Here is a 443,316-nt window from a genome sequence, read left to right on the forward strand (position 1 = left end):
GCAAATTAAGAAAAAATATTACATACGAGATAGCGGCATTTATCAGCTGCCTCCCTCCTCACCGGATGCCATATATAATTAGTGATAGTCTTGAGTTAGCTATCTCTGATTTGCGACCGGCAGAGATTAAACCGGCCCCTCAGTTCTGCAAAAGTTAGATAAGGGTAAATCGGTCTCGCCTACTTCCTATAGGGAAATAAAAGACGTTAGTGGATTTTTTTTAAATTAAATACTGGATGCAAGAATTGAACCTATAAAAGTCTTTCTTCTGTTGTTCAGAGCTGTGAAAGCAAGCACTGTTACATAAGTATTCTTGTACTGTGAGTCGAGTTATGTGTACGCGCTCAGCGAGAAGGAAAGAATTTCGCGAGGTTTGAACGAAGCAGTTAAGAGTGATTACGGTGGATCACAGTGACCCACCATTTATCCATTTATGGATACTTCTAATGTATTTCGTTATTCCATCAATTTTTTGTTAAGATATTAGTAGATAAGAATACGTCAGGGCAAGTGAAATTTTAAACGTAGAATTATCAATTGTTAACTGATACACTAGCAATACGAGGATGGTTTCAAAAGTTATGTACATTCATGTCCGTAGGATAATGCTGTTGTACGACATTCTGAATAAAACACCTTGAAACGTTACGTGGAAAAAGGTGAACTGAGATTCCTACTACTTTACATAAAGTTGTGACCCTTCCGTGAATGGCGAACGAGCATTAAACATGATCCACGACGTATCCCGTTTTACGGGAAACGCGACGTATTTTACGGGAAACATTAAACACGACGTATCCCGGTTTACGGGATACGTCGATTGTCATTCTTAATAGCCTGCTGCAAGAAGATTGGCTCAAAAAAACATAAGACGAAATCTCCTGTGTAGCAAACATCTCAACCATATCCGTTTTTCAGAATTCTGACTGAAATTTTGAAAAAGAGAAAAGTTGCTGCATGTGGGCACGTTAACAACAGAAAGCAGCTCTCAAAAGGATTGCAGAACAGTAGTCTCTTATGAGAATGCAGGACAGCAGTTTCTGATCAAAATTGTTTCCAATAAGGAAGAAATATCAACTACAGACTTTTGAACCAGAACTAAAGTTATTCCTCGCAATGGAGACGTCCAACTTTTCCTCTTCCAAAAAGATTGGCGTCACGCGATGTTCAAGATTAAATTAATAATGATAATAGCTTGCATCAAGAATGAAGTGATAGTAACAGTGTACTTTTAAAGGTTGACTCTCACATATCAGGAGGAAGTTTATACACGATGCTCTGTGCTAAAACAATTCCCAGCAGAAGATCTGATAAGTTCGAGACTGGAGTCCTCATTCTGTATGACAACGCAAAAGTAGATATTTCATGTGACATATCTGATCTTGTGGATGAGTATGGATGGCATGTGTTCTCCCCACCCTCCTATACAGTCCTGACATGAACCCAGACTTCGATCATTTTCCTAAGTTGACTGCGTACGAAACACTTCAACGAAAAAAAGATGTTTGCTGGAATACATGACTCACTTAAAATATGGATATCAAGTGATAAGGCAGAATGGGGATGATTTATATTAATGGGTTATAAATTTAGTTTGTTAAAATAAATGTTTGGTTTAACCAGGAATACCGTGTGAACTTTCGAAATTATCCTCTTAAATAAAATAAAGCTCTCACAAGTTGTGTTCCAATAAATATCATTATACCAAACTGATCGTTATCGTAAGAATCCATTTTTATGACTTACAAATTCACGAAAAAGGGACTTGTCCATAAAACATCTAAAACTATTGAAGAATGGATAATGGTGTAAGAGTAAAAAGAAATTTCAGAATATATTTTTTACCATAAAAATTTCTCTAGATTCTGAAAATATTTCCCCTTTGTTTTGACTGATATAATCTATGAACACATAAATCTGTCCCGGAGTACTAATCAGTCTAGTGTACGAATGGGTCCTCAGTTTTTCTCGTTTTTAAAAGCAAATATGCTTTCTTATATAATTGTTACTTTTCAGTCCATTGCAGTAATAATAATAATAGCATTGCAGTCCATCACAATAATAGCAGCTTAGGTTGTCGAGATTGAACTGCCCACTCAGTCTCCAAAAGTTAGACAGATCTAAAACGGTCTCGCTTACTCTCTGTAAGGGAATAAATGGCGTTTGCTGATTATTTATTAGCAAATCGATATTCTTTGTATAACATAGTTACCCATCACCGAACATATCGAATGTAAGTATGATAATGAAACAAGATTTGTATTTGCATTAAACCAGTGGCGTATTCAGGTATTTCCCACCCCTAGGCCATGTAGAAAGTGCCGCCCCTCATGACCTCCCCATAGGCAGTTGATGATCTCAACCTCCAGTGACTGAAGTTGCCATAGAATCCCACTTGCTTCGCATCGCGTAACTTTCATCTGGGTGGTGTCATTTTCAATTTCGGACAAAGTGGAAATTATTTCCGTCCATCCCTCACGAAGACTCTGACAGGCATCTTCACAAGCTGACCAACGAGTAGGCGAAGGACATTTGATTACTTTTGCAGAAGTTTCCAGGGCTTTCTTAGAACACTCCACCGATGTGCTGAAGATGTGAAAAATACGCACAATTTCTGAAGGACATCAAAAAATGCAGAAGAGTACGGATAGGATTCGGCAACGCAAGTACCAATTTGAGACAGAGAATGTCCAGCACGCTGTGAATTCTGCCAATGGATTTATTTCAAGAATTCTTGCTTGCAGTCCTGTGTACTTGCCTGACATGTTACTAGTACTATCATATGCCTGTCCTCTGCAATTTGCTACATCAATTCGGAGCTCGTTTAGTGAAGTCAAAACCGTCTCTTGTAACTCGTCAGATTATGTGACTTACGTTAGGAATGAAACGTAAGAAACGCTCCGCAGGAGTTCCATGTTCTTTCACATATCGTACAACGAAGGATATCTGATCAACATGAGTGAAGTCTAGTGTTGAGTCAACACTTATGGAATAGTACTCAGCTAATTTAAGTTCCTCCACAATAAATCTGATTACTTTCTCGCCCGTTATTTTAATAAATTCCTCATGCGTGGCAAAGGAAAGATAGGAAACAAAACCTTTTCCTTTTTTTCCCGCTTTTGGCAATGTGCTCAGCAAGAAAGGGATCAAAGTCATTAATCTCTATTGCCTTTGTGTCTAGTTACCGACAACAATACAGTAACTTTCCGTGCAATTGTCTCGGTCTGTATAGTTATGCAGAATCTGATTACATGCCAATATGCTTGCAGACTAAACTTACAATGAGAAAAAGAAAAAACATTTCTCTACTTGTGAGTAGATGCGGCATATAAGGAACATGTTATAATTAAAAAATGAGAGTCTGGAAATTTCCGCCGCCTCTCAAAATTTGTCGCTCTAGGCCCGGGCCTATACCTAAATACGCCACTGCATTAAACGCAAAACAGAAATGAGTATTTGCATACAAGTATCACTTTTTTTCACATGAAATTCGGTAAACGATAGAAACTCCTAGAACATTTTCTTCTTCGTCTATACCTTAAAGTTCCCAGTATATTTATTTACAAAATCAATCCCAAAAATTAAGGGTAAATGAAACTGTAGAATGCCATCAAAAAGATGCATTTGCAATCTAATTGAACTGTATCCATGACCATTCATTTAATGAATTTAAACGATTCCATGAACAGATCAATTTGGTATAATAATGTACTAAAGATATGAAATTAAACAATCACCATACGGTTCAGTAATAATTCTAATAATTTATTCTATTTCTTAATTTATTTTATTTAAATAATTAAATGAAATAAATGACTGATATAGTAGTAGTAATGTTATTATAATATATAATATTAATACGCTACTAATTTAATAATTGTTATGCATAATTTTATTATTAGGTATAGTAATATTTTCAATTTTATTATGAAACCAATATATTTTAATAGCAATATTCAGTTTTTAAGAAACTTGAGTTTCCAGGGGGAGATGCATATTTATTACGTAATTTCTGAGGGAGGATTTATTTTGTTTATTCGTGACAAAGAAGAGAGGGAATTTTAAATTCGGAAAATAGTGTTATGTAATTCATGGGTGAGTCCAACAATATTTTAAATGACATATACATTGTTTCTGAATGTGCTGAAAATCAGAATTAGTATTTCTTGTTAGAATTCGCTTCTTATATTTAATACATATTTCAGTGCGATATAATAATTAAACACTTTATGATAATATTTAAAATAATCGTTTACTATCGATTATTAGTAAACTCGTATGGCATTTTTTTAAATTTAATTTCTTATTCATAATCGAAGAGTGTTTTCCTTAACGATGCTTTTAACCCAGTACTAAATTTCAGAGTTATATGAAATTAATCAACTTACTGACAGAAACCATACCTGCACCTTTCTATTGAAAGTAAAACGTATTGTATACAAGGATGAAGTTTACTTTCGTCTGCAACCGAACTAACACTTTCCATGTGTTTTATCTCGTAAATGTCACTACCTGGACATTCTCTACTTGCTATCGATCTCAGAAAACTTTGTGGTAGCTGTGGATCAATGTATGCCATCAAATATTCACATCAATGCATTGCGTTTGTCGGATATCATGAATAACGAAATATACTCTCAGTTTGAAGAGTGCATCGCTTTCCAATTAAGAATACTTCTCAATTATAAACAAGCAGTGCTGTTAAATACATAGCGACTAATTGATTAATTATATACTGCTGTGCAACAAAATAATAGATAAAGAGATTCCAGTGCACGAAGTTCTTTTACGTAATTAGCGGCTCATTTTTTTTCTTTCAGTCAAGTGAAACTCATCTGTCATCATTACCAGTTCACTGATGCTTGATATTCGTTCAGCCACTAGCATTTCTTCTTCAGCCCATGTGTGAAGATTGGTCTGTCGTATGCCAGCTCCTTTTTTTTTTTTTTTATTGCTATTATCCCAGTAACAGACTACTAGCGTCACCGTCTGTTTTGCTCTGTTGGGTACTCTTGTCAAAAGAAAGGCAATAGATTGTCATATGTATGGAATTTTCTTTAAATGGCCTCACAGAGAAATGTCATGAAACGTTTCATCCCTCCATTATGTCACTAAAGTGCTGCAATTATTTTTTTTTTTTTTCATATAAAGAAAATTTTAATGAAATAGACCTTTAAGGTCAGTGTACTAATACAAAATTATGCCTTCAAAGGGCGTTGCAAAATTGACCGGCCGCTGAATTAGAAACCTTTATTCACATGTGCGTCAACATCACTCACGTAGCATATATGCACTTTCTTCTCTGTAGAACGTGGTAATTAAATATGATGGTTTTGAAGTGTAGCTGCTAGATTAACTAGCAGAGACGCGTTTAAAGTCATTAAATTGCGGATTATACTGAATCTAAGAACATCAGCAAATGTAAGTGGACGTAATTGCAACGAGGGCGATTCGTTAGGCCTAACAGCCGATAGAATCGCCATTGTTAGCATATCTATTCCAGATACATTTACTTGCGTTTATACGCAAACTGTCAATAATGAATGTGTCAGATTTGGACGCCCTCACAGATTCGCTGGATGAAGAGCCAGCGCTCATACTTGTAAATAAACTTTAAAGGAAATTTAAGTTCAAATGGCCATCGAACTTGATAGATCCTGATACAATTATAGACTCTCTAGATAAAGGATTGGCTTTCAGCTTCATAAAGAAACTCCTTAAGAATTTCGAGCGTGAATGGCCCGGCTTCCTGAATCTTTACTCTTCACCTGAGACTGACGATGATCAAAATGAAGACACTCCTCAAATGGAGGAAAATTTAAATCCAGTCACCTCTGACTCTACTCATTCAGATCAAGGAGAGAGGCACGTGCGTAAAAAACGCAAAACTTTCACCTCGGAGTCAGCAAACGAAAATGGCATGGATGAAGATGCCCCCAACATAGATTCCTCTGCCTCCACCAATGAAAAGGTGCCTCCAGTCATTCTTAGGGAAAAACAGAGATGGACAGCCCTAAGAACCACCATGGCCAACCTGCAAATAAATTACTCCACTGCCAAGAATACAGAGGAGGGCATCAAAATTCAGCCCACTACAGTGTCTGACTATAGAAATCTAACCAAGGAGTTGGACACAAGAGGTATACAGTACCATACCTTCACACTTACCTCGGAGAAAAATCTTAAAGTGGTACTCCGAGGAGTATCTGAAGACATTGAAATAGCTGCTGACCTCAACATGCAAGATCTGCCTCCCATCAAAGTCAGTAGAATGTACAGATCTAACAAGACCCCTATGCCTCTAGTATTGGTAGAAATACACAACATCTATAAAGATATTTACAATTTGAAGACAATCTGCGGGCTCAAGATCTCACCAGAGCCACTTAGGAAGAGGGCCTCTTCTGGGCAATGCCATAGATGCCAAAAATTTGGTCATGCCCAGAAGTTGTGCAAAGCCCAATACAGATGTCTGAAATGTGGTGACACCCACCCCACATATACCTGCTCCAAGCCAAAAACCACCCCGGCTAAGTGTGCTAATTGTGGTGGCCCCCACCCTGCAAATTACAGAGGATGCATATGCCACCCAAAAAACAGACAAACTGAGTTAATCAGTCAGTCTACCTCACTGTCAGAAACGAAAGCCCCAGAAGCTCAAGTTCATCAGGCTTCTATTAGCTTGAACAAGATGACAGGTGTTCACCCACCATCAACTGAGCCCCCTGAGAAAATAAATCTTCAACACCAAACAAGAACATATGCTGATGTGGCCCGACCCAAAAAAGCAATCCATGACCAGAATATGGCAAATCCACATTCAAATATAACAGCCATCATCACCTCTTCTCTTGTAAATATGTTACAGGATTTCAGTAACGCAAATCCATCACTGAGCACTACAAAAAGTTTCTTGCAGCAAACACAGCTCATTTTATCTGCACTCTCCAATGCATAGGAAAAAATTTACCCCAGATTCTCTAATGATTATCTCATGGAATGCCAACGGCCTTAAAAATAAAATACTAGAAGTGCAGGAATTCAATGACAGATATAATCCGGATATATTATTAATTAATGAGACTCATCTAAGACCTGCTGACAGTCCTGAATTCAAAGGATATCAACTCTACAGGAATGACAGACTGGATTACAGAGGTGGTGGAACATCCATCCTCATCAAAAATCACATCAATCATCATGCTGTAGCCATTCCTACAACCACCAATCTCGAACTTACAGGTATCAATGTCATCACAAACTCTATCGGAAACATACAAATATATTCTGCTTATAACCCACCATCAAAAACATTGCTGACCACAGATCTGGATGCTATCCTCGGCATTAAACTGCCGGTTATTATTGCCGGAGATTTTAACGCAAAACATCACGCCTGGAGCAGTAGGTCTATAAATAGGAATGGCCGCATCCTCTATAACTACACAAGCTCAAATTGCGCAACTGTGGCTGGTCCCTCAGTGCCAACTCACCACAGTCCTACTGGCTCATCCGACGTCTTGGATATAGCTGTCCTTCAGAATGTTAACCTACAGTACTCCCTGGAATCATTGAATGAGTTATCATCAGACCACAATCCTATTCTGCTCCAACTGGGTTATCAGAGGGATCTTCCCCATTCTCCTCACACCTTCATTCCCTGGGAAAAACTATCCAAAATGCTTCCACACTACATTGATCCCATCCCTCATATTAATTCCAAGGAAGAAATTGATTCTGCAGTCAATAAACTTACTGATCAAATCAACACAGCCATAGCATCTATCACCTCAAATTCAGTTGCCTTCAAGCCTAAACGACTACCAGATGACATAATGAACTTAATCAGGGAGAAAAATAAAGCAAGAAAAAGATACCACAACACCAGAGCACCCCAAGACAAGAAATATCTCAACAAAATGAACAGTGCAGTGAGAGATGAACTTAAAGTCCATAGAAACAAACTATGGGAAGATAAATTAGCCTCCATATCACCTGGTGATCAATCCGTTTGGAAGTTCCTGAGAAACATCAAAAACAAAAACAAATCTCTTCCTCCTCTCAAATCAGACCTGAACATTGTTTACACAGATGCAGAAAAAGCCGAAACTATAGATAAAAATTTAGAAAAACAGTGTAGCCCTTCATACAATAATCTAAATTTCAATCATATTTACAAAGTCCACCGCCACGTCAGACACGTGTTAAAACGGCCTGATACCTGTACCAGCCAACTCACACCTACTTCCCCAGCCGAAATTTATGACATTATAAAGAATTTAAAGAATAAAAAAGCTCCAGGGCCTGACGGCATCTCCAACAAAGTTATTAAACTGCTACCCCGAAAGGCCATCGTATATCTCACAACAATAATAAATGCTATGTTCAGGTTTAAGTACTTCCCCTCTGCATGGAAGTTGGCAGACGTAGTTCCTATATACAAACCAGGCAAGGATCCTCAGCAGCCTCAAAGTTATCGTCCCATAAGTCTGATATCTAATTTGGGCAAAATGGCAGAAAAAGCTATCCTTTCCAGAATTCAACTTTCAGTAAAAAAATTAAACATCCTTCCTTCAGAACAGTTTGGTTTTCGCCAATTTCACAGTACCACCCAACAAATTCATAGACTAATAGAATTCATTATCACAAGTTATAATTGGCATCAATACACCGGAGCAGTTTTTCTTGATTTAGAGAAGGCGTTTGACAAGTTATGGCACTTTGGACTACTATACAAGTTGATTTTAGCTGGCATTCCATTAGATCTAGTTCAAATTATAAAGTCATTTCTTAGTGACAGACGAATGCAAGTCAAACTAAATGATATATTATCTACCCAACGACGCATCTTGGCAGGAGTTCCTCAAGGGTCCCTTCTGGCACCGATACTTTTCACGATTTACATGGCGGACATTCTGCACAATCCAATGTCATCCATCATTGCCCTATACGCAGACGACACAGCTATACTAGCCAGATCTATTAAACCGCACCTTGTCACCAAGAAACTGCAAGAAAACCTGCAGAGATTAGAGCACTGGTTCTCGGAATGGAGACTGCAAATAAACCCTCAGAAGAGTATTACCATGCTCTTCACTAAAATCTCAATATTCCCCAAAGATGATATCTTCTTATTTAATACCAAGATTCCCTGGAAAGCAGAAGCCAAATATCTGAGTGTACTGCTGGACAGAAAACTAACTTTCAGTTCAGATATAAAAGCCTCATGTTCAAAAGCATCAAGAGTCATTGCACAGCTTTACCCTCTTATCAATAGGAATAGCAAGCTGGATACCAAAATAAAACTGCTCCTTTATCAACAGTTGATTCGACCCATTATTACTTACGCGTCCCCAGCCTGGAGTCACACCTCAAGTACAAATATCCTCAAACTACAGAAAGTGCAAAACAAATGTCTCCGCATGATATTAAACGCATCATGGTACGTCAGAAATGTCCAACTTCACCGGGATACAAATATCCCCTACATCTACTCTTTCCTGCAGTCTTCAGCAGTGAAGTTCTTCTCAGTGTCCTCTTCACATCCAAATGAATTAGTGCAACAAGCAGCCAATTATGATGAAACAGACTTCTCAAAATATAGGAGACCGAAGGCCATCCTACTTCCAAATGAGGATCTCTGAATCGCACCCACTCAGGCAGAGCTCTTAGCTCATAAACGTTTCCTCACACAGTAATCCTTATCAGATAGCAGGGAATAAAAAAGCATTTTGCTTCGCCCTTATAGTCAGCAACGTCTTGCGTCTTGCGTAATGGTCAATAGTGCTGATGACAATGGGAAAAAAACAAAGGATCTTTCATAGTTCGATAAAGGGCTTATTGAGGGTGTCTGTCTGGCTGGAGCTAGGATTTTAAAAACAGCATAGCTGACTGGTTTCTCAAAATGTGAGATATCCCGGGTGTTTAATCAGTGGAAAAATAACCCACTTTGCTTGTCTAAGAGACATAACTGTGGTTCCTAAGACAGTTCGTTAGGAACAAAATGGCCGTCGTCTGAGAAAGCTTGTACGGACAAGTATAACTTTTTATGTGCACAATTGATTGAAACATATAAAGAAGGCTGTTCCCAACCCATATATTACCGAACTATGCGCAGGGAAAACTGACGAGGATTGGTATTGACAGTCACATTGGTTGACAGAATGGATATCATATCTGCTCTCCAAGCAGCGAGTTTGAACCCCACTGCTAGAATGGATGTTCGAATGTGTTCAGGTGAGCGATGAATTTTATCTTTCGATCTGGGACTACCACAGTCCTCTTTATTGGAAGTGAAGTGGCTTAAAAATTTCGTGTCCGCTTACAGGGTTTTCTTTTTATTATGTAACCGTTAGTCCACAGATATTATACTAATTAGCATTGGTACACAGCTTTTCCTGAGGGTGATCCACATATAATAGTTACTCATTAAGGCAGAGCACATGAAATTTAATTAAAATTAGCATTTGCAAGATTATAAATACAGTACGAATAAATGAATTCTAAAAAGGAGAGTTTCTCATTTTCATTTCTCAAAAGGAGTAGGCGGAACTCATGTTGCCCTAACGTTTGGAAAATGGAAGGTAGCCGGTCGACTCCATCAACGCAGCAGTTGGATTCATTTCGACCATGTTTTATCATCATCATGAAGGTGATAAAGTGTGGTGACAATTGTTGTCATTTCCATGTCCTAATTTCCATTAGTACATTTCCAGCCAGGGTCCTACTACGGTCAATCACCTTTCTATAGTTTGTTGCATACACACACACACACACACACACACACACACACACACACACACACACACACACACACACACACACACACACACACACACACACACACACACACACACACACACACACACACAATCAGAAATCGAGTCTATCAATGCAGTGTTGTAAACTTGGAAACCAATGTTATTGCACCAAAGTTCTATTAATTCGATAACCTGCTGGGGGTAAAAATAAAGGTAGAAAAATATTCTAGTCTGCGACTAAAATCGAGATTTTAACGATCTTTCTTCTGCTACCAATCACCTGCCTTCCCCTAGATTCTGCTCCTCCATGTACAACTTTTCGGTACCTATCCATTAGCCGCACTTTTATCCATATCACCAGGTTCATGTCCATTCCCATTTGTTGCAGTTTGCGTAATAGAGTTCTGTGTGGTATCCTGTGAGACGCCTTTGCAAAATCCAGAAGTATCACAGTGTAGCTATTCCCTTTATCCAACTCAGCTGTCATGTATTATAAAAAAGTTAGTAAATTACTAAGGCATGACCTACCTTCACAAAGCCATGCTGTTCCTTATGGAATATCATATTCTTATCCACTCATTCTGAATTCTCTTTTTGGCTAACTTTTCCACTGCTTTTACCACCATTCCTGAAATACTGATTGGTATATAATTTGCTACCACAGACGTAGATTCTCCTTTATGCAAAGGAATTATTTTTCCCTCCTTCCACTCGGTTGGGACGTTGCCAGAGCTGAGATTTAAATAAAACAGCCTAGAAAAAAACATCGTCATTTATCCTGAACATTCTCTTAAAATGCGAGCCAATATCCCATCCAATCTCCCAGATTATTTTCATATTCTGCAATATCATAAGTACCTCCAGTTCATCAACCTCTTTTCTCATATCAGTCTCATATCACGTCTGTCATAATAAATCTTCACTTGGATGATATATCCTTGCAAAATGATCACTCAGTAGCTCAATAATTTCGTCTGCCTTTGTTACCTCTCTACAAACCGCACTCAAAGTTATTCTTCTATAGTCATTCTTCCTCCTCTTGCCACATTACGAAAAAAAAAAAATCTTTAGGATTTCCTTTTGCCTACTCGGCTAATTTCTTCTGATTTTGCCATCCTTACCAGGCCGGTCACCTTTCTTGTCTGATACTTGTACTGTTCGTGAGTTAGCTCCACAGCAGTTTCTCTTTTTGCAGCTCATTCTTAATCGTACTACTCATCCTCATTATTTCCTGACCTTAGGTATATAGTGTGGTACTGCTTCCTCCAGATTCCTCTTGTGTATCCCACCATGTACCGTGAACATCATTACATTGCAGATCTTTATGACATGTTGCGGACTTCAAGCTGCCTACTTAGTGATTCATAATCACCTGCCTTGTAGTTCCAAATACATATCCCTTATTAACTGGAATTTCCATATGTTTTGCTACCTCACAAGTCAAGACCACGTGATGACTTTCCCCAATCAGAGAAAATGTAGCCACCTTAGTTATGGAGAGGTCTTCTGATCCTACGGCTGGATCCAGCACTCTAGTACCATCTCGTACTCTCTATCTCATTCTGCTTCAAGTAATTATCTCTTAGTAAGTATATAAATTCTATTTCCTTTCTTGCCATGTGATCTTTCCTGCTTCCAATTTGTCTCCGAAGTTAAATTCCCCCATAATAATTACTCAACTTGCATACATTGTACTAATCCACTGATGCATGTGTTCCATATCACCATATCATACCTAGTGCCTCCTGGCCTATAGCAGCATCCAATTTTACACTTTATCATATTGGCCTCGATCTCACACCGGATAGATTCAAACGTGCTACCATCTACACAACTAACCTCTAAGCTTCTTGATTGCAATTCTGCTATAATCAGTTGTACCCCCGCCTGTACTATCTACTCTGTTCTCCCTGAAAATATTAAATCAATCACATTCTATCCTTGTAATTATATCATCTGCAGTTGCTGTTAACGAAGTCGCACTATTCCCTATAATTTTTTGCAAGGTGGCACTAACCGTGCCAAAAACTCTTTTCTCTTATTTCCGATGCTTCTAATATTAGTATATGGAAACTGTAGCATCCTCTTAGGTCCCCAACCACCTCCCTGAATTTGCTACTCCATTCGATATTGTTGCCTAAGGGATTAGATTCCGCATTTAGTTTTCTTGACTTTGCGCTTCCATTCTCTCGATGAACGAAGTTCTATTCAGACCTAACTCTGAATCCACCAGCATTATAGAAATCTTTCTGTCTATCAAACTGAGGTTATAGGTTCCCAAACTCTACATCATTCCTTCTGCACAACCTGCAACTAGCTATCATCGTCTTCTCAGGTCTCCGCTATCATAACGTGGCAGCAGACTTCATCCTCTTCCCCGTCTTTTTCACTTCTTCCAAGAACTCTTTCACATCTTCCTTCATACAATACTTCTCACATCTCAGGTCATTTGTTCCAGCCATAAACAGTCAATACTTTCACTTTCCCTTTCCGCATTCTGACAACATTACTCATATTATTAATTTTCGCGCCAGAGAAACAAGATTTTGTACGTTAACCTCCCTTATCATAGAATCGCAAAGAACCGTAAATAATCATTTTCTTAGGCTCATTCTCTCGATTATTTTTAGTTTTCTTTTTTATCTTCGGACCTCTTGTTTTTTTCTGTTTTCACTATATATATATATATATCTATATATATATATATATATAGATATATATATACGTTCTGTGGAAAAAAGAATTAAAGAACATCAATATCATATTGATTACAACAAACCTCAGAAGTCTGATCTAGCACAACACAGTATTACCACTACCCATAATATCCAGTGGGATAAAGCTATTCTCCTTCATAGATGCAGGTTCAAATATGAACACCTGTTTAAAGAAAGTTGTGAAGCTTTGTTACACCGACCGAATTTAAATCGAAATGATTGCCTCTCTTCTCTCTCTCTCTCGAAGATCTGGGAGACTTTTATTTTATGTAATCATTAAAAACTAATTATCTTAAATATTAATTATTTATTAATTTATTTCATTTCCTAGCTCGCGACAACATTGTATTTTAATAGGTGATCTACCGAAGGTTCGTTACTTGTATTCTATTCCTATCTGTTTGTAACACTGAAGATGTACTATTAGTTTTAGTACGAAATATCTACCTTATTTATTAATTAAAGTTATTACTGTGGACTTACGTGTTGTTTTTAATAACTGATATATATATATATATATATATATATACATTTTCCGGTTTTGCATCACTGCTTTCTACTCTAATTTGTTCTCTCCGCATTCAGTTTCAAAGCATTTATATCACTCTCTCTCACCAGTTTCGCTCTTCTTCCACAAATTTAATCTTTCAACTTTCGCGACGCATACATCCCACACATTTTGCAAATTTATTTGCAATTGTTCTGCCATTGTTCTGCTACGCATAGGTGCTGCACTAACAATATATCTAATTTAAGGAAAGATAATGTTTACTTAAGTCTGAATAACTCATTCTGTCTCGCACACTTATAAAATAATAAATTCAATAAATTACTCAGTATTATTAGCAAAAATTAATACAAAAAAAGTTGCTTATCTTTCTGGAGCGTTACGAATTGAAGACGTTCACCAAATATGTTACTCAAACTTAGCAGAGAGGCATTTTTTCCATGGTTCCGCAATCTTAAACAATTAAAAAGTTCTAAACATCATCACCATAGTAGCTACAATAAGGTAACAAAATGCGAGTAGCATTTTTATTAACTTAGAAAAAATTATTAATACATAATTAAAAGTTAGGAATGATTAGGAGATTGAAAACGCACTATCCCTTCATAAAGAAGATGAATGTAGACCATTGGATCTATTCAAGTTAAGATAAGCCACAGGAGCAAAGAATCTGGCCAACGTCTAGAAAAGCAAGAGGAGGAAGCTTCTCCTTAGCTGATGACAGAAAAGTGAAGATTTTTCTAACAAGATGAAAAACTAGAAAGCATTCAAGTTTTAAAATATTCAGTACCTCACTTGGTTTTCATTTCTTAGAAATGGTGTGTCATTTTTCCCCTTAGTCACCATGTTACACATTGCATCATAAGAAATGATTTCTCTAATCTTTACTAGTTTAAATCTCACATCTTAGAATGATCGACAGTAGAACTCCCACTGTTTTAAACAAAAGTAGTCTTACGGTTTAGGTTCACGAAAGGTGGGGGGGGGGAGCGAGAGTTTGCGGTACTCACTTCCCGAGGCCTCTAAAATCATCGATAGTCATTCGCTCTAAGCGATGAAAGCTGTGGATGGAAACCGGCTGGCCCTTATGTCCAAAATTAATGGATAAAAGATCTCAGTCTGCTCCCTTAGGGGAATGACTGCTTTATTTTAATTTTTATTTGTAAAAAAAATTAATTAATAAATCAAATAATGCACACACAGAGGAGCCCATAGTGGCAATGTATAGTACCTAAAATTGTAGCTACACTACCAGATAAGATTAAGTAGAAATTATTTCATGCATCATGCTACTTACATTGTGGATATGGAAAATCTTTTTAAGGAGAGAGAGAATGGTTACACTGACATATAGAATCAGCTTTTATGAAAAATTGTAATATTGTGTTATGTTGTATATGCACGGCCGATTTTTTGTCTTATAAGCTGTCGATCAATGTCTAAAGAGGGAAATATGTTAACTTTTAAAAAATTAGTTGCATCGCCATATAAATACGAGTAATGAATATACAAGTTGATCAAAATTAAAGTATCACTGTTTAGGGCATCGCGTAGCACCATCCAGTGATCCAAAAGCTGCAAAACTTTGCAGGAATACATTGTGCCTCATGAGAAAGCGATATCTGAAAGGGAAAAAAAAGGGAAAAAAAGTGGTGAATATTAGAGAATAACGGTTCCAATATTCACCACCAAGTTTGTAAACAACAAATGCATGGAATCTGCATATCATGCAACTCGGCAGGTGCCAAGAGGATTTATAAAGATATACACAGAATTTTCCCCTTCATTCTAGTTGTTAATACCGTTCGCAATGATGGCACTAACCTTGACCCAACATGTTTAGCTCGAGAATCTGTGCTAACTAAACAACTGTAACGCTGTTACTACACTCCTCGAATTTCGTCGCCTGAAGAAATGTCGACGAGGTCCACTATCTCATGTGCTCTGCAAAGAATGGCTAGTTGTTTTGAAGAAACGGAATCATTGGGAATTATACCTAGCAGAGGTTGCAAATCCGTCAGTTCATAAGTAAATAAAGTTGCTATTGCTGTTGTGTTGGTGTTTCTTCTTAAACACCAACTCAAGGACACAAAAGCTTTCTCCATCTCCCTTTGAAAAAGCTTAAAGCGTGCACATGCAGTGCATGGCCATGGGTGCGTGTAATGGTTTCTACACACTAACAGAAATGCACTTATCTATGCGCCTACATATAAACAGCTAAATGACACCTGGCTCTCCATGGGCTACTTAAAAAAAATCCCTGTATAGGGAATAGACAAGGCCGTTTTAGCTCTATCTTTTGGAGACCGAGTGAGCAGTTCAATCACCACTGGTAGCCAAAAAGAGTTATCCGCCCTAAGACTATCCCTAATTTAATCGGCACGCAGTGAATAGAGAGCTATCAATTGGCTCCATCTTGTGGTCTCTACCTAACACAATATTTTAATGTCTGGAAATAGTGTGGGATCGATGGTCTATTTTCTCGAGTTTACGAGCTTATAAACCCGAGTTTAAGGAAGAAAAAAATCTGCTTGCTGGTGCCAGAGATCGACTAACTCGCGAACCGGAAAAAAAGACTTAGAAAATGCACGTCTAGTCATTTCTAAGCCTTTTTTTTTTTCCGACCAGTTTCCGAGTTAGTCGATCTCCGGCACATTCTGGTGCTGAAACAGAATCACGAAATCACCGCCATCGAATATCATTCTCAGATAAACTCAACTCAACCTGCAGGAAAAACCGCAGAATAGCCACCTGAGCACAAACACACAAAAACGTCGGTGTAGCAATAATAAAAACAAATAAGGATATTTATCAAAAACAGATGTTCTCAGTATTTAGTCTACTTCATTCTATAGTTCAGAAAGGACCATAGAGTAGATATTAGGAAATATTCCTACAGTAATCTTCCTCTCAGTCTTCATTGACAATTTGTTTTCAGCTCTGTAAAAGAAGCGTTAGTCGGCCAGCAGTGGCCGACCCACCAACTTCACCGAACATGACCGTACGGCGCTGTGAAGGTTAATAAGCAAAATTCGCCATTTGTTAGCTGACACATTGAACGCAGAGTCCAAGCATTTACTTGAACAAGAATCTGCAGAAAAACATTCAGAACGGAGGTTCAAAACATGGATTTTCATGGAAGGCCCGCAATATGCAAGCCGCATGTTACCTGAACCATCATGCAGCGTGGACTTCACTAGTACAAAGAGCGTGTTCACTGGGATGTGGAAGCTTAGAAAACTGTGTTATGGAGCGAAGAATCTTGCTACACCGTCTACCAAGCGGATTGAGGGTGGCGATGTGGTGGATACAATGCACTGTACCATAAGGCTGCTGCTGTAATTGTAACATGACCAAGCCGCATAAGGTTTTTTCCTTCGAATCTTATCTCTTGGGTTGGGCCAGCTGAAAAACTGATTTTCTGTCTCACTTCACAGTTTGTGACGTGATCAGTGTATAGTATCTTTGGTAGTGGTTGATAGCACCTCACTTCAAATGCCAGCTGCCTTTTTTATCTTCTTTTAGGGGATCGAAGTTTCACTTTCGTATAGAAGTACTTAACTGGTGTATCATTAAGTCATAATCTATTCGTAATTGCATGCATGTTATCTATCCATGGTAGTTTTAGTTTTTGGGGTTGTTTTTTGCGTTTGTAATATTTGTTCATATATCCTGTTTCGATCTGCCATCTTTATTAAAGATATTACCTATGTATATAAACTGATCAACTCCTTCTATAATGGGTATATCCTGAAGTAGGATTTTTTTCAGTTTCTGCTAAAGCACTTGGTCAGAAGTACAGATATTTGTCATTGTTTATGATTGTTGGAAGGCATGGCTGGCTCAGTGGCAGTGGCGTTTGCATCCTCTGTGCTAGGCCGCCTGAAGAGAGACTTGACTTCAAGTCCATTCGCCGACTGGATGAACTTTTTCTGAACCCCTTCTTCAACAGGTTTCCGAGTTAGTCGGTCTTGGGCATTCAAGAGATTTTGTCCTGGAAACTCAGGTTTTTTCTTCCCCTACGTTCAAGAAAGTAGAAATCACACTATTACAAACAATAACATATCCTGTTAGGGTTAGGTACTAAGAGACGGCAACACTTGCTTGCCTGTGTCTTCATTGGTTGCCGCTTATGATTAGTGACGGTCTTGGGCCAGCTATCTCTGATTGGCTGCCCATGAAGATTGAATTGCCCACTCATTGTCCAAAAGTTAGATAGGGAGAAAAGGCTCATCTTACTCCCTATAAAGCACTAAAAGATTATATTAACCTGTAGGCTGTCTTTACCCACACTACCTTCATTATCTAGCTCTGCACTATCGAACTCTCACTGAAAAATACTTTCTCAAAACTCCATGCCCCAAATCAATTCAAAAGCAAGTCATCCAACTTATATAAATCCTTCGTTCCATCACACTAATTCCACATATCTACACAAACTCTCCACTATTCCTCCTATATCATCTCGAGATCTGAATTGCATTTGGAGTTTTTTCCTCTTTCCTTTTTACATAACAGAAAGTACTTTCAGTTGTTTTTATTTCAGTAATTAAGGTAACTGACCATCACAGAACCATGCTGATTACTGGAAAATAAAATAAAACGAGTATTTTCTGTTACTCGGATGGGAGATATTAAATATTATAGTTATGCTGTTCTCCGAAATTTTAATGCAATCTCACTTAGTTCCCTAATTTAATATACATTTCGTAATTGTTTTTTTTTTAAATCTTTTTAACTGTGTTATGCATGCTGTTAAAAATTCATGTTAAAAATCAAAATATTCTTTAAAACAGTATTTTGCTTTTTTATTTTTTGAATAAAATTCCTACCTTCCCGAGTAAAAGATTGAATAACTCAGGACCAGTCAAAGCAGGCCTATAAAAATTCCTTGCCAACTAGATAATTTTTCTAAGCTTTTATTCGAACGACCTTTTCACGAACGACTTAGTCGATCTCTGGTATGAACAAGAAGTTTTATTTCTCAGCATACTGGGGTTTTTAATCCCGTAGCACCAAGAATCAACGTATAACTGACATTGTTAAAAGCAATAATTTGAGTGATAGGGTTTAAAGACAAGATAGCGGCAGATGTCTGCCATACTCTCTCTCTCTCTCTCTCTCTATCGAAAAGTTTCAGTCATTGATATCCTCGAGATACACCATCAGTGAAGGCTTAAACGATGGAGAAGAGTTGTGCTGCTGACTCTAGAAAAGTTAGTGAAGGCTAAACAAGCTTTGACTATCCGTTTGTGAAATAAAATATATTAGAGAATTTATTATTTATTTGCTTATTCTATTTTATTGTAAAGCACAAACGGCTTTTCATTCTGCAAAACGAGTTGTCTAAAACTATTGGTCCAAATTATCGGAAGCTTTCAAATAGTCTATTACGCCCTTCAATAAGAAAGTTGATATTAGTGTTCATGTATTTTCAATGAATCTTAAAATAGTCAAAGTTGTTAATTTTCGAGACGTTTCAAGTATTTGCAGTATAAAAGGTACCCGTTGTTCAGCCATACAGCAAATTTGGGATGATGACAAGCCAACGTGATTGGCCGAGTGGTTAGCATATCCGCTCTGCTGCCAAAAGGCTGCGAGTTCGAATCCCGCCGTGGGCATGGATGTGTTGTGAAGATACTAGTGGTGGTGGTCAGCGGTAGATGGCGTTGGTGCAGATGATGAAGGTAGTTGGGGTTGGTAGAGTGGTGGAAACGGAGAGTTGTAGAGTAGATGTCTTCTCTCGATGAGTCTTTGGACTCCCTGGAGGTGTTACATAATAATTATAATAAAAGAAGAGTTTGGTTGTAACACGAATGTTCTGGTCACGAAACACTCATTTTCTCATAAGAGTTCAGGAAACATACTGAGATGCTACTTTCTTCCTACCTTTTCATTATCTTAACCCACATCAAATATTTCCAATTATGTAAATATGAACTTTATCGATTTACCCTATCACCTTTTTTCCATTAATCTAGTTCCCATTCATAATATTGAATAACATACAGATACTGGCCTGAAATCTGTTTATTAGCTTCTCATATATCCACCCTAATGGCTGTCATTGTGTTGTATGCTACGAAATTCACAATGTCCAACTTCAGATTCACCCAAATGCATTCCCTCCTACTAAATTCCATCATCCAATCAAAAGTGTTCATATATGTGCATGTTATAGACCATTCCTTCTACACAGCCTCTAATTTCCTCTGCCACACTTGAAACTGGTCGACAGAGAATGATGTACACATACTGGCCACTGAATTAGAAACTTCGCAGAAATCAGTTGTTTCCGTATAGGCATGCGACTGCCAGTACCAATCATCTTCAATTCCCTACGCATAGTTCGATGAGATGTGGATCAGGAATGGTCTTCATTAAAACACACATGAAGTTCTGTTTGTTCATACAAGCCTTCTTAGTTCCTGACAGATAGACTTAGAACTACGGTTATGCCTCTTAGATAAACAAAGGTGGGTTATTTTTGCACTGGTTAAACACCCGGGATATGTCACCTTTTAAGAAACCAGTAAGCTCTGCTGTTTTCAAAATCGTGGCTCCAGTAAGATGGACACCCACCCACCCACTATTGAACTTCAAAAGATACTTTGTTTTTCCCATTGTGATTAACCCTATTGATAATTACTGACTAGCAGTACTCTTATTAGTTGACTAGAACACGGGCTGACGCACTCGACAAAATATTTTACTTACACGCTGCATAAGTGATGTTTCTGTACATCTGCATAATCTGCATAAAGGTTGCTAATTCAGTAGCCGTTATGTGTAGTTACAGAGAACTGTAACGGATATTTTGTTTTCATAGAAGATGCTGTGAAATAAAATAATATACGGAGTATTACTAATGAGACTAAAGAATTTCAACAAACAAAAATAAAAGTTGAACATTTCATATCTGAGAGAGATGGATCATTTGAGGCTATCTCGTATGTGACCGAAGTCAATTGGACAGAAGATATTGTTGTTTAGCTATAGAATAGCATGTATACCAGAGGAAAAATTAATTTGTTATGCAAATAAATCGTCTTAGATATCGTAAGACTTATCAGTACAAACAGCGAACAACAGTAAGGAATTGAATTGCCGGCAAAGGTTGGTCGATTGGTAGAGTCTCTGCTACTAATGGCTCAGTTAAGTAAGTTTGAGCGCGGTTAGTAGTTGGAAGGGGTGACAATCGTTCGATTCTGTTTTCACCCTCTCCCTCGATGAGTCTTTGGACTCCCTGGAGGTGTCAAATAATAATAATAATAATAATAAAACATTAGAGAACACTACAGTGCATGCGATAAATTGGAATCCCTCTATGCATACAGAGGCATGTTCATGGATTCAAATGTTAGGCTGAATAATTCAAATATAAGAGATTTACACATTTATTTAATATAATTTAGTGTAACAATGTTCCGCACTTTTGGAATCGGGAGACACTTGTTACGATTGAGGTTAGATCGATGAAGCAGCACTTCAGCACATTTATACAGAGAGAATGCTGAAGCCGATAATACTTTATCGACCTAATCTCAATCGTAGCAAATTACAGATGAATCAGTGTATCAGGAATGGTGGTTAAATATTGTTGGTCATGTGTCCGTAGTGTTCTGCAAACACATGACAGGAAAAACATGATACAAACTTTTAAGTTTCTAAAGGGATTCTATAACACAGACACAAAAGAAATTTTTTCAATACACCCGGAGTAGCAGAAGAACACTGGGTCAGTCCTGGAAGTTATGTAAGAATGTGGCTAGTTAGGGTTTGCAGACTAGCTTCTTTGCATGGAGAGTGATGAATGAATGTATTGGACTGCCCAAAGTAGTTGTGAGTGCACCAGTGAATAAGTTTAAGGAGATATGATTGGTATTGTCTGAATAATGGTCAGTATGGGTGTCCTGTGATGTGTCTTTATACGCCATGGAGATACCGTTATAATATCTATTCTATTCTATTCCCTCAGTCATACTGCTGGTGGGGGAGCTATATGCTACCCATACTAGGGAGGTGATTATGAGCAAGGTGGTTTCACCTTGCCTTAGTATACCTTAGTATATGCTATGATTGTAGCTATGTGTGTTCATGGGACCGGTTTGCCGGTTTTGGGGGATGAAAAACCCGAGTGACCGAGAGAACAACCGTTCACCTCCATATGAGACCGGTTAACTCACCGTTAGTGCAAAGAGACATAAATTTAAATGGTGGTATAACTGTTTACATAAGTTGTAAAGTCCCAACGACAAAAGATCCTTTATTAGAGCCTTTTTTTTTTTTTTAGTTTATGTTTTGGTTCACAGAATAATATTCAATGGGCCTGTGTAGCTCAGTGGATGTGGCGTTTGCACACCACGGTGCTTGGCCGCACGAAGGAAGACTTAGTTTCGAGTCTAGTCGGCAACTAGAGGAAATTTTTCTAAGCCTTTTTTCGACCGGTTCCCGAGTTAGTCGATCTCTGGCACGGGCAAGCGGGTTTTTCCTCCCGGAAACTCGGGTTTTTCGTCCCGTAAACTCAAGAAAATCGACCGTAGAACCCACATTATTTCAGACATTAAATATTTGTGTTAGGGTTAGGGACCACGAGATGGCGGCACATTTGAGCCTTCTCTCTTCACTGTGTACCGCTTAATTAGTGATAGCCTTGGGCCATCTATCTCTGATTGGTACCAGTGGAGATTGAACTGCCCACTCAGTCTCCAAAAGTTAGATAGGGCTGAATGGCCTCGCCTACTCCAGTATACGGGAATAAAAAGGCGTTAGCTTAGCTGAATAATATTGAACTAGGCCCATGTCTGATATACATCTAATTGACTGGCCCTTTACTGCGTTTGAGTTTGAGACCCCTGGTTTATACTGATTGAGCTACGGAGGCTCACCGTTATAATACTAATAAAATATAAATAAATCCACTTATGCCTTGAATTCCCCATAGGGAGGAGGTGAGACTATTTTAGTCCTGTGTAACTTTTAAAACTGAATAGCAGTCAATCTCCAAGTTAGCCAATCAGAGATAGCTTACTCAGGACTACCACTAATTTAAACAGTACTCGATGAAGAAAGGTTGAGAAGTGCCGCCATCTTGTGCTACCTAACCGTAACGCATTACATTATTGGCTGAAATATATTTTTTTTTTTAATTTTGGTCGAATTTCTTGAGTTTACGGATGAAAAACCAGTTTCCGGGAGAGAGAGAGAGAGAGAGAGAGAGAGAGAAAATAAACCGTTTCCCGGTTTCAGGAGTTGACTAATTCATATGCCATTTTCACAGACCTGTAAATAATAATAATAATAATAATAATAATAATAATAATAATAATAATAATAATAATAATAATAATAACCACAACTCAACAACCTCATCAAGTTGTAGAGTCAGTAGTCAGTAGTAGCGCAGTACTGCATTCAGGATTTAATCTTGGGGAGGGGGGTGCCGAGTTGAGTAGACGATTTGAGAATACACACTACGCATCATCGCATATGACTTATGACTGAGCATCTGCAATGATCGCTAATTCATAAGTAGTATAGAAATAGAAGACACGACACAACATAAATTAAAAAAAAATGAATTTTATTAATTAGGAAAAGATTTTTGGAAAATTTTCTAGTGTTTTTTCCTTCTTCTTTGGGGGTGCCCAGGCACCTTGGTCCCTCTCTGGGTGCGCCACTGACAATGGTAATTGTTCAGCCTTAAGCCCTTAGCTTTCTAATTTTTTATTAGTATTAGACAGAGAAGATTCGGTTTGGTTTCCAGCTTGTCTTTTATATCTATTTGCATGTCATCTTTATCTTTGAACTTGTTCATGACTGTTAATCTATCTGCAAAATTAAAAAAAAAAAAAAAAAAAAAAAAGTGCGATATTTTTTCAATACTTATACCGATGATCATTTAGCTGCGTTCACCTTTACATCATTATTTTAAAACATGTTGTTCTTTGATAAATAATATACTGTATTTATATTATATTCCATTATATGTATGCAATTTGAGTAGTAAACAGTGATTATATACTTTAGTAAATCTGTAATTTAGTTTTAGTCGGGGAGATATAGATGTCCTTCTTGTAAAGGCTGTGACCACGTGTTCTAAATACCACACATTTGGTGAATGTATTTATTTGAATTATACCACACATTTGGTGAATGTATTTATTTGAATTATACCACACATTTGGTGAATGTATTTATTTGAATTAGGCTTATATAGTTTTATGTTATAATACGTTTCTGTTATGGAACGAGTTGTATCGAAGGTTGTAATACGGAACGCGAAAAAGAAAAGGAGAAATAGAGGAGTGAAGCAAAAGAAAGCAAAAGGTACAGAGATTTAAATTTTATGAAATGAGGTTAGTTTCAATGTTCAAGTTGACTTAAGTAGTATTTCGCTACAAGTATTATCTTAAAAAAGTCGGATCTTCCTTAAATTTTGACCTATTTACTATTTTTCATAATTATAGTTTTATCTTTGATAATTAGGATTCCATGGTAATGATTGTGTAGTGGGACGGTGGATTGTAGAATGGCCTTTCACGTTGAGTCCTCGAACTCTATGCAGGCGCAATGCAATAACGAAACCCCCCCCCCATTGCAAGAATAAATAAAAAATAAACAGAAGTCTAATATATAGTACGCTATGGAAAATAAATTTTATTTTTATTTTTTTTTATTATTTTTTAAATAACCTAAAATCATTTGTTAATTTATTCAGGGAAAGCAAAAAACATAACATAACATGAAGTCCAGGAACCAGTACCTCAACCTAATTCCTTGAAGGTGAATGAGGTAGAATTCTGTGATTTTTTAAGTCCTCTTGATGTGAATAAGGCTATTGGACTAGATGGAATTGCACCATGTGTTATGAAAAAATGTGCTAAGGAACTGACACTTCCTTTGACTCGGTTGTTTAATGAGAGTCTACAGTCCACAACAAGCCCTATTGAGTGGAAAGAGGGCAAGATTGTTCCATTGCATAAATATGGAAGCAAAACAGATGTTGCAAATTAGGGACCAGTTTGCATTTTTGGAGTGGTTAAGATCTTGGAGAGATATTTGTTAAGAAGATAATAGATTACAGGATTCGATGGAAATGGAAAAGATTCTATATAGAGGTCAACATGGGTTTGTTAAAGGGAAGTCTTGTTTTACAAATTTACTTACATTTTATAAAGTGACTACTGTTCTGGATAGGTGGGATTCATATACAGTTATACTTCTGGATTTTTGCAAAGGCATTTTAGACAGGTTACCATATAATAAACGGGTGTGTAAATTACGGCAAATGGGATTGAAAAGTCATTTGGTTGATTGGATAGCAAACTGGTTTTCTAATCGATATCAAACGATAGTGTGTAGAGGTGCCATGTCTCTCAAGAGGAGAGTTACCAGTGGAATCCCACAGGGTTCTGTTCTAGGGCCACTGCTGTTCAATTTGTTTGTTAATGATATTGCGAGTGGTCTGCAATCTGATATTCAGCTGTTTGCAGATGGTGCTAAGCTGAGTAAAGTTATTAGGAATGGTACAGATGTATAGGTGCTTCAGAGCAATTTGAATAAAGTGGCTATCTTGGGATATTGGTGGATAAAGAATTGAAGTTCAACAGACATATTGCAAAAATAATAAAAACAGTACATAGAAATGCCAGTATACTAAGAAGAACACTGACAAGTAGAGATAAGAATGTGGTTATGCCACTGTACAAGGCTTTGATTAGACCACATCTGGACCCACTGCACATCGATTTGTTCATCTCTTTTCCTAGGTGAGAATCAAGCTCTGGAAAAAGTTCAGAGGCGAATCACAAAAACAATATCAAGATTGTGGAATACTGACTATGAAGACAGGTTGAGAGAATGTAAATTACAGACACTAGTCAGTAGGCGGAAGAGGGGCGACATGATTGAGACATAAATTGTTAAGGCATGCTTATCAAATAGATAACCTGAATATTTTTTTGAAAGGGTTGGGGAAGGGGATAGAAAGAAGAGGTCATTCTTGGAAGCTCTATGAAGGTGTGGTGCTTAGAGAGTGCGGCATGACTTTTTTTGTATGGAGAGTAGTTGGGGAGTGGAATTTATTGCCAAATGAGATGGTGAGTGCACAAACATTGAACCAATTTAAGATAGGGATGAGGAACATTATTTCCGTTAGAATGCATCTATTGCCTCCCTTGATGAGGCTTGACTCCAGGAGATGTTTGTATAATAATATCTATAAATATAACAAAATGGTTTGAATGAAATTGTTGATTATTTTTGTAATGCCCAAAATAGAAATTTAAAAATATATATCTGTATAAGAAGACATGACATATCTTCATTCCATATTTTATAATTTTTTATCATAGTGAAAAAACTAAGAATTAGCGATCACCAATATGATTTGCGTATCATTCTATTGAGTTGAGTTTTTCAACAAGAGAATGGCAACAGGAACATTAACAAAAATCGAAGGAGGAGAATAATATTACCAAAACCTAAGGAAGAATTCAAGTTAGCGATTTCACACTGTAGGCCAATAAATATATATATATATATATATATATCAGTTATGTTGAAAGTAGCTGGTTAGAATATGAATTTGTATTGAGAATAGAAGTCTTTCCTCTGGAAAGACTTCTATTCTCAATACAAATTAATATTTTATAGAATATGCATAACAGTATATTGTTGAAAATGAGGAATATGGGGATAGATAATAAATTGGTAGCCTGGTTACAACCATATATTATAATACAGTATGGCACACAAAAAAAAAACAAAAAACAGTGCTGAACTTCGACATCCCTTGCAGTATGTGTGGTATGAGATATGCCGTTTGACTGCATGCACATTAATAGAAGAGCATGTGTAGAGTCTATGCCATTACATTTAGCTGTAGCAATGGTATTGACATTGCAAGAAAAGACGTTTATTGTTAGGAATTTTTGTCCATACAGAGTTAGTAGAGCAAATGGTCCTGGCATACGACATATTTGTGAGCAGTTTGTTTATTGTTTCTGTAAGTGTGCTCCTAACAGTGGTGTAATCATTGCCTTAATCAAGAGGGGTCCGACGTACAGGGATTGTTCAGCTGCAATGCAAAGGGCATTTGGGGAGACCATGAACTGTTAACACAAATGAGAATCATGGATGTGTGCTCTACTGAGACAGTCACTACAAAGAATCCTTATGGGGCTGGGTGCTTTTTCATACATCATTCTGGTGGGTCGTTGTTTAACAGTAACAGATTACGCTGCATGGCAGGAAGGCTGTGCATGCATGCTGGCCAATGTTGGTGAAGATCTGTCCTTCCTCAATAATATCTGGTTCTTGGACAAAGTGCATTTCCATCTAAGTGGATGTGTAAATAGACAAACCTACTACATACTACCATCAATGCCATCTACTGCCCATCATCACCAATCCTGTTACATGTCCCTACTCTGTGAAATTTTGCAATGCTCTATTAGAGCATTGCAAAATTTGCAATGCTCTAATAACTGCTCACATTGGTATCATGGTATCAGAAATTACCATGTGACTGGGATTAAAAAAAAAACTCCCACAAAAACCTAAAAAAATGTTTCTTAAATATCAAAAATGCAATGAAATATTGCAAAAAATGATAAAAATACCCCCCCCCAACATGATAAAGTTGTATGTAAAAAAAAAATCCACTAGAAATGTCCAGGAATTAATATCAACATCACTGACATTCACCACCATTTATAGGCATTCAAACCTGATCTTTTAATCACTGAACCTCAACTGACATCTTTCTCAACTGTAGCACACCTAAATTTTACCTTATTTCTGTAAGAAGTGAAATATGCTCTTTGGTTTAAATTCTGACAGTGGCACACCCAGGGGGGGGGGGCCCTGGGCCCCCAAAGAAAAAGGGAAAAAAAAAAAACTAGAAAATTTTCCAAAAATCTTTTCCTAATTAAAATTCTTTTTTTTTTTTAATTTATGTTGTGTCTTGTCTTCTATTTCTATACTGCCTAGGAATTAGTGATTATTACACATGCTCAGTCATAGGTCATATGCGATGCATACGTCAAATCATCTACTTAATCCCCCCCTCCCCCTCCCAGATTAAATCTTGAGTGTGCTCCTGAATTCTGATATCCCATGCTAAAGATTATCAGACTTGGCATCTCCTTTATATGATTTATTATAGATCATGATTACTTTTCTTCATTTCTGCCTTTACCACTTTGCTAATTCTAATGAAAATACTGACCTTTTTTTTTTATTATCTGTGTCTGATAGTTGATCACATACAGTTTTATTACCCAAACATCAAGATGATAATCTTTGGATATTCACTGTCCATTCTTGTTGTCAGTAATGAACTAATGTAAATTATTCGCTACTTACCTACCAGAATTTCACATAATCCTCGTCGTTCTCCCAACACCCTGGACCATTTCTTAACCAAATACACTATTCATGTTAGCTGTCTTCTATGCAGTGCTGACCATAACCTTGTCTCTTATTTCTTATTTTATAACAAATCTTTCTCCCTGTCACTTCCAGCCTCATATTCTATAGCAACTATAGGGATGCCAGTTGAGATAAACTTTGGGGTTTCTATGCCTCCTTTACGTGGTCTGATGGTTACATCTGCTCTCTTGATCCAAGAACTTGTCTAAGCAGTTTTGATTCAGTTATTGGACTGATTAGTCTAATAGCTGAAATTATTCTTGCTGAGATCAGTGCTTTATTCCTCACTCCACTCATCATCCCTGACCACGATCATTCAAGGCTTTGGTTTTCCATCAAATGTGCCAACTTAGTTCCATTCTAAACATGTAGCTAAAAACTGCTTTTCACTCAGCTTACACTAGAGTCCATAATGGCTGCAAAAAATTCAGCAACTCTAAAACAGACATTTGTAAGGGCCAAATGTACTGAGATATCACCTGCTGCTGAAATTGCATTCGAGCCTTTTGATCCTTTGCCAAGGTTGTTGAGTTCTGCCCTACCGTGCTTCCAGATTCCTTCTTTCTTTCTCATCATGATGGAACACTGGCAACATCTAAAGATAAGGCAGATATCTTGGCATCAGTTTTCTCTTCCAAATCTGAAATGACTAATGCACATCTAAACTCTGCTCTTTGACAGGACATGAGAAATAGACTCAGTGGCCTTGATATTAATAAAACCTCTGGCCTAGGTGGTATCCCTGCAGTTGTACTAAGAGTTTGTGCCCCGTTTAATTTTTTTATTTTAAAAATTTAAGATTAATATCCATCCTGTATTTCCTTTATAAATTGGCATACTCATCTAAAATCTGTCCAACAGTGCAGAAGGAAACTTTTATCCAACCTATTCCTAGACAGAAGTCAGCCATCTTAATGTTGTCCCATTGCCATCACTTGAAATACAATTGAAAGTGATAGGGAAAGTTATCAGCAACCAGCTGCCACTGCCTTGTTTCGACCTTTATTGAGGTCTCTTCAGTGGGAGCCAGGCCCAGAAGTGGAGATACCAGGCAGAAGCAATAGCGAGGTCATCTTTACTTACAGGAGTTGCCAAAAGGTGTGCCATCTTTTTATTAAATTACTCTGCATTTAGAGAAAGATGTTGAAATTAGTTGAAGTAGTAAAACACCAGGCAACTCGTAGCAAAGGTGGACCAAGCTAACATCACTCCTATCTCAGTATCTCCCATAATGCAAAACACATCTCCATGTGGATATGTATAATGTTATACATTAAGGGAAGGGCCACTACCCAGACTTGTTTTGACCTTTATTGAGGTCTCTTCAGTAGGAGCCAGGCCCAGAAGTGGAGATACCAGGCAGAAGCAATAGCGAGGTCATCTTTGCCAAAAGGTGTGCCACCCTTTTATTAAATTACTCTGCATTTAAAGAAAGATGTTGAAAGTTTATTTTACACTTGGTTAGACTATAATAAATTTAGCTTAATCCTTTATCCATGTGTGAGCAAACAAAGTTTGCGCCTGAAAATATCTTCAGGACTGGGGTAAGGTAGCACACCAGGCAACTCGTAGCAAAGGTGGACCAAGCTAACATCACTCCTATCTCGGTATCTCCCATAATGCAAAACAGATCTCCTTGTGGATATGTATAATGTTATGCATTAAGGGAAGGGCCACTACCCAGACTAGTTATGACCTTTATTGAGGTCTCTTCTGAGATACCAGGCAGAAGCAATAGCGAGGTCATCTTTACCTATAGGAGTTGCCAAAAGGTGTGCCACCTTTTTATTAAATTACTCTGGATTTAGAGAAAGATGTTGAAAAACTTTGTTTGCTCACACTTGGATAAAGGATTAAACTAAATTTATTATAGTCTAACCAAGTGAAAAATAAACTTTCAACCTAGAGACTTATTGATAAATTAGTCACCAATATGGATTTAGTCATTGTCATTCCACTGTAGATCTGTTTGTTAACCTTAGCTACCTTTGAACACAGGCCATGGAAATATTTGGGAATCTTATTTGGTCACTCTTGATTATTAATAGGCCAAGTCTGGCATTGTAGCCTTCTTACCAAGCTGCCACTTTATGGTCTCCCTCCATTTGTGAGTGGATTGGTGGCTTCATCTTTTATCATTCATTGCATGTCATGGGAATGGTTCCCCTCTCATCTGATTTTTCCATCATTGCTGGAATACCCCAAGGCTTCAAAGACTCATTCACTGACAAAGCATAGACTGCCTCTGGCAATTCATTCCCTTCATTCACCACTTCTTGGATTAGTCTCTTCTTTGTCTTGTGCATTGAAAAATTTTTACTTTATTTATACTTAAAATTCTTTTAGTAATGTATGTTTCTATTATCCTGTCATTTCTGCCTGTGAACCAATTTTTGTTAACTCACAAATCTTTGATCTATTCTTTTAGAGAGCATCCCATGGACAATTCATTATCTTGCTCACTTTCCTCTGGATTTTTAGCACCACATCCTCAAGATATTTAAGTTGATCAGTGACCTATCTCACTAATTTACTTTAATTCAGGGTTCTGCTTACATTTCATACACATTTCTGTGGTCATTATTCATCAGAAGTGGCATTGATAATTCTCCATCTTTTCTAATTCTGTTAATTCATAAGCAGTGCCTCCTTATTTCATTTTCAGGTTATCTCCAAATTCTTAGAACAAATATTTCTTCCCTTTTTTTACTGCTGTCCTTTGGAAAACAGCCCCTTCTGTTATGTGATATATTATGATCTGTAAGTCTTCAAATCAATGTTTAAAATTTTCTTAACTTTCTGCAAATTCACAGTACAGATGAAGTCATGGTATTATCATAAAAAAAAATAATTATATAATATAGTAAGATGTTAAAAGCACTAAATGGAGTCATTATAACATACAGGTAACCCTCGTTTAACAGTTTCAATATAACGCGGCCTACAAATTGTAATAACCCTTTATCTTTTCATATATTTTTCACCATGTGACTTAAATATCAAATTTGCGCCTGCTCATATTGCACATGTAGTTATGTAGCGAATTTATATTAGAGGAAATACCCTTTAGCATGCATGTATGTCATTTGTTTACTGTATTTTAACGTTTATTGTTGAAATTGTCTTCGTTTTCTGCCAGGAAAACGCATTAAAAATCATAAGTGTGTTAATCTCAAGCTGAGCCTTTATTTTCTGGTGAGTTATATACATAATTAATATGTATTGCTTTTTTTTTATGTAAGAAATTGATTTTTATAGTAATGGCCACAAACTGCAACGAAAGAGGAAAAACCAACATTGAAAAGAAAGTTCATTTCTCTCGAAGAAATGAATCACAGATCGGTTGAAAAATGGTGAAAAACCAGGAGTTGTAAGGACTCTGAATTTAAATGAATCAACAATTCGAACAATCAAACAAAATAATCCAAGAGTGTCTTATTGCTGGGTGAACAGTAAGTGCAAAGCGCGTTGCTCATGTACGCGATATTCTAATGGGAAAAATGGAGAAATCTCTAATGATTTGGATAGAAGATTGCACTTAAAGAAAAAAAAAAAAACCTTTGGATGGAAATTTTATTAAACAAAAACCTCTCTAAGTATATAAACATTTATAATGTAGACCAGATGTTCAGTGCGGATCAATTCAGGTTATATTGGAAAAAAAATATAGATGGACCTTCTAAAACGCACCTATATTTTGAAAAGTGAAATATCGGCTTCTGGATTCAAAGTTTCCAAAGATAGAATTACTCTACTGTTTTGTAGTAATGCATCAGGTGATTACATGACAAAACCAATGTTTATTAACTGATCCTCAAATCCTCGTGCTATAAAAGATTAAAATATGCACTTTATTTTATTTTGCCTAAAACGTTTATGCATTATGTGCAATAAAGTTTACATACAATTTGTAATTTTTATAATTTTATACTATGTATTTGTTTTATAGTTTGTGTTTTCTTAACTTACATGAATTACCAGAATTAAATAAAAATATTTTTTTGTTGGATATGTCCTTGTTGTTTATATAATTTAAAAAAAAAAAACTATTTTGGAACATAATCCTACTTTTTCTGTGTGTTCTGAGTCTCGCATAATGCGGCATTTCTATGGAACCTAACATCCGCGTTATACGAGGATTACCTGTATTTTATTAGATAGATGAAAATAACAAATACATCAGAAGAATAATGAGCTGCCATTTATTTATTTATTTATTTATTTTTTTTTATGAAAGTCGCTAATTATACAGTATCTAGATGAGCGACTGGACTGTGGGCCTTCCCTGAACCTCAACTTCTCAATGAGATAGTCGTTAAGTGTTTTGCCTTATCTTGTTATGAAACAGTCTCGCTGTAACAGACTTTTCATTTCAAAAACCCCTCACTTTGCTTTGGAGCTCTGCTTATAGACAGGAGCATTATCTATGAATCCATAATTTTTATGATCATGGTGATGCTGTTACTGAGAGATTCTGTAATCTCTCAGCAACATAGATATAATAGATAAATAACAAATAAATGCCATATGATATCTATGGCATTTCTAATGGATACTATCTATGACATTTGATCTTTCCAAAATTGCCAGTGATTTATTTATCTTTACCACATGTTTAATCTGAGTTTCTTGAATATGCAGTGGATATTCAAGAAATAAAACTGATATTACTCCCTAGTTATTGGTTGTATTAATGAAGTTAGACTAAGTGAATGTTATTGATGATGGCTGTTCTCAGGAAATATCAAGCGCAGGTGCTATAACGAAACAGTGTTAAGTGGGGTATTACTGTATTTTAATAGACTTTGTCAATATTGTTATTATTATTAACAGACTAATTACACTCAATAAGTAATATCATATTGAACTGACTCATTTACACTTCTAGCATTCACAGTAAATTCCAGTAATGCATTCTACTCAGTCCTTTTTAGTGTAAAAATATCGTCCCATTTTGTAAGTAAGATTACTTGTATCATAGCATAGATCATATAATGTAGTTTTTTATTTTTATTTATTTTTATATATATATATTTTTTTTTTTTAGGTTATGCAATAAATAAAGGTGATATCTATACTGAGAAGGTTCCAGATTCAAAACTTTTTGATAAGTTACTTGATAAAGTAAGTCATTTTGATATTTATAATTTTGGCCTCTGCATTTTCTCCTTTTGGTTATTCTCAGATGAAGGTAGAAGAGGATTACTATTATTAGCAAAAACCATCTTAAAAACTACTCCATTCTGCTGGTGTGGGATTTCTGACTTTTTTTTAAATACATATTTAAATCAAATGCTCATTATTTGAAGAAATAATAATAAAGCATATCCAGATATACTAAGAAAATAATATTTTTGGTATTCAAAACAAAAAACAAAAAAAAATCTGTATCTAAAGAGTACAGTGAATAGCTATTAGAACATTGTAGTTTGTTCTTATTTGATGGTTACTGTAGTTATTGTAGTGAAATGATATTGATAAGTTAGCACAGTGATTTGTCAATTATTTGATCGCACTGGGAAGTCGGTTTGCCTGTCTGATAATTGAGGACACCAGAAGCTTGTTGACAATGTTTGATTATTTGAAGATCAGGTAATTGAGAGATTACTGTATTTCAGTTTTCACAGAAAAAATATATACTCTACGTATATCTTTAACTTTTTTTTTTTTTAAGGCAGAATCATTTGTTAATTCATTTGATTATGAGTTGGCACAGAAGTTTTGTGAGAAGGCATTAGCACTAGAGCCATCTAATCTAAAAGCATTGGAGTTGTTTGCCGGAGTATTGTTAGAATTAGGAACTATCGACAGAGCCAGAGCTGTATCCTTTTTGTATAATCATTATTAATTCATAGGTGGAATATTCTCAGGTGCCTGAACTGCTAAATATTTCATTCACGTACCTAAGATATTTCAACAATTTATTTGTTGATTGCATTTTGCTTGACTTTCTGCCAAAGAAAGCCATAATTAAAACTCAATATCATATACATATTGAAAGCTTTCTCACTTGATTATACTATAAATTAAAGATGCTAAGAAATTATATTCTTTGTTTCATCCTTTATCCAAGAGTGATTAAACAATGTTTTCATGTGAAGTCTATATACAAGTAGTCCAGTCATGAAGTGACTTCACATACAAACTTTGCTTACACTTGGATAAAGAATGAAACCAAGAATATAATATCTTAGCATCTTTAATTTGTCATATACATACCATTTTATTCTATTACTTTTAACTATTAAAACTATTTATACCTTTGTCATCTTGGAATTTGTTTTTAGTACTGTTTTTCCCATTTCCAAAGATTTTTCAATAGTCTCTAGAACATTCTGTTGATATTTATCTTCTATAAAGTCTTCCCTTGATTTTGATTTGCTTGTTTACATTTTGCTCTATATTCTCTCAGAATATGCTGACTTGGCAGAAACTTTGGTCATGTTTTTTTCTTTTCCTTGACTGCTCTTTAAGAACTTCATGAGTCCACCATGGAGTTCTGATTTTTCTTTTCTTGCAAACAACTTCATATTACATTCTGGCTAAATCAGTTTAGAGTCTTCTTCAGTCTGCCACTAGTCTGCAAGATTTTCTTGTTTTCAAATTCTTTAATTTTTTCATGAATATTTGTGTATTTGAGTCTACAATTTGCATCTGAAAGCTGCTCAACTTTGATTCTTTTTAAAACTCTCCTGCATTGTTTTCAATGATATTCAGTTTTATTCTGCTCACAACTAAATAATGGTTCCATGTCCTCAACACAAGTCCAGTAGGTATTTATCATTATTATTATTGTTGTTTGTTCTTTTCTCCAAATTTTCCAAAAACATTTTCTATATGTCTAGTATTTATTTCCTTCTCTGATATTTACATCTCCAACAAATACCAACTTTTCTTTGTGTCAACTGCCATTTTCTTGGACTTGAAATTTCACCACTTCTTCCTTAGTGGGACCCCAGGCACGAATAAGTCATTTTTCAATTTCCTATTTTGATGTTTGTTCACATCACTTTACCTGATATTGCCTGCCATTCAAGAAGATTATCTTTGTTTTTAACATTGAATACTGTACTACTACTCCTTCCTTTCCCTGAATATAACATTTTATATTTGTTATAAATAACAAAGAATCTTGCCTCTCTTCATGCTCTGTTTTGGTAACACCAATTATATTGACCTAACACTTCTCTAGTTCTTTTGCTGGTTCCATTTCTTTTCCATTGATGCCTGTAATGTTATGTCATGAATTCTGCTGAAGATGATTTGGAGTTTGTAGGGTTTGTTCTAGTAGATCACTTTTTACTGTTCACCCTACTTTCCCTGATGAAAACCACAGATGCGTTGTTTAAATGGATAATGCCCCAGCTTACATATTGCCTATCATTATTTGCTCAGTATCTAGGTAGATATATCTACTAATGGAGTGCACTACAAGGATTAGACATTACATTACAAGCCCTCATTTTTGAAATGGGCTGAATATAGGTTTGCTTCCATGCTATAGGATAGATACTGTACAAATAGGAATTGATAGTTCAGCCATTATGACCAGATAGTTATCTCCACAATTTATTATAAAGAATGCTGATCACTATGTAACTGTGAAAGGAATGGATGCATCAGGACCAGAAAATGTTAGTATTCAAGATTTTAATTATTCTTCTGGTTGCTACCATATTTGCTCAAATATAACGTGCACCCCCCCCCCAATTAAAGTTAAAAAATCATGGTGCAAGATTTATGCAGGGATTTTCGGAAACTAAAGTTTTTCAGGAAAAAATGAAATTGACATTTATAATTAAATTTTCAGTATTCATGTAATTTATAATTGCTCACATTATTTATAAAATGAATGCATCTAAATTTTAATTAACAATTATTTATGTGATTAGCTACTCACTTTCATCATGCAATATATTTGAATTTTTTATTGACAATGCTTCTGCAATTAAATTAATTCTTTCTGGTGAAATCATGTTCCAAACTCTCAAAATTCAATTGCACAACAGTTCTATTGATGGTCTCTTAATCTTAATCCATCCACACAATCCAAGATCGAGTAGAAGTCAATGTTCTCACTCCCACATTTCATCTACTGGTTCCTTCCATCTCTATGCATATGATTGGTGTGGTATTTACAAAAGATTCCGCAACTTAGTGAAAAAGGTAAAAACCGATGATCGTTGAGTTGAAATGCTGATTCACTTCAGTCCAATTCGAAAATATCTGAAATTGCCCATAACAACATTCACTATCTATTTCTTAAAGTTTTAAAACTTTTTTCATGTGTGAGCTATATGCTACACTTTTTAATTTTTTTTTTTTTTTTCCCAACTCAACAATCATCGGTTTTGCCTTTTTCATTGAGTCACGCGATCTTTTGTAAATATCACACTGATCATATGGTATTTCTTTCTCTCTGCAGAAGATCAGAGGAGGCATGCAGTGATCTGTTCTTGGTATAGTGGGGGATGATTTGACTTGGTCATCTGTACTAGAGTTGGAACAGAATGATTCCAGTGGTTCAGCCTTATCTTTCGTTGATGTTATGATGTCCTCATTGTGATGAGAGAGAAAGAGACAGACAGAAGCATAAATATGAAGAAGTTGGGCCTTTTAGAACAAGCTTTCTTCAGTGCTCTTTTAGAATCTTTTTGCAGCTGTTGCAAACTTAGGCTGAATGTGAAGTTTGAGTTTTATTTTAAGCCGCTTATGATATGGTTAATTTTTTTTTTCTTGGAATGCTGTGACACATTTGATGGAGAACTAAAGCCTGGACACGTGGAATGAAACCCATCATTCCAATTAGGATTATATCTTTCATTGATTGGAGCAGATATTAGAAATCTAGAAAGAGCAATCAGACCATGGAGAGGAGGAAAGAAGTCTTGAAGATTTTCTGTGGCACTGTTGTAATGCAGAAAGACACATGACTGGTTGGATGAATGATCTTCAATAGTAGAAGAAACAGTTAAGTAGGTGAGGAGGGGTCATCACTCCATCAGTAGCAGGAATATAATGAATACTCAGAAAACACTCCGTAGATTATTATATCCTTGGCTAAATATCAGTTAAGATGCATTGCTTGATTCATGTTGTTGTTGTTGTGATACCTGATTTCTGTTGTTAGCTTGGAATACCTGAAACTGGAATTGATTAGACCAGGCAATCATTTTTCCACCTTTTCAAGTGTTGGTGTTCTTATGCACACTATACCTGTAGCTGCTTATTTTAAGCTGAAAGGAGAAAAACTTGGTGAGGTTGTTACTATGCTCATTTGCAAGGTAGTGGTACGTGTGTGTGTGCACACACACGCACGCATGTATTGTTGCCATTTGTCTGACTGTGGCATGTCTGTTAAACTGCATTCTTGTAATATTAGTATTGGGGGGTGCTGATGATTAGATCAACTAAAAGCCCTGCTCTGAATACTAAACATGGAACTTTTCAATCTGCTTCAAGTCTCCAGTAAGCAGTATAGTGGTCTTACACCTTTTTTTTTTTTTTTTTCTTGGGCCATTCTTGCTAAGCTTTACACACTATTCTGTACGAACTCTGCACCATACTGTAGGATGCAGTTTCCTTCATACTATCACCCCCATATCTGGAAGTAACCATCATACCTCTGTAGCCTGGAATGGATGAGCTACACTATCTAATGAAGTAGTGGATTCCATGGATATTGGAAGTACACTCTAATATGTTGGCCACTCACTTATGCTTCAGATGTACTGTAGGTTTCAGCTTTTAGTACAGTTGCTGCAATCAGCTTATTAGCTAACTTATTCGGACTAAAGAAATTACTAATGTAAGGTTTGCTATAGTCTATTTCCTTTTGCGTAGTTTTGATGCTGTGGATTGGACTTTTCATGCTTCATTATAGTGAAAACTTTTCTGAAAACTTGTGTTGTGTTTTATCATTAAAGTCCAGATGGTTTATATACCACCTGGTAGTTACTTTGATATCTCTAACATTATTAGTATGTCAGTCTTTTGGACTGGATCCTGATTTCATACTGCTTCTTGAAAGTCACTATTTTTTATTACTAATATATGAAGAGCCAAGGGATGTAAGTTCTGTTTGCTACAAACTTGGTGTTAACTAGGTCTAGCTACTCACTGATGAGACCTCAAAAAAAGGTTGAAACCGGTCTGGGGAGTGATCTTCTCACATAATGTTGAACAGTAATATAGCTCCTAGGAGCTAAGTTCACATTATGGGTAAATATCAAGAATAGTGATCGGAGCTTGCTCCACCCTTGCTATGAGTTTCTTCAGCTTGCACTACCTAAAGGGTAGCTGCACTATCCAGGTATTTTGCTTATGCTTGGAATCGCCGAACTTTATATAGTTTCTATATATTCGGCATGAAACTCTTTGAGTTTCTCATTCGGCTAAGAAACAATATAGGATGTAATATCCCTTAACTTAAATAAGTCACTATTTTTGTTTATTGTTTACATTTCCCTTTTCCAACATTTTCTGACCATTCTGGTTCTTTCTTACTCTACCATAAACATGCATACATAAGAGTGAGAACTAGATGAAGGTGAGATGTATTTAGCAAAGTAGAGTGCCCTCCCATGATGAGTCCTTGGACTCCCTGAAGGTGTCACATAATAATAATACTGTTAAGTAAATGGCTGGTAGATTGACAGGTCGAAATTGCTTGTCCACTTCTCACAGTGTTAGGAAGCTAAAATTTTGCATGGTAACTTTGGATGTGCAGTTGAAGAGAAAAAAAACCAAAAAATAGTTTTTTTTTAAAAAAAACCAAAGTACTCTTTGGTTAGAAATAATGGAAAAGTTCCATATCCAAATGGAACTTTTTCATTATTATTCTGTGGGAAATTATTATCATTATTCTATAATCATGTATAATTATGTGTAATCAATTCTATATATATATGGAATGGGAGATAGGAAGAGGGCTCCTGATGGTAGTACTGCATTTGAAGAGCTCTGAAAGATAAGTTATTTAGTTTTTTTAAAAGATAGCGTTATTAGTTTAAAAATTGTGCTAGAATTAGAATATATTGCGGACTTAATTAGTTTAGCTTAAAAAGTTTGTTTTAAATAGAGTAATTTAGTATTTTGATAAGATACATATTAGTGTAGCACATGGCACCAAAACGAAGAAAGGCAATGTTGTCCAAATCACCTTATTTGTTTGAAGAATTTAACCAAAGAGAATTCATCCAGTGTAAGGTCTGTGGAATGTATGCTTTGCCGAGAGTGGCTGAAGTTTGGATTGAGAACATTAATAGTGGGAAAGTGTGTCTAAAGTGTTATGAAAGCGAGGATCTGAAGTGTGTCTCAGGTCGCGAGATTGACATAGTGGATGAAAGTCAGAATGCGATAGAAAATTGTGATGTAACACCACATAGCATAGAGAGTGAGTTTAAAAGTGATACAGTTGATGGTGAAAGTAAAAATACAAAGCAAGAGCATGGTTTGACTGATTAAAAAAAAAAAAAATGAAGAGTTAGCTGCAATGAGGGAGATAGCTCGGTTGCACAGAGTGATACATAGGGCAAAGCGACACCTGGAGCGATTACAAAAATGTCTACCAAGTGGATCAGCTAACAAAAGGAAGCAATTGCATGATAAAATAAATGAGAACATGATCGGGAGTGAAAGAAAAATTAAGGGTGAGTGTTATATGGTGTTAGGATTAGGGTTCAGTAGTAAAAGGTGTAATACATGAGAGTTTGACAAAATTGTGCTTTCCGAGTGCAAAAATTAATAATATGAGGCTATTAGAGCATAAGGTGAAAGAAATGATAGTAGTGACTGGAACGAATGATTTAAAAGGTGAAAATTTTGCTTTGAGAGAGGACTTGAAAGAATTACTAGCATTAACAAAAGGAAAGAGCGAGAGAGTTAAGATTGTTAGTCTAGTACCGCGGTATGACAGAGTAGAGTTGAGAAGGAGGGCCATAATTGCGAATGACTATGCGTAGGTTATGCAGTAGGAGTGGTGTGGAGTGAGTTTGACAGGCGAAAGGACTTATACAAGAAGGATGGTTTGCATCTGAATGGATTTGGTGATTTTTTCAACATTCATTCAGTTTTTCCACTTCATTCAGCAACAATTTTTCCATTCGGAGAATAGAAAAATTGTTGCTGAATGAAGTGAAAGTGGATGTGCAGAATCAGGGAAACTAGAGCTTTTAGGGAGGGTGGGGATGCCGTTAAGTGGACATGCAGACATCAGTGAAGCAGAAGAATGTAAGAATGTGTATAATATGCCTGAGTTAGGACAAAGGATAACAAACCAAAATGGGATAGTTATTATAAGGCGACAAAATAGGGGTGGGACTAGAGGATTTCTGCACTTTATGTACACTAATGCCAGGAGTATTCGGAATAAGGAGGAGGAATGTTTGGCCTTGGTTAGTTCTTCCTGGCCACAGGTTATTGGCATTAGTGAGACATTGCTAACAGAAGATGATATAGTTAGTGGGAGAATGTGAGGGCTATAATGCGTTCAGGAAAGACAGAGAGAAAAGAATGAGGGGAAGAGTGTTATTGATGATAGCTGGTGAACTGCAGCAAAGAGAAGAGAAGTTCAACTTCAGGATAGTGAAAATAGCACATTCGAGGCTATCTGGTGTGAGATTGAGGTCAGCAGAACAAAATTTACAGTTGGGTGCTGCTATAGACCAGGTGATGGAATAGATGATGGGGAGAGTATGCACAGGCAAATAGACTCAATGAGTGGAAGACAGGTAATTATTATGGGGGATTTCAACTAGGTAACATTCATCGGAGGGAAGAAATGGGACAAATGGGAACCCCTGGTATATTCCATTACATGAGACAGCATATAATGGAATATACTAGGGGTTCGAGAGTGCTTGACCTAGTAATTGCATCTGAAAAATTGACTATTATGAATATGACCATATTGCCACCAATTGGTGAGATTGATCATCTGGGAAGTGGCTTAATTGTGGAATTTTCAATTAAGACAGGGTACATGTGGAATTATTGGGCTGGTAAGTATGACAATCTTAGGAGATTGCTTGGATCAGTACCATGGCATATTAAACTGCAAGGGGTGATGTTGATAGTGCATGGGAAGCGGTAAAGGAATGTTTGAGGGAGGTAATGGCTGACTGCATACCTAGAGTCCGGAAAGTAAATTATATGGGAGTTAAATGGATGAATAACACCATTAAGCTTGAGCTGCAAAAAAGGAAAATTGTGGATGAAATTTGAGGAGAAAGGTGACCTGCAGCCACATGAACAGCACAAAGCACAGGCCAGAAGGGTAACTAGCGTGGTAAGAAAAGCAAAAGCAGATTATGAAAGGAAATTCACAATGCAAGCTAAAGTGAATCCCAAACAGTTCTTTTGATATGCTGCAAGTAAAAGAAAAAATGTATACGGCAAAATGATTTTAAGGAATGCCGATGGCAGGGAGGTAACTGAATCAGCTGAAATAGTAGAATTACTAAGTGAACACTTTGCAAGAGTATATCATCGAGGCTGTGATATTGCAGGAATGAGAGAACAAATGACTGATGCAAGAATTGAAGTGAATGAAATGGAGGTGAATAGTATATTACAGAACCTTAATGTAAATACATCTGTGGGATTGAATAGTGTACCAGCTCGAGTCTTACGTGAAGCGGCAAAGGAATTGTCAGTTCCCTTGACCATACTGTTTAATTTAAGTCTAGGTTAGTCCCAAGGGTGTGGAAAGAGAGGAAGATAGTTCCGTTGCATAAAGGAGGTTCCAAGACTGCTGTTGTAAATTACCAACCGATCAGCATATCAGGAATCATTGTCAAGTTTTTGCAGATATTAGTCAAGAGAAATGTACAAGAATGGATAGATGAAAATGGGATAATGTATGGAGGACAGCATGGTTTTGTGAAGGGTTGATCATGCCACAGTAACTTGCTCACGTTTCTTAATACAGTGACGGCTGAACTGGAGAAGGATAATGCATTTACAGTGATACTGCTGGACTTTGCTAAGGCCTTTGACAGGATACCACATGGAATTGTAATCAGTAAACTGCAGCACATGGGGATAGATATAGGGTTGGTGAGATGGATAGGTGGGTTGTTGATGGAGAGATATCAGAGAATAGTTCATTCAGGAGTGGAGTCCAAAAGAAGGCCTGTTACTAGGGGTGTGTAGCAGGGTTCTGTTCTTGGACCACTGCTATTTAATTTGTTCATTAATGATATAGGAAAGGATCTGAGAGGAACTGTTAATTTATTTGCTGATGATGCAAAGTTGGGTAGAGCAATAGTGAATGCACATGATGTCAAAATTTTGCAGGATGATTTGGATAGATTGGCAGTCAGGGCTAATGAGAAGGGATGAGTTTAATGTAGCAAAGTGTAAAGTTATGCATTTTGGGGTGAGAAAAATTAGCAGCAGTATATCGCGTCGGTGGAACTGTACTCCAGGAGGTTGACGAAGCCAGAGATTTGCGTGTGTTGGTGGATAGGGAGTTGAAGTTTAGGAGGCACATAGCAAAAGGCTAAATCAGCTCATCAGATCACTTGGTTATTTAAGAATACTTTGACAAGCAGAGCTAAGCAAGTTATCGTTCTCTTTATCGAGCCTTAATAAGACCCCATCTTGACTACTGTGCCCAGATCTGGGCCTCTGGGTTTCTTCTCGATGGGGAGGAGGTAGAGAGGATCCAGAGGTAGGTGACTAAGATGATAGCTGTTCTGTGGAATTAACCTTACGAGAACAGGTTGAAGATCTGTCGTTTATAGAAATTGGTTGATAGGCAGAAAATGGGGTGATATGATTGAGACATTCAAATTACTGAATGGTTTTTAACAAGATTTATTCAGAGCAAATCTTTGAACATTTTGTTGATGGAAGAACTAGGGGGCCATCCGTGGAAACTGAGCAAGAGTATAGTTAGTAAAGGTGTTAGAACTGGGCTTTTTTTACTTGGAGAGTGGTGAATGAGTGGAATAAGCTTCCAGAATTTGTTTTGGATCCCATAACTGTACATGAATTCAAAGCCAAGTATGATAGATACTGTGCGAATACCGAATAGTTGTTCTTGATATGATGTTTAGGGTCACCCTCGATGAGTCTAAGGACTCCTTAGAGTGCCCGTAATAAACATTATTATTGTCAGAATTTTTTTTTTTTTTTTTTTTTTGTAAAAAATTACAAAGATTACTGTGGGAAGTTTATTTTGGAATTACAAAGATTAGTTTGAACTGGAGAAATTTGAGGTGCTACTATAGTTTTTTGCATCTGCTATCAAACTGTTTACTTTGGATACACATAGAAAGGCTTAGTATTGGCTATTCGTGACAGTGCAGCACGATATTAACAACACAGCACCAGAAGAAGAAACAGTAATTCATTAATTTATTGAACTTATATTTTGTTGGTTTTGAAACTATTATCATAAGAGCACAGATAACAACTCTGCTGACACACTGCATCCAGTTAGATTGTTAGGGAAACATATCATATTGTAACTTGTAACTATTTGGAGTAAATGCCAACTAGTCCTAGGTGGTAGATGACTACTTTTATCACCTGGTGAAATACCATCGCCTTGCTTATTGGGGACCTGAAGTATTAACCCATGTTTGGTTCCCGGAGCAATAGTCCCAGTTTCTCTCCATACCCCCAACCTTCAACATGGAGCTTGCATGATACCCTTTGAGATCATGCCAAACATACAGCAGGGATCTTGTACCTCCTCCACCTTTGAGGGTATAGCAGTTCTGCAAGTGGGACACTTTAGGTGGGAGATGAATTTCATTGCCCAGCGTGAGACAACTGTTCCCGCTTATTGGAGGCATGAAGTGGCTTGAACAAATTCCATGTTTGGTCTCTACAGCAGGGTTTCCAGACTGTTTGCAAACAATATATATAAAACTGATATAAATAGGAAAAAAACAATCCAAAGACTGCCTATGGTACAAAATGTATTATAGGTTTGCAAATAACCGTTCGTTAGTGGGAGTAACGTAAAAAAAAAAAAAAAAAAAGCTGGCTGCTAGAAGCTTCTCAATCAAATGATGCATAATCTTGCTGCCAATTACACTGCCAGATATTGTGCCTGGAGGGAGTCCGTGTAATGATATGCAGGGGGGGGGCACTTTCAAGGCCTCATTGTGGTTTGGAAACTGGGTACTCTATATTGGCAATATGTTCAAGAGTATTTTCTCCTGCTGCATGTTTTCTTTCTCTTTTTCCTCTTCGATTTTCGTAACATCAAACATGAAACTAAGTCTTAATAGGTATAATGTCTCTTCCAGCTCCTACATAGATGACCATGGCAGATTATTTCCTTCCTTCCTTGCCTAGAGCATTGTATCTCTTGAGAACTTCTGCCAGAAAGACATCAGAAGAATCTTGGATACTACATAGGCAGCTGGTCCTGATGGAATACCACCCATTGTGCTCAAGAGATGTGCTCCTGAACTAACACCTGTTCTCTGTATTTTTTCACTTAACTGTACTCAGTTGGCATCCACTTTTCAGCATAGATGAGAGCTCATATGCAACCAGTTCCCCAAAATAAAGGAGATAAATGTTTACCATTAAGCTATTGACTTGTTGCTCTTAAATCAGTGTTATCTAAAGAAATGCAGAAAGTTATCCACACACAACATTTTCAACACCTTGAAAATTTCTATATAATTAGTGACCATCAGTATAAATTTCACCACTCCAGATCTACAGGAAATCTCCTGGCCTACATCACTCACATTTGGTCCCATTCCATGGAAAGATTTAAAGAAACCTGTGCCATTGCTCTTAACATCTCCAAGGCTTTGGATTGGGTCTAGCATTGAGGGCTTCTCAACAAGCTATCATTTGGACTGCCTTCGTCCTTGTGTAAATGGATCACCAATTTTTTCTCAAATTGATTCCTCAGATTTTCCTGTCAATTCTGGTGTCCCCTCAGGGCTCTTTAATGTCACCCACCCTCTTCCTGATTTATATTAACAACCTGCTCTCATTGACTGCACACCTTATTCATAGTTTTGCTGATGATAGCATACTTCACTTGTCCTACTCTCATATGACAGGCCTGCTCATACATCTCATGCTTCAAGATCATTTGTAATAATTGTCCTGAGCACTGATCTCCACAGTATCCTTGATTGGGGTGAAAGCAACCTAGTCAACTTCGGTGCTTCTAAAATGCAGTTTTGCTTGTTTTCTTATAACAAAGGCCTCAACTCTTCTTCACTTACTTTTGATAATGCTGAGCTCAACAGGCAAGACAAAATCTCTCTTTGCAAACTAACTTACTCCAAACCTTTCCTGGCACAATCATAACACTTCTATAGCATCAACAGCTTCCAAAAAACTTGGTCAAGATGGTACTTCTCTGTCAAACAGTTACTTACTCTGTATAAATCCTTAATCTGATCAACATTGGAATACTGTTCTCATGTATGGGGTGGTACACCTAATACTTCCCTAAAAATTCTTGATATTGTTCTGAAATGGGCAGTTTGGTTGATAAATGACACTTCTCTTACGGAGAAGTGTCATATCTTCAGCCACTTTCCCATAGAAGATCAGTTTCTGCATTGTATAATCTTCTACAGATATTTCCATGGCCATTGTTCAGCAGAACTAGCATCCATTATGCCCCATGTTTCTACCAGATCTACAAGAGTTCGTGCTATAGCTACTCAACATCCGTGTACAGTCCAACTGCATACGTGCCAGTCATCTTTCATTCCTTCTACCTCAATTCTGTGGAACAGTCTTCCTCGTGACTGGTTCAAGAAGAATATTCTTGACCCTGCCCTTACATGTGATTTGTTTACTATAGGTTCTTCTGCCTCTCATGTGATTTAAAAAACAGGAATATCCTAACAGACCACTCTGTGGGGACCAGATAACAGCAAAGTTAATTTGGAGGAGTTTGTGCTAAGATGGTCTTAGAATGATTGTGTCCCAAATCTTTGGCCAATTAATACTACCATACTTGATGAGGTTAGGGGGAGTGTATCATAGCTGATAGTGATCTAAAAATAGTCTCTACAACCTGTAACAACTTCTGTGTAGCACAGTTGTCTTCTTCCATTTAATCTGCTGTGAAGGAATATGCAGAGCATGATCTGCCAGTTCTGACTTTCCATATAATCTCAGATGTAGTTCTTGTGTGTTCTTCAGGGTTATGTTAACAGCTCTACTAGTATGTCTAAAGTAGGCCAAGCTGCAAGCAATGGGGACTTTATACACATTCCAGGATGTGTAAGAGGATGAAGTTGATCTTTTACAAGAACAGATGAAAGTAGCTAACTGAATGTATGGTTTGAAGGTGATATTGAGATTATATTTTGAGAAAAGTTAGTTATCTTTTCAGATAGACTTTGAACATAAGGGATGGGAATATTTTTGTTATAAAATACACTAAACATACCTGTACATGAACTGTTAATTTTTTTCCTTAATGATTAGATCTTACTTCATTGTGTAGAGTTAGCACCAGAAGAAGGGCACACTAAGTACTTCTCACTTGGACAACTCAGTAATGGACTGGAAGCTATAGAATATTATCAGAAGGGTATTAATATTATAAAAAAAATCCTGGAAACTATGACTTTGTCTGAAGAAGACAAGCAGGTAACTTTTTATAATTCATATTTATTTTATTCCTCTTATTTTGTTGGGGAAAAAGAAAATGTTCTATTATTATTCATCATACATTTCAGGGAAATTCCGAGATAGCAGTTCTCAAAAATGAGTTATCCTCTTCATATTGTTCTTTGGCAGAAATCTATATGACAGACTGTTGGTAAGTGTTGTAGTTTGATGTTTAAGCATTATTAATGACAGATATTACATATAATTTTATCTTACACATCAATTTATAGCCATGGCCTTTTTCAAAGGGCCAGCAATAAGATTTCAAAATAAAAAAGTGAGAGGTGGTAGAATTAAAGTGTTATAAATACTGAACATTATAATTTTCATGGCACGAAATTTTCCATTTTATAAACACATATAATCACTAAGAAAAACAGTAGCTATAGAAATTGTACATCTTTCTAAGTGCAATCCTGTGAACTAGATGCCTTTGAGAATTAAATCACCAATTGCCAAATAGTGGTCTGCATATTAAATTCTTCATTCTCTGAATTTTAATTGCTTAATATAATCAACAGTGTAAGAAATTGAAACTACATACTAATAAAATAACTTTCAATAATTGCAATGATTGAACTTCCATCCAAAGTGGACATCATCAGTGCACTAATTGTGGGCAGAAAGATGTTATAGTATTGTTTGAGAGCAAAAAATTGCATATATCAGTAAATTAAAATAATATCCATTTAGTCATTGGAAGACAAGCATCTCTGATGTGTGTACTTGTCCTGGAGCAGACTATGGTACAGACTATCAACTAGTAAGAGTCAAAGTAAGACGACTCCAAAACCTTCCAAGTCAGGCCCATCCCATTAGACTAGATGTCAGAGTAATCCCTAATGGGAATCACAGAAGAAGCACAAACTCGGTTGGATGATCTTTTGGACTAACAAGAAGAATTCACCTGAAATGCTCTGGGAAGGAGTCAAGGTTATAATACAGGATACAACCAAGAAGTATCTCTTGGTCTTCCAATTGGGCCTAGATACTTCTTGGCCCAATTGGAAGACCAAGAGATCCATAGATATCAGCTTCAACATGAGGTCTAATCAAAAGATGAGGTGGCTGGAGAAAAAAAGACACAAAGGAACTGAAGAATATAAGAGATTACATAGAGAAGTCAGAAAAGTGATCAGTAATAACTCTTCTGACTATAAATATGAAGAGATAAGCATTCCAGATGAGGAGGCACAATTATAAAATAATGTTTTATTTATTTCATGACCTCAAGCACAAGTTTAGGTCCAAATTGAATGTCATCCAAAACAGGAATGGAGCAGTACCAACAGAAAAACTAGAAATCAAAAAACAAATGGAAAGAATACTGTAAGAAACTCTATAACAGAGAGGATAATAAATTTGGAGGAGCCCTCTCACCAGGAAAATTTTGATTTGGAACATCCTCCACTTTGGCATGAGGTTGAAAGAGTAGTTAAACAGCATAGCACCAATAAGGTCTTGGGTGCAGATGGAATCCCAGCAGAGTTGAGCCACAGGGGATGGAGGGACAAGAGTGCTTAATAAATTGATTACAAGGATATGGAAAAGAGACTGGAAGAAGTCTGATTTCATAAGTAGAAGGAAGATATGAAGGATTGCAAGAACTTATAGTTCTTGCAATCCTTCATATTTTGGATATCTTTCATGTCATATCATTGAACTATTAGTTTAATCTCTCATGAAAGCAAGATTTTACCAAGGATCATTCTAAATAGGATTGAGGCAATGATCCTGAGGAACAAGCAGTTTTTTGGAAAGGTAAGGGAACCAGAGCTCAGATCCTTTGCCTTATTTAGATCATTGAAAAGTATAAAAAATGTAGACATTCATAGACTACTCTAAAGCTTTTGACTGTGTTCAGCATGTGAAACTGTGGGAAGTAATGAAAAGAATGGATTTTCCTCAACACTATCGGGTTGATGGCTAACTTCACAGTGACCAATAAACCACAGTAAGAACAGGTGTTGGATTAACTGATTGGCTTCAGGTTGGAAAGGGAGTTAGGCATGGATGTCTACTTTCTCCTCACCTACTTAGTATCTATGCTGAGGACATCGTGCATGTAGCATTGGATGAGCTTAAGACAGGAATTAGGATAAATGGTAGATTGATTAGTAATCTGAGGTATGCTGATGATACAGTACTCCTTTGTAATGACAAAGAAGAACTAGGACAAATTCTTGACAAAATTAACAAGATCAGTAAGAACAGAGTACTTATCTCACTCCTAGCAAGACAGAAATTATGGTTCTCAAAGGAAATACAGACAGGGAAGCTCCTCAGAAACAATTGTACATTAATGGAGAAAGAATTAAGTTAGCAAGTTCAAGTACCTGGGATCCATTTTCAAAAACAATTGCTGTTTAGAAGATGTCAAAAGAATATTAGGAATGGCTAAAACAACCATCAGAAACTTGTCTAAAATCTTGAAGGATGGATCTATCTACACAAGAACAAAGTTGAGGATTTTGAATGCAATTGTTGTTCCAATAGCAACTTATGGATATGAGACTTGGAACCTAAAGAAGTCTGATAGGAAAATGATAGCTGCTATTGAGATGTTACAGAAGGCTGTTGAAGATATATATGCTGAAAAGCAGACAATTGTATTGGTTCTGGAAAGGATCAGTAAAACTTGAAAGCTCCTTAAGGATATTGGTAGAAGGAAGTTGAAATATTTTGGCAAAATTGAGAGGATGGAAGGAGGATTTCTCAAAACAGTAATAGAAGATAATGTTCCTGGAAAAAAAGAGGAATGGATAGACTGTCAATGAGATGGATGAATGGTGTTTCTGGAGTGACTGATCTAGAGAGTTGAAGCCTCCAGAAAAGCATACAACAGGACTACATGGTGAGGACTGGTGTGGCACATCGCCGAGCATCTGTTGATGTCCATATTGATTTAAAAAAAAAAAAAAGTCCGTCTGGACCTACTAAAATTTTTACATAAATCTGGTAACTGGTCTGTCGATTGTAACTATAGTCATAAGAAACAACACTCATTCAGTGAGTTATATATATTAAATAATACGATTCAGAATTAATGAACATTAAAGTTTTTTTTTTCTCAGGTGTTATTTAGGAAAATAATTTTATTCAGATTGGTATTAATGAAGAGAGCCTAACATAATAGGATGCCTAATTCTATGTCATCTTTTATGTAATAGTAAAATCCTCAGAGTGTTCTCCCAACAGTCTGTCAAAACAAAGTAATTTTTGTCCAAAAGTTTCTTCTTCTGTGATGGATTATTAATAGCATGGTCATCAAGTTAACAATATGATCAGCCAAACCTGATTTACTTGCTGCAACAGTAGCTTATGCACTCTTGGAAGTGAATTTCAGAAAACAAGTGGAATAGAAAATAGTTTGTTTTTCTGCTATCTTGAATGCAAGTTGTTGGTGTTTCGTTATGTGTTCAAAAGCATGTTTTGTTTTATGGAATGATGACTTTTTGTTGTGAATAGAAAGCCTAAGAAATGTATAACTTGACTAAAAAGTAGGCTATAATAGATGGTTCTTCTTCTGCAGTTTTAAATTCTTGTTGAAGGTGGATGTTGTAATACCAGATAAAAATTACAATGGGTGGTGTTTGCTATTTCTGGATTTTGTGAAAAGTGATGATGAAATAAATCTTTGTGAATGTGTCGATCAGCTTTTAATGAAAGCCAAGCTTCTGTCAAGTTCATGCACAATTAATAACTACAAAAATCGAATCATGTTTTCTTTTTATTTACATTATTGCACAGTAAGTTCCCATGCTTGATCAATTTAAAGTAGAGCAGATGGCAAAAATTTGGATTCAAATTTCTGCAAAAAAAAGTTAGCCAAAGTTGTGAGAGAATGAGAAAACCCACAGGTATTTTCTGTTTTGTTTTTATAAAACTTATTTTACCAGCTGTAATAACACTTAATTTACCATCCATACTTCATCATCTACTGCCCAGTAATAGTATGTTGATCAGCTTTAAATGAAAGCCAAGCTTCTGTCAAGTTCATGCACAATTAATTACTACAAAAATGGAATCATGTTTTCTTTTTATAATGAATCTGATTCAAATGTTGATTAATGCAAGAGTCAAGACTATTATGAATCAGATGGAAAGTACATTATTGCACAACAATAAGTTTCCATGCTTGATCAATTTAAAGTAGAGCAGATGGCAAAAATTTGGATTCAAACTTCTAGAAAAAAAAGTTAGCCAAAGTTGGTGAGAGAATTGAGAAAACCCACAGGTATTTTCTGTTTTGTTTTTATAAAACTTATTTTACCAGCTGTAATAATACTTAATTTACCATCCATACTTCACCATCTACTGCCCAGTAATAGTATTCTTATCCGTTAATGCAGGTGTGTTCCTAGCCAATTTTCCTGTATATACAGTAGCAAACAAATTAATCTGAACAAGCTGAATTTGTCACGTTTAGTTCACTGTTTTGGTTGAGTGCTGCATGTTTCAATTATCTCTATGATGTTTCTTAATAGTGTTGTGCATTTTTAATAGCTTAAACAAGTTGACATTCATATTGTTTTATATTCATTTTGTGTAGCTACAAAATGGATATATCTCTAAGAAAGCATTCAAAAATATGTACTACTTCTCGGCACACATTCATGATACTAAGACAAATTACCAATGAGTGTGGTGTTGGTTTGGGTACTGTTATTGCAAATTTAAAGAGATTTATTGAGACAGGTACCTTTTTCTCCTGACAGGAAAGGAAAACTCAAGATCATTTACTAATTAGGAAAAGAAAAATGAATCCAAGATTGTCTGCTGTAGACTGAAATACAGACTTGGCAGCTATTATGATTAATGTTTCTTACATAATAGTCTGTTGAAGATTGTTGAAAGCAGGGAGGACTGCCACAGACCAAAAAAAAAGAAACAATTGTTGACAAAAGCCATGCAGAAAAAGAGTATCCAGTGGGCAAAAGTGTACAAAGATTGGACTTTGAGAAGTGGAATTAGGTCATATTCTTGATAAGAGAGTTATTTCTTTGTCCAAAGAGAGCGAGTACCCTATGTTCTCAAATCAGAAGCTGAGAAGACTTCTCCTGTCCACCTATAAAAGTTCTTAAACACCTAGCTAAAAAGATGTTCTGGGATTGTTTTACACATGACGGTCCAGGATCACTTGTGCCTGTTGATGTATGATGAAAAGTGACCAATACGTAAAAATATTGGAGAAAAGAGTAGTCCTACAGATTGAGAAATACAAAAAAAATTATCTTTCAACTTAATCAGCTGGATCTCACTCCATGCCACACTTCAAAGAAAGTGAAAGAGTTCCTCAAAAATCACAACATTCAATTACTTCAGTGGCCAGGTAACTCTCCTGACATCAACCCCATATAAAATTTGTGTATTAAGATACAAAGGGTAACAGTACAATCTGTTATAAAAGTATAGCTTTGAAATGCAGAAATAAAAAAAAAATGTGTTCTGTGTTGGTAGTCCATGCCTAAGAATTAATGAACTTATTAGGAACAAAGAAGCACATATAGATTATTAGGTAAAGTTGGAGATTACGTGGTCCTTAAGGGTCAATGCTGTATAACTGAGAGGAGACCTCCACATAGCCTTTAAAGGAATGCAGAGAACCAACCAGGGCTTCTGACCTAATGTCCAATCCCACCTTCTCATGGTGCACCCTGTTGTGTATCTACCTGGATACTGAACAAACAAGGATGTGTTGACAATTTGGGATTTAGCCAACCAAACTGTATTCTTATTGGCTTAAACCAAAACATAAAATGATGGTACAAAATGACAGAATTTCATGCTGGCTGGGGGTCGACCGGTTAAACAAGGGCACCCATTGTTTTCGCGAGGAACCAGTGCAAACAGCAAAAAGTCAGCTACTGGAACGAATCCTAAAGCCCACCCCAACTCAACCTCACCAGAGTTCAAGATCAGTACTATCAACATAAGAAGCCTGAATGACAAAGAAATGGAGCTAGCTGAGGAATTGGATAAGTATAAGATCGACATAATAGGGATGACTGAAACAAAAAAGACTAAAACTGGTGAGATCTTTCTGAGCAATAAATACAAAATATTATATTCAGGCAATGACAATCAAGGAAAAGAAGGAGTAGCCATAGTAATGAACACTAAATACTAGGCTAATCTTCTTGAATGGCAGGCAGTCTCAAGTAGAGTGATGTGGGCAAATATCAGAACTGGGAACTGGAAAATGAGACTTATTTGTGCCTATGATCCCACAGAAGGCTCTACCAGGAATTGGAGGAATTTTTTGAGGATTTATAGAAAGCAACTGACAATGAAAAAGGAAAAGTTGGTCCTTGTTGGGGATCTAAATAGCAGAGTAGGAAATGGTTGCTGTTTTCTCCAATATTTTGGGAAAATTTGGAGAAAACAGCAAAGCTAATAAAAATGGCAATACCTGTTGGATTTATGCTCAGGACATGGACTGATTATTACTAACACAATGTTCCAACATAAAAATGTGCATAAATTCACATGGAGAGAAGAGGCAAGGAATAAGAAAAGTCTCATTGGCTAAGGTATTGTTGATAGTGATGTTTTCCCCCTGGTGCAGGACACCAGAGTGTACAGAGGATTTGAAATTGGAAGTGGTCACTATTTAGTCTTGAGCAAGATAAAATTGAATTTCATATTGAAAAGAAGAACATGTAAGAAAGCTTTAAAGCGAATAAAAGTTGAGCAGCTCTCAGATGTGAACTGTAGACTAAAATACACAAGCATCATTCAAGTGAAAATGAGAGTTTGAGAACAGGAACCAAATCTTGGAGATTCAGTAGCAAGTCCTGAAGAAAATACGGATTGATTCAGCCAGAGAGGCATGTGGTGAGGTGGACTGCAAGGATAGAAAAATCAGAACTCCTTGGTGGACATAGGAAGTTAAAGAGGCAGTGAAAGAATAGAAGAAAATATATCAAACGTTCCTGACAAATAAGTTGGATTGTCTCACAGAATACAGAGACAAATGTAACAAAGCTAAACACTGTGTAAAACTAGCTAAATAAAAGTATTGGGAAGACTTTGGTAAGAACATAGAAAATAAATATGAAGAAGGTGGCAAGATATTCTTGAAGTTGTTGAAGAAGCTCAGAAATGGAAGAAAGAGTGCTGTAAAAGGAATTAGAGATGATAAAGGTGAAATGAAAACAGGAGAAAAAGATATCCTTGAAGTATGGAGTAATTACTTTGAAAAATTGCTAAATGAAAGGAAGCAGTGATGACAGCGCAGTGGTAAAAAAACATTCAACGTGCATGAAGTCAGGAATACATATCTATACTTGAAGTTGAAAAAGCCATCAAAAGTCAGAAATGTGGAAAGGCAGCAGCAGAATTAGATGATATTTGACCAGAAATGCCCATGTATGGAGGTATAAAAGTCTTACAGTGGCTGCACTGCCTGCATAGTTCAAAAAAGCCAGACAGAGGGACGAATTTCAGATGATTAGAGCAGCACTCTTATAGTACCCATACTTAAAAATGGAAATAAAACTGAATGTGAGAATTACAGAGGTATTTCTCTACTGAGTGTTCCTGGTAAGATGTATGCAAGTATACTTGAGAAGGATTGTGGAAGAGAAACTTGGTGAAGAATAAGCTGGATTCATGCCAAATAGAGGCTGTCAGGATCAGATTTTCACTTTATGACAAATAGTTGAGAAATCATGGGAATATAACAAAGATCTGTATTTAAGTTTTGTAGATCTGGAAAAGGCATATGATAAGGTGCCAAGAGAGAGAGAGAGAGAAGCTATTCAAAACACTACAGGTGTCAATAGGACATTATATCATGCAATACTTAGTCATTATTTGAATTGTAAGTCAGCAGATAATTAAACCATCTTCCTATACTGAAGGAAGTATAGGAAGATGGTTTAATGTTAAATCTAGTGTCAGACTAGAATGTACATTGTCTCCTCTGTTATTCATTATTTATATGGATCACATTATGAAGCAAAGTAGTATTAAACCTGATATCAAAATTAATTAGAGATGTTAATCTCAGCTTTTTGATTTATGCAGATGATGTTATACTTCTAAATAAATCCGTTACAAGTCTGCAAGATTCACTGACTAAATTGAATAACTTTTGTAATAGATATGGTATGAAGGTCAGCAATAGAAAGACAAAGACAATGAAAATAGGCAGAATCATTGAAAATGTCAATTGTGTTGTGAATGGAGAACCTGTGGAACAAGTAAAACATTTCAGCTACTTAGGCACGATTTTTAATGAAGATGGTAAATTAAATATGGAAATAGACAACAGAATCAACAAAGCTTGCATGGTAGGAAGTCAAATGAATAAATTTAAATGGAATAAGAGAGAAATTAGCCAAAACACTAAATTAGCTGTATACAAGGCAGTGTTCAAACCAATTTTAACTTATTGATCTGAGAAGTAGGTCAGAAGTAAAACACTTGACCCAAGACTAGAGACTGCAGATATGAGAGTTATGAGAAAGATAAGGGGCACGAACAGATGGCATCAATGGCAATATCATATTAAAAATGAGGATATAGGAAAGAACTTGACATTGTCAGCATCCAGGAATTCATTAGCAGAGCTAATCTCAAGTGGTATGGTCACTTAACTAGAATGGGAGAAGAAATAATAGCAAAACAAGTGTTATCTGCCAGGTTGGCAGGAAAAAGACCCAGAGGAAGACCAAGATATAGGTGGATTGATACAGTAAAAAGTGCCTTAGAAGATAGAAATATAAGATCTGATAATGTTGGAGTTTTAACAGGTAACAGACTTATTTGGAGGAAAATTGTAGATAGGAAGTTAATAATGATGTAAATTTTTCATGTGGTATTATCATATCCTGTACACCCTTTGAGGGTATATGTCAGGAATTTGATGATGATGATGAGTTGGAGTTAAATTTTTGTACTTATTTTCTTGCAAAATTAAGATTTTTTAAAATGTGAGAGTTTAGATTAATTTGTTCGCTACTGTATAATCATTGTTATGTATTCCTAGATTTAATCAATTTATAAGGTTTTGTTAATGCTATGATTGATCATAAGTCAAGGACAGCCTGTATATACACTGGTGCCCAAAACCTAAGGATGAACACTATTTCTGAAGATTACAACTGCAAATTCAGATGAATTGTCTTGTAGAAAGCAAGTACACATTCGAATTTCTGAATTGCCACAAAGGGGTCAAGTGTTAGCTCTCAACAGGATAAAAGGCTGCATTAAGTGAATTGTGTTTGAAGGAAGGCTCTTTTCGTGATGAAATAAAGTTGTAAACTTGGATGTCTTGTAATGTCTTCCCCGTGTGAAATCATCTAGATGATTTCACACGGGGAAGAATTATTAGAAAGCTTGAAGAAGGCCACAGAATTATCAATATTACCAGAGTGCTTGGAATCTCACATAACATTGTATCCAGGCTTTCTGGGCAGCATTTCAAACCAAAGGAATGCATTTACCACTCTGAAGACCAAAATCTGTCTTCAAGAGGTCTCACGAAGACAGATTTTTAGTTATAACAGCAAAATGTAATCAACATGCACCACGGCAGGTCATCTTGCAAGTTGGCTCCATTCAAGCACAGATACATAGATGTCTCAACAAACTATAGGAGGGTGTCTGCGATAAGCATGCTTATATGCCCGAAGGCCTGTCCACAGCTCATTGTAGAGCATGTTTTCAGTGGTGTGTTGCATCCATAAAAATTGGACAACACTCCAATGAGTTAAGGTGCTCTTTACAGATGAGAGTAGTCTTTTTTTTTCCTTTGATTCTAGATGTCACTTCATCTGGTGTGAAAGTGGTACTGCTCCATCGCAAGAATGTTCTTGAAATGGGATAGATATAATGGTGCTGGGTCATGGTGTGGAGAAGCATGCTTAATGGATGAACTGAGCTAAAAGCTGGAAAAAAAAAAGGGACTATGACTGGTGAACAGTATTACAATGAAGCTCTTCAACATCATGTTCCATGGTGCTGTAGATGAAGAATTCATTTTTATGGATGACACCACATCATACACGAGCATTGGAGATACTTCTGGATGCCGAGAATATTTATCAAATTGAGTGACCAGCACACTCCCCAGATCTCAGCCCATAGAACATGTTTGAAATGCAATAGGGAGATGTATTTGCTGCTCAAAATTCTCCTCCTGAAAACAAACAAGGCTTTATCCTTTCTCTGAAAGAGGAGTGGGCCAATTTGCCTCAAGAACTCCTGTATCACTTGGTGCAAAATATGGTACAACGTAGTAAGAGCTGCATAGCAATTTGGTGTCAACATATTTCATACTGAAATGTCTCTCTGCCTAGTTTTCTGTGAGCACTGTAAATTAATTCTTTAATTACATCCTTAGGAAATTTGTAACTTTTGCCAAAAATGCATTGCAATTTAATTTGTATGAAATTTATAACACATTTTTTGTGTAATATAATTTATTAGTATGACTAATAAAAAAAATGAAATGCAAGGTTTCTCTGATACTTGGAAATCAACAAACTTCTTTCCAACACACAATATGGCTTTCATAGACACTTGTCAACCTTGGACCACTTGGATCATTTAGAAACATGTATGAGAGATGCTTTCCTGAAACAAGAACCTGCATTTTTAGTATTCTTTGAATGGAAGCATATGAGCCTGGAGAAATGGCATATTAAATGACCTGTTTAATCTTGGTCTGAGGGGACACCCCTATTTTTATTAAAAACTTTCTATCCAGCTAAGTCTTTCAAGTCTGATTGGGAAGCATGCTATCTCAACCATATCAAGAAAAGGAAGTTCTTCAAAGCTCTGTCTTAAGTGTGAGCCCCTTCACTGTGAAAGGTAACTTAATTACTGAACAGCTTTCTCCCACAGTAGATAATTGCCTTTATATCGATAACTTCACAATTTACTGTCATGCCTACAATGTGAGGCTCATTGGAAGACAACTTCATCATGTCTCTTCATGGACTCTTTGTAATGGGTTCAGGTTTTCTGCAGAAAAAACTGTGTACACTTCTGCTAGAAGTGCACTCTTCACTCTGATCCTGATTTAAGAATGGGACAAACTATTATCCCAATAATATCCGAGGCCAAGTTCTTGGGACTCATCTTTGGCAGAAAGCTAACATTCTTTACACACATTCATTGTTTTCAGGAAAAATGAAAAGCCATTGAATATCTATCATTGTATCCTTTATGGAATGGAGCTGATCAATTTTCTTTGTTCTGCATTTATTATGTACTTGTATGTTCAAAGCTTGATTACAGATCCCAAGTTTACGGTTCTGCAAGTGTGATCACTCTTTGGTGGTTGGACCCTATCAATCATCAGAGTATCCAAATAGTCACTGATGATTTTTACACATCACCCATTCAGTCTTTATGTAGAATCAAATGACCCCCCCCCCACCCCATCACTTATACATGAAAACATTTGTCTCTTAATTATACTCTAAAAATAAAGTCCCTTCCAGATAATGCTGCACAGACCAGTCTCTTTTCTCTGTTGGGAGGCCTAGTATCACACACATCTGACTGCCATACATCCTTTTGGTGTGTGCACTAAAGTGGCTGGGAAAGCTATTAGCATGAATACTGACAACATTACTTGCAGTAATGTTGTCAGTATTCACGAAACAGCATTCTTCCATGGCAGGCTTGAATCCCATCTTGCAACCTCTCACTTTGTCAACTACAGAAGTCTCATACACCATCTGTCTACCTTCAGTTATTTAATGCATATAAAGCAGCCCACTGATTTTTTCCCTATCTATATACCCAGGGCCGGCGGAAGCGGGCATGCGGGCGGCACTACGATGGGAGAACCGCCGCCAGGGAATGGTTCATAAGTTAATTTTTAAGAAACAAAAATTTTATCATAAAAACAAAAAATTCTTAGAATGATCAATATTAAAATAAATAAGGCCAGATACACTGAATAAAAATTTTAAAAAAAAGTATGTTGCCGCCTCTTTGATCACCCAGCTGTTTACAATTTTGCAGCTAGAGCAGGCTAAATGCTTGCCTGCAGAATGTTGTGTCTACTGCAATCTATCTAAAGTGAAACGGTGAACGGTTTTCATGTGCAGAAACAAATTTTTGTACAAAACATTTGTTGCTAGTTAACCAGTCATATGGTACACATCTCAGTAGGCTACTGACAGTAGCGCAGTGCCGACTATTATTTCGTCTCTGTGTCATGTTGTGTAATAATTTCTTGTGGGTATAAAATAGAAATGAATCAAAAATTTAAAAAAAAAGTTATTCGGTGCACAAAATCGTAAGCGTCATGCTGCGAAAGAAGCAGATATTAAGAAACAAACTGGGGCTCTTAATAAATATGCTAAAATATTAAAATATTCTGATGCAGATTGTAACCAACTCGATACATCAGAAATCAGAGTTGAAGAACCGTGCACATCATCCAGTTTGCATGAAAGTACTATTGCAACTATTGATCAAGATAATTGAACATGATTTAAGTGAAAAATAGTTAGGATTTAGTCGACTACAACAAGATTTAGTTGTAGTTGACCACAAAACTAACACATTGTTAGTGTCTGTAAATTTAGAAGATCCAGGTGAATGGGGAAATATTGATGAAAAGTTACGAGTTGTTTTAATTGAAATGGGGCCTGTTCAAAATAAAAATATAATAAATCTCAGAGATACGTATGGTTGTAAATTTGACGACACGTATTATAATAGAAAAATGGAAAACGGGAGCTCTTGTCAAGAACATAGCTCATTTATTCTGAAACTTTAAATTCTGTTTTTTGCTTTTGTTGCAAACTTGTCGCACCTACTGAATCACCTACTGAGTCTTGTCGAAGGTTATAACAATTGGAGAAATGTAAGTACAACTTTACATAGACATAAGACTAGTTTAACTCACATGAAAAATTTCTTAAAATGGAAGGAACTTGATAAAAATTTAAAAAAAAAAAAAAAAAAAAAAAAATACTATTGATTTCCAGACTCAAAGCATGTATGAAATGGAAAAGAAATAACGGTCAAGTGTTTTAGAATGCTCGACCGTAAATTTAGCTTTTCGCGGATCATCTGATAAATTATATGAAAGGAATAACGGCAATTTTTTAAAATTAGTCGAACTGTTTGCTATGTTTGATCCCATTATGGAAAATCATGTTGAAAGTGTCCTACAACGAAACAATAGGGTATACTATTTGAGTAAAGACAGTCGAAATGAAATATTGGAAACTTTAAGTAATGCAATCAGGGATACAATTTTATTATCAAAATTCGCAAATCTGAATATTATTCCATAATTTTAGACTGCACACCTGATGCAAGTAAAACAGAACAAATGACCATTATTATTCTCTTTGTTTCCTGTGACAATGGAATTATAAAGATCAGAGAAAACTTTTTAGGTTTTGCAGATATATCAGATTGCACAGGACATTGTTTATGTGCAACAATAATGGAACATTCCCATTGAAGACATGCGAGGTCAAGAGTATGACAATGGGGCAAATATGAAAAAGAAAAAAAATGGGCTCCAAAATTGCTTTCAAACAAAAATCCTCAAGCTTTTTACGTGCCATGTGCTGCTCATACTCTAAATTTAATCATTAATGATGCAGCCAAAGTGAACGCAGATACAATTAGTTTCTTTGCAATTATTCAAGAAATGTGAAATTTCTTTTCATTCTCTTACAAACGTTGGGCAATCCTTTTAAAGTTCATAAAAAATTTAACATTGAAACAGCCATCAGAAACACGATGGGAAAGTAAAATTAATGCAATCCATCCTCTACGATATCAGTTAGGAGAAATTTATGATGCATTTTTTGAAATTTTAAATAATGAAAATTTTAATAAAGAAACAGCATGAAGCACAAACATTATGTGCTAAAATAAAGGACTACAAATTTATTTGCTCTCTTATAACTTGGCATGATTTACTTAACAGAATAAACCCTGTGAGTAAAATGCTTCAAGACAAAAATATGAACATTACACTTGCTTTAGAATCTATTGAAAAATTAAAAATATTCTTACAAGAGTATCGATCAGATACAAATTTTAAAGAAGTTCTAAAAACGCAAAATAACTGAGTGAAGAGGTGGATGGAGAACAAGAATTTAAAACTGGTACGGAAGTTCGACGACGAAAGAAGACGTGACAATTGGACTACGAGCATCATGACGAAACGCCACAATCACCAGAAGATAAATGTAGAGTGAATGTGTTTTATACACTTATAGACGTTGCAATGTGTTCGTTAATAGAACATTTTGAACAACTAAAAACATATTATGATAATTTCAATTTCTTGTATAAATTACTACAAATCGATAACGAAGATTTACGAAGAAATTGTGATGGTTTAGAGATTCTCTTGAAGGACTGTACAATAAAGATGTAAATGCAATAGAACCATATGACGAGTTATGTGCTTTCTGGGATATTTTTCAGAAGGATAATTTAAATATTCAAAACCCTTTCGATATTCTTAATTTTATTGTGTCCAATAACTTATCTTTCCGTAACTTTTCAATTGCTTTAAGAATACTATTAACCTTAACTGTTAGTGTAGCGAGCAGTGAACATTCCTTTTCCAAGTTGAAAATTGATTAAACCCTACTTAAGAACGAGTATGACACAAAAAAGGCTTGTTAGTTTAGTGCTAATAGCTATTGAAAATGATATATGTGCGGAATTAGACGTTAAGACCATTATTTCTAATTTTGTGAATATGAAATCAAAAACCTTAAAATTTTAATTTAAAAAATTTCAAGTATATTTATGTAATTTAATTTATTTTCTGTTATTCTGTAAAGATGTTATTTTTTGAATACTTATATTAAATGTTCTAATTATTTCTGAATTCTTTTCTTATTTTCTCATCTATCTTGAGTTTCTTTTATTTTCCTAAAAGATGGTTCCACTTATAAAAATTATTAAAAATTTTTTACAAGTTACTAAGAATTTACTAACTTGTAAAATGCAAGCATTTTTTAAACTTTAGTTCAAATAAATTTTAACTTTAATTAAAATTCATTTTAATTTTGTTAGCGATTGGGTTGGTGAGAAGGCTATAATCCCTGTATCATTATATTAAACGATTAAAGTGAAGTGGCTTTATCAAAATTTGCTTTAACTTTTGAGAATTTTTTGAATATTCGGGATTTTAATGATTATTCTGCCTAGTCAACACCCCCAGTTCGTTACATTTGGCGAACCAACGTTTGGCTGTTCTGTCAATATTTATTTAAGAAATTTCAAATAATTTAAATTTTTATTATTGTAAAAGAACCACACACTCCCAGATCGTTACAGGGACGCTTAGACAGAAATTGCATGCGGGTGGCAAAGACCCTAGCGCCGGCTCTGTATATACCGATGGTTCGAGATTGGAGATTTGTTGGCTTTGCTGCTGTGTTTCCTAAAATTACTGTCTCCAACCATATCCTATTCGATTACAGTAATACCACAGAGTTGCATGCCATTCAGTTTGCACTTGTACATATAAAAGAAAACTCTTACCAAAAGTATGTAATTTATACAGACTCTTTGAGTTCTTTACAGGCTATCTCCTCTCCAGTGTATAATCCACATCCAGTGCTTGGTGAGGTGTTACAACTTTTGTACAGAATGAAGACCTTTAATTTTGATGTTTGGTTGAATTAGACTCCCAGCCACATTGAAATTAAGGGAAATGACATTGCAGATGCAGCTGCTATATCAGCTCATACTGTTTGATGGTACTATATTATTATTATGTGACACCTCTAGGGAGTCTAAAGACTCATCAAAGGAAGGCACCTACTCTACAACTCTGTCTCCACCACTCAATCCACCAACTTCAGTGAACTGCATTTATCATCATCATCTACACCAACACCATCTGCCGCCCACCACCACTAGTATTTTCAGACAATCGCAAACATCCATCCCCATGACAGGATTCGAACCTGCAGCCTTTTGGCTGGTGAGCAGATACGCTAACCACTTGGCCAACCAGTCCGGCTAAGTATATGCTAACTACAAACAGTTTATAAAATCAAAGTTATTTGTCCAATGTCAATATTCCTGGCAGGAAGCACTGAAAAAAAAAATTGCATGAGATTAAAATATAATAAATTTAGTTTAATCCTTTATCCAAGTGTGAGCAAACAAAGTTTGCGCCTGAAAATATCTTCAGGACTGGGGTAAGGTAGAACAACACCGGGCAACTCGTAGCAAAGGTGGACCAAGCTAACATCACTCCTATCTCAGTATCTCCCATAATGCAAAAAACATCTCCTTGCCGATATGTATAATGTTATGCATTAAGGGAAGGGCCACTAGTTTCGACCTTTATTGAGGTCTCTTCAGTAGGAGCCAGGCCCAGAAGTGGAGATACCAGGCAAAAGCAATGGCGAGGTAATCTTTACCTACAGGAGTTGCCAAAAGGTGTGCCACCTTTTTATTAAATTACTCTGGATTTAGAGAAAGATGTTGAAAGTTTATTTTACACTTGATTAGACTATAATAAATTTAGTTTAATCCTTTATCCAAGTGTGAGCAAACAAAGTTTGCACTTTGAAAATATCTTCAGGACTGGGGGTAAGGTAGTACAACACCGGGCAACTCAACCCAGTCCTGAAGATATTTTCAAAGCGCAAATTATTATAGTCTAACCAAGTGTAAAATAAACTTTCAACATCTTTCTCTAAATCCAGAGTAATTTAATAAAAAGGTGGCACACCTTTTGGCAACTCCTGTAGATAAAGTTGACCTCACCATTGCTTCTGCCTGGTATCTCAACTTCTGGGCCTGGCTCCCACTGAAGAGACCTCAATAAAGGTCGAAACTAGTCTGGGTAGTGGCTCTTCCCCTAATGCATAACGTTGTACATATCCACAAGGAGATGTTTTGCATTATGGGAGATACTGAGATAGGAGTGATGTTAGCTTGGTCCACCTTTGCTACGAGTTGCCCGGTGTTGTTACTACCTTATCCCCAGTCCTGAAGATATTTTCAAAGTACAAACTTTGTTTGCTCTCACTTGGATAAAGGATTAAACTAAATTTATTATAGTCTAACCAAGTGTAAAATAAACTTTCTGCATGAGATTAATCATTTGCAATTTAGTCAATGTAGGAACAGAAGAGAGAAAGTTGTTGTTCTTAGGCTCTGCACAGATCAGTCATCTTACATATTCATATTTACTGAGGGATAATAACCTCCCTCTCTTTACTTGTCAATGTGTTCATCAGCATCCAAATAATCCTTTGAGCTATTCTGCTAGCTTTTGCAATATGTCCCTATAACTTCAAACCTCTGTCTACCATGACTTCTTTCCCCAGATCTCTGGCCTCATCAATTTCCTGTAATCCGGCACCATCAATATGATACAAAATATGTAATCTTTTCATCCCAAAGTGCATTACCTTAAATTTCGAAACATTAAATTGACAACCATTGTCGTTTGTTCACACTGCCAGTTTATATAAATCTTCATCACCTTTATCAAACATTTCCCTCTCCAGTTTTGTATGATCAGCAAACAGAGTTGAATATCTCCTCTTAAATCTTTCCCTATATCACTAATGTACAAATTAAACAGTAGTGGTCCTTAAGGAGTTAAGGAGCCAATCTTGGGCCAATTTTCTTCCAATCTTGTACATACTTTAGTCAAACATATTAAAATTAATTAGATTAAAATGTAACCTAGTTTAAAATATGCTAACAGAATAAGAAACCATATTTTAGGCAAAATGAGTGCCTCTTTTATAATGTTCTCTCCTGAATAATTCAGACCAAAATACCTGTGATCACTCTATGCTCTGTTTTTTTTGCTGTGTACCATGTATTAATTATTAATTTCAGATACTGTTCTTCCATTGTTTTTTACTATTATTTTTATTTTTCAGCTTCGAAAATAATTCAGAGGAACTATGTAAAAACTATATTCATAAAGGAATAGAAGCTGAGTCTACAAATCCTGAAGTCTATCAGTGTTTGGCCAACTTTTTTTTAATTAAAGAAGATTTACAGGTGAGTATTTAATTCTTAGAATAAATAAACTTTAGCATTAGGAAAGAAATGTAATATTCAGTATGTCAAATTATTTCACATTAACAGTGAAAACTTATAAATGGGGTACTTAAGGATCAAAGCTATATAACTGAGAGGTTATTACCTCCACATAGCCTTTAAAGGAATGCAGAGAACCGACCAGGGTTTCTGACCTAATGTCCAATCCTCACCTTCTCGTGGTGCACCCTGTTAGGTATCTACCTGAATACTGAATGAGCGAGGATGTGCTGGCAATTTGGGATTTAGCCGACCAAATTGTGTTCTTATTGGCTTAAACCAAAACATAAAATGGTGGTACAACATGCCAGAATTTCATGCTGGCTGGGACGTCGGCCAGGTTAAACAAGTCCCCCATTGTTTTCATCAGGAACCAGGGCAAACAGCGAAAAGTCAGCTACTGGAACAAATCCTAAAACCTCCCCAACTCATCATCACCAGAATTCAAGATCGGTACTATCAACATAGGAAGCCTGAATGGCAAAGAAATGGAGCTAGCTGAGCAATTGGATTAGTACCAGATCGACATAGAGGGGACTGAAACAAAAAAGGCAAAAACTGGTGAGATCTTTCTGAGCAATAAATACAAAATGTTATATTCAGGCAATGACAATCAAGGAAAAGAAGGAGTAGCCATAGTATTCAACACAAAATAGAGGCTAATCTTCTTGAATAGGAGGCAGTCTTAAGTAGAGGGATGTGGGCAGATAATAGAATGGGAAACTGGACAATGAGACTTATTTGTGCCTATGGTCTCACAGAAGGTTCTACTAAAGTAGAAGTGGAGGAATTTTTTGAGGCTTTAGAGAACGCAACTGACACAGTGAAAAAGGAAAAGTTGGTCCATGTTGGGAATCTAAACAGCAGAGTAGGAAATGATTGTCAGACATACTAAATATTTTGGGAAAATTTGGAGAAAACAGCAAAGCTAATAAAAATGGCAAATACCTATCTCGATGACGACTACAGACATCGTTTATTCGAGGAAGCCACAATAGTGTCAATAACGACGGAAACTTACAGAAATCAGGGTGTAATTCTAAATAGTTTGTGGAAAAACCTTATCCTCTCTCTTAATCAAGCTGAACTACAGCTAGCCAGTAATCACATTACACGTTTACAACAAACACGCATGCGTGATAATGAATAAGAACAATAAGTGCTCTCTGTCACGCGAACATGTAACCTTAGCTACTAGTTGGTTTTCAACGTTTTTTATGTTCCTTTCAATTTGCATTTACTAGTTTTTATGTCTTTTCATAAATGCCTTGAAAAAGCCAGATACTCTGCTGCCGAAACTGGTTGGCTGCAATATAAGTTTGTTTTTATGGTCAGCATTAAATAAAATTGTATTTTAATGGCAAATACCTGTTGGATTTTTGCTCAGGACACGGACTGGTTACTAATACCATGTTCCAACATAAAAAGCTAGACAAATTCACATGGAGAGAAATTTAGACTTGAGCAGGATAAAATTGAATTGCATATTGAAAAGAAGAACATGAGAAAGTTTTTGAGGCTTTAGAGAATGCAACTGACACAGTGAAAAAGGAAAAGTTAGTCCATGTTTGGGATCTAAATAGCAGAGTAGGAAATGATTGTCAGACATACAGAATATTTTGGGAACATTTGGAGAAAGCAGCAGAGCTAATAAAAATGGCAAATACCTGTTGGATTTTTGCTCAGGACATGGACTGGTTACTAATACCATGTTCCAACATAAAAAGCTAGACAAATTCACATGGAGAGAAGAGGCAAGGAATAAGAAAAGTCTCATTGGCTGTGTTGATAGTGATGTTTTCTCCGTGGTGCAGGATACCAGAGTGTACAGAGGATTTGAAATTGGAAGTGATCACCAATTTAGACTTGAGCAGGATAAAATTGAATTGCACATTGAAAAGAAGAACATGTAAGGAAGTTTTTGAGGCTTTAGAGAACGCAACTGACACAGTGAAAAAGGAAAAGTTGGTCCATGTTGGGAATCTAAATTGCAGAGTAGGAAATGGTTGTCATACATACAGAATATTTTGGGAACATTTGAAGAAAACAGCAAAGCTAATAAAAATGGCAAATACCTGCTGGATTTTTGCTCAGGACATGGACTAGTTACTAATACCATGTTCCAACATAAAAAGCTAGACAAATTCACATGAAGAGAAGAGGCAAGGAATAAGAAAAGTTTCATTGGCTATATTGATAGTGATGTTTTCACCCTGGTGCAGGACACAAGAGTGTACAGAGGGTTTGAAAATGGAAGTGATCACTATTTAGTCTTGAGCAGGATAAAATTGAATTTCATATTGAGAAGAATAACATGTAAGAAAGTTTTAAAGCAAATAAAAGTTGAGCAGCTCTCAGATGTGAACTGTAGACTAAAATACACAAACATTATTTAAGAAAAAATGAAAGAGTTTGAGAACAGGAACCAAACTTTGGAGATTCAGTGGCAAGCCGTGAAGAAAATACTGAGTGATTCAGCCAGAGAGTCATGTGGTGAGGTTGTCTGTAAGGATACAAAAATCAGGAACACAGGAAGTTAAAGAGGTAGTGAAAGAAAAGAAGAATGCATATCAAATAAATGTTCCTGGCAAATAAGTCAGCTTGTGTTCTTTATAGAATACAGAGACAAATGTAAGAAAGCTAAACACTGTGTAAAACTAGCTAAAGAAAAGTCATGGGAAGACTTTGGTAAGAACATAAAAAATAAATATGAAGAAGGTGGCAAGATATTTTGGAAGTTGTTGAGGAAGCTTAGAAATGGAAGAAAGAGTGCTGTAAAAGATTTTAGGGGTAATAAAGGTGATTATGAAAACTGGAGAAAAGAGATATCCATGAAATATGAAGTAATTACTTCAAAAAATTGCTAAATGAAAGAAGGAGCGATGACAGCACAGTGGTAAAAAACACTGACCAGGTATGCAGTAAGGAATACATATCCATACTTGAAGCAGAAAAAGCTATCAAAAGCCTGAAATATGGAAAGGCAGCAGGAGTAGATGATATTTGACCAGAAATGCTGAAGTATGGAAATATAAGACTTACAGGGGCTGCATTGCAATAGTTCAGAAGGCCTGGACAGAGGGACGAATTTCAGATGATGGAGTAGAGCTCTCATAGTACCCATATATAAAAATGGAAATAAAACTGAATGTCAGAATTACAGAGGTATTTCTCTACTGAGTGTTCCTGGTAAGATCTATGCAAGTATACTTGAGAAACTGTTGAGAAGGTTTGTGGAAGAGAAGCTAGGTGAAGAACAAACTGGATTTAGGCCAAATAGAGTCTGTTAGGATCAGATTTTCACTTTATGACAAATAGTTGAGAAAACATGCTAATATAACAAAGATCTGTATTTAAGTTTGTAGAACTGGAAAAGGCATATAACAAGGTGCCAAGAGGGAGAAGTTACTCAAAACGCTACAGCTATATGGTGTGAATGGGGCATTATATCAAGAAATACTTTGTTTTTATTTGAGTTGTAAGGTGGCAATTAGAATTGAAAGAAGTACAGGAAGATGATTTAATGTTAAATCTGGTGTCAGACAAATCATTATCCTCTCTGTTATTCATTATCTATATGGATCACATTATGAAGGAAAGTGGTGTTAACCCGGATATCAAAATTGGAGATGTTAATCTCAGCTCTTTACTCTATGCAGATGATGTTGTACTTCTAAATAAATCTGCTACAAGTCTGCAAGATTCCCTGACTAAATTCAATAACTCTTGTAATAGATTTGGTATGAAGGTCAGCAATAAAAAGACAAAGGCAATGAAAATAGGCAGAATTGTTGAAAATATCAACTGCATTGTGAATGGAGAACCCATAGAACAAGTAAAATATTTCGACTGCTTAGGTCCGATTTTTAGTGAAGATGGTAAATTAAATATGGAAATAGACAACAGAATCAACTTTTGTTGATTCTGTTATGGTAGGAAGTCAAATGAATAAATTTAAATGGAATTGTAGAGAAATTTGCCAATCACTAAATTTGCTGTGTACAAGGCAGTGTTCAAACTAATTTTAACTTATTGATCTGAGAGGTATATCAGAAGTAAAACACTTGATCAAAGACTAGAGACCACAGTTATGAGAGTCCTGAAAAGATAAGGGACAGGAACAGATGGCATTAATGGCAATATCATATTAAAAACAAGGATATTAGGAAAGAACTTGACGTTGTCAGCATCCAGGAATGCATTAGCAGAGCTTATCTCAGGTGGTATGGTCACTTAACTAGAATGGAAGAAGAAGAAAGATTAGTAAAACAAGTGTTCTCTGCCAGGTAGGCAGGAAAAAGACCAAGATATAGGGGGATTGATACAGTAAAAAGTGCCTTAGAAGATAGAAATGTAAGATCTGATAATGTTGGAGTCTTGAAAGGTAACAGATTGATTTGGAGGAAAATTGTAGATAGGAAAGTTTTTTTTTTTTTTTTATGTTGGGCCCATATACAGGAGGTTGGTTGGTCAACCTATAGTATGTTAGTACTGTGTATGGGTAGTGGGTTGGGAAAGGAGGAATTTGTTTACATTTCATTTGAATGACTATAAATTGTATTCCTTGGGAACCACAGCAAGTAGGAGACTGTTCCACAGTGTAGCAGTTGCAGGGATGAAGGAAGAGGAAAAGAAATTTGTTGTGTTTGTTTCTATGTGTACTGTGATGAGATGTTGTGCAGCAGCTGCACGTGTTCCAATGAGTTTAGTACTGAGCGGAGGAATTATTGATGTTATTTCAGATGAGCTTTTCCCATAGAAATATTTGTAGAATAAACATACTGCAGAGACCATACATCTGTGTGAAAGTGGGGGGGGGGGGGGAGTTGGTAAAGGATGGATCATTGAGTCGAGCATTTTGATAGAGTTTTTGGGGGTCCCACCCCATATGTGGGAGCAGTATTCAATAGTTGGGCGGATTTGTGACTTGTATAATGTTAATAGCTGTTCAGGGATGAAGTAACGTATTGAGCAAAAGAGAAATCCTATTTTTTTTTTTGAGGCTGAGAATGCAATGTTTGAGATATGTTTGTGCCAGGAGAGGTTTGATGTGATGGTGATTCCAAGGAGCGAGATCTCAAATTGTCTGGAAAATTTGGGTATCATCAAAAAGGATAGGAAAAATGGTTCTTTTTTATGGGAAATAGTACAGAACTGGGTTTTATTGGCTTTGAAATTTATGAAGTTATCCGAATCCCATTGTAGGATGGCTTGGAGATCGGAGTTGAGGGTGGTGGTTGATGTTCTGTAGGTTAAGGTGAGTTGTGTATGGTAAGGCTTATCAAATGCAAGCGAAGAGTGTAGTGTGCTGTTGTCTGCAAAACTGTGTATTGGGTTGGAGGTCAATTGCAGTAGGTCATTGATATATAGCAGGAAGAGAGTTGGTGAGAGGACAGAACTTTGTGGGAACCCAGCATTAATTGGGTGGTGAGAGGACAGGGAACTGTCCACCATCACACACAGAGTGCATCCAGACAGAAAACTGGCAATCCACCTACAGAAGTCCTGGGTGAGGCCGAATGATGGTAGTTTGCCTAGTAGGCCTTTGTGTCAGATCCGGTCATAGGCTTTGGAGATATCTAGTGCAACCACTTGAGATTTGCCAAACCTCTCCATTGCATTTGTCCAGAGATGGTGACGTATGTGAGTAGATCTCCTGTTGATCGGCAGTGGCAGAATCCATACTGGCAGTCATTTATTTGGTGAGTGTCTTCAAGATAGTGTAGGAGTTGGGAATTGATGATTTTTTCAATTACCTTTGACAGGACTGAAGTAAGCGAGATAGGGCGGTAATTGGATGGCAGTGACTTGTCACCCTTCTTGGTAATGGGCTGAATATAGGCCGATCTCCAGTTTGTGGGATAGATTCCAGTGGAGTAGGAGAGTATATATAGGTGACATAGGATACGAGTCAGTTCTGGAGCACACTTTCAGAACAATTGGGAGAATGCCATCAGGGTCAGGAGACTTTTTTGTGTCTAATTTGAACAGGCATTTTTCTCATCTCATCCTGGCAAAAGGATATAGGGGGCATTGTATGTCGGGTGTCTGGAATGGTTTGGTGACATTTACCGTCATCAGTTATGCATGCATTTGGAGCAAAGTATGAGGCCAGAAGGTTGGCTTTTTCTGTGAGTGATGATGCAGTAGAGCCATCAGGGTGTGATAGGGTGGGAATAGTGTTGGACAGAAGTTACAGCCAATTGCTTTGGTGAGAGACCAAAAGGCTCGGCTGCCATTTGGAAACTAGCAGGCTGTTAGTTTCCTGCTTTTTGCTCTTTCGAACTCTGTTTTGGAAGTGTTGATTTTTTTTTTTTTTTTTCATCAGGACTTTAGGAAAAACAGAAGTTTTCTCTCTTCGACCTCATTTACTGTTTTAGTGCCTGCGTGCACGTGTCTTAGTCTTATGTTCCCGTGAAGATGGCAACGTGATGTTGTGAAATATAGGAAGTATATATTAAAGTTTATTTTAAGTTATATTCCGGTATACATTGTGAATTCCTTAAGTTATCAAGTTATAAAATTTTCAAGAGTTTTTAATTAAGTGAAACTAGTGAGTGAAAAAAATACTTAAATTATCAATTTTTATTATATCAATCTTAAAAAACATAGAAATATGTCAAGTACGAGGTATGAAAGAAGCATGAAAATGAAACTCAATGAAAAATTATTATCATGTAAAAACAAAGTAATATAGTTTATGCATCACAATGTGTGTCTCCCTACTTTTTTGGTAAGCATCGATAAAATTTTAGAATATTTTCTAATGAAAATGCTTTCTTTAATGTGTGTCAAGCCAAAATCTCGACTGTCGTCGGGATTTTGGCTTGACACAACTTGGCACAACTCACAAGGTTGACTTGTGCCAAGTTGCACGGTGATATCACAAAGTATAGGTATAAAATGTATTATTTAAATAATTCAACATATTGGCCACATTTCATGTATGCATGGTCAACCTTTTATGGGCTGCCAAAAATGCATGTTTGGACTGCATGCAGGCCACCGGTTGCTGACCCCTGATCTAGTATATTACACCTCTTGAGAATACACATCACATCAGAAATTTGATGATGAACAAACTGTAGAGACCTGAGAAAATTTCTCAAGCAAGTCATCAACTCCTGAAGTACACCGAAAACTAAAATATATATATAAAACTATTACTAAAATTAAGGGGATATTAAATCCCACATAGTTTTAAAACCGAATAAGAAACTCAAAGATTGGAATCAGAGAGTTTCTTGCCGAATATAGTAAACTATAAAGTATCGGCGACACTAGCATTAGCCAATGCAAGTGATCCTAGTACGTAGTACAATCTCGGACAACTCGTTGCAAAGGTGAGTAAAGTTCAGATCGCTATTCTTAGGTATTTTCCATAATGTAAAAACACATTTCCTAGGAAATGTATGCTGTTATTACATTATGGAGGGAGGTCACTACCCAGACCGGTTTCAGCCTTTTTTGAGGCTTCATCAGTGAGTAGCTAGACCTAAAGACCTGAAGCTTATTAGCTTCAGGTCTTTAGGTCTAGTAATATAAAAACTAAAAAATACTTAAGTAATATAAAACTAAGTTATGATAGCTAAATAGAATAAAGCTGTTGAATTAATGTTAAAAGCAATGTAAAAATTGAAGGTGATAACAATATTCAGTCATCTTCAGTAATTACTTTGAATGATCATTAATATATGAATATGAATAATAAATGAAATAAGTAGAGAAACAGTGGTATAAAATGTTCAAGAGAGGTATAGTCTGGAGTAAGTTTTTTCTATTTCAAGTATTGATACTATCAGAAATGCTGAAATATGATGTGAAAAATTTTGTAGTGTTTACACCTTATAATTTATAGTCTAATTTGTTTATAGAATTCTCAAAAAATATCCATCTATAAAAAGAACCTCAATCTGTAATGTGAATGCTCTCTGATTGACAAAATATAGATTCAAATCTTATTTAGGAGATTGAATCATTATTAAGGGATTGTCTTCCCAGAAACTCGAGTTTTTTTTCCTGTGAAACAGACAAACCTGCTAGAGAATGCATACAATTGGCAGACTATGTGGATAGGATTAACCATCCTATCTCAGCATTAGTTGGTTTTCTTAGGTAACCATTATACCTGCCTTGTGAGTGAAGATAAGAAAAATGAAGCAAACATGGGAATTACAGAAGAATTTTTTTATTGAATGTGCTAGAGAAACTTGCAAATGATGAAATGCTTGATTTCCTTCCAAATAAAGATTGTCAGTCTCTAAAATTTACATTCAGCATTTCAGGTTAAAATGTTGAAAATGTTCAGTGCTTGTTTCCATTTAGCAGTCTTTCAAAGTAATTACTCCAGACATCTATCTTCATTTTCAGTTTTCATGTCATCTTTATCATCTGTAATTCTTTTTACAATGTTCTTCCTCTGTTTCTGAACTATTTCAGTAGCCTCTATAACATATTACGTAATGCATTCCTGATATTTAACTTCTATCGTTCACATTGCTTCACCTTTTTACATTTTTCTCTGTCTCTGAGTGCATGCCGAATGACTTGTTAGAAATTTTGATATGCTTTTTTCTTTTCTATGGCTGTATGTTTAACTTCCTGAGTTCACCATGGAGGATTGACTTTTCTATCCTTGCAGATAACTTACACATACTTTCCTGACTGAAATCAACATTTTTCTTCAATCTGCTGATGAGTCTCCAGGGTTTGGTTCTTATCTTTAAGCTTTTATTTTTTTCTTGAATAATATTTGTATATTTGAGTCCAACCCTTCCCCCCCCTCCCCTCACTGCTGCCAGACTGATTTTAAGAAGGAAAAAAAAAAAAAAATCTTACACACTTCTTTTCTATATGATATTCAATTTCATCATACTCAAAACTAAATGATAATTTTTCTGTTTCAGTTCCTCTGTATACTTTTGTGTCTTGGACCAGTGTGAAAATACAGCAATCCCTCGATTAGTGCGCCTAATGCATTCTTTAAAACAGGCACATTAATTGAAAACGCACTAATTGAATATAATAACATATGGGAAAAAGTATAATTCTTTCCTCAAATTTCTTTTTTTAACCTTAATTTTTTTATAAAAGAATTGTGATATGTCTGTGATATGATATGGGGTGCTTAAGGGTCAAAGCTGTATAACTGAGAGGAGACCTCCACATAGCCTTTAAAGGAATGCGGAGAACCGACCAGGGCTTCTGACCTAATGTCCAATCCTCACCTTCTCGTGGTGCACCCTGTTGGGTATCTACTTTGATACTGAACGAACGAGGATGGGCTGGCAATTTGGGATTTAGCCGACCAAATTGTATTCTTATTGGTTAAACCAAAATAAAAAATGATGGTACAACATGACAAAATTTCATGCCGGCTGGGGCGTCGCCCGGTTAAACAAGGCCCCCGTTGTTTTCGCCAGGGAACCAGGGCGAACAGCGAAAAGTCAGCTACTGGAACAAATCTGAAAACAAACCCCAACTCAACATCACCAGAGTTAAAGATCGGTACTATCAACGTAAGAAGCCTGAATGGCAAAGAAATGGAGCTAGCTGAGGAATTAGATAAGTACCAGATCGACATAATAGGGGTGACTGAAACAAAAAAGACCAAAACTGGTGAGATCTTTCTGAGCAATAAATACAAAATGTTATATTCAGGCAATAACAATCAAGGAAAAGAAGGAGTAGCCATAGTATTCAACTCAAAATACGAGGCTAATCTTCTTGAATGGCAGTCAGTCTCAAGTAGAGTAATGTGGGCAAATATGAGAATGGGGAACTGGACAATGAGACTTATTTGTGCCTATGGTCCCACAGAAGGTTCTACTAAGGTAGAAGTGGAGGAATTTTTTGAGGCTTTAGAAAAAGCAACTGACACAATGAAAAAGGAAAAGTTGGTCCTTGTTGGGGATCTAAATAGTAGAGTAGGAAATGATTGTGAGACATACAAAAATATTTTGGGAAAATTTGGAGAAAAGAGCAAAGCTAATAATAATGGCAAATATCTGTTGGATTTCTGCTCAGGACATGGACTGGTTATTACTAACACCATGTTCCAACATAAAAATGTGCACAAATTCACATGGAGAGAAGAGGCTAGGAATAAGAAAAGTCTCATTGACTATGTTATTGTTGATAGTGATGTTTTCTCCCTGGTGCAGGACACCAGAGTGTACAGAGGATTTGAAATTGGAAGTGATCACTATTTAGTCTTGAGCAGGATAAAATTTAATTTCATATTGAAAAGAATAACATGTAAGAAAGTTTTAAAGCGAATAAAAGTTGAGCAGCTCTCAGATGTAAACTGTAGACTAAAATACAGAAATATTATTGAAAAGAAAATGAAAGAGTTTGAGAACAGGAATCAAACCTTGGAGATTCAGTGGCAAACTCTGAAGGAAACATTGATTGATTCTGCCAGAGAGGCATGTGGTGAGGTTGTGTGCAAAGATAAAAAAATCAGAACTCCCTGGTGGACACAGGAAGTTAAAGAGGCAGTGAAGGAAAAGAAGAAAGCATATCAAAAGTTCCTGGCAAATAAGTCAGCTTTTACTCTTACAGAATACAGAGACAAATGTAAGAAAGCTAAACAGTGTGTAAAACTAGCTAAACAAAAGTCATGGGAGGACTTTGGCAAGAATATAGAAAATAAATATCAAGAAGGTGGCAAAATATTCTGGAGGTTGTTGAAGAAGCTTAGGAATGGAGGAAAGAGTGCTGTAAAAGGAATTAGAGATGATAAAGGTGAAATGAAAACAGGAGAAAAAGATATCCTTGAAGTATGGAGTAATTACTTTGAAAAACTGCTAAATGAAACAAGCAGTGATGACAGCACAGTGATAAAAAACACTGACCAGGCATGCAGTCAGGAATACATATCCATACTTGAAGTAGAAAAAGCCATCAAAGGCTTGAAGTGTGGAAAGGCAGCAGGAGTAGATGATATTCGACCAGAAATGCTGAAGTATGGTGGTATAAGAGTCTTACAGTGGCTGCACTGCATAGTTCAGAAAGCCTGGACAGAGGGACGAATTCCCGATGATTGGAGTAGAGCTCTGATAGTACCCATATATAAAAAGGGAAATAAAACTGAATGTGAGAATTACAGAGGTATTTCCCTACTGAGTGTTCCTGACAAGATCTATGCAAGTATACTTGAGAAACGGTTGAGAAGAATTGTGGAAGAAAAGCTTGGTGAAGAACAAGCTGGATTCAGGCCAAATAGAGGCTGTCAGGATCAGATCTTCACTTTACGACAAATAGTCGAGAAAGCATGGGAATATAACAAAGATCTGTATTTAAGTTTTGTCGATTTGGAAAAGGCATATGACAAGGTGCCAAGAGAGAAGCTATTCAATACGCTGCAGTTATATGGTGTCAATGGGGCATTATATCAAGCAATACTTAGTCTTTATTTGAGTTGTGAGTCTGCAGTTAGAATTGAAGGAAGTACAGGAAGATGGTTTAATGTTAAATCTGGTGTGAGACAAGGATGTACGTTATCCCCTCTGTTATTCATTATCTATATGGATCACATTATGAAGGAATGTGGTATTAAACCTGATATCAAAATTGGAGATGTTAATGTCAGCTCTTTGCTTTATGCGGATGATGTTATACTTCTAAATAAATCCGCTACAAGTCTGCAAGATTCTCTGACTAAATTGAATAGCTGTTGTAATAGATATGGTATGAAGGTCAGCAATAAAAAGACAAAGACAATGAAAATAGGCAGAATCATTGAAAATGTCAACTGTGTTGTGAATGGAAAACCTGTGGAACAAGTAAAACATTTCAGCTACTTAGGCACAATTTTTACTGAAGATGGTAAACTAAATATAGAAATAGACAACAGAATCAGCAAAGCTGGTATCGTGGGAAGTCAATTGAATAAATTCATATGGAATAAGAAAGAAATTAGTCGGAACACTAAATTAGCTGTATACAAGACTGTGTTCAAACCAATTTTAACTTATGGATCTGAGAGCTGGGTCAGAAGTAAAACACTTGACCAAAGACTAGAGACCGCAGATATGAGAGTCCTGAGAAAGATTAGAGGCGTGAACAGATGGCATCAATGGCAATATCATATTAAAAATGAGGATATTAGGAAAGAACTTGACATTGTCAGCATCCAGGAATGCGTTAGCAGAGCTAATCTCAGATGGTATGGTCACTTAAATAGAATGGGAGAGGAAAGATTAGCAAAACAAGTGTTCTCTGCCAGGTTGGCAGGAAAACGACCCAGAGGAAGACCAAGATATAGGTGGATTGATACTGTACAAAGTGCCTTAGACGATAGAAATATAAGATCTGATAATGTTGGAGTCTTGACAAGTAACAGACTGATTTGGAGGAAAATTGTAGATAGGAAGTTAGTAATGATGTAATTTTTTTCATGTAGTACTGTCATATCCTGTATACCCCTTGAGGGTACATGGCAGGAATTTGATGATGATGATGATGATTGTGATATCAAGACCTAGTTAAAGGAAAACCATGAAGCTGAAAGACAATAAAACATATTCAGAATATAAATTTTATTATTCTCCTTAACAAAGAATTGAGCTAACATAGTTTGGCGGGCATTTTGTGTCGTCAGTTGTATGGCAATAGGGCCATACAACCGACGGTATGGCCCTATTGCCTCATCTACTCTGCAAATTTTATTGCTTCTCTTCATCAGGGTCAGCCTCTAAGTATTGCTGCTTAAAAACTTTGATTGTACGAAAAATATTTTCAAATTGTTTCTGTGAAATCTCTTTTGGCTGACTATCAGTGATTAAATTTTCTTCATATTCTTTGGGATCTTCCTGCTGTGCATCTAAATTTAGTAGGTCGGATTCACTCAGTTCTTCAGAATGAGATTTAATTAACTCTTGGACGTTATCATTGAAATGGAGAAAGAAATGACGGACGTACGAATTGGTCGCCAAAATGCGAAATTACATGCTTTATAGATAAAATTTCCCAACTATTATACAAGCAAAATAGTTACCACTTTAAAAACTACATTGATCATAAAAGAGAAGTTAATTTTCCGACGTGTAATAATAAACAAGGCATCCCAGAAGACAGAAATTAAGAATATGTAATTTTTAAATTATTTGTTGCCAATTCATGCTTAGAAACTCGTAACTGATTAACAAATAATTTAAAAAATTACGGAACTAGAAGCAGAATTATCAAATACGTTAAATCAAGATCTACTACAATTGATTATAAGTGTCTCAAAAAATTCGGGGATAAAAGCGTTTGATAAAAGCAATATTAATCTACATAATAGATAACTTAACTTCCTAAATCGATCTAAGAAGATCACTAATAAATTACCGACGGAAAAATGGGTAGTCAACTTATTTAACCAACCACTAACAACAGACGAATTAAATGTTCTAGCAAGAGGTCATAATTTGCGATTTCACCTAAATGTTTCCCATATTTAGATTTCATACATAACAGAGAGAAACATCGGCCATCTTTCCGGTATTGAAGCTAACAGACTTCGTTTCGAGGAAGCAGAAATAATCTATGATGCCAAACCTTCGGACTTAAATATCCCACCATCAGAATTGAAAGCTCTTACCTCCTTAAAACGTAATAAAAACATAATCATTGCCAGAGACAAAGGAAATACCACTGTGGTTCTTCATACCAATTCATATGACCGAAAAATGAATTTACTACTCAGAGATTGTAATACTTATGCCAAACTGGATTATGATCCTACAAAACATCAACTCAGGAAATTAAATAAGTTACTTGATGAAACCTCATCCTTAGATGAAGAAACAATTAAAAAACTCAAGACATACCATGCTAGACCGCCTAGAATTTATGGCTTACCTAAGCTTTACAAGGTTAATGTGCCACTCAGACCCGTCATAGATTCTATTAGCAGCCTGACTTACAAGTTATCAAGATTCTTATCTAACCTTCTCCGTCCTCAAATAGGCCACTCAGCCTCTTCGATCAAAAATTCCACAGTTTCATGCAAAAATGAAAGACATTCAACTGTTAAAAACTGACTTGTTAATTAGCTTCGACATTGTCTCCCTCTTCACTAACATTCTCCATAAAGAAACAGTAGAATTATTAACTCAGAAATTTCCGTCTGATATAGTTGAATTATTCAAATTTGTTATTACATCCGGTTACTTCACTTGGAAAGGTAAAATTTACAGGAAAGAAGAAAGAATAGCAATGGGGTCTCCTTTATCACCAAACTTAGCAAACCTGTTTCTAGAACACCTGGAAGAAAAAAGTTTCACTTTTGAACCCAAACGAAAAATTTGGCTACGATATGTCGATGACGTCTTTGCAGTCTGGGATCATCCAGAACATAAATTACACCTGTTTCTAGATAAAATAATCATTCTTTACCCTCGCATCAACTTTACGCTAGAAAAAGAATCTCCACAGGGTATATCCTTTCTGGATTTACACATTCAAAGAAAAGAAGACTATTCCATCACCACGTCTCCCTATCGCAAGCCTTCATTTTCAGGTCTCTAAATTCATAATTCTTCTGATCGTCTGAAGAATCTCTAAACCAGGAACTAGAAATAATCAAAAATACAGCCATACTAAATGGATATAATCTTAAAACAACCCAAATTATCATCAGTCACTTCCCCACACACATCAACCTAGACAAGAAGAAGCCCATAGGATTCCCATACCTTATGTCAAAGGCATCTCCGAATGTCTTTCAAAAATTATGAAGAAATACAATTTTGCCACTACTTACAAACCCATCAACCAAATCTATAACTTGTTACCTTCTCCTAAGGACAAACTCTCACCTCTGTTACCTGGCATTTATGAGATCCCATGCTCCTGCAATTTGTCTTACTTTGGACAGACAGGTAGATCTGTTCAGAATCGCATCTCGGAACATCAAGACCACATTCGTCTTTTCAAACCATAGGATCCATTGGGAAAAGTCGAAATATGTAAAATTACTCTATATAAACATGAACATTTATATAAAGAATATGCTGAAGCCCTACTACACAGACCAAATTTAAACTCCAACGATATTCTTACTATTCCTAAAGTATGAGAAATTGTCATACAAAATTGTGTAAAATAGTCTCTGTATATATGGTGTTTTTTTTTTTTTTTTTTTTAATTTACTTCTATAACATGTTACCACACACACACACACACATTGAGATTCCATTGTAATCATGCGTCCTAACTGTGTGTTATTTCTAGTATTGTTTGAATTACTGTACTGAAGATGTCCCAAGATACTTGGGGTGAAATATTTACGTATTAAAACTTATCACTGTGGTTAGTATGTATGTTTTTTAGTACTGATATTTGTACTTGAATATATTTCTGTGTATCTACTTCCCAAATATGTTTCAGGTTGTTTTTTTTAGGTAAAACTCGTAGCACTGAGAATTAAACTACCCCACTGCAAGAACTAGCTAAATATTTGTGGGGTGGGGGGTAAAAGGGCAGATGAATAGCATAATGAATATTCATCATTCCCTTATAGATGGACATATATTTTCACATTCATTTATTTTTTTAGCATATATATTTATATACTGGCATGGAAACATATTCTCTACATCATCCTAAATTGGTATCTGCCTATCTACTTGGTTCTCCAAATGGTGTGTCAAGTCTCTGCAAGCATAAAGTTGAGCACCCTACACTGGCTTTCATCAAGAACTCCATCTTCCTTTAATGCTTATACAGCTGCAAGAAAACAATTACTGCTTCCAAAACAAGACTCATTAAAAAGCAGAAAACCTCCATCTTTTCCAAGGAACAGCTAAGTCTTTTGGTCCCTTGCCAAAACAGTTGGCTGCCACATTTGCCCAACACCTGTCACCCCCTGTGCACCTAGATGACTATTGAGTCATCACCAACAGAAAAAACTAACTTAGCTTCATACTTTCCCTCCAATTCGTATATAATAATCCTGGTAAATTTCCCTCAACCATTCTAAATGTCCATTACTCAATGCCTCCTCTGTAAAAGAGATCAGAAAAATATTTTCAAATTAGACACTACAGTCTTCTGGTCCTGAAGGTTTTTGCACCAGAACTGATGCCTGTCCTATGTTAGCTGTTTATGCTCTCTTACTCCACTGGCATCTACCCTACAGCCTGGAAATTGGTCTATGTTTAATCCATTCCTAAGAAGGGTGAGAAATCACTACCAACAAAGTTATTGTCTAGTCTCTCTCACCTCAGTCCCTGTAAAGTAATGTAGAGAACCATCAACACTCAACTCCAATGCTACCTTGAAGGCATCCAACTAATAAATGACCTCTAGTATGGATTCTGCTATTGAGCAACATAAGATCTGCTCATATATATTACCCATCTCTGAACAAATAAATACCATAGAAAGGGTTGATGCATCTCATGTTGTTGCACTTGATATCTCCAAAGTGTTTGATCAGGTGTGGCACAATGTGCTATTAAGCAAGCTCTCATCATTTAGTCTATACTGCAACATCTGCAATTGAGTTACCGGCTTTCTGACTGTGTAACTAATGGTTGGGTCTACAAGAGTCTGTTCTCTTGCCAACCCTCTTCCTTCTGTATATCAATGACTTACTCCAGTGAACTGCCAACTCATTACTTAGTTTGGTTGACAACAGTACATTGCACTCCTCCCTTCCACTTGTAAGCTGAGGTAATTTATGCATTACATAAATTACCTCAGCTTACTTCTGTATTTCATTATAATAAATAAAAAAAGTTACTGAATTAGATCCAGGAATGTGTTAGCAGGACTAATCTGAGCTGGTCACTTAAACAGAGCATCAACCTCCACTGCACTCAAGTCTGGCTCCAAGCCATTCCCCAGTGGATTTCAAATATACTCATCAATTTCAGTGTTAGCAAAACGAAATTCTGCCTTATTTCCTGCAAAAAAAGAATCATTTTCTTCAAATAGTAACTTGATCTTTGAATAAGATTTGATTTGTTTCTCTCCTTGAATTACCCTTACATCAACCTCTCCTTGCATAAACACATCGAACTATAATTTATGTTTCACTCTAGGCATTACTTCACCTCTGAACAATTCTTAATTTTATACAAATCACAAATCTGTTCAGCAATCAAATATTGCTCTCACATTTTGGTTGGCCCCATAAGAGCTCTTTAAAATACTTTGCACTCTTCTGTATTGGATAATCTCTTATCAGCTCACTCTGCCGACTTATTCACAGACATTTCATCTGTGCATTATATATCTTCTACAGGGTGGGCCATAAGTCACGAAGAGATTTAAAATAAGTGGTTTTTTTGACTAATAAAAAAAAATATCTCTAGGCTCTGTATTTCATTATAATAAAAAAAAGAATAAAAATAATAAATAAAAAAGTTACTAGATTATTATTATTATTATTATTACAGGCAACTTCAAAGAGTCCTTAGACTCATCGAGAGAGGCCTTAAATATCATATCAAGAACAACTATTCGGCATTCGCAACTATCATACTTTGCTTTGAACTCATTTACAGTCATTGCAACCCAACAAACTCTGGCAGCTTATTCCACTCATTTACCACTCTCCAAGTTAAAAAAAAAAAAAAAAAAACCTAGTTCTAACACCCTTGCTCAGTTTCCATGGATGGCTCCTAGTTTTCCCATCACTAGACCTATTCTGAAAAATTTCCTCTGAATTAATCTTGTAAAAATCCTTAGTAATTTGAATGTCTCAATCATATCACCCCTTTTCCGCCTATCAACCAGTTTCTGTAACCGACAGATCTAGGTTCATTTCATAGACCAGCTATCATCTTAGTCACTTGCCTCTGGATCCTCTCTACCTCCTCCCTATCAAGAAGAAACTCAGGGACCAGATCTGGGCACATCAGTCAAGATGAGGTCTTATTAAGGCTCGATAAAGAAGGACAATAACTTGCTTATCTCTGCTCGTCGTATTCTTCAGTAACCAAGTGATCTAATGAGCTGATTTAGCCACTTTTGCTATGTGCCCCCTAAACTTCAACTTCCTATCCACCAACACACGCAAATCTCTGGCTTCATCAACCTCCTGGAGTACAGTTCCACCATATACTGCTGCTAATTTTTTCGCTCCAAAATGCATAACGTCACATTTTGCTATGTTAAACTGACATCCTTTCTCATTAGCCCAGACTGCCATCTATCCAAATCATCTTGCAAAATTTTGACATCATATGCCTTCACTATTGCTCTACCCAACCTTGCTTGCATCATCAGCAAATAAATTAACAGTTCCTCTCAGATCCTTTCCCATATCATTAATGAACAAATTAAATAGCAGTGGTCCAAGAACAGAACCCTGCTACACACCACTAGTGACAGGCCTTCTTTTGGACTCCACTCCTGAATGAATTACTCTCTGATATTTCTCCATCAGCCACCCTCCTGTCCATCTCACCAACCCTATATCCATTCCCATGTGCTGCAGTTTACTGATTACAATTCCATGTGGTATCCCGTCAAAGGCCTTAGCAATGTCCAGCAGTATCACTGTAAATCCATTACCCTTATTCAGTTCAGCTGTCACTGTATTATGAAATGTAAGCAAGTTGCTGAGGCATGATCTACCCTTCACAAAACCATGCTGTCCTCCATACAGTATTCCATTTTCATCTATCCATTCCTGTATTTTGCTCTTGACTAATATCTGCAAAACCTTGAAAATGATTCCTGATATGCTGATCGGTCGGTAATTTACAACAGCAGTCTTGGAACCTGCTTTATGCAATGGAACTAACTTTCTCTCTTTCCACACTCTCGGGACTAACCCAGAGCTGAGACTTAAATTAAACAATATGGTCAAGGGAACTGACAATTCCTTTGCCACTTCACGTAAGACTTGAGCTGGTATACTATTCAATCCCACAGATGTATTTACATTAAGGTTCTGTAATATACTATTCACCTCCATTTCATTCACTTCAATTCTTGTATCAGTCATTTGTTCTCTCATTCCTGCAATATCACAGCCTCGATGATATACTCTTGCAAAGTGTTCACTTAGTAATTCTACTATTTCAGCTGATTCAGTTACCTCCCTGCCATTGGCATTCCTTAAAATCATTTTGCCGTATACATTTTTTCTTTTACTTGCATCATATCGAAAGAACTGTTTGGGATTCACTTTAGCTTGCATTGCTAATTTCCTTTCATAATCTGCTTTTGCTTTTTTTACCACACTAGTTACTCTTCTAGCCTGTGCTTTGTACTGTTCGTGTGTCTGCCGGTCACGTTTCTCCTTAATTTCATCCACAATTGTTTATTTTTTTGCAGCTCAAACTTAATGGTGTTATTCATCCATTTAACTCCTACATGATTTACTCTCCAGACTCTATGTATGCAGTCAGCCATTACCTCCCTCAAATGCTCCTTTACCACTTGCCATGCACTATCAACATCCAGCCCTTGCAGTTTAATATGCCATGGCACTGATCCAAGCAATCTCCTAAGCTTGTCATACTTACCAGCCTGGTAATTCCACATGTACCCTGTCTTAATTGAAAATTCCACAATTTAGCCACTTCCCAGATGATCACTCTCACCAATTGGTGGCAATATGGTCATATTCATAATAGTCAATTTCTCAGATGCAATTACTAGGTCAAGCACTCTCAAACCCCTAGTATATTCCATTACATGCTGTCTTATGTAATGGAATATACCAGGGGTTCCCATTTGTCCTATTTGCCCTCTCTTCCCTCTGATCAATGTTACCATAGTTGAAATCCCCCCCCCCCTAATAATTATCTGTCCTCCACTCATTGAGTCCATTTGCCTGTGCATACTCTCTCTCTCTCCATCATCTATTCCATCACCTGGTCTATAGCAGCACCCAACTGTAAATTTTGTTCTGCTGACCTCAATCTCACACACTAGATAGCCTCGAATGTGCTATTTTTGAATTTCCTGAAGTTGAATTTCTATTCTCTTTGCTGCAGTTCATCAGCTATCATCAATAACCCTCCTCCCCTCATTCTTTTCTCTGTCTTTCCTGAATACACTATACCCCTCACATTTTATCCCACGAACTATATCATCTTCTGTTAGCCATGTCTCACTAATGTCAAGATCCAGGAATGTGTTAGAAGGGCTAATCTCAGGCAGTATGGTCATTTAAACAGAATGTGAGAAGAAAGATTAGCAAAACAAGTGTTTTCTGCCAGGTTGGCAGGAAAAAGACCCAAAGGTAAAAAGTGGTAAAAAGTGCCTTAGAAGATAGAAATATAAAATCTGACAATGTTTCAGTCTTAATAGGTAACAGATTGATTTGGAGGAAAATTGTCGATGGGAAGTTAGTAATGATATAAATTTTTCATGTAGTACTATCATATCCTGTACAATCCTTGAGAGTACATATCAGGAATTTGATGATGTTGATGACTGAATTGGATATTATTTTTCTAAAAAATTTTTAGAAAATAGGCAAAATAATCTTAAGTTATTAAATGTTTTTGACTCTACTAAATTCTACTAAACCCATTCTACTAAATCCATTGATACAAGTACAGCTGTCACCCAACATTCCCTCACAATTCAACTCCAATTTTTCTTTTTCTTTCAAACCCCCCCCCCCAACCCCAGTGCATTTCTCGAGGGAAAATACAGTAGCGAACAAATTAATATGAATACTCACACTTTAAAGAAAAATTTTAATTTTGCATTAAAACAAATACAAAAATTAAACTCCAGCTTTACCTAATAATTTATTTGTACTTCTCTGTTCCTAATAAGTTCATTAATTCACTTAGGCATGGACACTACCAATGTAGAACACATTTTTCTTATTTCTTTTATCTTGAAACCATAGTTTTATTAAGTTATCTATCCTTTGTATCACAATTTAATTTTCCAAGTCTCTTTTTCACTATGGCCCACAAATTTTCTATTGGTTTAATGTCAGGAAAGTTACCTGGCTACTGAAGCAATTGGATGTTGTAATTTTTGAGGAACACTTTCACTTTTTTTTTGAAGTGTGGCATGGAGAAAGATCCTGTTGGAATATTCTTTGTCTTTCTAAATCTGTGGGACCACTTTTTCTCAAATATTTTTATATATTGGGTACTTTTCATCATACTGTCAACAGGCACAATTGATCTTGGACCATCATGTGTAAAACAACCCGAAGAACATCTTTTTATCTAGGTGTTCAGGAGCTTAGTGTTGGGTAGGAGAAATCTTCTCAGCTACTGATTTGAAAACCTAGGGTACTCGTTCTCCTTGGACAAAGAAATGGCACTCATTCTGAGAATATGACCTTCCACTTCTCAAAAGTCCAATCTCTGTATACTTTTGCCTGCTGGAGCATTTTTCCTGCATACCCTTCATCAGTAGTTGTTTCTTTTTTGGTCTGTGACCAGTCCTCCCTGCTTCCAGCAATCTTTGACGGACTGTCATGTCAGAAACATTAATCCCACTAGCTTGCCAAGGTTCTATATAAACAACAGCAGACAATCTTGGATTCATTTTGCTTTCGACTTGTTCTCTGCTGTACAAACAAGTAAACAAGTTTCTCTTTTCCCAACTTGCTGCCCATAGATTATACTAATGTGCTATTTCTTGTGTTTGGGCTCAACATAAAAAAATTATTTTATTTATAAACACTGAATGATACTGATAAGTTTTCAATTAGCATAATCCTCTAACTTTCTAATTCATTCTTAGTTACATAAATTTACCTCTTGTATAGCTCATTTCTGAGGGTGAAGTTGAACCAAACTAGGTTCAACTAAGTGTGACTCTTGCCACTTACCTTATATGTGATCTGTACCAAGTAATAAATGTTGTTTTATTTAGACATGTCGGCAAGCATGCACAGTTCATTTACCGATGTGACAGAATGTATAATTGGTTGAATGAAAACAGAAATCTGTTTGTGATTCAACTTGAATACCATCTTCTTGTAAACTTTTTTTTCCATCCTACACAAGTGGACAGGCCAGAGAACATACAAATTAAATAGTTTTGTTGGCCGAGTTGTTTTTACTGTAATTCTCACCAACCCTAGTCATCAATACCAGTAATTTACCATCATTGCACTGCAAGTTATCTGAATAAATGTAACTGAACAAAATAATGGCCTAACTTTAATTATTTACTGTTTTGTAACTTTGTGAAGTTTATTTTACCTTTTATTTTGCTTATTACATCATTGTTATACTTTGTTATATTTTATCTTTAAAGGAAGCTAAATCATCTCTTCAAAAAAGTCTTTCCCTTTGGCTGCCTGAGTATCAGACAATCAGGGATGGAGGAGCAGCTGCAAATCCTGTACAGGTAATTAAGTTTTCTTATTTGATGAATCCACACATTGACTGCAAGGTGAAAGGGGAAAAAAATAATTTTGATAATAATTATTAGGGATTTTATTGTAAATTAGAGTACCTTGAGCTGAAGGTAATCGTGATTTAATTCTTAGAGTTTACTTTGAAGTTTTTGGAGTTTGAAATATTTTTTCTGATATATTTTGTTCTCTAAGTTGTATAATTTCTTGGAGAATGAATTCCTATCCTACCCTGTCCTTCTCATCCATCCCTTAGGATGGGTTGAGTCTCCCCTAATGAGAGGCTTACAATGAATTAATGCAGTCAGCTCATCACTCCTCCGCTGCATCCCTAAAGGCAATATTCATGACTGTAATCCGTGTGTGTTCACGGGGATGGTTTGCCTGTTCTGGGGGATGAAAAACCTGTGTTTCCAGGTGACCCACCCACACACACACACACCTCCATATTATGAGACCAGCTAACTCACCTTTTAACGAAAGAGACCAGATAAAGGTCCCTGACTTCACTGATGAGAATCAAATCCAAGTCTTTCCGACCAAAGTGCTTTGTCTATACCCACTGAGCTACGCAGGCTCAGAGAATGAATTACATGCAGAAATTTCAGAAAGAAGTGAATTTGTGTTATCAGGTTAGTGATTCTAATAATCTTAGAAATCAGCTTTTTGCAGTTCCATGGATTGAAAAATGGGAAGGGGTGGGGTTGAGATCAGCAATGTATGAGAGTTACTCAAGAAATATTTATCAGCAACAATGGCATATTGCATATCAAGTGAAAAAGGAGTACACAATTTGATATAAAGCAGATGACTAATGAAATTAACAGGTACTTCAGATGAAAAAGGTTATGGGAATAAGTAATAAGTATAAAAAGAGAATGAGAGAAAGGAGGGGAGTAATTCCATGAAGCATGTAAGACTCAAACCAGAAAGGTGACTAGTATGGTACGGAAGACAAAGGCCAAGGAAAATCCTAAGGAACTCTTTTATCATGTGGCCAATAGGAGAAGAAATGATTGTTGATAAGTGACCTGATTAGATGGAATAGAGGCAAAATGACCAATCTGAATGAACATAGTGGAGTTGTTTAATGATCACTTTATTGGAATATTTCATCTTGGAAAAGCAGGTTTTATTCCTGTAATAATGGGGAAGATTGAAGATTTAAAATTGCATGAGGAGAATATGACTAAACATGCATGTGTGCCACAGTAGTAAGGTTTTTAATAAGTAAATATTTTGTCCTAAGTATCATAGGACATCTTCAGTACAATTAATTCAAACAATACTAGGAATTATATAAGTTAGGGTGCATGCTTACAAGAATATCTCTATGCGTGCAGTAGTGTATTATAGAATTAAATTAAAATATATCTGGATTAAAAAAAGAAAAAAATACATTCAAATGAGATAACACATAAATATTATTTTACACAATTTAGGATGATAATTTCCCAGCCTTTAGGGATAGTAAGAATGTCATTATGGTTCAAATTAGGTCTGTGATGTAGGGCTTCAACACTTCTTTATATAAACGTTCATGTTTATATGAAGATCTACGTAGAAGTTTAGTCTTCCTCTAATGGATCCTATAATTTGGGTTTTTCAATTCCGTCTTGCGCGAGGCCAGATTTCTGTGGTTTGATAAGACGGATATGGTCTTGATGTTCCAAAATGTGTTTGCTAATGGATCTACCTGTCTGTCCATAGTAGGGCAATTTACAGCACCATGGGACCTCGTACATGCCAGGTAGCATCAGAGATGAGAGTTTGTCTTTAGGGGAAGGTAACCAATTGTGGATTTGGTTGATTGGTTTGTAGGTAGCAGCCAATTTATATTTCTTCATAATTTTTGAAAGACATTTGGAGATACCTTTGATATAAGGTTTTGGAATCCCACTGGTTTGTTCTTGTCTAGGTTGATGTATGGGGAAGTATCTGATGATTTTTTTGAGTTGTTTTTTTGAGTTTTTGAAATACAGTCATACAAAATGGACACAATTTTTCGATTGTGTCTATTTTGTATGATTGTTTTTGATTATAAATTATATAATGATTATAACTTAGGAAGAAATATTTACTTATTAAAAATCTTACTACTGTGGTTATGTGTGTATGTTTAGTAACGATTGCTCCACTGGTTTCATTATACAACATAAGGAGAATATATTTTGATATTTACTCTAGAAGACAGTAAGATAGTGCAGATGGATAGGATTTTGCCACATGTTTCAAGAATGTGCTAAAGAACTGCCAGCATCATTAATGTGGTTATTAAGTGAGTCAACTTGCTGGAAAACTGTCCAAAAGAGTGAAAGGGGAAGTGAGACCAACCTAATGACATAGTTTATATTTATTATGTATTTATTAAGATTTTGGAAAAATTAGTGAGAGATCATATATAAAATTAGGTAGGTGAGGATGATATTGTCCGTTAGGGTCAGCATGAGGCTTTCAGTAATCTGATTGCCTTTTATAATAAAGTAACAAGAGCAGCTGATGAGCAAATGGCATATACTTTATCTTTTTTGATGCCACATAAGTTGATATTTTAGTTGCACTGTATTGGTTTAGATATCAGGTTAGTGAATTTGATTGCATATCTACCTAAGCAATAAGCAGCTTAGGTAGATATCAGAGTGCCAATTTCTACTTTTGTGTATGGCAGAGCTGTATCAAGGAAAAGGAAGGTCACTCACAGGTGACATTCTGCATGCTCAGTACTGGAACCTTTATGTCAGTGCTATTGTCACTGGGTTGCACAGAGATATATCTTTGTAAGTGATGCAATGCAATAGTGCCAATGCTGTCTTCTTTTAGAAGGACTTGAATAAGTTGGACAGGTAGGTGAATGAATGGAGATGCCAGTTTAATGCCACTAAATGTACATTCTTAAAATTTAAGATTCACTGGTGGGATCCCATCTAATCCCAAATTACTCAGTATTACAACAATTTTCTGAAGGTAACTTCAGTGTATTGCTGCAAAACTGAGATAAGAGTGGTGATTTCATTGTATAAATGCCCGAGCAGACCACATCTGGATTATTGTGTTCAGATTTGGCCACCAAGATTTTAAAGGGGATGATGTAACCTTGGAGATGATTCATAGGCTGATAACAAATTTGATATCAGGACTGTATAATGTGTTGGCCATGGATAGACTGAGTATATTTAAACTGTTAAGAGGTATTTGGAGGATTGGCACTGGAGAGATTTTTTGTATAGTAGAATAAGCAACTATCCCTGGAAGTTGTGAAGGGAAAGTTGTAATAATAATTATTATGAAATCAATGTCAGATTCAGTGCATTGTAGAAAAAAAGTACCAGTTAACACAAGCCATTTGTATGTACCGGGTGATTATAAAATAACGACACGTGTTCAGAGCCCTCTAGCGAGTAATGGATTGGATGAAACACACCAATATTCAGTAGACGTACACAGTGGAACATCATCAAATTTCTGCTATCTACCCTCAAAGGGTGTACAGGATATGATAGTACTACATGAAAAAAATTACATCATTACTAACTTCCTATGTACAATTTTCTTCCAAATCAGTCTGTTACTTGTCAAGACTCCAACATTATCAGATCTTATTTAGTTCATGCGGATTTTTTTTTTTCTTTTTTACCTGGAAGTCATGACATAAACAATAAGTGTGAAATGTTCATAACTAAGAATTAAAAAAATAAATAAATAAATAAAATAAACAAAATAACTGTGTAACCATAATTTGATGTTTTAAACTCTAGATGTGTAAATTTTGGCTAATGTTATCGTTTGCTCTTTTAAAAAAAAAAAATCACACACACACACACACTAAAGGAATTCAAACAAAATTTGAAATGATTTTTACCATGCATATACAGTATTGCATTTAAGCAATAATTTGACATAATCCTTTTTTGTACTATCCTCAGAGGCACTATAGTGATGGAGACTTGGTTGATAAACTTTGTGTAAAGGGCAGGGTGGATATTCACATTCTGGGTGATCATCTACTTCGTAAACCATGGGGATCTCTAACACTAGAATTTCTGATACATATTCCCATGATTTCTCAACTATCTGTCGTAAATTGTGGAAGCTTCTCTTCCACAATTCTTCTCAAACGTTTCTCAAGTATACTTGCATATATCTTACCAGAAACACTCAGTAATGAAATGCCTCTGTAATTCTCACATTCAGTTTTATTTCCCTTTTTATATATAGGTACTATGAGAGCTCTACTCCAATCATCTGGAATTCGTCCCTCTGTCCAGGCTTTCTGAACTATTCAATGCAGCCACTGTAAGACTTTTATACCTCCATACTTGAGCATTTCTGGTCGAATATCATCTTCTCCTGCAGCCTATCCACTCATGCGGGCTGAGGTGTCGCCCGGTTAAACAAGGCACCCATGTTCGCCAGGGAAACAGGGCAAACAGCAAAAAGTCAGCAACTGGAAAAAATCTGAAAACACACCCCAACTCAACATCACCAGAGTTAAAGATCAGTACTATCAACATAAGAAGCCTGAATGGCAAAGAAATGGAGCTAGCGGAGGAATTAGATAAGTACCAGATCGACATAATAGGGGTGACTGAAACAAAAAAGACAAAAACTGGTGAGATCTTTCTGAGCAATAAATACAAAATGTTATATTCAGGCAATGACAATCAAGGAAAAGAAGGAGTAGCCATAGTATTCAACACAAAATGCGAAGCTCATCTTCTTGAATGGCAGGCAGTCTCAAGTAGAGTGATTTGGGCAAATATCAGAATGGGGAACTGGACAATGAGACTTATTTGTGCCTATGGTCCCACAGAAGGTTCTACTTTGGGTGAGAGCTTCAAAACATTTTTTGAAGCTCTAGAGAAAGCTACTGACACAATCAAAAAGGAAAAGTTGGTCCTTGTTGGGGATCTAAATAGCACAGTAGGAAGTGATTGTCAGACATACAAAAATATTTTGGGAAAATTTGGAGAAAAGAGCATAGTTAACAATAATGGCAAATACCTGTTGGATTTCTGCTCAGGACATGGACCTGGTTATTACTAACACCATGTTCTAACATAAAAATGTGCACAAATTCACATGGAGAGAAGAGGCAAGCTATAAGAAAAGTCTCATTGACTATGTTATTATTGATAGTGATGTTTTCTCCCTGGTGCAGGACACCAGAGTGTACAGAGGATTTGAAATTGGAAGTGATCACTATTTAGTCTCGAGCAGGATAAAATTGAATTTCATATTGAGAAGAATGACATGTAAGAAAGTTTTAAAGGAATAAAAGATGAGCAGCTCTCAGATGTGAACTGTAGACTAAAATACACAAACGTTATTCAAGAAAAAATGAAAGAGTTTGAGAACAGGAATCAAACCTTGGAGATTCAGTGGCAAACTCTGAAGAAAACATTGATTGATTCTGCCAGAGAGGCATGTGATGAAGTTGTCGGCAAGGATAGAAAAATCAGAACTCCATGATGGACACAGGAAGTTAGAGGCCGTGAAGGAAAAGAAGAAAGCATATCAAAAGTTCCTGGCAAATAAGTCAGCTTGTGCTCTCAGAGAATACAGAGACAAATGTAAGAAAGCTAAACAAAAGTCATGGGAGGACGAAGGTGGCAAAATATTCTGGAGGTTGTTGAAGAAGCTTCGGAATGGAGGAAAGAGTGCTGTAAAAGGAGTTAGAGATGATAAAGGTAACATGACAATGGGAGAAAAAGATATCTTTGAAGTATAGAGTAATTATGTTGATAAACTGCTAAATGAAACAAGCAGTGATGACAGTACAGTGGTAAAAAACATTGACCAGGCATGCAGTCAGGAATACATATCCATACTTGAAATAGAAAAAGCCATCAAAGGCTTGAAATGTGGAAAGGCAGCAGGAATAGATGATATTCGACCAGAAATGCTGAAGTATGGTGGGATAAGAGTCTTGCAGTGGCTGCACTGCATAGTTCAGAATGCCTGGACAGAGGGATGAAGTCCAGATGATTGGAGTAGAGCTCTCATAGTATCCATATATAAAAAGGGAAATAAAACTGAATGTGAGAATTACAGAGGTATATCCCTACTGAGTGTTCCTGGTAAGATATATGCAAGTATACTTGAGAAACGGTTGAGAAGAATTGTGGAAGAAAAGCTGGGTGAAGAACAAACTGGATTCAAGCCAAATAGAGGCTGTCAGAATCAGATCTTCACTTCTCGACAAATAGTCGAGAAATCATGGGAATATAACAAAGATCTGTATTTAAGTTTTGTCGATTTGGAAAAGGCATATGACAAGGTGCCAAGAGAGAAGCTATTCAATATGCTACAGTTATATGGTGTCAATGGGGCATTATATCAAGCAATACTTAGTCTTTATTTGAGTTGTAAGTCAGCAGTTAGAATTGAAGTACAAGAAAATGGTTTAATGTTAAATCTGGTGTGAGACAAAGATGTACATTATCCCCTCTGTTATTCATTATCTATATGGATCACATTATGAAGGAAAGTGGTATTAAACATGGTATCAAAATTCGAGATGGTAATGTCAGCTCTTTGATTTATGCGGACAATGTTATACTTCTAAATAAATCTGCTACAAGTCCGCAAGATTCTCTGACTAAATTGAATAACTGTTGTAATAGATATGGTATGAAGGTCAGCAATAAAAAGACAGCGACAATGAATATAGGCAGAAACATTGAAAGTGTGAACTGCATTGTGAATGGAGAACTTATAGAACAAATAAAATATTTCAGCTATTTAGGCACAATTTTTAGTGAAGATGGTAAATTAAATATAGAAATAGACAACAGAATCAACAAATCTGGTATGGTAGGAAGTCAACTGTATAAATTTATATTGAATAAGAGAGAAATTAGCCAAAACACTAAATTAGCTGTGTACAAGGCAGTGTTCAAACCATTTTAACTTATTGATCCGAGAGGTGGGTCAAAAGTAAAACACTTGATCAAAGACTAGCGACCACAGATATGAGAGTCCTGAGAAGATAAGGGGCATGAACAGATGGCATCAATGGCAGTATCATATTAAAAATGAGAATATTAGCAAAGAACTTTACACTGCTAACATTCAGGAATGCATTAGCAGAGCTAATCTCAGGTGGTATAGTCATTTAAACAGAATGGGAGAGGAAAGATTAGCAAAACAAGTGTTTTCTGCCAGGTTGGAAGGAAAAAGATCCAGAGGAAGACCAAGATATATGTGGATTGATACAGTAAAAAGTGCCTTAGAACAGTGCTTCCCAAACTTCTGGATGTCAGGGCCCCCTTTGCAAAAATTAAAATATTTCACGCCCCCCCCCTCGAAAAAAAATCGTAATAGAGATATATATTATTATAATATTTATTGTATTTATATTCAATACAAAACATACACAGTGAATATCGCAAAAATCAAATGCATATATTGCATTTTTTGCCTCTTACCGTTTGGTTCTGAAGACAATGCAGGCTGTTCTGATAAAATATGAAATACTGTCTTTTTTTTTTTTTTTTTTTAGTCTTTCTGCTTCTTCTGATTGTTCGCAGGAATTTTTTTTTATTTTTTATCAGCCACTTATCCATCTCAGGGTTAAATTTTTTAACGTAGAATAGATCAAATAATATCACCACTTACCGATACTGGCACACCACAGACTGATAACATGAAATTAGTGAATATTACCTGAATAAGGGAATCCCCGGACCAGGAACATTTTTCTCTTTTGTGACTTTTCTCCCTTTACCGTAATTAAGCCTAACTCGAAACAGACAGCAAAGGCAGGTTATTAAAACGTGCATATGATTGGTGCGGTATTAACAAAAGATCGCGCAACCGAAAGATAAAAGCATAGCTGACAATTGAGTTGAAATGCTAACTCTCTTCAACCGAATTCCATATGTGAAACTGCCATAACATTCATTATATATATATATATATATATTACTTAGTTTTAGCACTTTTACGAATTTTAACACGTTCGGTTGAATTTTATTGCTGCCTTGGGAAATCGAACTCGCACACATCTAATTAATAACAATAGTTTTTAGTTAGATACTGTGTTTGCCCATGCAACATATAGTTTTGTTTCAGTCTATATATACAGAATAGTTTCTGTATGAGGGGACGTGTGATTCATTAATTAGTGTGTTTTTATCCCAGTTGTCTCTAATTGCACTATTTGTTGAGAAATATATTACACAGACTCCTCATACCTTATTCACTGGCATAATAAAAGTACTTGTTTTTATTGCCTCTGCGGGAGGGCGTGTTGTTTACCACTGCAAGCGAGTTACTATCTCCCCACATGAACTTGTTTAAGCTTTTTTTTTTTCATGTGTGAAGTATATGCGAAACTTTTATTGGTAACAGAAAACTAGCTCGGATGACAGTGATAATATAAAACGAGTTTTGATATGTATATAAAGTCAATATCAACAGTCCCTGATTACAAACGCGTGATGAAAGGGACAGGAAGATTTGGAGCTTCCCTGGAGAGCATTCGAAGTAAATACAATTAACCATTGCTTTGAAATTAAACATATGAATAAGCAATATTTACTAATATTCATTAAGTGCCGAAATATTCTGGAAGCAAAGTTTGTAAACCAACAACAATGTGTGAATTTTTCCATTAAAATATAAAAAATAGCAAAAAAGAAATAATAAAAGTTAAATACGTTTGTTTTAAAATAAAAAAATCTACTTAGTCTTAAAACATTCTAAATTTGTTTTCATTATTTCACGGCCCCCCTCAACAAAACCTACGGCCCCCAAGGGGGCCGCGGCCCACTGTTTGGGAAGCTCTGCCTTAGAAGACAGAAATATAAGACCTGATAATATTGGAGTCTTGACAGGTAACAGACTGATTTGGAGGAAAATTGTAGAAGTTTTTCATGTAGTACTATCATATCCTGTACACCCCTTGAGGGTATCTCTCAGGAGTTTGATGATGATGTTTTAAAGGTGTTGTGTACATATGGTTTGGGGGACAAAAAAAAAAACACAAGGGATAAACCCCCCCTATCTCTCTCTCTCTCAGTGGAATGATCTTCATGATTTCTGTATTTTATTTCTATAGTTGAATTAGTTTCCACTTTTCTCATCCAAATATTTGCATGTAGCAAATCACTAAAACAGTTCTTATAGGTATGGAAATATTTATTTCCAATTTGGTTTAAATTTTTGGCTTCCTCATCGAAAGCTTATGTTCATCAAGATATGTGCCACACTCATTTAACACATTTGCCTAGTTGTCTCATCTATTGCATGTCAGGCACAAACTTGACCATATATTATGTTTCTTCTGCATTGGACAGGCATATTTTTTCAATGCATATCATACCAGTTTTTTTTTTTTTTTTAGTAGAATTTTGTTTGTAAAATTATTATTTTGGAACTGTCTTAATTGTATAGAAAATCTCAAATGTAATGTTACTCTATTTCAAATCATTAAAAAAAAAAAAAAAAAAAAAAAAAGTCCTTTTCAGTGATTTGCTCCCCCCCCCTGTTTGTGATTGTCTTCATGTGGGTGATGAATTTCATCACCTGATGTGAGAGCACCACTCTGCTTATTGGAGGCCTGAAGTACCTTGAACAAGTTCCATGTTTTGTTAAAAATACAAGAAAATGTATATATTATTCATAAAAATAAAAATAAAATTCTTAGCCCACCTGCCCACAGTAAAATGAATTATAAGTTTGCAAATAACCTTTTGTCTATGGCAGCAACATAAATATATATATTCTTACTTTCTAGACATGCCATGTGTGTGTGAGGCACACCAATAAGGTCCAGTCAAGAATTAAAAAAAATAACTGGTACAGAAGGCAGGGGGGAAAAGGTTTATACGCTGAAATACCCACATATGTACTTTATTTTTCCACATAGTCAGCATTGACTTCCAGGCATTTTTTGGTGTGGCACCAGCCTCTTCATACCTGCATCAAAAAAAATCTGCAGCCAGTGAGTTCAACCGCTGAGTCATGCTGCTTCATTTCCTCATCTTATTCAAACTGCTCAGATGGGAGCCACTGCTTCATATGCAAGAACAAGGGTTAGGGCTGCATATTGCTGTGGTGTGGGTGGTTGAAAAGTTCCCACCTGAACTTCTGAATTTGCTGGACAGTTAGAGCTGTAGTGGGAATTCTGTCACATTGTTATCCAAAAGCACGATTCCTAATGACAGCATTCCTTGTCTTTTGTTCCGAATCTCATCTGAGTTTCTTCAGTGTTTCACAATATGCATCAGCATTAATTGTGGTTCATCGCTGAAGAAAATTGACAATCAAGATCCCTTTTCGGACCCAGAAGACATTGGCCATAATTTTTTTGGCTGACTGTTCCTGTTTGAATTTTTTTACTTTCATAGATGATGAAGGCTCCACTGCATTGATTGTTGTTTTGACTCAACATTTGATATGAGAAAAAAATTCATCTCCTTCAATTTTGTATTGCTTCAAAATTTTTGTGCTGATTCCAATCATTGCTGACAAATAAGAATAAGTCAGCATTTTTGGGACCATCTGGCACACAATTTCTTATATTACAACTTTTCTTTCACAATTTCATGAATGAGCATGAAAAGTTTGGCAATTCAAAAGAAAGTTCTGTAATTGTGAAGTGACAATTCTCACTAATTTTCATGTTCACTCTTTACACCAAATCATCTGTCACCACACTTGGCCAGCCACTGCACTCTTCGTTGTGAACACTTGTGCCCTTCTTTAAACAAATGACACCATTGCCTAACCTTACTGTCACTCATGTTAGGTCCGTAAACCTTACACAGTCCTCAGTGAATTTCTGCCAACAAAAACCATATCACACCACGAACCTCACAACTGGTGGGATTTTTTGTCACAGCACCCATTATAAATTCTTTTTTTGAAGACAACAACAAACAATAACATGATGAAAGTAGATTGATTAACAGCTAGCTAATGAGTCATTCTATGCTACCATTCATATGCAACCCTTCTCCTTTATCTTATTTTGTGGTAAATTCTGATGGGACCACCCAAAAGGTACTCGATGCAGAGGAAGACCCTTAAAAAGATGTAATTGAGTCTGGAACAGGCCACTTGGCCCATAAGCCTGGAAAGGAAGAAGAAGAAATTCTGAATGGACCTTACTTTCTGTGCCACACACACACACACACACACCAGCATTATGAATTAATGTGATATATTTTTATCTTTTTGTGGCTCTCACCCGAAAGGTTTTATGTAATCCACCTAAAGGTTTTATAAACATTCATGCAGTGGGTGGGCTAAGGATTTCCCCCTCCCTTTATTAATTTTATATATTTGTACACCCCAGAAACCCTGTTCTAGAGACCAAACAGAACTTTTTCAAGTCATATCCATGCCTCTGAAGTGGAATTCATGGGCTCATAATGTGACGAAGTTCATCTCCCACCTAAAGACAATCATAAGCATCCATGCCCTTGGTGGCTTGCACCTTGTTGTGCAAGCCACTAAAAATATTCAGTTGCTGGCCTAGTTGGACAAGCAACTGAATATTTTTTTTTTTTTTAAATAAGTTGCTTTGAGAAAGGATAGAAGGATGAAAACTCCTTGAGAAGAAAAAAATTTTTTGTACATTAGTGATAAACACAATGTTAAACAGAGGGATCCAGTTACTGTTTTTATCTTTCCTACAGTCATCACTACAGTAACAATTGTTACTTTTATAAAATAATTATATTCATTTTTTAATTTTATTTACAAAAAAAAATTGTATTATGATATCGCATGTTTTTCTATCAGAAAGTGTGTCGTGTATTAGCAGGTTTCCAAATGCAGATTTTGCATTGTGTTTTGTGATTTCTTATTTCTGCCTTTTAACCCCATGCAATTTCCAGGGAATAATGGGAAGATCAAAGGATTGACATGGCTTTTCTTGGAAATAAATTGTGAAAACTGAAATCCTTTCTTTTTTGGATAAAAGAATAGACAAGATGTGAGATCATAGAAAATTCTTAGAATAAACTTCCCTTATCAGTTATTTTAAAATAGTTTTATTAGGATATTGTGTTATATTTAATGCTACAATAAAACTTCTAATTTGTTTTGTTTGTATCTTCAGTATAGTGTCTGTCTGTCTATGTGTGTGTGGGAGGGGTCATTGTATATGGTTATTTTCATTCCAGTCTTTTGAAAGCATAGACATAATGAATAAAAATCCATTTATTTCCTTAGTGAATAAAAATGAATCCTCCTGTGTTTTACAAAAACATCTGGTGGTCTGATATAATTTGTTCTGCTCCATAGCAAGTTATTGGGCATATAATACTACAGCTGTAAATTTTAAGTAATTCATTTGTCTCGAATGTTTTTCACTTCACACCTCTTCTTTCCCTTTTTAAATGTGCTCATCATTTACACATAGTTCATGCCTCTACTGTTAATCAGGAGAAATAAGGATGCACAGAAGAGTGAATGAAACCAAATTTTTTTTTTTTAATGGTACATTACTGTAAGAGAAGGCAAAGTAGAAATATTCATATTTCTACTTTGCCTTCTCTTACAGTAATGTAAGCATTGAAACAATAAAACTTCTAATTTGTTTTGTTTGTATCTTTAATCTTTAGTTACAAATTACAAACTGAAAGCATGTAAGTGCAGTTTCATTTTGTAGGACAGTCTTGATTAGATTCAGTTCTTGTCCTAAGTTGTAACTGAAGAATGATTTCAAGGCACATGAATAAAGAAGGACTGTTACAAATGTTATCCTGGATGTAAGAGTAACCAAACCAGCAGATAAACACATGCTTCTTAATAATGATGAATAGGAAACTATTAAATCTTTGCAGAAAAACAAGCATATCCTTCCACAGTCTATCTCATTATATTTGGATAAGTGACTGTACATTTCAAGAGTACAGTTGATGATAGTTCTCTTGTTAGAAAAGTAAAAGAAGTGATATGTTCTCAGATGAATAATAGGTTCAAACATACTAAACATTAACAAATTCTGTACTATAAAGTGTTCTGTGAATTTTCTTGCTCTTGGCTAACCTTTGAATTTGGTAAATATCAAAAACAGACTTTATAGAGAACAAATGCTATATGTTGTTCCATTGATGATCTTTGCTCTTCTGTGAATCGCACATTTCAGTAGTATATAACGACCGTATATCAGGTACAAATATTGGTGAATATTGGTACAAACTTCTAGTTTCTATTTGCATAATACTAAAAGTCATGTACAATATTAGCATTTGTTCTGTCAATTGCTTTTTTAGTGTCGTGTAAGTTTTCAATTCCCATTCATCATTCATGTAATAACATACTAGTTTGATGAATGGATCATTTACCATGGAAGTCAACTGATCAGCAGTGACTGCACAGATTTACCCTTTGAGAACGTATTTCTATTCTACTTTCCTTTCTTTCATCACAAACTTTCAGAAGTCTTGTTTTTCACTTTGTTTGCACATGTGGCAAACTCATTAAATATTTAAAACCATTTCCACTGACAGATGACAATGGGAAGCAATTACTTTTTTTAAAAAATAATATCTGTTACCTTTTTGTGGGACTAATTATCATGTTTCAGTAAAACCAAATAAGCTTTACTGATTGCTTTATGTGATTAAAAATTATAGTTTTTATGCATACTAAATATCTTAAAATACTCTGTAATTCTCACATTCAGATTTATTTCCCTTTTTATATATGGGTACTATGAGAGCTCTACTCCAATCATCGGGAATTCGTCCCTCTGTCCAGGCTTTCTGAACTATGCGGTGCTGCCACTGTAAGACTCTTATCCCACCATACTTCAGCATTTCTGGTCAAATATCATCTATTCCTGCTGCCTTTCCACATTTCAAGCCTTTGATGGCTTTTTCTACTTCAAGTATGGATATGTATTCCTGACTGCATGCCTGGTCAATGTTTTTTACCACTGTACTGTCATCACTGCTTGTTTCATTTAGCAGTTTATCAACATAATTACTCCATACTTCAAAGATATCTTTTTCTCCCATTTTCATGTCACCTTTATCATCTCTAACTCCTTCTACAGCACTCTTTCCTCCATTCCTAAGCTTCTTCATCAACCTCCAGAATATTTTGCCACCTTCTTGATATTTATTTTCAAGTATTTAGCACTCTTGCATTTGTCTCTGTATTCTCTAAGAGCACAAGCTGACTTATTTGACAGGAACTTTTGATATGCTTTCTTCTTTACCTTCACTGCCTCTTTAACTTCCTGTGTCCACCAGGGAGTTCTGATTTTTTTATCCTTGCAGACAACCACACCACATGCCTCTCTGGCAGAATCAATCAATGTTTTCTTCAGAGTTTGCCACTGAATCTCCAAGGTTTGATTCCTGCTCTCAAACTCTTTCATTTTTTCTTGAATAATGTTTGTGTATTTTAGTCTACAGTTCACATCTGAGAGCTGCTCAACTTTTATTCTCTTTAAAACTTCCTTACATGTTACTCTTTTCAGTATGAAATTCAATTTTATCCTGCTCAAGACTAAATAGTGATCACTTCCAATTTCAAATCCTCTGTACACTCTGGTGCCCTGCACCAGGGAGAAAACATCACTATCAACAATAACATAGTCAATGAGACTTTTCTTATTCCTAGCCTCTTCTCTCCATGTGAATTTGTGCACATTTTTATGTTGGAACAATGTGTTAGTAATAACCAGTCCATGTCCTGAGCAGAAATCCAACAGATATTTGTCATTATTATTAGCTTTGCTCTTTTCTCCATTTTCCCAAAATATTTTTCTATGTCTCACAATCATTTCCTACTCTTATTTAGATCTCCAACGGGGACCAACTTTTCCTACTGAGTGTTCCTGGCAAGATCTATGCAAGTATACTTGAGAAACGGTTGAGAAGAATTGTGGAAGAAAAGCTTGGTGAAGAACAAGCTGGATTCAGGCCAAATAGAAGCTGTCAGGATCAGATCTTCACTTTACGACAAATAGTCGAGAAAGCATGGGAACATAACAAAGATCTGTATTTAAGTTTTGTCGATTTGGAAAAGGCATATTACAAGGTGCCAAGAGAGAAGCTATTCAATATGCTGCAGTTATATGGTGTCAATGGGGCATTATAGTCTTTATTTGTGTTGTAAGTCAGCAGTTAGAATTGAAGGAAGTTCAGGAAGATGGTTTAATATTAAATCTAGCGTGAGACAAGGATGTACATTATCTCCTCTGTTATTCATTATCTATATGGATCGCATTATGAAGGAAAATGGTATTAAACATGATATCAAAATTGGAGATGTTAATGTTAGCTCTTTGCTTTATGCAGATGATGTTATACTTCTAAATAAATCTGCTACAAGTCTGCAAGATTCTCGGACTAAATTGAAAAGCTGTTTTAATAGATATGGTATGAAGGTCAGCAATAAAAATACAAAGACAATGAAAATAAGCAGAATCATTGAAAATGTCAACTGTGTTGTGAATGGAGAACCTGTGGAACAAGTAAAACATTTCAGCTACTTAAGCACGATTTTTACTGAAGATGGTAAATTAAATATAGAAATAGACAACAGAATCAGCAAAGCTGGTATGGTGGGAAGTCAATTGAATAAATCCTTATGGAATAAGAGAGAAATTAGTCGAAACACTAAATTAGCTGTATACAAGACAGTGTTCAAACCAGTTTTAACTTATGGATCTGAGAGCTGGGTCAGAAGTAAAACACTTGACCAAAGACTAGAGACCGCAGATATGAGAGTCCTGAGAAAGATTAGAAGCGTGAACAGATGGCATCAATGGCAATATCATATTAAAAATTAGGATATTAGGAAAGAATTTGACATTGTCAGCATCTAGGAATGCATTAGCAGAACTAATCTCAGGTGGTATGGTCACTTAAACAGAATGGGCGAGGAAAGATTAGCAAAACAAGTGTTCTCTGCCGGGTTGGCAGCAAAACGACCCAGAGAAGACCAAGATATAGGTGGGTTGATACGGGTACAAAGTGCCTTAGATGATAGAAATATAAGATCTAATAATGGTGGAGTCTTGATAAGTAACAGACTGATTTGGAGGAAAATTATAGATGGGAGTGTAATGATGTAATTTTTTTCATGTTGTACTATCATATCCTGTACACCCCCCTTGAGGGTACATGGCAGGAATTTGATGATGATGATGAACATCTTAAAATATAGTAAATTATATGTAAAAATTTTATCACAATTTGCATTTAAACCTATATTGTTATCCAGTATAATTTAAAAATATTGCCAGACTGTTTTTTGAATAGTCATATATTCTTAATTATTTACAAATAACCTGTCAATAACCTTTTCCATCAGCTGAAATGGGATGATAAACCCAATAAACTGGGGTTTTCATCCTACAATCAGGCAAACCGGCCCTATGAACACACAGGATACATTCATAGGATATAGTACGGCAAGGAAGACAATGGGAAACCACCTTGCTCATAAACATCCTCCCCTAGTGTGGTAGCATATAGCTACAACCACCAGCCATATAGCTGTCAATAAAAAGGATAATTAATTTTCTTTTATGTTTATTGAAGATGAGAAAAAATAATAAAAATAAATCCATATGTATGTAAAGATGTGCCACTGTTAAAATATCGACAAGATCAAAGTATGCAGAAAATTTTAATGCACATAATATGACTGATTAAAAATATTTAAACAATCTTTTTAACTATTGATCTCCTACCTCTAGACTGTTGATCCCATATAAGAAAAATTGAGCAATGTGTGCAGCATACAAATTTTCATGTCCCCCTCATCATTAATCTTCAAATATCAAATCTTAAAAATCTTTGTTGGGTTTATTTTTTTTATTTTTTTCAAATGACTTATTAATTTATCACAACTTTGCATTGTGATAAATCCAATGCAAAGTTGTAAAATGGTATCACTTTGAAGATGATTAAAATGTTTATAGAAACAGTTTTTTTGAAGACTGACTTAATTGCTAGGAGATGGTTTCAATTCATTCAACTAATATTTTTGTATTTTATGCATTTTAATTTTCTTACTAATTTAACTCTATTGTTAAATAAATGTTGCACTACAATATACTGAGTAATTCATTTTATAGGATGAATAAATTCTGTTTAATAAGTACTTATTATGTGGAACCAGATATGCTTAGCATGGACAGGTATATCTTGCAGTCCCTTATGTATATACATACATACACACAGATATATAATTTTTTTCTGACTTATTAATGCAAGTTGTTGGGATTTATATATGATATATATAAAATACTTCCTTGATTCCAAGAAACTCACTGACTCTCTCTCTCTCTCACACACACACACTCTCTCATATAAGTGTGAGAGAGAATAATTTTTGAACTATTAAATTGCTGACTGATGTGTTACTAATTTCAAAAATCATTACCTTACCATGCATGTGCGCACACACACTTTTGTAAATTCAGTTTGTTGTGTTTATTTTTTTATTTTTTTCAAATGACTTATTAATTTATCACAACTTTGCATTGTGATAAATCCAATGCAAAGTTGTAAAATGGTATCACTTTGAAGATGATAAGAAAAGTTGTTTTTCAAATGCTGTTAAATGTATCAGTTTTCTTGAAAACATTTTTTTTCACTCATTGCAATCAGTCAGCTGTTCCTCTGCATGTAATATAGTTTCTAATCATAATGTTGATACTCACTATATTCATTTTGGTTATCAGTTAATTTGACAAAAAAAAAATTATCCAAGAACCATGTATAAATTTTCATTTGGTTATCATTACTGTCATTATCTTATTCATACTTTTAAAAAACAGTTTAATACATTTAAGGAAAATTGGAATTTATTAAACAATCACAAAAGTTATCTTCTTTCCTAGAATTTACTAAAGATACTTTGTCTCTACTATCCTTACCTGGTATCTATCAGGTACCCTGTTCATGTCATCTTTGCTATTTTCACAGACTGGTGAAGCAAAGTTTTGGTGTTTGGAAAACACAAAATTTTGGTGTTCTTCATAGCAAAAATAGCAAAAATTTTGTGTTTGGAAAACACAAAATTTTGGTGTTCTTCAATTCTGATCTTCAAATACCATTTGAAGATCAGAATTGAAGAACACCAAAATTACAGAAGATTTCTATAATCAAGGGGGTTCAAACCTTGCTTCTAATTCCATCAACTCTAGACACAGAGTTCATTGGTATCACACAACGATGAACAATGTTGAACTTCTGTAGGATTGAATTTGATTGCCTGTTCCTAGAAATGAGTGAAACACTCTCCCAGTTTTAGGAAGTAATTAACCATAAATTGCTATTATCATTAAATTCTTGACATGTACCCTCAAGGGGGGGGGGGGGTATACAGGATAAGATAGTACTACATGAAAAACTTACATCATTACTAACTTCCTATCTACAGTCTCCCTCCAAATCAATCTGTTACCTGTCAAGACTCCAACATTATCAGACCTTATATTTATTTCTTCTAAGATACTGTATTTTACTGTATCAGTTCACCTATATCTTGGTCTTCCTCTGAGGCTTTTTCCTGCCAAGTTTTGCTAATCTTTCTGCTCCCATTCAGTTTAAGTGACCATACCACCTAACATTAGCTTTGCTAACACATTCCTAGATGCCAACAATGTTAAGCTCTTTCCTAATATCCTCATTTTTCAATATGATATTACCATTGATGCTATATGTTCATGCCTCTAATCTTTCTCATAACTGTCATATCTGTGGTCTCTAGTTTTTGGTCAAGTGTTTTATTTCTAACCCAGTTCTCAGATTCATAAGCTAAAACTAGTTTGAACACTGTCTTGTATACAGTTAAAATTTAATGTTTTGACTAATTTCTCTCTTATTCCATATAAATTTATTCAATTGACTTCCTACCATCCAGATTTGTTGATTCTGTTGTCTGTTTCCATATTTAATTTACCATCTTCACTAAAAATCGTGCCTAAGTAGCTGAAGTGTTCTATAGGCTCTCCATTCACAATGCAGTTGATATTTTCAGTGTTTCTGCCTATTTTCATTGTCTTTGTCTTTTTATTGCTGACCTTCATACCATGTCTATTACAACAGTTATTCAATTTAGTCAGAGAATCTTGCGGACTTGTAGTGGATTTATTTAGAAGTATAACATCATCCGCATAAAGCAAACAGCTGAGATTAACACCTCCAATTTTAATATCATGTTTAATACCACTTTCTTTCATAATGTGATCCATATAGATAATGAATAAGAGAGGGCATAATGTACATCCTTCAATTCTAACTGACTTACAACTCAAATAAACACTAAGTATTGCTTGATATAGTGCCCCATTGACACCATACAACTGTAGCATTTTGAATAGCTTTTCTCTTGACACCTTGTCAGATGCCTTTTCCAGATCTACAAAACTATATATATATATATACAGATCTTTGTTATATTCCCGTGATTTCTCAGCTTTTTGTTGTAAAGTTAAAATCCTAACAGCCTCTGTTTGGACTTAATCCAGCTTGTTCTTCACCAAGCTTCCCTTCCACAATCTTTCTCAACTGTTTCAGCTGAAACCTATCCAGACTTCCTGGACTATGCAGGGCAGCCACTGCAAGACACTCCGTACTTGAGTATTTCTGGTCATCTATATCATCTACTCCCACTGCCTTTCCACATTTCAGGCTTTTGGTGGCTTTTTCTACTTTAAGTATGGATATGTATTTCTGATACTATGCCTGTTGAGTGATTTTTTACTACTGTGCTGTCACTGCTTGTTTCATTTAGCAATTTTTCCAAGTAATTACTCCATACATAAGGATATCTTTTTCACCAGTTTTCATGTCACCTTTATCATCTGTAATTCCTTTTACATCACTCTTTCCTCCATTTCTGAACTTTTTCAACAGCCTCCAGAATATATTGCAATATTCTTGATATCTATTTTCCATGTTCTTACATTTGTCTCTGTATTCTCGAAGAGGACAAGCTGACTTATTTGCCAGCAACTTTTGATATGCTTCCTTCTTTTCCTTCACTGCGTCTTTAACTTCCTGTGTCCATCATGGAGTTTTGATTTTTCTATCCTTGCAGACAACCTCACCACATGCCTCTCTGGCTAAATCAATCAGTGTTTTCTTCAAGGTTTGGTTCCTGTTCTCAAACTCTCGTTTTTTCTCGAATAATGTTTATGAATTATAGTATACAGTTCACATCTGAGAGCTGCTCAACTTTTATTTACTTTAAAAATTTCTTGCATGTTCTTCTTTTCAATATGAAATTCAATTTTATCCTGCTTAAAACTAAATGGTGATCACTTCTGCTTTCAAATCCTCTGTACATTTTAGTGTTCTGCACCAGTGAAAAAACATCACTATCAACAATAACATAGTCAACGAGATTTTTCCGTTTCCTTGCCTCTTCTCTCCATGTGAATTTGTACACATTTTTATTTTGGAACATTGTGTTAGTAATAACAGTCAGGGTCCTGAGTAGAAATCCAGCAGCTGTTTGCCATTTTTATTAGTTTTGCTCTTTTATTAAGGTTTAGATCACCAACAAAGACCAACTTTTCCTTTTTCATTGTGTCAGTTGCTTTCTCTAAAGCTGCAAAAAATTCTCCACTTCTACCTTAGTAGAACCTTCTGGGAACATAGACACAAATGCTTCATTGTCCAGTTTCCCATTCTGATATTTTCCTAAATCACTCTTCTTGATATTGCCTGAATAGAACCTTCCATTCAAGAAGGTTAGCCTCGTATTTAGTGTTGGATATTATAGTCCTGAGTAGAAATCCAGCAGCTGTTTGCCATTTTTATTAGTTTTGCTCTTTTATTAAGGTTTAGATCACCAACAAAGACCAACTTTTCCTTTTTCATTGTGTCAGTTGCTTTCTCTAAAGCTGCAAAAAATTCTCCACTTCTACCTTAGTAGAACCTTCTGGGAACATAGACACAAATGCTTCATTGTCCAGTTTCCCATTCTGATATTTTCCTAAATCACTCTTCTTGATATTGCCTGAATAGAACCTTCCATTCAAGAAGGTTAGCCTCGTATTTAGTGTTGGATATTATAGCTACTCCTTCTTTTCCCTGATTGTCATTGCCTTAATAAAAACATTTTCTATTTATTGCTCAGAAATATCTCACCAGTTTTTGTCTTTTTTGTTTCAGTAACCCATATCATGTTGATCTGGTACTTATCTAATTCCTCAACTAGCTCTATATCTTTGAAATTCATGCTTCTTATGTTGATAGTGCCGATCTGGAACTCCAGTGATGTTGAGTTCGGATGTGTTTGAGGATTTCTTTCAGTAGCTGACTTTTTGCTTTCTCCCTGGTTTCCTGGCAAAAACAAATGGGGGCATTGTTTAACTAGGTGACGCTCCGACCTGGCATGAAATTCTGTTATGTTGTACCATCATTTTATATTGTAGTTTAAGCCAGTAAGAATGCAATTTGGTCGGCTAAATCCCAAATTGCCATCCGACCCTCATTTGTTTAGTATTCAAGTAGATACATAACAGGTTGCACCGCATGAAGGTGAGGATTGAACCCAGAACCGACCAGGTCAGAAGTCCTGGTCGGTTCTTTGTATTTTTTTAAAGGCTATGTGGAGGTCTCCTCCTCTTCATTATACCGCTTTGATCCTTAAGCACTCCATAGCTTGTTCATGAATATTTTATTTTTTGTTGTGTGTGTGTGGGGGTGGTCTGAAAAGTTCTCGGCCTAACAATGAAAAAACGAATTTATGATTTCAAAATTATTTTATTTTTCAACATAATCTCCCTTAAGACTAATACATTTATTCTACTGATGCTCCAGCACCATTATCCCATACCTGTAGTAGTTCTCAGTAAGATCTGCTAAATATCCCTCTATAGCTGCAATCACTTCTTGATTTGAACAAAAAAAACGCTGACCAGCGAGGAAGAGTTTTAGTTTTGGGAAGAGATAGAAGTCAGAGGGAGCCAAATCGTCGGAATATGGTGCATATTCCAACATTTCATAGTGCAGATTCCTTAATTTTCCCATCACCAAAACACTTGTGGGCAGGTGCATTGTCCTGATGAAAGATGATTTTTTCTTTTGCAAACAGAGTCTTTTTTCATTAATTTTTTCGTCTAGTCTGGTTAAAAGATCCGAATAATATTCTCCGGTTATTGTTTTACTCTTTTCAAGATAATTAATAAACAAAATGCCTTTAGCATCCCAAAACACGTATGCCATGACCTTTCCTACTGATGCAACTGACTTTGTCTTCTTTGGCACTGAACAACCAGCTTCTGTCCACCGTTTTGAATGCTGTCTGGATTCTGTTGTGTAATGGTGAATCCAAGTCTCATCCATAGTAATAAATTGATGCACAAAATCAGTTTTATTCTTGTTAAAACTCTCCAATCACTGTTCAGAGATTTTCATGCGAGTTCATTTTTGATTTGCTGGGAGCAACTGCGCCACCCATCTTGTGCAAAGCTTTTTCATATGCAATTCTTTGTGCAAAATATATCCTACACATTCTTTTGAAATGCCTATGGTCTCAGCAATTTCACTCACTTTGACTCATCAGTCATCCAATACCATATCGTGCACTTGATCAATGATTTCTCGTGTTGCACTTTTTGGACATCCTTCACATGGATCATCTTCAAGGCTGGTACGGCCATGTTTAAACTCGGCAGCCCATTTCTTAATTGTCGAAAACGAAGAAGAAGCGTACCCATAAAATTTTATGAACTTTGAATGAATTTCTTTTGGCATTAAACCTTTTTTTACAAAGAATTTTATAACACGATACTCAATTTTATCCATTTCAAGGGATACAGCCAACACTTTTGCTTCAGACAGCTGTATAAAACAAACTACTTGATAGAATGACTTGCAATTTCACATGGATGCTTATGGCAGATGTACCAACTTAGAAAAAAAAAATCTTGCCAATAGTGTTGCCATCTATGGTCGAGGCCGAGAAGTTTTCAGACCACCCTCATGTATATATACATTTATCTTGTTTTTATTTATTTATTTTTTCATTTTGAGTTTTTACAACTATACCTGGTCTGGTTCCCCAGAACTTTAATAATGTTGTTTCTGTTTCAGTTATATGAGACACATGCTGACTCATTTTTGTGTTAATATTTCGAATGTTGTAACCACTTTTTGCTCTCTCCCAATATAACATGAGCATCATAAATGATGCTCATGTTACAGTGAGCAAAATAAAGGAGTTGTTAATAAATTCTACTTTCCCTTTCAAGTGTTAAACTGCTTTTTTAAAGGTATGATTATATCTACCAACATGTTTCTATAAAATGTCTAATTGTCATTATCGTGAAACAAATTTCACAACACAACTTAGATTGGAAAAAGTTAGATTTCTTACTATATGCCCATGTTGTAACTTATTTACAAATATTTCAATATCTTATGAGTAAAATATTTTATTTTGTTATTCTTTATATAGACATGTTCTCTCAGTTATGAAAGTCGGATAAATTGCAGCAAGTTACTTATAGAAGCTGAAATGTATGATGTAAGTTCTTAAAACATCTTTTGATGAACTATATTTTTATGGTTCCAAGTTAATTGCATTTTTTTTTGTTAAGTATAATAAAGTAAATTGTTAAGATATTTAAATATCTTAATATGATTTTGTTTATGAAAGATATTATTGTTAGTTTAGATAATTGAAAATGAAATTAAAGATGTATAAAAATATCATTACATAAATTAAAGATGCCAAGAAATTGTATTCTTGGTTTAATCCTATATCCATGTGCAAGCAAGCAAAGTTTACACCTGCAGTATTTTTAGCACATGGCAACTTATATATAGAAGCTAATGACTTCACATCACTTGCCTTAGTATCCCATAATTCAAAGCACATATCATTATATACACACATCAAAAAAATATCATTATGTTGATAAAATTATATTAAAACAATATTTTACTTTAAGAAGAATATGATATCAGCAGTACTTGTAGTTTCACTATTAATGGGTGAGTAATGAGGCTGTTAAGCCTAACTTCACCTCATTACTATGTCATTGGTGGAAACAGCTTATTGTTCAGCAGCATGAAGAATATCAGCAAGATATGCATGCCTTTCTATGTCATTAGAATTAAAATACCTGTAGACGTTTTTTATCCTGAAATAATCAAGTGGAAAAGAAACTTCGTCATACTGCAAACAAACATATCCAGTCCATCATTACCGAAGAAACTTCTCTTTGCTGTTTGTGATATCTGGCTCTAGCAATGTCATTTCATGAAGTCGCAGTTGAGAGAATATAGCATACATTTGAGTGTGATATGACAATGAACAACTGATGGACATAAGCTAGAGAGAGAAGATATATGTGGAAAGAGACATAAAAATGGAATGAATGGAAGAATATAGGGGAGAGTTGGAAATATTCCCTTTAAGAAATAAGGAAAAATATGAGGAATGAATGGCTGTATTTTGTGGATTCCTTGAACAAACTATGTTCAAGTTCCTAATAATAAAATAGAATAATTATAACAGTATACTGTAATAAAATTTATGTGAATGGAATCTTAGCAACCTCAGCATATGATTTTTTTTTTTCTCATTTCTTTTAGTGAAAAGAAAATTTCTCATTTCTTTAAGTGAAAAGGTGGAAGTTGAGAACTTCCACCTTTTCACTTAAAAGAAGCACTTTATGCCTTCTGTTTTGCATATCTGAATTGCCAGCATCACTAGTCTTGCACTTTGGGCCAATATTAATTAAAATAAGGATTACTTGAACACAAGCACTGTGTTACTGGAACAGTCAATCTGATAACCGTGATTGCTACTAAGTGACTAACAGCCAGGTAGTGTATACAGTACAGCGTGGATATACTGGACAAAGGGATGATTCATGTCCTGGGGGGGGGGGCGATGTGAGATTTCATCACCCTACTTTAAAACTTATGAATTGTTTATTTCTAGAATTTTTCATTTAATATTTTTGGACCAGGATTGACTGCAGGTAACTGAAACTGTGGAAAGCAAACCCATGGATAAAGGGGGACTACTGTATATACACACACAATCTTTGTTAATAAAGAATCTAAAAATTAACAAACCCTCTTTACTTTTATTCAAATTAAGGTCTGTTTTGTCAGGTTTTTATAAGGTTTAGTAAAATATCTTTTGCCCCTCCTTCCCCTTCAAGTTTGATTTTCATCATGTTCTGCCATTTTTGTGTGTGACTTTCATTAATAAAAAATTAAATTGTTATACTAGCTTTATGAGTTCTTTGTCTAAGCTTATTAATCTTATGTCTAATATCAAAAAAAGGCAATTCCTTATAATTTATTTTCTATTTTACAGTAGAATCTCAGTATTTGAAGCTAATTTTTTTAAGAGGTTTACTTAGCATTTCAATTTGTTAAATCTCCAGTATTGTTATCATTAATGCTCATTTGCTACATGATGCAGCATTGTTTACGAGACATTGCATACTGTAATGACTATATCTCAGTTTGATATACTGGACTTATTAATTTTGGCTATTTTCTGAAAAATTTCATTAGCATCATGAATGAAGTAGTATTTATAAACATTTGTGGGATGAAGTGGAGCATCAGGTGAGGTCAACAACAGTCTAGGATCTCATTACATGCCTACACAAAGTATGGTCCAAATTCCCATTGATCACTACTGTTTGTTTCTCACACTATAGTATCTCTTGATTTCTTTCCAAGCAGCATATAAAGAATACCCCCCCCCACACACACACATCCATTTGCTGGTCTGATTGGTCGATTAAGAGTATCTTTGCTTCCCAACCTATAAGTTGTAGGTCAAATTCCACTATAGAATGGAATGGATGTATTAGTTGGTAACTTATTTTCTACTGTCTTACAAAATAAAGAATGCACAACTTATGTTGATTTTTCTCCATGTATCACAGGCATCTCATTTTATCACTTAGAGTAACATTTGAAATTTCTTATTTCTCATAAAATACAGCAGTTTGCAACTTATTTCAGATTTAGAATGGCAAAATAGTTATCAACTTCACTCTTGTATCACTGTAATGAGAAATTAGCAAGTCTCTCAAATTTCGGTTCAGTGTGTTTATTGGAAAACACTTTAAATTATCATTTAAATAAGTTTTTCCATTAAAATTCATGTGCATACAGACCTACTCATGCATCTATTCTTTTCTGCTATTTACAGGAAGCAGCAGAAGTTTTAGATGGCCTTATAGAAGAAAATGATGAAGTGGTAGAGACGTGGTATCTGTTAGGATTGCTAAATTATCAGCGAGGTCAAGATTATTGGGGTAATGCTGGCTTCTATTTTAAGAAAACAAAAGAGGTAAATATTATATCATTTGAATTGCCTGTACAATTTATTTAGGATAACTCAAACTAGATTTGTACTTGAGTTTTTAGTAACTACAAAAAACAGAAAAATTGAAACATATATTGCTTTTAGGATGTAGCTATCTATGTAAAGCACATGATAAATTTAAAAAAAAATAGCAAATAGTAATCACATAGCAAATGTTGCATTCCTTCCCTCCTTCCCCATTTTTCCAAGTGTGGTCTAAATGGTTTGAATTTTCTATTTTTGGTTGAGTAAGATTATCTTTGCTGCCCAACCTGTAAGCTGTAGGGCAAATTCCACTGTGGCATGGACTTGACTTCCTTATTATTAAAGATATAAATAATTTGCTATATATATATAATTTGCTATATATAAATAATAAGGGGATGCTTAAGGGTCAAAGCTGTATAACTGAGAGGAGACCTCCACATAGCCTTTAAAGGAATGCGGAGAACCGACCAGGGCTTCTGACCTAATGTCCAATCCTCACCTTCTCGTGGTGCACCCTGTTGGGTATCTACTTTGATACTGAACGAACGAGGATGGGCTGGCAATTTGGGATTTAGCCGACCAAATTGTATTCTTATTGGTTAAACCAAAATAAAAAATGATGGTACAACATGACAAAATTTCATGCCGGCTGGGGCGTCGCCCGGTTAAACAAGGCCCCCGTTGTTTTTGCCAGGGAACCAGGGCGAACAGCGAAAAGTCAGCTACTGGAACAAATCTGAAAACAAACTCCAACTCAACATCACCAGAGTTAAAGATCGGTACTATCAACGTAAGAAGCCTGAATGGCAAAGAAATGGAGCTAGCTGAGGAATTAGATAAGTACCAGATCGACATAATAGGGGTGACTGAAACAAAAAAGACCAAAACTGGTGAGATCTTTCTGAGCAATAAATACAAAATGTTATATTCAGGCAATGACAATCAAGGAAAAGAAGGAGTAGCCATAGTATTCAACACAAAATACGAGGCTAATCTTCTTGAATGGCAGTCAGTCTCAAGTAGAGTAATGTGGGCAAATATGAGAATGGGGAACTGGACAATGAGACTTATTTGTGCCTATGGTCCCACAGAAGGTTCTACTAAGGTAGAAGTGGAGGAATTTTTTGAGGCTTTAGAAAAAGCAACTGACACAACGAAAAAGGAAAAGTTGGTCCTTGTTGGGGATCTAAATAGTAGAGTAGGAAATGATTGTGAGACATACAAAAATATTATGGGAAAATTTGGAGAAAAGAGCAAAGCTAATAATAATGGCAAATATCTGTTGGATTTCTGCTCAGGACATGGACTGGTTATTACTAACACCATGTTCCAACATAAAAATGTGCACAAATTCACATGGAGAGAAGAGGCTAGGAATAAGAAAAGTCTCATTGACTATGTTATTGTTGATGGTGATGTTTTCTCCCTGGTGCAGGACACCAGAGTGTACAGAGGATTTGAAATTGGAAGTGATCACTATTTAGTCTTGAGCAGGATAAAATTGAATTTCATATTGAAAAGAATAACATGTAAGAAAGTTTTAAAGCGAATAAAAGTTGAGCAGCTCTCAGATGTGAACTGTAGAGACTAAAATACAGAAATATTATTGAAAAGAAAATGAAAGAGTTTGAGAACAGGAATCAAACCTTGGAGATTCAGTGGCAAACTCTGAAGGAAACATTGATTGATTCTGCCAGAGAGGCATGTGGTGAGGTTGTGTGCAAGGATAAAAAAATCAGAACTCCCTGGTGGACACAGGAAGTTAAAGAGGCAGTGAAGGAAAAGAAGAAAGCATATCAAAAGTTCCTGGCAAATAAGTCAGCTTTTACTCTTACAGAATACAGAGACAAATGTAAGAAAGCTAAACAGTGTGTAAAACTAGCTAAACGAAAGTCATGGGAGGACTTTGGCAAGAATATAGAAAATAAATATCAAGAAGGTGGCAAAATATTCTGGAGGTTGTTGAAGAAGCTTAGGAATGGAGGAAAGAGTGCTGTAAAAGGAATTAGAGATGATAAAGGTGAAATGAAAACAGGAGAAAAAGATATCCTTGAAGTATGGAGTAATTACTTTGAAAAACTGCTAAATGAAACGAGCAGTGATGACAGCACAGTGATAAAAAAACACTGACCAGACATGCAGTCAGGAATACATATCCATACTTGAAGTAGAAAAAGCCATCAAAGGCTTGAAATGTGGAAAGGCAGCAGGAGTAGATGATATTCGACCAGAAATGCTGAAGTATGGTGGTTTAAAAGTCTTACAGCGGCTGCACCGCATAGTTCAGAAAGCCTGGACAGAGGGACGAATTCCCGATGATTGGAGTAGAGCTCTCATAGTACCCATATATAAAAAGGGAAATAAAACTGAATGTGAGAATTACAGAGGTATTTCCCTACTGAGTGTTCCTGGCAAGATCTATGCAAGTATACTTGAGAAACGGTTGAGAAGAATTGTGGAAGAAAAGCTTGGTGAAGAACAAGCTGGATTCAGGCCAAATAGAGGCTGTCAGGATCAGATCTTCACATTACGACAAATAGTCGAGAAAGCATGGGAATATAACAAAGATCTGTATTTAAGTTTTGTCGATTTGGAAAAGGCATATGACAAGGTGCCAAGAGAGAAGCTATTCAATACGCTGCAGTTATATGGTGTCAATGGGGCATTATATAAAGCAATACTTAGTCTTTATTTGAGTTGTGAGTCAGCAGTTAGAATTGAAGGAAGTACAGGAAGATGGTTTAATGTTAAATCTGGTGTGAGACATGGATGTACATTATCCCCTCTGTTATTCATTATCTATATGGATCACATTATGAAGGAATGTGGTATTAAACCTGATATCAAAATTGGAGATGTTAATGTCAGCTCTTTGCTTTATGCGGATGATGTTATACTTCTAAATAAATCCGCTACTAGTCTCTGATTCTCTGACTAAATTGAATAGCTGTTGTAATAGATATGGTATGAAGGTCAGCAATAAAAAGACAAAGACAATGAAAATAGGCAGAATCATTGAAAATGTCAATTGTGTTGTGAATGTAGAACCTGTGGAACAAGTAAAACATTTCAGCTACTTAGGCACAATTTTTACTGAAGATGGTAAACTAAATATAGAAATAGACAACAGAATCAGCAAAGCTGGTATCGTGGGAAGTCAATTGAATAAATTCATATGGAATAAGAAAGAAATTAGTCGGAACACTAAATTAGCTGTATACAAGACTGTGTTCAAACCAATTTTGACTTATGGATCTGAGAGCTGGGTCAGAAGTAAAACACTTGACCAAAGACTAGAGACCGCAGATATGAGAGTCCTGAGAAAGATTAGAGGCGTGAACAGATGGCATCAATGGCAATATTATATTAAAAATGAGGATATTAGGAAAGAACTTGACATTGTCATCATCCAGGAATGCATTAGCAGAGCTAATCTCAGATGGTATGGTCACTTAAATAGAATGGGAGAGGAAAGATTAGCAAAACAAGTGTTCTCTGCCAGTTTGGCAGGAAAACGACCCAGAGGAAGACCAAGATATAGGTGGATTGATACGGTACAAAGTGCCTTAGACGATAGAAATGTAAGATCTGATAATGTTGGAGTCTTGACAAGTAACAGACTGATTTGGAGGAAAATTGTAGATAGGAAGTTAGTAATGATGTAATTTTTTCATGTAGTACTGTCATATCCTGTACACCCCTTGAGGGTACATGGCAGGAATCTGATGATGATGATGATAATTTGCTATATAATTATATCTTTAATAATAAGGAAGTTCTTCACATTGAACTGAATGATCTCATCTTCGAGAATCACCTATATTAGTGATATGCAAAAGCATTATTTTGCATTGTAAAATATGATATGGTAAAAAAATCCTTCAGATTTATTACATTTACGATATCCTTTTTATCAGCATCAAATTCCTGCCATGTACCCTCGAGGGGTTTACAGGATATGATAGCTACATGAAAAATTTACATCATTACTAACTTCCTATCTACAATTTTCCTCCAAATCAGTCTGTTACTTATCAAGACTCCAACATTATCAGATCTTATATTCCTATCATCTAAGGCACTTTTCACCGTATCAATCCACCTGTATCTTGGTTGTTTTCCTGCCAACCTGGCGGAGAACATTTGTTTTGCTAATCTTTCCTCACCCATTCTGTTTAAATGCCTATACCACCTGAGATTAGCTCTGCTAATGCATTCCTGGATGCTGACAATGTCAAGTTCTTCCCTAATATCCTCGTTTTTAATATGATATTGCCATTGATGCCATCTGTTTGTGCCCCTAATCTTTTTGAGGACTCTCATATCTGCAGTCTCTAGTCTTTGGTCAAGTGTTTTACTTCTGACCCAGCTCTCAGATCCATAAGTTAAAACTAGTTTCAACACTGCGTTGTATATACAGCTAATTTAGTGCTCTGACTAATTTCTCTCTTATTCCATATAAATTTATTCAGTTGACTCCCTACCATACCAGCTTTGTTGATTCAGTTGTTTCTTTCCATATTTAATTTACCATCTTCACTAAAAATCGTGACTAAGTAGCTGAAATGTTTTACTTGTTCCACAGGTTCTCCATTCACAATGCAGTTGACATTTTCAATGCTTCTGCCTATTTTCATTATCTTTGTCTTGTTATTGCTGACCTTCATACCATATCTATTACAACAGTTATTCAATTTAGTCAGGGAATCTTGCAGATTTGTAGCAGATTTATTTACAAGTATACATCGTCTGCATAAAGCAGAGAGCTGACATTAACATCTCGAATTTTGATATCATGTTTAATACCACTTTTCTTCATAATGTGATCCATATAAATAATGAATAACAGAAGGGATAATGTACATCCTTGTCTGACACCAGATTTAACATCAAACCATCTTCCTGTACTTCCTTCAATTCTGACAGCTGATTTATAACTCAAATAAAGACTAAGTATTGCTTGATATAATGCCTCATTAACACCACATAACTGTCACGTATTGAATAACTTCTGTCTTGGCACCTTGTCATATGCCTTTTCCAAATCTACAAAACTTAAATACAGATCTTTGTTATATTCCCATGATTTCTCCACTATTTGTCGTAAAGTGAAGATCTGATCCTGACAGGTATTTGGCCTGTACCCAGCTTGTTCTTCGCCACTCTTTTCTTCCACAATTCTTCTCAACCGTTTCTCAAGTATACTTGCATAAATCTTACCAGGAACACTCAGTAGGGAAAAACCTCTATAATTCTCACATTCAGTTTTATTTCCCTTTTTATATGGGTACTATGAGAGCTCTACTCCAATCATCGAGAATTCGTCCTTCTGTCCAGACCTTCTGGACTATGCAGTGCAGCCACTGTAAGACTTATTTCCATACTTCAGTATTTTTGGTCTAATATCATCTATTCCTGCTGCCTTTCCACATTTCAAACCTTTGGTGGCTGTTTCTACTTCAAGTATGGATATGTTTGCCTGTTGAGTGTTTTTTACCACAGTGCTATCACTGCTTGTTTCATTTAGCAATTTTTCGAAGTAATTACTCCATACTTCAAGGATATCTTTTTCTCCAGTTTTCATGTCACCTTTATCATCTTTATTCCTTTTACAACACTCTTTCCTCCATTTCTGAGCTTTTTCAACAACCTTCAGAATATCTTGTCATCCCTCTTGATATTTATTTTCTATGTTCTTACCAAAGTCTTCCCATGACTTTTGTCTAGTTAGTTTTACACGGTTTTTAGCTTTCTTACATTTGTCTCTCTCTCTGTATTCTCTAAGAGCACAAACTGACTTATTTGCCAGGAACTTTTGATATGCTTTCTTCTTTAACTTCCTGTGTCCACTATGGGGTTCTGACTTTTCTATTCTTGCAGACAACCTCACCACATGCCTCTCTGGCTGAATCAATTAGTGTTTTCTTCAAGGTTTGCCACTAAATCTCCAAGGTTTGGTTCCTTTTTCTCAAACTCTTTCATTTTGTCTTAAATAATGTTTGTGTATTTTAGTCTACAGTTCACATCTGAGAGCTGCTCATCTTTTATTCGCTTTAAAACTTTCTTGCATGTTATTCTTTTCGATATGAAATTCAATTTTATCCTGCTCGAGACTAAATAGTGATCACTTCCAATTTCAAATCCTCTGTACACTCTGGTGTCCTGCACCAGGGAGAAAACATCACTATCTACAATAACATAATCAATGAAACTTCTTAATTCCTTGCCCCTTCTCTTCATGTGAATTTGTGTACATTTTTATGTTGGAATATGGTGTTAGTTATAACTAATCCATGTCCTGAGCAGAAATCCAACAGGTATTTGCCATTATTATTAGTTTTGCTCTTTTCTCCAAATTTTCCCAAAATATTTTTGTATATCTGACAATAATTTCCTACTCTGCTATTTAAATCTCAAACAAGGACCAACTTTTCCTTTTTTTATTGTGTCAATTGCTTTCTCTAAAGCCTCAAAAAAATTCCTCCACTGCTACCTTAGTAGAACCATCTGTGGGACCATAGGCACAAATAAGTCTCATTGTCCAGTTCCCCATTCTGATATTTGCCCAAATCACTCTACTTGAGACTGCCTGCCATTCAAGAAGATGAGCCTCGTATTTGGTGTTGAATACTATGGCTACTCCTTCTTTTCCTTGATTATCATTGCCTGAATATAACATTTTGTATTTATTGCTCAGAAAGATCTCGCCAGTTTTTGTCTTTTTTGTTTCAGTCACCCCTATTATGTCGAATCTGGTACTTATCTAATTCCTCATCTAGGTCTATTTCTTTGCCATTCCAGCTTCTTATATTGATAATACCGATCTTTAACTCTGGTGATGTTGAGTTGGGGTTTGTTTTCACATTTCTTCCAGTAGCTGACTTTTCGCTGTTCGGCCTGGTTCCCTGGGGAAAACAACGGGGGCCTTGTTTAACCGGGCAATGCCCCAGTCTGCATGGAATTCTGTCATGTTGTACCATAATTTTGTATTTTGGTTTAAGCCAGTAAGAAAGTAATTTGGTCGGCTAAATCCCAAATTAGCAGCCCATCCTCGTTCGTTCAGTATTCAGGTAGATACCTAACAGGGTGCACCATGAGAAGATGAGGATTGGACATTAGGGCAGAAGCCCTGGTCAGTTCTCTGTATTCCTTTAAGCCTATGTGGAGGGCTCCTCTCAGTTATATAGCTTTGACCCTTAAGCACCCCTTTTTATCCTTTTTATTTAATATTAAATTTAATTGAAATTGGTAATTGCTTTGGAATATATTATCTGGAATCCATAATAATTATGTTCTGTGAAAAAAGACATTTGCTGTAATTGTTCATCGTAGTTGTTATGCCATATCCATTGCCTGAATACAAAAAATTTGAGTTTCAATGTTTAAATTTTCATGTATGTTTCTGTTATTCATGCCGATGTTTATGGAACACAAAATTACTTGGACACTGGAATGTAAACAAATAATTTATTAGCTTAAATTAATTATTTGCAGCCGATGTTTTTCTAACTTAAGCTGGCATTATCAGAGGCAATTTAACACTATGCAATCAGTGAAGATAGAAAAACTAAAATGATGTGGATAACAAGGACATTGCCATGTGCATGGAAGGCAACAGTGGCACTCTTCATGGCGATTCCTGTTGCTAATGCTGATGTTATATAGAGCAATGCACCAAAATCTGCTTAGCATCATGCCGTCTGTTCTGTTGCAGTTAACCGGGTTTCATAGAATTTGTGTGCTTCCAGGAAAAGTCTTTCCAATTTGGATCATAGATTTCTAAAGCACCCTGACTTTCTAGCCTCCATGGCATGTTGAGATAGTTCACTTTTTGGTTCTCCATTCCCGATGTATTTTTTGTGTTCTTTTCACCTGACCAAAGTGATCCTCGATTTTTCTTAGGTAGATAAAAATTTTGTTTAGAGGTTTGTGTATAGTTCTGATTGTGTGTCATTTCAGGAGGGAACTTAGTTTATCTCTGTTGTCCCTTTGATGTAAAGATATACTATAGTAGAGCCTGTGGTCCAGGTGCAGTGCTTGTCCTGAGGATGAAATTTTCTCTGCCCTGGAGGCTAAGGTTTTGAAAATTTCAAGCTTTTGGGCAGGATGGTGGTGGTGTGAAGTGGCATGTAAGTATCTTCTTTTGTGTATGTGTGTGGGGGGGGGGGGCTTACAGTAAACTGAACATATAAGTGACTCATCTGCTTTCCTTGTAACTAAAGTTTACAAGAAGGCAAGAGCTCCTTCATTTTCTTCTTTCACAGTGAAACTAATACACAAATGGATGTTATTGAGGAAATGTACAAAGTTAGACAGTGCCTGTGGGCCACTTATCCAAATGGCAAAGACATCTATATACCTCATCCATACTTTTGGCTTGGGACGGGGGGTGGGTGACAGAATTAAGTGCTGAAAATTGGAAGATTTCAGTTTCTAATGGGGGCGAAAATGGAGAGCCCATTACCACCTTCAATTTGTTTAAAGAGCTGGTTGTTCTAGCTAAAATACCCTGATTCAAGGCAGTGCTTAAAGAGTAAGCAAATGTTGCTGATAAATTTTGGATAGGAGAATTAGTGTATCATCTACTAGAACATTTCTAAAAAGTCCTTCGAATCTTTGACACTTAATTCTTCCTCCCTGCCCCCAAGCCCAAAGTATGGTTAAGGTATTTAGCTGCATGGCCCACAGGCAACGTCTAACTTTATACATTTCCCCAGTAATATCCATCCTTGTATTAGTTCACTGTGAAAAAAGACAATGAAGGAGCTTTTGTCTTGTTGGATACTTTAGTTACAAGGCAAGTAGATGGGTTCCTCACATGTTCAGTGTACAGTAAGTGCATACACCAAACACATACCATTATTATTAGCTTTGCCAAAATTTTCCCAAAATGTTCCTGTATGCCTAGTGGGATTCATTTTCTACTCTTCTGTTTAGATCTATAACAAGGATTACTTTTTCTATTTTCTTTATGTCAGCTGCCTATTCTAATGATTCCAGTTCTTCAGTTTGCTTGAAACTGCCTTCCAATTAAGTTTATCTTCATGTTTGGTGTTTAATGTTATTGGTACTCCTTCATTTCCTTGATCATTATTGCCTGAATATAACATCCTATACTTATTTAGTAGATCTCGCCTGTTTTTCTTTCTTTTCAGTAATACGAATCATGTCCAAGTGGTACTTTTCCGGTTCTTCTTCAAGTTCACTTTCCATTAATACTCCATATATTGATGTTTCCTATCTTCAGTTCTTCTGACTGGTTTATTTTTCTTCTAGATGTTGAGTTGGAACTTGTTCAAGTAGATGACTTTCACTGTTTGCCCTAGTTCCCCTAATGAAACAGCAGAGACCATGTTTATCTGGGTGATCCTCCATCTGTCATGAAATCTTATCATATTGTACCATCATATTCATTTGTGGTTTAAGCCAATAGAGTGGACAATTTGGTGCTCAACTCATCCCAAATTGCCAGCCCATCCTCGTTCTTTCAATACCAAGTAGATACCTACTAACGGCTGAGTCCTGTTGAAAAGTCCCACCTACCACGAAACAAGGTGTTGTTCAGGAGCTGTACCAAGTTCCAGCGCGGTGTCTTGATACACTTTGGAAGTTTTGACCCCCCCCCCCCCCCATTCTTGCAGAAATGCAACTTGGATACCCCACAAAACCATCACTGATGTGGAGTAATGATCTCTGTGAATCCTGGGTGCTATGGCACATACCTGATTATTTTGGCAGTTAAATGACTCTTCACTAGTGAAAATCTTTTCATCTCATCTGTGAGGAGGATATCTCTGTCTGTTGTTTTCATGCTGATAGAGAAGTGTCTGATTTTATCACTCTCTGCTGCATAAGTTGTGGTGTTAGGAAGTGTGCAGAATGACAAAAAGCTCTCCCCTCCCACCAAGTCATTAGTTAGTACATGACATTGTTCTCTGCGAAACGTTCATCTCTCACGACATCACTTTCTGCACTCGCACAGGATTATGGCAGAAACATGCTCTCCCAAGCTGTTGCATCCTAATGCAGTTTTGTTGACCTGTTCTTTGGCAGTCATGTCTTCTTGGACATGAACTGGGCTTTCACAATTCTGTGCAAGCACAGTTCCATTAGTGATTTTTGATTTTGAGTTTGTCTTTAGAAAACTATACTGGAAGATACCATATAATGAACACAGTAAAATATTAGCAAAAAACAAATAATTAAGCTTACAATAAGCCTTCCTTGTCACATACCCACATTCAAAGGAAATCTAACATACAGAGTGAAAGGTTCACTAGAACATTGAAACACTAGCAGTATGTATTAAAAGCATTTAGAGGCATTGCAGTGAACACAGGTATTTAAGACATGTTTTAGAATATACTGCATAGCATGGATGTATTCCATGATATAATGAAGGTGTATATATATATATAAACACACACACACACACACACACACACACACACACAGGTGGTAACCTTCGTATAACGCGGATGTTCGGCTCCATAGAAATTCCCTGTTATATAAATCGCGTTATGCGAGACTTAGATCACATAGAAAAAGTACGGTTATGTTCCGAAATCATTTTTTTTTAAATCATGTAAACAACGACATATCCAACAAAAATATTTTTTTTTATTGAATTTAGATAATTCATGTAAGTTAAGAAAACATAAACTCTGAAACAAATACATAGTATAAAATTATAAAAATTACAAATTGTACATAAACTTCATTGCACATAATGCATAAATGTTTTAGGCAAAATAAAATAAAGTGCATATTTTAATCTTTCATATCACGAGGATGTGAGGATCGGTTAATAAACATTGATTTGTCGTGTAATCACCTGATGCATTACTACAAAACAGAGTAATTCTATCTTTGGAAACTTTGAATCCAGGAGCTGATTTTTCATTTTTCGAAATATGGGTGCGTTTTTGCATTTTTTTCCCCATTGTAATCCGGATTCATCCGCATTGAACATCTGGTCTGCACTATAAATGTTTATAAACATTGAGAGCTCTCTTTTTGTTTAATAAGATTTCCATCCAAAGGAATTTTCTTTCGAGTGCAATCTTCTATCTAAATTATTAGAGATTTCTCCATTTTTTCCATTAGAATATTGCGTACGCAAGCAACGCGCTTTGCACTTATCGTTGACCCAGCAGTAAACACTTTCTCGGATTTTATGTTCATTTTGTTTGATTATTCGAATTGTTGATTCATTTAAATTCAAAGTCCTTGCAACAACTCCTGGTTTTTCTCCATTTTTCAACCGATCCATAATTTTAATTTTTTCTTCAATGTTGTTTTTTTTCCCTTTCGTTGCAGGTTTGTGGCCATTACTATAAAAATAATTTTTACATAAAAAAATGATTACACATTAATTATGTACATAACTCACTAGAAAATAAAGTGCTCAGCTTGAGATTAACACACTTATGATTTTTAATGCCCTTTCCAGGCAGAAAACAAAGACAAATTTCAATGATAAACACTTTATATGGTAAACAATTACTTACATGTGTGCTAAAGGGCATTTCATCTAATATAAATGCGTGATACGGGCGGAAGCAAATTTAACGAAGATAAAATTTGATTTTCAAGTTGTACGGTGAAAAACATATGAAAAAGATAAGGGGTTACTGCAATTTGTAGACCGTTTTTATCGAAACTGCGTTGTATAAGTACTGCGTTATACGAGGGTTACCTGTATATATTTTGATGGTAATAGCGGAATCACATTCTGTACAGCAACAAAATGCACAAGATACTAATGTAAAAATTTAATTCAAGTCTTTTTAATATTTCATTTTTATCCCAGCACTTCTGTATATTGGTTATGTAAGGATTAAAGTTAGATAACTGAGAACAGATCTTTCTTCTCCCATTCTGCTTAAGTGACCACACCACCTGAGATTAGCTGTGTGCACATCCTCCTGAATACTGGCAATCTTAATTTCTTTCCTTAAAATCTTTGCTTTTAATATAATTTTGTCATTGATCCCATCTGTTGACTGTCCTAATCTCTGACGAGGAAGAAATTCAAACAGAACTCTCAAATAGCTACAACTCTATCAAAAAATGGTTATCCTAGACACATTATCAACAAATTTCTATACAAAGATAACCAACAAGAAAGAATAGTCGCCCAGCAAATTTCAACAGCAGTCATCCCCTTTATAGGTTCAACTTCCACAAAAATTGCAAGATTGTTAAAGACACATAACATCAGAGTTGTATTTAAACCAACAAATAGCATAAGACAGGTCCTAAGATCTCCTAAAGACAGTGTGCCATTTTATAAATATCCAGGTGTGTATAATATTCCATGCACGTGCGGTCTTTCCTACATTGGACAGACTTCGAGAAGCCTGGAAATAAGACAGAAAGAACATGTAGGTGATGTTAATCACAACAGAATGATCACCTCAGGATTGGCACATCACTTTTCAACTTCGAACCACACTATAGACTGGAATAACAGCTCCATGCCCTACGTAGAAGAGGATTACAGACATCGAGTATTTAAAGAAGCGGCAGTTGTACTATGTACGGGAAGTAACCTAAACAGAAATCAAGGTGGCATTCTGAACGATACCTGGAAAAATCTAACTCCCTCAGTTCAACAGAGCTACAGTACACAAATAATCATATTACGCGTTTGCATGTAATGCGTGTTCATGATGCTGAGTAGTTATGTCACACGAACGTGTCACCCTAGCTACCTAACAGATACTAACGGTTCTTTGTATTTTTTTAAACCTTTTTTTGCATTTACCTTTTTTTGTACTGTGCAAGCCTTGAGAAAGCTAGTCAGTTACTAGCGAAACCGGTAGGCAATTTGTAAGACCTTAACTACGTTATAAATATATGGTCTATGTAACAATAAGTCTTTATTTTGTATCTCCTAATTTTTCTCTGAACTCTCATACCTGTAGTCTCTAGTCTTTCATCAGATGTTTTATTTCTAATCCACAAGTTAAAAATGGTTTAAACACTGTATTGTATACAGCTACTATAGTATTTTGACTAATTTCTCTGGTATTCCATTTAAATTTATTCATTCACCCTACAATACCATCTTTGCTTATTCTGTTGCCTGTTTTCATATTTGATTTGTGATCTTCACTGAAAACTGTGCCTAAGTAATTCAAATGTTATAGGTTTTCTATAGATTTTCATTCAGGATGCATCTGACGTGTTTCAATATTCATGATTATTTTATTTTTTTTATTTTCATCCTCATTTTGTTAGTTATTCAGTTTAGTCAAAGAAACATGAATACTTGTATTGGATTTATTTAGGGGTATAATATCATCTTTGTAAAGGAAGAACCGAGTTGGATATTTCAAATTTTAATATCAAGTTTAATATCACTTTATTTCATAGCGATATCCTTATAGTTAATGAATGAGAATGGAGATAAAGTGCATTTTTGTCTTTTACCTAATTTTATATCAAACCATCTTTTTGCATCTCCTTCTATTCTAACTGCTGACTAAAACTTAAGTTTTGGTTATTCGTTTCTCTGTTCCTATTTACACCATCTAATTATAGCATTTGGTAAACTAAATATAGAAATCGACAACAGAATCAGCAAAGCTGGTATCGTGGGAAGTCAATTGAATAAATTCATATGGAATAAGAAAGAAATTAGTCGGAACACTAAATTAGCTGTATACAAGACTGTGTTCAAACCAATTTTAACTTATGGATCTGAGAGCTGGGTCAGAAGTGAAACACTTGACCAAAGACTGGAGACCGCAGATATGAGAGTCCTGAGAAAGATTAGAGGCGTGAACAGATGGCATCAATGGCAATATCATATTAAAAATGAGGATATTAAGAAAGAACTTGACATTGTCAGCATCCAGGAATCCGTTAGCAGAGCTAATCTCAGATGGTATGGTCACTTAAATAGAATGGGAGAGGAAAGATTAGCAAAACAAGTGTTCTCTGCCAGGTTGGCAGGAAAACGACCCAGAGGAAGACCAAGATATAGGTGGATTGATACGGTACAAAGTGCCTTAGATGATAGAAATATAAGATCTGATAATGTTAGAGTCTTGACAAGTAACAGACTGATTTGGAGGAAAATTGTAGATAGGAAGTTAGTAATGATGTAATTTTTTCATGTAGTACTGTCATATCCTGTATACCCCTTGAGGGTACATGGCAGGAATTTGATGATGATGATGATGATGAATTATAGCATTTCAAGAGCTTTCTTCTTGACACCTTATCATATGTTTTTTCCAGATATAAAAAACTTGTCTTCTCTTGTCCTCTTCTCAAGTATGCTTGCATAAATCTTATTAGGAACACTAAATGATGAAATTCCTCTAATGCTCACTTCCATAAAAAGTGAGCATTAGAGGAATTTTCTCACAAAAATCTTTCTGTGATATTTTGATTTAAGTACTTTTTTATAAGAAGTGAGCATTAGAGGAATCTTCTGAGTGCTGAACTCCAGTCATCTGGAATTCAACTTTCTGACAAACTTTTGAATTATACAGACTAGCTGCTGTAACATTTATACCCCCCCCCCCATGTTTTAGCATTTGTGGTTGAATGTTATCTAATCCATTAGCCTTTTCTGGTTTCTGATGGGATTTTTTATACATCCCAGATAATAGATATGTATTCCAGATTATATTCCTCTTGAAAGTTTTCTATCACTTATTATCTCACTACTTACCTCATTTAATAATATTTCATAGTACCCACTCCAGGTATTAACAATATCATCATCATCTTTGATTTCTTTTACAAGTTCTCTTTCCTCCATTTCTAAACTTTTTTGATAGCCTCCATTTTGCCATCTCTTAATGATTTTTTACCTTCTATTTTCTCACAAAAGGCTTTCTGTGATATTTTGGTTAAGATACTTTTTACATGAGTTTGGATTTCTTATGAACTCCAAACAGATATCTATCCTTAAATATATATATTTAAGGATAGATATCTACTGGCTTACTTTTTATGTGAACCCTACTGCCCTACAAAAGCTGGTAACTTTTGTAGGGCAGTACATTAACATTAGCATCCATTGTGCATAGTGTGGGGTAGATAATTTGTTATAAAAAAAATACCAAATGAGAATTTTTTCAAACAGTTTGCACCTCTTATAAGTAAAATGGCGATCTCGCCCTAGACATTTGTCTGCCATGTATAGATAGATATTCACAAAACATCCATGCTCGTTGTAGAATTCAGAACTATAGCTTGGTTGAAGAGAAGATATACTAAATACTCAGCCACCTAGGCTGCTGTAAAAGAACTTTCAATATGATGCTGCCAAAAACTTTATACAAACTTCGGTGTTTTTCTTAAATATGTATATTTTATAAATAAGCAGGAACATTGAAAACATCAACTGCATCCTGAATGGAAAACTTATAGAATAAGTAAATCATTTCACCTATATAGACACAAGTTTAAGTGAAGATGGCAAATTAAATATTGAAAGAGACAACAGAATTAGAAAAGCTGATATGGTAGGAAGCCAACTGGATAAATTTATATAGAATAAGAGAGAAATTTAGTTAAAATACTAGACTAGCAGTATATAAGATGTGTGCAAGCCAATTTTAGCTTATGGAGCTCAGAGCTTGGGTGAGAAATAAAACACTTCATCAAAGTCTGAATATCATAGATGTTGAGAGTTCTGAGATGGATTAGTGGAATGAACAGATGGTTAAACAATTGCAGAATCATACTGAAAACTGGGATATTAGGAAGAAACATGACATTGTTAGCATTCAGAAATTTGTGAGCAGAGCTAATTTCAGAAGGTACGGTCACTTAAACAGAACGGGAGAGAGGAAAGGTTAGGAAAAACAATTGTTTTTTGCAAGAATGGTAGGAGAAAAAAAAAATAAAAAAAGACCTAGAGGAAGAAATCTATGTGGATTGATACAGTTAAGTGCCTTAGAAGACTGAAATATAACATCTGAAAGTATTGGAATCCTGACAGATAACATTAATTTGAGGAAAATTGTCAGTAGGAATAGGTAGTAGTAATGTAAGCTACTTTCTCCATTGGCTCAAAAGTACTCCACCTCTTTCTTAGTTGTCTTCTCTGTAACTTTTTATGTAGTAGAATCATAATATCCTGTACATCCCTTGAGGGTACATAGCAGGAATTTTAGGATGGTGATCACTTACTATTTCAAATTCCCTGTATACCCTTGTATCTTAAGGCACTTCTCTCTTCTTCCCATGTGAATTTATGCACATTTTTATGTTTGTAATGACTAATCTCTTGTCCTGAACAGAAATCCAGCAAATAATAATAATAATAATTATTATTTACCATTATTCTTAGCTTTGTTCTTTTCTCCAAATTTTTCTATATGTCAGATATTCATTTCCTTCTCGGCTGTTTAAATATCCACCAAAGCTATTACAAATTCTTTATTCCAGCTACTTTCTCCGTTGACTCAAAAGTACTCTGCCTCTTTCTTAGTTGTCTTCTCTGGGCCATGGGCACATATCTTATTGTCCAATCCCCATTTTGAAATTTTTTCCTTTTACCCTAATTATCCTATTTAAAATTGCCTGCTGGTCAAGAAATTTATCTTGAACAGTAGGCAGTTTAGTGTTGAAAGTAGCTATGCACTCTAACAAACACCACTTGAACAATAATAAATTTAGTTTAATCCTTTATCCAAGTGAGCAAACAAAGTTTGTGCCTGAAAATATCTTCAGGACTGAATATGGTGTTGTACTATCTTATCTGGGTAAGTAGTACAACACCAGGCAACTCCTAGCAAAGGTGGAGCAAGCTACCAACACTCCTATCCCAGTATCTCCCATAATGCAAAACGCATCTCCTTGCAGATGTGTATAATGTTATGCATTAAGGGATTGGCCACCCCAGACAAGTTTTGACCTTTATTGAGGTCTCTTCAGTGGGAGCCAGGCCCAGAGTTGGAGATACCAGGCAGAAGCAATAGTAAGGTCATCTTTACCTACAGGAGTAGCCAAAAATTTGTATATGGGGGTGCAGTATCTCAAAAGAGAAAGGTCACTAGTGGTGGTGTGCCACGGGGGTTAGTTTTGAGGTCATTGTGGTTCAATTTGTATGTTAATGATATTGGATTGGGTTTAACTAGTGATATCCAGCTGTTTGCAGATGATGCAAAACTGGGGAGAGCAATGCACAGTCAGGCTGAGTGGCCAATCCCTTAATGCATATCCACAAGGAGATGTGTTTTGCATTATGGGAGATACTGGGATAGGAGTGTTGGTAGCTTGCTCCACCTTTGCTAGGAGTTGCCTGGTGTTGACTACTTACCCAGGTAAGTTAGTGCAACACCGTATTCAGTCCTGAAGATATTTTCAGGCACCAACTTTGTTTGCTCTCACTTGGGTAAAGGATTAAACTAAATTTATTATAGTCTAACCAAGTGAAAAATAAACTTTCAACCACTTGAACAAAATGGTGTACTATAACGAATCTACAGAAAAGTCCTGGTCAAAGTTCCAGCACAAAAGCATTAAGAGCTCTAACTTTTGTGATGATAGCACACTGAATTTACTATCACATGTCACAACCAGTACATTAAGGAAATGGTGGGAAGTACATCAACAACAGAACAATGTTTGTGTAGCATATACAAGCAAAAGAAATATTGTTGGAAATAACAAAGGAAATAGCAGATAATTGTACATTGATGGCAGAACACAAAGGATTGGCAAAAAGCAAACATAAGGAATATATAAAACTCTACATGCCAAATTACAAATGCAAACAATAATGGAAAACATGTAAGAAAGAACTACAGTATAAAATTATCAAAATGATAATAGTGAATGTCATATTAGCATAAATTGATTGTGCATTAATATTGCTGATCCCAGTGGTATGCCCCAGGGATCGGTCCTTGGACCATTGTTGTTTAAACTATATATTAATGATATTGGGAAGGGGTTAATAGTAGGTTTCAATTGTTTGCTGATGATGCAATGATAGAAAGGGTGATTTGAATAGCTGGAAATGTGGGCAAACAATAATGACTGTCAATTCAGTGGTAATAAGTGTAAAGTTACGTGATATCCAATGGCTTATTAATTGGTGAGATTATGACTGGAGTAACTGACAAGGCTAGAGATCTTGGATTTATGGTGGATAAAAAGTTGAAATTCAGGATTCACATAAGCAAAAATTGCAAATACAACTCAGAGGATAATTGCTGTTGAAATGAATTAGCAGGTAAGGATATGGAATTCATTTTGCTTGTTTACAAGGCCTTAATATAACTGCACTTACTGCACCTGGACTACTGAGTGCAGATTTGGTTTCCTTAGCTAAGGGGAATAAGCTGTGGAAAGGGTGCAAAGAATAGTAACAAAGATGATATTTGATGTCATTATGGAATGTAGATTATGAAGACAGATTTAGAATGTGGACTGCAGATACTCGTAGATGGGAGAAAGAGGGGTGATGCAATAGAGCAGGGGTTGGCAACCTTTACAGCGGGCCGCAAGCGTTTAATTAAGAGAAAATAGTGAGTGAAAAAAAATACTTTTTAAGTTATCAATTTTATTATATCAACCTTAAAAAACACAAAAATATTTAAAGTTTGAGATTACGAAATAAAGTACAATATTCTTGTAATGACGTGCGATATATTCTTTTATAAAAGCAACAGTTTTATGACAAATAAGACAAAGGGGATTATCCTCATTTTCAATAAAGAAGTGCTTGCTGTTCTATTCATTATTAAACCTTCTTCCTTCATCTGCAATTCTATGTTTTCTTGAACCCCATTTTTGAAATTATTTTTAAGAAATATATATTCTCTGAAAATAATAGTTGATGTTATTGAATTATATTAAAATACGGACCAGGAAACACGACTGAAAATGTTTGCCAAAATCTCGGTTTTCGTCGGATGAAGTCACCTCTGTTATCCCCACACACGGTTGACTCGTGCCAATTTACACAGCGATATCGCGAAGTATAGGTATAAAATTATTTTTAATTTATTATTCATATTATAAAATGTAAAGAAAGAAAATCAGCTAACGCCTTTATAAAATGTATTGTTTACATAATTCAGCATATGGGCCACGTACCATGAAAGTATGGTTAACCTTTTACGGGCTGCCAAAAATGCATGTTTGGGCCGCCGTTTGCCGACCCTCTGCAATAGAGCTATGAAATTTTTAAATCGCATTATAGGATATCAGTTAATAAAATTTTTCATTATGTAGTAAGTGGGGAGAGGACAGGGAGCATCAGTGGAAGTTTGTATGCTGTTAAGAAAGGGGGCAAGAACTAAATTCTTCTCTTATAGAATTGTGAGTGGAACAGTTTGCCTGTTTGATGTAATGAGTGCCTCTAGTGTACATGAGTTTAAGAGAAGGTATAACAGTTGGTATGTATGATATGGGCTCCATGATAAGTCCTTGACTACTCACTGGATGTATAATAACAATTTCTTTAAATTACGTTTTTAAGAGTATATTGTCAATATACTCTTAAAAATACCTAATAAAGATACCTAATAGAAAGGCAGAGGAGAAATCTTCATTATTCAGTCCATGGGCACAAAAACTGGCATTCATTATTTCTCTGCTTTCCTCCAAAATTGTAAAAACATCTGAGGATAAATATCCTTTCACAGTCCAGCTTCAAACTTACTGAATCAAATTCTCATCGTCCTCCTTCATTTCCATCTACCATTAATTTCTTTAAAATCCTTCCTCACATTGTATCTTAAGGACTATGATACTCTAGAAAAATAGGTAGATTTCCTTATTTCATCTCTTAAACATTCTTTTTACTAAATCGATACATGAGAGGATTTAATAAAAGGAGTTTAGAGGATTCACTGGGTTTATATGTACATTCACACACACATGCACTGTACAAAACATTACAAAATTAATTTGTAAGGTTGTTGATGTTTTTGTTTTAATAAAAATTGCAGATTAAGAAACAAAATAAATATTGTAGAGGTGGAGTTGGGTGGATTGTGATGCCTTCTCCCCAGATGATTACTGAGGCTCCATGAAAGTATGAAGTAATGTAAATTAATGGGCAGGATTATGTGCATTTGAAAATTATTACAATATTTTAATATATGATATTAATTCTTATTTCAGATTGCACATAAATTATGTCAAGTGGATCAAGATCTCTTTCAGCATATAGATGAAATTTTAAAAGAAATAGGACCAGTTGATGACAGCAGTAATGATGAGGAAGATGATTATGAATTTCCTTCAGAATCTGATGACACAAATGACTAAAGTTATTTAGAAGTGATTAAAAGGAGATATTTTTAACTTCGTGTTTTCTTTTACATATATGCGTGAGTGTTTTTAAAAATAAGAAATTTATTGTTTGCCTGCAAGAGGGAGGTTGACTAGGTAAAGAGTATATTTTCATGATATATGAGGTTATATACCTCATATGACCACAGGATAACATTACTTTCATAGATGCTAAACTTTAGAAACTTGGTAGAAGTTTATAACATATCAAGCTAATGGTCAAGGAAATAGGTTTTGGTGTGCTGTGATGTGTTTGCTAATGGGGAAAGATGTCTTAGATGAGCAACAGGTAATTGCAGTGCTTTAAGTGGAAGGTTCTGGGCTGGCTATTCACACAGTCTTGTTCTTGCCATCAGTGACTCCCTATTTGAACCAGTGACAGAACATGTGGTTAACAAGCAATTTGCAGATAATGTTAGTATGCAGTGCACTCTTTTCTAGTTAGCATCTGACAAGTTATCACATTACTACGTTATAGAGCCAAGAGGATATTTTTCCGGCTGCGTAAATTAAGTTAAGGGGATAATAAATCCCTCGTTATTTTATTTTAAAGCCGGATACGAAACTCGTAGATCGAAATCTAAGAGTTTCATGTCGAAGAACTATCGGGGAGTCCAGGCGTAAGTGATCACCTGGGTAGTACAACACTAGGGCAACTCACTGCAAAGGTGGAGCAAGCTCCTTCACTATCCTTAATATTTTCTCATAATGTAAAACAGTAATACATCTCCTAGGAACTGCGTTTTACATTATGAGAAAATATAAGGATAGTGAAGGAGCTTACTCCACCTTTGCAGCGAGTTGCCCTAGTGTTGTACTACCCAGGTGATCACTTATGTCTGGACTCGCCGATAGTTCTTCGGCATGAAACTCTTAGATTTCGATCTCCGAGTTTTGTATCCAGCTTTAAAATAAAATAATGATGGATTTATTATCCCTTTAACTTAATTTACGCAGCCGGAAAAATAGCCTCTCGCCTTTTTAACGTAGTAATAATTATATAATAATAATATATGGGTGCACCGCTCTGGCAGTTCGTTAGTGGGGGTATATGTAAGTTCGGTTCTCAAACCTTGGTATTCCAGGTCTACCTACTCACTGACGAGACCTCAATAAAGGTCGAAACCGGTATGGATAATGACCTCTCCTCATAATGTAAAACGGTAATACATCTCCTAGAAGCTGTGTTTTACATTATGAGAAAATATTAAGGATAGTGAAGGAGCTTGCTCCACCTTTGCAGCGAGTTGCCCTAGTGTTGTACCACCCAGGTGATCACTTATGTCTGGACTCGCCGATAGTTCTTCGGCACGAAACTCTTAGATTTCGATCTCTGAGTTTCGTATCTGGCTTTAAAATAAAATAATGAGGGATTTATTATCCCCTTAACTTAAGTTATCACATTATTCCTTATATGATTGGAAGGACAGCATTTGTTATAGTAAGAATTAACTGTAAATAAGCACTTTCTTGATTTTTTGTTGTTACATTGCAACTCTTCTAGTATTTCTTAATTAATTGCAAAATGGTGCAATCAGCAAGTACCTATTAGATATTGTCATTCTCTCCACATGCATTTTGGTGGGATGTGATGGCAGCTGGGTGGATTTTATCAAAATTTAGTATATGAAATGCAAAAGTTTTATCTAGCCATAGTATTTTTTTTCTCCCATTCAAACCATTTGCAAGGGTGTAAAGAGGGGGGGGGGATAATACAGATAATGCAATAATTTCTCTCTATCTGCATGAAATTTAATAAAATTTAAGATGTAGGCTGGACATAAGAATTTGTCCAAGTACTTCTTCAGTTATGGTTTTAATTAGGTAATTTTTATAGGAGAGATGGTTTGAACTAATATTAAGAATTCTGTAGTGGATTTAATGAAATTTGGTATTTAGAATCCATGTAAAAAAATTTGTGTTGTTTTGATTTGGTTTCAGTCTGATCATTTTTAGTGACAATTTTTTTTTATGTCTAGATTACGTAAGCCAAAAATGAGGTCTGCATTTCATACACTACATTCTAAATTTTGACACTTATAGTGTTTTACATTAGTAACCATTCGTTATTCCTCTTTTGATGCTTTAAATTTGTTAGTTATTGTGATCATGCTTACAAAAAACAGAAATATCAATAATAGAAAATTTAACTGTAAACAGTTTCAAACTGTACCATATGTAAGTCTTCTAAGCTCATAATGATGAAATGGTCACATTGTTACATTGTAGCAGCATAATGAATTTTGTTCTTCAGCCACTCTTAGGTTCAAGATTGGCTGTTTAAAGTAGAGTGATTATTAAATTTTGCTTCTGCATGTGGTCAATTCTGCTTTTTTCAAATACTCATCTTCAGAAAAAAATCCTGTTACATGCATCAAAGCAAACAACAAATTGGGAAATGCTTCCCCCTTATCTTGTCCAATTGCATGTTGATTGGCTCATTGCATTTTTATAGGTACTTAATTTAATGTTAATAGTCTGATGTTCTTTTAATTTATGTTATGCAGTCTTAATGCCAAAAATAGTACAGTTTTTGCCATGAATAATAAAACAAGCATAGGAACTTTCACAATCTATATAAGGATTCGAAATATGTAAACATTCAAACAAAAAGAGCATTGAATATCCATGCAGTTGACAACAATTTAATTACATTAAGCTCAAATCATGTTGGAGGTTTAATGGAGTATTGACAGCACTAGGAAAGAATTAAAAACCAATGATTCCAATTTTCATTTTTGAAATTATGGATTCTATAACCGTGTTAAAATAACTCTTTTTATTATCCCGACGTTTCGATCTTCATATCAAGATCATCATCTGGAGCATACATTGTGATATGAAGATCGAAACGTCGGGATAATAAAAAGAGTTATTTTAACACGGTTGTAGAATCCGTAATTTCAAAATTGAATGCTGATCACCGTGTAACACTAAAAGAAAGGATAATGTTTCCAATATTTCATCTCAGTCACTGAAACATCTTTGGAAAGTACAGATACATTTGTATCACACACAAAGACAACACAATACTTAATGAAACATGTGGGTTACTCAAAAGTCCTATCTAGGTGGTTTGCCCTCTATGGGCATTTGTAGGCAGCCTAGGATATAAACTGGGACCTCTTATGATTATTGTTTCCAAAATTTTGGGAAGTTTTATGCATCTATATTTGTTTAGATTAGGTTAATTTCTGAGTGCTGCTGCTGATTCCAAAAATAGTCTTTCCTTTTTAAATTTACTGTGGTGGAGCATGGTGGTTTTATTCCAGAAGATCCTGTGAGCTGTGTCCAATACCTGCAAGGCCAGATTTGACCATAGTTGTGATTGCAGATATGAGATTGTTCATCTAAACAAACAGTGGCTGATCTACCTGTCCGAAGTAAGCCAACTTACAGGAACAGGATACTTTATGTACTCTGGGCACTGAGAGAGGAGGGGACTGCTCTTTGGTAGAATGGTAAGGGCAGCAAGTTTCTGGTGGGGCTTAAAATCTCTGTAGGGATTGTGCTTCTTTAAGGACCTGGCTATTTTTTTTATGATATGCCACAGATTCAAGGGATGGTGATAGCATTTCTGAAATCCTTTTGAAGCAATGGCTGAGGAATGGAGGAAGAACTGATTATTTTTTTCATTCTGTAATCACTGTAACCATTTTGCATATGGTTGAGTTAAGTTGAAAGAGAGGTTCCACTGGAACAAAGATTATAGGCCCTATGTTGAGAGTAGTAGTGGGAAAGTTTGTGAATGTATCTGCCTGTGTGAGCGGGTCTTTTATATGCAGTGAAGGAAAGGTTACCATTCAGAAGGCATGTTACTAAGGTGTCCAGGAAGGGGAAACTATTATTATTTTCCATCATAAACTGGATTCTTGGATGTAGACTATTGAGTTAACTGAGGAAGGAGTCTAATGTGTCTGGGCAATGAGGCCAAATCAAGGAACTATCTGCATATACACACATGCCAGATAGGCATATGTGTATATGCTGATAGTTCTCTTCAAGGGATGTGAGGCATCTTTTTTTTTTTCCTTCTAGATTACTTGGTGGCTGTATGAAAGACTTTCCATTCATTCTTTCTTCTTTTCAGACAACTGACACTTAAAAACAATTTTAATGTCAAGACTACTTTGCACTGCTGTGATTTTTTTCAATTACATTTGGAATGTAAGTAAGATTACAGCACTTATGAATTCTTGCTAGTTGATAGGGACTGAGGTGTGTGTGCAATTTTTTAAATTATCTTTAGTCCATATCAATTAAAGGATTGGATATGTTTCAGGTAATGAATATCTTCAAAACATAACAAACTTGTAGCATGATTATGACAAAGTAGTTTTCACTCTGCAAGATTTCTAGATTTCACAACTTCCAAAGCCACCTCATGTTCATATTAGAAAAAAAAAACAAAATTCACTGCTCTCTTTTGGCATTTGCTAGGCTACCCAGGACTTTATGAAGAGATTTACTTGTCAGAACATGGGAAGGATTTTGAAACGAGAGTACAGATCGAGATTAGCCTTTAATACAACAAACAATACTAGGTACTATGGCAAAAAACGGAAATAACCTATGTTGATCAGAATAGATTACAAACAATATCCAGAATATGTTAAGAAGGATCTTTGAAGAGTGCTTTGGAATTTATGGCAGGTAAAATATTTGTGCCAGATTATTAGCAATTGCAAATTTTTACAAATCTCTGCCTGCTGGATTGATCCATTTTAAAAAAGGAAAAATTGTAGTTTCATTCAAATATTTGTAGAAATTGGTTTGTGTATTAGAAAAGTTATGTTGCAGAAATTAAGGTGGAAATAAAATGATGGAAATAAAAAAAAAAAGTTACTAGCACATTATGTATGCATTAAAGATGACAAACACATGATCAGAATATTCTTTAACAAAAATTATTCTGTCAATTGTTGGCCTAATTGCACAGATCTTTTGCTCTAAAGACATTATTGCAAGAGTGATGGCTAGTCTCCATCCATAACCATCACGAATAGCTGGGCCATTGGTGTGAGCACAGAAATAAAGGCCTACAATCGGTATAGCTACTGAATTGACAAAATTTTACACCTGCCAGAACTGCTTTAATAACAATGTGATGTTAGTGCGAGGTACCATTCTAATAATCGTGATTGATTGGTTCATGGGTTAGATTTCTGCTATTAAGTGAGAAATTGGTTCGATTTATACCAGTCTTGAAAGTTAGCGCCAAATTGTTTCTCCTGATATCTCTGGGAATAAAGAGATTTAGCCTCATTTTTGAATACTGAATAACAGTGAAGTTCTGCAGAGCTAAATGACAGAAATTGTTCAGAACAATGTCTATGTGGTTGAGAGTAAACCAATATCCAGAAGGTTTAAATATACTATTCATTAAGTAGCATGAGTATAGGAAGCCCGAGTAGACTGATCTCTCACTGGAAGCCTAAAAAAACGAACAAGTTCAACACATAAATTGAATGTGTTGGAGGTGAGAGTGAAAACAATTTTGAATCTTCAATTTAGATATCAATGATTAACTCAACAAGGAGCACAGAGGATCTGCATCCATCAAGTGACTAGTTATATGCTTTATAGAGCTTCAGTTTGTATTGAAGAGTTGCTGTATACAAGCCAAATATCATTCTCTAGAAATAGTCTGGCTAGTGCTGTGATTTGACAACAGATCATGAAAAGTTGTATGTTGTGCCTAATGAAGAAACAGTTTTCATTTTATGTGAACATGTTTGGCTGTGGTATCGGATAGGACAATTTTATCAGAGGTCATCATACCTTATGATAAGGGTGATGGCGATAGTCTTGGAGTGATTCTTATTATGTGACACCTCCAAAGACTCATCACGAGAGGACACCTACTCAGTACAACTCTGTCTTTGCCATTCAATCCAACTACCATCATCTACACGAACGCCATCTACTGCCCACCACGTGTTTTCATAGAAATCACAAACCTCCATGTGGAGGTTTGTGATTTCTATGAACCTCCTTTGGCTGGAGAGTAGACTCGCTAACCAACTTCTGTAGTTCTCTGTTGCATATATATATATATATAAATATATACAGTGGTACCTTGAGATAAGAGTTTAATTCATTCCATGACCGAGCTTGGCAAGAAGTCAAAATGCTCGTATCTGAAATCAGTTTTCCCCATTGAAATGAATTAAAATGAGATTAATTCCTCCCCTAAAAAAAACCACTCCAATTTTTTTATAATGTATTTATAATGAACAAATATTGTATACAAACAAAATAAAACCAAATACATACATATAAAAGAGAATCTAAAGAAATAAACAGGTTGGCAGAACCAATTAGTGTATGGTATTAATATTTTCTTTCACTTCGCTTTTGCTTCACTTTTCACTAGTTTTTTTGCAACGTTTTCGTCACTTTCATCTGCAGGGCGTTTCAATAGAAACCTGTTCAAGGAGCTTTGTTTCTTCCTCCCTTTTAGAATGCTTCTGAAATGAGTTAGGCAAGTGTCATTAAATAGCGCCGCTACATGAACAGTTGCAACTTACTTTTCTTTTTCTTGTGTTTCTTTTCAGTAAAGTCCGAAACTTTTTCCCACATTGCCAACACTTTATCTCACTGGAAGAGATAACCTCCTCTGCGGTTGTACCAATCTCCTGCAGAACCCCTGTATGTTGCTGTGTGTGTAGTTCCGTCAACTCCTCCGTCGTCAGTTCCTCGGAATGTGCAGCAGCAAGGTCTTCAGTGTCTCCCTCATCCACATCCAAGCCCATGGACTTTCTGAGGGACACCATCTCCTCCAGCACTTCCTGTTCAGGTCTAAATCCTTCAAAGTCCCTTTCAGCCACAGCTTTTTCCATGCAGAGGTCAAGGTCCTTTTTTGTAACACCCTGCCAGGCCATATCAATAATTTTGAGGCATATGACAATGTTGTAGTGGTCCTTCCAGAACTCTCGAAGGGTGAGGTTTGTGCTCTCCGTAACCTCAAAGCAGCGTCGGAACATGTGTTTGGTAAAAAGTTTCTTGAAATTGGAGATCACCTGTTGGCCCATAGGCTGTAGGATAGGGGTGGTGTTGGGTGGAAAGTAGAGAACTTTTATAAAGCTGAACTCCGAGGATAACCTCAAGGTTTGGTGGGTGGGTGCAGGAGCATTGTCAAGGTAAGTCATTGACCTCGAGGTATTCCTTAACGGCAGGACCAAAGACCAAGTTGACCCACTGCACAAAAAACTGCCTGATGATCCATGTCTTTGGGTTTGCCCTCCACATAACCTGCAGTTTTTCTTTTAAAACCTTGTCTCGAAGGCTGGGGGTTTTCTGAGTGGTATATGAGCAGCGACTTGATCTTGCAGTCGCCATTCGCATTTGCACACAGTGCGAGGGTTAACCTATTCTTCATGGGCTTGTGACCTGGCATCCTTTCTTCTGCTGTTATGCAAGTTTTGCTTGGCATCTTCCAAAAGAGCCCTGTCTCGTCACAGTTGAAAACTTGTTAGAGGATGTATCCTTTGACTTCGATCAATTCAGCAAAGGTTTTTAAAAATTCCTCAGCTCCCTTAGAATCAGAGCTCGCTGTCTCACCATGCCTGACAACAGAGTGAATGCGGGTCCTTTTTCGGAAATTTTCGAACCATCCACGAGTGGCTTTGAACTGCTCTTGTGAAACCTCCTGTGCTGAAGTATCTGTGGTCTGCTGCAGCAAATCTGCTTAAATGGCTCGTGCCTTCTCGCAAATTATAGTCTGTCACAGTGTCTCCTGCGATCTGCTTCTCTGTCAACCAAGAAATCAGCAGGTTCTCCATCTTTTCATGGACAGAGTTGCATAGCTTTGAAATAATTTTAACGCCCTTAGCTGGAGTTATAGCCTTTACGAGCCCTGCTTTAGAATAGTACATATCGTAATAGTAGTGCGATCGTACTGCGTTGCCAAGTCTATTACTCTTACACCTTGCTCATGTTTGTCTATTATTATCTCACGCTTTAATTCCATGGATATCACCTTTTTCCTTTTCTTACCACTTCTTTACACTGACCTTTGGACTCATGGTTATACGAAAGAAATTGAAGAAGGTAAAAGAATCATAGAATATGCTGTGGCCTTCGATCTTGCTATAGCTAACACGTGGTTCAAGAAGAGAGTTGGGCATCTGATAACCTATAAGAGCGGGGATAGAATGAGTCAGATTGACTATGTTATGTGCCGTAGGAAACATCTGAAGGAAGTGAAATACAAAATTAAAACTAACACGACAGAATGAGTGAACTGAACGAAGTGCAAGACTCTGGGAATCTGAGCAGAGTGGTGGTTACGAGTCACCGAAGCAGGCTCGTAACTCAAGGCAAAAAATCGACCTAGTGACGGCTCGTATCTCAAGGTACCACTATATATATATATGTATATATGTGCAACAGAGAATATAGCAGTGCACGTAGTAGAATAAAATCAGTATAATGCACTTATATATATATATCAAGGGCTATGACAGGATTAGAAAAAATGGCACTGCACGAGGTTAGTACACACGAAAATTTATATGGTGCCAAAGTCCATATTGTAAATCTTGAACAGAATAAAAAGGCCTCATGGATTAAAGAAATAAATTCTAAATGGAAAATGGATTTATTGCTTAAAATGGTTTGTGCACAATCTGAAATTGGCAAAATAAGGAGCTCTTCTCATAGACAAATTACCTGCAGTTTAGTAAAAGAATATCAACAGTTATGGCACAATAATTTAATTATTTTACCGTCAGGTTCATTCGAAGATTACTTGGTATCTAGTGATACATTTCTCCTCGTGAATAATAAAGTTGGAAACGCAAGTAAGTGTCAAACAACATGCTGCTAACTACGTTTAAGCCGATTGCTGTACTTAAATTTCCGAATCAATTAAAGGGCAATTTTATAAAAGACAGTAGAGCAAAGAAGCTTTTTATTGATTAGTAATCTTCAAAAAAATCAAAAGGACGTAAAATGCAATTAAACTTGGTGTGGATAGAATACAAGAAAACAACTGTGTGTGAAAGAGAGAGTGTTTATATGGTGCCAAAGTCCATATTGTAAAGGCTTTCTTGTATTTACACATTCTTGGATCCTAAAATGACCATTACATATGCGGGAATTAGCAAACGCCATGTTCGTTTCCTGCAGGGGCGAATGCTGGTTTGAAATTCACGCTTGCTCTTGTTATCATTCAATTGAATGAAGTCTGATTAGCGGAATATGAATTACTGACCATTTAAAACTATATATATTTAGAAAGTATGTACATTTAATCATACAAATACAGCATTTATTTTACAAACATCTTTTTTCAGTTTAGCTGCTTGAATACAAATTCTACCCTGTGGTTCTTTAGAGCCTGTGTAGCTCAGTGGATGTGGCGTTTGCACACCTTGGCCACACGAAGGTTTCAAGTCTAGTCGGCGACTAGAGGAAATTTTTCTAAGCCTTTTTTCGACCGGTTCCCGAGTTAATCGATCTCTGGCATGGGCAAGCGGGTTTTTCGTCCCGTAAACTCAAAAAAAATCGACCGTAGAACCCACATGATTGCAGACATTAAATATATTGTGTTAGGGTTAGGGACCACGAGATGGCGGCACATTTGAGCCGACTCTCTTCATTGCGTGCCGCGTAATTAGTGATAGCCTTGGACCATCTATCTCTGATTGGGTACCAGTGGAGATTGAACTGCCCACTCAGTCTCCAAAAGTTAGATAGGGCTAAATGGCCTCGCCTACTCCCGTATACGGGAATAAAAAGGCGTTAGCTGATTTTTTTTTTTTTTTTTTGGTTCTTTATGAACTGGTCAATAACATCGTCATAAAAAAATTTGGTTGTAACTTAATTTCCCCAAGCAATACGCACACTTCTAAAGCCTGGCTGAAGCTCATTAGCTAGAGCTACTTTGACTTCGTATGGCCTGTGTTTAAGACGACGTGAAGGGAGCGGAAATGGCTATGTGCGTGCATGAAATCGGCGCTGCAGCGAGGACCTGAAAACTCCCACAACCGAGGTAGCTTTGATTAGACGAGCAAGCATCGGCCTTCGATACACAATGCAAAGCTCAATTTTTGCCGTGCAAGCTTAAGAGGTCTTCTGTCTACAAAAATAAGAGCCTGAATTGAATGCTTAGAAATGCATGCATTTATTAACAAATAAATATTCCTTTCTGAAGTAATGAGCTTGCGCAGCAAGCATGGAGAATTCGTCCGTGGTTTCCTGCGGATGGAATCATGGAACACATCATTAATGCTGAGATGATAATATTAAAGACAATTTTCTAATGTTATTCATTGTTACAATTCCTCTTCAACATTTCATTGATAATACCTTTTGTCTGCCAGTTTGAAGAAAAAAACACATCTGAATTTCGATAATTTCCCATCTGCTGGGTAGAGATTATATGAAATGTGACAAATTGGTACAGCACACATAAATTACTTCTGGTTTCAGTCAGGACATCAAAATAGAATTTGGGATAAATATGCAATTTTATATAAGGAGATAGTGATCGTCGTCGATTCATAAAGCTATAGAAGTATTTTTAAAAATATATATTTAAAAAATATATATTTGCCAGTAATATGCCTGTGTAGCTCTGAAAGTGGCATGTACCATCAATGGTGCAAGACCACCCTAAGAAAGTGCATTGTGAGTTCGATTCCGGTCCCCGACCAGAGGACCGTTTACTAAGCCTTTTTTCGACCGATTCCCGTTAATCGAAATATGGCACTTGAAAGCGGGTTTTTCCGTCATGGAAACGAATTTTTCGTCCTGTAAACTTAGGAAAATCGACTATAGAACCCACTATTTCAGACATCAAAATAAAGTATTAGGATTAGGACGAGATCGCGGTACTTGTCAGCTACATCTCTTCATAGCATGCCGTATATAATCAGTAATAGTCGGGCTAGTGATCTCTGATTAGCTGCTGGTGGAGACTGAACTGTGCCCTCAGTTTCCAAAAAATAGATAGGGAGATAAACGTCTTTGCTTACTCCCTATTGGGGAATAAAAGGCATTAGCGCATTTATTTATTTATTATTAAATATATTCTTGGGCGAACTAAATTTCATTGATTTTGTGCAGTGTTAAAAATGTATTCGTCACCGAAGTTGAAAGATGTGTGGAAGATGAGCGAAACGTGAAAGAGAGAAAGATCGTATAATAATTGCTTTGAAAGTGAATGGGGAGAGAACAAATTAAGTGATTGTAGAGTAGCTCGGGAGAGTTGGTAAAACTTGGTCAAAAAGGTAATTCAGGAATGGGTTGATAAGAAGGTGATGCACTATGATAGACAGCATGGCTTTGTGAAGGTTCGGTTATCCCTTGGTAATCTAACTTTCTATAATAAAGTGACAGCTGAGTTGGATAAATGGAATGGCTACACTATGATATTGCTGACTGTTTGACAGGACACCACATAAAATTGTTATTCAAACTGCAATAAATGTGGGACGGATACGAAACGTGCTATGGATAAAAGGATGGCTAATGGACAGATACCAAAAAGTTTATATATATGTATAGAGAGAGAGAGAGAGAGAGAGAAAGGACCTAATCTACAAGAAAGTAGCTGACTACTGGTGTGCTGTAGGGAAATTATTTGAAGGGAGATGTTCAGCTGAGTATGAAATAGTTAATTAAGTTCATGTAGAGATCTTGCAGAATGATTTGAATAAGCTGACAGTATGGGCATAACAAAATGGATGTCAATTTAATGTGGAAAAGTTATGCATTTTGAGATACAAAGAATATAAGCTGTGTACCACATTGAGGGAAGTGTGCACAAGGAAATTGAAGAAGCCTAAGATTTAAAGGTAGTAGTAATAGACCCAGAATTGAAGTTTAGATATCATTCTAAAGTAGCCAAGGTAACTCAGGAATATTTGGTTATTCGAGAACACACTAACAAACAGAGATAAGGGTTGTAATTTCTCTTAAGCATTAATTGGTTTCTTGGGGGTGAGAAAGTGGTAGAGAGTATTCAGAGGTAAGTGACTAAGATTGTGTCTGTTCTGTGGTATGCTCCCTATGAGAATAGATCTAGTTTGTTGGTTGATCTTGGAAAAAAGGGAGGACATGATAGTAAGATTTAAGTTACGGGATTTATGCAGGAGAAATGTCTTTGCATTGAGCTACTGGTAGCAGAACAAGAAGTGCTCCATGGAAATTTGTTAAAAGTGTGTTTAGAGAAGCATAAGGATGAGGATCTTTTGCTTAGAGAGAGAGAGAGAGAGTGATGAATGGATGGAATAGATTTCATGAGTCAGTTTAATTGCTTTGTAATGTTTTTTATTGAAGTACAATGGATATTATGTTGATAGTTTAAGTCTCTCACTAGAGTGTTAGTACTCCATGAAGGTTTCTGTGCAATAATCAATAATAATAAACGAAGAAAAATTAATGTACTAACAATTCATTACTAATACTAGCTTGGTCGAAACAGCCGTAAGATAAGTGTAACGTTTATCAAAATTTGCAATAACAGGAACTATATGGACGAATAGGCAGTGTTCCTTTAAGTAGTGCAAACTAAAGCAACTCTGATAACTGTCTGTTTTTTTTTTCTTCAAAACTGACCAGAGAACATGAACTGTGGTCAGTTTTTGAAAAAAAAATTGATATAATCTCACATATAAAAAGTCACAGAATTTGTTATATCACAGTGCTATGTGTGGGCAAGTGATTATGGAGAAAGAAGTAGCCCATGATATGCTTCTTAAAGAGCTGGAGTTTGGTACTCGGTGGGAGAAATTGTTTCGAAGAATTGGAGTGGATGGAATGAAATATGAGTATTTTTGGAGTTGGGCAGTGTATGGGTGTTGGCATGCTTAGAAGAAAGTGGATTAAAGCTCATGAAAGTACCTTCAGGTGTGACATAGAGAAAGAGACCATCTATTAAAAAGTGGCTAATGGGCCTGGTGAGGAAAGAATCACCTCAAAAATAGATTGCTCTCTTTTGAATATCATCAAGTATTAGGAAGGTTTGGCTACACCATCCCAAATGCTGCAACAATATTCTTCGGAGCTGAGAGATAAAGTGTTAGAAGTCGAGAGGAAGAGAAGTAATATTTTGAATTGGAAAACACCCATCTTTAAAGGCTGAGCAGGCTATGTATTTTAAAATGTTTGTGCCAGGATAAACTGGATATGACCTTGAGACATTCAGCCCAATAAGAAAAGGCTGATCTTAAAAGGAAATCAAACATGAGTGGGAGTGAAGTAGAGCCCTTCTTGTGGGTAATTAGGCAGAATTTAGTTTTTATGGTATTGAAATTTACTAAGTTGCTTTCGCCCTATTTGAGGATCTTGAGCTGAATGTGTAACGCAGTGATTACAGATCTTGTGGCCTCTATCACTTGAGTAATACGTGGTTTTGCGAAAGAAAATGAATGCACAGCACTGTCATCAGCAAAACTGAGAATAAATTTTGAAGTCAGAGAGAGATAAGTCATTGATGTAAAGGGAGAAAAGCATAGGAGAGAGAACAGAATCCTTTGGTAATCCAGCGCTGATCAAGAAATCTGAGGAGAAGAAACCATCCACCATGACACCCGATGAACGACAGTGAGAAGCTCGCAATCCAATCAAAGAATGCAGGAGGAATCCATAATGTAGTTTATTCAGGAAGCCTCAATGCCAGACACAATCAGATGCTTTTGAATATCGAGAGCGATAACATGGTTTCTCTAAATCTTTCCATGGTCTGTTCCCAAAGATGGGTGACATTGGTAAGGAGGTCGGCTGCAGAATAAGATGATGGAATCCATATTGCCGATCACTAATTAAATCATAAGTCTCCAACTAGTGAAGAAGCTGGTTGTTGATAGCTTTCTTCATCAGTTTTAAAACTACTGATGGTAGGACAGTTAGACGGCTGACATTTCTCCCTTTTTAGGTACAGGCTGGGTGAAGGTCTGCCTTAATGTTGTTGAGCAGATGCCAGTATAATATGATAGCTTATGTAGGCGATAAATAATGGGCGTTAATTCTGGGCACACATTTTGAGCACAACTACAGGTATATCATATGAACCTGGAGCCTTATTAATATCAAGATTAATAAGGTTTCCTATGTTCTTGTTGCTAGAGTCCAAAGTTCATAGAAGGCATGCAGTATGAAGTCTATGATAGTGAGGAATGTGATTTGGCTTGGTTGTTCCACCAAGGGTTGGAGAAAAAAACTTGCAAAAGCCTATTTTTATTGGCAATTTTAATTGCCAATAAAGATAGTTGTCAATTATAATCCTATTTTCATAGGGTGAAGTTACATCATAGTCCATTGGGATGCAAAAAAGGGGGAAAGAGCAGACATTGTGCTCAACGGTTTAGCAATTCACCAGTACTTTGGTGCTGTTTGAGCAGCAGCTAAGTTTATTGCATACATTCTTATGAAATCTGTTTTGAAGTTAACTTTTTAAAACGAGTTTCCGACTGTTGTGTAAGCTGAATTTGAAGCCGAAGTTTTTAATTTGAGATATTGAGCATATTCTGCATTTTTATCATGGACTGCAGAGGCACATTTTTTAAGAAGCTAATGAAAGTTTCTGTTTTTCCTCTCTTCATATATGAAATAAGGTTGGTCTTTAATATCCCATATTTCTATCTCTTTTTAAATTATTTTAATATAATTAATTTGCAGGTTTAGTCTCCAAAAGGTAGATTGGAAGACAAGATTTTGTCTACTTGCTTTTAGGAAGGTAGACAAGATCTTCAAACCGAAAATATGGCCAATATTTGAGGGATAACGAGGCAGAGAATGGGGGGGGGGGATCTGACAATATTAAGACTGAGCAGTGGCTACTGTATGGATATATTAATAAAGAGATATGAAGTATAGTCGTTCACTAACTGCCGTTGCAAACTACAGGTAACCATCGTTTAACGCGGTACTTATACAACGCGGTTTCGATAAAAGACTGTCTACAAACTAATAATCCTTCATCTTTTCATATATTTTTCAACGCGCGACTTAAAATTCAAATTTTATCTTCGTTAAATTGACGTTTGCCCGTATCGCGCATGTAGTTATAAGTAACGAATTTATATTAGGGGAAACACTCTTTGTCACATATAAATAAAAATCAGCTAATGCCTTTTTATTCCCATATAGGGAGTAGGCGAGACCGTTTATTAGCCCTATCTAACTTTTGGTGACTGAGTGGGCAGTTCAATTTCCACAGCCAATCAGAGATAGCTGGCCCAAGGCTATCACTAATTAATCGGCACGCAGTGAAGGCGGCTAGTAAGTGCCGCCATCTGGTGGTCTCTAACCCTAACACAATATATTTCATGCTGAAAATAGTGTGGATTCGACTGCCGATTTTCTTGAATTTATGGGACACGAAAAATCCGAGTTTCCGGGAGGAAAAACCGCTAGCGTCAATTGTTTACAAATTGTTTTTATAAAGTGTTTATTGTTGAATATTGTCTTCGTTTTCTGCCAGGAAAGCGCATTAAAATCATAAGTGTGTTAATCTCAAGCTGAGCACTTTATTTTTTGGTGAGTTACAATATGTAATGCTTTTTTTAATGTAAAAAATTTATTTTTATAGTAATAGCGATATGGTCGAAAACGAAATTATTATTATTTTGACACCTCCAGGGAGTCCAAAGATTAATAGGAAATATATTTAAACGATGAGGAACTGGTACAATTAATAGATGACGTCGTACCAAATGGCGGGGAAAATTCTGCCGAAGATTCTGATTGGGATGAATCCGTTAAAGAATTCAGTTTAAAGAAATTAGCAGAAGGGTTGAACTCGGCAAGAAAGTTATTTTATAGATGATGATATCTCAATGGAGCGCTCCGGAAAATTCACGAGACAATTAGATATTTGTTTAGCTCCGTATTATGAACTTCATAAAAAAAATTGCAGCATAATGGTAAGCAAAGTCTTATTACTGACTTCTTGATAACTAAATCAGCTTATGTATGCAATGAGAATTATACAAATAATGTCCAAGAGATTTTAAGTGATGACGACGTCCAGCCAGTCGTAAATAAAGAACATCTACGAAATGTTACTTTTAAAGAAAGCCATGACGATAAAAATATACACTTTATTTTATTTTGCCTAAAACATTTATGCATTATTGCAGTGAAGTTTACGTACAATTTATAATTTTTTATAATTTTAAACTATGTATATGCTTCATAGTTTATATGTTTTCTTAACTTACACGAATTACCTGAATTAAATAAAAATATATTTTTGTTGGATATGTTACTGTTTATATAATCTTTAAAAAAACAATTTCGGAACCTGGCCCTACTTTTTCAATGTGATCTGAGTATTTCATAGCGCGATTTATATAACGTGGCATTTCTATGGAACTTAACATCCAAGTTATACGAGGGTTACCTGTAATTCAGTCAAATTGAAAATTGATTTCATCAGTAATAAGAGAAAATACGCAATCAGCATGAAAACTGACCAGTCTCTGCAGCAAAATTGCTCTGAGTTATTACAAATACTGCATGGTGTTATTATTATTACGGGCAACTCCAAGGAGGCCTTAGACTCTTTGAGGGAGGCCCTAAACATCTTGTGAAGAAAAACTATTCAGCTTCCACACAGTATTTATCATACTTTGTCTTGAACTAATTCAGAGTCATAGCACCCACACAGACTGGCAGCTTATTCCACTCATTCACCACTCTCCCAGTAAAAAACTTAGTTCTAACACCTTTTCTGACCACACTCTTGCCCAGTTTCCATGGATGGCCCCTAGTCTTCCCACCACCAGACCTGTTCTGAAAAATATCCTCTGAATTAATCTTATAGAAACCCTTCAGTAATTTGAATGTCTCAATCATATCACACCTTTTCCGCATATGAACCAATTTCTGCAACCCACAAATCTTCAACCTGTTCTCATAAGGTTCATTCTGTAGTCCTGCTATTATCTTGGTCACTCGTCTCTGAATCCTCTCCACCTCCTCCCGATCAAGAAGAAACCCGGGCGCCCATATCTGGGCACAGTAGTCTAGATATCGTCTTATCAAGGCTCGATACAGAGGAACAATAACTTCCTTGTCTCTGCTCGGCAAGGTATTCTTCAATAACCAAGTGATTTGATGAGCTGATTTGCAAAGTGGCCCCTAAACTTCAACTCCCAATCCACCAATACTTCCAAATCCCCTGGCTTCGTCAATCTCCTGGAGTACAGTTCTACCAATGTGGTATAATGCTGCAAATCGTTTAACCCCAAAATGCATAACCTTATACTTTGCCACATTAAATTCACATCCATTCTCCTTAGCCTAGTCCTCCAATTTATCCAAGTCATCCTGCAAAATTTTGACATCATGTGCATTCACATTGCTCTACCCAACTTTGCATCATCAGCAAACAAATGAACCGTTCCTCTCAGATCCTTTCCGATATCGTGAATGAACAATTTAAATTGTAGTGGTCCAAGAACAGAACACTGTGACACACTACTAGTCACAGGTCGTCTTTTGGACTCTACTCCTGCATAAACTCATCTCTTATATCTCTCTATCAACCACCCTCCTATCCATCTCACCAACCTTATATTCATCCCCATATGCTGCAGTTTACTGATTAGAATTCCACGTGGTATCCTGTCAAAGGCCTTAGCAAGGTCCAGTAGAATCACTGTAAACCCATTACCCTTATCCAGTTCAGCCGTCACTGTGTTATAAAACGTGAGCAAGTTACAGAGGCATGATCTACTCTTCCCATATACTTGCTGTCCCCCATACAGTATCCATTATCATCTCTCCATTCCTGTATTTTTTTCTTGACTACTTTGATTGATTACTTGACATAAACTCATCTCTTATATCTCTCCATCAACCACCCTCCTATCCATCTCACCAACCTTATATTCATCCCAATATGCTGCAGTTTACTGATTAGAATTCCATGTGGTATCCTGTCAAAGGCCTTAGCAAGGTCCAGAAGTATCACTGTAAACCCATTACCATTATCCAGTTCAGCCGTCACTGTGTTATGAAACCTGAGTAAGTTACTGAGGTATGATCTACCCATCACAAAACCATGCTGGGCCCCTTACAGTATCTCATTATCATCTCTCCATTCCTGTATTTTTTTCTTGACTACTTTCTCCCAAACCTTGACAATGACTCCTGATACACTGATCGGTCCTTAATTTGCAACAGCAGTCTTGGAACCTCCTTTATGCAGTGGTACTGTTTCCCCCCTCTTTCCACTCCTCGGGACTAACCCAGACCCGAGACTCAAACAAAATGATCAAGGGCACTAACAATTCTTTTGCCATTTTAAAATATTCAAGTGGCTAAGATAATTAACTTTGGTATTTATGCGAAAATACTGAGTTCCTGCTTCTGACTGGTAGCAGCTTATTCGAGAAAGTATTGGAAAAAGAAACTGCAAAATTTTTCAAGGATTTTAAAATCTAATCTGATTGCCTTTGATCTACCGAAGGTCTGTCATGAGAATTATTGACTATCTGCAAGTTAAGATAATTAACATCGTGATACTCAATGAAAACAGAATAAAATTTTCTGATTTTTCAAACAAATATGTGAAAAATTAGAAAACATTGAGATTTGGAAGTATAGATTAGTCGGTTATGGCTTAATCATACCAAGTTAATGTAAATTATTATTGGTGAACCTATACGCAATTCGTGAAAAGTGGAAGATGTCCGCTCGGTTAGCCTAGTGGCTATGCGCTTCGCAACCATATGCCTGGGAAAGGAGTGTCCTATGTTCAATTCCTGTCGCCAACGTGAGGAGCATAAGGATCTTTCTCAGACAGTCAAGTTAGCTGGTCTTGGTCGTGGACATCAGAGTTTTTCTCCCCAGTTTATCTGGGGGTTTTCCTCCCACAACCAGGCAAACCCACCCCGTGAACATACGCAGCTACAGCCATAGAATATACCCGAAGGAGACGGGTACGACGTAGAAGAGCTTAAGATAGCCCTGTAACAGGCTAGTAAGCCTAATACGTAGAAGGGAGAAGAAGAAAAGTGGTAGATTTAAACATATATGAGTTGCAAAATAACAACAAACAATACTGCATTACTTGGAATAATCAACATTTCACAATGTTACCATGTTATCCTGAGACAGACAGTTCTTAGAATTTTGTGTAAAATTTCAGTTGAGCCATATTGGCAGTCAATCTTAATTGCTCCAATGCAATTAATTGCAGGATAACTTTGAATACTTCTGCATAGAATGGGAGAACAGTCTGTTTGTTTTAGAAAACAACAATTAAAAAGATTGCTATGTTTGGTTGGTATATTTGAAATACTCAAAGATGATAATATGTGAATCATCATTTATAAGACATGTGAGAATAGGAAATGAAAGGAAAGAATAAGTATGAGCAGAAATACTTTCATTAATGGTAAACGAATTATTAATAATTGACATTTGCGATATGTGTGTATGTCCTGTAAGTTGCTGGGTAGGGCGAATAGCACGATCCTATAAAGTCTAGACATAAATAATTGAATTTATGATGGCATAAATAAAAAAAACTTACGAGGAGATGGAGAGTATGGCAGGAATAAATATAGTTTGATGTTGCAGCAAATCATTTCGTAAAATTTGTTGCCCATGTTATGTGTATTTCTCCAGTTTGTATATATTTCGCTCCATTTTCCAATAGGTTTTTTTTTACTGAGGCTCATTATACATAACATCCGATGATTATCGGAATTATCCACACTTTCGGAAATCCTACATTCATTATTTTTTTTAAAATTTTATTATTATTATTATTTTAAGTATCAGTGGTTCATCTCTTATCAATCTCACATATGCTGGTTTCTTTGTAGATCATCTTATAATACACAGAATATTCATTTTTATTCAGAAATAGATATTTTTTACAGTCTGTTGTTTCTGAAGACTAGAATAAAAATGTCTCTATACCGTTAAAAACTTTGCAAGCTCAACAGAACTATACTGCACAGGCAAGAGAAATATTTATGTTTTTTTCTCCTAACATCCACTTTCAAATTTTCAATTATGGAAAACGTGTAACAGCTGTCTGTAATACAGCCATCTGATACAGAAAGCGCTCAACTCATGACAAGTGACAACGCTCAATTGGAGTGGTTGATATAATAAACAATCACAGCCGTTAGGTGCTGGGTGAGCTCACACTGTGAGCTCACCCAGACTCGCCTTCTGAGCGGTTTAAAAATACAAGAAAGCTAAGAATTTGACCCGCTTCACTCTCTTTATATCTTTTCAAACCACACTCGGACTATTAACGAGAATGTGACGCAATCTTTATGCTTCGAAAAGAGCTCTCTTCATGAAGCACTAATGCTTCATTATCTTCGTGAAGAGGGCAATGAAGCATTAGTATATTGTGTTTAATTTTAGGAATCACGCAAAGCCTGCAAACAATTAGGGAGACTTTAATAGGAATAAATGCAAAAATATAATATAGGTGATACTGATATTTCGTGGATGAGCACCGCACACCTAGCACACCCGAAATATTCGCCCTGGTCTCAACTCTAACTGGATTTAAAACATTTGATATCCTTAGAAGCATACCCCTTACTCTCCTATCCTCTCTATCCTTCCTAAAAATACTGTACCCTTGACACTAGATACCAGTTAGTATATTTGATTCTGTTAGCCAGGTCTCACTAATGTCTAAAATCTGAGGTCCAAACACATTGACTAAGGCAACAAACTTACCCTTTGTTTCTGATACTCCTAGCATTCGTGTACAGACATAATAATCTACCTGCATGTTCTTTTGTAATTGTTCTTTTTCTTCCAATAATTCGGGATTTTAATGTGAAGTATAGGCAAATCGGCCATGAGAACCTGCAATTTACATACAAAAAATACTATTGTTTTTGGTGGTGCTGGCATTGATGATAGTAGTGTCGTTGTGTATATTTGGTCATTTAAGTAGTAGGGAGAGACAGTGAGATGTGTGTAGCCGAGTAGAGTAGAGTAGAGCTTCCCTCCATGATGAGTCCTTGGAGGTGTCAGGTAATAATAATAATAATAATAATAATAATAAATAATCAGCCAAGTAGAGTAGAATAGAGCTTCCCTCCATGATGAGTCCTTGGAGGTGTCAGGTAATAATAATAATAATAAATAATCAGCTGAGTAGAGTAGAGTTCTACGATCAATTTTCTTGAGTTTTTAAGAGAAAAACCCGCTTGTCCATACCAGAGATTGATTAACTCGGGAATCAGTGGAAGAAAGCCTTAGAAAAAGTTCCTCCACTCAGTGACTAGACTTGATCTTCAGTCTAACTTCGGGCGTCTTTGCGCATAGGATGCAATCACCACTTCCACTGAGCTACACAGGCTGTTAATATTTTTTTTTTTTTTAAACATTTTATTATGTCTCAGATAAATTACATACATAGATACAATAATAATTATATATATATATATATATATAAGAGCCTGTGTAGCTCAGTGGATGTGGCGTTTGCACACCATCGCGCTAGGCCGCACGAAGGAAGTCTTGGTTTCGAGTCTAGTCGGCGACTAGAGGAAATTTTTCTAAGCCTTTTTTCGACCGGTTCCCGAGTTAGTCGATCTCTGGCACGGGCAAGCAGGTTTTTCCTCCCGGAAACTCGGGTTTTTCGTCCTGTAAACTCAAGAAAATCGACCGTAGAACCCACATTATTTCAGACATTAAAATATATTGTGTTAGGGTTAGAGACCACGAGATGGCGGCACATTTGAGCCGTCTCTCTTCACTGCGTACCGCTTAATTAGTGATAGCCTTGGGCCATCTGTCTCTGATTGGGTACCAGTGGAGATTGAACTGCCCACTCAGTCTCCAAAAAGTTAGATAGGGCTAAATGGCCTCGCCTACTCCCGTATATACGGGAATAAAAAGGCGTTAGCTGATTTTTTTTTTTTTGATATATATATATATATATAATACATTACAATTGTGAATAACAGATACTTGCGGTTAATAATATTTTTAAATAATAATTTTTTTTAAATAAATAATATTTTTGTTCATTGCTAAAATATTTACACACATATATATATATATATATATATATACAATAGTTATCTTGAGTATAATTTTACAAAATTTTTCTACATTGGATTTCAGTTAAAAATTTTAATAATATTCTTTCTGTCTGTATTGTGCATTTAAAATGCATGATCTAATATTAGCAATGATGATTATACAGAATTTTTTTGAGTGAATAACTAATATAATAATAATAGTTTGGGAGGAATTTCTGATTTCTTCCTCGAAGCTTTGCAGAGCTTATCTGAGGAAGATAATAGATGGCGGTGGTTTCGTGGTTATGTTTCTATACTGGTCGCAAGCCATGTGTTGAATTTACTGTTTGTTGGTACATGCTTGGAATGCTTCAACTGCTTTAACATGTTCATTGCCAATCACGCGATATCGCGCGATGCGAGGCCTCACCAAACGGCCGATCACGCGTTATCACGTGTACGTCGTTAACTAAATAAAAAAATCAAAAAAATTTGGCCACCACACGAAATTTCAATTTTCAGCTTGGCAATGAACGATACGCGTGATGCGAGTTTTCACCAAACAGCTGATCACGCGTTATCGCGTTGACGTCGCTAACTAAGTAAAAAAATGAAAAAAATTTGGCTACCACATGAAATTCCAATTTTCAGCTTGGCAATGGAAGTGTTAAACAGTTCAACTTCTTTTTTTGCAAGTAGGGTTGGATTTGGACATGGTGTGTTTGTTTGTGGTGTTTATTGAAAGGGGTTTGTCGTAGGTTTTTTTTTTTTTGTGTGTGTGCATGTGAGGGAGAGAGAGAAAAACAGGAATTTCTCTAAATTTCTTTCTCGCTATAATATTTATATAGGGCCTGTTTCAGCTCTGTGTATGTTCCTAGGTTTCTGTCGTCGAAAGGCAGTTTGTTTATCATGTCAGGTATGTGGAAGTTTTGGGTGGCTTTGCCATGTTGATTGTTGTACTTATATGTTATATAGTTTGTTGACTGTGGTCTTGTTATCTGATATGTCGTTCTGGTTACTCTGCAGGTTGGGTTGTATTAGTATTTTAACATGACTGTGAAGTGGCATAAGTGTTTCACCTTAAATATTTTGTGTTGTGTTCGTGCTGCCTGCATAAGTGTGGGTTGTTCTCAGAATATTAGTTTTACCATTTTATCTTGCAACCATTGTAACTTGTTAATTTTCACATAATGCTTTATAGATTAGTATTTTTATGTGTCGGGGCTATGCCTTTTAATCGGTATAGTTTGCTTGCTATTATCCTAAGCTTAGTGTGTAGGTAGGTTATATGGCTATTCCAACTTTGATCAGCATCGAAGTGTAGTCCAAGATTTCACCTGTGTGATCGTTGTGGTTTTAGGTTCAGCGCTTTGTGTAAAGGTGGGTGAGTGTTGGACAGTGAGATATTTAGTTTCAATAGGCAGGGCTTGGGGGTTTTTGAATATAAAAAAAAAAAAAATCAGCTAACGCCTTTTTATTCCCGTATACGGGAGTAGGCGAGGCCATTTAGCCCTATCTAACTTTTGGAGACTGAGTGGGCAGTTCAATCTCCACTGGTACCCAATCAGAGACAGATGGCCCAAGGCTATAACTAATTAAGCGGTACGCAGTGAAGAGAGACGGCTCAAATGTGCCGCCATCTCGTGGTCCCTAACCCTAACACAATATATTTTAATGTCTGAAATAATGTGGGTTCTACGGTCGATTTTCTTGAGTTTACAGGACGAAAAACCCGAGTTTCCGGGAGGAAAAACCTGCTTGCCCGTGCCAGAGATCGACTAACTCGGGAACCGGTCGAAAAAAGGCTTAGAAAAATTTCCTCTAGTCGCCGACTAGACTCGAAACCAAGTCTTCCTTCGTGCGGCCAAGTGCGGTAGTGTGCAAACGCCACATCCACTGAGCTACACAGGCATGTTTTTGAATATCATTAGCTTTGTTTTTCAAGGATTTATATGTATGCCGTTTTCGGTTAACCAGTTAGTGATTTGATTGATGTCGTGTTGCATATTTGTGTAGGCAATATTTGCGTTCTTGTGAATGGATACTACGGCCATGTCGTCTGCGTACTGGAAGATGGCTTATGTCGTGTGGGCATATGTTAAATAGAATGGGAGGTAGGACAGCTCCTTGCGGTACTCCATAGGTTACCGGTACTTCTTTGCTCTACGCTGATCCTATACGTATGATGTGTTCCTGTTTTCCATGTATGCTTTAAACCACTGGATTAGACGACCTCCTATTCCGATATGCGTTAGTTTAGTTAATAAGGTTTTGTGTGTTAGTGTGTCAAATACTTTTGTTACGTCAATGAATACGACTAATGTTATTCTGTTTTTTATACAATGCAGCGTTTATTAGGTCTGTGAAATCTTCCACTAGTGTTGCTGTTCCCTTATTTTTTTTTGAAAGCCATATTGTATTTTGGGTATGATTTGAAAATTTTCCACGTATGTGGAGAGTTTGCAGTTCACGATGCGCTCCATGATTTTATGGATTCTATTTTGTTTGGGAGCATATTTTTATTTTTGTTAATGCTTTGTTATACATTTTTTTAAAATGCAAGTTTAATATTATTATATACAGCTTCAGCAGAGTCTAAAGATGCTATCTGCATCCAATCTGTTTTTCTGATTTCGTCGTTTACTATTGTTTCGTTCAGAATGCTATAATACTGTTTTGTAGTCTCAGTGAGTTTTATGGGTTCTGGTTCAGTGTGTAACTGTAATGCTGTGAAATAGTGGTCTGCCAGTTTGCATTGTATGACGGGTGCTGTGTGGCTATTGGGAGGGGCCCGTATATTTGTATGGTCAATACAGGATGAGGTTGTTGTATTTCCGACTATCTGTTCTCGTGTGTATGACTGTATGGAAGTGTGGCATTTGGTAGATGGTTGCCTCTTCGTTTGTCGTAGATACTTCAGTCAGTATTAAAATGCCTATGTTGTCTATATCTTCCTTCAGATAAGCTTGTAGGGTCAGCCAGTATTTTTGAATGCTTCTGATGTTGATGTGGAGAATAATAATAATAATAAGAAAAAGAAGAAGAAGAAGAAAATCCACTAACGCCTTTTATTCCCTTATAGGGAGTAGGCGAGGCCTACTCCCTACTACCCTATTTAGCTTTTTGGAGACTGAGCAGGCAGTTCAATCTCCACCGGTAGCCATTCCGAGATTGCTGGCCCATGTCTATCACTAATTATAGCAGCCACCGATGAAGACGCTGGTAAACAAGTGCCTCCATCTCTTGGTACCTAACCCTAACAAGATATGTTACTGTCTGAAATAATGTGGGTACTACGGTCGATTTTCTTGAGTTTACGGGACGAAAAACCCGAGCTTCCGGGTGGAAAAACCCGCTTGCCCGTGCCAGAGATCGACTAACTCGGGAATCAGTCGAAGAAAGGCTTAGAAAAAGTTCCTCCAGTCGAAGACTAGACTCGAACTTAAGTCTGACTTCGAGCGTTCAAGCGCAGAGGACCCAAGAGAAACTTCTGATGTTGATGTGGAGAATAATAATAATAATAATAATAATAATCCACTAACGCCTTTTATTCTCTTATAGGGAGTAGACGAGGCCTTTATACCCTATCTAGCTTTTTGGGGATTGAGTGGGCAGTTCAATCTTCACCGGTAGCCAATCAGAAGAAGTAGAGCGGTTAATAGAGTAGAAGACAAAGTGTATGAAAAATTGTCCAAATATAGTTATCTGGAGATTGAAATTCAAGAACTTTGGAACAAGAAAACAACAACGATTTCAGTTGTCATAGGAGTGGTAAGAGCAATACCAGAACATTTATGAAAACATCGGGAAAAGTTTATCTTCCGAAGATATAACATTATCGCAATTCAGAAAACTGCGCTTTTAGGGAAATGTCATATGATTCTTAGGCCTTTGGATAAGGCTCGAATTGAAACACATTTACCAGTCAAGGATTTCATTATGTTCTTTCATATTTCTTGTTACTCTTTAACTGTAAACTCTGTTAACTGAATAATAATAATAATATTAATAATAATAATAATAATAATATGGAAATGTTTTTAGATGCCAAAATTGCAATTGCACAGCTTTAGTAGACCGGAAGATTTCTAAACGTTCAAGCCATGGCCATCGAACCCTTTGTCGAAGATGTACAGTCATTATCTGTCTCTCTCTCCTGTACGATATCAAAAGCTATTTACATTTACTAAATTGAACAGAAATTATATCTTAAGTTCTACAGGCTTCTTTTGGGCTGCACATAGTCATTTCCGTTATTAACAGATGTTTAATATTTCCGCTCAGTTGCAAGACTACTAGTGTGTTGATTCGCTTGGTTGATGTTTGTTGACATCCTTTGACAGAAATGGCTAATCCTAAATATGCCGATTTGCCTGGGATTGTAAGTTATATACTAGGTTTAGTTTATTGTGATAAAAGAAGTTGCTGTGAAATAATATATTTAGCAGTATATGCATATGTTTGTTTTTTTCCTTCCTTTGGTTATGAAATGAGTCCACGGATTCCTTGGAGGTGTAACAAATAATAATAATAAATCGTCTTTTCTTTTCGTATTCCTTAGAGCAGGGATTCTCAACCTATGGTACGCGTACCACTTGTGGTACGTAAGCCACTGCCTTGCTGGTACATCTAATATCTTGAATTAAATATAGTGGTACGCCACTGGAAAAGGTTGAGAACCCCTGCCTTAGAGGATAAAATAAGCATGTCTTTTTTTTTAAAAAAATAAGCAGAAGGACTTCAAAGAAAAACAGGTGTAATTATCCCGAAATCATGCTGGGGGGGGGGGAGAAGCGGAACATCTGATAGGTAGTAGGACTTAACGAAGGGTTTGAGGCAGGGTTACAAACCCCCCCCCCCCCCCGACTCCCAATACTAGCAGTCATACATTTTCTTGAATTGAATTCATTCACACTACTTGCAAAGGCAAGGCCATTCCAATCACGCAACACTATGAGAAAAAAAATCAAGCTCTCGCCCACTTCTTGACTGCATTCACTCCATGGATGTTGTCTTGGTCTTTCTTTTTCTTCTTATGGCTCTACAGCTCAAATCGATCCTTAGCCTCCTGGGTTTGTTGTTTCCAATGCTGTCTGAATAATATTTGGTCATTGGTTCTTCTGGTTTGGTCATTGTGATATGATGTTGCTATCTTGACTGCTGGTGTCCATCCATCTTATTGGTTTTCATTATGGTATTTTACTAAGAATTTTACTATTTATTGTCTTCTTATATATATAATACTGTCAATTTTCCATATGCAAAACCAGAGGCATAGTGAGGCTATGGCCAATGTGGCCCGGCCATATACTCTAATTTTACATAGGTGCAAAAATTGAGATTTTTAAATTTTTTTTTTTTTTTTAATTCCCAGTCTATAGGTGCCAATGGCACAATTTTCTTTCCTAGCCATAGGTGCCAAAATTCCTCGCGACATCTCTGTGCAAGACATGCTCTGCCTACTGCTACTTTTTGAACTTGATTATACTAGATATAGTGGGTTCTTTATAAATTGATATAACTCATGGTTGTATTTGATCCTTGAGCGTTTTCCTAAGGATTTTCCTTTCAAAAGCTGAAATCAAATTCTTCACCTCTGCTGTAAATAACTAGGTTTCACATTCATAGGTAATAAATTCATAGGCTAGGCAAATCATTGATTCATATATTTTTACTTTAGTCTTCCAATGAATATCTTTTCAACTGAGTACACATAAAAGAGAATAGAAACTTGATTATCTCTCTTTATTCAATTCTGACCTTCCACCATCCCATTTGGTTAGCTAGAAATCGTTATTCCTAAATATTTAAATTGTTCCATTTTTTTCCTATTTCAAGGTTCCTAGTTTTCACACTTGTATCAGTTAACTGATTCTACTTGATGTTAATCATTATTTTTTTGTTGGTTTATTTTTAGCCTTATCTCTTTTGCTAATTTTTATATTATTATTTTCCTGACCTCCAGGAGTCACAAGACTCATTGTGGGAGGTTAACACTAGTCAACACGAAGTGTATCATACCACTCCTTAAACTTATCCACAGTTTGCACATTCACTACCTTCTCAGGCAGTGCATTCCATGCTCCTACAACTCTGCATGCAAAAAACTTAGTTCTTACCCTTTTACTCACATCCTGCTTTTGCAACTTCCCAGGATGGTCCCCTTGTCCTTGCTCCTTTACCTTATTCTACCATATGAAAAACTCCTTAATACGATAACCTTTCAGTCACTTAAATGTCTTGATCATACCCCTCTTCCTTTGCCTTCTATCCACCAAACTCTGCAGGCTTCATACCCCTGAGTCTGTCTTCATAATCAATGTCGTACAGTCTTGATATTGTTATCCATTTCTGCACCCTCTTCAAAGTTACTTCATCCCATTCAAATCCTGATGACTAGATCTGAGCATGGAAATCCAAATATGGTCTAGGCAGCTTTATACAATGGGACAGCACTCTTTTATCTCTCATGGTCAGTGTTCTTCAAAATTGCCACAATTCTCTGAGTTGTCTTCACAATTTTTGCAATATGTTCTCGAAACCTCAAATCTCTATCCACAGTCACCCCAAAATCCCTTGCCTCCTCCATTTCTATAACTCCACCAAGTGAGTATGAAGCATCCCATCTGTGGATCCCAAATTTTAAAACCTTACATTTAGTTGCATTAAACTGACATCCTCATGCCTTTGTCCACCTTTCCAGCTTATTCAAATCCTCTTGAAGAGCCAAAACATCAGCACTATTACTAATAACCCTCCCAATAATATACTATATATACACACCCAAGCTTCACATCATCTGCAAACAATTGAACAACAATGATATTGTCACAATAGTCTTGTGACAATATCATTGACATGAAGATCAAACGGTAATGGTTCCAGGACTGAACCTTGTGGAACTCCACTTGTAACCCTCCTACTTCCTGATATTGCTCCCCTGTATACAACTTACTGATATCTATCAGAGAGCCAATCACCAATTCAATCCACTAACCTGATATCCAACTTATATGATGCAACTTAAAAATCATCTTGTCATGTGGCACCCTGTTAAATGCAGTTAAAAAAAATTCAGAAAATGACAGTGTATGGCTTAACCTCATCTGCTGCTCTTATTACTCTATTGAAAAGGTTACCAGATTACTAATACAAGAACGCCCTGTAACAAATCTATGTTGACCTGCATAAATAACATTACCCTCATCTGCCCAATCCCGTATATGAATTCTTGGCAATTTTTCCAAAATCTTAACTACAGAGATATAAGCAGGCCTATAGTTCAGCGCTTCCCAAACTGTGGGCCGCGGCCCCCTTGGGGGCCGTAGGTTTTGTTGAGGGGGCCGTGAAATAACGAAAACAAATTTAAAATGTTTTAAGACTAAGTAGATTTTTTTTATTTTAAAAGAAAAGTATTTAACTTTTATTATTTATTATTTCTTTTTTGTTATTTTTTATATTTTAATGGAAAAATTCACACATTGGTATTGGTTCACAAACTTTGCTTCCTGCTTATTTCAGTGCTTAATGAATATTAGTCAATATTGCTTATTCATATGTTTCATTTCAAATTAGTGGTTAATTGTATTTACTTCAAATGCCCTCCAGGGAAGCTCCAAATTTTCCTGTCCCTTTCATCACACATTCGTAATCAGGGACTGTTGATATTGACTTTATATACATATCAAAACTCGTTTTATATTATCACTGTCATCCGAGCTAGTTTTCTGTTACCAATAAAAGTTTCGCATATACTTCACACATGAAAAAATGCTTAAACAAGTTCATGTGGGGAGATAGTAACTAGCTTGCAGTGGTAAACAACACGCCCTCCCACTATACTGCAGAGGCAATAAAAACAAGTACTTTTATTATGCCAGTGAATAAGGTATGAGGAGTCTGTGTAATATATTTCTCAACAAATAGTGCAATTAGAGACAACTGGGATAAAAACACACTAATTAATGAATCGCATGTCCCCTCATACAGAAACTATGCTGTATAGACTGAAACAAAACCATATGTTGCATGGGCAAACACAGAATCTAACTAAAAACTATTGTTAATGATTAGATGTGTGTGAGTTCGATTTCCCAAGGCAGCAATAAAATTCAACCGAACGTGTTAAAATTCGTAAAAGTGCTAAAACTAAGTAATATATATATATATATAATGAATGTTATGGCAGTTTCACATATGGAATTCGGTTGAAGAGAGTTAGCATTTCAACTCAATTGTCAGCTATGCTTTTATCTTTCGGTTGCGCGATCTTTTGTTAATACCGCACCAATCATATGCACGTTTTAATAACCTGCCTTTGCTGTTTGTTTCGCGTTAGGCTTAATTACCCGTAAAGGAAGAAAAGTCACAAAAGAGAAAAATATTCCTGGTCTGGGAATTCCCTTATTCAGGTAATATTCACTAATTTAATGTTATCAGTCTGTGGTGTGCCAGTATCGGTAAGTGGTGATATTATTTGATCTATTCTACGTTAAAAAATTTAACCCTGAGATGGATAAGTGGCTGATAAAGAAAATAAAAAAAAAATCCCGCGAACAATCAGAAGCAGAAACACACTCAAAAAAGAGGACTGTATTTCATATTTTACCAGAACAGCCCACATCGTCTTCAGAACCCAACGGTAAGAGGCAAAAAAATGTAATATATGCATTTGATTTTTGCAATATTCGCTGTGCATGTTTTGTATTGAATATAAATACAATAAATATTATAATAATATATCTCTCTATTACGATTTTTATTCGAGGGGGGGGGCCGTGAAATATTTTAATTTTTGCAAAGGGGGCCCTGACATCCAGAAGTTTGGGAAGCACTGCTATAGTTTAATACCTACATTCTACCATCACCCTTATGCAATGGTACTATCTTACCCTCCTTCCACCCTCCAGGAACCTGTCTCATTGAAAGACTTTCATTAAACAACCAAGTTAATGGCACAGTTGGTTCCATAGCACATTTCTTTAAAACACATGGTGAAATTCCATCTAGTCCCCTCCCTGCCTTATTGACGTTTAGCGTACTCAGTATTTGGAATAAGTCTTCCTTATTTGCTTCTAACACTTTACCAGTTATTATCCTTAGAGGAATAAAGCCTGTAGTACCAAGATGGAACACTTATATTCGTGTCTTTAGTTCTTTATGTTCTATCTTAAATCCTTGTCATACTAACTATCTCTCTGGGGCTGCTTCTCTATTCGGAACTCTGACAAAATTTATTTATTTTAGCTGCTCCAGCCAGAGTCCTAGTACAGAAGAATTCTTGTACAAAGAAACTTTCCCAGAGTTTAAGTATTACCTAATCTTATTAAAGTATTAAGTGCCTGTAGAAACTTCAACATTGCAGTCATGGCCTAAACTTTCTTTAATTTCCCCTTATTCACAGGTTCTAACTTTAGTGAGTGGTAATTTCAATCTCATGCCCAGACAAACTCTGACTTACATAGAAAAACATGTTTATTAATTATCAAAATTTCATACAATAAACTTTTACATATCAAGGTATGTCATATCAGAATTCTAATTCATTAGCTGAGCTATAAGGAACACATTAATTATCTAAACACTCTAATTTTACATCTCTAGATTAAGTAGGCACATTTTTATCATGAAATAGTAATTCAGAATTCTAAGTAAAACTTGCTAACAAAGGTCAATTCACATTCAACTAAGTGTTGCATACTCTCAGGCTTTTAGACTACTAGTCCAATATAATTAGATTAACGCGTTACTGAGCACAAAAGTGACTTAAAAGTTCTCTTTCTTCTCAAATCAGAAATCTGTTCTTCTCTCTTTACTAATCGTTACAAGAATATGGAATTTACTGTATTTTACCAGTGTCCTGAGAGGATATCGCACTTCTTTTCGTCCGTTCTTTGTTGTCAGATGTCTTTCTGCTTTATCGAGTCGCGTCCACGTGGAGATTACGCTGATCGACGCAAATCACCATTCCTTGCACTTTGCCGTATATACGCTCGTCTACTGGATCGATATCGTCATCTCGGCCGTCCTTTTTGAGGAACTTATTCCGCTGTTTCGCATCGGTAAACTTTTACCGATGGCCCTAGTTGGTGTCTACCGCCAGCTCACGTATAGCATGCCCGACTCTTTCAGCTAGCAACCGGGAAGGAGAATACTTCTGGCACCGTCGATCGGTCAGCACTCTGCTTGTCCACACGAGAAAACAGGAACAGAAAAAACGGGGGGTTCAAACCTGAGTGAACTCGCTTTTTATTCTTCTTTTCAGCGCCCTCTTTTCATAGTGGAGGATATCTAACTGTGCTCTCCTATTCGTCCCTATGCGATTGCATCACACTTCTGCTCCTTGAAGAGTGCTTATTTCACCAAACATGAGTTCGGCTTGCCTTCCAAGAACGCTTCCGTTGCACCGTGACGTCATCGTAGGCAGTTAGCTAGCAACCTTTGAACCTTTGTTTGCACTTAGATTTACATTCTTTTACAGTATAATTTAGACATCAATAATTTTAACAATATAATTCTATTCTGACATACAATTTTCTCCTCAACTTTACTTCTTTCTAAGGTAATTGTAACAGGTTTTCTTTTATATTTTTCTTAATTAACCAATAGTGCAAGCATTTCTAGTTCAGAATTTTTTGTTTCTTGTTAAATCTTGAATGAATGACTTTTCTGTTGAAAGAGTCCCCATTCAAGATCTAACAACACACTAATAAAGTGATAATTAAATAGCTCAACTATGTCATCTGCTTTGGTCATCTTATTCCCATCTCCACCCAGCAAGGTAATCCATCCACTATCTTTTTTCTTCCTACTTGCTGCATAGCAAAAAAACTCCTTGGAATTCTCCTTGGATTGTAGTGCTGGTCTCCTCTCATATTCTAATTTTTCTCTCCTTACAATACTATTCACTTTCTTAGTATATTCCTCATGCAACTGTTCTTCACCCCTCTCTCTCTCTCTCTCTCTCTCTCTCTCTATATATATATATATATATATGCCTTTCATAATCTCTTCTGCAATTTTCCTTTTATTCCTTTTGTCATCAATTCGACTCCAAATTGCTTTATGTTCTTCACTCGAGGTATACAATCTGTCATTCCTGTAAACAATTTTTTCTTAAGTATTTCCCATGCACTAATGACTCCTCCTCCTTCAAATTCTTTCATCCATTGTACTGCTGCAAGCTAATTTCTAAGTCTATGATAGTTGTCTTATAATTTCTTTCTGTTTTGATACCTCTACATGCCTATTCATCTAAGTCAGGATTACATGGTCACTCTCACCAACAGAGACCAAGTAATTCATCTCAGTCACAATCAGATACTTCAATGCTCTGACCAAATTCAAAACTCTTAAATCTCATGCTCCCTCCACCACATGCTGCCTAAGACAGTTGCCCCTCAAGAAATCCAAAAATTCAGTTCCTTATTACTGCATGCTGTCTCCTCTGCCCAGTTTATATCGCTGTAGTTGAAGTCCCCTGTAATGATTATTTGCTTTGCACTTTCCAAACAATAGCCATTAAGAATTGTCTAAACATATCCTGCTCATCGCTATATATATTTCCTGGTCTGTAGCAACATCCCACTAAAGATCTTGTCTTATAAACATCTATCTCACACTTATACTCTCAAAGCCATTGATGTTATTTTCACTGAGATTCTCCACTCTGAGAGTGCACAGTATCTCTTATCATGAGTAACACTCTGCTAACACCACCACATTTACCTTGCCTATTGTGCCAAAATATACTATACCCTCTTTGATTTTTATCTCTCTTAGAACATCCTTTTCAGTTAACCAAGTTTCACTGATGCCAACAACCTTTGGAGAGGCTGAGTTAATCAATGCCACAAACTCATTCCCTTTATTTCTAATGCTCCTGGCATCTTTATACAGAAAAACCAGTGTGTTGCCAGTATTCTTATAGCCATTAAGAATTATACACACGTTAACACAAGAATATTTTAATGCTTACCAAATATTTCAGTACGAAACTAACAGACTATCCTCAGTGGCTTGATAGGAACAGTTTTTACAAGGTGGAATACAAACAGTTCATTATTCAAAAGTAGAACGAGCCACATGATGTTACATTGTTTAGCATTAAAGAGAGGTAAATTTCATCAGAGTGAGGAATAAATTATAAGTATTAATTCAAAATTTTATATAACAATCTTAATTTATAAATTCAGTTACAGATAACATTAGGCTAATCTAAGAATTAAAGCTCTCAATTACAAAAAAAGGGGTGCTTAAGGGTGAAAGCTGTATAACTGAGAGGAGACCTCCACATAGCCTTTAAAGGAATGCGGAGAACCGACCAGGGCTTCTGACCTAATGTCCAATCCTCACCTTCTCGTGGTGCACCCTATTGGGTATCTTGGATACTGAACGAACTAGGATGGGCTGGCAATTTGGGATTTAGCTGACCAAATTGTATTCTTATTGGTTAAAGCAAAATAAAAAATGATAGTACAACATGACAAAATTTCATGATGGCTGGGGCGTCGCCCGGTTAAACAAGGCCCCTGTTGTTTTTGCCAGGGAACCAGAGTGAACAGCGAAAAGTCAGCTACTGGAACAAATCTGAAAACACACCCCCAATTCAACATCACCAGAGTTAAAGATCGGTACTATCAACCTAAGAAGCCTGAATGGCAAAGAAATGGAGCTAGCTGAGGAATTAGATAAGTACCAGATCGACATAATAGGGATGACTGAAACAAAAAAGACAAAAACTGGTGAGATCTTTTCTGAGCAATAAATACAAAATGCTATATTCAGGCAATGACAATCAAGGAAAAGAAGGAGTAGCCATAGTATTCAACACAAAATACGAGGCTAATCTTCTTGAATGGCAGATAGTCTCAAGTAGAGTGATGTGGGCAAATATGAGAATGGGGAACTGGACAATGAGACTTATTTGTGCCTATGGTCCCACAGAAGGTTCTACTAAGGTAGAAGTGGAGGAATTTTTTGATGCTTTAGAAAAAGCAACTGACACAATGAAAAAGGAAAAGTTGGTCCTTGTTAGGGATCTAAATAGCAGAGTAGGAAATGATTGTGAGACATACAAAAATATTTTGGGAAAATTTGGAGAAAAGAGCAAAGCTAATAATAATGGCAAATATCTGTTGGATTTCTGCTCAGGACATGGACTGGTTATTACTAACACCATGTTCCAACATAAAAATGTGCACAAATTCACATGGAGAGAAGAGGCAAGGAATAAGAAAAGTCTCATTCACTATGTTATTGTTGATAGTGATGTTTTCTCCCTGGTGCAGGACACCAGAGTGTACAGAGAATTTGAAATTGGAAGCGATCACTGTTTAGTCTTGAGCAGGATAAAATTGAATTTCATATTGAAAAGAATAACATGCAAGAAAGTTTTAAAGTGAATAAAAGTTGAGCAGCTCTCAGATGTGAACTATAGACTAAAATACACAAACATTATTGAAGAAAAAAATGAAAGAGTTTGAGAACAGGAATCAAACCTTGGAGATTCAGTGGCAAACCTTGAAGAAAGCCCTGATTGATTCAGCTAGAGAGGCATGTGGTGAAGTTGTCTGCAAGGATAGAAAAATTAGAACTCCATGGTGGACACAGGAAGTTAAAGAGACAGTGAAGGAAAAGAAGAAAGCATATCAAAAGTTCCTGGCATATAAGTCAGCTCTTAGAGAATACAGACACAAATGTAAGAAAGCAAAACACTGTGTAAAACTAGCTAAACAAAAGTCATTGGAGGACTTTGGCAAGAACACAGAAAATAAATACCAAGAAGTGGTAAGATATTCTGGAGGTTGTTGAAGAAGCTTAGAAATAGGGGAAAGAGTGCTGTAAAAGGAGTTGGAGATGATAAAGGTGACATGAAAACAGGAAAAAAAAGATATCTTTGAAGTATGGAGTAATTATTTCGAAAAATTGCTAAATAAAACAAGCAGTGATAGCACAGTGGTAAAAAAACACTCAACAAGTATACAGTCAGGAATACATATCCATACTTGAAGTAGAAAAAGCTATCAAAGGCTTGAAATGTGGAAAGCCAGCAGGAGTAGATAATATTCGACCAGAAATGCTGAAGTATGGTGGTTTAAAAGTCTTACAGCGGCTGCACCGCATAGTTCAGAAAGCCTGAACAGAGGGATGAATTCCTGATGATTGGAGTAGCACTCTCATAGTACCCATATATAAAAAGGGAAATAAAACTGAATATGAGAATTACAGAGGTATTTCCCTACTGAGTGTTCCTGGCAAGATCTATGTAAGTATACTTGAGAAACGGTTGAGAAGAATTGTGGAAGAAAAGCTTGGTGAAGAACAAGCTGGATTCGGGCCAAATAAAGGCTGTCAGGATCAGATATTCACTTTATGACAAATAGTGGAGAAATCGCTGGGAATATAACAAAGATCTGTATTTAAGTGTTGTCGATTTGGAAAAGGCATATGACAGGATGCCAAGAGAGAAGCTATTCAATACGCTACAGTTGTATGGTGTCAATGGGGCATTATATCAAGCAATACTTAGTCTTTATTTGAGTTGTAAGTCAGCAGTTAGAATTGAAGGAAGTACAGGAAGATGGTTTAATGTTACATCTGGTGTCAGACAAGAATGTACATTATCCCCTCTGTTATTCATTATCTATATGGATCACATTATGAAGGAATGTGGTGTTAAACCTGATATCAAAATTGGAGATGTTAATGTCAGCTCTTTGCTTTATGCGGATGATGATATACTTCTAAATAAATCCGCTACAAGTCTGCAAGATTCTCTGACTAAATTGAATAACTGTTGTAATAGATATGGTATGAAGGTTAGCATTAAAAAGACAAAGACAATGAAAATAGGTAGAATTGTTGAAAATGTCAACTGTGTTGTGAATGGAGAACCTGTGGAACAAGTAAAACATTTCAGCTACTTAAGGCACGATTTTTAGTGAAGATGGTAAATTAAATATGGAAATAGACAACAGAATCAGAAAGCTGGTATGGTGGGAAGTCAATTGAATAAATTCATATGGAATAAGAGAGAAATTAGTCGGAACACTAAATTAGCTGTATATAAGACAGTGTTCAAACCAGTTTTAACTTATGGATCTGAGAGCTGGGTCAGAAGTAAAACACTTGACCAAAGACTAGAGACCACAGAAATGAGAGTCCTGAGAAAGATTAGAGGTGGAACAGATGGCATCAATGGCAATATCATATTAAAAACTAGAATATTAGGATAGAACTTGACATTGTCAACATCCAGGAATGGATTAGCAGAGCTAATCTCAGGTGGTATAGTCACTTAAACAGAATGGGCGAGGAAAGATTAGCAAAACAAGTGTTCTCTGCCAGGTTGGCCGGAAAACAAACCCGAGGAAGACCAAGATATAGGTGGATTGATACGGTATAAAGTGCCTTAGACAATAGAAATATAAGATCTGATAATGTTGGAGTCTTGACAAGTAACAGACTGATTTGGAGGAGAATTGTAGATAGGTAGTTAGTAATGATGTAAATTTTTCATGTAGTACTATCATATCCTGTACACCCCTTGAGGGTACATGTCAGGAATTTGATGATGATGATGAAAAACTGTTCCTATGAAGCCACTGAGGATAGTCTGTTAGTTTCAGGTTGAAATATATGGCAAGCATTAAAATGTTCTTGTGTTAACATTTGTATAATTCTTAATTCAATGTCACAAGTGTCTCTCAAGAATGGAATTCTTATAGCCATTGTTACTCCCCTGATACTTCACCTGGCTCTGCAGGATAGTGCATACCTCCCCCATTTCTCAAGCTGCTATCACCACAAGACCATCCCTGCAACATTTCACCTCTACAATTCTGATTTTCCTATCCTGACACTCACTTGCCCAGAAACCAACAGTTTCTTTAATTGTTCATGCTCTTCTGCATTCAAATATAATCCATGTCTTGCATACAGCTCTCTTCTATCCTCAAATATATTCCATGCATCCAGATATTCCAGATCTTTTTTCCTGCACATCGTCGCTATCATTTCATTTGTCATCGCTGCTCTTCTCCTCTACTGCACATTATTATACTGGGGAAACATGCTCACTAACTTTTCTTCAGACACATTTCTACTGCTCTATCCCTAACATCAACCCCAAATCTCGGGCTACATGATTCAGTAGCCCGAGATTTGGGGTTCAAGTTAGGGCTGTTGGATTCATGCTACCTCTCAGGTCCTTTGTCCCACCCATTACTATCATCTGCTCTTGAGGAATTGACAGCATATACTAGTACATAAATTAAATCCAACTTTAATATATACTTCTCAATATTTCGGCAACGTCACGTTGCCATCTTCATGGGAACTTAAGATAAAGACACATGCACGCACGCACTACACAACAGCAAATGAGAAACAAAGTAAGGAAATTACCGTTTTCTTAAAGGCCTGATCATGCTTCCTAGCGGACTATATTAGGTGTTCTTGGTCGTTGGGCTGAAGTTCTGATATGATTCCCAAATTTGGGGCAGTCTCATGCATCCAAATTTGTTGAGGTTTGGCATGTTCCTAAGGGCTGAGGCTGATTCCATGAATAGTCTTTCATATTTGAACTTGCTGTGGTGTATTCCTGTGGCTTTCTTCCACCTTATTCTGTGGCGAATATCCAGAGCATGGTCTGCAAGCCCAGAGTGGTTCTACTCGTGAAATCAGATGTAGTCCTTGAGTTCTGAGATTCTGATATTTGCTGTCCTGCCTGTTTGGCCAAAATGGGACAATTTACAGCTGCAAGGGACCTAGTATATACCAGGTAGGTCTAGAGGAAAGAGGTTGGTCTTTAGTGGAGCAGGTAAGGGATGCCAATTTTCTATATGGTCTGTAACAATAGGTCAAGTCATGTTTTTTTTTTTAAGATTTTCTTGATTTTTTCCAAGGTGCTCCGGATGTATGGAATGGTGATTAATTTAGAGTAATGTTTGTTGTAAAAGGGGGGGTTGTGTTACTGGCTTTAGTATTTTTTTGGGTTTTTTTTTTGGGGGGGGGGGGTAGCCATTGGTTGAGAAAGTGTTAAGGATGTGATTTAGTTCAGTGGTTAGGGCTTGTCATTTGAACAGATTTAGCCCTGTTTGATAGTTTCTTAATAATTCCATATTGTTATGGGGGGTGGGGATTGTTGGTGAATGCATCTGCCTGTATGGGTAGGTTTTCTATAAACTAAGAAAACCAAGGGTCTGTCAGGTTGGCGGGTGACTAGTGTGTCTAGGAAGGGGAGGTTATTGTTTTCCTCTTTTTCCAGGGTGAACTTGATTCTGGGGTGTTGGTTGTTTAAGTGTGTTAAGAAGGAGAGGATTGTATCCAAGCCATTTGGCCAATAGCAAACATATCATCAACATAGTGAAGCCATATGGTTTCTGTGGGGCAAAGTTTAAGGCTTTTTCTTCAAAAGTCTCCATGAAGAAGTTGGCCAAGGGTGGGGAAAGTAGTGAACCCATGACTGTCACCTCTATCTGTTTGTAGAATTTTTCCTGCCAAACAAAATAGCCTGAGTTCATTGTGAAATGGAATAGGGCTGAGATATCGGGAGGAAATTTAGCTGGATTAGCTCTAAGGTTTCTTTGTGGGGGATGTTTGTGAATAAGGATGAGACGTCAAAACTGACCATTATGTCAGTATGTTGGAGTGTAAGGTTTTCTACACTGGCTTTGAAGTGGACTGAGTTTTTTATGTGTGATGGTGTGTTGCCAGTATAGTGTCTGAGTGCTTTGGCTAAATATTTAGCTAGTTTGTATGTGGGGGAATCAATGCCATCTACTATGGGATGTAATGGCATATTTTCTTTATGCATTTTTGGGAGCCCATATGTATTTGGGGTGGGGGGTCTAGAGTTATATGGTTTTAGTTTGTTAGTAATCTTCACAGGCCAAGAAGTGACCTTAAGGAGCCTATGGAGTTTTCTAATTTGTGAGTTGGTGGGATTGTATTCAACGGAGAGGTAAGTAGCCTGATCTAATGGTAAAGCATTAAGCTTACCTGTGTAGTCAGTATGATTGGGTACCACAGTTGTGTTCCTCTTATCTGCTTTGGTGATAACTATTTCTTTGTTTTTCTTCATTTCCTTTGCTACTGGATATGTTGGTTTTTGGTGATCTTGCTTTTGTGAGAACACAGGCTACATCGAATCTAATATCATTGGCGATGTGGTTTGGAAGGTGTCGAATCCAGTGTTCAATCTGGATCGTTAATTCCTTGGCCGGTATTTTCCTGGGAGCAATGGTGAAGTTGTGACCACGTGACAGAGCATCGAGTTCTTCAGGCTTCAAACTAACTGAAGAAAGGTTAACTACAGTGTTGGTTGGTAGTTTTGGTTTGGATGTCGAGTTCTTTCTTAATTTATCAAACTTGTTAATATGTCAATTCCGTATTTTTTCGAATTCTTTATTTGCTGCAGTGCACGAGATGTCATGTAGAATTGACCAAAGTTTGTGATTTAGCATATTAGAAAGCTCTTCCTCTAGCGCTAAAATAGCTTTGTTTGCATCAGCTAGGGAACTGCGTGTAGCATTGATTTGTTCCCATAGCAAAGCATAGCTCGTGCGGTTATAGATTCAGAGAGCTTTCTGAGAAAGGAAACGGTGCTTAAATTTCACACAATTTGGGATTACCTGATAACAATCCAGATTGAACGCGGGATTTGCCACCTTCCAAACCACATCGCCTGTGTTCTCACAAAAGCAAGACCAAAAACCAACATATCCAGTAGCGAATACAAGTCTCTACAGGAAATGAAGAAAAACAAAGAAATTATCACCAAAGCGGATAAGGGGAATGCCACTGTGGTACTCATTCATACTAACTACACAGGTAAGCTTAATGCTTTACTATTAGATCGGGCTACTTACCTCTCTATTGAATACAATCCCACCAACTCACAAATTAGAAAACTCCATAGGCTCCTTAAGAAGATCACTTCTTGGCCTGTCAATATTACCAACAAACTAAAACCATATAACTCTAGACCCCCCCCCTGTATATATGGGCTCCCAAAAATACATAAAGAAAATGTGCCATTACATCCCATAGTGGATGGCATTGATTCCCCCCATGAACAAACTAGCTAAATATTTAGCCAAAGCGCTCATGCATTATACTGGCAACACGCCATCACACATAAAAGAACTCAGTCCACTTCAAAGCCAGTGTAGAAAACCTTACACTTTAACATACTGACATAATGGTCAGTTTTGACGTCTCATCCTTATTCACAAACATCCCCCACAAAGAAACCTTAGAGCTAATCCAGCTAAATTTCCTCCCGATATCTCAGCCCTATTCCATTTCACAATGAACTCAGGCTATTTCGTTTGGCAGGAAAAATTCTACAAACAGATAGAGGCGACAGCCATGGGTTCAACACTTTTCCCACCCTTGGCCAACTTCTTTATGGAGACTTTTGAAGAGAAAGCCTTCAACTTTGCCCCACAGAAACCTACCATATGGGTTCGCTACATTGATGATGTGTTCGCTATTTGGCCACATGGCTCGGATACTCTCCTCTCCTTCTTAACACACTTAAACAACCAACACCCCTAGAATCAAGTTCATCCTGGAAAAAGAGGAGAACAATAGCTTCCCCTCCCTAGACACACTAGTCACCTGCCAACCTGATGGTACCTTGGTTTTCTCAGTTTATAGAAAACCCACCCATACAAGCAGACATTTGCCAACAATATGGAGTTATTAAGACACTATTCAACAGGGCTAAACTGATCTGGTGAAATGACCAAGCCCTAACCACTGAACTAAATCACATCCTTAACACTTTCTCAGCCAATGGCTACCCATCAAAAAAATCCAAAAATATTAAAACCAGTAATCCACAACCCCCTCCCCCTTCACAACAAAGATTACTCAAAATTCATCGCCATTCCATACATCTAGGATACCTTGGAAAAAATCAACAAAATCTTAAAAAGACATGACTTGACCTCTTGTTACAGACCATATAGAAAATTGGCATCCCTTATCCACTCCACTCAAGACCAACCGCTTCCCTTAGACCTACCTGCTGTATACCAGGTCCCTTGCAGCTGTAAATTGTCCTATTTTGGCCAAACAGGCAGGACAGCAAATATCAGAATCTCGGAACACAAGGACTACATCCGATTTCACCAGTACAGCTGCTCTGGGCTTGCAGACCATGCTCTGGATATTCGCCACAGAATAAGGTGGAAGAAAGCCACAGGAATACACCACAGCAAGTTCAAATATGAAAGACTATTCATGGAATCAGCCTCGGCCCTTAGGAACATGCCAAACCTCAACAAATTTGGATGCATGAGACTGCCCCAAATTTGGGAAACATACATCAGGAGTACTTCAGCCCAACTGCCAAAAACACTTATTATAGCCCGCTAGGGGGGGGAGGTACCATGAGGACTTTAGGAAAACGGTAACTTCCTCCTTCATTTCTCATGTGCTGTTGTGTGGTGCTTGTGTGCATGTGTCTTTATCTTAAGTTCCCATGAAGATGGCAAGTGATGTTGCCATCTTCATGGCAACAATATTGGAAAGTATATATTAAAGTTTGATTTAATTTATATACTAGTATACGCTGTCAATTCTTTAAGTATTTTATTTAATAATCATTTTTAACTAGCATATAAGCCTTTCTACAAGAATTACTATAATTTCCTCTACACTTTCACGCACTTCACTGCCACACTATCATTCCCCCAGGCAAGCACTCATCTGGCACTCTACTCTGCACATCCTGAATCATTGAATTTCCATACATGACACTCTGAAGAGATTTATTCATCCTTCTCTTGGTATTCCTAGCTCATACGGCTTTCAATCTCTCTCTTTCATTTCTCTCCCACTCCCTTTCGTTCCACACTCTTCTCGTCCCTGTCTGTCTGATTTGCTTTCCTTCATCTCTACCTTGCTCTTTGATTCTTTTCTCATACACGTCTCATTCCTCTCACTAGCTAGCTTCTCTATCCTCCCAAGATCTTTATTCATCTCATCTCCTTTCTCAGCAGTTGTTTCTCTCTTCACATATTCTGCTTTCAATTTACTTTTGCATGTAATCATGGTCATCAGACAAACCATCTCCTTCTGCTAGACTGCCCAAGGCTATCCATATACATGTCGTTAACATTCACTCCCCCCTCCACTTCACTATTGGTATCCACAAACTGAACACCTCTTTCTTAAGTGCTATCTCTACTGCCACTATTTAAACACTTTGTCACCCAGCATCTCCCACTGCCTACATTTCATGCACACATGCACATTGCCATCTCTCACCTACCTCATTTTTAAACAACGGGATGCATAAATACCCCAAGCTACAAAATCATCAACTATGCTAGAAATAATGTAGTCTTGAAGTATTGGGAGCTATGTGTAGTGCCAAAACTGTGACAGCTACCATGTTGAATACAGTCAATATACATAGCTACCATGTTGAAAACATTCGATACACGTGGAGACAGTACTGAGACAATAAAATCCTAACAAAATAGTGTAAAAACTTGATGTAGCTTAAAAATACCAAAGCACTTTACATCGATTTTTTACAGAGGTCAAGTCCTATGAGAATATTGTAAAAATAACCTTGTTTGTCTCTGTATATTTTATGCTAGATATTATTGTAAATATCCCTTTGGAAATTAACTGTATATACTCCTTTAACAAGAAATATTTTGTGTTAAAAACAAAGGCAATGTTTTGCTGCCGGAACATTGTGTAATAGCTCTCTATGAAGGAAGAAAGAAAGGTTGTTTACGACTTTTGTATATGAGAAACTGTTTACAAGCTCTGCACATAAACACTTCCAAAGTCGGTCTAAAAGTTTCAAACAACTTTCCGTTGGCCGGCAACTTAAGATCAAAAGAGTGCATGGAGAGAACAGAGAGCGGGTCGAACTTAAAAGAAGATGAAAGAGTCATGCTGAATTCTTCTTGGTTTACTACCCTTAGTGCAAGGACCTGAGATCGCAAAATAAAAGGGGACTGAGCTGAGCATAAGAGGCTTCTAGTCGTCAGCAGAGAGTCATCAGAAGTTGGAACCAGAGAGGAGGTGAACTGCAGACCATAAGCGGAGTTCGAACCAGAGCAGTGGCGGCAGAGAAAAGAGGTGAGGCAAGATCCCAGTTACTAAAGAGGAGTAACCGAGATCCAGGTGCAGAGAGAGCAAAAAGTGAAGCACTGTTAACAAAGAGAGCCAGATCAGTCATCGGTGGTCGGCAGTTACAGTCATTGGCGATTAGTAGCAGAAGTGGCGGCAATTAGAAGCAGAAGTTCCCGAAGTAAGGATCCAGAGGAGAATTTGCCCGTATGCTGAAACCTCTTGTATATGTGTTATTCGAGTACCGCAGATTGCAGTCAAAAAGCCCGCTAATATCCCGAAGTGATACCGCTGTAGCAAGATTCTCCTGAAGGAAGCCTAAAACTCGAGATGAAAGAAAAGCCATAAAGACTTTAGTAAAAGACTCGACTGAATGTGCAATACAGAGCCTCTGTAAGTTACTTCCCTTTGTATATTTTCTCATAATCTAGGAGATATGTTGTATATGGACTGTTAAGAATTAGTTTAATAGTAATAAGAAGTGTCCATAAGAGAGTCAATTGGCATGTTAGAAGTTGATATCTAATTTGTATAAACTAACCTCTTTGCAAGTAAACTAGAAGTTTAATAAGTTTAATTTGTAAGAAGAGAGTAAATAAGTTTTAGAGTTAAAGAGATTATTTAGTTTTGAAGTGAAAGGGTTCTAATTTTATGTTAAAGATATTTATAGATGGGTAGAGAAAGCAATCTCCCTGTCGTTCGATTCATGTATATTTCATATTAATGTAATAAATGTGTGTTTTAATTATTTGTTAAAAGAATGCTGCCTGATCCTTTATGTTACAACTGCACTGTTCCTAAATAAATCGGACTTGTGAGCAGGAAACAACTAAGGCATTAAAAGCTCAGTTTGATTACTTAAGAACCACAACTGTTTATGTAAACTTTGTTGAAGGAAGTTACGCTAGTAAGAGAGAGAAAGAGATCTCCTGGAAGTTTTATTGAATTTTATGCCGAATATTTGATATACTGATGGTGCAGTCTGACAAATAAATTTTTTAGTGTTAATAGGCATATGACTAATAAATACGGAGGTGGAAAAACATAATAAATACGGAGGTGGAAAAACATAATACGCAGTAGAATAAGTGAGAAAGGTCACGAGAGGAAAAGCGGGTACTGCTAATTATAAAGAAAAGCAAATTAATAATAAAGAATAAAAGTAGATTATTACAATAATGCAGCAGTCAGCATATTGTTACAATATCACATGCTCATGCAAAAAAAAAAAAAAAAATCAGCAGTTTGAATAGTGCAAACTGAAAAACCAGTATTGTCATGAAATAAACAATATCTTTCCTTACTACTAATGCTTATCTTTTTATAACAGCTCATATCATGCATTAGCAAAGATGGATGCATTGCATCCATCTTTGCTCATGCACATTGGCAGCTCCTTCTAGTTCCAGATACATTTCTGCTGTTGGTTCTTGGCACGATTGTAGCATATGCAGAAGACATTCCTATCTGCACTGTTCTGTTAGTGTCTATTGGCAATGATCAGATAATGTATTCCAAAGCTAAATTAAAAAAGTATTGGTGCTAGACTATCATTTTGTATTTTAAATTTTGTACTCTGGTATTCCAAGGTGTATCATAATCTCATATAATTTTCCTCTATTAATGCTGTCATGATTAATGTTGAAAATCAACAAAAAATGTGGTGAATATTTATATCCTGTCCTCTCACCACACTCTATAAGATAAAAAATTCCAGCTACTGGTATCCTGTATAATCTTTTCAGAAATTCAAGTCTATCATATGGTCCCTCTTTTTCACTGTCTGCAGTTCACAGACTCTCAATCTGCCCTCATAGTGTAAATTTTCACCGTCCTGATATCATCTATAATATTCTCCTTTGCTCCCTTCCCACTGTATCTGCATTACCTGGAACCCAGGAGGCCAGATCACTGCAAAATATTCTAGAGGAGGTTGTATCAATACCTTGTAAAGAGGCAAAATATCTTCCATATTCTTATGTGACAGTATTTATTTTCAGCATTGCAGTTATCTTCTGAGTTGCATTTGCAGTCTTTGCTATGTGGCCCTTAATTTTAACTTCATGTCTTATTAGAACTTCGAAGATTCCTAGCTTGATCAGTTTCTTCTAGCATAATCACACCAATATAATATTCAGTTGGATATCTCGTGAACCAAATGGCATAACACAACATTTCCTAACATTGAACTGACAGCCATTTTCAACATGCCTACATTTTAAACTATTAAAATTGTTCATGTTAGTTGTATTTTTGATTACCCTGCATATGTTTACATCAGCAGACACTGTCTCCTGTCAAATCCTGATGTCATGGATGTAAAGAATGACAGTGGACTTAGGACCAGTCCCCTGTGTACAACACTGGTCACTTTAAATCTCAATGACTTGCATACCTGGTACACCACTTTTTGATAAAAGTTAGTCATCCTTTTATCCAAGGTGATAGTTTATAATCCAATACCATATCTTTTTTTCCTTACACATTTGCTTCATGCACAAACTTTGTTTGCTATCACATGGATACAGGATAAAACAAGAATGTAAATTCTTGTTATCACTATTATGCTTTTCAAGGATTTAGGCCTATTGTGACCTTCTGACCTTAGAAGTCATCGTTAAATCTCTTTAGAGGATGCCCTGGTTTTCTTTTTCAAGTGGAAAAACAAACAAATAAACAAAAACATCTTATGCTGTTTCAGATCCAGAATATTTTAATAATAAGGTGACATGCTTTTTGACTGCTTGTATATGGAAAATATGACTTTTGCATTAATTCAACCTCATATCAGCATTCATAGCATAAATGCCAATTTAAATTATGTGCCCCCTATAGACATCCAAATCTAACCCTTTTTTGAATGAATCCCAAATTTCAGCTACAACAACCAATTATAGTTAAAATTAACTATAATTAGTTATAGTTACAGGAAACTGTGAGCAAGAGGGTGAGGAGTGGTTTCTTTGCATGGAGGGTGGTTGAGCCGTGGAATGCATTGCCTGATAGAGTGGTGAGGGCGAGAACGGTCAATGAGTTTAAGGAGTGGTATGATAGATTTTGTGTTTCTTAGGGGGGACCTCCCCTCGATGAGTCTTGACAGACTTTATGTTCTTAGGAAGGACCACCCACGATGAGTCTTTTGACTCCATGGAGGCCTGAATAATAATAATAATAATAACTGTCCAAATTACATTCTGTCTGTCACAAGGGCTTCTCAAGTGCCTTTGTACATGTTTATATTCCTTGCCTAAAGATATCAAATCTGGAATCTTCTCTTTTTGACCTTTTCTATCTTAAGATTTCCTTGTCCCCATTATGCATCATTCATTTACTGTCCCTACCACTTCCATAATTCTTAAAATTATTCTGACCTCTTTTCCTGAAGCTTCATTTCTTACAGTCCAGTGGAGTCACTTTCTTGGTGACTTTCATGACAGCAACTTCCTTTTTTCAATTCTGCCAAACAAGCTGAAAGAGTAGCTTGAGTACTTCCTAAAAGCAACAACTTAAATCAAATGAGCAAAATGATAGCATTATGGTTGACTTAAGATATCAAAGCTATTTTGCAAGATTCTTATGGTTTTACATTGTCATGAAATTCTTATAGTAGTTTATAGTACAAAATTGTTATAATTGGAGACTGCCATGTCAGCAAAATATGTATTATTCACAGGCGATCAGGAACTTATGTAGAAAGGTATAGCAACACAATTGGAGTATACTTTGCTATGAAATCATTGATGGTTGAAGGTAAAAAGGTAAAGCTCAAGATATGGGATACTGCTGGACAAGAAAGGTTCCATACAATCACACAGAGTTACTATCACTGTGAATGGTGTAATCATAGTTTATGATATCATAAATGTACAGCAATGGGTAGAAGTCTTCCAATATATCGTACCAGAGGTTTCTCTTCTTGTTATTGGTAACAAATGTGACTTGGAATCCATGTAAGAGTACCTTATGAAGAAGATTTATAACTAACAGAACAACTCCCAAATATATCTGTCATAGAAACTAGTGCCAAAGAAGATACCAATATTGGACTTGCATTTGTGACATTAACAACAGAAATGAAGTATTTTCTTGATGTTGCAGATCATTTCAAATTTTGCTCATGAAGATGATGACTGCTTTCATATAAATAGTATAGTAGGTCTATAAAGCCTCGTTTCCAGTGTTGTAAGTGATAAGGCATCAGTAGTTAATATAAAACCAGTAGCTTTTAGATTATTTAACTATTATTAGGAAGTATTGCTTTGTGTTTTATATATTATTTTTTTTTGTAAATTTTTTTGCTGGCATGGTTGGCCGAGTGGTTAGCATATCCGCTCTCCAGCCAAAAGGCTGCGGGCTCAAATCCCGCCATATAATAAATTTAGTTTAATCCTTTATCCGAGTGTGAGCAAACAAAGTTTGCACCTGAAAGTATCTTCAGGACTGGGGTAAGGTGGTACAACACCAGGCCAACTCGTTGCAAAGGTGAAGCAAGCTACCAACACTCCTATCTCAGTATCTCCTTGCAGATGTGTCTAATGTTATGCATTAAGGGACAGGCCACTACCCAGACTAGTTTCGACCATTATTGAGGTCTCTTCAATGGGAGCCAGGCCCGAGTGGAGATACTAGGCAGAAGCATTAGCAGGTCATCTCCACCTATCCAGAGTAATTTATTAAAAAAGGGTGGCAGACCATTTGGCAACTCCTATAGGTGGAGATGACCTGCTAATGCTTCTGCCTAGTATCTCCACTCAGGCCTGGCTCCCACTGAAGAGACCTCAATAAAGGTCGAAACTAGTCTGGGTAGTGGCCTGTCCCTTAATGCATAACATTACACATATCCGCAAGGAGATGTGTTTTGCATTATAGGAGATACTGAGATAGGAGTGTTGGTAGCTTGCTTCACCTTTGCAACGAGTTGTCCTGGTGTTGTACCACCTTACCTCAGTACTGAAGATACTTTCAGGTGCAAACTTTGTTTGCTCACACTTGGATAAAGGATTAAATTAAATTTATTATACTCTAGCCAAGTGAAAAATAAACTTTCAACAAACCCCGCCGTGGACATGGATGTTTGTGATTGTCTGTGAAAATACTAGTGGTGATGGTCAGCGGTAGATGGCGTTAGATGATGAAGGTAGTTGCATTTACTGGAGTGGTGGAGATGGAGATTTGTAGAGTAGGTGCCCTCCCTCGATGAGTCTTTTGACTCCCTGGAGGTTACATAATAATAATAATAAAATTGTTTTACCAAATTGTTGTGTATATATTTTATATATATTTACATTATAATGTGATGACTACTACTATTAACTCAGGGTTGGGATATGTTCATTTTTAATATTAACTGACTTAAAACCCGAGAATTATAACAAAATGAGATTTATTCGAAAACGCAACATGTTTCGTCGAGATTGACTTCATCAGGCATTAAGAACATAGAAAGATATTAAAAGACACTGAAAATAACATTGAGACACTCTAAAGCTATACAATTATAAAGTTATGATATTTGACTGTGAATTACAGTTATTATGAACTTGAGCTATAGTCCGTGTTAAAGTTCTATTGTTGTACACTTGTGCGTGTGTGGAACCACACGACCTCCAGTATCTGATAGTAGAGCTGAAAGAGTCAGGCAAATTATAGCCGAGATTATTGTTCATATGAAGCGGGTCCAAGGTGATTTCTTTTGACTCCACAATGCGGCGTTCCACCTCATCATGGGAAATGTGTAGGTTTGATGTTGATGTCCAATTTATCTCATGTTGGCGGCTTTCGTTGTTCGTGTTTATTGAAAACAGGACATGGCCCGACAGAGCAGTTGCTCTGGTTCTCTTATAAGCAATGTCTCTCTGGTGCTCCTCGAGATGTAGTAGGATAGATTTCTCCGTTTGCCCATAGTAAGGCTTTCCGCACTCACATGTGACCTTGTATACACCTGGGAATTGTAGAAGGTTGTGAGATTGTTTATTGTTGTTGAAACGTGATCTTATTTTTGGCAGAGTCGAGAAGCACGTTTGTATGTTAAACTTCTTTAGGATTCTACTCAGCTTTTTGGATAGTGTGCTGATATATGGCAAGACGATATGACCTTTGGAGTCGTCCTGTGTCTCTACGTTGACGGTGGGATAATTGGTTGTTAATACTTTTTAAAGAGTAGCCATTGTTTTTAAAGGTCCATTTAAGATGTTGTAGTTCTTTTTTTAGTTCTTCTTCATCTGACAGTACAGATCTTGCACGATTCGCAAGAGTTGATATAATACCCAACTTTTGCGTTGGATGGTGATGTGAAGATGCATGCAAATATCTATCCGTGTGTGTTGGCTTTCTAAATATAGAGACTTTTATTGATTCAGGCGTCTTGGTGAGCTTAACATCTAGGAAACAGATGGAACTATTTTCTTCAATCTCCATGGTCAATTTTATATCCTGATGGAGGTTGTTTAAGTGGTTGAGAAACCTGTGAAGATTCTCAATACCATGCTTCCATATGAGGAAAATATCGTCCACATATCTAAGCCAAATTCTTGGTTTTAAACTAAAAGAGGAGATTGCCTTTTGTTCAAAATCCTCAAAAAAAATGTTGGCTAATACAGGAGAGAGGGTGCTTCTCATAGCACCTTTGACCTGTTTATATAGTTTACCTTCGAATTGTATTAGCCAACATTTTTTTCGAGGATTTTGAACAAAAGATATCATCGTCACTGACATGAGGATCTAAGGATCTTTCTCAGACATAGCCAAGTTAGCCGGTCTTGGGTGTGGACAGCAGGCTTTTTCTCCTCATTTTATCTGGGGGTTTTTCTTCCCGCAAAGTAGGCAAATCGGTCTTAAGAACACAATGCCTCACAGACAATTACACATGGTTGAACGTGGGGGGGGGGGGTAACGACCCCACCTCGTAGTGAGTTATGAAACCCAGAAATGGGAGGCCAAGGCCCTAAATTGGGCTGTAGTGCCTAAGAAGATGTGTGTGTATGTGCATATATATATACAGGGTGTTCGGGATAAATTTGACATATTTATAATTAATTATATTTTTCCGTAAGTTACATGTATTAGCACACACTTCTCTTCATTTAAAAGTTTGGACCCTTCTTCATTCATATACAAGATGTCAGAAAGGATGGATAGCTGGAACCCACCTGAATCATGGAAGAGAATAACTTGTATCATGATGATTCGTGCCCGCCATCAAAATAAGGATATTACGACTGCTGCCCAATGCTCCCTGAATACAGTAAAAACAATCAGGCATGAACTAGAGACTTGCAATGGTGACTACGAGGATGTAGCAAGAAGAAAGATCCCTAGCAGACGATCTGATTGCGTTCGTACAGCAGAATTCCTCGCAAATCTGCAGGAACAGGTGTTGAAGAACCCTGACATTGGAATTTGGGCTTTGTTCGTGGAGTTGCTAACTGTAGTCAAGCCCTGGATAACAAGGGTAGCCAATGGTAGGCCGTATGTATGGCAGCAGGATTCGGCCCCTTGCCACACCTCTGGGAAAAGTCAAAAATGGTTGTCTGAAAATTTCTACGACTTCACCAGTCCAAATGTTTGGCCTCCAAACTCCCCAGACCTTAACCCCATGGATTATTTTGTATGGGGCGCAGTTGAAAAAGACACCAATCGCACTTCCAGTAATACAAAAGCCCAGTTAATGGATAAAATTAAAACAGTTTTTGTGGCCCTTCCCAGGGAGACTGTAGCATCAGCTTGTTCGAGGTTCCGAAGCAGAATTGAAGCTGTGATCGATGCTAATGGTGGTTATTTTGAGTAAATCTTGTTGATAGTATTGTAATTAACTCTGCCTGTAATGTTTTTTTGTCAATTCATTAAATTTAATAGATACAAAGAAGATTTTCTTTTTCCTTACGAAACTGTCAAATTTATCCCGAACACCCTGTATATATATATATATATATAGTCTGACAGATAAGATATATGGAGGAAAAAATCTGAGACAATCAAACACTGCTATTCTTTCTGTGGACATTGGGGAAATCATATTGAATTGTTAAAACTATAGTATTAAGCCAAAAGTAACTGTGCCTTTTGTGGGTTAATGTAATACCCATTTTCTCTTTACAATTAAATAGGTTAAATATTTGAAAAAATTGTAACCATTTGTTTTCTTGATGATTTTCAAGAAATAAAGTTGGTTTGCAGTGCAACCTTTTTCCTCTCTTAGTCACATTTTATGACAATTGTTAAAGGCTTCATTTTATATCTCTTACATTTTTTAAACAGGTGTAATGATTTATTCTGTTTAATTTTTATCCAATATTATAGCACAGTAAATAAATAACTGCTGTGTTTAATGTTTAATAGCAGTAAATCAAACTTTTGTTATTGCTGTTGTTGTTATGTTCCATTGAGTCGTTTTTGACTCCTGGTGATTCTATGAATAAACGCTCTCCATTCAGATCTGTCCCTAGCCATATCTTTCAGAATTTCCAAGCACATTCTAGTTGCTTCTTTAACTCTATCCACCCATCTAATTCTTGGCCTTCCTCTTCTGCTTCCATCAACTTTAGCAAGCATCATCATCCTCTCCATACTGTTGTTTGCTCGCATAATAAGTCCGAAGTATGAGAATTTTTGCTTGATGATTATAGCTTTGAGGGAGCAATCTGGCTTTATTCTGTCTCTCACTGATTTATTGGTTTGCTTTGCATTCCATTGTATTTTTAGTAAGCGTCTCAAACCCATAATTCAAATACATCTGTCTTCCTTCTTTCACTCTTTCTCAGGGTCCAACTTTCACATCCATGTATTACCACAGGGAATACCATTGCTTTCACGATTCTGATTTTTGTTGTGAAGCTAATATCTTTATCTTAAATATCAAATTTGGAATTAAAATATCAACACGTACATTATTATAACTGGTAAGGGAGCCCTTCTTAGATGCGGTCCCCGGACTCTCATTGTCTGTTTTAAGCTAATTACTTTTTTAGTAACCAGTATGGCTACGGTCCTTGGTTACACATATTTGCATTAACTAACTTACATTACTCTAAACCAGTTACTTATAACTTTGAAACCATTCGAAATATATTATATTCTACTTGCATATATGAGAAAACTTTTTATTAACCATAATAAACTAATAGCCATAGTAAGTGTTAGTACCAACAGAATATGATAGTAATACTTGAATTTTATTTTGTAACATTGTACTGTGCATTGAATTGTATTGTGAAATATTGTCATAATTATACAAGTTGAATAGTATAATATGTATAATTTGTATATGTGATGTGAATAATAAACATTAATAATAAACATCTTTAAAGATCTTGCTTAAATTTATCATTGCTTTCTTTCCAAGTAATAATCTTCAACTTCTTCAGTACAATACCCATCTTTATCAATTTGGGATCTGGAGCACAAAATTGTTAACTACTTCCATTTTCTCCCCTTCTACTTCAAAATCATTAAGTTCACATGTTGCCATTACTTTTGTCTTTTTGAGGTTACGTTTAAGACCATATCTAGCACTTTCTTCTTTAACTTTCATAACAAGTTCCTCCAAAACTTCTTTGCATTCTGCTAGCAAGGTGGTATCATCTGCATACCTCAAATTATTAATATTTCTTCCACCAATTTTAATTCATCTGAAGACTCCTCCAGCTCTGCCATTCTTAAAATGTATTTGCTGTACAAGTTAAACAGGCACAGAGATAAAATACATCCTTGTTGCACCCCTTTACCTATTGTGAAATACTCAGTTTCTCCATGATCTGTTCAGACAGTAGCTTCTTGTTCATGATAAAGATTCCTCAGAAGGTTAATGAAATGCTCTGGTACTCTCATTGTTCTTAACACATTCCACAGTTTCACATGATCTACAGAGTCAAAAGCCTTACTATAGTCAAGGCTTTTGACTATAGTAGGTAGACATTCTTTTGATATTCCTGTGCTCTTTCTACTATCCATCTCACATTGGTGATCTGATCTCTTGTTCCTCTGCCTTTTCGCAATCCTGCTGAATGAATGGTTCCAGTCTTTTCTGAATGATCTTAAGTAAATGAGAAATCAGTGCAATAGTTCTGTAATTTTCACACTCTCTCTCTCTTGCATCACCTTTCTTCAATAAAGGTATATAAACTGATTTTTTCCATTCCCTAGGCCATGTAGTTGTGTTCCATATTTGCTGACATAAAGCTGTTAAAATTTTAACTGCCTCATTCTCCAGGACTTTGAGCAGCTCAATAGGCATTCCATCTCCTCCTGGTACTTTCTTACTGGATAGCTGTTGCAGTGCCCACCTCACTTCACTCTCCAGTGGTACTGGCTCCTGTGTATAATCCTGCTCTTCAACTTTCTCAGTAATTTTGGAGTCCTTTCTGTAAAGGGCTTCTGTATACTCTTTCCAACTTTCTTTGATGTCTGCAACTTCTGTAAGATATCCTTTTACTTTTCAATATTGTTACCGTGGCACTGAACTTCCATAGTTTCCTGATCTTTTTTTTTGAAAAGGTCTCTTGTTTTTCCTTTCTTGTTTTGGTCTTCTGTTTGTTGGCATTTTCCTAGTTAAAGTATTTTTCCTTGTCTCTTCTGTCTTGTCATTGAAACTCTGCATTCAAATGTGATACTTCCTGCATATTTCCTGTAGCCTTCATTTTCCTCCTTTCCTGATGGCAATTTTGATGGCATCTTCTGATAGCTATTTAGACTTCTTCCTGCAAACTGTTGGAATATTCTTATTGGCTTCTGTTTTAATTATATCTTTAATCTCTTCCAATAGTTCATCTGGTTCTCTTTCACACAAATTGAATGTGTTGAATTGTTGTATACTAATATTGTATTTAGCTGGTATGTTTCCAAGATCATATCTGATCGACATTTGTGTTGTTTTCAGTTTCTGTAATTTCACATGTATTGTAGTCACTAATAATTCATGGTCTGTTCCACAGTCTGCACCTGGAAAAGTTTTGACAGAGTGAATTAAATCAAACTACATTATTTTATTTAATAAACCTGTCCATTGCAAGCATAAGAAATTGCAGTAGGTTGGGAGAAGGTTATTTCTACAAATTTTCTTTTTTGTATAGAATTTTTACTCCTTAATCATTGGTAATTTCTGTTTTGGAATGGAGTAGAGTGCCCTCCCTTCTTGGACTCCTTGGAGGTTTCATGTAATAATAATAAATTGTTCATCTACCAATCATAATATCAGACAGTACTTTTCACTGACCTAATACTAGATCTTTTCTTAGCCAGTTTGCCTTCCAGGTATATTGTTGAAGTTACTTCTCTGAGTAACTTAGACTATGATTTCATGAAAGTTTCTTCTCTGGCAGAACACCTTTCTCTCAGCCATTCGTAATCATTTCTTCTTTGATATTACAACAGTGGTAGGTTGGAAGAGCTCTAAGACTTGTTACAGAAGTGTTTGATATTGGAATTGAATTTTCATTTCCTCCCAGTGGTGGTCGGTGAAAATTCTAAGTGGGGGTGCTGCATATACAAAAAAAAAAAAAAAAAACTTTTTTTTTTTTCCTAATCAGTAATGAATTTATTAATAAATAAATTTACATATTAAAAATTGCTTTATTAAAAATATTTCATCCTCACCACGTACAAACACCAATAATAAAAGTTTCGTATCAATAGCAATGACAAGTGCAAACGAATATCGCCGTTAGATCGCAGTGCATTTGTTTCGTGTAACGATAATTGAAAAAATATAATTCTTTTCATATTTTCAACAATGACACTCATCATAATTCAGCCTTGTATCTATAATAAATAAATAATTATATGTTATTTTAACAAAATAAAATAAGATTTACAAAAAATAGTTCACCATGAACACGCACCATTAATAAACGTTTCATATTTCACAGAAATAACGCGCACAAGCATACTAAGATACACTGCCCAAACAGCAGTGTTTGAATGACGTAATGTGCAATGACAAGCGCAAACGAATATCGGCGTTAGATCACAGTGCATTTGTTTCGTAATCTAAAGCGTTAATCGAACAATTTCAATTATTAACTATTCAATGAATGTTAAAACATAAGCTGTAACCTTTAACATGTTATATTGCATTTATATAATGTTGTAAGCATTGTTATTATTTATATACACAGACAAAATTTAATTTTTTCATTTTTTCCTTGGGGGGGTGCTGCAGTGTCGCAGTGCTTATGTACAAGCCACCACTGTTTCCTCTTCTATTCAACATTTCTGCCCATTATCTAAGCCAGCCTTTCCCAAACCATGTTCTGCAGAAAGTGAATAAGTGAAAAATGAAAAATGATCAAAATTAATATGAGCCTGGAATGGTTTTGTATGTTGTGACAAGTTCAGACATGTTTGAAAATCAGGTACTCCTCACTTTGCTTGTGGATTGTGCTGTTAAGGCCAGGGCATGCTGGCCTTGACTCAGCCACCCACGGTTGTTGACCCCCTCCAAGCATAAGTGAAGTACATAGGTATCTATTCTAGGAAACATGCCATCACAAGCAAGGTCAATGCAATGCAGCCTGGCATGCCTGTATTGTGTGCTGTTGCATTTTTGCGATGCGATACAGCCTGCTGCAACGATAGCTTGTGCTTAGCTTTACATTGAATACAAGACTTGATGATAATCGACTCTAACCAAGGTGTTCTGTTAAAATTTCATGATCCTGAAAAAGTTCAGTTCAGTGTTCCATCATAGGAAATGTTTGAAAAATGCTGATCTAAGCTATGTTTTCCGGTAGTGTAGCAGAGTGGGTCCAAGAAAAATAAAAAAAATAATAAAAAAACAGCATATTGTAAATGGCTTGAGATGGAAGTTCCAGTGTCATTCTTAGCCTATTGAATCATTCAACAGTTTTCAGAAACCTTCTTACTTTGAAAGATCTAAATTGCAAGAGACTTGCGTTTTGCAGAAATTATCACTTGCAAAGGCTGTGGGGGGCATGATTTCTATTAATCTGTGCTCCCATCTTCCTAACCTAGATGACATAACAGCAGCATCTAGACAGAGAACTGGCTTCCTGCCATAATGTTTCTCTTTTGGTTCCTGCATGGTTGATTGGGACATATCATCAATGGCTATATCAGAAACAGTGCAGTGCATGCCTCCTGTGGCCTTCTATCAGAGGGACATTGGAGAAATATTGAATGACCGGGATATCAAAAAAACTTCTGATCCTAATAGTTACATTTAAAAGTTACAGTTACATTTAGAAGATGTACTTCTGAGTTGATGACTGTTCTTCACATCAACTCTATACTTGGTTATACTCAGCCAGAATTACCTTGCAGCATGGAGGCAGACCCATGTTCAGCCTATTCCAATTCTGCCATCAGGCTGTTGACCTGTTGCTCCTACCTAAGTACTCAACAATAAATTATACTTAACAAGAAATTATAGTCTTTTTTAATCCTTTATCATGTGCAAACTTTGTTTGTGCATGAAGTATTTTCATGTCTAGACTTCTTGTATATATAGGAGCTGTCGACCTCACATCAATTGCCTTAGTATTCTATGATGCACTAAGCATTACGAGAAGGGTCACTATTTAGACTGGTTTCAGCCTTTATGACGGTCGACGGTCTCATCAATGAGAGCCAGATCAAAGAATTAATTCAACCTTGGTATCTTCCCCAGGTTTGGCTTCCACTGATGAAACCTCAGTAGAATTCAAAACCAGTCTGAGGGATGACCCTTCCCATGACATATATATCAATATATACATCTGAAAGGAAACATGCTTTGCATTATGGGATATTAAGACAATTTATGTGATGTCAACTGCCTCTATATACGTACATGTGCAAACTTTGTTTGCGCATTATAAAGGCCAACAGCAGAAAATTGCCTTCTGTCCAAATGGGAGCTGTGCGTTCTGGTCACTTGCTAAAGCCTCAACTTCTGCTCACCTGCACGTCTACCTCTCTCTCATCCCAATGGTACCACCGTTACTTTACCCAAGGCTGACCTCCTGGCATCACTCTTTTCCTTGAATTCCTGCATAGATGACTAAGAGAAATCACCTCCTACCATACTAGAATCCAAGCACCATATACCTCCTGTAGTTTTTCAACAAAAAGACCTCAGGAAGCCACTTAATAAATTGGACACTAAAAAAGGTTTGATGGCATCTTTCCAGTTGTTCTCAAACATTGTGCTCCAGAGCTAACACCCATCCTGCGTTGTCTCTGTAATCTATTATACATAACAAGCAAAAAAGTAGGGTAGGGAGAGGTATTTGTTCACTCGCAAATGGGGAGGTGAATATTATGAATGAAGTAAATGAGAGAGTGGAGGTACAACACGAACAGGAAAATGGGGGGGGGGGGGAGTCAGGGTGGACGGGGAGGAACTTTATGAAACATGCGGGTGCTGAATTCAGAGGTGAATGTGTAAGCGGACAAACACAGATTGAGATGAGTGGGAAGAGTTTAGGTGTGAGGAAAGTTGTAGAATTGGTGGTAATATAGATGAAGTGACTGGGGAAGGTATTGAAGAGTCGCATCATAGAAGCGACGTTCATAAGACTTGTAGAAGCAGTAATGATTTCTTATGTTTATTCACTAATGCTAGAAGTATTCGAAATAAGGGAAAAGAAATCATTGCTTTGCTCAAGTCTGTTCACCCCAAAATTGTTGGTTTAAGTGAGACGTGGTTAGATGACGAAGACATCCTGACAGGAATAGAGATGAACGGATATGATATTTATCGTGAAGATAGACAGGGAAGAAAGGGAGGAGGAGTAATGTTAATGGTAGCAGATGAGTTGTGCCCATCTAAGGTGGAATTGCAAGGTGCAAATAGTGGTCATGGTTTTGAGGCGGTATGGTGTGAGATAGAAGTAAACATGATGAAATATTTAGTTGGGTGTTGCTATAGACCTAGTAATATGGAGGGTAATGAGAAGGAAATGTATAAGCAAATTGGCCTAGCTAGCAAGAAACGAGTTATTATTATGGGTGACTTTAATTATGGTGATATAGACTGGAAGCAAGAGACTGCATCTGGGGGTAAAGAAAACGAATTTTTGGAGTTTTTGAAAGATAATTACCTTAGGCAGCACGTAACGGAGGGTACACGAGGATCAAGAATATTGGATTTGATCATCTCATCAGATGATATTATAAATGAGGTGTCAAATTTTCCACCATTTGGTGAGAGTGACCATGAGGTGATCACATGCAGGGTGACCAGTCATTCGAAGATGTCTGTTAGAAAGGGATATATGTGGAATCATAAGACTGGTAATTACGAAAAGCTCAGGAAACAGCTTGCGATAATAAATTGGAAAGAGGAACTGGATGGAAAGGATATCAATGCTGCTTGGGCCATACTCAAGAACTATTTGGTGGAGGCAATAACAGAGTGTATTCCAAGGATCAAGAGGGTAAATAGAGTGGGTGTAAAATGGATGAATCAAGAGATAAGGTATTCAATCTGGAAGAAGATATTATAGAAGAAACACAAAATGAGTATTTATAACAACCAGTTGCATGAGAAGTACAAAGAGCAGGCAAGGAAGGTGAAAGGTGACTAGCTTGATAAGGGTAGCAAAAATGCAGTATGAGCAGCAGTTAGCTAAAGCAGCCCAAAAAAATCCTAAGGAGGTTTTTCGATATTTCGTAGTAGAAGAAAGAATGATTATGGTAGGATGGGATTGATTGGTGAAAACGGAGGAATGATAACTGCTGCGGAGGATATAGTTGAGATATTTAGTGAGCAATTTCTAAAGGTATTTCATTCTTGTGAATGTGACACCATGCAGAACTTGAAAGCAGTGGGAAAGGAGGAGGAACTGTTAGTAAGTGAACAGGAGGTATATGAGGAATTGAATAGACTTGATGTAAATAAGGCTGTGGGATTTGATGCTATTTCACCACATGTCTTGAGGGAATGTGCCAGAGAGTTAACAGCTTTTGTATATCTTTTCAACATGAGTCTCTCACTGGGTCAAGTTCCAAAAGAGTGGAAAGAGGGTAAAATTGTTCCAATTCATAAGGGAGGTGATAAGAGTAAGGCTTTAAATTATAGACCAGTCTGTGTGTCTGGAGTTGTGGTCAAGGTATTAGAGAAGTTAGTTAGGAATAAGATTCAGGATTGGGTTGACAACAGAAAAATACTCTTTGGCAGCCAGCATGGATTTACTAAAGGAAGATCATGCTTTAGCAACCTGCTTACTTTTTATAATAAAGTGACAAATGCATTGGATAAGGGTGTTGCATATACAGTGGTATATTTAGATTTTGCCAAGGCATTTGATAAATTGCTACATGACAAGCTGGTAATTAAATTGGAACGGATGAGGCTGAACAGTAGATTGGTTTGCAGGATTGGAGATTGGCTGTCTGATAGGTATCAGCGAGTTGTCTATGGAGGAGCGATATCCCAGAAGAGGAAAGTTACTGGTGGTATACCTCAAGGATCTGTTTTGGGTCCATTGCTGTTTAATTTGTATGTAAATGATATATGGAGAGGTCTGAATGGTGATGTGCAGTTGTTTGCAGATGATGCAAAGTTTGGGAGAGCTATCAGGAGTAGTGTGGATGCTGTAGCTTTGCAAGAGGACTTGAATACACTGTCTGAATGGTAAATAAGTGGGGATGTCGATTCAATGTTTCAAAGTTTAAGGTTTTTGAAATTTGGGAAGCAGAGATGGGATGTAAAGTACAATCGGTGCAAATATCTTGGAAGAGGTAGAGGAAATGAGAGTTCTGGGAGTGATTGTAGACAAGGACCTAAAATTTCGGGGATATGTTACTAAAATAGTGAAGACAACACAGCGGATAATGGGAATGATGCGGAGGACATTGACTTGTAGAAGTAAGGATGCTATGGTTCCTTTGTATAAGGCTTTGATCAGGTCACATATGGATTACTGTGCACAGATCTGGTCACCTGGTTTTCAAAAAGAAGATATTGCGTTGGAAAAAGTTGAGAGGCAATTGACTAAGGTGGTTTCTGGTCTCTGGAATGTAGAGTATGAAGACAGATTGACAAAATGCAATTTGCAGAAATTGGTGGATAGACGGAGGAGGAGGGGGGGGATATGATTGAGACATATAAGCTGTTAAGAGGTTATTACCAGATTAATGTCGGGGAGGTTTTGCACAGAATGGGTGAGGATAGCAGGAGAACAAGAGGTCATTCCTGGAAGCTGTATAAGGAGGGTGTGAGCAAGGGAGTGAGGAGCAGGTTTTTTGCATGGAGAGTGGTGAGTGATTGGAATGCTTTGCCCGAAAGTGTGGTGTGTGCAGAGACAGTGAATATATTTAAGGTATACTATAGTATGATAAACTGTGTGTATAACAGTGGACCTCCCATGATGAGTCTTTGACTCCATGGAGGTTTTTATAATAATAATAATAATAACTGGTACTTATCCCTATTCACGGAATCAGTCTCATATCCATCCTTTTTCACAAAAAAGGAGATAGAAGTCTGCTGTTAAATTACTGACCAGTTGCTATCACCTCTCCAAAATAATGGAAAAATCATCAATAGCCAACTTTTCCACTACTTAAAGGCTCAGCAGTTAATCAGCAACCACTAGCATGGATTTAGCCATTCAAGATCCACAACTAACCTTATAGCTTACATCACCCACCACTGGACATGTGCTATGGAAAGGTTCAGAGAAACTTGTGCTGTTAAAGTTTCTCCAAATAAATCATCCACCTTTGGATACACTGCTATCCATTATATACATCATTCAACTCTGGTTTATTTAAAGGTTTTGGATAAACCTGTACTGTTGCATTTTACATTTCTAATTCATTTCGTGGGATCTAACTTAGAGGGCCTCTCAACAGATTGCTATCTTGGTCTGTTTTCCACCCTTTAAAATTGGATTTCTGGTTTTCTCTCAGGTCATTTGCTGCTTGTAATGGTGAATGGTATTTTCTCTTTTCAGATTACTGTATACTAATGCATGTTGTCCTCTGGAATCTGTTACATCACCTACTTTTTGCCTCTTATACATACTTGACCTTCTCTCACTGACCTCAAACTCTATTCATAGTTTTGCTGATAATAGCATTTTCCATTCTTCCTATTCATATGGAAAACTTTGCAGTGCTCAGAAATCCTCTCCAAGATCATCTACAACCAGTGCATTTATGACACCCTAGTCTCCTTCAGTACTTTAAAAAAACACTTTTTTTTTAAAAAAAGGAAAAAAATAGTTATCTCCTTTTCTTTGATAACACTGCTTGCTCAACATCACATGGCATCCCCGGTCTTTAATAAACACTTGCTATCCTTTTTCATTTTCCAGACATTTCTTATTTGGGATACTACTCCAAAAATTTCTCTAAAAATTCTTGATTCTGTCCAAAAGAGTGTAGTTCAGCTAATTGACAATCTTTCACAGATCCTTTCCAACCATTCCCTCACAGATCATTGATTTTTGCATCGTATCTTTTTTACACATACTTCAAGAGCTATTCAGCAAAACTGGCATTTGTTATTTTTTTATTTTTGCTAAACCCAGAATAATGTAAGCAGTAGTTGTCCAACATCCTTTTACAGTTCAACTGATAACTACTGAATCTGCTACTTCCATCATCTTTCAATCTATCTACCTCTGTTCTTTGAAGAACATTCATCTCACTGAAGAGAATACTTTGTGAGGAAGGGTGTTTTCCAAAGATTACAACCTCCAGACTTTCAAAAAGAACCGAGATTCCTTCTCTTAACTCTTGTCCTGCATCAGACTGATGCAGTGTGGAACAGGGTTTTTCAACATCTTGCATGCAAGAGCAGTTTGAAAAAAAAAAAAAAAAAAAAAAGCGTTCTGTTCCTAGTGTCATAATATTGGTTGGATGATTATTGTCATGATTATAATAAGTTTCTCTGAATATATCATCTGCATCTAGATAAACCTCTATCCATTATACATATTATCCGTCTCGGGTATATCCAGTACAGGTTTTGGATAAACCTGTACTGGAATAAATTATCTTATTTAATTTAAATGACCTATTTTATGTTGAACTTTTCATAATTCTCTGTTTCTGAAAATGGAAAACTTACTAATACTTTTGTGATAATAAAAATGATTTATCTAACAGATAAGCTTAGGTGTTGATGGTTATTCATGATTTATTTTTCACATTATTAACAACATCGCACACTTTTTTCACAAAGATATTTTATTAACGCTTATATTTCGCTGATTTTCAACTTGGCATCATCAGAGCACAACACACTTGTACACGCGACAGTGAGTGAGTGAAACAATATAATTGCAAAAGAACAAAAGATCTGAAGTCCTATTTTTGGCATTCTCTAACTGGCAAATTAATGCAACCATATTTGTTAAGGTTGGGAGAATTCTTCAAAGCCATTGCTGACTCAAAAAATAACCTTTCAGATCTATAACGAATTCTTAAATAGTACATTTGTTTTTCTCCATCTAATCCTGTGTGAAGGCGTGTCCAAAGCGTGGTCTGCCAGTCCCGACTTGCCATAGTAATAATAGCAAATGTATCTTTCATGTTCTTCCAGGCGGATGTTCACTGATCTTCCTGTTTGCCCATAATAAGCCAAGTCACAGTCACAAGGAACTTCATACACTCCTGGGTGTGCTAAAGGGTGAAGTTTATCCTTAGGCGAGCGGATCAGAGTTGCCAGCTTGACATGAGGTTTCAAAGTGGTGCGAAGGCCATGTTTCAACAAAACATTGGCTATCTTTTCCAATGTATCTCTGATATAGGGAATAGAAATGGTCATGTTGTATTCTTGTGTATTAGGGGAGAGCAGAGTAATGGGCCTATGTAGTATTTTATCTATTTTGTAGGGATTGTAGCCATTGGCTAAGAATGTATGGCGCAGGTATTGGAGTTCTGTGGTCAGAGCTGTATCGTTAGAACAAATGGATCTGGCTCTGTGTGTGTAAGTGTTTTTAAAATGCCGTACTGTTGGACTGGATGATGATGATGATGATGTGATTGTTTATGTAGGTATCTTCCTGTGTGTGTAGGGCTTTCCTAAATTAGAAATCATGATGAAAGTACAATGGGGTATCCACGATCTTCCGCCAGCAATGGCCAATAACGTGCGACTAGATATAGCAAGTATTCTAAACAAGGCTAAGCCTCCATAAAGCAATATGCCACGTAAGCAAATAACTACCCTAAAATAGTTATATAATAATAAAAATATTATTATTACAAAAGCCGATAAAGGAAATGCAACAGTTATCATGAATCAAGAAGAGTATAACAGAAAAATGCAAGATCTCCTATGTGACAGTTCCACATATCAAATTATACATCGAGACCCCACGATGTCTCAAAAGAAAAAAAAAGTCTGAAAATTACTGAAAAAAGTGACATCATGGCCCAAAGAAATCATCAGGAAAATAAAACCAATTCATGTTAAACCACCCCCATATTTATGGATTACCAAAAATCCACAAAACTAATATCCCCCTATGCCCCATAGTCCCACATATCAACTGGCCTGGCATTTAGCCAAGTTGCTTCCCCCCCCCCCCCTTACTGGCAACTCCTCTACTTTTGTAAAAAAATTCAGTCCATTTCAAACAGTCCTAAAAAATTCAGACATAATGGTTAGTTTCGATGTCACCACCTTATTTACCAATGTACCACTTATAGACACTCTTGATTTAATCAAGTCTAAATTTCCCCCTGATATTTTTGAATTATTTAAATATACCATGAATGCAGGTTACTTTACATGGGGAGGAAAATTCTACAAACAGATTAATGGTACTGCTATTGGTTCCCCCCTCTCTCCCCCGTTAGCAAATTTTTACATGGAACACTTTGAAAACAAAGTACTTACCACAGCTACATACAAGCCACAAGTGTGGTTACGCTATATAGATGATGTGTTTGCCATCTGGCCCCATGGACAAGACACTTTGGATGCGTTTGTCACCTATCTAAACAGCCAACACTCCAAAATCCACTTCACAGTAGAAAAAGAATTAAATAACTGTTTACCATTTCTTGACACATTAGTCACCTGACTTTCAGATGGATCACTATCTTTTTCTATTTACAGAAAGCCTACACACACAGGATGATACCTACATAAACAATCACATCGTCATCCAGTCCAACAGTACGGCATTTTAAAAACACTTACACACACAGAGCCAGAGCCATTTATTCTAATGATACAGCTCTGACCACAGAACTCCAATGTCTGCGCCGTACATTCTTAGCCAACGGCTACAATCTCTACAAAATAGATAAAATACTACATAGGCCAATTGCTCTGCCCTCCCCTAATACACAAGAATACAGCATGACCATTTCTATTTCCTATATCAGAGGTACATCAGAAAAGATAGCCAAAGTTTGTTGAAACATGACCTTCACACCACTTTCAAACCGCATGTCAAGCTGGCAACTCTGATCCGCTCGCCTAGGGATAAACTTCACCCTTTAGCATACCCAGGAGTGTATGAAGTTCCTTGTGAGTGTGACTTGGCCTATTATGGGCAAACAGGAAGATCAGTGAACATCTGCCTGTAAGAACATGAAAAATACATTCGCTACTATTACTATGGCATGTTGGGACTGGCAGACCACGCTTTGGACACTCCTTCACACAGGATTAGATGGAGAAAAACGAATGTGCTATTTAGGAGTTGTTATAGATCTGAAAAGTTATTTTTTGAGTCAGCCATGGCTCTGATGAATTCTCCCAACCTTAACAAATATAGTTGCATTAATTTGCCAAAAATTTGGGAGACAGTTATCCTAAGAAAAACTCCTGCATAGCTTTTTTTTTTTCCGTTAGAGGGCACCAAAATAGAACTTCAGATCTTTTGTAATTGTATTGTTTCACTCACTCACTGTCATGTGTACAAGTGGGTTGTGCTCTGATGATGCCGAGTTGAAAATCAGCAAAATATATGCGTCAATAAAACATCTTTGTGAAAAAAAAAGTGTATGGTGGTGTTAATACCGTGAAAAGTAAGTCATGAAAAATTATCTAGTTTCTGTTCAGCAAATGAAGCTCACGATTTCCCTGCTTAATGAAGTAATTCTTGACTTATGACTAATGCAATATTACAGAACTTGATAAATATATATATACACACTGGTTATACAGTATTTATTAAAATAAGTTATAAGTTTTTAATTATGCCATTTTAAAATTCATATTTGTTGTATATTTAGGCTCATGACCAACCTGATGTTTATGAAACAAGTGATCTTCCTGAATCAGATCAGCTGACTTCAGATATAATTGTAGTGAGTAATTTTCATGCTCTAAATTTGATAATTGTGTTAATAGTTTATATATAAAAAGTTATATTTTCATCATCATCATCATCATCAAATTCCTTACATGTAACCTCAAGGGGATACATGTAAGGAATATGTAGTACTATCATATCCTGTACATACTGTACAGGATATGATAGTACTACATGAAAAATTTACATAATTACTAACTTCCTATCTACAATTTTCCTCCAAATCAGTCTATTACTTGTCAAGACTCCAATATTATCATTATCAGATCTTATATTTCTATCGTCTAAGGCACATTGTACCGTATCAATCCACCTATATCTTGGTCTTCCTCTGGGTCGTTTTCCTGCCAACCTGGCAGAAAGCACTTGTTTTGCTAATCTTTCCTCGCCCATTCTGTTTAAGTGACCATACCACCTGAGATTAGCTCTGCTAACGCATTCCTGGATGCTGACAATGTCAAGTTCTTTCCTAATATCCTCGTTTTTCATATGATATTGCCATTGATGCCATCTGTTTCACCTCTAATCTTTCTCAGGACTCTCATATCTGTTCTTGTATACAGCTAATTTAGTGTTCTGACTAATTTCTCTCTTATTCCATATGAATTTGTTCAGTTGACTTCCTACCATACCAGCTTTGTGGATTCTGTTGTCTATTTCCATATTTAATTTACCATCTTCACTAAAAATCGTGCCTAAGTAGCTGAAATATTTTACTTGTTCCACAGGTTCCTCGTTCAAAATACAGTTGATATTTCCAACAATTCTACCTATTTTCATAGGTAGAATTGTTGAAATTGGCTTTGTCTTTTTAATGCTGACCTTCATAATCTATTACAACAGTTATTCAATTTAGTCTTATCTTGCAGACTTGTAGCGGATTTATTCAGAAGTATAACATCGTCCGCATAAAGCAAAGAGCTGACATTAACATCTCCAATTCTGATATCATGTTCAATACCACTTTCCTTCATAATGTGATTCATATAGATAATGAATAACAGAGGGGATAATGTACATTCTTGTGTCACACCAGATTTAACATTAAACCATCTTCCTGTACATCCTTCAATTCTAACTGCCGACTTACAACTCAAATACAGACTAAGTATTGCTTGATATAATGCCCCATTGACACCATATAACTGTAGTGTATTGAAAAGCTTCTCTCTCTCTCTTGGCACCTTGTCATATGCCTTTTCCAAATCGACAAAACTTAAATACAGATCCTTGTTATATTCTCATGCTTTCTCGACTATTTGTCGAAAGTGAAAATCTGATCCTGACAACCTCTATTTGGCCTGAATCCAGCTTTTTCTTCACCAAGCTTTTCTTCCACAATTCTTCTCAACCGTTTCTCAAGTATACTTGCATAGATCTTGCCAGGAACACTCAGTAGGGAAATACAGTCATACCCCAACTTACACGAATTCGGAGTTACGTGGTTTCTTATATGTATGTATTTCCATCCCGCTTCACCATTAGTCATATCTTTCAGACGCCGGCTGCATTCGCCAGTGTCGCACATGCTGTGAACAAGCACTGACGTGTTTTGCGTGGTCTCCATTCATACACGATTTTTATAGTCTACAAACCTTGCAATTGTTTAATGTTATGTTCTTGATAAAATTTTATCACATAAAAAATAATAATGTTGTCCAAAAGAAGCAAGTCCGATTCTTCTACAGGTAGCCAGAAAAGAAAAACATTGACTTTGGAAACAAAACGTCAACATTATTAAGGATTTTGAAGGGGAATGAAAATTTGTGAGCTAGCAAAGAAGTTCAATCTACAGGAATACACAGTGAGGACAATCACAAAAGAAAGGATTTACAGATTTTGGAGGACATAGATTCTAATGAGGAATGAATTGTAGCCACAAGGCAAGGAATAAAAAAATCATTAGCTTGCTATGAAGAAATTTTGCGTGACAAGAAAAAGACATTATGCCATCAGATGAATCTATTAGATTTTATGAAACCATCGACATCGAATCTTTTTTTTATGTACGAAAAAGTACAATTATGATTATATTTCTTAAAAAATATAGGTGTTTTTGTAAACCTTTGGTCCCAATTGTATGTTTTTTTATATAAATTACATGTAAAATTATAACCCGAGTCACGCGAATTCGACTTACGCGCTTTTTGTTGGTCCCACCTACCGTGTAACTTCGGGGTTTTACCGTACCTCTGTAATTCTCCCATTCAGTTTTATTTCCCTTTTTATATATGGGCACTATTAGAGCTCTACTCCAATCATCGGGAATTCGTCTCTCTGTCCAGGCTTTCTGAACTATGCAGTGCAGCCACTGTAAGACTTTTATACCACCATACTTCAGCATTTCTGGTCGAATATCATCTACTCTTGCTGCCTTTCCACATTTCAAGCCTTCGATGGCTTTTTCTACTTCAAGTATGGATATGTATTCCTGACTGAATGCCTATTTTGTGTTTTTTACCACTGTGCTATCACTGCTTGTTTCATTTAGCAATTTTTCAAAGTAATTACTCCATACTTCAAGGATATCTTTTTCTTCTGTTTTCATGTCATCTTTATCATCTCTAACTCCTTTTACAGCACTCTTTCCTGCATTTCTAAGCTTCTTCAACAACCTCCAGAATATCTTACCACCTTCTTGATATTTATTTTCTATGTTCTTGACAAAGTTCTTCCATGACTTTTGTTTAGCTAGTTTTACACAGTCTTTCGCTTTCTTACATTTGTCTCTGTATTCTCTAAGAGCAAAAGCTGACTTATTTGCCAGGAACTTTTGATATGATTTCTTCTTTTCCTTCACTGCTTCTTTAACTTCCTGTGTCCACCATGGAGTCCTGATTTTTCTGTCCTTGCAGACAACCTCGCCACTTAATCTCCAAGGTTTGGTTCCTGTTCTCAAACTGTTTCATTTTTCCTTCAATAATCTGAGAGCTGCTTATCTTTTATTCACTTTAAAACTTTCTTACATGTCATTCTTTTCAATATGAAATTCAATTTTATCCTGCTCAAGACTAAATAGTGAGCACTTCCAATTTCAAATCCTCTGTACACTCTGGTTTCCTGCACAAGGGAGAAAACATCACTATCAACATTAACATAGTCAATGTGACTTTTTTTATAGCTTGCTTGCTTGCTTCTCTCCATGTGAATTTGTGCACATTTTTATGTTGGAACATGGTGTTAGTAATAACCAGTCCATGTCCTGAGCAGAAATCCAACAGGTATTTGCCATTATTATTAGCTTTGCTCTTTTCTCCAAATTTTCCCAAAACATTTTTGTATGCCTGACAATCACTTCCTACTCTGCTGTTTAGATCCTCAACAAGGACCAACTTTTCCTTTTTCATTGTGTCAGTAGCTTTCTCTAGAGCCTTAAAAAATTCCTCCACTTCTACCTTAGTAGAACTCTCTGTGGGACCATAGGCACAAATAAGTCTCATTGTCCTGTTCCCCATTCTCATATTTGCCCACATTACTCTACTTGAGACTGCCTGCCATTCAAGAAGATTAGCCTCGTATTTTGTGTTGAATACTATGGCTACTCCTTCTTTTCCTTGATTGTCATTGCCTGAATATAACATTTTGTATTTATTGCTCAGAAAGATCTCACCAGTTTTTGTCTTTTTTGTTTCAGTCACCCCTATTAAGTCGATCTGGTACTTATCTAATTCCTCAGCTAGCTCCATTTCTTTGCCATTCAGGCTTCTTATGTTGATAGTACTGATCGTTATCTCTGGTGATGTTGAGTTGGGGTGTGTTTTCAGATTTGTTCAAAGTTTGTTCGAGTTTCAAAGTTATATTTTAACAATTTTAAACTAAATTTATTCATTTGGAAAGTTTTTTTTTGATGTGTAATCATTTCTACATATCTTATCTGAAATATGTAAATACTGTCTCCTCATAATTTTCTGCTGTATACCTTCAATGTATTTATATATATATATACACACACACACACACACACACACACACACACCAGATATTTTGACAGTTCATGATAAGTTTTCAGCCAACTTTTTTCCAAGTGAGTTATTAACACTCTACTCTACTCCACTACACACACCTCATTGTTTCCCATACTACTTAATTTTTCAATGACACTGCTATAATTAGTATCATCTACTGCCTACCACCAACAGTATTTCTTGTCTGTAAATTGCATGTGTTCACATGGTTGATTTGCCTGTATGTAGGATGAAAAACCTGAGTTTTTTGGAGGGAAAAACCTTGCTACCTGGGTATGAGATTGGATGCAGAGGATTTTTATACTAAACAAGAAAGATATTCTTGTTTTAATCCTTTACCCAAGTGTAAACAGATGACATTTGCACATGAAATATCATTTGACTGGACTATTTTTTTATAGAAGTTTTTAATTTCACATACTTTGTCTCAATATCCTGTAATGCACAGCATACTTCCTTTTCGATGTGTATATTGCCATTCATTATCGGAAAGATCATTGGAAGCTAAATCCAGGGAGATATGGTTGTTGAATTAATGCAGAAATCATATTTTCCACTCACAAGGTGTAGCTTAAAAGTTTTGAGACAATTAATATAAAACAATAATTAAAAAAATATACCATGCTAATTTAGGTTAAACTTCAAGGTAGACTCCTCCTTAAATGATGCAGTTTGCACGTTCAGACAATTTACTGCTGCCATCCAAAAATGCCTTTTTCAGAATAAGTGCATTCTCAATCTCATGTAGTGTTTGGAAATTATGACATTTTAATGAAAATTTCAGTTTCAGGAAAATAAAATAATCAGCTGGAGCAAGGTAAGGATGGGTGGTGAAGGACAGTGACTTTCCTGCTTGCTAAAAGTTTCATGACTGCAACTTTGTATGAAGGTGTGTTGTCATGAAGCAGGAACTAATCATTAGATAAGTACAGTGCCAGTCTCACTCAAGTCATTTTTTGTTGTAAGCAATGCAAAACATCTTTGTAATATTCAGCATTGACCTTTTGCTCATAAAGACAAACTTGTGATGAATAACTCCTTGTGCTGAAAAAGATGATGGGCATTGATTTCACTTCAGATTTTTATAAATGTGGCTTCTTGGGTTTTGGTGAATTTTTTTCCATCCACTGTGCACTCTGTTGCTTTGTCGCCAGGAACAATTTTTTTCCACAAAGATTAATCATTTTCTTCTGCCATTCTTAGAAAGTGTTGATGCAAAGCAACCCAATCCTGTTGCTCTATTGTGCCAGTTACAACACATAAAAACCTTCAATTACAAAACACAAGTTGACTCAACAGCTGCTAAACACAAACTACTGTTACTTGATCACATGATAGTCGAAAGTTCACTACAAATATTTTTAATTGTCAGCCAACAATTTTGTATGTAGTAAAATACAACAACCTTGTATGTAGTAAAATTTTGTATTATCATAGTTATGATATGACAGACTTTGTTTGCTTATGGGCAGTGAAATTGGTGGAATGTTAATGCGATACTTGACACTGTAGAAGTTTGGTTGTGTTGCATGTGTTGGAGCTTATGGTTTCTTTTCACTTTAATTTTTTAGAAGTGTCTGCAAAAATTTTGTGAAGGAAAATGGCATCATCAAATTGTAAAAAGTTAAAAAGTGAAAGTATGAAGATGAAAACAGAAATTTTAACCAAGAATGGGAAGAAGATTTTGCATTCACGATTAAAGGGGTAAACCTTTGTGTTTTATCTGCAGTGTGTTACTTAGTCATTTGTCATTACAAAGCCAATAACTTGAAATGCCACTATGAAACAAATCACAAAAACTTTCATCTGATTATTCAGCTAAATCAGAATTATGGAAAAACAACTTAACTGTGTTTAAATTCTTAAACAGCCAGCCTGGTTGGCTGAGTGGTTAGCATGTCTGCTCTCCAGTCAAAAAGTTTTGGGTTCGAATTCCGTCATGGAAATGAATTCTTGTGATTGTCTGTGAAAATACTAGTGGTGGTGGTGGGCAGTAGATAGTGTTGGTGTAGATCAGTGGTTTTTAACTTGCGCATTATTGCCCCCCCCCAGGGGTGCTGTGAACACTGGGGGGGGCGATAAGTGTTATAATACTACTAATATAATAAAAGCAAAAAATTCTCTATTTAATCTAGCATCCCTATTTATATTGTATGTTTGGCAACACTTTTCAGAATAATATTGTGTCTGGCAATACTGTTCAGATTTATTCGGTACTTATTTTTTAGAATTTTTATATTGAAAGTTAAGACCTAAAAGTATTAAACTACTTTTAGGTCTGAATTTTCTACATTGAAAATAATTAATTTGAACTATTTTTAGCAGATCCTCTACTTTTACAAGTTTTAGCTGCTATTCTCCTAACATCTATCTGACAACCCTGGTTTGCAGTTTACATCTAGCTCATGGTATCATATGGTGCACTTCATTGATATTGTGTAGCACTGTAGCCCATTAAAAAGAGTGAAAATATAAAGTGTCCTCAATATTTAAGTGAATATTTAAAATATGGAGTTATTCCATCTATAAATAATGAGCAGTTACCAATGTGCTTAATATGTGAAAAAACTTTCTCGAATGAAGCCTTCAAGAATGATTGAGTATTTAAGAACAAAGTATCCAAATAAAGCAAAAAAAAAAAGGATGTGGAGTACTTTTGCAAATTAAAGACTAAATGTAAAAATCGTCCTGGACTTAAAGGATTGGTTGCAAAACAAAGTAACCCACAAGAGAATGGACTTGTGTCTTACAAACTTTCAAAATTAATTGCAAATGTGGAAAGCCATATACTATTGGTGAAACTCTAATCTCACCAGCTATAAATGAAGTTTAGATACGATTATTGACCTGGGTAAAAGTAATATGGCCTCATCAATTCATCTCAGCAATAGCTCAGTATCAACAAGAATTGACAAAACGGCAAAGGACATTGAAAAAAAAACTTTGTAATGATTTAAAAACCATAGAATTTTCTTTCCAATGAGACAACTTTATGTGACAACAAAGCTTTGTTAATGACCTGCGTGCATTATATAAATACTAATGAAGAAATTATTGAAAGTTTCTATTTGCTGAACGACCGAAAATTGACACAAAAAGTTTTACAATTTTTAAGATTGTTAAAGACTTTTTAATGCTAAAAACATTCCTCTCACAAATATTATTCTATGTGCAACTGATGGAACACCAGCTATGATTGGTCGTCACCATAGATTTATAGCACATTTAAAAGAAGCACTTCCAAACATCTTTACAATTCATTGCATTCTTCATAGACAGCACTTAGCTGCAAAACATCTTAGCAGTGGACTACATAAGACTTTGGATAATGTTATTATAGCAGTGAATAAAATAAAAGCCCAATCATTGAATACTCATATTTTTCGGGAACTTTGTCATGAAAATCGAGAAGAATTTGAGCTTCTTTTGCTTCACACTGAAGTTAGATGACTCTTAAATGGAAACTATCTACAATGCTTTAATGATCTCTGATACTCTTTTGAAATTTCTTAATTTACATGATGAGAACATGTGTAAATTTCTAAAAAAGGAAAAGGTTGATATCGTATATCTTTCCAGTATTTCCACCAAATTAAATGAGGTTAATGTCAAATTGCAGGGTAGCAACATGAAAGCAAAGAGGCTCATAAATGCTTTTATCAGCAAATTAACATTCTACAAGCAGAGCTTTGCAAGACAAGATTTTCTGCAGTTCCCAAGTATAAATAATAGATGATGATGATTTAATATTAATTTAAAATTAGATACAGATTTAAATTGCTATTGTTCCCATCTTCTCACACTGAAAGAAGACTTGATAATCAGATTCAAAGACTTTGATGAGCTTAAAATATCCAACTGGGTCATAAATCCATTTCTTTCTGATGTCACTTCTGTTTATTCAAATTTATGTAAAGAATTTATTGATTTAAAAAAGATTTTGAAGCTCAAGTACAATTTCAATAGCGTGGGTATGAAAGATTCTGGCCAAACATGCAATGCAAGTATCCTCAGCTTTGGCAAGAAATAAAATTACTGCTCACTGCTTTTCCTTCTTCATACTTGGTTGAGAAAGGATTCGACATATTGTTAGCTAAGTAGTGAAATAGATCGCAAATAAGTGAAAGAGGAGACTTGAGACTTTGTTTGTCGAACATTGAATTTGATATTGAAAAATTTTCAGGATCTCATCAGGCTCAGGGTAGCCATTAATGATTGCTTATTAAATACAGTAAGTTTATATCTTTTTTGAATAAAAATTAATTTGTATTAGTCATGAATTTTAATTAACTGTCTGTTCAAATATGTTGATGGTAATTTAGGTTTGCCTAATAATATATTATTGAGTCATTAACCTAGTGTAAAATTGAGCTGGGGGGGGGGGGACAAGGCCATAAAAATAGTTGAAAGGGAGTGCCAGGCAAAAACAAAGATTAAGAACCATTGGTGTAGATGATGTAATTCACTGTAGTTGGTGGATTGAGTAGTGGAGACAGAGTTGTAGAGCAGGTGCCCTCCCTCGATGAGTCTTTGGACTCCTTGGAGGTGTCACAATAATAATAATAATAAATTATCAATAAATAACCAGCAGACACTGTTGATGTTCAGCTTATACAATGACTTAAGCTAGTTTTGTTAGATCATGGAATGTTGCTCATGCTAAATGCCTATATTCTGATGCCGAATTTTTTAAGAAGAATATAGCTGAAGTGTTTGCAGTGTTGGATCCAAATAACATAAAACTCCAGTGACTAATGGCAAAAGTACCAGATTCATGCCACACTACAGAGAGATGTATCTCTCAGATCAGTGCTGATGTTGCAGGCAAAATGCAAAATGATTTAAAGAATTTTCTTGCATTCAGCTTAGCTCTTGACATCTCTGCAGACACAAGACATCCCACAACTGGCAGCATTTGTTCATTATATTTCCTCTGATGCAACTGTGAAAGAAGAGATGTTGGACTTAGTGGTGCCTATTATTACTTTTCTTAAGGAAAAGATTCTATCTTCACCTGGAAAATGATGAATGGAGGCAAGATCTAATGTTCCTTACTGATATAAAGAATCATCTACAAACTCTCAACTTGGCACTCCAGGGGAGGGATAAGATTGTTTCTGATCTTACTCAATTTTCAGCTTTCGGAATAAAATAAGAATTTTTCAGAGAGTGTATTGTCAAGAAACTTCAGTTACTTTCCCAATCTCAAATGGAGTGTAACTACATTTCCTGATATTGAAATAAAAGACCACAAACTGGAAGAATACAAAGATAAATTACAAGGACTGCTTGATAATTTTCTTGACAGGTTTGAGGACTTGCAGAAGCTGAAGCCCTGCTTTACCTTTCATGTAAACCACATTCATGGTTAATGTGATCAGTGATGGTTGGCCAATTCTCAAACCTCTGGTTACAGAATCATTTGCTGTGGAAATGGAACTAAGAGACCTTGGTCTAAAGATGATCTATAAATCCCAGTCTACATTTGAGTTTTGGAAGCAAATTCCAGAAATAAAATATCCTGAAGTGAAGATTTTCAGAGTACTGTGAATCAATGTACTCTGAAAGCTGGATTTTCAATGTTTCACATCCAAGATGGAGACTCACAAGACCTATACCAGTAGTAAATAGCCTGATAATTGTATCAGTGTCTGTTTGTGTTGTAAAAATATTATGATAAGACTATAATTTTGTAAGGTGATATCTGAAATATCTCTAATTTAAATATCTAAATTTATATTTAAATAAAAATTATTTAAATAAATAGATGGTTAAATAAAAATGTAAGTAAATAAATAAAGTTAAATTGAAATAAAATTTAAATATCTCTGATCTCAGAGTTATCAGAGCTAATCTCAGGTGGTATGGTCACTTAAACAGAATGAGAGAGGAAAGATTAGCAAAACAATTCTCTGCTAGGTTGGCAGGAAAAAGACCCAGAGGAAGACCAAGATATAAGTGGATTGATACAGTAAAAAGTGCCTTAAAAGATAGAAATATAAGATCTGATAATGTTAGAGTCTTGACAAGTAACAGACTGATTTCGAGGAAAATTGTAGATAGGAAGTTAGTAATGATGTAAATTTTTCATATAGCACTATCATCATATCCTGTATACCCCTTGAGGGTACACAGGATATGATGATAGTGCTGACATGCAGGAATTTGATGATGATGATATCTCTAATCTAAAATATCTCTAATTTTATTGGTTTACACATTTTCCTCCGTGTTTTGACCAGATATTTATAAGACAAATAAATATCATTAAAATACTCCCTTTTTATTTTTGGCAGTCTCGTTTAATGTTATGAAATGCAAATTTGCATATTTTTCTTAGATGTTTCCATGGCTCATTATTGTATTAAATACACGCAGTGTAGTTAAAACAGGATCAGTTAGGATTTTGAAAAGGTTTGTTGTGTGTGTTGTACTTTGTGATTCTTGAAACTAATACAGATTAACAGGTTAAAAAATACATACATAAATAAATATTATTATGTACACATTTCTTAATATTTATATAAAATATTCATAACAAAATGTGCATTTAACAATAAAAACATTGTGTAATATTTGTTCATATCTTATGGCTCTCAAACATCTGAAGTTTATCATATGTGGCTCTTACATTAAGCAAGTTTGGCCACCCCTGTAATATACATCTTTTATATTATCTGTAGTATGGTCACTAATCCTCTTTCTTCTTGCTCTCCCCCGCTATGCTGTTAGAGTATTTGAGGGCTAGGGGTGAATCTTTATTTTACTCTACTTTTTTTCCTCATGCAGTCAGAGTCTGCCTTCACTTCCAGGTGTTTGTCTTACCTAGTAGGCTGAATCTGAAGAATCCTGGTCAGTGTGGGAGGATTGACCAAATACTGCCCTTAAACAAATGGAGTTGATAAGAATTCTTATGATTCATATGGTTGTATTAATTTGCCAAAAATATGGGAGACTGTTATCTTAAGATCAACTTCTACATAACTGTAATACTTCTTTTTTTTTTTTTTTACATTAAAGGGTGCTAAATTAGGACTTTAGATCTTTTGTCCATTACAATTTGAATTGTTTCACTTACTCATTGTCACATATAGACAATAACATGTTGCTTTGAGCTCTGAAGATGCTAATTTGAAATTCAGCAAAATATAACCCTGTTAATAAACATCTTTTTTTACAAAATAGTTCATTCGGTGTTTTTAATACCATTAAAATAAGTTAGGAATAAAAGAAGAAGAGCCATGTATAGCACTGGCAAAAATAAATTTAGATATTCTTGGAATTTTTGAAACAAGGATAAAAGAAAAAAAATTACTGAAACAAGCAATTATATTTTACATGCTACTTGGAGGAGACCATGGTCAAGGAGGAGCTGGAATTTAAACCAGTATTTCAGAGAATTACAACTCTTAGATTGAAAATCAATAAGCAGTGTGATTTAAGTATAATACAAATATATGCACCCACCTCCAGCCATTCAGATGAAGAAATTAACAATTTCTATGAGGATTTCTCCAACACTTTCATGAGATAGTACATGCTGCTTTGAAGAAAGTGTTTTAGATGTGCAAGGTATTATTATACAGGCACCTTCATGGAGTCTGAAGACTCTTCGTGGGAGACCCAATCTATCCACACAATCTATCTTACCTTTCCTTGAACCCTTTACTAACCACACCTTTATTCAACTTTCAGGGATGACCCCTTGTTCTGGTCCCTATCATCAAGTGCTGAAATATCTCCCCTGCATCAGTCCTATAAAACCTTTAAGGAACTGAAATGTTTCTATCATATTTTATCATTCTATCATATTAGGGAGATTGCTGTTTTCTGAACGAGTCGGTGTGTCAATGCAGGGAAACTAGAGTTCCTGGGGTGGATAGTAGCAGGGGTGGCTTCTTGTGGGAATGGGTGCTTGGGGGAAGTGGGACGACATCAGGTAACACTGAGTCCAGTGGGGTCTGGAGGGGATAATGATAAGTATAGAAGCAGTGACATTTTTATGCTTTATACTAATGCTAGGAGTATCTGGAATAAAGGACATGAAATGGTGGCACTGATAGTGTCAGCCTGGCCAAAAATTATTGGGATCACTGAGATGTGGTTGATGGAAGATGATATAGTAACAGGAATAGAAGTAACAGGGTGGAGCATTTTTTGGCAGGATAGGAAGGGAAAACGTGGTAGTGGTGGAGTACTATTTATAATGAGTAATGACTTACTTCTAAGAGAGGCTTTGAAAGGCAGTGACACTAATGATTTTGAAAGCATATGGTGTGAGGTAGAGGTGGGCAAGACAGGATATTTAGTGGGGGTGTTGCTACAAGCCAAGGAGTACAGATGGTGGGGAGCAGGAGATGTTTAGGCAGTTGAGCTTAGCAAGTGCAAGAAGAATGATTGCTATGGGAGATTTTAATTACAGCAGTATAAGCTGGGAAGAGGAAACCATGTAGTAATAAGGGAATGGAATTTCTAGAATTCTTGAGGGACAAATGTCTTTGGCAACATGTAATAGAGGGAACAAGAGGTTCAAGAGTTTTGGATTTGATCATAGCAGAAGAGCTGATAATAACTGAGATGACATCTCTCCCACCAGTTGGAGAGAGAGTGACCATGTGGTTTTGACATGGACGATGAATAGACATGCAGGAGTATCAAAGAAAAGGGAACATATGTCGAATTATAAGGCGGGCGATTATAACAGTTAGATATCAACTTGGGACAGTTCCATGGAGGGTGGAATTGGAAGGCCAGGATGTCATTAGTGCTTGGGAAATTGTGAAGGAATATTTGTTAGCAGCAATAGTAAGCAGTATTCTCTGAGTGAAGAAGCAGACACAATTTGGTGTAGAGGATGACAAACAATATCAAACAGGAACCGAAGGTGAAAAAGAGATTATGGAAGAGATATAAGGAGAGGGGATGGAGAGAAGATGCATGAAGAATATAAGACTCAGGCCAGGAGAGTGACTAGTATGGTGAGGAAGGCAAAACTGGAATATGAGAAGAGATTGGCACTAAGATCCAAAGAAAATCCTAGGGAATTTTTTAGCTATGTGACCAGAGAAATGATTGTGGAAGAATGACATTGTGGGGAATAGAGTGACTGATGTAGAGGACATGGTGGAGTTGTTCAATGAGCACTTTATTGGAGTATTTCATCCTGGAGAAGAAGGTTTTAACACTAGTGGGGTAGGGCAGGTTCGAGGTTTAGAGGTGCAAGAGCACTAAGATCCAAAGAAAATCCTAGGGAATTTTTTAGATATGTGGCCAGAGAAATGATTGTGGAAGAATGACATTGTGGGATAAAAATGGGAATAGAGTGACTGATGTAGAGGACATAGTGGAGTTGTTCAATGAGCACTTTATTAGAGTATTTCATTCTAAAGAACTGACAGCTCCTTTGACCTGGCTTCTCAATGAAAGTCTGGCTACAGGAATAGAGTCTATGGGAATAGAGTGATTGATGTAGAGGACATAGTGGAGTTGTTCAATGAGCACTTTATTGGAGTATTTCATCCTGGAGAAGAAGGTTTTAATATTAGTGGGGTAGGGCAGGTTCAAGGTTTAGAGGTGCAAGAGGAGAGTGTGTTCCAAATACTGAGTACTCTGGATGTCAGTAAAGCAGTGGGACTGGATGGTATTTCACCACGGGTTTTGAGAGAATGTGCTAAAGAACTGACAGCTCCTTTGACCTGGCTTCTCAATGAAAGCCTGGCTACAGGAAAGGTGCCCAGGGAATGGAAGGAATTTAAGATAATACCATTACATAAGGGCAGTAGCAGACTGGAAGTGTCTAATTATAGGCTAGTTTGTGTGTCATCAGTAGTTAAGGTCTTGGAGAAATTAGTGAGGGACTATATACAATGTTGGGCAGATGAGGGTAATGTTATCTGTGAGAATCAACATGGATTTGTTAAGGGGGCTCTTGCTTAAGTAATATGATTGCCTTTTATAATAAAGTGGCAAGAGCAGTTGATGAGGGAAAGGCATACACTGCCATTTTATGGATTTTGCAAAGGCATTTGGCAGGGTGCTACATGATAAGCTGATATTTAAGTTACAGCACATGGATTTAGATGTCGAGTTAGTCAACTGGGTTCAGGATTGGCTGTCTGATAAGTATCAGAGAGTTGTGCATGGTGGAGGCAATATCAAAGAAACAGAAGGTTACAAGTCTGGTTCCACCGGACTCAGTTGTGGGACCCATATTGTTTAACCTTTATATCAATGATATTGTCAGTGGATTGCATATTTTCATTGTTTGAAGATGATGTGAAGATTGGAAGGGTTATTAGTAATAGTACAGATGTGGTAGCCCTGCAAGAGGATTTGAATAAACTAGACAGATGGGCAAATGAATGGGGATGTCTGGGAATGAATGGGGTTTAATGCAGCAAAGTGCTAAGTCTTGAAGTTTGGGATACAGTGATGGGAGGCTGCATACTTGATTGGAGGAGTTGTACTGGAGGAAGTAGGGGAGATGAGATCTGGGGATGATGATTGATAGAAAACTGAAATTCAGGGTGCATATTGCAAAGATGGTGAAGGTAATCCAGAGGATTGCTGCAATACTGAGAAGGATGCTGACCTGCAGAGATAGAAGAGTTATCATTCTGTTGTATAAAATCCTGATCAGACCACACTTAGACTATTATTCTCAAATTTGGTCCCCAGGATTTGAAGGGGATAAATTAACCATGGAGAGGGTGCAGAGGTGGATAACAAAGATGGTTTCAGGACTGTACAATGTTAATTATGAGGATCAGCTGAGGGCGTGTGGACTGCAGAGTTTGGTAGATAGAAGAAGGAGAAGTGATATGATTGAAACTTTTAAACTGTTGAGAGGCAGTTACAGGGTGGAGCAGCGGAAAGGAGCGATGACAAGGGGCCATCCCTGGAAAGTATGAAAGGAAGCTGTGAGCAAGAGGATGAGCAGTGGTTTCTTTGAGTGGAGGGTGGTGGAACCGTGGAATGCATTGCCTGGTAGAGTGGTGAGAGCAAGAACTGTCAGTGAGTTCAAGGAGTGGTATGATAGACTTTGTGTTTCCTAGGAAGGACCTCTTGCATGAGTCTCTTGACTCCATGGAGGTCTGAATAATAATAATGATAATATCCTTTCTTTTTCTCCTATCAACCAACTTCTGCAATTCACACACCATTATCAGTCAGAAATAATAAACAGTTTAAAACAGCAAGCCATCCCAGAGGGAAAAGACTGTTGAATTTGCAGAAAGCAAGAGATTGTATATAGGAAATAGTTTCTTTAAAAAACAAATGAAAATGGATCTGAAGATCATCAAATGGAAATGATTTTATTGAAATTTATTATATTATGATGAACAACATGGAAATACTAGATGTATCTGTTATCAAACAGTTTAATTATGATAGTGATTATAGGCTAGTGAGAGCAAAGATAAAAATAAACATCAAAAGGGAGAGAATGAAATTGTTAATGAAAAAAAAAAAAACACTAGAAGGTGAAGATATAATAAGCCATAAAGAAAAATTTGAGGAAATAATTGAAAGAAAGTTGAAAAAAAAAAGTATGAAGAAATCAAGATTATCTGATAGAATGGAGGAAATAGCTTTAACAATAACAGAAGTTATTAAAAGTTTTAAGAAAATTGTTATCAGCAAATAGAACTTCTAGAGAAAAAAAAAACTTACTTTACAGACACTTAATCTAATTTTAAAAAAAAGGGAATAATTAAGGAAAAGGAAACACAGAAGTAGCAAAGACAATATAGATGTTGTGTGAAATGTAGTGTTGCCAGATTTTGTAAAAAACCAAATACAGGGCATGGGTGACCAAAAGAATGATGATGCTTTATGCGATGAAATGCCATAGTTATTTTGGCAGCAGTAACATTTCTTTCATTGCTGGTATTTGGTTTTACAAAATAACTATCAATGCTTTTAGAACTGGAACTCGAAATGCTCAATTTGTGTGTCTGAGTGTTAATCTGTTGTGTAATATCCGATCTTTCCCCATGTGCAATACTAAATGTTCATCATTATGTTTTCCTTTTGCAATAAAATTCCATTTCGAATAATCAGCGTTGAAAATGCACTTTTGTTTTGGCATTGTTAAGGGCTTAAGGAAAGAAACAAAATTTTATTTATCTTTGTATAATTAATGAAGAAAATTAATTTACTTTTAATTATATATTTTATGTATTAACCAAATATCGCACATTCTAAAAAGGTGAGATATTATTTTTTAATAATTATTGAAATAACATCCATGTACTGTGCCGATACAGCACCACACAATATCCAAATTAGAACTGTTTGAATATAAGCAAATGCAATATATCTGTACAGAATTATAAATGAAATGCTTATACTGAATAAAAAGTGACCAATGAAAGGGACTGTTGCCGCCATCAACTGTAAACGTAATTAATTTCCTCGAATTGACAGTTTTTATGGCTTACAAATCAATTTAAATTGGATTATTCAAAAAGAATATTGAAAATTATAATTGCTTAACATAATATTTATAGTTTTATTATTATTATTATTATTATTATTATTCCTGATACCTCCAAGGAGTCCGAAGACTCATCGTGGGAGGACATCTACAATTCTCTCTACACCTAACCTCTACTACGAATCATCTCCATCAACGCCATCTACCGCCCACTTCCAACACCACCACAACTAGTAATTTTTGTCTGTAAATTGCGTGTGTTCTGATGGGCCGATTTGTATGTATTATCTTTATCTTATGTTTTATTATGTTCTATTATGTTTTATCTTTTCATTAAAAGTACAGGACATTAGGCTGTCCCTACAAATACAATACGGAACAGCAAAATTCGACATAAAATACAGGACATCTGGCAAGCATTGTGAAATGTGAAAGTTCAAAATCAAAAAACAAGATCAGAAAATATAATTTAAGAACATTTCAGAACGTAGTAGAAAACAAAGAAATCTGTGAAAATTATCATCAAACAAGGGTTACATGGAAGCTAAAAATGGATTCCAAAATTGAAAAGTAAGCAAGGAATACTACATTACAAGAGAGAAGAAATAATGAAAATGTGTAGTGAGTTTTATAGGGACCCATACATAGGCAAAGAAACAGCTACAAATCCTCTACTATATTTAGATGAAGCTAATACAGAACCACTGATCATGATGGAAGAATTATGGAAAGCCCTCAAGTTAGCAAAGAATAATAAAAGTCCTGGAGAAAATGATATATTAGCAGAACACATTAAATCAAGAGGTTCACTGTTTCATAAGATCATATTGGATATGGTCAGTGATATTTTAACTGCAGAAAAAATTCCAGTTCAGTGGCATAAATCCTTGATTATCTTATTACGTAGGCTGTTCAATAAGTTATAAGACTATATTTATACAGAAAACAGATTACCTTTAATCGTCATCATTTACATGGTCTTTTTCGAAGTAACTACCGTGAGACGCGATGCATTTGTCCCAATGTTGCGTCCACTTCTTAAACACATGTGAAAGTCATTTTTTTGAGAGTTCTTTCAAAACCACCTCCGCAGCTTTTACACATGCTTTGTTGCTTTCGAAATGGCAGCCTCTTAGTGGTTTCTTTAGCTGAGGAAACAGCCAGAATTCGCACGGTGCGAGATCAGGACTGTATGGAGGGTGTGGTAGGATATCTATGTTGTTTTTCTGCAAAACGTCCACTGCACAACCAGCAATATGTGGCCTTGCATTATCGTGGTGCAGTAAGCCATTGCACCACGATAATGGAAAAGGAAGCATCCATTGCTGAAGAAGCCATTCTTCAGCAATGGATGCTTCCTTTTGACGTGCTGTACCATTGTCCGTAAAATACCATCTGCATAGTATGAGCCGTTTACAGTATTCCCGGGTTCTACAGCGTGTTGGTAAACAATGCCTTCGCAGTCAAAAAACATTATGATAATAACTTTACCAGCTGATTTTACAATTTTTGCTTTCTTGGGGGGGGGGGCATTCACTGCTTTGTTGTTTCATTGTAGGGTCATAGTGATACAACCTAGCTTCATCTGCTGTAATGATGCATTTTAAGAAGTTATCGCCTTCTTGTTCCAGTCTTTCTTTCCATTCTGTGCACACATCCACTCGATGCTGCATTTGCTCTGGTGTCAAGAGTTTGGGAATCCATCGGGCGCAAACACGTTTCAGTCCCAAATGTTCAGCCATGATTGAGTGAACACTTCCCACAGAAATATTCAGGACAACATGCAGCTGGCGTACTGTAATTCTGCGATCCTCCTTGATGATAATCGCTGCTGTGTTGATCATTGTCTCTGTGATGGACGTTGAAGGTCTTCCCTTATGTTCAAGATCTTCCACATTTTGCCTTCCTTCCTTAAAAATTTTATGCCAGCGAAAAACACTTGCCCTCGACATTGCTTCATCGTGAAAAACTTCGTGTATCATTTTAAAAGTGTCCGATGCCAATTTTTGCAAACGCACACAAAATTTAATCACATAACGCTGTTCCAAGGATGCTTCCATTTCGACGACTGGTTGCGGCTAGGCATGCCGAAACAAGCTTGCGTTTAGTCACGTGACACTCTGGCACATCAGCTCGTATACGCCATCTATCAACCTCTTTTGCTAATACAGACAGCAACATTTCTTTATTCCACAGAAATTAATATTGTGGTGAGTGGTTTTGCGACAGTAAAATTAGTCTTATTACTTATTGAACAGCCCTCGTACATTAAAAGGGCAGATGATAATAACTATAGGCCAATCCATACTATCACAATTGTACAAAATGTTTATATCCATTATATTAAATGGGATCACAAGGCTCTTGGATGATACATAGCCATATGAAAAGCAGGATTCAGAGCAAGATTTTCTACAATAGATCATATCCACACTATTAACCAAGTAATAGAAAAAGGCAAACAAATGTAATCTTCCTGCATATTTAGCATTCATTGATTTTGAAAAAGCCTTTGATTCTCTATATTGGTCAGAAATAATAAACAGTTTAAAACAGCAAGCCATCCCAACAAAGTATATCTGATTATTAAAAGTTAGAACATCTGGGAAAGGAATTTGGTATTGGGAGAGGAGTAAGGCAAGGAGATCTTATATCACCCAAATTGTTTTCTGCTATGTTAGAAGGTCTTTAAGAACCTCTCATGGAAAAACTATGGAATTAGCATCAGTGGATAAAATCTTAATCCCTTGCATTTTACAGATGACATTGTTCTTTTAGAAAAACATAAAGAAGCTCAGGAAATGCTGAATGAACTTGATAGAGGAAGCAGAAAAAATGTTTAAAAATTAATCTGACTAAAACCAAACTGATGACAAATTCAGATCAACCTGATCTAAAATTAACAGATAGTCATATTGAAATTGTGGAGGATTATATTTACCTTGGTCAGTTAGTTTTAAGGAAAAACAAGACAGAAATAAATAGAAGAATCACACAAGGAAACAGAGGTTTTGGCTGTGTTAGACCACACCTGAACTATTGTGTCAGATTTGGTCTCCAGGATTTGAAGAGGATAAATTAAACTTGGAAAGCATGCAGAGGTGGATAATGAAAATGATATCAGGACTATATATCGTTGATTATGAGGATGGACTAAGGAAATGTGGACAGAAAAAGTTTGTTAAATAGGAGAGGTTGATACCTTTAAACTGAGAGGTAGTTATAGGGTTGACACTGGACGGTTCTTTTGTAGACAAGGGACCATTCCTGTAAGTTGCAAAAGGAAGTTATGAGCAATAGGATGAAGACTTTGCATGGAGGGGTGGTTGAATTATGGAATATTGCCTGATAGGATGGTGAGAGCACGAACGGTGAATCAGTTCAAGGAATGGCGTTGATAGACTTGGTGTTGTTTAGGATGGGCCTCTCACAATGAATCTTGTGATTCCATGGTGGTTCTGAATGATGATGATAATAAAAATTATGTTATTTTACTTATATGCCTAAAAAGAAAGCTCTTTAATGTGTTCATTATTCCAGTGTTTACCTATGGAAGGGAGACATGGGCAACAACTAAAAAACAAAAAAGCAGGTTGTGTGTGTGTGTGTGTGTGTGTGTGTGTGTGTGTGTGTGTGTGTGTGTGTGTGTGTGTGTGTGTATTCTGTCCCTTTGTTATTACATAACCAAGGGACAGGGACAGAATAAGAAATACTAGAATTAGAGAGATGACTGGTGTAGAAGATATTGTGAAGTGTTGTAAAGCATGTACAAAAGGTTTAACATGAGATGGTGTAGAAAGGGGGGGCTTATATCCAGCAGTAGATAGAAAGAGATGAGAGAAGAAAAATTAAACATTCTATAATTTTCTTCCAAATTGGTCTATTGTTTGCTGTGTTCTTGTTTGCATTTAGAGTTGACAGTAGCTCTACACAATACTTTAATTTTAGCCGAATCCCTTGCACCAAGAAATTCAGTCAGAATCATTATTGAAGAAACATGCAAGTTATATATATGACTAGACTCAAAAAAACTTTACTACTGCAGGCTTCTCCATTTCAGTATAACAACACATCAGTATAATTGATGCTCTGTGTGTAAGGAAGGAAGGCATCAGAATTTGTGGTAGTTGTGTGCACAGATGACTTATGTTGGGGAGTTAAGAAAGAAAGAAGATAGGGATTTGAGGAAGTTGTTGTGTGAGATAAAGGATAATAGTGTTGTTGAGAAAGTGGTTAGCATGTTACCCAAATATGATGATAGTGAGTTGTGAAGGAGAGGAGATGCTAATGAGAAGAGAGAGGGTTGAGTTGTGTGAGGCAAGCGTTCATGTATAAAGTGAATTTGAAGGGAAATTAGAATGGTCTAAAGTTGGATTGTATTTGAATGGGTTTAGTGTTGGACACTCTCCAATTGTCCAACACTGAAAACTGTTGTTTGCTGAGAGTGCAGTGTAGCCAAGGATCAGAGAGAAAGAGGCTGCAAATCAGGTTGTGGAAGGACAGAAGGAAGATGGATACAAGGTGGAAGAAGTGAATATGGCAGGACAGAGGATGCATTGTATATTCATGGAGATGAGAAGGATTTGAATAGAAATCAGAGGATCAGTGAAATGAAGGAGAGGGCAGTCAGACTGAGGAGAGGTGTACTCTAGCAGCTAGAGTTGGGAGTGATAGTATTGAATGGATAACCTCAAAGAGAGTGGAATTGTTATATTTGTTACATTAATTGGTTGGTATTCCCAGAGATAATTGGTACAGGCATAACTAGGTTGTCTGAGAATGATGTACTGCTGGGAATAGACTTTTTTGAAAGGATAAGGAAGATGAAAAGAGGAGGTAGGGCAAGGGCTGTGCTGTTAATGATAGCAGAGGAATTGTATCCACTAAGAGTAGAAGTTAAAAATGGTAATACATGTGAAGATTTTGAATTTGTTTGGTGTGAAGTTGAAATTAATAGAATAGTATATCTACTAGGCTGTTATAGTTCATGGAATGTAGAGAGAGAGCACTGATTGAATGTGAAATATTTAGGCAGATTGGTTGGGTGTGTAAAAAGAAAGTGACTTAATGGAAGATTTTAATTACGAGAATGTGGATTGGAAGGAGGTAGTGTTTGGGAATGGGAAGAGTGAATTTGTTGTATTTTTGAGAGATAGCTATGTTAAGCAGCATGTGTTAGAAGTAATTAAAGGTATTTGGCTGTTGGTTTTGATGATATCCTCGCAGGATATGGTTGTTAATGAGGTTGTTGATAAAATTATCACCAGTTGGTGAAAGTGATCATGAGGTAATAGTTTGGGAGGTCATTGTACAGGAAATTTTGCTGTCAGAAAGGGATATATGTGGAATTCTAGTAGGGTTTATTTAATGCTTCTGTGAAATTGGTGATTTTTTATCCATTTTATTGTGGTTTTTTTTTTTTTTTTTTTTTTTTTTTTTTTTTTTTTTTTTAGAATAAACTGATTTTTGTGTATATGTTGTATTTGGTATATTTCCTATTTTTTATATTTTTGATTATAAATAGTAAAGTAGTACTGTATAATGGTGCTAAAAACGTAATAACAATAGAGCAGTAACAAAGAGGAATGCTAGCCTAAAGCATGCAAGAGTAAATAAGTCTGTTTGTTCCATTGAAGATAATCATGCCATTGCAAAAACTAATGAGAATATCAATAATTAATTACTTTGGAAATATGAAGACTAAAAATTATTAGATGGATGATGAATAGGTAAAGTTGAAGAGAGGAAAAACTCAATGATTAGAGAGGCACTGGAAGGACAAGAAAGATAAGCAGGAAAAGGAGAAACAACAAGAGAGTGAATCAAGTAAGATATTTTACACCCACTGTCCAAAAAGAAACCGAACTTTTGATAGAAAATAAAACACAAGTCAATTATAATTATTCAAATCATTTATTTCAATCAATATACTCTCCCTCAGCTTCAATACAGTGTTTGGCACAGTCAATTAATTCGTTAAATGAGTTTTTTTATATTGGCTTTTGGGATACTGTTGAGGGTCGTGGTTACTGCCACTTGAACGGTTTCAGTGGTGTTGTATTGCTTTCCTTTCATCGGCAAATGAAGTCAGGGGAAGAAAAAGAAGTCGCATGGTGCTAAATCAGGTGAATACAGCCAGTGATCGAATACATAAACTTGGTTTTTGCTCAAAAACTGTCTCGCAATGTTCGAACGATGAGATGGTGCATTATCGTGCAAGAGTGACAGCTGTCTGCATCACGATATTCATGCCGTATGCGATGAATTCTCGTTATAGTGCCAAGGGTGCTAAATCAGGTGAATACGGCGAGTGATCTAACACACAGACTTGGTTTTTGCTCAAAAACTGTCTCACGGTGTTCGAACAATGGGATGGTGCATTATCGTGCAAAATTGACCAGCTGTCTGCATCACGATATTCATTCCATACGGCATGAATACACCCTCTGTCCAAAAAGAAACCGAACTTTTGATAGAAAATAAAACACAGGCCAATTATAATTATTCAAATCATTTATTTCAATCAATATACTCTCCCTCAGCTTCGATACAGCATTTGGTATGGTTAATTAATTCGGTTTTTGGGATACTGTTGAGGGTCGTGGTTACTGCTGCTTGAACGTTTTCAATGGTGTCGTATCGCTTTCCTTTCATCGGCAAATGAAGTTGGAGGAAGAGAAAGAAGCACAGGGTACTAAATCAAGTGAATACGGCAAGTGATCCAACACACAAACTTGGTTTTTGCTCAAAAACTGTCTCACAATGTTCGAACGATGAGATTGTGCATTATCATGCAAAAGTGACCAGCTGTCTGCATCACGATATTCATGCCGTACACGATGAATTCTTGCTATCAGTCACTTCAAGATAAAACTCACCATTGACCGTTTGGCCAGGCAGAATGAATTCTTTGTGGATAATGCCCTTGGAATCGTAGAAACAAATCAGCATTGTCTTTACTTTTGATTTCTCCAAGCGACTTGTTTTCAGATGCCCCTCTTCTGGTGGTCTCCACTCAGCACTCTGGCACTTTGTTTCAGGCTCATACTCGAAACACCATGTTTCATCGCTAGTAATGATCGTTTCAAGGAACTTTGAGTCCTTACGAGCGGTTTTAATGAGGTCCTTGCAGTGTTCAATTTGATACATTTTTTGGTCGTCGGTCAACTTGTGGGGAACAAATCGCAAATTTAATTTACAAAGGCCCAAATTCTCTGTCAAAATGTTGTGCATAGTTGATTTTGGAATCCCCAATTCATCTTCAATCAATCTCACAGACAATTTCAGGTTTTCTTTGATGAAATCATGCACTTTTTGGATGTTAACTTCGCTCAGTCCAGTTTTTGGACAGCCTAGCTTTTCATCGTCCTCAAGCGTCTCACGACCACTTTGAAATCGTTTAAACCACTCGTAAACTTGAGTACAGAATAAGCATCACCGTATGCTTTTTGAAGCATTTGATGCGTTTTGGTAAAAGTTTTATCAAAGGTTCACTCTTGGCACTATATTATGGCTTCTAATGAAACAAATGTCATAAACAGTTGACACAACACTAATGAAGGTTGCCACTTTCGACAACAAAAAGATACAACAGGTGGCGCCACTAGTTTCTTCTATTTTCAAAAAGTTCAGTTTCTTTTTAGACAGAAGGTGTATAATGATAATCAGGTAGGCAAAGTCTATTGTAAAAAGAAGAATATTGTATGGTATGGAGATTAGATTATAAAGCATATGCAATTGATGACTGTGTTGCCTACTTTCTAAATGCTAAAATCAAAAATTTAATTAATGTAATTGAAACACAAAAAAGATGATAGTTCTGTTAGTAACAAACTGTTTTGACTGGTGATAAATACAGCATGAGAGAGAATATGAAAGGCCTGCTGTAAGAAGCAAAAGTGAAGAGTGAGAAAGTGAAAATCATTAACTAGATATGATAGTGCTGAATTAGTAAGAAGAGCTATAATGGCAATTGATTCATTGTATATGTGGTGTAGGGAGCCCTTGGACGTGTGGAGCAAGTTTCAAGAAAGAATGATTTATATAAGAGGAATTTCCTTCATTTGCGTGTGTTTGGTGTCTGGAGAAGTTATTTATTGCGAAGTGGCCTGATACAGAGAGTTAGGGAAACTAGATTATGATGGGAGGTATGGTAAGAATGTGTGCAATATGAATGACTAAGTTATGCAACTGTATTAATGATACAAATATGCTTAATCGTGGAGTTGATAATGATGAAAGGATGATTGTGTGCTCATCTGGTTCAGACTTATTAAGTATGTGCAAGAATTTCTGCAAGTGAAGCATTAGATCTGAAAGTTGTCCAGTTGTGTCATGCAGACTACAGAAGTGAGTATACAAAAAAGCATGCAATATCATGGCTGTACACAAAATGTCAAGAGTATTGGGAACAGTGTGTGTGTGTGGGGGGGGAGGGTTGAGTTTGTTGCTTTAGTATATATGATGTGGCTTCAGATTATTGGCATTAGTGAGACCTAGCTCTCAAAAGTAGATATAACTAGTATCCATTTTTAGGAAGAAAAAACAAGATAGTGGGCATGATGCTAATGATACTGGCTGATTTGAATCCAATTATGGTAGAAATCTCTGATTGCAATATTAGTAACAGTATTCCACTTAGCAGTGGACTACTGCTTAACAACCAGACATTTTGAATAAAGCTACATTCCCTTTTTTTTCATTAAGAATTTGACCAGATGGTATGAATAAAGCTACATTCCTTTTTTTCATTAAGAATTTGGCCAGACGGTATGAATAAAGCTACATTCCCTTTGGGCAATTTGATTTAAAAAAAACACCTAACCTAACAGCCTAAATTATGATCATCTCCCTTGTAATATTTTTATATTTCGTACTTAATTTTTTTCCCATTCTGTTTCTGCCACCATGGCCAATAGCGATATGGGCATCATGCAATATCTGAAATATATCTTTGTGAGCATCATGCAATATCTGAAATGTTTCTTCAGTGTGAGCATAATATTTAATCAAATTTCCATATGCATATTACAATATCCATATATGATGTTTATATGTTATGGGCCAAGTCACTTTGGTTTTTGACTCTTTCATTTTTGATATCATCGGCAAATATGCTAATTTTGTAAAAATTTGAATGACCTGGGCAAAGTTCCCTTCACGTCTCCTGACAAAAGAAATCCAAAGAATCGCTCCTCCCCCAGCCTGTACTGCTTCTAATACTGCCAAAAAAGTGTCATTATTATCACTTTGCCCAACCAGATAATAGCAGTATTCATATTGACCCTTCAATGTGATAAATTATGATAACATGAAATTTATTACAGTTCCCAATTTTGTTTATCTTTATTCATAATGGTTAACTAAATGATTAACGGGCATTATAAATAATGCCCGTTAATCATTTAGTCCATAACATATATATTCAATTTTAGCATACATATCAACCCAGTATTGATTGATGAGTTGACCATATCTATATAGTGGATTTAAATTTTTCATCCATACCATCATGTGCATAAAAATTCATTGCTAAAACAGTTTTTCTACTTGTAGGTTTTCTACTTCCTGGACGTGGTAAATCAATGCAATATCCATCCTCTCCTCTGCAAAATAAAAGTGGATATTGGAGTGTGTCATAGACTCTGTGTCTCCCATATCCATTTCAGTTTAATGTCATGACAATGTAAGATTATGTCTCTGCAGATAAATTCTTACCCAGTAATGACAATTGCTACTTCATTAGCTGTGGGCACATTGAATCTGCCTGTGTGATATCCTGTCAGTACTCACTTTGCATGTATGGCCAGTCTTAGTTCTTGCACATTGTAAGCATTCTCTATAGCTGACTTAAAAGTTTGTATATATGTTATGCTGATGTAACATTCCTTGTAAATCAAATACAGTTTCTGAGTTCAACTCTGTGATCTATCTACAATGGGAAGCTGCTTGTTCAAAACAAAATAAATTTGTAAAAATTTATGGTCATTTGGTTCAACTGGCAACAAACTTCCAGCCAAATGGCACACTTGACCTTGCACCTTGAAAGTAGGCATAAACCCCCTTTCAACTATTTGCTTTGTACCAAATAATGTCGTCTGAAATGCAGAATTGTAAGCTCAAATAGTTTCAATAAATTGATGAGATTGTGGATGTTGCATTGTAATGAGTGATAATAATGGTTCAGGAGGAGCTGTGATTTCATTTACTTTCTATTCAAACAACATTCTGGGAGATTCATGTCTGTTGACAATCACAACTGTTGGATCAGTGGAATATCTTAGATTACAATTGTAAGAGAAAGCAGACCGTTCCTTATTATTCCAAGAAACTTCAATAATTCGCTATTTAGTCTCATATACCTTGCAACAGGAGTCAAGCGACTTAAAGAACTTGCTCTCCATCATGGCATATTGGGGAGAAAAAAAAAAATAATAATTATAAAAACTGCTAATAAACATAATAGTAATAATGAAAGAACTTAATATCACAATCTAACAATAGAAGTTAACAATATCTAAAAAATGTAACAATATTTGACCACGGGTAATAACGAAAGAACTTAACAATAGAATTTAACAATATCTGGCTACAAAATAGTGGCCAGATATTGTTAAACTGCAGTATGGGCTGTGGAGGGGAGGTAAAAAAAAATTAATCATTGCTCCATAATCTGGAGGTGTACATTGATGAAAATGCACACAAACCATCTTTGGAACATCCTCTGTCTATTGGTGAAGAGATCATCAAAATTGGTCAGTTTGTTCTCGAGTTATAAGCAAACATCGAAAACAGACTTCGCTTTATATATATATATATATTCAGTTTAAACTGAAAAAAATTTTTCAGTTTGAAAATAACAAAAATATAGATAAATATATAAATATTAGAGATTTTTTTTCTATTTGAACAATTTGCATATTTAGAGTATTTTTTCAGGATCAAAGTGAGAGTGTCGAGCAAGTAATTTTATCACCTTCTGAAGCATTTGATAAATTTAAAGGGAAAACTCTGATTGCATCAGCTGTTGGTAAGTTTAAAATTAATTTTGTATTCCAACTTTCACTTTTAAATATTTTAGTCATTTGTTTTGCTTTTTAAAGAAACATGATAAAAAAAAAAAAGCAAAACAGTTTTTTATACAATTCAGAGAGCAAAATCTGAGTTTAAATTTTTATCATCTTTCCTTTTATCAACGTTAGTAAAAATGAAGAAAAACAATAATTTTGCTTTATTTTAGAAGCACATTTTTTTGTCTTGGTTGAGGTAATTGTAGTTTTGTTTCCAGAGGAAATGACAGCCTACTTGTACACTATGTCAGGTATCTACTAAGAGTGATATAATAGAAAATGTGCTCAATAATTTCTTTCTTTCTTTCTTAGTTAATCATTTTTATCTGATGATGTAGAGATACTGAAAAGAGTACCCTACTTCTAAATTATACATTTTTGGTCGTTTTATAATAGAAATACAATTTTATTAATACAGACCAGTATTTTACAATAAAAACATTTATTCAAACCTACCAGTTTCGTTAGCAAACTGTCTGGCTTTTTCAAGGCATTACGGAGATATGAAAGTTAGTAAATGCAAATTAAAAGGAACATAAAAAACGTAAACCAAACTAGTATCTATGGTTACACGTTTCGCGTGACAGAAATGACTTATTCTTATTCATTATCACATTACAAGTCTACAAGTTGTAGACTTGTAATGTGATAATGAATAAGAACAATAAGTTAGTAAATGCAAATTAAAAGGAACATAAAAAACGTTGTAAACCAAACTAGTATCTATGGTTACACGTTTCGCGTGACAGAGATGACTTATTGTTCTTATTCATTATCACATTACAAGTCTACAACTTGTAGACTTGTAATGGTTTACAACGTTTTTTATGTTCCTTTTAATTTGCATTTACTAACTTTCATATCTCCGTAATGCCTTGAAAAAGCCAGACAGTTTGCTGGCGAAACTGGTAGGTTTGAATAAATGTTTTTATTGTAAAATACTGGTCTGTATTAATAAAATTGTATTTCTAGTACCCTACTTCTTTCAGTGTCTGGATACTACCTTGACATCTTTCCATCGTACTCTTTCAATTTGTTTTGGATGTCCCTCTGCTATGTCTTTTGCCTCTGGGTCTTTCCCAAGCCTTTTTTAGATATCTTGTATTTTCCATTCTGTGCAAAAACATCTGAATTACGTTTCCTGGATAATCGTTTTTAGCAGTTTTACTCCTGCCCTTGTTGTTATTGTTTCATATTTTATGTCTCTTCTGTGCCTTCAATCTCCTTTCTACTCTTAGTAGAAATCTCATTTTGGTGGTTTGCATTTGGCTGAACAGTTTTGTCAGCAGTCATACATCACAACTGTAGATCAGTATTGGGATTATAAACTTAGTGGTAAACTGACAGTTTTGTTTTCTTGCTGATTTCTTTTTTTTACTTTAAAAACCCTGTTCAGCATGTTGTACAATCGTGCATTTCTCCACAGTTTCTCACAGCAGCCTCTGCATTGTCACTGATGCTCTGCAAGAGACATGGCATTCCTGTCTACTCTATGAAATTCAAGTATACAGTCCACACCACTTTCTGATTTATAGTATGGAATGCTTTCTAAAAGTCAACAAAAACAGGAGTAAACATTTTTATTTTTATAGAACTTTCTCTACAATTACTCTTAGCATTAATGTTTGTTGCAGTGTTTCTGATTCTTCTAAATACTGCTTGCTCATCTTCCAGATTTTCTGCCATTAGTTTCCTTATTCTTTCCATTAATATCATCATAAGTACTCTACCCACATGACTAGTTAGAGCTATTGTTCTATACTTTTTGCAGCCCATTTTGCTTTGTTTTTTGTGAGTGAGTATTAGAATCGATCTTGCCCATTCTTTTGGTGTTTTGCCTTCTTCCCATGCTGTGTTACACAACTGGTACATTTGTCTATTATCACTTTGCCACCATGTTTTAACAATCTCATCCCTTCTCCCTCTGTGCTGCTTGGTGATGATATTTCCTTCAATTAACTGCTTTTGGACCTCAACATATAACTCTGAGCAGTATTATTATTACATAGGCAAAGTGAATACTAGATCCAACATTATTTCAAAACCGAATGTTTGTGGAAACTATGAAAATTTCATAAGTTGATCTGAGAGCTTATGAGAATATAATTCTTGGCATTCCCGAGTTGTCTTATCTTGCACTACTTAAAAGGCATGAGCGCTGCCCAAGCATCCATATATTCGCCTTTTATTAGTGCATTTAATAAAGCTTTCACTGGCCTAACAGCTCTTTCAAGCTGTTTACAAACTTTCATGATTTCTGCAAACATTTAGCTTTGAAATAATGTTGGATCTAGTATCCACTTTACCTATGTAATTCTACATCACTGAAGTGAAGCCTTATGGCTCTTTCTTTTAGTAAGTATTATTATTATTATTATTATTATTATTGTACGGGTGCATCCATGGAGTCGGAAAACTCATTGCAGGAGACTCAAACTTTCCACACAATCTATCATACCTCTCCTTAAATCCATTTACAGACAAAGCATTCACAACTGACTCTGGCAACCCATTCCACTCATTCACAACTCTATAAGCAAAAAATCTAGTCCTCACAGCCCTACTAACTGCACCTTTATTCAACTTCTAGGGATGATCCCTTGTTCTGGCCCCTCTAGCCAAGTGTTGAAACATTTCCCTTGCATCAATCCTATAAAATCCTTTAAGCAACTAAAATGTTTCTATCATATCCCCTCTTTTTCTCCTATCAACCAACTTCTGCAATCCACGCACCCTCAGTCTATTCTCGTAGGGAACATTCCACATACCATTCACCATCTTGGTCACTTGCCTCTGAATCTTCTCTGCTGCTTCCTCATCCCCCCAAGAAACCCGGGCAACCAAATCTGAGCACAGTAATCCAGGTGTGGACATATCAAGACTCTATAAAGAGTAATAACAATTTTATCTCTGCTTGTTAATGTATTCTTCAATAGCCACGTACTCTTATGGGCTACCTTAGCAACCTTAGCTATGTGTCCTCTAACCTTTACCTCTCTGTCTACCACCACCACCATCCTTAAATCTCTAGCTTCATCTGTTTCTGGAGTACAGTTCCATCAATGTGGTACACAGCTTGTAATCTATTTACCCCAAAATGCATAACTTTACATTTCTCCACATTATCTTTTGTTCATACTGACAGCCCATTTAAATTGTCCTGCAGGCTCTCCACATCACCTTCATTGATTTCGCATCAGCAAACAGCTGAATATTTCCTTTCAGGTTATTTCTTATATGATTTATGTACAAGGGGTGCTTAAGGGTCAAAGCTGTATAACTGAGAGGAGACCTCCACATAGCCTTTAAAGGAATGCGGAGAACCAAACAGGGCTTCTGACCTAATGTCCAATCCTCACCTTCTCGTGGTGCACCCTGTTGGGTATCTACTTTGATACTGAACGAACGAGGATGGGCTGGCAATTTGGGATTTAGCCGACCAAATTGTATTCTTATTGGTTAAACCAAAATAAAAATGATGGTACAACATGACAAAATTTCATGCCGGCTGGGGCGTCGCCCGGTTAAACAAGGCCCCCGTTGTTTTCGCCAGGGAACCAGGGCGAACAGCGAAAAGTCGGCTACTGGAACAAATCTGAAAACAAACCCCAACTCAACATCACCAGAGTTAAAGATCGGTACTATCAACGTAAGAAGCCTGAATGGCAAAGAAATGGAGCTAGCCGAGGAATTAGATAAGTACCAGATCGACATAATAGGGGTGACTGAAACAAAAAAGACCAAAACTGGTGAAATCTTTCTGAGCAATAAATACAAAATGTTATATTCAGGCAATGACAATCAAGGAAAAGAAGGAGTAGCCATAGTGTTCAACACAAAATACGAGGCTAATCTTCTTGAATGGCAGTCAGTCTCAAGTAGAGTCATGTGGGCAAATATGAGAATGGGGAACTGGACAATGAGACTTATTTGTGCCTATGGTCCCACAGAAGGTTCTACTAAGGTAGAAGTGGAGGAATTTTTTGATGCTTTAGAAAAAGCAACTGACACAATGAAAAAGGAAAAGTTGGTCCTTGTTGGGGACCTAAATAGCAGAGTAGGAAATGATTGTGAGACATACAAAAATATTTTGGGAAAATTTTGAGAAAAGAGCAAAGCTAATAATAATGGCAAATATCTGTTGGATTTCTGCTCAGGACATGGACTGGTTATTACTAACACCATGTTCCAACATAAAAATGTGCACAAATTCACATGGAGAGAAGAGGCTAGGAATAAGAAAAGTCTCATTGACTATGTTATTGTTGATAGTGATGTTTTCTCCCTGGTGCAGGACACCAGAGTGTACAGAGGATTTGAAATTGGAAGTGCTCACTATTTAGTCTTGAGCAGGATAAAATTGAATTTCATATTGAAAAGAATAACATGTAAGAAAGTTTTAAAGCGAATAAAAGTTGAGCAGCTCTCAGATGTGAACTGTAGACTAAAATACAGAAAGATTATTGAAAAGAAAATGAAAGAGTTTGAGAACAGGAATCAAACCTTGGAGATTCAGTGGGAAACTCTGAAGAAAACATTGATTGATTCTGCCAGAGAGGCATGTGATGAGGTTGTGTGCAAGGATAAAAAAATCAGAACTCCCTGGTGGACACAGGAAGTTAAAGAGGCAGTGAAGGAAAAGAAGAAAGCATATCAAAAGTTCCTTGCAAATAAGTCAGCTTTTACTCTTACAGAATACAGAGACAAATGTAAGAAAGCTAAACAGTGTGTAAAACTAGCTAAACAAAAAGTCATGGGAGGACTTTGGCAAGAATATAGAAAATAAATATCAAGAAGGTGGGAAAATATTCTGGAGGTTGTTGAAGAAGCTTAGGAATGGAGGAAAGAGTGCTGTAAAAGGAGTTAGAGATGATAAAGGTGACATGAAAATGGGAGAAAAAGATATCCTTGAAGTATGGAGTAAATACTTTGAAAAACTGCTAAATGAAACAAGCAGTAATGACAGCACAGTGATAAAAAACACTGACCAGGCATGCAGTCAGGAATACATATCCATACTCGAAGTAGAAAAAGCCATCAAAGGCTTGAAATGTGGAAAGGCAGCAGGAGTAGATGATATTCGACCAGAAATGCTGAAGTATGGTGGTATGAAAGTCTTACAGTGGCTGCACTGCATAGTTCAGAAAGCCTGGACAGAGGGACGAATTCCCGATGATTGGAGTAGAGCTCTCGTAGTACCCATATATAAAAAGGGAAATAAAACTGAATGTGAGAATTACAGAGGTATTTCCCTACTGAGTGTTCCTGGCAAAATCTATGCAAGTATACTTGAGAAACGGTTGAGAAGAATTGTGGAAGAAAAGCTTGGTGAAGAACAAGCTGGATTCAGGCCAAATAGAGGCTGTCAGGATCAGATGTTCACTTTACGACAAATAGTCGAGAAAGCATGGGAATATAACAAAGATCTGTATTTAAGTTTTGTCAATTTGGAAAAGGCATATGACAAGGTGCCAAGAGAGAAGCTATTCAATACGCTGCAGTTATATGGTGTCAATGGGGCATTATATCAAGCAATACTTAGTCTTTATTTGAGTTGTGAGTCAGCAGTTAGAATTGAAGGAAGTAGAGGAAGATGGTTTAATGTTAAATCTGGTGTGAGACAAGGATGTACATTATCCCTTCTGTTATTCATTATCTATATGGATCACATTATGAAGGAAAGTGGTATTAAACCTGATATCAAAATTGGAGATGTTAATGTCAGCTCTTTGCTTTATGCGGATGATGTTATACTTCTAAATAAATCCGCTACAAGTGTGCAAGATTCTCTGACTAAATTGAATTGCTGTTGTAATAGATATGGTATGAAGGTCAGCAATAAAAAGACAAAGACAATGAAAATAGGCAGAATCATTGAAAATGTCAACTGTGTTGTGAATGGAGAACCTGTGGAACAAGTAAAACATTTCAGCTACTTAGGCACGATTTTTACTGAAGATGGTAAATTAAATATAGAAATAGACAACAGAAACAGCAAAGCTGGTATGGTGGGAAGTCAATTGAATAAATTCATATGGAATAAGAGAGAAATTAGTCGGAACACTAAATTAGCTGTATACAAGACTGTGTTCAAACCAATTTTAACTTATGGATCTCAGAGCTGGGTCAGAAGTAAAACACTTGACCAAAGACTAGAGACCGCAGATATGAGAGTCCTGAGAAAGATTATAGGCGTGAACAGATGGCATCAATGGCAATATCATATTAAAAATGAGGATATTAGGAAAGAACTTGACATTGTCAGCATCCAGGAATGCGTTAGCAGAGCTAATCTCAGGTGGTATGGTCATTTAAATAGAATGGGAGAGAAAAGATTAGCAAAACAAGTGTTCTCTGCCAGGTTGGCAGGAAAACGACCCAGAGGAAGACCAAGATATAGGTGGATTGATACGGTACAAAGTGCCTTAGAGGATAGAAATATAAGATCTGATAATGTTGGAGTCTTGACAAGTAACAGACTGATTTGGAGGAATATTGTAGATAGGAAGTTAGTAATGATGTAATTTTTTCATGTAGTACTCTCATATCCTGTACACCCCTTGAGGGTACATGGCAGGAATTTGATGATGATGATTTATGTACAAATGAAACAGTACTGGTACCTGATATGAATCTCACAGCACACAACTAGTTACCTGTTTTCACCTTGATTTTGTCTCTCCATATACCACTTTTTGATATCTGTCCAGCAGCCACCCTCTTATCCACATAACTAGTGCCACATCCACACCCATTGGTTTTAATTTGCATAACAGTGTTCAATATGGTATTCTGTCAAATGCCTTTGCGAAATCCAGCAGTCATCGTATAGCCATTTCCTTTATCCAACCCAGCTGTTACTTATATTATAAGAAGTTAGTAAATTACTAAGGCATGACCTAACCTTTACAAAGCCATGTTGCCCCCACATACAGTATCATATCTTTATCCACCCATTCTTGAATTCTCTCTTTGACCAACTTTTCCAGTACTTTTACCATCACCTGAGAAACTGATTGGACTATAATTTGCTACTGCAGTCTTAGAACCTCCCTTATGCAAGGGAATTATTTTGCCCTCTTTCACTCCGATGGAACACTACCAGAGCTGAGACTTAAAGAGCCTAGTTAGAGGCATTGCCAGTTCCCTTTCACATTCTTGCAGAACCTTAGTTGATATCCCATCTAATCCCACAGCTGTATTTATATTATGATTCTGCAGTATCCTAAGAACCACCAATTCATCTACCTCTGTCCCCACGTCATTGTCTGTCACATATATTACATCAGTAACCTTGCTTGGATGATATACACTTGCAAAGTGGATACTCAGTAACTCAACTATTTTATCTGCTTCTGTCACCATGTGACCCTCATCACTTATTAAGGTTAATCTTTAATGATCATTCTTCTTCTTACTTGCCAGATAAAGAAAGAAGAACTTTTTGGGATTTCCTTTGGCCTGCTCAGCTAATTATTCTTATAATCTGATTTTGCCTTCCTTGCCATGCTAGCCACCTTTCTTTCCTGAGCCTTGTACTGTTCATGAATTTGCTCATCACCTTTCTTCTTATATACCCTTCGTAGCATTTTCTTCTGTAGCCCATGCTTAATGATATTACTCATCCACCTAACTTCTATCTGATTAATCCACTTTACCTTAGGTATACAATTTAATATTGCTTCTTCTAGATGACCCTTGACTATCACCCATGTACTACTAACATCCTTACCCTGCAGTGATTGATTCATCCCATGACACAGATTTACATTTCCTCCTAAGCTTATCATAATCACCTGCCTTGTAGTTCCACGTATATACTCCTTCTTGATGGCATATTCCTCATGTTTGCAATCTCCCAAGTCAGGATCCCATGGTAATGTTTTCCACTCAGAGGCAATGTGGCCAACTTGGTTATGGACAGCTCTTCTGATCCTATGACCAGGTCCAGTACTCTCAAATCTCATTGATCTCTCTCTCTCTCTCTCTCATTTCTTCTGTGTCAATCAAGATTTCTCCATTTTCATTTTTTATGGTTCTCTTCTTTGGATTCAATTTCTTGTTGATGTTTCTGATCATCTTATATACTTTTCTGTTCTATATTTTTATATTGCTTTTCATTTTATTCCCCATTCCAAATATTTAAACTATATTGCACTTCTTCCTCTGATTGTACCACCTCTTCAGCAAAAATGAATTCCAAAAATTCCACAGAATTTCCAAATAGTTTGGTTTTCATTCTGTAGGTCTTGCTATTGTCCCTCAGTATAGTGACAACACTGAGCTTGAGGGTTCATCCCTCACCTCTGCTGTTGTCACAGATTTTTCTGATTTCCTAATTTTGTGTAAAAGAAATAATATATTTACTGTACTCTCTGCATATAGTATTGCTTGGACAACAAAACACTAATGCTAATATTTATTAATGATTTCCATGTGAAACATCACATAATGTAGATTCCTGAAACCATGTTAGGTAGCTCCCACTGATGCAAAACACACTATTTAAATTATTTTTTTAAATCCTTGCATGCAATTTAGTCCGTTCTGTTAAATTCTTATATGAAAAACTGCATTACTTCATCACACATGTTCAGTGGATAGCACAGTGAATATTTGAAGCAATAAAGAATGATTTGATCATCTTCAAGTAAACTACAGAATATTTTGACTATCATTTGTATATTTGCTATTAGAGTACTCAATTGTCTTTTGGTAAAAACTGATCTCTAGAGAGCAAATTCCCCAGGTGGCAGATGGTGGGATCCATCATATATGGTTGGGTCTTTAATATATTGAATAAGGACCTGTGGACTAACAGGGCCCTAGGGCTGTCATCTTAATAGTAATGGTAGCAGCATCCCTAGGGTCCCCCAGCTGGGTTTGCTCTCTTTTACTTATTTTGTGACAGACCTCGTCACCTTTCCTGTCTGGTCTTTCTTGACCAACTCCTGTCTACATCTGACCCCAATTCTGTTAGAATAGTCAAGGACAAAGGGTCTTTCTTCTTCCTACCTTAATCTCTTATTGTACAGGTAGAGGGAACTCATAGGCAGGGTGAAGATGGTCATTCTAGGGGTAGAGGTCCCTGATGATACCTTCTCTGTGTGTGGCCTAGTACAGTCTGGGAGAAGGTACACTCTGAGAATAAAACTGTTGTCCTCCATGTTGGTGGGGGCAGATTAAGAAGAGGGTTGGCATCTCTTATAAAATAAACCTATTGCTATCTATCCTTGGGAGAAAAATGGAACCATACAAAAATTTAAGAAAAGAAATTGTTCATGAACACGAACTTTGATATTTGAACATGGAACATACTGAGTTTAAGTGGAAAATTAGAAGTAGTATTAAAAGAGGTTACTGAAAAACATAGATTTGATGGTTTCGACAGAAACAATAAAGGAAGGTTCTGGATCGGTACACAATAAATAACGGAAAAAACTCACGTAGAAAGATTATTTATTAGTATAATTTTCACCTGTGTGTCACAGGCATCTTCAGTACATTAAGCTCAAAATTAAACACTAACTGACAATTCCAAAAAGTGCCACCTAAGTAGCTGGTGTAAGATAACTAAAAAGGTCAATAGCTTTCCTAAAAAAAAAAAAAAATTAATACAATAAAAAGTTAGGAAAGATTAGCTGATTTGTAAAGTACTATCTCCCATAAAGGGGATAGACGTAAGCCGTCGAATCTAAGTTAGGAGAATGAAGTTGAGTTTCACATGTTTCTTTATAAAGGCGTTCCATGAGAAACTGACTTTTGTGAAGAACTCTTGTCTTTCTCCAATGAACTCTGTGTCTAGTGAAGATGGCATGTTCAGAAAGTCGCGACTTTTCAGGTTTAAAGTATTCAATATAAGATTGGTGTTCTTCTAGCCGAATAGAGGCAGATCTTCCCGTTTGTCCGAAATAAGATAATCCACAAGAGCACGGAATCTGGTAGACACCTGGATGATTAAGATGTGGAAGCTTGTCCTTAGGAGAAGTGAGAAAGGTGGAGATTTTTCTAAACGGTCGAAAGGCAACAAAAATATTCAGTGGTTTTAAAACTTTTGCTATACGTTCACTGATGCCTTGTACATAAGGGATAGTAATGCGCGTTATTTCCTCTGTGTTTGAAGAGGAAGACATATTAAAACTACTCAAAGTTCTTTCAATGAAGCAATTCTTATAACCATTAGATAGAAAGGAAGAAGTTATGTATTGTAGTTCTTTCTGTAAAAGATCGTCTGTAGAACAAAAGGAGTGGGCCCGATGAACCAGTGTTTTAATAGTTCCTGCCTTTTGACTGGGATGGTGATGAGAATCCGCATGGATATAATGGCCTGTATGAGTCTTCTTTCTATAAACTGAGAAATGTAGGTTACCATCTGGTTGGCGAACTTCCCTTCCAACTACTAACCGTGCTGAAACTTGCTTAACTTTTTGCTGAGCCATTAGTAACAGAGGCTCTACCAATCAACCAACCTTTGTAGGCAATTTGCTGTGAATATTGAAACAGAGTTTGTTCTGAGATTAATCACTCATTAGATTATAATAAGTTGGCTCAGGCATGGAGGACCATCAGGTGCATGAGAACATCAAACTGTAGATCACATCCAGTGAAGATAATACCTATAACGGCCTGGATAAGTCATTTTAAGAAACTTCTGACAGAGGATAGGAAGGAATACATTGAAGTAGTGGATCCATTTTTGGAAGGTGAGGTGTAAGATGCCTTGGTAAGGTCACTTAAATTGAAAGGCAGCTGGCCCAGGAGGCCAGCTGCCTTTCAATTTAAGTGACCCATGGAATTATGGAAGTGACCAGCTGCTAAGAATAATAACAAGAATGTTCACTCATGTTCTAAAACAGGGGTCTTCAACCTTTCAGGTGGTGCGGGTCGCATTAAAAATTTCAATGAAGCCCGCTGGCCACTAAGCTGTACTGCGGTATTTAGAATTGTAAGATGCTTTCCAGATTCACAAGGAACGCTGTGCATTTGATACTTCACATAAAATCCTATAAAAATAAACAAACTCAGCTTTAAGACCGTAGGTAGGAGTCGGGTTCATGATAAGTAAATACAATCAATACTTGAAAAAAGATAATGAAGAAAACATTCATTTTTTTTACAATGTCAATGGGAAACTTGGCAATGCTTTGCCTTGTCCAGCTTGTCAATGTCGGAATTCGCTATGCGCAGAGTATTCTCGAGATGTTGGTCCATAATCTGAGTTTTTGTCGTGGACTTCACATGCTTCGTTCTAGAGAAGAACTGCTGACATAAATATGTGCTTCCTAACAAAGTGCACATCTTCAAAGCATGCTGGCGAAGATTAGGGAATGCATCCTCAGAAATGTAGTCTTTGTAAAATGTAAGCAAGGGCACATTGAATAATTTTTCTTTCAAAGAAGAGTTGTTTTGGAGTTCAAGCAGCATTTCTTTTCAGTGTCAGTGCTGCTGAAATGCCAGCATTCCTGGCATTTCAGCAGCATTGACACTGAATGGCATTGAAAATAAATGTAAAGAAGACTGTTGGTTACGAAAATCACTAAATCTCTCTTCGAACTTGCTTCGCAACACGGCTACTTTTGTAGCGTATTCATCAAGAGATGAACAGTTGGATTCAGTGAGAAGCTGAAAATGAGTTAAGTCTTTTTTTTTGCAAGTTGTGCCTCCCAAAGTTTGAGCTTGGCCACAAAAGCTTTGATGTGATCAAACAGAGTGTGCACCAGTCGATCTTTGGTTTGTAGCCTCATATTTAGGTCATTCATATGCAATGAGATGTCGGTCACAAAGGCAAAGTCTGCCATCCACTTCGGATCGCTGAATTCTGCAATCAGATTCCCCTTGGTTTGCGTGAACTGCTGTAATTTGCTCCTTAAGTCAAAGACTTTTAAGAACCTTCCCTCTGCTCAACCAATGTACATCACTATAATAAACCACATCGCTGTGGTCCGCTTCGCACTCTTTGGTCAAAAACTTGGAATTGACAATGATTCACTCCTCTTGCCCTAATAATGTTGACGACAGTCGCAATAACTTTCATGACATTCTCAAATCTAATAGTTACGCACAAATTCTCCTGGTGGATTAAACAGTGGTAATGGATGAAATCTTTTCCTTCTAGTTCTTGTTCTTTCTGTAGCAGGGCAACAAACTCTTCGTTCTTTCCCTCCATGGCAGGCACCATCAGTTACCTCACCCTTGAGCTTGGTTAAGCTGAGGTCAAAACACTGGAGCATTTTCTTGGCAACTTCAAGAATATCAGTGCCTTTCGTCGTTCCCTTCATAGGTACGAGCGCTAGCAGTTCTTCTGTCACAGTGAATTGTTGATCAATTGCCACAGACAAAGATAACCAGTTGTGCTGTATCCTTGACATCTGTGCTTTCATCTAAAGCAAGTGAATATGACATAAATTTGGATGACCATTTTTTAAAGTTCCTTTAATGTCATTGGCAAGTTCTTCGACACGTCGTGCTACAGTTGCCCTCAGACAAACTCAGTTTTTTAAACATTTCCTTATTATTTGGGCACAGAATTTCCCCAGTAGCGATGAGACACTCTTTCACAAACTCGTCGTCCAAGAAGACTTTTGATTTTTTAGCAATTTTTTCAGCTTACATAACTTACTTTGACGCATGATTTGCTCTCTTCCCTCTGCCTTTTAAATGTACCCTGCTGGCATTTTAAATCAATTTGGAGACGGTTCACTTTGTCCACCCAAAGCTGCCCTTGAAGGTGATCGAAATTGGATGCATGCTTTGTCTCATAGTGTTGATTTATATTGTATTCTTTTGATACTGACATTGATTCACAACAAATTAAACACACTGGCTTATCGTTGATTGGCACAAAAAAGGTACAAATTGGCCCACTTTTCATTAAAAACCCTACAAGAATCACTTGATTTATGCTTTCTACTCGTAGAAGCCATAGCGATGGAAGGTGAACCCAAAAAATTATCCCAAATGGCTGTGTAATGGTTATTATCCACCCAATATGTCTCACACTAATGAAAAATGTCTGGCAATATAAAACCACAATAGGCTATGGTTGACACAACGAACCTGCTTACGCTTATACAGGAATATCACACTGTTCACAACTGACTGACTGTGGATGAGATCTTCTTGTATTTATATGAAAATAATGAAGTATTGAGAACCTTCGAGATGTATCTGGAAGGCACTAGACAGCGCACCGGAACGAACTACTGCTTCAGCCATCTACCTGCGATGTTAGTACTAGTACTTAAGTACCACTTGGTGCTGGTAGATGGCTGAAGAAGCAGCATGTCTATTTAATATTTATTTTTATAGGATTTTATGTAAATATCAAATGCACAGCGTTCCTTGTGAATCTGGAAAGCATCTTACAATTCTAAATACCGCAGTATAGCTTAGTGGCCTGTGGGCTTCATTGAAATTATTTTTTATTTAATTGCGTTTTAATGTTAAGTAGTTACTTTTTTCAAAATGGCTGGCGGGCCATGGTAAAGAGCTCCGCAGGCCTTGCATAGACCCCCTGCTAAAAGATGTAATTCCTGATGAGTGGTCATTATCATATGTAACTCCCATCTTTAAAAAGAGTAATGATAATGATCCTTCAAATTGCAGAGGCATTCATGTGATGGCCTCCACAAATAGGTTAAGTAAATTACCTGCAAAGTTAGAGTATTGCCTTTTGTGTGTCAAATGAACAGGCTTGCTTTACTACTGGAAAATCTTTTATTGTTAATGTTTATCATAAGATAGATCATAGAAAAAAGAATTGTCAAAGGTCAGGAAACACACTTTATTTCTGTGGAACTTGAAAAGGCCTACGATTTAGTTTCCCATTAGCATACTTGGGTTCTGTGAAGGAAGATGAATGTGAACGAGTCAATCATCAGTTTGATTAAGAAAATATATAGAAGGTGCAGAGCTGTTAAGTGTGGTGGACTGGTATCAGCTGAGTTTGTAATATCTAAAGGTCTGAGACAAGGATATAGAATGTTTCTCACCTTGTTTAAGATTTACCTTGATGCAGTGCTGGCATGTTGGAATGCTTCATGTAGAGCTATAGGAATCAAGATTGGAAACACTGTTGTTCGTTCACTATTGTTTGCTGACGATCAAGTGATAATTGCTCAAGATCAGGATGACATTGACTTGATGATAAGGAAACTGGTTGATGTTAAGTTTATTAAACAGCTTAATGGTGTAACAACCTGCTCATTACCTAAATTTTTCTTCATTTTACCATGTATCACAAAAATTAGGTATTATACAAGGGTGGCCTGAAAGGTTTTCAGCTTCGATCATAGATGGCAACAGTATCGGCAAGATTTTTTTTTCTAAGTTGGTACATCTGTCATAAGCATTCATGTGAAATTGCAAGTCACTCTATCAAGTAGTTTGTTTTATACAGCTGTCTGAAGGAATAGTGTTGTCTGTATCCCTTGAAATGGATAAAATTGAGTATTGTGCAGTTATAAAATTCTTTGTAAAAGAAGGTCTAACAACAAAAGAAATTCATTCAAAGTTCATAAACGTTTATGGGCACTCTTCTCCTTTGTTTTCAACAATTTAAGAAATGGGCTGCCGAGTTTAAATGTGGTCGTACCAGCTTTGAAGATGATCCATGTGAAGGAAGTCCAAAAAGTGTAACAACACCAGAAATCATTGATCAAGTGCATGATATGGTATTGGATGACCGGCAATTCAAAGTGCATGAAATTGCTTAGTCTGTAGGCATTTCAAAAGAACGTGTAGGATATATGTTGCATGAAGAATTGAAAATGAAAAAGCTTTGTGCAAGATGGGCAGTGCACTTGCTCACAGCAGATGAAAAATGCACTCCCATGAAAATCTCTGAACAGTTCTTGGAGCATTTTAACAAGAATAAAACTGATTTTGTGTGTCAATTTATTACTATGGATGAGACTTGGATTCACCATTACACACCAGTCAAAACAGTGGACAGAAGCCAGTTGTTCAGTGCCAAAGAAGACGAAGTCGGTTGCATCAGCAGGAAAGGTCATGGCATTAGTGTTTTGGGATGCTAAAGGCATTTTGTTTATTAATTATCTTGAAGAAGGTAAATCAATAACCGGGGAATATTATTCCGATCTTTTAACCAGACTAGACAGAAAAAAATTTGTGAGAAAAGACCCGGTTTGTAGAAGAAAAAAATCATCTTTCATCAGGACAATGCACCTGCCCACAAAGGTGTTTTTTTTGGGGAAAATTAAGGGATCTGCATTATGAATTGTTGGAACATCCACCCTATTCCCCAGATTTGGCTCTCTCTGACTTCTATATCTTCCCAAAACTAAAACTTTTCCTTGCTGGTCAGCATTTTTCTTCGAATCAAGAGGATTGCAGCTGTAGAGGGGTATTTTGCAGATCTTACTGAGTCCCTGTAGTGGGTCTCAGTAAGATAATGGTGCTGGAGCATCACTGGAATAAATATATTAGTCTTAAGGGAGATTATGTTGAAAAATAAAAATAATTTTGAAATCATAAATTCGTTTTTTCATTGTTAGGCTGAGAACTTTTCAGACCACCCTTGTACATAAGCTGAATGGTATGTTAGGGAGTTGAGCATTGATCAGGAAACCAAGATGATGATGATAATTGAAATGATAGTAGAAAATGTTCTGATGTATTGGGGAGAAGGATGGATATTTGAATGTGAAGCAGAAGAGTTCATACAAGAGATGTAGAAGTGTATGGTTTATGACGAAGTATGTGCTATATCTCACCTTCAAAAAGTTTAGAATGAGGCCATCACATTGAGATTGAATTTGCAAGAAAATCTGATGGACCACCTAGAACGTTGATCTTTATAGTGGTATTGACATGGTCAATAGATGTCATAGGACATGACCTATGCAAGTGATGAATTGATCACCACCAGGAAGACAGAGGAGAGGACAGCCTTGACTTACACGAAGGGAAGGATTTGAGAGGCTATGCGAGTTAGAGGGTTGTAAGAAGATTCCTGGAATGACCATTCAAAGTGAATAAGAGGATTACAAGGTGATCACTGAATAGTGTAAATGTCTTTAAAAGGAAAGTATTCAGTTATATAGTTGGATAAAATTTTGTATGAATCAATGGTTTTGTTAGAATTAAACGTTTTCTATTAAATATTTTCTACTGATATTTCATTTTTTGAAATACTAATAGAATATATCACATTGCTCGTAAATTTTTTAAAGGATTTTTGCTCTAACTTATTGCAAACACTGTCCCTAACCAAATCTCCACCATACTTGCACAGATTTCATTTTTATCTCTTTACAAAATTAGTCTTTCCATTCATGGAATCATTCCTAACATGCTATAATTCTCACTCTCTATCTTTTTCTCTCTCCATTACGTTCACAGTTTCAACCTCTTGAGAACAGTATTTTAAAGTTCAATGGATTTCATATTGGAAAGGGTTAATAGCAGTATAGATGAAACACATTGTTTTGAAAAGGACAATGTTTTTATCCTTTTCAAATAAACTCCAGAACAATGAATCCATCTAAGAAAGTGGAGATCTGGGAGCATTATTAAAGTTAAGGTGAAGTTAAGTGATATCTTTCATGCCAGAAATAGGACTATGTTTTGATGTCATTAAGATTTGTTTACATGATTGTTCTCACTCCATTGGAAAGTGTCATAGACATCACTGTTTAAGCCATTCATTAATAGAAGGATCTTCAGGCTTTGGAATGTTTGAGCTAAAAGGTTTGTCAAATGAAAAGAAACAATGGATTGGTCTCTTTCTCCTATAAATAAAGAGCATAGGTGAAAGCATAGTCCTGACACACTCAAGTAATGTTAAACTGTGGTCAACTAGATCATTGGTGATGATCTAGTTGAACAGAGGAAAGCAGAAGATCAGGTTATATGGTCACTAGATTCTCTATATTGGACTCATTAACTCATCAAGTGTCCTGGAAATGTCAAGAAATTACATGAGTTTCTCCAGACCTTGTTGCAGGGTGTGCAATGTTGGCTATGAGATCTGCTGTGGATTGAAGGTGGTGAAAACCATATTAATGCTAAAAAAAAAAAATAAAAAAAATAAAAAAAAATCAGCCTTTTATTTTGTTATAGGGAGTAGGTAAGGTATTTTAACCCTATCTAGCCTTTGGAGACCGATTGGACAGTTCAATCTCCACTAGAATAGCTGGCCCAAGACTATCACTAATTATAAGTGGCAACTAATGAAGAGACTTACAGACAAGCCTGCCATCTCTTGGTACCTAATCCTAACAGGATATGTTATTGTTTGGAATAGTTTGGATTCTACTGTCAATTTTCTTGAGTTTATGGGATGAGAAACCTGAGTTTCCAGGAGAAAAAATCTGCTTGTCCATGCCAGAAATTGGCTAACTCTAGAACTGGTTGAAGAAGGGCTTAGAAAAAGTTCCTCCAGTTGGCAACTAGATTTGAACTTAAATCTCTCTTTGGGCAGCCTTGCACAGAGGATCACTGGTTAATTGGTGAGCTTTGATAACCTCCCTTATTTTCAAAAGAACCAAGATGGGAACAGTGAGACGCTTGTTTACTGAATGATTTTTGTTTTCCAGAATGTTAATTCACCAAATTAACATTCATCTGAATAATAATAATAATAATAGTACCCATTTTGAGCTGAATTCATTGTGGGGACACTCTGAATGATCCAAATTTGTTGCTAACCAGTCTCTATGACTTCTTTTGATATCTTACCAATAAAGCCACAGGAGCTATGCACTGTAGTATTCTTTGTATAGAATGATTTGCTATATGTAGGCCAAGAGATCAACTTTGTTTTTAAGTAATATGTTGATGATATCTTCTAAGAATGAGAGGTAGATGTATGAATGTGCACAAGTTCTGGGCATTAGTATTGCTGAGGGTCAAGAAGACATTTACCATTTGAGCAGAGTGAGTTTTAGGCATTTTGCTTTCAAAGTCAAATTTGGGTTAAGTAATAGTTGCATTTTTTGAGGTCTGTTGTAGGCTAAGTTTTAGCTAGCTAGAGTTTTTGTCACAGGCCATGTGCAATGTGCCTTTTTTTGCAAGAAAGACTGATGTTCAGATAGTTTGTGAGTGTTTTCGAGGTGTTTGGGATGAAAATCCTCATTATAGGCTGAATTACTTGACTAATACATGTGTTTGGATTAGAAGAATTAGAACAGTAATCTGACATGGAAAAAGGAGAGTAGAAGTTGGACACTATTGTAGTGCCAAAGGACACAAGGCTGTGATGAATTACCAAGAGGAGAATTGACATCTTAGTCTTTATTTGAGTTGTAAGTCAGCAGTTAGAATTGAAGGAATTACAGGGAGATGGTTTAATGTTAAATCTGGTGTGAGACAAGCATGTACATTATTCCCTCTGTTATTCATTATCTATATGGATCACATTATGAAGTAAAGTGGTATTAAACATGATATCAAAATTGGAGATGTTAATGTCAGCTTTTTGCTTTATGCGGACGATGCTATACTTCTAAATAAATCCGCTACAAGTCTGCAAAGATTTCCTGACTAAATTGAATAACTGTTGTAATAGATATGGTATGAAGGCCAGCAATAAAAAGACAAAGATCATGAAAATAGGCAGAATTGTCGAGAATATCAACTGCATTGTGAACAGAGAACCTGTGGAACAAATGAAACATTTCAGCTACTTAGGCACGATTTTTACTGAAGATGGTAAATTAAATATAGAAATAGACAACAGAATCAGCAAAGCTGGTATGGTAGGAAGTTGATTGAATAAATTCATATGGAATAAGAGAGAAATTAGTCGGAACACTAAATTAGCTATTTACAAGACAGTGTTCAAACCAGTTTTAACTTATGGATCTGAGAGCTGGGTCAGAAGTAAAACACTTGACCAAAGACTAGAGACTGCAGATATGAGAGTCCTCAGAAAGATTAGGGGCACAAACAGATGGCATCAATGGCAATATCATATTAAAAATGAGAATATTAGGAAAGAACTTGATGTTGTCAGCACCCAGGAATGCATTAGCAGACCTAATCTCAGGTGGTATGGTCACTTAAATAGAATGGGAGAGGAAAGATTAGCAAAACAAGTGTTCTCTGCCAGGTTGGCAGGAAAACGACCCAGAGGAAGACCAAGATATAGGTGGATTGATACAGTACAAAGTGCCTTAGATGATAGAAATATAAGATCTGATAATGTTGGAGTCTTGATAAGTAACAGACTGATTTTGAGGAAAATTGTAGATAGGAAGTTAGTAATGATGTAAATTTTTCATGTAGTACTATCATATCCTGTACACCCCTTGAGGGTACATGGCAGGAATTTGATGATGATGAGAATTGACATCTGTGATATACTTGGAAGATAATTGGTTAAGAAAAGTTCATGGATTAGTGAGTATTTTAAAGATTATTTGTCATTCTTGAGGGTATAGTCATTGTTAATAGCAAATACTTGGATATCTCTATTAATTAAGTGAAATTGAAAAGGAGAATCTATTTGGAGTTATTTTCAACTTCTTCAAAGATGAAAGATGATCTCAATGTTTGGGTAGATGGATTGCAGAAATTCACTGATAAAAAAAAATCAAAGAAGTCAGATGATTATCAAAATTTGGAAAGTAATTTAGAACAACAGATGAATGCACCCTCACTCCATACAAATTTTCATATGCCACCAGGGTGGCAGAAGGGATTATGGAACATAGTTTAGACATTTGATGTTAGACACTGATTATGATGATTGAAATTTGAGGTTCAGTGCATAGGAAGTCAGTTGTGGATGTTTATAAGTGGTGGTACTGATGTTTGTGATTGTGACATGAGTATAGAGTTGAAATTTCATATGGAAGTTTTTTTTCCAAATACAGGCAGTCCCCGAGTTACAAACAAGATACATTCCTGAGAATGTCCGTAAGTTGCATTTGTATATAATAATAATAACAATACTATAATGGCTCATGTGGCAATAATAATACAGAGTAATACTGTAATATTAATAATACCTCTGTACTGTAATAATAAGTTACAGAAACTATTCTGCACTTTCTTTTAATTCAAACAAATAGAACATAAAAACAAACTCATACAAAAAGCTTAGATAGGAGAAATTTCAAAAAAGAATATTAAAGGTTGCATCAATGTCTTGCTTACTGGAAGGGGCATTTCTGAGGCAAGAAGGTATGCCTAACATTAATCGGAAGATGATGATGGACCTGGTGCTAGAGAATCAGGATTTGATTTTGTTTCTGGAGGAGGGGTAGCTTACCAATGAAGCCGGTTTCTTGAAAAGCTATCTAGAGTTGTTTGCATAGCCTTTCTTTTTTTCATCATAAATGGCCTTGTAGAAGCTGATGTTCTTAACTTCACAGTAAACCTTTGTAAACTGCTGAATGTTAGGATCTTGCTCCTCAAACTTAGCAAATCCTTCTTCGATGAGACAAAAGATTTCAGCTAATTCTTTTGTCATAAACTTTCCGTTAAATTTCGTAAACACAATAACAAGGTGTTGAAAGTTTATTTTTCACTTGGTTAGAGTATAATAAATTTAGTTTAATCCTTTATCCAAGTGTGAGCAAACAAAGTTTGCGCCTGAAAGTATCTTCAGGACTGGGGTAAGGTGGTACAACACCAGGGCAACTCGTTGCAAAGGTGGAGCAAGCTACCAACACTCCTGTCTCAGTATCTCCTATAATGCAAAACACATCTCCTTGCGGATATGTATAATGTTATGCATTAAGGGAAGGGCCACTACCCAGACTAGTTTCGACCTTTATTGAGGTCTCTTCAGTGGGAGCCAGGCCCAAGTTGAGATACCAGGCAGAAGCATTAGCAGGTCATCTCTACCTAAAGGATAAAGGATTAAACTAAATTTATTATACTCTAACCAAGTGAAAAATAAACTTTCAACATCTTTCTCTAAATCCAGAGTAATTTATTAAAAAAGGGTCGCACACCATTTGGCAACTCCTATAGGTAGAGATGACCTGCTAATGCTTCTGCCCTGGTATCTCAACTTGGGCCTGGCTCCCACTGAAGAGACCTCAATAAAGGTCGAAACTAGTGTGGCCCTTCCCTTAATGCATTACATTATACATATCCGTAAGGAGATGTGTTTTGCATTATAGGAGATACACAGACAGGAGTGTTGGTAGCTTGCTCCACCTTTGCAACGAGTTGCCCTGGTGTTGTACCACCTTACCCCAGTCCTGAAGGTACTTTCAGGCGCAAACTTTGTTTGCTCACACTTGGATAAAGGATTAAACTAAATTTATTATACAAGAACAAGGTGTTCTTGTGTTTCTATCAGCTTCTTCTCCATAAGGCCTTCATTGGTTAATTTTTGTGAATGGGACTCCAGTAAGTCAATAACATAATTTTCATTGATGTCCAATTGCAGTGCATTGCCACTGTCTGCCACAGCTTTTCTGGCTTCGGTGATGTCTTCTGTGAAGCTACGAAAATCACCACTGAATTGAGGGCATAGTTTGTTCCACATCCTCTTTAATTGTTGATTGCTTCACTTCCTCCTAAGAATCAGAAGTGTTTTTGATGGCATCATGGATGTTATAATTCTTTCAGATGTTATAACTCTCTCAAGGCCATCACATCATCTTCCGTAGCCCTGACTGCTTGTGGGAATGTACGCCATAAATAATAAGCCTTAAATGAAGAAATGACTCCCTGGTCTGTTGACTGTAGTAACGATGTAGTGTTGGGTGGTAAAAATGCGACCTTGACATTAGGATGAAAGTCAGCTAAAGATTTTGGATGTCCAAGAGAATTGTCCAGCGATTTTAAAGGGAATTCTAAAGCAGAATTTTAAAGGGAAGTTTATAGACTGGATTGATAGGCACAGCCGAGGCAGTGAGCATGTCAGAATTGGAAGATGTAACATTGGACGTCTGCTTTTTGCAGATGACCTAGTTTTGCTTAGCTCTTCCACAGATTACCTCCAATGGACCTTGGATAGGTTTGTAGCTGTTTATGCAGAAGCCGGAATGAAGATCACTGTGGCCAAAATGGAAACATTTGTGGTCTCAAGACAACCATCCCAGTGTACTCTACGTGTGAGTGGAGTCCCACTGAGGCAGGTGGAGAAGTTTAAATACCTTGGGTCCATATTCATGAGTGATGGAAAGTGGGACAAAGAGCTAGATATGCGGATTGCCTCAGCAAGCACAATATTGCGGGAGCTTGGCCGTTCAGTAGTATTGAAGCAGGAGTTAAGCCAGAAGGCAAAGATGGCTGTCTTCAATACAGTCTATGTCCCCATCCTCACCTATGGTCATGAGAGTTGGGCAATGACCGAAAGAATACAGACACGAATCCAAGCAGCTGAAATGAGATTCTTCGAGGGGTTTCAGGGCTGACAAGACTCGACAGAATCAGAAGCTCTGCAATTTGGGAAGCAACGGTTGAGTATTGAGGGTTTCCGGACTTGTTGGATAGATTATATCCAAAACCTTGGGTGGACATGTTTGGGAGTTTTACCAGAATACCTGAGCTTGGTGATGGAGGATTGTGACCATTGGAAGTTCCTCTTGCAGCTGCTGCCCCCCCACAACCCAGTTAGAAAAGGTGGGCCTTGAAGATGAATGAATGAATGATTTTCTTTTACGAAAAATAACGTCCCACAGCAGGAATAAAACAGTTCAAGAACCAATCTTCAAACATGGCAAGTGTGACAGAGGCCCTTAAATTTGACTTCCAAATAACGAAAAGAGCTGCTTTAGTAATGTGGCGAAGTGTGTGCTTGTTTACTTGCATGAAAGAAGCTAGTTCCCAAATTATTAATTATCCTTATGGGGATAATTAATAATTATCTTGGGAGCCCGTTCGTAAGTATGGAACGCTGTAAATTGGGTCATCGGTAACCTGGGGACCACCTGTAGTAAGATTCATCTTTTCGGTTAGGAAAATTTTGCACATTAGTACTTTTGAAATCTTTCAAACAGTTCTATGTGAAATGGATAAGATTTCATGTATATAAACAAAATTTTAATTTATATTTTAGATGCCCATATTTTTTTAAAATTCTTTATCAGGCTATTATAAAAGCCTTATATTTTTCATTCCATAGATTTTTCTTTTTACTAGATTTTACTGATCGCATTGACCAGTGTAGGAGAACTGGTTATGATGTTAGAGCTGGTGATTGGGAAATGGTATGTAACATTCTCATATATCATGGCAGTTTTCGTATTGTTATGAATTTACTGTGCGTGTGTGTGTGTGCGTGTGTGTGCGCGTGCGTGCACGTGTGCATGCATGCAGAGAGAGAGAGAGAGAGAGATTTGCCTGTTGAACATCATGTTTCTTTGCTACTCTCAGAAAGTTTCACTTATTTCACCATTTTTGATGAGTCAACATTTTTCACTTGTGCACAGTATTAATGCTTATATTGATTATGTTCAGTAAAGTTAAGTTGCAGAAACAAGTAATTCAGTTTGATAAGGAATGAATGACATTATCTCATGCTGCTCTTTTAGTGTTAATATCACTTTCATGAGAGTGATTAACCATTATCCTGGAGTTGGGGACATGTGCAAGTGTGTGTGTGTGTACACACACACATATATAAAAATAATGAGCATTGTTAAAAGGAGAACTTTATTCTGCATTGATACATATATGTTTGCTGCATAAGATGGCTTTTTACACATCACTTTTCCACATGGTCACTAAATATGTTTGCATTTGCTTCAGAGTGATGCTTTCTTAATCTTTAGTTTTTCCATAACCTAGTAGCAGGTAAAAGTAATACTGCTGACTCTCACTTTAGCAAGTACCATTATAACAAACTCACTCACTATAACAGACACAATGGTAAAGAAAATTCACCAAAGCAAATTACTATAGCAACTATTTCAGCACTCCCTTAGAGTTCTTTGTACTGAAAATCGACTCTATTTAGAATAATTCAGTCTCTGAACCCTTTTTGCTGATTTTTTTGATACATTATCTAGAGAAATGATACATTTCTAAAGAAAGTAGAGCAGTTGCCTATTAAAAGACACATATCTACACACAGTGCTGTATAACTTTTGTTGATATTTGGCTCTAAGATATTGGAAAATATTGCTTATTTGTAGGAATGAATGTTCTCAAAAAAGTGTGCATAGCATAAAGAAAAGAAATACAAAACTATCCTCCTTTCTAGAAAGAATGATTGCTTGAAATTTGAAATTTCACATCACTTTGAGAGCTAAATACACTTCACAGACTTTTTTTTTGAGGGTGGGAGATTGCTTGTGTCAAAGCTAAATAACTGGTAGGAGATCTCAACATTTTAAGAAATGTGGAGACCCAACTTGGACTTCTCACTTGTACAATCTTTACTTCTCATGATGCACTCAGTAGGTATCTACCCAAATACTGAATGAATGAGGATGGGTTGACAATTTAGGATTTAGGTGGCAAAATTATAATCTTATTGGCTTAAACCAAAATACAAAATGATGGTATAACATGATAGAATTTCATGCTGGCTTTGTCATAACTGTTGTTGTTTTTGTTAAGGAACCAGGGTTAATAGCGAAAGATACCCAAGGAAATGATTTTCAAATTCCAGATGATTGGAGTAGAGCTCTCATAGTACCCATCTATAAAAAAGGGAACAAAGCTGAATGTGAAAATTACAGAGGGATATCTCTACTGTGTTCCAGGTATGATTTATGCAAACATACTTGAGTGGAGGCTGGAAGAAATTCGGCCAAATCAGATTTTCTGTTTTTATGACAAATAGTTGAGATATCATGGAAGTATGTATTTAAGTTTTGTAGACCTGGAAAATGCATAAAACAAAATGCCCAAGGAAAAGCTTTTCAAACCCCAAACCAGTTATATGGGGTAAATGGAATATTATACAATGCAATACAAAGTCTATATTTAATTTAGGAGACATGGATACACATTATCTCCATTCTTATTCATCATCTATATGGATCACATTATGAAAGAAAGCAGCATTATACCCAGGCCCGGCGCGAGGCAGGGGGGGAATGGGCGAATGCCGCAGGCGGAAAAGTAAAAGGGCGGAAAACTTAGAGTTCATGTTACAATTATACTGGAGGCAGAAAAAATTAAATTGGATATATCATATTTAAAAAATATTAAATTTATATATACATATTTATAAAGATAATTATATTTTATTCTAATTATATAAGCTCCAAATAATTATTTTTATTTTGATAATCCCTGGGACCAGTATCGACAGGGTATAGCATAGAGGCAGCCTGCCTCACATTGCTGCTTAATAAGGGTGCTCATTCAGCCGTATTATGGCAACAAGATATTTTACAAAAATACAGCATTTAGTTTACCAAATTAAAAAAAAAAACATTTCCCATTGACAGTTAAATGTGCCTTATTATATTTTATTAATAAAAAAATTAGCCATACATACTAAAACTAAACATTTTAGAACCCACTTATTAGATACTTAAGGAAACAACCCATAAAGTATCATACGATGTGAATTTCATAAACTTTTATAGTCTATATACATATGTTACGGTTAAAGTGATAAATCCGGTTATTATTAATAATTACCGGTTAAAGTGAATAATTCCTAGAGGAGTTTGGTAAATGTAATAAAAACATGTTTATAGGTTTATAGATAGATTTTTATATTCTCAATAGAAATTATAACAGCTTAGGTTAGTTTATAATGAAAAAAAGTAAGGAAACTACTTCTTTTGAACTCAATGAAATCAGAAATCATAAACTAACCTAACCTAACCTTTATCGATTGGAAATCATTGTAAACTAACCTAACCTTTATTGGTTAGGTTAGTTTATAATGAAAAAAGTAAGGAAAATATTTCTTTTGCACTCAATGAAATCAGAAATCATTATAACCTAACCTAACCCAAACTAACCTGGATGACGCATGTTGAACCAGAGTGTAGTCATAGTTTGTCATAAGCAGATTAATGGGGATAAAAGATAAATGTTGTGGACCGAGCTAAATGATTGTGGGCAGATAAATGGGGATAACAAATAAAAGTTGTTGTGGGCAGATGATTGGGGATTATAGATAAACGTCGTTGCTGTACCTCTTTCCTCATCAATGGAGAAAAACACTGATCAGTTCCTCTCAGATTTATCTATTACCTCCATTCATCTGCCCACAACTTTTATTTGTTATCTCCATTTATCTCCCTGCAATCATTAAACTCAGCCCACAACAACATTTATCTTTCATCCCCATTAATCTGCTCACGTCAAACTACGACTACAGTCTGGTTTGACATGCGACATTCAGGTTAGTTTAGGTTAGGTTAGTTTATAATGATTTCTGATTTCATTCAGTGCAAAAGAAGTACTTTCCTTAATTATTTCATTATAAACTAACCTAACCTAACCTAAGCTGTTATAATTTCTATTGAGAATGAAAACCTATATGTATAAAACCTATAAACATGTTTTTATTACATTTACCAGATTCCTCTAGGAATTATTCACTTTAACCGGTAATTATTAATAATAGCCGGATTTATCACTTTAACTGTAACATATATACTGTATATTAAATTATTATGCATGAATTCTCCTACTCAAATTGCAAGTCACTATTGCCCCGACTTTCACGTTGGAGCAATAACTCGCTCCCTGCAGTAAAACAATTAGTTTTATCATGTCACTGAATAAGGTTCACAAATATTTGCAGACCGTGTAATATATTTCTCAACAAATAGTGCAATTACAGACAACTGGGAATATAAACACTAACTAATGAATCACATCTCCTCTCCAACTGCTGTATAGACTTAAGCTGGTGCAACATATGGTTTTGCTTGACACTGCCCCCCATCATGAACATGCTAAAACTAAGAAATATATAGTGAATGTATTTCAGATATTATGAAAATCGTTTTAAGAGAATTAGCATTTCCATTCAGTTATCAGCTTGCTTTTTGTTTGGGTTCTTTCTCTATTGGTCTACAATCGCACACATCATCTCATCAGTAATTTGTCAAGGATTGTTCATTATGTATCTCAAGTCTTAAATTACTGGTAATTTTTGCTTGATATAATGGGAAAGAAGATGACTATTTGGGTAGATAACTTTGCACACAACAAAACTGTTCTCAAGGACAGAAGAAGAAGTGATGGAGTATAGAAGCTTCTTGGTAAGTCATACCCATTTTCAGTTGTTTTTTTTTTCCTGAAAACTTTAGTTTCTGAAAATCCCCGCGTATATCTCGCACCACAATTTTTTAGCTTTAATTTTGAGAAAAAATTGCGAGTTATATTCAAGTAAATACGGTAATTTTTTTAGCTTTCAAATTCTTAAGTATGGATCATTGGTTAAAGACTGGATTTATAAAACGCACAAAAGAGAGCAATATAGCAGATATATAAATAAGCAATTTCACTCCTCTCATTGATGAGAAATTATTTATATTAAGTAAAAATTTATAGTATCTTTATAAATTTTGTTCTATTAAAAATAAATCATATTTTTTTGTTTAAATGTACATCTAAATTTAAATAAAACAGCATTTTCAATAAAATATATTTTTATTTATTATTATTATTTTGAAAAGGGTATTTTGATAAGGTACTTGGTAGTAATGAAAATTAAAGAAGGGGTACATGGATATCTGAAGTTTCAGAAACACTGATCTATCCAAATATTTAGTCTGAAACATAGGTGTATATTACGCTGTTCGTTTTCTTAAATTCTGCTCCAAATTTGGATAGACAAAACAGCGTGATATGCACTTTCATTTTTTTCAGCGTCATTTCAATTTTGAATGCGAACCATATTGAGTGTATTGTGTATTCTTTGTTTAAGTGACTTTGAGCAATTTTTGACTTTGTTTTTAATTGTGTACTTATTTTTTGGATTTTTGATAGACATAAAATTTTAAAGATAATAGTTAATAAATTATAAACATTAATCAGAGGCTCATTACATTGCCCTCAATAATTATAGTTTAACTTTAATTATCAAATTTTCAATTATTGTATAAATTAATTATTTATAGTAAAAATCCGTAGAAAGCAACTGTTTTAAATAGATTTTTTTTAAAAATAAGATTGAATTGTTTTAAAAATTCTTAAAAATAATAAATAAATTAACTCAAAATTAATAATTAATAGAAAAAGAATAATTTATCAATACGAAATTTATTGCCATTTAGATCAGTAATTTGAAAGAGAAAAAGTTATCGGGAGCTGCTTTTCTCAAAAGAAAAAGAAAGGAAGAGCAAGTAAAGAAAGCAACAAGTGATATAAGGAGATTTGGAATTTGTGTGAGCAAGGGGTGTGAGCAAGGGAGTGAAGAGCAGGTTTTTTGCATGGAGTGAAGAGCAGGTTTTTTGCACGGAGAGTGGTGAGTGATTGGAATGCATTGCCTGAGAGTGGTGAGTGATTGGAATGCATTGCCTGAGAGTGTGGTGAGTGCAGAGACAGTAAATATATTTAAGGTTCAGTATGATAACCTATGTGTATAATAGTGGGCCTCCCACGATGAGTCTTCGAATCCATGGAGGTTTTTATAATAATAATAATTATTATTATTATTACAAATCGTTCACATATCCGCAAAATTTTCTTACATGCCAGTTTGCTATCTCGGTGTTAATGTGTATTATATTATTAGCTTGCTGAATGAATTTTGTTACCTCGTATTTATGAAGGCAAGTTTGTAGTTAAATATGTGATTTATCTTAGTAATGATTTTTTAAATAAATAATTCATTTCATTTTCTTTGTAGCTATAGCCATGTTGTTTTTAACTTATTTTATTTTACGAACTCTTGCATATTATTTGAAATTGTGCCCATTGACTACTGTACAGAGTTTTACGTTAATATTAAACAAGGTAATTTTATATTGCTGATTTATTTGTTTTCTTAATGCAGTGAAGTCAGATAAAAATGATTGTATAAAGGGGCGAGACTTGGCAAATGACGATTCAATTCTAAATTTTTTACTTTGTTTTGGGCCCATAATTTATGGAAATAAAATAAAGTTTTTTTATGATTTCAGAAATAGATAAAAATGGTAGACCAGAGAAACAAAATGAAAACCCTTTCTGGTCATCAATACAGAAAAAGACGAGTAGAACAAGAAGTTATTCGAGCTCAGCAAGAAAATCAATTGCAGAAATTTTTGAAATTATCAGAAAGAAGAGTCAGTGAAAGCGACATTCCTGTGGCGTCCCTCACTGACAATGAGTCTGAAAATTCGAATTTGTGTTTAGGTGATAATCAGGCTCTTGAGAAACATCCAGTAGCTTCGACTTCAAATACCTCAACACTAAATTACGAGCATCTAGACAATCCTGCTTTATGGCCAAACTTGTCCAATTCAATAATTGATATATTAGTAAAATGAGGTCCTCCTGCTGAATCAAAAGAGACTTTTTTTCCACATGATGAACATAATAGGTTTTCATGTATCGCATTATAATATGATTTTGAGTAACAGAGAAACCATTAAAAGATCTTGGTTAACTTACTCAAGTTCAAAAAATGTAATATTTTGTTTCTGCTGCAAATTATTTTCTAATATTCGAACTATGAACTTAATTTCGTAACGAAATAACAATTGGAAACATATGTCCCAAGTTCTTCAGCCCCCACGAAAAATCTCAAGAACGTTTTAATAATTTTGAAAAATGGATTGATTTGGAAAAGCAGTTTAAAAAATGAAACTACAATTGATCAACATCAGCTAAAAGTACTCAAAAAAGAACAAGAACACTGGATGCATGTTTTAAAATGCATAATATCGGTTATTAAATTACTTGCAAAAGAAAACATAGTGTTCAGAGGAAGTTCAGATACTCTGTATACAAATAATAATGGAAAATGTTTGAAACTGATTGAATTATTCGCCAAATTTGACAGCGTATTACAAAAACACGTAGAACGCATAAAAAGCAATGAAATTCACGTTCGTTATTTAGGCAAATGTATACAAAACGAAATCATTAATATATTGAGTAATGAAAGTAAAAAAAAATTGTATCTAAAATAATGAATGCTAAGTATTTTTCAATAATTGTTGATTGCACCACTGATATTTCGTGGCAGAAGCAAATGTCCTTAATTGTAAGATATGTTTCTATAAAAGAAAAAAAAATGAAGAAACCCAAGACATTATACAAATAGAGGAAAGATTTCTAGATTTTATTAAAATTAATAATACAACAGGAAGTGGCATGGCTGAAGTAATTTTAAAATTATTAGAAGAAAAAAACTTAAATATTCAAAATATCCATGGTCAGGGATATGAGAAGTGGTCAAATATGAAGGGGAAGAATGCAGGGGTACAAGCATTTAAGGAACAAAAATCCTAGAGCATTTTTTGTTCCGTGTTGTATACATTCCTTGAACTTGGTATTGAGCGATGCAGCAAGCTGCTGTGTGGATACGGTTTAATTTTTTGACATTATTCAGTCAATCTATAATTTCTTTTCTTCATCAAGTCATCGATGGGAAGTTCTAAACCACATCCAAAATTTTACTTTAAAACCTTTATGCACGAAGAGATGGGAAAGTCACGTTGAAGCTCTAAAAGCAATACGAAATCAAGTAAAAGAAATACATGAAGCTTTAATTTTCATCACAGAAGATGACAGCTTAATTGGGCAACAAGGCATTAAAGCAAAATTGGAAGCTAGTTTGTTAACAAAAAAAAATTAATTCTTTCAAGTTAATATTTGACACATTTGTTTGGTATGACATTCTAAGTGAAGTCAATACATCTAGCAAACAATTGCAAAATATCTCTTACAATATTATGGAAACCTTGAAATCATTAGATGTCACGAAAAAATTCTTGACGTCATACAGAAGCAAAAATAATTTTTTGAAAGTTAAGCACCAAGCCTAAATATAAACTTTGCTCTAAATATTGAGTTAAATGCTGATTTCCCAACTAACGACAGCACACGAACTCAACATGTAAAAACTCAATTTGATTATGAATGTCCTGACGAATCAATTACTAATTTTGAGCGACAGTTTCAAATTAATTTTTTTAATGTAATTCTTGATTCAGCAATAACATCGATTACTGAGAGATTTGAACAGCTAAATAAATTTGAATCTATTTTTGGGTTTCTCTTGAACATTGGTAACTTAAAATGTGATAATGATACAGTAAAGAAAGCTTGTTTCGACTTAGAAATTGTTCAGTCTGATGGTGATCAAAAAGATATTTCAGCAATAGATTTATTAGATGAATTAAAAATATTGTCTCAGAGGATATCAAATAATTATTCTCCCAAAGAAGTATTAAGTTATATTTGTGCAAATAACTGCATGAGTCTTTTTCCTAATGTGTACACATCGCTACGAATTCTTTTAACAATCCCAACTACAGTTGCAAGTGCAGAGCACAGTTTTTCTGAATAAGGCTTATTAAAAATTATTTGAGGTCCACAATGTCCCAAGAGAGATTAGATGGCTTAGCCACTTTATTGAAAGTGACATAGCCGAGACATAGATCTAGAAGAAGTAGTTTAACGTTTTTGACGAAATTAAATCTAGAAAGTTTTTTTTTTTATAAATAATTAAAACTATTAATTCTTAATTTAGATTTTTTCATATTTGTTTTGTCATATTTAATGTGATTTATATAATATTTATAAATTGTGTTAAAATGATGTACTCATTATATAATAAACACAAAAATATTTTATTTATTTATTCACTATATTATATATAATTTTTATATATACATATACAATTTCGACCGAAGGGCAGAAAAAAAAATCTTGCACACACTCAGAAATTTGCTCGGGCCAGTGCTGATTATACCTAATGTCAAAATTGGAGATATCAAACTCAGCTTTTTACTATATGAGATGATGTACTCCTAAGCATGTCCAGTGCAAGTCTCTAGAATCCTCTGACTAAATTGAATAACAGCTGTAACAAATTTGGCATGAAAATCAGCAATAAAAAGACCAAAACTATGAAAATAGACAGAAACATAGAAAACTTCAGCTGCATTCTGAATGGAGAGCCTATAGAACAAATAAAATATTTCATTATGCATAGTTTTTCTGAAGATGGCAAGTTAAATCTGGAAATAGACAACAGAATAAGCAAAGCTGGTATGCTGGGGAGCCAGCTGAATAAATTTATATGAAATAAGAGAGAAATTACCCAAACACTGAACTAGCCATATACAAGAAAGTGTTCGACCCAGTTTTAAGTTATAGATTGGAGAGTTAAGTTAGAAATAAAGCACTTGATGAAAGATTAGAGGAGACTACAGATATGAGGGTTCTGAGGAAATTTAGGGAGTTGTAACAATGTCCGTCCGGTTCGTTATTGTAATAATCTTCTTTTATTCTTTTATATCTCTATTCTTTAGCTTTATCTTTATTCTATATTACTAATTAGCAGTGCGTGTTTTCTCTCTTGTGACCTTTCTCACTTATTCTACTACGTACTATGTTTATCCACCTTCCGTATTTACTAGTCGAATGCCTATGAACACCGGAAATTTATTTGTTAGACTGCACCTATGAACACTGGAAATTTATTTGTTAGACTGTGCCACCAGTATATCAATTCTTTGGCATAAGACTAAATAAAACATCCTGTAGAACTCTCTCTTACTAGCGTAAATTCCGTCAACAAAATTTATATAAACATTCGTGGTTCTTAAGTAATTAAACTGCGATTTTAATGCCTTAGTTGTTTCCTGCTCACAAGTCCGATTTATTTAGGAACAGTGCAGTTGTAAAATAAAGGATCAGGCAACACTCTTTTAGCAAATAATTACAACACATTTATTTACATTAATATGAAATATACATGAATCAGATGATAGGGAGAGTGCTTTCTCTACCCATCTATAAAATCTTTAGCATAAAATTAGAACCCTTTCACTTCAACACTAAATAATCTCTTTAATACTAAAACTTATTTACTCTCTGCTTACAAATTCAACTTATTAAACTTCTAGTTTACTTGCAAAGAGGTTAGTTTTTACAAATTAGATATCAACTTCTAACATGCCGATTGACTCTCTTATGGACACTTCTTATTACTAGTAAACTAATTCTTAACAGTCCATATACAACATAATCTCCTAGATTATAAGAGAAAATATACAAAGGGAAGTAACTTACAGAGGCTCTGTATCGCACATTCAATCAAGAGTCTTTTACTTAAAGTCTTTATGGCTTTTCTTTCATCTTGAGTTTTAGGCTTCCTTCAGGAGAATCTTGCTATAGCGGTATCACTTCGGGATATTAGCAGGCTTTTGGACTGCAATCTGTGGTACTCGAATAGCACATATACAAGAGGTTTCAGCATATGAGCAAATTCTCCTCTGGATCCTTACTTCGGGAATTTCTGCTACTAATCGCCGATAACTGTAACTGCCGACCACCGATGACTGATCTGGCTCTCTTTGGTAACAGTGCTTTGCCTTTTGCTCTCTTGGCACCTGGATCTCGGCTCTCCTCTTTAGTAACTTGGGTCTTGCCTCACCTCTTTTCTCTGCCGCCACTGCTCTGGTTCGGACTCCGCTTATGGTCTGCAGTTCGCCTCCTCTCGGGTTCTGATTTCTGCTGACGACTGGAAGACCCTCTGCTCAGCTCTGTCTCCCTTTTTATTATGCCTTCCCTGAGACCTTGCACGAAACGTTATAACCCCCTAAGAATTCAGCATGACTCTTTCATTTTCTTTTAAGTTCAACCTGCTCTTTGTTCTCGTCCGTGCACCCTTTTGATTGTAACTTGCCAGCCAGCAGAAAGTTGTTTGAACCTTTTAGACTGACTTTGGAGGTGTTTATGTGCAGAACTTGTAAGCACTTTCTCATAAACAACCTTCTTATGTTCTCATAGAGAGCTATTACACAGCGTTCCAGTAGCAAAACATTGCCTTTGTTTTTAACACTCTAAAATATTTCTTGTTAAAGGAGTATATATTCAGTTAATTTCCAAAGGATTATTTACAATAATATCTAGCGCAAAATATACAGAGACACAAACAAGGTTATGTACAGTTCTCGTGGGACTTGACCTATGTAAAAATCGATGTAAAGCGCTTTGATATTTTTAAGCTACATTGAGTTTTTACAGAGTGAACCAATAACATCCATGGCAAATCATATTAAAAATAAATATATGAGGAATGAACTCGGCATTGTTTTCATTCAAGAATTTGTGAGCAGAGCTAATTTAAGATGGTATGGTCAATTAAATATAATGGGAGAGGAAAGATTAGCAAAACAGGTGATGATGCCAAGGTCGCAGGAAAAAGACCCAGAGGATGACCAAGGTTTAGGTGGATTGATTCAGTGTGAAGTGCCTTAGAAGAACAAAATGTTAGTTATGACAATTAAAGTACTGATAAGTAATAGACCAATTTGGAGGAAAATTGTTGATAGGAGATTAATAATAATGTAAAGTTAATCATTTAGTGTTGTCATAGTAGCCGGAACACTCCTTGAAGGTACATATCAGGATGATTAAAAAAAACATCAATTGTATTTTTTAAAAAAGGTAAATAAATCATTTTTCTTGTTTAATTGCTTAAGTTATTTTTTTAAATGTACTTTTTTTTCCCTATTCATGGATGTGATAGAATGCTGATTCCCCCCCCCCCCCCCCCAGTTTGCTTCATATATGTGTTGCATCATAAGAAAAATGCACTTTTTTAAAATATTTTTTTTATGTCATGCATAATAATTTCCAGTGGGGCAGCTCCTTGAAATGACTTTTAGGCTTCTGAAAGGTTCCTTTTATATCTCTCGAGACATATATAGTAGTTGTAGTAGATTTTGCCAGCTGGTGAATAGCTGCAGACAGGGCAAAACAGAATATTTTTTATTTAATAAAAAACATTCTAAACAAAATCTCTTTTTAACTTTAAGAAAACATAGAAGAATATGCATAATATAAAGAGCCATTCTGGTAACAATAATTAATCTAGCAATTATATTTTTCCAAAAAAATCAGTGTTGTTTTTATTATTTACCAATTTCTCCCAAGATGTCCCCTCCATTAAAAATCAAAATTGGCGAGTACGTCTGTTTTCTTGGCAAGTAGGATGTTGCCTACTTTGTCGAGCCCTGGTAATCTTCAAAAATTTTACTGTTATAATACATCACCTGATTGAGTAGTTTCTTGCAGCATAACATTTAATACTATAGTAAACTTAAGTATTAAACACACAAACTTAAGTTAGGTTTTATCCTATTCAGATATTATAATTGGAGTAATTGAGAATGAACAAAACATTCTATAGCTTAGATTGTGTGTGTGGGGAGAAGGGGTTATAACTTAGAAATAAATTTAACTTGCTAATCACATAATTAAAAAATAATCCTTACTTTTTTTTGAGGCTCTTGTAGATTTGAAAAAAAAAAAAAAAACATCATTGGTAGTTTATAGTTTGCATATTTTGTTTTTAGCTTGGGGAAGGTACCAGACAAGATGAATCTCCACATCAGAGATATCAACGACTTCAACATGAGATGAGAGAGTTACTAGAACAAGTAAATTTACTCAAGGTATAATATTATAATTTCTTCTTATTTTGTATTTAAATTTATGAAAATGCAAAGATTTGCAGTAATATTTATGAAATACTCAGGTAGATTACTGTGGATATATATATATTTATTTATTTTATTCTATATATTAGAAATATATACATATTAACACAAGAATAATGTTTAATTTGTCAAATATTTCGGTCTGAATATTACAGAACATCTTCAGTGGCTACATAGGAATAGTTTTAAAAAACTAAGTGGAATACGAACAATTGATCATTCACACATAGAACGAGCCACGTGATGTCATATCGCTAAGTATTAGAAGAGTAAACATTTTTAAAGTCATAATTAAAGATATTAATTCAGAAATTCATATAATAATCTTAAATAACATTATACTAATATAGGAAATTTACAAAAAAAAAAAAAAAAAAATTAATGTGTTATCCTGATTAAACTATCCTAAATTTTTGATATAGATATACAGTCATTATGATTCAAGTTAGGATGTTGAAATAAGGCCTCCACACTTTCTTTAAATAAACGTTCAAATTTGTAGCGACATCTGTGTAGGAGGAGAGTCTTGGACCAAAGGATGTTATGGCTTGTTTCTAATCCATGTTGAGCTAATCCAGATTTCTCAGGTTTGTTGTGTTGAATTGATGACTGATGCTCTTGAATTCTTTTTTCTATAGAACGTCCAGTTTGTCCAAAGTAGGAAAGATTACAATTACAAGGAACTTGATACGCACCAGATAGAGACAAGGTTGAGCGTTTATCTATAGATGAAGGAAAATAGGTGGATAATTTGGTAATAGGAGTATAAGTGGCTGTTAAATCATATTTCTTCAGAATTCTTGAAATTGGTTCTGAAATCCCGGAAATGTAAGGAATTGGAATTCGGCGTATTGAATCTTTGCTGTTCTGTGTTGGATTGTAAGAATCGAAAAGATGTTGTGTACTCTTTTTGGAGAAGCCATTTAGTTTCATGTGATGTTTGATAGTCAAGCATTCTTCCTGTAGTAAATGAGAAGTTGAACAGTTAGTTTTGGCTCATCAGATTAAACATTTTATGATTCCTGTTTTTTGACAAGGATGATGAGCAGATTCTTTGAGAATATAACGACCTGTGAAAGTTGGTTTTCTGTAAGCTGTTGTTGTAAGAATACCGAAGGTGAATGGATGAGAAGGACATTTAAAAAAGAAACTTGTTGTTGTCTTTTTCAATCTCCATGGTAAATTTTATACGAGGATGTAAGGAATTGATACTGCTTAAAAAGGAAGGTAAGGAGTCTCTGTTGTGAGGCCATACAGCAAAGATGTCGTCTGTATATCTAACCCAAAAGGATGGGTGAGGGAATATAGATGAGAACAGGACTTCTTCTAGATGTTCTAAATAAAAGTTGGCAAGAGCAGGAGAAAGTGCACTTCCCATGGCTGTTCCTTCCACTTGGTTGTAAAATTTGTTTTGACATAAGAAATTTCCAGAATGCATTACGAAATCAAATAACTTTATAATATCTTGTGGGAAGATGTCAGCAAGTAATTCTAAAGTCTCTTTGAGAGGTACATTCATATGTAAAGATTCTATATCAAGGATAACCATAAGATCTATAGGTTGTAAAGCGATGTTTTTCAATTTATTTATGAAATCAGAAGAGTTTTTCAAAGAAGAGCGTGAGTTGCCAATGTGTGATTTCAATAATTTAGATAGATATTAGATGCGATAAGTAGGAGAATCAATACAATCCACTATAGGGCGAAGAGGAATATCTCTTTTTGTGTATTTTTGGTAGACCATAAAACCTTGGAGGCCTTGCAAAATGAGTTTTTTGTCTGGATGAGAAATCTGGATTAGCTCAACATGGATTAGAAACAAGCCACAACATCCTTTGGTCCAAGACTCTCCTCCTACACAGATGTCGCTACAAATTTGAACGTTTATTTAAAGAAAGTGTGGAGCCCTTATTTCAACGTCCTAACTTGAATCGTAATGACTGTATATCTATATCAAAAATTTGGGATAGTTTAATCAGGATAACACATTAATTTTTTTTTTTTTTTGTAAATTTCCTATATTAGTCTAATGTTATTTAAGATTATTATATGAATTTCTGAATTAATATCTTTAATTATGACTTTAAAAATGTTTACTCTTCTAACACTTAGCGATATGACATCATGGCTCATTCTATGTGTGAATGATCAATTGTACGTATTCCACTTTGTTTTTTAAAACTATTCCTATGTAGCCACTGAAGATGTTCTGTAATATTCAGACCAAAGTATTTGGCAAATTAACATTAATTATGTCACAAGTATCGTTAAAAAATCTTATTCTATATATAATAATATTATATATATATATAATATTTTATTCTATATATAATAATTCTTTTATATATATATATATATATATATATATAAATTATTTCTGTTTTCTGTATGCTTTCCATTAGGTTATACTTTCTAGTAGAATGTCATTTAAGTGTAGTTAGAGAAACAATAGAACACATGAAATCGGGGTAATAAATTTCAGCTCTTTGTATCGTTTGATTGATTAGTATTGTGTAATTGCCATGTGACCTAGATTCATAACCTGTATCAGATGCAAAGAACTTCTCTAAGGACTTGCAAATGTAGGTAAGTTAGCCAGTCTCATGTACAGGTGACAGTTTGTCCTTTTTGAAATACTGGTTTTACATCCTATAAAACAGAAAGCACATGATAATCAGAAAATGTGGCAGACTATACATATATGTTATAGAATTAATTGCCCTGTTATGGCATTAATTAGTTATATGGAGCTAAGTTACTTTATTATAAGAGGCATTTGAGCTTAATGTGTTAAGGGGAGAGGGAGAGTGAAATGAGGCATTACAGAAAAGAAGTATTTTGCATTATGGGATACTGAGGCAATTAATGTGAAATCATTGGCCTCTATATGTAAGTAGCCTAGTAATGAAGATACTTCAGGTGCAAACTTTGTTTATACTTCATCATCATCAAATTCCTGCCATGTACCCTCAAGGGGTGTACAGGATATGACAGTACTATATGAAAAAATTACATCATTACTAACTTCCTATCTACAGTTTTCCTCCAAATCAGTCTGTTACTTGTCAAGACTCCAACATTATCAGATCTTATATTTCTATCGTCTAAGGCACTTTGTACCGTATCAATCCACCTATATCTTGGTATTCCTCTGGGTCGTTTTCCTGCCAACCTGGCAGAGAACACTTGTTTTGCTAATCTTTCCTCTCCCATTCTATTTAAGTGACCATACCATCTGAGATTAGCTCTGCTAACGCATTCCTAGATGCTGACAATGTCAAGTTCTTTCCTAATATCCTCATTTTTAATATGATATTGCCATTGATGCCATCTGTTCACGCCTCTAATCTTTCTCAGGACTCTCATATCTGCGGTCTCTAGTCTTTGGTCAAGTGTTTTACTTCTGACCCAGCTCTCAGATCCATAAGTTAAAATTGGTTTGAACACTGTCTTGTATACAGCTAATTTAGTGTTCCGACTAATTTCTTTCTTATTCCATATGAATTTATTCAATTGACTTCCCACGATACCAGCTTTGCTAATTCTGTTGTCTATTTCTATATTTAGTTTACCATCTTCAGTAAAAATTGTGCCTAAGTAGCTGAAATGTTTTACTTGTTCCACAGGTTCTCCATTCACAACACAGTTGACATTTTCAATGATTCTACCTATTTTCATTGTCTTTGTCTTTTTATTGCTGACCTTCATACCGTATCTATTACAACAGCTATTCAATTTAGTCAGAGAATCTTGCAGACTTGTAGCGGATTTATTTAGAAGTATAACATCATCCACATAAAGCAAAGAGCTGACATTAACATCTCCAATTTTGATATCAGGTTTAATACCACTTTCCTTCATTATGTGATCCATATAGATAATGAATAACAGAGGGGATAATGTACGTCCTTGTCTCACACCAGATTTAACATTAAACCATCTTCCTGTACTTGCTTCAATTCTAACTGCTGACTCACAACTCACATAAAGACTAAGTATTGCTTGATATAATGCCCCATTGACACCATATAACTGCAGCGTATTGAATAGCTTCTCTCTTGGCACCTTGTCATATGCCTTTTCCAAATCGACAAATCTTAAATACAGATCTTTGTTATATTCCCATGCTTTCTCGACTATTTGTCGTAAAGTGAAGATCTGATCCTGACAGCCTCTATTTGGCCTGAATCCAGCTTGTTCTTCACCAAGCTTTTCTTCCACAATTCTTCTCAACCGTTTCTCAAGTATACTTGCATAGATCTTGCCGGGAACACTCAGTAGGGAAATACCTCTGTAATTCTCACATTCAGTTTTATTTCCGTTTTTATATATGGGTACTATGAGAGCTCTACTCCAATCATCGGGAATTCGTCCCTCTGTCCAGGCTTTCTGAACTATGCAGTGCAGCCACTGTAAGACTCTTATACCACCATACTTCAGCATTTCTGGTCGAATATCATCTACTCCTGCTGCCTTTCCACATTTCAAGCCTTTGATGGCTTTTTCTACTTCAAGTATGGATATGTATTCCTGACTGCATGCTTGGTCAGTGTTTTTTATCACTGTGCTGTCATCACTGCTTGTTTCATTTAGCAGTTTTTCAAAGTAATTACTCCATACTTCAAGGATATCTTTTTCTCCCATTTTCATGTCACCTTTATCATCTCTAACTCCTTTTACAGCACTCTTTCCTCCATTCCTAAGCTTCTTCAACAACCTCCAGAATATTTTGCCACCTTCTTGATATTTATTTTCTATATTCTTGCCAAAGTCCTCCCATGACTTTTGTTTAGCTAGTTTTACACACTGTTTAGCTTTCTTACATTTGTCTCTGTATTCTGTAAGAGTAAAAGCTGACTTATTTGCCAGGAACTTTTGATATGCTTTCTTCTTTTCCTTCACTGCATCTTTAACTTCCTGTGTCCACCAGGGAGTTCTGATTTTTTTATCCTTGCACACAACCTCACCACATGCCTCTCTGGCAGAATCAATCAATGTTTCCTTCAGAGTTTGCCACTGAATCTCCAAGGTTTGATTCCTGTTCTCAAACTCTTTCATTTTTTCTTGAATAATGTTTGTGTATTTTAGTCTACAGTTCACATCTGAGAGCTGCTCAACTTTTATTCGCTTTAAAACTTTCTTACATGTTATTCTTTTCAATATGAAATTCAATTTTATCCTGCTCAAGACTAAATAGTGATCACTTCCAATTTCAAATCCTCTGTACACTCTGGTGTCCTGCACCAGGGAGAAAACATCACTATCAACAATAACATAGTCAATGAGACTTTTCTTATTCCTAGCCTCTTCTCTCCATGTGAATTTGTGCACATTTTTATGTTGGAACATGGTGTTAGTAATAACCAGTCCATGTCCTGAGCAGAAATCCAACAGATATTTGCCATTATTATTAGCTTTGCTCTTTTCTCCAAATTTTCCCAAAATATTTTTGTATGTCTCACAATCATTTCCTACTCTGCTATTTAGATCCCCAACAAGGACCAACTTTTCATTTTTCATTGTGTCAGTTGCTTTTTCTAAAGCATCAAAAAATTCCTCCACTTCTACCTTAGTAGAACCTTCTGTGGGACCATAGGCACAAATACTTGTTTATACTTGGATAAAGGATTAAACAAGAATATAATTTTTTGGCAAGATTAATTTAACTTCTTGTTTAAAAATATCATGAAGCAAAGATTCGAATTCATGCTGCTCTGTGAAGAACAGATTCTTTTGTTGAATGTGCTATAAAAACAATTAATACTTTAAAATCAGTTGTAGAAAGTCTTGACTTAAGAAAATTGAGCTCAGGATGAAGATTTACCTTTATAAATGGCCATGCTGTCCCATATTTGCCCATCAATGCTATAGGTTGACCAATCTTTCGTGTATGCCTTCCCCATTAAAAAAAAAAAAAATAAAATAATAATAATTTGATAACTAGTCTATATAGTAGTAATTGATATGAACAGAAAAAAAAATTTTTGATATTTTCAAAGCTGGATTTCAGATGCTTGCTTGTATACACACACACACACACACACACACACACACACACACACACACACACACACACACACACACACACACACACACAGTGAATTCTGTGTCATTCAAATAGCTTCAGAAATGGTATTTTCAGATAGATTTTTTTTTGCATATACTTACTGAAAATTATGTTTTCCTGTATGAAGTGTGCTGGAGGCGATGCTATTATGTATCTGATGTGAATTTCATTAATGCTAACGCTCTTGGTTGTGTCAAGGATTTCATTGGGAAAAAAAAAGCATGTTTATAATGCATATAGAATGTATAAATTTATAATGCACACAGAAAACAAAATTATTGATAAAGAGAGAGAGAGAATGGAAGACACTTGAACTATACTTTTGTTTGGAATATGAAATACTATTTTTTTAAATTTAAGAACACAACTACCATCAAAGGAATATGCAAATAAAAAGTAAGTTGAGTGCAAAAACAGATATTGCTTCCATCTTTCATTTAGTGAAACACTATGAAATGCAAATTTTTTCTACATAGTGCACAAATAAGTTATTGCTGGCAATTTGCCATTTGTCAGTTTATTTATTTTTTCTTCAAAATTAAATGCAGTTTAATTTATACAGCTGACCAAAGTTTATAAAAGAAGAACAGATATATTTCTTAACCAAATGTGAACAAATGACATTTGTACTTAAAAACAAAAAACATTTTCATGCTTTATTGATTTATGTCAGTTTTATAGCAACTGATCGATGATAGCACCATATATTTTATCGTAGTTGTATTTGCACCTAACACTGAAGAAGGGGAGAAAAAACTTTGTTTCATAGATCTTCTGTTAACTAACTTTCTAGGTCCCACATCTCCAATTTTGATATTAAGTTTAATGCCACTTTCCTCCATAATATAAACAATATAGGTGATGAGTGAAGATAATGTGTACCCTTGTCTCACACATGATTTAACATCAAATCTTTTTCTGATACTTTGTTCAACTTGCTAGCTTATAACTTAAATATAGAATGTGTTACAATTGGTATTTTATTATCTAAGACCTCTAGAGAGTCAAGGATTCATCAAGGGAGGCTATTCGTCATCCAAACCAGTTGTCATACCTTCTCTTAAACTAGTTCACACCAGATGTATTCACCACTTCAAGAGGCAAACTGTTCTGCTTATTCACTGTTCTGTGAAAAAAATCTTGCTCTTACACCTTAACTGCAAACACAACTTAACTTCCATAGAACCCCCCCCCCATGTTCTCTCCCCACCTAACATGTAATGAAAAATTTACTCTTGATCTGTTCTCATAATCTGCATTCCCTAATCTCAATATAATCTTTGTAACTCTCCTTTGTACACTTTCCACAGCTTCTTTATTCCTTTCAAACCCAGCAGACCAAATCTATTCACTATGCAGTCAAATGTAGTAGTCACTTTGCCTCTTTACAAGACCTTATCAAGGCCTTGTAAAGAGGCAAAGTAACTCCCTTATCCTTACGTGTCAAGGTTCGTTTCAACATCACAATTATCCTCTGAGTTGTATTTGCAATTTTTGCTGTGTGACCTTTAAACTTCTAATTTCTGTTTTCCATAATGCCAAGATCACTAACCTCATTAGTTTTTTTTTTTTTTTTTGTGACATAACCCTGTTAATATAATACATTATTAGAAATCTCATCATGTCAAAGGGCATAACCTTATATTTACTAATTGATAGACATTTACCCTAATCTCTTATATCTGCTATAGTTTGCTTGGCTCTGTTGGGCAACTTTCTCTTCTCTTCTCTCCTCAAATACATTCAAAAGGTCTTAACCCAAAGCATAACCCTCAAACCTTAATGAATTAAGGGATAAAAAGTACACATATGTCCAGCAGATGTCCCAACCCTAGTTCTCCAAGATGACAGATAATCTTCTCATGTGTTACAAAACCTCTCTTGAAAGATAAGGTGCCCATTTCGAGCATGTAATCTATCATCATTAATGCTTTATTCGACCAAGATTCCACCAATAGTTGTAGATGTACATATCGGCATGTGTAAACATATTTCTTTTGAACTGAAATTTTATATTGGCTTCATTAGTTGACCAAATATTTGTAAAATATATAAGAATTGTCTACAAGTTTCACCAGCATTACTGTCTTGCTTCTTCAGGACATGTGGTGAAACTTGTAGACAATTCTTATATATTTTATAAATATCTGGTCTACTAATAAAGCCAATATAAAATTTCAGTTCAATATTTAAGTGACTAAATGCAACACAGAGATATATTTCTTTTGTTAATAAACTCATTTACTCCATAACGTATATCATTGTAGTTATTTTTTTTAATTTAATTTAATTTTTTTTTTTTTTTTTTGCGCCATACTGTACAGACAAATCAAAGATCATCTAGTCATCTTTGATGGAACATTCCTTTCACATACATACTGATATTTCATCTGTTTCTGTTGCCAAATTCTTATCTAGGTTATGCATTAGCTCTTGCGTCGCTATCTCATCATCACTCTAGTAGTAGCACTATGCATCATGTCACATATGCCTGGTTCATATATCTTAGCAAAATGAGCACTCATTAAATGAACAATCTCATCTACTTCTTACACTACAGTACCATCTGCATTTTGTAAAGTTATTTTTCCACATTCATTTTTTCTTTTACTTCCAGCATAATGATAAAATTCTTTTGTGTTGTGTTTTGTTTGCATAGCAATTTCTTTTCTTTTCATTTTTTCTTTTACTCAGCATAATGATAAAATTCTTTTGCGTTGTGTTTTGCTTGCATAGCCAATTTCTTTTCATACTCTGATTTAGCTTTCTGTACAATATTAATAACTTTTCTGGCCTGTGTTTTATATTTTTCATAACTCTTCTCACAATATTCCGACCATATCTTCTTTTGATGGATTTCTTGCTTAATAAGGTTGCACATTTCATGCCCGCCCTGTTTGTTTTCAAACTCTAGAGATACATTCAGATACTGCCTCATTTAAGCACTTTTTTTTTTAATCATAGAATCCCATGCAGTGACGATATCTTTCCCATTCAGTAACTGATACCATGTGACAAAGATAGTATTCTCCTGAGTTGGTAATAATTTCCAGCTCTGTAGTTCAGCATGTAACCTGTCCTAATTGGAACATATATAATTGGCTACTTCCTGCATACTCAATAGAATTTAATACTTCCAAGAGTATCATGGAAGAAAACCACCATGCTCCACCACAGCAAATTCAAGAAAGAGAGACTTTTCTTAGAAGCAGCAGCAGCAGCTCTCAAAAACCAACCAAATCTCAATAAATATGGTTGCATTAAGCTTCTGAAGATTTGGGAAACACTCATCACCAGAGTTCCCACCTTACATTCCAGGCCACCTACTACTGCCCTTAGAGGGCGCTCTACCTAGATAGGACTTTAGTGTCACCCACGTGGTTGGGCTTAGTATTGTTTGTTATTTGTGCATATGTTACATTAATTGTTTTTGTAATCCCCTTAGATGTCCTAGTGACTAGGACGAAATATAGGAAGTATTAAATTCTATTTTAATTCTTTTTGAGTGTTGTAAAAAATCCATTAAGCCTCCAACATGATGTCTTCACAGCACTTAAGCCTCTACACATGCATACTCAATAAGTTCTCCTTCATCCTTGTCATGAGATCCCTCTTTACCCAATAAATGTTTGGATAGTGAATTCATCCATAATCATTACCGTTGAGTATCCATCAGGGTAATTTGGTGCTGCATTTCATTGTCCCCACCAACATAACCACCTGATTTGTAGGAACACCCTACCATATATTTTATCCAGTTATCCTCCACTTCACACCAAGTAGCCTCAAACTCACTGCTATATGGGGCATTAATACCATTATTGCTTTATTGCATTTCTACCCTAACTGGACTCAAGTCATCTGATATCATGAGTAGTACTCCCACTTTTCTCCTATCTTTTCTGTCATTCCTAAAAATATTATACCCTTTACACTCAGTCTCAGTTAAATCTGATTCTGATAACCAGTTTTCACCAAAGCCAGTGATCTTAGGCCACAACGTATTTAATTAAGCAATGAACTCAACCCCTTTGTTCCTGATGCTCCTGGCATTTGTGTATTGGCATAACAAATTACCACCTTGGTTTTTCTTATATCTGCTGCAGTTTGCTTGACTCTGTTGGGCAACTTTCTCTTCCCTCCTCAGATACATTCAAAAGGTCTGAACCCAAAGCATACATTTCCACCCCCTTAACCAGATACATAACCTTCTCGGTACTCTTTCCTCTTTTCTAAGCTTTTTCAGTTGCTTCCAACACATTTTGCCATCTTCCTGATATTCTTTTAGGACATTTGCTGACTTATTTGTTATTAAAACACTTAAGGAATTGAACAACCTAGTTAAGGATATAAATTAAATTATACTTTAATAAATATTTTCCGATATTTCGGCAATGTCACATTGCCATCTTCTAAAAGAACTTACAAAAAAAAAAAAAGCACGTGCACGTAGGCACTACAAACACGGTAACTGGGAATGAAGACTTGTTATTTGTTAGGATTTTTTTTTCCCTTTGAGGACCTTTTTTTTTTTTTTTTGTGTGTGTGTGTGTGTTGTCCACCACACTTTCATCTCTTTTTTTCTGTCCTTGCAGACAACTTCACCACATGCCTCCCTAGCTGATTCATTGTTTTCTTCAGAATTTAGTACTGAGACTCCAAGATTTGGCTCTTATTTTGGAACTGTTTCATTTTTTTCTTGATTTGTTTGGATGTATAATAAAATATTCTGTTATATACATATGCAATAAAATTGAAAATTAATATCCTTTAATGTTATTTAATCTGTTATTTTAAATTGATATTTTACTCTATCTTGAACATAATTACCTTCAGTTATGACAGAATTTTGCTGGATATTCCAGGCAATCCAGTAGAACTCAGCTTGATCTCGTGGTTATCATGAGTGAAAAGAAAATATTTTTATAGTTACATCACACCTTCATCTCTATCTCTTATTCACAGGAAACTGCCCAAAAGGAATATAAATTAGAAGATATATCACCAGTTGTTCTGACACAGAATATTGAACACCTGCAGAAGCAATTAATTGATCTTAATTTGGAACAAGTACTTGGATCCCAGGCCATAACTGATCTTGCTGATCCTCAAAATTCCCTTCAGAAGTAAGTTCCAAAAATTAAAAAGGCAATATATAGATATATATATATATATATATATATATATATATATATATATAGATATATTCTTTAAAAAAAAAAGTAACAAGATTAGGATTACTAATAATTGTGAAATATTCATTATCTTCTTTCCTGGATTTGTCAGTTTATAAACTGACTGACCACTCATTTTAATTTAGAGTTATTTATAATATAGTTCTAACTTAAAATTGGAAACACTGAAAATAATATACAGAATATCCTCGCATTATTTTTTAGAATCAGAATCATGCTTTATCTTGTGGCTTTAGATCTAGACATGGTTTGTGAAGCCTTATAACAACACCATCCTTTCTGAAGATGGTGTTATAAGGCAATGCTTTCCAATTCATTTCATCCCCAAAAGTTGGCCAGCAGAACAAAAAATTGTTTCTAAGTATCCCTTTTTTTTTAATTTCATTTTTATGTTTTATTTGACTTCCACCTTTGTGTGTGGTTTTTATTTATAATCTGGAGACCAGACATTGAACTTTTTCAAGCCCACTCTAGGCCTCCGATAAGCAGACAATGGTCTCACACCACGCACTGAAATTCATCTCCTGCCATTAGATGTATTTTGTGCCTGCATGCGAATTCCAATTGGAATTCATATGCAGGCACATGAATTTGCAGATGCATCTCATTTTTGTTTCAACTAGATTATTTGCAGGGGCATGAATTATTTTCCCTCCATGGTGTCAAAAAAAAACAAAAAAAAAAAAACTCAGCAGTAGATGCAAGACCCTCAGACCACAATATCTATCACACCTTGCCTTCGAAGCATTCATATTTATAATTTGGATTTAGGATGTACATAAACAAAATATATCCATTTGGTTCAGTTTTAGTTTCAGTTGGATTATTTTTATTGGCTAAAATTCAAACCAGTGTAAATTATTCTACACCAATTGGGTAGAAGTTAATCTGATATATCGCTGTTAAGAATGGCATTGTTGAAGGATCATAAGTAAAACAAAGCTGATGATCCTTGATAGGAATCATAATGGAAACACTTCACTGCTTACTAAAACAAAAAAATGGATCAGTTTATCTCTCTAGGCTCATTGTTCTCTGTGAATGGAGTCATATAAGGAAGTAAGAAGATGAATTACAATGGGAAGTTAGCAGTGACCTACCTCACAAAGATCTGAAAGGCTAGACAAATATCTATCAACAAAAGATCAGACTGGTTAAATACCTGATCTTCTCGGTGGTTCATTATGGTGCAGAGTCTTGTACACTGAACAAGGCAATTAAGAAGATAATAATGCTTTTGAAATATGGGCCTGGATTAAAAAAAAAAAAAAGATCTCAGGAGCTAGAGGAAGAGACAGGTTCCATTGGGAGATGGCTGGATCACATGCCTACTCTGACTGAACTAACATTGAGGATACACTTAGAATGACAGAGCCAAGTGGAGAAGATTAATATATTAGGTCAAGATCTCATCCATGGGGAGATTGACTAAGAAAAGAAGGACCATATGTAGTTGCAAAATTAGTCAAAAATTATATGTGTAGAGTACATAAGCCAAAAATGGGTTATTTTATAAACTTGCTCTAAACGTTTGACATGTTCATTGAATTTGTTACAAAAGGTCCATCTCTCAAAAAAAGCTTTTTTTTTTTTTGAATTAGTGGCATTCAAAAATGCAACTTTGAATGTTTTTAAATGATATATGTAAACAGTTAAAAATGCCTCATAGTGTGATATTTATTTCATTGTGGACATATGCTTTATCAACATTTCCTGAAGTGTGGTCTCTGCCCTGGTATACCAGTCTTGAGAAAAAATTACCTATCCTTAGAAAATATAAAAATTCATATATGGCATGTGAGCTTAATAATATAGATTGTACTTGTTATGCACCATCCAGTCATTTTCGACTCTTGATGATCTTGTGCCATCATTCTATATATAGAAATAGACAACAGAATCAGCAAAGCTGGTATGGTGGGAAGTCAATTGAATAAATTCATATGGAATAAGAGAGAAATTAGTCGGAACACTAAATTAGCTGTATACAAGACTGTGTTCAAACCAGTTTTAACTTATGGATCTGAGAGCTGGGTCAGACGTAAAACACTTGACCACAGATATGAGAGTCCTGAGAAAGATTATAGGCGTGAACAGATGGCATCAATGGCAGTATCATATTAAAAACGAGGATATTAGGAAAGAACTTGGCATTGTCAGCATCCAGGAATGCGTTAGCAGAGCTAATCTCAGGTGGTATGGTCACTTAAACAGAATGGGCGAGGAAAGATTAGCAAAACAAGTGTTCTCTGCCAGGTTGGCAGCAAAACGACCCAGAGGAAGACCAAGATATAGGTGGATTGATACGGTACAAAGTGCTTTAGACGATAGATATATATGATCTGATAATGTTGGAGTGTTGACAAGTAACAGGCTGATTTGGAGGAAAATTGTAGATAGGAAATTAATAATGATGTAATTTTTTTTCATGTAGTACTATCATATCCTGTACATCCCTTGAGGGTACATGGCAGGAATTTGATGATGATGATCTTGTGAATGAAGGCTATCCGTCCCACTCAGCCTCTTGTCCTTTCTTTCAGCAATTGTAAATTCAAGTTGATAATTTCTTTTATGTTGTCCATTCAACTCTTTTGCAGCCTTCCTCTCCCTCTCATTCTCTCAGTATTCTCCAACCAACTGCCTTTTTGCAATGATTCATCTGCTCGCATAGTATGTCCAAAGAACATCAACTTGTGTTTAGTAATCATTGCCTCCAAAGAGCATTCCATCTTTATACTCTAAAACCTTATTGGTAATTCTTGCAGTTCATGGGATTCTTAGTCTCCTTCATGCTCATAATTCAAATGAATCAATTCACTTTCTGTTTTTCTTCTTAATCCAGTTTTCACATTCACATCCATACATCACTACTGGAAATACCATTGCTTTGACAATTCTAACTTTCGTGGCCTTACTTCCACCTCTATCTGTCATAATTTTTGTCAGGTTTAACATAGCTTTTTTCCCATGACTGTCCTTCTTTTAATTTCATCTTACATTTACCATCATTTTTGATTCTGGACCCCAGTAAATCATAACTTTCAATGATCATTATTATTTTATCTCCCTTTATTGCAAATTCATTTAAATAAAATAAAAGAATTACTGCCAAATCTGCTTATTTAGACAAAGCCCTTGGGTCTGATTCCCATCTATGACATGAGGAATCTTTATCTGGTCTCTTTTGACTAAAGGTGAGTTAGCCGGTCTCTTGCAGAGGTAGAGAGTTTTTTTCACCTGGAAACTCATGTTTTTCGTCCCTCAGAACAGGCAAACCAGCCCCATGAACACACACGGATTACAGTCATGAATAGTTACAATAATATGTGGAAGAGATAGGGTCCTCACCACATGTCATTATGCCCATAGTTAACCATGAGTCACATCATGGTAGTAACCTCCTAGATAGGAGACGGCACTTGAATAGGATGTAGATACACACAGGAAATATATGTTTAGTCTGGACCCAGTGCCTAATCAATATTAGGTAGCAATAAAAAATATATGATATTTTTACTTAGATTTAACATTATAAATCTGCTTATTTAATTCAGCATAAACTGTATACTTATATGTGATGGGATGCATGAAATTATATCAAAGGAAATAGACCCCAGCTGTGTAAAGTTTGGAAAATACTGCATTGTGCATGCAGTAATTGACAGTTTTTATTATTTTATTAGTGAATATTAGTAAAAAAAATAGTAATTTTTTATTAATAAAATAATTTTAAATAAAAATAACTTTTTAACCATTTTTTATTGGCAAAATTATGTTAAAAAACTATCAAAACCTCATTCCTCTGAGGTTTTGATAGTTTGATTTTCTCTATTAAATTTAAATGACGGCCTATTATTGTCTATTCATGTTTGATAACATCCACATACTTGCACAGAAAATACATACTTATTCCTAGATCATTGATTGATTGATAGATCATAGATTGATATCATTGATATCAATCTAACCTAACCTAATGGCAGATATTTTTGCAGGCATTTAAATGTTATTAAATTCAGCAAACTGCATACATACTATCTATCAATAATTGTCCGGACATTCCTGTTATTTGAAGTTATGGAACATTCCAGGTTTGTTAATAATATAAAAACAAGTGTACATATAGCAGGAAAGAGTATTTCATAAGCATAAACTGTATACTTATATGTGATGGGATGCATGAAATTATATCAAAGAAAATAGTCCCCAGCTGTGTAAAGTTTGAAAAATACTGCATTGTGCATGCAGTAATTTACATTTTTTATTAGTGAATATTAGTAAAATTCAGGCAATGACAATTAAGGAAAAGAAGGAGTAGCCATAGTATTCAACACAAATTATGAGGCTAATCTTCTTGAATGACAGTCAGTCTCAAGTAGAGTAATGTGGGCAAATATGAGAATGGGAAACTGGACAATGAGACTTATTTGTGCCTATGGTCCCACACAAGGTTCTACTAAGATTGAGGAATTTTTTGAGACTTTAGAAAAAGCAACTGACACAATGAAAAAGGAAAAGTTGGTCCTTGTTGGGGATCTAAATAGCAGAGTAGGAAATGATTGTGAGACACAAAAATATTTTGAGAAAATTTGGAGAAAAGAGCAAAACTAATAATAATGGCAAATATTTGTTGGATTTCTGCTCAGGACATGGACTGGTTATTACTAACACCATGTTCCAACATAAAAATATGCACAAATTCACATGGAGAGAAGAGGCAAGGAATAAGAAAAGTCTCATTAACTATGTTATTGTGGATAGTGATGTTTTCTTCTGATCCCAATGTCCAAACCTTACCTTCTCATGATACATCTCATTATTTAAATATCCACCTGAATACAGAATGAATGAAGATGTTCTGGTAAATTAGAACTTAACCAACCAAATTACGAGGATGGTCTGAAAAGTTCTCGGCGTAATAATGAAAAAATGAATTTATAATTTCAAAATTATTTTTATTTTTCAACATAATCTCCCTTAAGACTAATGCATTTATTCCAGTGATGCTCCAGTGCCATTATCCCGTTCCTGTAGTGGTTCTCAGTAAGATCTGCTAAATACCCCTCTACACCTCTTGATTCGAAAAAGAAACGCTGACCAGCGAGGATGAGTTTTAGTTTTGGGAAGAGATGGAAGTCAGGGGGAGCCAAATCTGTGGAAAAGGGTGGATGTTCTAACAATTCATAGTGCAGATCCCTTAATTTTCCCATTGCCAAAACACCTTTGTTGGTCAGTTGCATTGTCCTGATGAAAGATGATTTTTTCCTTCTGTAAACCAGTTCTTTTCTCACGAATTTTTTCGTCTAGTGTGGTGGTCAAATAATATTCCTCAGTTATTGTTTTACTCTTTTTAATATAATTAATAAACAAAATGCCTTTAGCATCCCAAAACACCGATGCCATGACCTACCTTTCCTGCTGATGGAACCGACTTTGTCTTCTTTGGTGCTGAACAACTGGCTTCTGTCCACTGTTTTGACTGCTGTTTGGATTCTGGTATATAATGATGAATCCAAGTCTCATGCATAGTAATAAATTGATGCACAAAATCAGTTTTATTCTTGTTAAAATGCTCCAAGCACTGTTCAGAGATTTTCATGCGAGTGCGTTTTTGATCTGCTGTGAGCAAGTGCAGCACCCATCTTGTGCAAAGCTTTTTCATTTGCAATTCTTCATGCAAAATATATCCTACATGTTCTTTTGAAATGCCTATAGTTTTAGCAATTTCACGCACTTTGACTCGCCAGTCATCCAATTCCATATCGTGCACTTGATCAATGATTTCTGGTGTTGTTACACATTTTGGATGTCCTTCACGTGGATCATCTTCAAGACTGGTATGGCAAAGTTTAAACTCAGCAGCCCATTTCTTAATTGTCGAAAACCAAGGAGAAGAGTGACCATAAACTTTTATGAACTTCGAATGAATTTCTTTTGGCGTTAAACCTTCTTTTACAAAGAATTTTATAACCGCACAATACTCAATTTTATCCATTTGAAGGGATACAAGCAACACTTTTGATTCAGACAGCTGCATAAAACAAACTACTTGATAGAATGACTTTAATTTCATATGGATGCTTATGACAGATCTACCAACTTAGAAGAAAAAAATCTTGCCGAAAGTGCCATCTATGGTCGAGGCCAAGAACTTTTCAGACCGCCCTCGTTTATCTGTATTAGTTTTAATCCAAAACAAAATAGTGATAAATAAACTTCCCCACCACTGTTATTGTTAGTGAACCAAAGCTGATTTTTTTAACTGATAAGAACTTAAGGGGTAAAAAAAAAAAAAAAAAAAAAAAAAAATGAAACTAGCAGAAGAATTAAAGGAATATCGTGTCAAAATAATTGTTATTGAGGTGATCATTAAAACAGGTTGGCTGCTGTTAAATGTTAACTGTGAGATGTTATAGTGATCAAGAAATGGAATCAATAGCTATGGTTTTTAGTATTATACACAGTGATAAATTTGTTGAATGGGAATCAGTTTTGAGTAGGACAATGTGGACAGATTTCAAAGGAGGATTTTCACAAACAGATTAATTTGCCAGTGGTCCCATAGAAAGTTCTAATAAGGAAGAACTAGAGAAATTTTTCAAGTCAGTAGAGTAGTGGAGGAGTATCTACATTTGACATAAAGGAAAACTGGTTCTTCTTGGAGATTTAAACAGTAAAATATGAAATAAATTCCATACAGAAATGTTATTATTATTATTACGTGACACCTCCAGGGAGTCCAAGGACTCATCACAGGAGGGCACACTACTCTACTTCGCTAAATACATCTCATTCTGTCCACTACTTAATTCTCCAACTACGACACTACCATCAATGCCATCTATCACCCATCATCACCAGCAACAATATTTTTTATCTGTAAATTGCATGCATTCTGAAGGCCAATTTGTCTGTATGCGGGATGAAAAACCTGAGTTTTCAGGAGAAAAAATCCTGCTACCACCGTATGAGATCGGCTAACTCACCTTCAACTGAAAAAGCCCATATAAGGATTTTCCCTCATCATGACAAGAATCGAAATTTTTGTGTGACTTCCACTTTCTAAAGATTTTTAGTAAACCTGTGGTACATTAGTACCATGAATGGGTAAAGGATTTTTTTCTCTCTTTCTTTCTTTTGCATTTTTTTTTTAATTTTATTTTTTAGTCTGGAAACTCTGCTCTAAAGACCAAACATAAGAATGTTTTCAAGACATATGTCAGCCCTTAAATAAGCAATGTGATGAAATTCATCTTCCACCTAAAGATAAGAGATGGATTTCTATTCAGGATATGGACTACTCATTAACACTATGTTCCAACATAATGAATTACATAAATTTGCATGGAGAGAAAACAATGTAAGAAAAAGTTCTATTCTTTGTGTTACTGTTGACAGCAATACACTGGTTTAGGATACAAGAGCATACACAGGAAAGTAATCACCATTTCATTGTAAACAAAAATGAATATCATTGAGAAAAATATCTACAAAAGTTTTAAAAAGAATCAGTCCACCGGATTTCACAGATGAACTATAGGTACTCAGTATACAAGTATAATTCATGAAAACATGAGTTTTTTCAAGAACCAAACCTATTCAAGAAGTTAAAGAAGTAGTAGTCCTGGAAAAGAAAAGAAATATTGAAAGTTTCTTTCTAGCAAGTAACTTGGCAGATGTTCTTTCTCAGAGAATACAAAAATGTAAGAAAGCTACTAAACTTTGTTTATAAGTAGGAAAACAAAAGTCATGTGAAGTCTTTGAGAAGAATATGAAGATGATTATCACAAAGGTGGTAAAATGTTCTAGAGTATCAAAAAAGCTAAAAAATGGAGGAATGAGTTAAAAGGAATTGGAGATATTAAAGGTGCAATAAAAAGAAGATATTTTGTCTGAAGTAATTACTTTAGAAACTTTATATTATCTCTGAACTTTTAGTTCAAGTTGCTTCCTTTGTAATCTTTGATATAAAGAGGTATGCAAAGCTTTTATTTTTATGGAGCACCCTTAGATCAGAAATTATCTTTTGACCTAAACTCTTTTAAATTAAAAGAGTTAATGAAATGATCAAATGATATTCAATGGAGCTCATCTTACTATTCTGCTTATCAATATCATTTATTCAACACCATCTATAATCTCCTTCAAGTTGAAAAGATCATAATTACGAACAATACATCAAAGTAGGTATTAATCGTAATTATGATCTTTTCAACTTGAAGGAGATTATAGATGGTGTTGAATAAATGATATTGATAGGCAGAATAGTAAGATGAGCTCCATTGAATATCATTATCAAATTCCTGACATGTACCCTCGAGGGGGGGGGGAGAGTGTACTGGATATGATAGTACTACATGAAAAATTTACATCATTACTAACTTCCTATCTACAATTTTCCTCCAAATCAATCTGTTACCTGTCAAGACTCTAAAATTATCAGATCTTATATTTCTGCCTTCTAAGGCACTTTTTATTGTATCAATCCACCTATATCTTGATCTTATTCTGGGTCTTTTTCCTGCCAAACTGGCAGAGAACATTTGTTTTGCTAATCTTTCCTCTCTCATTCTGTTCAAGTGACATTACCACATAAGATTAGCTCTGCTAACACATTCCTGGATGCTAACAATGTCAAGTTGTTTTCTAATATCCTCATTTTTAATATGATATTGACATTAATGCCATCTGTTCACTCCCCTAATCTTTCTCAGGACTGTCATATCTGTGGTCTCTAGTCTTTTGTCAAGTGTTTTACTTCTAACCCAGCTCTCAGATCCATAAGTTAAAATTAGTTTGAACACTGTCTTGTATATAGCTAATTTAGGGTTTGACTAATTTCTCTGTGGGAAATCAACTGAATATAAATTTATTCAATTGACTTCCCACCATACCAGCTTTGTTGATTCTGTTGTCTATTTCCATATTTAATTTAAAATCTTCACTAAAAATCATGCCTAAGTAGCTAAAATGTTTTACTTGTTCTATAGGCTCCATTCACAATGCAGTTTATATTTTCAATGCTTCTGGCTATTCTCATTGTCTTTGTCTTGTTATTGCTGAACTTCATACCATATCTATTACAACAGTTATTCAGTTTAGTCAGGAGTTTTTCAGTTTATTTAGAATTATACCCCATAAAGTAAAGAGTTGAGATTAACATCACCAATTTTGATATCAGTTTTAATACCATTGTCCTTCATAATGTGATCCATATAGATAATGAATAACAGATAGGATAATGTACATCTTTGTCTGACACCAGATTTTAACATCAAACCATCTTCCTGTACTTGAATTCTAACTGCTGACTTACAACTCAAATAAAGACTAAGTATTGCTTGATATAGTGCCATACTGACACCATACAACTGTAGTGTTTTGAATAGCTTTTCTCTTTGCATCTTGTCATATGCATTTTCCAGGTCTACAAAACTTAAATACAGATCTTTGTTATATTCCCATGATTTCTCAACTGTTTGTCATAAAGTGAAAATCTCATCCTGACAGCCTCTATTTGGCCTGAATCCAGCTTGTTCGTCACCAAGTTTCCCTTTCACAATCCTTCTCAACTGTTTCTCAAGTATACTTGCATAAATCTTACCAGGAACACTCAGTAGAGAAACACTTCTGTAATTTATTTCCCTTTTTATGTATGAGTAATACGAGAGCTCTACTCCAATCATCTGGAATTCGTCCCTCTGTCCAGGCCTTCTGAACTATGCAGTGCAGCTACTGAAGACTTTTATACCTCCATACTAGAGTATTTCTGGTCGAATATCATCTACTCCCATTTCCTTTCCACATTTCAGGCTTTTGATGACTTTTTCTACTTGAAGTATGGATGTGTATTCCTGATTGCATGCCTGTTGAGTGTTTTTTACTACTGTGCTGTCACGGATTGTTTCATTTAGCAATTTTTTGAAGTAATTACTCCATACCTCAAGGATATCTTTTTCACCAGTTTTCATGTCACCTTTATCATCTCTATTTCCTTTTACAGCACTCTTTTCTCCATTTCTGAGCTTTTTCAACAGTCTCCAGAATATTTTGGCACCTTCTTGATATTATTTTCTTTGTTCTTACCAAAGTCTTCGCATGACTTTTGTTTAGCTAATTTTACAGTATTTAGCATTCTTAAATTTGTCTCTGAATTCTCTAAGAGTACAAGCTGACCTATTTTTCAGGAACTTTTGATATGCTTCCTTCTTTTCCTTCACTGCCTCTTTAACTTCTTGTGTTGGAGTTCTGATTTTTCTGTCCTTGCAGACAACACATACTTCTCTGGCTGAATCAATAAATTTTTTTCTTCATTATTTGCCACTAAACCTCGAATGTTTGGTTCCTGATTTCTTCTTGAATAATATTTGTGTATTTATAGGTATTATTTCTGGGAAAATTCCCATGTTACTTCTCTTGAAACTATTACTTTAACTTTGCTGTATCCCCAAAGTACCAAGAAAAGACATCATTATTGAAGTCCAAGTGAAACTTGAAAATGACCCAAACAGAGATACTATATTCCAGAAAATAAGCAACATTATAAAAGCAAAATAATAGTGAAACTCAACATTACTCTCAACTTACAAAAAACCCTATTATCCTTAAGAATGAACCCGGATATAATGATCACAAAAGCAGACAAAGGAGATACTGTAGTCATCATCAACAAAACCGATTACCATAACAAAATAACGGCTGTCTTAAATGACCAACACATCTACCAAAAAATCCAAAATGATCCCACCCCTGACCTCATAAAACAAATGAACAGCACCCTGCACACCTTAAAGTCAAAACAAGATTGACAAAAACCACAATGAAAAACACAACCACACGCACCCCTTATATGTTCGGGAACATCAAAACCCACAAAGACAGTTACCCGATACGGCCTATAGACTCCTACAAGAACACTACCACAACACCCTTATCAAAATTCATTGCCAAACTCATCAAACCATTACTTACAATGACCTATTCCAGAAAATAAATAACATTACTCATCCCAAGATAATGTCCTCACCTCATTGGATGCAACTTCATTATACACTAACGTGGATGTCCCCAGAACATTAGACATCGTACACACACTACTCACAGAGGACCACACCCTGCACACATGCACAAAATTAACACCTGATGACATCATTAATGTCATTAGTTGTTAATTGATCAATTAGTTAAGTTGATCAAACTCACAATATCCACCAATTTCTTTAAGTTCAACAACAACATATGTTCAAATTTTCGGTCTTCCTATGGGCCAAAACATTGGTGGACAACTAACAGAATTATTCCTGGTGGCACACAGAGAATCACTCCTACTCCCCCCCCCAGGCATCACCTTTTATGGCAGATATGTGGTGGACGATATTCTATGCATTGGTAAACCCACACACATCACCGCTTTACAAACATCCCTCAACAATTACAACAACAGACTAAAATTCACCATGGAAACTGAACGGAACAAATCCATCAATTTCTTAAACCTGACACTAATCAGAACTAACAACAAAATAGCCACGAAAATATACCCCAAACCCATGCATATCGCAAACTTACCTCCATTTCAGTTCATACCACCCATATTCCGTTAAAAAATCAGTCATCCTATCACAATTTATAAATGCTTACAAATTCTCAACCAACCGTAATTATCTTAACACGGATTTTTAAAAATCGCAACTATCCCACACAACTAATAAATTATGCAACCAGAATGGCAAAAACCCATCATAACAAAAATACAACCAAAACTGACTTCCCAACATGATTAGTCATCAAACTGCCATACATCCAAAACACATACAAAGCCTACAAATACATTTTTAAACACACTGACTATAAACTAGTATTCACCACAAACCAAGAATTAGCAACTCTCCTAAAACCCACTAAATCGCTCGCACACAAAGAAATATTTGAGCACCACAACGTAGTCTACAAATTTCCTTGCCAAAAAGCTGACATCACCTACACAGGCTCTACCATTTATAGACTACAAGAACACTTCCGGGACTGTAACATCCCTATTCCGGAACATTTAAACACTAAAAAACAACGCAACATCAAAAAGAAAAATAGAATACAGAGTACAGGGAAGACAGAAACAGCGGCCCACTCCCTTGAACTGAAACATCCTGCAAATTGACAAGGCCATAATAATAGACAAACGAGACAACGAAACAATAGCCATAAAATGTGACGAAAACTCAGTCAACGTCCACCACCCCTACCTAATTTCCAAATGTTGGAAGCTCCACAATTTACAAATCGGGTCATGCCTCCGACCAATAAGCGACAACAAATGCCCTTTTTTTTGGCAGATATAACATACAATTCTGGCATAGCCCTACACTCATCCAGAAAATGTTCCGATGATGGTCAGATGACTGAAACAGATCGCACCCTGTTAACGCTCTCTCCCAAGCCCCAGTTTTCCCATAAAACCCTTCCCCCCTAAAGAAGCACCCTTAAGTATAATAATATATATATATATGTATATATATTATTTTAGGGAAAAAAACGGGTTTTCAAAATTATTCTTCCGACCTTGCGTCAAACACTCCCCCAACATTTCCCTCCCTTTTAACAGCCTAAAGCAGAAATATGGAGAATGAAGTCATTTTAACATCTAAACAAGGTATGTACAAAATTTACTTCCTCAATTATTCTAATATATTTTCCTTTAAAATACACTTATAATGCCCTAAAAATTTTCTTGAGTAAAAAAAGCCAATGTATTTAAAATAAGTTACGCTCCTAAACAAAAACAGGCTAAAATAGTCGTAAAAGTAATAATTTGTGTATTTTAGTCTACAATTCACATCTGAGAACTGCTCATCTTTTAATTGCTTTCAAACTTTCTTACATGTTCTTCTTTCCAATATGAAATTCAAATTTATCCTGCTCAAGACTAAATGATCACTACCAATTTCAAATCCTCTGTACACTCTGGTGTCCTGTACCATGGAGAAAACATCACTATCAATAATAACATAGTCAGTGAGACTTTTTTTATTTCTTGCCTCTTCTGTCATGTTGTACCATCATTTTATATTGTGGTTTAAGCCAATAAGAATGCCATTGTTGGCTAAATCCCAAATTGCCACCCATCCTTGTTCGTTCAGTATCCAGGTAGATACCTAACAGGGTGCACCACAAGAAGGTGAGAATTGGACATTAGGTCAGAAGCCCTGATCAGTTCTCTGCATTCCTTTATAGGCTATGTGGAGGTTTCCTCTCAGTTATACAGCTTTAACTGTTAAGCACCCCCCCCCCTTTCATCTACTCTCATATTAAACTTATTGCTAGTTAAGTCATTAGTACTTATGACAATTATGATCTTTTTTTTTTTTTTTTTTTTTAATTGCTTCCTTTATAATCTTAATTTTTGCTCTGGAGAGGCTGTCAGGATCAGATCTTCACTTTACGACAAATAATTAAGAAAGCATGGGAATATAACAAATATCTGTATTTAAGTTTTGTTGATCTGGAAAAGGCATATGACAAGGTGCCAAGAGAGAAGCTGTTCAATACACTACAGTTATATGGTGTCAATGGGGCATTATATCAAGCAATACTTAGTCTTTATTTGAGTTGTAAGTCAGCAGTTAGAATTGAAGGAAGTACAGGAAGATGGTTTAATGTTAAATGTGGTGTGAGACAAGGATGTACATTATCCCCTCTATTATTCATTATCTATATGGATCACATTATGAAGGAAAGTGGTATTAAACATATCAGAATTGGAGATGTTAATGTCAGCTCTTTGCTTTATGCGGATGATGTTATACTTCTAAATAAATCCTCTACAAGTTTGCAAGATTCCCTGACTAAATTGAATAACTGTTGTAATAGATATGGTAAGAAGGTCAGCATTAAAAAGAAAAAGACAATGAAAATAGGTAAAATTGTTGAAAATGTCAACTGTTGTGAACGGTGAACCTGTGGAACAAGTAAAACATTAGGCATGATTTTTAGTGAAGATGGTAAATTAAATATGGAAATAGACAACAGAATCAACAAAGCTGGCATGGTGGGAAGTCAGTTGAATAAATTCATATGGAATAAGAGAGAAATTAGTCGGAACACTAAATTAGCTGTATACATTATCTTGTATACAGTTTTAACTTGTGGATCTGAGAGCTGGATCAGAAGTAAAACACTTGACCAAAGACTAGGGACAGATGCCATCAATGGCATTATCTTATTAAAAACTAGAATATTAGGAAAGAACTTGACATTGTCAGCATCCAGGAATGCATTAGCAGAGCTAATCTCAGGTGGTATGGTCACTTAAACAGAATGGGCGAGGAAAGATTAGCAAAACAAGTGTTCTCTGCGAGGTTGACAGGAAAATGACCCAGAAGAAGACCAAGATATAGGTGGATTGATACGGTACAAAGTGCCTTAGATGATAGAAATATAAGATCTGATAATGTTGGAGTCTTGACAAGTAACAGACTGATTTGGAGGAAAATTGTAGATAGGAAGTTAGTAATGATGTAAATTTTTCATGTAGTGCTATCATATCCTGTACACCCCTTGAGGGTACATGTCAGGAATTTGATGATGGGAAAACTCGAAGTTATGACTCGCTCATCGATAGCATGTTTTATTATAGAATCACCATACCAAATAACATCCTTCTTTTTTACAAACAACATCACTTACCTAATTTCTGTTACTTACTGACTTATATATTTCCATGCTCTGTTGTTTCTTATTTTGCTGCTTAATTTTCCTTTCCTCCCTATGTTCATTTAAATGCCATGCGACTTTTTGTAATTCCTGCATCATCTCTCTGATAATCTGCTTTAATTTTGCTATTTTAGAAGTTAATTCATTTTCAGTAACCTTCTCCATATCCTTGTTAGTGGGCCTAGCCTTTGTTCTCGAGTGCTGTGCTCTTCTTAGCATTACGTTTCTTGTGTGTTTTTGGTGCCATTTTAAACTTATGCTTATTATTGAAATATCTTTATAAAAATATGTTATAAAATACTAAAATCTACACTGATATACTTATAAAACACTAATTTTCTAAGGGAAAAACAATAAAACTGACAAAAATCACAAATTTTACACGAGCATTAAATTCACCGACCAACCACAATGTTAATTTATATAAATATGCAGTAACAGTTACTGCAGTAATCTTGCAGTAACAGTTCTAATTTTATGTTCATTTGTCTGTAGGATCAGGATTGTTGCTTCATTTAAATTTAAACATTTTTGCAACATATGATACGCTTCTCCCTTTTTAAGATGATTGAAAATTTGTATCTTTGAATTGCTTTTTGACACCTTGATTCTATTTTAATTCTAGCAAAATAGTTTGTTTGGAGCATTTTTTTTTTAGTATAATATTGAACTGATATTTAATTCACAACAAAGAAATTATTCCAGTATGATTCTTAAGAACAAAGCTCAGTAATACATACCTGGAAAAATTTATAAACGATCAAATAAAAATCAGAATAACTTTAGGAAAACCTTAAGTTATGACCTGCATACTTTGAAGTCACAATTTTTAATGATCTCAAACAAGCACAAGTTCAATAGCATGGAAATGTGTTGTAGAACTACAGTCATCCCTGACTTGCATCCTTTTGAAGATACATCCGTGATCCCATAAGGGAATAAATAACATTTTCAGCTATATACAGTAAAACCTTGCTTTTACATTTTCCTACCATTTACGTCACTTTCCGTTGGTCCCGTCTTAAGGCCTATTCTTACGATATATTGTTTTCCTGCAATTAACAACTTGATGTGGGCGTTATTTCCCGTGATTTGTGTTTTTTTCTCTGGTGGCAATATTGATTTTCAAATAAATTTCTGCAGAAATTGCGCATTTCTGTTCCTAGATAGCGTTGCTTTCGGCTGTAGTTTTGCTTCCGCCATCACGGTGACCTGCACGTGATGGCGGAAGCGAAATGTAATGTAGGCATGAGCAATACCATGATTTTTCAATCACAGTACGAATTGATATTGCAGAATTTCTGCTACATAATTTAGTGTGTGGAAGTTGCTTTCAAGTTGCAGCGGTGGATTATTCATGTTAGTAACATGTAGAAAAAAAGACAGAAAATGTATTTCGGTAGAAGAAAAGATGGCAATTCTGCGACGTGTAGATTGGCATGCCAGAACACGTGTGCATTTAGCAAAAGATCTTGGACTCTCCGTGTCCACTTTGAACACGATAGTAAAAAACAGGTTTTTTGTCAAAAAAAAAAAAAATGAAAAGCAAAAACAATCAACAATTAAAGATTTTTTTAAATAGATAAATGTAAGTAATTGTAAATTCATTTATTTTCAGTTATTAAATTTTGTAATCAAGTATGTAGACTCACATATACTAGCAGTAAGTCATCTTTTAGCCTTTTTTTAATGTTTTTTTTACATTTCCTGCTATTTACACTTTTTTCCATCAGTCTCCTGAAAAGTGTAAAAAAAAAAAAAAAAGGGGGTTTTTACTGTATATAGAAGACTTGAACCAAAAGTGCATACCTCTTAGCACTGTGACTATAACCACCAAAGCACTAAGTCTCTTTAACATGTTAAAGGAGAAAGCAGAACCTGATTATGACTAAGAATTCAACGCTTCTTCCATTTGGTTCATGAGATTCAAACAGTGATTTGCGCTGCATGATGTGAAAATGTATGGGAATCTGCAAGTGCTAAGAAGGCTGCCAAGGAGTTTGTTGAAAAATTTGATAAAATTATTACGGAGAAAAATTATTTGCCACAACAAATATTTAATATGGATGAGACATCCTTGTTTCGGAAAAAAATGTCCGAGCGGACATTCATCCACAAAAAGCTAGAATCTATACCTAGTTTCAAAGCTCTTAATGCCCGTATTATAATTCTGTTACAGGTAGTGTGGCTGGATATAAACTGAAACCATTTGTGATATGGCACAGTGAGAATCCATGAATCTTCTAAAACATTAGGAAGCATACTCCCAGTTCGTTATCGGAGCAATAAGAAGTCGTGGATGACTCAATAATTGTTTGAGGATGCCTTAACAAATGTGGGGTGCTTAAAGGTCAAAGCTGTATAACTGAGAGGAGACCTCCCCATAGCCTTTAAAGGAGTGTGGAGAACCAACAAGGGCTTCTGACCTAATGTACAATCCTCACCTTCTCATGGTGCACCCTGTTAAGTACTACCTGGATACTGAACGAACAAGGATAGGCTGGCAATTTGGGATTTAGCCAACCAAATTGTATTCTTATTGGCTTAAACCACAATATTAAATTATGGTACAACATGATAGAATTTCATGCCGACTGGGGTGTCGCCCGGTTAAACAAGGCCCCCGTTGTTTTCGCCAGGGAACCAGGGTAAACTGCGAAAAGTTAGCTACTGGAACAAATCCTAAAATACACTCCAACTCAATATCACCAGAATTGAAGATCGTTACTATCAACATAAGAAGCCTGAATGGCAAAGAAATGGAGCTGGCTGAGGAATTAGATAAGTACCAGATCAACATAATAGGGGTGACTGAAACAAAAAAGACCAAAACTGGTTAGATATTTCTGAGCAATAAATACAAAATATTATATTCAGGCAATGAATCAAGGAAAAGGAGGAGTAGCCATAGTATTCAATACTAAATACGAGGCTAATCTTCTTGAATGGCAGGCAATCTCAAGTAGATGTGGGCAAATATGAGAATGGGGAACTGGACAATGAGACTTATTTGTGCCTATGGTCCCACAGAAGGTTCTACTAAGGTAGAAGTGGAGGAATTTTTTTTTTTTTTTGATGCTTTAGAAAAAGCAACTGACACAATGAAAAATGAAAGGTTGGTCCTTGTTGGGGATCTAAATAGCAGAGTAGGAAATGATTGTCAGACATATATTTTGGGAAAATTTGGAGAAAAGAGCAAAGCTAATAATAATGGCAAATATCTGTTGGATTTCTGCTCAGGACATGGACTGGTTATTACTAACACCATGTTCCAACATAAAAATGTGCACAAATTCACATGTAGAGAAGAGGCAAGGAATAAGAAAAGTCTCATTGACTATGTTATTGTTGATAGTGATGTTTTCTCCCTGGTGCAGGACACTAGAGTGTACAGAGGATTTGAAATTGGAAGTGATCACTATTGAGCAGGATAAAATTGAATTTCATTTTGAAAAGAAGAACATGTAAGAAAGTTTTAAAGCGAATAAAAGATGAGCAGCTCTCAGATGTGAACTGTAGACTAAAATATACAAACATTATTGAAGAAAAAATGAAAGAATTTGAGAACAGGAATCAGACCTTTGAGATTCAGTTTTGAGATTCTGCCAGAGAGGCATGTGGTGAGGTTGTCTGCAAGGATAGAAAAATCAGAACTCCCTGGTGGACACAGGAAGTTAAAGAGGCAGTGAAGGGAAAGAATGAAGCATATCAAACGTTAACTGGCATATAAGTCAGTTTGTGCTCTTAGAGAATACAGAGACGAATGTAAGAAAGCTAAACAATGTGTAAAACTAGCTAAACAAAAGTCATGGGAAGACTTTGGTAAGAACATAGAAAATAAATATCAAGAAGGTGGCAAGATATTCTGGAGGTTGTTGAAGCAGCTCAGAAATGGAGGAAAGAGTGCTGTAAAAGGAATTAGAAATGATAAAGGTGATATGAAAACTGGAGAAAAAGATATCCTTGAAGTATGGAGTAATTACTTCAAAAAATTGATAAATGAAACTAGCAGTGATGACAGCATGGTGATGAAAAAACACTGACCAGGCATGCAATCAGGAATACATATCCATGCTTGAAGTAGAAAAAGCCATCAAAAGTCTGAAATGTGACAAGGCAGCTCGACTAGATGATATTAGACCAGAAATGCTCAAGTATGGAAGTATAAAAGTTTTACAGTGGCTACACTGCAGAGTTCAGAGGGCCTGGACAGAAGGACGAATTCCAGACGATTGGAGTAGAGCTCTCATAGTACCCATATATAAAAAGGGAAATAAAACTGATTGTGAGAATTATAGAGATATTTCTCTACTGAGTGTTCCTGGTAAGATTTATACCAGTATACTTGAGAAATGGTTGAGAAGAATTGTGGAAGGGAAGCTTGATGAGGAAAAAATCTGGATTCAGACCAAATGGATTGTCAGGATCAGATATTCACTTTACAACAAATAGTTGAAAAGTCATGGGAATATAACAAAGATCTGTTTTTAAGTTTTGTAGATCTGGACAAGAGAGAAGCTATTGAAAATGCTACAGTTGTATGATGTCAGTGAATCATTATATCAAGCAATGTTTTGTCTTTATTTGAGTTGTAAGTCAACAGTTAGTATTGAAGGAAGTACAGGGAGATGGTTTAATGTTAAATCTGTGTCAGACAAGGATGTACATTATCACCTCTGTTATTCATTATCTATATGGATTACATTTTGAAGGAAAGTGGTATTAAACCTGATATCAAAATTGGAGATGTTGATGTCAGCTCCTTGTTTTATGTGGAAGATGTTATACTTCTAAATAAATCTGTCTACAAGTCTGCAACATTCCCCGACTAAATCGAATAACTGTTGTGATAGATATGGTATGAAGGTCAGCAATAAAAAGACAATGAAAATAGGCAGAATCATTGAAAATGTCAACTGTGTTGTGAATGGAGAGCCTGTAGAACAAGTAAAACATTTCAGCTACTTAAAGCACGATTTTGACTGAAGATGGTAAATTAAACATGGAAATGGACAACAGAATCAACAAAGCTGGTATGGTAGGCAGTCAATTGAATAAATTCATATGGAATAAGAGAGAAATTAGTTGAAACACTAAATTAGCTGCATTACAAGACAATGTTCAAACTGCAGATATGAGAGTCCTGAGAAAGATTAGTGGTGTGAACAGATGACATCAATGGCAATATCACATTAAAAACAAGGATATTGGTAAAGAACTTGACATTGTCAGCATCCAGAAATGCGTTAGCAGAGCTAATCTCAGGTGGTATGGTCACTTAAACAGAATGGGCGAGGAAAGATTAGCAAAACAAGTGTTCTCTGCCAGGTTGGAGGAAAAAGACCCAGAGGAAGAATATAGGTGGATTGATATGGTAAAAAGTGCCTTGGAAGATAGATATATAAATATAAGATCTGACAATGTTGTAGCTTTGACAGGTAACAGATTGATTTGGCAGAAAATTGTAGGTAGGAAGTTAGTTATGATGTAAATTTTTCATGTAGTTGAGGGTAAATGTCAGGAATTTGATGATGATGATCAACTATTATGCGAGTGAAATAAAAACTATTGTGCGAAATAAAATGTAGAATTTAAAATTTTATTAATTCCAGATAATGCTCCAGGTCATCCGTCTTATAGCAGTAATCTTCACCAAGTTCAAGAACATGTTTCTCTCACCAAATACTACTTCATTGATCCAACCGATGAATCAGGGAGTTCTTGCAGTGTTTAAAGCTTATTATCTATGGAGAACTTTTTCACAAGCCATTTCTGCCACTGAAGGAAATGACTAGAGTCTCATGCAATTCTGGAAACACATTCAATATTTATCATGCTATTAAAAATATTGCTGTGGCTAGGGAGGAAGTGACCTCTCAATGTATGAGTGGCATGTCGAAAAAGGCATTAAAACGTTTTGTGTGTGATTTTGGAAGTTTGTATTAGTGCGCCTAGCAAACAATCTGAATCTCAAAGTGAATGATGACTACATAATTCAACTCATAGAAAGTTTTCCTGAAGAGTTGACCAACAAAGAATTGGTCAAACTGGAGAAACAATTGTTGCAGAAGAGGAAAAATGAGAAAAGGTAGTTAAAAATTTACAGTGAAGAGTCTTGCAGAAATGTTCTTTGCAGTTAGCAATGTTCTCACAATTTCTGAAGACATGGACCCCAATGTTAAATGATATTTATTAGTAGAAACGAAAGCATATTATCCTTTTGCTTACTATGAACAAATTTATGATGAAAAGAAGAAGAGGAATAAGCAGAGCACATTGGAATAATCCCTATAACTCTGTTGATTTAATGTATTGCCGTACGTCTGATTCGACTTGCATCCTGCTGGATGGAACAGAACCCGGACATAAGTAGAGGGATGACTGTACTGTTATATAGGAGTTGCTTGTACTTTTATTTTCCTAATGTGTTATGTTTTTGTATGTTTTCTCTGTTGAAAAAGATAAAGAAGGATGTTATTTGGTATGGTGACTAAATTTATTTTCTTAATATGCAAATTACTGATCTGAATCGAATCTTAATTCTGGGACCTGTTCTTTTTTCTTATAGGAAACTGTTAACCCAAGTAGAGGCCTTTAAAGAATTAACTGTTACTACACCCCAGACATCACATACTAAATCATCTGGACTCAACACAGATGCAGTGACATATGAACTTTATGTAAAACCTGAACATGCAAAATTGAAAGAGACTGCAAAGGTAAAAAAAACAAAACAAAAACATACTTTGATTAAAATTCTCTATAAACTGTTCATATCAAGTCTTTTAAAATGTCTTAAAATGTCAAATATTACTATTATGCTTCAATATTATAGAATTTGGTTGTTGTTGTTATTATTAAAAGATATGTCCAGAGATTCCAAAACTCAAGGGAGACTATGTATCACTCAGACCTGTCATACTTTTTTTTTCCTTCTTTTTTTTTTTAATTCAGTCATACTGTCTGCACTTAACACTTCTAAAGGCAAATCATTCCAATCATGCACCACTCTATGAGAGAAAAATTTAGCTGTTACTCCTTTCCTGACTATATTCATTCTCAGTTTCCATGGATGCTCTCTTATTCTCTCCCCACCCTCCATAGAACAAAAAATTCCATCACTAATATTCTGGATGACCTATTTAGAAGTCTATAGGTTTCCATCATATCACCCCTCATTCTTCTGTTTGCTAGCATCATCAAATTCCTGCCATGTATCCTCAAGGGGGTGTACAGGATATGATTGTACTACATGAAAAATTTACATCATTACTAACTTCCTATCTACAATTTTCCTCCAGATCAGTCTGTTACTTGTCAAGACTCCAACACTACTAGATCTTATATTTCTATCGTCTAAGGCACTTTGTACTGTATCAATCCACCTATATCTTGGTCTTCCTCTGGGTCGTTTTCCTGCCAACCTGGCAGAGAACACTTGTTTTGCTAATCTTTCCTCGCCCATTCTGTTTAAGTGACCATACCACGTGAGATTAGCTCTGCTAATGCATTCCTGGATGCTGACAATGTCAAGTTCTTTCCTAATATTCTAGTTTTTAATATGATATTGCCATTGATGCCATCTGTTCACATCACTAATCTTTCTCAGGACTCATATCTGTGGTCTCTAGTCTTTGGTCAAGTGTTTTACTTCTGACCCAGCTCTCAGATCCATAAGTTAAAACTGGTTTGAACACTGTCTTGTATATATACAGCTAATTTAGTGTTCTGACTAATTTTTATCTTATTCCATATGAATTTATTTAATTGACTTCCTACCATACCAGCTTTGTTGATTCTGTTGTCTATTTCCATATTTAATTTACCATCTTCACTAAAAATCGTGCCTAAGTAGCTGAAATGTTTTACTTGTTCCACAGGTTCTCCATTCACAACACAGTTGACATTTTCAATGATTCTGCCTATTTTCATTGTATTTGTCTTTTTAATGCTGACCTTCATATCATATCTATTACAACAGTTATTCAATTTAGTCAGGGAATCTTGCAAACTTGTAGCAGATTTATTTAGAAGTATAACATCATCCGCATAAAGCAAAGAGCTGACATTAGCATCTCCAATTTGATATCATGTTCAATACCACTTTCCTTCATAATGTGATCCATATAGATAATGAATAATAGAGGGGATAATGTACATCCTTGTCTCACACCAGATTTAACATTAAACTATCTTTCTGTACTTCCTTCAATTCTAACTGCTGACTTACAACTCAAATAAAGACTAAGTATTGCTTGATATAATGCCCCACTGACACCATACAACTGTAGCGTATTGAATAGCTTCTCTGTTGACACCTTGTCGTATGCCTTTTCCAAATCGACAAAACTTAAATAGAGATCTTTGTTATATTCCCATGATTTCTCCACTATTTCTTGTAAAGTGAAGATCTGATCCTGACAACCTCTATTTGACCTGAATCCAGCTTGTTCTTCACCAAGCTTTTCTTCCACAATTCTTCTCAACCGTTTCTCAAGTATGCTTGCATATAACTTCCCAGGAACACTCAATAGGGATATACCTCTGTAATTCTCACATTCAGTTTTATTTCCCTTTTTATATATAGATACTATGAGAGCTCTACTCCCATCATTCTGAACTATGCAGTGCAGCCACTGAAAGACTTTTATACCACCATACTTCAGCATTCCTGGTCAAATATCATCTGCTGATGCTGCCTTTCCACATTTCAAGCCTTTGATGGCTTTTTCTACTTCAAGTATGGATATGTATTCCTCACTCATTGTTTTTGTCTGGTAAGTGTTTTTTATCACTGTCCTGTCATCACTGCTTGTTTCGTTTAGCAAATTTTCAAAGTAATTACTCCATACTTCAAGGATATCTTTTTCTCCCATTTTCATTTCACTTTTATCATCTCTAACTCCTTTTACAGCACTCTTTCTTCCATTCCTAAGCTTCTTCTACAACCTCCCGAATATTTTGACACCTTCTTGATATTTATTTTCTATATTCTTGTCAAAGTCCTCCCATGACTTTTGTTTAGCTAGTTTTACACACTGTTTAGCATTCTGACAATAGTCTCTGTATTCTCTAAGAGCACAAGCTGACTTATTTGCCAGGAACCTTTGATATGCTTTCTTCTTTTCCTTCACTGCCTCTTTAACTTCCTGTGTCCACCATGGAGTTCTAATTTTTCTATCCTTGCAGACAACTTCACCACATGCCTCTCTAGCTGAATCAATCAAGGGTTTCTTCAAGGCTTGCCACCGAATCTCCAAGGTTTGATTCCTGTTTTCAAACTCTTTCATTTATCCTTCAATAATCTTTGTGTATTTTAGTCTATAGTTCACATCTCAGAGCTCCTCAACTTTTATTCCTTTACAACTTTCTTACATGTCATTCTTTTCAAAATGAAATTCAGTTTTATCCTGCTCAAGACTAAATAGTGGTGCTTAAGGGTCAAAGCTGTATAACTGAGAGGAGACCTCCACATAGCCTTTAAAGGAATGCGGAGAACCGACCAGGGCTTCTGACCTAATGTCCAATCCTCACCTTCTCGTGGTGCACCCTGTTGGGTATCTACTTTGATACTGAAGGAACGAGGATGGGCTGGCAATTTGGGATTTAGCCGACCAAATTGTATTCTTATTGGTTAAGCCAAAATAAAAAATGATGGTACAACATGACAAAATTTCATGCCGGCTGGGGCGTCGCCCGGTTAAACAAGCCCCCCGTTGTTTTCACCAGGGAACCAGGGCGAACAGCGAAAAGTCAGCTACTGGAACAAATCTGAAAACAAACCCCAACTCAACATCACCAGAGTTAAAGATCGGTACTATCAACGTAAGAAGCCTGAATGGCAAAGAAATGGAGCTAGCTGAGGAATTAGATAAGTACCAGATCGACATAATAGGGGTGACTGAAACAAAAAAGACCAAAACTGGTGAGATCTTTCTGAGCAATAAATACAAAAGGTTATATTCAGGCAATAACAATCAAGGAAAAGAAGGAGTAGCCATAGTATTCAACACAAAATACGAGGCTAATCTTCTTGAATGGCAGTCAGTCTCAAGTAGAGTAATGTGGGCAAATATGAGAATGGGGAACTGGACAATGAGACTTATTTGTGCCTATGGTCCCACAGAAGGTTCTACTAAGGTAGAAGTGGAGGAATTTTTTGAGGCTTTAGAAAAAGCAACTGACACAATGAAAAAGGAAAAGTTGGTCCTTGTTGGGGATCTAAATAGTAGAGTAGGAAATGATTGTGAGACATACAAAAATATTTTGGGAAAATTTGGAGAAAAGAGCAAAGCTAATAATAATGGCAAATATCTGTTGGATTTCTGCTCAGGACATGGACTGGTTATTACTAACACCATGTTCCAACATAAAAATGTGCACAAATTCACATGGAGAGAAGAGGCTAGGAATAAGAAAAGTCTCATTGACTATGTTATTGTTGATAGTGATGTTTTCTCCCTGGTGCAGGACACCAGAGTGTACAGAGGATTTGAAATTGGAAGTGATCACTATTTAGTCTTGAGCAGGATAAAATTGAATTTCATATTGAAAAGAATAACATGTAAGAAAGTTTTAAAGCGAATAAAAGTTGAGCAGCTCTCAGATGTAAACTGTAGACTAAAATACAGAAATATTATTGAAAAGAAAATGAAAGAGTTTGAGAACAGGAATCAAACCTTGGAGATTCAGTGGCAAACTCTGAAGGAAACATTGATTGATTCTGCCAGAGAGGCATGTGGTGAGGTTGTGTGCAAAGATAAAAAAATCAGAACTCCCTGGTGGACACAGGAAGTTAAAGAGGCAGTGAAGGAAAAGAAGAAAGCATATCAAAAGTTCCTGGCAAATAAGTCAGCTTTTACTCTTACAGAATACAGAGACAAATGTAAGAAAGCTAAACAGTGTGTAAAATTAGCTAAACAAAAGTCATGGGAGGACTTTGGCAAGAATATAGAAAATAAATATCAAGAAGGTGGCAAAATATTCTGGAGGTTGTTGAAGAAGCTTAGGAATGGAGGAAAGAGTGCTGTAAAAGGAATTAGAGATGATAAAGGTGAAATGAAAACAGGAGAAAAAGATATCCTTGAAGTATGGAGTAATTACTTTGAAAAACTGCTAAATGAAACAAGCAGTGATGACAGCACAGTGATAAAACACACTGACCAGGCATGCAGTCAGGAATACATATCCATACTTGAAGTAGAAAAAGCCATCAAAGGCTTGAAATGTGGAAAGGCAGCAGGAGTAGATGATATTCGACCAGAAATGCTGAAGTATGGTGGTATAAGAGTCTTACATTGGCTGCACTGCATAGTTCAGAAAGCCTGGACAGAGGGACGAATTCCCGATGATTGGAGTAGAGCTCTGATAGTACCCATATATAAAAAGGGAAATAAAACTGAATGTGAGAATTACAGAGGTATTTCCCTACTGAGTGTTCCTGGCAAGATCTATGCAAGTATACTTGAGAAACGGTTGAGAAGAATTGCGGAAGAAAAGCTTGGTGAAGAACAAGCTGGATTCAGGCCAAATAGAGGCTGTCAGGATCAGATCTTCACTTTACGACAAATAGTCGAGAAAGCATGGGAATATAACAAAGATCTGTATTTAAGTTTTGTCGATTTGGAAAAGGCATATGACAAGGTGCCAAGAGAGAAGCTATTCAATACGCTGCAGTTATATGGTGTCAATGGGGCATTATATCAAGCAATACTTAGTCTTTATTTGAGTTGTGAGTCAGCAGTTAGAATTGAAGGAAGTACAGGAAGATTGTTTAATGTTAAATCTGGTGTGAGACAAGGATGTACATTATCCCCTCTGTTATTCATTATCTATATGGATCACATTATGAAGGAATGTGGTATTAAACCTGATATCAAAATTGGAGATGTTAATGTCAGCTCTTTGCTTTATGCGGATGATGTTATACTTCTAAATAAATCCGTTACAAGTCTGCAAGATTCTCTGACTAAATTGAATAGCTGTTGTAATAGATATGGTATGAAGGTCAGCAATAAAAAGACAAAGACAATGAAAATAGGCAGAATCATTGAAAATGTCAACTGTGTTGTGAATGGAGAACCTGTGGAACAAGTAAAACATTTCAGCTACTTAGACACAATTTTTACTGAAGATGGTAAACTAAATATAGAAATAGACAACAGAATCAGCAAAGCTGGTATGGTGGGAAGTCAATTGAATAAATTCATATGGAATAAGAGAGAAATTAGTCGGAACACTAAATTAGCTGTATACAAGACTGTGTTCAAACCAATTTTAACTTATGGATCTGAGAGCTGGGTCAGAAGTAAAACACTTGACCAAAGACTAGAGACCGCAGATATGAGAGTCCTGAGAAAGATTAGAGGCGTGAACAGATGGCATCAATGGCAATATCATATTAAAAATGAGGATATTAGGAAAGAACTTGACATTGTCAGCATCCAGGAATGCGTTAGCAGAGCTAATCTCAGATGGTATGGTCACTTAAATAGAATGGGAGAGGAAAGATTAGCAAAACAAGTGTTCTCTGCCAGGTTGGCAGGAAAACGACCCAGAGGAAGACCAAGATATAGGTGGATTGATACGGTACAAAGTGCCTTAGACGATAGAAATATAAGATCTGATAATGTTGGAGTCTTGACAAGTAACAGACTGATTTGGAGGAAAATTGTAGATAGGAAGTTAGTAATGATGTAATTTTTTCATGTAGTACTGTCATATCCTGTACACCCCTTGAGGGTACATGACAGGAATTTGATGATGATGATGATGATGATGACTAAATAGTGATCACTTCCAATTTCAAATCCTCTGTACACTCTGGTGTCCTGCACCAGGGAGAAAACATCACTATCAACAATAACATAGTCAATGAGACTTTTCTTATTCCTTGCCTCTTCTCTCCATGTGAATTTGTGCACATTTTTATGTTGGAACATGGTGTTAGTAATAACTAGGCCATGTCCTGAGCAGAAATCCAACAGGTATTTGCCATTATTATTATCTTTGCTCTTTTCTCCAAATTTTCCCAAAACATTTTTGTATGTCTGACAATTTCACTTCCTACTTTGCTATTTAGATTCCCAACAAGGACTAACTTTTCCTTTTTCATTGTGTCAGTAGCTTTCTCTAGAGCCTCAAAAAATTCCTCCACTTCTACCTTAGTAGAACCTTCTGTGGGACCCTAGGTACAAATAAGTCTCATTGTCAGTTCCCCATTCATAAATTTTGCCCAAATCACTCTACTTGACGCTGCCTACCATTCAAGAAGATGAGCCTCGTATTTTGTGTTGAATACTATGGCTACTCCTTCTTTTCCTTGATTGTCATTGCCTGAATATAACATTTTGTATTCATTGCTCAGAAAGATCTCACCAGTTTTTGTCTTTTTTGTTTCAATCACCCTTATTATGTTGATCTGGTACTTATCTAATTCCTCAGCTAGCTCCATTTCTTTGCCATTCAGGCTTCTTATGTTGACAGTACCGATGTTTAACTCTGGTGATGTTGAGTTGTGGTGTGTTTTCAGATTTGTTCCAGTAGCTGACTTTTCGCTGTTCACCCTGGTTCCCTGGCGAAAACAACGGGGGTGGGGGCTTGTTTAACTGGGCGAAGCCCCAGCTGGCAAGAAATTTTGTTATGTTGTACCATCATTTTGTATTTTGGTTTAACCAATAGGAATACAATTTGCTCGGATAAATCCCAAATTGCCAGCCCATTCTCGTTCGTTCAGTATCCAGGTAGATACCCAACAGGGTACACCACGAGAAGGTGAGAATTGGACATTAGGTCAGAAGCCCTGGTCGGTTCTCCACATTCCTTTAAAGGCTATGTGGAGGTCTCCTCTCAGTTATACAGCTTTGACCCTTAAGCACCCCAGCATTGCTAGCATCATCAGTTCACAAATTTTAAATCTCTCCTTTTAAGCTACATTCCACAGTCCCAATAATTTTAACACTCTCCTTTACACCATCTCCAATGTATCAACATCAGCATGGAAACCAAAAGACCAGATCTGCACATACTCCAGATGAGGTTGTATCAGAACTTTTAAAGAGGCAAAATATTCCCAAGGGAGGAATGGGGAAAAAGTCTGTGAAATTTCAGCTATTGTATGCAAACATGATAATGATATGAATATCTTTGAACAATGGTTATGTATATGGCAAAGGGATGGGAAAATATGCTTGGGTTCGGAAGTTTTGAGTATGTTGGGAAGGGAAAAGAGAAAGTTCTAGAAAAAGTCCAAATAGATTGCATATCTAATAAGAATAGGCTAGGTGGTCATTTATCATGTCTATATACATGCAATGTGCATCAAAAATAAAGGGATTGAGTTTGTTGCTTTATTGAATATAATGTCTAAGATTGTTGGCAATCCTGAAACCTAGCTATCAGAATCAGATATTGTAACTGGGATCGAGTGTAATGGGTATAGTATTTTTAGGAATGATTGAAGAGATAGGAGAGGAGGAGGAGTCATACTACTAATGATATCTGATGACTTAAGTCCAGTTAGGTTAGAAACCCAAGAAAACAATGATGGTAACAATGTCCTGTGTAGCAGTGAGTTTGAGTCTATCTGGTGTGAAGTGTCTAACAATGAAATATATGGTGGGGTGTTGTTACAGACCTGGCAGCTCAGTTGCAGGGAACGAAGAAATGCATTGCCAATTTAGCCTTATGGGTACCAAACAAGTGATCATTATGGATGACTTTAATTTTTTTAACATTGATTGGGTAGGGAAGAGAAACCTCATGATAAGAAAGAAGAGGAATTTATTGAAATGTTATGAGACAACTTTCTCAAGCAGCATGTGAAAGAAGCAACTCTAAGTCAAAGAGTTTTAGATTTGCTCATAGCACCAGAAGGAGATCTCTCTTAAGAATATGGCTATTCTACCACCAGTTGGTGACAGTGATCATTTTGTGCTTTCATGAAAAGTATCTAATTGTATTGATGCTCCAATTTGGACAGGTTACTTACTGAACTACAAAGCTGGAAATTATCATCAACTTAGGCCAATACTCTCTTTTGTCCAATGGTATAGTTACTAAATGGGAAAAATGTAAACAATGCATAGGAATCTTTGAAAAGTGCTTAAATGAGGCAGTATCTAAATGTATCCCTAGTGCTAGAAGAATAAATATGTTGGGAGTGAAATGGATGTGCAACCTTATTAAGCAAGAGATCCACAAGAAGATGATGATGTGGAAAGAATATTGTGAGAATAAGAGTAAGAGGAATTATCCTGTGTAGCTCAGTGGATGTGGCGTTTGCACGCCATGGCACTTGGCTGCACGAAGGAAGACTTGCTTTTCGAGTCTAGTTGGCAACTAGAGGAAATTTTTCTAACCCTTTTTTCAACCGGTTCCTGAGTTAGTCGATTTCTGGCACTGGCAAGCTTTTTTTTTTTGTCCCGTAAACTCAAGAAAATCGACTGTAGAACCCATATTATTTCAGACATTAAATACGAGTGTTAGGGACCACAAGATGTTGGCACCTATAGAGCCATCTCTCTTCACTGCGTGCCACTTAATTAGTGATAGCCTTGGGCCAGCTATCTCTGATTGGGTACCAGTGGAGATTGAACTGCCCACTCAGTCTCCAAAAAGTTAGATAGGGCTAAAAACGGCCTTCCCTACTCCCTGTATATACGGGAATAAAAAGGCATTAGCTGGTTTTTTTTGTTTTTTTTTTGATACATCTCAGGCAAGAAAAGTAATGATTATTGTGCAGAAAGCTAAATCAGAGTATGAAAAGAAATTTGCCATACAAGTTAAAGGCAATCCAAAAGAATTTCGTTATACAGCAAGCAAAAGAAAGAATGAATGTCAAAGAGTAACTTTACTGAATGCAGATGGTTCTTGAGTGTCAGAAGCTAATGAAATTGTTCAATTAATGAATGTTCACATTGCTATTGATATATCAACCAGGTGTATGTAACATGGTGCGCGGTGCTACTGCTATGTTGGATGAGTTACAGGTTCATGAAAATGAGGTTAAAGAGCTGTTGCATAACCTGGATAAAAATTTATATATAGGGACAGATGGAATATCAGCCCTTTTGCTAAAGCAATGCTCAGCTGAATTGGCTAGGCCTTTCACATGTTTGTATAACTTCAGTCTCAGCTCAGGAATGATGCCACAGGAATGGAAGGAATGTATGATAGTTCCATTGTACAAGCGTGATGCAAAAACTGATGTATCGCTACCAACCTATCAGTATCTCTGTTGTTGATAGTAAAGATTTTAGAGAAGTTCTCGCATACAGAAATAGATAGACTAACAAGCTATACTCTGTAAGGAACAGTATGGATTTGCTAAAGGAAGGTCATATTTTATCAATTTGCTCATATTTTATAACAATGTTACGACCTAGTTGGATAAAGGGAATGGATGCACTATGATAATGTTGGATTTTTCTAAGGCATTTGATAGGATACCACACAAAAAGCTGTTGCGTAAACTGGAGAATATGGGATTGGAATATAAACTCTTGACTTGGATCAGGAGATGGTTGACAGTCAGATATCAAAAAGTGGTATACAGTGGATTGAATCTTCGAGATTTAAGGTGACCAGTTGTGTACCTCAAGGTTTATTATTGTTCAATCTATACATTAATCACATCAGGCAGGGTCTAACATCAGATGTGCAATTGTTTGCCAATGATGCGAAGATAGGCAGGGCAATCAGGGATGCTACTGATATTCAGCACTTACAAAAAATGATTTGAATAGGCTAAAAAATTGGCAAAAGAAAATGGCTGTCAATTTAATGTTCATAAGTGTAAAATTATGCACCTTGTCTTGATGAGATTTCCAGCAGCATATTATATTAGTGGGGTTATGCTACAAGAAACTGAGGAGGCAATGGATTTTGACATATTGGTGGATAGGAATTTGAAGTTTAAATGTTATATGGCAAAAGTTGCAAATACAGCTCAGAGGATAATTGCAACGTTGAAGCAAACCTTGACATATAAGGATAGGAAGTCATTTTGCCTCTTTATAAGGTTTTGATAAGACCACATCTGGATTATTGTGTACAGATTTGGTCTCTTGGATTCCAAGAGGATAAAGAAGCTGTAGAAAGGGTGCAAAGAAGAGTTACGAAGATTATATCCAGATTCTGGGATTCAGATTATAAGGACAGATTGCAAGTATGTGGATTGCAGACTCTGGTTAATGGGAGAAAGAGGGGTGATATGATTGAGGTCTATAAACTTTTGAATGGGTGTTATAGGATATCATCTGAAATTTTGCGTTATATGGAAGGTGGGGAGAGAACATTGGGCATCCATGGAAGTTAAGTTTGTTCACAGTCAAGAAAAGGGTAAGAGCTAGGTTTTTCTCTCACAAAGCAGTGGGTGAGTGGAATAGTTTGTCTTTAGGGGTAGTGAGTGCATCTAATGTGAATGAATTTAAGGGAAGGTATGACAGCTGGTTTGGGTAATTTATAGCCTCCCTCAATGAGTCCTTGACTCCCTTGAGGTCTCAGATAATAATAATAATAAAAATAACTTCTTTATTGTTACATGTCAATGGTCATGTCGGCATTGCAATTATCCTCTGAGTTGTATTCACAATCTGTGCTGTATTGTTTCTGAACTTGAATTTCATATCTACTAACACTCCAAGATACCTGCATGGTAGTTTCTTCTAGCATAATTCTGCCAATATAATAGACCATTGAATATCTGATTACACCAAAGTGTGTAACTTTACATTTACTAATATTGAACTGACAGCAATTTCACATTCCACAATTCCAGCTTATTCAAATCATTCTGCAAGCACTTCATGTCAGTTGCATTCTGGTTTACCCTATCTATTTTTGCATCGTCACCAAAGAGCTGTATGGCTCCTGTCAAATTCTTTCCAATATCAGTAAAGATTGAATAGCAATGAACAAAGGATTAATCACCTTAACTCTTGCAGATTCACATCCCCTGTATTTCACTTTTTGATATCTGACAGTGACATGCCGTCCTCTTATCCAACTTTAATAGTTTATAATCCAATCCCATATCCTCCAACTTATGTAACAGTCTTCTGTTGTATGTCAAGAGGTTTTAGCTAAGTCCAAAAAAAAGTATCATGGTGTGTCCATTTTCCTTGTCTAAAATTATAAAATCTAAGCAAGTTACTCAACCATGACCAAAACCCATGCTGTTCATTACAAAGTATAGATTCTTTGTCATTCCATTTCTGTGTGTGATTTTTTACCAACTTTTCCAAAATCTTCACCTGTACCATTCCAGAGATACTGACAAGTCGATAGTAGATGAATCACTCTTTCTATCACCCTGATGCAATAGGATTATCATGCATTCTTTCCACTACTGCAGAATCTTCCATGTGTGTAGACTGAAATTATACAGCTAGGTCAAAGGCACAGCCAACTCAGCTGAACATGCTTAACGTCTATGCTGATGTCCCATCAGTTCCTAGTGCCGAATTCTTATTCAGTTTATGCAGCAGCTCTAGCACCTCCTCATATACTTGAGTTTCTACATCCAGTGTAGGGGTGGCAGTGAGTTCTATATTACATACATCAGGTTGATAGCTTTTAGCAAAATGGATACTCATTAGTTGAACAGTGTCTTTTGCATCTTCCACCTGCATGCTATCTGCATTCTGGAGAGTTCCTTCACATTAATTCTTTCTTTTGCTTGCAACATAATGGTAACATTTTTTTAAGTTGTCTTTAGCTTGCACAGCTAGTTTCTTTTTTTTGTGCTCGCACTTACAATAGTTATTCCTCTTCTGTCCTGCACCTTATAATTTTCATAATGGATCTCATCCTTATGCACTTGGTATTCCTTCCTTGTTATCTTTTTCTTAGGATTTTTTACTTACACATCTATTTCACTCGCATCTTGTTTATTCTTCAAACGTTCCGGCATTTCGTGCATTTTTTTCATACTTCCCATGCATTGCCAATATCCATGGTGTTGAATTTTGAATGAATAAAATTCATTAGGAATTTATTCAATCACAATTTAACAAGTTAAACCTTGAAAGGATATGCTTGCATCCTAGTATATATTATATATATCTTGACAAATATAGGATACAGTGATTAAGAAGAAAAATTGTGAATATTTCAGCGTAAAAAAAAAAAATTTCTACTAGATTGTATATTTGATAGTGAAGTTTGGTAAATTTTATATTACTTGCTAAGATTGATACACAACGAATTGCTGTATAAATTGCATGTAACAAAGTGAGAACACAAGGTCATAGTTCAAGGGCAAACCATTGGATTAAGAAGTTGCCCCAATCTGTCTCGCGCACATATGGCACATGGAGACCTAAGCTGTTCGGAGAAGACGCTATGGAAGTAAGACCCACGTGTACAAATAAAAACATGATGGGTGAACAACTTAAGTTACATAGAGTACCGGTAGGGGGTTGGTATAAAAGAGTTAGGAACCCCCCTGCCCCATGCAGCTTTTTTTGTGGTTTTTCTCTTCTTGATCATCTGGATGTGTAGTTCACAGGGAGTTCTGCTCTCACTCCCGGTAGTAGCAGTCGGAGATGCCGCATAGTAGTTGGAAAGATTGCAGGTCTCAAGCCCTATGATGAAAGGATAGACGTTTTGCACAGATAGTAGGCAACTCATGGGAAAGCTCAGCAAGTCGGTTCGCTGAACAGAAATCACTGTTCGCCAAGAATATTCTTGACATAGGCTCGATATACTAGCAACGTGTGGACCAACCAACAATCGTGGGAATCCCAGCCGTAAAACCAACAGAAATGGAATAGTTTGGAGAAAAAGAATCAAGAATCGAAGGGGCAAGTATAAAGGATCATGGAGTACAGTATTGTAACCTTTTGTTAAGTAATGTGTGTGAGGAAGAGAAATTAACTGTAATTTAAGAATTAAGGACTCTGATTAGAATAAAACAGGACTATAGTGCTTTGATAACAGTTAGAAAAAAAAAAAAAGAAAAAGAATGTTCTTTACATGTGCTGATTGATAATTATGTCTTAAAGGGTATTGAAGTGTCTTTATTTGATTAATTTAGTCAAAGTCTGAGGTTTCAATTTTGTTTTATGATCTAAGAATGCTAGATTATGATTCTTTTAGAGAAGTGTTTCTATGTTATTGATATTTGTTTAAAATGTATGTAAGTTATTTTGTTTAACATTCTAATAGTAATGATTGATTATTCTTTACACTGTATGACAACAAATATGATAAATAAACCTTTTGCTATTTTTAATTTGATTGTCTGTGTCTAAGAATCCGATGCACCACTCCTAAATTATTCAAATCTAAGCGGGAGGGAATAAACAATAGTTAAGGTCACAACTGCAAACAAAGGTCAATAGTGAGTACATCTGCAAGTTTCACTTCTTGATTAAGAAACGCTTTTCTTAATCTAAGGGTTCTGGGTGACACAGCAATAAAATACAAATTTTCCCAGAACTTTAAGAGAGGCAAATTTCAGAGCCTTTGTCACCTAGGAATTGGCTCGTCCCTAGGCAATTCCTTTGTGTTCTCAATAGTACCACGTGACATCCAAGGAGAGGTATACTATACAACATATAGATATATAATAAGAAAATTAGGACATAACAATGGCTCTAGTAACTGATACCATGGGATTGAACCTAGTGTTTTGTTCGATTTTGGTCATTTCCTGCTTCCTAGTTCAGCATGTAACCTTTACTGAATGGAATATACATACACTTAGTCACTTTCCAGGTCAGTAAAGTATGAACACTGTCACCAACTGGTGACAGAACAGTCATGAATGTTTAATTGAAATCCCCTGACACTATAACAGGTATAATACGCTTTGATCTTGAGTTTCATCTGTCACATGCTGCTTAAGGAAGTTGCAGCAGCTCAATAATCAACTTCATTCTTCTCATGACATTTCACTGCTACTCAATCAGTGTTCTGATAATTAAAGTCCTCCATTATGATTACTTGTTTCTGACCCATTATCTTTATTTGGTAATACATTTCTTCATCACTAGCAACCGATCCACTAGGTCCGATATCAATAGCATCACACCTCTCCTCCCCATCTCGTCTATCTTTCCTGAAAATATTGTATCCTTTATACTTGATATCAGTTAGTACATCTTGTTATGAAGGTGTGTGGTATGACAATGTGATGAAATTGTAATTCCAGTATTAAACCACAGAGAACAAATTGATAGTTAGTACATCTAATTTTGGGAACCAGGTTTTACTAATGGCAATAATCTGCAGTCACAGTGTATTCACTAAGACAACAAACTCATCCCCTTTATTCCTGATACCCCTTGCATATGTGTACAGACATAATCAGTTACCAGCATGCTTTTTTGTGTACTCTCCTCTATGTTGTGCATGATCCAGTTGGACAACTTTAAGATTCCTGTTCGTATCTAATACTTCACTTATACAGACATCCTCGCACTTAATAAGTTTGAACCAGATGAGCACACGTCATCATCACCTCCATTATGAAGCATAATCATATTATTAATATATGTGTAGGGGTGCTTAAGGGTCAAAGCTGTATAACTGAGAGGAGACCTCCACATAGCCTTTAAAGGAATGCGGAGAACCGACCAGGGCTTCTGACCTAATGTCCAATCCTCACCTTCTCGTGGTGTACCCTGTTGGGTATCTACTTTGATACTGAACGAACGAGGATGGGCTGGCAATTTGGGATTTAGCCGACCAAATTGTATTCTTATTGGTTAAACCAAAATAAAAAATGATGGTACAACATGACAAAATTTCAAGCCAGCTGGGGCGTCGCCCGGTTAAACAAGGCCCCCATTGTTTTCGCCAGGGAACCAGGGCGAACAGCGAAAAGTCAGCTACTGGAACAAATCTGAAAACAAACCCCAACTCAACATCACCAGAGTTAAAGATCGGTACTATCAACGTAAGAAGCCTGAATGGCAAAGAAATGGAGCTAGCTGAGGAATTAGATAAGTACCAGATCGACATAATAGGGGTGACTGAAACAAAAAAGACCAAAACTGGTGAGATCTTTCTGAGCAATAAATACAAAATGTTATATTCAGGCAATAACAATCAAGGAAAAGAAGGAGTAGCCATAGTATTCAACACAAAATACGAGGCTAATCTTCTTGAATGGCAGTCAGTCTCAAGTAATGTGGGCAAATATGAGAATGGGGAACTGGACAATGAGACTTATTTGTGCCTATGGTCCCACAGAAGGTTCTACTAAGGTAGAAGTGGAGGAATTTTTTGAGGCTTTAGAAAAAGCAACTGACACAATGAAAAAGGAAAAGTTGGTCCTTGTTGGGGATCTAAATAGTAGAGTAGGAAATGATTGTCAGACATACAAAAATATTTTGGGAAAATTTGGAGAAAAGAGCAAAGCTAATAATAATGGCAAATATCTGTTGGATTTCTGCTCAGAACATGGACTGGTTATTACTAACACCATGTTCCAACATAAAAATGTGCACAAATTCACATGGAGAGAAGAGGCTAGGAATAAGAAAAGTCTCATTGACTATGTTATTGTTGATAGTGATGTTTTCTCCCTGGTGCAGGACACCAGAGTGTACAGAGGATTTGAAATTGGAAGTGATCACTATTTAGTCTTGAGCAGGATAAAATTGAATTTCATATTGAAAAGAATAACATGTAAGAAAGTTTTAAAGCGAATAAAAGTTGAGCAGCTCTCAGATGTAAACTGTAGACTAAAATACAGAAATATTATTGAAAAGAAAATGAAAGAGTTTGAGAACAGGAATCAAACCTTGGAGATTCAGTGGCAAACTCTGAAGGAAACATTGATTGATTCTGCCAGAGAGGCATGTGGTGAGGTTGTGTGCAAAGATAAAAAAATCAGAACTCCCTGGTGGACACAGGAAGTTAAAGAGGAAGTGAAGGAAAAGAAGAAAGCATATCAAAAGTTCCTGGCAAATAAGTCAGCTTTTACTCTTACAGAATACAGAGACAAATGTAAGAAAGCTAAACAGTGTGTAAAACTAGCTAAACAAAAGTCATGGGAGGACTTTGGCAAGAATATAGAAAATAAATATCAAGAAGGTGGCAAAATATTCTGGAGGTTGTTGAAGAAGCTTAGGAATGGAGGAAAGAGTGCTGTAAAAGGAATTAGAGATGATAAAGGTGAAATGAAAACAGGAGAAAAAGATATCCTTGAAGTATGGAGTAATTACTTTGAAAAACTGCTAAATGAAACAAGCAGTGATGACAGCACAGTGATAAAAAACACTGACCAGGCATGCAGTCAGGAATACATATCCATACCTGAAGTAGAAAAAGCCATCAAAGGCTTGAAATGTGGAAAGGCAGCAGGAGTAGATGATATTCGACCAGAAATGCTGAAGTATGGTGGTATAAGAGTCTTACAGTGGCTGCACTGCATAGTTCAGAAAGCCTGGACAGAGGGACGAATTCCCGATGATTGGAGTAGAGCTCTCATAGTACCCGTATATAAAAAGGGAAATAAAACTGAATGTGAGAATTACAGAGGTATTTCCCTACTGAGTGTTTCTGGCAAGATCTATGCAAGTATACTTGAGAAACGGTTGAGAAGAATTGTGGAAGAAAAGCTTGGTGAAGAACAAGCTGGATTCAGGCCAAATAGAGGCTGTCAGGATCAGATCTTCACTTTACGACAAATAGTCGAGAAAGCATGGGAATATAACAAAGATCTGTATTTAAGTTTTGTCGATTTGGAAAAGGCATATGACAAGGTGCCAAGAGAGAAGCTATTCAATACGCTGCAGTTATATGGTGTCAATGGGGCATTATATCAAGCAATACTTAGTCTTTATTTGAGTTGTGAGTCAGCAGTTAGAATTGAAGGAAGTAGAGGAAGATGGTTTAATGTTAAATCTGGTGTGAGACAAGGATGTACATTATCCCCTCTGTTATTCATTATCTATATGGATCACATTATGAAGGAATGTGGTGTTAAACCTGATATCAAAATTGGAGATGTTAATGTCAGCTCTTTGCTTTATGCGGATGATGATATACTTCTAAATAAATCCGCTACAAGTCTGCAAGATTCTCTGACTAAATTGAATAGCTGTTGTAATAGATATGGTATGAAGGTCAGCAATAAAAAGACAAAGACAATGAAAATAGGCAGAATCATTGAAAATGTCAACTGTGTTGTGAATGGAGAACCTGTGGAACAAGTAAAACATTTCAGCTACTTAGGCACAATTTTTACTGAAGATGGTAAACTAAATATAGAAATAGACAACAGAATCAGCAAAGCTGGTATCGTGGGAAGTCAATTGAATAAATTCATATGGAATAAGAAAGAAATTAGTCGGAACACTAAATTAGCTGTATACAAGACTGTGTTCAAACCAATTTTAACTTATGGATCTGAGAGCTGGGTCAGAAGTAAAACACTTGACCAAAGACTAGAGACCGCAGATATGAGAGTCCTGAGAAAGATTAGAGGCATGAACAGATGGCATCAATGGCAATATCATATTAAAAATGAGGATATTAGGAAAGAACTTGACATTGTCAGCATCCAGGAATGCGTTAGCAGAGCTAATCTCAGATGGTATGGTCACTTAAATAGAATGGGAGAGGAAAGATTAGCAAAACAAGTGTTCTCTGCCAGGTTGGCAGGAAAACAACCCAGAGGAAGACCAAGATATAGGTGGATTGATACGGTACAAAGTGCCTTAGACGATAGAAATATAAGATCTGATAATGTTGGAGTCTTGACAAGTAACAGACTGATTTGGAGGAAAATTGTAGATAGGAAGTTAGTAATGATGTAATTTTTTCATGTAGTACTGTCATATCCTGTACACCTCTTGAGGGTACATGGCAGGAATTTGATGATGATGATGATGTGTATAATTTAGTTACTCTTACAATGTTACAAAAATTCCAGTATACATCATTACAGTGGTTTTTGACTTGTTCAGATGATATCATTAAAAAAAAAAAAAAAAGTTATTTTCTCTTTATTGCATGATATTAAGGTTTTTACAAGATTTTATATGTATACACCTATACACTAATGATCTGAGAGATGCAAAGTATTGTATGAGTCAGAATGTGAAGGAATTGGAAGAAGCTAAAAAGAATTAAGAGAGTGAAGATTGTAAGTCTCTATGATAGGTGAATTGAAAGGACATTGATAGCAGATAAATCAATACGTAGATTGTGCAGGAGTAATGATCTAAAGTTTTTGGACCTATGGTCTGAATTGGAAGGAAATGTTTATATAATGATGATGGACTGTCCTTAAATGGAGTTGGAATTAGGTGTTCAGAGAGCAAAAGTGCAAAGTCAGGAAAACAAAGATGGATGCAGACGCGTTTGTTCGCAGGCACCCATGAGGTGAGTGTGAGAATTACCTAAAAATGTAAAATATAAACGTAGTTGTGGTCCTAAGAGGATGCTGCAGTTTCTGTATACTAATGTGAGAAATATAAGAAACAAGAGGGAGGACGTTTTGGCATTGGTTAGTGCAATCGGAAGATTTAGTATTTCAAGGGAGGATTAGAGACAGACTAGCCAAAGATAACAGTTCTTTTGAAGAAGTCTGGTGTGAGATTGATGACAAAATATACAGTTGGTTGCTGCTGGTTTTAGGCCTGTGGTTTTCTAGGATAATGTGAAAGACATGCATCAGCATATTAGTACGATTGCAGGTCAGTAATTATTATTGGGGGCTTCAAAAATGGAAACAAAGTTTGAAAGGAGTTAAAAAAAAATCACATGTCAGGAAGAAATTATTTATTCACCATCTGAGATTGCACACATTAAATAATTTTTTTTTCATATTAGTGATTTTGTTGTTATATTTTGAGGATAAATTCAGAAACAAATTCTTGAAAAGAAACCCACTTCTTTTAGGAAAAAATGAACAAATTCCAAGTACAAAATTGCAAAAAAAAATATTCAGATATGTAAGTGTTATGTTTATTTGTGAGAAATAACACTACAATTTAGCCAGTATCCTGCTTACCTGAGACAACTTTAGCATTCTCAAAAGAAATATAAAAACAGAGGAAAACTCAAGTAAAAAACTTGACACAAGAATCACATAGAATGACAATTAAATAATAACAGGCAATTCTAAAAAAGCACCACCTTAGTAGCTAATCTAAGATAACTAAATAAGGTCAATAATTTTCTAACTTCTTTCTCACATACACACACATAAACAAAGTTAGTGCTTTTTAAAATATGCTCATCTTTCTTTTCTCCCACAAAAGGAATAGACATAGGTGATTGGATCTGTTTAAATTAGGACAAGTAAAGTTTCATGCATATGAGGAAACAACTTTTATGAAGGACTCTTTTTTTTTTTTTTCCAGTAAGCTCTGTTTAGTGTTGATATCATGCTCAGCAAATTCAGACTGTTTGGGCTTCTATTCTTCTAGATGTATAAAAGCAGATCTTCCAGTTTGTCCAAAATAAGCACTTTTTAGAATTTTATATCTTATATATTTCTGAATTTTTATATTTTATATTTTTTTTTGATTATGGCAACTCATGCTATTCCATTATTGATTCAAAAATATGGACTCAATTTCGTACGGCTATATTTCTAACTATACATTGTATGTGAATGATCTACATAACATTTGAAAGAGGTGGTCCTAAAGTTTGAAATACTACTGCTAGAGCGTGCTTGCCTAGTGCACAGCCTGACTAGTGCAGCAGCATTAGTTGTGTGCAAAATGGCTACTATACAGCACAATTTTTTGATTTTCGTGAGCTCATTAAAACCGAGTTGGCGACTGTGGTGCAGCATACGTTTCGTCGTCATTTCAACATTAAACCTCCAACGAAGAGCATTTGTCATTGGAATTATCAGTTTGAGCAAACAGGTTGTCTGTGTAAGGGAAAAAACTCGGGCAGACTGCGTGTATCGGAGGAGAACGTGAGACGAATTCAGCTATGGTCTTGATGTTATATGTGCGGCCGGGGGGCACTTTGAACATCTATAAACTTTATTGCAAGTATAATCAAATATACTTTACATCATATTTGTTACTAGTTCTATGTTTGATATATAGACTTGCAAAATTGAGTCCATCTTTTTGAATCACCCTGTATAGTGTCTGTACATCTTCCCTCCTTAGTGCAAAGTTTACACTTCTTTCTCATAATTTGTTTTTTTCCCTAGTGCTGCATGTTTTAGAGAGTGTGCTGGTTGTGGTACTTGATTTCGTCTAGGATATTTTTCATTCATAGGAGGTAAAAGTTGTTTTATTATGTTAATTCTATAATAAATGATGACCATTCAAACAAATCATTTCAACAAAATGGATGAAAAGTTTTTTAGGCCAGCGAATCATTTTACTTTCTGACAGATAATAAAAGCAGTACATTTGATATAATATTTGATATTTGTCAGTCAGTTCCTGACATTAACCTGTTATAATTTATGATTGGAGTGGTTTACTTTTTCTTTCCCAAATACTGGTTTGATGCTTTAACGGCAGCATTTCTCAACCTTTCTAAGCCCAAGGACCAGTAAAATGCCTAAAACAATTCCTCGGACCAATAAGTTACAGAGGCGTAGCTGGGGAAAAGGGGGGGGGGTTCTGCCCATGGTGGCACCTTTTTTTGGCGTTTATGAAATCTTGCCGTACTGTCTATAAAACAGCAACAGTGAAGAAATACACTTCGACAATGTCATCGACAATTTTGCAAACGAAAAGCAAGAAAAATAACATTTTAGAATGTTGGAATTGAAGTTTTACTTCAAAAATAAACATAGCGTTTTTAATTTATTTCCGGATACATCGTTTTGACTTTTTGTAATTTTTTTTAAAAAAACCTATGTAGGAATTACCAACATTTCCAAAAAACTGTGCCATCTATAACATAATAAATCTAAAAGCATGCTTTGAATACATATGGCAACATAATTAATTAAATTGGAAGTAAACAATTAAAAGTGTATCATCATTGAACAAAGTTTTCATTTTTATTAAACAAATAAGATGATATAATTATGTTACTACTTACTTTTAATGAGATGGTTGAGCTTCTAAGCCCTTGCAGAGTTGCTGGATATCTGGCTCAATATTGGTCAACTTCAGTCGAACATCGGCACACACACTAAGACGATTTCTGTCTTTTGTTTTTATTTGAAGGAGCGATGAAAATCCTTTCTCACTAAGATAGGTTGTAGAAAACTGCGTGACGATTTTCAATGCTTCTGCAGATAATTCAGGAAATTCACTTCTCACTGGAGACGAGATCCAAATTCGAGCAAAACAGATCACTGAATTGCATTTTAAGCCCGCTGTCACTTGACAGCTCAATTAACTGTTCCTTTTTCGACAACAAAAGGTCGTTCTCGTGACTGCAAGCCTGAAATGGATCATGAACCCACAGAAATTTCTTATAAAAGTTATTCAGAAAATATGTTTCAAAATTCCGTTTCAGATTTTGGAGGTGGTCACAAACCCTTTCGACAAACTCAGAATGAACAAAAATATAATTTTCCACTAAAAAGGATTCCAATGTTGGAAAAGGTGCAGATTGTCTGTCTTTTACATAATTAATCCTTAAAACCAGTTTTTTCTCGAATGCCTTTATTTTGTTGTAGGCATCAAGAACAGTTAAAAAATTTCTCTGAAGGGAGAGATTTAGTTCATTTAATTTCAAAAAAATGTCTGAAAGATAGGATAGTGTTGATAACCATGCTTCGTCAACAAGAAATGATTCAAAATCAGAATTACGTTCATTTACAAATAATAAAACTTTGTGCCTTAATTGAAATAACCTTGTTAGTACTTTGCCCTTGGAAAGCCAACGAATTTCAGAATGAAGCAAAAGTTGTGTATATTCACTTCCTATTTCATCACAGAGTACTGAAAATAACCTGTTATTTAACGGTCGAACTTTAATAAAATTAACTAACTTGACAGCGTTGTATAGCACAGTTTTAAATTCTGCTGGCATTCCTCTGGAGGCTAATGCTTCCCTATGTATGAAACAATGCACCCAATTCATATCTGGAGCTGCTACTTTGACCTTAGAAGCAACCCCATTATGCCTGCCTGTAAGAGTGCGAGCTCCATCCGAACAGAAGCCTATACATTTTTTCCACTGGATCCCTTTGTGTATTATGTAATTATTGAAAGTGTGAAATATTTCTTCTCCATTTGTTCGGGATGACAAGGTTCTACAAAATAGAATATCATCATGAATGTTGTTATCATGCACATATCTTACGTAGCATATTAACTGCACATCATTCGTAACATCAGTAGTCTCGTCTATTTGTAACGCATAATAAGAGCTCCTTAACTCTTTCGATTAACTAAGATTCTATGTCACCTGCCATATCATTAATTCTGCGACCAACAGTGTCATTTGAAAGAGGAATCAAATCAACATCTTTTAGTAACTTGTTGCCAAACATAATTTTTACCACGTCTTTTATAGTTGTAAGTAGTAAATTTTCCCTGATAGAATGAAGTTTTCCTGTTTTCGCTATGCTCAAACTTAAGAGATAGGATACTTCCTGTGCTTTGCTATTAATGGTACCCATGGCTGAAATTATATCTTTCCATGATTTAATGTCCCTAAGCGTCACTGAAAAAAATCAGTTGGCTTATTTTTCATATCACAATGTTAAGTTTCTAAATGTCGTCGGAGCTTCGCAGGTTTCATGCACTCGTTTGATAACACTTCATAACACAAAACATATTGAGGTTTCTGTTCACTTTCATCTCCACACCTAGTAAACCCGAATTCCAAATATGAACTGTTATGTTTCCTACTGTATTTTTTCTTTGAACTGCTTGTTTCTTCTACTTTAATAGTGTCAGATTTACAATTAGGGTTAGCATTACCTGTTTCATTTGCTCTTCTTTTCAAAGTCCTAGTTCTAAGCCACTTTTCCATTATTAAAAAAGTTTCTGAAAAATATATAAATATATAAATACTTGGGTTAACTCGCGACATGCTTTGTTTATCACTTAGCACTTCTAAAGATATCCTGAGCCTTGGTTGAAGGAAACCTTCAATAATAAAAATCAATAAACAACAAGCAATTGGTTGAAATGTGGATAACGCATGTTCACTTCAAATCTGACAAAACAGCAAGGGAATGCGGAAGCAATAAAACTATATTGTTCTTCACTTCACCCCTCTTTCATTATTCGTCATTCTGCCACTAAATTGGTAGCAGCAGAATGACGAATAATAAAAGATGGGTAATGTGAACAACAATATAGTTTTATTGCTTCTGCCTTTGAACATTCTGACGCTATTTGTTGGTTTTTTTTTTTTAAGGTTCCATTTGATTTCAATAATTTTTACTTATTCAATTTTAATTTGTTTTGTTTGGATAATTAAAAAATATATATTTATTTAATTAATTTAAGTCTGCCTGCAGACCACAGGTTGAGAAACACTGCTTTAAGGCATTACTGGCACTGAACACATTAGTGGGTTCAAGGAGAGGTATGATAGATATTATGTGGATAGTTTTGGTCTCCATTATAATCCCTCACAAGCTCTGTGGAAGTGCTCGTAAAACAGTAATTATATATTATCATCATCATGTGACACCTCAAGGAGGGTGCTCTATTCCACTCCGCAACACACATCTCAACGTTTCTCCTACTACTAACCACAATTACCATCATCACCACCACCACCACCAGTATTTCTTGTCTGTAAATTGCATGTGTTCTGATGGCTGATGAAAAACCAGTTTCCTAAAGAAAAAACCCTACTACCTCTGTATGAGATTGGCAAACTCATCTCGATTGAAAAAGCTGATATAAAAATTTCTTTCATCATGATGAGATCAAACTCGGTCCTTTTCCAATTGAAGGGCTCAATGTACCATTATTCTTCCAATTGTGCTATGCAGGCACTTATATGAGAACGAATTTTTCTAACTTAAGTGAGAAGGGAAATAGTAGAATGCAGTGATACATCTTTATATATACAAGACAAAGTTTGTTCTTGTTGCAGAAGAGTTTTCAGATATAAAGAGTAAATACTTGTAAATGAAGTCATACTTTCCCTCTTTGTAATAAGTGTGATACTAGTCATTTTTATATTAAATTATCAGTGTATTTTGTTGTTTCAGCTTTCAGTCACATAAATTATTCTTCATGCCTTACAGTGACAGTTATATTCAACCATGTATGTGTGTATGGTTCAATATAACTGTATATATGTGTGTGTGTGCGTCACATGCACATACATATATAAACCAAGTGAAGATCATAAATATAATATCACAGAATGACAGAACTCGAGCATCAAATTATAGGCCAATCTGTGTATCAGGTGTTGTGGTTAAAGTGTTGGAGAGGCTGGTGAGAATTAGGATCCAGAATTGGGTAGATAACAGTGGTATTATCTGTGATGATGGATAACACTGATTTGCTAAAAGAAGGTCATGTTTTAGTCATTTACTTAGTTACAATAAGGTGGCAACAGCATTGGATGTTGGAGATAGATACACAGTAGTATATTTAGACTTTGCAAAAGCTTTTAATAGATTACTGCATGATAAGTTGATAGCCAAACTAGAGTGGATGGGATTGGATATTAGAATAGTGTGTTGAATTGGAGATTGACTGTCTGATAGGTATCAATAAGTTCTGTTTTGGGGAGTAATATCACAAAAAAGGAAAGTCACTGGTGGTGTGCCTCAGGGATATGTTTTAGGGCTATTGCTGTCTAACCTATGTTAGTAATATTAGGAAAGATTTGAATGGGGATATTCAGTTGTTTGCAGATTATACTAAGTTAGGATGAACTATGAGTAGAGCATATGTTATGGCCTTGCAAGAAGACTTTAGTCAAGTCTTCTTGCAAGGCCACAAGAAAGTCAATGTTGTAAAATATAAGATTTTAAAATTTGGAAAACAGCGATGGGATGTAGAATTTATTCTTGGTGGGGATATATTGTTGGAGGTCAAGGAAATAAGAGATCTTTTGGTGATGGTGGATAAGGATCTAAAATTTAGACGACACATTGCCAAAATTGTGAGAACAACACAATGAATTCTGTAATGATACGGAGGACATTGACTTGTAAATGCAAGGATATTTTGAATCCATTGTATAAGACTCTGATTAGACCACATATGGACTACTGTGCATAGGTTTATTCACCTGGTTTTCAAAGGGTTGAAGAGATATTGGAGAAGGTCCAGAGACGATGACTAAAATAGTTTCTGATCTCTGGAATGTTGAATGTGAGGAATGGTTGAGACAGTACAATTTGCAGAGTCTAGGGAATAGGAGGAAGAAAGATGATAGAGACATACAAATTGGTAAGGAGTTGTTATAGAATTAATACTGAAGAGGCTTTTCATAAAATGGTGGGAGTTTGGAAAAGTACAAGAGGTCATCTGTGGAAGCTGTATAAGTAGGGTGTGGGAAGCAGGTTTTTTTTTTAATGGAGAGTTGTGAATGATTGGAATGCATTGCCTGAGAGTGTGGTGTCTGCAGAGAATTTGAATGTGTTTAAAGCACAGTATAATGAGCTGTGTATATGACAGGGGGGGACCTCCTAGATGAATCTTTGACTCCAAAGGGCTTTCTGTATTTCAGAACTGCTATTATAATACTTATGTTGTACTTTAAAAAAAAAAATTATAATTATTAGTTATGTGATATTCAGCCAGGTTTCAAGACAATAAATATGCATAAAAATTCTGTTATTCCAATTTCAAATAACTTACATCCTGCTTTTTCTTTTGGGAAGAAGGATTAATGAATTTATGGATGATGATTTCTCATCTGTATTTTAGCAGAAACTCTAGATAATGGCTTTTGCAATAATGAAGAGGTAGTTGCATATTCTGTGTCTCTTCTAATCTGTGATTTAGTTCTCTGCTTTTCCATTTCTGGATAGCATCTCTATAAAAATTGAATAGTTAGCAATGTATTGATGCCTTGGCCATTCTAAGCATTGTGGATATTGGAAGACCTGTGGTGAAATTTCTCAGACTATATTCCATTGTAAAGAGTCTTGAGGAAGATGATGAGTCTGAAGGACACATTCTTAGTTTCAAGAAAGACTCCATCCTTGTAAAGTGACTTGCAGGGATGCTGAGTAATTTCCAGTTTGTTTTATTTCATGGGAAATGTAATTTCTGACTTCATTTGGTAGAGAAAGTTTTCAGATGATGTAAGTACTTTAGATTGCACCAGAGAATGCCTGTCATCTGGTTTATGATTATCACTTTTACTCTGAATGAAAAGATTGCTCACATATTTTGCTATTTCACCCAGGACATTGTTGAAACAGTTGCTATTTTTGCCCTCACTTGATGGTTGCATTTGATTGGAGAGTTGGTTCTGGTTTCCCACTTCCTTATCCATAGTCATTGCTTTTTCCTTAATTTAATTTTTCTCTAGATGTGTGTTTTGTATATTTTGTGCTTGTGTATGTTTTGTGTGTTACACAAATTATTTTAATTTCATAATTTCAGATTATGATGGTGTTGCCATCAATGTACAGTGTTAAAGAAGTTTCCTAATGTGGACTAATACTTTTGCTATTCCTGAATAGCAGGCTTTGTGAAGGGGAGATCTTTGTAATTTACTCACTTTCCTAACTAGTAATTAGTTTACGGAATTAACAATGCATATAAAGTATATTAATTAAAGGTAACTTTAATGAATAACTTCTATATTTCGGCAACGTCACATTGCCATCTTCAGGAACATAAAGATATGGTATGTGCACGCAGGCACTAACACAAAGCAAATGAGGAAGAAAGCAAGAAACTAATATTGTTCCTGAAGTCCTAATGGTGCCCTCTTGCGGGCTAATTTGGTAGTCTTGGCAGTTGGGACGAAGTTCTCATAATGTAAGTCTCCCAAATTTGGGGTAGTTTCATGCACCCAAATTTGTTGAGGTTAGGAACGTTTTTTAGAGCTACTGAAGATTCTTTGAATAATCTTTCGTATTTAAACTTGCTGCGATGAATTATTTTTGTATCCAAAAAATACTAAAACCAGTAAACCACAACCCCCTTCCCCCCCTCCACAATAAAGATTACACCAAGTCTATCACCATCCCCTACATCCAGGGCACCTCTGAGAAAATAACCAATATCCTCAAAAAATATGACCTTACTTCCTGTTACAGACCATAAAAAAAGTTGGCATCCCTTATCTGCTCTACCAAAGACCAACCACTTCCCCTAGACCTACCTGGTGTATACCAGGTCCCTTGCAGCTGCAAATTGTCCTACTTTGGCCAAACAGGCAGAACAACAAATATCAGGATTTCAGAACACCAAGACTACATCTGGTTTCACCAGTACAGCCGCTCTAGGCTGGCAGACCATGCCTTAGATACCCACCATAAAATTCGTTGGAAGAAAACAAAAATAATTCATCGCAGCAAGTTTAAATACGAAAGATTATTCAAAGAATCTTCAGCAGCTCTAAAAAACGTTCCTAACCTCAACAAATTTAGGTGCATGAAACTACCCCAAATTTGGGAGACTTACATTATGAGAACTTCAGCCCAACTGCCAAGACTACCAAATTAGCCCGCAAGAGGGCACCATTAGGACTTTAGGAACAATATTAGTTTCTTGCTTTCTTCCTCATTTGCTTTGTGTTAGTGCCTGCATGCACATACTATATCTTTATGTTCCTGAAGATGGCAATGTGACGTTGCCGAAATATAGAAGTTATTCATTAAAGTTACCTTTAATTAATATACTTTATATGCGTTGTTAATTCCGTAAACTAATTACCAGTTATGTCTGACCAACGTATAAGCCTTGCTGCTAGAATCGTACTCACTTTCCATAATAAAGTGACTGCTGTGTTGGGTAAAGGAAATGGCTACACCATGATATTGCTGCAAAAGTATTTGAAGATACTCTCTTATGTCAGTTGGAGCACATGGGGTTGAACATGAAGCTGGTGACATGGATGAGAGTGTGGTTAATGGAAGACTATCAGAGAGTAGCATGTTGTTGAGTGGAAAGAGAGATAGCAGATAACCTATAATGTGCCACAGGACTGTACTCTAAGGTTACTGTTGATTGGTTTATTCCTCAGTGATATTTGGAATGATTTGAGAGGGAATATCAGTTGTTTGCTATCGATATAAAAACTGGGAAGATCAGTAGTTATTAAAGATGTTCTGCTAGATGATCTAAATAGACTGGTAGCCTGGGCAAAGGATAATGGCTGTCAGTTCAGTATTGAAGTGTAAAGTTATGTGCTTTGGGATGGGAAAACTGCATGTATTGCATAGATGAAATTGCACTACAAGAAATTGTAGTGTCCATATTCCATAGGTAAAGTAGACAAAATATCTTAAAGGATATGACTTGGATGTTAAGAATAATGACAAACAGGAATCAAGAATTTATTATACCTCTTAAGACTGACAGTTGCTATGGATGTGTATATGTTCTGTATATTTTGTGCTTGTGTATTAATCTTTTGTGTGTTACAGAAATGATTTTCATTTTTTAATTTTCGATTATGATGGTGTTGTCATCAACATTCAGTGTTAGAGAAGTTTCCCAATGTGGACTAGTACTTTGCTATTTCTAAATAGTAGGCTTTGTGAAGGGGAGATCTTATCAACATTTGATGCTAAGAGAGTACCTCATGTTTGAGTGATGTGTGTGTGAGAGAGAGACAGAGAAGTAGAATCTTGGAAGGACAGAAGTTACACCTGTCAGCTTTAGCAAGAGATCAGAAGGCTCAGTTACCAGTTGAGCAGGAGGCAAGCTTATGGCCCTTGTAATTTTATGTTCTGCTTTGGATTTGTTGATAATTTCTTATACTTATTGGCTGTATTATATAAACTGGATTATATGAGATGAGCCACTGATTATATGATAAATTTTTATACCTGACTGCAGCTCATTTTTTTTTTAGAGAACTAAGCCTCAGATTTCTGTGAAGGATTTGCATTAGATAATTGGAAATGAAGAACTCATTCCATTAATGATGATTATAGTTATTTGGTCAGAACAGGTGTTTGTATCATGAGAATAGAAACAGTAATCACACAAGGCTGGGACTGGCTTGGAAGAAGAAGAAGATTGATCTGTAGATAGAAAAGGAGATGTGGATAATATTATGGTTGGAGTTGCCAAGAGGAGAGCCGACATCTGCAATGTATTTGGAGTGAGAGCTGATTATGAAAAGATCCAGTGTTGGAAGAATGATGAGGATTGTTTGGTATTCTGGTTGGGTTAACTATTTGTCTTAGATTATGAGTGATAGCAAAATGATTTACATTCCCTTCTAGATGGTTCTGTGAAGTTAGAGAAGTGGAACCCGTTTGTGTTGTGAACAGTAATTCTTCTAGGAAGGTAATATTATAGTTTTGATAATCAGATTGTAACAAATCAACTTTTAGAGATAAGTAGTCCAAGAATGCAGCATGATTTACTGAATTAGAAGAACTGTAAAGGTAAATGAAAATCAATGAAGCAAGAAGGAAATCTTCAGAGCAGGTTGTAAAGCAGGGATTCCAGGTTTGATAACCTTTGGTATGGCATGTCTTATTTGACAAAAACATACATTCCTTCTTTTTTTTTTTTGCAGAAGGCATCATACAAGATTTAGTTGGGGAAAGTTGCAGTGGACTGTAGTCATGGAGGAGACCAATTTAGCTTTATTTAGGAATAGCAGATTGGGTATATCATTGATATTTGGATTGATGTCCCAGATGTTGGTGAAATGGATGTGGAAGTGTTTTTCATATGATAAAATTTTGCTTTTTTTGGAGGAAGGAGAATATTTTTTTTTTTTTTTTTTTGTAGAAGATTTTTTTACATCTGCAGTGACATCAGCATTTGGTTTGTTATCTTTCATAGTGGAGTTAGTGTAGGAAACTGTTAAAGAGCAGGGAATAAAGGACTTGTGCATTTAACTCCACTACAGAGCATGTGTAGACAATCCAAGCATGGCCTGAACAGTCCCCCCCCCTTGCATACTGTATACTTAGACTCCTAGGTGAGTAAGGATCATTTACCAGCTAATTGGGAAGCCTCCAGACATCTTCCCATCAAGTTCGTTCCATGTACTATTCATTAGCCAGCCTACAGAAACTGTTATACTGCTGTATACCCTCAAATGGAAGAAGTACTGTATTCCTAATTTGTTAATAAGAATGTGTTGAGCATGCTCGGAATGGCCATCGCTTGCACTGTATGTGAAAAAAAAAGGGGGGAGGGGTAGAGAAGTTAATGAACCTTCTTGAGAGGTTACTGTGAGTAAAGTAGTGAAAAGCAAGCAAGGGTGCGTGTGTATGAGATTATGGTGGGGTGGGGAGCACACGCATATGAAATCCTTCCTGGGACAAAACAGGAATGGTTGTAGAAATATCTGAAGTGGTATAGTAGAGAAGCAAAAGAAGGGAGAGATGCAAGGGAAGAGAAAGCAGAGTATGAACGATCAAGGGTTGGTAGGAGAGTTCAGATAATAAAGTGTTTTAGGAGACCATAGCAGTCATGTTTCCCTGGGGCAAATATCACCTTATTGATATGAAGTTTATTTATTTACTCAGATACCTCCTGCTCACTCACAATTAAGCCATCCACACTTACGTTTCTCATGATTTCACCCTCATGACGATGAAACACCCTTTTAAATTGATCACTGAATACTTCAATGTCTTCTGCAGCAGTTACCATTCTACCATTTTCATCCATTAACATCATCTTATTATATTACTTGCCACATATCTAAAAACTCTAGGGTTTTTTCTTCACCTGATTTGCAAATTTCTGCTCATACTGCATTTTTTTTGTCCTTATTCAGTCACTCTTACTCAGACTTGTTCTATATACTCTTCGTGTAACTGATTATTACCATTATTCATCTTGTACTACCTCCAAAGTGCCTTCTTCCAGATTTCATGCTTAAGCCCTTCATTCATCCATTTTACACCTACCTTTCGTATACTCCAAATAATGACCTTAATGTGAAGGTCAAAACTTTGAATGTTTATTTTGGTATATATTAAACTAAAGTTTTACTTTAACACGGTAGGTGTTTCCATAATTTACATGATGTTTACACCTACCTTCTTCAGCCTTTTGACCTTTGGAATACATTCACACATTAATGCTGTTATGTATTTCTTTGTCCATTCCCAAGCAGCATTTATTTCCTTACCTCTGAACTCATTATTCTGTGCTATAGCTCCAAGCCATCTCCTAAGCTTGTTATAATCACCAGCCTTGTACTTCCACATATATCCTTTCCTCACAGAAGGCTGCATATGTCTAGCCACAACCCAGGTGATCACTTAATGATCACTCTCACCAACTGGAGGAAAGTGCGAAACCTCACTCACGATTACATCCTCTGATGAAATTATCAGATCAGTGCCTGAGATAGTTGTCTCTCAAGAATGCAAGCAATTCATTTTCCTTATTCCCAAATGCTGTGATTTCATTATGATACTGCTAGCATACTATCTCTTCATTCCAATCTATACCACCATAATTAAAATTGCCCATGATAATCACTCTTCCTTTTTGCACTATCCCAAGTTGTTTATACATTTCTTCATTACTGCCCTCCACATTCCCTGGCCTTTAGCAACATCCAACTAAATATGTTTTACTGTCAGCCTCCACCTCACACCACACTGCCCCATAACCCTTTTCACTGTTTCCCTCTTTCATGTGGACATATTTCCCCTGCTATCATCAGCGGCACTTTCCCTCTCTATCTTTTTGAAAAACACTGTGCCCTTCCATTTCTGTTCCCATTAGGATATCATTTTCATTCAACCATGTTTCTCTTATTCCAACAATTTTGGGGTGAATAAATTCAATCAGTGAAACCATTTCATCTCCCCTATTTCTGATACTTCTGGCATTTGTAAACACAGCAGTTCACTTTTAGTTCTGTAACCAGTCCTACCCAAGCTACTTGTTGGTTGTGATTTCCCTCTACCACACCTGCCCTTGCAGGGCAGAATATATGGGCACTATATAGCATGCATGCCACCTATTAGGTTCGGAGGCAACTTGTAGCATAGCACTGAGCATGTTTACTGTAAGCTCTCTGGTCAAATTTTCGTACAAACTTCTATAGTTTCTGTCGTCAGCTTTGAAATGATGTTGGATTTACTATCCACTTAATTCGTATAATTTTGCATCGCTGACAAGCCTTTGGCTCTTTATTTTTAGTAAATACGTCGCACACCAACGTAGAGTTCGCTTACAAAAAATACACCTCTCAGACACTTCGAGTTTCTTAGTACTGGAGTTTTTGCTCTCTTGGTTTCTGCCTGATCCCTGACGAAAACCAGTGAATTTGAAACAGCTGTCGGGTCAGTGAAACCTATCAAAATGAACCAGTAGGAGCCGAATATATGGGCACTATATAGCATGCATGCCACCTATTAGGTTCGGCTAGGGCAACTTGTAGTATGGTGGCGAGCATATTTACTGTAAGCTCTCTGATCAAATTTTCATACAAAACTTCTATAGTTTCTGTCGCCGGCTTTGAAATGATGTTGCATTTAATATCCACTTAATTTGTATAACCCATATCTATATAATTTGTTATTAATTATCAGGTCAGCTGATTTATTTAATTTACATAAAGTACCATAGACTGTGGGGGAGGGGATGATTAAATTTCATAGTTGTTAGTCATTTTTTGGATAATATGAAGCCAGTTCTTTGATTTTATAAATATGATATCAAAATTATTCATTTGTGTGTGGGGGGGGGGAGTATTTTAAAAATAGGAATTTCTGAAACATGCAAAACTATTGTTTACTTACAATTTTGTTCGTAGCCAGTGTAGTTTTGGAAAACTGGATTCGTAATTTTTTTCAAGAATGGTCTTAATTACTGAGCCAAAATATTTGTATTAAATAAACAACTATAATTATGCAGGTTTAAATATTTATGAATCTAGAATTTTTAATTTATTATATTACAAATAATAAATTTAGTTTAATCCTTTATCAAAGTGTGAGCAAACAAAGTTTGCGCCTGAAAGTATCTTCAGGACTGGGGTAAGGTGGTACAACACTGGGCAACTCATTGCAAAGGTGGAGCAAGCTATCATCACTCCTATCTCAATATCTCCCATAATGCAAACCACATCTCCTTGCGGATATGTATAATGTCATGCGTTAAGGGAAGGGCCACTACCCAGACTAGCTTCGACCTTTATTGAGGACTCTTCAGTGGGAGCCAGGCCCAAGTGGAGATACCAAGGCAGAAGCATCAGCAAGGTCATCTTGACCTTGCTGATGCTTCTGCCTTGGTATCTCCACTTGGGCCTGGCTCCCACTGAAGAGTCCTCAATAAAGGTCGAAGCTAGTCTGGGTAGTGGCCCTTCCCTTAACGCATGACATTATACATATCCGCAAGGAGATGTGGTTTGCATTATGGGAGATATTGAGATAGGAGTGTTGGTAGCTTGCTCCACCTTTGCAAGGAGTCACCCGGTGTTGTACCACTTTACCCCAGTCCTGAAGATACCTTCAGGCACAAACTTTGTTTGCACACACTTGGATAAAGGATTAAACTAAATTTATTATAGTCTAACCAAGTGAAAAATAAACTTTCAATATATTACAAATGTGGGCAGAAAAGTTGAATAAACTGAGTATTTTTTTTTTAACTTAGTTGCATTCATCTCACATAAAATTGGATTCAAATCCCATGTGCTGCTAATGAGAATGTAACAGCAATTAAAACATAGCAAAGAAATTTGCAATAACAAAACAATGGATCCATAGTTATGGATTAATATATGGATATATGTACATAATATATGAATACATACACACAATCAACTCTACCTAAGCAAACACCATTATATAAGAAACTCATTATTACAAACTACTGGAAAGTCCTAACCAATACTATGTAGGCACAGTTCTTTTCTAAATGAAATCCATTATAGTAAACTATCTAACATAGACATTTTTGTAGCTTCTATGAAGTTACTTAGTGGTGTATATATAAATGGAAAGTTGACTGTTTGTGTATATATAAAAGGCATTCAATTACCTCTGACTTTCTGGTTTTTAATCTCCAGTGACATAGTAGCTGTTCCAACCATGAGAATATGCAGTTATACTGCATCATGGAGTTGAATTATAAAACAACTGTGCATTTAACACTTGTATAATGCATTTTATCTATTATATTATTTTCTGACTTAATATGGTAATATTATTTTTTAACACAATTTTTATAAAATCTTCCAGATTGCTGATCTTGAACAGAGGTTAAAGCAGTTGGAAACAGTTATTGGGCAGGACAAAACAAAGTTGGTATGTTCTATTTTAAAAATAGCAGCTTGAAATCTTTGTATATTTAGTGAAATTTGTGTTATTGTTGCAGCACATCATACATTTCCAAAATTACACATAACCTGTATGTTCATCAGCTATCACTGAACTGAGTCTCTCTCTCTCTTATTATTATTATTTTTTTTTTTGTAGAGATTCTACAAAATTTCTTGCATTTAAATAGATAGTATCATCATCTTTCATTCATACCTTAGTCCCTAGGCCTCTTACTACCTAATTCTAATAAATTGTCTTTCATAAACTGAATTTTGTGACGATTGGGTGATAAGTTCTTGCACATAATCTCATCACTTGCATGCATTCTTGGTTTGCCTCTTTGAGGGAGGACTAAGTTGCTGTGAGTAGGCTCAGTTCTACCCAAAAAGGCACGATAACATTGGCTAGATTTAATCTGGGAACGAGAGTTGTTAGATAAACATTAGGAAAAAAAGCAGATAAAGCTTATAAAAGTAGTGAATTCTACTAAAAATAGTCCAAATTAATTATTTTCAATGTAGAAAGTTCCAACTAAAAAGTAGCCCAATTACTCGCCTTTCAATGTCAAAATTCTAAAAAATAAGTGATGAATAAATTTGAACAGTATTGCCAGACATTACAATATTCTGAACAGTGTTGCCAAACATACAATATAAATAGGGATGCTAGATTAAATACAAACTTTTATTATTAGTAGTAGTACAACACTTACTGCCCCTCTCCTCAGCGTACATAGCACCCCAAGGGGCTACCACCCAGGTTAAGAACCACTGGTGTAAGTGATTACAGGGAGGGGCATATTCATCCAATTATATTTTATGATCATAAGATTACATCAGGACATAATATGAATTGTGTTGTTGATTGTGTTCTTAGCAAGCAAGTCTGTCTATACAATTCTTTGTGCTTATCATCTGTATTTTTTTTAATTCTAAGAATAATATTCGTTTATTTAGTATTATTATCATTGGCATAATATTTTTCCTTACTATGGTCATGGATGTTTGTGATTGTCTTTAGGTGGAAGATGAATTTCATTTCCCAGTGTGAGAATGTCTCGCTTATTGGAGAATACAGAATTTATTCTTTTATCCCAAGTAGTTAAGGGTTTTTTGCTTTTGAGAGTTTATATCTAAGAAATCCAAGAAGAGATTTGCTATTGCTCTGTTCTTTTAAATTATCTGGAGGTTAGAAAAAAAAAGTGGAATAAGAAATTACTATTATTGTTGTTATTATTATTAAGACAGACCTCCAGGGAGTCAGAGACTCATTGAGGGAGGCCACATACCATACACGCACACCAGCTATCATACTTATTCTTGAATTCATTCACACTGCTTCCACATACCACATCCAGTTGCAATCCATTCCAATCACGCACCACCTTCTGAGAGAAAAATCTAGCCCTCGCCCCATTCTTAGCGGAATTCATTCTCAGATTCCAAGGATGCCCTCTTGTCCTTTCCCCACCTTCCATAAAATGAAAAATTCCATCAACTAAAATCCTGTATGACCCTTTCAGAAGTTTATGCATCTCAATCATATCATCCCTCTTTCTTCTGTTTGCTTAGTGTCTGTGGTTTACAAATTCTCAATATGTCTTCATAATCAGTATTCCACAATCCTGATATCATTTTTAACATACTCTTTTGCACTCTCTCCACTGTATCAGAATCACAACTTTAACCAAGAGGCTGGCCTGCACACAATAGTCGAAGTGAGGTCTTATCGAGGCTTTGTAAAAAGACAAAATGACATCCTTATCTTTATATGTTATAGTTCGTTTCAGCATTGCAATTATCTTTTGAGTTGTATTTGCAGTGTTTGCTACATGTCTGCTGAACTTTCACTTGCTATCTACTAACACTCCAAGATCCCCAGCCTGATCAATTTCTTCTAGAATAATCCCACCAATATAATACGACGTTGGATATCTAATCACGCCGAAGTGCATGACTTTACATTTACTGACATCCATTTTCCCATGCATACAATTCCAGCCTATTTAAATCATTCTGCAAGTACTGCATATCAGCAGCATTCCTGATTACCCTACTTTTCTTTGCATCATCAGCAAATAGCTGTATGTCGCTTGTCAAATCCTCCCTGATATCATTAATATATAGATTGAATAATTCATATTTGTATTTGAAATTATGGATTCTACAACCGTGTTAAAATAAAACTAAATAAAATAAAAATAAAGTTAAACTAAAAGAAAGGACAGATTGAATATCAGTGGACCAAGCACTGATCCTTGTGGTACACCACTTGTTACCTAAAACCTTGCAGATTCACATCCCCCATATACCTCTTTTTGATATCTGTCAGTCAGCCATCCTCTTATCCATGTTAATATTCTATAAATCAACCTCATATTCTCCAATTTATGCAAGTCTACAATGCTGTATTCTGTCAAAAGCCTTAGCAAAATCCAAAAGTATCATGGTGTATCCATTCCCCTTGTCTAGTTCAATGGTAAATTATTATAAGATGTGAACTAGTCTAAAACATGATCTTCCCCTGGTAAACCCATGCTGTTCATTGCAAAGTAGAGATTCATTGTCAACCCATTTCTGAATGCAAGCCCTAACATTTTTCCAAACTCTTCACCACTACTCCTGAGATACTGATTGGTTGATAGTTGGATACATTGATCTTTGCACCACCCTTCTGCAGTGGGATAACCATACATTCTTTCCATTTCTGTGGAATCTTTCCTGTTCTGAGACATAAATTATATAGCCTGATCAAAGGAATAGCCAGTTCAATTGAACACTCTTTTATCACCTGTGCTGATATCCCATCAGTCCCTATTGTTGAATCCTTATTCAGTTTGTGCAACAGCTCTAATACCTCCTCTTCATACACTTGAGTTTCCTCAGAAGAGGTAGCAGTGAACTCAATGTTGCATACACCAGATTGATAGCTTTTAACAAAATGGGCACTCATTAGTTGAACAACTTCTCTGCATTTATCACCTCAACCATCTGCATTAAGAGAAGTTATTCTTTCATATTCATTCTTTCTTTTACTTGCAGCATGTCAATAGAATTCTCGTGGTGTGTCTTTTCATACTCAGACTTTGCTTTCCATACAACATTTGTGACTATTCTAGCCTGCTGCTTATAATTTTCATAATGGACATCATCCTTATGCACACGGTAGTCCTTCTACATCATCCTTTTCTTATGAATCTCTTTCTTAATAAGAATACACATCCATTTGACTCCTATCCTATTTATTCTTCGAAATCTCAGGACACATTTTGATATTTTATCATTTAAGTATTTTTTAAATGCTTCCCATGCATTATTGATTTTCTTCCCATCCAGTAACTGATACCATTCAGTCGGTCATAATTTCGTGCTTTGTAGTTTAGCATGGAACATTCATGAAATTAGTCACCTCCCAAGTGAGTACTACATGAATATGTCCAAGCCATATGCCAGTCCCAAGCCCGGATAAAATTGGGGGAGGAAGTAATGGTGAACTACCCTGTAAAAAAAAAAAAAAAAAAAAAAAATCTCTCCAGGAACATTTTCTGGGCAATGCCTGCAAAGTCACCTATGGTTGGAAACAACCGAAAGGGAAAACCAGACTATACCACAGAAGCAGTGCAATATTTTTATTTTATTCAAAATGTATATAATTACTTTTCATCTTCAACATGATGGGGTATACTCCTTAACATTTAGAAAAAAAAAATCTTTAACAGTTAAAGAGCTGACGTTATATTGGCTTTGAAACATGGATATAAACAAAGAGGCGTTATCTGAAGTATCCATCTCTCCTCATGAAAAACCTTTTATAAATTAGAGAGCTCATCATTGGCTGAACATTTTGACAATTCAGAAACAGCAATTTTAACAGTTGTGTGGGACAAAATTTTACAATAAATAAATGCTACTAGTAAATCTCTACAAGATCTAGATAGGGATTTGTTGTTAGCTAATAATTTGTTTGTCTTTTAGTTTATTTTATTTTAGATATAAGAAATAGTTTTGCTGCTTTAAATGAAGAAGCAAATTTATTTACAGATGAGACAAAATTTGAAGATGAGAAGGAAAGAGTGAAAAAATGAAAAAAAAAAAGTGTGACGAAGTTTTACAATCTAATGATGAGATTATATTACATGGGAAAGAAAATTTCATTTTTAATACTTATAATGTCATTTGTGATAAGCTAATTTTGGAAATTAATGAAAGAGCAAAAAGCTGTTTAGACATATTACATATGAGGGTTGTCTGAAAGTTCTCAGCCTAACAATGAAAAAAATGAATTTATAATTTCAAAATTATTTTTATTTTTCAACATAATCTCCCTTAAGACTAATACATTTATTCCAGCTATGCTCCAGAGCCATTATCCCATCCCTGTAGTGGTTCTCAGTAATATCTGCAAAATACCCCTCTACAGCTGCAATTGCCTTTTGATTCAAAGAAAAACACTGACCAGCGAGGAAGAGTTTTAGTTTTGGGAACAGATAATGTCAGAGGGAGCCAAATCTGGGGAATAGGGTGGATGTTCCAACGATTCATAGTGCAGATCCCTTAATTTTCTCATTGCCAAAACACCTTTGTGGGCAGCTGATGAAAGATGATTTTTTTCTTCTACAAACTTTTCTCGTTAATTTTTTCGTCTGGTCTGATAATTTCGTCTGGAATAATATTCCCTGGTTATTGTTTTACCCTTTTCAAGATAATTAATTAACAAAATGCCTTTAGCATCCCAAAACATCGATGCCATGACCTTTCCTGCTGATGGAACAGATTTTGTCTTCTTTGGCGCCGAACAACTGGCTTCTTGTGTGTAATGGTAAATCCAAGTTTCATCCATAGTAATAAATCGACGCACAAAATCAGTTTTATTCGTTACAACATTTTATGGAAGGTGGAGAGAGAACATGGGGGACATCCATGGAAGTTAAGTTTGTTCACAGTCAAGAAAAGGGTAAGAGCTAGGTTTTGCTCTCACAAAGCAGTGAGTGAGTCGAATAGTTTGCCTTTAGTGGTAGCGAGTGCATCTAGTGTAAATGAATTTAAGGGAAGGTATGACAGTTGGTTTGGATGATTTATAGTCTCCCTTGATGAGTCCTTGACTCCCTGGAGGTTTTAGATAATAATAATAAAAACACAATACACGAGCTCTAAATTCTTCAACTGAAATTCTGAAGCTTTATGTGTGTGGGGATGGGGAGGGGAGAAGAAAGAAAGAAAAAAAAAAAGTAATTATCAGATAAAGTAAATCTGACCTTAGTTAACTAAGTTGTTAGCATATCTGCTTTCCAACCAGCTGACCATGAGTTTGCCATGACATTGGAAGCTTACAGTTGTCTTTAGATGAAAAATGTGGGCTGATTATTATTATTAAGTGACACTTTCAAGGAGTCCAAAGACTCATCAAGGAATGATACCTACTCTATTGCTCTCCATCCCCACCACTTAATTCATCAGCGAACTGCCACCACCACCATCACCACTTACACCAATGCCATCCACTTCCCATCACCACTAGTATTTTTTGTTTGTAAATTGCATGCTTTCTCAAGGCCAATTTGTCTGTATACGGGATAAAAAACCTGAGTTTTTGGGAGAAAAAACCCTGCTACCTCTGTATGAGATCAGCTAACTCACCTTCAATTAAAAAAAAAACCATATAAAGATTCCTCTCATGATGATGAGAATCAAACTTAGGGCTTTTCCAATTGAGGAGTGCAGTGTGCTGTTGTTCTTCCAATTTTGCTATGGAGGCACTTATAATATATAAAAATATAATATTTTTATATTATAATAAAGAAAATATATTATATTTATATTATAATAGAAAAAAATATAATATACTATATTATATATAAATCATAATGAAGGAACTGTTGCATCCATTGAAAAGAAAGAATCCTCATATTCCTATTACATTTGATACTAAGATTAAAATTATTAAATTTAATGATGATGATGGTTTCAAACACTACGATAAGCTGCATACTAAACTTGCCTCATGCTACTGTTGTTTTTAACAACAGTAGCATGAGGTTCTTAATAAAGTGATAAGTGCTACATAATTGAACACAATTATTCATAAATGTGACAATCTTATTGTTGAAATGGAAAAATTTTAAGTGTGGATAGATGACCAAACTATTCATTGTGTTCTCTTCCTTCAATACATTTTAGTTTGCATAAATTATTCTAAAATCTTCATTTGTGTAACTGATAAAGAAAGCCTTTATTTACATCATTTATGCACATACTGTATATGTCTGCTTAAAAGTGAACCATTACGAATTATAGAGACACGTTAACACAAGAACAATTTAATATTTGCCAGATATTTCAGTCTGAAACTAACAGGCTATCTTCAGTGGCTACATAGGATCAGTTTTAACAAGGTGGAATACCGACAAGTGATCATTCAAAAGTAGAACTAGCCGCGTGATGTTACATTGCTAAGCATTAAAGAGAAGAAAATTTCATCAGAGTGATGATTAAATTATAGGTAATTCACAATTTCATTGTAAATTAATTGAAATCGTGAATTAATACCTATAATTTAATCATCACTGATGAAATTTTTCTTTTATTTAATGCTTAGCAATGTAACATCACGTGGCTCATTCTACTTTTGAATGATCAATTGTTGGTATTCCACCTTGTTAAAAACTGTTCCTATTGTTGTATTGTAACTTTTGCTCAATCACGTTTTATCGTCTTATAATTCTCTCTTGTTAGTATTTAACTAGTTGTAGGCTGATATATCATCCAAACATAAAGAAAATTTGTATTATACTGCGCCACTCTGTTCTGAATTGCATGAGCAACTTTGATAAATCAACCTTCAACTGTACCAGGTTATTATAAAGCTGGTTTTAGGCCGAGGTTCTCACTATTAAGCAAAGCTCCCGCTTTTGGTTCGAAATATTTAATGAGTGGTTCAGTGAAAGAAAATCAGGCAAACACTAGATTGATCTTAGATTAAAAAAAAAAAAAAAAAAACATTTAATGCAGTGTCACATATAATTACATCACAACACAATGTTCCAACAGGGACATTACAATTAAACAAATCTAAAGCTCTCTTTAAGATACTAGTACAACACTACTGAGCTGAGCTTAAAATTTATAATTAAAAACTATATTAACAGATCTTATTCTTCTTGTTATAAAGAACTTCTATCACAACTTCACTCTGACCAAGGTTACATCTCAAAACATTTAAACATCAAATCAGTTCAAGATATTTAGAAAGAATACAACTCATGAATCATCAGACATTCATTAATAATTGTCTAAGCTCAGTCAATCAAAATTAGTTCTTGTAAGTTCAAGATTCCTAAATTACAACAAATAGGCTTCTCAGTATTCTCGTTCAGTAAATGAACACAAAGAAAATCATAATATAATATAATAAAAAGATAATTCATTAATATAGCATTTGTCACTTGAAGAGGGAAAAGTCTTAGCATATCACACATTAGTTCTTGACTCGCTGAATACAGCAACTAGGAATAAATTACTTTCGGTGGAATTAATTTTCGTTACTTCACACTAAGTATAGTAAGGTAATCTTACCAGGATATAGCTTCATCACATCATAAGGAGATTGAACAACATCTTTAAAGTCCTTGCTGACTTTTACTTTGTAGTAACACAAACTTAAAAGAATCTTCTATTTCCACGATTGATTTATAGACTCGGGAGAATATAACCTTTTTTGCACTTGGTTTAAATTAATTACCCATATCTTCCTCTTCTTATACGTATCATCCTATGTCCTGCACTATTCCACTGCTAGGCGTTAGGAAGTTTTGGTTGAAATCCAACTCCCAAAAAGGTAAGTTAAAATGCCAAGCGATTCTCGGTCCTTTCCGTTTTCGGCATGTCAAAATTCCCCTTCAGTCTGTAGCTACCGTTCTCTCTACTCTCCCCACTTGTTTCTCCTCTTTACTTTCATTTTCGTGTCCACTCGTTCCTTTTTCCCGTCAGTAACTGGTTCTCACCGGTTTAGCTCACATCGAACTTGCTTTTCCCTTGGTATATAGTAGTTCACGCTCCAACACACACTAGGAGAAATTTGCATGATTTCTCACAACAACCAATCAAATGATATCACAAGAAATCCTCTGGATGTATTAAAATTACATACATCACAGTTTCTTATATTATTATTAAAGGAATAAAGCAAATAAAATAAATGACACTTTAATACGGAGCCTTTTCATGTCTATGATATACCCTAAAATTACATAAATAAAATTAACTAACAAAATTCAAAAGGAATTACATGAATAACATTTTATAAGCAAGAGACCAACAAAATAAATTTAAATAAGTCCTGCTTATGATATGGTAGATCATGTTAATTATGAATGAAGTATTATTAATTTTAAATATCTTCATTCACAATTTAACACTGTAGCCACTGAAGATAGTCTGTTAGTTTCAGACTGAAATATTTGCCAAATATTAAAATATTCTTGTGTTAACGTGTCTATAATTCCTAATTATAATGTCACAAGTCTCTCTCAAGAGTAAAGTGAACCATTACATTAATCTACAAATGGAGGTCTCTCAATTCAGAGATTGTAATGGATCCCAGAAGAATTTGTTTTTATTTTGGGGAATTTGCAGCATTTCTCTACTGTCGAGCATGTTTTGATATTTGATGATTTTTCCTAGTATTCATCTCTAGTTTGCTTATATTTTGAAAATTAAAGGCCAAGGTATTTGCGATCTCCCTGTCTCCAATTTTGATATTTCCATCTGGATCTTTTAGCATGTTAGTCTTACTTGCCTTTGGTAGGTCTTCCACTATGAAATTTGTGATTGCAGCAAAGTGCTCTGAATATGGTTCACCAGATGCATAACTTGTGGATAGTCTAAGCTTATCTTCAGACATTTAGTTGACAGCAAGAGTGAGCCTTAAAGATGTGTAGATTACATCCACCTTAGTCTGCATGAATTGCCTTTTCTGTATAAATTTCTCTGTGCCAAGCAATTGCAATCTACATAATTCTATGCTAAATTTTTTCCATGTTGGGATGTTATTAATATTAGCTGAAGAACTTCAACCACCAAAAATGGAAGTTAAGGAAGATTATAGATCTAAGGGAAATGGTTCATTTGAGGCTGTATGGTGTAATATGGAAGCCAATAGGACAAAATATATTGTTGGTTGCTGCTTTAGACCTGGGGATCCAAAAGATGATGTGGATGACGTGTATCAGACAGATTAGTACAGTGAGTGCAGGACAGGCAATTATCATGGGAGACTTCAGCTATGGGGATATAGATTGGAAGGAGAAAAGGGCACATGGAAAAATGGAAATGGAATTTATATCTTGAGACCTTCAGTTAAGTTCACTCACAGAGGGCATCTGTTAGGGCTGTAGTATCCCAACTTTCATACTAGGTTTGTTTTCCTTTTTGCTAATGTGCCTGTGTGCACATACTCCATTGTATGTCTTCATACCCATGAAGCATTAGTGACCAAGGCAAAATGTTGGCTTAATAATTTATTAACTAAATAAATTTAGTTAGTAATTCTCTCTCGATATGTGTTTTTGCCCACTAAACATCAACATGAATGTTAAAAGGATCGTGAAGGAAGTAGCTCACAGTTAATGGCTGTGGTGTGATTTATTTGGATTTCAGTCAGTGCTATAATCCTCTAAAAAAAATAAATAAATAAAACAGTACATGTCTCCCAAACGTGCAAGTCCAAAATAAAACTATTCCCATCCCTAATATCTGGGATACCTCTGACAGGAAAGAAAGCGCTGAATAAATATCTTCACACACATGCTTCATTTAAACCACACATCAAATTAGCATATCTTCATCCATTTGTCTAAGAATCATTTCCATCCTGTAACACATTGAAGAGTATAATGTGCTATGTTTGTGCAGCTTGGCTTACTACCAGAGATATATACATGAAGATCTGTTAACATATGCTCGAAGAACATGAGAAATATATTCACTTTCACTTCTATAATCATGTCAAGTCAAGACTATCAAACAATGCATTGTAAACACCATCACACAGGATTAAAGGAATGATAATTTAGGGCTGCATTGAAGTCAGTAGCAGTAATGAATTCCCCAAATTTCCATAAGTATCACTGCATTAATTTACCATAACTAAGGGTGACAGTCATATTAAGACTGACTCTGACCTAAGAAATGTAAACTTATTTTTATTGAACATTATGGAATACCATTATAGGGTTAGTTCTTTGTCTATATCAGTTTTAAATTGCATAATGCTTTATGTGCTGTATCAGGTTTGTGTTCTCCGTAGTTTGAAATCCAGTGAAAGTATTGGCAGCTTGATAAAGAATCGTAGTTTGTTCTTTTGATGTTGTGTTTCTATCATCAAATAGTGAAAGTTTGAATTTGAAATATGGGTATTTCAAATGCATTTAAATGGTTTTGGAATACTAGTTAATCACAGTTTGCTATGTTCTCAAAACATGCTCTTTCATTTCTATTCTTAAGTTTTTTATGTCATTTTTTACCAGTGAAAGGTTAGTAAATTATTGCATGTTAGTATTTTGAGTGGGTTAACAGTAAGGTAATCAGAGAACCCTACCAAACCAAATGTAGTACTTTACCAAGCTTCAGATTTAAAAAAAAAAAGTATGCATTATTTTTATTTTATGCCTTTGTTTTGTTCTTTTTAGTCTGAAATCATACTCAGTTCTCCTTATTAAAATATTAATAATTTACTTAAATATTAATGGAATTGTTGGTAAGTAATATATTCAGTGTTTTTTCTGAATTTTAAATAAAAATATAATTTGTAATTTTAACTGTTTATTACAGTCACCTCTTACTATTCAGACAAATGAAAAAACAGTCATGGTAAGTATCTTCCATATCATGATAATAGAGTACTTTATAAAAATCTTACATGTTTGTTTTATTTTAAGAGTGCAAATTTCAGCAGTTTGTGAATTGATATATATAGAAAAAAAAATTCATTTTATGCTCTTGAAATTTTGTTTTACATCAAAATCAACTAATTTATGTTTATTAAAAAATACATTAGTTGAGAGTGATGCTTTTCCACTGGTTTATGACACAAGAGTATGCAAAGGATTTGAAATATGAAGAGATTACTGTTTAGTTTTGAGCAGTATAAAATTGAAATTCATATTGAAAAGAAGAGTGTTTGCAAGAAAGTTTTAAAATGAATCAAGATTGAGCATCTTTCAGAAGTGAACTGTAGACTCAAATACACAAACATCATTGAAGAAAAAAATGAAAGAATTTGAAAACAGGAACCAAACCTTGAAGATTCGATGGCAAATCCTGAAGAAAACATTGATTGATTCAGCCATGGGCATATGATTAGGTTGTCTGTATGGATAGAAAAATCAGAACTCCATGGTGGACTCAGGAAATTAGATGCAATGAAGGAAAAGAAAGCATATTGAAAGTTCCTGACAAGTAAGTCAGCTTGTGCTCTTAGAGAATATAGAGACAAATGTAAGAAAACTAAACACTGTGTAAAACTAGCTAAACAAGGGTCATGGGAATACTTTGGTAAAAACATCGAAAATAAATATCAAGAAGGTGGCAAAATATTTTGGAGGCTGTTGAAAAAGCTGAGAAATGGAGGATAGAGTGTTGTAAAAGGAATTACAGATAAAGGTGATGTTAAAACTGGAGAAAAAGATATCCTTCATGTATAGAGTAATTACTTCAAAAAACTGCTAAATGAAACAAGCAATAACAGCACAGTGATAAAAAAAAAAAACATTCAACAGGCATGCAATCAGATATGCACATCCATATTTGAAGTAGAAAAAAGCCATCAAAAGTTTGAAATGTGGGAAGGCCTGGTCAGGGGGTTGAATTCCAGATGATTGGAGCAGAGCCCTCATGGTACCCATCTATAAAAAGAGAAATAAAACTGAATGAGAATTCAGAGATATTTCTCTACTGAGTGTTCTTCCTGGTAAGATTTATGTAAGTATACTTGAGAAACAGCTAAGAAAAATTGTGACTTAATAAAAAGAAAAACTATATGAAAATAGATCATGGATTATGTGACTGAGTGCATCATGAAAAATATAAGTATAAAAGTAAATAGTGTATATGAATAGTGAGTCTGGCTCCACATAGAGTGCTATTTACTTTCTTCTTTTCATGAATTTTACTATTTGTTTGCTTTCATTTATGTTCACAATGAAGGGTAAATTTATATAAATTATCCATGAACAATAATTTAACAGGAAAAACAAATAGTAAAATTCATGAAAATAAGAAAGTAGGTAGCACTCGGTGCAGAGTCTTTTTTAATTAATAAAGGTACAGATATTTCATACTAAAACTAATAGTACATCTTCATTCGGTGGATCACCTATTAAAATACAATTGTTGCTGCATGCTGGGAAATGATAGAAAATAATATTTAATCTTTAAGATAATTGGTTTTTTTTATTGATTACATAAAATAAAAGTCTCCCAGATCTTCGAGAGAGAGAGAGAGAGAGATAATCATTTCGATTTAAATTCGGTCGGTGTAAAATAGCTTCACAACTTTCTTTTAAAAAAAGGTGTTCATATTTGAAACTGCATCTATGGAGGAGAATAGCTTTATCCCACTGGATATTATGAGTAGTGTTAATACTGTATTATGCTAGACCAGCCTTCTGAGGTTTGTTGTATTCAGTATAATATTGATGTTCTTTAATTCTTTTTTCCACAGAACTGCCAGTTTGTCCAAAATAAGAAATATCTCATTCACATGGTATTTGGTAAACGCCAGCCAAAGATAGATGTGACAGTTTATCCTTTGTAGAAGGCAATAAAGAGGAAATTTTGTTGATACGAACATACGTGGGAATCAATTGGTACTTTTTCAAAATTCTACCGATAGGTTCTGAGATTCCTGGAATGTAAGGGATTGGAACTCTGTGGACTGTTGAAGAAACCTTAGGTATTGGAACATAAGATTCAATTATCTGTTAGATTTGATTGGGGTTGTAATTATTCGATTCCATTAACTTTTTAATGATGGAAAGTTCTTGTTGTAAGATTACTGGAGAAGAGCAAACTTTATGTGCTCTATTAATTAGAGATTTAAGAATGTCAAATTTTTGAGACGTGTGGTGAGCAGACTTTTTTATGAATGTATCTGCCAGTAAATGTGGGCTTTCGAAAGACACTTGTAGATAAGGTACCAGAAGAAGTTCGAGTAAGGAGGATGTCCAAGAATGGTAAAGTACCAGAATTTTCTTTTTCCATAGTGAATTGAATACGTGGGTGAAGGCTATTTATCTGTTGTAGAAATGTGGAAAGCTCATCTTCAGTATGTGACCAAATAGCAAAGACATCATCGACATAACAATACCAAAGAGATGTTTGAAGATGAATGGATGAAAACATAGTGTCTTCGAATTGTTTCAAAAAGTAGTTTGCCAAAGGTGGAGACAGAGGGCTAATCATGGCAGTACTTGTTTGTAGATATTGTTTTTCCAGCTGAAATAACCTGAATGGATAACAAATTCGAAAATCTTTGTGATATCATCATCATCATCATCATCAAATTCCTGCCATGTACCCTCAAGGGATGTACAGGATATGACAGTACTACATGAAAAAATTACATCATTACTAACTTCCTATCTACAATTTTCCTCCAAATCAGTCTGTTACTTGTCAAGACTCCAACATTATCGGATCTTATATTTCTATCGTCTAAGGCACTTTGTACCGTATCAATCCACCTATATCTTGGTCTTACTCTGGGTCATTTTCCTGCCAACCTGGCAGAGAACACTTGTTTTGCTAATCTTTCCTCTCCCATTCTATTTAAGTGACCATACCATCTGAGATTAGCTCTGCTAACGCATTCCTGGATGCTGACAATGTCAAGTTCTTTCCTAATATCCTCATTTTTAATATGATATTGCCATTGATGCCATCTGTTCATGCCTCTAATCTTTCTCAGGACTCTCATATCTGCAGTCTCTAGTCTTTGGTCAAGTGTTTTACTTCTGACCCAGCTCTCAGATCCATAAGTTAAAATTGGTTTGAACACAGTCTTGTATACAGCTAATTTAGTGTTCCGACTAATTTCTTTCTTATTCCATATGAATTTATTCAATTGACTTCCCACGATACCAGCTTTGCTGATTCTGTTGTCTATTTCTATATTTAGTTTACCATCTTCAGTAAACATTGTGCCTAAGTAGCTGAAATGTTTTACTTGTTCCACAGGTTCTCCATTCACAACACAGTTGACATTTTCAATGATTCTGCCTATTTTCATTGTCTTTGTCTTTTTATTGCTGACCTTCATACCATATCTATTACAACAGCTATTCAATTTAGTCAGAGAATCTTGCAGACTTGTAGCAGATTTATTTAGAAGTATAATATCATCCGCATAAAGCAAAGAGCTGACATTAACATCTCCAATTTTGATATCAGGTTTAATACCACATTCCTTCATAATGTGATCCATATAGATAATGAATAACAGAGGGGATAATGTACATCCTTGTCTCACACCAGATTTAACATTAAACCATCTTCCTGTACTTCCTTCAATTCTAACTGCTGACTCACAACTCAAATAAAGACTAAGTATTGCTTGATATAATGCCCCATTGACACCATATAACTGCAGCGTATTGAATAGCTTCTCTCTTGGCACTTTGTCATATGCCTTTTCCAAATCGACAAAACTTAAATACAGATCTTTGTTATATTCCCATGCTTTCTCGACTATTTGTCGTAAAGTGAAAATCTGATCCTGACAGCCTCTATTTGGCCTGAATCCAGCTTGTTCTTCACCAAGCTTTTCTTCCACAATTCTTCTCATCTTTGTGATATTTGGAGGGTAATCTTCATATAATAATTTGAATGTGTCAGCTAATGGAATATTGGTAAACAGAGAAACAATGTCGAATTAACAACTCAGACTCTTTGATTTTTATATCCTTGATTTATTCAAGATCTCTTTAATTTTTTATGTAGGATCTGGAATGTCCAGTGAGAGCACTTAAGGAAAGTGACAAGACTTTTGCAATTTGATAGGTGGGAGAATCAATGCAATTCATGATAGGTCACACTGGATAGCCTTCTTTATGGGTTTTTGGGAGTCCATATAGATGGGGAGTTCTTCCAAAGTAGGTGCATAATTTATCCACGTAATTTGGGTCCCAACTGATAACCTCATCAAGTAATTTATTTAATTGTTTAATTTGTGAATGTGTAGGATTATGCATGATCTCTTGGTAGGTAGAGGTGTCTTCTAAAAGGCTGGATACTTTTGTCTCATAGTCAGTCTTATGATTACAATAGCTTTTCCTTTATTGGCCTTAGAAATGAATATTTTGTTATCTCTCCTTAAAGAAGTTAGCCCTTTGATTTCAGCATTTGATAAACTTATTCTAATTTGCTTTTAAATAACGAAGTCGCAACTTCAAAACGAAGTTTGTTAGCATTGTTGCTAGAAAGTCCTGATAGATTGCATTCTATATTGTGTAAAAAAATCAAGATACAGAATGCATGTATGAATAACTGCAAAATCAAGGCCTTTTGCTAAAGCACTGGTTTTGGCATTGGATAAAGGGTGATTGGAAATATTAACAATCCATTTATTGGTAGAAGTGTTAAGTTTTTCTTTTGATATAAAGAATTATATTTTTGCATAAGCCTGTGAAAATTTCTTTCGTAAGAATGGGTTCAAGATTGTTTTGATAAACGAAGAACAGTATTTAGTAATTCATCATCAAGAACAGCTGAAATTTCTTCTTCGAGATCCAAAATAGACTTAATATTAAAAGCTAATTCTTTTTTGGCAGTATGTGTTCTTTTAATAATTATACTAATGCCACAGGTACCTCTAAAAATATTTTTTGTCTCTGTCACAGAGACATCTTGAGGAATACAATATTAAAATTGTAATGACTCACACAAAACAATAAGTGGAAGAAATTAGACTATATGAAGTCTCAAGTCCTGGGTGCTATTTACTGATGCTGTTGGCTAGCCTTAGCTTGTTAAACAGCTAAGGCTATTTCTTCCACTTTTTTTTGTGTGTGTTATTATAATTTTAATACAGCATCCCTGAAGATGTCTCTATGACTGAACAGTATAAGAAATATAATTTTTTTTTAATGAGTTCTCTTTGTGCTATGTTAATTATATTAAATTTTATTATGAATGTAAACTGAGGAACACCTGCATTAACAGGAAAATCTGAAGAGAGAGAGAGAGAGAGAGATAACATTCCATATTTATATGTAGTGAGCTACCTGAAAGAAAACTGGCAATCCAGAAAGCAGACTATAAGAGAAGTCAAGTGCAATACCTCGGGTTTCTCCAAACTTTTTCATGGCATATGTCCAGAATGTAGGTCAGAAGATATGCTGTGGATCTTGATTGGCAAAATTCATATTGGTGGTCATTGATTAGTTGACAATTACTTTAGATGTCAAAGAAGTTGACTGTTGGTAACCTTCACCATTACTTTGGACAACACTTAGTCGAAAGCAATAGATCAGTAGTTGGAAGGGAGACATCACCTTTTTGTTGGAATTGGTTATATATGGGTTTGCTTCCATGCTGTAATGTTGATGCCAGCTGAGTATAATATAGTGTATATGTGATTTTATTTATTCATGTCAGAAGCAACATAGTTCAAATACACATAAGTTTACAAAAAAATAATTGATTATATATTAGAATTAAAAAGAAAAGAAAAACAACACAATATAAAAGTATACTAGAAGGTCCATCAAATTTTTGCTGCCCAGAATTTGGCCAGATCACAAGCATTAGGTGTTGCATTAATCAAATCGTCCATTGTACAACTAAAGGGACATAACCTACAGTTCCAGAGGTGAGCCATAGTTTGTTTCTCCCCACATTCGCATAGAGATGATTCACATGAGAATCCCCACGTTTTTCTTTACATTATCCTTGGATCTTCCAATGCTGTATCCTAGCCTATTTAAAGCTTTCCAGGCAGCACAGTTTTCTCTGTCGTCGCCTGCTGGAAGACTTTCAGATGGTACAACCCAATCTGTAAGGTGATTGTTTCTCATCTTCCATGAAGCTAGTCTTGATTTTTGGAGTGGTTCAGTAAGGCTTTCGGTAGTATGAAGAAAGCTTTTCCTGGATTTTAACCATTGATGGGCAGGTTGATATTCAAATAGGGGATGGTTTGTACACACGGATGCCTTTAGCTTCTCATTTCTAGCCGCCATCTCGTGTCTAATATCTGGAGGGGCTATGCTAGTTAAACAATAGATTTTTTCACGAGGTGTCTGTCTCAAACAACCAGTAATGAATCTACATGTCTCATTTAAGGCAACATCCACCTGCTTAGCATAGCAGGATCTATACCATACAGGGGATGTATATTCTGCAGCTGAGTAACATAGAGCTAAGGCAGTGATCCTTATCATTTGAGCTTGTGTTCCCCAGGTAGTGCTGTATAGTTTCCAGAGAATACTATTCCTTGCAGTTACTTTGTGTTGTATTTATATAATGTCTTTCATAAGTGAGAGCACAGTCTAAAGTTACCCCTAAATATTTAGGTGTTCGACAATGATCTAAGTGAGTTCTCTCCCAAGTTATTTGTAGTTTCCTTGTTGCCTGTTTATTCTTTAAATGGAAGGTGCAGACTTGGGTTTTTAGGGGATTAGGTTTCAACTGGTTTTCAGTATAGTAACTAAGTTCAATCAGTGCTTCAGAGAGCTTTTGTTCTACACTCTCAAAATGATCTGCCTGAGTGGCAATGGCACGATCATTAGCATAGATAAAACTTTTTGTATCTTTGGGGGAGAGGCTGGTCATTTGTATAGATGTTAAAAAGCATGGGGGCGAGAACACTGCCTTGAGAGAGGCCATTCTTCTGATTCCTCCAACAACTATGTTGTCCTTGAAATTCAACAAAATATATTTGATTCTGAAGAAGGCATCTAATTAGTTGCGTTACCTTGTAATCTTTCATCATTTTGTACAGTTTACTTAACAAGATACAGTGGTTTACTGTTATATTGTAAGCAGCAGTTAAGTCTATAAAAATCACCCCTGCTATTTACTGCTTCTCAAAACCATCCTCAATATATTGTGTTAGTTGAAGAACTTGTGATGTACAACTTTTCCCAGCTTGTTCAGAGATTAGGAGTGGATCAGTTATTCTTGTTAGTTTTTCCAGCATCATTCGCTCAAGAATCTTATATAAATGACACAATAGAGAGATAGGTCTATAATTTTTAGGATCACTTGCATCTTTCCCTGGTTTGAGAACTGCAATAACTCTAGCTCTTCTCCAAACTTTGGGTATTTTGCAGGTATCAATACAATTGTTGAATAAATTCAGCATCCAGTCTTTGGTCGCAGGACCAAATTCCTTGATTTGCTCAATATAAACTTCATCTAGACCTGCTGCTTTTCCTTTCTTACAAATTTTAATTGCCCTATTATGTTCTTCCATTGTAAAAGGTTTGGAGAGAATATTTGTTTCTTTTCCATATGCCCTCTGAAGTCCTGTCTTTTATATTTGAACCGGAGAAGTTGGTGTGCTATTTGATTTGCCAAGACATTAGAAATGTGTCTAAGTTTTGTTTGGGTCACTGCTGAGACATCTAAGTAGCCTCCAGGCTTTTTGGCTACTCCTTCCCATATCTATTTCATTCATTAACTTTATCCATTATTCCCGTTTTGCTTCAGATATGGATGTAACAACCTGTTGTTCCGCTTGCTATGGTTTCATCACTAAAAGGATCTCTTTCAAATAAGTTGCAGTATTCTGTCAGTTGAGCAGTTATCTCAGGAGTTAATCCTTGGAAATCGTTAATTCTACATCCTCTTAGGATGGTTCTCGGGAGCATTTCTGAACAGCTTCAATGAATTGGTCATAGGCCTCTGGAATTGAGTTAATGTTTTTGATTTTCTCATCTAATAGGTTGGACAATTTTTCCCAGTTTGCCTTTTTAAAATTATATCTTTTTTTAAAGCGAACAGTTTGTGGTCAGATCGTTGCTAGTAATTGATACATTATAGGTCGATGTTGTGAATTTGGAATAGGCATACAAACAGCTTTTACACACTGGTGGGCTACCTTCTCACTCACAAAGATGAGATCTAGGCTATAGCTCCGCTTCCATCTTCTGCTGTAAAACAAAGGAGGATGTTTACTCTCATGGATAAGGGATAGATGGTATGATTCAGCCCATTCCAACACAGCCTCTCCATTTGTATTATCTTCCAGGTAACCCCAGACACTACTGTGGCTATTAAAGTCGCCAATAAAGAAAGACACTTTCTGCCTGTTAAGATTGGCAGGAGGTTTAAAGGAGAAAGCTATATTTGGGGATTTGTAGATAGAATAGATGACAGAATTACTCAATTCTACAGTGATTATCTCTTTGTCATTCTCCTCTGTAATAGATGTTGCAAGGATCTAATGAAAATGGCACTACCATATTTGCTATGGGGACATTTCGCTGCCAATTTCATTCCTGGAATTTTCAGACGCTGTTTATTTATATCTCTGTGTGTTTCCTGCACACAGTATATCACAATTTAGTTCTTGACAAAGTTTATGCAAGAGTTCTTATGTGTTAAGAGACCCTCTATATTCACAGAAATTATCATCATTTTAGCTCTGATAAAATTTGGTCCCATCTTCCGAGAATCATTTTAAATAGATTAGATTAAAAGCTCTAGGCACAATAACTGCGTAAAGTTGCTTCTGGAGCGGAAGGATCAGCCGGTGTTAACACTGTTGCCCAGGGGACGCCTGAATGCATCAATAACACATTCTCCTAGGAGGCACCTTCCATGTCCCCCTGTATATGTGATAAAGAATAGGTATTAATTCCAGGAGCACAAGTGATGGGATTCCTTCAGAATCAGAAGCCTTTTTGCTATCTAGGGGTGTTCCAGATTCTTCTGATATCTTTCTGGCAGAAGGCTAAGGAGGCATATGATGCAGTGTTCTATAAAGAAGATGTGATATGCCTTCATCATCTAGATAGGAATTGGATGAGAAGAATGATGCTAGGAGGTCAGTCTTATCATCGGGAGATGTTGCAGTACTCCCAAATGATAGTACTGCAACACAGATGGACAAAAGTAATGGCCAACAACTTTTGCAAGTGACCAAACAGCATTACTGCGAATGGGTAGTGAGGTTTCTACATTTAGCTCTATCAAAGTTAGACCTAGCCCTTTTAATAATGGTTTTGCAAGTATGCAGTCTTCAGTGTAACTTGTGAATGAAGCTGGAATTTTTGTCTCAAGCCACTTTTAATAAGCCGTTTTTTTTTTTTCTTGGACTATCCTAGTACATTTTTTGGAAAATCCTGGCTTAGACAATAGGCAGGGAATTTTGAACAGAGTGAGGAATGAAACTTCCATTCTGACATGGATAATTTCTGTAAAAATGTCACGTGTATCTGAATCTTAAGAATGGAAACAGCAGCCTGACCATGAAAAGGATGAGTAAAATTCATGGAGATCTTCCCACTTGGCATTGTTGCAGTGTCAGAAGAGATGACATTTTGATGAGATTGTGATCTGAATTACCAAGAGGAGCAGGCATCTCAGCAGTGTATTGGAAGGAGAACTCATGAAGAAAAGCTCAGGTGTTGAGTGAATGTAGAGGAATACTGACCAAGCTGGAAGAGAAGCAGAGGTGTTTGCTGTAAGTGATAATTGAAAACAAATTTCATCAGTGAAATTTGAAAAAGGGAACCAGTTAGAACTGGAAATTAAAGTCAACAAGGAACATGCTGTTAAGGAATTTGGATTGTATGAAATCAAGGTTGTGTTTATACAGTTAAAAAGATCAGAATGATTTTTAGAATTGGAAGAGCAGTAGAGACAGCAGATGAATGACTTGTATTGAACAATTATTGAAAACCTACCACAGAACAAAAACTAAAACTTCTGTAAAACAAATTTTAACAGAAAAAATTTAAGGTGCGCAAAAAATTTCTGATTTTTATAAAGGAATATGCATTATTTATTGACCTATCCTTTTGTATTTCTATATAATTCAGTTTTTCTTTTGTTGTCCCAGTCCTGAAGTATTTTCACGACTGGGACAACTTTGCTTACACTTGGATAAAGGATTAAATTAAGTATATAATTTCTTGGTATCTTTAATTTATAGTATAACCAAGTCAAAAAACTTCCAACAACTATCTCTAATCCAGAGTATTTTAATAATAAGGTGTGACACCTTTGGCTACTCAAATATGAAAATATGACTTCTGCACTACTTCAAGCTTAGTATTGTAAACGTATAATCTGTTGTGCCTTTGTAATATTATGCTATTATTTACTTTGCGTTCTCATTCATTTTAGAAATTATGGACTTTGCAACCGTGTTTTAATTTCCCAACGTTTCAATCTTCATATTAAGATCATCATCTGGAGTATATACAAATATACAAGTACAAGCTGAGTTACATTGCACATAATAAGCTAAAGAAACAATGATTTGATCATGGGCCCCTAATACTCCAAGATCCCTAGCCTAATCCCACCAATATAATACGACATTGGATATCTAATCATGCCGAAGTGAATGACTTTACATTTACTGACATTGAACTGACACCCATTTTCCCATGCCCACAATTCCAGCCTATTCAAATCATTCTGCAAGACTGCATATCAGCAGCATTCTTGATTACCCTATCTATCTTTGCATCATCAGCAAATAACTGTATGTCACTTGTCAAATCCTTCCCACAATCATGTCCTATTTTTATCATTACAATTGTTATTTTTGATTTAGGATTCTGGATTATCTACAGTCCTGTTTATAGTTAGCTCTTGGAGAGAAAGGTTCCGTGGGTAGAATATGTGCCTTCCATATGTTTGGGAATTTTAGACCATCATTATTGTTCAGATTGGGGTGGTTGATAAGAATCTCACAGGCTTCCTTAAATTTGCGTTTTACCATGTTTTGGTGTGATAAACAACTAATGCTTTTCCAGTCAGTTCTATGTAGAGTTTTCAGGGCATGATCAGAAAGGCTAGCTTCACCATAGTTATTATATTTAATGTGTCGTTTATGTTCCTTTTGTCTGATAGGAATTGTGCGTCCTGTTTCCCTTATATATGGTATATTACAGATGCAATAAATACAGTATACTGCGGAGTGGGCCAGCGGAAGGAGTGGGTCTTTGGATGAGTTGAGTAAGCTTTTTAATTTTGCAGGAGGTTTAAAGGTGGCTTTGAGGTTGTATTTCTGTAGTATTCTGTTTATCTGATGTCCCTTTAATGTAAGGAATGGTTATAGTTTTATTGTAGTCTGGTTTATCTTTGTTTTTTTTTTATTGAGGTCTTGTAGAGAATTCTGTTAATAGTGTTTTGGCTGTAACATTTTTTAGAAAAGTATTGCTGATAACTTTAAATGCGTCTTTCAGAGCTTGTTCATTGGAGCAGATCTTCAAAGCCCTGTTTTTTAGAGTATTAATGACACCTAGTTTTTGTGTTGGATGGTGGTAGGAGTTTATGTGTATATATTGGCCAGTATGTGTTGGTTTCCAGTAAACAGTGAAGGATAGACTGCCAGAAGGAAGACGTGTGACAGGTGTATCTAGAAATGGAAGTGTGTTCTGTTTTTCAATCTCAATTGTGAACTGTATGCATTTGTGTTGTTTGTTAAGGTGATTAAGGAAGGTGTCTCTGTCTGACGGCCATGGGACCAGATCGCGAAAACATCATCAACATATCTAAAGCCAGACTTTGGGTTTTAAAGTAGAGGAATCTAGAGCATGTTGCTCAAAATGTTCCACATAGAAGTTTGCAATGGGCGCGGGGGGGGGGGGGGATAATGGCGAGCCCATGGCTGTGCCTTCTTTTTGTAGGTACAGAGCGTTTTGCCATACAATCGAATTGCATCAAATTAAGAGAAAATTTACCTCAGCAAAGGCACAAAGAATATACCACTGCATGAAGAAAGCGTTACTCAGAGAACTGATCCAGGCTACGAGAAAAAACTTGGCCGTTACTCAAAACCAGGTACGAAATGAAAAATCGGAACTTTCACGTTACTTGAACACAGATATTTGGATTATGCTTGAAAAGATTACGGGCAACACGGCGAACCATATCCTTAAACTAAGAAAGAAAATCTCATATGCAAATTTCACAGACTAAAAGATCGATAAAACCAACGGACATATTCGAATTTCCCCACAGAGAACGGTAACAACCAATCAGAAGCAAGAAAGAACAGGAGCCACCAATCGCCTATAGGTAACCGTAACATAGTAAACCTATCCAACCATGCTTTAAACAAAGATGAACTCTCGCTACTCAACAAAGGTCTAAATTTTGCTGTAGCACCCAGATCGATGAACTAACCGGATTTTATTTGTAATATTGAAAGAGGTTTAAGATTCATCCCAAATAATATAGCAGACAAAATACGTTTAGAAACCGCCAACATTATAAATATAAATCATAAGAAAACAACTTAACGAAACACGAATTAATGGTCGTGAAATCACTAAAATCAAATCCAAACATCGTAATAAACCAGAGCCAATAAAGGAAGTGCCACCATGATTTTAAACTGAACCACTTATTTAGAAAAAATGAATTTATTAGTTGCGGACAATAGTACATACCAGCTAGTTAAGTACGACCCAACGAACAGAATGAAAAAGAAAATGGAGAAACTACTTAAATCAATTACTACATGGCCAGAAGAGAAGATACGGTCAAAAAACTATTTCCACACTATGCTTGTTCCCTGCGAATTTACGGCCTACCGAAGATACATAAACAGAATACACCACTCTGGCCGATAGTTGAAGGTATAGATAGCCCGAATTATCACTGAGCCAAGAAATTAGCGGCAACACTCGAGTTGATAGGTCATTCTCCCCTCTCCTATATCAGAAACACACAACACTTCATAAACATAATCAAAGACATTACATTAGAAAAAGATGATTTATTAGTCAGTTTTGACATCTCTGCCCTCTTTACGAATGTCCCAATCAATGACACAATCCTTCTTTTACAGAACAAATTCCCTCCAGATATCACGGCGCTCTTTGTGCATGTATTACGTTCTGGTTATTTTGTATGGCAAAGCGCTTTCTACCTACAAAAAGAAGGCACAGCCATGGGCTTGCCATTATCTCCGCCCCATTGCAAACTTCTATATGGAACATTTTGAGCAACATGCTCTAGATTCCTCTCCTTTAAAACCCAAAATCTGGCTTAGATACGTTGACAATGTTTTCGCGATCTGGTCCCACGGCCGCTAGCCACCTTAACAAACAACACAAATGCATACAGTTCACAATTGAGATTGAAAAACAGAACACACTTCCATTTCTAGATACACTTGTCACACGTCTTCCTTTTGGCAGTCTATCCTTCATTGTTTACCGGAAACCAACACATACTGGCCAATATATATACACATAAACTTCTACCACCACCCAACACAAAAACTAGGTGTCAATAATACTCTAAAAAAACAGGGCTTTGAAGATCTGCTCCAATGAACAAGCTCTGAAAGACGCATTTAAAGTTATCAGCAATACTTTTCTAAAAAATGTTACAGCCAAAACACTATTAACAGAATTCTCTACAAGACCTCAATAAAAAAAAAACAAAGATAAACCAGACTACAATAAAACTATAACCATTCCTTATATTAAAGGGACATCACATAAAATAAACAGAATACTACAAAAATACAACCTCAAAGCCACCTTTAAACCTCCTGCAAAATTAAAAAGCTTACTCAACTCATCCAAAGGCCTACTCCTTCTGCTGACCCACCTCGGAGTATACCGTATTTATTGCACCTGTAATATACCATATATAGGGGAAACAGGATGCACAATTCCTATCAGATAAAAGGAACATAAACGACACATTAAATATAATAACTATGGCAAAGCTGATCTTTCCGATCATGTCCTGAAAACTGTACATAGAACTGACTGGAAAAGCATTAGTTGTTTATCACACCAAAACATGGTAAAACGCAAATTTAAGGAAGCCTGTGAGATTCTTATCAACCACTTCAATCTGAACAATAATGATGGTCTAAAACTCCAAGCATATGGAAGGTACATCTTCTACCCACGGAACCTTTCTCTCCAAGAGCTAACTATAAACAGGACTGTAGATAATCGAGATCCTAAATCAAAAATAACAATTGTAATGATAAAAATAGGACATCGTTGTTACTGAAAGTAGACTGTTATATAAAAAAAGAATGTTTTTCTCATGTTATGTGAAATAGAATTTAGCTTTGATGTAGTTTCTAAATAATTAAGTTGTAAAAAAAAAAATTTATTTTTCCCACTAGAGGTCATACTAGTACAATTACTCGTGATCAAATCATTGTTTCTTTAGCTTATTGTATGTAATGTAACTCATCTTGTACTTGTATATTTGTATATACTCCAGATGATGATCTTAATATGAAGAACAAAATGTCGGTAAATTAAAATAGTTATTTATAACATGGTTGTGAAGTCCATAATTTTTAAAATGAATGCTGATCACCATGCAACACTAAAAGAAAGGAATACTTTGTGTTCTTTTTACACTATTATTATGCTTTTACTCTTTAACTTAAGTTACCACAGGTTATCTGATTTCTAATACCTTGGGAACCTTGGAAAATTTATTTAATGTTACGACTGTGCCACCAAGATACAGTTTATGGGTATTAAATATAATTAAGATGACCTGCAGAATCTCTGTAATATATCTCAAGCTTTATGGACAGTCGTGGCTACTCTTATTTACCTTCACTCACAGGTTTGTATTTATTTAGAAACAGTGCATTGGATTAAGGATCAGTGAATTCATATTTTTTAATATAACAAAACATTTATTAAACTACGATGCAATTATACAATATCTTAAATGAATTGGCTCTTTCTAAAAATTAAAAGCTAAGAATTATATCTCAATAATAGTACATACATTAAAACATGCAGCAATACTATCATACAAAAATCTATCTTCTCATCCCAATTTGTTCATGCAATATATACTTCAATTAACAAGTTTCTCATATCTAAATTATATAAATTAATCTATTTTAATTAATTATATAAATTAATCTTCAGCTTCTTAGTCCAGAACAAACAATCACAATTAAACTTTGTAAGTGTCCCATGGACTATCAGTTTATTTTCCGTAATGTTAAACAAACACACAAAATTCTACTGACAGTTCTTCTCTGACACATATATCGTAACTGTCTTTTTTTATCTCTTTACTGATTCAACTGAATGCTTTTTCCATCCTGAGCCTCAACATTCGTGCGGGCTTCTTTCCCTTAGCGTTGTCACATCGGGGAGGACTCCTGGGGCTTTACGTATATCGCACTGATGCTTTCTAGGTCAGCCGAAGGCATTCGACACTCAATGCACATGGCAGACTATCTTACTGGCAAGACATGCTGTTCCGACTTCTTTTCTCCTTTGATACCTCCCAGACTTCTAATGGACTTGCATCCGCAATGCTGGGTCAAGACACTACGACAGGACACTGCCTTTTTTCCTTGTCTCTGCATACCCTGGAGATTTTTCCTGATCCTTTCTTATACTTCTCCTGCGGTCCCTGGATTAAGAGTTGAGAACCCTTAATATTCCTGCGCAAAAGGGAATGTGACCTTCAAAGTTGTTGGTTACTTCTGTTTCCCACAGAACACACAAAAACAATCTTATTTACCAAATGCAGGTTCAAATCCCGCTGTGGGCATGGATGTTTGTGATTGTCTGTGAAAAATACTAGTGATGGTTGTGGCGGCCAGTAGATGGCGTTGGTGTAGTTGCAGTTTGCTGTGGTTGGTGGATTGTGTGTGTGTGTGTGTGTGTGGTGGAGACGGAGAGTTGTAGAGTAGGTGCCCTCCCTCGATGAGTCTTTGGACTCTCTGTAGGTGTCACATAATAATAATAATAATAATAATAATTTTTTGGTATCTTTAATTTATAGTTTCAATGCAAATAAGACTTTCTAAATAATGATACCCCGCTAAATAATAAACATAAGATAATTTATTCAGATACTTGAATCAGAGAAATTAAGTAGCAATATTCACAAAACCTAAACTTCTTGAATGGGAGCAGTTTCAGGGTGGAGTGATGGGGACAAATTTCAGAATGGGAATTGAGCACTGGGGATTGTGTCTATGTTTCTAACAAAAGGTAGGGAAGATATCCATTAATTTTTTGAACCATTAAAGAGGGTAGCTGACATAAATATAAAAAAGGGAAAAAATCTGATTCTTGTTTGGAGACCTTTAGAATTGGAAACGAATTTCACACCTGTAGAAATGACTTTCATTTAGCAGTGTGACAGCAAAGTGATAAAAAACACTGACCAGGCATGCAGACAGGAATACATATCCATACTTGAAGTAGAAAAAGCCATCAAAGGCTTGAAATGTGGAAAAGCAGCAGGAGTAGATGATATTCGACCAGAAATGCTGAAGTATGGTGGTATAAAAGTCTTACAGTGGCTGCACTGCATAGTTCAGAAAGCCTGGACAGAGGGACGAATTCCTGATGATTGGAGTAGAGCTCTCATAGTACCCATATATAAAAAGGGAAATAAAACTGAATGTGAGAATTACAGAGGTATTTCCCTACTAAGTGTTCCTGGCAAGATCATTATTATTATTATTATTATTTTGACACCTCCAGGGAGTCCAAAGACTCATCGAGGGAGAGTGTGCCGACAGCATCGAACGATTGGCCCCCTTCCAACTACTAACCGCACTCAAACTTACTTAACTGAGCCATTAATAGCAGAGGCTCTACCAATCGACCAACCTTTGCCGGCAAGATTTATGCAAGTATACTTGAGAAACGGTTGAGAAGAATTGTGGAAGAAAAGCTTGGTGAAGAACAAGCTGGATTCAGGCCAAATAGAGGCTGTCAGGATCAGATCTTCACTTTACGACAAATAGTCGAGAAAGTATGGGAATATAACAAAGATCTGTATTTAAGTTTTGTTGATTTGGAAAAGGCATATGACAAGGTGCCAAAATAGAAGCTATGCAATACGCTACAGTTATATGGTGTCAATGGGGCATTATATCAAGCAATACTTAGTCTTTATTTGAGTTGTGAGTCAGCAGTTAGAATTGAAGGAAGTACAGGAAGATGGTTTAATGTTAAATCTGGTGTGAGACAAGGATGTACATTATCCCCTCTGTTATTCGTTATCTATATGGATCACATTATGAAGGAAAGTGGTATTAAACCTGATATCAAAATTGGAGATGTTAATGTCAGCTCTTTGCTTTATGCAGATGATGTTATACTTCTAAATAAATCCGCTACAAGTCTGCAAGATTCTCTGACTAAATTCATTAGCTGTTGTAATAGATATGGTATGAAGGTCAGCAATAAAAAGACAAAGACAATGAAAATAGGCAGAATCATTGAAAATGTCAACTGTGTTGTGAATGGAGAACCTGTGGAACAAGTAAAACATTTCAGCTACTTAGGCACTATTTTTAGTGAAGATGGTAAATTAAATATGGAAATAGACAACAGAATCAACAAAGCTGGTATGGTAGGAAGTCAATTGAATAAATTCATATGGAGTAAGAGAGAAATTAGTTGGAACACTAAATTAGCTGTATACAAGACAGTGTTCAAACCAGTTTTAACTTATGGATCTGAGAGCTGGGTCAGAAGTAAAACACTTGACCAAAGACTAGAGACCGCAGATATGAGAGTCCTGAGAAAGATTCGAGGCGTGAACAGATGGCATCAATGGCAATATCATATTAAAAATGAGGATATTAGGAAAGAACTTGACATTGTCAGCATCCACGAATGCGTTAGCAGAGCTAATCTCAGGTGGTATGGTCATTTAAATAGAATGGGAGAGGAAAGATTAGCAAAACAAGTGTTCTCTGCCAGGTTGGCAGGAAAACGACCCAGAGGAAGACCAAGATATAGGTGGATTGATACGGTACCAAGTGCCTTAGATGATAGAAATATAAGATCTGATAATGTTCGAGTCTTGACAAGTAACAGACTGATTTGGAGGAAAATTGTAGATAGGAAGTTAGTAATGATGTAATTTTTTCATGTAGTATTGTCATATCCTGTACACCCCTTGAGGGTACATGGCAGGAATTTGATGATGAGAAATGACTTTTCCATAATTTGTTACATTGGTGTTCACTAGTAGATGTATGCTGTATTTAGGCAGGATATTTTGTGATATTAAACAAAATGGAAATGAAAGATTAGTAGCAACAAGCATTTATGCTAATGTTCTAAATCTCGCAAAACTGAAATATTTCATTTTGACTCTAGAATATCATATTCTGGTACACTCCTTGGGTGCACATGACAGAAATTTTTAGTTGGTAAATGGGTTAAAAAATGGATTATTAAAATTTTGATGTAATTTTTGACACTACACACAGCATTAATATAATTTAGTTGTGGAGATATTATAAAAAAAACAATAAAAACATGCATAAAAACATTATTGACTAGCCAGGTCAATTGAAGTGGACTGTTTCATAAAACAGATGCATGGTTTAGTCCATGTTTCAGTTGATCTGTTAAATGAACGTTTTTTTTTCTTTTGAAGAGGCAAATGAAGTGCATTGCACACTAGTTAGGATCCTCTATGAAAGCATAAAAATTTTTGCCACTTTGTTCTAGTAGCAAGGCTTATACGTTGGTCATACATAACTGGTAATTAGTTTACGGAATTAACAACGCATATAAAGTATATTAATTAAAGGTAACTTTAATAAATAACTTCTATATTTCGGCAACGTCACATTGCCATCTTCAGGAACATAAAGATATGGTATGTGCATGCAGGCACTAACAAAGGCAAATGAGGAAGAAAGCAAGAAACTAATATTGTTCCTAAAGTCCTAATGGTGCCCTCTGGTGGGCTAATTTGGTAGTCTTGGCAGTTGGGCTGAAGTTCTCAAAATGTAAGTCTCCCAAATTTGGGGTAGTTTCATGCACCCAAATTTGTTGAGGTTAGGAACGTTTTTTAGAGCTGATGATGATTCCTTGAATAATCTTTCGTATTTAAACTTGCTGCGGTGTATTATTTTTGTTTTCTTCCAACGAATTCTATGGTAGGTATCTAAGGCATGGTCTGCCAGCCCAGAGTGGCTGTACTGGTGAAACTGGATGTAGTCTTTGTGTTCTGAAATCCTGATATTTGTTGTTCTGCCTGTTTGGCCAAAGTAGGACAATTTGCAGCTGCAAGGGACCTGGTATACACCAGGTAGGTCTAAGGGAAGTGGTTGGTCTTTGGTAGAGCGGATAAGGGATGCCAACTTTTTATATGGTCTGTAACAAGAAGTAAGGTCATATTTTCTGAGGATATTGGTTATTTTCTCAGAGGTGCCCTGGTAAGCTTAATGCTTTAGTACTAGACCATACTACTTACCTACCCATTGAATATAATCCTACTAGCTCTCAGATTAGAACTCTCCACAGACTACTTAAGAAAGTCACTTATTGGCCTGTGGAGATCACTAACAAACTAAAACCTTATAACTCTAGACCCCCTCGATTATATGGACTCCCAAAAACACATAAACAAAATGTGCCATTACGTCCCATTATGGATGGCATTGATTCCCAAAATTAGCCAAACATTTAGCCAAAACGCTCACACACTATACTGGCAACACACCATCACACATAAAAAAACTTAGCCCACTTTAAAGCCAGTATAGAAAACCTCTCACTCCAACACACTGACATAATGGTCAGTTTTGACATCTCCTCCCTATTCACTAATGTCCCATTCAAAGAAACCCTAGAGCTCATCCAAGCCAAGTTTCCTCCCGCTATCTCAGCCCTATTTCAGTTCACAATGAACCCAGGCAATTTCGTTTGGCAAGGAAAGTTCTATGGGTTCACCACTTTCCCCACCCGTGACCAATTTCTTTATGGAGACCTTTGAAGAGAAAGCCTTAAACTCCGCCCCACAAAAACCCACTATTTGGCGTTACGTGGATGATGTGTTCGCTATTTGGCCACATGGCTCAGACTCACTCCACTCCTTCCTAAAACACTTAAACAACCAACACCCCAGAGTCCAGTTCACCTTAAGAGGAAAACAACACCTTCCCCTTCCTAGACACTTTAATCATCCGCCAGGTTGATGGATCTTTGGTTTTCTCTGTTTACAGAAAACTTACACCCATACTGGCAGATACATAGATATATTGTTTACACCCATACTGGCAGATACATTCACCAGCAATCCCACCACCCCCTCACAACAATATGGGGTTATAAAAACACTATATAACAGGGCAAAATTAATCTGCTCAGATGACAAGGCCCTAACTACTGAACTAAACCACATCCACAACACTTTCTTAGCCAATGGCTATAACCCCAAAAAAATCCAAAAAATACTAAAACCAGTAAACCACAACCCCCCCTCCACAATAAAGATTACACCAAATCTATCACCATCCCCTACATCCAGGGCACCTCTGAGAAAATAACCGATATACTCAGAAAATATGACCTTACTTCTTGTTACAGACCATATAAAAAGTTGGCATCCCTTATCCGCTCTACCAAAGACCAACCACTTCCCTTAGACCTACCTGGTGTATACCAGGTCCCTTGCAGCTGCAAATTGTCCTACTTTGGCCAAACAGGAAGAACAACAAATATCAGGATTTCAGAACACAAAGACTACATCCGGTTTCACCAGTACAGCCACTCTGGGCTGGCAGACCATGCCTTAGATACCCACCATAGAATTCGTTGGAAGAAAACAAAAATAATACACCGCAGCAAGTTTAAATACGAAAGATTATTCAAGGAATCATCATCAGCTCTAAAAAACGTTCCTAACCTCAACAAATTTGGGTGCATGAAACTACCCCAAATTTGGGAGACTTACATTTTGAGAACTTCAGCCCAACTGCCAAGACTACCAAATTAGCCCACCAGAGGGCAATATTAGTTTCTTGCTTTCTTCCTCATTTGCCTTTGTTAGTGCCTGCGTGCACATACCATATCTTTATGTTCCTGAAGATGGCAACGTGACGTTGCCGAAATATAGAAGTTATTACCTTTAATTAATATACTTTATATGCGTTGTTAATTCCGTAAACTAATTACCAGTTTTGCCACTTTGGGACACATTTCCCAAAAAATACTGAAAAGGTGAAACCTATCCATACTCTTCATAAGTATTCTCAGCGCTTCTCAGAGAGCAGATATATATCCTCCTACCACACACCACCATCATCGTGAAGTGAATACAGGAAATCAGTAGCTAATCTCCTTTTTGCAATGTTCAAGATGATTATAGTTGCAGAATATTTAAGCAGTATAAGAAAAGTCAGCTAATAAGAGGAACTTTTTCCATAGTAAGTGAATAGCTAGTTAGAAATTAAAGCAAACAACTGTTATCTAGTAAAACTTTTCTCCAGTGGGTAATTTTTAATAATTTTTTTATTTATTTTTATTTTTTCAGGCTGCTATTGATATACTTTCTGCAAAAAGTAGTCTTTTAGATTCAAGTCATCTTGAGCAGATAGAAGGCAGATTGGTAGTTCTACATCAACGGCTTCAGCAAGTAAATGAAAGGAAAGCACAATTGGATGATGCTGATAAGCAAACTAAAATTTCAGAATTATATGATCTAATGAAAAAAGCAGAAGTGATGAGTGTCAGTCTACCACTGGTTGTTGACAGGCTTGTTGCCCTGAGAGAGCTTCATGAACAAGGTATGTTGAAAATTTTTATCTTTATAGAAATGTCATTATTGGAATTTCCTGATCAATGGATATAAAAGCTACTACAGAATGCACACAAAAATGTCCTTCACAGGTAAGTTTGAATGAAGAGAACATTTGCATTGTTCGTTACCGTGTCCTAGAAGGCAGTATCACATGAGCATCATATAGCCATATTATCAGTTGGTAGATGACAAGATGGTTGAAAACATAACTATCATAACCTCATCCTATGTTGGCAGAAGTTTGTTACTAGTTGGTGGTAGTAGTGAAGGAGGAAAACTATGAAATACCTATTTCCCACTGCAAAAAACTTCAAGGCAATCCAGCAATAAAGATGGTTATTACAGTAGTGTGTGTGTGTGTGTGTGCATTTCTTGTTAGTATCTTTCTTGGGGCAATAGCATGAATGCTAGATGCTACTGTAACACATGGGATTAACTATAGCTGGCCATTTGTCACAAACAGTTGCTATGTGAAGGTGTTATCATGCTGAATGATGCTTTAGCACATATTTCAGCCTATGGACTATAATTGATGATAATGTGCAGTACACTGTCCTTTCCTGGTTAAAGACACCCTGAGAGATTTCTTTTGCACCAGGATAGATGCCTTGATGCCATGGGAGAGATGCAAAAACTGCTTTGGTGATTATATGACAACATTACATGTACTAAAATTGACTTGCACATCATACACACAGTTATGATAGAATAAAGTTTTTCATCATGATGGAGATTTAATGGAGTATTGACAGCACTAGGAAAGGATTAAAAACTACTTTTAATGCTTCTAATATTTCATCTCAGTCACTGAGACATTTTCAGGTAGCACAAATAATACTTGTAACACACACAAAGACGATACAATACTTAATGATACACGTGGGTGACCCTGTAGTTCTATCTAAGTGATGCAGCCACAATGGGCATTTGTAGGGGGCTTAGGATTTAAACTAAACCCTCTAATTATTACTGTTTCCCAAATTTTGGGAAGTTTTATGCATCTGTATTTGTTTAGATTAGGTTGATTTCTGAGTGCCGCTGCAGATTCCAAAAACAGTCTTTCCTTTTTAAATTTACTATGGTGGATTTTTTCCAGAAGTTTTTCATATAAGTATACTTGTTACCTTATTTTTTGAGATACCCTTATGTATGATACTATAATAGTTCACCACAATTAAAATTTTATTATCAATTTTTTTAACAACAGTTTTCTTCCACATTGTCCTGTTATTTTTTTTTTTTTTTTAAATGTTGAGCCCATACTCGAGAGGTAATTGATCAACCTGTGGTACATTAGTACCGTATATGGGTTACTTGGTCGGCCCATTACTTTTCTGGCTTTTAAAGCAGCCCTAATTGCGTCAGTTGCTATGCATGCCTAAAAACTGATTGATGCATTTAGGATGATAACTGTAGAACTGCCTCTGGTTTTCTCTACATTTATATTAAATCATTGTCATCATCATCATTGGCTTGACAACCCTATGTGGGCCTTGGCCTTTATTTCAGAAACTTCTGCCAACCTTTCTTTTTCATTGCTATGTTCCTCCAGTTTTTAACTCTTAGAGTCTTAATATCCTGGATCACTTCATCTTTGCACCTCAGTTTAGGTCTTCCAAATTTCCTTTTTCTTTCTGGCCTAGCATTGCATATCATCTTAACAATGCTATTATTTTCCATGCATATAAATATGTCCTTGCTTAATACATTGATTTTAATATACTTAATAATGTCTGGCTCATTAAACAATCTGTACAATTCATAATTGTATTTTTTTCTCAACATCTCTTTCTTGTATACTGCTCCAAAAATATGTTTAAGAACCCCCTCTTTCAAATAGACCTAACAGTCTTTCATCTGCCATTGTCCAGATGTCTCTGTTTCAGAAGAATAAGTTAATACTGGTCTTATAAGCACTTTGTACATAGTTATCTTTGTTTTTCTTGAGATCATCTGCAATTTTAAGTGTTTCCTAAGTGCACAGAGACACCTATTCACTTTAAGAAGCATTTCTGAATCTCAACATTGATATCATTTTTACAATTAATTTCCGATCCCAAGTATGCTATGTATGATTTCAAATTTATAAGAACCAATTTCAATGTTGAGAATGATCATCATCACAAGTTTTTCTTGTTACAGGCATATATTTTGTTGGTCAATCTGCAGGTGCATCTTCTTCTTTGTTGCCTTTTCTAAACTGATAAAAGTTTCGTTGCTTTTTGTACCCTTCCTATAATATCGATATCATCTGCATTTTCCAAAATTTGTATTAACTTGTAGAAGACAGTTCCCCTTGTATTAATACCAGCATCTCTGAAGAACTTTTCAAGCACCATTTTTTATCTGTATTGGATAGACAGTATGTTCTGAATTTTAATCTGACATTGAGTGTTTCTCACTGTAGCTTTAACTAAGGCAATAAGTTTCTGTGAAGTATCTGTATAATAAGTTTAGTTTAATCCTTGATCCAAGTGTGAGCAAACAAAGTTTGCGCCTGAAAGTATCTTCAGGACTGGGGTAAGGTAGTGCAACACCAGGCAACTTGTTGCAAAGGTGGAGAAAGATCTCATCACTCCTATCTCAGTATCTCCCATAATGCAAAGCACATCTCCTTGCAGATATGTGTAATGCTATGCATTAAGGCAAGGGCCACTACCCATACCGGTTTCGACCTTCATTGAGGTTTCGTCAGTGGGAGCCAGGCCCACTAGTGGAGATACAAAGGCAGAAGCAATGAGAGGTCATCCTAACCTATAGGAGTTGTCAAAGGGTGTGCAACCTTATTATTAAATTACTCCGGATTCAGAGAAAGTTGTTGAGAGTTTATTTTTCACTTGGTTAGACTATAATAAGTTTAGTTTAATCCTTTATCCAAGTGTGAGCAAAAAGTTTGTGCCTGAAAGTATCTTCAGGACTGGGGTAAGGTAGTGCAACACCAGGCAACTCGTTGCAAAAGTGTCACACTTGGATAAAGGATTAAACTAAACTTATTATAGTCTAACCAAGTGAAAAATAAACTCTCAACATCTTTCTCTGAATCCAGAGTAATTTAATAATAAGGTTGCACACCCTTTGGCAACTCCTATAGGTTAGGATGACCTCTCATTGCTTCTGCCTTTGTATCTCCACTACTGGGCCTGGCTCCCACTGACGAGACCTCAATAAAGGTCGAAACCGGTATGGGTAGTGGCCCTTGCCTTAATGCATAGCATTACACATATCTGCAAGGAGATGTGCTTTGCATTATGGGAGATAATGCAAAGCACATCTCCGTGCATTATGGGAGATACTGAGACAGGAGTGATGAGAGCTTTCTCCACCTTTGCAACGAGTTGCCTGGTGTTGCACTACCTTACCCCAGTCCTGAAAATACTTTCAGGCGCAAACTTTGTTTGCTCACACTTGGATAAAGGATTAAACTAAACTTATTATAGTCTAACCAAGTGAAAAAAAATAAACTCTCAACATGAAGTATCTGTAGTTCCTTCAATCCAGTAAATAAAACAGATCTGTCTATGCATCTTTAAAATTCATGAAGAGATGGTGAATTTTAGTTCCAAATTCATTACATTTTGCAAGTATTTGGCATAGAATTAAAATCAGATCATTTGATCTTCCTTGACAGAATCTACATTGATAATCACCAATAGCATTATCTGCATAGGGGTAAAGTCTTTATAGGTGGTACATAATAAATTGATTCCTCTATAGTTAAGAGTAGATCATTATGTATAGGGCATATGATGCTCAGATTTCACTTGTCTGGAATTGTTTCATTATTCCAGATTTTGGTAATAAGTTGACACAGCTACTTAAAATAATCTGTATCTGCATTTTTAATGAATTCTGCTTGTATATCTGTTATTATATTCTTATATCTATTACTCAGGCTTTATTATTCTTAAGTTTTGTAATAGTTGCTTCCACTTCAGCAATTGGTGGTATTGGTTTAACTACTCCTAAATCTTCTGTTTGTCTCTCTATTTTATCCATGTCATCCAGCTGATCAGATATATTAGTATTCAATAGATCATCAAAATGCTTGACCCATCTTTCTAGTATCATTTCATTCCCACTCAGGGTTATTCTTTCTTCAACAGAAACAGTCCCAGAAAAGTGGAAAGAAGGAAAAATAGTGCCACTGCATAAGGGAAAATCCAAATCAGTAGTGTCAGACTATAGACTAATATGTATATCAAGGGTAATACTGAAGGCATTGGAGAGGCTGGTTAGGGACAGAATACAAATGTGGATTGATGAGAATGGAAGGCTTTTGAGAGAGCATCATGGTTTTGTTAGGGGGGAGGTCATGCTTTAGTAACTTGGTTACATTTTATAATAGGTGAATAGTGTATTGGATGGGGGAGGTGCTTATACAGCAATTTATTTAGATTTTGCTAAAGCTATATCATCATAGCTTCATAACATCAAGCTATTGTTGATTTTACGCTCATGTAGGCCTTCAAAACTGAAATCCTATGGAATAGGTTGGTTAATCCTTATTCCATAAGTGTCATGTCTGTAGACGTTTGCCTGTTCTGAAGGGCAAAAAAAATCCAAGTTTCCAGGTGAAAACTATATGAGACCTGGGTATGTGAAACTATATACTCACCTTTAATCGAAAGAGACCAGATAAAGGTTCCTCACATCATGGACAGGAATCGAACCCAGGTCTTTCCAACCAAAAGCGTATTTTGGGTGAAGAAAAAAAGGATGCTTTTTTTATCAGCTGATGCATGAATTAACACTGAGTGGCCAAAAATTATGGCTGAATATTCTCCCGAGGATATTTACAATGCAGATGAAACAGGACTCTATTTTCATGCAATACCTGAGCATACTTATTTGTTTAAAAATGAAAATACTAAAGGATTTTTAAATCTTCAAAAGAGCGGGTGGCAGTTCTTTGTTGTGCTAATTAGCACAACTTTAATTTTCATTTAATGACATTTTCAACAATTGGTTAGTTAAGTGGGATCTTAAATTAAAGCGAAAAATTGTCTTGTTAATAGACAACTGCACTGCACACAAACAATTTATCATTAAAGAACATCAAAGTAATTTTCTTGCCTTCGAACACTACATCATTAATTCAACCATGTAACTAGGGCATCATATGCTTTTAAAGCTTATTATTGCAGGGAAGTTCATACAAGATTTATAGCTGAACTTGATTATATAAAAGACCAATCTGATGCAAGTGCAATTGCAAAAAAAATTTCCCTTCTTGATGCATTGCATTTGGTAGCAGTGTCATGGAAGCAAGTTTCAGAGAAAACTACTGAAAACTGCTTCCAAAAAGGTGGAGTTTTTAAGACAAACTCTGAAACTCCTTCTTCTGAAGAATTTGAATATCTTACAAATGAAATACAAATAAAACCCGAGACAGTATGTCAAATGTAGAATTTGAAAATTGGTTGGATATTGGTAACACCTCAAAGTGGTGGCTACAGTGACAGTGTCGGGAATATGTCAAACCGCTTCCGATGAGAACTTTAAACTAATAGAAGAAAGTGAACCTAATACAAGTATAGAAGAACAAATTTTAGAATCTCCTCCAACTATTTCCTGAATGCAAGAAGCTCTACAAATACTTTGTCGCGGTGTGCAACATAGAGCAATAAACTTCAAAAAGCATTATGAGTATGAGCAATTTATTCATATTCAAAGACAACATTAGATAAGTTTTTAAAATAAATTTTATGTTGTTGCTTATTGAAAAGTTGTTTATAACAATAAATTAAATAATGTTCATAACAATAAATTGAAATAAATGATGCAATTTTTTATATCCTTTGCTTATTGTTATCGAAAAGCGACTGTCCCAAAGTGATCACAATAAGTGGTGTCTACTGTATAATGTTTTTAAATTTATATGAAAGACTAATATTTATAATTATATATAGATTTGTGTACATTAATTTTAAAGAAAAAATTTTTATTAGTTTCACAGACCTCACTTTATATTTTTATTGTATATACTTTTTAACCTTGATTCATATCATGGTTTTACCTATTTTAACCATTAGTTATGAAAAAAATTCCTTTTTATCAAAAACTTCCTCTCTAAACAAATCTTTCAAATCTCAGTGGGTACCACTCTTTGCCTGCACCTGTACCAACCACATATCCAGTGAAAACTATTATGGGAAAGTCTGTATTTGATCTACCATCATAAGGTTCTTCCTAGATGAGTCTGTGAATCCATGAGGTCTTAGGATAATAACGATAATAATCTGCTTTGATAGTTGGACCATATCCACCATCAGGCGATCAGAAAATCTGCAACTGGAGCATTCTGAATGTTACTTATTTCCTAATCTCTACATTGAAGTGAGTGAACCATCTTTATCATTTCAAAAGCCAAGTGGACAAGTATTTTTTGTTCACTTTAGAAAAACCTTTGTTACACACGTAATGCTGCTGCTGCTGTACTCCCCTCTGAATTGCACATAAAAAAAATTATTACAAATTCTAGACATCACAGTAGATAATATTGTATGAATGCTAAATACCACTATGGCATGGTTGTATTCTATTATGCAGCTTGTTATTGTCCAATATAGGAAATCTTACACATCTCCTTCTTAATCCTAACACCTCTTTCTAACACACACACACAGCAAAATATTGATTTTATCCTATCTACATAGACAATTCAGAAATGGTCTCCAGGGAGGATCTGTAGGCATCAAAAATAGCATATCTCTGGTCCACATAGAATGTAGCAAATATTCAACTAAACCACATGCATTAAGTTACATAAAACTGAAATGCTACAAAAGATGCATTATTTATACCAACTCAGTAAGAAGTTGTCGGCCTCGACCATAGATGGCAACACTATTGGCAAGTTTTTTTTTCTAAGTTGGAACATCTGTCATAAGCATCCATGTGAAATTGCAGGTCATTCTATCAAGTAGTTTGTTTATACAGCTGTCTGAAGCAAATGTTTTGTCTGTATCCCTCGAAATGGATAAAATTGAATATCGTACAGTTGTAAAAGAAGGTTTAACACCAAAAGAAATTCATTTCAAGTTCATAAAGTTTATGGGCACTCTTCTCCATTATTTTCGACAATTAAGAAACAGGCTGCCAAGTATAAACGTGGCCGCACCAGCCTTGATGATCCTTGTGAAGGATGTCCAAAAAGTGTAACAACACCAGAAATCATTGATCAAGTGCACAGGAAGGCGTGTAGGATATATTTTTCATGAAGAATTGCAAATGAAAAAGCTTTGCACAAGATGGGTGCAGCACTTGCTCACAGCAGATCAAAAATGCACTCACATGAAAATCTCTGAATAGTGCTTGGAGTGTTTTAACAAGAATAAAACTTGGATTCACCATTACACACTAGAATCAAAACAGCAGAGAGAAGCCGGTTGTTCAGTGCCAAAGACAAAGTCGGTTCCATCAGCAGGAAAGGTCATGGCATCGGTGTTTTGGGATGCTCAAGGCATTTTGTTTATTATCATGAAAAGGGCAAAACAATAACCAGGGAATATTGGGAATATTATTCCTATTTTTTTAACCAGACTAGACAAAAAAATTTGTGAGAAAAGATCCGGTTTGCAGAAGACAGAAATCATCTTTCACCAGGACAATGCACCTGCGCACAAAGGTGTTTTGGCAATGGGAAAATTAAGGGATCTGCACTGTGAATTGTTGGAACATCCACCCTATTCCCCAAATTTGGCTCCCTCTATCTCTTCCCCAAACTAAAAATCTTTCTCGCTGGTCAGCATTTTTCTTTGAACCAAGAGGTGATTGCAGCTGTAGAGGGTATTTTGCAGATCTTACTGAGAAACACTACAGGGATGGGATAATGGTGCTGGAATAAACGTATTAGTCTTAAGGGAGATTATGTTGAAAAATAAAAATAATTTTGAAATTATAAATTCGTTTTTTCATTGTTAGGCTGAGAACTTTTCAAACCACCCTCGTATATCTGTGTTGGATCTCAAGCCATGTTGAGATCAAAGGTAACAAGGCTGCAGCTGACCCGGTTGGCCAAGTGGTTAGCATACCTGGTCTCCAACCAATAGGCTGCGTGTTCGAATCCTGGCAGGGGGAAAATAGATGTTTGTGATGATTGTCTTTAGGTAGGAGATGAATGTCATTGCCCAGTGTGAGAGGACAGCTATGCTTATTGGAGGCCTGAAGTGGCTTGCATCAGGGTAATAGAAAAAAAATAATATATATCCTTAGTCTTCTTCCCATGGTACAAAATGTACTATAAGTTTACAAATAACCTTTTGTGGGTGGGAGCAACATAAAGGGGGAAAAAAGTACATCTGTGTCCATTAACAATAAATTCTACTGTAATAAGTTTGGAATTAAATTATGCACATCAAATTTATTCTTGCTGAGTTCCACATAGATCATCTTACACACACTCCTCTCTATTGAAGTGTGATGACATACCTATGCATTGCAATTCCGTCTTTAAGTATCCATTTTAATCGACTGCCCCTTTTTTCACTAATTTTAGCAAGCTGGACTTACATTTTTAACTTTTTACAATTTGTTAAGATGTGTAATTTCATAATTGGTTCTTAATAAATCTACCAGAATACATTGCGATTTTACACTTAGACTTGCTTTTATATATATAAACTAATTCCAAGAGAAAATATTTTACAAGAAAATTTATTACTTGTTAAAATATGTAAAATACACCTAAAGTAGAACTGGTGGCTTCTCAGGGCTTTACAAACATCAAAAATATATAAGATCATAAAGTTGACTAAACACTAGAAAACTGTTACAAGAAAAAATAAATTCATGCTAACAAATGTAAATCATGTGGCATTAGCTGTCTGCAGATGATGACAGGTGACTTGGTGAAGTCCTTTGATATTAAGATTTAAAAATTTTTCTTCTGCATTAGGCAAGGTTGAAACGCTCCAGTCAACTGCATGGTTGACCAGACAGGATCTCTCTTTTCTTTTATGCTCAATATCTTCAGCATGTTCCTTCTTTCTCATCTCAAATCCACGACTTGTCTGTCCAATGTAGGCTCGCATGAGCATAGAATATATACACCTGCATATTTGTAGAAAGGTGTGCTGTCTTTAGGAGACCTCAGAAGGCTGTAAATAGTTTGAATAAGTTTAAAAGTTACTCTGATGTTGTGAACTTTGAAAAGATATATTTTCATCACTGAGATGCCAATATATGGAATTGTGATAGAGTATCTTGGATATTCTAGTTATTGAGAGGTAGGATAATAAAATAAAATGGTTTTTTTTTTTTTTTTTTTTTTTGAATAGCCACTGGGGGAAAAAAAAAAATTGATGACAATATTCAGGTTCTTCAAAATCTTCTGGAACTAATGAACAAAGAGAGTGAAAAAATGGGATTAAAAATAAATATCACCAAAACTAAATTCATGGTCATAAGCAAGAAACCAATTCTTAAATCATCACTTTCTTTAAATGGGAAACGAATAGAAAGAGTGACAACGTTTAAATATCTCGGATGCTGGTTAAATGAAGAATGCAATCGAGAAATGGAAATAAAAGTTAGAATTGAAATGGCAAGAAAACCTTTTCTCCTGATGAAAGTCTAAAGTTTAGCCTTGAGTTAATCCTCAATTTGTATAATAGGAACTGCTTGATTCTTTAGGGCAGGGTTTCTCAAACTTTTTCTACGACGGAACACTTCACAAATCCTGAAATTTTCACGGAACACCTTGGTTATTGTGTAATGTATTAATTAATAATTAATTGGTAATTTAGCTGGTTTTATTATTAATTAATTAAACATCAATTAAAGTTTGATTTAATTGATGTTTTGATTAATTTAATTGATTTAATTAAAGCGTCAATAAACAAACCATCATTAAATTAATTTGTGCTGATTTTCATTGACATATCCTATTCTGATCACCAAATATATTTATAATATAAGTACGAGTGAATGCAGACTTTTCTCCTGTGTGCTGGTAGTTTTCCCCTCCTTTTGTACATCCTGGCGATCTTTGTAGGCTTGAGGTGGATGACTCACTATCTGTTCTGTCACAAACACCTTCATTAAGAGATTTCTTAATACCAAAATTAAACAAAGTGCCTTGTCTCTTATTCATATTATAATTTAAATCTGTATTCCTATTACTTTTAAAAAAATCACGGCACTCCAGTTTCAGAACAAGCACTTACACACTGCAATACGAACTTGCGAAGAAAGTATTCAGTATTACTAGATCTGAGAACCAGCTACAGACTACTTTGATCTTCAATTTCAGTGGAAAAATTTTCTTTATACTTCCTTGCTGATTGGTTACTGACATTTGCAACACAGATGTTATTTCATTCAGTTTTGAGAACATGCCGCCCATTGTTGTAATCGGCTTGCAGGCAATTTTTATACACACCGCTATTCTCTTTCCCGATTGTTGAAAGATTTCGATGTGTGAAAATTAATGATAATTCATGAATATTTCCATGTTTAAAAATATGGCGCTGGGTTACTGACATTTGCTACACAGACGTCATTTCCTTCAGTTTTGAGAACAGAGGATATGCCACCATTGTTTATAATCCTCTTGCAAGCAATTTTTATGACTGATCATAAACAGTGGTATTCCCTTTCCCAAATGTTGAAAGATTTCTGTGTGAAAATTAATGATGCACAGATGTTATTAGGCATTCTGGGTCTAAGCTTTTCAACATATTCATGAATATTATTCTCCTCAGAATATTTCTACTGTAAAATATTTATTCATGAAAAATGCTTAAAAAACTAAAATGACAAATTCTAGAACTTCTCACAGAACACCTATTCACCTTCCATGGAACATTAGTGTTCTGCGGAACACAGTTTGAGAAACCCTGCTTTAGGGTGTGGATTATTTCTAATTTTTGAGGACAGTGAGAGAATGAAGCATGAAGATAACATCCTGTATGTGTAGGCTTAGGATCCCACACTGTCAGACTTCTTAGTGATAAGAACATCAAGAGAGACCAGACATGGATGATATTTTTATTATTTGTAAACATGACTTTCAAGTTTGCAACAATTTCTTCACTGCCTTAACTCTTACTGCTGTCAAATTTACATTAGAGCTTGAAAAAGATGGAAACTCTTTTGCTCATCACTAAAAAGTCTGCCAGTGGTGTTACACTTGAGGTGTATCATAAGCTTGAGGAAGCCACCAGTTCTATTTCAGGTGGTGAAACTAGTATGTGTATTTTTCATATTTTAACCACTAATAAATTTCCTTGTTAATTAACAAGTCTGCAAAGTTGCTCATTAACACTAAAACAAGCAAACACACAAAGTTCATGTGGTAAATCCTGCATTGATCAGATTTGAAATTTTAATCATTATAAACTTGCCAACTGAGCCTGCAGCCATGGGCATCCTAACCACTTACTTCCCTCACATCACAAATATTAGAGTGAAATAAGTAGCAGTTTCATTTACCAGTTTTGTCAGCAGTACAATTGTGTAAACCTTTTCATTTGTAATCAAAGCTTGATGGGCAGGCATCACATTAAATTTAGTTTAGTTCAAAATAACTGAAAAATTGTTGTTTTAAAAGTTATGATTATTTTTTTTTTAAAGCTCTTCAGTTTAGCAAAGCATTAACTCAGCTGGACACAGTACAGCAGCAGATATCTGGCTCATTAAAGAATAATGACAAATTGCTCAGGGAGGTGAGTTTTTTTTGGTACAGAATCTTTATTTGACTTTGGTTACTTTTTAGTTCATAGAAGCACGGTAATCATTGCTATTTTTTTTTTTTTTTAAGTTATCACATTTTTTTCCTACTTCAGTTTTGGTGATTTGAGAATCTTTAAACTATATCTTAAGATGTAATGCTTGATTTGTAAATGAAATTATCTTATAATGATTTTGTTATTGGATTCAGTTTTTTTTCCTTCCAGTAAAATGTAAATGCATAAAAATTAGAGTACTCCCATTTTGAGAAAACTAATGTATGCACATTATATGCAGTCAATATTAAAAAATATATATTATAAAAATCAAGTGGATATTAAATCTAGCATTAATTCAAAGCCAAATACAGAAACTATAAAAGTTTCGTATGAAATTTGACCAGAGCTTACAGAAATACACTTGCCAGCATTTATGAGTGTCCATATATTCACCTCCTATTGGTCTATTTTGTTAAGGTTCAAAATGGTTGGTTTTCATTTTTGTCTTGCAGGAATTGCAAAGTTTGTTATAGCAAATTTCTTTTAGTTTAGGGTTGAGTAGTTTTTATCATTGCCAAGAAATTATATTGTTATTTAATCCTTTGAGTGTAACCAAAGTTTAATGTGAAGTAAATTCATGACTAGGTTACTTATGTGTGTGTGAATGTCTCAGAACATACAAATGCTTTGTGTGTGTGTGTGGATTGATGTTTGAGTTTTTCAGAGCCTTGAAATATCCTATGTATGGGATATTTCATTGCATTGTTATGACTAAAAATTGGTTCTTAGAAGCGATAAAATAAGAAGCCATGCTCAGAAGACCAAACATGAAAAATAATTTTGTCTTCAGAACAGTTTCTAGTTTATCCTTGCTCCATCCCTTTTAACTAAATACATTACAGATTCCTTACTTTTTATGTAGAGCTGTTATAAAAAAAAACAGCATTAAGATGCTAGTCCCAATCTGTAAAACTGAATGAGACAAAAAATATGGATGTGAGTTTTCAGTTGGGGTATTTCATTTCTTTATATGATACCAGTGTATTTTATTAATTCCCACACAAGACTAACACCTATAGTGTGCGAGTTCGAGTGGTTAAGAAGAAACCTGTTGATTGTTTTTTGAATAAGTGAACATGGGAGGGGGGGGGGGCAAGGAAAATTGTCCCAAAGAACAGAAGAGGGAACAAAGAAAGAGAAGTTGGCATGGTAGATTTGTAAGGCTTGTCAGTTGATGGTCATTGGCCTGTAGATTGAAGGAAACATGGAGAATGAAAATTACCATTAATTCAATGGTCATTTTCTGGACAACAATCATTTCGAAGGAGGTGTTAGTATTCTGATGTGATAGGATTGACCTTGAGATTTTTACAGGTAAGGTAATAGATAAACAGCTGCTTGTGTTAAGTAAAGCTAAGAGATCAGTCCAATATGTGAAATCTGAGCTTGCATATCTAAATATTATCAAAGGAGAGTGTAGTTTGATCATTCTCCCATGAAAAAGATAATGCTGAAGTGAAATTGATAAGCTTGCCCTGACCTACCTAAAATACAAGAAGTATTCAAGGTATTGTTTCCAGAGGATCTTTTAACTTGAGCACTGCAAAGTTTATCAAATGAAAAGGAGGAATGTAGTATACCCTTATGAGCTTAACTGATTGATGAATGGGATTTGCAGTTAGTGAGTAGTTTTAAGAGAAGAGTATAAACAAAATATTCATCCACCTCAGCCTTCCTATAGCTTCTCCTTTGACACTACAGCTCCATGTAGGGCCTTGGCCTCCCATTTTTTGGGTTTCATAACTCGCTACAAGGTGGGGTCGTTACACCCACACTTAACCATATGTAATTGTCTGTGAAACGTGTTCTTAAGACCAGTTTGCCTGCTTTGCGGGAGGAAAAATCCCAGATAAACTAGGGAGATAAATGCAGTCCACTCCCAAGACCAGCTAATTTGGCTATGTCTGAGAAAGATCCTTAGCTCCTCATATCAATGATGAAAATCGAACGCAGGACACTCTTTTCCCAGGCATATGGTTGCAGAGCACATAACATAGCTTAGATATTCAAAAAATGTTTAAGAGCAGGGAATCTATACTACTGGTTATATTTAACTGTTATGCTACCAGATAGGTCAAGTTGATTACCTTTCCATTGCTTAGAAAGAAGTGAGGGAAATGAGCTGGTTTGTATTAGGGGAGGAAGGAATGCTCCATCTATGTTACAATAACCTGGATGGAGCATTCCTTCCTCCCCTAATACAAACTAGCCATTATGAGCATAACGGACACTTCCTCCATGACACCACCTGAAGGTTAGGTGGTGTCATGGAGGAAGGAATACTCCATCCATGTTACAATAACCTTGACAATGCCCTCATGTAACACAATTTTAAATGTTTCCTTCTCAGCAAAACATGTGGTTTGATCTGTATTTCATGAAACATTTAATGACTCAAACGAGTATGAAATTACTATTTCTGTCTTATGATACTGTCAGTTTTTTGCCAACGATAGTAAGTTGATGTTACTACTCGTGCTGCAATTAATGGTGGATTACATAAGGACTATCCTTAGCCTTCTACATGTGGAGTGATCAAAATTAAAGTATCTCTGTTTAAGGCCTTGTAGAATGCTGCCCAATTATCCAAATGCTGCAGGACTATGTTGTGCATCATACTGGAAGAGGGAAAAAAGTTTATCAAAATTCAGCTGCCTAAGGAAGTAATTTTTCTGTGTATAAGGAGAAAAGCGACATAAACATGAATGACACCTTTTTATTAACTTCCATTATGCATTCATGGGCTGTGCTGCCCTTCCCAGTATGCTACCAACTGCATTCTTTGTAAGTGTGTTCATGCAAGAAAGTAAAGCTACAATATAACACTTTCAATGGGGGGATATACATAAATCATGGTATGAAGCAATGTGGGAGCTTGGAAACATCTTTTCCCTTGTTGTGCAAATGATTTTGCTGGTGTCTCTAAGCAAGTGGACACTATAAATGTTTAAAAATTATTTGCATTTAGAACTTAATAACTTAAATGAACAGCATGGTAGAATTGAAGAGAAATGAGGTAATTCTCTTATGGTTACTTCATTTGTGAGGTAACTATAAGAGAATTTGAAATGTGTCTCCTGGATGATGATTTAAGTTCGTTGTCGTCCAGTAGCATCCTCTAGCAAGAGGGTTGCAGCAGATGAGCAACTCTTCTCCATTTCTCCCTGTCTGTCGCTTCCATCATTCTTAAACCAGTCCATTCCACGATGTCATTAAACCACTCTCTAGTTGGTCTTCCACGTCTTCTCTTCCCCTCAACTTTCCCTTGTAATATAGTTCTTGTCAGGTGTCCTGAAGAACCTCTCAGAAGATGTCCTGCAAATCTAGTCTTTCTTTGCATAATATTCTTTAACAGTGTTCTTTCCATCCCAACTCATCTTAAAACTTCTTGATTTGATATTCTTTAGCTAATCTTTTCCATCTTTCTATAATACCACATTTCCAATGCGTTAATTCTTTCCATATTTTTCTTTCTTAGTGCCCATGACTCACTTCCATAACTTGCAATACTCCAAACTGTTGCTTTAACTATTCCAATTCTAACGCCTATTTTAGTGTTCTTGTTTATTAAAATTCTCTTCATTTCCATAAATGCCTATTCTATTTCTAATGTCCAACTCTGAAGTTCCTTTCTCTGAGATCCAGCTACCTAAATATTGAAATCTTTCCTCCACATCTTGTTTTTACATTATCTCCGTCTTTTTTTTGTGTTAATTCTTAGTTCATACTCTTTACAAGAGTTTCCAATTCTTTGAATAATTTGTTGTAACCCATTTTCACTTTCTGCCATCATACCACAGAACTAAACCATGTTCTCAACACTTTCTCAGCCAATGGCTACCCACCCACCCCAAAAAAATCCAAAAAATATTTAAACCAATAAACCACAACCCCCCCCCCCCTCCATAAGACAAAGCTAATATTGAACAAAAATGGCTGTTTTCAAGTCTTAGCAAGTAGTGCAAGCTCCGAGCATCTGCTCCAAAAATAACCAGCTTACCAGTCCGGAACTGGGCAAACCTGGTGTGACCATAAAGGATGAAAATTAATCTATTAGAGAGCAAAAGGAAAGGGTGAAAGAAATGATTATTGTGGCAGGTACGAATGATTTGAAAGGAGATAAAATGGAAATGATAGAAAACCTGAATGAGTTGTTTGAGGTAGCATACATCATCCGCATATCTTAAGTTATTAATGATTCTTCCTTCTACATCCTCAAGTGCCTCTCTAAACATTTGTTCACTATAATGGTGATAACTTGCATGTCTTCTCTCTCCACCGGGAATTCTGTTTCCTTTCAATTTACACACTGATGCTATTTGTGATCAATATAATCTCTTTAAAATTTCCAAGTCATAAGAGTCAATATCACATGCCTTTTCAAAATCTAGAAATCCCACAAACAACTTTCCACCATGGTTTAGTGTTTTCTTCCCCTCAATAATTCTTAGACAAGTTATAGCCTCTCTAGTTCCTGAATCCAAACTGTTCCTCATTCATTTCTTTTTCTATTTTATTCCTAATTCTCTCTAAAATTATTTGCACCAGAATTTTTGCTGTGAGTTATCGTTCTAAAATTGTTAGTCTAAAACTCCCGTCTTTTTTGGAATGGGGATAAAAATTGATCTTCTAAACTCCTCTGGTAATCTGTTAATAATTTGCCATAACACCTATATTCCTTATGAGTTCTATCTATATACCATCTATTCCAGGAGATTTTCCTTCTTTTGAATTGCTAGATTCAATTCCTCCCTCATGATGCACAGTCTCTGCCCACTATGTTCTTTCCTTTGATTTTCTCCTCTTTCCCTGTCTTCATAAAGTTTACTTGCATATTCTTCCCATCTCTGTAATATCTTCTCTTTTCTATCAGAATTTCATTCTTGGTTGCTCCAGTCCTTAGCATCTTTCTCTTTCCTGTCATTATATTAATGTTTTTATAAACACCTTTTATGTCCTTTCTCTTTGGAAATACTTCTCAAATGTGTATAGTGATTGCTGTAGCTCAGTCAGTATAGACTAAGCCCTTTGGTCAATTCCCACCCATGAAATGAGAAACCTTTAGCACTTCAGAACACACAGATCATATCTACAAAATTCCTCAACCAGTCCTAAGGGATGGTTGAGGTGCAGTCATTTTTATTCTTTAATGTGATATATAATTTTTCATATTGAATATTATAGCTGATTAGTGCAGATTTCATTTAATCATTTTTTCCTGGACATTACTTGCATTATTAGACATTGACAAAAATAAAGGTCTCAAGTTTTTCAGCCAGAGCTAGCACAAAGAACATTCTAGTGAATACACCTAAGTACTGAACTCAGAGTTGTATAAATTAAGAGAGCCAAGTTTGTTATAGTGAATTTCTTTTAGTTTATTATCCTTGCCCAGAAATTATATTCTTATTTAATCCTTTATCTGATGAGTGTAAACAAATTCACAACTCAGTTATTTGTGTGTATTAATGTCTTGTTCAAGTTTAATAACAGGTTCAGAAGTTTTCATCAATTGTTTTGTATTTAGTTACAGGATATGTTCAGTCATAATATGGATATCATTAAAAACAATATTTCAACTCTGGATAGCAGAATTGCTGCTCTCAAAAAGTAAACAGCTAAAGTGCAAGAATTCTTTATTCTAAGATGCAAGAGCTTGATATATATGGACTGCCTTAATTGCTATTATATTATTTCTACCATCTAAATTTGTTATGCATTACAATTTGCATCTCCTAATTGTTGTATTTATAAATTTTATAGGAAAATAAGTTTTTATGATGTATATTACATGTAATTAGAAAAAAATCATGTAAATTTCTAATAAATGCTTAATATGCTAAATGTCAAAGTATCTGCTAATGAAATACCATGCACACTTTTTCAAACATATGACTATTTTAGAGACAATAGAAACCAGGCCATTTTTTTTTAATGAAAAGCAAAGACTTGTACAAAATAAGTTGCTATGGATGACTTTTTAATCAGAAGTTTTCATTTCCCTGTTATGTTGCAAAACACAATAGGGAAAGAATCACGAGCCTTGCCCTGACTTGTTTATATACATAAGCTTAACATTAAAGGAATGATGCAAGATTGACTTCTGATCAGAGGGTGAGAAATTTAACAGTTGTTCAATCTCACTATGACTTTTGAGTAGATAAATGAGTCAAATCTGTGCTTCAAATTTCAAGATAGTATGTTAGAAAAAGATCCTTATTAAGCATAACTAGAATACTAAACAAAATACACTTAGAAGAATGCAATTTTTATTCACAAAAAGAGTACAACTTAAAATCGAAGCTTCTCAAAGAACCACCTGCTTTTTCCAGTCTTGTACCTAAAAAAAAAAATGAAAATCTAAGTATTTAGGATGACAGCAAGTTTTTTTTTTACTTCAAATTAATATGAAATTTCATTTAACTTAGACAAAACCGACTGCTTATGGTCATACTTTTACTCTTTAGATAAATAATATCCACATACAAACATTTCCAAAACCTATAGATGAAAAGGGGACAAAAAGAAAATAAGAGCCCGTTCTATTGATTATAAATCTCATCAGAGACACCATGTGAGAATGCTAAGAGTTAAATAGAATAGTACCTTATCCTCCCTCTTATATTACTATAAAAGAAATAGAATGCAAGTAGAGTAAATTAGGTTTTGGTGCACCACTTTGTATGATTACAATATTCTACAGTAGGATGGATTCAGAGGTGAGAAGCAATATCTTAAGTGGAAAAGCACTTTTCTGGAGATCATAGATGTAATCTTTATATATATATATGAAATAAGACCAGACTATTTTGGTAACAATGAAAGCTTAACAATACCTAATGGTAATGACACTTTTAAGACAAAAATGGAATAGTCTTTTATCTTACCCCACACTGATGGTTTGCAAGGTGTAATATAAAATATGTTACTGTGATTAATACGGATCCCAAAGTGAAATATTAACTTATGTTAATATGGATTATATAAGCAATACAATGTTTGTCAAATAAGCACAGTTCTAATTTTGATAAACATGAAATTAAGAGTGATTTTGGTCTAACAATACCTAAATATGACTATCAGAAAATGTTATTGTACAATGATGAAGCATCAATGCTTTCATCTAAATCAGGGCCAATATGAGTGGTAGCATCACAGGCTGCACACTAACTTAAATAAAAATAAACTGCATTTTTTCAAGGCAATAGTTATGTATTGAATTACTATCATTTTACTACTGAGAGAACAATATAAAATACTTGATTTAAATATGTTATTAAATTAAATGTAATTACATTTTTTTTTAACATGTAATACAACTTAATGAGAACACTGTGGGCATTCATGAGCGGCAACAAATTCAAAGTCAATTTTCAACGACAATGGTGATGATATTTGTAACAAATCCTAAAGGTAATTCAGTGTTGAGAATACAAATTATTTCCATCATCAGAAATATAATGAATATAACTAGTCTATCAATCAGAAAATCTGCAGTCGAAACTAATAGCTGAATTGATAACACATGTAGTTTTCATCCTGCTGCAAAAATCACGTTGCCGGCCACTTATGATCTAAATCATAAGTGGAAATTATAGTTGCACATGGTTCTAACTAATATAAGAATTCGGATAAACTAAATATGTCATGGACTCAAACTGGGTTTAACAAATGTTTACTGGATCATCCTGTAAAAACTGCAGACCATATTTATCTTGAGAATTCATAAATGCATACATTGTCAATTTTCATACTGAACTGAAGCTATTTAAATGCTCTTTATGAAAAATGTGAATATCAAAAACCCGAAGGAAAAACCATATCAACAATCACGCTTTCCACCTAATCGAATTAGTAGCGTGCCTTTGGTCAAGGCTGGAACTGGGAGAAGACCTCTACATGGCCTTTTGAGGAATGCAGAGAACTGACCTAAATGTCCAATCATCACCTTCTCATGCTGCATCCTGTTGGGTATCTACTTGGATACTGAACAAACGAGAATGGACTGAAAATTTGAGATTTAGCCAACCAAACTATATTCTTATTGGCTTAAACCATAATTAAAATGATGGTACAACATGATGGAATTGCATGCCGACTGGGGCATTGCCCAGTTAAACAAGCCCCCCCCCCCCAGCCCTCTCTGAGGGTATATGTCAGGAATTTGATGATGGTGGTGCTGCTAACATCAAGATACTTGGAGAATGATTTCAAGTTTTTTTTTTCAATTGAAGTAATCTACCATTTATCTGTTCTGATAATGAAAGATGAAATAGCTAGAGTACAATTAGATAGTGCCACATTAAAAGTTGGTTGATATGCAGAGGGTCATTGTTTTGAAGGTCACACAGAATATATTATTGTACTTTCTAATATATCTCAAATAGTAAAAATTACCTTTCTTCAAATTTGGACTTAGCATCTCTCCTTGCTTTCCTCCTTTTTGCTGGATCCTTAAGTACTTCTTTATTGACCACACTTTTATCAAACTGAATATCAACTACATATCTGCAATAATTAAAACAAAAATTATAAACATTGCATACTTTTAAAAATATATATACTATACAACAAGGAACTGAAACTAAGCTTGCTCACTCTCCATGCAGACTTGTTGAAATAATTATTGGACAACTCATTTTTATTTTAGAATGAAACACTGATCTGCATGTTCCAGTCATTACACAGTGTCCAATACTGCTATAAGTAAGGAGCAAACTTTTAACTAGCAGAATGTGCATTGTCAGAGTTTTGGAGCATTTATGGATTACAAAAGAAGTTCCTAATGACATCATCTGATTTCATGACATTAGTAAATACTAAAATCACCTCTAGTAACATGAGGGATCAGAGAGTACAAGACGTATATGTCGAAATCTTAGTGGTATGATGTGAATGAAAGAAATCAACCAGGAGATAAGCATGGCAAGAATATTGCAACTGTTTTGTTGAATGTTAATATTCTGATGGAGAGAAATCATGCAACAATTTTTTCTAATCCAATGGCTTGAAAATGGACTATATGCCTAGGTGCATCACCTCAACCGAGATCTTCAAATGTAGCATCTAGGGCAGTGTTTACTGTGCCACATGAAAAAAACCAACTATTTTTATTAAAACAGGAAAATAAGAGGAACAAGTAAACTAAGTAATACAAACTAGAATGATTAAAATTAATGAGTTAATTACATTATAATTTAATGAGAAACATGGGCTTGTTTACTTTTGCACAACTGTTTAATATGGGATCTGATAATTCTGAGGATTTTTTTTTATTTGACAGATTCCTTAATTGAAGTAGTGTTGTTTCTCTAAGTTCTGCCTCTCAATGACAGATGTTTGGTGTCTGGCAAAGGGATTACAGACCCAATTATATTCATTGACATGGAGGAAAAGAAAGTACTGCTGTAGTTTATCCTCCAAAACTGGGAGATGTTCTAAAATCAAGCAGGAAATGATCTCTAGATCAATATCAGCTGTGAGAGGAAACATTTCAAGGTCATTGTTTTCAACATTTGCCTTTAATATTTTTATATTTTTTAAGAACCCATTCAAGCTTGTCACTTGATGTAAAGAGGTTTTCTTCCTTCCTCTGCATACTTGCATTAAGGCTGTTTAAATTCCCAAAAATAGCCAGGTACACAACTTTTGAACACCATTTCTCATCTTTAATCAGGGTGGCAAACTCAGGTTTCTCTGTAGCAAAAATTTCTAATAACTCATTCCTCAGTTCATAAAATCTGGAGAGTGTCTTGCCTTTGAAGAACCAGTGTTTCATGACGAGCTCCTGCTTCCTTGCACGACTTGAGATTTCAACTACTGATCCCATTATGCTCCTTAGGGCTTCAGGAATTGTTTTAGCTACCAAAGCTTTTGATGTTAAAAAAAAAAAAAAAAAAAAAAAAAAAGCAGACCCTACCTTAAGGAAAGTCTTGCTTTAATCTTGAAATAAAACCTTAATTCGACCAGGCATAGCTGGTGCACCATCAGTCACACTGAAATACAATTTCCAACGTAACTTATTTTCTTCCAACATGGCTGTCATAGAACTATATATTTCAACTGATCCAGTTAGAATAACAGATATAGTCTGACCACATAAGCGAGAGCTGTCGTTGGCAGACTGCCAAGAAGAGTCAATTCATGTTGAAGTGGAGAAAGAAATAAGGCAATGTACGAATTGGTCACCAACATGCAAAATCACATGCTTTATACGTAAAATTTTCAAACTTTCCAAGCAAATTAGTTACCACTTTAATTCGGCTTCTTGTTTCTGGATGTCAGATGACAAGTCTTCTATAGAAATAGTATCATTCGACAGAGATACATTTAATACCTAACACCAATTTAACTATTTCTTTACAAGCAGGTAAAATCAAAGTTTGTGCTATTGTGTGTGGCTGCATGTTCCTGGTAATTATTTCAGCCACCTCTTCCGTCATTGTTGCTATTTTTTCCCCCATCGACTTAACTTGCTTTACCCAAGAAGTGAGCAAGCAATTGAAATAGCCTGTGTCTTAACCTATTAAATGATAGTAAATAAAATTTTATGTATAAAGCATGTGATTTTGCATGTTGGTGACCAATTCGTACATTGCCTTATTTCTTTCTCCACTTCAACATGAATTGACTCTTCTTGGCAGTCAATTTCTCACATACAACACTCAGAAAATGGACGATTTTTAGATCCAGTGTATGTAAATCCATAACTTAAATAACAATCATTATTGCTTGCACACAGCACCAGATGTTGAATCTGGTCTGGGTAGGTACCTTGACTATTACTTAGCCTGAAGGAATCTAGTTTTATTTGCAATGAGCATCTTCACTTTGGCTGCTTAACCTTTGACGTTTAACTAAAAATCTCTCCATATTAAATAAAAATATAAGCCAGGAACATGCAGACACACATAACAGAAGAAACTTTGATTTTACCTGCTTGTAAAGAAATGGTTAAATCACCAAAAAATTTGCGACTTAACAATGAATTGCAGAGTAGAGTAAACACACCAACAAGTCAATGACTCATTGTTTCAAGTTAAACATAACCGAATTCACGATGAGTGTTGACTCATATATAGCACCGCTGGCCATGGCCCCAGCCTGGGGTCTGGAATTAGGGGTGGGGAGTCTTGTTGGGTCGGCCAGTTAAGTGAGACTAACAAAAGACAAAAAAAAATTATATAAAATAAGAATGAATATGTGGCTGAGAAGGACTACTAGATTTTGCAATTGTTTCCAACCCATTATCCACCTTTTCAGACTTATGGTTATGCTTCCGAACTTCCCATTTGAAAGGATTTACTTTAGTTTTCGTTTGCCTGTCTCGCTTTCTATGCACGCTGTCGTTTCAATGCCAACGCTACCCCGATGTTACCAGCACACTACCCTAAAAAGAGAAAGCTTTATTTGATAGTTGTAGTTGGCTAAGTTGATCTCAAGAAACGAAAATTTTCTACAAAATTCTTTATTTGAGAAGAATGTCTTATTTGAATTAAAATTTTGCTAGTTAGTAAGTAAAAGAAAATATAAAGCTTTTTTAGTTATGATTTTTTTGTATGAAACAAACTTCATTTTTTTTTCCAGATCATACAAATTTGAGATAGTAAAAATATTTAAATAAATTGCTCTCAAGCAAGCAGAGACATTCTAGTTAAAATAAATAAAATCCCAATGTCTGATTCAAAGTACAAACATAAGTCCGGAGCTCAGAAGAGGAAACTTAAATCTGAGAGAGAGAATCGAAAGCATCGTCAATTCTTAACCAAATTTTTAAAATCTGAAAATGAAAAGGACATAGTTCCCAGTATTGATCATAGTGAAAGTGGTGATAATGTTTGTGACACTGAAATCCAAACAGAATATCAGTGTCAAATCGAAACAACTCATAAAAGCAGTCAAAAGTCAAGCGACTGTTATATGTGAACCTCTTGCAACGGAAGAAAAGGCCACAAGTGAAAAACCTGCAGGAGGAGTGGCTATGGAAGAATATGATACAGTTGATGCTTCAGTTACAGGCCCTGTTGAAAAATCTGATGACCCTAGTATTTGGCTAAGAGTAATCTCAAACAACATGTGGCAAGAGACAGTACGAACTATCAGCTTTCAAGAATTCCAAAAGATTTATAAGGAATTGTCAAGAGATCTTAATGGTATGAGATTTCAAGATTTTTTGCTCTATATGAAAACGAAAGATGAAAGAACAAGAGAACATTTTCCAAGAGAATGGTTAACATCGTGTGTATCGAAAGAAAATCTTTATCGTTTACCATATCGTATTTTTTGCGACTCTAATAACAAAAACTTAAGCAGTTTGGCCCAAGAAGGATTTTCGCCTAGAAATGAGCATTGGAAAAAGTTGTATGGTATATTGCCTCTTCAAGAAAATAGTGCCGAACACAGAAAACAATATCTGGCTTGGAAATTCCTTTTACAGTCATTGAAAGGACGTGGAATCGATAAAGACTTACAACTACAAATTCAATATGAAACAAATAAGTGGAGAATACTTGCAATGGATTGTAGATGTAACGTTATTTTTATCATTCAGAGGTTTAGCATTTCAAGGAGAGAACACGAAGACTGGAGATGTTCATAATGGGAATTTCTTAGGTATATTAGATATAGCCAAGAACGACTTAATCCCCTAGCAATTTTGTGCATCGAAGATTTAGCTAAGCTTTTGTGTTATTTAAACTAATTGATCCTAAACCCTGTAGAGCAACGTATTGTCCTTAACCTGAGCAACAGGTAGGGGGGCCTGCCGCTGGCATTTGAGACATTTCTCAAACTACAATAACGCCTCTAGCACAGTGCTGCCACCTACTGTGCAGGCATGCTATAATATCCCACACAGCAAAGTGTCACAAGCTAAAAAAAAATTTTGAGAAGCACTGCGCTATAAGTGAGCCTCCTTTATATGTTGGGGCACTTTTGCCTATTTATACCATTATGTTTATATGAAAACTATCGCCAGCCTAATATCAAAGGGTGTCCACATTGAACCTCCCTACTGTCTGACCACAGATTCGAGAATCTAGTCTGGCAACCTGCCAAGAAGAGTCAATTCATGCTGAAGGGGGAAAATAAATATAGGATGTATGAATTGGTCACCAATTCGTACATCCTATACGAATGCTTTATACGTAAATTTTTCCAACTGTTATAAAAGAAAAATAGTTACCACTTTAAAAACAATCTTCATAAAAGAAAAGTGAATTTTCCGACATGTAATAATAAACAACTTGTCCCCCAAGACGGATTGATTACTCTATTATCGGAATGGATTCTCCTTCTTTTGACATGCACAGAAGTATCGAAGGGTCTTGCATCTGTGGGCATACAGTAGTTTCAACGTGTTACTACTAAAGTGTATGGACCATGGTGTTGAAACTGTTAAAATGAGAAGGAACACTCACCAAGTTTTTGTAAAAAAATTCTGGATGAAATTGTCTCTCTCTGGAATGTTTAAACAACCCAAACTTCTGCATTTTGATTTTTTACTGTTCTTTGAAACTAGGGAGGTCCAATGTAGACACCCTGTATTTATGTAATATTGCTATATTTTGCTGCAAATGCTGACCTAAAGTACCACCAGCAAGACAACAATAATTATATCATCAAGTACCGAGAGCTATACTGTAGTCTATGTTGTGTAAACTGTAAAATACTATATACTCAGTAAATTACACAAAAGTCCAGCAAAGAATATGGCTGTGCTATGATAGAAATTTGTCATGGCACAGCCACTGGTCTAGAAGAATGCAAAACAGATATGCAATGCTTTAGGATACTACAATGCCTCTTATACCTGACCAGTTTCGACTTGGGGCACTTTTGTCCAGTCGTGAAGTCATTCCAAGACATAGACAAGACTTCAATAACTGCCGAAACTGATCTGGGTGGTGGTCCTTCCCATAATGCATAGTATTATTGCAGTGGTGCTAGCCCAGTCATCAACTCTCTACACCCTGAGAAGCAAGCTACCAGTGAAAGCTTGAGGTCTTGTCAATAAGAGCCAGACCCAGAAATGCTCCCAAGGTTGATGTAATGCAGAAGTCATATTTCTATATACAAGTAGACCTTATTACTAAAATACTCTGGATTAGAGAAAGATGTTGAAGGTTTTTTCAGTTGGTTATAATGTAAATTAAATATGCCAAGAAATTATATTCTTGGTTTCATCCTTGATCCAAGTGCAAGCAAGAAACGTTTGCATGAAGTCACTACATGACTGGACCTGCATAACAATAATATTGTTAAGTTCTGAATTAAACAAAAATTAAATTAATTTACGTTTCCTTCAGACTTAACATAGGCTTGCAATTTTGAATCAATTATTGATGTACCAGAATGTACTAGACTCTTGTAAATTTCACTAAAATGTTACTAAGCTGAGAATCCTTCATTTAATGTGATATTATAAAGTATTGAGAATTGCTAAACTGCTTAAGTGTAAGTACTTATAAATTGCTGGGCAAAAGAGATAATCAGATTAACTAGAAATGGCCGGAATCGAAACACGTGCATCATAGAGTACAGGTGCACCTTTTCGTAAGCAATTAATTCCCCCCCCACACACACTCATACGTGCAGAAGAGTAGGCTAGGATTTCCGTGCGTGGCACGCAGTACTGGTGACGTGAGATGACGCTGGGAAAATGGGAGGAGTAATCGATGACGTGGAGTGTACGTGGGGCGTGCAATTTAAAAAGTCGTGCAGCGCCGAGGAAGGTCTCTTGTGCTTTAGGTTGTTTTAGGCGGAGTTTTTACTCTTGCTCTTGTGTGGAGTTGCGCTCCGAAGTTTTCAGGCGGTCTTGCTGATGTGTACGTAGCCTCCTCGTGGCGTCCCCTCATTCCTCACGGATTCGAGACAAGGACGGAGGAACTTTGCCGTAGATTTCCCAACAAATTACCTGTCGGCGACCAGCCCATCAGAAGGTATTCGTCGATGCTTACGGAGATGTCGTTATGATGTTGAACGAGTTCACCATGAAACAACATCTACCTATTTTCGGCGGCAGAAATAAGTGCAGACTTAAACCTTGAAGAATACCTCAGAGAAGGCAGAAGGAACGTGGTGTCGAAAGAAATTGTCCAGGCGAGATATGTAAAGTGCCCAGATAAGTCCCCAGCAATTGGTAACGTACAATCCATGTTTTACTTTGTGTATAAAGTGCCCAGATAAGTCCCCAGCAATTGGTAACGTACAATCCATGTTTTACTTTGTGTATATGTGTATTAGAAGAATGTATGTAAACTTTAGGAAGAAATTTAGAGAAAGTTTTCTTTGAATGATAAAGTAATAATGAGAATTTTGAGCATTTTGTTAAGTAAATTAATTAAGAGCACGTGCTGCCTTAGAATTGTCTTTTAATAATAGAAAAGATTTATGAGAATTTTGTGAGAAGAAATTGTATAAGAGCACATGAAGCTAGTTTAGTAATTCAGCTAATAATTGTCCTTAGAATTAATGAATAAGTGTGATTATTCAAGTGTAAATTGTAAGCATTAACTGAAGTTCTTTGTCATGCATGCTAAGATAGATATTGAGAATCTAAGAAAATTAGTGCTCATTCCTTAGCAATTGCAGTATTGAATATTAAGAGTGAATTCATAGTATGTACAATGTTTCAATTGAATTAAATGTTTTGTTCTTTTTGTTTAACTGATGACTTGCCTGATTTTCTTCTCTGTCGCACTTGCTCACAAATTACGGACCACAGCAGGAGATTAAATTAGAGAGGCTATGACTGCTAACTCTTAGTAACATAAGATTGTATGCTAAACTGTGTTCTGATTCCTCGATTCTACACTATCTGTTAATCTAGGATTCGGGGTGGCGCAGTGAAAAATAAATTTTCCCTGAATCTGAAAAAGGAATTAGAACCAGTGTGAGACAAAGGAATAGGTATCCGCCATTAGTAATTCCTTTGTACCACAAACCACTAGCATCGTTCTTGTAAGTATAGATCGGCCAAGGGAGATATTGAAGTTAAAAGAATTAAGATTGAAGATAGTTTTAGTATAATTAAGAATAATCAAGAAGATAAGAGAATATAGACTAAAAATATAAAAAAAATATTGAGTAAATTAATAAGAAATAAAATAAGAGTAAGATTTTACAGTATTATACATGTCTGCAAGGATATGCTAAGATAACTGAAGTCATTAGCCTCTATATAAAATTAGCCCAATCACGAAGTGACAGTGACTTCACGTTCAAACTTTGTTTGCTTACACTTGAATCAAGGATGAAAGCAAGAATATAATTTCTTGGCATCTTTAATTTATAAAAAGAAATAACAGAGAAATTAGCATACACACTACATTTGAAATAAAATCTGATCAAACCATTTTAATTTATGAATCTAAAAATTAGGTCAAACATAAAACGTAATTTAAGATCAGAAATTGAAGATAATTTAGTTCTAAGAAAAAAACTTGGTGCCAAAAACATCAGTTCTATCAGCATTATAGATTTAGGGATTAAGCCTTGTTAAGCATCACAAATTTCACTCTTCTTTTATCCTAAGAAAATATCTAGCCCCTTTTAGCCCCCTCCCCACCAACCAGCCATAACATCTATAGACATCCAGCTAAATCTGGATGATTCTGTAACACCTACTGAATAACATAGATAAGAAGTGCAATTTGGTCTCACTATTTCATCCACCTCGGCAGTAGGGAGGTTAATTCTTAAATAACCACTTATACCTAGTACTATACAATCCCAATCAAGGAAATGAAAATTCTAACCATGATTTTGGATCATACATCATAAACTTATGAAGTATCATAAACAACATATGAAGTATCTGCAATCATTCTGATCTATAACAAAAGATGATCATACTTACCTCGTAGGCATGAGATGATTGTAGTTATATACTTTGAGAAAAGGCTTAATTTTTGAACGTTTGCATATCTTCTTCTTTCCCATTCTGCGGGTAACTTTCCGTGGATAACGATCAATCCCAGCTACTAAAGCATGGCCGTATGGCTTATCAGAAGTTCCATCATCATTATTCTGCAGAAATAAAAACAAAACTTAATCACTGGTTGATCAAAATGGATTGCATTTTTCAAACCTTGCAATGAAAATTCTAAAACGTCCATTCTGGAAACATAAGTTGACTACTAATTATATGAGATCAATATTTTTAGCAATCAATGTGCTAATCATTATACTATCATTCTCAGTTGTCATAATTACAATGTTGCACAGAAACCAGCTAAACGAGCTTCTGTAGGCATCTGGCAACAATGCCCTTCAGTCAGAAAGACCTAGGTTCAAATCCTATCTGTGTTACAGTTACACAGATGTAAAGACAGTGAACAAGTTTAGGGAACACACAGCAACAGTTGTGACATTCACCAGGATCTGCAAATTAAGGAAGACCAGTGCATGTAAGAGAATAAAATAAGACTGTATTAAAACAGATAGGTTGAGGTGCATGATTTGAAAAGAGATGATATAAATTGAGGGCTTAAACTGAAGAGATCAGACAGACACGAGAGATATGGCACAACACAGTAAGTGACGGGGAAAACATATCTAGAAAAGTTATGAGTGTTGTGGGCAAGGGTAGATAGCAGCATATAAATGGAATAGGTAGTAAATGAATGGCTTCATGGTAATATGATAGGCATTGTGTAATATGTGCATGTGTGTGTGTACTGAAGGTCCTCCTGTGATAATTGTAAGCTTGGAGCAATAGTAACAAAGCGATGCTCTTTTTTTGTCAAAATGTACATGAAATGCGAGGAATAAAAGTCACTGATTACATGAATTTTATTAAATTCTCAAAATAATTCCAAGGTTTAATTGATTTACAAAATTATGTAGAGTATCAGTATCAAATGTTCTACAACTATGTGAATTTCACTGTTAAGCCTGAATACTTTGTACACTCCAAGATTGTCAAAAGCAGTTAATCCATTAGATAAAATATATACGTATAAAATTAAAGAGAAGCTTTCTCCTCCAAATAGTTTGCAAGGATCACAGGATTAAGAAAACATTTCCAGGAAGGTTGTGGTAGTTATGGAATTACAGCCAAAGCTATGAGATTGACATAATGTCTATAAATTGCATGTCTTCTGCTGTCTTGTAAACTGTGAATAGGTGTGTGTGTGTTCTACTTTTACCATGAGTTGCCTTGGTCTTGCACTACGTGTGGGGTCAGTTAGACTTGCAACACTTGCAGGCACAAACTAGACTTGTTTGTCTGTTTGCTTACTTGGGAAACGGAATAAAACCAGGTTTAAAATAGCTTGGTATCTTTAACATTTATTATACCCAAGGTAAAATACTTTCTACATTTATATCTCCTCCTGAGATTTTTATGTAATAAGGTAAAAACACCTTATGGTAACTTGTTCTGATAAAATACTTATAAGCTCTGTATTACTAGCCTCGCTCCCACTGATGAGACCTCAATAAAGGTCGAAACCGGTCTGGGTAGTGGCCCCTTGCCTTTAATACAAAGCATCATACATCTCCTCCAGGAGATGGGCTTTGCGTTAAGGGTAAATATTAAGATTAGTGATCAGAGCTTATTCTACTTTTACCATGAGTTGCCTTGGTCTTGCACTACGTATATTGATTAAATTCTTTAATAAACTGAGTAAAGTATATATTAAAATATTCTTTCATTCATTGATTTTATCAATGAAATGAAGCAAATGTTATCTCACATCTAAGCATATGAGAACACATCTGGCTTTTTAAAAGGGACTTAAAGTTCAGATTTCTTGACACATGTATTAGCTTTGTAAAACAAAGTGGGTTTTTTTTTTTTTTTTTCATTTTTAATTTAAAGAAACATCAAACATCCCATTTCAAAACTGGTAATTTAATTTCTATACAATTTTGCAAGAAAACTAAAGTACTTTCAGAGAACCACCATTCTGCAAAATGCCATCTAATTTATGACTCAGTAATAAAAAGAAAGCTATGAAAATAAATTGTTTTGTGTGACTTCCACTCATAAAGGACTGTAAATCTATAGTACATCATGGGTGGACTTCAACAGCATTTCCCAAACTTTACTTTAACTCAGGACTGGTTTTGTTGGTGTATATATACACACTTTTTTTTTTTTTTTTTTTTTTACAGACCATCACATACAGTTTGAATACCAATAAAACATCTATTTTTACTAATAGATCAGTTAGGCAATAGGCCTGCATTTAATATTTTTTTAACCACTTATTGCCTGTTTATCAGGACTGATACTAAGCTGCAGCCTACACTCTGGGAAACTTTTTTTTTTTTTTTTTTGGACATAATCTAGAAACTTCTCTAGAGACCAGACATAAGAATTTTTCAATCCACCGAAATCAAGTGGCGTCATGTGTACATTTCGGTTGGATGTACTGTCGTGGCTTATGCAACCCACACTACAAAATTCACATCAGTTTGACCATATGATTGCATTTTTATCGATGTATGAAAGTTTTAAGATTGTATAACACATCAGTGCTCATCTTCATTGGTCTAATGCAAATCTGCACAGAGTGGAGGACAGTGTGTTTGTTTTAAGATACTGTATATTAGAAAACAATAATGAAGGCGAATGCTATATTTGGTTGGTATATTCGAATTACTCAAAGGTGTAAAATTTGGAAGACGAGACTTACCTCCTTCAACAATACTGTTTCCCCATTGTAAATATGTTTCCATATTTATAATGTTATAAATTTATCGAAAATTATTGTATTTTTCGATAGATAACACACATTTTCATCACTCCTTTTGATGTATAGATAATGTGCATGCACCAACTAGCGGTAGAGTTAGGAAGTACAGACAGAGGACTTCTTTAAAAGCACGTGCGTTGCTAGTAGCAGTGGTCGATTATTCCATGCATCCTGTTTTAAAATATTTCATAAAGTAAATCATTATTTGTTTATATTTTTTATTAGATCTGAATTACCCATGGAAGACGGAAGTACTTCTCAGAGAAAATCCTATATAGCGCAGTTCAAGCTTGAAGTGGTAGATTGTAGAAAGTTGGGCTGCTGTAAGTGAAAACTGTGTTAGAAATGGTTTCATTAAAGCACAAGTGAATGCAGTGGTATCCGGTGATAATGATTATGAAGCTGAAGAAATACCAAACAAAATTTTTAACGCAACTGATTCTTTCAATATTGAGTCTGATGAAGAATTTTTTTTTGGATTTGAATAGTGTAATGTTCAATAAATATTAAGTAATACTTCTACCTTAGTTTTGTTATTACATTTGATTTACTTCTCATACCTTTCAAATGTATACTGCACATGTTCATTTTTAACGAATTCAGACATTTCTGTAGATAACGCGCGCTATCTATCGAAAAATATGGTATATATTAAAACTTGTCTATATTATACATATAAAAACTTGCCTACCATGTCAGTTCCCACTTCACACTCACAAAACAGATGAAACTCAAAAAACAAAAACAGCAACTCATGATAAATGACGTTCGATTGGATTGGGTTGACACAGTAACCAATCACAGTGGTAAGTATCATATTGACATGAGCTTACCCAGCATGGCCTTCTGAGAAGTTTAAAACTACTAGAACGCTAAGAATTTGACCCGCTGTGCCATCTGCACCTGTTTTCAAAGGAGTATGTATTTTGAATGCACACCCAGGCTATTAATGCGAATGTGATGCAATGTTTAGGCAATAGGCCTGCGACACTTCTCAGAGAAAATCCTATATAGCGCAGTTCAAGCTTGAAGTGGTAGATTGTAGAAAGTTGGACTGCTGTAAGTGAAAACTGTGTTAGAAATGGTTTCATTAAAGCACAAGTGAATGCAGTTTCTGTAGTGAATGTAGTTTTAAACTTCTGAGAAGTTTAAAACTACTAGAACGCTAAGAATTTGACCCGCTGTGCCATCTGCACCTGTTTTCAAAGGAGTATGTATTTTGAATGCACACCCAGGCTATTAATGCGAATGTGATGCAATGTTTAGGCAATAGGCCTGCGACACTTCTCAGAGAAAATCCTATATAGCGCAGTTCAAGCTTGAAGTGGTAGATTGTAGAAAGTTGGGCTGCTGTAAGTGAAAACTGTGTTAGAAATGGTTTCATTAAAGCACAAGTGAATGCAGTGGTATCCGGTGATAATGATTATGAAGCTGAAGAAATACCAAACAAAATTTTTAACGCAACTGATTCTTTCAATATTGAGTCTGATGAAGAATTTTTTTTTGGATTTGAATAGTGTAATGTTCAATAAATATTAAGTAATACTTCTACCTTAGTTTTGTTATTACATTTGATTTACTTCTCATACCTTTCAAATGTATACTGCACATGTTCATTTTTAACGAATTCTGACATTTCTGTAGATAACGCGCGCTATCTATCGAAAAATATGGTATATATTAAAACTTGTCTATATTATACATATAAAAACTTGCCTACCATGTCAGTTCCCACTTCACACTCACAAAACAGATGAAACTCAAAAAACAAAAACAGCAACTCATGATAAATGACGTTCGATTGGATTGGGTTGACACAGTAACCAATCACAGTGGTAAGTATCATATTGACATGAGCTTACCCAGCATGGCCTTCTGAGAAGTTTAAAACTACTAGAACGCTAAGAATTTGACCCGCTGTGCCATCTGCACCTGTTTTCAAAGGAGTATGTATTTTGAATGCACACCCAGGCTATTAATGCGAATGTGATGCAATGTTTACATATCGAAAGTGTCCTCTTTGTGAAACATTGGTCTATTGTATTATTTACTCTTAGGAATCTTTAATGGGAATAAATGCAAAAATATAATATCTGTGATGTTGCTATTCGGTGGATGAGCACTGCACACCTGGAATATTTGCCCCTGCTGAAATCCATCTCCTCCCTAAAGAAATCCATGGACATCCATGACCATAGCAAGATTCAAACTTGCAGATCAGAGAGCAAGTGTATTAACCACTTGGACAAAACAAACTGTCCTATTTAGACACTATAATTAGTAAAGATTCAGAGTCAAAGCTGGATAACTGGGAGGAGAGCTCTACATAGCTAAACAAAATCTCCACTGTTTCCAGGAACACGGGAACAGGACAAACAGCAAAAGTCAGCAAGTGAAACAAACCAACTCAACATTGGCACCATCAACAGAAAAGACATGGAACAAGCAGAAATATGGTAAGTATCATATTGACATGATAGGGGTTAGGAAAAAAAAAAAAAGGGGGGGGGCGAATTCTTCTAAGCAACTAATACACAATATTCATGCAATAACGATCATGATCAAGGGAAAAAACTATACAACCTCTGGAAGAAAGTATCTGATCAACGACCATAATACTAACATTGCATGTATCTTAGGATTAATTTTTCCTCAATACATAAATTTTGTTCAAATTGAAGTCATGAATATAAATAAGGTTAAAAAATAAATAAAATTTATTACAAAAAATATTTCAGTTACTTTTAACTAGAAATTAAGTAAATGGAAAATCAAACGCTGAAGAAAAAAGTATGCAATCATTCTTTGATAGGGAAATATATATCCAATCATCAAACTCAGTATTTTGTTATTACTCCTTTAGCCCGAATAAAGGTTTTCATCCTTCATGACATGGACTGAAAAAGCTTTTGGACAGTCAGTTGGCAGAATTTCACTCCAGCTTTCCATGATTGCTTGATGTAATTCGACGACACTTGTGGGCCTTTTAGTGTCGATTTTTTTTTGCTTTAAAATATTCCAAACATTCGATTGGATTAAGGTCCAGGTTATTCGAAGCCAAGTCATAGTTTTAATTGGAGTGTTTCCACTGTTTCACACATAGTTTTTGATTCGTCTGCTGCAGTGTCAAGATGCATTATCATCTTGAAATATGAAATCATTGGAATCCTGGAACCATTTTCGATACTAAGAATCAAAAATGTTCTAGGATTTCTTTATAGACTTTGGAGTTGACTGTACCTAACACAATACATAGTTTTCCAACACTTTGTGATGGCATTCAACCTTAAACGGTAAATGAGGGTGAAAATTTAGCCTTGGTATTAATGTACTCAAAGAACTTCTTACCAACTCTTCTCCAAGGGTACCATTATCATCACTGGCTCTAGATCTTGGTAGCCTTATTACAAATAAACTAATTAACCTTGAATCAGTAAAGCACAGACTCAGTATAGGATGATCAGGCATGAACAAAATGAATAAGATATGAAACGAGAGTAATACAACAGGCCTCAAATTAAAACTACAAACTATCATAAACCCCAAGCCACATACAGAGCAGAAGCAACCAGAAAGAAATCCAAAAAATTCAAGCATTCAAAATGAAATCCTAAGGAAAATAAATGAGACTAACAGGACAGAAAATTAAACAAATGAATTTGAAAAGACTAACTACAGAGACATCATGGATCAGATCAATAAACAGCTCAGATGGTTTGAATATCTTCAGAGAATGCCTTCCACTAGAATACAGAACCTTGTGCTGAATGGACAGGTAGAAGGAAGCAGACCAACAGGGAAGCCAAGAAGAACATGGCTCCAGTTGCTAAGGGATAGATCACAATTACTCAGTTACAGAATGATGACCAAGTTAGCTTTATTGGTTCAAGGTTATGCACGGATGAGAAAGAAGAAGAAATATTCTTGGTTTCATCATTTATCCAAGTGTAAGCAAACAAAGTTTGTACGTGAAGTCACTTCACGACAGGACGAGACCACAATAAAGGTCGAAACTGGTCTGGGTAGTGATCCTTCCCATAATACACAGCATATACATGTCTGCAAGGATATGTGCACTGCATTATGGAATACCAAGGCAACTGATTTGAAGTCACTAGCTACTACATACAAGTAGCTCAGCTGAAGTGACTTCACGCACAACTTTTTTTTCTTTACACATGGATAAAGGATGAAACCAACAATATAATTTTTTGGCATCTCATCTTTGTTGGGGTGGCAGCCAAAAATGATTGACAGGCACAGGAGGATGTTAAAATGGGTGGCACATAGAAACCACCTACAGTCGGTACAGATCATTCGTGATGATTTCCAGAGAGCCAGTAACACCATGCTGAGCACTAATACTGTATGAAAAGAACTCCATTTCCACGGAAGAGCAGCACACAAGCCAAACATAACAACAAACAACATGGCTTATCGACTTGATGCAGAGCATGTGAACTGGACAATTGACCAGTAGAAAACAGTAATGTGGAGTGATGAATCAGGGCTCACCTGTTTCCACTCTGATGGCAGGGTGTGGGTGTGGAAGCAGCCTGGTGAACCCACAGTATAGTTTGGTAGTGGAGGAGTAATGATGTGGGGTGCATTCAACTGATTTGGAGTGGAACTACTGGGCGTTGTCCATGGTTCCATGAAGGCAGCTCAGTACTTTGATATTCTGGAAAAACAGGTGCTGCCTACACTGTGATGTTTTTAATGAACAGACCCATGTTACTATCGAGACAACAATGTCCCATGACATAAGGCTGCAGCTGTTATGGAATGGTATGAAGAGATGGATGTTAAACGACTGCCCTGGCCTGTGCAGTCCTGACCTCAGCCCCATCAAACCTGTGGGACAAACTGTTGTGGCAATTGAGGTCCAGAGTAGCACATTCTCAGTCGCTGAACTGAGTGCTGCTTTGATGAAGTAATGGAGATAAATTCCACCCAATGTCTGCTGTACATTGGTGGAAAGTCTCCCTCAAAGGGTGCAAGAGGTGATCAAAGCCAAAAGGTGGACATACCCAATATTAGGGTTTGCCTGCTGGTATCAACTATAAATTGCTAAAGTGTCTAGACAATTATTGGTAGATAGTGTATATGGATCATGTTGTGAAGGATGACAATAAACCTGATATCAAAACTGGAGATGTTAACATCAACTTCTGACTTTATGCAGGGTTATGTTATACTCCTAAATTAATCCAATACAAATCTACAGGATTCTGTAACTAACTTGAATAATGGTTGTAATAAATTTAACATGAAATTCAGATATAAAAGACTATGAAAATAGCCACATAATTTGAAAACATCAACTGCACCCTGAATAGGGAACCTATAGTAAAACTTCTCAGCTATTAAACCACAATTTTTAGTGAAGATGGCAAACTAAATATGGAAATAAACAGAATTAGCAAAACTGGTATGGTAGGAAGTGAATTGAAAATTTTATATAGAATAAGAGAAACTAAACTCTATATATAAGACAGTGTCCAAACCAACTTATGGAATTAAGATGGGTTAGGGAAAAAATCTTATCAAATTCTGGAGACCACATTATGGAGATAAGAATTCTGCTAAGAAAGATTAGGAGAATGAACAGATGGCATCAATGGCAAAATCATATTAAAAACATGGATATTAAGAAGGAGCTTGACATTATCAGTGTTTAGAATGTGCAAGAAGAGCTGACCACAGGTAGTATGGGCAAGTGAACAAAATGGGAGAGGAAATAACTGTAAAATACCTTTTAGAAAACATAATTGATTATTAATTATTTTTACTTACAAAGGATATTTAATAAGAGAATAAATGAATAGATAAGTTAATTTCATTACTTAAATGATGAAATTAACACAGATCAAATTATAATCAAAACCCTCGTTGCAGCTTAATTTATCAGCTATTATAATAAGTAGTGTTGTTTCCTTAAGAAATATTATACAAATAGTTAAATGACAATGGGAGTATTGTCTGAAATTTTCAGAAGTTGATTATAGCAAGTGAATTTAGTGAATTTGGGGTGCTTAAGGGTCAAAGCTGTATAACTGAGAGGAGAACTCGACATAGCCTTTCAAGGAATGCAGAGAATCGACCAAGGCTTCTGACCTAATGACCAATCCTCACCTTCTCGTGGTGCACCCTGCTGGGTATCTACTTGGATACTGAACGAACGAGGATGGGCTGGCAATTTGGGATTTAGCCGACCAAATTGTATTCTTATTGGTTAAACCAAAATAAAAAATGATGGTACAACATGACAAAATTTCATGCCGGCTGGGGCGTCGCCCGGTTAAACAAGGCCCCGTTGTTTTCGCCAGGGAACCAGGGCAAACAGCGAAAAATCAGCTACTGGAACAAATCTGAAAACACATCCCCCCAACTCAACATCACCAGAGTTAAAGATTGGTACTATCAACATAAGAAGCCTGAATGGCAAAGAAATGGAGCTAGCTGAGGAATTAGATAAGTACCAGATCAACATAATATAATAGGGGTGACAAAAAAGATAAAAACTGGTGAGATCTTTCTGAGCAATAAATACAAAATGTTATATTCAGGCAATGACAATCAAGGAAAAGAAGGAGTAGCCATAGTATTCAACACAAAATATGAGGCTAATCTTCTTGAATGGTAGGCAATCTCAAGTAGATGTGGGCAAATATGAGAATGGGGAACTGGACAATGAGACTTATTTGTGCCTAAGGTCCCACAGAAGGTTCTACTAAGGTAGAAGTGGAGGAATTTTTTGAGGCTTTAGAAAGAGCAACTGACACAATGAAGAAGGAAAAGTTGGTCCTTGTTGTGGATCTAAATAGCAGAGTAGGAAATGATTGTGAGACATACAAAAATATTTTGGGAAAATTTGGAGAAAAGAGCAAAACTAATAATAATGGCAAATATCTGTTGGATTTCTGCTCAGAACATGGACTGGTTATTACTAACACGATGTTCCAACATAAAAATGTGCACAAATTCACATGGAGAGAAGAGGCAAGCTATAAGAAGTCTCATTGACTATGTTATTGTTGATAGTGATGTTTTCTCCCTGGTGCAGGACACCAGAGTATACAGAGGATTTGAAATTGGAAGTGATCACTATTTAGTCTTGATCAGGATAAAATTGAATTTCATATTGAAAAGAATAACATGTAAGAAAGTTTTAAAGGGAATAAAAGTTGAGCAGCTCTCAGATGTGAACTGTAGACTAAAATACACAAAGATTATTGAAGAAAAAATGAAAGAATTTGAGAACAGGAATCAAACTCTGGAGATTCAGTGGCAACCCTTGAAAAAAAGCCCTGATTGATTCAGTTAGAGACGCATATGGTGAAGTTGTCTGCAAAGACAGAAAAATTAGAACTCCATGGTGGACACAGGAAGTTAAAGAGGCAGTGAAGGAAAAGAAGAAAGCATATCAAAAGTTCCAAATAAGTCAGCTTGTGCTCTTACAGAATACAAAGACAAATGCAAGAATGCTAAACACTGTGTAAAACTAGCTAAACAAAAGTCATGGGAGGACTTTGGCAAGAATATAGAAAATAAATATCAAGAAGGTGGCAAAATATTCTGGAGGTTGTTGAAGAAGCTTTGCAATGGAGGAAAGAGTGCTGTAAAAGGAGTTAGAGATGATAAAGGTGACATGAAAATGGGAGAAAAAGATATCCTTCAAGTATGGAGAATTACTTTGAAAAACTGCTAAATGAAACAAGCAGTGATGACAGTACAGTGGTATGGAGATTCTAAAGTGGATTCTAAACCACTGACCAGGCATGCAGTCAGGAATACATATCCATACTTGAAGTAGAAAAAGCCATCAAAGGCTTGAAATGTGGAAAGGCAGCAGGAGTAGATGATGTTCGACCAGAAATGCTGAAGTATGATGGTATAAGTCTTACAGTCGCTGCACTGCATAGTTCAGAAAGCCTAAACAGAGGGACGAATTCCCGATGATTGGAGTAGAGCTCTCATAGTACCCATATATAAAAAGGAAAATAAAACTGAATGTGAGAATTACAGAGGTATTTCCCTACTGAATGTTCCTGGCAAGATCTATGCAAGTATACTTGCGATACGGTTGAGAAGAATTGTGGAAGAAAAGCTTGGTGAAGAACAAGCTGGATTCAGGCCAAATAGAGGCTGTCAGGATCAGATCTTCACTTTACGACAAATAGTCGAGAAAGCATGGGAATATAACAAAGATCTGTATTTAAGTTTTGGCGATTTGGAAAAGGCATATGACAAGGTGCCAAGAGAGAAGCTATTCAATATGCTACAGTTATATGGTGTCAATGGGGCATTATATCAAGCAATACTTAGTTTTTATTTGAGTTGTAAGTCAGCAGTTAGAATTGAAGGAAATACAGGAAGATGGTTTAATGTTAAATCTGGTGTGAGACAAGGATGTACATTATCCCCTCTGTTATTCATTATCTATATGGATCACATTATGAAGGAAAGTGGTATTAAACATGATATCAAAATTGGAGATGTTAATGTCAGCTCTTTGCTTTATGCGGATGATGTTATACTTCTAAATAAATCTGCTACAAGTCTGCAGGATTCTCTGACTAAATTGAATAACTGTTGTAATAGATATGGTATGAAGGTCAGCAATAAAAAGACAAAGACAATGAAAATAGGCAGATTCATTGAAAATGTCAACTGTGTTGTGAATGGAAAACCTGTGGAACATGTAAAACATTTCAGCTACTTAGGCACGATTTTTAGTGATGATGGTAAATTTAATATAGAAATAGATAACAGAATCAGCAAAGCTGGTATGATGGGAAATCAATTGAATAAATTCATATGGAATAAGAGAGAAATTAGTCGGAACACTAAATTAGCTGTATTCAAGACAGTGTTCAAACCAGTTTTAACTTATGGATCTGAGTCGGAAGTAAAACACTTGACCAAAGACTAGAGACCGCAGATATGAGAGTCCTGAGATAGAGGCATGAACAGATGGCATCAATGGCAATATCATATTAAAAACGAGGATATTAGGAAAGAACTTGACATTGTCAGCATCCAGGAATGCGTTAGCAGAGCTAATCTCAGATGGTATGGTCACTTAAACAGAATGGGTGAAGAAAGATTAGCAATACAGTTCTCTACCAGGTTGGCAGGAAAACGACCCAGAGGAAGACCCAGATATAGGTGGATTGATACAGTACAAAGTGCCTTAGATGATAGAAATATAAGATCTGATAATGTTGGAGTCTTGACAATTAACAGACTGATTTTGAGGAAAATTGTAGACAGGAAGTTAGTAATGATGTAAATTTTTTTTTCATGTAGTACCTGTACACCCCTTGAGGGTACATTGCAGGAATTTGATTATGAATTTACTGATAGCTCATTATACTATAGGAATTATCATAATTATAACTACACAAAATTTATCAAATATCAAATGAAGAACTTTAACATGAAAAATTAAGACATTCAAATTTGTGAAATAGCACATATGCATGTTACTTTTTTTTCTCCATTGCTTATGTTTAAAGACTGAAAATACCTTGATATATAAAGTTGACGTCATAACATATTTCAAATTCATGAAATGAAATATAAAAATATTTACCTTAACAATAACAGCCTTCCTGCCAGCATATTTGCCATTGAGCACCAAAACAACTTTTCCAATTTTCATTATTTTTCCCATGTTGCCACTAAAGTAGGAAAAAATAAAACATTTATAACAATTTGGAAGAAATTAAATAATTAGTTTATTTTTACACTGAAACATAAAAAAAAAATATCCCATTCTCCATGTGCCTGTTACAGTATCTCAAAAAAGCAGTATACATAGTTGACCAAGTATGATAAGTCAGCCTACCAAGATTTGATACAGTAGTGTGATGTTCATTTCAGAACATATAAATCACAAATGAATCGTTAATGTATTTATTTTTGGCAGGTTTGAGCATTCCAAATGTCATCTCTACTTCATGTTAGAAGCAACGTGATTATATTCAATTATTTAAGTGATTAAATCAAAATGCATATACTCATTCTGTTTCTAAATAGGCTGTTCTTGACACTTGACTAGATTTTTATATTATCATTATTGAAAAGTGAAATGGAAAATAGAATAGGAAAAAAGCAATTGTGATCCCTATCTTTAAAAAAGTAGTAGAGATGACCCTAAAAATTAGAGGTATAAGTATACTAAATTCCTGTTACAAAATATATAGCAGAATTTTAAATAACAAACTAATAAAATATTCTGAATTTTATTTTAGAAGTACAGAATGGATTTAGAAAAGGACGATTACATTCAGATCCAGCTTTTTGCCTAAAACTAATAATACAATTTAGAAACACATATTACATTTATCGACTTTGAAAAAGCATTTGACAGAGTTAAAAGAAGCATTTTATTTAACATATTAAAAGAAAGACAAATACCAAATAATATTCTAAAAAGCTATCATAATCATGAGCTACCATATACGAGAGAGATAAACCAAGGGGTCTGGACAGAGATGTCCCCTTTCAGCAACTCTTTTTTCTAAATGAAATAATAAAATAATAATAAAGAGAAAGTTTAGTACCATCAAGGTATTCAACTTTCTCCTACTGTGAACTTAAACACTCTCCTTTTTGCCAATGACCAAATAATAATTACAAATTCTGAAGATAGCTTTCTATAAGTTATTTTAAATCTAAATGAAAGAGCCAAATATTATGGAATGATAATATCAACAGAAAAATAAAAAAAATGGCTTTTAAAGGACAAGATCCAGTAAGAACTAAAATAGTAATAAATAAGTTTTTGAACAGGTGAATTCATTTAACTACCTAGGATGTATGATTACATATGAAAATGAAAAAATATAAACCTAAAAAATGCAAAATATTTAAAAATAACAGGTATAATTAACTCTATGTTTAAACCAAACCTAGTACAAACACAAACCAGACTAAAAGTACACAATATTAGCCCTACCAGTCCTATTGTATGGAAGTGAAATCTGGACAATAAAACAAAAAGATAAAGATTAATAACAGCTGAAATGAAGTTTGAGAAAAACTGCTAAGTATACTCTATTTGATCACAAAAGAAATTATGAAAGAATTAAACCAGGAATCCGTAAGAGAAAAAATTAAAAAAAATAAACATAAATGGATGGAACATGTTGAAAGAATGAAAACAAAAAGATTACCAAAACAAGCCTTAAATTACAAACCATTAGGAAAAAGAAAAGCAGGACGTCCTCTTAAGAGATTCAATGATGACTTCTAAGGGAGAACAGGACACCCTAGCCCTAAAATCCTTCATAAACATGATGATGAAAGAGTATAAGATTGTAATTTATGAGATTGATGCAGGGGAAATATTTCAGCTGTGTGATAGTGATGGAAGAAAAAGAGGTCATCCCTGAACATTAAGGAAAAGTGTGGTTAACAAGGGTGTTAGATCTAGATTTTTTGCTTAGAGACTGGTGAATGGGTGGAATGCATTGCCTGACTCAGTTGTGAGTTCATCTGTAAATGAATTCAAGAAGAGGTATGATAGATATTGTTTTGATAGTTTGGATCTCCCACAATGAATCTACTGACTCCATGGAGATACCTGTAATAATAATAATAATAGTACACATATAATTATGTCAACACTAACAATGGCATAAACCAATTTGCAATATTCTTATTATTACGTAAAAACTCCAGGGAGTCCAAACACTCATCGAGGGAGGGCACCTACTCTAGAACTGTCTCCACTACTCAATCCACCAACTACCATCATCTACACCAATGCCATCTACCGCCCATCACCACTAGTATTTTCACAGACAATCACAAACATCCATGCCCACGGCAGGATTTGAACCCAGTCTTTTGGCTGGAGAGTGGATACGCTGACCACTCAGCCAACCAGGCCAGCATACTGGCTTCTATAATGGCTTCTTTGAAGAGGTTACCTTGGTTCTCAAGTTTTGGATCTTTCTATAGTAGATTCAAATAATGTTCTAATGCCAATTTCTTTTTTTTTAAATTTAAATTACCACAAAGTTAAAGATGAGATGAAATTACAAGTAATGTTTCAATCATAGTATCATGTGCAGAAATATTCAAGCTTTAGATAACCAATAAGATCATCTTTCCAAACAAGATGATTATAGTTTAACAGTTATGCCACTTTCAGGAAGCATATCTACTGATCACACCATTACAACTCTGTCATCAGTTTTTGCATATATCTGAGGTATGTCCTTGGTATACTAACTGCAAAAAAACTAGCAAAAACTAAAGATTTTGGTATCGTTCAATTAAACCCTTTAATTTTTGATGCTTACTTTTTTTCCCCATGAATGAAAATGTTTCAATTCTAGTCAACCCTCAACTCACGTCCATGATCCCATAATGGAATAAGTAACATTTTCGACTATACTTTCGAAAGACATAAGCAGGCGTCAAGTAAAAAGGTTTTTATTAGCAACAATGCAGTGGCAACAACGCATTCAGGACAACCTCGATCAGCGGTCGGCTACAACAGGTCCTCTGTTGATTTTGTGTTAAAAAATAGGTTATTTGTGTATTTATCATTAAATGTTTTGTGATATTTTGTGCAACATGGCCCCTACATGCCCAATTAAGAAACCTAGTGAAGAATCACAGAAAAAGAGGTGAACAATTGATCTTGAAACGAAGTTGCAAGTTCAACGACAGTGACGAGGCAACAACCAGGTCCTATCAGTGATTGGAAACGCTACTTGCATCATGCATAGAGGACCCGAACCAAAAGCGCATACCTCTTAGCAATACGACCATAACTGCTAAGGCAGTAAGTCTCTGCAACATGTTGAAGGAGAAAGCAGGACCCAACTTCTTCCGGTTGGTTCATGAGATTTGAGCAGCATTTTGCACTGCATAATGTGAAAATGTATGGTGAATCTGCAAGTTCTGATGAGAATGCTGCAAAGGAGTTTGTGGAGAAATTGGATAAAATTATAACAGAGGAAAATTATTTACCACAGCAAATATTTAATATGGATGAGACTGTCTCTCCTTGTTTCAGAAAAAAATGCTCACTGAGCAGACAATTCATCCACAAAAAGCTAAAATCTATGCCTGGTTTCAAAGCTCTTAAAAGACTGTGTTACGATTTTGTTAGAGGGTAATGTGGCTAGATATAAACTGAAACCATTTGTGATATAGCAGAGTGAGAATCAACAAGCTTTTAAAAACATTAGGAAGCATACTCTTCCAGTTCATTATCAGAGCAATAAGAAGCCGTGGATGACTCAAAAATTGTTTGCAGATGCCTTAATCAACTGTAATGAGAGTGAAATGGAAAACTGTTCTGTGAAAGAAAATGTAGAATTTAAAATGTAAATGGCGTTGATGGAGATGATTCGTAGCAGAGGTTCGGTGTAGTGGTTGAGACAGTTGTAGGTGTCCTCCCGTGATGAGTCTTCGGACTCCTTGGAGGTGTCACGAATAATAATAATAATAATAACATGTTATTAATTCTAGATAATGCTCCAGATCATCCTTCATATCGGTGATCATCAAGTTCAAGGTCATGTTTCTCCTTCCAAACACTACTTCTTTAATCCAACTGATGGATCAGGGAGTTCTTTCAGTGTTTAAGGCTTATTATCTACAGAGAACTTTTTCACAAGCCATTTCTGCTACTGAAGGAAATGATCGGACTCTCATGTAATTCTGGAAAGCATTCAATATTATCATGCTATTAAAAATATTGCTGTAGTTTGGGACGAAATGATCTCTCAATGTATAAGTGGCATATGGAAAAAGGTTTGTGCATAATTTTGGAAGTTTTGAAAAAAATGAAGAACTTTGTAAATTGAGTGAAAAAATAGTGGGCCTAGCAAACAATCTGAATCTCGAAGTGAATGATGACGACATAGTTCAACTCATAAAGTGCACCTGAAGAATTGGTCAAACGTGTTGCAGAAGAGGAAGAATGAGAAAAGAAAGAGGAAAAAGAGAAACAAGGAGAGGTAGTTAAACAATTCACAGTGAAGGGGCTTGGAGTAATGTGCTCAAAATGGTTGAAGACATGAACCCCAATGTTGAATGCTACTTTTTAGTAGAAAGGAAAGTATATGATGCATTTGCTTGCTTTAAACAAATTTATAATGAAAAGAAGAGGAATAAGCAAAGCACATTGGACATTTTCATCAAAAAAAGCAAAAGGTTACACCAGAAGAGCTGCACATAGGGAAAGTAATAAAGATGTGATTGTGGAGGAAGATTTGGGTGATTATTCTCCTGTGTTACTGGCAGTAACACAGTAGTTTTATAATAAGGTTTAAAAATTAAAATGATAGTATACTTATTACTATTAAGTCCCTAACCGCTATATCTCTGTTGATTTAATGTATCGACTTACATCCTGCCGTATGGAACGGAATCCCAATGTAAGTTGAGGGATGACTGTTTATTTATTCATATATATATATATATATATTCCCCCTCCCCCAGCATAAATGTTTCTGGCATGACAGCCTATACAGCAAGATGTCATCTTGTGTTCATGACAAATGTTTCTCCAGCAAAGTGGTATACTATTTTGTAGTCAATATAGCCACACCGTTAGATTATTAAAAAAAAAATAAACATGACCCTTATACAAGTATGCCAAAATAAACTGAGAGTGGAGATATTCAAAGAACTGAATTAGAGACCTGAGTGCAAAGGGTTATGCTGGAGGAGAGACTGATAATGAGAGCAGGAGGTATATGAAGAAGTGGAGCTTTGGAGGCACAGAATGGCTTGAAAAGTTCCATGTTTGGTTTCTAGGAGAGGATTTCCGAGACCAGGTAAAAAAAATGAATAAAAAAAAGGAGAACACAGAATAACTCGGAAGATGTACAAAAGCTGAGTGAGTGTCATAATGTAGTGAAACATTGATTTTTGGTCATGTAACTTTATTACCAAATGACAACACTGGATGGAATGGTACGTCACACCATTTGAAAATGGCTACTTTCGATGGTGCAGAGTGAGCATATTATGTGTTTTGGTTGGAGGAAACAAAGTCTGAAGCACAAGTACCGAGGAATTTCTACACTCAATAAGGCAAAGACCATCCTAGTAGGCACAATCTACAAATGGCGCAAGAAATTTGTGAAAACAGGCTGTTCTGTGTATTATCTAAGGTCAATGAGAAGGCCACATGCTTCCGATGTTGTTGCAGAAGAAGTTTGGGAAAATTTCCAGAGAAGCCCTGGAAAGTCAACCAGATGGGCGTCTAATCAAATTCCACATGCAACATCATTTACACATTTAAGGCCCTACAAATTTATCCTCATACAACATTTGAAGAAAGACAATAAGAAGCTATATACCAGGATTTCTGTACGGAAACGATCAGCAGGATAGAACAAAATGAAGGCTTTTTGGACACAAATTGTTTTCAGTGGCGAGTGCACTTTTTAAGTAAGTCGGCAAGTAAACATAACCAGAATATTAAAACAAGTACAGGCATCCCTTGCTTAACGTGGCAAAATTAATTGTGGCAATCCCTTGATATATGCAGCAAGAGTTTTGATCAATGAACCTTTAACCCTGCAGGGCTGGCAGCTGATCTGACAGATACATGCAAAATGTTTAATATAAATATTCTTACACAATTCAGTGAATAGCATGGAGATCATGAGTAGCCCATAAGGTTGCTTATGCATCTGCCGAAACTTTTAGTTTCTATATATTCGGCATGAAACTCTTGTAGTTTCTATATATTCGGCTATGAAATAATGTTGGATTCAATATTAACTTAATTTGTACCATCATGTATTATATTTGCAGTGTTTTTTCTTCATGTTTCATTGCTTGTTTGCCGAGGTCTGGAGAGTCATTTTGCTTGTTATCGTAGAATTTATGCCAATAAGAAAAAAACTAAAACTGTTCAAACGACTCGATAAAAAAATTGCAGTAAACAATGTAGGTACAAGTATTTATTAAACATTCACTTTGTTCATTTTTTATCTTTCCTAAAAGAGTACCATATAAAACAAATTATTAATACAGTAATCAATCATGAACAAATTGTAATTTTTACCATGGATTATTAGATTTGATTAACAATTTTGATATACGCGGTAGCATAGAGGGATAAATTAACCGCATTAATCGAGGGTTACCTGTATAATAAAATCTGTTCTCTTCAGTAAATTCTCGCAATCTTTCAGTTTTGTTCTTTCTCCAGTGTTTTTACCTTTTTAACTCACCCATAATTATATAAAATTCTTTACTGTAATTTAAATATTATCCTAGTTTGTTACAAAAGAAGAAAGTATATGGACCCTTCTTTTTTCACAAGTCTACCATTACTGGTGGTGTTTATCTGTGCATACTACAAGAGTACCTAATACCACAATTAGATGACAATGAACACAACGCTTACATTTCCAGCAAGACAGAACCTCCTCATTGCTTTTAAATTTTCCAAGTTTAGTACATTGAACTTTGCTTAGTTTATTTCCTTCCCATTTTTTTATTAATTATAATTTCAGATCACCATTCTGTGAACACTTTTTGTATTAAAATCATTTGACTGTTACCATCATTTAAAATGGTATATTTCACTAAAGGTTTGGCCACTAGGACTTTTTCATATTGATTCTATGTTTTTATTAAAACAAGTATAATAAAATCTGTTCTCTTCAGTAAATTCTGGCAATCTTTCCTCTTTTGTCCTTTCTCCAATGTGTCACCTTTTTCTGCATTCACTCAACCCATAATTATATAAAATTCTTTACTGTAATTTAAATATTATCCTAGTTTGCTACAAAATTCAACTTCATCTAAGTAATCTGAAGTTGGGGCAAAGTTGTAAAATTTTCATCTTTTGTTTATAGAAATCCCTATTTCTGTTATTCTGATTGATGTTTCTCTAGAATACATTAGCAATTTTATGCATCAAAAAACAAGAGTTGTCACAACTGGAATAGTATAATACAGATCTGCATTTTTCAGTTATGGTTCCTGTTTTGTGCCAACTGAAAATTTAATACTAAGTATTATTTAAACATCAAGCATTATTATATACAGTAACACTACCAAATAAATATTAACCTTTATCAACCAAATATGCTAGTTTTCCTGAAGTATAAGAATTCCTAGAAGATTAAAGATTTAACAAATAAGTGCAAATAAGATTAAATGCATCTTAATCACCAGCATAGCAGTGACCTTTTTTTTAGTGATGAAATGGAAAATAAAGTTCTCAGCTTAACAAAACTGTTGTTAGTTTGAAAGAACTAAGTTTGAGGGTGCAAGATATTTTTCATATATTTCATTCAGTACCCTATATATTTCATATTATAATGTATGCAATATACAATCTCTGCAGGTAACCTGCCTTTAAAATGTATGGCAATACTGTCCAACTACAGATCCAGATTGGCTGGCAATGTGCCAAGAAGAGTCAATTCATGTTGAAGGGGAGAAAGGAATAAGATGTACGTATTCGTTACTGACACGTGAAATCATGTGCTTTATACATAAAATTTTCCGACTGTTGTACAAGCCAAATAGTTACCAATTTAAAAACTAGAATTTTCATAAAAGAAAAGCAAATTTTCTGAACTTATAATTAAAAAATATAAAAATAAACCATCATCCCACGAAACGCATTGATTACCCTAATATTGGAATCGATTTGCCTTCTGACATATGCAGAAGTGTTGATAGGTCTCGCATCTGTGATTGCACAGTACCTCGAAACAGTGGTTAATGTGTGTCAAAAAGATTAAGTATTAACTAAAGCTACACTGAGTGAAGCATTAATGTAAAAGGTTTCAGTGCAGCATATTCCAAGCAGACAACTACTGGATTGGTGCAAAACAAAACTTGATGTAATGAAACATTTTATCATCATCATTAAATGAACTAATAACCTCCTGGTTTAGTTCTATACTAAGATGTATTTCAAACAGATTAGCTGCTGCTATTAAAAAAGTTTTTAAACCTTGATAATTTAAGATTTCTTGTTTATGAATGAATTTCAGTAGGTAGACATATGCATGTTTTTACTGCTTAAAAAAAAAAAATACAAAAACAGTTTGTACATATTTTCTCTTTTTCTTTGCATACAGAAAAAGAGAACTATTTTTTACTATTTTTGCAAAATTCACAATACAAATTTTGGATAATGCATTTTACACTAATTAGAAGTCATCGTAATGAAACCTGTGTTTGAAACCACAATAATATGCAGTATTGTTGTATTATTATTATACCAGGTATCTCCATGGAGTCAGAAGACACATCATGGAAAATCCATTATTCATGTTACCTATTATACCACTCCTTAAACTCAATCACTGATGAAGCACTCACAACCAATTCAAGCAAAAATTGTAATCCTAACACCCTTGCTAACCACACTTTTATACAACTTCCACTGGTGACTCCATGTTCTCTTGCTTCTCGCCATGTACTAAAGAAAGTCTTCAGGGTCAATCCTATAAAATCCCTTTAATAACAAATGCTTCTATCATGTCTTCTCTTTTTATTGCATATGAGCTAATTTTTGAAACCTAGACTATTCTCACAGGGAGCATTCCATAAAACTACCACGACCTTTGTCACTCATCTCTGGATCCTCTCTACTACTTGATCCCCACAGAATACAGGTGTCTAGATCTGTGTGAAGTAGTCAAGATGTGGCCTTATATGGGAGAACAATCTATTCCTGCTTTCTTAGTTTGTTCTTCAACAATCACATCTGATGTGCTGTTTTGGTTACCTTCACAATATACCCTCAAAACTTTGACTCCCTGTCCAGAATCACACCCACACTGCAGTTCAGTACCATCAATATAATAGTGTGCACAGCTTCTGATCTCTTCCCAATCTTACACTTGGTCACAATAAACTAATAGCCATTTACCTTTGCCCATACTGCTAGTCTTCCTGTAAGATTTCTGCATCACCTTCATTTACCATTGCTCTTCCCAGTTTAGCATTGTCAGCAAACAACTGACTATTTACTGTCAGATCATTTCCTATATCACTGGTATACAAATTAAACAACAGGGACCAAATACTGAACCCTGTGGTACACAACCAGTCACTTGCATTCTCATGGCAAACTCCTCCATAAACCACTCTTTCTAATCTAAATCACCAGATTCATATGCATCCCCATTTGCTCTGATTTATGCAAGAGGTCTATGTGGAATCTTGTCAAATGCTATTGCAAAGTTAGCAATATCACTGAATAGCCATTTCTCTTATCCAACTCCATGTCACTTTATAAGTAAGCAAATTACTAAGAACCTTTGCAAAACCATGTTTTCTCTTATAGAGTATCACATTTGCTATCTGCCCAGTCCTGAATTCTGTCTTTTGCCAATTTCTCCAATACATTAACCATCATTCCCAAGATGACAACTGGCCTATTGTTTGCTACTTGACTTGGAACCTCAGTTATGCAATGAGATTATTTTGCCCTCTTTCCATTCCAATTGCCCCTTCCAGTACTGAAGCTTAAATTAAACAGCTTGGACAGAGGGGCTGATAATTCCCTTGTACATTCTGCTAATACATGGGCCAATATGCCAGTCTGGATTTCAAATTTCACTCGGTACTATTTATAAGATTATAGACTAAAAAGCTATTACTATTTACAACGTGCAAAAGATCATATGTCCGGGAAAGACTTACGAAAAGTTTTCTTTTTTTTTCCTTGTCCAATACGGGGAGGAAGGGGGGGGGGACGTGGAGGTCGTCCCTGGTTATTAAGAAATAAACGATTGATTGCTAGAAGTTCAAGACAATAACACGGAGAAATTGTCAGTCATCAGTGACTAATTAAGTAAAATTATGGTTGGCCTCTTATATGATTGACTTAACCATGCATAATATACCAATGTAATATCATACATACAGCCACTTCTGACACAAATAATATACCATTACTGATCAAAATCTAATTCCAAATCATTTGATAATATTACGCCACACAAACATACACTTTATAAACTTAAAAATATTAGGCACTTACACAGGATCAACTACGATTTGAAAAACCCAAAATTACCATACACAGAATAAACTTCGGGAGATCACAAATAAATGCGTGACAGACGAGATTATTTCTCTGTGATTAGAAAAAAACATATTACATTCACTGCTAAAGATTCAGCCCAACTTTAGCATTTATAATGAAAGCAGCATGCTATACAATCAACAAATGAAATGCACTTATTATACTTCAGAAAATTCAATTCGTATACAGTTTTTAGTTATTCCATCAATATATATCAGAAAGGAGATAGTGAGGTTAGCGGAACCTGATGTCTATTTTGAATTCTTTGAATTTATACACGAAACGTTGTACGCAAAACATACCCAAGAAAATTAACTAATTTTCATAAGGAAAGTGTAGACTTAAATATACAAATATTAACAGCGGGAAAAGAAAGAGGCTGAAAACTAGAATCAAACTTTGGAGACTCACAGGCAAACTCTGAACAACACTAATAATTCGTTAGCCCAGATTTCCAGTCTATTCAAATCATTTTGAAATTGCTGAATATCAGTAGCATCCCTGATTGCCCTGCCTATCTTCACATCATCAGCAAACAATTGCAAATCAGATGATAGACCCTGCTTGAAGTCATTAATGTATAGATTGAACAATAATGGCCCAATGACAGAACCCTGAGGTACACCACTGGTTACTTTAAATATTGCAGATTCACTCACATCCATTGTATACCACTTTTTGATATCTGTCTGTTAACCATCCCCTGATCCAAGTCAATAGATTATGTTCCAATCCCATATTCTCCAGTTTACGCAACAGCCTATCATGTGGTATCCTATCAAATGCCTTAGAAAAATCCAACATTATCATAGTGTATCCATTTCCTTTATTCAACTCAGCCGTAACATTGTTATAAAATATGAGCAGCAAATTGCTAAAACATGACCTTCCTTTAGCAAACTCATGCTATTCTCTGCAGAGTATAGAATGATTGTCTACCCATTTCTATATGCGAGTTCTTACTAACTTCTCTAAAATCTTCACTACCACACCAGAAATACTAATAGGTCAGTAGTTTGACACAGGTTATGCACCACGCTTGTGCAATGGAACTATATTACGTTCCTTCCATTCCTGTGGGATCATTCCTGAGATGAGACTCAAGTTAGACAAAAGTGTGAAAGGCCTAACAATTCAGCTGAACATTCCTTTAACAAACGGGCAGATATTCCATCTGTCCCTATTGACAAATTCTTATCCAGGTTATACAAAAGCTCTTCAACCTCATTTTCACGAACCTCTAACTCTTCATTCAACGTAGCAGTAGCACTCTGCACCATACTTCATACACCTGGTTGATATATCTTAGGAAAGTGAGCACTCATTAACTGAACAATCTCCTTAGCTTCCGACACTCGTGTACCATCTGCATTCAATAAAGTTATTCTTCCGTACTCATTCTTTCTTTTGTTTGCGGCATAACGATAAACTTCTTTTGGAATTGCTTTTAGCTTGCGTAGCCAATTTCTTTTTATACTCCGTTTTAGCTTTGCTCACAATACTCGTTACATTTCTGGCCTGAGTTTCATATATTTCATAACTCCTCTCACTCTTATTCTCACGATACTCTTTCCACATTATCTTCTTCTTGTGGATTTCTAGCTTAATAAGGCTGCACATCCATTTCACATCCATCCTATTTACTCTTCGAACACTAGGAATACATTCAGATGCCGCCTCATTCAAGCACTTTTTCAAAGATTCCCATGCATTACTGACATTTTTTTCATTCAGTAACTGATACCATGGGACCAAAGATAATATTCTTCTAAGGTGATCATAATTTCCAGCTTTGTAATTCATCATATAGCCTGATTTAATCGGAGTTTCAATACGAGTAGATACTTCCAATTAATGAACAGCATGATCATTGTCACCAATTGGTTGTAAAATAGCCATATTCTTGACAGAGATCCCTCCTGACGCTATGAGCAAATCCAACACTCTTTGACCTCGAATGCCTTCTTTCACATGCTGCTTGAGGAAGTTATCCCGCAACAATTCAATAAATTCCTGTTCTTTCTGGTCATTATATTTCTCTTCTACCCAATCAATGTTTGGAAAATTAAGGTCACCCATAATGATCATTCGCTTGGTACTCATAAGGCTAAATTAGGGTGACTACTAGAGTCTACCAGGGTCTGTACAAGGATCACTAATCATTAATTTGTACATTTAAGATATAGCGGAAGATTTAAGGGGTGGGCATTTAGTTATTTGGTAATGAGTTTGCAAAACTGAGGAGAACAATAATTGATAACGGTGATATTGCTTTCTTGCAGGATGAAATAAACAAATTAGCAGTGCTAGCAAAGGACAATGGTTGTCAATTTAATGTTGTAAAATGTATGGTAATGTACTATGAGTAAAAGGGTTATATACTTCTTATCATATTAATGGGACTTGTTTACAGGACGCTGGTTAGACTAGGGATCAAGGGGATACAGATTTGAATTTCTTAGGACATATTGCAAAAATTGGAAAAATAGCTCAGAGGATTACTCTGATGTTTAAAAACACGTTGTCAAGTTAAAGATAGGAAGAATATTATTCCTCTTTTATAATACAATGATTCCGCCACATTTTGACTACTGTACAGATTTCATCACTTGCATTTCTAGGGGACCAGGAGGGCAGAGAGGATTGATAGACGAGTGAATAAGCTATTGACGGGTATCTGAAATATTTCCTATTAGGATAGATTGAAAGTGTGTGGATTGCAGAATTTAGCTGTCAGGCAGAGGAGAGAAGATGTGTTAGAAACTTATAAATTACTAAAATGATTCTATAAGATGGTCACAAAGAAAATTTTAAATACATGGGTGATTAATGGTAAAACACTCTTAGATAACTTGGAAGTTATCTAAGAGTGTCGTTAGCAAGAGTGGCAGACTAAGTTCTCTATTGTAGAGTGGTTAATGAATGGAATGGATTGCAAGAGATGGTTGTGATCATCCAATACATCTCCTTGAATACTTTCAAGGAGATGTATTACTAGTATAGGGTGGGACATCATAAATGAATCTATTGACTCCATGGAGTATCGCTATAAATAACAAAAATTATTATAATTATAATTATAATGCAAGAGCAGCTGGGCTTTGCATAAAACTAGCTAAACAATGTTTTCTAAAGAATAATATAAAAATAGAGAAGATAAATATTAGGAAGGTAGTCAAAGATTCTGGAAACTAATATTGAGAAAAAATGGGAATCAATGCACTAAAAGCAAAGAGGGATGCAAAAGGTATTATAGAAACAGTTATACACCTAATCGGGATCTGCAATATCAATTTCAGAGGTTGAAGAATTACACACGTGCTAGAAAAGATTGAAGAGATTGGTTTCTTTGCATGTATGGTGGAAACAACTCAGGCTATCAGGCGAATGAGTTACGTCTGTTAATTGCTACTGTTCCAGGGGCCGGTTTGTGTATCTGAGGGACGAAAATTTTTCTTCCTTCATATGAGACCTGCTATCTCACCTTCAGTTGAAAAGTCCTGATTAAGGTTATTTTCGCCCTAGAAGGGATTCAAACGCACTTCTTTCCAAATAGAGGGCATCGTCGAAACCGACTGAGCTTTAGAGGCTAATTTATGAAGGAAGTCAGGAATGGATATTACCAGGCGTATTTCAAAAACCCATCGTAAAGTTGTCGAAATGTGGAAAAGCATTTAGAGTAGATGATACACTCATTAATTCGTAAACATCGCTCTATACAAATTTCACCATAGGCATACTGGATATTTCAAAAGTCCGAGACTGAAGGTTGAAATCCAGAAAATTGAAGTAGAACGACCAGAGTGTATATAAAAATGTACAGTATATAAATTATACTATATATATAAAATATATAGCAATTTAATCAAACCCATATGGAGTACAGTGGAAGTGGCGACTGCATATTATATGCCAAGCTACCAGAGGAAAACCGAAAGTTCAATTGTAGTCGGCAACTAACTTCTAAACCTTTCTTCAATCAGGATGCGAGTTACACACTCTCTGACACCGGATTCTATTCGACATTCTATTTATTGGGTTTGAGGAATAGATATCGAAAAAAATCAGCTACTGCCTTTTAGTTCCTTATAGGGAGTAGGCGAGGAAATTTTAGCCCTATCTAATTTTTGGAGACAAAGGGTCAGTTTAATCTTTACTGGTAGCCAATAAGATATAGCTGGTCCAAAGTTGTAGCTAATTTAAACAGCGAGAAGTGAAGAAATGGTTAACAAGTTTCGCCATCTCACGGTCCCAAACCTTAACACAACATTTTAATGTCAGAAATGGTATGGGTTTTGGGGTCAATTTCTTCAGTTTGTGGGACAAAAAAAAAAAAAAAAAACTGTGCTTCCGGGAGGCCTATTGATTGCTATAGTACGCAAGTGAAAAGTATACCCCCATAGAACTGCTGCAGTGAATGCCGTGGATTTTTTTCCACACAGCATAGTGTCCGTTGAATTCTTTTCGATCAGTGTGTGTGTGTATATATATATATATATATATATATATATTCGTTTGAATGAATATAATACCGAGAATAAAAAGACTAAAGTGTAATGCTGAGATACTACTCGTTTCGTTGAGCAAAATTCAACTTCTTCAGGTATCAAAGACAAAGATTTATGTAAAATAACAGAGACATAATAAATTTACATCAACAAAACTGATATAAAAGACCGAAGTACAGTTTAAAACAGGAAGGCGTGCTGGAATTCCAATTATAAAGTTGACTACATGGGAGAGTTGTCACAAAAGGGACAGTATTGGACAGTGGCAATGTGTGCGTCAGAAATATTGCAGCTAAGGCTGTTGTTCATATGGGATGAATGAAGGGATATTTCTTTAGATTCGACTATCTTCCTTTCGAGCTCATCATAACACCTATGAGTATTAGAAGTTTGTGGCCAGTCTACGGGGTGTTGAAGGCCTTCATCCGAGTTAATAGAGAAGAGAACATGGCTAGAGAAAGCGCAGGTCCTGGCTCTATTGTAGGTTATGTCTCTTCTATGTTCCTTAATATGTGAAAGGATAGATTTAGCCAGCTGACCGTGATATGGTTTTCCACATTCACACAAGATCTTGTAGAACCTGAATACTGGAGAGGGAGATATTTTATTTTAGTTTACTTAGTATTGATCGAAGTTTTAGAAAAATAGTAGTGAAACAATTTCTATTATTGAATTTCCAAAGAATTTTCGCCGGTTTTGGGGAGAGGGAGCTGATGTATGGTAAAGATATGAATGCTCTTGGGGAAGAAGGGTCTTCAATAGTAGGAGAACAACGGTGAGAGATAAATTTATCAATTTTCATAAGAGAGAAAAACCGCTGTTGACAAAAGTCCTTTTTAGTAGATTAAGCTCATTTTCAATCTCGGTTTCATGTGTTAGTAAAGATCTGGCGCGATGTGCCAGGGTTGAAATAATTCCAAATTTCCGGAGGGTAGTGATGGGAAAAAGCATGAAGGTAACTGTCTGTGTGTGCTGGTTTTCTAAAAAAAGATATTTTGATGTTATCAGTGCATCTTGTAAGTTTTAAGTGCAAAAAGGAAAGATAGTTGTTGGATTCCAGTTCGTAGGTGAAATTGATATTCTCATGAAACTTGTTGAGATGGTCTAGAAAAATATTAAGGTTATTTAAACCGTGTTCCCAAATAAGGAATACATCATCTATATAACGGTACCAGATTTTGGGTTTCAGTGTAGAGGAATCAATTGCCATTTCTTCGAAGTCTCTAAGGAATATATCAGGAAGAATCTGAGAGAGAGCGGACTGCCCATAGCCAATCCTGAGTTCTGTTTGTAAATTTTATTTTCGAATTTGAAGTATCCTGAATTTACACAGTGAGAAATTAAGGAAAACAATTTCTTGGACGGTTTGCTCTTGATAAGATGGGGGACCTCTTCAGTAGGTACATTCGTGAAGAGAGAAACTATATCAAAAGTTGCCATTATATCTGATTTGTTGAATTTGATGTATTTGATTTTGGAAACGAAATCATCTGAATTTTTATATGAGAAAAGGAATCACCAGATAGGCTTTTCAAGAAAGAAGCAAGGTATTTAGATAGGCTGTAAGTAGGGGCATTTATGCCCTCAACAATTGGTCTAAGTGGAGAGTTCAATTTATGGATCTTCGGGAGTCCATATAATCGTGGAATTAGTGGATGAATCGATCTCAGGGAAAGACAGATGTTTTGTTATCGCGGCTACCTCCATACCTAAAGAACTGTTCTTAACTAAGATAGAAAAGCAGCATCCTCACTTCCAAACCAAGAAGCAAACCTTCTACGTATGGACGATATTTTTACCATAAAGCATGCAAGTCCCTCCCCTAACTGATAACATTTCTTATTCTGAAAGATCAGCTTTTAAAAACTTAAAGAAAAATAATGATATTATAATTCTATATGCAGACAAAGGGAATACTACTGTTATCTTAGACAAAACTGATTATCATAATAAAATTTTGAAACTACTACAAACTGACACATACTCTGCATTAAATAGTGACCCTACAAGAGAATTACACAATAGGACCAACAATTTACTGAAAACCACCTCAGAGTTGCTAAGAAACATTCTTCTTTCCCTGAGAGCGATTCATCCACTAATCCCACGATTATGTGGACTCCCAAATATTCATAAATTGAACTCACCATTTAGACCAATTGTTGAGGGCATAAATTCCACTACTTACAGCCTATCTAAATACCTTGCTTCTTTCCTGAAAAACCTATCTGGTGATTCCTCTTCTCATATAAAATTTTCAGCTGATTTCGTTTCAAAATTAAATACATCAAAGTCATCAAATCAGATTTAATGGCAGGTTTTGATATAGTTTCTCTCTTCGTGAATGTACCTACTCAAGAGGTCCCCCATCTTCTCAAGAACAAACTATCCAAGAAATTATTTTCTTTATGTTCTCGCTGTGTATATTCTAAAGAATAATATAAAAATAGAGAAGATAAATATTAGGAAGGTAGTCAAAGATTCTGGACGCTAATATTGAGAAAAATGGGAATCAGTGTACTAAATGGAAAGAGGGATGCAAAAGGTATTATAGAAACAGTTATACACCTAATCGGGATCTGCAATATCAATTTCAGAGGTTGAAGAATTACACAAGTGCTAGAAAAGGTTCAAGAGATTGGTTTATTTGCATGTATGGTGGAAACAACTCAGGCTATCAGACGAATGAATTACGTCTGTTAATTGCTACTGTTCCAGGGGCCGGTTTGTGTATCTGAGGGACGAAAATTTTTCTTCCTTCATATGAGACCTGCTATCTCACCTTCAGTTGAAAAGTCCTGATTAAGGTTATTTTCGTCCTAGAAGGGATTCAAACGCACTTCTAGGTTCGAAACAATTCAAACGATTCGAAACCGACTGAGCTATAGAGGCTAATTTATGAAGGAAGTCAGGAATGGATATCACCAGGCGTATTTCGAAAACCCATCGTAAAGCTATCGAAATGTGGAAAAGCATATAGAGTAGATGATACACTCATTAATTCGCAAACATCGCTCTATACAAATTTCACCATACGCACACTGGATATTTCAAAAGTCCGAGACTGAATGTTGAAATCCAGAAAATTGAAGTAGAACGACCAGAGTGTATATAAAAATGTACAGTATATAAATTATACTATATATATAAAATTAGCAATTTAATCAAACCCATGTGGAGTACAGTGGAAGTGGCGACTGCATAATATATGCTAAGCTACCAGAGGAAAACCGAAAGTTCGATTGTAGTCGGCAACTAACTTCTAAGCCTTTCTTCAACCGGGTTGCGAGTTACACACTCTCTGACACCGGATTCTATTCGACATTCTATTTATTGGTTTTGAGGAATAGATATTGAAAAAAAAATCAGCTACTGCATTTTAATTCCTTATAGGGAATAGGCGAGGAAGTTTTAGCCCTATCTAATTTTTGGAGACAAAGGGTCAGTTCAATCTTTACTGGTAACCAATAAGATATAGCTGGTCCAAAGATGTAGCTAATTTAACTGGTTAAAGTGAATAATTTACGAGAATTAATCACTTTAACCGGTTAAAGTGAATAATTCCTAGAGGAGTCTGGTAAATGTAACAAAAACATGTTTATAGGCTTTATATATAGATTTTCATTCTCAATAGAAATTATAACAGCTTAGGTTAGGTTAGGTTAAGTCAGCGAAATCGGCGTTTTATATATATATATATAACGCCGATTTCGAAACGTTTCTGCACTGTGCAGAAACTCCGACTATAGAACCAACATCATTTCCGACAGTGACATATTGTGATAGGGTTAGAGACCACGAGATGGCGACACTATTGCGCCATCAATTCATCCGATGCCGTTTATAAATAGTGATAATCTTGTGTCAACCCCCCCCCCTTCTGTGATTGATTGTGAGTTCAAGGGATATCCTCCCTACAACAGACTACGACCACATTACAATCTTACATTGCGAGATTGACCTGCCATGGTGATTTTTTAAACGTTAGATAGGCCTAAAATGGCTTCACTGACTCCCCTTTAAGGGAAAAAGACGTTATATGATTATTTATTTATTTTAAATAAAATTAGGTAATGCCTTTTATTGCATTTTCGGGAGTAGGCGAGGCTATTTTAGTCCTAGTAACGTTTGGAGAATGAGTGGGCAATTCAATCTCTACTGAAGCCAATCAGAGAATGCTGGCTTAAGACTATTACTATTTACAAGAGGAAACTAACGAAGCTATTGGCAAACAAGTGCTGCTATTTCGTGGTCCCTAACAGCAAAACGATATATTATTATCTGATATAGTGCAAGATCAACGGTCGCTTTTCTTGAGTTTTCGGGAAAAAACACGAGTTTCCTGGAGAACAATCCTGCTTTATTGTGTCAGGGATGGACTAACTCGTAAACCAGTAGAAGAATGGCTAAGAAAAATTTCCTCTAGTTGGTGACTGGACTTGCAGTTAAAGCTATCTTCGACGGCCTGGCGCAGAGGATGCAAATGTAACTACCACTGAGCTACACAGGCAGCATTTTATGTTTATTAGAATATAATTTTTTTTTGCCACTCCAGGTCAGGCAACCTGTAAGACACTAGTAACACTGGTGGGAATTAAAGAACATTTTGTCATTTGACGAAGCTGTTCTTTGTATTCCTTTGGAAACACATATAATGAGAGACTGTTCTATAAAATAACAGTGGAAGGGATGAGTGAAATGAAGGATGAATTTTTTCTGTGGGTTAGCTGTTCACTTATTAAGTACTGCTGATTGGCTTCTGTATGCTTTTAGACGGATGGACCAGAGTTTTTCATGACATTTGTGATGAACAGCAGCCACAGAAGTATTTGTAGAAGTTGCATGCTGCAGAAATTGAATGTCTGTGTGACGATGCATTGAATGTATTTGTGGGAGAGAGAAATAATATAATCAATCAAACTTCTCTCCTCTTTATATAATCGGAGACTTTTAGGGAGCTCTTTTGTCCTGCAACCCAGATTATGTAAGAGCAGTATTTAATGGTCAGTTGGTTTTATGAATTGTATAGGGTTAAGAGTTGTTGGAGTAATGCTTTGAAGTATAGAGAATGCCTAATTTTTAGCCGCAGAGAATACTTGTACCAAGAGAGAAAGAGAGTGGAACTGAGAAAGATTTAATCTTATAGTTATACCCATAAGTTAAATCTTATATTTAAAAGGTTTGGGTAGTATTGTCAAGCTAAGACTTAAAAAGTGTTCGTTTGTAGGAAATAATGCAGAGTTTTTTTAGCATTGACGTTGACGTCGTGCTGCCAACCCCGTTGATGACAGCCTTGATTATCAGACTTTTAGATACTAGAGGTCAAACGTCTGCAGGTTGTGGTAATTGGTGCATTGTAAAATTCATTAAAAGAAAAGTAACTCAGTTCGCTGTACTCACAAAACTGCATACCGCAGTAGTTCATTACTACATAGAAGGAAGTGCACATGAGCGAAAGAACAGAGCTTTATGTAACCCCCAGCATTAATTATATTAAACATAATACAATAACACATTATTATGCATATAAGTGAGTTTGCAACCAGAGAGCTTGCAGAAAAACCAAATGATCTGAGTTTACATAATAGAGCTTTGTGTGAAACTGGTTAAACAGCCTTGTAGAAATAAGGGCCAAACTTCTTCTTGGAAGTAGATTAGAATCGAGAAATATAGCTTAGTAGATCCCCGGTTGATCACAGTGAAGGAATTAATAACGGCTGTCATTTATCAGTTGAGGGTCCTCAAGGTACCAAAAGAATTGATTGTGTTCATTATCTTTTCATTCCTTTAGAAAGAATTAAGGTAAAAAAGTAAATGGACCATAGTTTAAAGGTAAAGAGTTCTCACCATTCTCAGGAACAGACTGCATATGCACAGTTTCCACAACTGCAGGTTAAATATCAATAGAATAAGAAAGTGTGAATAGGCAGTAGAGAGTTGAGAGTCAACTATGGAGCACAGCACTTTAAAATAACCAAAGGAATTTCATCAGGGCAAAGAGGAAACATTTTTCAGTTAAGTTTGATTATTGCGGATCTCTATCTAGCGAAAGCACAAACGAGACCTCCTGGTTACTTTTGGAATGGTTAAAGGATATTTATCATGATCAGTAATGCAAGAATTTGAGAAGTAGGAAGCCAGAAGTTTGGTTTTTTCGGTGAGTGATGACGCAGTCGTACCATTTGGGTTAGTAGTTGCGGGAGTAGTGCAGAGCAGAAGTAGCAGCAACTTCGTTGACTAGAGAACAGAAGGCAATACTGCCTTTTGGGCAGGATTCAAGTTTTCTGCTTATTGCTATTTCAAAGTAAGTTGTAAGTTTGGTGATAATTTATTGAAGCTGTTTCGGTTTTATTGGAAAGAAAGTTTTAGATACAATTCAATTATGGTATACTTGACTCTTCTTTGTATAGATTTCGCACGCCTGTGAGAACAAGGCTTAACATAGGGGTATAGAAATTATGATGGAGTCGTGAATAATTTCACCGATTATGGCAGCACATTAGTTTTTCGATGTCTCATTTCCTGACCAAGAAAATCAGGCAGAGAAATTGCGGGTTCGTCATACTTGACTTTCTTGTAGTGCCAAACAATAGGTTACTCCATCTGGGAGATCTGCATTTGATTGTGGTCTGAACTTCCTAGAGGAGAGAAAACACTGACATCATACTTAGATTAGTTCCTAGAAAGAAAGAAATGCTTGGAATTTCAGACGTGGATGGGATTGCTGTTATTCTGGTGGGCATGTGAATAATTCGTGAGAGATCGTTTGTGACTGCAAAAGTCTCGACCTCTTTTCCTGCTTGATGTATGCAGTCAGCAAAAGGCAGTCAGTTGGTGTTGTGAACAATGAGGTCTTAAAGGAATATAATTTCACTGTTTCGAATTCTGGATTTAAGAAAATCAACACTTGCCTAAAGGAAATTGAAAAATTTTGAGTTTTGTTGGCATTAGGAGAGCAGTAAAGACACGTATCAATTTGATAGAATGATATAGAATGATTTTAGCTAAAATTTGTCAAAATGTGGAGATTCTAGGTTAGATATACTTCATCATGATGTAGTAGAGTGATCCTATACAGAAACTCGCCATTGAGACAAAAATAGTCAAAGAATGAGCAAGTGGTAAATTAGGAATCAGTAGTATTGGAGATGATTGGCTTGTATTTTAGATTTTGTTAGGTTTGCATACTAGGCTTAGAAGTGAACTTTATTAAGGTTAGAAATGAGACAACGAGTATCTGTGAAAAAATCTACAAGGTTCTGAGAAGTCGCATTTGACATCCCACACGTCATCATTCCTAAATCCCATCCCATCTGATCATCCCCACATCCTTAAATTCATCCCACACGTCACTACCCAGTGTTTGCCTTCAGATATCCACCCGAGTTAAATGAAAATTTTGATTTTCTCACTATTACTCCTGTTTGAATGGCCAGACTTCGACTCTACTTTGTGAATACAATCCAGTTCTTGTAGTCACAAGAACTGGCCTGTGTTGATCTGCCATATATCTGATATCTGGACGGCCTCGTTCAAGTAACGGGGGGGTGATATCCGACTTGTGATTCTCTGCAATATAAAGAAAGGTCTTCTCTTTGTAGTACCCCAAATGACTTGTAATAATCACAGGAAGTTTGACTCGTCAATATTGACTCAATTGGCTAGAAAGTACTATTAAATTTCACAAACTACTACAAACTCTGATTGATTTCTCATTTGGCAACGTAGATAGTATAAAATTCCTTTTGGTATCCATTGAAGATATTGCACAAGAAGATAACCTGCTTAAAGAAACAGGGAAAAAATGTATCAAAGCTATGTACCAGTCGATCAATTATACATATAGCATCTACAACTATGCTGATTCACAGACGTTCGAAATTGGTACGGTCACTGAAGCACCTTTTTTTCACCAGGACAGACTGAACATATCTGCTTACTTTATGTTGATAGCAACTAAAATTAAAACACACCTAGAGGCTTTCTATTAAATCTATTGCTCCAGCTATTCATTGAAGGTATATATAAGGAATCATATGATGGCATGATTTCAGCCATCATATGATTCCTTTTGTATTGAACTTTTGAAATTCAAACTGAATTTCAGAAGTTCAATACAAACTCTGGCACTATGATATCACTTGTCTCAATAACAATAATTAAAAAACATAATTCATGTGGCCGATCGATCTCGATGAAGTGAGCACTCATTATTTTAACTGCCTTATCTGCTTCTGACAGGGTACCATCACTATTCAGAAACGTTCCGCATTCATTCTTAGTTTTTATTGCAGAATGGCAGTAAAATTCTTTGGAATTGTCCTCGGCGTGTGCAGCGAATTTATTTTCATTCTTTAACTTCAGCTTTCCACACAGTATTTATAACTTTTATATCCTGTGCTTAACATATTTCATTAATTCTCTCACTCGTATTCTCACGTTATCCTTTCCATATGATATTTTTCTTATCAATTTGCTGTTTAAGGACATGGCGCATCCATTTCACTTATATTCTGTTTGCTCTTGAAAATCCAAGGAAGCATAAAGATATCGTATAATAGAAGGATCTTTAAAAAGCTCTTCCCAGGTACTGCTGATATCCGTCTCATTTAACAACCGATACCGATAATGATAATCTCATTGCGACAGGCTGGTAGAAAGAGAGATGTGTTCACCTATCGACTTATCAGTATCTCTCGTGTAATTGTAAAGATGTAATAAAAGATAATAAGAACGTTATTCTAAAATGGGTGGGAAAACAAGATATACTTTGCAAGGAACAAAAGCATGGTTTTGCTAAAGCCAAGTCAGGCCTGAGCATTTTGCTCATCAAATAAAAAAAAATCAACTAATGTCTTTTCCCGTCTAGGGAGTAGACGAGGCCGTTTTCGCCCTACCTAACTTTTGGAGATTGAGTGGGCAGTTCAATCTCCACTGGCAGTCAATCAGAAATAGCTGGCCCAAGGTCATTACTAAGTTAATCGCTATGCAGTGAAGAGACGGCTAACAAGTGCAGTCGTCTCGTAATTCCTAACCCTTTAATGTCTGAAAGTAGTGGGAGTTCGATGGTCGATTTTTTCGAGTTTACGGGACCAAAAATCCGAGCTTCCGGGAGGAAAACTCTCTTGCCCGTGCCAGAAATCGACTACTAGGGAATTATTTTCTACTAGAGAAACATTTTCTAAACCTGGAAAACAGGTTTCGAAAATGTTTCTCTAGTCGGCGACTAAACTTGAACCCAAGTCTTCATTCGTGCGAACAAGCGCCGTGGAGTTAAAACACCACTTTCACTAGCTACACAGGCTCATATACATTAGTATAATGTTATGGCCAAGTTGCATTACGAAAATGAATACAATCTGATACTACTGGAATTTGCTAAGGCATTTGATAGAAAAACTACATGAATAGGCTGTTTGATAAATTAGAAAACATGGGATTGAAATACAATGGTTAGGTTGGTGGTTAGCTGATAAGCTGATATATTATTATTATTATTACGTGATACCTCCAAGAAGTCTAAAGACTCAACGAGGAAGAGCACCTACTCTACAACTCACCATCTCCACCACTCAATCCACCTACTACAGCGAACTGCATCATCTATACCAACGCCATCTACTGCTCTCCACCTCCACCACAACCATAGACAATCACAAACTTCAAGATCTCTGTCGTCTTATGGCAACTTTACACTTAATAACTTTGAAGTGATAGTTATTATCGTTTGCAAACACTTTCAGCCTATTGAATGTATATCAATATCAGTATCATCTCTGATTGCACTGCTTATCTTTATTTTATAAGCAAACAACTGAAGGATTTCCAATCATTAATGTAGAGATTAACAAGAAGGAGAAGTCTACATTTTCTGTATATATCTTAATTCTTAATTACTAAAAGGTGTAAAATTAGGAAGAGAGGGCTTTCCGTATTCGACTAGAATACTCTTTCCCATTGTGAATATGGGCAAAAAAGGCATAAATTTATCCAAATTTATATATTAAAAACTTGTATTAATATATATATATATATATATATATATATATATATATATATAATAAGTTTAATGACTATTACCGAGAGAAAAGATGGCAAGATATATTTAACAAGATACTACTAGTTTACTAGTTTCGTTACAAGAACATCATCAGGTATCATACTCAAAGAAATATATAAAAAATTACAGAGACTTAAAATTGTATTAACAGAACAAGTGAAAAACAGTAGCATGTTTGAAAAAATGCAAGTATGAGTTCCATACAAACGAATACTACGCGCTGTCGCGAGTGCGCCAGTACTGAACAGAAGCAACGTGTGCGTCAGAGAAATTGTAACTCAGGCTGTTGTTGATATGAGAGGAATCTAGAGAAATTTCTCTTGATTCAACAATCTTTCTTTCGAGTTCATCGTAGCACACATGGATATTAGCAGTTTGAGTCCAGTTTACAATGTGCTGGCGGCCTTCGTTTGAGTTAGCAGAAAAGAGAACGTGGATAGAGAGAGCGCTAGCTCTAGTCCTGTTATAGGAGATATCTCTACGGTGTTCATCCAAACGTAGAAGGATGGATTTGGCAGTCTGTCCATAATAAGGCTTTCCGCAATCACACAAAATCTTGTAGACTCCTGGAAACTGAGTAGGAAGATGTTTCTGTTTATGTTTGCAAAGTAATGAACCAAATTTTTGAAGAGTAGTGTAGCACCTTTTGAAGTTAAATTTCTTGAGAATCTTTGCCAGTTTTGGTGAAAGAGAGCTGATGTAAGGCAAGGAGATGAAGGCTCTTGGGGGAGGTGGATCTTCAGCAGTAGTTGAGTGCCTGGGGGAAAGAAATTTGTCAATCTTCTTTGGAGAGAAGCCATTGTTAATAAACGTTTTTTTAAGAAAACTGAGTTCATTTATAATTTCTGTTTCTTCGGTAAGTAATGATTTGGCTCGGTGGGCTAAAGTGGAAATAATACCACATTTTTGTGGAGGATAATGATGGGAGGAAGCATGAAGGTATCTGTCAGTATGAGTAGGCTTTCTAAAAATTGAGATTGTAATGTTCTCAGCACATCTGGTAAGTTTGAGGTCTAAAAAGGGAAGACAGTCATCCGATTCCAGTTCGAGGGTGAAAGAGATTTTTTCGTGGCACTTGTTTAGGTGGTCTAAAAATAAATAGAGGTTATTGACGCCGTCTTCCCAGATGAGGAAAATATCATCAATATATCGGAACCAGCACATTGTAAACTGGACTCAAACTGCTAATATCCATGTGTGCTACGATGAACTCGAAAGAAAGATTGTTGAATCAAGAGAAATTTCTCTAGATTCCTCTCATATCAACAACAGCCTGAGTTACAATCTCTCGGACGCACACGTTGCTTCTATTCAGTACTGGCGCACTCGCGACAGCGCGTAGTATTCGTTTGTATGGAACTCATACTTGCATTTTTTCAAACATGCTACTGTTTTTCACTTGTTATGTTAATACAATTTTAAGTCTCTGTAATTTTTTATATATTTCTTTGAGTATGATACCTGATGATGTTCTTGTAACGAAACTAGTAAACTAGTAGTATCTTGTTAAATATATCTTGCCATCTTTTCTCTCGGTAATAGTCATTAAACTTATTTTATAATATTCCTTCCGAGTAAAAATGAATTCTCCTAATATATATATATATATATATAAACTCGGGTTTTTCGTCCCGTTAACTCAAGAAAATCGACCGTAGAACTAACATTTTCAGACATTAAATATATTGTGTTACGGTTAATGACCACGAGATCGCGTCACTTGCTGAGCCGTCTCCTTCACTGCGCGCCGCTTAAATAGTGATAGCCTTGCGCCGGCTATCTACGATTGGCTTCCAGTGAAGTTTGAACTGCCCACTCAATCTCCAAAAGTTAGATAGGGCTAAACGGCCTCGCCTACTCCCAATATAGGGGAATAAAAAGACGTTAGCTGATTTTTTTAGCTGATATATTATAAATATATAATTATTATTCAAAACCTCCAGTCAAGCAGTATACATCGTCCATTGTCATACCTTATGCCGGCTCAGTTTCAACAAAAATAGCAAACATCATGAGATCTTTCAACATCAGAGTTGCCTTGAAACCTTTCAAACTACACACCTGTTAAGACCTCCTACGGACAGCATACAGCCTTCTACAAGTATACAGCGGCGTAATTGTAGAAGGTTATGTGCTGCAGACGAATTATATAGGCAAAACATCACGAAGCCTAGAAATAAAAAAAAAAGAACATGTACAGGACGTCAACAACAACAGAACAGTAACCTCTGGATTAACCTATCATTTCTCGATTTCGAACCACTCCATCGATTAGGATAACATCTGCATACCATGCATTGAAGAAGAGTTCAGATGTCAAAACTTTAAAAAAGCTGCAGTGGTACTTCAGACAGGAGACAATCTCATCAGAAATCAAGGCACGATACTAAAAGACATTTGGAAAAGCATAATAAATTCACTATGTTCAGCAGAATTCAACTTCGCGAAAAACTATGAAACGGGATCAACAAACAATGACTAAGACTCCACGCTCCATTCTCTTGATGTTACGCGTCATTTCAATTTTGATTAATTTAGCTGTTGTTACTCCATTCATTTTTTAGCTTTATTTAACTTTACTTTTAACTTTAGTGAACCTATTTCTTGTCTTGAAGGAGCCAGGTAGACTTAAGCTGGCGAAACTTGTCGACGATCGTGTATATATTTATGAAGAACTATAGTCCATTAATAAATCCAAAAAGAAAATTTCTCATACTTAATTGCCACTCATCAACAAACAAAGGAAGATTGAAGTTACCCGTTATAATGAACAGGCAAAGAAAAATAGAGACATTTTAAAAAGGTTTATTGATACTCTATGCTATTTGGATAAGCAAGCGCTTCCTTTCAGAGGTCATGATGAATCTGAAGATTCAGCTAATCGAGGAAGTTATATAGAATTTTTAAATGTGTTCCGTTAATATGATCCTCTTTTAGACAGTCATTTAAAGGATTCGACTGTATTTCAAGGAACTTTTTCCACAGTACAAAATGATATTGTTAGCGCCATATCTGATGTGATTACAGATACTATAAAAAAAGAAATTGCCACCGCTGCATTTGTGGTCATTATTTTGGATGAAACATCTGATGTCATGACAAAATCGCAACTATCAACTGTTTTCCGTTTTGTTCGTAATGTGCAAATACACGAAAGGTTCATCCGATTTACAGACGTAAGTGGTTATAGAACGTCTAGTGGTCTTTTTAAACATGTTGTAAACAGCTGAGGAATTTAATATCAAAGACAAGTTAGTTGGGTAAACTTTTGATGGTGTCTGTAATCAATGGCCATATTAATGGGTTACAGAGGAAAGTTATTGAGGCATATACTTTAGAAATATTTACACATTGCTATGCCCATGTTTTAAATTTAGTTCTGAAGCAAAGCCTCTCGAATATCAAGGAATATAGATTGTTTTTCCATACTATCAGTGCATCGGCGGCATATTTTTCTAAATCATCGAAAATAATAAATGCTTTGCAAGATTTTGTTGCTAAAAAATTACCCTCTGTCGCACCAACCAGATGGAACTTTATTTCCCGTTTTACGAGCATAGTAAAACCTCACAGAAATCAACTCATTGAATTGTTTTAACACATAGTGAAATATTCTGGGCAATGGGACGTGGATGCTGTAATCAAAGCTGGTAGTTTTTTGCATTTCTTGCAAGATTTTCAAACAATTTTGTTGCTAGAAATTTTTTCTGTTTTATTTGGCTATACTGATGTATTGAATAATATACTGCAAACTTTATCCTATGACATGTTGTACTGGCGCAAAAGAGCGCATGACACTATGAAGCAGCTTACGAATGACAGGGAACATGGATTTCATGATATTTGGGTATCTGTATCAAAGGGGAAGCATACAATTGATGACTCAAAACCTAAGAGACGAAAAGAACCGGAAGAGACGGAGAAGGGCATGTGCCTTCGATTATACCAGGAAATAGTAGACTGCATATGCCTGGAGATGGAAGTGCACCACCTATTAAAATTCATGCAAGAAAATCAACTTCAGGTTGCTTTCATGGAAATTTATTAGTTAGCAGAACTTATCATGTCAATTCCGAGTCTACTGTTCCATTCGAGCGTTCTTTTTCGGCTATGAAGAGGGTACATACTATTATTATTATTACATGACACCTCCAGGGAGTCCAAAGACTCATCGAGGGAGGGCACTTACTCCACAACTCCCATGTCCACCATTTAATCCACCAACTACAATGAACCGCAACTACTTTCATCATCTACACCAACGCCATCTACCGCCGATTACCACCACCACTAGTATTTCGACAGATAATCACAAGCATCCATGCCCACGTCGGGATTCGAACCCGCAGCCTTTTGGCTGGAGAGCGGATACGCTAACCACTCGGCCAGCCAGGCCGGTTACACTTCGTGTTCCTCTATAACACATACGTGTTATAAAGGAACACAAAACGTTTCACAACTTTCACAACCACACAACTTTTCCGATATTCGTGTTCCTCTATAACACGAATGTGTTATAGAGGAACACGAATATCGGAAAAGTTGTGTGGTCTAAGCTTAATCGCTATTGTAAATACATTGATGATGGAACTGAAGGAAAAACCTTCATTTTATGACGATGTGTTAACGCAACTCCTAAAGAAAAACAGAAGATTTGAATTTGTGTATAAATAAAGTAAGTAAAAGAGTTATTTCAGCCTTTTTTGATTCAGTCCGGAAAAATAATAATTTCCCGAGTGATTACTTTTTTCAGTTTCTATGTGCATTATATATGGCTGTATTTAAAAATCGTATCAAAATTCACATTATCCGTGTTCACATTATTTGCCAATGAATTTTTGTCACAGAAAACGGCACGCGTGAAGCATATTGTTCATTTGATCTTTATACTTTCCATATTTAAAATTATATTAACAGGTTATAATGTTTGCATCTGGGTGTCTGTCGTTCCTTTATTCCCAGGGAGGTACTAGCTTCTGGCGTATGTATGCGTTTCCGCGTCGAGCGGTCGCACTTTCAGGGAGTTTATATTTCATGTTAGTCCAACTTCCGTGGTTTACATTTGTTAAGTTTCTGGATGATATCTCAAATGCAATTCATGCTGATTTCAAGTTTATATATATATTCATTTTGCTTTTCATTAATCGAGTGCTTTCTGTATTCAATGTTTTACAGTAATGGCTGTATTACAAACAGCTGCTACACATATTTCAGGAACTGAAAATTTGAAAGCAGATGTTAGGACCTTGTCCTAACATCTGCTTTCAAATAGGTTAGGTGTTGTGTTTAAGACTACAATAAATCTGTACTGTTCGCATGCATGCAGCATAGCCTGCTGGAGTGCAGTGGTTTTCCAGGGGTACTTGGAGTTGTCTTACACAAATTGTTCCTAAATATAATACACAGATATTAAACATCTGTTTTACTGTATTTAATAATAAACCAGGCTAATGTTTTTCCTGCTTGTGCAGTATAGCACTTGTTGAGGTTGTCAAGTTTGTTTTAATGGTATAGGGATATCTTTATTCTAGTCTTTGGAAGCAGACAGTAAAAATTTATCTATTCCTGAATAAAAATGAAAAAAAAAACACACTTCTGTGTATTATAGAAGTTGTTGATCTACAACAAAATACCACATATTCTGAGTTTGATAAGACAGAAGAACCGCTGACACTAAAAAAAAAAAATAATGAATGTAGGATTCCCGAAAGTGTGGATAATGATCGGATATTATTTATCCTATTATTGCATAAAATTTATACTGAGTCTCAGTAAACAAAAGAAGATTCTTAGAAAACGGAGCGAAATGCTGCTCCATCAAACTACATGTATTCCTGCCAAACCTAGGATCACCCAATCAACATTCTTAGTTCATTGGATTAGCCTCTCCCTAAGTTTTTAACTGAACTACTAAATGTATTAGTGACTGCTTATTATTGGTGAGTTATTTATACTTTGCAAACAAATCTCTTTCCCTCTCCTCGTAACTTTTTTTAAATTATTTAATCGTTTTAAATTATTTTAATTTATTTCTCACTTATTCATGTTTAGACTTTATCGGATCACATGCTATTCACTCTACTCAAGAAATTATAGGACGGTGCTTCCCAAACTTATGGATGTAAAGATTCCTTTTAAAAAATTAAAATATTTTACGGCTCCCCATCACTCGCACCTGTGTATACTAGCAATGAAACATTAATTTAAAGCGAGGAAAACTTGGCCGTTTTAAAGGAACGCAAGATTTTGCGTTTGCAAGCTTTTTTCTGCTTCTTATCAATAGCTTTGAAATGAAACTTATACGAATAAGCATACATTTACTAATATTCATTAAGCGCCGAAATACGCAGAAAGTAAAATTCGTGAACCAACACCAATGTGTATTGGTTCATGAATTAAATTATATATATATAAACATGAAATTATAAAAATTAAATACGTTTTTTAAGATAAAAAAATCACAAATGCTAATTGTTATAATTCATTTGCTATTAATGAAAGTATTTCTATTCACACTTATTCTTTTCTTCCATTTCCCATTCTCACATGTCTTATAAATGATAGTTCACATATTTTGACCTTTGAGTAATTCAAATATACCAATCAAACAGAGCTTTCTCCTTCATTGTTGTTTTCTAATATATCCTACAGCAAACACTCCTCCACTCTACGCAGATTTGGTTACAATTAATCGATAAATTCAAGTATTCAAAGTTACCCTCAATTAATTGCATTGAACCAATTAGGATGAGCGCTGATGTGCACTCTTAAAACTTTCGTACACCAATAAAAATGCAAAAACACGGCCAATTCACATGAATTTTGTAGAGCCCACATGACAGCACACCTGACCGAAATGGGCACGCGACGCCACTGATATCTATATCTATGTCTGTCTGTGTGTCTAAAATGAAATAAAGAATAAAATGAAATTAAATTAAATTCAAAACAGCACTTCTATTGCCTTTATATTATTATTATTATTATTATTATTATTATTATTATTATTATTATTATTATTATTATTGTGATAATAATAATATGATATTGTGATATTGTGACCACTATAGGAACACAACCATGAAACCACCACCCTCTGTCATCTATTATCTTCCTCAGATAAGCTTCGAGGAAGAAAATTACTAACTTGCAAGTATCTGTTATACACACTTGTAATGCGTTATAAATATTATATACATATAATTACTACAGCAACTATGTATGCAATTCATCTGAGACATAAAAAAAAAAATAAAAAATAAAATAAAAAATAAAAAATTCTGTATAATCCTTATTGTAAATACTGTAAATATTATTATTGTATGTAACTTATACTGAGACATAATAAAATGTAAAAGAAAAAAAAATTATTATTATTATTATTGAATTGTGTGTGTATGCTGCATTACTGCATTGTATCGTGAATTGTGTGCACATTGGTGCCAATCCATATTTAGCTAGTTTAAAAAAATGTATATTCATATTTATAAAATGTACTCTGCATTTTGTATATCGAATTTTCGTACTGTACAGAAAAGATAATATGTTTTTCATTGTGTGTGTGCAGATACTCTGTGTGATATCATTTTCATTTTCATTGTAAAAACAAATAAGTCGTTTAAAAAAAAAAAAAAAATTATTATTATTATTATTATTATTATTATTATTATATTCTAAATTCAAAAATTCTGTATAAACCTTACTATAAATATTGTAAATATTATTATTGTATGTAATTTATACTGAAGCATAATAAAATGTTTAAAAAAAAAAAAAAAAATTATTATTATTATTATTATTATTATTATTATTATTGTTGTTGTTGTTGTTGTTGTTGTTGTTGTTGTTATAATAATAATAATAATAATAATAATAATAATAATAATAATAATAATAATAATAATAATAATAATAATAATAATAATAATAATAATAAATAAAAATTTGACTGGTAATTCAGAACAATTCAGATTCTACCCAAGAATCTAAGAATAGTCCATCAGGTAGCGTTGTAAAATATGGACTGTTCCAAGTAATGCTGTTTTTTGTAGGTCATATGAGGTCACTTATTATTATTATTATTATTATTATTATTATTATTATTATTATTATTATTATTATTATTATTATTATTATTATACAGGCACATGCACATATAGCCTCGTCGCGGAAAGTCCACTTAAAAAAGATTAATCAACAATTATCAATACCTGTATACCTGAGCCTAAAGGTATTTTCACCTGAGGTAGGAGAATAGATTTTCGCCCCCTATGTATATAGTTTTTTTTATTTCTAATAAGTATTAAATAAAAATAAATAAATAAATGATTTTGGGAACAAAATAAATTTATTAATTATTAAATAAAAAAAGTCACAGAACGCAGTAATAGTACAATAGTAGTAGGAACATAACATTACACATATTAAAAATAAAATCACGCCAACATTAACAAAAGAAAAACAAAATAATTATTACGCATGAGATGAATTAGAATATTACAAATTTTTCAGTAATTTAGTTTAATAATAGAGACAAAATAATATTAATAATACTTATATAAATAAATGCCCAATATAAAATCTTTTTTTTTAAGTTTTACTTTTCTTGCTTTTAGTGAAGCCAATTCATCAATTATTTTATCAAAATTGGTTGTTTTATAAATTTCTGTTCGATTGATAAAATTGCCATATTTGACAATTTTTCCTGAGCAAGTGACGATCTTAAATATGTTTTGATAATTTTTAGCGTACTGAAGCCTCTTTCACCAGAGGCTGAATGCAACTTCTAAATTTGGATAGGATTGAACTAAACTATATTCATGAATCGTTTTTAAAAGATCTAAGCTTTAAGGTCTGGAATTAACGTCATTGCCTGATTTTTGAAACTGATTATTTCTGATATTAATTCTACAGAATTTATATCGTTTGGATATTTAAGGGATAAATCACAATCTGCTTTTTTTAAATTTTCTGTATCCATCGACTTTAATTTTTCACCTGTTAAAAATTCGAAGTCAGACAAAATCCCATGTAATTTTTCATATCTCCATCTAAGTTGTGTTATTAAAATATCTATTACTCCTTTCATTTCTACTGTAAATAAATATTTATCATTATAAGGAACTGATTGCTGAGATTGCTCGTCTAATTAAGCGCCTCCGTAGCGCAATTGGAAGAACGACGGTACATTGCGCCCTTCGATTGGAATAGGCCTAAGTTCGATTCTCGTCGCGACGGGAGGAATCTTTATCTGGTCGATTTCAATCGAAGGTGAGTTAGCCGATCTCATATGGAGGTAGCAGGGTTTTTTCTCCCGGAAACTCGGGTTTTTCATCCCGCATACATACAAATCGGCCCATCAGAACACACGCAATTTACAGACAAAAATTACTAGTTGTGGTGGTGTTGGAAGTGGGCGGTAGATGGCGTTGATGGAGATGATTCGTAGTAGAGGTTAGGTGTAGAGAGAATTGTAGATGTCCTCCCACGATGAGTCTTCGGACTCCTTGGAGGTATCAGGAATAATAATAATAATAATAATAATAATTTAATAATATGGCTTCGTTTGTTTTCAAAATCTGTAGACAATTCCATTTCTCAAGCCAACTTTTCACTCTTAGAAAAAATATTTTCCCATATGGTATCTCTCATTTGCTGCAAGGAATTGGATAATCCTTCTATTAAACGTGAAGCTTTAATTATAGTTATCGTTTTTGATTGCAAAGCTTTGTTTATTTTATCAACTTCTTGCAATAGTAAATTCCATTTAGATAACGTACATAAGAATTTAAAATTTATTTGTTTCAATATGCTTTTAATTTCAGCGCATTGCAATGATTGCTCATTTTTCAAATCAATTAATATCTTATACACTTGGGGTATTTGTTGGTGCAATTCCTTGATGGCATTTGAAACTTAAAAGAAACTTAAAAGTTTCTTTTAAGTTTCTTTTAAGGTTTCTTTCTTTTCTTTCTTGAGGTCCATCGTGTATCTGTATGACCTTTCAAAGTTGTTTTTATGCAGACATTAGTTTATCCCATCTAGTCGTCGAATTCACAAAAAAAAACGTATGAAGTCTCTGAACGATTCCGAAAAATGTGATCATGTTAGCATTTGAAGAAGCAGCATTTTTACAAACCAAATTAAGGCTGTGAGCCGCACAAGGAATGTTCATAGCTTGTTCATTTTTTTTTTTTTTGAGAAATTATGGCTTGTATTCCATTATAAACACCCGCCATGTTCGCCCCATTGTCATATCCTTGACCTCTAACGTTTAGAATATTGAGTCCATCTTTTTCTAATTTATTGACAATTTTATAGGTTAAACCGCTACCAGTTTTTTCTTTTATCGCTATAAAATCTACAAAGCTTTCTTCAATTATAATAGAATCGTTCCTAATAACTACATATCGAATAATTTGGCACATTTCTTCGTGATGCGATACATCAGGTGTGCAGTCAAACATCAAGGAAAAGTATTTCGATTCTTTAATTCTCGACAGAATTTCAGTTTGAACAAGGTTCCCTAAGAGTAAAAGAAATTCGTCTTGAATCTTATTAGGTAAGTAAGAAACAGACCCTTTCTTATGATTAGAAACATGTTCTGCGATGGTCATATTTTATCGGCTTATTAATTCAATCAAGTTTAGAAAAATTCCTGCATTCGGATTACCAATAATTTTTTGCATACCTCTAAGAGGTAAATTGTTCTTTGCACAAAATATAATTACATCCAAGACAACACGTAAAATATTTCCATCTTTACTTTTCTATCTGTATTGCTTTTTGCAACAAATCGTCTATAAAACCACCAGTTTTAAGTTTCTTTTAATTTGGAGATACGCGTGCGATGAAATACAGAATTTTCATGATCGGAAATTCGATTTAGATTTTTCCAATCTTAAATCCTCGGCTTTGATTGCAGATGGCAGAATCCCTTTTACCTCCTTTACCAAAAATGATACATGGAAAACAAAATATCGATATAGATATTTTTGAAAAAATGAGCCAGTTTCGATGGACTCGCTCTCCATTGGAGAGCGAGTCCATCGAAACTGCATCCTCCTTCATGGCCGCCGTAAGAGGCGGCCATGTAGGAGGATCGTTGAAATTAATAGAATTAAATACCTCTTTTTCTTGTGGAAAGAATTTTACCTTGGGTATAATAAATGTTAAAGATACCAAGCTATTTTAAACCTGGTTTTACTCCTCCCAAGTAAGCAAACAGACAAACAAGTCAAGTTTGTGCCTGCAAGTGTTGCAGGTCTAGCTGGACTTTCAACAGCTTGAACAGCGAGACTTGCAACACTTGCAGGTGCAAACTTGACCTGTTTGCTTACTTGTGAAATTTAGTAAAACCAGGTTTAAAATAGCTTGGTATTTTTAACACCTCTTTTTCTTGTTCTGTCGAATTTTCTCATATTTCAATTTCTTCTTCTTCAACTTCCCTTCCTTTTTCTTGATCTTCAAAGGTAGTATTTTCTTCAAATTCAATCGTCTTTCTTGAGCTTCCACCAGTATTGTCTCGAGTGAACTGCTTGTATTTGAAGTGCTCCGTTTTTCTAGTCAATTTTGCAACTGTATTACACTATGTTGATTTGGTTCATTTCTCAATTTTCTTCTTTTCCTATATTCAGCACCACTGGGTTTTCTTGACGCCATTAGTTCATCTGAAAAAGAAGAATTATATATTTGTAATGTAATCACTTTTGATTACATTACAAATAAAAATGGAAAATAATATTTCAGTCGTAATATAATGTAACATACAATGAAACATTTTTACAAATTTATATAGCAGAAAACGTACCTTAAATTTCACGTATTTAAAATAATACCTTCTGCTTGCTCTCATACTAGCACACTACACAAATAATGCACATTAATGTATAACGAACATACTCAAATTCGCTTACTATACTTAGTAGGGCGATATCATACGAGGAAACGAGGGTATCGAGCGAGAGCGTCCGATGCAAATCGTTAGTTTGCTTCAAGTATTTGACGAACATTGCAAGATACATTTGGCTTTTTATTTTTATTTTTATTTTGCAAGTTATTAATTTTCATTTTTCACCAATTTGCCGCCCTTTCCCATTGTTCACCTCAGGCAACTGCCTCGTTTGCCTCACCCTAGTCCAGGCTCTGCTGTATGCTATCTGTTATAATTTGTCTTGAAATCATTCACTGTGGAGCATTGACCACATCTCCACAAAGAATTCAAATTTATTAAACTGGAGAAGCTGTGTAGTGATGGAACAAAAGTGGTATGCTAACACTGGAATGTCCATTTTTCAGTTGCTCATGGAGGCAGAAGCAACATCGACCAACATCTACGTAAGGATGCTGAAAAGACTCTGGCTTCATTTAACAACATTAGCTCGTTTATAGTGAGACATGGTGAAAGTGAAAGCGATAAAATTGCAGCAAGTAAAGCTCTTGTTGCTTATCATACTGTGCTTAACGCCCAGTTTGCGCGCAAATGACTGCTTGTCGATATTGATAAGCAAAAGTTATGAACCAAAATTTTCTTCAGCACGTACCAAATCAGAAGTAATAATTACCAACGTTTTATCACCATACATATTGGGCGAAGTTATAGAGGTTTTGAATAAAACAAAAAACATTACAGTCAGTTTAGATGCATCGCACAAAAATACATCAAATTTTTTCCTGTCGTTGTTCGGTACTTTTTGCCAAATTGTGATGTTCCAGACAAAATTATAGACGTTATTTTCTTACCTGGAGAAACATCCGACTTACAGTGTGATATGTTGAAAGAAGTAAGCGACAAATTGCCTTACAAAATAAAATTGTTGCTTTGTTATAGTTTGTTGCAAATTATAACAGATACTATACAGGTATTGATAATTATTGACAATCATCAATATACGTGTTTACGAACACCAATTTTGGTGGTTGCAAAAGATTTGGCAAAAATAATGAGGGTAAAAAATTTGAAACGGGACTGAAGAGGCAGATTGGTATTGGTTGTGCGGCACACATTATACAGAATTGTCTCCAGTGTGCTGTCGACTGTTTATCAAAATTTCTGTGACTTTGCAGGAAACAATTAAGCTAAATTATTAGAGCATAGAAATACAAGATTTTTATCCTTGGGTCCATCAATTGACATAATTTTAAGCATGTTTGTTGAGCTTCGTTCTTATTTTCTTTCTCAGTAAAAATGCCCTGTTATGTTGCCAAAATTGTTTGAAGATCCCTGTTTGAAATTGTGGTTGTCATTTGCAAGAGATCAAGTGTCTACGTTCCAAACATATATTAGCTTAATTGAAAAAGATAATTAATGAGGCTGTTTTTTTTTTGAAGTAGTTGATAATTTGTATGAAACCAGTTTAGAATATGTCAACAAGGGGAAGTGCAGGTTGAGAAACACTGAGATGTTCAAGTGGGTGCTACTAATTAAGACACCTGAATGGAAAGAAATGCAGGAGAGCCTGAACGGGAACTCATCACACGCACAGAAACAGAAGAAATTTGTGAATTCGATGAGTGGACCCTCATAAAATCTATAAATGTGAGGCAGTAGGATACATGAAATGAAGAAAAGATTCTTGTATCTGATAGATGGGTACAGATTTTTTCTGAAATGAGCGAAAAACTCCGAGACTTTCATATCTTTGTAAGATTGTAGAGTTTATTCTTTGTCTTTCAGTAAGTACTGAACCTGCTGAGAGAATATTTTCTGTTATGAACAGTATATGGTCAAATAGAAATCTAGATTAACTGTTGAAACAATGAGGAGTGTGTTAGTTGTAAGACAAAACTGTGTCATGGAGTGTGAGAACCTTTTTGATAATGTATTGATAAACCGAAATTTGCTGAGTAAACTAACTTCATTGGAGAAATATTCATGGTACGACCGTGACGAAATACAGTTCCACCCCCGTACGTCTACTTAAATTATTGTATGGGTTCTGTCATTAAAGAATATAGATAAGCTCAATATGTGTATGTAAAAAAATTTTTATCGTCTTACTTTTTCATGAATAAAGAATAATACATAACCCTCGTACCATTTTTGCCATCTCTATGTCCCATTTTTGTCTCAAGGAAATATGGTCAGCCTACTACTTATTGAA

General features: G+C 35.6%; 3 protein-coding genes and 1 pseudogene across 3 annotated transcripts; 3 read left to right on the plus strand and 1 right to left on the minus strand.

Annotated features, from left to right (window-relative positions):
* Window positions 1-24,068: 24,068 nt before the first annotated feature.
* LOC150100357 (uncharacterized) lies at window positions 24,069-133,914 on the plus strand. Its single transcript, XM_090402932.1, has 10 exons — window positions 24,069-24,314; window positions 33,469-33,545; window positions 34,096-34,242; window positions 46,854-47,018; window positions 47,108-47,190; window positions 64,907-65,030; window positions 87,258-87,350; window positions 110,752-110,820; window positions 113,482-113,622; window positions 133,732-133,914. Exons 1-10 carry the CDS (start codon window positions 24,230-24,232, stop codon window positions 133,876-133,878), a joined length of 1,131 nt encoding a protein of 376 aa, XP_090259058.1. The 5' UTR covers window positions 24,069-24,229; the 3' UTR covers window positions 133,879-133,914.
* Window positions 133,915-160,117: 26,203 nt separating this feature from the next.
* DCTN2-p50 (dynactin subunit 2) lies at window positions 160,118-380,740 on the plus strand. Its single transcript, XM_090403300.1, has 12 exons — window positions 160,118-160,251; window positions 200,115-200,189; window positions 227,537-227,627; window positions 250,735-250,802; window positions 263,037-263,135; window positions 274,213-274,373; window positions 295,723-295,873; window positions 330,337-330,402; window positions 341,244-341,282; window positions 362,901-363,153; window positions 374,742-374,833; window positions 380,424-380,740. Exons 1-12 carry the CDS (start codon window positions 160,216-160,218, stop codon window positions 380,508-380,510), a joined length of 1,218 nt encoding a protein of 405 aa, XP_090259426.1. The 5' UTR covers window positions 160,118-160,215; the 3' UTR covers window positions 380,511-380,740.
* On the plus strand, window positions 160,450-182,095 carry LOC150100359 (ras-related protein Rab-19 pseudogene; annotated as a pseudogene).
* Window positions 380,741-381,143: 403 nt separating the features above from the next.
* Window positions 381,144-414,742, minus strand: RpL27 (ribosomal protein L27). Its single transcript, XM_090403301.1, has 5 exons — window positions 414,602-414,742; window positions 404,198-404,285; window positions 391,755-391,924; window positions 383,294-383,404; window positions 381,144-381,236 (listed from the first exon to the last, which is right to left on the minus strand). Exons 2-5 carry the CDS (start codon window positions 404,276-404,278, stop codon window positions 381,188-381,190), a joined length of 411 nt encoding a protein of 136 aa, XP_090259427.1. The 5' UTR covers window positions 404,279-404,285; window positions 414,602-414,742; the 3' UTR covers window positions 381,144-381,187.
* Between the last annotated feature and the right edge of the window lie 28,574 nt (window positions 414,743-443,316).

This window comes from Typopeltis vanoorti, chromosome 13, assembly GCF_054136105.1.
Source record: "Typopeltis vanoorti isolate ZY-2024b chromosome 13, IOZ_Tvanoo_1.0, whole genome shotgun sequence".
Classification (NCBI taxonomy): domain Eukaryota; kingdom Metazoa; phylum Arthropoda; class Arachnida; order Uropygi; family Thelyphonidae; genus Typopeltis; species Typopeltis vanoorti.

Excerpts from the sequence above, each read along its gene's own strand:
- RpL27 (XM_090403301.1), bottom strand. The coding sequence starts at position 404,278 with ATGGGAAAAATAATGAAAATTGGAAAAGTTGTTTTGGTGCTCAATGGC. Across the intron at positions 383,405-391,754 it reads AATCATCTCATGCCTACGAG|ATATGTAGTTGATATTCAGT; the intron begins GTAAGTATGATC and ends TAATTATTGCAG. Across the intron at positions 381,237-383,293 it reads AAGTCCAAATTTGAAGAAAG|GTACAAGACTGGAAAAAGCA; the intron begins GTAATTTTTACT and ends TTTTTTTTTTAG.
- DCTN2-p50 (XM_090403300.1), top strand. The coding sequence starts at position 160,216 with ATGGCTAATCCTAAATATGCCGATTTGCCTGGGATT. Across the intron at positions 263,136-274,212 it reads AACAAGTAAATTTACTCAAG|GAAACTGCCCAAAAGGAATA; the intron begins GTATAATATTAT and ends TCTTATTCACAG. Across the intron at positions 374,834-380,423 it reads ATGACAAATTGCTCAGGGAG|TTACAGGATATGTTCAGTCA; the intron begins GTGAGTTTTTTT and ends TTTTGTATTTAG.
- LOC150100357 (XM_090402932.1), top strand. The coding sequence starts at position 24,230 with ATGGAACGAGTTGTATCGAAGGTTGTAATACGGAACGCGAAAAAGAAA. Across the intron at positions 24,315-33,468 it reads GAAGCAAAAGAAAGCAAAAG|GTTATGCAATAAATAAAGGT; the intron begins GTACAGAGATTT and ends TTTTTTTTTTAG. Across the intron at positions 47,019-47,107 it reads TGTCTGAAGAAGACAAGCAG|GGAAATTCCGAGATAGCAGT; the intron begins GTAACTTTTTAT and ends CATACATTTCAG.